General features: G+C 38.9%; 2 protein-coding genes, 2 long non-coding RNA genes and 1 pseudogene across 13 annotated transcripts in view; 2 read left to right on the forward strand and 3 right to left on the reverse strand.

The window, feature by feature from the left end:
• LOC128312477 (uncharacterized) overlaps positions 1-23 on the reverse strand; it is a 2,907-nt gene extending 2,884 nt beyond the window's left edge. Inside the window, exon 1 of the long non-coding RNA XR_008291842.1 lies at positions 1-23. This exon is cut by the window's left edge and continues 994 nt beyond it. This is a non-coding gene — a long non-coding RNA (uncharacterized LOC128312477).
• An 88,562-nt stretch (positions 24-88,585) lies between these two features.
• TXNL1 (thioredoxin like 1) lies at positions 88,586-121,681 on the reverse strand. Of its 4 annotated transcripts, XM_015079155.3 has the most exons (9): positions 121,383-121,681; positions 110,600-110,696; positions 108,291-108,464; positions 102,538-102,660; positions 99,833-99,902; positions 98,272-98,444; positions 94,991-95,095; positions 90,211-90,253; positions 88,586-88,819 (listed from the first exon to the last, which is right to left on the reverse strand). In XM_015079155.3, the coding sequence occupies exons 1-8, from the start codon at positions 121,478-121,480 to the stop codon at positions 90,215-90,217; spliced, it is 879 nt and encodes a 292-aa protein (XP_014934641.1). In that variant the 5' UTR covers positions 121,481-121,681; the 3' UTR covers positions 88,586-88,819; positions 90,211-90,214. The 4 variants fall into 4 exon arrangements, with proteins under 4 accessions (XP_014934641.1, XP_014934649.1, XP_014934656.1 ...); XM_015079163.3 differs by lacking the exon at positions 90,211-90,253 and having other exon boundaries at positions 121,383-121,680; XM_015079170.3 differs by lacking the exons at positions 88,586-88,819; positions 90,211-90,253 and adding an exon at positions 90,707-91,144 and having other exon boundaries at positions 121,383-121,680.
• A 25-nt stretch (positions 121,682-121,706) lies between these two features.
• On the forward strand, positions 121,707-130,349 carry LOC106981066 (uncharacterized). Of its 2 annotated transcripts, none has more exons than XR_001431173.3 (3): positions 121,707-121,975; positions 128,567-128,685; positions 129,750-130,349. It is a non-coding gene; the product is annotated as an uncharacterized LOC106981066 (long non-coding RNA). The 2 variants fall into 2 exon arrangements; XR_001431172.3 differs by having other exon boundaries at positions 121,708-121,984.
• A 3,596-nt stretch (positions 130,350-133,945) lies between these two features.
• WDR7 (WD repeat domain 7) lies at positions 133,946-486,439 on the forward strand. 6 transcript variants are annotated; one of them, XM_053205738.1, is made up of 30 exons: positions 133,946-134,085; positions 148,865-148,944; positions 151,130-151,208; positions 157,149-157,320; positions 163,350-163,456; positions 164,994-165,072; positions 168,162-168,336; positions 172,226-172,302; positions 173,345-173,464; positions 176,573-176,718; positions 177,038-177,140; positions 179,956-180,088; positions 180,337-180,585; positions 181,375-181,595; positions 199,942-200,137; positions 208,930-209,144; positions 233,455-234,224; positions 235,535-235,623; positions 249,807-249,905; positions 252,640-252,758; positions 254,682-254,805; positions 288,268-288,381; positions 335,525-335,746; positions 376,167-376,353; positions 387,153-387,270; positions 389,587-389,736; positions 390,318-390,400; positions 414,358-414,457; positions 477,418-477,522; positions 483,700-486,439. In XM_053205738.1, exons 4-30 carry the CDS (start codon positions 157,162-157,164, stop codon positions 483,901-483,903), a joined length of 4,464 nt encoding a protein of 1,487 aa, XP_053061713.1. In that variant the 5' UTR covers positions 133,946-134,085; positions 148,865-148,944; positions 151,130-151,208; positions 157,149-157,161; the 3' UTR covers positions 483,904-486,439. The 6 variants fall into 6 exon arrangements, with proteins under 6 accessions (XP_053061713.1, XP_053061712.1, XP_053061709.1 ...); XM_053205737.1 differs by having other exon boundaries at positions 151,141-151,208; XM_053205734.1 differs by lacking the exon at positions 151,130-151,208.
• LOC128312349 (small nuclear ribonucleoprotein G-like) lies at positions 340,710-340,933 on the reverse strand (annotated as a pseudogene).
• Positions 486,440-487,587: the final 1,148 nt, after the last annotated feature.

Genomic DNA, 487,587 nt, shown 5'->3' on the forward strand with positions numbered 1-487,587 from the left:
TGCTCAAACTTTTCAAACCCTTTTCAAACCCATTTCAAACCCAGAACCATTTTTGATAGACATAAGGTCTCATGACTTCCTTTGAGCAACTTCAAATTTCAAAATAAATTAAAAGGTACAAATACAGGCAGTTTTAGCATGACCTCTCAGAGATGATTCTACGTCTGGAATCACGATACAGAGTGAGCATTACATTTTGTTTCTAAAACTGCCTGTAACTTTCTCTTCATATCATGTCAGAGCTGGAAAAGACTTTAAAATATTCTCTTCACCTTTAAAGATGTTCATCTGCCAGCCATGCACTAGGACCTGGGCTTGAGATAACAGGAGAACAGGGGGCTTGAATCAGGTTGAGAAGTACAGAAGGAAGAGAAGGAGCTACTGGATATTTCTTTGCTGGGGGAAGAATAAATTTGAGCAGAAAGGGGTTTAGAAATAGAATGGGAAATACAAGTTCAGATATGACCATACTCTAGGATATCAACTTTGGGAATACTTTAGTCAAGTACCCACCGCTGGCTAGGAAACCATGAAATTTTATATTGCCTCAGTAATTGACAACATCAAGGAATTGGTATTAGTTTTTTGTAAGCACGATAATGCTGGTGTGGTTATGCCTTTTAAAAGAACTCTTGGGTGCCTGGGTGGCTCAGTCGGTTAAGTGTCCAACTCTGGATTTGGCTCGTGGTTTGTGCATTCGAGCCCCGCGTCTCACTCTGCACTGACAGTGGGGAGCCTGCTTGGGATTCTCTCTCTCTCTCTCTCTCTCTCTCTCTCTCTCTGCCCCTCCCCTGTTCATGCTCACTCTGTCTCTCTTTCAAAATAAATAAATAAACTTAAAAATAAAAGAACTCTTATCTTTTAAGAAATGCACACTGAAATATGTAGAAACAAAATTATAAAATACATGGGATTTGCTTCAAATAAATCCCAATAATCTTTTCCAAGAGAAGCAGGACAACGTACAGATGAAAGAGGTGTGGCCATGAGTTGATAATTGTCAAGGCTGGGTGATGGGTACACAGGGATTCATTCTGTCATTCTACCTACTTACACGTATGTTTGGAATTTTCCATAATAAAAAAAGAGTTTTAAGAAAAACAATGCTCCCAACCACATGGAAAACAGAAACTGGATGTATCCTCCTGCCTTAGAAAAATTAGAAAACCAAAAAAATATACATATGACACAATTGTTTTCAGACCTTGAATAATAGGCAATGCATGATGGCAAACAAACATAGTGGGACCTGCCATTGCCCCATTGTATTGCCTGCAGACAGTTTCCATGTGCCAGTACAGAAAGGGAGAACCCAAATGAAGCCCAGAATTCTCACTGGAATGGAGAGACAAAGATTGGAGTTCTTTCACTTCTTTCTCCGTAGAATACACAGAGCAAGGTAGTGGAGAAGAAAGTACTGGAGGGAGGGGGAGAGACAGACAGACAGACAGACAGAATGAGAAAGAAAGTCCCATTGCATGTTTGAGAGGGAATTACCGAAGGTCAGTGAAGAAAACACTGGTTGAATGCTTCCGTAGGTTGAACACTTCCATAAACCACAACAGAAAAACTGAGTAATATATGGGACATGAGGTAGAGTCCTCAGAAGGGTATTGCCTTAGTAATGGAGCTCAAACAATCTAGACTAAAGGCAGATTTGGAACTGATCTAACAAATCTTAAAAACAACGCTTGAAAGAATCAAACAGATTCCAAGCAATTTAACTGCATGCCAGAACAAAGTCCAACACATTCAAAGAAATACAAGGGCGCCTGGGTGGCTCAGTCGGTTGAGTGCCCGACTCTTGATTTGGCTCAGCTCATGATCCTAGGGTCGTGGAGTCGAGCCCCCAGTCTTAAGATTCTCTCTTTCTCTTTCCCCCTCTACCCCTTCCCCAGATCACACACACTCTCTCTCTCTCTCTCTCTCTAAAAAAAAAGAAAAAAAGAAATACGACCAAAGCCAAAATGCAACAGTGTAAATTCACAATGTCATCATCCCATCAAACATTCCCAGGCATGTAAAGAAGCAGGAAAATATGATCCATATCCAGGGGAAAAATGAATCAATGGAAATGGAGCAAGAAACAACAGAGATGATGTAATTAAGAGATAAGCACGTTAAGACAGGTCTCATAAATACGTTCTAAACGTTTAAGAAGGTAAGAAGAAAACATGAACATGAGGAGAGAGGCAGAAGATATAAAAAGAAGTAAATGAAACTTACAGAGATGAAAACTGCAAGATCAGAAAAAACTTTTTAAACTCACTGTAATTGGAAAGGCACTGAAGAAGTGATCAGTGAATTAAAGACATCGCCGGAGAAACTATCCCAAATAAAGCACAGAGAGAAGAAAAGTTGAAAGAAAATGAACAGGGCATTGGTGATCTGTGAGACAACATCTAGCGTACTTGTCTAGCGTACAAGTCTAGCGTACTTGGAATTCAGGACAGCAAAGGTGGGGAGTTAAAAACCATTTGAAGAACTATTGGCCAAATTTGTTTCAAACTTGCTGAAAGCAATAGACTTACCAATCCAACAAGCTCAATAAACCCGAAGCGAAATAAACATGAAGAAAACAACCCCAAGGCTCATTTACAAAATTACAGAAAACCAGGGCTGAAAAGAAAATCTTAAAAGCAGCCCAACGAAATAGATACATTATATACCCAGGAACACAAATAAGAATTTTCCTGCGAAAATCCACGCAAGCCAAGAGGCAATGGATAAACATATTTAAAGAACTGAAAGAAGGGGGGGGGGTAAATGTCAGTACCCTCCAAAGCTATTTCAAACCTGAAGGTGAAGAAAGACTTTTTCAGACAGACTAAAGCCGAAGCATTCACAACAAGCTACGTGGATGTTAAAGAGAGCTCTTGAGGCAGAATAAAAATGGGCCAGATAGATGCCAGATGGAAACTTGAATCCTCACAAGTGAATGAAAAACACCAGGAAAGCCTGTGATTCCCTCTGGGACGGATCCTGCTCTTTGTCTCTGCATTGCTACCTCTGGCCAGAAGGACACTGGTCCTCAGGAAAACTCCAATCTCTGAATGACTTCCCACGTCAGCCTCTCTGCAAAGCCTTCCCTTACCACCCACGCTCTCATCCCCAACCAGGCACTCAGACGCCCTCTTCACTCCCCAGATCCCTGCACCTTCCTCACATGAGCTGCCAGTCACACTACTTTGGGATTGCTCACTGAGACTGTCCCCACCTCAGACTGTGGACATCTGGTGGCAGGACTCCCTCTTACCTTTGTGAGGAGCTCAACTGCTATTGAATGAATGAAGGTTGGCTGGATGGGAACCTGAGTGGAACATTGGCAAGGAGCAGCTCTCTGTCTGTATTTATTCACTTGTTGATTTTTTCACTTACGGAATGACCTCAAATTCATCAAGGAAACAGGGAGTTGATCTGTATTCTACACGTGAAAAAACAAGCTGGCATTTGCAACACCTCTCCCGTGATATAAACCACAAGCTCACCAAGTGTTTGCTTCATGCTATTTGAACTGCACACCAATTAAGACTTTCTGAGAAGCAGATGAGGTTATGGAGGAAAGGAGCCAAAGTGAGCAAAATCTGTTCCTTCATTAGAGTCAAACTGGATAAACACACATACATTTTTCTCATATAATATGAAGTCTGTGGCTCTCAACCCCCTACTGTACTTATATGTTTAGATTGTCTCAGAGGAAATTGTTTAACCTGCTGTACTGTTCCTTTATTTAAAAAAAAAGAAAAGAAACAAACATTAGGAGCTAAAAAAACATAAAGTTCAAATAATATCTCTATGCTATTTATAAACTTGTTTCTGCATTTGTTTGCTGGGTTTTTTTCCACTTAAAGTACCTGCCTGAGTTATCAACATCCTATTTATTTAAATATGCAATAATTCCATACAGTGTTGACCAGCTCATGAGAGTCTCAGAAATAAAATACGAGACAAAAATTGCCAGTCACATTTAAAAGAAGTGCTAATTTCCATATTAAAAAAAAAACATGGATAGTATAACCTAGTTAAGAGGTGGATAGTACAGTTATTGGATGTCATTTTTTCAATTTATTTACTTTAAAAAAAAAAAGTTGCTTACCTGCAACCCCTATCTCTAAGCCAGCTCCTTTTTCAAAGGAGAAAGCCACACTTTGTTTTTAAATCTTTTTCTCCTTACACCTTAAGCAGTATGATTATCTTCACATTAAAAAATGAAATGCTTTGCTATTTGAACAGCAATCTTTCTGATTTTTTTATTATTAAATGGTTTAATAATTTGAAAATAACTTCCTCTTTATTTATGATTATTAAATGTTTTCACAAGGTTGGCGAGTAAAAGTTTCAGAGAGGCGGGGATTTTTGTCTGCTTTTTTTATAGTTTTCTGTGAGTCCCTAGAGCCTGGATCAGGGCCTGGCACGGAGTCCATGTTATTACTCCCCAAATGGTGGAATGAATAAATGAATGAATGAATGAATGAATGAATGAGTCGTGCTCAGCTGTGACAGCCCCAGAATCTTTCCCTCTTGGACCACCAGACTTTGGAGTTAGCTCGGAAGTGATCTCTGGCCATCTGTTCTCGCTCATTCTGTCCACCTGATCTGTTTACAATATGTTAATGTATTTGATGATATTATCCACCTTTGACTAATCACTGACAAGTAGACCCCAATGATTATAACAAAGGGGAAGGAGCTGGAACGCAGTCACTCACATTTGCAGAGACTTCCTTTACTCACGGGGTTCTCAGATTTCCCCACGACTTTCCAAACAGTCACGTTTCACCGCCACCAGGGATTCTGACCTCAAGCGTTTTCCTCGTTTCCTGGTACTGCTTTTCATGTGTTCTTGGGGGCTTAACCTGGAGAGTAACCCCAAAGCCAGACTATATCCCAAACGGAAGTATCCCTCAGCTAACCTAAGCCCAACCTAAACGCTAGAAACGCAGGCAGAGGGGGACCTAGACACCAAAATCCACTTTTTTGCAAAGTCTAGCCGGCTAGCTTGTCTGCCCGGATCCGAGAAGTTCCACCAACAGACTAGGAAATTTCCCTGAGCCAGGGTAAGTAAATGCCTAATTAACTTCAACATGGACTAACCTCCTTTGGGCTGTCCACAACACCCACAGATTTCTGATACAGGACCTTCCCAGACACCAAACCACAAGGGCAATGAGACACACGTTGAACTCAGCAATGGGATTCCTCCATATTCTGGCTTCCATTCGGAAGTATCCAGAAACCCTAATTCTAGATGAGATATGTTAATGGACTATATGGCAAGCATTTCTAAGATAAAAATGGGTATGAGTGAATGAGCACCTTTTTTAAAATGTTTATTTATTTATTCTGGAGGGGGCAGGCAGAGAGAGAGGGAAATAGAGAATCCCAAGCAGGCTCCCCACTGTCAGCACAGATGCAGGACTCGAACTTACAAACTGTGAGATTATGACCACAGCCAAAATCAGGAGTCAGACGCTCAACTGACTGAGCCATCCAGGCGCCCCTGAATCAGTACCTCTTAAATCTCTGTAATGCAGAATACCAGCATTGTTTGGACAACTTTTCAAAGCTGCCGACCCGACATTTCTATTAGTTGGTGGTAATGATGTTAATTTACTAAATATCATTTCAAACACCGTGCCCACTCATTTTTTTTTAACATGATCATGCAACCCAAAAAGTACATTTATTTCAACAAGGTTGTTTGGTTCAGAAGAGTTTTAAAGATCGTAGTCAAAGAAGATCACTTTTTGCTGTGGTTGCCAAAAACCCTCCCATTTTCATCAGGAGATATTTCCAAGCTGTAAATAAAATAAGCTTTTTAAAAGGACACTTAAGGCACCTTTGTTTCAGAGAAGTGTCCCCCATCCAGGTGCTCCTGGGTGATTCAATCCTTTAAGCCTCCGACTTCAGCTCAGGTGACTTCAGCTCAGGTCATGATCTTGCAGTTCGTGAGTTCGAGCCCGACATCGGGCTCAGTGCTGACAGCTCAGAACCTGGAGCCAGCTTCAGATTCTGTGTCTTCCTCTCTCTCTGCCCCTCCCTGCTTGCATTCTCTCTCTCTCTCTCTCTCTCTCTCTCTCTCTCTCTCCCTCTCTCTCTCTTTCTCTCTCTCAAAAATAAATAAACATTAAAAAAAGAGAAGAATCCCTCCATCCTTTCAACGCATTGCTTAGAGAAAATATAAACTTGGATATTTTAGGGTCTTATAAGCATTGGCCGCAGAGCCCTGTGAGATTTTATAGAGAAAGAGCTGTTCAGTACTCAGCACTAACCACCTTTCAGCATTTCCTTGTATCAATAGAAAATACCATATTCTTATAAGCTTCCTGTGAAAGACAAGAAGTTGGGTGTATTGTGTATTTATATATTATGTATTTTGCATTACACATTTTTGACATTTTTATGTGACCTACAGAATTTCAGCTAAACGAAGGTAAGAAGAAAATCACAAAAAAGTTATCCAAAATGATGACTGTTTGGTTCTAGAGTTTACTTCCCTAAGTTGCCTAAGAAATTCACTTTTTAAATCATAAAATTCCCACAAAAAGTGAATAATGTGGGAATCTAAATCCACTTTCCAGACTTGCTTCCCCTGTAATATCTGTAATAGAACAATCCTGAATTAGCTGCTAGTTTCCATAATTCTTGTCAGCAAAATCTATCAGTAGTTCTAACTCTGATTATACACGCTGGTAATGTAATTAAACGTGTTTTAAGCCTATCTCTGATGTCAGAGTTTCAAATATAGCCACATAAATTTTAGCTATGAGTATTTCATACATAATTTATATATACAAATGTGTTTGCATGTGTACCTGGATTAAGTATAATAAATGTAAATTATATAATTTATATCTATATACGTTTAACTGTGTTTAGTTTCAATCAGACAATGGTTTGATATATATTTTTAATGAGGGAAGATCCTACTGCAATATTAAGATTTTGTGTTTTGCAGACTTCATTTCTTAGTATTTTTTTAATTAAAAAGACAAATACATTTCAATGTTCTTTTTAGTAAATGTTATGCTTCCTGTTCCAAAACAACCTTAAGTTTATAAATAAGAGTTAATGAATCCAAGAACCATGTTATTCCATGAGCTTGTGAACAAACGGTTTAGAGTCAAACTAGAATTCTTTCCAAGTTGGATTTTCACATGATACAGTTTATAAACAAGTTTTGGGGGTAGAGGGACGGCTTTTGTCTTGTTTTGTTTTTCTATATTTTTAATAAACAAAATTAAAACTCTGCCTTTGAAATGACTTAGAGACGAACCGGATTTCTAGCCCCTCTCAAAAACGAACTTGCACTAAATTGGGGATTTCTCGGCCCATCGAATGCTCATCCTCTGTTTGTTTTTCTCTTTGAGGGCCTTCCAGGCAGACAGGAATGGTTCTGAAACAGGCTGCAGCCACACGCGACGCTTCCCTCATTGGAGACCAGGGAGCCGACATGGCATCCATTCCTGGGACCTTGATCAGAAATAGATCCTGAGAGAAGTGACACTAACCTTGGACTCTACCACACCGTAAATTGTCTCTTTTGTAACTGTGACAGACACTCCCCCCAGGTTGTCCCTTCCATTCGACTCCCATGATCACTTTATCCTTTCTCTCTCTGTTGCCAAGTGGAGTGGCGTTCCCGGAGTTTTGACACCTTGTAAAGACATTCCAGTGGATTCTAGCACACCCAAACAGATGGTGTGAAAGGAATACAGGGGAAGAAAATACAGACCTCTGCCAGATTCTCATGTATTCTAGGTAACATCGTGTTCCAGGAGAAGAAAAAAATAAAAAGGAACTGATATCATTGTTACTGCCTGCTTCCTGAGCCAAGCAACCATGCTTCTGCCAAAGATAACAACGTCTTTAAGACGGCTACAAAAAGTCCTAACATTGCATGAGGTAAAAGGACTAGACCTGAGAGGGGGCATACAACAATAATCTGTATTATTGATATACTGTGTTACATTGACACTCACACAAAACAGTTTTTTCCTTTTTAGCTAAGAATGACATCCAGCTCAAAATAACATTTCTACTTCTTTTGCATGTCCAGTATGCTGGAAATCTCTACTGAGGTTCTTCTCTGAGGCTGGCATTGACTTTCGCCACACATTAAGTCTGATGACATGAGAACAAAGTACATAAAATAAACATTAAGGAACAAGCAAATGTTTTTTCTTCATATACAACCATACACACACACACACACACACACACACACAAGTGTATGAAAAGATGTTTAATGTCACTAGTCTTTAGGGAAATGCAAATTAAATCCACAGTGAGATTCCACTCTACACCTACCAGAATGTCTAAAATAAAAAATAGTGATAATACCAAATTCTGGCGTGGATATGGAGAAACTGGATCACTCCTCCACTGCTGCTAGGAATATGAAATGGAAACAGTTTGGAACTTTGGAAAACGGCTTGGCAGTTTCTTGAAAAACTAAACTAGCAACTTCTATACAACCCAGCAATTATACTCCTAGGCATTTATCCCAGAGAAATGAAAACTTATGTTCACACAAAAACCTGTACACGAATGTTTATAGCAGCTTTATTAATAATAGCCCAAACTTGGAAACAACCAGATGTCCAAAGTGTGTAAACTGTAGTTAAACAAACCGTGGGGCATCCACACTGTGAAGGGAGGTGGGGTGGCTAAAAGGGGGCAGTAGGAGGGATCCTGTTGGTGATGGAAATGTTCTGGATCTTGACTGCATCCATGTCAATATCCTGGCTGTGAAATTGTATTTGCAAGGTGATAACCATTGTGGGAAACCGGGTAAAGATTACATTGGACTTCTCTGTGTTATTTCTTATAACCGCATGTGAATCTATAAGTATCTCAAAATAAAAAGTTTAATTAAAAATATAACTCCTGGGGTATCTGGGTGGCTCACTTGGTTAAGCATCCGACTTCAGCTCAGGTCATGGTCTCATGATTCATGGGTTTGAGCCCGTGTCGGGCTCTGTGCTGACAGCTCAGAGCCTGGAGCCTGCTTCAGATTCTGTGTGTCTCTGTATTCTCTTTCTCTCTCCCTCTCTCTCTCTCAAAAATAAATAAACATTAAAAAATTTATATATATATATATATATATACATATATATATATATACATATATATATATATATATAAAGTCTTATTAATCTATGTGAGGACACAAAGGAAAATATGCATCTTTTGAATAGATAAATTTGAAGATTATAGTGATCCAAACAGACTGAAGCCTCCACATTAAGATAGATCATGACTGGGGCACCTGGATGGCTCAGTTGGTTAAGCATCCGACTTCAGCTCAGGTCATGATCTCACGGTTTGTGGGTTTGAGCCCCATGTCTGGTTCTGTGCTGACATCTCAGAGCCTAGAGCCTGCTTCGGATTCTGCATCTCCCTCTCTCTCTGCTCCTCCCCCACTCATGCTCTGTCTCTCACTGTCTCAAAAATAAATAAACATTAAAAAATTTATGGATCATGATTTATATATCTATATATAGATATATAGATATACACACATGTATACATATATGCATCACAGTAGATTACTTAGCTTTAGTAAAGAAAGGAGCCTCAGTCTCTTTATGACTTTGTGTCTTCATCAACTCATTTACAGAAAAGAAAATTATGGGTACTTTACCAAGGATATAATGGATGGATGATACAAATATCATTTAAGCAGCAATATGTTCTCTGGGTGGGCATGCAAAGATAAAATTATTGAAGCGCCACTCTCTGGTCATAAATTTGGCTTGTCTAGAGGTCATGCATGCTCTCTCATCCATGTCCCTTGGGTCCAATGACATGAACTATTGAATGGCTCACCAAAAGTAAGGTACAGAATATCGTTTAGAGCTGGTATGTGACCCACACAGATATAAAACTCATGACCTTGGCCTCATTGCTTTTTCTGCTTGTCCGTCACCCACTTATTATTTTGAGGGATAGAAAGGCCACGTTATATGAGTAGGAGAAACCACCTTTTTGCAAGACCTCTGGTTCTTGAAATCCTTACCCAGGTTCTCATGCCCACGTCTCATTTGACATCTTGCCCTTTCTCCAACTCTGGCTCTTCTGGCCTGCTCATTTCTCTTCCATCTCCGGTCTTCTTGTCCTCCACTTCTCCCTCAGTCTAACGTTCTCCACTGACTCATCCCTTGTCCTCTCTTTTCCGCACCCAGGCCCTGCCTCTGCCCCAGCTCAATTGCCCCTGTTTAGCTACTGATTTCTTTTTCTTGCATTTGGAACTTCCTTACTCCACAGTTATATAACCAGAACTCAACCACACATAGCCCTAGCTAGCAAGGAACTTATTTTGCCCTTAAGAAGATGCTTTTAACTCTACAAAACTCTATAAATAGCACTGGGTTTTTTTTCTTTTGGATTACATATGATAACCGCCCCCGCCCCCCAGCACCCTACAACACCTTTCTACTCTGGGACTTTGGCCAGAAAGGGTTGATGAGGACACATATCTTTCCAACTGCCTGCCCCGTATTCATCTCCCTTCTCCTTTCTACAAACTCCCCTTCCTCTTTCTGCCTTACCCAGACCTTCATTGTGTAGAACTTCTTGATTTTTTGTTTCTTACCAAGTATTACACCACACGTTTTGGTTAGAATTATGCGCGTGTATGCATACATACGTGCACGTGCACGCACACACACACACACACACGCTAGCAGCAGCAATAAACCTATTTTCAGGTAAAATCAATAAATGATAATCATCTTGTGCTACAGACTCTACCTCTCTGTCCCAACACATATTCTCCTGTATTTTGGGCTCTATAAAACATAGAACTTGTCGGAGGAAGGAGGAGCTCAGGGAGGGGTCATGTAGGAGCTGAAGCCACATAAATAACACCGTTTCCACCAGGGAGAGCTACGCAATGTGCTTCCATTGCTGCCCCTGACCGTCAGCACCAGGTCTTTCTCACCCAGTCAGTGATGAACACAAACATGAAAAAAGCAAAAAAGCAAAAGAAGAAAAAAAAAAGAACCTCTGGTTTTCAGCATACCCTCTTAGGCATGCAATGCCCACCAAATCCCTGCTTCATCATTTTACTTTGCTTTATTTTTCACTCAACCGTTTTATGGTCACTGTGACAACACAGTCTAAACAGGACCATTTAGGAAAACAAAATAACCAATAAATCAGTGAAAATTCTTACATGTAAAAATAAGACCACCCCCTTCCAAGAAAGCCATTTGTGTTTTTCACTCTAGATCACCTTCCCTGGAAAAGAAACTTACATTATTTTATCTGAGGCAAGAGATAGGCAACAAATTAATGATTAATGTGATCATAAAGTTGAAAATCGCATGTCTAAATCTTTCCAGACCTGAGACTCCTCAAAAAAAGTCAGTCCTCAGAGTGAGTACTTGGACCACAGACTGGTCCAACCCTCACTGGTCAACCGGTGATATATGTATTTACTGTGGGATTCTGAGAACCCAGTGTGGAAGCAACAAATCAAATGAGAGGTGGTTATAAAATAGCTCAACAATTAAATAACTTCAGGATTTTGAGTTGCATGCAGGAAATAATAGAAATTTGTTTTGCCTATAGACACCTGGGGGATAATGTGTCAGTAACTTATTGTATAAAAAACCTAATGGCTTAAAACAAGTCATTATTTCTCACAATTCTCTGGGTTGGCTGAGCTCAGCTGGACAGTTCTTCTGCTCCGTGATGTTGAAGCTGAGATCACGCATACGGTGGTATTCACCTGGGAGCTCAGCTGGGGCTAGGCCAACCAAGATGGCATCTCATCTTCCAGAACCCCTCTCCTGTGACTCTTCAGCATTTAGTGGTGGAGCCCAAGCTTCTTCATCTAGCAGCAGGAGCATAACAGAGAGACTGGAGCCAAGGTAGAGGCTAACAGACCTCTTAAGAGTGAGTTCCATAACTGGCCCAGTGTCTCTTTTGCCATAGTCTGTTGGTCAAAGCAAGTCAAGGCCAGGCCAGACCAGAAGGGAGAGGACATTGCTTCTACCTCTTGATGGGAGGAGGGACATGCATGTTCACAGATGGGAGTTTTGGGCCATCTTTGGGGGCAATCTACCCATCCTGGGGACAAGATGAGCTGGAGAAAATGCAGACTACTTCTCCTACAATAAATATGCCACATTTAAAATGGTAATTTTAACTGATCTTGATAACATTCAGAAGTAAATAAAAATAATAATGCTCATTCCCTTGTGAACAGTATTATCTATTTTTCTAAGACTGTTAACAAGAACTCCTCACTGGCCTGCCAATAGGCCCCCAAATCCCCAGTGTTCGAGCCATTCCTTCGAGTTACATCATCTTCAGAAGCCCTACCTCAAAATGCAAACATCTCTAGCCTTGATCTAGTATCAACCACTAACGCCTTCGAGTGAACCAGAAATTAGCAACTAAGTGAGTAAGAGGTCTTTGAGGCAGAGTTCTTCATTGATAATCCATGGTTGGGCTTTGGGCATCTGAAAGACATTGAAATCACTTTCAAAATGTTGTGGTTGTTATGCACATTTTTCGTCAGTTTCTCAAATGGGGCAGACACCAAAAAGGTTAAGACTCGGTATACTAGGGTCATGGTCATGAATAAGCCTCACTAGGGAGAAGGAAACCTAACAGTTCTCTTTGGTGAGTACTTCACAAGGTAGGGCTTAATTGCCTTCTAATTATCGAACATCCTTTGCCTTTGTCTCCCCCCCACACACGGCATCTTTATATGTGGAAGGAAGGGTCTTCACTTCTGCTTGTATCCTCCACTGAGCAGAATCCTTTAGAGTCTTCAATGTGTATCTGATCTAGTTCTCGATTCATGTTCCTCAGGATCCTTCTAGAGGCTGAATGAGGCCAAGGAGGAGCATGCTTGAAAGGAGAACCCAAGGGCTGAGTGGGGTCAGGCTTGCCTCATTCAGACAGAGCAACACTACCTTTGACTCTATCTTATGCTGACATATACATTTCCCCATGAAGAATGAGTCTTGAGGCTAAAAGAAGCTTGAGAATTACTAACAAGCCCAATGCCCTTATTTTCCAAGGAATTAAAAAATGGCGTTCAGTGGAATCTCCAAGTCTGGAGTCAGAGCTAGACGAGAACTATAATTTGTGTTTCCTGACACTTCATTCTGTAAGTTTTGTTGTCAACACATTACCTCCCCACCAAGGACCGGCCCCACCACCTTCTCTCCAAACTCCATGGCATTTTTTCTCCCAAGCCACAAATGTCTGCAGTCAGGAAGCAGCCAGTTGATAAGTCAAGAACTTAGGAGAAATGCAGCGGGAAAGCAGCCTGAGCTGGGCACCAGAGTGGGATGTGGGATGGGAGAAAAGGAGAACTCCAAGGAGCCCACAGAAGAGGCTAGCTCCACGCCTATCTCATTACTGGACTGTGAACTGACCTTGACTCTTCCTACGGCTTTCCTTTTCTGACAAAGAATGAATTTGAAGGAGCAACAAACAGCATTCTTTTTTTTTTCTTATATAATGCAAAAACACACTGTCCCTGATCACCGAGTGCCTGACAGCTAGAAAGTACATTTCAAAGTCATACGCCACATTCCAAACCTTCCAAAATGCCTACAGGAGAGAAATGCTAGACAAACCCCAATAAAGATATGTGTATAGATTTCTCCACTTGCAATGTTAATGGGCCTTGACTAAGACCACTGTGATTTTAATACAATGTATTGTTTTATTCCTACTGTATTTTTAAATAGAACATCTCAAAACAATTAGATTAATTAAATATCCACGGGGATGCAGGAAATGTTTTCGTATCACACTTGGGGACTTGACCAGCTCAGCTCCTTAGATTTTTTCAGAACCTCTTAATGAAGGATTCTCACTCCATTGGAGCCTTGACAGCTATTTCAATCTGTCATTAGGAAGAACATTTCAGTACCTGGAAAATTTTAAGACTTCTTGAGACTTAAATTTGCCAAACGGAGCTGTTTAGTTTAGGAGGAAGCCATTCTTCGCCATGAGTGGCAAACTTTCAACCTCCCTAGCTTATTGTCTGTGAATGCAAAGTGGATCGTGGTCTTGGGGAGTAAAATACAGGTTAGAAAGGTTAGAAAAAGTCACTGAGCAATTTTTATTGTCTATGTTTCATCAAGATACTGAAAGTTGAAAATTTCACCCCGTGCTAATAACACAGTATTAGTTACACTTGACTGCTTTGTTGGAGCCAAACCAACCTCACTTCTGTTCTCTCAAGCCTAAATTCCAAGAGCGGCCAGCTTTTTAAGAAAACAAAAGCTTCCATAATCTCTAGTATAGGCTGGTGTCAAACCACAGGAGTTCTAGCAAAGACCACATATTATCATGAGCTGCAAACATTAAAGAATTCTGTGGCATGACAAACTCTAAGAAAGAAACTCTTAAAAGAGACTCATTTTTCTCCAGAATGTCAGCTGCAAGAATAAAGCAGCAATGAACAAGAGGTTAGAAACGAAAAGACTATGGGTTCCTCGGGTTCATGGTCAACTCAGGTTTATAACCTTGGGTGAGGTATTTCACTCATCTAAATGTCTGTACAATGAAACTTGCTGTTTATTCCCTTTGTGCATGGTGGGTTTGCACAGTTGCACGAGAGGCCATTTTTCCTTTTGTAGGATTATAGGGCTGTCAGTGCCCACCAAAGGCTACCACTATTCTGCTGAAGCAATGTGGCAGAGTAGTCAAGAGCACAGATTCAGCCCCAGATGACAGGGCTCCCTCCGCAGCCTGGCTTTCTCCCTGGCAGATCTGTGACCTTGGACAAGCTATTCCAACTTGCCATATCTCAGTGCCTGCAACAGTAAAAGGGGAATGGTAACTATAGTCCTACTGCATTGGCTATAAGGATGAAACACGTCAACGACTTAAACCATTTGGAACAGTGTCTGACACACCCAAGGCGCAATAAAGTAGCCTTTTAGCCTTAGTATGCAGTCAAACGAAACAAACTACTTCCCTTCAGTTTTTAAAAACAGTAGAATTCAGGGCCTCCTTCTGCCCGCCCCTATCCTAGCATTTCATGAACCTCATTGAGGACATTAGATTTTTAAAAACAAATACAAGCCTATTTTGTCTGAGCAACCTCTGGCAACTACATGGTATAACAGAATAGTTTTCATTCAAGGGATGCCTGGGTGGCTCAGTCGGTTGAGCGTCCAACTCTTGTTTTCGGCTCAGGTCATGATCTCACGGTTTGTGGGTTCAAGCCCCGCAGAGGGCTCTGTGCTGACAGTGCAAAGCCTGCTTGGGATTCTTTCTCTCCCTTTCTCTCTGCCCCTCCCCCACTTGCTTTCATAAATAAATACATAAATACATAAATAATAGTTTTCATTCAAGAATCCAGATCAGAGATAAATTATAGAGAAGAGCAATTCTTTCATTTTTTCACCGCTTAACTACCTGGAAACTCTGAAACCAGCAGATCCCATTGTACTGAAAAGCTGAATCCAAGAATGACCAGAGCTCACAGTATTAAAGAGGTAAAGAATATTAGCAATCATCTAGGCCAAACTCTTAGTTTTACAAATGAGGAAACTGAGGCACAGAGAGGCAAATGGCTCTGGCTCCTTTGATATACCAGAAATTATACTTAATAATGAGTGGTTTCAGAAAAGATTATTAGCGGTGTCCTCCCAATATGTTTACCTAAGTGGCTATAACTTATTTTAGCATTGCTGTCATTATTGGACTATGTTTGAAATTTTTGCTTTTCATGGCTTGCTTAAGGAAGGAATTCAGCATCTATACTTTAACACTGGGAGTTGTAAGAGTCATAAGGAAGGATGGAAATGGATCTTATCTCTGAAACAGATCAAGCAAGTTTGCCCTTTGTGGTTAGCCACTCCCTGAAATTCACAAGGGTGGAAGATTTCTTTCTTTCTTGTTTTTTTTTAAGGTTTGTTTTTTGTTTTGGATTTGGGTTGTTGTTGTTGTTGTTGTTGTTGTTGTTTTGTGTGTGGTTTTTTGTTTGTTTGTTTGTTTGTTTGAGAAATGGAGCACAAACTGGGAGGGGCAGAAGGAACAAAAGACAGAACCCCAAGCCGGCTCTGTGCTATCTGTACAGAGCACAACGTGGGGCTCAAACTTTTCCACTGTGAGACCATGACCTGAGCTGAGATCAAGAGTCGATTCTTAACCGACTGACGGGTGGTACGATTTCTTAACCATCGCACGGTTTTGTGTGAACACAGGACTCAGGGAAAGTCCAACATCCTTGTCACAAAGATGGTCGCATCTTTGAGGATAATTTAAAAAAAGGTCCCCAAACTCCTTAGACTACTAACTGCTCAGTTCCCTAAAATGATCCCCTTGAAAAAAGGGCTGTCATTTGAGTATTGTATGACCTAGATGGGTTTTTTCCCCAACTCATTTTTCTTATCTTTTATCCGGCAATGATATCATTTTTCCTGATGACCCCTGTCCTGTATTTTTTTCTCCAAAACTTTAAAAAACAAGAAAGTGCCACATCACTGCTAAAGGAGCCCTACACGCACTGAGAACTCCATGGACCACATGAACGTCCATCTGAGAGTGCTGAGTAAACCTCCTGTCCTCCATGCAGCCATCATCTTGTTTATAAATCTTGTGCTCGGTGATGTAATCACCTCCCATTATTGGGAATAGAAAGTGTGATGAACTGAATTTCTGAAATTCACTTGAGTCTTGAACATAGAAATAGTGAGTTCAATATCAGTAGAGAGGGATACTATGTCCAACACAGTATCACTATAACTTCCCAGTGACAGGACTTGATAGAAATTGTGTGTGTATGCCTGTGTGTGCATGTGTGGAAAAACTGAGGAGTTTGAAATTTGATTTTCCTGACTGGTTCATTCATTCAGGTTTTCTCTGCCTCTCATTATCTTTGATTAGGCTATTTAACAACTCTGAAAAGATAGAAGTCAACTTATAATACAACTAAACCCTGTCCATAAAAAGCAAAAACCTGGGGGCACCTGGATGGCTGAATTGGTGGAGTGTGCAACTCTTGATCTCACGGCTGTGAGTTCGAACCCCATGTTGAATGGAGAGATTAGTTAAAAATCAAATCTTTTTTTTCATTTTTTTTTTAATTTTTTTATTTTAGAGAGAGAGCATGTATGTGAGCAGAGGAGAGGGGCAGAGGGTGAGAGAGAGAAAGACAGAAAGAGAGAAAGTATGTGTGTGTGTCTGTGTGTGTGTGTGTGTGTGAGAGAGAGAGAGAGACTGAGAGAGAGAGAGAGAGAGAGAGAGTCTTAAGTAGGCTCCATGCTTAGCCCAGAGTCAGTGCCTGACTCTGGGCTTGAGTCCACAACCCTGAGATCATGACCTGAACTGAAATCAAGAGTTGGTCACTCAACTGATTGAGCCACCCGGTGCCCCAACAATAAAACATTTTTTAAAAATGCAAAAATCTGTCCAGTGGGGGCTTAATGACATCCCTCTCCCACTATAAAAGAAGTCAGTTTTGCATCTATTTAAATAAATTCATTTTGGCATTCCTAATGACCTATAAATGTATCTTGTCTTTGGATTCTACTTTGAACCAGTTATAATACTTTTCTGGTTCTTTCATTAATTAAAAAGTTAAATAAAATCTTTAACATGGGTTCATTTTATATTCATATAAGAGTCATGGTTTTACCTTAAGAAAATCCTTTAACATATGTAGATAAATATATGTAAACTATCATTAACTCAGACTTATTTTAGAAGGGAAAAAGAAATATTTCTGATTTGGGTACGTCCAAAGAAAGTCTTAATGCTTTTAATACAGTTTGAAGACTTTGAAGTTTATACTAAAAGGTATCTAATAGAAATCAATATTAAATAAATGACTTATAATGAGTATATAATTTTTCTAAATAAGTTGGTGTTTCTAGAGCATTTAAACACAGCAGCATATTTTAAGTGATTTTAAAATCTTCCTCTAATTTTATTTATACTCTTTAAAAAGAAAAAATATGTGCTATGTAATGAAAGACTTCAGCCCAATTATTCCAAATTACAAATTAGTGACATCTTACTTTGATGAAATTTTACATATGTAAATTGATAGAACACTGATTCTTAGCATGCTTGCGATTGATGAGATTGACACATAAAACATCAGATAAACCACAAAGCAGGAATCCCTTCTAAATTGATCTTGATGGGTAATCAGCCAGCCTCTGCCTGAACACTTCTATTAACAGGAAGCTCACTCTTTCAAAGAAGGTCATTTTGTTGTTGAAAGCTTCTACGGTTTGAAAGGTTTCCTTGTAAGTAATCAAAATCTCCCTCCTTGAAACATCCACCCACTGGTCTTAGTTGCAGTTTCAATATAAACAGACACATAACCTGTCCTTTATCTTCTTTTTCCTCCAATGGCACAACTTACCTGCCACTGGGGAGTTTTTGGGGGACAAAACAGGTCAAGAAGAATTATCATAAAGTAGGTCTCCTGTATCAGCTCAAAGTCAAGTCCTAACAACTGTAGGCACAGATACCTTGACTACTATTCAAACCAATCCTTCTTAAACATAGAATGTAAATCACAAAGAGGCTACAATGGTATTCTTTAGTTTTCATGGATTTTTCTCGAGGTATTCCATTAAACCCAGAACCTTTGATTGAAAATGAAAAAGTACCCCACAGCCAAAATGCCCGATTCTTTTGAAACAAAGACGACTAACAGTAAAATAAGACGGTGCCCTACTCTTCTCTACTCTGTAATTCCAAGAGTGTCATGGGACCTCTTTTTATGCATGTATTTTACAGTACTATCATAACTTGTCAGAGAAATAGCCAACCTACTGCTTCAGGGGATACCAAAATAGTCCAGAGAATTGTTTTGTTGTGGCACCCATCATCCAATGTCAAAGCATATTACAAATAATGCAGAGTTTAAACATTAAGACATATTACCATCTCTTCCATGACTTTCTCCTTTCATCCATCTTTCTCTTTAAGAGGAAAGACTCAATATATTGACATATGACTAGAAGTAGATTCTCTGATAGAGGGGACAAGCTGCAGAATGCAGGATTTCCCACTACGTTTGTGAGAAGAGAGAAATTCCTGCAGCTTTTATGGATTATTTTGCTAGGGAGTAAAGAAAATCTTGCCATTTTCCCTATGTGACATGTAAAAATAAAAAGCATGGAGGAGAAGAATGGGGCCATAAACTTGATACAACGTATTGCAGTAGAGTTTCATCAGATAAACTACGGAGACAGTTTCGATGATGCTCTTGTCAGAAAACACATGGTATGATACACTGTATATGTGCCAGATAGCTTCTGCACTTTCAGAAATGTCACTTCTAAAAATGTCTATCCATTTGGAAAATAAGTATGCAATAAATCTGTAAATATTTATTATAAAAGCAATAAGAAAATAGTAAAGAATGAATGCAGCTTCTGACAACACCGCGTAAACTGTTAACAACAGACCTTTGGAGCCGACAGCTCTGTTTCTAGATCAGAGGCCAGGGCTTGAATGTCACAGTAACTGGGGCCATATCAATACGTTCCACACCCACCCTCGCGCTCCAGGAGGCCCACCTAATCAAGATGCCAAAGGATGAGATGTAAAACGTATAGATCTCATGTTTCTGAATCCATATGTCTTCCTCGATCAATGAACCAAAATAGCTACTCTTTGGAATTGAAAAGCTGTAAGAACTTGCTGCTGTTCTTTTTTGTTCTCAGTCCTATAGGAAAGGGCTGGGAGACAAGAAAAGGAAGAGAATCTCCCCCAAGAAGAGAGAATATTCACACGTCTGCAGGACTTGGGCCGCCCTGAGGCTATTCTCTGAAGGCACCCCTGTCCCCTGGGCAATGACCACTCTGATTTGCCTGGCAACCCAGTCTTCCTCAGCTGATAGAGGAATGATGGTTAGGAGCTAGGGTGGAGACACCAGGTATGAATGACCTCCTCTTTAAAAAAAAAAAAAAAAGTTTCATGTTGGTTCACCTTTTCTAAATAACTGTCTTCTGGACATCTTAGCTCAACGCTTCCTGACAATCCACAGAATTAGAACATCTGCTCTAAATTGAAGATTTACAGAGGGAATTATACCTACTCCATCTAGAGATTGTTTGCCTCTGATGTCATTCTTGATTAGATGATTTTGGAATTTTGATTGCTTCACATTAGATCATTATGATTTCAAAATGCAGCTTGTAAATGTATTCAGTTCATCAAGGGCTATAAATATAAATCTTCAACTACAGACTTCTCCTTTCCTTAGGTCCTCCTCTTAGATGCTCTTAGGTTCATGGGAGACCAAAGGAAATATCTCCAAGAAAAGGTGAGAACTTCCCACATTAGAAATAACTTTCCAAACATCTGGTCTCCTATTCAGAAGTTTGATAATTTAAATTTAAATTAATGGCTACAGGGTAATGAAGTCTGACTCTTTGGAAAAACAGATGTAAAAAATTTAAGAACTACTCGTGCTCTGTTCAGCAAAATAATTACATGATTAGATAATAAAATTCCTCCAGATTTTTCTACATGGTTTTGGGTTCTACCTTTGGCTTTCTATTCCAAAGGAAACTATCTATTTCCCATTCACACATCCCATAGTGAGATTTGGATTTAACAGGATGAGACTGGGTCGAGTCAGGGAGGGAGGGGGGAAATGTATCTACATGAAAAGAGAGAGAGAGAGAGAGAGATTTCAAAGTTCCTGAGTTAAAATTCAATTTAATGTATTTTAACTCCAAATTCCCTAGGATGTGACTTTGTCCCTAATTTTAACTGAGCATATAAACTCTAAAAATATAAGATTCTATGATTGTACAGTTTTATGTGAATTCTACATCAAATCGTGTCACTACTCCTATTTGTGTTTAAGAACTATAAGAAAGAGGAATAACAAGATGTGTATCAGAAAGCTAGTGGGTCACTTTGCAGGGAAAGGAGAAAGAAGCATCATTTAGCTCCACAAGGCTGCAGTTCAGCATGAAAACTAGCCTATCTGACATGCAATTATGTGTCATGAGTTACAGTGGTAATTAAGTCTCTAGAACAGCAAGCTACCTCGAGAACCCCCCAGGACTTCAGGTGGCTGGCTCCCAAGTCTGAATCATCTAGTACTTCACTGTGGATCATTCATCGACATCGTGCCTTAATTTATCACCATCCTAAGCCAAGGGACTACATTCGGCACTAAAGCACATTTTCTTCTATGCATGCCTACTGGCTTATGTTTCCATTCCCTGAACTTTCTTTAAAAAGGAAGCCCGCTATCCCAGATGGGATAAAACCAAGCGTCTTTATCATTTTCTTTTCTTTCTTTGCCACCCCTCCTGTCTGCCTGACCAAGGGAGTGAGCAGCACCTCAGCAAGGTGCTTCTTTTCGGCCACCCTTGTACATCCTGAGCGCTGGTACGTATTGGCCACGGTACTTTTCGTTCATTCGTTCAGCAAATATTTGTTGATGCACCAACAGCTGAGGCATGTAAACTAATTATCTGAGAAGGGAGATCAAGAAGGAACCAAAGGAATAAAACGAGAGCCCTAAACCCAAAGGGAGATGTGCTTTTAAAGGAACACCCATAAAGCCTGGCTGTTTTCAAGCTTCTCGGTCTCTGTGTGGCCCCTTTGAAGTTGGCAGCACTAAGCACCCCCCTTGATGGAGTCATAGGTAAAGAGTTAAGCATCAGAGAGGCGTCATGTTATAGGATTTATGAACTTTCTACATACTCGCCCAATGGGAATAGTAAAGAAACACTGAGGGAAGAAATGCTCACACTATACCCAGTAGATTCACGTCTTGCCGCATGGTAGGCAGGAGCAAATCAGTCCAGGTTGTGGCTGATACGCCAGTTGTCTGTACTCTAGGCCCCGTCAACTTATACTGGCAATTTTGGAGAAGTTGCTTCTGCCAGATGGCAGCCCGGAAGTAGCTTTCTTGATGAGTGAGGGAAGTCGCTCCCCACTTCCTTCCTTGACATCCACAGTGCAGCCCCCTCCCATCGTCCCCACAGGCTGTGACTGGGCGGTGGGATCCACGCAGACTATGATTAAATGACTCATCTCCTTAGCATGACTTGCTTGTAAAGGTTCCTCGCAAAAACAGCAGCAGCAGGGCCCCAGCTCCGCAGTGGGTGTTTGTCAAAACTGAGTCAAGATAATAGGAGACCACTGAAGGAACACCTACTCTCGGGTAGGAGAGGAGCCTTGTTTGTGACCCGAGGTGATACTCAATTGAACACTTCCATCTGCCCTTTGGAGAAATTTGACCCTTTCAACAGAATCAATTCGTGGTCTGCTGCTAGTTACTCAGTTGAGGCCACAGACTCATCTCTGCCCATGACATTGCCGAGCGTAATGACGTCCACGCCTTCAGTCAAGTCAATAGTGCACCCGCTCTGCTTCCCCGGGTCCTCTGCTGCTGCCAGTTACAAGAGGCAGAGAGACAGGAGCAGCCCCAAAACTCAAAGCTAAATTAATCCTAATCCACTCAGAATGTCAAAATCATCAAGAAGAAATTAAATAAAATAAAAATCAGTGGATCTCTTGAGTGGTGATTTTCATTTAAGGAGGGCATATCATAAAATAAAACGAAAGCAGCCTATCACAATCTTTTGCCGCAAAAAAGGACTGGAATCATTCAAACAGATGACAACAACAACAAAAAAGTAGTGGGGAGTTATTAGAGATTTCCTTTAAAGTTGCTCTGAGCAGATGAGTTGCTCTAGAGGATTATGGGGAACAATCGTCCCAGGAAATGATTCAGAAACTAATAGCAGGAGAGGAGAGCTCACATTTGTTAGGTGCTAACTTATGTCAGGCAGTATGTGACTCCACAGATCACCTTATTTAATCCTTAAAACAGCCTTGTTTGGTAAATATTACTATTCTCAGTTCGTAGCTGGAAATATCGGGACTCAGAAAATATTAAATTTAGTATTTAATATGGCATATATAAGAATGGTGAACATTTGCTGAGCCTTTGTCCTTATTTGGGTCCCTACCAAGCAAACCTGTTTAGTATTTGAGCGAGCCTTCCCACGTGATTCTTGACACCCCTCTTAAAGCGGCCTCACCAAAGGGGCCACACAGTTCTCCCTCCCACTGGCACACAGGGCACGGGAATGTGGCAGGCCCATTTCAAAACCCCAGGACTTGCCTCCTGCGTGTTAGATGCAAAGGTCTCCCAGTAGGAATATGAAAGTAAAATGAAAGAAGAAATTCTTACACCATATGTGGAGATCCATATGTGGAGATCCAAGGCAGAGTGGAAAGCCTGGTTATAAGGCAGCACTGAAAATTCAACAGCAGAAAAATTAACAATAGACCCTGTGTATGATTAAATACCAAGAGGACAGTATAGGAAATAGTAGTAGGAATTCTGAAGTAGAACTCCCTTTGTGAGTTAGAATAGTCAGGGAGAAGTTAATGGAGAAGTTGGGGTTTTGATCGCATCCTGGAGCGAAGGTAGGATTTGGAGAGGAGGGTCATTACTGATTACAGGAAGACCGCACGAAGATGAGCATGGTGTGCTCCAAGGACCTGCCTTCAAAGAGGAATGACAGTCAGAAGACTAATCCGAGATTTCATCGCCAGGACAGAAAGTCCAAGAGGTGCTGCTACTGAAGGTCGTTCAGCCACGGGGCACGTAACAGGAAGGGGTGCTCTCAAAAGACTGACGGAGCAGCGTCAGGCAACGTGAATTTAAGGAAAGAGAGCAGTGACAAGGCTTGTGTTTGGGGAAGAAGAGCGCCCGACCCAGAATCTAGGAACAGGAAGCTAGTTCTAGATGTTCAGTGCTCTAGAGGATCAGAAGACCTGATGAAGAAGCTGCTATCAGCAGGAATGACTTGACAGAAGAACCACCAGGGTGGAGAGTCAGGAAGGGGCAGGAGCTGAGGAGCTCTTGCTCTTTATTCCTTCCACGGGGAGCCCCCTGAGGGCCCCAGACTCATTGGCTGGTCCTGTTCAATAATCCGGAGGCACTCCCCACACCACCACCCCCCGGGTCCCAAAGCTGAAAGGAAGTCTCTGCTCCCAAACCCTGGCATCCATTTAGTCCTCGTTAAATATGGCGGCCATCTGGTTAGCATGTTCAGGATCATCCTGTCTGCACTTGTATTTTTCTTTAGAATTGGCTAAGACAGTTATCATTTCCCGTCTTCTCACTGAGAGAGGGACTTTGGGATCCAGAAAACGAAATTAGTCTCACGTGCCAGATATGAGACGTTTGTCCAAGGATGATCCTGAGGACTACACTGATGATGTCAGGGGCCAGGGCCAGGAGGGATGGGGGGGTTAAGATTTCAAACACCTGGTAGGCAATTGCACAATAGTTATGTAAAATATAACCATTAGGGAAAATAGGTAAAGTGTACTGAGGTACTCCTTGTACTCTTTTCACAACATTCTGCAAATCAATAATTATTTTAAAACAAAAAGTTTTTTAAAAAAAGCATCTAAAGCATGTTTAGATGTTAAAGAAGGGGAAAGGGAAGGGGGAGGGAGGAAGGAGGGGAGATTAGCTAAGAAAGAAGGCCAGAGGAGCAGACCTCCAGGTCAGAGGCCCAGGCAAATCTTTCTCCAACTCTTCTCAGGGTGCCCTCTCTCCCTGGCATCTCCAGCCACTGGCCTTACTCCCACTCTGCACCAGTCCCCCCTAGACCCTACAGGGCTGTCTTCTCCCTTTGGGGCCCAAGTGGAGGTTTGGAAGGAATTGCTGTAGGGCCTGACTGCGCAGTCAATTGCAATGAGCAGCCGAGGGAATCTACCTAGAGCTGCCTCAGCCCTTCTCCAAGCTCATGAGCCCAGGTCCCTGACAGAATCTCCACACTCAGCTGGTTTTTTGTGGAGGGCACAGTGGATAGTGGAAGGAGGACTCCAGTGGAGGGAGGGAGGGTGGAGTTCTATTCTCAGCTCAAGAGGGTCCCTGGCTAGAAGAATCTGATCTCTTGGGGCCTCCCTCTCCTTATCTGTAAAGTGGTCATATTCAATTACTTGTGAAGGGCTCTGTGCACACTGACAGGCTAGGATGTTATGAGTCCCATGCTTCTAAGTATTGCCTGACATGCCCCACCTAACCTGGCAAGCTAACATGAGTAGCGGAATTCCAATGAAATATATGGCACTGGAGGAGGTTATACGTCCCTCTGTGAGTAGTGAACCAATCTCTCTGACTTCATGTCCAAGTCCTGCTCCCCCTTCACACTCATATTCAGTCCACACCCCCACAATGTCTTCCCTGATCATCACAACCAGGTCGCTTTACCTGGGCCTCCCCTTGGCATCAGTCTGCACCAGGAAGGTCATTTTCTCACATGCCTTTCTCCCCGGGCCAAATGGCAAACTCCTTGAGAGCAGAGTTATTCTTATTCATGTACATGTACCCATAGATGGCTATAGCAGGTGCTCATTAAAGGTAAACTGAATGAAGAAATGAATGCATGAGCGATGGCAAAGAATTCAAACCAAAAGGAGACGAAAGGTTGCCTCGGTGCCTTATGTGAAAATTCTCATTTTTGTGCAGGGAAGAAGCAATCTTATGAGAGGAAGATAAATTTTTGGGTAAGTAATCAGAGATGCACATTACGCTCCACACGAATCATTTTGCCAAATGAAAGATGAAAGCCGCGTGAAATAGACAGTTATGGCCAAGCCCAAGTCTCTGGACTAGAAGTTGAAGCTAAAGCAACATCTGCCAATCCTGACAAATGAGTCCACTCAGGCCAAGCTTTGGAGCAGGGTCTCTGTCACAGGGGCTATGCTTAGGTTCAGCTGATCCACTTTAGGAATTTAGGATTCTTTAGCAAAGAATCTCAGTTTTCTACTTGATTTGTGGCGTACTAACAGATCACGACAACCAGCGTGTACTTCTACCCGGCAGGTACATCTCTGACCTGCATACGTGTTTGTATGAGTCATGTGAAATCAGAGAGAAAAAAAACAGCTACAAGACTGTGCAGACTGGCATGCCTGGGTGGCTCAGTCGGTTAAGCGGCCGACTTCAGCTCAGGTCATGATCTCACAGTTCGTGAGTTCAAGCCCCACGTCAGGCTCTGTGCTGACAGCTCGGAGCCTGGAGCCTGCTTCCAATTCTGCGTCTCCCTCTCTCCCTCTCTCTCCCCCTCCCCTGCTCACACTCTGTCCCTCTTTCTCTCAAAAGTAAATAAATACGTACATACATACATACAAGACTGCTGCAGAATGCTTTAGAAAATCCAAAATTATTCTGAATCTGCCCATGCTACTCCTCATTTGGGCAGATAATTGAAACTTGACTGGGTTGTAAAAGAAACATAAAGTGTTGAGCACCATCTGTTGCTATTCCTGGCTGGGCTGATGGTTTGTGCCAACTAAAAGGAACCTCCTTCCTTCTTCTATCCTTCCTGTCCCCCTTCCTTTCTTCCTTACTAATGAGACATGGTAAATACATGCAGTGTGTGGTTCTGAACCAGATCCTGTTGCTATGAAGAACATCCATGGTTAGGACAATTGGGAAAACCTGAAGAAGGTCTGAGGCTCTGACATTAGTAATAAATCAACGTGAACTTCCTGATGTTGGTGGTTGTATCATATAACACAGGAGAATAGAACATCCAGTTGGCGACTTGCTCTCCTAGGGTATGGGATAAAAAAGTTCTTTACATTTTTACAAAAGATTCGTGCAACTTTTGTTTAAGGTGGAAATTATTGTAAAGAAAATAGGGGGGAAAATCTGAAAACAATAATATTAAGCAGAAGGAGGAGGAAAAAGAGAAGGAAGAGAAGAAGCAGTTGACCTGTGAGATCCTCTGAGTCAGCCTGGCCTTCTGGCGCTTCTGTTCGTATTAGTGTTAATCCCTAAGGTGTCAGAGCAAAACAGCTGGCCCAACAGCTGCCTGGACTGTCCCGGAAGTCCCTTTCACCATAGCCTGCCAATCCCTCTCCCCTCCCCACTGAGCCCCGTCCCTCCCCTGCCTGTCAGAATTACAGCTCAACCAGGGGCCTTACTTGGAGGCCTGGCCCTCATGCAAAGCCATGGCGCCTTCTCCCAGTGACCACTGGGCACTTCTTCCTTCTTCGTGATCATTTGCACACCTGTGCATTCACAGGCTTCTGCCTTTCAGGCGCCAAAGTCTCCCTGCAAACTAGCTCAACAAATTTCTCTCTCTTGCCTGGCCTCTCTTCCTTGACCAATCCTGGGTGCCAGCAAACTGCTCCCTGCCTGCCCTGCAGACAGACCTTGGAAACCTCTGCCTTCCCCTGTCTGGAATGCTCTGCTCTCAGAATCCTCCCCATCTCTCAAGGTACATTTCAAGCACCACCTCCTCTATGAAGTCTCCCCTGACCTTCCCAGCCTCCTCTGGATTCCCAACTGCTTATTGTGTGTCATTTGGCTCTGAACCCACGAAAAGTCACCTTTCTCCCTCAACATCTTGGCTCCTCCATTAGGTGATGGTTTTTTGGAGAGCAGGGATCATTTCTCACATCTCTATGACTCCCCCACCCCATAACAAGCACCAGCTTAGTACCAGGCTGACTCAGTTTCCCATCCTTGTTCAGCATCTCCTCCCTCAGATCACCAATGTCAGTTGCCATCACTTATTGTGGGGCGGACACACACACACACACACACACACACACACACACACCACACTTCAGCCAAAATGAAAATTAACAGATACACCCTTCGCCCCTCTTAGTTCTCACACTGAGCCAATGAGATTCAATTTGTCCTTTCAAAGAAAGCAAAGTGCTTCTGAACCCTTCTCTCTGATTCAATCTGGAAACTTAGGAAAAACTGAAAATGTTTTGGAATCCTTCTGCCACCCGTATCATTACTCTTTTTTTTTTTTTTTTTTTTTTTTTTTTTTGAGAAAGAGCGAGCACAAGCAGGGGACGGACAGAGAGAAAATCCCAACCAGACTCTGCACATTGTGAGGCCAACGCGAACCATGAGATCACAACCTGAGTGGAAGCTAAGAATCCAGAGATCAACTCACTGAGCCACCCAGGTGCCCCTCCCTAGAGGACCCATTCCAGTCCAGGTCCCTCCAGGAGCTTGTCTCCCTTGTTGATCCATTACCGTGCCAGCAGCTGGCTACAGCATTATTAGTTGGTGAGGCGATCAGCTCCCAGGAGAGTTTCATGATAAGAGAAAACTAAAGAATGAGGGGCGCCTGGATGGCTCAGTCAGTTTAGTGTCCAAGTTTTGATCTTCAGTCAGGTCATTATCTCGTGGTTCATGAGTTTGAGCCCTGCATCAGGCCCTGTGCTGATGGTACGGAGCCTGCTTGGGATTCTCTCTCCCTCTCTCTCTGCCCTCCCCCACTTGTGCATGTGCGCTCTCTCTCTCTCTCAAAATACACACATACATACATAAATACACAAATAAAACTTGAAAGAGAAAACTAAAGGATGAAAAATCGACAAAGCCCCATAAGCAGAGGCTGTCAGACAAAGAAGCAGATAGCTACTAAAGATAACTGTTGATTCTGTTAGCTTCTTCCTACCCAGAAGTGGGGACTGGCTGAGGGCCAATCAACTAACAGAAAGACGGGAAAAGGAGGAGAATCTTTTCAGAAGGCAGAATAAGAATGAAGTGTGAAATGGGGGGCAATCTTCGTGCCTCTAAAAGAGGAGTGACTTCATAGTTTTGGGGTGTGGGGTGTGTCATGAAGCCCAAACAAGCTCCAGAAGCTAAGTCATGGGGAGAGTCAGCAAAAGGAGAGGCAGAGATGAACTACTGGAGCCCAACCCACAGCAGAGGGGGCCCCAGGTGGGTGTGGGAAGCTCGTAAGGACACGGCGGTCCCTCTTGGCAGGAGGCAGCATTAGCAGAAGCCATCTTCGATGTCTATGACGCTCACTCAGGATCGCTCAAGAAAAACTGCCACATTTGGGCCTATCTGCTCCCTACATCCCAATAACTATACTCTGCAGATTTAAATACAATTTCCAATACAAAAAAAAATTTTTTTTTACTATATCAAATCCATCAAACAGACTCTTAACAATACTCTAAGTTTATTGGATAGTATTTAATATGTCCGTGTGCAAATGGCAAATTTAACGACCTGGGAGACGAGTTGGTCAGACTGTGAGGTAGATGGCTCTTGGGGTACAGCGTGAACTCTTGAGCCTCCCCTTATATTTCAAAATCCTTCATAAAATCGGTCGTTTGGCGACTGAAAAGAGTTCACACAGCCCTGCAGAAACGTTTTCAAAACTCATTCTGCCTGTCAGCCTTTAGAGCCTGTGCAAGCGGCGTATGTTCACAGTGGCCAGCACACCCCTGCTCCTCCCTGATATTCTCGCCCCCTTTCTCTCACCCAAGACAAAGTAAATGCCTGTCTACTTCAGAGCCGTCCAGTCAGGAGTGAGACCGTGTCAAACCACATCACGACTCCAGCTGGCACAGAGGTGACTCCTCACAGACTGCCTCCATCCACACGACCTCATTTGAGCCCTCAGTGGCTCTCCTGAGGGTAAGGACAATGAATATTTAATGTACCATATGCAAAGCACTGCGCGGAGTAAACACACATTTTCGTTCACTTAATTTGCACAAAAACCCACAAGGCAGGTGTTCAAATCCCCTTTATGACAGATGAGGAAACTGAGACTCAGAGACATGACATGTCTGACATGTCCCATAGCTAGTAATGGTCAACTTGGGAGGCACAGCTAGGTCATCAGGCTCCAAAGCCCACAGCTGTCTCCCTGGGCCGTGCCCAGTCGGCAGATCGTGTCAAATCTCTCTGCTCTGCCACTGTGCAGTCTTGCACAGTCTCGATGGGTTTCCTCTAGGCCTTTGGGATAGAACACACTAGCAGTTTGGTGGGGAGATGATCGGCCTTGGAAGAGCCTCAAGCTGAGTGTCCACCTCCATTTTTCTGGCCTGGGGTGGGGGAGGAGGTGTGGGAGTGCTGTTTTAATGCACAATGTTGAATTTTGTGAGCAAGAGAAATGGTGTGTGACGTAGTAAGGAGAGACCCTCTCAGGTGAACAAGGCAGCAAGTTGGGTGGGGCCACCTTTGGCCCAAATGACATAGGTTTCTGAGTACTTGTGTCCTCAAAGTCACCTCATCGTTCCCACTGAGTGCCTTTACTCTATAAGGCAATAGTTCAAACTTCCAAGAAAATGTTACGTATGCCAATAAAATACTATTTGTATATTTTATAGATCAGGGACTTATGTCTTACTTACTTATGTGGGAGACGAAAAAGGCATCTGCTGCTTTCAAAAATAAGTTGGAAAACATGGTGAGAGAAACAGAGCCTTCAAAGTCACCCCTCAAAGTACATTTCATACGGTCAAACCTTTGATACGTGAATGAACTTGCTTGCAGGAGCTGCTATAACAAAGCACCAAAGACTGGATGGCTTAACAACAGATTTTTTTTTTTCTCACAGTTCTGGAGACTAGAAGTTCAAAACTAAGGTATCAGCAGGTTTGGGTCCTTCTGAGCCACCTTTCTCTGGTTTACAGGTGGCTGTATTCTCTGTGTGTCTTCATATGGTTCTTCTTCTTGTGTGTGTCTGGCTCCAACACCTCTTTTTACAAGGACCCCAGTCATATTGGATTGGGCCCACCCTAATGACCTCATTTTAATTTAATTACCTTCTTAAAGATTTTTATCTCCAAATATAGTCACATTCTGAATTACTGGGAATTAGGACTTCAACATATGAATTTTAGGGAGACATAGTTCAGCCCCATAACCATAACATTGGGTAATCCTGAGCTAGTGTTTAAGCCCCTCAGCCACTATCTAAAGAAGGGATACTCTGTGGTCAGTTAAGAGAAATACAATGTCCTAACAGATAGTTAACCAAACTGGACATGGAATTAACCCATAAAAATGGAAGGACCTGACAAGGACAACGGCTTGAATCCAGAGCTGTCCAGTCCCTGTTTGGGCTGCAAATGAAGGAGAATCCACAAGGAAAGCAAGACACTTTCCCCATGCAAATGTTTCTTCAAACAGTGTATATTTCTATTTATACCTGAGAATAATTACAAAAATAAATCTTTCTAAAATTACGGCCATACATCATACTATCATACATCATACATCATACCATTATACATATTCTTACAAAGTGATTATGACATTCCCCTCATTGAGAGGTGGGGGGGTGTCTGTGTTCCCTCCCTTTGAAACTCTTCGGGGAAGTGATGTTATGTGACCTCAGGTCAGGTTCTAGAAGGCAATTCCGCTTCTACCCGATTCTTTAGGACACACGTGAAAGCTCTGAGGCCACTGTTCCACGTGGAGGGGCCCTGAGACTTCATGAAGAGAGAGCTACCAGCTGCCAGCTTGGCTTCAGCCATACCTAACTGCAACATGTTAGACCCAGAGCCCAAACCACTCAGCCAGGTGATGCCCAAATTCTTGACCACAGAATCCGTGAGCATAATAAAATGATTGTTGTTTTAAACTACAATGTTTGGGATAAATTGTTACACAGCAATAAATAACCAGAACAACAAATATTCTGGTGAAGTCTTTCTGTTGCTATATTCATTTTGCTTCTTCCAAAAATTAGTCCAAATGTGAAACGATCGTTTCCTCCTGATATGTCTACAGATTTTTTAATCAGCATCTTCTACCTCTGCAAATAACAAGGCCAAATGACCTATTTGTAAGATCTGTTATGGACTGAGTTTTGTTCCCCCAAAATTCATATGTTGAAACCCTAACTCCCAGTGTAACTGTGTTTGGAGGGGCCTTTAGGAAGGTAATTAAGGGTAAATAAAATCATAAAGGTGGGGCCCTAATCCAATGGGACTGGTCTCCATATACAAAGAGGAAGAGACACCAAGCGTCCAGGTGCACAGAGAAAAGACCATGTGAAGACACAAGGAGAAGTCAGCCATCTACAAACCAGGGAGAGGGGGCTCACCAGAAACCAACAGTACCTGCGCTGTGGATTTTCAGCCTCTAAAACTGTAAGGAAATAAATTTACGCTGTTTGAGTACCCCCACCCCCCAGCCACCATCTGTGGTATTTTGTTATGGCCGCCCCGGCAGACGATACAAGACCTTTCCAAATGGTTATATTTCCATGATTCTGCTTAAAATACAAAACAAAACAAAACAACTAAAACAAAACAAAAACACGTTATCAGTCATGAATAACTTTTTGTGCATCAATTGGTCTAAACTTTTCCAGTGAGAGATCTGATTTCATTGGGGTGAAAAGAGGGAAGGTGAGCAGAGAGATAGAATGTGGAGTAATCTGAGTACTACAGGTGAGAGGGGCGGGAGGGAGGTGAGCAGGTGGAACATGAAAGGCTCCGTCAGGGCGCCAGTTTTCAACACAGCTCACCGATCTTTCAAGTAAACTGATACAGTTGTCCAACTATCACCACATTCCTATTTAAGAACATTTTTATCATCTCCAAAAGATCCCCTATGCAGTACCCACATCTTAATCACTCAAACCAATAAACTCACCCCACAGTAGGAGACACCACAGAGTGGAAGGCATTGGGTGAAGTAATGGGGGGCTCCTCTAGACTGCTGGTGGACATTTAAATTGGTGCCACCACTTTCAAGAGCCATTCAGCCATATAACCTCCAAAACCCTTATATCCAAGGACCCAAGACTTCCCCTGCTGGATATATGTCCTAGAGACGCTCTCACATCCGCACAGGGAGTGGCATACAGAAATATTCACTACAGCATCATTTGTAAAGTAAACATTTGGAAACAACCCAAATATCTATCAATGTGAATGGATAAGCAAGTTGCAGTATATTCCCATAACATGATACACTTAAACAGCCATTGAAGAAAACCAGTATGGGGGCATCTGGGTGGCTCAGTCGCTGAAGCGTCTGACTCTTGATTTTGGCCCAGGTCATGATCTCACAGTTATGAGATGGAGCCCCACGTCAGGCTCTGTGCTGACAGCTCAGAGCCTGGAGCCTGCTTTAGATTCTGTGTCTCCCTCTCTCTCTGCCCCTCCCCTGCTTGCACTCTGTCTCTCTTGCAAAAATAAGTAAACATTAAAAAAAAATTTTTTTTAAAGAATCAAGGGGTGCCTGGGTGGATCAGTTGGTTGAGCATTCGACCTTGACTCAGGTCATGATCTTCTGGTTCACAGGTTGGAGTCCTGAATCAGGCTCTATGCTGACAGCTCAGAGCCTGAAGCCTGCTTCAGATTCTGTGTCTCCCCCTCTCTCTGCCCCTCCCCTGCTTACACTCCGTCTCTCTCTCTCTCTCTCTCCCTCTCTCTCAAATATAAACACTAAAAAAAATTTTTTAAGAACCAATATGAATAAATCTCCTATGAGAATGTTGAGTTTTAAAAAAGGAAGTTGCCACACAATGTATATAGTAAAATATTATTTGTGTCCACATTTAAAACCATAAACAACATAGATTTTTGTCGGTGCATCTTGTATTTAAGTTTTATTCCTTTAAACATTCTTTTTAATGTTAATTGTTTTTGAGAGCGACAGAGTGGGAGAGGGGCAGAGAGAGAGGAAGACTGAGGATCCGAAGAGGGTTTTACACTCACAGCAGAGAGCCCGATGCAGGGCTCGAACTCACTAACCATAAGATCGTGACCTGAGCCAAAGTCTGATGCTTAACCAACTAAGCCACCCCTGTGCGCACTGAAGTTTTATTTCTTAAAAAAATGTGACACAAATATGGCCTAATGCTGAGATTCTCATAAAAACTTAGCATTAGTATTCTATACTTGTCTTTGTAATCTCTCACGATAATATTATAAGAAATAAAAGGAAAGCATTGCTTAAAATGACAGAAAAGAAAAAAAGCACAGGATTCATACTTCACTGGGTTCACCATTTCTTAATTGATTCCTTAAATGTTCTCAGGCCATCACTCTGTGCTGACCAGGTGCTGTGCACAGGGTTGGGCCCTCTCGTGAGCCCATCTCACTTCATCTGTGGGTCAGCTCCTCCAGGATCCCACGTCTCCAGGGCGCACTGTCACCTTCCCCGGCACATTGTGTACCTCTACCCCCCCCCACCCCCCCCCCATCGCCATTCCTTCGCTCCAATTCAACAGCCGAATGTCTACCCAAGACAGATGACGTCTTTGTGTTTGAGCAACAGAAACTAGGACTGTTGGGCTCATAAAAAGATAATTAAGTCTTTAACCATTATTGAATGTGGCAGGGGGGAAAAAAACACAGAGCATTTCCCTAGCCTTCTCAGAGGCCACGCTGGGAGAATGAACAATTCTAAGAAACCTTAGGCCAGACAGGGATGGATGTAGACATCTTTACCTCTACGGGCTTCTACGAAGAGAGAACATTTTTCAATCTCGGATTTTTACATCAACGTGCTCCCAAGTTTTCCGGAGGCAAAGTGTCTCTAATGAGGCACCTTATACATGATTAACACAAAATGTAGGACCCTCTAATGGATTTCAAGACCTGTGCTATCTGATCCTTTAACGCTTTGCTCCATGCAAATGACGGTGAGGCCACAAGTCACACGCCCTCTCTCCTACGCCCCGTGCTCTTTCCCGCTGCCCTGTCTCACTCTGTTCCCTCCAGGTTCAGTTCTGCTTCTTCGACACCTCAGCATGTACCCTTCTCCCCAGCGGTCAGGGGCAGCTCAAACGTCCCTTCCTCCTCAAGGCCTCCCCACCCAAAGAAACGTTGAGCTCTGGCTGCATTCGGCCTGTACGTCTCTTGTGAATCAAAGCAGACTTTGCCATATAGCAGTGTTACTCACTTTACATTTTTTATCTTTCCGATTATACTATGAAAACAGGGGAAATGATGTCTTCTTCATATTTAAATCATTCACATTGCCTGAAACAGAGCATATGATACAAGCTCAGTAAACGTTTGTTCAATGAATATTTCTATCTTAACACGTCTGCGCTTCAGGCAGGTCCATTTTCCCACTATAGCAGGTGGGATATGTTGACAAATTCGCTACCTAGGGAATCCAGATAAGCCTTTTGCTTCCTGGTGACCTAAATCTACTTGATTATAGAAATCAAAGGGTCCAGAGAATGTCATTGTTAAGTTATTCTCTTGACCTGTAATTCTCGGCTCTGGCTGTACCTTATAGTCATGTGGGGAGTTTTGAAAAAAAAAAAAAAAAAAACACCCATATCCAGACCCCTTCTTGAAGTAGTTGATCAGAGATAAGGCCTGGGTGTCTGGAATTCTGACCAGGAATTCTAATGTGCAGACAGGGCTGTGGACCAGCGCATGCTGCACAGCCCTTTGAACTCTGTGGGGCTGAGGTTTGGGTACTGGGCTTTGAAAGGGAGCTTGAACAATGTGGTAAGCAACTAGAATGTCAACCCCATTTGCATCGAAGACCACAAACTGCTTAAGCACCACCTTCCCAGCAGTTTTTATTCAAAGGATGGATGAGCTCATTCGAAGCACATCTTATCTGTTTGTTAAAGCCCTTCCAGGATTCTCTTAAATGCATAGGCAACTTCCACTTTCCCACTTCCCCCTCGTCCTGTCAGCACTTATGCATGCATTTGAAAGTCATAAAACTCCTTTCCCTAAATAAATTTTTTAAAAGTTCTATAAACTATGTATCTCCTAAAAGAAAAGAGTGTTGGACCATGTCGCTATAAGCAAATATGGATACAAAAATCATGTCCAGTGAAAGGCGTAGAATATAAAGTAGCCTTAATGCAACTGTACACGAAGTAATGCAAATATTGGGTGCTTTCATTTACTGGACTTTTTTTCATCCATCAGGTACAACCTACAGTAAAGATTCAAAATTATTTTAAGAGTGTTACGTAATTCAGACATTTTCTGTAAGGTTGATTTGCCACCTAATTAGGGTGTATTTATCATTAGTGTTTTTACAACACTCTCCAAGCAAAAGCCACTCTGTGTTTCTGTCTCAGATGAGTTTCTTTCTCAGTTGCTGTATTTTGGCCGTCTCCTGACTGTGGGTTCTTTAGAAGGTTTTAGTTCTGTGATTGTTTCTTTATCTTTCCCTTGAAAGAACCCCTTCTCTGGTGTCACATAATTGGACTCTGTAACTACATTCTTGCTGATCTGCCAGCCTGGAAGTTAATTCCTTGCAAATTTTGTCAACTCACCATAGAGATGACACACGCTTTACCTTAAAAATAAGTTATTTTAGCTTGAAAGCAATTTTGTTTCCCTTTTGTCTTCAGAGGCAATGAAATAGCAACCTGCATTCTTCACAAAATGCATGTTTTTTTGAAAAGCGGGCATCGATCTGGTTACATTTTAAAATCTTTAGGAAGCCTAGCTAGAAGCATTAAGATTAGTTCATTGGGAAGGGAATAAATCTCTTCTAAATAAAATAACTGCCCTGAATTAACAAGTAACACATGTTACTTTTATTTGTTTCTACCTTTAAACTATAAACTTATAACTGTATGTAACATATAATTCATTTTAATTCAAATGGGAATGTCAGTGGTTTCCATGTTGATCTTTTCAACGTGAGACCTCTTCAAAGAAGGCAGGCAGAAATAAGAACATCCCAATTTTCCTCATGTTTTCCTTTGCTGATGAGAAAATACAGTCAACATTCTGATATCTGTAAGGCTTAATGAAAGCATTTCCAACCGCTCTTCATGTGAGACTTTGAGATTTTCCTCAGCTTCCTGAGTTCCCAAAAGCTTCATAACCTTGAGTGACTAAAGTATTCACCTCACCAGTCCATCATGAACTAGAGCATTTGCTATTGGGGGACTGTCGCCATTGCTAACAGTAGGAATTAATTTATTCTGAGAGCAGAGAATGAACACTTACCATTGCAAGGCTTGTAAAGATGAAAATCGAGATGCAGGGTCTCTCCCTAAGTCATGCACAGATTGCCAGGGCTAATGGTGTCGGATATGTTTGTGGATTTCAGAAGTTCAGTCATTCGGGACATACTGGTTGAGGCAGGTATTCTGATAGTTGCCAACGATACGTTAATAAATGACGTAGCATGCTCCCTGCCCTCCTGGGGATTATTGAAAGAAATAGGTACTAAAGTACTAATCACATAATTAATAAAGTATTTGTGATTTGTAATATGGGGGAGATCCCAATGTTCCCCAATATTTTGGGGTAAAGAGAAGCTGTGCAAGTGGTCCAACAATTCTTTCCATGATCCTCTGGATTTTCTCCCTTTGATTCCTACCATCAGCACAACTTCCACATGTATCCTTGCCTTTCCTGAAATTCCTAACCCAAGCATAAATAAAAATCTCCATTCTTCTATTATTTCATATTTTACAGGCTATTTTACATTTTATGATGAACTAAGGTGTGTGAGAGGAAGTATTACTAAATGGATTTGCTCATAGTATGAAAGAACAAGTTTCCAAAGCACAGGTTTCCAACCCTAATAATTCCCACATATCAGGGGGAAAAAAATACTAGAAAGTTGCTGAGACAATGAATGGCATCTAAAAGAAAATAAAGTTGGATCCTTATCCCCACACCTATAACACAATGAATTCCACATATGAAAGATCAAGCATTTAAAAAGAAACCATAAAAATACCTGAAGAAAACATGGGAAAACTTGTTATACTCTTGAAGCAGAAAAAGGACTTTGTAAACAAACAAACATGTTTGTTTCAACACAGAAGCCATAAAGTGTAATCAATTCGATTACAGCAAGATGGTACATGTGTCTAGGGGAAAACAAAACCACCACGATCAGAAATCAAAAGACAATCACAAAGGGGAAAATACGATTTGCGTCTCATATTACAGAAAACAGGCTTATTTATTTAATATAGAAAAAAATCTTTACAAATAAAGAGGCCAAAAATTCAATGGAAAATGGACCAAGGATATTGTCACAGTTCACAGTAACGGCAATAAACGATGCTTATTAACAGATGAAAGGGTGCTCAGACTCATTTATGGAAAGAGAAATACAGAGAGAGAGAAAGGGAGATAGGGAGATTAATGCCAAGTAAAAGTAAAGTGCCAATCATGTACTATGGCGGGGGTGTTAGAGAGCAGATGATCTCATTCATAACGCGGGAGTGGTACTGTAGGTGGAAATATAAAATGGTATAGTAGCAATAGAAAACAGTAAGGTCGTTCCTCAAAAAATTAAGGACACCATTACCATATGATCCAAACGTTCCACTTCTGTGAATATATCCAAAAGGACTGAAAGCACGATCTCAAAGAAATATTTGCACACCTATGTTCATAGCACCAGTATTCCCAAGAGCCAAGAAATGGAAGAAACTTGAGTCTGTTGACAGATGAATGGGTAAACATACTGTGGCATATCCATACAATGACAAACGAGTCAGCATTAGAAAGGAATTCCGACAACGTGTTACAACATGGATGAACCTTGAGGACACCATGCGAAGTGAAATAAACCAGTCACAAAAAGACAAATACTGTATGATTCCTATATGAGTATCTAGAATATTCAAATTCATAGACACAGAAAGTAGAATGGTAGTTATTAAGGGGTGGGGCCATGGGGGGCTGGTTAAGGGATAAAGAGTTCTGGTTTTGCAAGATGATGAAGTTCTGGAGATTGGTTGCACAAGAATGTGAATATACTTAACACTAATGAATTGTACACTTTGAGATGATTAAGATAGGTTTTATGTTTTATGTTTTTTTACCACAATAACATTTTTTAAAACATTTTTTAAAAGAGTAGGAGTGTAAATTGATACGACTTCTGTGAAGAAAAAATTTTCGAGTATCTACTTGTATATAACATAGCTATCTATTTGTAAATACATAACACCTATGAAAATTTTAAATTCACGTACCCTTTGACTCAGTAACTTACAGAACCTGAAAATACTAATATGCTCACACATATACAAAAGTAACTTATCTGAGAGGATATAAGTTGCAACATTGTTTCACATAGCAAAAGGCTGGAAGCCACTGAGGAAGTCTTCCTTGGGGCCTTTAAACAATAAATTCAGGAAATGTATTTAAATAACCTATCTTTGAAATCGTTCCATAATAACTTATATAAACGATGGTACATCTGTGGAATGTTAAAAGACAAAAATGTAGTGGCTCTCTTTGAGCTTTTATAAAATTATCCCAATTAAATTGTTAAAAGGCAAATGGCAAGGTGCAGGTAGGTGTTCACAGCATGCTACAATATGTGGAGGAAAATAAAGATACAGCTTTATCTTTGTATATGCACGTGCAAGAAACTGACAACTGAATGCCTGGAGTACAGGAATCAGAGGAAGATACTTTTCACTTATGTATTTTCTGTGCCACTTTAGTTTTCTGTCACGTATTTTGAATCTGTGTCCTAATAAGACATTGGGCCCCAAATATCCCAATCTTAACAAAAATTTTGCCATCAAAAGTAGTTCTTTGCCTACATGCCTTTCCTCCCAACTCCCTACCTGTCCTTCCCCCTGGTTCCCCACAGGTACCATCGTGTCTCACCAAGTCTCGGCACTTTTCGTATCCCTTCTGTTCCTCTCCAGAATCAGGTGAATCGTTACAGTGGAAATTAACTTAAATTCAGCACACAATAATAATGGCTCATGTAAAAGACTAGCCTTTCAGTTTAACAGTATTATGTTATAATTCCTTAACTCTGTATAATGGGATAAAAGAATATACACTAAATTATAAGTATGTGTAATGGAAAAATCATTATGTTTTGCAAATATTTCATTTTTGATGATTTCACAAGCATCTGTAATAATAATGCCAATTGCTTTTCAATTATTTTGGATGCCATGAGACAGCTATTTATATGGGATATATATTATATATATGCATATATGTATATTTATATGGGATATATATTATATATATATAATATGTGCATATATATATATAATATATACCATATATATAATATATACCATATATATATGTTCCTTGATACACTCATAATACCATGAAAGGAAATTGTTAATACTCAGCAAGCTGTTATCAGCTCAAACTCTCTCGCATTAAGTAATCGGTTATATACTAATTTGTATTTTAAAATTAAGGGGACAGAAAATAGAGGAATAAGTATAATGTTCAAATTTACAAGGACAACCAAAGACCAAAAGACCAAAAATAACAAATATAAATATCAAACGCTGGGAGGAAAGAATTAGTAAAAATGAGGTAAATTCTCAATTTTCACAGAGGAGAGTCAATATTATTGTCTAAGCTGATAAAGCAAGAAATAGCTGTGTAAGCAAACCATCAAGACCACAGCTACTGAGAGAATGACCAGCGAAGTGAAGGCTGAAACCAGGAACAGAGGTAGAGTAAGACACACTTCCTTTCTGTCATTAGCTCTTTTTCATTATTTGGTGTATTCTCACACATGTATTTTTCTTTAATACGTGGTTTGAAGCAGTCACTGCATTTTTATTCGCATAAAGTCTATTATAAGCCTACAACTAAGTCAGGCATAAAGAGAGTCCTAAAATAGAGAAGCAAAATTAATTTAAAGGAGGTCATGTTCTCATCGAGTCAATATCTGAACCCAGGTGAACATAGATCCACGTACATATGCACACGTCTATATGTGTACAGACATGTATGTGTGTCCTATACATGAGGACTGAAATGGAACGTCGTCTGGGGAAGAGGAGAGGGAGAAGGAAGAGAAATGGAGACACTTCCATCTACTCCCTGACCTGGGAGTCAGTAGAGCCCAGAGGGCAGCTCAGATAGTTTCGACAGAGCTAAATTGCAGGGCGTTGTTATTCCAGCAAAGGGGATACTCCCCACCCTTCCTATAGGTGGATGCTTCAGCATCTTCCTGGTCAGGGAGAGAAAATGGAAAATGGCAAACAGCTGAGGAGGATTTGGTTCGATGATCAGTGGGGCCTGGTTTTTGACGCTGGCTGGATGCATGAAGAAACCTGGCAGTCTGTAGGCACAGGTTCAAACCCCAGTTCTGCCACTTACTGGGCTTTATCCTCTCACGTGTTACTTAGCTTCTCTAAGTTTACTTATTTACAGGATGGCGGCAGTAATGACTTTCTCATAGGAAAGATGCGTGAGAAAATGAACAAAGCACCTACCACGTGGCATCTACAAACTGTAGTAGGTTCCCTGCCCTGGTGCCCACCGCTGTCCAGTACTGCTCCCTGTCTGCTCTCGGACCTTTCTGCTTCTCTGGATCTGACTCCAGCTCCCGAGCCAGTGAAGCCATGTGACACAGGCCTCCACCAATTAGCATGTCTCATTCTCCTGGCTGCTGTGATTAGTTCCAGGATGAGCACGTGACCTAACTCAGGTCAAGGAAAATTAGACCCAAGACTTTTTTGTTCAACTGGTAGAGGGAAAGAAGCTATTTTATACCAGCATACAGAAATCTGCAATGATATTAGCCTGGAGGTACAGACAGCCATTGTACCAACATGTCAAGATCAAAAATGAAGCAATGTGGAGGTGGGCAGAATGGAGAGCTAGAAAGATCCATCCCCATTATTGAGGTCCTGGCTAAAGGTATCCTTGTGGCCAGACTGCCCAGGGACTTTTCCTTAAAGGAGACTACAAATTCCCTTTTTTTTTTTTTGTAAACCAGTTTGGGTTGGGTTTTTCGGCACTTGCAACTCAATGGCGCCAACTGCTACATCTTCTTTCCCATCCCCTGCCCTTCAGTAACTGCAGGCTCCTGAACTGAAGTTCTTGCGTGGGAAAAGAAGAGGAGTTTTCCTCTTTGTCTTCCCCCTTCCCGGCAATAGAGCAACACAAAGAAACAGCTTGCCAAATGGCTCAGACTTCCCTTCCCAAAGGAACACCTTAAGGTCACGTTGGAAACAAGTCTACCTAGAGTCAAAACTAACCACCTGCTTTTCTGTTCACCATCTTGGAAGGGGTAGGCACATTCCTCATTCTTTTCTCCTCGTGCTTCTCCATTACATCCCACCCCCCTCCGGTTTCGCAGTCAATGAAGGTCGCCATATGGGTACCCTGATTCTAACACCGTCCTTCCTGTGCAGTCTCTCATACTGGTGTTTGTGGCCTCAGTTGCTACAGCCATACGTTTCCTCTCCTTCTCCATATTTCAGGGCCGGAAAATGCTTGTTTAAACATTTGCTCCCAACACCTACCAGTGGATCTTCTTCTATTAAGGAGGGAGATCTGTGTGGTGGCGAGATGGTTTCACTCAACCTTGAATTTATAAATAGCTAACACTCCAATTGGTTGTGAGCCTGGCAGAACGGGTAACATATGCATGCCCCCATTTGAGTGGGCCCAGCTTATGTTATGTTGAGCAATTTTTTCTAGAAATGAATAAAAATTAAATTATGACAACATGCTTTAATTCCCTATCTCAGATGCTAGTTTTTGATCATGCAGTCCATGGCTTTAATCAAAATCCTCCATCATTTGAAGACTCATAGCAACTCTTTCCATAGGAGGGAACTGCAAAATATACACGTGTGCCCTCTGATTTTGTTACAATATATGAAAACTGTAGTTTGGGTTTCCTTTTCCCCTAAAGGCCTGAAATAAAAACAAGATGACAAAACATAAAGCAAAATGAACCCTCAAGAACGGAGAAAAATTTTGCCAAATTTATTTTCTCTTCACTTTCCTTAAAAATATCATCAATCCTTTGGGAAGTTCAGCCAACCTTGCTGTAATCTCCGGTAATTAGGAACGGAAAGAGGCTGAACAAATAAGATTCACCAATCCACCTCTCTTTATCTGTCAGTTGTTACCTCCACTCATGCAAAAGAAAAAAAGAAAAAAAAATGTCATGCCTAGGAGTAGCCAAATTGACTGACGTTGTTTTTTTCCCCTCTACTCTCAGCCCCTTCAGGTCATGAGGAAGAGACAATACCGAGCAAAGAACAGGAAAGAAAGAATGAAGGAACTGTGGCAATAGGCTAGGATAATCTGCTGAGTCTCTAAACTGAAAACTCGGTTCCCAGACAGTTGACCTAGTTGAACTTAGTAGATAATTAGCCCAAGGAAGACAAACATGCAGCCCTAGAGAGAAGCCACGAGGAAGCCAAAAAGCTTCTATGCCAACGGAAGGAAAATTCACCACCGAGGGGAGTAAGTTTTCCTTTGAAACAAATTGTTCCACCTCATACTCACAGAGTGTTTTTATAACTACCTAGAAGCGAGTTATTCTTATAGTCATGAAATGCTACATACCTGGCTTGCCCAGCTCGTTAGTGACCATGCTGAGACAAGAGTCTGGACTCCCGACCTCGTGAGTGGGTGCCCCCTGTGATCCCGCTCTCCCTTCTCCCTAGGAAACACCTGCAGTGTTTCCAGAGATTCTGTCTGGGGCGATGTGTCCTGGCCATTTAAATATCTCTCTTTCGTAAAAGTCTTCAAATGTGATTAAAATGAGAGGAGAAGAGAATGAGTCTCCTGGAAAGATCACTGGCTCAGGAGTCACGGGACCCAGTTCAACCATGCTTCTACAAGGTTCGTTGAGCATCACCTTCTCCTTGCTCTGCTTCGCTCAGCTTTAAAATTAGGATTCTAGGGGTGCCTGGGTGACTCAGTCAGTTAAGCATTCGACTTTGGCTTGGGTCATGATCTCACAGTTTGTGGGTTTGAGCCCCATGTCAGGCTCTGCACTGTAGTGCGGAGTCTGCTTGGGATTCTCTCTCTCTCTCTCTCTCTCTCTCTCCCCCTACCCCCTCACACATGCACATGCTTTCTCTCCCTCTCTCTCAAAAATAAATAAATAAACATTAAAAATAAAAAATAAATAAAATTTGGATTACATTTTCTCTTCTCTATCAAAATGGCCAAAGGGCAAAGGATGCAATCTTAGGCAGCATTCCCAGGGCCATTATTTTATTATTATTATTATTATTATTATTATTATTATTATTGAGATCTAATATATAACATTGTATTCATTTTAAATGTACAACACAATGATTTGATGTGTGTTCATTGTGAAATGATCACCACAATAAGTTTAGTTAACATCCATCACTTCACATAGCTACAAAATTTTTTTATATGTTGAGAATTTTTTTTTAACGTTTATTTATTACTGAGAGACAGAGCAGGAGCAGAGAGAAGAGGAGACACAGAATCCGAAGCAGGCTCCAGGCTCCAAGCTGTCAGCACAGAGCCCGACGCGGGGCTCGAACCTGTGAACCGTGAAATCATGACCTGAGCTGAAGTTGGATGCTTAACCGACTGAGTCACCCAGGCACTCCTATATGTTGAGAACTTTTAAGATCTACTCTCTTACTCCTAAAAACTGAGAACAAACTGAGGGTTTATGGGGGGTGGGAGGAGGGGTGGGTGGGCGATGGGTATTGAGGGCACCTGTTGGGATGAGCACCGGGTGTTGTATGGCAACCAACTTGACAATAAATTTCATAAAAAAAAAAAAAAAAAAGATCTCTCTCAGCAACTTTTTTTTTAAGTTTACTTATTTATTTTGAGAGAGAGAGTGTGTGTGGCATGCATGCAGGAGGGGCAGAGAGAGAGGGAGAGAGAATCCCAAGCAGGTTCTGTGCCGACAGTGCAGGTATGGGGCTTGATCCCACAAACCGAGCGATCATGACCTGAACCGAAATCAAGAGTTGGATGCTTTGCCAACTGACCCACCCAGGCACCCCTCTCTTAGCAACTTTCAAATATATAACACAGGATTGTTAACTAGAATCACTAGGCTGTACATGACACACCCAGGATTTATTTATTCTATAAATGAAAGTTGTACCCAAAGCCATTCTTTGTCCATTATTAACTATGGCTTAGCAGGCATAACCAAAGCAAAGGGCCATCTTTACATGCAAGAATATAAAAGTAAAGTTCAGGGGCGCCTGGGTGGCTCAGTCGGTTAAGCGGCCGACTTTGGCTCAGGTCATGATCTCACAGTCCATGAGTTCAAGCCCCGCGTCGGGCTCTGTGCTGTCAGCTCGGAGCCTGGAGCCTGCTTCCGATTCTGTGTCTCCCTCTCCCTGACCCTCCCCCGTTCATGCTCTGTCTCTCTCTGTCTCAAAAATAAATAAACGTTAAAAAAAATTTTTTTTAATAAATAAATAAAAAAATAAAAGTAAAGTTCAGGTAGAAGTTCACAGTATAACTGCTTACGAAAATAATAATTTTAGGCCTTCCGACTATCAAGACAAAGCCATATTGGGGGCTCATATATTTTAATGCTAAAACCAATCGATGTCCAAGCAGATGATACATCTTCTAGTTATTCTTAACCAGATTTGTGTTGATTTCTGTTCTCATTAGTACTCATTTGCTTAATCAAGTCTCCCACCTCAGAACTGTTAGCATAAATGCAAAATTTGTGAAACCTAAATATGATCAGGAATTATAATCACTCTCAAATGTACCTACGGCCAAGTAATAAAATAGATTCTCAATAAGCTTTAAAAATAGTCATATGTTTACCAAAAAAAGTCAGAGGTACCAGGATGCAATTTGTGACCGTGCCAGGTTGTAAAAATTAGTGACATTCAGTCTTTGGCCACAAGAAAAATCTTGAGAAATTAGGATATCAGATCTAACCTACCTCAAACCCAGTTGAGAAATAAGCAGAGTATGAATAAACGCATAGATTAGGCATAATATTTCAAAACTGATTCCTTTCTGGACCCGGCCCTTTCTGTCAGTTCCTTATTTACATCAGTCCTGGACTCCACACCCTGCCTGACTCTCCTCCTGAATCCGCCTGGTGTGTGTCCCCCTCTCCTCTTCACGTCCAGAGGGGTGTCCACAGTGCCTGATAGCGTGGATTCCCGAGTCAAATCGCATGAACTCAGGCGCCAGCTCTGCCTTGTACTGTGTGACCTCGCTCAAGTTACATAACCTTTTAAGTCTCTATCGTCTATCAAGTGGAGATAAGAACAGTGTCTATCTCATAAGACCATTGCAAACGAAAGTGCAGATCGTAGGTCCTGACAAGAGAAAGGATCCAGTAAATTCTAATTATTGTCGCAGCAGTGCTGGTTCATGCTTAGACTCTTCCCTGGCATCCGTCCTTCAGACTCTACCCATTCCAGTCCCTATGGGGCAATTTTTTCAGACTATCTCCCATTGAGCGGGTGGCAGCACAGATGCGAGGGGGCTCCCCCGAACTGTCTGTGGGCCATCTCATCTCCTGGAGACACAGACAGTGAACCATGGAGGACCTCGAGCTACCAAAGAACACTGGAATAGCTGCCAGTGCAGAGCTGAGAAGCAAAGGAACCCGAGCCCAGCTCCCTCTCCCCAGCCTACCTCTGCCCTATGCTTCTCCGGCCCCATCTTGGGACCTTGGATCAGGGCTGGATGCACAGCCATCAGCCCAGCCCTCCACACCACCTTATTCACTTGCTCTTTGTAGAGAAGAGCTCCTAAATGGGCATTTTAGAATTGGATTAGAATATGAGCTCTCTATTCAGAAGTCTACAACATGTATATCACAGCCCCTTCCAGAGCAAGGTTTCTTCTGTTATTTTATGCTTCTAAAATTAGCCATTTTCCCAGAAGACAGTGCCATAGATTGACAGAGCCCAAACACATGCTGGAGAAGACCTCCTATGACCCCCTCTTTGGGGATGAAGGGACTCAGGCTGTCTACAAGGTTATGATGCTCTTAGGGTCATGGCGATTGGACCCAGGGACAGTCAATCTGATTGTCTTTCACCCACGGACATGGGTCTGCCATGTTGGTTGATGCCCAGGCAGTCAGTGTCGTGTATGAGAATTCTCACTACTTTTATAGAATAGCAATTATAAAATAATTTCTAATTTTCTAAATTATCTTTTATTCTCTCTTTAGTGGTTTTATTTCTTTGTTTTTTAAATAGATTTACAGGGTCTGACAGACACTACAAAGTTATGCTTACTGGTCATTGTAACATTTCTCTATTATTGCTGTTTTTTCACTCTTTAAGTTATAACACAATTATTCTGCCTTGTGAATATGCATATTAAAATATTTTTAAATGGGGGCTCCTGGGTGGCTCAGTCAGTTAAGCATCCGACTTCGGCTCAGGTCATGATCTCACGGTTTGTGAGTTCGAGCCCCGCGTCGGGCTCTGTGCTGACAGCTCAGAGCCTGGAGCCTGCTTCGGATTCTATGTCTCCCCCTCTCTCTCTGCTCCTCCCCTGCTTGCACTCTGTCTCTCTCTCTCTCTCTCTTAAAAATAAACATTAAATAAATAATAAACAATAATCAATCAATCAATAAAATATTTTTAACTGAGGTGCATATTTTTATATAGGAAGGTATTTATACCATAGCACTGAATTAAAAGAGTTTACAAAATAACATGTATCCTTTGATCTCATATTCATTCTTTTTTTACATTATAAAATCTGAAACATTGGTTATTAGAATGCCAGTCGTAGTTATTTCTAGAAGGGTAAGATTCCAGGAGTTTTTTTCTCCTTATTTCAAATAAAGTCATACATATTTTTCAATTACTTACATAAGTAAATACATTTATGCTTTTCATTTTAAATAAACATGAAAAGAATATTCCTAAAGCATGTTTCATACCACTCCTCTCTTTCTGCTTAAAATTGGCTTGAAAGTATGAGTTTTGCCCCTGCCACAGAAGACCTCAGGAAGCCCACTGGTGTCAGGAAATCTGTGCTAAAACCCTGCCACTGAGAACAGCACCTTCTTTTCAACTCTTAAGGTGAAACTTAGTAATGTATTTGTCTGACTTAATCACTTCGTGCGTGCTGCCTGTCTGTAGGCTGTTACCCACAGCGCTTTTCTCTGAAGAAGGAAGTCTTCCTGACTCTGATGGACGGGGACAGCTCACGCACCCCACAAGGTCCACCCCTCCGCTTCACTCTCTGCCCCAGCGGAATTAATCACCCTCCTCCGCATCTGCCCACACCCCTAGGGACGCGTTGACCATGACTTGCCAGTCTGTCTCCCCCATTCAAATAGAAGCCCCTTGAGGACAAGGCCTGGGTGCTTGGGCTGGGTTGCTTTTCACCGTCTCTCCCAGCATGCTGTGTGGCTGTGATCTCAGCTCAGTACCTGTCGGTTAAATAAATGCACTAGATTGATGGATCCATCTGGCAGACCTTTCCTAGCTCCCCAGAGCAACCCTAGTTACAGGTGAGTGGCATCAGAAGGAAGGGAAGGGTTACGGGGCACCTGGGTGGCTCAGTCCGTTAAGCATATCGGACTTCAGCTTGGGTCATAATCTTGCAGTTCGTGGGTTCAAGCCCCCTATCGGGCTCTCTGCTGTCAGCGTGGAACCTGCTTCAGGTCCTCTGTCTCCCTCTCTCTCTGCCCCTCCCCTGCTGACTCGCTCTCTCTCTCTCTCTTTCAAAAATAAATAAACATTAAAGAAAGAAGGAAGGAAGGAAAGAAGGGAAGGGTTAGATTCATCAGGCTGGAATCACAAATAGTTAAAATCACACTTCAAAATCTCCCATGAAGCTTTAGTACATAGACTTTTGACTCAAACCCACTTTTATAATGCACAGTATAAATTTATGAAATATACACTAACATACAGTATATGATAGAATACATATAGAGATAGAGCTGTCCAGAAAACTTAAGGGAGAGAAAGCAGACTCTGCTAGATCTGACTTGTGCAAATTAAGTATCATTCCATTATATGAATTCCTGTGTCCTTATAGCACCTTGAGTTTTCTGTGATGGCCTGTATCACACTGTTTTATAATTATTTGTCTACATATCTGTCACTCCCATGTTTTCCTTTTTGTCCTCAAGAGCTTAGCACAGTGCCTACCGCAGCTCAATAATGATACCTAAAGCTTATTGAGCACTTACTATGTGTCAGGCACTGTACCAGGTGCCTGTACATTATTTCACGTCATACTTCAACAACGCTAAGAGAATTATTATCCTAATTTTACAGAGCAATTAATTAACTTACATAAGGTGACCCAAGTAGTCTGGGAAAGGCTAAGATCCAAACAGAAGTCTTTTCTGCCTCCAAATCCCATTCTGTGACCCTTGTACTATTCTTTGTCTCCATTATAAAAAATGGGATTTAATGAACACTGAATGAGCATTCACTAATTTATAATCACTCAATAGAGAAGTTTAGTGTAAGGACCTACTAGAAAAATTAATAACAAAGATGATCGACTTGACAAGAGTAAGAAGACCTTATTAAAGTCTTGTCAGAAACAAGAAGAGCATCAGGGGTGCCTGGGTAGCTCAGCAGCTTGAGCATCTGACTCTTGATTTCGGCTCAGGTCATGATCTCAGGGTTGTGGGATTGAGCCCCTCGTTGGGCTCTGTGCTGACCATGGAGCCTGCTGAGATTCTCGCTCTCCCTCTGCCCCTCTCCTCTGCTCATACTCTCTTTCCCTCTCTCTCAAAAAAAAAAAAAAAAAAGCATCAGCGGGGCACCTGACTGGCTCAGGTGGAGGGTGCGTGATCTCAGGGTTGTAGGTTCAAGCCCCACAGTGAGCATAGAGATTAAAATCTTTAAAAAAAAAAAAAAGAAATAAGAATAGCATCGGAAATATAATTCAGGGAGAAGACGGTCACACTTAAAAACAAACGATTGCCTACCATCCTTTGGTAACACAACCACTACTTGAAGCAGAGGTATTGTATGCATAGGAGCAAAAGCTACCGTATGAAAGAAGCACAAATCCAAATGGAATAAGATCCTAAGGTATATTGGGAGTGGCTGAGTGGTGTAGGTATATTTTGTTTCTGTCCCCCCATGATAGGAAAACGTGGCATCAATCAGGACGGAGAGGAACGCATCAGATATGTTATTACCGTAGTTTATTTTGGAGAGGGAGGGACTCAGCCAGGGACTGGGAATCAGAGCCCCAAGGTCCTTTCTGCCTCTCCTACAGTTAACTCCACGAACTTGGGTGCATCCCTGAAGCTCATGTTACCCATCTGTGAACGTGAGATAAATTAAAAGTTTCAGAGTTGTTTGTAGGCAGCCATATGCTCCTTTTCTCATATTGCATCTCCAGTGGTCCTATCACAGGAACCACAGTCCACGGCAGAGCACGGTGGAAGGCGACCCAGCCCCCCCAGCCACAGCTCACCTGCACGAAATATATGCGGGAGTAATTGAGTTTCCCCAGAATAGAAGGTTGGCGAGGTAGCTGGCGTGCTTGCTGAGAGGACGCAGATGCAAAGCATGATGTATACGTGAGCACAGAAAAGTGAGGACCCTTTAAAACAAATACTCATATACTACATGCATGTGCATTTCCCCCATTTATTAATTATGTGTATATATATCATACCCCTCAGCACCGCTCTGGTGTAAGCAAAATTCACAGCTTCTTGCATTTGTGCTTGGGTGAATTGGCTAAACATAGAAAATGTTCAAAAATAACTTCTGGATCCACTTGAAAGGCACTAGAGGTTTGTACTTGCCCAGGGAAGTGACTGGAATACAGAAACCTGCTAAGGGGGCGGGGTTAGGAAGCAGCCAGGAGAGGGAAGGATTCCTCGATCCCAGGATCACACCAAGGCTGAGAATCCAGTCTGTACATAGGTCTTTCTTAGCCTCTGTCCCTTTCTCTTCTGAACCCTCTGCTTTAACTACTGGACTCCTGCACAGCACAGCGGGAAGAGGGAAAAGAACGAAATTGAAAACCACATTGATTAGTGTTGTTTCTTGTTAGCAGTTGTGAGAAAACTGGGATCAATCCCGCAGCCTCCGACATCGGTGACGTTCCCTGGATGTGTGTTGGTTTAATGCCACTTCTTTAAGGCAGCCTATAAATCAGTTCCCAGAAGTGGCAGGTATTTGAAAACACATTGACAGTCAAGAATGGTTGTGAATCAGAAGCACAGCTGAATGAACTGATTTAAACTAGTCGTTCTACACCTGTGTCCCTGACTAGTAACTAGACTCAACTCTCTGCATCTGCGGGTGTATCGATCATCCACTGATGCAGTGCCAACGGTATTTGTCGAGCAAGCACATTATGCCAGACACGTGGCAGCTTCCACACCCACCTAGTCAGAGAAATAGCTCAGAAGAGCCTAGAAACCTGGGGTCAGCCTTGAACACAAAGATAGGCAGGAGACTCTCCACACCAAAACTAGAAAACGAGTCAATAAAATGGACGCCAGCAGCGGGTCGAAAGGGTGACCTGGATTTGAGGACGGAGCACTGACCTGGGAACAGCCCCAGTTCCGCCACCTTGAGTAAGTCAGGTTGCCTTTCTGCCTTAGCTTCTTTATATGTAAAATCAGAGGGTTCGTTTTATGTAATTGATTTTCGCTGATTATTTACCCCATACTTACTAAGAACAAAGTTCTATATTCGTTGGTGGCAGGGATTCTATAAAATGTACGTGAAAGGCCTCAGGAAAGTCTAGGAAGGTGCTGTTACAGTCGTTAAATATTTTGACAGTTAACGTTTCCAGGGCGCTCTGTGAAACGTGCAGACATAAGGAATAGACGCGCGGAGCAAAGGAGAACATGTTATCGTGGCAGAGAATCAGTGAAACCCATGGGGAATTTTCCAGGCCATGACAACAGAGGAGCTACGGAGGTGTCTCAGTTGGGCACACAGATCAGGGGAAAGAAGAGAAAGTTTACAAGCTGACAAAGGAGAGAAAACGAGAAATTTCAGCACAAGAGCCTGAGACAGTTGCAACACAGGCCCTGCCAGTTCACGGAAGCTTTTTGGAGCTGGAAAGACATTGTAAATGCTGAAATGCTCCCACCATCTCACCTAATGGATGAGGAAACTAGAGACCAGGGAAAGGCAGTGACTCACCCAGCGGGGTGGCTGCAGAACCGGGACTAGAATTCCATCACGTTTCTCAACTCTCAGGCATCTTCTCCTCAAACTGCAACGAAAGCTTCACGCTTTTAGAGAGATGGTTGTCGTTTTATTATCCATTGCTGAGCTAGGATATTGCCTAACCCAGGAAGGCGGTCATTTTGAAGTTTAAAAAAAGAGAGGAGGAGCCTGGGTGGCTCAGTCGGTTAAGTCCAGCTAAGTCGGACTCTTGATTTTCAGCCCAGGTCAGGATCTCATGATTGGTGAGATCGAGCCCCGTGTTTGGCTCTGCACTGACAGTGGGGAGCCTGCTTGGGATTCTTTCTCCCTCTCTCTCTGCCCCCCTCCCCCCCGCTCCCCGCTCACATGGACTTGCTCTGTCTCTCAAAATAAATAAATAAACTTAAAAGAGAAAGGGAGAGAGAGAGAAAGAACAGGGGTGCCTGATTGGCTCCATCGGTGGAGCATGCAACTCTTGATCTCAGAGTTGTGAGTTCGAGCCCCACGTTAGATGGAGTTAAAATCATTTAAAAAAGAGAGAACAAATTCTCAAAACTATGAATAGAGCCATACAAATTATGCAGTAGATGACTAAAGAGACGTTTTAAATCATGGAGGCCTCTAAAAACTCACTTAGATGAAAACCAGGAGGTTTATAGAAAGCTTTCTGGCAGTAAGGAGGAAAAACCAGTATCCTATCTATTATAAATGCCACCGCTGCACTTAAAAAAATACGAGACAACAAATTTCAGTACTAGAAGACTGGAACCCAGATTTCCTAACCTGCCTCCGGTCATTTATGATGTGCTTGGGCAAACTGTGGTCACCACCGTGGAAACCAGAGAAACAGGGAAGGCGGTCAAATGCTCAGAGGTAACCTGGAAGGTAAATCCGTGCCATCAGTGAAACTGAGGAGAGGGAGGAACGGAGTGACAGCGCACTGGCCTTGGTAATGACCCTTCCTCCTGCTGGCCCAAGTAGTAGGAACAGAGCTGACCCTTCCCCAGCTTCTTGGAGCATCCAGGGAGTGCCTATACCGTCTCCAGGCTCCTCCCACGAGAAGGAGTTCAAGCCCAGGCTCCCACCTCCAAGCCCCAGCTCCGCCATGTGAGCTGTCTGACATTTCCTCAACAACGAAATAATGACAATGGTATCTATCGTCTACCTCGTACAGCTGAGAGGACTTTTTTCAGGTACTGTGCATAAAGTGCTTAGAACAGGGCTTGGCATATAGAAAACCTTCCATCGACAGGAGCTGCCATCATTAGCTGTTGCCCAGGCCCGAGCCTTTCTACTCTAAACAATAACCATTTACAGCTGTTAAACCGGAGTTTGATTGAGGTACACAATGAAGATACAACCATAACTCGTAGTGTACTTCGCAGTGAAACTGCACAATGAGTGCAGGATTCCCTACCCGTGGGCTGCACTGAGAGCCCCGATTCCTTTTGGCAAAGACGAGGCTCTCGTCTTACGCCACTTCTCGTGTGCGTGCTTGGGCTTGATCCCTGCGTCACCGGGCAGGCTGCTGAGGAGGGTACCTTAATCACTGTGCTCTTGGAGAGGCTCGTACAAAACTGTCAATCCCCAACCACCAGGATCTCCTGCCTTTCCTGTAAATGCTCATAACCTCACGCCCTCCCTCGTGCTGCCTGCTGCAGCTACTTCATCGACCGTGCCGGAAAACACAGACCGTTTCTAAGCATCTCCGTTTCCCTGGCCCGCCCCAAAGAAGAGAGTCCTAAGGGCAGATGGAAGGCCTTTCCCAGCATGTCTCTACTGCATTCTAGCCACCTTGGCCTCCTGATGCCTGGGGTCATTCACACACGTTACGCGCAGGATCCTGGGATCAACAAGAGAGGCCCAGTGCGTGCCCTCCTGGAGCTTCTGTCTAGATGGAGTCGAGATGACAGGAGGAAGCAGGCAACTAGGATGACACCTCCTAAGTGCCACAGTGATCTGGGGGAGGCTTGGGAGCTCAGGGAAGGCTTCCAGAAGGAGGTGATTACTAAACTGGGATTGAAAGCAGAACAGAATTAGCCAGCCCATCAATTTCTGTCCATTGCCTCTGGCTATTTTGCGCACGCCTGCCCCCTTTTGCCTTGGGCAGAAAAGAAGTGGCTGGGGACAGCAACGTGGTAAGGGAATATCTCTGGGGAAAGGGGGGTCCAAGGGACACCCTACCCTGTCCTCTCAATGCTCCATCATTCTCCTCCTCCGACAAGCAAAGCAGCAGAATCTCACGGCTGAGAGCAGAGAGTGTGCCCAGTATTTACTTCTAACCATGACCGTCCACTGCCTGTGCACTCGAAAAGCAGGGTAACTTGACAAAAGTCAATTTGACTTTGTTAGGAAGGCAGTCTGATAAGGCTCAGTTCCCCTTATTGCCCACCATGTGGTTACCCGTGCCCCTGGCAGCCAGTCGGCCCCTTGCGGCCCCTGGCCAGACAGTCCCACATCTCCCACAGGGGCGGCAGATGTTGCTGCTCTAATTTAGGCTGCGGCCCGAGAAAGTGAATTGGAACCAACGGGCCCCACACCTTGTGGGCCAGCACCGGGACCTTGGCTGCCTGCCTCCCTTTGGGTCAGAGTCCTTGCAACTCTTTATAGCACTTTACAGTTTACGAGGCGTGGGTGGCTCTTGCTCTCTTGTAGTCTGAAGAGCTGGGGGCCTTGAGACCATGAAGTGAACTGTCAAAGATCACACAGCAGGAAAGAGACAGTCTGGACTGGGACGCGGCTCTCTCAAGACTCCGTCCACTCAAAGGGCCCAGCTGCTGCCCAACTGGAGGGCAGGGGCTTGGGGGTCTCTTTTAAAAGAACAAACTCTAAAAGGCTGTGGTTTCTCAAGCAAAAGACACACGTGATGCATATTCTATTTTTTTGAATCCTTAGGAGGTTGGGGGACAGAGAGAGAGAGAAAACAGTAGAGAATAGTGGAGAAAGAGAAAATTTAACATTTGTTTGATCCCCAGTGAAAGCGACGCCCTTCCTTATGCCTGACACATCACTGACGCTCAATAAATATTTGCTGAATGAATAAATCCATCAAACACATGCCACAGATAGTGGTAGAATTAGTAGAAGACGTTTTGGTTGAGGCTTGACTATTAGGTAAGAATGACAGCAAGAAAAACAGTCAAGAAGCCCATGAAGTAACTCTACTTCTGTGTTTATAGTTCAGTTTCACTGTGTATTTCTATCCCACTCTATACTTTCTCCTAATATAGTTCAAATTTGAAAGTACCAGCTGGGCCACACTTCCCAGTGGTATATGACCCAAGAGATCGAATATTCTCCCTAATTACTACTGTGCTTTTCATACAGGAGAGGTCACTTTTGGTCTGTGATCAACACAGAACTTGTTAGCTAAACAAAAAGTCACCTCCTTCGCTTGAAGTTTAAGTGTAGGCTAACAAATCAAATGATTATTTGCTCTCCCTTGCTGTCAGCATTTGGTCTTTAGCTCTGATCTGCATTGAAATCTATTGTGTGAATGGTACACGCACGCATGTGTGTGCACATGTGTTTGTGTGTGAACGTATACAGCTCTCTCTTACACGCACTGCACAGACACATGCAAATGCATACAGATATCTGTGATTCTTGGGAGCAGTATAGCGCCATATTCTTATACAGCTATTGAGATGAAACACACATACCCTCCAATTTGTACAGCTTCTCAGTAGGGGAAAGCTCCAGAGCAGCATGAAAAGTCACACCAGCTGCTGAAGAGGAAACTGCCTGGGCTTTGAAACACTGCCGCAATTGGCCTAACAGCTCTGATATTATGTCATTAATAAAAGTCTTATCACCCCATCCTTGTGCATCTGAATCTCATTTTTTAAATGTGCTTTTAATTTTTGTCCCCAGACTAATCTGCATCTCCCAGGCCTTCTTGAATTCTGGGTAGAAAGTTAGAGAAGAGACGGGCCATGTCCCCCCCCCCCCCCACCCCCTCAACAGGCCTGTGACAGGCCCGGAGAACTTAGCAGGCATTCAAGCTACCTAAGGAGAAGCCTGGGATGTTCCAGATCGTAACAAATGATAACATTTTATAGATTAAAAAAAGAGAGAGAGAGAGAGAGAGAGAGAGAGAGAGAGAGAAACAGAAAAACCCCAAAATGTAATCAGATCAGGTTTTGATGTGTGCAGTTAACTTTTCTTTACTGGCAACTAAAACTCATCGTGTATTTAAGAACATTTTGAAATTTGTCCCCGTAATGTTTTCAATTAGAAGCTTTCTTGCATGTGACGCATCAAGGGAAAAACAACACTTCGAGTTAGAACGAAGGTACTCCCAGAGACGAGTATGATTAATGGGATAATCTTGTAGATTACAATAGTTAGAGGCAGTTCCTGCCATTCCCAGCTCTCCAAGGACTGGGACGATTCACTCCGATACGAACAGCTGCACATTCCTCAGTCCCATTATTATCCAATGCAAGGCCGCGTTCAGCATGTTCAAATTCCTATAATATCCACATTTGGCAATTTCCTATTGTGCAACTTCAGTTTCAGAAGTTAAAGCTTCGCGTTCCGTGTGATTACTTGATAGAGTTTACAAATGGAATTGATTTTCTAAAGCATCATTAAAGGTTGCTCTGTGAGAAACCAGACAAAACAGTGCCCCAACAAGCCAAAAAGCTTTTATGTGGCACTTTGGAAACATAAAGGGCAGCCTGTCATCTGCCAGTCAGTCCCCCGGCGTCGCCCTGAGGGGCAGGTGAATGTTTTTATTCCTGGTTGACAGGGAAGAAACAGCCACAGAGGAGTTAAGAGACCCGGCCCGGGGCTTGCTGCACGATTGAGGGAGTTAGGATTAAGAATGCCCGGTTCCCTGCCTCTGATTTCCATGCTTAGCCCACGGGGCAAGCCATCACTTTCTGGGACCCCAGCTCAGCTGCACAGTCAGTGGAGAAAATATAAATTCCCCTATCTCCATAGCAGATGCGGCTATAGTGATATTGGTTGAAATCTGATTATAACCTTTCTGTTTTCTAGAAGAGATGGTGGAGTTAAAGCCTGCAAAGGACCTTGAGTAAAAACATCTAGACAAACGATAATTCCCCCTTATATGTGTCTCACTCCATCTTCCAAATTAGATTCTCTTCCCTATCGTTAATAGTTTGGGACACGTTGACTAATCTTCAATTTTTCACCTCTAAGCAAAGACTCTTCTTCCCTGTTCAATATGCTGCATCCTTCAATATTTTCGCTGTTTGCCCACGAGCAAGGCTTACAGAGGCTTTGGATGTTCCTCTGCAAATTGTCTCAGGCGAGGAAGACATAAAGCTCACACTGAGTAAAATCATAGCTCAAAGGGAGTTTTAGGTGGGGCCCTTCTGCCTCCTGGTTGCGCTATTTTCCTCTCAAAGGCTGGAGAGATCTCACCCCACCTGACGGTCGGCATCTTGAGTCTGTTTTTCTGTAAAAACAGAATAATATGAAACTGTTCATACTATGACATAAATAACTGATGGCAGCTTAAAGTGCTCGTAGCCATGTGTGTCTGGCAAGATCCAAAGCTTTAAACTACAGAGAAGATGTTTAGTCCAATGAAAATTCAGGTGCGTAACAGGTGGAGGGAGATTTGAATGGTGTGGAGGGAGGGAGAGAGAGAGGGACGTTACTGCAGCTCCTGAAATCATCCTGAAAGCAAACCAGTGGTTCCTAATCTTGAGTGTGGATCAGCATTACCTGGAGGGCTTGCTAAACCACAGATTTCTGGCCCCATCCCCAGAGTTACTGACTCACCAGGCGCGGAATGGGGCCCAAGAATTTGCACGTGCAACAAACCCCCAGGTGCTGCGGCCCATTGGTGATCCACACTTTGAGGTGCCACGGACACGGACACTGCGTGCTCCACGGACACCAGAAGACAGTCTCAGCAAGCACTTCTGATGCCCACAATCCAATGAGTCAAGCTTTTAAAGAAAGGGTGACTACCCCAATCTGAGTAGGTACAATAAGCTAAGAAAAGGTGAGTCGGTGGGATGGAGATTTTGGCTAAATGGCCTTGCTTTGCCATTCTTTCTGACGCAGGCCATCCAGGAAAGGAGACCCGGGAGCTGGAGGCACTTTACAAGGACAGCTTTTCAGGGTGTTTGGAAATGAGGAGTGTTAACCAGCACTCTAATTGACCTCAGCTGTCACAATGGTAAACAAAGAGATGTAGCCCGGTACCCAGGGATCAACCATCGGGGGTTTGTAGATCAATATCCACACCTTGAACTGCACTTGAAAGCAAATTAAAAGCCAGTGTGGACTGCACAGTATACAACCCAAGGTGTAAGCAATGATTTGCAAAAATTCTTTAATTGGAGTCAATAGGAAATGTCTCTTGCTTCTTTTTTTTCCTTCCATTTCACCTAGCTTGCTAGTGATTTTATTTTTCTTCCAGACATCACAGATGTTGGCTAGCGGGATGGGGCAACACTGATAATCTAAACTCTTGGACTCTCATTAACTTATACAAATTGGAACCTATTACCACAAAGAGAACATGTAAGTCAACTTATGTACTTACTATAAGACCAAAGAAGAGAAAACAGTTACTAAAATCCAACTGGCCTTCCATATGAGCGTTCGTGACATCACTCTACGTCCATAGTATACGGAAGTTATGAGAGAGAAAGGGAATATATATATGTGATACATATACACATATGCACATACGGACTGCCTTCTTCCCTCTCCACCTGTAGCAAAAGTAAAGAACATGTTTCCATTGCGTACAGTAAAAAAATTAAAAAGAAATGTGAGACTGGTTTTCAATGTCTATAGTATGTCCTTTGATATAAAATACACCTAAATTAAATTTTTGTCTCCCCTGGAGTTGGAGAGTACACCAGAGATATTTTTAGGTTTAGAAGAGCACAGTTTGTCTCTGGCCGTCTCCCTTCAAAAGAGAACTTCCTCAGGAACTCTTAAAAGGCAGGCTTGGTTTATAACTTCTGTCCAAATACATATGTAGACTTTTGAATGAACATAAACATCTTCATTACATGTGTTTTCCTCTTTTTTTTTTTTTCTAGCTACGTCCGCTGTGGTTTCAGGCTTCTCAATGCCAAGTTGTGGGCAATCAACTTCTAAGTCAGTTAAAAGGCCTTTAGGTTAAGCAGTAATTCAGACTGTAATAGTCTGAGGTGGTTTCCCAGTACAGCCCTGCGGAAGGAAAGAAAACACATCAGTTCTCTGAAAGTTGGCTTCTCTTTCTCCAGAGCTCAAGTGCATTTTAGGTGCCTTAAACCATGCATACCCCAGAATTACACAATTGGGTGGAAAATTAGATCAATTTCCTTTTTATATATTGTTCATATTTTAGAAAATGAATAACTTCCCCTTTCTAAGCTGGAAAGTGCAAACATGAATGGATACATCAGTGTGCTTTCAGTGAAAATGTTTAAGTTTCCTGAGTCTGTTTAGATGTACAAATAAAAGTCAAGACCACCACCATTAACTCACTGTTATAAAAATCCTGAAGTGGAATCTTCTCTACTCCACTGACTTCTCTAATCAAATATTCATTTCCTTTTGGGGGGTTGGGGGGAGGGTTTTAAGAAGACTCCCCAAAATGGCCATGTAGGCATTTAATAACATTCAGAAAACCGAATTCATTTAACCAAACAAGTAATCGAGAACCCATCACATGGTAGGTGTTAAGAAAGATGTTAGGTAGGATGGAGTTAAGTACTAGTGTGTGTTAGGTACTATGGGAATTTCAAGGCCTTTTTTTAAATTAAGTTTATTTATTTTTGAGAGAGAGAGGGCACAGCAGGGGAGGGGTAGAGAGAGAGGGAGACAGAGAATACGAAGCAGGCTCCAGGCTCCAAGCTGTCAGCACAGAGCCTGATGTGGGGCTCAAACACATGAACTGTGAGATCATGACCTGATCCAAGGTCAGTTGCTTAACCAACTGAGCCATCCAGGCGCTCCTCAAAGCCTTTTAAAGAGACCAGATCGGGGGTCCTGGGTGGCTCAGTCAGTTAAGTGCCGACTTCTGCTTGGGTTATGATCTTGCAGTTTGTGAGTTCGAGCCCCACATCAGCCTCTCTGCTGTCAGCACAGAGCCTGCTCTGGATCCTATGCCCACCCCCCTCTGTGCCCCTCCCCTGCTTGCGCGCTCTCTCTCTCTCTCTCTCTCTCTCTCTCTATCTCAAAAATAAATATTTTTAAAAAGAGAGTCAAGATTAGCGCCAATGCAAAGACTAGAGAATGAAGAAAGATGGGATTTCATTAGGTACTACACTGTGAGATGCTGATTATAAGGAAGAAAATGAGAGTTTAACCTTATAAAAATTCCAAATTTTGCATCTAGAATCCAGATCCGGCTTTCTTCTCTCTTACTTGGCTGAGAATGAATAGAAAGCACAGGTGCAGGGTGGAAAGCGGGCAGGTTTGATACCACAGGCACAAGATGGTGTACGCGTGCTCAAATTCTGTAACTTCTCTAAGCCTCAGTAGTTTGACCCATAAAACAGAGATCATAACCCCTCCCTCATGGTGTAGTAAGGATTAACTCCATTAAAACCTACAGTACGGAGCTCATCATAGAAAATGAAGTAAGTGGTGGCTATTATTATTGAAGCCTGGGTGGCTCAGTTGGTTAAGCATCCGACGCAGGCTCAGGTCATGATCTCACAGTTTGTGGATTCAAGCCCCGCATCGGATCTCTGCTGTCAGCACAGAGCCTGCTTCAGATCTTCTTTCTCTCGCTCTGCCCCTCCCCTGCTCTCTCTCTCTCAAAAATAAATAAACATTTAAAAAGATAATAAAGTAAGTGATCATTATTACAAGAGGAATCAATCCTTCTCATCAGTTGGCCTAAAATGCTTTGGGGGAAGAATAATTTACCTCCCCAGGTACTGCTGTGGATTTCTGGCGTGGGTTGAAAGACACGGACCGTCAACACCCTCTCTCTTCTCCCAAATTATTTCTGTTTGGGATTTTATATACGGAGTGTTCCATGCCCCTACCTTCACTCCTTTTCAGATTTCTCTCTCAACACTAGATTCAGAAGCTCTCTTCAATCCTTCTCTCTTGAACACCCAATTAATCTTTGAAAGAAGAATAATCACTTCCTGCTGAATGGGATGTCTGACTTTCGAAGTGCCTTGTCTCATTTTATTCCTACAAAGCCTTGTGAGAGAGTTAAGAACAGTATTAGTTTTCTCATCTATAAAGTAGGAATAGTGGGGCACCTCGGTGGTTCAGTCGGTTAAGCATCTGACTCTTGATCTCAGCTCAGGCCATGACCTCGCGGTTTATGAGATTGAGCCCCGCATGGGGCTCTGCAAGGACAGCTGGGAGTCTGCTTGGGATTCTCTCTCCCTCTCTCCCCCTCCCTCTTTCTCTCTCTCAAAATAAAGAAACATTTTTAAACAATTTTTTAAATTTGTTAAGCAGGAACTGTAAGGCACAGAGAGGTTATCCAACTGGCCTGCAGTCACACAGTGAGTCTCTAGCTGGGCCTGTATGACACCGGCTCTTCCCATCCACACTTCTGCGTGATTTCCACTAGAATTTGCACCCAGAGCTTTGCCTGATCATTGCCTGATGTTGCATGGAACCCGGTGAGACGGTTTGCATCCATTCATGTAGTTCCTCTGTAAATGTGTCCGGGGTGCTATGTGCCAAGCACTCTTCCATGCACCAAACAGCTCAGTAAACAAAAGAGCCATGATTTCTATTCTCATGAAGTCTACACGCTGCGGGGAGAGACAGACAATAGACAAGAAAAAAAAATATTTGATTTCTTAGATTGATAAGGAGAGAAAGCAGCAAGAGGAGTGGAAAGTGGGGGAATCGGTGTTGGGGGGATTGTAGTGGGGAGAGGGGTGTTGCGATTGCAGGTGGGGCAGTCAGGAAGAGAGCAAATGAGAAAGTGGCGTTTTGCGTAAACACAGAAGCAGGTGAAGGGCAAGGCTTGGAGCCATCCAGGAGAAGAGAAGGCTAGAGCGTAGCAGCACCAAGGGCCAGAGTTGGGGCTCTTCCTGGAATAACCGAGAAACGGCAGGTTGGCCAGCGTGACTCTGCCCCACTGAGCTGCACAATTCGAAGACGGGAGTGGGAGGTAGAGTCAGAGGAGCGAGGGGGCGGGGCGGGCAGGAGCCAAACTGGGGGAGGGGCGGGGCGCTTGTGAATCACTGTCAGGACTCTGCTTTTGCTCGAGTAAATCTGGAGCCACTGCAGGGTTTGCAGCAGTGGAGTGTTAAACGACATTAACAGCTGCTCCGTTGAGCATGGACTCCGAGGGGATGGGCAGAGTGGAAGCAGGGAGACAGCGAGGAGCCATTTCTATAATCCAGGTGCAAGATGATGGCGGTTCGGGTGGCGCCCTCGCCTCACACCTATTCCATGGTGAACCACAGTTAACTCAGTGGTGCTAATGAAGTCAAGGCCAAGGGATCCTGGGAGTATCCATTGGGCCAGTATCACCAACCTGAGCTTCTAGACTTTTGGAGGTCCTTAACTGGTTGCTACATGTCAACACCCCTAAAGGAGACCTTTTGGAAGGTTACTCAGGCTAGGACACCAAGTTTCTTTGCAACGAGCTGGATTTGCATCACCCTGGCTCTGTACGCTGATCAGAAGATTGATGCCTGTCTTTAATTTTTTTTGCGGGGGGGGGGGGTAGAAAAATAAATGAATATTTGACAGATGGGGTTTGTTTTGTAGACATGATTTTTCAAAGCATGGGGCCCACTCTAGGTGGCAGTTAATAGGTTCATTTCTCGGTGATAAAATAGGAAAAACCCCTGGAGTAACTAATGGCAATAGACCCCTTTCCAACCCACACAGCCATCTCTGTTCTTGATTCCCCGGGGGCGGAGGCAGATGAAGGTATGTGCCTGGGTCAGCAAAGATGTGGGGCTGAATTTGCAGCACACGCCCTCTGGGAAGGAGACAGCATGGTGGAGGGACAGTGTGCTGCCAGTCAGAGCAAGTCACTCTGGGCCTCAGTTTCCCCATCTGTGGAATTAATTTGAGCTAAGTGACCCCCGTGGTCCACCTGGGCTCTAGGTGTCTGTGATATTGTGGGTGGTCTCTGGCCATGAGGAATGGAAGAGAGAAGATTTCGTTTAACATCTGGTCCAGAATCCAGGTAACCAGTTCAGCACTGAACTCTTTTGTGCACCTAGAAAATGTGAGCACAAGTAAATCTTTCTCAGTCTTGGCATACGGAGGAGATTTTACATCCATCTTACAGGCTAACCATGGTGATGTTTTCCCAAACTCTGAGATGAGAAAGATGTTATAAAACCTGCCTTTTGTTGAATGAATGTGATAGTCGAGTCATACTCCTGAAATATATTGGGGTCAAGGTCTTTGGGTGGGATTAAGTCATGGCTCAGCTGTAATTTGTTTTGTTTGGTTTTTAAGAGCAAAGAATATGTGGAAATACTTTGTTTTGTTTTTTATCAAATCTCTGGAGCTCAAGCGATATACTTCAAGGGCCAGCCATACTCTGCGGCTTATCATCTTGGCAGAAAAAGCAACTGTTAGGAGGTCAAACGAAGGCCCATTTCATCCCCTGCAGGACAGCTGACACCTTCCATTCCCAGACTGACTCTTATTCCTTCAGCTTAGCCTTGAGGCGTTGTTCTCTAAGAAAATGCAATGCGTTAAGAAGATTGTCACTGAAGTTACTCCCAGATTTACTTTTTAAAGACTGAGTCAGATCAGCTTTTGGTTAGAGGAGCAAGTACTGACAGCATGTTTTCTTGGGAGAGAAGAGAGGGGCCCCTGGGACAGAGAGGATTCAGGAAGCAAAGGCTGGATGCGCCAAAGTCCAATGGTGCCTTCTTGCCAGTGTTTCCCAGGCAGTCCTATCGTAATTCCCCTGTGTGGCTTCAAGGACCCAATTGTCCCTGGTCAAGTAAACTCAGAGTCATATTTGTACTTACTGAAGTACACGTTGTCAGCTCTTTCCCTGTTGCCTTCTTGGTTGTTAAATGATGGATATCCCCACGTATAGGATTGTGGGTCTGGGAATCTTAGAGGTCACATAGTCCAGCTTTCCACTCCAAACAGAGATTCTTTCTGGCCCACCGAGGGCCTCTCTGTTGGTGCTTAAGTCTTTCCAGCGACAAGGGACACAGAGCACTAGGTTTAAATGATGGGCTGTTTTATATTTAGAAAGCTCTTCCTTATATTGAGTCAAATTCTCTCTCCCTAACCTTCCAGCCATCCACTTGTCATCCTCCTGAATTACTCTGATTAGTCGGTCTCAGAGTCTACATTCAAACTTCCTCACCTGATCATCAAGGTCCCCCCACCCTCACTTTATTGTTCCTTTCACTGACATAATTTCATGAAAAATCCTGTTAAATCCTAATGACTGCACATGGGACAAGCCTGTGCCTATTTCAGAAGGAAAGGAAGGCTGGGGATCCTAAGCTAACCTTAGTCCTGGGCAGACCTTAAGCACAGCTTGGATATTCCATGGGGCAGACCACATTCTCCCTGGAGATACTCCCAGTGCTTTTAATATGTGCATTTCCCAGGCTCTAATAACCGGTCGCATTTTCTAATAGTTTCTAATATCTTACTTAAAATTAATCCACAATGAATATTTTGACACAAAACCCCAAAGAAAATTGCTTCCTATCCAAATTAAGTACAAAATTGGGGAAAACTTTTAAAGGTTCCTTAACAGACTGTGCTCAGGAAACTGCCTACCATATTTCACTGGGCTCTTCATGACATCTAGTGGTAAAGGCTGGAAGAGTTTACGGTACTCTGAGAGCTACTGAGAACATGGGAAAAAATCTTAATCTTATTTAATATCTGCTTTTTGAATATTTTATTTTGTGAAATTTTAAACTGAATTCATTTTTCAATCTGCTATAATGATATACTCACCCTTATTTTAGGCATCTCTACCGCGTTATACCTTTTATATCTGAGCTTATTTTGAAATCAATCAAATCTCTTTTTTCACGGATTTTTTTCACAGAGAAACACACCATCCTCCTTTAGAAAAAAAGCCATTTTGGATCAGCATAATAACTATATTTTGATCGGGAAGCATACTACAAAAATGTTTTTGCGTAAATGTATTCATCTTCAAATGTGGTTTTAAGACTTTGGGTTCCTGTGAAATCTGAGTCATTTATAGCTAACCTTGAATGTATTGTTATTCACAATTAGAAGTAGATAAATTTCACAGGCATAGAAGCTGACAAGTCTTTAAGACTTCACACTTAGTTTTGCAGGAAGAGCTGAAGTTAATTAGAAGTGATTATACATACATTGCATGTGTGTGTGTGTTTGTGTTGTTGCACACAGACACCACAAAGGCCTCAGGAAGGTTGCATTTTTTTACGTTTTAAAAATAAACATAATCTCCTTCCCATGTGTTGCCATAAGCCCAGTAAATCTAGGAAGCTCAGCAGTATTGAACAAGGTCATTTCTTGTCAGGACTCCAAGGGGGAGCAGGAATCAGCCCTGTGTATCAGATGCTGGCCTTCTAATCCCCGCTCGGCACTGGCTTCCCGGGCATGGGGGACGGGGCGTGCCAGCGGCAACACTCTGGCAGACGGAGGCTTTGACGTGAGCACTGTCAGCATCAGGACTGTGGCTCTCTACCTACAGAGCCCCTTGTAAGATGGAAATATGTCCTCACCTTGGTAATAAAGGCAAAGTGAGTTTATTCACTTCTTGGTTCTGGTGAAGAGGAAAGTAATCATGAAAAGATTTATCCAATCACTACCTCAAAATCAAAGAGGATTCATTTATTCTGGTGTTTGTGTGTTTAAATATATACCTAGTATATTCTTCAATTAAATACATGTATTGAATTCAATGTCAAAGCCTTTCACCAGTCAGCTTTTCCAGAGATCCAGGGTGGGCTGTCAGTAGTTGTTCTCTGAGGGGCTTGCTGCTAGAGCCTTTGGGTAGACAGGGCTGGTGCCCGGCTCAGCAAGTGGGAGGTCTGGTGGGTTCACTGGGTCGGGCCTCATGGTTAAGCCTCTGGTGAAGAGCCTGGGACCTGGGTGTATGGGGGTAGACTTGGATCCTGGGTCCACAGGAACCAACCAGGCACTGAGGACCATTGGGAAAGACCAGCATCTAGGTGTGTGGGGGCCAGTCTGAAACTGGAATGAGCTTGAATCCTGCTTTCACCCAAGTGGTGCCAGAGGCTGGGGCCACAGAAGCCTGGTGCTAGGACAAGGCTGGAGCCTGGAGCTATAGGCATTGGCCTGTATAACCTGGGGCCTTAGGGGCCAGCCTGGATCTTGATCTGCATGGGCTGTTTTGGCACTGGGATGGCTCAGGAATCTGGGTCCATGGTGCTGATCTGGTGGTGGGGCAGCAGGTCCGTAGTTTAGGTCCACGGGGCCAGACTGGCACTAGGGTGGGCTGGGAATGTGTCACCAGAGTTGGCCTGTTGCTGGGGCAGGCTGGCTCTGGGGCCCACATGCTCACTCCATTCTCTCTTCCACAAGGAAGGTGTCTCTCTCCATGCTGGGCTGCCCAGGCTTGAGAGAGGCAGCATGGGGGTAGTTTCAATCGCTTTCCTACCCTCGTCGGTGCATCTTTTCTTATGTCTGTGCTTCACCCACGTGCTATAGTCCCTCACCTGGAATCCTTGGCTCTTGCGACGGTATATTTGAATGTGGATACTTACTCAAACTGATGTTTCTGGGGGGTGATGAGCACTAGAAACTCCTATGCCATCATTTTGCTAATGTCATTCTAACTCCTATGAAGAACACTTACAACTTAGGGCACCTGGGTGGCTCAGTTGGTTACGCATCTGACTCTTGATTTTGGCTCAGGTCATCATCTCATGGTTCTGAATTTAAGCATCGCATCAGGCTCCATGCTGACAACATGGAGCCTGCTTGGGATTTTTTCTCTCCCTCTCTCTCCCCCTCCCCTACCACTCTTCTCTCTCTCTCTCTCTCTCTCTCTCTCTCCCCCTCAAGAATAAACTTTTTTAAAAAAGAACACATACAACTCAATATCAATAAAAAAACTAATTTTTTAATGGGCAAAAGTTCTTTCTTCAGTGAGCTGGCTAATAAGCACATAAAAAGATGTTAGACCTTGTTAGCTATCAAAGAAATGCAAATCAAAACCACAATGAGATATCACTTTATGCCTATTAGGATAACTAGAATCAAAGAGACATAAAAACAAGTTTTGGTAAGGATATGGAGAAATAAGAACCCTCATACATTGCTTGTGGGAATGTAAAATGATGTAGCCACTTAGGAAAAGAGTCTGGAATTCCTCAAATGATTAAACATAGAATTAGCATAGGAACTGTGATTCCACACCTAGGTATATCCAAAAGAAATGAAAATACATGCATATATAAAACTTAGATATGAATTAAAATCAAACAAGCAAAAAACCCCAAAACTTATATATGAATATTTATAGCAGCATGTTTATAACAGCCAAAAATAGAAACAACCCAAATGTCCATCAGCAAATGAATACATAAATGGATGTAGTATATGTATACAACAGAGTACTATTCAGCCATATAAAAAAATAGGGGACTTTACCACCCCACTTACATTGATGAGCATGTCATCCAAACAGAAAATCAACAAGGAAACAGGGGCTCTGAATGACACACTGGACTAAATGGATTTAACAGACACATTTAACATTCTTTTCAAGTGCACACAGAATATTCTCCAGAATAGATCACATATTAGGCCACAAAACAAGTCTCAACAAATTCAAAAAACCTGAAGTCATACCATGCATCTTTTTCTGACCACAAAGCTATGAAACTAGAAATCAACCAAAAGAAAAAAATTTAGAAAGAACTCTCACACCTACATAGAGGTCAACCAAGAAATCAAAGAAGAAATCAAAAATTACATGGAAACAAATGAAAATGAAAACACAACAGTCCAAAATCTTTGGGATGCAGCAGAAGTGGTTCTAAGAGGGAAGTTTAGAGCAATACAAGCCACCCTCAAAAATCAAGAAAAATCTCAGATAAACAATTTAACCTTACATAAAGGAGCTAGAAAAAGAACAAACAAAACACAAACCCATCAAAAAGAAGGAAATAATAAATATTAGAGCAGAAATAAATGAAATAGAAATTTTAAAAATATAGAAAAGATCAATGAAAACAGGAGCTAGTTCTTTAAAAAGATCAACAAAATTGATAAACCTCTAGTCAGACTCATCAAAAAAGAAAATAAAAAAGGAAAAAAAAAAGAGATAGAGGATCCAAATAAACAAAATCACTAATTAAAAGAGGAGAAATAACAATCAACACTACAGAAATACAATTGTAACAGAATATTATGAAAACATATATGCCAACATACTGGACAACCTAGAAGAAATAGATAAATTCCTAGAAACATACAACCTACCAAAGCTAAAGCAGAATAGAAAATTTTAATAGACCAATTACCAGCAATGAAATTGAATCAGTAATAATAAAAAAAAAAACTACCCCCAAAAAACAAGTGTAGGTAGGATAAGACACCTTCACAGATGAAGTCTACCAAATATTTAAAGAAGAGTTAACACCTATTGTTCTCAAACTATTCCAAAAACAAATAGAAGGAAAACTTCCAAATTCATTCTATGAGGCCAGTATCACCCTGATACCAAAAACAGATAAAGGTGACTTAAAAAAGAGAAATATTGGCTAATATCTCATGAATATAGATGTAAAAATCCTCAACAAAACATTAGCAAATTGGATTCAATAACATATTTTTTAAAACCATACATCACAATTAAGTGGGATTTATTCCCAGGATGCAAGTATGGTTCAATATTTGCAAAACAATCAGTGTGATACATCACATCAGTAAGATAAAGGATTAAAACTATATGATCGTTTTAACAGATACAGAAAAAAGCATTCAACAAAGCACAACACCCATTCATGATAAAAATTCTCTGCAAAATAGGTCTAAAGGGAATATACCTCAACATAATAAAGGCTTTATAAGAAAAACCCACAGTCAACATAATTCAGTGGTAAAAAACTGGGAGTTTTCCCCCTAAGGTCAGGAACAAGACAAGCATGTCCACTCTTATGACTTTTATTCAACATAATGCTGAAAGTCCTAGCCACAGCAATTAGCCAACATAAAGAAATAAAAGGCATCCAAATGGGTGAGGAAGAAATAAAACTCTCACTATTTGCAGATGACATGATACTATATATAGAAAACCCTAGAGACTCCACCAAAAAAAAAAAAAAAAACTACTAGAAGTGATAAATGAACTCAGTAAAATCACAGGATACAAAATCAATGTACAGAAATCTGACTGCATCCCTATACACTAATAATGAAGCAGCAGAAAGTGAAATTAAGAAAATAATCCCATTTGCAATTGCACCCAAACCAATAAAATATCTAGGAATAAACTTAACCAAGGAGGTGAAAGATCTATACTCTGAAAACTATAAAACACTAATGAAAGAAATTCAAGACAACACAAAGAAATGGACAAGTACTCCATGCTCATGAGTTGGAAGAACAAATATTATTAAAATGTCTATACCATCCAAAGCAATCTATACATATAACGCAATCACTATCAAAACACAATAGCATTTTGCACAGAATTAGAACAATCCTAAAATTTGTATGGAAGCACAAAAGACCTCAAATAGCCAAAGCAATCTTGAAAAAGAAAAGCAAAACTGGAGGTATCACAATTCCAGACTTCAAGTTATATTACAAAGTGGTAGTAATTAAAATAGTATGGTATTGGCATAAAAACGGACATATAGATCAATGGAATGAACTAGAAAGCCTAGAAATAAACCCATAATTATGTGGTCAATTAATCTCCGACAAAGGAGGAATGGATATACAATGGAAAAAAGACAGTCTCTTCAACAAATGGTATTGGGAAAATTGAACAGTTACATACAAATTAAATTGGACCACTTTCTTTCACCATACACAAAAATAAACCCAAAATGGATGAAATGTGAAACCTGAAATCATAAAAATCCTTGAAGACAGCACAAGTAGTACTTTCTCTGACATTGGTCATAGCAACATTTTTCCAGATCGGTCTCCTGAGTCAAGGGAAATAAAGGCAAAAATAAACTACATCCAAATAAAAAGTTTCTGCACAGCAAAGGAAAAAAACTAAAAGGCAATCTACTAAATGGGAGAAGATATTTGCAAATGACATATCCAATAAAAGGCTTAATATCCAAAGTATATAAAGAACTGCTACAGGGGCTCCTGGGTGGCTCAGTCAGTTAAGCGTCCAACTTCAGCTCAGGTCATGATCTCACAGATCGTGAGTTCGAGCCCCGCATCAGGCTCTGTGCTGACAGCTCAGAACCTGAAGCCTGCTTTGGATTCTGTGTCTCCTTCTCTCTCTGCCCCTCCCCCACTTGTAGTCTGTCTCTCAAAAATAAATAGACATTTTAAAAATTTAAAAAAAAAAAACTGCTACTGAAAGGGCGGGCCTACGCCAGCCGACTCCATCTTGTTCTGTGTCCTTCACCTTGACCACACCTCCTCCCCTTGAGTAACCCCCCCCTCACCTGCCTAACAGGACTCGACCCTTCCCCAGGACCCTTCCCCAGCCAATCGGCTGAGGCCATAGCCATTACCTCACCAACTGCCCCCAGGCCCCAATAAAACCTTTGTCCTTTTGAAACTCGCTCTTTTTCCCTGGTATCTCACCGCTGCGTCGGTGCAGGTAGGGGATTGAGCTCGAGCTAGCTCGAATAAAGGCTCTTTGCTTTTGCATCGGACTCGGCTCCCTAGTGGTCTTTGGGGATCACGAATTCTGGGCATAACATTTGGGGGCTCGTCCGGGATCCCCAAGAACCCCGAGGGACCCCGACCCGGAGAGCCTGACTGGCCACGGTTAGTGTCTGTTTGTTCTGTCTTTTATGTGTGAGCTCATTTCTGGAATTCTGGTAGTGCCCAACGCGGTCTAAGTGGACGCACTGGAGGACCACAGGCCGGGAGTTTCGGAAGACGTTCTGATTCTCCCTTCTGGAGGGACGTGGAATCCCCTCAAAGGTCTGAGACGAGGCGGGTCGCTCCCGCTGGTCGGCGTGAGGCCGTCGTCTTTGGAGGGACGTGGAATCCCCTCATCGGTTTTGGAGGGACGTGGAATCCCCTCATCGGTTTTGGAGGGACATGGAATCCCCTCAAAGGTCTAAGCTAGCTTGCAGTTTTGCTTCCATGGAGTTGGAAGACTTTCTAGGGGCCCTCTGTTTGTCTGTTTTTGTGTTTCTCTGTTTTGTTCTGTGGACTTGCTGGACAGACGTTATGGGACAGACTCAGACTACTCCTCTAAGTATTATGATTGATCACTTTAAGGATGTGAGGGGAAGAGCTAACAACCTCAGTGTGGAAGTCTGAAAGGGTCGGTTGCAGTTTTTTGTTCTAGCGAGCGGCCAACTTTCAATGTCGGATGGCCACCAGAGGGGACCTTCGACCTCCCTACCATCCACCGAGTCAGGAGTATCGTCTCTCAGCCTAAGGCGGGCCATCTTGATCAGCTCCCTTACATTATCACTTGGCAGGACCTTGGAGAAGACCCACCCTCTTGGCTTAAGCCCTTCCTAACCCTGCTCCCTCCGGAGCCAAAACCCATTCTTGCTTTGCAGGAGACAGAGAAGAGGAAAAGTCTTACCCAGCCTTCAGCACCCCTCTACCCTGTCCTACAGGGGGGTACTGAAGAAGAATTAATTTTTCCTCCCCCGTATAACCCCTCTAGGATGCCGGAAGAACACCATCCTCCCCCTCGGGGGGAGGCAGACGCTGTTCCGAGAGCGGGAGGCGGAAACGCTCCAGGGGGAAGCCCACCCTTTACCAGACAAAGGGCTCAGAGGGGGCAATCCGCCTCCGCCGCCGACTCCACTATTCTGCCCCTGCGAGCCACCGGACCCCCAGACGCGGAGGGGAATCAGCCCCATCACTATTGGCCTTTCGCCACTAGTGACCTCTACAATTGGAAAGCTCAGAATCCTAAGTTTTCCGAGAAACCGGCAGGGCTTATTGATTTATTAGACTCTGTTCTTTTTACCCATCAGCCCACGTGGGATGATTGCCAGCAGCTTTTACAGGTCCTGTTCACAACTGAAGAAAGAGAAAGAATCCTCAGTGGGGCCCGAAAACTAGTTCCAGGTGCAGACGGGAATCCCACCACCAACCAGGCTCAGACAGATGCCTCCTTCCCCTTAACTCGGCCCCAGTGGGATTTCAACACGGCAGAAGGTAAGGAGAGGCTCCGGGTCTACCGCCAGACTCTAATGGGGGGTCTCCGAATGGCTGCTAGAAAGCCAACCAATTTGGCCAAGGTAGGAAATGTACAACAGGGAAAAGATGAATCTCCGGCTGCCTTTTTAGAACGGATCATGGAGGCATTCCGTACCTACACCCCCATGGATCCAGAGGCTCCAGAAAGCAAGGCAGCTGTTCTCATGGCCTTTGTAAACCAATTGGCCATAGACATTAGGAAAAAATTACAGAAAATAGATAGACTAGGAGAAAAAAGTCTGCAGGACTTACTGGTGGTAGCCGAAAAGGTATATAATAACCGGGAGCCTCCTGAGGACAAGCAGGCTCGCGCCATGGCGGCTGCCAGCAGTAAGCAGACTCGAGACCTGGCCAGAATACTACTAGCTACCACTGCTGACTTCCCCGAGGAACGAGACCACCGTCTCCGGCAGCTGGCAGACAACACAAGAAAAGGTAAAAGCACCAAGGGGGGGAAGCAGAGGCTGCAGAAGGATCAGTGCGCATACTGCAAGGAGATAGGGCATTGGGCCCGAGATTGTCCAAAAAGAGCTGGCGGGAAGGGAAGCAAGACTGATCGAGTAAAAGTCCTAGAGCTGGATGAACTAAGTGATTAGGGGAGTCAGGGTTCGGACCCTCTCCCCGAACCCAGGGTAACTCTTAAAGTGGAGGGGACCCCTATTGACTTCCTTGTCGACACCGGAGCACAACATTCGGTCCTCCGCACCCCACAAGGAAAACTAGCCAGCAAGAAGTCCTGGGTACAAGGGGCAACTGGTATGAGCCAGTATTCATGGACTACCCGAAGAACAGTAGATTTGGGAACGGGCTGGGTATCCCACTCCTTTATGGTAATACCACAATGCCCCTACCCACTGTTAGGACGGGACTTACTGACCAAGATTGGAGCTCAGATAACTTTCAGACAAGGGGGGCCTCAGGTCACCGATGGCAAGGGCCACCCCATCCAGGTCCTGACCATGAAACTGGAGGATGAATACCTCCTCCACCAGGAGGCGCTCCCGAGAGAGGATAATATAGACAGATGGCTACGAGAATTCCCCTCGGTTTGGGCAGAGACAGGGGGGATGGGACTAGCCGCTCACAGGACCCCAGTCCTGGTAGAGCTCAAGCCAGGAGAGAGTCCGGTAAGGATCAAACAATACCCCATGTCTCAGGAGGCCCGGAAGGGGATCCAGCCACACATCCGGAGACTACGAAGCCTAGGGGTACTAGTTCCTTGCCAGTCTGCCTGGAACACCCCCTTACTGCCGGTCAAAAAGCCTCACACAAATGACTACCGACCGGTACAAGACCTCCGGGAAGTAAATAAGAGGGTCGTGGACATACACCCAACTGTTCCCAACCCATATACTCTCTTGAGCTCCTTGGCGCCCTCCAGGGTCTGGTATACTGTACTAGATTTAAAGGACGCCTTCTTCAGTCTGCCGCTGGCACCCCAGAGCCAACCCTTGTTTGCCTTCGAGTGGCATGATCCGGAGGAGGGCTACAGTGGGCAACTCACCTGGACACGGCTACCTCAGGGATTCAAAAATTCACCCACCATCTTCGACGAGGCTCTACACGAGGACCTGGTATTTACAGACACCTTCTCTGGCTGGGTGGAGGCCTACCCAACCAAGCATGAAACGGCTCAGACGGTGGCTAAGAAGCTACTAGAAGACATCTTACTCAGGTATGGTTTTCCTGCCATGGTAGGATCAGACAAGGGACCAGCTTTTATCTCACAGGTAACACAGGCAGTAGCCAAGGCGGTGGGGGCAAACTGGAAATTACATTGTGCTTATAGGCCCCAGAGCTCAGGACAGGTAGAAAGAATGAATAGAACCCTAAAAGAGACCCTTACCAAATTAACCATGGAGACTGGTGGGGACTGGGTGACTCTCCTACCGTACGCCCTTTACCGGGTTAGAAACACTCCTTACACTCTGGGTTTTACTCCCTATGAGATCATGTTTGGCAGGCCACCCCCTGTTATTCCCAGCCTTCAAGCTGAACTTATTGCTGAGTTTAAAGATCAAGAACTTTTTCTTTCCTTGAGCGGGCTCCAGAGGGCACACGAGGACATTTGGCCGCGCCTCCGTGCCATCTACGAGGCTGGCCCGATCCCGACACCTCATCAGTACAGGCCGGGAGACTGGGTCTACGTCAAGAGGCACCACCGAGAGACTCTCGAGCTGCGCTGGAAGGGACCCTACATCGTGGTGTTGACAACCCCCACCGCTCTCAAGGTAGACGGCATCGCGACCTGGGTCCATCACACCCACGCTCAGCCAGCGGACCCCTCCTCGATCTGGAAGGACGTTGTCACGCGATGGGCCATCAGTCGGGACCAACACAACCCGCTCAAGCTCAAGCTACAGCGCATTTGACCTACCTAATATTGGTAACTCTGTTAACTCTGCTTGTCATTGCTCATGCTGCCGGGAGTCCCCACGCCCCCAAAACATCACCTGGCAGATCATAGACACCAGCTCGGGGACAATACTTAATCAGACGTCCCAGAGCCACCCCAGGGACACTTGGTTCTCCAGAACTTTGCGTAAACCTCCAAATTCTGTTCACCATAAATGCAGCTGGTCCCATGATTGGGTCCCTAAGCTACATGACAAGGGGGGAATGAAAGGGCGGGCCTACGCCAGCCGACTCCATCTTGTTCTGTGTCCTTCACCTTGACCACACCTCCTCCCCTTGAGTAACCCCCCCCTCACCTGCCTAACAGGACTCGACCCTTCCCCAGGACCCTTCCCCAGCCAATCGGCTGAGGCCATAGCCATTACCTCACCAACTGCCCCCAGGCCCCAATAAAACCTTTGTCCTTTTGAAACTCGCTCTTTTTCCCTGGTATCTCACCGCTGCGTCGGTGCAGGTAGGGGATTGAGCTCGAGCTAGCTCGAATAAAGGCTCTTTGCTTTTGCATCGGACTCGGCTCCCTAGTGGTCTTTGGGGATCACGAATTCTGGGCATAACACTACAACGTAACATCCAAAAAATAAATAACCCAATTAAAAAATGGGCAGAAGACATGAACAGACATTTCTCCAAAGAAGACATACAGATAGCCAGCAGACATATAAAAATATGCCCAACATCACCAATCATTAGGAAAATGCAAATCAAAACTACAAGGTATCACCTCACACCTGTCAGAATGGTTACAATAAAAAACACAAGAAACAACAACTGTTGGTGAGGATGTGAAGGAAAGGAATGCTCGTGTACTGTTGGTGGGAATGCAAACTGGTACAGCCATTGTGGAATAAAGTATGGAGGTTCCTCAAACGTTACAAATAGAAATAACATATGATCCAGTAATCGCACTACTGGGTATTTACCCCAAACATACAAAAACAGTAATTCAAAGGGATACATGCATCACTATGTTTACAGCAGCATTATTTATAATAGCTAAACTATGGAAGCAGCCCAAGTGTCCATCAATAGATGAATGGGTAAAGATGTGGTGGTATGTATGTATGTGTGTGTGTGTGTGTGTGTATGTATGTATGTGTATGTGTATATATATATATATATATATATATATATATATATATATACCAGAGAGGAGGATGGGTGAAGTAAGTGATGGGGATTAAAGAGTATATTTATTATGATAAATTTTTTTAATTAAAAAGACATTAAAAAATATAGTAAGTACTGATATATATGGATGCACCTTGAAAAGATGTTAGGTGAAAGAAGCCAGTCACAAAAACCACACATCATGTGATTTCATTAATATGAAATATCCAGAATAGGGAAATCTATAGAGACAGGAAGTAAATTAGTAGTTGTGTAGGAGTGGGGGTAATGGAGAGATAGGAGGTTGATTGCTAAAGAGAATGGGGTGATCTTTAAAAGTTTCTCCTATCCTAATCCATTCTATCACTAAGTAACATGTATCTTTCTTAGTTGAATATTTACATTTTCTTAAAATATTTTAAAACCTTATTTTTCATGAACATACATCTCTATCAACCTAAATGATGGGCCTAACTTTAGACTCAAATTATTTTTTACAATGGATTAAACAATCTCAGGCACAGTCTATAAATAAAATAGCATCCATTTGAAACTTCCCCTTCTTATAAAGACACCAGAGGTAATTCAGATTAGTCACCCACAGGTGATGACTAAATATGCCAGACAAAATGTTTAGAATCTTCTTGAAAACATCAAAGAGTTTAGCCAAAATCAACAAGACTAATTTTCCCTGAGGGCATTTGTCAATACTGGGTGAAGAAGCTATGTAATTGAGTTGCATTTTTGCACCCTCCTGGGGAAGTAGCTATGAACCTTGAGGGCATATCAGGGGCAAGAACAGTAAGAAACCATCCACAGGCCTGAGCAGGAACCACAAAACACACAGTCCCCTTGGGGAAGAAAGGGAAAGAAGGCATGAAATAGAAGCAAACCTATCCTAGACAAGAGAGTTAATATATTACATTAAAAACAGACAAACTAGGGGTGCCTGGGTGGCTCAGCCGATTAAATGTCCAACTTCGGCTCAGGTCCTGATCTCATGGTTTGTGAGTTCTGGCCCCGCGTCAGGTTCTGTGCTGACAGTTCAGAGCCTGAAGCCCACTTTGGATTCTATGTCTCCCTTTCTCTCTGCTCCCCTGCTCATGCTCTGTCTCTCCTTCAAAAATAAATAAACATTCAAAAAGTAATTTTTTTTAAAAAAAAGAGACAACTAGACTGTAAAACAAAAAAGCATGGTTAGAAATTAAATTCACTTCTTACATATAAAGTTCAATTTACCAGGAAGATAGAGCATGGCTAAATCTGTATGTATCTAACAATGTGATAGCAAAACTAAAAATTAAAAACTGACAACACTTCAAGGAGAAACACCCAAAGCTAATAGACATGAACTGTATCCAACAATTAAAGAATACACATTATTTTCAAAAACCACATTTACAAAACATTTACCAAAAATTACATTATCAATTATATTATATTAATATAAATTATTATGTTAAATAACTGTACTAAAATGTATTTTAATATGCATAGGGCCACAAGTCAGCTTCAACAGATTTCAACAGATATCATATAGAATATGCTTTCTGACCTCAATGTAATTAAGCTAGAAATCAAAACTAAACACCTATAAAACCTCCCATTTGTTTGGAAATGAACATATATTCTTCCAAACAGCTCATGGGTAAAAGAAAAAAATAGAAAATATTTTGGCCTCAACAACAAGAGCTTGTGGAATACAGTTCAACCAGTTCTTAGGAATACATAGCTTTAAAGCATATATTCTAAAAACAAAGCTGAAAATTAGTGAGATAAATCTCCACTACAAGAAGTAGGGAAAAAAGTAAAATAAATGTAAAGAAATCTATAGGAAAAGAAAAAATAAAGATAAACATATAAATTACTGAATCAGAAAAAAAACATGCAAAATAGAGATTCAATAAAACCAAAGTTATCTCATTAAAACATTTAATGAAATTGATAAATCTTTATGTGACTAAGAAAAACCAAAATATTGATCAATAGGTGAATGAGTAAATACATTTTGATATAGACAGTAGAATACTATTCAGCATTAAAAAAAATACTGTAAGTATACATAACTTACAGTTATGGATGACTCTAACAATAGTTTGAATAAATAAGTCAGGCATTCTGCAACCAAGAAACAGACTCTTACCCAGACACTGAATTGGTGGACATCTTGGTCTTAAACTTACTAAGCTCCATAGCTGTAAGAAATACATTTCTGTTGCTGATAAGCCAAACAAACAAACAAAAAGGTCAGAGAGAAAAGGTCATATGTATAATTTTATTGACATGAAATTCTTAAAAATGCAAACTAATCTATAGTGATAGAAAGTTGATTGGTGGATGGCTGAGGGGGAGGGTAACAAGGGTTATAAAGGGCTCTTTTATGGAGTAACTTGTAGTAAACCAATGCTCCCATGAAAACAGGAAAACCAGATAAAACGTGACTGCATCCACACAAGAGAGCCTTTGAGGCAACCAAGACTTAAGAGGCTAAGGTCACAGATGGAAGAACTCCTGAAAGGAGTGTCAACAACCTTGTCACACTTTTAATTGCTGCATGAGGCTGCAAGTCCGGACAGGTTACAGGCAAAGGCTTTTGCTGGGAAGCAGAAAAACTAGAACAGCTTTTGGCTATCTCCCAGAACTGGACAGACAGAGATTTGAGGACCCAGGATCCCAGTGATAAAGGAGGAACAGAAAACAAATCTTAACCTACAGCTGAATTTTCCCTCAAGACTTTAGCTACATTATGAAGCTACATGGAATTAGAGATAGGAAGTTAGAGAATCTCTGAAAGCAGAGTGCTCATTAGTCTCATAGTGTTAAGGAGGTAAGAATAAAAATTCAAATCTTCCAAGGGGAGGGGTCTCAGTAAATATATTGGGCTGCTTGAACTCAGCTTATTGGATAAACCCAGGGGTAAAGTAATCTACCCCACTGTGTCCGCCTAACCAAGGAAATTGTAAACTCACTGTGAAAGATGACAGCATCATCCAAAGGCTTGACTAACTGTTCATTCACACTGTCTAGCATGCAACAGGTATTAAGTAAATATTAATCAAATAGTATCAACTATGTCAAGAGATAGGATCAAATGACTGAAATCAAGGGGAAAAAAGATAAACAACAGAAACAAACTGACAAATTATTCAGATACTGGAGTTAGCAGGACTTTAAAATAAGTACAATTTCAGGGCACCTGAGTGGCTCAGTTGGTTAAGCATCTGACTCTTGATTTCAGCTCAGGACATGATCTCATGGTTTGTGGGTTTGAGCCTCATGTCGGGCTCTGCACTGTCAGCACAGAGTCTGCTTGGGATGCTCTTTCTCCCCATTTATCTGCCCCTCCCCCGCTCATGCTGTCTCTCAAAAGAAATGGATAAACTTAAAAAAAATTTTTTTTAATAAGCACAACTTCTTTGTTAGAGAAAAAAATGAAAATGTTTTAAATGAGATGGGAAAAAATAGAGAATATCACCAGCGATTTAGCATCTTTTGAGAAAAATCCAATCGAAGTTCTAGGAATGAAAAATGTAATACTGAAATTAACAACTTTGTAAGTTTAACAGGGAATCATGATACCAACAGAAAGGTTAAAACAACTAGAAGAAGTGTCAGTAGAAAATAAGTAGATTGCAGTGCAGAAAGTAAAAAGATAAATACAGAAGAAACAGCAAGACACAGTGAAAACGACTGATGTGTGGAATGGGAATTCAAGGACAAGAGAGAGAAAATGGACCTAGAAGTAATATTTGAAAAGGTAATGGCAAGTAAAGTTTACAACTGTTAAAAAACATTAAGTACAAGTTACAGTATCATATTATGGAGTTTATAACTTGTAAATACAATATAATGTGACAACACTACCACAAATGATGGAAACTAAAGAGAACAACAGTCCTTCAACTTTCCTATATTTTGTGAAGCACCATGTTAAATCTAAGGGGTATATAAAAGATACATAATGCATTCTCTAGAGTAGCCACTAAAGAAAAAAAAATTAATTGAATTATGAAATTTTTGTTTAACACATAGAGAAAGATTTAAAAAAAAGAGAAAAGAACTAAACACAGATGGGACAACTAGAAAATAAGTAACAAAATGGTAGACCTAAATAAGTCATATTAATCATCAATCTAAATGTAAATAGAATAATTCCAGTTAAAAGGCAGAGATTGTCAGACTGGATTTTTTTCTCAATGTTTGTTTATTTATTTTAAGAGAGAGAGAGAAAGAGAAAGAGAGGGCGGGAGAGAGGGAGAGAGAGAATCCCAAGCAGGCTCCATGCTCAGCACAGCTGGACATAGGGCTTGAACCCATGAACCATGAGATCATGACCTGAGCTGAAATCAATGGTCAGTCGCTTAACCAACTAAGCCATCCAGGCACCCCATCAGACTAGATTTTAAAGTACCCAACTAAATACATTCTACAAGAAAGATATTTTAAATACAGATACACTGAAAGTTAAAAAGTTATAAAATCTATGCTATTCAAACAATCAGAAGAAAACTGGAGTGACTATCTTAATTTCAGACAAAATAAACAAACCTCAAGAGAGGGAATATTACCAGATATATAAAGAAACGGTTATGATAAAGGGTCAATTCATCAGAAAGACATAATGTATATGTGCTTTAAGTCAAACATACAATCAGAGTTGGAGTTTGTAACACTACTCCCTTAGTAACTAATAGAATAACAAACAATAAAATTAGTAAGGCTGTAGATGAGCAACACTGCCAACCATCTTGATTTCACTAATATTTATAAAAAATACCAAACTCAACAACTGCAGAATATACACTTTTTTGAAGTGTTCACAGGATATTCATCAAGATAGATTATTACCCTGGGACAGAAAAATGTCTCAAAAAAATGCCAAATGATTGAAATCTTAGAGTATGTTCTCTTACAAAAACAGAATTAAATTAAAAATCAACAAAAGGAAGATAATTAGAAAATCCCCAAATATTTGTAAATTAGGCAATATAATTCTAAATTACCCTAAGTGAATCAAAGAATAAATTATAAGAGAATTTTCAAATATTTTGAATTGAATTACAATAAAAAAAGTAAAAATTTTGGTATTCACCTGAAGCACAGCTTAGCAGGAAGTTTATAATTTTAAATGCTTATATTAGAAAAGAAAATTTATGATCAAAGTTTTTATATTAACAGTAGACAAAAGGAGCAAATTAAACACAAATTAAGTAGATATAAGGAAATAATAAAGAGAAGTGTATAAAGAAATACAATTTAAAAAATAACAAAGCCAAAATTCATTCTTGGTAAGATTAATAAAATGTATAACCCCAATGCAATATGGTTTTACAAAAAAGAGAGAAAGAAAAAAAATTACCAATAATGGAAATGCAAAAGGTCTACATAGATCTTTCAGGCATGTAATTGACTTTTGATTTCAGTTCAGGTCATGATCCCTGGGTAGTGGACTTGAGCCCTATGCCGAGGTCTGTGCTGAAGGTACAGCCTACTTCAGATACTCTCTTTCTCTCCCTCTGCCCCTCTGCCCCATGCACTCTCTTTTTTCTCTCTAAAATTAAATTAAAAAAAATAAATATATATATATATATATATATATATATATATATATATTCCACAAAAAACTAGTGAGTTCTACTGCACATTTAAACAATAACCAGCATAATCCTGATATTAGAAACTGACAAAGAAATTACAACATAAGAAGAGTAAAAAAAAAATCCTTCACAAGTATAGACACAAAAAAGCCTCAGCAAACTAATTTAGTTAATTTAATCCACCAACATATGAAAATAATAATACATCAGGACTAAGTGCAGTTAATCCAAGAAAAGCAAGGTCGGTTTAACATTTGAAAATCTATTTATATTATTCACCATATTAAAATAATAAAGAAGGACACATGCATAATCATCTCAGTAATGCAGAAAAAGTACTTGGCAAAATCTATCACCCATTCGTGATATTTTTAAATTCAAGCAAATAAGAAATAGAAAGGAACTTCACCAAGTTAATAATGGACATTGTTCAAAAATCTGCGACTAATACTAATGGTGAACACTAAATGCTATCCCCCTAAGATGAAGAATTTAAGCAAGGATGTTTACTCACTAATTCTATTCAACATTATACTAAAATCCCTAGGCCATGCAATAAAGCAAAAAAAGGAAAGATATAAAGTCTGGAACGGAATAATTGAAACTGTCTCTATTTGCATATGATGATTGTTTACATAGAAAATCACAAGAAATCCATTAAAAAACTACTAGAACCCATAAAGAGTTCATGAAAGTGCCAACACTAGTGGGTCAATATACAAAAATTAACAGTTTTACTCTACGGTAGTAACAAACAATTGGAAAATAAAATGTTTAAAATTCCATCTGCAATAATGTCAAAAACATCAAATAGCTGACAGTAAATCTAGTAATGAAAGAAGGGCTTCCATATGGAAAACTATAAAGTTTTGGCTTGAGAAATTAAAGAGGATCTAAATAAATGGAGATATTGTGTGTGTGTGTGTGTGTGCGCGCGTATATATACGTGTATATATATATATATGTATACTGTTCATAGATTGGAAGACTTAATATTGTTAAGATGTTACATTCAATGAAATCTAAATAGATGAACTGATTCTGAAGTGAAAATGCAAAGAATCCAGAATAACAGCAACAAAAAATCTTGATTAAGAAGAAAGTTGGATTAGGGCACCTGGGTGGCTCAGTCAGTTAAGCACCCAACTCTTGGTTTCAGCTCAGGGTCATGATCTCATGGTTCGTGATTTCGAGCCCTGCATTGGGCTCTGCACTGCCGGCCGCAGAGTCTGCTTGGGATTCTGTCTCCTTCTCTTTCTTCCCTCCCCCACTGTCTGTCTGTCTGTCTCTCTCTCTCTCTCAAAAATAAATAAACATTAAAAAAAAGAAGAAGAAAGTTGGATGAATTATATTATCTGATTTCAAGATACACTACAAAGCTCAAGTAATCAAGACAATGTACTGGTCACATAACAGTAGACAAACAGATCTATGGAATAGAATGGAGAGTCCAGAAATAGGCTTATACAGTTCATTATTTTCAACAAGCATGATAGAATTATATGTCCATAGCAACAGCTAATTCCTGAAATGCCATACATATATTAGAGTCCCAGTAACAATTGCAGTAGGGTACTCTGAAAAGCAAGTTGTTGGACCAGAATTTTTAGCATTTCCCAAATTCAATGGATTCCATATTTGATAAGCAACAAAGCAAAAGCTTCCTCTTACATTGTGGATTAAGAATTCTTAAGTTCCAGGGAAAAAAAAAAAAAACTGTTTTAAGAAAACCAAAATGTGAACATCCAAATATCCTCCCCTTGCAGTTGCTAGCCTCAGTCAAAACTCAGATGAAGTGACACCAATTCACCTTACCTTTTAATGGACACCAATTTAACTTCTGCACAAGCCTATCCCAGTGGTTTGAACTGGCCTATCCACTTATGCCCAGGCTCCCTGCCATTGTCCTTTTTGAGTTAGATACTCACTCATCTTTATTATTTTTTTTAACATTTTTTAATGTTTATTTATTTTTGAAGGAGAGAGACACAGAGCATGAGCGGGGGAGGGGCAGAGAGAGGAGGAGACACAGAATCCGAAGCAGGCTCCAGGCTCTGAGCTGTCAGCACAGAGCCCGACAAGGGGCTCGAACCCACAAACTGTGAGATCATGACCTGAGCCAAAATCAGACACTGAACTGACTGAGCTACCCAGGTGCCCCTAAATACTCGTCTTTAAACTGAAAAAGTTACCTGCAGTTAAAGCTGAACTCATGCAGAAGCATTCTTAATACTGTCAGTGTGCTGACTCCTTTGAGAGAATTATGTGGCCAGGGAAATAAATGAAACAGCAACACTATTTTTACTATCCTTGGTCTGTAAGGTCAGTCAGGGAGACTACAAGGATCTAGTGAAGAAATTCTATATTACTCAAAAACTCAGAACAGTGATTTTAACAACGTATGCATTCAATACTACCGTATAAAATTACAAGCCTTAATTACTAAGAAACCTAAATGACCCATCCAGGAGTCTGACAGAGGAATTACCTCTGTGAAATAAGGAACTTTTAAGAGAATGAAAGTAGTCATGAAATAACATTCTAGAATGACAGCTGGGACAAAATTTACAATTACAAACAAAACAGGAAAAAAGGCACCTGATTATAAGAACTAAAGCCTTTAATGACAAACTTCAAAGCAGTGTTTCATATTCTCTTATGGAATGTTGCCATCAATCACTACGCCTTGCTAATTGTCATGTAAAACTGTGTTCAATGGTAGACTATGAAAGCTTCTAAATTTCTTTGCCAGAAGGCTTTCAGAATCGTCCTGTCTGCTGACTCCCCCTTCAACCATAAGATTATTAATATAATCAACGGTTCTAATAATTAAGCGCTACAAAGATTGTTTCCACAACTTAATTGGTTGACAATTGGATAGGTCTACCAATTTCAATATTTCTACATATAACAATGACTTACTCCCTCTTGAATTCATTTCACACCGTTTTACTGACTCCTCCTGTGATCCCTTCTACATTCCTGATGAATACTTTGCTTTTCAGGCTCCTCTTATAATTCCTTAAGATTTATTCATATTCCCTAGTATTTGCCACTTTTCTTCTTCCCCTTTACATTCTCTCTAGATACTCCCATTCATATACCTATTTTCATTTTCATCACCTAAATGACTCCTAGTTCCCGATCTCTAGCCCTAGGCTCTAAAACCACATTCCTGCCTGTGAACCTACGAGACATCTCCACCGGAAAGCCGAAAAAGCATTTCAGATATATTGCTATGGCAAAAGCCATATTCATTTCCCCTCCAAACTTGCTGCTTTTCCTCAGAACCAGTACTTCTGCATCCAGTTGTAAACGTGACCCACCTGTCAGTGTGGGCTCCTCTCTCTACTTACTACCTTCCTCCTCCCATAAACTAAGAACAGTCTGATCTCTTTGACAGGACAATAGGAGCTTCCGGTCATGGTCTCTACTTGGCTCTTCCAGCAAGATGGCACATAACTCGTGTGCATTCTACCAAATATGCATTTTTCCTTTACTACTGTGAGATTCTCTTCCTTACCTTACTCTGAAGATTCCTAGTCTCTCAGACCTCAAGCATCTCTCTTCTTGGATCCTGAGAATTTGTTCACTGTTGTTTACTGGTGACAGAGATCAAAGTGACTGGTCTGGTAATAGGGAAAAATCCTTGCATGACTGCTTCTAAGTTAGTAGAGCAAATGAGACTACAAATAACTACAATGTTGCTTGCTAAGTACCAGGACGAAATAACCACAGGATGGTATGGCAGCAAAGGAGGCATACAATCATTGTGTTACCACTATCAGTTTTGCTTCGACTGAGCCTCCTAGATAAGCAGAAGTTCATCAGGTGGACCAGTTAGGTCAGAGAAAGGCATTAGATATCAAGGTACATTCTCATAACTGCTAGTGCCGTGCAGCAGATGGAAATGAAGGGGTGAGGTAGAAGGCTGAGAGATCACATTATGAAGATCTCAAAAAGGAAAGGTAACTAGCAGCCATATGGAGGACACCTTACAGAAGCCAGCTCAGAGGCCAGGAAACAATTAGGAGGCCTCTGCATTATGCCTCCCAAGAAATGACAGCCTTTACAAAGTAGTGGCAGTGAGACAGGACAGTTGGGTACAGAAGGAACACTCACCCTCGCTGGAGATACAAAGTAACACGCATCTCATCTTCATAACCCGCCTAAGAAGTAATGTTCCCACTTTTACACAGGAGGACCTGACACTCCTAGTATGTTACATGTTCAAGGTGACACAGCTCACAAGTAGGGGAGGCAGAGATTCAAACTCCAAGGATCCTGTTCCAAAGTAGCATAACGGGCCAGTAGCTCAAATGCATGTCCAAGCATAAATCAACAAATGACATTTTCACAACTAGTTCTCTATTCAACCTACCAGATTTAATTCCTAAATAAACTTCCTCTTCCCACAGAGAAGCATAGCAAGTGTAGAGGAAGGAAATACACTCTAGCAAGCCTAGGGTTACGTATCATAAGATTTTAGTATTATGTATGATATCTATAATTTTAGTAGTGTATCCAAATTCTGAAGTTATTTTATGGATACAATTTAGTTACACATTCTCCCAACTAGTAATTTTGCATGGGTCACAAGGTTTAAAGGTAACTTATTCACCTGTAAAATCTCCACTCGGCCCACTTACAGTGCTGAGCATGTAGAAAACAAAGTATTGATCTAAAAATAAAACAAAGCGAAAATGTTTAAAATGACATCAATACTCTTCCTTAAGCAATATAGGCTTAAATGGGGAATAAAAGATTCAGTATTTTAAAATTCATTTGCCTAACAAACATGCTATATGTATGTTATAGAACATACATGTAGGAAAACTTTGAGGACTGCAGAACACCTCTAGTAACGGTGTTAAAAGCCAAGTGAAAGCAATGTTCCTTCAAGGTTTCCCTTTACTGTTCAGTGAGTGGATTTCTTATTGTTACTTTTCATTCAAAAAAAAATTATCTAAAGTTAGAAAAGACCAATTCCATATATATAATACACACAAAACCCAATATACCAATTTGAAGCCTATAAATGTTAATACAAGCAACAGGGAAGCCCTAAAGTTCTTTCATTTTCTTAACGCTTACAAAGGAGATGGTTCAAACTAACTTACTCCAGTGCTTTCTTATTTCAGAATTAAAGATTTATTTTAGACATTAAGAGGAACATGAGAAGATCTGCTGAACCATTTTAGGTAAAAAAGCCTCCTACCCTCCATCTCAGGTGTATTAACAGCAGCCATAGGGGCGCCTGGGTGGCTCAGTCGGTTGAGCGGCTGACTCCGGCTCAGGTCATGATCTCACGGTTCGTGAGTTCAAGCCCCGTGTCAGGCTTTGTGCTGACAGCTCGGAGCCTGGAGCTGCTTCAGATTCTGTGTCTCCCTCTCTCTCTAGTGCCCCCTCCCGTTTGTGTGCTCTTTCAAAAATGAATAAATGTTAAAAAAAAATTCTTTTAAAATAGCAGCCATAAATAAAGTGCTGAGGCCAAATGTGCAATACTAGCACCCCGGTGAACACTGCCAAAACTATAGTATAGATCCTCGAGTCTTGAGACAAAGATGGAAGACAGGTTTCAATTCACTTGTCAACTCCTACAGATTAAGAAGCTACCTCCAGTACAATGAGACTGGGGGATGCTTTGGCCAAAATAGATCATAAAAGTCCACCATGGGCACAAGAGTAGCTTACCCTTGATCTCGGCCTTATGCTGCAAGACTCTGTACTCAAAATATTTTTGTTTCTATTATGGATTATTTCATTATTGTTTCAAATCAGATGATGCATCCTGATGTGCAATATAATATGCAAAATCAAGGGAAAAGTTTTTTGGGGTGTTTTTGTTTTTTCTGCTATGTCTGACAAAACAAATAATAGACCCAATATTAAGGGCACCTGAGTGGCTCATTTGGCTAAGTGTCTGACTTCGGCTCAGGTCATGATCTCATAGTTCGTGGTTCAAGCCCTGCATCAGACTCTGCTGACAGCGCAGAGTCTCCTTGGGATTCTCTCTCTCTCTGCCCCTCCCCCACTCAGGCATTCTCTCTGAAAACAGGTAAATCTTTAAAAAATAATAATAATAAACCTAATATTAGTTTTCTAGAAAACACTACCTCAGGGATGGTTTTGGTTAAAATAACTAGCGTTACATTTTTCAAATGCTCCTTTTATTCATCTGCAAAATTCAGTGTATATATATGTATATACGTGTGTGTATACACACACACACACATACTGTTTTAGGAGAAAATAGCATTTCAGCTTGGTGATTTAAGTAATGTCAACTACGTATGTTTATTTGTAAAACTTCCCATAGTGAAATGTTATAGTCACCTACAAACATTCATTTTTCACGATTTACAATTTGAATAATCATGGAATGTTTGTATAATGCAACCAGTTGTTATAGAAGAATCACACAAACAATGTAAATCTGATCCCAATCCTTTACAAATACGAAATTACTTTCACTGGTTTTCAAACTGTCAAGTATAAACAGGATGATGAGGTCAGCAATACTTAAGATGAGGCACTTTAACAATTACCCAAAAAAGTATACAGAATGTCAAACAAAACTTGTTCTTAATCGTATCTCTAATTTCAGACGTGATTAATCTGAGATGCTCTATATTAAGGAATGTTATAAACTTTTATTTCTTGCACTTTCCCTACTTAGCTCAAGGCAATGTAATAACTATGAATACATAAGATATATAGACATTACCACAGACCAGTTAATGTGCTTACATACAAAGGAACTAAACACTATCTAATGACACTGGGGTTTTAGAAAGTGACCGTTTTAACACAAAACTTCTGCATAATTTTTTCATAAACATGTATACATTGGTCTCCCAAAGGCAAAATGCTATCTCAACCATATTTCTACACAAAAATGCCCTCAAAGGTATTAACTGAATCAAAATTAATAGTCTATGTACTCTTTTCAAACATTTGAATTTTTAATATTCAGAAGTTAAAATTAAAATTTCATTTTAAAAACAGAGAAATTAAAATATTAAATGTACCATACTTTCTAGATTAGTTTTAATACATAAAAAAAGTAGCAACATGTTTTGTGAAACACCTTTCAAACGTATTATTTGGCCAATTCACTTACAACCTTCAATCCCATTCTCTGTATATTAACACACTATCTTTTTTGTAGTTAATAAATACTTGATTAAAAATATTAATTCCTGTTGCTGCATGAACTCACAGTACTGTATTTTCCCCCATGGTCAGATTTCAACATACCTCTATCAGTAAAGAAAATGGCTGACTCAAATTTTTAAAGGTCATCCAGAAGGGATTAAAATCTGTGGTCCCATTAACAGTTTTAGGTGAGAACAGTTAAATCTCTTTAAACTTATTTCTAGTAGGTTATAACTTGAGCAATTTCTATGGCTCACATACCCAAATGTTTAATAAACATGAGTTAGTACTCATTTTACCATACTTAGCTGTTCTAAGTCCATTTATCAAAATCACTTGCTGTGTGTGTACATGAGCACACATGTACTCCTTAATTCCCTAATAAAACAGTCTTGCTCCCCTATAGAAAGAAACTAGCTTTGAATCAATATACTAGCAGACACGTAAGTCCCTTCTAAAATCAGAAGTGTGCCAATTTCCAAATAAATGAAAAGAGAAAATACTTATTTAAAATGACAAAAATTAAGCTTGGCAAAAGTAGTGACTTTTATTTACAACTCCATGTTCAAGATTACAATAAAAACACTAGTGATACCATCCGAACAAAAGCAATGATTTATTGGTAATGGCAATGAAGGGAATATTGACAGTCTCTGGCGAGAATCAAGCAATTATCCAGGAGCTGTAGATCTGATTGCAATATGCTCTTCCAGTGTCTTTTGTACCTTAGTGGCTTTCTCCTTTTTTGCCAACTACCTAGAAAAACAAAAATAACTTTACATGTACATCTTATTCATTTAGAAGTATGTGTTATTTTCAAAATATTACTAACAGGTAATCATCTTTAAAACCTGGTATTAATTTTTGTCCCTCCATTTTATTTTGGCATGCAGTGTATTTTCATTGTTTGAAGCACACTGTGGCTGTCCCTTTCCTCCCAGCCTCAAGGAATTAAAAATAAAACACATGCAGGCTATTTTGGTTTCCCACACTGTTTAAAGGAAAAGTAATGCAATTTTTCAAAACAAGGTTGACAGTTTAGAGAAGTTAATAAAAGGACGATGCTTTATGAGTGAACTATATTTGGCAACCTATTTTTAGGCAATTAGAAATCAAATGTCGATCACAAAATACTCTAGAATTAAAAGAGTATGCTAAACTTATGTCTAAATGCCCAAGATGACAGGTTTCTAGACTTTCTCTCAATATGTAGATTTGCAATGAAAACAGATTAAAAATGGCTAGTTTTGCCTAGTTTCTATTTTTAAAAAAACCCTGGCTGCCACAAATGTACTATAAAAAACATAAAGAATAAATCTTGTTTCTGTCAATTATTAGGAAAATTCTCTACTGGAGGGCCTACTTGCTACAAATGTGGAAGCATAAAAATGTAAGAATAAACTAGGTTTCTACCAACAGTGCTAGCAAACAAAACCTCTGTGGGAAAGTTCTACATCTAAGTTCTAAGCAAATAATTTACTTAAAACCTGAAATTTATCATTAGATAATGTATTCTCATAGCAGAAACGCCACTGAAGAAATGGCAATTGCAAGCTATTAAGTATATATTTGTATACAAGATTTCTATGTACATTTATAAGTGTAATTTTCATATTTTAAATTGATTCTGTTCCAAACGGTAGTCTGAATCAAGCAAAATTCATCAAGGTCTTCTGTACATGCCTGGTCTAAAATGGAACATGGCTGGGTCAATGTCATTCATGAGAGAAGATTATAAAAACCCACTTCATTCTCAATCATATGATGTTAAACATGCTCTTTTCCTGACCTTGAGGAAAACCACTTTTATTACTTTAAAAGATCTCCTCTCTGATCTACAAAAACCATGTGTTAGCCTAAAAAGCCATAAAAATGCTAAAGAGACAGTCTCATAAAAGTATGTGGATAAGAGTAAAAAAAATTCAGGGCCAAGGGGAGCCTTCTTAAGAAAGAAGGGGAGCTGGCACTATCTGTATCACAAATGAATTTAAGCATATAAACACTGAAAGCATTATTGATCATCATTATCACTGGGGAACACACAAAACACAGAGCTATTAGATTAAGCAAAAGAAAACAAAAACAACTAATATTAAAAATTAAAATTTTAGCAGATGTGATACAGTGGAAGACACAAATCTGCATACTGTTTCACAGGTTGATAACTCTCAACTTGCCAATGTGTATTCTCTGTAAAAAAGAAGAAATTCAGCATTCCAATATGGATTTTCTCACCCCAAAACATAAAGAAGCTCTTTTATTCATTTTTGTTTATATTACACCTCAAACAATAGTCTAGGTACATCAAAATTAGGTGTCGAAAATATTTATTCAGTAAAGAGTCCATTGATCTTCTATGTGAATAGTTTAACCCAGCCTAATATTCAGTCCGTCTTTCAACGCCTTGAGCTCACTTGGGTTGGCAAAGCAGAGAACGTGCCCATAATTACCCAGCAAAAAGCCTTTGGGGCTACAGTTCCATTGGGTAAAGACAAGCAACCTATTATACTAATCAATATATTATGCTAGTACTAGTATAAAAGAAATATATGAAACTATTCTTATTTGATTTTCAAAATGATTCTACAGTTCCCAAAAAATAAAATTTAAACCTTAGATTGGATTAAAAAAACCAACTACTAGTTAAGTCTGAAAGCATTACTAACATTTTATTGCAATATTATTTCTCAAAATGTAGTACAAAAATGAAATATGAGACAGGAGAAAGTAAAAAAAGTAAAAGTCAGGGGAGCAACATGGCATAATAACGAAATTAAAGCACCTAGTTGCAAGCCCAAAATAAAAACCAAAACAGAAGGCCAACAGAGCATGGCTAGAATAAGACTTGAAGAAAGAGATGGTTGAGGAAATCTAGGTAACAAGAAGGCTGATCCAGATGATGGAAGCTGTAGAAATCTTGCACCAACAATGGCGAGAACATGGGAAGGGTGAGAGCAGACAGGTGCTATATGGATGAGCAGAGAAGCAAGGAGGGGAGTAGGGTGAGATAAGGTCAATCTTTATATTACTTCATTTTTAAAAATCTTCTGTTTTTAGTTCATTTGAGTTGCATTAAAAAAGCTGAAAAATAAACAGACAGAAATGTTATAAAAATAGCTGATACGGTGAATGGCCAGTTTAGAAGTCTATTTTTATTACAGTGATAGAAAACCTTCTCTGCTTTTCACATGCACCTCATTCCCTAAGAAGCAGAAGCCCCTTCAATTTTGCTCATTTTGTCCGCTTATATGTTATTACTTTTGTATTAAAATAAAGCAATCCATGTATAGAGCATAGTTTAGTAAAGAAAATATCTACTTCCAATTAAGATGGCAAGCTTTTCATGCTGCAACACAAAAAATCCATTTACAACAACAAATAGCCCAAGTGTATATTATAATGTGTGTACAATGCCTATAATAGCCAAAAACAGACAAGTGGGAGATGTGTGCTAGTCTACAATATCCTACAAGTATAACCTTTAAAGTTGTAATAACATGCAAGGTGGTCTAAGATTTCTATCCAACATCCAAGATTCATCAGTATTACCTTAGCTTCTGTCATCTTAGGGACATAAGGAGAAGATCAGTGACACTCTGAAAACTAAAATTATCTAGAAACAACTCACACAACATAAAAATGTAAACTGAAAATGTAAAACAATTCTATTTTATCATTCTTTAAACCATTTTATGTAGCTCTTTTCACTACACAAAGTATCAAAACGTTCCTCTCTGTGCTGATAAAAATACATGCCAAATCTATTTTGAAATTTTAAATTCTAATTACTATATGTAATCCCTTTGAAATTCAGACTGCCTAAACAAAGTCCTGCACCTTTCCATGTTCATGCCCAAATTCTTATTTTCCACTCTCCCTGGAGTGCCCACTGCTATCTTTTCCTCTATCCATATCTACTCCCAGTTTAGTTCAAGACCCTCTTCCTCCACAAAACATTCTCATTCCTTTCCTAGACATTCTTGGGAAAGAGGAAGTATCACTGGGCTAGGAAAGTATGAGAATATTCTGTACAGGAAGAGACTTGAACTTAAGCTTTGATTAATTTTGATTAACTTTTCAAATGTTTGTGCATTCTCCTTTAAGAATATAAACTCGCTATGACAGGGACTATGATCACACGTGGAGTAGTACTACATGGACCACAAGTACTATACCATGTTATCTACCATTTACTTTTCTAGAAACAAAAGTCACTTGCAATTTTTAGTAAGCGACTCATCAAGACAAAATCTAAAAGGGCCAAATTTTATTGCAATTTTCCTACATTGATGTTGTCCTAGCATCATGCCAAAAGCACTGAAATATTAGCTTACTTTTGAGGAACAATTCAATGAATGACACAAGTCTCATTCAGAAACTATTAAAAGGAAATGTAATGTAATATTAACATACACAAATAAGAAAATCGTTCATCCAATTCAAATTTATCAAACATTAAAAGCAAGGGACAAACACCAAGAAATGAGTCCATGACAGTATTAAATTATTCTCGAAGCAGTTCTCAGTGCAATCTAGGCTGATGGTCCCCGAGACCCTTTCAGGGAGTGTTCAAAGTCAGAACTATTTTCAAAATAATGCTGAATTGTTATTTGCCTTCTTAACTCTCATTGTGTTACAAGTGTACAATGGAGTTTTCCAGAGGCTACATGATCTGTCATGGCAAACCTGACTAAATGGAGAAATAAGAGAATGAGAGGGGTCTATGAAGCCAGATGATAAAAAAATTTGTAAAGCAGAAAACAATGCTCTTCTTGCTAAATTGGTTTTTATTTTGGAAAATATGTAACTTAAAAATATTATATGTGTTAACACATAATGAGTTTATTATTTGTAAATAAATAATTTTTAAATTTCTCAGTTTCAGTTTCTTAAAGGGTAAATATTAGATAGATATAGCCTACATTAAAAGCTCTTTCTGGTCCTCAATAATACTTAATAGTGTAAAAGGGTCCTGACACCAAAAAGTTTGAGAACTACTGCTCTACAGTAACGTTAAATAAGGCTATAAGGTATTTAGCTAAATGAACACATAGCCAAATTATGTAACAAACACAAATACTCTCAAGCAAGAAAAATCTAACACCTTTGCTATCCTAAAGACAGTCCAAAACATGTAGTCTGGTAAGTCAAAAGAGAGAGAGAGAGAGGAACCAGGCTAGACAGCATAGGAGAGGGAGGATATTAGGAAAGGGAGGATGTTAAAACCAAACAAGTGGAGACAGATTCTTAGATGGACAACTATTAATGCACATTAGAAAACTTGACTGAAGGGCAGGCTGGTAAGAAGATGGTCAAGATGGAGCAGTGGTTACTTACAGAAAAAAATAGAAATCAAATAGCATGAGCTGAGGTGAAAAGCAGGGAACCTGAACTGAATTAATGGTATGAGGAAATAATATGGCTTAGAGTAGATCTTACGAAGGAATTAAGCTAAAAACAAACTATGCAAGGCAGTTAAAGCCAAATCCAATGGCATTTAATCCAAACAGGCAAAGTAACAAAGCAGGCAGCCAAAATGTCTCTGGTGCTCACACATTTTCCCAGTACAGCACATCTCATATCATAAAAATGTAGATGTTTAATCTCTGCTTCTTCTGACCTGTCATTACACATATGTCAAACATCTGACATGACAGGTCTAAGTACATAATTGTCCTACAGCTCCCAAAAGTTAATTATGTTAGGAGACAGGAAGATATAGTAGTCGAAAATGACCAGTTAAAAGATCTATGGTCAAGGTTATCAATTTTGTAAAAACAGCATACAATTTTATAAGCTTATCCACAACTAGGCAGTTTCATGAATTTTTCTGTAACTGAATTAAAATTAGATCTGTAGATCCCATCAAAAAGAATAAGAGTTTTCAGGGTGCCCCATGGCTTCAAGTCCCCAAACAGGAGTCGAAATCGTTCAGCAGAATACCTCTTCCCCCAGGCACTGGCAGCCCTGGGGAACCCTCCTGTCATGTAATGACCTCCTTACACTCACTTCCCGTTCTAGACGGCTGCCAAGGATCCATCGGAAACACAGTGATACCTCCATCTCCTGTGCTGCTGCACTTAATCTGTGTACTGCTACTGGGTTCTGTTCTGATCAAGCTCTCAGCGGCACTGCCCTGACCTGTGGCTGTAAGATCTTAGGAGTCACCCTCAGGAAGCAAGTAGCAGCAGTTCCACCGATGTACAAAATGTTCTCATCCCTAAGAGTCCCATACATGTTACAAATTCCTTGCAAACCTTAGGACTGCGTTCACAAAATAAAACAAAAACATACACACGTACATACATATACAATCTGCCTGTTCACTGAAAATTTATTTGCTTATGCAACGTGGTCTTCAGCGCACAGGTTTAAAAGCATCCCAGTGTCGTAAAACTTTTTGATTAAAATTATTCACGTGATTTTAAATGTTTTCACCAGAAACTATATAATCAAAATCTTAATATCAGCAAAATTCTTAAAAATTCACTTATAATAATGATTTTAACTTACTCCTATTTTGACATTATTCCTAACTACTTTCTATAACCAAACATTTATTTAGTTTGGTTTAGGTTTAAATTAATTTCCTTTTATTTACCTTTACTTCATTACAGTTAGGGATCTTAATATGAAGTACGGCTGATACACAATGTTATATTAGATTCAACAGTTCTGTACATTATGCTATGTTCAGGAAATATTTTCACCCTCTTATTTGGATACCATTTACTAATACATACTGTATCAGTAGGACTTAATTTTATTAGAAATATCCTTTAGTTAGATATCAAAAATGTGATTAGAAGAACCTACTGTTCTAGTTTAACCCCAAATATCATGACATGGTATGATTTTGATCTTAATGAAATTATTTCTTTAAAATTATATTTTTACTTTCCCTAAATACCAATTAAATAAACTTACTCGTTTGAAGTCATTCATATTTGTTGCCTGGACTGGTGTACCAATAAAAGTAAAATATGAAATTCTTGTTGTTTCCTCTTCACCTTGATTGGACTGAACAAAGATCTACCCCCAACCAAAAAAAAAAAAAAAAAAGATTTTTTTATATTAATGATTGTAATCCTTTTTTCATATACATGCTTTAAATTTAACTGGTTTTGTTAGATTATTAATAAAAATACCTCCGACTCTTAGAAGTACTAATCCAAACTACACTTAAACTACTACTCCTATGGGACTATGAATTCCACTGTTTGCCCTGCTAGCCTCACCTTCTCCAGGATGTCACAGCAAGACACCTACGTATAGAAGTTCCTGATAAGTTAGTGTCATGTTGTGGAGGAGTCACACTTAAACTCTTTAGAGAGAATGTTGAAAGAGTATGAAATTCATTACAGAGGACAGACTGCTGTTGAAATTTTATGAAAATTAGTTTCTGACTGAGGAAAGTCTCTGCAGCTATTTTCTGATACTCATCCATTCATTCTATTTCCTAAAATATTAAAAGAAAAAATATTGGAAATCTGCTCCTAAAATTACACTATATTATAGCCTGCATATTTTATTAGGCTTGACTCTTTACATTTTTTAATTAATTTATTTGAGAGAGAGAGAGAGAGAGAGAGAGAGAGAGAGCGCGCGCGCGCACGCGTGAGGGAGGGGCAGAGAGAGAGGGAAATCCCAAGCAGGCTCCGTGCAGTCAGCACAGGGCCCGACACGGGGCTCAAGCTCATGAATCGTGAGATCATGACATGGGCCAAAATCCAGAGTTGGCTGCTTAGCCAACTGAGCCACCAGGCACCCCGACTCTTTATACTTTCTATTTAAAAACTCCCTTCAGCATGATACTAGACAGCAGCTTTACTCACAGATCCTTTTTCAACTTTTTCAATATACTGGATTTTCTTTGTGTGTGTATGTGTGTTTGAATGGCTAAGCTGGAGTTTATTTTTTTCTTTTTTTTCTAAATATAACTTATTGTCAAGTTATCTTACAGTGTACACAGTGTGCTCTTCGCTTCAGGAATAGATTCCCATGATTCGCTGCTTACATACAACACCAGTGCTCATCCCAATAAGTGCCCTCCCTCAATGCCCATCACTGCCACTCATTTTCCCCTCTCTCCTCACCACCCCCATCAACCCTCAGTCTGTTCTCCATATTTAAGAGTTTTTTATGGTTTGCCTCCCTCTCTGTTTGAAATTATTTTCTCCCCTTCCTTTCCCCATGGTCTTCTGTTAAGTTTCTCAAATTCCACATGAGTGAAAACATGGTAACTTTCTCTGACGTATTTCACTTAGCATAATACCCTCCAGTTCCATCCACGTTGTTGCAAATGAAGATTTCATTCTTTCTCATTGCCAAGTAGTATTTTTTTAAAAAACACATTACTCTAGATGCTGTCTACTTAAGAATATTGCCTCTCTAGGTGCACCTAGGTGGCTCAGTCAATTTAGCATCCGACTCTTGATTTCGGCTCATCATGACCTCACGGTTCATGGAGACTGAGCCCCGTGTCGGTCTCTGTGCTAACAGCACAGAGCCTGCTTAGGATTCTCTCCCCACCCCCCTTTCTGCCCTTCCCCTGCTCACACACAGGTGTGGGTTCTCTCTCTAAAATAAATAAATAAAACATTAAAAAAAGGAAAAGAATTTTGCCTCTCTTGATTTAGACAACATATTTCTTTCATTCTCTGATGGAATTAATCAGTTTTTGGTATTTATAGGCAAGCAGAGATTCATCTCAAACCAAGCTTATCAATTAAAAATTCCAAGACTATAGGGGAGCCTGGGTGGCTCAGTTGGTTGAGCATCTGACTTTGACTCAGGTCATGAGCTCAACTTAATGAGTTTGAGCCCCACATCGGGCTCTGTGCTGTCTGTGCAGAGCCTGCTTCGAGTCCTCTGTCGCCTCTCTCTGCCCTTCCCCCACTTGTGTTCTCTCTCAAAAACAAATAAATGTTTAAAAAAAAATTCCAAGACTATAATAGGTAAACTATTAAACCAGCTCTCCATTTACCTGTAATGCTCTTTGAATCTTATAAGGCACAACAGTTCATATTCACTGCTTTTAAAATTCATCTTACTTTAGCCTTTCCAATCAAAACTGTCATTTTGATTTCAATTTCATCACCAAAAAACTGATAAGCATGTCTGATTGAGATAGGACACAGTACATAAAGACTTGAGCCTATCACAAGATAACTATGTATAGCGATTCTCAATGACAGAGATTAGGTCGGGATGTTTGGGTCGAAAGGGCTTTTCCAATAAACAAATGCCTCCCTTCTATCACTAAATAAAGCAACACGTATTGTATTAATGGTACAAATGTAGGTCAGAAAAATATCTGATAACCAATATTCTAGTTTAATATAATCATTTTCTTCGATTTCATTTGGATAAAATATTCCAAATATTGAAATCTCAATGATAATCCTTCCTTCATCTTCCTACTAAGAACATTCTGTGAAACTCCAGTGAAAACCTCCTAAAATGAACACATTATAGCATTCTTCTAATTTACAAAAACCAGAATCATTTCATTAAATCAAGAAAATTACATTAATTTGGCCCGACTTGCTCTCAGTGACTCTGTGCTGGTTCCCACTGTTTTTATAGGTATTCATTCCACTATTCTCCTTTAACCCTCCTACTCCCTGCTCTGAAAGACTGGGCTGGGAGGGAGAAGGAGGTGGTTGGGAGAACATATGCTGGGTTTCGTTACAATAATTCACAAAAGCAATTAGTAACTGCTAAGAAGCAGTTGACTTAATGTAAATTAAGGTAATGTAAAAGTATCTTTTTAAAAAATCATCTGTATTGAGATCATGACCACTACACTATTAAAAACTGTATGTTCTAGAAAAGTAAATTGGATTTTACAACTGAATCATCACTCATTACCAGGTATGAAAGATTATGTACAAATATCTTCAGTTTAACTCTAAATGGTCTATAACAAACTTTTAACAAGAACTGCCAAATATACAAAGTAACTGACATATTCACAAATTAAAAAAAAAAAAAAAATCAACCTGTCCTTCCTTTTCAGAACACACAGATAAATTAAAAGAAAATTTAATTAGCTCATTATATTACTCATTTCAAATTTTTTCATGCATTTCAAATCAAGAGGACAAAAAACTACCTTAAAGGATCATTTAGAATCACCCAGGATAGTGAAGATAGCATGAACGGTCACCCAAACACCCATTAAATATAGTTAAAATACTACTTACAGTTACACTGTTAACATTCTGAAATTTAACGTAACGAAGTGGGACAATACCATCTTCTTTAATATCATCCTCTGTTAGTTCCAGAGCTTGAGTTGGTTCACTTCTTTCTGCTTCTTCAAAATCCATAGATCGGGGTAGATTGATAAAAATTTTTACATATTTAGGACCCTGACCTATAAAATGGTAGAATAAAATTAAATGTAAAACCAAACTTGCAATACTTTCTTCGTTTCACCATTACGTTCAGTCTATACAACCAGATACACATTCAAATATAAGCACATACCTACATGCATCTTCAGGAATTTTAAGAAATTCTGAGTATTTTCACAGACATTCTTTTTTTTTTTTAATAGAATACACATTTACTAGTGTATTCTTGGCCTGCTAGCCTTATACTAAGAACTGAGAATATTAGATTAAAACACACATGCACATATGCATTCACATATATATTCACAGACTTCTTGACCTCAACTATAAAAGACATTCTGTAATAATGCAACACTACTAATGAGGAGACGCAGGGAAGGTGGTAAGAGTGACAATGCACGCAGGTTAACAAAAAGTTTCATAAAAGGAATTAACATTTGAGCTGGGTCTTGCAGTTGCCAACAATTGGTACATTTGTTATTTAGGAGAAGAGCATTACCAGTGACAACATTTAGCTAAAAGGAAATTAATTCTACAAATTGCCAAATTTCATCTTAGGGATTAAGATGTGCTGAGTGGTTAGATCACATTTAAATAGAATGTCTTAGTCCCTTTAACCTCAGGGTATAATCCAAAACTCATTACTTCGTGGCTAGTTAAGGAATCTTAACATATTCATATTGCTTACTCATCTCTATAGCAACTGCTTTCACAAATACTGAGTATTTCCAGAAGATATAATTTTATTAATGAAAAATACTAATACATAATCATTTAAAATAACAAATGAGAAGGGAATGCTATCTGATAAACAGGGTGCCTACTGTTTCTCCCAATTAAAAAGAAAACAGAAAAAAAGTCCTAGTCCCCAAGACTCCCCTCCCAAAAAAATCAATTAAGAACAGGAAAAAGAGGGAGTATAAATAAGGAAAATTCTTCATTTAATAAAAAGAGAAATGCCAAGTCTGTACAATCATGTTTACAGTATCATAATATATAAAGAAGATGAAACTACTAATAGGTCACAAACAGGAAGATACAGAACCTTAGTTTTATCATCTGTAATAGAAGGAATGTGAAATAAATTTCTCCCAGTTGTGATCCCGAAAAATGGCTACTTCAAAACTGGAGTTTCAGAACAAGAATTGGAAGAGTTCCTTTGTTTTCAGATTAGGAGGGGAACTTAAATTCTAAAATAAAAAATTTTAGAAATAAGGTAAAATTTGTCATTTCATCAGTTCCTAATAATCTTACCTTATTTGCACATTCATTTGTCCCCTTGCTTTGTTCCAGAAACAATTTCACTCTTTCCCAACACAAGGAATATGTACCTCCATTATTTCATTAGTTTTAAAAATGCGCTGACAGATCCACAGAGCAGAAAGTTAAAGGGCTACCCACTACTCACCATTATCTGGCCCTTGAAATTTCATTGAATAAAGCTTAACAGGTTGATTAAATGCCACAGTAATGAGAAGCTGTGAAGAAAATAACAAGTTTTATTTTAAAAGTGCTCTTGAACACCTCGAATATACACAACAGCTAAGTAGAGTTAAAATGATTAATTCAAAGGCAGAAAATATTTAACTCATTTCACAAAACCAATGTAATATTAAAAAATCAGTAAACTGAAAGTAATTTAATTAGACTGACATTTGAGAAATATACTCACATAAGGGAATGATGACAAAATTTAAAGGAATAAACTAAACTAAAAACATGCGAGATCCTTGCTGGCTCAGCGGATCATGTGATTCTTGATTTACGGGTTGTGAGTTCGAGCCCCACCTTGGGTGTAGAGCCTATAAAAAAGGAGGGGGTGGGTAATGCCTAAGATCCTAAGGTCTTGTAACCTGTAAACTGGCAAGCATTTTGCCTTCCAAAAAATTAAACAAAATCCCCAAAGTAAAATAAAATTAAACTATATATTTTAGAATATAAGCTGAAATTTTGTAGGATGGTTTTTCAAGCATGTACCCACATCATCTGATAATATGAAGACACTGCACAAATTATGTGAAGAAACTAGCTCTCAAATGCACTGTACATGATCCAAAACTCAGAAGAGTAAGACTTTCAATAGCTCTATGGTAACCTCCAAACCTCCATCCTAAACTTAATCTGGCTAACTGAATCTAGAAGGCCACATAAGGGAACCGGGATAGGAAACATTGTCAGGATGCTGATCTCTAAGAAACCATGAGTCATTTGCTCAGTCTTCTTTCCAGCTAAAATTGTGTATGATGTACGTATCTCTGCTTCTACCCTAGGAGGAAGATTTTCCTGGCAGGAAGATTTCAGGGAAGCTGTGGTCAGTTCTGCTGATATGCATCATCACATTATATTCAGGGCACCATTTACAAGGAACACAATAGTGAACAATATTCTTAAAGCTGTTCAGTAAGGCAGCTGTAGTGGGAGGCAAGATTGAATTTGGATTTATGATTTCAGGATCATTGTGGTCTGTGTGCCTAAGAAAACACCCAGACCATTTCCTCTGGTTATATAAATACTTCTTATACTTGACCTGTAATAGTGTGTCAAAAAATAATAAACATGACATATTTAGAGACTTGAACCACAGGTGAGGAGGAGATGAGAATGGAAAGCTAGAAACAGATCAAAAATCTTGAATCTCTTCCTGAAAACTGTGAAGAATCATGTAAATCTTTTGAGAAAGAGTGGCATGATCAGATTTCTATTTTAGAAGAATAACTTTTGGGGATTCCTGCATGGCTCAGCCAGTTAAGAGTCTGACTCTAATAATTTTTTTTTTATGTTTATTTATTTTTGGGAGACAGAGAGACAGAGTGGGGGAGGGGCACAGAGAGGGGGAGACACAGAATCTAAAGCAGGCTCCAGGCTCTGAGCTGTCAGCACAGAGCCCGAAGCTTGACTCAAACCCACAAAGCACGGGATCAGGACCTGGGCCGAAGTCACTCAACTGACTGAGCCACCCACGTACCCCAAGAGTCTGACTCTTGATTTTTCAGCTCAGGTATTAATCTCAGGGTTGTGAGTTCAAGCCCTGCGTTGGGCTCAACACTGGATGTGAAGCCTACTTTAAAAAAAAAGAAGAACTTTTGTGAACATGTAGAAGATGAACTGGAATGGGGGACAAAGCAGAGACAACAGATTAGAAAGTAAATTAAGGGAGTGCCTGCGTGAGTCAGCCAGTTAAGCGTCTGATTCTTGATTTTGGCTGAAGTCATGATTTCGTGGTTCATGGGATCGAGCCCCGTGTCGGGCTCTGCACTGACAGCATGGAGCCCGCTTGGGATTCTCCCTCCTTTCTCTCCCTTTCTCTCCCTCTCTCTGCCCCTCCCCTACTCGTGCATGAGTGCTTTCTCAAAACAAATGAACATTAAAAAAGGAAAGAAAATTAAGGAAAATAACAGTCAAGATGAAGGTAATGATGGCTTGATCAAGGCAGGACTACACTACTTCCTCTGTGATGACAATGCAGGGAAGTATAGGGAAGTACGATACAGGTTTACAGCTGGGAATGAGGACCGCACATATAGGGAGTACTCATCTAATTATTCTCTATTTCTCAGATACAGACTCATCTGGGTGGGTAAAAAATAGGGAAGACAGGGGGCGCCTGGGTGGCTCAGTCGGTTGGGTGTCCAACTTCGGCTCAGGTCATGATCTCGCGGTCCGTGAGTTCGAGCCCTGCGTCGGGCTCTGTGCTGACAGCTCAGAGCCTGGAGCCTGTTTCAGATTCTGTGTCTCCCTCTTTCTCTGACCCTCCCCCATTCATGCTCTCTGTCTCAAAAATAAATAAATGTAAAAAAAAAAAAAAAAATAGGGAAGACAGGTCTAGAATGAACAAAAGGATTTAAGAACGGTCAAAGCTCAGCTCAACTCAACTCAGCAGTCGGGCCAATCCAAGAATTCTAAGATTCTGTATAATGACCTTGGCAGCTTATACAGAACAGAGTAAGGAGGTGGGTCTATATCGCCAAAGAAACTGAAACTTAAAAAAAGGAAAGGAAGTGGTCATCTGGGAAGGAGAAACATAAAACCATGAGATGGAAACATGATAAAGAACCCAGAGCAGGCATAAACACTGATGATCCCTATAAGCTTTAACTGGTAAGTATCAATTACCTGTTCATCACAATCAGATTCCAAGAAGGTCATATCTTTTCGTAAACAGTTGTCAAATCCATGCTCATCACTTTCGTTAAGACATTCACAGCCAGCTTTGTTAATAAAAGGCATTAAATCCATCTGAAAAAATTAAATCAAGACTTTAGGCAAAGGATTTCGATTTGGTTTAACAATCTTCATCAGAAATGTAAATACATGATTTTCTCTAGGTTAGACAACTTTAAAAAAACTTCTCTTTTAAGATAGCTACTAAAACTTTTATAATAAGGCTTTCATTTGAATTTTTGACTGAGACCTATCACTATGAAAGCCAAATCTAGGCTTTGTCCACTTGACAAGTATCAAAAACCAAGTCTTTAACACGAAGATTATAAAATGTTGACATTTTTTGCTAACAGTATTTTGCAGTGGAAAATATACAAATTAAAATATCTGTTAAGATCCAAAGGAAGCCTACCTCCTTCCTCTAGTGGTCATGTGCTCTTTAAACCTACATCCATAAAGAGTTTACATTTGAGATGAATAACAAATAAGGATTAAAACGTTTTTTATTATGGAAAATTTCAAACATGTATAAATAGAATACTACAGTGAACCTCAGGTAGTCAGTCTTTAATAATCCCAGCTACAATAATCAGCTCATGGCCACTCTTGTTTCACCTTTCCCCTGCAAGCAGTCCCTACCCTCCTGTTTTCAAATACATCTTAGACATTTCTTCATTTCATTCATGAACATTTCAGTGTGTTCACGAGCATTTCTGAGAGATAAGGGCTCTTTAAAAAATTTTCTCAATATTATTATCACAACTAAAACAATGAGTAATACTTTAGTTATCAGCAAATATCTGTGTCCAAATTTCTTGGTCTTATAAATGTTTTACAGTTGAACTGTTAGACTCAAAACAGGACTCCAAATAAAGTATGCCATATTTGGTTAATGTCTCCCAACTCCTTTAATCTATGGTCATCTAGTGCCTATGGATTTCTAATATTTTGGATTTTGCTGATCGCTTCCCTGTGATATTTAACATCTTTCTGTCTCCTGTGTACGTGTTGGTTAATACTTCCAACACACGGCCAGAGCAGTGACTGTGGGCATCCTTGCATGGTCTCTGACTTTAGCAGGAGTGCCTCTAATGCTCTCTCATTTAGATTTTACGGACGGTTTTAAAAATAAATGGGTACTGAATTCTGTCAAATGCCTTTTCTCCGTATTAGGAAATTATAACTTTTCTCCTTTAGATTGCTGGATTTTTTTTTTACTAATATTTTAAGAGTTTTACAATTGGTCCTAATTGGAACTGGTCAGTGGTTTTTTTGTTTTTGTTTTGTTTTGATGCACATTTTGTCAGATTCTGGGATCAAGGTCCTATTTACTTCAAAAAGAAATTTAGAAAGTTTTCTCTCTTTTTATATGGTCTTAAGTAGTTTGGAATAACACTAGACTATCTGATCTTAAGATCTGGTAGAATATCCCTGTGAAGTCATCTTGCCCTTTATGGTACAGGTCTTCGACTATTTTCTCTACTTCCTCTATGGTGACTGGTCTATTTAGGAGTTCTGCTTCTAGTGGAGTTGATTTTGATAAACTATTTTTCTAGAAAAACATCCATTTAATCTACTAAACAAGGACTAGTTTTAAGTTTACCAAGTATTTTAGATTATCAGTTAATTGCATATTCACCTTTCTATCATAAAGAGTATTATATTTTGTATACAGAGGATACTAATACATGTATGTATCATTCTAAAGAAAACTTTTTTACATGTCAAATAATTAGCAACATAATTATCAATAATTATTAGAATAGATCCTTAATTATTCATGGAGGGGCCTAAATGCTTTTAAAGCCAAAATGCTATTTTGAATTATATTAAATGCTATATTGCATTAGATGTTGAACATATTATTCAGGGTATCATACCATAGCCAACTTAAAAACAGTGGGGGTTGGTGTGCTGGCACTATAAAGCAAAGTTCTACTATTACATAATCACTTTGAACTTTAGGAACATTTCCCTTGAAAGGACAGTTCTAACAAAATCTTTAAACACTTATGTCTTCCATCCTACCAAGATGCCTCTTCAATGCTGTATCTAGGACTATGATCCCAGGCATGAAGACAACACTGAAATCATGCTTGCAATATCTTAATGATGAAAAATAAATAGGTGATTTACCTGAAGTTGTTTTTGTATTTATTTATCGTGGGGCACACAAAACAAGTTATCACACTCAAACAGTTGCATTAAAGTGCTTTGCTACACAACACTGTCTAGGACAAATTGGCATTATATCTGACTTAACTGCAAATTGACACATTCCAGAAATACGCAATTGGAAATAAATATCACTACCTATGTAATCAACTTGCCAATGAGGAAAGAATAATGAGAAAACAATCAGACAAATCCAGATTGTGGGACAGTCTATAAGACAGATGGTCTCAACCTACGGTGTACAATAAGATAGCCATTAGCCACATGTGATAATTTAAAATTAAATTAATTAAAAGCAGATAAAACTCAAAATTCAGTCCTTCAGTTGCACTAGGCACATAACAAATGCATAATAGCCACATGCATCTAGTGGCTACTAGATTAGACTGGTGCTGGTTTAAACTTTCAAAAAAGGTAGTCATGAAAGGAAAAAAGAGCAGACAGAAGTTTCTAGAACACCAAAGAAAAACAACTTAACTGCAATGTATGATCCTTGACTTGATCCTAGATGGGGGAAAACAGTTATAAAGGATATTTTGGAGATAATTTTAAAAATGTGAACGTAGGCTGTAAATACTAGAGATACTGTAAACCACTGCTAAATTTCTTAGGAGTGCTAGTAGTATCATGGTTATGTAAAAGAATGTTCTTGTTCTTAGGAGCTACCTGCTCAAATATTTAGAGATGAACCATCATGATGTCTATACCTTACTTTTTAAATGACTCTGCCAAGAGATAAAAGTATATAAACACCTATCAAGAAAGCAAAACTAGGGGCGCTTGGGTAGCTCAGTTGGTTAAGCATGGGACTCTTGATTTCAGCTCAGGTCATGATCTCACGGTTCGTGGGATCAAGCGCTACCTTGGGCCCTGTGCTGACAGCGTGGAGCCTACTTGAGATTCTCTCTCTACTTCTCCTCCCTCTACCCCCCCAGCCCGCCACCACCAAGAAAGCAAAAGTAGCAAAATATTCACAACTGATGAACATAGGTGAATGGTATATATGTTTGTTATACTATTCCGTCAATAGTAGAACATTTTTTATGTTCTTTTTTGTTTTGTTTTGTTTTTTTACAGGGGAGAAAATCTAACACAAGACACACAGAAAGTTAGAAAACCCTTTCCATGCTTCCAATTTTGGTTAAAGAAAGATCTGTCTTACTACACAGATGAGGGTCATTTAAGGTTTCATTTCATTTTGTTAAATGACAAAATTTGTACACTGAAATCTATAGTTCAGTGGTCAGAATACTGAAATACACTAATAAGCCTCAAGATTCAGAACATTATGCAAATCCAAGTTCAATTCCGGAGTGCCTAGAATTCAAACTTGTGGAGAGGAAGACTTATTGATAGCCCTATGGCTATGAAGCAATACTAGGTATTTATTCTTAACGAATATGAAAGAAAAAAAGATAGAATGATTTAAATTTTCCTAATTTAAATTTAAATATCCCAATGCTTCAATAAACATTTTATAAACTAGAAGTCATTATATTTACAAAAACACTGTCTTATTTCTGAATAAGAACTACTACCATTCTTAACCTACATCTATTGCAATATTTCAAACTCCTCTAAAAGAGATACACGTACCTCTCATACTCTGGCTTCAATCAAATTTGGAGTTCCAAAACTAGGATGTATAAAATCAGTAACTATATAGTCTCTTTGTGTGAAAAGATAACTGAAAGTCTTTAAAACCAAAATTTTATTTAAAAACTGGCAACACAACTATATGCTGAGATATAAATTTTTAAAAATTATTTTAAAAATCCAATTAAAACCTTTTTTAGCTTAAAAAAAACGGGCAGTACATTTTTGCAATGCTTATACTTAAATCTGCTTAAGACACAGGCTTTCATTCACTGATTCTTCCTCCTGTTAAGTGGCTATTTGTGCTGTGAGAATGATGACATTCTTAGAAACACATTACCGATCTTACATAATAACTTTGTAGACATAATAGTTCAAAACTTTTAATGTCTTGATTGACACCAGATGGAAAAAATGAAAATGTTTTTAATAGCTTTTCACAGTGCATTCATAACATGTGCATGAAAACGGAATTTTTTTAAATTTCTTAAAACTTAAGTTTTCCCTGCTTAATTCCTACCTGAGGCCAAAACACTGATATCACGCTTAGCTGATGTGTAAATAAGTAGCCCTCTAGCTAAGCAGCAGGACTGTTCCGCTCTCATTAAGACTTTTTCATGCAAAAACCCTTCACAAATAACGGGGAAAAAAATACAAAGATGTAAACAAATCAGTTTACGGGTCAAATTAATTTCCAAAATTTTCCAAAAGGTGTCACAACCCTGACTTACACAACATGTTCATACTTTCCAACTGGGTATGGCAATTTCAAATGATTACGTAACAGTTCTGTTTTAAACAGATACTAATTGCGCCTCCCTAACTTCAAGTAATTAATGCCAGTACCACACGTTAAAGACACTTTTTGAAGATACAACCCCCACCCCGACACTCAAAGAAAAAATCTCTTGTATTTATCTAACTACAGAGTCTCCTTATTCAGTATAAATTTAAGAGACTTACAGAAAGGACTCGTCGTCCGTGATACACATTCTTTCATATATTAGCTTTAACTTGAGGTAACAATTTTTTTTTAAGTTAATTTTTGATCTGCCAATACCATTAACTTTAAAAAAGAAAAATTAGGAAAGATACATACAAATACATATTTTGGTATGCAGGATTAACCAAGTTGCATTAACAAGTCAGCTACTACAAAGTGAATTTCTGAATTTTGGTTCCTTCCTGAATAGCTCTCAAATGATAGATACTGAATTATAAAATTTTATTATGTATAATTTTCAAACACTTTTGTGTTCCTAAGTCTTCAAGTTATTATTTGAATAATAATTCTTAAAACTCAGAAAAACATACCTAATGGTAAAATCACACATGATCCTAAAATAACTAGATTTTTCAAACAGAAAAAAGAGGTGCCAGAAAAGAGGGGATACATTTAAAAAGACGGAGAAAACTATAGGGAATTTTAGGAAAGGAGTTCAGCATAAAATGGTCACACATTAAAATTTACATGTCATTTTACACAACTGTTGAAAAATGGAAAATTTTTCCAATGCACATTTCTTCACATTTTGGGGAGGGGGAAATATATAAATATGTAATTTTAAAAGTACACATAAATAAAACATATACATTATATACAACAATAAAATCGAAATTAAATGTATGTATATAAATATACATTAAAAATAAGTGAATGTTTAAAACTGGCTATTAAGACAATTCAGAAAACAGATTAAAAAAAAACAAGTGGCAAAAAAGATTAGCAGAGCAAATTTAGGAAAACTTGTTTTTGATGAGGGCTTAAGGTGATAATATATACAACAGAGACAAAAACCCAACAGTCAGCTAACGAAGCTACTTTTAAAGTTCTTATCTGAAAGTATTCTTAACCAGCAAAAGATAACAGTCAACTTCACTTTAAGCAAACAGTGACAAAAATACATCATGATTTCACTTTTAAGTCTACCTACATAGCCTTTTGGAATATCTGTGTCCTCATTGCTTCCAGGGTCATTTTCTAAGTGCTGCTTGATTTTTTCTTCTAATCCAACAGCATCTGCTCCTTGATACTGATCAATTCTCACTTTGTTTCGAAAAAACAGAAATGTAGGTGTTGCTGATATATTGTTGGTGGCAGCTGTTCCCTAGAATTGGCAAGTTAGATGACGTTAATGAATTAAAATTAATCATTTTTAAACCACTTAGAATATTCATTCTACATCTCTATAGAAGTTAAATATCACAAGCATAAGCAAAAATCACGTAAAATAACGTATTCCCAATTGTTATTTAAGAAAAAGCAGGCCTGTTACTGAGGGCACAACTACATGATCCTTACATTCCCAATGAAGAACCTCCATTTTAAATCAGTTTTAGTATTAAAGACTTCACCCAACCAGCAGAATAGCTTCCAATACAGAAATTATGCTTTACAACACTAGCTAGCTCTCTCATAAGTACATGCTATTTCTTAAGTGGCGAAACCAAAGAGGGTATTGATCAGTCAACACAAAGCAGGGCTACTAGGAAAAAGTACAGATCTGAAAAACAGCAGCCCATCTCTCCATGAATATGAAGTAACAGCCTCACCCAACTCTACTCATAGAAATGACTTCTGGCCTCTCTCACTGCAACATCTACCTTTTAAAATTCTGCTCCAACTCCACAATATTATAAAACTAAGTAGCAAGCAAATAGGTATCAGATAATTAATGATGGACCCATAGTCTAAACTTTTCATAAGAAGTACAAAGGAAATAGGAAAGCAAACATGTCATCTTGCGTATTCAAATACTATGAAGAGGTACCACTATGTTGCTTAAAAGTTTACATAGAGATGTCTTCTGTAAACTTCAAAAATTAAACACAAAAACCTGACTGACCTTTTAAAACAGTGTTGTCCAAAATAAGACACAAATATAGGCTATATATGTAATTTTAAGGTTCCAATATCCACAACAGAAAAACAACTGAAATAATTTTAATAGCATATTTTAGTGAATCACTATCTGCATTTGCAACATGGTCACTATAAAAAGTTAATGATGTATTTTACATTTTTTTCATACTAAGCCTTCAAAATCCTATGTGTATATCTATAGCACTTCTCAACTGGGACTGGCCACGTTTCAAGTGTGCAATAACCACATGCAGCTAGTGGCTATCATACTGCACAAGCAGCTCCAGAGGAGAACACTTCTAGATTAGAGACAGAGACTAGTACAGCCCAGTGCTACAGTCCACTAGTATGCAACAGAAGTACAAAGCAATAACACAGGGTTTATACCAAACCTCAAATACTAAGTACAAACTAGGTAACATTAAAAAATTTTTTTCACTCAGAAATGTATCAAAGACACAACCTCACCAAAAAGAGCAGCTACACAGTTATTCCTTAGTTAGAACTACATTTTTAGTGTTGGAAACAACCTTCAAAACATTTTTCCTTAACTCCTCCTCCATATTCTCATATATACAAATGTAAAAATGTCACATGGCCATTCCAACTAAGTAATCGGAATCCCCACAACACTGTGTCTCAATCAACAGTAATCAACACTCTAAAGTTTCTGCTGAGTATGCAGCTTTGAGGCTAAGATTACACAATGATCAATTCAAATCAAACTATAAGCAAGAATTCTCCGCCAAGGCTTGCTAATCAACCAATGCCTCAGTAGAAGATAATGTCGATTTGCGAAAGATAAACAAAAAATGTAAAGCAAAAAACTGCCAGGTGACCTATTAAGTTGAACAACTTATTAGTTTTACATCAGAAAGATATTAATATAAACAAACCCAGAAGCAATTAATATGGGACTACCGTTTTTAACTAATGTAGCCACAATAACATTTGTAATAATTCATGTCAACGTAACATTTCCCTATCTTCAAAAGAGTAAGTACTATGTGCATAAAGAGATAAACGAATGAAGGATGACATCAATGTTGAATTTCAAACCAATGTAATTTTTTCTGTTAAAAAGGACTCCTTTCCGGGGTGCCTGGGTGGCTCGGTCGTTTAAGCATCCAACTCTTGATTTCGGCTCAGGTCATGATCCCACAGTTCTTAAGTTTAAGCTCCCCATTAGGCTCTGTGCTGACAGAGGAGCCTGCTTGGGATTCTCTCTCTCTCTCTCTCTCTCTCTCTCTCTCTCTCTCACTCTCTCTCTCTTTCTCTCTCTCTCTCTCTCTTTACCCCTCCCCTGCTTGGGCTCTTTCTCTCTCAAAATAAACAAACAAACATTTAAAAAAAAAAAAAAAAAGGATTCCTTTCCCTTACCTGACACTGATGTACATCTACTTCCAAGAAAACTGCCTGTGGATACTTATTACTCATAGAACTGAATGCTGGGGCAATCCTTAAACATGGTCCACACCTGTGAGAAAGTAAAACGCATGCTTGGTAAAAACACACAAAAGACTGTATTAAATTATACTCTAAAGAACCTGTTAATTAAAATATGAAATCAAACAAACTCTGATGATCCTGGCTTTAGTTGTTCTAATCTTTTCCACTAGATTAATTTAGATACACTTGCATCAATATCACATTGTCCTAATGACTACAGATTTATATTAAGTTTTAAATATAATAATGTTAAGTCTCCCAGCTTTGTTCTCACTGAAATTAAAGATCTAAATAAAAGGAGGAATACGCTATGCTTATAAACTGGAAAACTCAACAGCATCAAAATGTCAATTCTCCTAAATTTGATTTTTTGAAGTCAATGTAAAATCCCAGTAGGTTTTCTTGCAGAAGTTAACAAGTTTAAATTCTAAAACTTACAGGGAAATACCAAAGATAGCCCAAGCCATCTTGAGGTTCAAAGCTGAGAAAATTACATTACTGAATATTAAGAATGATCACACAGCTTTATAAATTAAGAGTGTTCAGTGCTGGTACAATGATAAAAAACAAAACAAAACTGACCAATGTAAAAGAACAGGTCCAGAAACAAACCCATCCATCCTATCTGCAGCAACCTGATTTATCAAACACGTGACACAGCAGTGCGGTGGGGAAAGGATGGTCTTTGCAATAAGCAGTGCTACGTCAACTAGATAGTCACATGAGAAAATAAATGAATCGTGACCCCTATACCTCACACCATACAAAAACCCAATTCCAGATGGATTACAGGTCTAAGTGTGAAAGGTAAAACAATAAGGGTTTTAGGAAAAAATACAAAGGATACTTTCAAATCTTAGGAACAAGCAAAGATTTCTTAAAATACAAAAAGCACTGAAGAAAAAAGGAAATAATTGATATATTGTAATATACTTGATAAATTAGAAAATATTAAGACCTTTTCTTCATTAAGATACCAAGTCCCCACAGAGTGGTAATAAATATCTGTGAAACATATCAAAGGACTTAGACTGCTAATATGTAAAGAATTCCTACAAATCAATAAGAACAAGACTGACACTCAAAAGAAAAACGGGTAAACTCTTAAACTGGTACTTGACAAATGAGGTTATCTTCATAACAGTCAGTAAATATGAAAAGATACCTCACTTCATTAGTCACCAGGGAAACCAGGGAAAGGAAAATTAAAACTACTTCCATCAAAATAGCTAAAACAAAAAAGAATAAACTATAGTCAAGAATGTGGATCAACTGAACTGTTAGTGACCATGCAAAATGGTATCACCTCTTTAGGGGAAAAGAAAAGAACCTGGCAGTATCTACTAAACCAAGATTTGTGCCTACCTGTCAGCATTTCTGAGTTATATAACCAACAGAAGTGTCTACATATGTTTGCTTTAGGGCATTTGAAAAAATACTGATAGTAGTAACACTTCTAATAACCAAAAGAGGAGACTATTCAAAGTCCTATCAACACAGAATGAGTATATTAACTGCAGTTGCTCATACGGTGGAATACTATACAACAATGAAAATGACTGGTGTAAAACTTCATGCAAAACATGGGTTAACCTCATAAATAAAACTGAGAAAAGTAATACATTATATGATTCCATTTATGTATGGCTCAAATACAGGCAAAACAAGTCAATGGTACTACAAATCAGGACATAGGTTACCTTGAGAGTTAATGACAGGATGGGGATATGCAAGAGATTTCAAAAGGCTAGTTATATTATTCTATTTGTCTGGAACCTGATTACATGAGTGTGTGTGTTCAGTTTGTGAAAATTCAACAGGCTACACATTTATAATTACACACTGTTACATCTCAATAGAAGTTCAGACAAAAATCATAGCAATAGCAGATAAGAACACAAGGAAAAGCAAATTCTGAAGCACAAATGTTCATGCCCAAGCTGTGACTGTCTCTCCATTGTTAACATTTTAATCAGTATTTTCATCCTGTGCCATCTATAAACCTCACACCAAAAAGCTAATAACAAATTAACTTCTTAAATATTAAACTTGGTGCTTCTGAAAGTAGGTTTTTGTATCTAACAATCCTCAAATAGGCCCGGAGACCAAATTATAAAGAAACAAACATTTATAGTCACTAAGCCTATGTTTGGTTTAGCAAAATACTTCTAGTTATCAATAAGTCTTAAACATTATGGATGGGAGTACAAATTGTTAAATCCTTTTTGAAGAGCCATTAATCACTCTGTCAATTTTAAATGAACACAACCCAAGATTCAACAATCTTACTTCTATACATCAATCCTACCTTAAGACTTAACTCAGTTTCACAATATGTATACAAAGTTCAATGCAATGTTATTAATAGTAAAAAATTAGAAATAATCTAAGTGGCAATCAACAAAAATAGTTTCAAATGTTATGACACATTCATACCAGACGATAAGGATAATTTGTAAATTTATACTGTTTAAAATAAAACTAAGTCTCATGATAAAATTCTCTATTACCACATGAAAAAAAAGTGTATACACACATTAGGTGCATCACACAATAATCAGTTAATTACTTATGCAAAGTGGGACTGGAAAAGGAAGAGAGAAAATTTGGAGGAAACTTTTTAAAATTATTCATACTTCTGCATTTTTGTTTTTTTAGGATGAACAGGTACTTTGATCTTAAAATATTAAATAACTTGAGATTACAGAATTTAACATTAATTGCATTTAAACAGGTTTCCCAAATGAAGCACAGTGATTTATGCTATACCACAATATATTCATTCTTAAAAGAAATCTCCCTTCTGCACAAGCATGCATTCAAAATAAGACGACTTATGGGAAAAATAAGATCGAGGCAAGCCATGTAAACCCATGCAACTTTGTAAACATATCCCCAAGAAAAAAAAACAATAACGTTCTGAGGAAATACTTGGACAGCCAGGCAGGTGGCTCAGACCTAGAGGATACCTCAGGGAATATTTAAAGTGAATAAAACCGATGGACTGTAAGTGCTATGACGATCCAGGTGGAAGTGAAGCTCTGAAGCAGTGAGGCTGCAGAGGAAGCGTAGCCCTGAGAATGAACCCTCGGGGAACAAGTGCTGGGTGCAAGTGCGTGTGTTTTATTAACTTTAACGTCATTAAAATAAACTTGCAAGGGAGCTTGCCTGCATAGCTGAGGGCTTTTCTCTTTCCTGCTAAAGATTCTATTTCTATTTCTGCTCTTCACTACCTAGGAAAAACAGAATGCGAACCAACAGGACTTGCTCATTATACTGACATCATCACGCTATTCACCAGTCACATAGGAGTTAACAGGTTGGTGTTAAAAAAACAGAAACAAAAACAAAAACAAAAAACACTTCTGGCTAAAATGACTGTACTAAGATTAAGTGTTCCCTTTCAAAATTTAACCTTATTTAGATCCCTGTTTAATTTTAGTTAGCCATCACAGGTTGTAACTTCAGTCAAAAATGAAAATAAGTCACAGAACACAGAAGCACAAATAAATACAGCGGCATACTTTCACAATATAATCATCCAAATGAATTGATCAGTTATTTTAAGTAAGATGTTTGCCTGCTTAATATCAGCACTTAAGAGTATAAATTTCTATTATTAGCTGAGCTCAGAACAAGTCACCTGATTTCCCCGTATAAAATGGGAAGGGACTAGATTTTCCAGGACCTTTGTCATATCCAAAATATTATGCCCCACATATGCCTGAATTTCAGGATCTTCCTTTTTTCCTCCTGTGCAGTCTTGTTTCACAGCCCTTAAATAGTATATAACCACAGAGCCTCTGAACTTGTAAAAGAGACCAGAGATCATCTAGTCCACACATTAAAAAAAAAAAAAAAAAGCGTTCTTTTGCTACTTCTCTTTGACAGGAAGCTTATCTGTTAAACATGTAAAATGGATATGTAAGGATTCTGACTTATGCTTTTTGAGAAAAAACAAAGCAGACAACTCTCCAGCTTTTTGCAATACATAAAGAACCAAACCCAGAAAACTCAAACTTTAAAACTGACCTAACTTAACACAATTATTTGGTAAGTGAGAAACGAAGACCAGAAAAGTTAAATCACTTGCCCAAGATCAGACACTCTAGTAAACGAAAGGGCCACAACAGAACGGTTAACTCCTAACCAATCCAAGATCAGCTTTCTTTGAAAGCACCAAGCTAGGTTCTAAGTATGATTTTTGTTTACAGTCATTATATAAACAAATTCTACTTCATGAACTTGCTGTCCTTCCCTGTTTGCTAGTCAGTGCTCTACCTTGAGCAGTAACATGTGTAAACACATTGCTGACATAATGGTAAGAAAATGTATGTGCTTTCTGTAGAGATATTTTAAAAGTCTATTTTTTCTGTAGGGCACAACCTTAAAGTAGGTAATGTCTAGATTAATTATATTTTAATTAGGGCAGACATAATCATAACTGGTCCTATTAATAACACAAAATGGCTAGCATTCACTGAGCATTTACTATATGTTATACAATTTACAAAACCCTTAAACTCATTTAAACCCTACATTTCTCATTTGAAAGTCAAGAACAATGCAGTACAGTGCTAGAATTTGATTAGAAATCCCAACTCTTAACTGCTGTTCCAAATACCCCAAAACAGCGGCTTAAACACTGCTTTCTGTTATTTCTCAATTAACTGCCAAGATTAAAATGAATATGCTCTTTTTAAAAAAAATCCAGACACATACCATTTTATAAAGTTCAAATCCAGGCAAAACTAATTTACAGTGTTAGAACTCAAGAACAAGGAGGGTAGCCTGGGTGGCTCGGTTGGTTAGGCAGCTGACTTTGACTCAGGTCATGATCTCACAGCTCATGAGTTCAAGCCAAGCATCAGGTTCTCCACTCAGCGCAAAGCCTGCTTTGGATCCTCGGTCTCCCTCTCTCTCCCTCTCTCTCTCAAGAAAAAAAAAAAAAGGAATTCAAGAACAAGAAGAAAGCAGGCATGGGGCAGGGGTGGTCTACGGTGCTGGCATTCTTGATCTACATGTTAGTTACAAGTGTAACCACTCTGAAAATTTATCAAAGTATACACAAATGATTTGTGTACATTTTGCATGCATGTTATACTTGAATTAAAAAGTTTGCTTTTAAGAAAAATTCTCTGTATGTTCTTTGAGACCTCACCATGTCCTAGTTATCTCTCGTTATCTGCCTGGTCCCTATGGACTGCTGGGCCTGCTATCTTTGTAATTCAGTCTATAGCAATTTTGAACCATATAATTAATGTTATCTATATCTATAATGTATTAGTTGGACAAGCTACCATAACCATTAGAATTCAACATTCTAACCTACACTAACACTATTCTTGGATGGTAATAGTAACACCTAACCAACAACAAAGTAGGACTTGCTTTAACAAAACTGAACAGATGATAAACACATCTGTAAAAGTGATACATTCATGAATTCAAGATAAAAATCATTCATACTCCATATAATTTCACTTACATGTGGAATCTAAAAAACACACACACAACACAGCAATTGCACTACTTGGTATTTATCCAAAGGATACAAAAATACTGATATAAAGGGGAACATGCACCCCAATGTTTACAGCAGCACTATCACCAATAGCCAAATTGTGGAAAGAGCCCAAATGTCCATCAACTGATGGGTAAAAAAGGTGTGTTGTACACACATAAACACACACAAAATGGAACATTACACAACCATCAAAAATAGTGAAAGTTTGCCATTTGTAACGACTTGGATGGAACTACAGTGTACTACGTTAAGCAAAGTCAGTCAGTGAAAGACAAATATGTGGAAGAAACAAAACAGATGAACATAGTGGAAGGGAAGGAAAAGTAGAATAAGATAAAAACAGAGAGTGAGGCAAACCATAACAGACTCTTCACTACAGAGAATAAACAGGAAGGCTGGAGTGGAGGTATGTGGGGAGATAGGCTAATTGGGTGATGGACATTAAGGAGGGCACTTGTTGTGATGAGTACTGGCTGTTATATGTAACTGATGAATCATTAAATTCTCCTGAAACCAACACTACACTGTATGTTAACTAACTTGAGTTTAAATAAAAAGTTGGAACAGAAACAAACACACAAACGAAAAAACCAGAAAGACTCATAAATACTGAAAACAAACGGTGGTGGTGGGGAGGGGATAGGTAAACAGATCAAGAAGCAGTTATAAACTGCTTATAAAGTTATAAAGTTATAAAGTACGGCATACGGATAACACTCTAGTAACTTTGTATGGTGGAAGATGGGGACTATACCGTGGTGAGCATTTTGTAAAGCGTATAACCATCAAATCATTATGCTGTACACCTGAAACTAATATAACATTGTATGCCAAGTATACTTCAATTTAAAATAAAAATCATTCACACTGAGTTTTATGGGAAAGAAAATGCATATTCTTTTAGCGTTGGGGCTTACCTACTAGTGATAACAACAAAACTGGCACTGTTTATAACCATTAAATGTATATTTAAAGAGTAACAGTATGGAAATAACAGTTACAAAAACACATCACCACAGTATATAATTCATATATATAATTTTATAGTCTAAACAATGCTGTTAGGTTACGTGTTAACATCCCCATGTTACAGGTGGGGAAAGAATATCACAGAATGAACTGAAACGTCCTAGGTCATAAGATTAGTTTGCAAGCAGTGCTGTGGCTAAATAATTCAAGGCAATATTTAAAAAAAAAAAAAAAAAAAAGGTCAGGTTGTGTGCAATACAGGGATGAACCTGCATTTCCTTTCTATTTAGGCTGGGAAAAACAAGGACAACACTTTACACTTCCTGCAGTGCATTCAGCAATGGGACCTTAAATTATTCAACCTGTGACTCAACATCCTCATGTGTAAAATGGGGATAATTTCAAAGATTATTTTGAGGACTGAATAAGTCAATATAAATTCTTAAATAAGTCTCTTACAAAAGAAATAATATGTAAATGTTGGCTATTTTAATTATTTAAAAAAAAACAACAACAACAACACTGGAGAAGGGTGCCAAGACTATTCACTGGGGAAAAAACAGTTTTTTCAACAAATGGTGCTGGGAAAACTGGATAGCGACATAGAAAAGAATGAAAGTGGACTTTTACACCATATACAAAAATTAACTCAAAATGGGTAAAAGAATTTAAAAACTAAAATTACAAAATTCCTGGATGAAAACATAGGGGCAAATCTTCATGACACTGGATTTGACAATGATGTGTGGGATATGACATCAAAAGCACAAGCAACAATAGAAAATATATATAAACTGGATTTCATTAAAATATAAAAACTTTTGTGCATCAAAGGACACTATCAAGAAAGTGAAAGGCAACCAATGGGAGAAAATATTTATAAACCATTTATCAGGTAAGGAATTGATACCCCAAGTATATAAAGAACTCCTATAGGGGCATCTGGCTGGCTCAGTTGGTAGAGTGTGCAACTTCTGAGGTCAGTGTTGTGAGTTCAAGTCCTACGATGGGTGTAAAAATTACTTAAAAATAAAATCTTACCAAAAAAAAGAAAGAAAGAAAGAAAGAAAGAAAGAATGAATTCAAGAACAAAAACCCAAACAGTCTAATTCAAAATCAGTAAAGGGCTGGAATCAGCATTTCTCTAAAGAAAATAAATGACCAATAAGCACATGAAAAAATGCTCAACATCATTAGCCATTAAGGAATTACAAACCAAAACCACCAGACCACTTCACACCCATTTAGGATGGCTATTTGGTGCAACTGAATTCCACTCCCAGGTATATACCCAAAAGACTTGAAAGCAGGGACTCAAAGATATCCTTGCATACCAATGTCGGTAAGCGGTATTACTCACAATAACCAAAAAGTGGAAACAACCCAAGTGTCCATCAACAGATGAATAAACAATATATAGTATATGCATACGATGAAATTTTTAACTTTAAAAAGGAAATTCTGATACATGCTACAACATGGATGAATCCTGAAAACATTATGCTAAGGGAAATAAGCCGGAAACCAAAGGATAAATGTTATATGACTCCACTTACGTGAGATAGCAAAAACAGGCAAATTCATAGAAACAGACAGATGTTACCGGGGTGGGGGACTGGGGGTATTGGGATTTACTGCTTCATGGGTAAAGTTATTGGTTAATGTTTCTATCTGAGGTAATGAAAAGATTCTAGGAAATAGTGGTGATGGTGGTACAATACTGTGAATGTACTTAATGCCACTGAACTGTACATTTAAAAATGGCTAAAATGGTCAATTTTATGTTACATATATTTTATTGCAATTAAAAACACTGAAATACTGGAGAGCCACTGAAGATTTTTAACCAAAACAGTGACAATCTATATAACATTTTAGTAAAATTAATGTTAGATATAACATGGAAGTGAAGAAAATGGAATAAGGCTTAAAAGTAGGGTTGGAAAAGAAATAAAGAAATAGGTGATAGAGAAAACTATGTTCTTGGCCTAACATGGGACATTAACTTTGATCTAAGAGGTTTCCTACATGATCTATTGGATACAGTTCTTTTGAGGGTCTAATACCGATGCTGAGTTATGAAAGTCTGAGGTCACAATCACATACAGTTTGTGGAGGAACACATTAACAGCCAAAATATTACAGAACTTTAAGGCAAATACAATCTCAACAGATTTATAAATTACCTAAATATGCTTTGGAACTTAAAAGCTTTCTAAATTCAAACTTTTGTTCTCAGTTTTTACCATAAAAAATTAAATTCTCACTGCATCAAAATACCTTTTTAAAAACTAACACAGAGCTTTACCAATCGATGTCTGCAGTTGTTTATGGTTATATGAAACCTCACTGTTAACGGAAGTGTTTCCTTAATAGCAATGTTTCCCCACTTTTCTCACTTCAACTAATAAATTATTTATCACTGTCTGTCATCTCTTCTGCTATGGTAAGGGGAAAAGAGAGTATTTCATTGAGGGACAAAAGTCTATACATTCCTACAGACTAGAATTAGGAAAGTGAACTAAAAATGAGAGTCATTGTTAAAATCATCTCTTCCCTTTTCCAACTCTGGCCTAGGCACTTAGTAAATGTGCTTAGTATGTAGTATGTATTCCCCATATTAAGAATATAGACATTGCAGGGGCGCCTGGGTGGCTCAGTCAGTTGAGCACCCAACTTCGGCTCAGGTCATGATCTCACGTTTCGGATAGTGGGTTCGAGCCCCGTGTCGGGCTCTGTGCTGACAGCTCAGAGCCTGGAGCCTGCTTCAGTCTCTGTATCTCCCTCTCTCTCTCTGTGCCTCCCCCACTCATGCGCGCTCTCTCTCAAAAATAAACATTAAAAAAAAAAAAAGAATACAGACATTGCAAAATTGCTAAAGCTAAGAAAATATATTTATAGAATTTTGACATTCCTTTTACACGTCTTTATAACGAAATCTTTATCTTCTCCAATTTAATAAATGTGAAAGTCTACATGTCAAATTGGTACTCTCGGCCACCCTATAAAATCCAATATACTCTGCCTTTTCAATTCTGTATGAGACAGATTGATCCAGGAATAAGTCTTTAATTGTTATCATCTCTATCTGCATCCACCCCAGCCCTAAAACTATCTAATCCTAATGCCACCACTTACATACTCAACATTTACTGAATCATGTTCAATAACCACGAATCACTTTTTACCCTCAAAATACTGCCTTATGTTTATATAGTTACCTGGACAATTCAATGGGTTACATAAACAGTAATACCTGCAAGTAAATTTCTCCAGCTCAGGGTAAATGTAAATAACTCGGAGGCTAGGGGGTCAAGGTAAGTCAAATGGAGACCACTAATTCTTAGAAGGCACTAACATACACAAAGGGAGGCCAGTAAATACACACCCTGGCTGAAATCTTGGTTCCAAAGGCCTACTTCCAACATGTCACTCTCACACAGGTACACTGCACACTCAAAATGGAAAATCCACCAGCTCTGCGACCAATAAATCATGTTGAGATTTTCCAAAGTCGACATCTCTGTCCTGTTAAACCATCAAGTAAAAAATGGAGTCTATATGGCCAAACCCAGATGTCTGGATACCTGCATTGCATATATACCCACTGTAATTTCTGTGATCAGATGCAGCCGCATACATAAGGGAGGCTAAGTTACAAAGTTACTAACCAAACGAGTAACAAGGCCATTAAGTAAAAAGCACCGGACTCAACATTAATTTAAAACGCATTAAATGAGCGCTACGTGGATTAGCTGGATAGCCCCAACTGAAGTTTCTAAAGGTTTTACAGAAACGCAAGCAGTGAAGAAAGCCAAAGTGTTCGGAAAATTAAGATTTTAGGTTTTCTAAGGTGCAAGTGACAGCTGGCTCCCCGGAAGAAATGGAACAGGCAAAAGCAGAAGAGGCTGCAGGAAGACTCCCACAGACTAGAAGGAACAGAGGTGGGCCACCCCAAGTGGCCTCGTCCGAGGATTCAGAAGGGACGGGTGTAGATCTCCCGGGCTGGAATTCGCGGTTGGCCAGGCCTCCGTGCCCTCCTGAGACTCCCTTGCGCACAAACAGGGGAGCTGAGGCCTAACTGGGCAGCGGCCTGGGGCTGCGGCCAGCGCGGGACATTCCGGAGCAGCAGACGGCAAGGAGTCGGGACCCGGAAAAAAAGTGAAGGGAAAGCAGGCACGCACACGAGGGGCCCACAGGGCTCGCGCCCGGCCTCACCCTCGCATGGTGAACTTGACCACGGCGAGTCTGGAGCCCGCGCCGCTCAGCTCCGGCTGGAAATCCGGGTCGCTCCCGACCGGTTTCACTCCCACCATTCTCAGCCCGGCAGGGCGGCCGCGACGCCACCGGCTTCAAAACTGAAGAAGGCGACCCGGGAGAGGAAGAGCGGGAGGCTCAGGAAGGCCGAGGCCTGATAACGGGAGGTGGCGACCGCGGCGTCTTCCCCGGGACTCTCAGTGCCGAGTCACGCCAGGGAGCAGAGCGGCCGGGATGGGGGGGGTGGGGACGGGAAGGGGGGAGGGGAGAGGCAAGGAAAGGAAAGGCGTGCGGCACCCAGCAGCCACCGCGCGGCAGGGCCGCCGGCGCTTGCGCACGTAGGCGTCATTTCCGCGCCGTCTGTTTTGGCTCCCAGCGCCCAATCCTAAAACGCGACCCCTGGCCCCACCCTCGGCTGAGGAGCCAGACCCAGGCTGTCAGGAGCCGCGCAGGCGCGGAGGAGCAGCAGTCGCAAGCTGAGATGTGCAGTGCGTTTTAAGTTCGCGTCATCCCTCCGCGGTTCCGAGACCCAAGCTTCTACCGAGTTTCTTGGGGTGAGAAAAGTAGGAAGGGAATTCCTTTTTTCCCCGAGGTTCAGTGGCTAAGGTTTTAAGCCTCCCTTCCCCAGAAGTGCTTGAGGGAATACTTTGTCTCATATTCCGGGCAAATCGCCACACTGGACAAAATGGCTTTAGGTACATTGATTTACGGCTCTCGTGACACAAGGGTGCTCTCTGTGCAGTCATCCACAAACTGTCATGCACCTGTCTTTAAGCTGCGCCTAAAAAAATGAAAGCACCATCCATCCTTCTAGAAACACAGTCTTGTGATAGACACCAGCAATAGTTAACAATAACAAGTTTGCAAAGGAAACGTTGGGACAAATGGGACAAGAGGATGGGACGGGGTAAACTTGTTGGAAGTTGTGGCCCCTGAACTGAATCTTGATGGAAGATAGCCAGGTGGTGAGAGGTGACGGTGTATTACCGGCAGAAGAACCAGCAGTGCAGATTTGTGTTTTAGGGGGGCTGATAATAATAGCTAATAGCTGACAAATTACTCGCTAGACAAGATACGTGCTCTTTGTGTATTTTAGCTCATTTAATCCTCCCAACAACCTGTGAAGTAGGTTCTATTATTTCATGGGTAGACTAATTTCCCCTAGTTCACACACCTCATAGGAAGTCAAATCAGCATTTAAGTTAAGGTAGGCTAACATCAGCGTGTTCTTTTAAGTGTCAGAGTAGGTGACAAATGATTTGCTTTTGAATTTCGCTGGATGATGAAATTGAAGAGCAAAGTGGAGGTCTGATCATGCCTAGCTAAGGAATTTGTATTTTAACATGAATGCAATGAAGTAATCACTGGAGGGCAATTTTTTTTATTATTATTACCCAAAAAAGGTGCCTTTAGAAAAAGTCCCGAGATAGCAGTGAGGAGGATGGAAGGCAGTGAGACAATTTAGGAGGTTACTATGGTAACCCAGGAAGTGAGTTGTGAGAGCATCCTAAGTGGAAATGAAGAAGACTTGATATATTTGAGGAACAATTAGCAGACAAAAATCATAGGATTTCGTGACCAATTGGACCAATTTAGTGAGATGACAGAGGAAGTAGTCTAGGATAGCGCAAATATTTCAATCTTGTGGCTTTTTGTACTGGGTTAAGATGCCTGTATGACATCTAGGTAAGGGGCATAGTAGACGGTAGGAAGCTTGCATCTGGAACTAAAGGAAAACAAGTGGGCTAAAGTTGTAGACTTGAGAGTCATTGGTTTGGGTGGAAATTGAAGCCAGGAACACAATTGTCTCTGTTCTGATGACAAGGCTAACATTCAGAGAAGTGTGTAACTCGTTCAGTTATACAGTTGTGAGGCTGCTTAGCCCTCAAACATTACACCCAACATTATACAGAAACAGACTATATGTGTACATAGAAACTTTCATCAGATGTTATTGCAAGATGATGCTCTATTGAGTGACTTTTTTTCTCTGTATTTTCTAAATCTCTTCAATAATTATAAACAGTGTACACAATAAGAAAGAAAGCACAGCTGGGAGAAAAAAAAGTGCTACACAACAATGCTACAAAAAAGGCCAAAATTTCTTCCCTGCCCTAAAAACAAGAATAATATTCACAGTTAACTGGTCTCCTGTGAAATTTAGGTAATGGTTAATATCACTGAGAAAAAAAAAGCTCTTGGTAGAAGAAATTTCCCCCAAAAATGTTTCTTTTTTCTCAATTTGTATGTACTACCCTGAAAACCCCATTTTCTGGAATGTCCATGAAAATTTTAGAAAAAACTTATTACCATTAAACCTCTGCAAGGATGACTTGTGATTATTCTTTTTTCTAAAAGTTCATTTATTTGAGAGAAAAAGGAAAAGAACATGAGTGGGGGAGGGGCAGAGAGGGAGAGACAGAATCCTAAGCAGGCTCTGATGTTAGCACAGAACCCTACGTGGGGCTCGAACTCATGCACTGTGAGATCATGACCTGAGCCAAAATCAAGAGTTGGACACAACCGACTGTTGGGCACCCCGACAGTTGCCCCAACTTGTGATTATTCTTTTTAAAAAAATTTTTTAAGGTTTATTCATTTTTCAGAGACAGAGCATGAGTGGGGGAGGGGCAGAGAGAGAGGAAGACGCAGAATACAAAGCAAGTTCCAGGCTCTGAGCTGTCAGCACAGAACCTGACATGGGGCCTGAACTCACGGACGGCGAGATCATGACCTGAGCTGAAGTCGGCCGCTTAACCGACTGAGCCACCCAGGTGCCCCAGATTGTGATTATTCTTAAAAGGATGATATGCTTTCTCCATTCCTGAGGTTAACAACGCAAAATATGCTGCACGTAAGCTCCTCCCACCCCATCCCTTACTTGGTGGGCATCACTATTAGATGACACTGTTTCCCGGGGTCTATCCAGCCCCAGCCTCAGAATTCCATTCAGTAGCACCCACTACCAGAGTCAGGATGAAACCTATTATTTGCCATCTCACATCTTGCTGTAATTGTTACATCTGGAAATCCATAGTTCTCAAATGGTAGCGAGCCCATTACAATGTGAGTTTCCAGTTTCACACCCAGAGATTCTGACTCAGTAGTGCTGGTGCGTGGCCCAGGAATCTGAATTTCAACAGGCATCCAGGGTAACTGAGGCAAGGAGTCCATATTTTGAGAAACATTATTTGATGCTACCTGTCGTGTACCATTTACTATGCATTTGGTAGGCACAAGGTACTGTGATAATGCTTTGAAACACCTTTCTTCCAGGGACATCAAAAGGGAGATAAGGCACTTCTACAAAAGCTAAAAATAAACAAGGTAAAATGTGGTAAGTGCTATAGTAGAACTATAGATAACATACCATAGTGGTTGAGAAAAGGAAGAGAACATTTCCAGCTGGAATGAGCAGAGGATGCTTTATAAAGGGATATGTTCTAATACTCAGACCTAGATAAACCTAAGAAGGAAATGCATAAACATCTTCATTCACAGAAATGACTCCCAGCTTTTCTCTCAACTCATCAAGAATATAGTTTGCTTTAGACTCACCCATTTTTTATCAGTCTCAGTCTATCACTGGAGGAAGGCTTTCTATCATGACTTGTAGCTGCCATGGGCTCACTTTGCTGAATTTAAAAATAGATGTGATAGAGGGCACCTGGGTGACTCAGTCGGTTAAGCGTCCAACTTTGGCTCAGGCCATGATCTCAGTTTGTGAGTTTGAGCCCCACCTCAGGCTCTGTGCTTTGGATTCTGTGTCTCCCTCTCTATCTGTGCTTCCTCCAATCCCTCTCTCTCTCTCTCTCTCTCTCTCTCAAAAATAAATAAGCATTAAAAAAATTTTAATAGATATGATGGAGATATGTCATCCATGACTTTCTCTCTCCCATAGCCCTTTTCACGTGGTAGATACAAAATAAGTATTGATCGAATAAATGAATGGCTAGGAAGCAAAATGCATATGAGTGTGACTTAGTCCACAAAATGCAGCAGTAAAAGAAATGTTCCTTTGTGTTATATAACTCAAGTTCATTTTGACTCTGAATCCTCACCCTCCTGCTGTGTCCAACTAGAACAAAAACAACCTCATCTCCTCCTCTGCCTGATTTAGAAATTGTACCACATATCTGGGTTTAGAGTGGGAGTGGGGCTTTGGAGTATAGACGTCTAGAAGCCCTGTCTCTTTCTACATACCCTCTTGAAGTCTAGCCCTTTCTGTTTCATGTGACTACCTCAGGGATTGGGACCTTTGTTTGAAGCTGCCTCTGGACCCATCTGCCTAGGTGCACCAGTGTGACATTTCTCCCCGGGTTTTTACTTCTTCCCTTCTCCCTTCCATAAAGACTTTCCCTTATGTTTTTATTAAGAGTTTTATAGTTTAACTTCTAGATTTATTTGATCCACCATCCACCTTTTTGAACCAATTTCATCCTAATCACTTAAAAGTATTCTCATGATAGAAAAGAAAGACACAGTTTTCCAGTTTCATATGTATTTGAGTGTTTGTTGGCAAGGCACTATGCAAAAACCATACGATCTCTGATGTCAGTTGTTCTTTAAATGTAGTCCTCTTGTAAAAAGGTGGGGAAATACCACTTTCTGATTTTTTTTGAAAAGCAATAGCAAGAATATAATGAAGAAATAACTTGTATTCTACAAAAGAAGTCCTCATAAATTCCTCTGAGATATAATATACCTCTTAAATAACTGAATTTGTATTTGCAAAAGCCCAAGGATACAGATTTATTGAATTCCATAAACCATATGAAATTCCCCCATTAACTTATCAAAGTTACAACTACCCAAAAATTCTGCATAAAAATAACATCTGCGTAATAGTTTATTGGCAACTAATTCCTGAAAAAACAGAAAACTTGTAATATTTTATATCAGCTTAATTCTTTAATCAACTGGGGAATTTATTTTAAAAATGATTTTAGGTAAGTTTTGTTTTATTCCTAAAGTCTTGAGGGAAAAATATGTAATGTATGTAACATAAATGTTAAATAGAAAGGACGTTCTTCTTCATCGTTTCCAAACTCTAGTTTGCAGCCTATTGAATCTGAAAATTGAATACCATTTCCCATGGCTGTCCCTAGGTGGCGCAGTGTCTTTCAGTCAAAGGAGTATGATTTCCCCGTGGATATCAAATGCTTCTTTCGGTAATGCTGTTAAGTCCCCAGACGTTTGTCCCACCAAAACTATATTCCTTAGTTTTGGACACTAGGCAGTGTCTTGCAGGAGAGAGTTTTCTAGGAAGTCACAAAGTGACCTATCACTGTCATAAATCTATCTCCTCCTGGAACATACTGAAGAAAGTTGCTAGCAATTCTGAGAGTCAGTTATGGGTATTTCCCAGAAACGTAAAATAGTTTTTTTATTCTGAAATTTATATCTGAGGTTCAGAAGTCATTAAACTGCACAGAGTTGCTATTAAGAAGGCCAGACAGACAAATATTTCTATCACTTAAGCCTCTGAATAAAAATCCATATTTTAATTGTTTTAAATAGTGAGTTGGAGGTTAGAATTAACTCTTTGAAACTACAAAACTACACATGGCTACACATAACTATGTGTTCACTTAGGCACTCATAAAGAGAGTCCTTTTTTTGGCTTGTGGTAGTATAGTAGATATTGTCTGGCTAGAATGTACAAGTCAGGAAGAAATGTCCCCCAATAAAGACTTTTGCTGTATTCAAAGGCCTTTCTCAGTTATGCCCTTGAGCAAACACATACACCAAACATACACATCCTCATCAATCAGTCCATGCTTGAGTGGCAATATGTGCATACTCTCAGTACCTCCGAGGGCCACACACTGAAGACAGTGAATGAAAATAAAATGTAAGGGAGTGGCTATTTACACAATATTTCCCACCAAAATTCAGCATACTAGAATCGGAAGAAGGTAGGAGGATCAGATCCAACTGGTAGAAAGTACCAAAGCATAGCACTTCTCACATTGCATGGCACTCATGGTGGATGTAAGCTGTCTCCCTGCCAGACTGTGAGCAATCTGACCACAGAACCCAGTCTTTGTGCTATCTGCATGGCCGGCTCAGCACAGTGCCCAGTGCCACTGGATGTTGAGTAAATGACGCTTTCCACCGTGGCAAATTATATTTAAGATATTTAAGACACGCAAAAGAAATTACTATTTTATGAAAATAGAAATTAAGTTAAAGTGCTCATAGCCACTGCCCCCTCCACCCAGATTATTGTGGAGCAAATGCCAGGTATCATATAATTTCATCTGTATTATGTTAGCCGACCTCTCTAGAAGATAAGGATTCCTTTAAAAAATCACAAGCGGGGCACCTAGGTGTCTCAGTAGGTTAAGCATCCGATTTCACCTCAGGTCATGGTCTCACAGTTTGTGAGGTCAAGCCCCGCATCATGCTGTCTGCTGTCAGTGCAGAGCCCGCTTTGGATCCTCTGTCTCCCTCTCTTTCTGCCCCTCCCTCGCTCTCATGTGTGCGCGCTCTCTCTCTCTCAAAAATAAACATTTTTTTTTTAAATAAATAAAAATCATAACCAAAATACCATTATCACACTTAAATGTTAACAGTGCTTCCTTAATATCATCAAATATCCACTCAATGTTAAAATTCCCCATTTTCTCTTAATTTATGGCTCACTTGAATCAATATCAAGAAAAGGTACATACATTGCGTTAGTTGATATCTGTCTCTTAACTCTTTTTTATTACACTTTATTTCTTTTTTTGTGAATTTTTATTTGAAACAATTCAAATGGACAGAGAACTTCAACAGCAGCAGCAGGAGTCAAAGAGAAGTAGCAGTAGTCAAAGTAGAGGAAGAGGGAGAAGATGGTAGAGTGAGATGAGAAGGAGGGTCCACTTTCTTGCTAATTGTTGACTGGGGAGTCACCACCCAGGAAGAGTGTGCTCTTGGCTAACTTTGCCGTGCTCAGATATTTGCCAACGCGGCCCCAAGAATAGGTACCCCCACTGAAAAGCTGAGGAGACCTTGAAGAAGCTAACAGCAGGAGCAGGAAGCAAACCTTCTCCATGCAGCTGGGAAGTGGATTTTCCCAGAAGGAGAGTCTGAACAGCGCATCTTGGTGTCTGCCACGGTCCACTCTTTGTGACACATGGATCCTCTTTTTCCCACAGGTTTGGGGAACAACCCTTCCAGGGCTCTTGTGGTCCTCTCATCCTGACAGGGAAAAGAAGAGAGAAGTTAGTAGAACAGACTACAGCCCTTGTTGCTGCAGGACGTGACAAAGCTACAAGTCAGTCATCACCTCCTTCTTTACTATCCTGATTTCCCCTTGCTGATCCTGGTAGCTTCGTGAGGGGTCCCCAAGCCCTTATTTGTGAGGAGCTCAAGCACCCCCAACCTTAACACCTTCACTCCTTCCTAGAAGGTGTAAGTATGGAGCCAATGGAGATATTTCTAGAAAAAGACATCCTGTTACTTAGAAGAAATTGATTTAGCAGAAGTCATGAGATAGGAGAAAAAGAGAAGTCTCACCAATTGACTTTTGTGTCATGTAAGAAAGTGCAAAGGGGAGCTGTAAAAGAGGATCACACAAAACCATGCAAAGAACGCTTCCTCACTCACTTGGGGCACCTGGGTGGCTCAGTCAGTTAAGCATATGACTTCAGATCAGGTCATGATCTCATGGTTCGTGAGTTAGAGCCCTGCATTGGGCCCTGTGCTGACAGTGCAGAGCCTCCTTTAGATTCTCTGTCTTCCTCTCTCTGCCCTTCCTGCACTCCCTCAAAAATAAATAAATAAAACTTTTTAAAAAAAGAACACTTACTAAATTATTCTGCTGCAACATGATAAAGTGGGAGGGCCCCCAGTAGTAACATGAAGCCCCCAACCATGACATGACTTTTAGGCAAATGGGTCCACTAAGGAAAGGACAGAATTAGCAAAGTATTAGGCCCTACGGGGAACACCAAACCACAGATTTATAATCTAGAGGAGAAAAAATAATAGCACACATGAAACAACCTAGAAATGACAACAATAATGAAGCCACTGTTAGACCACTGGGCAAAAATTCAAAAAGTGGAGGAACAAATTTCCTTGCCTTTTGAAGAACTAACTTGGAACTTAGGAAGTCCAGGAAGTGTTGGTATGTTATAGGGTAATTGCTACTAAGCTCTAAAGACAGAGTAATACTTAAGTTTTTGTTTTTGTTTTTAAAGCCCATACCTTTAAAACATGGCATGTGGAAATTTTTGACCCTTACCCCGTGGTTTCCATTTACGGTTCGTTTCTGATAACAACTGTACATTTTTGGTTAAAACAACAGTGATGACAACTTCTTATTTGTCTTTGCAGCTGTCTGTCTTTCCCACTCAGTGTCCATGATGCATTGCTGCCAGCTGATTTTTGTGGCCAACACATCGTACAGTAACTGCCCAGTAAGCCACACTCTGTACAATCCTCTCTCCCTGAGCACACGTGACATCTGTGACTTGCTTCTAATCAGGAGAATATGGCAACAGTGAAGGACTGTCACTCCCTTCATTAGGTTACTATCTACAGATTTATCTGTATCTATCCATATCTATAGCTATGTAACTCCAACTTTCTTGCACACACACTAGAGAGATCCTTTTTGCTGGCTTTGAAGAAGTGAGCTGCCATGCAGTGCAAGGCCTTTGGTAAGGCTCAGGTGGCAAGGAGCTGTAGGTGGCCTGTAGGACCTGAGTGTCCTTAGTCATTTATCCACAAGGACATGAATCAGATTTAAATTCTTCCCAAGCGGGGCTTCCAGATGAGATTGCAGTGTGGCTGACCTCTCAACTGTAGCCTTGTGTGATCACGAGCAGAAGACCCAGTTAAGCTGTGCCTGAACACCTTTCCCATGGAAACTGTGAGACAATAAATGTGCATTGTTTGAAGTCACTAATTTCGTGGAAATTTGTTTTACAGCAATAAACACAAATGTAATGTTGTTAGGAAAAACACCACTCTACGTATCCATCAAAAACCTTCAGTACCTTTTCATTTCCTTTGGAATAAAGTCCCAAGAGCCCATAAGGGCATTTGAGGCCTCTCCTTATCTGACCTTATTCTATTTTTCCCATGTCATTTTTTATTACTGAGTTTAGGCTGAATCTGAGAAAGACTATATCAACCTCTGAGAGCATTCCAGGGCAAATATCACCCATTGAAGGAGTCCTTCACAGGGCAGAAATAGCAAAGTCTTAATACCACAGTTTCCCTTCGCATCCCCTTGCTGTCCCCTGTACTTCACTTCCAATTTCACTTTCTGTTTATTCTGTTTCTATACATTCATGGTTTACATTTCATATATGTTATACACACACACTCACACTCATATTTTACTTTTCATATATGTTACATGCATACACACGGTTGTTTTTCATTTCAAAACTAGCAACAAAATTGTTTTCCTTTCCCAATTCTTCCTATTCTAAATCCTATCCACTTTTATAGACCTCTGTGGAACCTGATGTGATTATCCTTCCTCACCTCAACCTAGAAGCAACTCGTCTTTTTTCCACGACTCCTTATGTACTCCTTATTTCTCATACTGTGCTATATTATAGGCTTATATCTTGGGTGGGGGAGGATTTTCCATTCTTTCCAGCTGCCCCAACACTTTCCAATTTTGAGAGAATTCTTTTTTTTTTTTTTAATTAAAAAAAATTTTTTTTCAACGTTTTTTTATTTTTGGGACAGAGAGAGACAGAGCATGAACGGGGGAGGGGCAGAGAGAGAGGGAGACACAGAATCGGAAACAGGCTCCAGGCTCTGAGCCATCAGCCCAGAGCCCAACGCGGGGCTTGAACTCACGGACAGCGAGATCGTGACCTGGCTGAAGTCAGACGCTTAACCGACTGCGCCACCCAGGCGCCCTGAGAATTCCTTATTTTTTGAGCCTTGGTGGGAAGCACAGCCTACTTTCCTCTATAGAACTGAACTTGCCAAATTCTTGCTTTCTCAGCTCTGCTTTCAGTTAAGGTTCAATAAATATATGTTGAACCGAATGTTTTGGTTGTGCAAATCTTTTCAGATTTTTATATAATTCCTCCAGGTGACAGGAATGAATAAATTATTTATTAAAAAAATATACTCAGGGGGCGCCTGGGTGGCGCAGTCGGTTAAGCGTCCGACTTCAGCCAGGTCACGACCTCGCGGTCCGTGAGTTCGAGCCCCGCGTCGGGCTCTGGGCTGATGGCTCAGAGCCTGGAGCCTGTTTCCGATTCTGTGTCTCCCTCTCTCTCTCTGCCCCTCCCCCGTTCATGCTCTGTCTCTCTCTGTCCCAAAAATAAATAAACGTTGAAAAAAAAATATACTCAGGATCAGCTTACTGAAGGTACAAATCTTAACTTTCAGGAAGGTTACACATGGAAAACATATATACGTGCATATAAAAATGTGTGAATTTTTCTGAACCAGAAGAATTTTATTCCTTTTGAATCTTTATTTTAGTTCTGCAGCTCAGGAGATTACACGCATTTATTTATATATAGACTTTGGCAATACATTTTGTAAACTTGGCAGAGAGGGGCCAGAGTGTTAGTAGTCAGAAAGCTTCTCACTAATCTTCCTATTGACCTTTTATTCCTAGGAAGGTAGTTGAAACACAGTAATTTTGTAAAGTTTAATTAATATTTGTTGAATAAAAGTCAGCTTTATCTAGGAGAGATGTTTTATAGATTTCCTTTACAAACCAAACAAGCTTTAATGAAGTCTAAGCTCGTCCCGTGGTAACCATTCTGTGCTTCCTATATTTCCAAATAGTTCTTGTAATTTGTAAAGGAGATCATGAACTTAACAGTTTAAATGTATTCATCATCACAACAGAGGAAGTGAGTATATGGAACCAGCTGTCCAAGGAATTAATTTCTTCTATTTAACACAATTTCCCTGCTCTTCCCTTGCCCCCATGTGTTTGGAAGGCAGATAAAGTTGAGGAAAATTGTAGAATCCCAATTTGCAGTATAAGACAATTTCAGAATTGCTGATTTTCAAGGGTTCTATTGACTTCCCTGGTCAACATTATGATTTAGTTTTTCTCCTAGTGGCAGCAGAGCTGGTCTGTACAAATAAATGGCATATAGGAAACAACACCCAAGACCTAAAGAATGCTAAAAGGCCTAGTGAAGGAAGAGGGGGAATGCCCCCCAGAACACTGATGGGTCTGCGATGTGTTGCGGGGAGGAGGATTGTCTAAACTGGAAAGAAGGGAAGAGGGGAAGGTTGTCATTTGCAAGAATTATAAACTGACAGAAAGCCTTTTGACCAAACCAATTCCTAGCGCTCTTTTGATATATTAGCAAGGAAATGCTCCTGTCTCAGGGAGTTGTTTCTGCCCTGTTCTAATTCCCTAATCCCCTGCTTCAGACCCATCCCAATAGGATTTCGCTGTTCAAGGTTCAGTCCAAGGACCAGCGGCAAAGGACGTTCGTTACCTGGGAGTTCATTAGAAATGGGGGATCTCAGCAACCCACTTCAGACCTACTGAATCAGAAACTTCATTTTGACAAACTCCCCAGCTGATTCCTACATACATTTTACTTCTGAGGATTGCAATAGAATTCTTGTCCTATAAATCCATTAGTGAGATTATGAAGAAAAAACAAAGCTATGGAATGAAAATCTTTTCTGTCTTTTTAACATAACTGACCATTGGCCACCAGCATTGCACCAGTTTTTCCCTTGGCTGCTGTTCATTCATTCAACAAATATTTGGGAGGAAGATAAGCAAACATAATACATAACTAACATTTATTGAGCTCGCTTAACCTCCTAGACACCCATGAGATTATTATGCCCACTTTTTTATGTGGGGACATAGAGGAGAATAAAGAGAAGCAGCATCATGCCCCAGATGACATTAAGAGTGTGCAGTGGAGCACCCGGGATCCCAATACAAGCCTCTGTGAATGCAGATCTCACGCTCCACTAGGCTCAACCGCCCACACGGTGTACATTCATTCCCTCTCCTCTACAGGAATGTTGCACAAGGTCAGACTTCCGTAGCCGAGCAGCAGAGTTCCTCCTCTGGCCCTCTGCGTCGTGGGCAACAGCTAAGTTCGAGGTCAGAAGGAAGCAGTAACCAAATTCCAGAGCTAACACTTTCTAAGTGTCTGGACCGAGTCTCGGGGGCGTTAGAGTAAACTTGGGACAGCCTGGGAACACCTAGACTTGCCATTTCATTCTTCCCTCCATCTTGGTCCTCCAAGCATGGGAATTGGAGGCGAGATGAGAGCCTAGACCAGACTTCCCAGGACCAAAATGGCGGCCGCGCACTCTTTGCCCAAAGTCGACAACCCTAGCCTCCGTTCGGTCTCCATGGTGACGCGGTCAGCTTCACCGGCTCCAGCCTAGGCCAGGCAAGTATGGAAATGATGATCATTTCCCTCCCCCTCATTTTTGCGACAGTTGCAGCGAAAGTCACGGCAGTTGGGTGTCAGCTGATTTACTGCAGCGGCGGCGGTGGCGGCGGCGGCAACGGCGCCTTGCAGCCTCGGTGGGGACACGCCGGCTGCGCTCGGGTTGCGGTCCCCAAAGGTTTGCCTACGCTGATTTGAGCACCCCACATCCTCCCCACAGAACGTTCTCGCCTTGTCCGCCTTTGCTGGGGCACCCGCGGGCGGTGGGACAGACAACATCGCGGCATGAGTTGAAGCTGTGACAGGTAAGGGGGCTTTCCAGCCACCCCAGGGGGAACGTTCCCCCGGCGTGGGATGTGCCCGCGACGTGGAGGTCGGCTGCCGGGGGTCAAGGGTCACAGCCCGTTCTGAACGTGGGCGGCGCCAGCTGTTCGAGCGCTGCTGATGGAAGTTCTGTTCTTTGCCGAGCTTGCAGGTTCAGGCCCATAGCTAGGCGCGTTTGCCTGGAGCGGGGGTTTTGCCTCGGGTCTTTGGGGCTCCTTGGCCTGGTGTGTGACATTTGCTTTTGGTGACACTGGCTTTGGTCATGAGATGGAACCTCCCTGCCCGCGCTGGCAATGTAAAGGGAGTGAGGTGGTTTGTGATGAGGGGTGGGTGGCTACTAACGGTGCTTTTGGGTAATGTGCTTGCTTTGGGGGTAAGCACGGTCTCTCCTGACCTATCGGTACTCCTCTCTAGTTTGTTCTTGCCTAAGGTACTGACGTCTGTTACAGTTTCATTTTTGAGGTGCCACCTGCTCGCCCTCATCCCTTTGCCATCGGACTTGGTCTAAGGATACCTGCTACTCCCACTTACTTTTGGGTCCCAGCGTTCTGTATGTTTGGAGTCAACGCTGCCTTTGATTCAAAACTTTACTTTTATGTTTTGACTCACTTGCTTTGGCAGTTTCTGAGGTTCTAGGCAGAATTTGCTTGTTCTTATAGTTTGAAATTATGGCAGGTACGGTTGCGTCTTGACCGCGTTGGCAATTTTGGGATGCTGCTGATTTTAGGATTCATTGAGAGCTACAGCTTGGTTTCATAGTAACATTTGCCGTAAGCCAAAAAAAGGCAGGGTATGACTCTTTCAGATGATGTTGCTTAGGACTTTATGGATAAGATGGCAAGAATCACACGTTGTCTAAGAGAAATTGATTGACTTTTTGAAATTTTGGCGTAACATACAAATTTTCTTGCTTTATAAGCTACTTGTGGCAATGGAGGTGGAAGCCGGTTTAAAGGTAAAAATAATGTATTGAAACACCTTAATTTACAAAGAATCAAAAACTTCCTTGATTTCAGTGAAAATAACAGGTCTTAATTATTTCAAATTGGGAAAACAGAACGTACATAGATGGTAAATCCCTCATTAATTTCAACAAGAGATTATTATGGAGACATTCATTTGATTAAATGTCTATATTTTAAAAACAGTCCAGAGCTCTACCTAACAAAACTAGACAATACACTTTATTTTTTCTTATTGCCACCTATACGTAGCTAAATATTAAAAGATCTTGGTGATTAAGTAAATCTAAAGGACTGGGCTTTGCTTTATTTGAGTATCATTGAAGGAACTTAAATTTTGAGTAGTGAGCCTTGTATCTTACAATTTCCTTTTATTTCTATCTTGGATATAAGTTCTGTTTTGAAGCAATGTAAGTGGAGTGGTTTTTCCATGTAACGGGCTTAACGTTGAAAACTTGAAAGTAGTGAGCTAGTTTTAATGCCTTTGTCATGAGAGCATTGAGCCTTAGTAGGGTGCTCTGTTAGGTATGAGCCCTTAAAGTTTGTTTTGGACCTCAGGTGCAGAGGATTGAATGAATCATTCTCAATTCACTGATCATCATTGGCTGTTCAAGGTGTGTCTCCTGGTTTGTTTTTTTTCCCCAATCATTGTCTTTTATTTCCAGTTCCCACCCCATTCCCTTGTTCATCAACCCGTTGGAAGCCATTTTAGCATGTGTGATACGTATCCTTCTGTTTGTAGGTGTTATTAAGTATATATTGTCTTGGGTGCCCACATTTTTAATTTTTAGGGATATCATGTTATATATTAAATATTATATATCATATATGCTGTATAATATCATAAATTGAAACTTTTTCTCCTTACCACATTAAAAACATTTTTTTTAATGTTTATTTTTTTTTGAGAGAGACAGAGACAGAATGCGAGTGGGTTGGGGAAGAGAGAGGGAGGCACAGAATCCGAAGCATGCTCCAGGCTCTGAGCGGTCAGCACAGAGCCTGACGCGGGGCTCGAACTCATGAGCTGTGAGATCATGACCTGAGCCGAAGTCGGCCGCTCAACGGACTGAGCCACTCAGGCGCCCCTCCTTCTTACCACATTTTAAAGAGCTATTCGTGTCACTGTCCATTGCATCTGACTGTTGCAGAGTGTTTCAGAGAGTGTATCTACTACAGGTTATCAATCTGCTCTCCCATTTGTGGATACCCATTTTACCTTTATTTTCCTTCTTCTATAGACAATACTGTATAATAAATATACATCTGAGGCCTCTATGATGCTTTCTTTTTTTTATTTATTATTTCATTTTTATTTTTTAGCGAGAGAGATTGAGAGCAGGGAAGAGGAGCAGAGAGAGAGAATCTTAAGTAGGCTCCATGCTTAGCATGGAACCTGATGCGGGCTCAATCTCACGACTATAGGTTCATGACCTGAGTCAAAATCAAGAGTCAGATGCTCAACTGACTGAGCCACCCAAGCGCCCTTATGATGCTTTCTTTGAGATCTATATCCAGGATTGTGATTTCTGGATCATAGTGCATTCTGCATTCCTATGTTTTATCAAAGGACTGCTGGATTGTGTTCCAGAACAAACTGCAACGGTCTGTACTCCTGCAGAAAGTTCTTGACCGTTTCTGTGTCCTTGGATCTCCCTGGATGCTTAGTGTTATCCAGTGTCCTAGTTTTTCCTGGCACTAATTGATACAAAGTAAAATCTCATTTTAAGTTACATTTCACTGTTACTAAGGAGTTTGAGCATTTCTTCATGTGTATTTTATCTTTTCGTTTTCCCTCTTGTAAAATTGTTCATCTCTTTCTCATTTTTACTTTGAGGTTTCATTACTTGTTAATCTGCAGAAATTCCTTGTATTTCCTAGATACTGGTCTTTAAAATATTTTGAGTGTTCTTGTTTCTATTCTATCATTTGTCTGTAACATTTTTCCTGATGGGTTTCATTGAACAGAAATCTTCAATTTTGATGTAATCAGATTGGAAAAAAATTGCCTTCTGGTTTGTGCTTCGGGGGTTTTGAGAAGTGTTTCCCTAAATTTTATGTCATAAAGTTACTCTTATGTTCTACTAACTTTATAGTTTTCTTTAAAATGTATAGGTCTTTAGTGCATCCAGTCTTTTTTTTTTTTTTAATGTCACAAGGAAGAGATCCAGTTTATTTTCCATGTAGTGTGCCAGTTTTCCTAGAAGCATTCTCTCTTTTCCCCTTACACAAGGGATGCTACCCTTATTGTAGAACGAGTTCTCTTACATACTCTGAACACTCTATTCTGATCCTTTGGTTTATTTCTTTGCTCTTGCTGTAATATCATATGGCTTTCACACAATGTTTTGTATTATTTTTCTTTCTCTACATGAATAATTCTTCCCATTTTCTCTTAGTCTTGTTTTGAAATAATTGTAGATCACAGGCAGTTGCAAAAATAGTGCAGAGAGGTCTGATTTCCCCCAATGGTTACATTTTATGTAACTTCAGGCAATTCCCCCCAGTGGTTACATTTTATCCAACTACAGTACAATAGCAAAACCCAGAAATTGACATTGGTGCAATGCCTGAACATGGTTCTATGCCATTTGATCACCTGTGTACATACCTGTAACTGGCACTGTGATCAAGGTAGAGAACTATCCCATCATCATGAAGATCTCCTTCCTGCTATACCTTTTTAGTCAAATCCATCTCCCTTCAATCCCTAACCTCTGGTCACTAATCAATTTTCCATCTCTATAATTTTATCGGTACAGGAGTGCCATATAAATGGAATTACACAACAGAAAGCTTTTTGAGATTGAGATTCGTCCAAATTGTTGCATGAGGTAATTTTTGAGATTCATCCAAATTGTTGCATAATTTGACTAGTATTCCATGGTATATATGTACCTCAATTTGTTTAACCATTCCCTGGGACGTTGGGGCTGTTCCCAGTTTTGGGCTATTACAAATACAGCTGCTATGAACATTTTTGTACAGTTTTTTTTGTGTGTGTTTGGATGTAAAGTTTCATGTTTTCTGGGATAATTGCCTTGGAATGTGATAGCTGGGTGGTATGATAATTGTAAAGTTTAGTTTGTGAAGAAACTGCCAAACTGTTTTCCAGGGTGGCTACACCATTTAACATTTCCACCAGCCGTGTATGAGGGATTGAGTTTCTTTGCAGCCGTGCCAGCATTTGGTATTATCACTATATTTTTATTTTACTTGTTTAGATGTGTAGGGATAACTCTAGGGAGCCTGGGTGGCTCAGTTGGTTAAGTATCCGACTTCGGCTCAGGTCATGATCTCACAGTCTGCGGGTTCCAGCCCCATGTTGGTCTCTGTGCTGACAGCTCAGAGCCTGGAGCCCGCTTCAGATTCTGTGTCTCCCTCTCTCTCTGCCCCTCCCCTGCTCATGCTCTGTCTCTCTCTGTCTTAAAAAGAAAAAACAAAAAACAACGTTAAAAAAAAGTATGGGGTTAGTGAAGTTTGTAGGTTCGTTCCCATTTTGTCCCCTTCATTGTTGCACTTTATAAAGAGTTCATGGTCTTAGCTATGTGCATGCCATTGATCACAGGCAGAACCAACTGAGAGTTTTCCTACGGCCCAGTGAAATCCTGTTATCAGTGAGGATACCTTATGTCCCTACTTACAGATAATATGATTATGATGTCAACTTCGAATTTGAACCCTGTGCTTGTGGTTCATTTGCCTTGATCTGTATCTGATTACTTAAAGCTACTTTGCTGAGAAGACCACAAAAATTTATGTTGGAAGAAGTCCTACATCATGACTACATTCAGAAAGTCCTTGGCCAAGTAGAGTTTTTATTTCTTTTCTATTAACATATATACTGTATTCATGAAATATCAAACACTTCAAATAAAATTAGGCATCTTTTCCAAAATGTGTTGGTGATGTTTAATGAACATGTAGGTTTTGTTTTGTTTTGTTTTGTTTTGTTTTGTTTTGGCTGATAGTTGCTTGGGTTAATGGAAGTCAGAAAATGATGGAATAATAAAAAGTTAGGGCACTGGTCAGTTTAGGGCAGAGAAAATTGCTCAAGTGCCAATGGTTATTCTGCAGGCTCTTTTAGAATAGAAAATTACTGGAAATACATGACTTTTTAACCACTGTCTCCCATTCAGCTTAGCAATTGTAATTTATGACCTTTCAAACTCACTGAAGGTATTTTACTAGCGTTTTGAACATACATATTTCTTTCTGAATGTTGGTAGTTAATATATGTCAGTGATAACAGACTGATAGAGTGTGCCAGTTAGCTTCTGTTCTCACATTCAAATTATTTATTTGGCTGTCTTCCTTAAGGGCTCTTCTTTTTTCTAAACATTTCAAATATAAACAAACAGTAAAAACCACCATTAGGGGGAGTGAAAAGTTCACACTAATAAAAGATCACTTTACTTAGTTTAAGAAACAGTTTTCTGACTCATTAACAGGCCTTCGTGAGTGTAGTAGTGATTAAACTATGTCAGCTAATTAGCTGCATGGGTCCTACGACATGTCTGGTTGTGTATGTGTCACAGATAGAATAGAAGAGGAACAGCCTGCAGCTTAGGAAAAACAGTATGTTAGCAGGGATTTGACTAGGGGGACTTGTATTAATTGTTGCAATTATTATAGAAAATTAATTGATTAGCAACTCTTCAGTGAAATCCAGAGCATGTAAAATCAAGACGTATTTTCATTTGCTGATGGATACAACTCTTTTTTAAGCCAAAGCAAATATACTTTATTCACTTCTTTGTTCGTGTATTCAACAAGTATTTGGGTGCATGCTACGTGGCAGAAATTCTGGGCACTGGAAATACAGTGTAGAACAAAACAAACATCAATCATCACTTTCAAGTTTACATTATAGTGGGAGAGCCAGAAGAGAAATAAGCAAAACGTCTGGTATGTTAAAGGATTGTAAGTGCTCTGGAGAGACAGGATAAAATACTGTTAGGATAGTAGATTTTGTCATTTATGTTAGTTGGGAAAGGGCTCGCTGAGAAGAGACCTGAAGGGGGTCAGGGAGTGTGCCCTGAAGACCTGCCTGGGGGACACTGTTCTGAGATAAGACCCTGCCTGATGAGTTGAAGAAAACCAAGAAAGAGTCAAGAGCGGATGAAGAGAAAGCATGGGAGACAACAGCAGCCTCATTCATGTAGGATAGGCAGTTGTATAATTTGGCTGTTACTCTGAGCGAGACAGGAAGTCATGGGAAGAATTCCGAGCAGATTCGTGATGCGATGTGATGAAAAAAAAAATAGCGTCATTCTGTATGCTCTGTTGAGATTGCAACAGGAAAACAGGGGGACCAGTTGAGAGGCTATTGTGTTATTCATGGTGGGAGATGCCAGTGATTTGGAGTGGGGTGGTGGTAGTGAAGGTGTAGGGGAGTCTTACGGCTCCGGATAGAGTACTTTGAAGGTATTACCGGTAGTGGTTTTTTTCTGATGGTGTGGGGTGTGGAATGTATGTGAGGGGAGACTCAAAGATGATTCCAGGATTTTGGCCCGTGGAGCTGTAAAAATGGAGTTGCTGTCAACGTAGATGGTGAGGATTGTGGGAGGCACAGGTTTGGGCAAGAAGACCAGGGACTCACTTTTGAACAGGTCAAGTTTGAGAAGCTAATTAGCTATCTAGAGGGAAATGTTGAGTAGGAAGTTGGATATGTGAGTGTGGAGTCAGAAGACAGCCTCAAGCTGTAAGTTAGGAATTGCCAATGGGTAGTTGGTATTTAGGCCATGAGGCTTGGTGAGATCATTGAAGGAGGGAGGAAGGAAGGGAAGGAGGGTTGCCAGAAAAGTGCGAGGACTAAGCTCTTGGAATGCCAACATTTAAAGGTCAAACATGAGGGAAAATGAGAGACTAAAGCTCGAGAGGTGTCAGGAAGGAATGAAGACCTGGAGGCAAAGAGAAGTGTTTTAAGGGTGAGGAAGTATGAACTATGCCAAATGCTGCTAGTAGGTCAAGAAAGATGAAGATTCGGACTTGACATTGGATTTAGTAATGGAGAGGTCATTCGTGACCTTGTCAAGAGCAGTTGTGACAGGTAGAACACTTTTCTGTGGTCTCTAAGGAAAAGGGTAATGTTATGAATTAGGGCATTCTGACTTGGAGAGAGGTTACATATTTCCTTAAGGTTTGTAGTTAGTAAGTGCAGGAGCTGGGACCGTCCCTTGCCAGAATGACTGTCAAATCATCGTATTTACTCAGCATACTTCACCAGTCCCCAGAATAATGTGGCAATTCAACTTCCAGTTTGGGGCAGCATGTTTGTTTCTACTTCTGGGTCGTTTAATTTATGAACAGTGAAAAACTTCAGTGCTCAATTTAGTTTTGATGGCAATATGAGGGAAAAAAGTAGGAATAACCGAGAGGCAGGTGAGATTAGAGGAGAGATTTGGTTCTACCAAATGGGGTCCCTGTTGCCTAAAATTTAGGGGCTCGATGGGCATCGTTTGCTTTTAGCTTAATCGTAGCTCTTGAAACTGAGGCGGGTTGGTGATAGAGCAGAAGTTGAATTCAGACATCCTGATGGCAGCTGTAGAAATTTAGAAAATGACTCATGCCTCAACATCTATGAATCATTTAAAAAATTGTGATATATTTTTGACCAGATAGCTCTACAGTTCTTCAAAACCTGATTCTCATGTGCTCAGGGCTGTTTTGTAATGAGAAAGAAGACTGTGTTGTCTTCCATTGCCATCTGCTCATTGCACATGTCCTTTTGAACAGAATATTGGAACTCCTTTAAAACAGCAGTTCTTAAGTTTCAAGTTCATTGGGAGTAGGTTTCTTGCCACTCAAATAATAAAGTATAATGTTGTCAGTTTAGAGACAAGCTGAGTGTTCAGAAGGTTGTGTCCCTCACAACTCTCGAATTCCAGAAACCTTTTGTTCTGAGTAAGCAGCTCAATTATTTCTTAGTACATTTTATGGCCTAGCTGTCTTATTGCTTTATAGTCAAGAGTATGATCTGATTCAGTTTTTTCCAAGTCTTTAATCAATTGGTATCAAAAGCACAGCACAAAGAAAACTCATAGTCTTAATAATCACTTCCTTCATGACATCATATTGTGAATTTGACTTGAACACACTCTTCTGACAAATGAAGTAGGAATATTCTATGAGAATCTGAATAAACCTTTACAGACTTTCCTTTTTTCTTCCCTTGCAGCTGTGGCAAGTAAGGTTGAGCTACTTACGGTCCTTGTTTCTTGTGTTCCCCGTCAGAAGGTGGGTAGTGTAGGCTGTTCATGTGTGCCCATTCTCATGAGAGAGAATTTGAGTTTGTTGTTCTGTAAGTCTCAGGGGGCCTGCCTGGCACACAGGAAGTACACAGACTGAGATGATATTGGCTCTCCTCTGAAAATGCCCGTGTTCCTGGGATAGAAATACACCTTGCTTTTGCATTTCAGAGTTAAAATTTATTTGTAATGTTTGTTTATTTTTGAGGGTGGGAGGGACAGAGAGAGAGGGAGACACAGAATCCAAAGCAGGCTCCAGGCTGAGCTGTCAGCACAGAGCCCAACATTGGGCTCGAACTCACAAACTGCGAGATCATGACCTGAGCCGAAGTCAGACACTTAACTGACTGAGCCACCCAGGTGCTCCCGAGAGTTTAAAAAGCAATGTAGAGAAATTAACATTGATCTCATACTCGATTTTTCACATGTTGTCCTGTTTTATAGCTTTAGAAATCACATGAGATATCAGTGTTATATGTGATATCGCAGAACAGCATGGTCTTATCACAACATCACTCCATAGGTTATTGATGGTTTTAAAGGAGGAAAAAATAGTTACAGTGGGGATATCTGGTAGTCAGTACCTTAATCAAATGGTGTAGGACAATGTGATGTTACATGCCTCCTGTGGTGATGTACCATGCAGTGTATACAATGTCATCTATGAAGTATTCTTGCCCAAAATGTTTTACTTGAGCCTAGTGATGTTTTGGGTTCAAATTCCAGTTTATGGAAAAATAGGAGATAGAGAAACAAGCTAAATGACATGAGAAAAAAAAATCACACAAATCTAAAATGTGTAACATTTTATGAGCAATTCATTTTGTTTTTTGTTTTTTTTTTTAATTTATATGAAAAAAACAAAGTTGGGACTGTTTTAGAACTAAAGACCAAAGAGACATAACAACCAAATGCAATGCATACAACTTGAATATTTACTGGTTTAAAAGAAGTTACAGAAAACATTTTTTAGACAGCTAAAGTAATTTGAATATAGGCTGGATTATAGATGCTATTAGAGAATTATTATGGTGTTGATAATGGTGATTGTGATAATGGGATTGTGTTTATGAAGGACAATTGTCTTTATTTTTAAGCTGTATATTTTAAATTATTTAGTGGTGAATTGTCATAGTGTGTGTAGATTATTTTCAAAAGGTTTAGCAAAAAAGAATATGTATGTGGGTACATACATACACAAATGTTGACAAGGGAAATATGGTACCATATTATTCGTTGAGTGAGTTTTATACTCTTTTTTGAACCTTTTGTACCTTTGAAATTTTTCATAATAAAAAATTGGATCATAAGGGGAAAAGTAAATTTCATCCTAAGGTTTTTATTAAAAGAAAAATCAAATTAAATAGTCCAAATCCAATGAAAAACAGAGATATGAGATCTTCCCTTGTCCTTTGAATTCTTCCTAGGGCTTTCTATGCTTTCATATATCTAGGCAGAAGAAAGCTGCCAAGATAGAGGATAATTGTGGGAGAACTGAACCAGACACCGAAGAGAGACGGTTGAGGATTAGAAAGTGATCGGCCATGTCAGACCAGCAGCTTTATAAGACTGTAAGAACTGAATAAAATTGGTTGGATTTAGAAAGAATGGAAAGAATAGGTGTCAACAGTACATTATTGTCAAAGCAGCCTCTCCTTCCTCACGTCTGTCCAGGGCATTGCTTCTCTCTGTTAGTACTGGAGAGTTCTGCCCTGGAGTGTCAGAGAAATCATTGATCTCTTCATGTAGAAGGAGCTCTTGAGTCCTTAGATCCTGTTTGTGGATAGAAACGCGAATACCTGAGACCTTTTGTAGTGAGGAAAGGGAAACAGGGAGTCAAAGACCACAGGTTTCAAAATGTTGATTGTAATTAGAATGACAGAGTCAGAGAACTAGATTTACAACCAGGCGTCAGTAACAAGGGAAGGCGTGTTGGATAAAGATGACATGTGAACATGTTAGAAGGACAAAGGCTAATTTAGTGGACATTAAAATGGTAGACAGGTAGAGGATGACTAAGGGAGTAAGATTCTTGAAAGAGTCCAGAAGGAGTTCGATTTAACAAAAAAAGGGTCTTCTCTTGCTTGGCAAACAGAGCTTAGTAAATGCTAGGTATCATTATTCTGTTTATTCATTCAGTAAGTACATATTGACCAGTAGTAGAAGTCAGGAGCTCTTCTTAGTGTTGGTGAGCCACTGCAGATCCCAGTAGAATGAAGTTTGCTTGGTGATGATTAAATAGCAAAGGTGGCAGGCTTACCCTTGAGGAACACAGATTACAACTTTCTTTTTTTTTTAATATTTTTTTAAATGTTTATTTATTTTTGAGACAGAGACAGAGCATAAATGGGGGAGGGTCAAAGAGAGAGGGAGACACAGAATCTGAAGCAGGCTCCAGGCTCTGAGCTGTCAGCACAGAGCCCGACGCGGGGCTTGAACTCACGGACCGTGAGATCATGACCTGAGCCGAAGTCGGACGCTTAACCGACTGAGCCACCCAGGCGCCCCAGATTACAACTTTCTAAACAAATTACACATAAAGCCGTAAGTATTATGTGCCCGTATATAGAACATGTACTGAAAATATGTTTGCAGAAGTAGTGATTCATGGGTTTGGGGACAGAGCGCTCACAGCAGAGAAGAGCTAGGATTTGAAAGATTGTACACTACAGATAGATTCTTGTTAAACATTTTTTGGAAACTCTATGCACACGTGCATCATTAAAACAAAAGAAACTGGTGAGTCAGGGCCATTTTATTTCATTATTTATTAAGCTATATTTTGGAATACAGTGAAGTAGCCAAAGGGAGACTTTAAGACCAATGAATTTATCTTGAGAATTAGGATTCCCACTCAATGTAGCCTCTTACTTCTTAATTTCCTTCTTCATAGATAGTTGTCCTTGTGTTTTTTGTTTATTTTTGGTTTGGTATCATTAGAGAATTATTCTAAATGTTGTATGCATATGTATGCATGTATACATGTATATAGATACACATACATATGTCTTCCTTTTAAAGCCCAGAATGGGAGTGTGTTTTAAACACTACACTGTATCTTTATCTCCCACTATATATTTTGGAGATTATTTCATATCTCACACTGCAGTGTTCCATTGTAAGGCTCTATCATAATTTAATCTCTTGATTGGTGGACACTAAATTTTTTTCTATGTACCCTTTAAAAATGAGAGAAAATTTGGGGCACCTGGGTGGCTTAGTTGGGTAAGCGTCTGACTTCATTTGGCTCAGGCCATGATCTCACAGTTTGTGAGTTTGATCCCTGCTTCGGGCTCTGTGCTGACAGCTCAGAGCCTGGCTTTGGATTCCATGTCTCCTTCTGTCTCTGCCCCTTCCCTGCTTGACCTCTGTCTCTCTCTCCCTGTCTCAAGAATAAATAGACATTAGAAACAATTTTTAAAAATTAAAGACAATTTTAAACACAAACAAATCAAGTAATGTCATGAACCCTCTTGTACTAAAAAGAACTTCAACACTCATTTTTATAGGCTGGGTTCCCTGGTGAGCAAACCCTGAGATGGAGATTCGCCCTTAGGTTTATTAGGGAGTGCTCTCGGTATCAACATCCAGGGAAAGGAAGGACGGGAAGTGGGTTCTGCCAAAGGGAGAAGTTGAGTTATGATGAGTCTTAGTGGAATCTCAGTTGACCCGGTGGGGGGGGGGGGGGATGAGGGGAACTCTGAAGATGGAATGACCCTTTAGGGCTATTCTGAATGGATACGAGAGGACCTGGTTTTTATATCCCTGAATCGATCAGTCATTGGATATGGGCTGTCCCAGGGGAAGGGGGTAAGAGCTTGGGTAAAACATGTCCTTTTGGCTAGGGCATTTCCTTCCTCCCTCTATATGCCGCTGAGCCCCGACATTGTATCATTTTGTTCATAAATATTACAGTTCTACTTACTTTTGATTAACGTGATTTAGTAAAACACATTGATTAACCAAGTTGAGTGAAGAATGACGTTTTCTGGTATATGGAAGTTTTTGGCAAGTGAAGACAGTATAGAATAGTGAAGGGTATTTCATTAGGAATCAGGAGGTCTGTGTATGCCTGTGAGCTCAGTTTGCCATGCGATTTTGAGAAAGTGGCCAATGTATCTGAATATCCACCAAAATAAAAACTGTTAGATGGCAGATGAGCTATATTCTCTCCATTTCTAAATCAGGAAGCCAGTTTACTTATTTATTTATTTTTGGTCAACTATAAAAGTCTTTCTTTTATAACTGCTTAAATGTAAAAAAACAAGCAAAGCAGCAGGAAGTAGACCCATTTTCCTCAACTTTTGCAAAGATTTGGTTTACTGATATAGGCAAAGGGTGCTTGCACTTTTGTTGTTCCTGTGGAACACTTTCTGTTGAATTCTCTGGTGCCATTTTATGAAAATATTCTCTGACTTACAATTTCTTGAGACCAGATTAGCTGTCTGTTCCCCTTCTGCCTCATTTATGTTATCACTTCCCTTCCTCCCTCCTGTCATGCTCGCTTCCTCCCTTTCCTCATCACTCTGCCTAGAAAATAGGTCTTTTTCTTGCCTCTAGCCTTACATATTGCATCAAACCCCATGATTTATTGTTCTTCTGTATCGTCTTGTATTTTCTTTTTCTTTCAAAACTCATAATTTTAGCTAAGCTTCTTCTTTGTGCTCACCCAGCCTAATTGTCATAGCATCATATTTGTTTTCCCTCTCTGTAGTTTTTTCACTGCGTTAATCCAAACTTTATACTATGTCACAGAGTTTTAGCGTGTCGCTTCTCTGTCTACTTAATGGGACCACTAAGTCACATTAGTCTGATCCTGCCCAAGGCTAATGTGAAATCTGGTAGTATCTTCTCCCTTCTCAAAATCTATTTTGGTTAAGTGTAGACTCATTTGTCCCATATATTAGAATCTGAATTTGTTAATGACTTCACTGGGCATCTGTAGTGTAATAATAGTGCTTATCCTTTATGTAGAAGGCTTTTAATATTTCAAAATGCTTTTCTTTTCTCTTGTCCTTGTAGTACCTTTCTGTGAAGCCTATTTCATAGTTCATGCGCATCGCTATCAACTTGGTGTGAGCACCAAGTCCTATCTGTTGTGTCTTCGAAATAGCTCTCATATTCCTCTTGTTATTGCCATTCTCACTATTACTGTCCTTCATCATATATTCATTGGAGACAGCCTATGTGGCAGAAACCATGCTAAGCATTATGTGGTGAATACACACACACGGTTCTGATCTTAGGGAACACGAGCATAAAGAGTAGTAGCGGAGAGTAGAAGACGTTTGTTGGTTAAACAAAAAAGCCCAGAAGTAAGTAATGAGAGATTGTGATAAATGTCAGTACCATCATTTCTTACCAGCAGTACTGCAGCGGCCCCACTGTCTTCAGACCCACAGTGTTACCCCTATTCATTGTATTGCGGCTGGAGTGATCTTTCTGAAAAGCAAATTTGGAGGTCAAACTCTTGACCTGTTTCCTGTTGCTGTCAGGTAAAACTCTACACTCCTTCAGATGGCTTATCAGCTTCTTTATCATTTGGTGCATATTGACCTGTTGTTTCTTGTGTCATCATTTGGCCTTTGGGTTCTGAATGCCACCTCTCCTGTTTTCACTGCCAAGAAAGAATTGAGCTTTCTTATCTATGGGTTTTAGAACATGCAATTCCCCCAGCCTCTTCCTGGGTTAATTCTCACCATTATTTCTCCAGAAATCCTTCCTGGACCCACTAAAGTGTAGGTTAGGATGTCCACCTTTTGTGTCTCCATGGGTCTCGAAATTTCTCCTGTATCACACTCTATGGTAATTGTTTGCTTGCTCATGTATATGCTCTACTGGATAGTTGAATTGTGTCTATATTATCAGCTGTTGTAATGCTGTGATACAGGCACAAAATTAAAACTTGGGAAATGCTTCTCTGAAATATATACTAATTATTATTATTATGAGACAGAATTTAATTTAAAAGCTGTTTTAGTATCACATAGGAGGTTGCAGTATTACTGCTAATGAAGTCATGCAGAACCAAATTGTCATATGTGCAGATAATAGAATTGTGTCTGACAAACCTATACAGTGGTACTTTAGGTTATAGCAGGAAGTCATTGAAAGATCATAACCTTATTAAAAATCCAACTTTATTAAATATGAAATGGCACTGCTGGAAGAAACCAGTAGATGTGGAGGCAGAATGTGAAAAAGTCGGGGCGCCTGGGTTGAGCTTAGGACTTCAGCTCGGGTCATGACCTCACAATTTGTGAGTTTGAGCCCCACATCAGGCTTACTGCTGTCAGCACAGAGCCTGCTTCAGATCCTCTGTCCTTCTCTCTCTGCCCCTCCCCACTTGCATTCTCTTAAAAATAAAATAAAAATATTAAAAAAATAATAACGTGAAGAAGTAGGAAAATCTGTGTTTTTTAAAAATTAGTATTTACTGAGCATCTGCCATGTGCTAGGCATTTCACTAGTTGCGTTATGTGCATTTTTTTCTCTTAGTCATTAGGATGGCTTTCCTAAAAGACGGTATTATTGTCCATCTTTTACAGATGGGGAAGCTGAGACCCAGAGGGGTAACTTTTTCAAGATTCCATAAAAGAGCCAGGATTTGAATATAGTTCTTCTAATTGTGAGTTCAGAGTTCTTTCAATTATGATTATTTTTGTTCTTCTTGTTGACTGAAGTACAATTGTATTTCTATGCAGAACTAAGAAATAGGGGAAATTCAGTGAAATAGACAAATACATGAAATTAAAGTAACCAAAAGAGATGACTTAATTTTTACCTCTAAGATCCTTGCTCTTTACGATTTGAGGGTTTTGACTTCAAAGTGATGCAAAATTAATTTTATAAATAACTGTTGGGGAGAAAACTAAACCTCAGAAATGATATGACCAAAGACTACATGTTTAGTGGTAGAATGAGGTGTCGACTCTGGAACTTCTGCTATTTGGCTGTAAAACTTTATCACTGTAAAATTTTTATTTGATATACAATCTCTAAATGTAACTTTAACACTGATTTTGATATAAACATGAATGAAAATGGAATGTTCCTAATCTTCTTTTTCTAGAAGTATCTAGTCTTAGAACATACCTGTTTGTGATTTGAAAGCCAGCATTTTCCCTTGATATATTAGTGACAAAATATGAATATGTTGTACACAATATTTTGGAGAGTTGGATAATTTTATTCAGAATTTCTATTAAAGTTAATACTATGTCAGATTAATAATTTGTTCAGTCACTTTTGTTTTGGGCCTTTTCCATGAAAATATGAATTTTAAAATCTCAATCCTGTTCTAGGACTTTCATTTCCATTTAATATAAAGCTTTTTTGGAATGTATTTAATTCCCTTCAGACAATAGATGATAATGTTGCAAACAAAGACTGGATTATTAGCTAATCAATAGAGTGGTTGAGTGATGATGGTTGAAAAACTGCATACTCTTGATTTATATTGCCTTTTATTGCTCTTAAGTCATGTGTGGTGCCAATTTAGAGTGTCTTGGCTTATCCGTTACTCATTTTATTTTATTTTTTTTACATATACATATATATTTTATTTTTAATTTAATTTTTAATTTTTTAAAATTTACATCCAAGTTAGTTAGCGTATAGTGCAACAATGATTTCAGGAGTAGATTCCTTAATTCCCCTTACCCATTTAGCCCATCCTTCCTCCCACAAGCCCTCCAGCAACCCTCCGTTTATTCTCCATATTTATGAGTCTCTTCTGTTTTGTCCCCCTCCCTGTTTTTATATTATTTTTGTTTCCCTTCCCTTACGTTTATCTGTTTTGTCTCTTAAGTCCTCATATGAGTGAAGTCATATGATATTTGTCTTTCTCTGACTGACTAATTTCACTTAGCATAATACCTTCCAGTTCCATCCACGTAGTTGCAAACGGCAAGATTTCATTCTTTTTGATTGCCGAGTAATACTCCATTGTATATATATACCACATCTTCTTTATCCATTGATGGACATTTGGGCTCTTTCCATACTTTGGCTATTGTTGATAGTGCTTCTATAAACATGGGGGTGCATGTGTCCCTTCGAAACAGCATACCTGTATCCCCTGGATAAATGCCTAGTAGTGCAATTGCTGGGTTGTAGGGTAGTTCTGTTTTTAGTTTTTTTGAGGAACCTCCATAATGTTTTCCAGAGTAGCTGCACCAGCTTGCGTTCCCAGTCTGTTACTCATTTTAAAGAAATTCAAACTTAGATTCCTGTGTCCTACCTAATTACATGGCTAGGTCGTGGCTGATTTGCCCATTTTTTGTTTTAATCAGTTGTTTAGAACTAGGTTACCACTTGTTACCAAGTGGTACTCTCAGTTAATCCTTCTTAGAAATACTTGTCTTTGATATAAGCCTTGTTATCCTTTATTTCACATTATTTCATTAGTGCTTTTAGTGGCTTTTCTAAAGTTTCACTTTTATTAGATTTTTAAGATAGTAGACAAAATGTTTTGAAGCATTTATATTTTTGATGGAACGAGATTATCATTTTTTTCTTATATATATTTCTTTTTTTAAATATAATTTATTGTCAAGTTGGCTATTGTATATATTTATTTGTATTAAGAATGTTCACACAGTTTGCTCATATAATGAACTGAAGATTCCTCATCCTGTTCCTTGGTTCGCTTTCTTTCTTCTTCTTTTCTTTCATTTAAGTTATATACTCACACAGTATAGGGTCAAGTAGATCTAGAAGACTTTATTACACCAAAAAGCATGAGAGAAAAAAAAAATGTTGAAAGCCCAGAGGTCTGTGGTGTAATGATTGAGGATTATGTGAAAGTTTAGGTAATTCACAGGACATCCATCGGTTTGGTTGCAAGTGACAAGTACCATGGAAGGCAAAGACTGTCTGTCTTAGTTTAAGGTAAGTCTCTAAAATGGCCCAGGTTATTAAATAAATACCAGTGACTTAATTATTGAAAGCATCTGCTAGATCAGTAGATGTTCAAGAAATTCTTGTTGCTTAATTATTACACCATAGCCAGATTTCTAGGTTTTAAGGAATTGAATATGTCTTTTCTGTGATTCAGAAATTCAAGTTAGGGGAGTTGCCCCTGGGTGGCTCAGTTGGTTAAGCAACTGACTCTTCATTTCGGCTCAGGTCATGATGTCACAGTTTGTGGGATCGAGTCCTGTGTCAGGCTCCGCGTGGAGGGCAGGGAGCCTGCTAGGGATTCTCTCTCTCTCCTCTCTTTGCCCCCCCCCCCCCCTCTCTCTCTCTCTCTCTCTCAAAATGAATAAACATTAAAAAAAAATTCAGGTGAAGATCTTGTAGTCTCTCAAGTTGTCATAAATAGAATGTGTTTGTTGTGTATGCTAATGGAAATTGTAAGCTCTTAGGAAAAATTACCTATGATTCAAGAATAATTTGTTTCAGTGGAGAGTATGTTACTATACCCTAAAAAAGTAAGAATACTTGTTGTTTTTCAAAATTAAATTAAAAGTGTATTCATACATTATTAGGTACATGTCCAGCTTAGCATGTATGGCATTTAATTTTATGTATATGTGTGTATATATGTGTGTGTGTATATATATATATGTGTATATATATATATGTATATATATATACATATATATATACACACACATATATATATATAATACACATACCTCACAGTGTTTTTGTCTTCTCATAGGTGAGTAGATACATTAGTATTTTTAAGGAGAAAATAGACTTTTTTTGTTCTTCCATGTAATTTATTTTTAAATTTTTGTTTAAATTCCGGTTAGCATAGTGTGTAATATTATTTTCAGGTGTATAATATGGTGATTCAACACTTACATATAACGCCTGGTGCTCATCACAAGGGCACTCCTTAATCCCTGTCACCTGTTTAACTCACCTCCCTCCCCTCCTCCCCTCTGGTAACCATCAGTTTGATCTTTATGAAACTTTTTGTTTTCTAGAAGAAAAGTGTTATTCTCTCAGAAAAGTGATAGGAAGAATTCAGAACCTTTTAGGAGAGAGACACACAAATTATTTGATTTCTATTTGATTTTCTCTTTTGTTAAGAATTAATTTTGTCTGGTTAACCTTGTTGGACCAACAGGGTCCAAATTAATTGGATCTAATTTATATTGAAAAATAAGAGTGATGGAATCTCATTAAAAAGCCACATGTGCTACTTTGACAATATATCCCTTTAAGAAGTAAGATTGCTTTTAGAATACAGCTTTGCATTAGTAGTATTTCCGTTGCAACTAGAGGAGTCAGTGCTCCCCAAATTGATACATGAATTTGATGCAGCTCTAGTCATACTCTCACCAGGCTTTTCTGCAGACATTTACAAGCTGATTTTTAAATTTGTGTGGAAGTTAAGAGGACCGAAAGGAATATCCAAAGGAATCTTGAAAGTAAGAACTAGCAAATTTCAGTGCTGAAAGGAAATATTTATGTGTTCTTTTGGTGTGGAGATTTCTTGAATTCTCTTAGAAATTAAGCAGGATTAGCTTTTACATATTGGACTTATATGAAACCGAAACATATATACATTTTACAGTGACCTATCTAAACCATCCAAGTTTATCTTTCACGTGTTGGTCAACTGATGATGAATTTTAATTATCTTCTAGTGTATGAATGGGCCTGGCCACAGGATGATGGTTGTATTTGTCTCCCTGTCCCCTTCTCGCCCCCAACAAACCCTCCTCCCCCCGCACTTTGTAGGGGCCTTAAGATTTTTCCTTTATGCAATTGTTTGTCAGTCTTCTTACCACATCATGTATGCCGTGGATGTTATCCTTACAAACTTTGGGGGTGTAGTGTATCTGTGCAGTGAGGAAAATTGTACATTTATGTGTAACAAAACTTGAAAAATGTGGCCTTAAACAAGTGGAAGTTAATTTATCCTATGTAACAAAAAGTCCATCTAGAGTTCGAGAAATTCTGTAAAGCCTGAGCTCTCCAATTTTTTGAATTAATGCAGCATCAGTGAGGATGTCTCCACGTCTGGGGTGAGATCACAGAGCCAGTGTTGAGATGTCCCTGACAGTCTTCTCTGCCTCCAGCTTTTGAACATTCCCCCAAACCCACTTCTCCACAGTCTGCCCCCAACTCCGATTTAATACCCTTGTGTCTAGGAGGTTTTAACATTAAGAGTGTTCTGAAAGTCAGGAGCACAAATCCACTTCTCCACATGAGTCCTAAATAAGACTTTGTCTCTTCTCCTCGTCCTCTCACCCTCACCCCTCTCCCCGCACCCACTGCCCCAGACATGTTCTGATATTGTATTGTTCTTTTCTTGATTTTATTTTAGGGAGAGAGAGAGCGAGCGAGCGAGGGAGTGCGAGCAAGAGAGTGGGGGAGAGGGGCAGAGAAAGAGAATCTCAAGCAGTCTCCATGCTCAGTGCAGAGCCCTACGCAAGGCATAATGTTATGACCCTGGGATTATGACCTGAACCAAAATCAAGAGTCAGACACTCAACCAACTGAGCCACCCACGTGCCCCGTTTCTGTTTTTTTCAATACCATCTTCCAATTGGTCACCAGGTCCTTTTGATTAATTATTATTTATTTAGAAGTTGTCTCTGTTTATTCAGAACCGCCCTAGTCCCAGCAGCAAGGACATATCAATAGCAGCTACTGATTGTGATATCCATTGCGGGTTCATGTTTCATTTCAGGTCTTCTTTATGATTATTTACCTTTTAAATATTTCACTTAACAGATACTTTCTATTTAGATCTTTTAGTGTACCAGCCAAGAAATAGCATTGGGCATAATTTAAAGACCTTTGACAGGGCATATATACCTATGGGTCAGGACAGGTTAGTGTAATTTTTTTGAAAATACAGCAGTGAATTTTGGAATCCGGTTCCTGCTGCACCCTACCTCCTTCCGCCATCCCCAACATAAGACATAAGATGGTAACTCTACCTTGGTCAGACAGAACTTCTTACATTATTCCTCAAATGAGCAGTTAACTAGCTGATGTAATATCCCCTGGAAAAGATGTAGTTAAGTTTTTCTTTTTTCTTTTTTAAGTTTATTTATTTTGAGAGAGAGAGAAAGCATGAGTGGGGGAGGGGCAGGTCTGTACTGACAGTGTGGAGCCTGACATGGGGCTTGAACCCATGAACCGTGAGGGTATGACCTGAGCTGAAGTCAACCCTTAACCGACCGAGCCACCCAGATGCCCATAGTGAAGTTCTTTACCATTATTTCCTGAGAGGGAGAGAGCATTGCTTTTTGATTGATTAATTTTAGTATTATAAAATTCTTTTAAAAGAACATATCCCGGTTATGGGTTGAGTTGTGTTCCCCTAAAATTCAGATGTTGAAATTCTAACTTCCAAAACCTCAGAATTTGACTTCATTTGGACATAGGGTTTTTATGGAGGTAATGAACTTAAAAGGAGGTCATTGGGGTAGGCCCTAAACGAATATGACTGCTGTCCTAATTAGAAAGATATTTGGACATACAGGGAGAATGCCGTAAGAGCGTGACGATGGCCTTCTGCAAGCCAAGGAGAGGGACCTCGAACAGATCCTTCTCTTGACAGTCAACCCTACCTATACCTGATTTCAGACTTTTAGCTTCAAGAACGATGAGACAATAAATTCTGTTGTTTAAGCTACTCAGTTTGTGGTCATGGCAACTGTAGGAAACTGATCCAGTTCTTTATGAAAATCCTTCATTGCCCTTAATGAGAATTCTTCTCAGATTCTGGTCGACTGTCAGTTCTTGATTTCTGTGAGAATGTGGGGGATTTTTGTAATTATTTTAATAATTTCTGGAGAAGCTGAGTTAGAGATTGATGTGTTTTCTAAAATATATACCTTCATCATGTTATGGATGATCATTTTCACTTGTTTTAAGGGCTTTGAAATTGCATTGTTCTTCTAGGTTTCCTTGGGTGCCTTGTCACCTGAATACCAGAATGTTCTTTCCTGTTCTGTTGCATCAGAGCAGGCACATCTCCCCATAGCATACATGTTCCTTAGTCCTTAGTCTCTGTGTTTGCATTTTCTTTAAGCAAAGCAGTATGCATTGGATATAAGTCCTCAAATATCTAGAGAAATGATGTTCTCTTCAGATTTCACATATTGCATTCGATGCTGTGAGCTTATTTAACTGAGAGAAATCTTTGGGTGATATAATTTAATACTGAATGTTGTCACCATGGAGAAATGAATTCCTTCCAGATTCCCTTTTTGAAAAAGTCATTGTTGGGTATGTTTTTCAGCCAGGAACATGCTGTACCAAATTTATTAAAATTGGTTCAGTGCTTTGTTTCATTTTATAATATCAAATAGAAATACGGAAATTAAAAAAAGAAATATGGAAATAATTATGTCATGGTAGCCTATGAAATGGTGAAAATGATATGTATAAGGTTTTATTAATAGGAAGTGAATTTGGAATTTTTTTCTTAAATGCATACCTTTTACTTGTAACAAAAGATGAAGTTTTTGGGGGTGCACAAACTGATAAGAGTCATGTATTTTTTTTTTTAATTTTTAATGTTTATTTTTGAGAGAGGTAGACAGAGTGTGAGTGGGGGAGGGGCAGAGAGCAAGGGAGACACAGAATCCGAAGCAGGCTCCAGGCTCTGAGCTGTCAGCATAGACAGCACAATCTTAGCATTCTAAAGAGTCTATAGTTACACACATATCAGTTGTCACTTAAAAATTGGGGGCAGAAAAAATCACTACAGTGACCATTTCTGATTGATCATTTGTCAGTTCTGTAGGTGACCCGCTAGTGTCTCATAAGATCTGGTGGAGTCTTCTGTCTTCTGTGGAGCCCTCTTTGATTAGTCCATTCTTCATTTCTTTTTAACTTCTCTGAACTAGTATTTAAGTTTTTAGCCACACAAGTTTATAACACTTAAATCTAGTTGTTTCACCAACTAGATCTTGATTTTGTCATGTGAAGGAATAATTCCCTGTATGTGTGCTGTCCTGCCAAAGGTATACTCCCACGTACACTACTTAATTGAGTATTCATCTCAAATTTGAACCCCTTTACCAGAACTAAATTTTTATTATGCAGAAATGAGTTTAAAGGGAAATCCTTTTTCCCTCAAGTGTCGGAAGTTACAATAAAAGACATTCATGATCTTGAGACATAATAAATACAGTTGAATGAGTTTTCCTTTGAACATACTCTTTGTGTGTGTGTGTGTGTGTGTGTGTGTATAACTTTTATTTTGGGGGGTGGGGGAGAGACAGAGGGAGACACAGAATCCGAAGCAGCCACCAGGCTCCAAGCTGTCTGCACAGAGCCGGATGCGGGGCTTGAACTCACGAACCACGAGACCATGACTTGGGTTGAAGTCAGACTCTTAACCGACTGAGCCACCCGGGCACCCCTGAACATACCTTTTTTAATGTTTAGCACACAGTGAAACAACCTTTTTCTTGAACATCGCTATTTATTACTGGTTTGGAGACCTGACAAGATTTACAGACCTTACTTGTCATTGGTAGCATAGCAGAATGAATAAGATGACAGCATCTGAAGTCAGGCTTCATGGGTTTTGATTTGGGCTCCATTATTTCGCTTTTCATCTTGTGACTCTTTGTGACTCACTGTCTGTATCTGTGAAAGAGAAGTGATAATAGTACTTGCTGCATGATTTATTGTGAGAATTGAGATTTTAATTATATTTTATATATGTAATGGAATTTTATGTATTATCCTTTATGTGTGTCGTATATATGATGTCGTATATATGATGTGTCGTATATATATGAGAATCTTGGCACTCAGGAAGTTCAAGTTGGCTTCATAATACAAATGTATATGTTTTAGAAGGAAATAATATAATATTTGACATTATTCTTATGACGTTTCTAGGTTTGAAAACACAATGGCAGGAAACAGCCTTGTCCTACCCATTGTTCTTTGGGGTCGCAAAGCACCAACACATTGCATCTCAGCAGTACTTTTAACAGACGACGGGACCACGATTGTAACTGGATGCCATGATGGACAAATATGTCTCTGGGATCTCTCAGTAGAATTGGAAGTGAGTATTTGAAATGGATATTGTATTTTTTAGAATCAAGGAGCTTCTTAATCAAAAACAACAGTCCCAGAATAATATTTGGCCTCATAACATGTTTTCTGTGAAATGTGTTGTGACTAAAATTATTTTTATGTAGATTGTTAATTTGTATTATTCATCAGAGTTGGTTTCTGCTGCCTTTTGGCTATTTCCAGTTGTGTCTACCCTAGGTGGGTTCATATGTTACATTTAAGATTTATCAAAAGATTTTTATTCGTACTGAAGGAAGTTTCCAGAAAGGTATTAAAAACCGATTTTGAACATTTATACCTTCTAAGGTGAATGTCTCGAAGACAGCAAAACTTTTTATAAAGCATAAATTTGATTGTATTTATTACATATTATCATTCTTTCTTACTATGGAGCGCTCAGTGTGCTGTGGTTCGAGGCCTTCTCGGTGGACAGGCCAGGGAAGTAGGAGTTGGGGATACGCATGCAGAGTTCACACTGATACCTCCAATTCTGGGATAACACCTCAGGGTTTATTTTCCTTTTTTCCTCATATTTTTCATCTCCCTCTCTGATAATTTTCCCCAGGGATTTTTTCTGTCAAGGGTAACAGAGAAAATGGGGTGGTAGGTGGCATGGAATATAGGGCAAACAAGCTGAGGGTTTTTTTTTTTTCTGTAATAGCCTTATTGAGATAAAAATCATACAGTTCACTCTCTTAAAGAAGTTATTTATATATATATGTGTGTATATATATGTATATATATATGTGTGTATATATATATATATGATGCAGTATTATTCAGGCATGAAAAAGAATGAAATCCTGCCATTTGGGATGACATGGATGGACCTCAAAGGGCATCAAGCCAAGTGAAATAAGTCAGACAGAGAAAGACAAATAACTCTATGATCTCCCTTACATGTTGAATCTGAAAAATACATATATTTTAAAAAATGAAGCTCATAGTGAACAGATTGGTGGTTGCCGGGGGTGGGGGTGGGAGAAGTAGGTGAACTTTTCTTGTTTTTGTTTTTTAGTTTAAATAAATTAAGAAAATAAAGTGTACATTACTACAGTCAATTTTACAACATTTGCATTACCTCAGAAACGCACCCTGTACTCTTTAGCTGTCATTCCTAATACCCCCATTTCCTCCCAAGGCAACCACTGATCTGTTTTTCTGTCTCGTTTTACAATGTGCAATATACATAAGGATGTTAATTTGATACGGTAAATGGTCCCGTGTCCCATATGTAACTCCTCTGTGGGTTTCCCTATTCTGGACATTTCATATACTTGGAATAATATGTGTTTTTTTTGTGTGTGTGTGTGACTGGCTTTTTTTTACTTAGCATACATAATCTCAGAGTTTACTGTGTTGTAGCATGTATCAATACTTCATATTTTTATTTTATTTTTTAATTTAATTTTATTTTTTTTAAAGAAGTTTTTAATAAGTTTATTTATTTTGAGAGAGAGAGAGACAGAGGGCAAGCAGGGGAGGGGCAGAGAGAGAGGAAGACACAGAATCTGAAGCAGGCTCCAGGCTCCAAGCTGTCAGCACAGAGCCTGACGTGGGGGCTCAAACCCATGAACTATGATATCATGACCTGAGCCAAAGTCAGATGCACAACTGACTGAGCCACCCAGGTGCCCCTATTTTATTTATTTTTTTAATTTATTATTGTTGTTTTTATTTATTTATTTATTTTTTACTGATTATTTGTTTTTGAGAGAGAGAGAGAGTGCAAGCAGGGGCGGGGCAGAGAGAGAGAGAGACAGACAGACACACACACACACACACACACACACACACACACACACACAATCTGAAGCAGGCTCCAGGCTCCGAGCTGTCAGCACAGAGCCTAATGTGGGGCTCGAACTTGCGAACCGTGAGATCATGGCCTGAGCCGAAATCGGATGCTCGACTGACTGAGCCACCCAGGCACCCCTATATTTCACATTTTTAAGTGGTCAAATAATATTCGATTGTTTGGGTGTACTAAATTTAACTTACCAGTTGACGGACATTTGGGTTGTTTGCGCTCTGGGCCATACTGAATAATGCTGCTGTGAACATCGGTGTGTGTGTTTTTGTGTGGCACCACCTTTTTGTTGTTCTTCAGTACACACCCAGGCACGGAACCACTGGAACTGGAAAATCGATGTGTACACTTAGATGACATGTAAAGGCTGGGTGTACATGTTGGAAAGTAGCTGGAGAGAAGAATTACAGGATGTGATACACCTTCAGGATTGGTAGTAAACTAAATATGAATCAGCAGTGAAGTCGTGAGGAGAAAAAAAATCATAGCACGTTTTACTGGAATGATTACAAGCAATGAGACTTACTTATGAGAGCTTAGAAACAATTCTTTCACTATTTTTTTTTTTTTTGCATAGATTTTACTGTAGTGTTATATTTATTTAAGTTCAAGTAAGAGGGAGAAAAGTGACTGGGGGGAGTAAGAAATGGGCGTGGTGGGGTAGGGCTAGGAGAGAAGTGTATCTTTTGAAAGACATTAAGGGAATTGGACTGTTTACCCAGGGAAAATGAAGGCTAAATAAAAACTGGCTTGGTTATTGTGTTTGATATATGTGGACGATCTTTAGTGTCATACTTTGTAGCAGCTATTTATTTTTTATTTATTTTTTTCCAATATATGAAGTTTATTGTCAAATTGGTTTCCATACAACACCCAGTGCTCATCCCAAAAGGTGCCCTCCTCAATACCCATCACCCACCCTCCCCTCCCCCCCCCCCCATATCAACCCTCAGTTTGTTCTCAGTTTTTAACAGTCTCTTATGCTTTGGCTCTCTCCCACTCTAACCTCTTTTTTTTTTTTTCCTTCCCCTCCTCCATGGGTTTCTGTTAAGTTTCTCAAGATCCACATAAGAGTGAAACCATATGGTATCTGTCTTTCTCTGTATGGCTTATTTCACTTAGCATCACACTGTCCAGTTCCATCCACGTTGCTACAAAAGGCCATATTTCATTCTTTCTCATTGCCACGTAGTATTCCATTGTGTATATAAACCACAATTTCTTTATCCATTCATCAGTTGACGGACATTTAGGCTCTTTCCATAATTTGGCTATTGTTGAGAGTGCTGTAACAGCTATTTTATGCTGATGAAGGGCCAATGAGAAGAAATGTAACATGGCTGGGGGAGGCACAGAGTGTCTTTTCTTGAAGTCTTGGTGTCTTCTCTTCTTTTTCTCTGAAAGGGTTCAAAACTGTAGCTAAATTTGTGCCATCCACCTCTTGATCTCCTTTTATCTGTGAAAAAGTGCAGCCTGGTCTAACATGGTGGTAATAAAATGTCCGAGGAAAATTGTAGAAGCAGTTTAGACAACCTAGTGAGTATCTAGACAGATGGTGATCAGAGTAAAGGAGGAAACTTGTTGATGTAGGTACTGTCTCTTATAAGCAATATTTGTAAAGCTCCATTACCCATAAAAGTTACAGGATATTTATGAGACTGATTCCTGTCTTCTTAAAGCTTCCATTCTGTTAGGAAAACAGATCTTTTCTGAGAATAGTATCATCCTCGTTGTTGAAGAAAGAAGTAAAACGTTATGGTTAGAGCTTGGCCTTTGGAGTTGGGCAAACGTGGCTTGAACCTTGGCTGCTCTAGTATCTCGCTGTGTGACTTTGGGCAGTTTACTTGACCATTTTGAGCCTAAGTCTTGCCACATTTAAAATATGGTGTACCACACAAGGTACACCTTGTGTATGTCATGTCACCTTATAGTTGTGATTTGGCATTGATACTAGGCATAGCTGTATTTTTAGATGATTATCTGTGTATGATGATTACTCTTCCTCTGCTTGCCATTTGGTAGTCATTCAGAGCCACTTCTTAAAGCCATCTTTTTTTTTCTTTAAACTCCAGAAAACGTCTTTTTAATGAATTGAATAAGTTTCTGTTCATTAAAGACACATGTTGATTTATGAAAATATTATCTTAAAACTTTTCTATTTTTTTCGCTAACTTTGTACTTATGAAGTAAGTAAAAAATATAGTTTCATTTACACATTTTGGTATTTTTTGTTTTTGTTTTTTTTTTGCTTTCATATGACAGTGGGTGGCAGAGCCATGTATTCTGGTTTTATTTTACAAATGTTCATTGTCACTATTTAGAAATACAATTGCTTTTTGGTATTTTGACTTGCATACTGTGACTGTACTGTATTCCTTTTTGGTTCTGGTAGAGTCTTTTTCTAGATTTTTTAGATTTCTAGTTTAAGGGTCAACTATTTTATTCTTTTTGATTCTGTTGTAAATGTGATTACTTTCTTAATTTCTCTTTTCGATGTTTTGTGTTGTTAGTGTATAGAAATGTAACTGATTTTTGTATGTTTATTTTGTATCTTGCAACTTTACTGGATTTGTTGATTAGTTCTAGCAGTCTTTCAGTGGTATCTTTAGGACAGGTGGGATCACATCATCAGCAAACAGGAGAAATTTTACTTTTTCCTCTCTGATTTGGATGCCTTTTATTTATTTTTTTCTTGCCTAACTGCTTTGGATTAACTATGCTGAATAGCAGTAGCAAGAGTAAATATTTTTGTTCCTGATTTTAAAGGAAAAAGCTTTTAGCTTTTCACTGTTGAGTATGATAGCTGTGAGCTTTTCATATATAACTTTTATAAAACAGGTACATTCCTTCTATACCCAATTTGTTGAGAGTCTTTAATTATGAAAGGATATTGAATTTTGTCAAAAGCTTTTATTGCCCCACTGAGATGATCATGTGATTTTTATGCTTCATTCAAATATTTTTATTTTTCTAGATTATGGTGGGAGTAAAGTCCAATTCTAGTTACTTGTTTTGGCTGAAAGTGGAATTTTCCAGCAAAGCCATGTACATTTGAAATAAAGCTATTGGTAAAGTTGATTTTCTTGGGAGAAATTAAATAATTGACTAAGAGCATATTTTTTAGTGGAAGATTACTGAATCTCTGTATGCAGGTGGGGTTGGATGTGTGAGAAAAATTTTGATGTATGGGAAAATGTTCTAGGCCCTTCGTAACTATAAACAATGATTGATTCTTAAAGTAAATAATTAAAATAAAAATTTAGCCTCTGAGGGAAAAAATGCATATTGTATAACTAAGGAAAAAACAGATTAAAATTTTCTCTTAATTATAATTATACAAAAGATAACTAAAATGAATTTTATTTGGAAAATCTCTTCCATTGCCACATATCAGAACTATAGAACAATGTCTGTACTCTTTCTGTGGAATATTTGATTTTGAACAGTTTAGCTTTACTAATAAATTAGTATGTGTTCTTTATAGCATATGCAGATGTTATCAATGTTTGTATGTATTAAATATTTAATTAAAAAATATATTTTGAAATAACCTAAGGCCCTGAAGTTACCTGAAGTAAACGTAACATTCGGTACAAAGTAGATAAATTTGGGAGCTGATTGCCAGGTTAGTTTAGAATAGTGGGTATTAAGCCGTCCTTCCTCTGAGGCACTCACTATGTTGTTACTAAATCATTAGTCTGTGAAGGTCGTTCTTAGTTGCTGATAGTTAATGTTGCTATCAGCATTTGGAAGGGTGCCTGTCCTCTTATTTTTTGAGTTTTGATGGTGTCAATCTAGAGACTCTAAATGTGTTTTCAGGTCAGTGAACATACTGCTTAAAAAATAAGTGGGGTTAAATTACTTTATTTTATATACCAACGTTCTTAACCTGATTTTTCAGTTCTCTATAACTTAGTGCTTAAGACTGCCCGCTTGGCTCCTAGCTCTGTCGTTCTCTGTAGGATGCTGGGCAAACAGTGTTACTGGTTACTGGTCGTTCCAGTTTGACTTTAGAACTACCTGGCGGGGTGACTGTTGAGCATTTAATAGGTAGGATTCACTGTTTTGTGGCTTTTAGGTTTTGGTGTTCTGAGCAATTCTTATCAGGTCTGTATTTTATATTTATATTTAATATTTAACAGGATTCCTAAAAAAAGATTAATTTTTAAAAATTTGATACTTGCATCAACATACTTGTGTATTTCTAGGTTAATCCTCGAGCACTGTTGTTTGGTCACACAGCCTCAATCACCTGTTTGTCTAAAGCTTGTGCTTCTACTGACAAACAGTATATTGTGAGTGCGTCTGAAAGTGGGTAAGCATTTTTGTATTCACTTTTTTCTTGATAAGTCTTTATTGCAAATAGTACCGGTGTGTTAGTGAGGAGGGAAGCTTTTTTTTTTCTGGTGAAGTATCTTTTAAATAAATTCTTAGGTTGTCTAAACTTAACAATACTTAAAATATGGTTTTATAATTGTGAATTTTCTTTATTAATGATTTTATAATACTTTTATTATAGTTTATGATTATGTTTTTGCCTTGCTCTTGAGCAATTCAGAATAGCTTACAAGTTAAAGCCTGATCATTAATCTCCGTGGTATCTTTACTGAGTTGGCAGACAACTTTGAGAGTTTTAAAGAACCTGAATGATGGGTAGGCTAAAATAAATTTGGAAGATAAAATCATGCAAAGTTCATATAATGTCATATATGTTAATATACTTATGTAATTATATATGTTCCTGAGTCTTAGAATATAACTTGTTTTTGGAGAGAGAGGCAATTAGATAGTAGTTGTAGGGTTCACAGGTGTTTTTAAAACTTTTTTGGTGCTTAGAAAATTATATACATAATATGTTATTGGAGAGAGTTGGGGACCTGGAAGAGAATTATTTAAGAAGTTGTTCCCTCCCCTTCACCCCCCATAATTTATGAATTTGAAAAGAACCTTATGTAACTTGTTTGAAACAAGAAGAGGCAGCTCTAGGTAAAAATCCCTTTTGGACAGTTAAAGGGTAATTCACACTAGCATGCATATTCTAAATAAGATTGACCATCCTTTGAAAAATTGTTTCACACCATGTGAGATCTAAGAAAGGGCATCTTGAAGAAAGCCCTAAGAATATTAGCACCATTGCTTTTTATTAATGTTGTTTTTTGTATTTCAAAGATCATGACATATTTCTAATTTTGAATGTTGTATCCTTAGTTTGAAATTTGAGCCTTTTTTTTTTCTTTGGTATGCACTTGATAAAGCTTATGCAATAAATACAGAACCAAAATTGGAATATTACATTTAACTTACAAAGGTTTGGAATTCAGTTGACTTTAATTTTTGTTTTGTGCTGGGCTAAATTTTCTAGCTATGCTCATAAGCAATGGAAGATTCCGGTGGTTTAAATTAAAGGCTTATTTCTTACTTTTGTCACTTGACCCTCATATGTCATTTGGGGCTCTGCTTTGTTATTATTGTGACTTTGAGGTTGAGGGAGCAGCCATTGTCAGAAGCAGCCACTGTCTGGAATGGAGGCAGATGAGAAAGAGAGATCTTGAGGCCCTCACATCATTTGTGGCCAGAACTACTCACATGACTTCCCCAACCAAAAGGGAGCCAGGCAGTGGAGCCCTACCATGTGCCCAGAAAGAATGTGGATTTAGGTGGGGGTGGTCAGGTTGGAGGGGAGGTTGGGATGGTGAGTGAGGACCAGAATTTTTCACGAACAGCAATAATGACTATACGTTACTTTTTCTGACATATATCAGTTTTAGTGGAAGATTTATTTTAAAATACTACAAAGTTGGACAGTGCTTGTAAAAATCAGATTTAAATTTAGCTATTATTTTGTTTTATAGAGAGATGTGTCTTTGGGATGTGAATGATGGCAGATGTATTGAATTTACAAAATTAGCCTGCACACATACAGGCATACAGGTTAGTATCTATTTCTATAACTGTCCAAGTCAACACAACTTATTACAGGTATGCAATTAAATGGTTTTTCAGACATTGAGCCTATATTTTTAAGTGAAAAATGGGTGGAGACAAGGAATAGGACAAGACCATAGTTGGGGTAGTGAAAGTATTCCTCATCAGATGGTATAGTAGGGGTAGGTAGAGGTGACTGATGGGGAAAGGTGGAGGGTAAGCCACTTGTGCCCTTTCTGGCCGTCCTGGTTCCACCAGTGAGAGCCCCTTTACTAATTGGCTCAGTGCTCTAGATCCTAAATAATGAAATTCTTTCATGCTAAAGCCTTCACAACTCCATTCGTGATTGACGCAAATCGACCCACTTTACAGATCATATCCTGTTTATTGCTTGTGCAATTGGCCCTTGGGTACATTTTTTGACATTTTTACTCTGTTGAAGAAATGGCAATTTCATATGCCTTCCTTACACAAGAATTTACGTAGGAATTTATAGTTTCTGACTTACATTCTTGGTATTCTTTCTTACTCTTTCATAATTGCTAAGTTCTTTGTGCTTCAATTTACGCCTCATTTACCCTGCTGCGTGTTGGGAAAGTCATAAGTCTATAGAAAATGTGATTTGTGTTCTAAGTGGGGCAGGAGAGGGAAGGGAATACTGAGCACATATCGTATAGGAATTTCTCTTACGGTGTTTCATTTAGTCCTCCCCACATCATTCCAAATCAAGTAGGAGTATACTCTCTTACGTGTAAAGAAGCTGAGACCCAGAGTGATTGAATGACTTGCCCCAGTCTCACAGTGAGTCATTCCTGGCCCAGGATCAGAAATCAGGTTTCTCTTTCTGTTCTTTCTGTTACATCATACTGCCTCCTTTAAAACAAGTGAATACCGTCATTTGTTGAGAAAGAAAACTTGTGCCAGCAAAGATTAGAGAAGCAGTGAAATACGTAGAAAACTACTTAGGGCTAAGGTGGCGGTTTGTGTATTTATAAAGGTCTTTTTTTTTGGCCGTGATCTGATGAAGACCTTTTAAAACTTGCTTCTTCAATGCTGTTAGGATGTATACTTTTTATTTAAGGGGCATATATTATTTTTTATGATATGAAGAATCATCGGGGTTTATATAGAGAAAAGGGATAGTAAATGATATACCAGTTAGTGGTTTTATAGATAATTTATTGAAAAATTATATGTAAATGCCTTGAGCTCATTGAATATCAATATTTTGATTATTGTATAATTCCATGATTTAAAAAGTTTTGGTTTACATTTTAGGAAAAATTATCTTTATTCAACATAGTTTTAGTACCTATTATTTATCAGATCCCATATTGGACCCTGTATTTAAATTGGCAGCCATCTGTCTCTAAGTAGATGATGCTCTTTGGCTGATTCACTAGTGTGTGACAATTGATCCCTGTGTGATCTTCACCCTCTCAGGTCCAAGAGCAAGTTGTTTGTTTATATAAGCAGAAATGATAAACCTTGATAATACTGGCGTGTACTGAAATCATGAGAAATGCCAACTTATTAAAATTATCACATAATATGTGGAACACTTGTTTGTCCATTCAGGATACTTTCTTTGCTAGTATGAAAGTGTCTAGGAAGCTAAATTTTAGTGGTCAGAAGATTATTTGGGAGTATAACTTGAAAGCAAAAGGTGGGAAGCATTTCGTCCGGCAAGTCTAATAAAATATCCTCGCCCCCAGGGGAGAGCTCTTCTCCAGTGACTACAGTGCACATGTCTGTCCCGGCTGATGTTAGGTGGATACTGCCAAAGTTTGCTTCTCTGCACCCCTCTTTTCCTCCTTGACACCCCTCCCCTTTAATGGGTCAGGAGTACCTGTGGTCACATGATCACATGTGAGTGACTGGCAGTCCTGAGACCTCCAGATTGTGTGTTGTGTTTTTTGGATCAACCTTCTAAGATCTAGAGATACCCTCTGGGGTTGTTTGCATTTAATTAGACCCCCCTCTTGGAGTTTTAGTGATGCTGCCTTGTCCTCAGTTAATGTGCTCCACTATCAGTGTTTTTGTGTAAGAAGTTGTGATTCTTCTTATACAGGGTACCCCATAGTTGAGGAAAGATCATATTCCTTCACATGCAGTGTTGAACCTGAGAATAGGACTAATGAGTGTGGGAGCAGACTGGACCCAGGTTTCTCAGTTATTTCCCCAGTGGTGGAGTGGTTATAGCAGTGCCCTTTGTTTTCAGTCTAGCTTGCCCCCATGTAATTCATATAAGATCCAATCATTTGGGAAGTAATAGTCTGGATATTAGATTTCACCTTCTAGAAATTCTCTACAAGAATCATTCCACTAAGAGTCACTTTTTTTTTTTTTTTTGAAGCTAAGGGGAGACAGGTCCTTTGATAAGTTGTTGGTCTTGTTTTGATAGTTATTCTTCCTCTGCTCTTTGGTTGATGGAAACCCATCTTTTCCTTTTGAGTTACTCTTGGAATGACTAACATGTAGATCATGATTGTGTTGGTTCTTCTATTTTTCTTCCACAGAGTATAAATGTGCATTATGACAATGGTTTACGTGATTGTCTCATGCTCTAGTTTGAAATAAAACACTTGGATTAATCGGAATTCACTGCTGATTATATATGTTTGAACAGCAATCGTCTAATAAATTTTATTTGGTCATAACTAGTAATTATAAGTCTATACCCACCTATTCCCATTCACTTAAAATTCATATTTTTGCTTTGCTTTGTGAAGAGATTCCTTTTGCTTTGCTTTGTAAAGCTGATTGTATTGAGGTGTTTTATGAATTCATTCAGTAGTCCTTTTTTAGATGCTATAGGGGGATTAAACATGAAGAATTACGATGAATTCAAAAGGGAGGATTTTAGGAAAAGAATAATTTTTGTCAGATATTTTGAAGTACTAACGTAACCTGATGGATGTATGTGTATACACATATAAGAATATGTGTATATATAAGAACCTTATAATCTGCACCGCGTAGTCTGTGTCTGGAAATATTACTGGAGAGACTGAGCGCCATGACAAGCTTGATGAGGGCTTGTGAATCAAGTCTCTCAAGTAAAGGAGAATATTTAACACTCTTTTTCCTTGTAGTTCTACCAGTTTTCTGTTGGAAATCAGAAAGAAGGAAGGCTTCTGTGCCATGGCCACTACCCTGAAATCCTCGTTGTGGATGCCACCAGCCTTGAGGTGTTATACTCCTTAGTATCAAAGATCTCTCCAGACTGGATTAGCTCCATGAGTATTATTCGATCCCATCGAACACAAGGTCAGTGTGTGACGTCCTTTAGGAACTTCAGTACCCTGACGTTGACGGGTGGTTTCCTGTAGAGTTTTGTAATGCATCGTATGTGATACAAACCGTAAGCATAATACATAAACAAGAAGTTTGAGGGAAGGAGAGGGGGCATCAGAGGTTGACAGAGTTGGCGGGGGTGGGGCAGATCATGGAGGACCTTGTGTGCTAGCTAGGGAACTTGGGTTTAGTCCTGTAGATTGGGTTTGGCAGACTTGTACTAGAAAGGACCACATACTAAATATTGTAGGTTTTGCAGGCCATATGATGTGTGTTTCAGTTCTGCCAGTGTAGCACAAAAGCACATAGATAGTACATAAGTGAACAAGCCTGTCTGTGTTCCAATAAAATGTTATTTAATTTAATTTATTCTTTTTTTGAGAGAGAGTATGAGTGGGGGAGAGGGGCATATATAGAGAGAGAATCTTAAGCAGGCTCTATCCCATTGCCCTGGAATCATAACCTGAGCCGAAATCAAGAGTCGGACACACCCAACTGATTGAGCCACCCAGGCGCTCCCAAGAAAACATTATTTACAAAAACAGCCAGTGGGCTAGATTTGATCCATGAGCTGTAGCTTTTTGGCCCTGGCAGTCGATGTTGGGCGGTGTCTGATGATAATACTTGAAGGGACTTCTGTTTTAAACATCACTTTGGTGCCATTGTTGAGAATGGTTTAGGTGGGAGACGGTTTTAGTACCCCCAGGTGACTGGTGCAGATCTGAAGTCCAGCAGTGGCTGTGGACATAGAGTGGATGGGTTTGCAGTACTTCCCAAGGCTCGTTAAAGAGTGTTGATTCTGAAGGGTGTTAATAGGTATTAGTGAAAAATGAGGGTTCAGGTCAAATATATTAGGGAGATGTTCAGTGAAATAAAATTGAACAGACTTCTTTAATGTGGGAATTTCTCATGTAGAGGCTTTTTTTTTTTTAATGTTTATTTATTTTGAGAGAGAGTGTGTAAGTAGGGGAGGGGCAGAGAGAAAGGGAGAGAATCCTAAGCAGGCTGCACACTGCCAGCAAAGAACCTGATGCAGGGGCCTGATCTCCCAAACCGTGAGGTCATGACCTGAGCTGAGGTCAAGAGTTAGATGCTTACCTGGCTGAGCCAGTCATATGCCCCTCAAGTAGAGGCTTTTTAATGCCTATTGGAGAATTACTGCTTTATTTCTGAACACAGCAGTGAAAAGTATTTTTTTAACCTTCACCTTCTTCATTTTCCGGGCAAAAGGGAGCTCCTTGTTAGTGCATTCCCCTTAATCTTAGTTATAATCAACATTTTCTTTGAAAAAAGGACTATATTTGGGGTGCCTGGGTGGCTCAGTCGGTGAAGCAGCTGACTTTGCCTCAGGTCACGTTCTCACGGCTTGTGAGTTTGAGCCCCCTCATCTGGCTCTCTGCTGTCAGCGTAAAGCTTGGTTCAGATCCTCTGTCACCCCCTCTCTCTGCCCCTTCCCGGCTTGTGCTTGCCCTCTCTCAAAAACAAATAAACATTAACAAAATTAAAGAAGCAGTTTGCACGTTTGTTTTAAATTTTTGCACTATTTCCACATGAGGTACACATGTACTTGGCTGTGGTCTGAACAGGATAGGATGTAACTTTGATGAAAGCTTTGGTGCTGTGCATGCACAGTAAATGTTACTATCATAATGTTGCAGCATATGTAATTTTTAATCTGCAGTTGCCATAGTATTCTAGTCTGTGGATATTTGAGCTTTTTCGATATGCTAGGATGTTCCACTTTTACTATGGATTGACGGGCTTGTGAACAGTTGTTAGAGCATCTCTGTACAGTGTCAGGACATGTAATCACTGTGTTCCAGGGCCTTGCCTTGCCTACAGAACAGTCTAATATGATGAGGTTTTTATTTAAAGACAGCAAATGGTTCTTTTTAATAAAAGTAATAACTCCTCTCGATTAATATGCTGAATGCTTATATCTGGGGTGTGTCTTAATTTTCATAACAACCCATTAAGCTAGATACTGTTGTTATTCATTTGTATTTGCTTACAGATAAGCGTCTCAGATATACAACCTAACCTTACACCTTAACGGCTAGAAATAAATAAAACCCCAAACCAGCAAATGAAACCCCAAACCAGCAGAGGACAGGAAATAAGATTAGAGCAGAAATCAATGCTATCGAAACCAAAAAAAAAACAGTAGATCAATGAAACCAGAAGCTGGTTCTTTGAAAGAATTAACAAAATTGATAAACCACTAGCCAGCTTGATCAAAAAGAGAAAGGAAAGGACCCAAATAAATAAAATCAAGAATGAAAGAGGAGAGATCACAATCAACACAGTAGAAATAAAAACAATAATAAGAGAATATTATGAGCAATTATATGCCAATAAAATGGGCAATCTGGAAGAAATGGACAAATTCCTAGAAACATATACACTACCAAAACTGAAACAGGAAGAAATAAAGAATTTGAACAGACCCATAACCAGTAAGGAAATCGAATTAGTAATCAAAAATCTCCCAAAAAACAAGAGTCCAGTGCCAGATGGCTTTCCAGGGGAATTCTACCAAACATTTAAGGAAGACTTAGCACCTATTCTCTTGAAGCTGTTCCAAAAAATAGAAATGAAAGGAAAACTTCCAAACTCTTTCTATGAAGCCAGCATTACCTTGATTCCAAAACCAGACAGAGACCCTACTAAAAAGAACTATAGACCAATTTCCCTGATGAACATGGATGCAAAAAACCTCAACAAGATATTAGCCAACCGGATCTAACAATACATTAAAAAAATTATTCACCACGACCAAGTGGGATTTATACCTTGTCTGCAGGGCTGGTTCAATAATCCGCAAAACAATCAATGTGATTCATCACATCAATAAAAGAAAGGACAAGAACCACACGATACTCTCAATAGATGCAGAGAAAGAATTTGACAAAATACAACATCCTTTCTTAATAAAAACCGTCAAGAAAGTAGGGATAGAAGGATCATACCTGGAGATCATAAAAGCCATATATGAAAGACCCAATGCTAATGTCATCCTCAATGGGGAAAAACTGAGAGCTTTCCCCCTAAGGTCAGGAACAAGACAGGGATGTCCATTCTCACCACTGTTACTCAACACAGTATCAGAAGTCTTAGCCTCTGCAATCAGACAACACAAAGGATTAAAAGGCATCCGAATTGTCCAGGAGGAGGCCAAATTTTCACTCTTTGCAGAGGACATGTATTTGCTTACAGATAAACAGACTGAATTTAAGACAGATTAGTTAAATTACCCATAGTTCATTGGTTAGTGAAGAAAATGTGATTTTAGCACATATCTCCCTCTTTCTGGAGCCTGCATTTACCTGCTTTTCAGTGTCTCTGCTCACAAAGTTATTTATGCTGTCATGGAGCTATGACTGCTTCTTACTGGAAGCTTATGAATTCAGATTTTATATCATGTCTTCTCTTGATCACAGTCTGTAGAGGGTGTAATGTGTCATAAAATGTTAGAAGGCAGGCAGGTGGGTGGGAAAGTGAGGAAATGTGTGTCTTCAAGAAATTGAGTGTGCTCATCCATGATAAGTAATTACAAATTGTGAATTTGGAAGAATAAACCTTCATTAAGTCATCACGTAATCATAGTGATCAGGAACATTTGAAATTATTAAAAGCTAGTTGATCAGAAATAAAAGAATTCAAGCTGTGTACAACTTTTCCTTGACTTTCAAATTTGTGAACTGTTTCAAAATCTGTTTTTTATTTCATGAAATATTGAATTATGTTTTTATGCCAGTTGAAAAGCATTATTACTTAATTTTATTAACTTGAACCATGTTACTATTTAGAAAGAAAGCATATTATGTTTATAACCTTGGCTTCTTCGTCCCTCTCTACTTAGAGGATACTGTGGTAGCCCTTTCAGTGACGGGCATCTTGAAGGTGTGGATTGTCACCTCTGAAATAAGTGGCATGCAGGTGAGGCAAATGTTCTGTTCTTGCAGTCTTCAATTTTAGTGATGATAGGCCCCTCCTTTTTTCTTTTTTCTTTTTTTTTATTAGAGAGAGAGAGAGAGAGAGAGAGAATGAGAGAGAAAGAATAAATATCTTAAGCAGGCTCCACGCTCAGGGTGAAGCCTGATGTGGGGCTCGATACCACGACCCTGGGATCATGACCTGAGCAGAAATCAAGAGTCGGATGCTCAACCAACTGAGCCACCCAGGCGCCCCTCCCTTTTTTCTTAAAGCGCAAGGAAAAAGCTATTCTTTTTCGAGAGCCTTATTGCCATAGTATTAGAACATCCCCTACTCTGCTGTCTCTGTAAGTGCATTATGTTTTTCACTTTTGATAGCAGACATCTGTTCTGTCAAGGACATGAAATAGAGAAACATACCGCATAGGATATAAAGTAGAGAAACCTAGAAGAGCTGGGATTTTTCTCAGTTGCTTCTATTAAAGTTAAAAGATAGTTTGCTTGAGGGGAAAAAAAAATAAAGTAAACCAACACAAAAAGTATGTGAAGCCAATTTTAGTTTCTCTCTCTCTCTGTTCTTTGGGCTTGAATTCCTTGTAACTTTTTGTCAGTAGGAAAGGCAGATCAATATTCTGACAGTATCGATGCTAATCTCTTCAGCTAGGGAATCTTTACACGTTGAATTTGGGAGGACCTGGAGGAATTGATCAGTTTTTGTTCTGTTTGTTTTTTTTTTTTTAACCCACAAGGACATACAGATACAGAGTTTAGGATCAACTCAAACTTTTATCATCTGCTGTTGTCGTAGTGATGACACTCTGATTCTCATCAGTGTATTAATCTTGAATAGCTTTGTAGCAAGGCATAGTGCCCAGATATTTTTGGAGTGTATCTTTGCTGCTTTTTATTATCTTGGTTCTCACATAAGTGGCTAAAATGATGAATATACCAAGTGATGTCTTTCTTTCATTTTATTTATCATTGTATGATAATTTTAATCAACAACCAAACCATTCCTGAAGTTCTATAAATCTTTCTCTTTTCAGGATACTGAGCCAATATTTGAGGAGGAATCCAAACCAATTTATTGTCAGAATTGCCAAAGCATTTCTTTTTGTGCATTCACACAAAGATCGCTTTTGGTTGTGTGCTCCAAATATTGGAGGGTAAGATAACTACATAAGTAAGAAGCTGTATTTTTACCCTTCAAGGTGTTGGTTTATCAAACTTCCAAAGATAATTATAAGGAAGAGCTTAGTGCAAGAATATTTTAACCATTTGGAATTCATGTGTGATTTTGATATCAAATTTTTAGGTGTTGGGGTTTGGCTGTATATAGTTATCTTTTTGTACTTTGGTTTATAGAATGCTTCAGAATAATGATTATTCTGTTGATCTTAATTTCTTCCCTTTGCTACTGTTTCAGTCATTATTTTCTCAGTGCAACGTAAGCAGTGGTGGTGAGTTTTCTGCAGGTTGACCCGTCTTTGTTGTTATTCCCAGTTGCCGTTCCCTTCTGCTTTCTTGGATCTGGCATCACTTCTGAGCTACTGATGGCAGGAGTATATTACTTCCACATTGCGAGACTTCAGTATTTCCATAGTAGAAAAAGAGCCAGCATGTTTTGACCACTCGTGCCTAGCAGAGTTTTCAAAGCTTTCCCTGCATTATTTCTTTTAATCCTCACGACTCCCTGAGGGGAAGTCTATTAGTTACCTAATCCTGCATAACAGATTACTTTAAAACTTTGCAGTTTCAAACAATAAACATGTATCATCCCCCCATCCGGTTCATGTATCACCACCCCAACTGTGAGTCAGGAATGTGGGCACAGCTTAGCTGGGTGCTGTGGCTCAAGGTCTCCCACAGGCTGCGGTCAAGGTGTCAGCCAGGATGACAGTCTCGTTCTAGGAATCACCTAGGGTGGTTCTGCTTCCAGGCATACTCACTTGGTGGTTAGAAGGCTTAGCGTCCAGCTAACTTGGCTGGAGGCATCAGTTCCTTGCCATGGGGGCCTCTCCCAGCCTGGGAACGGTCTTCCCTCAGCTTGAACAAGCAAGAGAAATTGTAGCCAAGACCCACCTGATCTGGCGACTGCAGTCTCCTCTCTTCTCCCACATTCGGTTGTTTAGAAAGTCACAAAATCCTGCCTGTGCTCAGGGGAGAAGATTGCACAAGGGTATGAGTACCAGGTTGGGGCAGTCTTGGAGGCTGTCTGCCATGGCAGGGATTGTTACTTTCCCCATCTTGTAGGTGAGGCGCTGGGGGCTTGGGAACATAGAAAGCTTGACGAAGGTTGTACAGGTGGTTGTGGAGTTGCTGGGTTACAACTCAGACGGCCTGACTGCAGCGGCTGCTCTCATCGCCACCATGTGATATGCCTCAGAGGGCACCGGCTTGGTAGCGACGGACCGACTAGGGCCGCCGATGGTACCTACCTTAACCTTATCCTTGCCACTGCTACCGTCCTGGAATCAGATTAGAGGAGAAGTTGCTTAGTTACAGTAAGCTCCATGGGATCCTTCGTCTTAAAATTTTAAGCACTTGTAAGTGGTAATACACCAGAGTGCAAGAGGACACAGTGAAAAGTATACATCCTTTTACCCTGGTACTTTTCCTTGTCCTCCCCAGAGGCAGTGCTAATACCAGTTTCTCGTGTGTTTGTAATAAGCATCTTACAATCATGTGAGAACAGAAGAAAAAGACAATCCAGTAGGAAAATGGACAAAAACGTTTCGTGAAAGGAGGAAGCCGATGAGTGATAAATTTAGAAAGGTGCTCAGCTTCATTAACCATCAGGGAAAAGCATAGTAAAACAACTGAGGTAGCACTAGTAACTTACTAGAATGACTTTTCCAGATATTTATTGCCAAAAAGAAGTTTTCTGTTTTTATATGGTTAAGTTATCATCTTTTATGGTTTCTTTTTTTTCTTTTCCTTCTTTTTATGGTTTCTAATATAATTTGTGACATGTTCTAAAAGGCTCTTCATAAGCTAAGCTTTAAAAATTTTTTATTTCATTATCCCTAATATTTGTATAATTTTACTTTATATACCTTTGAATATTCAATTTGGAATTTATTTTGTATAAATTGTAAGATGTAGATCCAATTTATTTTTATTCCTGATGGACCCCCAGTTCCTGATGCCATTTGTTGAATAATTTATTTTTCTATTGTGATGCTTTTATAATATACTCTATTCCTGTAATTACCGGAATCTGTTTCTGAACTTGTTAGTTTTTCTGTTTATGCATCAGTACAATATTGTTTTATTTTCTGTAGCTTTATAATTTGTTTTAATAGATAATAAGGCTGGAGGGTGGTCTCCAGTTTTTCTTGGACTTGGCTATTCTTGTAGTGTTAATGTTATAAATGATAAATATGTCAAATCTTGGTAAATTCAGCTGGGATATTTTCAATTTCAAGAAAGCTGTGCATAAACAATCTGATTGCTTTTTATTTAAAGAAAACTAAAATAAAAATTCTGGGCCATTGAATTACTTATTACTTCTGGGGAAATTTTTTAGCACTGTAAAATACACTATCACCAAATATTGAAAGTGGTAGAAAAATTCTTCTAGGAATTATGAGGTGAGGGTTTTAGTCCTAGCTCTGGCACTTACTAGACATGTGACCGTGAACAGGTGATGTAACCCTTGTTTGTGTCAGTTTGTTGTTTGTAAAATGGGATATAGCAATGCCTGCTTTTTTTTGTGTGTGTGTGGGACTTTTATACTTGGGGATTATTAAATAATAAAACTGAGTCCATTAACTTCCTATTTACAGTACTTCAGCACCTGGATGAAATAAAGTAAGGTAATTCCCATATTAATAAAGAGATATTCTGATGTCTGAGTTTATCAGAAATGTTGTTACTGAACATAGAAATGAAACAGGAAACATAGCCATGCATTCTAGAGGCTGGTTCCCTATTACCTAGAATTCTTTGATGGAATGTTCCTCCCTTTAGATAAAAAAGGGTAAGGATTCTCTGTCCCTGTGGTAGGCAGTATGTCTGCTCCACTTGTCACTCAGTGTCTGACCCCCCAGAGGCACACAGCTGGGGACCTACTTATGTTTTCTCTGCTGAAGGTGACTGTGCCCCAGGGCTCACTGACACAATGGCTTTAACTTGAGGTAGTGAACTTTACAAGGCCTGAGTTTGTTAAATACATTTCTAGAAGTTTTTGTTTTGTTTTTACTTTAAATGTCATTGTATCTTATTTAAGTGATACCAATTATATTAGATTGTGAATTTCTTGTCCCTTGTAGGTATTTGATGCTGGAGATTATTCCTTGCTGTGTTCAGGTCCTAGTGAAAATGGACAGACGTGGACTGGAGGTGACTTTGTATCAGCAGATAAAGTAATCATTTGGACTGAAAATGGACAAAGTTATATTTACAGACTACCTGCCAGGTACTCAATAAATAACAAGTTAGGACTTTAATATAGTTTGAATTTGGGGTATAACTTGAATGTATGAAAATGTGTAGAGTAAAAATAATTCAGATAACAAACTTCAGAACTTAAGTTAGATTTGTAATTCCAGTTTAACTTCTAAGTACAAAAATTAGGTGGATCTTTATTTAAAGTAGTGTATTTTAATGACAATGACTACGTTAAATTAACTATAATTTGAAAATCCATATTTTGTCCATTGTCCAAAAATCATATAGTATGATAAAATATTTAATGACAGTATTTTAATTGAATGTTGTAACTTTTTCATTTTCAGTTGCCTTCCAGCTAGTGATTCATTCCGCAGTGATGTAGGGAAAGCAGTTGAAAATTTAATTCCTCCCGTACAGCATAGCCTCTTGGACCGAACAGATAAAGAGGTAAAGTTCTTCAGGTACCCTTTATACATGATAGTAACATTGAAAATGTTTGACAACTACATTTATGGGTGTCTTTTGGTAGCTAAGTGTTTGAAAGATTGAGGGCACTGTGTTAAATGTTGTAAAACATTTCAACATGGTCAGTGGTGAGCACAATCTTGAAATTTGTGTATCTTAATCATATAACATGCTTATAGTATTCACCTTTCTCTAAGAATACAGACGATCTTATGCTGACTACATACCGGAAATGACTTTTTGATAAAATTTATATTGGTGGTACCAACTTATTTTATGCTGTCATGTAATTGTAAACATAGTGACAGATGTAATTTTAGGAGGACTAAGATCATCGTGGAATACTGCTGATTAGTAATAGTTCCTTACTTGAATAGGCATTGCTGTCTCTCCCCAAAATCATACAGTGATTTAAATTATTAGGCATTAGAATTAAAGAATGAGGGGTGCCTGGGTGGCTCAGTCAGTTAAGTGGCTGACTTCGGCTCAGGTCATGATCTCATGGTTTGAAGGCTCGTGAATTTGAGCCCTGCTTTGGGCTCTGTGCTGATAGCTCAGAGCCTGGAACCTGCTTCCGATTCTGTGTCTCCTTTCTGCCCGTCCCCTACTTGCGTTCTCTCTCTCTCTCTCTCTCTCTCTCTCAAAAATAAATAAATATTAAAAAAAAATTTAGAATTCATGAAAGATTTTTTTTCTCTATAAAAACCAAAATTTATTATGATTTCTAAAAACCTACTTACCAATTTAGAATTGAAATGCAATGGCACTTAGTACTAGGTTTTTATCTCCAGATGTTTTGAGCATTAAGGATGAAGATCTGGTTTTAGAAATAAAGTTTCCTTTACTTGTATTCTGGGTTTCCACAGCTTTTCATTTTGAACATTTTGTTCCATTTTTATGTGAAGGTATGGTGAGGGGAAGGGAATTTTTTTTTTAATATTTTGAATTTATGGAATTTATACATCTTTGTACAGTTAAGATGCTCCATATCTTGTCCTTTATTCTCCTAACTTAAACTCGTACTTACTTCTCTCCAGCCAGTCACTTTCAGGTAAACTAGGGGATAATGACTTGCATAAAAAACATACATAAAACAGAACAACCACATTATATTTTTAAAATATCAGCCTAATATGTTTTTTTTTTAATTTTTTTTTTTTTTAACGTTTATTTATTTTTGAGACAGAGAGAGAAAGAACATGAACAGGGGAGGAGCAGAGAGAGAGGGAGACACAGAATCTGAAACAGGCTCCAGGCTCTGAGCTGTCAGCACAGAGCCCGACACGGGGCTCGAACCCACGGACCGTGAGATCATGACCTGAGCCGAAGTCGGACGCTTAACCGACCAAGCCACCCAGGCACCCCTCAGCCTAATATGTTTAAGTTAAGATACGTGTATTATATGATGGGAGATACACTGTGGTATATGGAATATTGGTTATATAGGTGCTGTAGCAACTTCTCCATGTTTGGTATATTTTTTTATAAATGACAACATTTAGTAATTTCCAGACTTCAAGTTAAATCACATTATTGATTATGCTTAATATATGTAGTTTCAATAGGCTCGTGCTTTTTTAGGAAAGAACTAATACAAAATACAGTAACTATTTGTTAACTATAACTGTCAGAACTGAAGTTTATTTTTTTACTGCTTTTCAGGATACGATTCTATGCTTTAATATTCAAGTGTTTATGGATTGATCATCTTAATTTTAATTTTAGGAATCCACCACTCTTTAGTATTTTCATATAAGTGATATCACTGAAGGCACAAGATCTTAAGCAGAAAAATAATCTGTTTTAAAAATAAAAGTGTACCCAAGAGCCTAATGAGTGGTTTTTGTTCCTAGTAATTTATAGCTAACATATTGAGCTAGGCTCAACTTGATTACATAAATGTGACCAAGTAAAATGTCATGCTATTAGTTGAAAATATACTGCTTAAAAAAATGGAGTCCTCTACTTGTGAAATCTTGGTAGTTTAATTTTGTTGCTATTCTTAGTGACTAATCAGGAATGAGCAAAAAGCTAGGATTACGGAGTTCTCCTTTTTTTGGCCTTTAAGGTGGACACTTCTTTTTGGTAAAGAGTGATATATCTTTGTATTAATTATTTAATAACAGTTAAAAAAATTGCATTGCGGGGTGCCTGAGTGGCTCAGTTGGTTAAGCGTCCGACTTCGGCTCAGGTCATGATCTCACGGTTCATGAGTTCCAGCGCTGCATTGGGCTCTGGGCTGACAGCTCAGAGCCTGGAGCCCGCTTCAGATTCTGTGCTCCCTCTGTCTGCCCCTCCGCTGCTTGCAGTCTGTGTCTTGTATTGTCTCAAAAATAAATGGACATTAAAAACATTAAAAAAAAAATTGCATTGCTGTGGTGAGTAATCAGTTTTTCTAAAGCAGAGAAAAAGAATAATAGAGAAAGACTATAAATGTCCTTTTCATATTTGTATTTACTGGATTTGAATATTACCTGACAGGTAATTAATGCTATAAAATTACACTAAAATATTGTTGAAGACTCCTGCTATAAACACTTTTTATTGATTTATTTTTTTTTTACCCTGGTACTGAGGCAAAGTACTTAACATCCTTAACTGAAAAAATGTTAATAAGTGAAATATTTTCATTAAAAAGACAGCTATGGGGTGCCTGGCTGGCTTAGTCAGTAGAGCATGTGACTCTTGATCTCAGGGGATCGTGAGTTCAAGCCTCAGTTAGGGCGTAGAGATTAATTTAAAGAAACAACAACAAAACAGCCAAAAATATTTGAACTTTTTTTTTTTTTTTTGACAGTTACTAATTTGTCCTCCTGTTACTCGGTTCTTCTACGGATGCAGGGAACACATTCATAAACTCTTAATTCAAGGTGATTCTTCAGGAAGATTGAATATTTGGAACATATCAGACACACCTGATAAACAGGAAGGTAAGGAAGGTAGTAATAAATCATGTGCAGCAACTTCGTAATTCTTTTAATTTAGCAACATAAATACTAAGCATAATAAATTCATAATATACATGTCATTTTATCCTTCGAATTATAGTTTGTGACAGTTATCATTCTTCGATATGTATTACTGAATCAAGTGTAAGTACTTTTATTTTACTACGTTTAATTTTTTTCTAACATGAACAAATTTTTTTCTTTTTAAATACAAACCAAAACCTCCGCAGAGCTGAAAATGACAACCTCTATTAGCTTGCAAGAAGCATTTGATAAACTGAATCCTTGTCCTGCTGGAATTATAGATCAGCTGAGCGTGATTCCCAATAGTAGTGAACCTCTTAAAGTCACCGCAAGCGTGTACATCCCGGCTCACGGACGACTCGTCTGTGGCCGTGAGGACGGAAGCATCATTATTGTGCCCGCCACCCAGACGGCCATCGTGCAGCTGCTGCAAGGGGAACACATGCTCCGCCGAGGTATACTGACGTCTGCCACCGTCTAAAGTGTGTGCAGGGCCCTGTGCTGCCTGTGTTTGCGCTCTTTGTGACAAGTGCAGCGAATCCACGTAGTCGTTAGCATGCCAGGACTTGGCAGAATTTACTGTGCATGTAACAAGTGCTTGGTACCTGTTTTTGGGGTACATACCACGTGATAACTGTGCATAAAGAGGCATCTGATTTTCTCTCTTTGGTATGTGTTAGTAGTTTCGTTTATTATCAGTTATCTCTATGGTTGACTAAACACCGTATCATCAGTAATGCTGGTAATCTTTTAGAACAGTGCTGTCCAGTAGAAATATGTATGTATAACAATATGTGATTTTCTATATCCGCATTAATAGAGTAAAAGAGAAGCAGATGAAATTCATTTTAATAGTCTGTTTTATTTAATCCAATATGGCAGAACTATTTTCACCTCAACTTGTAAAATTGAAGTTTCAATTTTACAATATAAAATCAATTGTAATTAATATAAAGAATTACTAATGAGATATTTTAAATTACTTTTGTGCTGAATCTCTGAAATCTCATGTGCATTTTACACTTACAGCACATGTGAATCCAGACTAGCTATGTTTCAAGCGCTCTGTAGTCTCCTGTGGCTCGGAGCTACTGTATCGGACAGAGCAGTTTTCGACGATAAAATTAGAAGTTTTTTTCTATGATCAAATGTATAGGTATTCTGACGAGTCATATTTGCTTTTATTTGTTGAAACTTTGTAAGACTTTGATTTTCCCATTTTAAATCCAAAACCTCATTCACAGGTTGGCCACCTCACAGAACACTCCGTGGTCATCGGAACAAAGTCACATGTTTGCTATATCCTCATCAGGTCTCAGCTCGTTATGATCAAAGATACCTGATATCTGGAGGTGTGGATTTTTCAGTCATAATTTGGGACATATTTTCTGGAGAAATGAAGCACATCTTCTGTGTGCATGGTGGCGAGATTACTCAACTTCTAGTTCCACCTGAAAACTGTAGTGTAAGTTGATCATAAAAGATTATTTTATTTGTGGTAGTGCTGAATTCTGTTGCTCTCAGGCATAATATAAAATGGAATCTAGAGTAACTGAAAGAAAATGTGACAAGAGAATTAACAAAACCTTTTCAGTTTTTAAAACTAGATAATGGTAACATATGCTATTTCAGCAGAATTGTAATTATTTACTGTTGGGCACAGAAATAGAAGATCCACATAGTGTTTTTTCCTGTTACTAGCTTCTAAATTCTAAATGGTGTGGCTTGTCTCTGAAACATAGGAGCAGTTTAGAATGTATTTATCAAAGTTCCAGTTTTCCGTTTTAAAGTAGTTTCAATATTCACAAAGATATTCTGCAATCTTACTATTTTCAGCCCTATCTAAGCAAGAAAGATGATGAATGTGTACTTTGGTAGAGGCAAAATACTTACCAATGCTTACTAATAGTGTTTGTTTAAGTAAACACTGTGACAAGGGAAAGTATAACGGTCACTGATAATGATTTTGGAGAATTTCGTACATACTTTTGTGGAAGCAGGTTGCTTTCTTAGTGATGGGTATGTAACGATGTCAAAAACCCTAATCATTTTAGGAATGTGAGGTTTTAGGAGGGAAATTTTGGGCTGCTAAGTAACAGACCCACATTTTTTTACCCATAATTTCTTTCACTGTGTGTTAATCATGAACTTTTTCTTGTGATTAGCCACCGTTGTGTGTGCGGTCACCATCCCCCAACATTCACCTGTGTGCGGATGCGCAGAGGCGCACTGTTGTCTCACACAAATTCCATGTTCACTGAAACCCACTCAGCTTCACCAGTTACGATCTTTCTGAACGGGAGAACATTTTGCTTGTGTATCTGATGCAGTGTTCACGAGGTGTCTCATTTCAAAACTTACGAAATTTTCCTTGGCCTTTCTGCTTACTTACTTCCTCTTCTGAACAGTGTATTTTATCTGCTGTGTTCTGCCAGAGCTAGAATTTGTCTGATTTGATGTTGGCAGTGGTGTTGGCAGACTTAGTGCCCATTATCCTTTTTTTTTTTTCTGCCAGACTTGAAAATTCAGGTTCTTAATCCTTCTCTTCTTTCTTTTTTAATCCTGCCTTTTCCTTTCTCTCCAGTGGGATTAATGTTAGTTTCTTATCTCCATCACTGTGAACAATTGCTGTGTGTTTATTTAAGCAACCAGTCTTATGTCTATTTCAGTGAAACAGATACCATTGTAATTGCACTTGTGATTTTTAGTGCTGTTACAATCCCATCCTGAGCCTTATTTTACAGTAGGTATTCCCTATGGTGAAACATGAGAATTTTTTCATCCCTGACTGCAAATTTGGTGAAATATCTAATTTTTGATCCTGAAATTGATTATTTAGATTATACCAGTTTAGAACAACCATTCCCGATTTGGCAGTTTCTTGTTTTTGTAAGAAAACATTAAAAATATTAGAGAAATAGGTATCTGATTTATTTATTTTTGTACATTTTTATTTATTTTTTTGAGAGAGAGCGAGGGAGGAGGGGCAGAGAGAGAGGGAGACAGAATCCCAAGCAGGCTCTGTGCTGTCAACACAGAGCTCAACATGGGGCTCAAATTCACAAACTGCGAGATCATGACCTGAGCAGAAATGAGTAATCCGACACTTAGCCGCCTGAGCCACCCAGGCGCCCCGAGAAATATGTATTTTAAATGATAAATATTGAAAGTTAAGTTGGGAGTGGTTTACATGAGATCATGTTTTCTGTTTGAATCTACATAAATTTGTATGTGTTTTAGCTTGTATGAGAGCATACTCTGGTTTCTTTTTTTAAAAACTTCAAGTGGATATTTAATACAATAAATTTGTTTTGACCAGTTGCATTTGGAAATGTTTTTAGTGAGTAAAGAGCTACCTGTAGACACATGCAACTACATAGGGAACGGACTTCTTATTCGGTGGGGCTGGCCCACGGTGCTAGTGGACTGGGTGATATAGGAGGCGGAGACATGGACCAGGAAGTCTGGCACTTGGAAAATAACGTATGATTTACAATTTACTTATAGGCTTAACGATAGAGATTCTCTTGTTTTTAATTGACTTTCAGAAGTACCATTAAGACAAACTTGCTTTTAGCTTTGTGATAATTTGACAAGTTGTGACTGCCTGGTTAATAAGCTGTCCATTTAGCTGGTGGTTAGGGGCATTACCTAATGCGTTTGAAGATCAAAGGGCCTAAATGATTAATAAATAAGCTAAGAATTTGATATTTGCTAAATGTTTGTCAAATGACTGTCTTGCTAAGTTTAGAGCTAATGACATCAGATGACGGTTCCAATGCTTGGGTTGTCCCTCTCATAAATTTATCTGGTGTCACTTTCTTTTAGCAGAAAATATTTGGTAGTTGGGAGATTTTAAATATTTATTAAGTGTAATGATTAAAGATAAATATTGAAAAGTTTGTCATCTGCTTTTTGGATTAGAATAGACTTTTGGTTTTTATCTTAGGTAGATTCAGAAAGTTGAGTTTTGACTTCCTGCATTTTTTTTTTTTTTACAGGAAAAGATGTTCTAAAACAGAGGAATATGAATTGTGTTTTAAAATTTACTTAAATTATAATCAAGAATGTATAAGGTTGATGATTTTTCCTTTATTTTGTATTCATTTCATGTTTACCAAGATATAGAAGGTTTTGAGTACTAAGCAAATCATTGTCTCTTAGCTTCCGTAGACAGCAAAGAAAGAATGAAATCCTACCTGCTAGGTAGAAAAGATACTGCAGCTAGAGACGAGCTCTGAGGACAGACTGTACCCTTCACAACTCCACATACATTTCTCAGGGGACAAATGACACGTACTTACATTCCTGCTGTCTAGGTATTTGTCATCCTTTCTTGTCCCACTCCATCATTTTTATGCTATTTTAGCATCTTTGTACCAAAAAACCTTTCCATGTTCTTAGTATAAATTAACATTAATTTAGTGCCAGGCTCAGTGGTTCTATATACTTTATTTTTGATAAACAATTCATGTATTCTTTTATTAATGGGAGTTTTAATTATTTAAAAATTTGACATGTTCAGGGATGCCTGGACTTGCACAGGTCATGATCTCATGGTTCGTGAATTCAAGCCCCGCACTGGGTTCTGAATATGAAATATCAAAGTAATTCAGGATTGTGCAGTGCTAAAGGGTTATTGAGAACAATTCAGAAAGTTGTTGGGGGTGGTATTACTATCTGTAATTTAAAATTTAGTACCCAAGTAATGTACAGGCTGTAGGCTGTGAGCTGTCAGCACAGAGCCTGATGCGGGGCTCGAACTCAAGATCCGCAAAATCATGACCTGAGCTGAAGTTGGATGCTTAACCGACTGAGTCACCCAGGTGCCTCCTGCCAAGTAATGTGTTTATGTGTTCCCAGAAGTACAACCTTGCATTTTAGGAGGGGGATCAGGCACGTGTTAAGTAAGGCTTCTACAAGGAAGGTAAAGGAGAGATACTACAAAATGCTGTAAAGGAAAGGGAGGGGCATATTCTAGGGACTCCAAAAGAAACAACGAGCTTTGGTAGACCACTCAAAAAATGGTGTGAGCTTTGCGTATCAACTTTGCGGTAGATGTTGAAACTTGTAGTTTTGAAATTTCTAATACTAGGTTATTTGCCATTTCTGTTTCTTCTTAAGATTATGGAATGTAAAGGGAAAAACTTCAGTTGAGGTTGGTGTTTTTCTGTTTGGTGGTTTGATTTCTTGATGAAACAAAGTGTACCCTCTATACAGATGAGTGATACATGTACACACATGTGCATGAAACCTACATGTGAAAGATACATATACATGTGCCCTACCTATGTGCAAAAGGTACACATACATGTGCTGTGTATATGAAAGATACATGTATTGTATATTTATATGAAAGATACACCTGGAAGAAAACTGAAGGAAAACTACTAAAATAGTATTTGAATCGTACAGCATAGCATAACATTCTGTACCATTTTTGTTTGTCATTCCAAGCTGTGTTTATTGTTTTTAAAAGAGTGGTTTTTATCTTGTATGTTGCTTTTCAAGTGTTAGAGCTCTGAGGCAGTTTTAATAGGCTTCAAATTTAAAGTGGAACCTTTATATTATCATTATTATTTTTTGGAACCTTTATATTATTATTAGATTAGATTGCCACTTTAATACTCATATAGAACACTTTAAAAAAAGCTTGTAAAAACAGGCTTGCTACACTTTTGAATTTTTTAATTTTAACTTTTCATCTGCATTGAGAATATTACTGTAGTGTCTTAAAATATTTTACAAGTGGATATATAAAATGCAAAAGGTATTACAGCTTATTAATGAAAAACAAGTCTCCTTTCCCTCCTGTTCTCCAGCTGTGTGGTTCCCTTAATTCTGAGTGCAATATCTTACAGTCCTTCAGAGATTTTCAGTACTAGAATGTTTTAATATTTTAGAACTCTAGCATTTTAGCTTAGTCTTATTTTAATAACTGAGAAATTTAAGCAACAGAGCAGTTAGAGATAGGAGGCTCCCCATATTTGGGTAGCTGTCAGAGGTGGGTGAATTTCCAAAATCTGAACTGTAGGCTAGGGGAGGCCAAAGAGTGCACCAAATCCCTGGGGGAGTTGGGGAGTTGGAGGAAGAGAGCTCTTGAAAGGGTGGACAGATGTTCTTCAGGCTTCTGAAATCCCACAGCAGGATACCTTCTCTAAGTCTCTCGCATTAGGATTAGTAGTTAATAGTTGATAATGATCTGACTTCTTCCCTTACTTCCCTGCCACCTTCCCTCTTACTCATCATTCTTTTTTTTTTTTTTTTACCTTAGCTTCCAGTGTAAAGGATCCCACTCTCCAAGACCCAGGAACATTTTCTTTTATGTCCACGTATTTTAATTTCAGAGAAAAAAGCCAGACTTTGAACAAAAGACTAAGAAAATAATTTTAAAATGTCAGGAGTGCTTTAGAAAACATTTCCCCTCATAAACCAGACAGATACTAATGACAGGAATGAAAATGCAGAAGTGAAAAAATAACACTGGTGACCCAGTAGGATATTTCTTACCTGTAGATTGGTAGTCATGTCTTTGCATGGAGCTAGCTACCCATGTTTCCTTTGTCTGCATTTGCAGCAGGTGGCTGTGCTTAGTACAGCCTGTGACAAGGAACATGTGTGTGTGTCGTACTGTTGATCCCACTTATTTACATTTAAGAAACACACAAGTGCATACCGTGTATGTATGCATACATGCATAGGTAATAAAATTATTAAAATTGAACTGGAAAGATTACCAAATTCAGATTCTGCTTTGCTTTGGGAGTGAGAGGAACACATATGGAAGGGAACCAAAGAAGTGACTTTATTAAGTATTCTGCCTTGTTTATTTTTAGTTAATATAAGTTTACTATTTCCCTCTTCCTTTGGCATGAATGACTGGATTACCAGTTGTGTGCTGCTAGTAGAACTTTGTATTCAAAACAGAATTTTTGGAAAATGTTTCAAAATAAATTTAGTACCCACAATACATATGTTTCTTTACGTGAGCTATAGGCTGACTTCTTTAAGAGATGAAAATATGATTACTTTTCATTTATTGTATCTTGATAAACTTGTCTTATCCTGTAATCTCCAGAAGTATCCAGAAGGGGGCAGCATTGGTTTGCGAAAACAGGAAAGTCAGGCATCTAACCTAATTGTGCCTTCGCTTGACAATATTAAATCCCCAGCTCTCAGAGACAAATACAGTAATATGAATGGTGTATGTGACTGTATGTATGCTAGTAGGCTAATGTTCACAGCCATTAAGAACAATTAACAAATCAAGTTTCTTTTTAGTATATTGTGTGTGTGTGTTTTTTTTTTAAAGTACTGGAAGCTTTTGTTTGCATTAGCTCTTATCTCACCTTTTTGAATTTCGGCTTTTGTTATTAATTTAATTTGCATGTTACATTTATAAAGCAATATTTATTATTATGACATAGTCTCTGAAGCCAAGCAGAGTAAACGTTGGTAATACAAATGAAACAAAAGCAGGAGGCAGAACTAACGTTTTCCTAAAATATATCACAATGTACATAATGTTCTGTAACAGTCCTTTTTTCCTTTAACATTTAATTTTCTTGGATTTTGAGACCATTTTCATATGTTTTTATGCGTTCAGCACTGTCTTTTTGAAATTAATTATTTTTTTTTTTAATTAAATAATACATTGTTAGTTACAGAGAACACAAATATTTTCTAAAGATATTCTGGTCATCTTTCTGTCTCACTAAATACATTCCAACATCATTTTTAATACTTGGTAATTTATTTTATCAGAAATTTTAGAATGTTGCTTTAAGATTTTTTTCTTGTCAACAGTGAGAATACAAATTAGTGTATCTAAATATTTTTGCACATCTGAAACGATTGCTTAAGATAAATTTGTAGATACAGAATTTCTGTATGAAAGGGCATATTGATTTCTTAAAGCCTTTTGACTAGGTATTGCCAAATTATCCCTTAAAAGCTTAGAGATAGGTTTATACCACCTATTTACCCTCATAATTCTCCATCATCCTTATAGTCTTTGAAGACTTGCTAATATTCAGGCTTTTAAGTAGTTGTATGCAGAGTATGTATAAGTGCATAGCACCCATTCTCATTCTGAAAGGGCAAACGCATTAATATATCAATACCGTATTGGCTATCCGTTCTGATTGGCGTATATTCTATTCTTTATAATAGCGTTTTCCAATTTTTTACTACTATCATATTATTTTATTCAAGACAATTAATTTTTCCTGCTCTGAATATTTATGTGTTCAAATATCATAACGCACCCTATCGCTTGTGTAGGAAGCTGAGACAATCCATTAATTTACCAAAAGACTGTCAGTGAGTGGTCCCTTCGATATTAATGAGAAGATTGCATCCCTCTGTTCAGGCTACACTTATATTGTGCCAGACATTTAAAAAATTTAGATATTCTTTTATCTCAGAAAGGCTTTTTTAAGATCTTAAGTCATATCTTTGGAAGTAAATAAGATTACATTGGGCATGAAGTTTAGTTTTAATAACAGAAGTGATTTGGTGCTAAACTTTGTGAATGAAGTGGGTGATTAATTTCACTGTTTATTTTGAGCTGAAGAGATAGTGTGACCTAAAGACTAATTTTTCTTGAGTAACCTAATCATAAAGCAATTTTAAAATGAGTTAAAGTTTATCTTAAAATGGTGGAAATTGTTAGAAAATAATAATGACTTTTTAAGGTGACTGTTCAGTTAGGTGCAATGTATTTTTGAATAGTCATTCGTTCAGCAAATATCTGAGTGCCAACCATATTCCAGGTGCCTTCAAGAGCCAGGTATATAGTAGTCGATAAGATATAGTCCCTATTTTATAGAGCTTCATCCTATGAGGGAGCCAGACTAGAAGACAGGCAGTTATAAGGCAACAGAATTAACGTTGTGAAGTACGCTTGTAGGACTTCCCTGAGTACAAGTCTCCCAGAGAGGCCCTAGAATGGGCACTTAGTAGGCCAGCTGTGGGTGGTTTTGAAAGACTTTCAGGAAGGGTGATCTGTATGGTATTGGAATGTGTTAGATTTATGGGTGTGTGTAAAACCATACGTGGTGCCTGAATGACCTCTGTTTACAGATGTACTTCGTATGTTGTGTGTATGTTCTGTGGAGGAGTCTGCAGCCGTTAAGTTGTTTTTACTAGTACCTGATGGCTCTATCTATGGCAAGTGCTGGTAGGAACTTGCTATATTTGTGCATTACTTTGAAAATAATGACCAAGAGATCCGAGTAATATATTTTTTTGATGTTTATTTTATTTTGAGAGAGAGAGAGAGCGCGTGTGTGCACAAGTGCGCTCCAGAGTGGGGCAGGGGCGGATGAGGGGCAGGGAGAGAGGAAGAGATAGAATCCCAAGCAGGCTCTGTGCTGTCAACACGGAGCCTGAGGCAGGGGGCTGGATCCCACAAACCATGAGGTCGTGACCTGAGCCAAAATCAAGAGATGGATGGTTAACCGACAGAGCCAGCCAGACACCCCCAGAGTAACGGTCTTGGATGTGCTGCAAGCTGGTTAGTTGTCTGTAAGACCATTTTGACACTTTTTTTTTAAGTTTGTTTATTTTGAGAAAGAAAGCACAAATGGGGGAGGGGGTGGGGTAGAGATACATGGAGAGAGAGAGAAGGGGGTAGGGAGAATCCCAAGCAGGCTCCATGCTGTCTGTACAGAGCCTTATGCAGGTTCAAACTCACGAATATGAGATCATGAACTGAGCCAAAGTCGGACATTTACCCCACTGAGCCACCCAGGTGCCCCCATTTTGGCTCTTTATTTTACTCTACTTAGGAAGGGTATTTGGAAGAAACAAGATAATAAAATATGAAATGGTCCTGAAAAGTATTCGCGATGTTTTTCCAAGGAAAGATTGGACAACAGAATGAAGTGGAATGAAATGGAATGATATGAGATTAGAAAGGGAAGAATGTATTTCAAAAATAACAAAAAATGCCAGTTAGTGTATGATAATTTTTTTTAAAGTCAGAATTAGTTTTGGTGAATTAGACCACCTCCAATTGGTGGTCTAATTGAACACCAATTAGACATTGGTGAAGACTTTCCAAAAGGAGGTGGAGAAAACTTTCTGCTGTCGGCACGTGGAACCTAAAACCGTGAACCGCTGGTCGGTCATGTCAGTGAGAACAGGGCCTTTAGAACCAAACGAACCTGGATCTGTATCTTCATTTTGGGGTGACTTTAGCAGATTACTTCACATTTTGGAGCTCTAGCAACACTTTCTAGCAACTTAACGGCTGCTGTAAAGTGATAAAGTTGGGAGGTAATGCTTGGCCTATAATAGGAGCTCATTAAATCATTATTATTGTTTTTTTATTTGTATTTTCAGTTATCTGCATTCTCATTTGGGTGATAAAGGCCTAAATCTGGGGAACATACTCATTCATTTCCAGTTGAGATGACTTTATTATAGATACTTTGTTCCTATAGCAGGAACTGCTTTTAATTTCCTTGTTTCCCAACTATGGCCAGGTGCTTTTAGAATCTGCCCAAATTAGGGATGAGTTCCCTTTGTCTCCCTAACTGCATCTTTTTATTGCACGAGACAGAAGTTTCAGGATATCAAAAGACAGCAACAAATTCCCTAGAAATTGTAGTCTTAAGTGTTGTGCTTTGCCTGCTCACTGCTTGAACATTGGCGTTTTCAACTGTCTGAAAGGCCCCAACTGTGTCATTAATGGAAATTTGTGGGCAGATTACAGAAGGGTATGACTGTTACCTTTGCAAAGCCTTTGGTAGCATGACCCCACGCGATCAAGGGGGGAGTTTGACCCTACTTACTGCTTTTCTTAGGCATAAATTCTTGGCGAGGCACAACTTTCTTGCCTACTTGTGGACACTGAAGGTTAGGTTTCTCCAGTGTTCTTTGATATAGACCTAAAAAGCCAGCCAGCATTCTTACTAAAACAAAGAAGTATTTTTAGTATATGTGTTCTAGTAGTTTACTGCTAGGCAATATACATATTATTTTGGTATTCCAGTTGGAAAAATGAAACCAGAATCTATTTTAACCCATTTATTTCCATGAGAAGGGAAAAAAGATGTTTCCTAGTTATGTCAGAGGTATGTAAATTTGATGTTTATTTCTTGTTAAGGATACAGGGATGATTGGGATGAATAGGTTGAGGCCAAGTGGGCAGATTTAAAGTTACCAGGTCAGATAGATAGTGCCTTAAAGTCACCTTTCTAAGTGAGGCATCGGAAAATAGAAGGGCAGGCAGGACCAGTAGTCACTTGGAGTCAGAATTCAGTGCACTCTGAGAAAGAGGACCATTTGTGACCAAAGACTTTAGATCTTGAGTGTGTGTAACCCAAGGTTTGGGTGTTGGTTTTGGGCAATAAGTGGACACAGCTGAGTGGGGTGCAGAAGGGGAAAAGAGCAGCACTTCTGAGTTCCTTAAAAAAAACTTTGATGATTTTCAGTCTCTGCAGAGTTGACTGTCTCAGTCTCTAAGACTTTAATTTCAGTGAGTGAAATTAAAGAAAGCATTTTATTGTTTTAAAGACATGAAATGAAAAGTTATAAAGTAAATTCATTGGGAAAGCAGTGTGAGGAAATATTCAGGAACAGGGAAAGGTGGTCATTGAGTTGTTGGATTGAATACTTTTATTGACTTGTATTGTTAAAAGGGCTAAGAACTTAATTAATTTTAAGGTAATTGAATGGTACTGATGATTATGCAGGTAGAACTATTCAGATTAAATGAAAGCAGAGATATTAATAAACATCTTCATATTTCCTGGTGAATGCCTACACATTGGCAATTCCAAAAAATAAACATAACTCCATTTTAAAAGACAGAATTTATGGTGTATAATGAGATAATAATAATGGTAAAAATAGTTTCAACTATTATCTTTTGTATGCGTGATATGTTAGTCACTGTGCTAGTTTCTTTGTGTACGTTTCATTTAACTCACACAGTAATTCGGTGAGGTGTGGTTATTACTGTTAGTCACATTATACAGAGAAATGAGATTCAGAGAGGTTAAATAACATCCCCAAGTCACACAGTTAGCAAGTGGCCGAGCTGGAATTTGGTCCTAAGTAGTCTGACTTGAAGGCTGACTTGAACGTATGCACCATGCATACTGCCTCCCAGTAGATGTAATTGTGTATTTAAAAATAATTGTATTTCTCTAATTTTTTACTATGTTTTCACTATTGATTTACATAAATATATAATTTTGATGCATACTTAATTGTAAAGTGCTAATTTATTGAATATCATTCACTATAGAACAAAATACAGCCATTCTCTTGAATTCCTGTATTTCCAATTTTCCTTCAGAGAACTATGCATTGCTCAATTCTCTTCTAATTTCCCTTTTAGTTTTTATCTTTGATTATTCAGCTTTGGAGTTTTTTTAGTTTTAACCATCCCCTCTTTTACCTTCTCTTACTTATAGCACATTATTTGCTATAATTTTTAACTGCAAGTTTATAAGTTTAATGGACACACACTGTTAAATTGCGTGAAAAAAGAGGTAGCTAAGAAGGTAAAAGGTCACCTGTTATCCCTCTAACTATAAGAGAGCCGTAATTAGCATTTGGATGTCTTTTCCCATAGGCTTTTAAAATCCACTGACTGTATACTCGTGGTTATATTGTAGGTACGGTTATCTGAGCCCACGGCATCTTCATTTAAAATCCTAACAAATACTTTTCCAAGTTATACTTGCTCATGAAAGTAATTTTTAGTGCTTGTAGAACATTACCTTATGTGAGCACACCTTATTAGCAGTTCTCATGCTTTGGACATGCAGTTTGTTCCTGATTTAAACTCTTGCGTTATACAATGCGATATTGACTATCTTTTAAAATTTGTTAAAATTTATGATTACTCCCTTGGCTAGATATTATGAATTTTTTTAAGATTAGAACCTCAGAATTTTTGTGTAGTAGGCATTAACGTTTTTAAGGCTAATGAGGTGTAGTAGCAAATTATTTTGTATCCTCAGTGCCTGTTTCCTTGTCACTTGCCAGCACAAGATGTTTTTATCTTGCCTTAGTTTCCACATCTGCGAAGTGGAAATAATAATTATACCTACCTCAGAGGGTTGTGAAACTATAACGAATTACAGCATTTAGAATTTAGCGTTGTGTTTAGAATAATACCCAGCACAAAGTTAGAACCCAGTAAAGGTTGGCTGTTTGCTATCACAATTTCTTAAATGTTTAGGCTAAATTGGTAGGTGTTTGAATTTGCATTTCTTTATTTACTAGAGATATTAAAATTTTTCTATGAAGATTTTCACGATTTTTTTGAGACATGTTTCATCCTTTGCTTATTTGTTTTTCTTGGGGATTTTCAGGCTTGTCTGAGTGCTTAACTTAATTGCAATTTTAGGCTTATGTGCTTTCTATTGTTATTGAAATTCCCTCCTGTTCTAACGCAATCTTTCCTTTTTCTGTGTAGCTTTTTTCATATTTCGGAAGTTTGGAATCTTCCCCCACCCAGAAATTTGATGAAATTTGATTAAAAACCAGTGGCTGGATTAAGAGCAAACATCAGATACTTTAGCGGAAATTTATTTATGTTTGTGGGGTGAGGAGAGGATAAAAATCATCTGTTCTTAACTAATAACTTTTCTCAATGTCATTTATTAATTTTTTTCTCTGATAGGCAATATCTTCTTAGTCTTACATTAAATTCTTCATATTTTTTTGCTGTTTAATTAATAAAGAAGCAGATGAAGAAAGGTGGAATTCTGATTAGCTCACTATTTCTTTATTATCTTTTGTATATAGTGAATGAATGAAGATGTTAAAACTTGTTTTCTATAAGTCTTATTTTCATATAGAACATTACCAATTAGATTGTCAGTCAGTGTTTTGGTTGGACTACATGGTCTTATTTTCTCAAACAGCTATCAAAGAAAAACCTTCTAGCTTTTTTTTTCCCCCTTAAAAAAAAAAAAGGAAGGCTGAGCTATGGATTTCTGAAAAAAAAAAAAAATTCTTTAAGCTAGTTTCATGAACATGTGGAAATGAAATTAACATTCCTGGGCACTTTTCCACTACAGGTGGAATATTTAAAAGTGATAAATGATGCATCTTAACTGCACATTTATGTTCCATAGAAAGAGTTCTGGGAAGTACAAGAAATAATGATTAAGAGAATAGTGAGATTGATTTATGACTGAAAGAAGCTGGTCATTTATAGCTCGTCTAATGATGGGCACATTTAAAAGGAGAGACAATAGTTAGTGATCATATATTTAGAGAAGATTCAAAGAAAAAAATTGTTTGGGGGCAGTTAAGAGATTGCCCCTGAAATGATATGAAGAAAAAGGAGAATTTAATTTAGAAAGCAAATGAGCAAAAGTAGGAAAAATGTATGTATGCCATTTATACTGGGAGCTATTGGAAAACAGAATCATCTCCTCAGAGAGCTGGTGGAAGGGATAAACTAGCTGTCTCTAATTTCTGTAATTCATGGCAGATGTTTAGGAACAGGTTACATAAGAGGTTTCTGGGAATGGTTTAAAATGAAGTCTTGTAAAATGCGTAAGGTCAGGCTTGATGACCTAAGTGGTATATTCTGACTCTGTCCGATTCTGTGATTGTAGCTCAGCACTAATGTACCGTGAGGATTATTTACTGGCAAACTCAATGAGACTCTGTTTGGTTGAGGATCAGAATTATTTGGAAGGAAAAATGGGCTCTGGAGTGTATATGTTTTGATCAGGTATCTCCCTCCCTCTGCTTGCCCCAGTTATCTTAATATTTTCATCAAATAAAAATACGGTTTTTATTAAATATCCTGTTGTTTATTGTTGTTAGCCTTTGTTTTCAATTAGTTTTTGATGTCATTGGTGCGTCTTTTAGGGCAGAATTAATAGTGTTTGGAACATGAGTTTGAATAATTTTCACCTATAAAGTACTGGCCTAGTTGGTAGGATGCTCACCCCATGCTGTACAAATTCTGTGTTCGAAACAATAAAACATTTGAAATGGTGTTTGTGAGTTGAACACTCTTTAAGTCACTTGGAAGTGGCTGCTAAAGTGTAAACTGTGAGGCAGTTAATTGGGGTAAGGGAATAAAATATTAAAGCTCTTGTTTATGCCCCCTTTTTAACCCTAAGAAGTTGAGCTTATGAACAATTACCAGGTGGAAGGACACCGGTGTCTCACGTGTTTCACACACCCAGTGGGCACATCTCACCTGGGGGAAGAGCAGAGCCGCCACCACAAGGGACGAGGATGCTTGTTGTCTGGGTCCTCACCTGGCCACCACAGAGCCACCATAGGATGGGCAGAGCAAAGGATGGAACATATTCTCAGTGAAACTTAAATATCTTTTCATCGGTACATTTCGGTTTAAGGCAGTGATCATTTGGTCAGTCTGGCAGGAGGGCAGCCCCCCCCCCCATTATAATTACAGAAAATATGTATTTACATCCATAATCATTAACAGTGAAATCTTTGTAAAGGTATGTATTGTCCTTTGAGGTATTGCCTGACATTAGCAAGACATTTAAGAAGGTGTTTCCTTTCCTCTCCAATTTGTTCAAACTTGGAGTCATTCTTTTAAAACATATTTTTGGTGCGTGTTTTACAATGTACATGGTATGTATATTAGTACAGAAGTACGTATATAATTTGTAAATATACATACAACGGGCATACATTACAAAGTTTTTTAAATGAATGGGTGTGTGATCAAAAAAGGAGCCTAAATGCATAAGGTTCACATTTTTTTAGTTGTATTATTTTAATTACATAATTTAAATGTCTTCTACATTATCCCCTTAAAATGTCCTTGATGTTAAGTCACGTTCAGGTGACTTTTCCAGGTTGAAGTGGAACAAAGTGAAATAGAATGGAATTAATCAAATTATGGAATCAGTCATTGTAGGTGTTGTAGATGCTTTGTAACCAAGATCTCTGGAATTTAATAATTTAATAATAAAGGAATTGTGCTAATTCAATTCATTTGTGGGGAAGCTGGGTCTAAATCAGAGGTAGGAGTTATTATATATTCTTTAAGAAGTGCTTCTTTAATAATAATTTTGAGGACAGATAAGAAGAAACCAAGTTAATTGTGTTTTAGCAAATCTTTTAAGTGCTTTCATTTAACAGATAGCTGAGAATTATTTATCATTACTCTGCTCATTGTTTGAATTAAAATTAATACCAAAGTGGTGCTTGAGAATGGTCTTTTTTCCTTTTACATTTAAATAGGTTAGACATTTGCTTTGTTTATACCATTAATTTGTTTTCACACAGCCTGTGAAGGTAACCATCAACTCACAATTAATTAGCAGAATCAAAATTAATGAGGTTTTACTATATTGGGCCATTTCCACTCTAGGCCAGTTTTTTTTCACACGAGTTGGACTAGCATTTTTTTTGAAAGAAGAAAAATTAGATTTATTTTAATCCATATTTAAAAAGCAGAGAACCATCTTTTCTTGTGAGTTAAGTACCTCTAATAACTATGCTTTCTTGGGCTTAGCAATATTGATTTTTTTGTTTTGTTTTGTTTTCAGTCTTGATTATTTTGGCTATTTCCAGACTGTTGCTTATTACAGTAAAGCTAGAGTTAACTCTTCACAGGCTTATTTTCATTTACAGGGATGGGGATAGCATTTTGTTTGTTTGTTTGTTTGTTTGTTTGTTTGGGCCAAACATGGTTTTTTTTGTGGGTGGGGTATGTCCTTTGCCTACTTTCTTCATCTAGTGCACTGTTTGAAAGAGGAACAAAACTATTCTTTAAAGCATATTTATGTGAGTATATGTCTTAGAAGAGAGTGCATCAAACAGAAATGAAAAGCTAGGATTTTTTGAATTACGGTTATACTTTCCCTCCAGAAAATAACATAGTCTGCTTTTTAGACACAGATCCTTTGCTCTTACTTAGTATTTGCTTTGTCCATTGTTTTTACGAACAGGACTGATAACATAACGTAGAACTTTTAGGTCTTTTCTTGAGGATGGATTACCTTTTCTTGAATTGTTGAAGTTGCCTGCATGTAAATGGAGAGGGTGAAAGTTCTAACAGTGAAACTTCTCGTGGGAGTGGGTGCTGAAGGTCAGGTTCCTCGTAGGAACGGGGAAGCCTTTTCTATTTGCAGGATGTCTGCCGTCTTCTCTCTGCTGGCTTCTAAACTACAGTAAAAGACATTTGGCAGAGAGAATGTGTAGGTCAGTGTTGTCAGGACTTCTGTGTCCCCTCAGATATTGAGATTTACCAAGAATAGATCATAACCCGAGGAACACCAAACATAGTAAAGAACACTGATGAAGATTCACCTGTTTTTAAACAGACTTCACCCCCAATTCATGCCTCATTTTCCTTAGTCTTTGAAATGGAATGACAAGAGTGTGTATGGACACCAATGAGATGACTGTGGACTTGGGGTCCAGCAAGTAGGCTGGTCAGGTATACAGCACTGGTTAAGCGATCACTCATTTTAAAGGTGAGGAGCTCGTGAGTCAAAGTAGCAGAGTCACAAGTAGTGACAGGTGTTATGAGCACTGTGTCAGATCAGTGCCTGATTAAAGGACGCGGACAGATGAAAAGAACTGTATGGGAGGCATTCTTTTCAGTTAATCACACATAGAAGAAAAGATCACCGCAGACATTTATTTCCTATGATGAGAGAAATAAAATGACCACTTTTTGGCAGATTGATGTTGCAAAATAGTAGTGACCATTAATGTCGCATCCGTCTCTTTTTGTAAGTTGAATGATGGATATATTTGATAAAAACAAAGTCGTTGCTAATGGTGATCTGTAGAAATGCAAAGCATCCGTTGTATTAAACTATTATCTTTGGTTAGCACTGGATGCCTGGTGGAACTCATAAATATTTTATGTGGTCTGAAATAACTGAAAATAAAGGCTTGGCGGTATGTATTTTTACCCAGTTTTAGTCTAACGTCGCCATATTTGAAGGATTTTTTTTTTTTTGTAGTTTGCTACTTTATTTTGATTCATTGCTTAATTATACAGCTAATTTATGTGTGCCATAATCAACTGCCCTTCAATCCTTAATGTCTTTTAAATAAAGATATCATGTTTTATGTTTCAGTTGAATGCTTCTCAGGGAACACAAAATAAGTAAGTTTAACAAATGCTTGTTTAGGAAAATTCTATATGATGTTTTAATAAAGGTTTATAACACACTTTCTGAACTTCATTTTTTAACTTTTAAATTAGTAAACACCTGCTATGCTGAGTATAGTGTTTAAATTATTGTACAACAAAAAGTACAAATAAAGCTAACAATAAAAGATTAACATACCTGAATTTAAGAACAAAGTAGTTAAATCTTACTATCTTTGTTTTGTGAATGCTCTGCTTCATTCAAAAATTGATTTTAAGTTGTTTACAAACATAAACATTATTCAGTAGGATAAAAATAAAGGTAAATGATGATGAGAAACTGAGAGCAGCACGTTGAGACGGCTGAGTCTACATGCAGAAGTACGTGCCCATCATCCCCCACTGTAATGGGTAGAAAACTCAGGCCTAAGTTTCTTAGCTGCCAAAACATGAAAGGAACCAGTTACAGCAGATTTTCCCAAAGTATGTTGTTCCTCCTAAATTCAGTCTTAAAAGATTGCCGCGGTCAAATGACCTTTGAGGTGAGTGACACTGTATTCCCCTTGTGGAGATAATTCTGGTCACATCAGAATGTTAAAGGTTCTTAGAAGTTCTGTGGATAAAGTCAACAACCATAACTTGTGTTTTCCGTACACATTTGGCCACCCAACGTCAGCATTTCCCATTCAGTGAGATACACCACTCAGTGCTGTATTGTTATTTAGTTCAGACTGTCTGTTTGTTTAGGCGAAGCCCAACCCAATTAGGTTTGACAAGTTTCTCCTTTGGATCCCATTGATGATATGTATACGTGTAGTACAGTGGGCCTCTCATCCTCAATATTAGCCACAATATATACAATGATGTGTGGCTGTTTTCAGATGGTTTCACCTCTGTGAACTGAAAGCATAATCCAATAAATCACTAAAAGGTTAGGTTTTAAATAGCTCATAAATTGTCTTAACAATAGAAATGCCTTAATTTTAAATCATCTATGTTGTGGATTCCGTTCTGTGTTGCTGGTGAAAGTCTTTGCCGTCTTTCTTTTGACTCTTTATATTCCATTCTGTCCTAAAAGGAATTGAAGGGCAAAAACTAGAGACGAGCAGAAAATATACAGCAGAGTGTTTAATTGGCCATTGTGTGTTAGTTGGGGTGGTGCACCTGCTGATATTACAGACAGAAGCTGCGAAGCCCATGTACGGGAAATACAAAATATCTGTGGCTCTTGAAAGGAATGATTGTGGCAGAGGGACCGGGAGGGTATTGTTTTCGAGCAAAGGAGCAGGGAAGAACATGGGTCTAAAATGACAGAGTCACACGCAGAAAGAAGCACTGCGGAGAGCCTGCTCCAGCAGCTAACAAAGGAAAGTTCACAGTGTGGAAAGAGAACGCATAATAACAGATCAATTTTTTTTCCAGCTTTCCCCACGCCTTCACAGCAATCATTTTAGTTAAGGTCATCTTCACATTTGAACAGGAGATTTTCCAAGGCATCTCTTCCCATCTTTAATCTAGGATTAATTTAGCATTTTTTCTTTTTTTTTTAAAGTGTTGTCACGATTGATCTGGGTGTTTTTTGTGTAATGTGAAGGAACACGCTTTTCAACACAACCTAATATTGCGGTTGGTTTTCAGCGGTGGTGAATGGGTAATTACTTTTGGTTTAAGTTTTGGAGGACAAGATCATTTTATCCTGAATTTAATCTAAGTGTAATGAAGGTATATTCTTTTTTAGGCAAGAGTGCAGCACTGTATCTGCTCTGTAGCCAGTGACCACTCAGTAGGACTCCTAAGTCTGCGAGAAAAAAAATGCATTATGCTGGCATCTCGTCATCTGTTCCCCGTTCAAGTAATCAAGTGGAGGCCTTCTGATGATTACCTAGTAGTGGGATGTTCAGATGGCTCGGTGTACGTCTGGCAAATGGACACTGGTAAGCACAAATGTGAAGAGAGAGACTGGAAAATCCAATGGGTGTCTTTGATTTCCTGTAAATTAAAAAATCTTCTATATGAGGGAAAAAGCCCTGAAATGTAAAAAAAAAAAAAAAAAAAAAAAAAAGTTGCTCCGTTTACTTCCGGTCACTGCTTTTTCTAAGTGTTCTCATGATTATCAACGACAAGGAACTGTTTAAATGCCCTCTTGCTTGTTGTGCTGTGCCAAATGCTTGCAGAGGAGTTCACTGGTCTTTGAAGGAATGTAATTGAAGACGATGTACAGATTAGGACAGACATACAGACAAGTAAATAAGTGATTTCTGTACAGTTCATGAGGTAAATTGTGACCAAGATTAAGGGACCATTTTTGCATCGAGTTCGGAAACCGTGGAAAAAGATAAAATTCTCTTATTGAAACGGCAGAAAAACAGTATGAAACTGTTCATGATGGGAGGTGATTGAAACGAACGTTTCAAGATCTCTCACTTAAGATTTCAAGTTTCAGAAATTTTATGTATGGGGCGTAATATAGAACAAGTAATGTGTAGCTTACAAGTATACACAATTATATATGATGTTTATACACAGAATCTTACGGTTTTCCTTGGGAAATTTTCAAGTGTGTAACTAAATGCTTACTGCTGTAGGCCTTAAAAACACATTTGATTCTACTTTTGCTACTTTAAATCATGAGCTATCAGTAATTAAAGGTTTCTTTATATACCTAGTTGTGTACCATATAATACTTCAACCAATCGGTTTTGTTTTCTTCACCTTTCTTTGTACCTTTGCCAAAGTAGGCTGTATCCATATTTGTGCTCCTACTGGGGCAGTAGGGAGTTCTGTTGAGTCTTTCTGTAACAAGTACCAAGTACTCAGCAGTCTTTTATTTACAGTCCTTGTCTTTACGTGTAGCGCCCAGGCTATCTTGCAAAGAGGGAGCATTCTTGAAGAGTGTCAGACTTATTTGCTTTTGCATTTGCCTTTCTCTTTCTTCTCTGATTGTAAAAGAGGGTCATACTTTCTGTCAAAAATCAAAAACTCCAACGTAGTGGAAAAGAAGATACATGAGCTCAGATCTCATTGCTGAGTGGTCAGTGTTGACATTTTGGCACATTTCTTTCTGGCCTTGTTTCCGTGCATTTTTGGAGACAGAATTGCTGGCATACTACGTATGTAACTTTGTATCTTTGTATTCCTTTTTGTTACATCCTATCTGCTGAGGAGCACTGTTTTATGCTTTCTGGTTTTGTCTGCCCCAGAAACGAAGTTTGCCGGGTTTGTGTTGGGCTTGGAGTCAGACTGCTTGGTTTGAATTTAGGATTGACCATTTGCTAATAATGTGATCTGCTGCACTTTACTGGACTTTTGTCTCAGTAAAACGAAGATCATAATAGTTCCTATTTTATAGTATTTCTGGGAGAATAAAATGAGGTAACACTTACCTAGCGTATAGTAGACATAATGTAAATGTGTGTATATGAATGTTTGTGTACTTGAGGTTTGTGTGTGGGCGCATGCACGTGTTTATATTTACTATTAATGTCATTTAACAAACAAGCTGCTTTCCTTGTTACTTTGTTGAACTTGGGAATGTGATCTTACCTCCATTCAGAAATACTTTGAGAATTAATACTAAAGAGACTAAGTTCTTGTAGCATTGATGTCCAGAAAATACTATTTTAAAATACTATAAACATTAAATTAACAATTGATATAGCACAAATGCAAGAGTGTGTTAAACTTGTATAGGACTTTTAAAAATTATTATAAAGGAAGAGAATTTAATTTTCTGAATTTTTCAGATACTTAAATAATTGATACCTGAATACATCAGCTATTTTAAATACATTTGTAACGAGTATGAAATTCTTCAGATTCTTTAATTTCATACTTGTTACAAATAAGATGTTACTGAAAGGCATAGTAACTTTTCCGGTAATTTTCCCAGAAAGAGATGACAGGTAGCCCGTAACTATAGGTATACTGGAGGAAGTTTTTTTTTTACAACCAGTTTAGTATAATTAAGCCCACGTTAGATTAAACACAATATATAATGTGGAAACTTCATAATTATCTTACCTTCAAGAGGATTTAGGGAAACAGTCAATGTGGCATTCTTAAAAGATAAAGAGGCAGAATTTATTTTGGATTTAACCATATTAGGAGGTATACATTTCTTTTTCCTCCTTGCTGCTCAGGCTTTAGCTAGTGATATAAAGGTCCCTAGGGAGTCAGTATGGCACATCCTGAAGGTATTGACATTATTTATTTATTAAATTTATTTATTTATTAAATAAATAAAAAATGAAGCCAAATAAATCAGATTCGGCCAAGGTTTGATGGATGAGATGTATTTAAACTCCGATGAGATAGTTTATCCCCTCTTCTTAGCATTTTGAGGATGTATTTTTAGCAGTGAAGCTATATTACACTAAAACTCCTCGTACGTAGTGTGCAATTTTGTGTCGGCTGTTTTGAATTTTACTGATCTTTCTAGCTTTAAACCTTTTAAAAATGTCTTTATACTTCTATGCAGCATTTGCTTTGAGTTGTTTTTCCCTCCAAATGGGTACTTTTCATTTCTGGTATTTTATTTCCTAATGAAATGAAGTTGAAGCTAGTAAATTAAAATTTCACTAGAACGACAGACGTCCAGAGTCTTTTGTTCTTTACTTGTGCCGTCTTCATTATGTGCAATAACAGGGCATGGTGATGTGAAGGCTGGCGAAATCATTTTACTTCCACATCTCTGGATAGTTAGAAAATTAGCCAAATGACTGGCAACAAGATTTGGCCAGCTGGACCTCTTGGCTTCTACTTAGGAACTTAGGAAAGGTGGCCCACTGACCTAGATGGCGGCTGCTTCTGCCTGGAGCTGTTTGTGTGCGTCAGGGACCAACTCTGTCGTTCTTCACATGTGGTGTTCCCAGGGGGTGTGTCATGTCAACCCCACAGGCCCTTGAGAAGGTCAGAGTCCTGTCTGGGAGGCAGCGGCGGCTGTAAGTAATGACTGATTTTACAAGATCTTCTTCTCTGACAGTTACCAGTTACCACTTGATCGTCTTTGTTACATGACAAAAGTGATTCTCACGTCATATACCTCTTTCCGAGGGGACAGTTATTGGTGTTCTCATTCAGATGCAAATGCCAGCAGTGCTTTTCAAATGTTAGAAGTTAGCTAGGAGTCATGTCAGTTTACTTTGTTCTGTTATCTTTTTTCTTTGTATTTATTTTCTCTATGAGTTTTCTGAAATATTCCTGTTTTTTGCATTTACTTTATCAAATATGCATTAAAATCACTTAAAAAAACTTAATTATCTAATAAAAGATAGCAGAGAATTAGGAACTGATGTATATTCGTGTCTATTGAAAAACATATGTAAAGCTTGGATAAACAAAAACATAGGTGTCAAAGAATCAGATTTTTCACACAAGTAAAGCCTTAGTGTATGTGCTGTTCTTGCTTCAGACTAGTTTTTAAATTACTAAATTTATTTATTTACTTAAAATTGTCAATTTTATTATAAGATGGCATAAATTTTCTTGAATTCATTGGTAATGTGTACTTCTGTTATGTAAACTTCCTATGCAAAACATTTGCCTGTTGGTGAGTTTATGGTATCTCTAATGGATTTATAATAAATTTATGCAGTTTAGTCTGTAATTTTAATAAATATTTTCCTTTTAATATTTTTATTTCTTTAAATTGATAGTTTTGTCTTGTTACCAAAATTACCAAAGAGAATCAGGAGGTGGTGCTTCAGCCCAATCTTTTGTTATTAGTAGAAAAGTTTGGTAGCAAGTATTTTTTTTTCACATTTTGACTATTTGCCTGCAGTATTTAATACAGTAGAGATTAGATTTTACATTTCACAACATGTGGCATAGCACCATCAACTTTTCTATATCTCCTACAGTTTTGTTTTTCATTCTGTTACAAAAGATACAACTGGACAGGCAAAGACTCAAAGAATGAAATGGTTAAGAAAAAAATGGTATCTTTCTAAAATCTTGGTAAAGCTAAGTATAATGAAAGTTTCTTTTCTTCCTTTGGATGATGTACTCTGGAATTTTGAAGAAAGAGATTGTTACAGTGGAAATATGGCTGTTTTTGCTACCATTCCCCCACCCCCCCATGAGCCCTCTGGACAATTGTCCTTGATTGCTAAGTCCTTCCCATTAGGTACCCGTCAGCTCCCTTTTTTGTTTCCATTGTATTATTCTAACTTAGGGCCGTATTTTGTTACACATATGCTAGCTTTATTGGTTTCCCTGTCTTCTTTTTCTACTTTCTAATCCATCCCGTACTCTGCTGGCCGATAAATCTTAGGAAATAAAACAACAACAACAACAACAACACTTGGATCATGCACTGTCTTAATGAAAAAATACAAAACATATAATTTATTTCCTGTAGCCTTTAAATCAAGGTTCTTCACAATGTGGCACACTCCTACCTTTGTGTTTATCTCCTTTATTTTACACAGACCAGTTGCTTTATATTTAAAAATAGTTCTAGAGCCTCCTGGGTGGCTCAGTTGGTTAAGTGCCCACCTCTTGGCTTCGGCTCAGGTCATGATCTCACAGTTTGGTTTGTGGGTTCAAGGCCTGCACTGGGCTCTGTGCTGGCAGCATGGAGCCTGCTTGGGATTCTGTCTCTCTCCCTCTCTGTCTGCCCCTTTCCTGCTTGCTCTCTCTCTCTCTCAAAATAAGTAAATAAACATTAAAAGAAAAAGAAGAATATTCTGTTCAAGTATAATTGGGTCACTGTCTACCACTCTATCTTTTATATCATATATATTGTTGCTTATGGTTTTCACTCATTTGGAATATTATTTCTATTTGCTTATTTCTTTAAATAGTCTCTTTTAAGGAAATCTGAATAATAAAAACAAAGTCTTGAATATTTACCCGTGTGGTTATCATTCTGTTGTGCTTTGCTGCTTTGTGTAGCTCTAGGTTTCTATCTGGAATCATGTTCCTTTTGCCTAATATTTATTCCTTGTAGTGCAGGTCTATGGGTGATGAATTCTTCCAGCTTCTGTGTGTCTGAAAAACTCTTTGTTTCATCTTCGTTTTTAAGATATTTTTTCTGGTTGTAGAATTCTAGGTTGACAGCTCTTTTTTGTTTTTTGTTTTTCCTGTTAATACTCCACTGCCTTCTTGCTTGCATTATTTCCAATGAGAAATCTGCTGTCACCTTTAACTTTGTTCCTCTATAAGTGCTATGTCAGTTTTTTTCCAACTGCTTTAAAATTTTTCTCTTTATTATTGATTTTGAGCAGTTGGGTTATAGTTTTCTTCATATTTCTTGTGCTGAGCGTTTGTCATACTTCTTGGATATGTGGGTGTGTGGTTTTCAGTGGATTTGGAAACTTTTTTGGCCATTATTTATTCAAATATGTTTTCGATCCTTCCCTCTTTCCTCTCTTTAGAGACTCCAGCTATATGTTTACTAGCCTACTTGAAATTGCCCACAGCTTGCACATTGTCTTTTCATTTTTAAAATTATTTTTACTCTGTGTTTTATTTTACTATAGTTTCTATTCTAGGTCTTCAGGTTTATTGGTCTTTTTTCTGCAATGTCTACTCTGACATTATTCCCATCTAGTATAGTTTTCATCTCTACAAGTTTAATTTTGGTCTTTTGTTGTCTAACGTGTCTCTTTGTTCAAACTTTTTGAACATCTAGAATACAAATTGCAATAACTTTTACTGTCTGCTATTTTGAAAATTTGTGTCAGTTCTGAGTTGGTTTTAATTGATTTAGATTTTGTGCTCACTATTAAATTTTCTTGCCTTTTTTCAAGAATAGCCTGAAGGTGGTTCAAGGGTGGAAGCAGGGAGATTAGCTTGTATGCTATTGCCGGTAAACAATAAAAGATGATGGATTGTTACACCAGAGCGATAGCAGTGGAGTTGGTGAGTGGTTGGGTTCTGGGTATATTTTGAAGGGAGAGCTAACAGGATTTGCTGATAGTTGGATGAGGGGCTTAAAAGAATGGGTTGAGTTAAAGATTATTCCAAGGTTTTGATCATGAGCAACTCAAAAGGATGGAATTCATTTTTAGACATTGAGAAGACAATGGCAAGAGTAGATTTTGGAAAGACCAAGAATTACTTTTATATTAAGTTGAATATTAGACATTCAAGTAGAGATGTTGATTAGTAAATTATATAAATGAGTCAAGACTTCAAGTTAGGGATATCAGAGTGGTTGATGTAAATTTGAGAGTTCTTAGCATATGGATGATATTCAGTCATAACCCTGGATGTATCACCAAGAGGATTCAGGTAGATAATGATTGGGTCTCTCCAGGGTTTAGATATATTTCTGTGATGTGGAAGAAACTAGCAAAGGAGACTAAAATGGACTTGTCAGGAGGAAGAAGAAAATGAAGAGTGTTGTTGCCTAGAAACCAAATGAAAAAATGTGTTTCAAGGAGTAGAGAGGAAGAACAAGACCTGCTGATAGTAAATGATAGTCAGATGAAGACTGAGAACTGAATATTGGCTGTAGCAACATGGAGAATAGGTTGTGTGCATGTTTTGGGTGAAATGTGATTTGAGTAAGTTCAAAGGAAAATGGGAGGAGGAAACTTTGGAGGTAGCAAAGATAGACAGCTCTTTGGAGGATGATTATAAAAAATGGGATACCAGCTGGAGAAGGGTATTGGGTCGTGTGTGTGTGTGTGTGTGTGTGTGTTTAAACAGGTGAAATAATTGCATGCTTATATGCTGGTGGGATGATCTAGTAGGTGGGGAAAATAGATGAAGGGAAAAGGGAGGATTGCTGAAATGACGTCCATGGGCAGACAAGAGAGGGACGGAGTTTGAGCTACAAGTGTGTTAGGTAGGAGTCTGGATAGTTCATGTGGCAATTATAGTGCAATGTGAGTGGAGATATGGTGGTGGGAGCTGGTAGAACTTAATTCGTAATTGCTTCTTTGTAAATGAAATGGGAAACAAAACTTTTTTGCCCAGCCGAGGGCAGGAAATGGAGTGTTAGAGATGGGAGGAGTGAAAGGTCTGAAATAATTAACTGGGAAAATGAAAGATCTGTGGAAATGTGGTCACTATTGAGAACCCCTTGAGATCAGTGATTGTGAATTTCAAGGAAGTCTTTCAGCACGTTTTCCATTCATATCTGTCGTCATTGTACAGGTGTAGAGTAGGTGGAAAGTTGGATTTAGCCAATGTTGGAGTTTGCTCAGTTAGTCCAAGGAGGCAAGATGAGGACAGAGCTGTGGTTATGAGGATGGGCGATGGAATTTTACTTTACGGGATAGAGAGAAGTGAGAGACAGTGCAAGTGTGCGAGGTTAATGGAATTGTTGGCATCAGTGCTGAACAAGGAATCATTGGATCAGAGGGTTGAAATGACGAATGGGAGCTACTATCAGAGAGTGGCATTTTTGAAATTGGGATCACGTTGGGATTTATTTATTGGTAATAAGATTATAATATGACCATTGGCTGTGGTTGAGTGTAGGACACAGTTTACTGGAGTAGAGGAACTCAGCCAAGAGATCGGGGTGTGTGGAAAAATCATATGTGCTGGTGATTTTCAAGCATTTTTGAACTTCTGAATCTTGTTAGAATATACACACTCTCCGTTTCATACATAGACAAAAAATTTCAGGTGACAATTCCTTCTTGTGCTTTGCCTTTCAAAATGTATTGGTGAAGGCTCAGTGAATTGGCTAGTAAAACACTGATTTCTGTTAATACTAGAATGACCAAGAATTAATTCCAGGACTGCTAATGGAAAGGGGACAGTGAGTCAGAAGTTAAGCTCTTTAGGCCAGGAGGGGCAAACTTAAGCGGCATGTATATAAATACTCAACACTGGGACTAGAATCTGTGTTTGGGTGTTTGGGTACCAGCTCAAAAACATAGTAGCAATCTTGTATTTTGCTGGCATTTAAGTTTCTGGGTGTTCACTATTGTTATTTTTCGAAATTGATTTGTCTCTTTTAGAAGACTCTAGAGGAATGCCCAGTGAATCCAAATAAACTTCATCATCATTTCACTGTCATTATTATAGTCTCTAGAAGATTATATACAAATCCATGCAATGAAACCCTTGTCTGCCTGGCCTGATGCTATGTGCTGTACAAAACGGTATACAGAAGAGCTGTCTGCTTTATAGGATGGAGTTGTGCTCTGAGACACAAAGTGCATAGATGGAGATGAATGGAAAGAATGGCCAAGTGAAGAAGTGGTTACAAGTTGGACTAGTAGTTATTTTCACAAACACACAGAGGAACTTTTGATTGGGTGTGAACCGTAAGAGTCAAGACATCAGACAAAATGGGAAGTCATAGTTTTTCCCTGTTTTGTGGATATTTCCCAGAGAAAGAGAAGTTCCAGGAATTATTAAAGTAGAAAACATGAGAAGAATAGCAAAAGTTAGTTCTTTTGTTTAAAATGGATAGACAGCTTAGAGGAAGCTGAAGTCATAGAAATTGGTATTTGTAGTAGAGTAATGGTGTGGAGTATCAGGAAGACCGTGGAAAAAGCCTGGGGAGAAGGTGTTGAAGGTATTGGCTCTGAACTTGACTATATTGGGAAGTGGTGGTCGGGGCATTCATTACAGGAGAAGAAACGGTTACGGTAATGCCATGTGGAAGGTCCCTCGAGGAGGAAAGTACAAGAAAATGTTTCTGAGAGGCACCGATAAAAATATTCCCACATGGAAAACGTCTATGCATTTTCTTTCCTTAAAAAACCGTTTGAAGCGTTTATAGTGTTGTGTGCTGATGGTGAATGTCTATGTCTTCCAGGCGCGTTGGATCGCTGCGTGATGGGGATAACCGCTGTAGAGATACTGAATGCCTGTGATGAAGCAGTTCCCGCTGCGGCTGACTCACTTAGTCACCCAGCCATCAACCTCAAGCAGGCTATGACCCGGCGTAGTCTTGCTGCTCTTAAAAACATGGCCCATCATAAGCTCCAGACTCTTGCAACTAACCTCTTGGCTTCCGAGGCATCTGACAAAGTAAGTGTGGTATGTGGGCCCGTGTGTGTAGACTCCCATTCAACTTCACTTCATAACACAGTTTTGGCAGGTCTTATGCAATAACTTTGGGGAGAAGACATGGATGACAAATAAGCTTCTGGTTTTTATTTAGGCCTATCCAGCCTTGTTTTAGCACACTTCATGTATTTGGCACTTTGAAAAAGGAAGTTATTCTCACCACTTAAAATAGTTTAAAATGAGGGGCGCCCGGGTGGCTCAGTCGGTTGAGCGTCTGTCTTTGGCTCCGGTCATGATCTCATGGTCTGTGAGTTCAAGCCTCGCGTCGGGCTCTGCGCTGACAGCTCAGAGCCTGGAGCCTGCTTTGGATTCTGCGTCTCTCTCCCTCTCTGCCCCTCCCATGCTCATGCTCTCTTTCTCTCTCAATAATAAATAAACGTTAAAAAAAATTTTAAAAATAGTTTAAAATGATTTCTGCGGAATTAAGTGACTTCCATTTCTGAAATTAGAGCGAACCTTTATCATGTAATCTGGCTTTCGGTTTTCTGACAGTCTTCCTGTTGAAAGATTGAGCACTGGCTCTTACCTCTCGGAAGAAAAAAAAATCATGATTTAGGTACAATTAAGATGTTTCTAATTGTGGCTGCTCCTTTGTTTGAAAAGCACGCTCTGATTTTAGTAAGGTTGGCCCATTATAAGGATTTTAGAGGATACTTGGGAATAGGTAGGGCCAGGTTGTTCAAGCGCCAGTGCTGGCCAGGACCCAAGCTGGATCACACCTTCCCTGCTGATACTCACATGAAGGCATCAGCTACTTCTTGAGTTAACAGGAGATGATCCTACGTAAAAGAAGAACAAATAATCCGAATTCATTAATTGGTTATTTGTCTTTAGTTTTATAGAGGCTAACCACTGCTTGGTTTGTGGTGTTTATGTTCTGTGGTACTGTTAGAACTCGCTTGTCTCTGGTAGTGGCTGCATGAAACTGAGAGACAGTATTAGCATCTCATCTGAGCCACAACTTAAAATTCCCGGGTGCATCTGAGTATTCATTAGAATCGTTAGTGGGTAGCACAGATGCTGTTATTTTCATTCTCTCTCATTCTGGATTGCTATTTTTTTTTTTTTTTAATGGGTAGACACGTAGATAAATAATGAACAGGTTGAAAGGCTCATCTACAAACTTGAAAATTTGCCCATGAATTAGCACTGAGTGCTGATGACACAGGAATTACTATAGGTGGTTCCAGTGGCCCATTTCCTCTGGTAATTGGCAGTCATATTTGATCACTCTGTCTTTCCCCAAGAAATAAATGCTTTATTGGCTTTGTTGTATTGTATGTTTCGTAGGTCAGAATTGTGAAACCCTTCTGCGCTTTCTTTCATGCTTCCCGGCCTGTGTTGTGAAGTTTGAATAGAAATCACAGCTTAAATGTACTTGCCATGCTTATAATTTCTTTCAAGAGATCACGTAGATGTCCCTAGGAGTTCAGTGTTCATAGCACATTGTCTGATGTTCTATTTAATTTTTAATTCTATGCCAGTTTATAAAATAGTATATGCAAGGGTAAGTATGTAGGTCATGGAATTTTCAAATGTATTCTTTTTCTTGTTGGTATCCCCTAGAAGTAAAAATTTGTAAAAATCATGATACGACTGGAAAATTAAAGAAAAGTAAGTGGTACAGTTAACATTTATGAATGGCTTTTGTAAGTGGTCATGGTCCATTATGTGATTTTTACAGTCTTGTTTGTCCCTGTTTTAATAGCGCATTTTATAGTGCAATTAGTGATAAAAGCAGCAGATATCAGAGACACTACACTTATGTATTGTAAAATATATTGCTTGTGAACCTCCTCAGTCTTGTAGCAGTGGTAATTGTTGCCTGGCCTACAAGGAAAACAATTACAGAAGGGGGGAAAGGCTTAGGAAGCTGAGGCTGCGGGAGGGTAATCACTTTATGAAAAATGTATGTTGGCTGGACCATTAGGGATTTCTCTAACTATTTTCTCATGGTGAGTCTGAGGCTCCTTCTGAGGGGAATATTTGAAGAGCTGTCCTCTGGATGGCTTCCTAATCTCAGGAGAAATAAAACCCACCCAAAGTTTAAAAAAACAGAACATAACTAAGAGCGTGTCAGGGGTGCAGGATTGACTCTAGGATATGGGAACTAATTTTCTTCATGGGTCTCTCAGTGGAAAGCAAAAGCTCTAAGGGAATGCCCTTAGAAAGAGTCCTACCTTTTCCTTGGTAGACTAGTGTTGGCATTTGGGCTGTTTGGAGTAACACGTATTGTATATCGCTAATTTTGTTAATTATGCCGGACACGCAGAGCCTTGCAGACAAAGATGGGGGATTTCCTTTCCTCTGATTCTTTTCTTTCACTGGAAGAGCCAGAGGTTGTGAAGAAAATTACTCTTTATGGCTGCCTCAAAGTTTTGCAAGATGTGTGTATTCAAACCCCTGTGTGTTTCTCTTATGGCGTGTATCTTAATTTCCCTGGTATGGTAATCACTTACCAGCTTCCCTGATTCTCCCCACTGAAATTCAGCCTTCTCGCAGGCGGGGATTGTGACTTATTTATTGCCGTTTCCCTCCTGACATCTAGTAGCAACTGTGCAGTAAATGCGTATTGGGTGCTGTGTGGCAGGAAGTGCTGATGGCCTCTGCCTCAGCCTCTTTGCCCAGGTCTTCTCCCTTCCCTCACAGTTGATGGTCTTGGCTTGACGACCAGATCTGTTCCTGTTTGTATGGCCTTAGACGTGGAACCTTTATTAATCACCTTTGCCCTCTGCCCAGTTTTGTATTCTCCCCTTTGGTTGTGGCGAGCAAGCTCGTCCAGGCATAACTCGTTCTCCTTTGCTGTGTCTGTATTGTCAGCATTCCAGTGTGTCCTGCAATTATGTCAGCTGGACCCTTTCCTTTACTTTTTTTCCTTGTGACTCTAGAGCAGTGTTGCTCATCCTCAGCACTACTGACGTTTTGGGCTGAATACCTCCTTTTTTTTCCTTTAATGTTTATTTATTTTTGAGAGAGAGAGAGAGAGAGCGCGCGCACGCACATGAACGGGGAGGGGCAGAGGGAGAGGGAGACAGAGAATCCCAAGGAGGCTCCATGTTGTCAGCACAGGACCCGATGCAGGGCTCCAACTCACAAACTGAGAGATCATGACCTGAACTGAAATCAAGAGACAGACGCCTAACCCACTGAGCTACCTAGGTGCCCCTGGATAATTCTTTATTGTGGGGAGGGGGGGGGCTGTCCTGTTTATTGTAGGATGTTGAGAATCATTTTTCCTCTACCCATCACAAATATCTAGCATCCTCTCTTGCCCAGTTGTGACAATCAAAAATGTTTTCAGGTATGGCCAGATGCCCCAAGTGGGGCAAAATTGCCTCTGGTTTAAAATCATTGCTCTGGAGAGAAAAGGCTGAGAAATGCTAGACATCCTGCATCCTATATCCTATGTTTCTTTTCCTCTCTCCTTGCTTCTTTAATCCCTCTCCTGTGAGGATAGCGAAGCCATTCCCAAACTTCTCCTCTCTGCCCCCTGGTGGCAGAATTAGTTCTTGCATTCTCTTTGTGCTCGACACGTTCCTGTTCAGACCTTTCCTTAAAACACTTTACTTTGGGGGCACCTTGGTGGCTCAGTCGGTTAAGCGTCCAACTTCCGCTCGGGTCATGATCTTGCAGTCCGTGAGTTCGCTCAGAGCCTGGAGCCTGTTTCGGATTCTGTGTCTCTCTCTCTCTCTCTCTCTGACTCTCCCCCATTTATGCTCTGTCTCTCTCTGTCTCAAAAATAAATAAACGTTAAAAAAAAATTAAAATAAAACACTTTACTTTGTAAGGGATATTTTTTGTTTTTGTTTTTCTTTATGTCTGTCTGATTAGATGTTGAGCTTCTTGAGGGTAGGAGCTGAGTTTCTCATACTTTTATTTTCAGAGCTTTTATGTAGTATGTGAAGCATAGAAAATACCCAGGAAATTTCGTGTGAAGTTGGTTTGGAGGTATAGATTGGAATCATATTGTGGAATCTATTTGAATGCAAAGCTGAGGACTTACCTCAGTGGGTAAACAATACGATACTGAACAGTCTTAAAAGGAGATCTTTGTTTAAGAAATAGTTTTCCATGTCTGACATTTATGTGCAGGACACTTATTGCCGTGGGAAATGAACTGTGAGGCTGTTAGGTGAGAGGCAGTGGGAACTGGGATAGGATTAGGTAGAGGAAATGTTGAAGAGGGAATGACTTGGAGGCTGTTGTGTTGGTTGAATAGATAGGACTTCACTAAATAGGGAGGAGTTGAGACCTGTAAGATGATTTCAGAGCTCCGAGCCTGGTTGAAAGGAGAATGGCGGAGCTGTTACCAGAAACAAACAACTCACAGAATAGGCTTTGAGATTGGTTGTGATAGGAGACATCTGCCTCTTGTTTGGAGTGTTGGGAGATGGAATGTGTGCAAGGGGAGCAAAAAATCTTCCAAGAAAGAAGTGGAATGATAGTGAGATAGAGTAGGGATGGGATTCCACCACCACCCCCGCCCCCCCGCCCCAAACAAATGCTGGAGTACAGAGCCTGGATTAGACCATAGTGCCTATTTTGGGTTGCCTGATCATTAGAGTATTCCAGATATGCCATCTTCCTTAATTCTTACTGCAGATAGGTGACTTCGTTATTATCGTCCTCAGGGTTGCCAGTGATGAACCTGAAAGACAGATGGTTGGAACAGGGATTGGCAAACTTTTTCTATAAAGCACCAGACGGTAAACATTTTAGACTCTGTGGGCCGTTCGATCTCTGTCACAGTGATTCAGACCTGCCATTGTAGTGTGAAAGCAGCCATAGACAATAGGCCACTGAATGAGTATGACTGGCTTGCAATAAAACTTTATTTACACAAATAGGCAATGGGCTGGATTGGCATCTAGGTCATAGGTGGTTGAACCCTGCATCAGAGGATGGCATTATTAACAGCAAGTTTGTAGATACTGTTCTTCCACGGAACAGCCTTTGCTTCATTTTTGAAAAGCAGTTCAAAGGAGTGGTTAAGAACCTGGATTCTGGTGACGGGCATATCTGTGTTTCAGTTATGTCTGTAACATGCTACCTGTGGGTGACCTTGGGCCAGTAACCTGCAATGGCCTCGGTTACACATATACTTGAAAACAAATTTTTGTAAAGGAAGCAAAGGTCAGCAGTTGATCAGAGATGCGAAATAACATTACGACTTGAGGGAACGAAGGGTGGAATTAATAATTAGGGAAGTCACCGGTGATCATTAGGAGAGCTGCTTTGGAAGAATTAGTTGGGTCAGAAATCAGGGTACAAAGAACTAAAAATGAGAATAAGATAAAGTGGAGGTGGGGAGTATGGAAGATATGTGCTTTTAGAGGAAAAAAAGTAGTAGCTTCAGTGCATGCAGGGGTAAGAGCTGAGGTTTACTTTGTTAGGAGCTCACTGAATGTTTTTGTTGGTGGAGGAGGTGGAGCCATGTCAGAGGACATGATGTCGATAGTAGAGTTAACTGGAGAATTTACCCCGACTCGATGTTGTTTGCTTTTGATTGGTAGTGATGAACGAGAGGGAGGTGAATATAAGCAATGGAGACCATTGGAAGAGGAACCAGTGGAAGAGGAGAAAAGTAGGCTGTAGTATTATTTAAAAGGATGGAAGTGGCTTTAATACCTTGAAGGCAGAACCATCTTCATTTCCCTGTCCCATAACACCCAGCGTAAGTCATGTTCTAGAGTAGGAGTTAGTAGATTTGCAGACTATAAATAACTAGTAAATTGTAGATAGCACGTGGTGGTATGATGAATGCAGAAATGAAAATATTAAGAAGTTGGTCTGAGCATATCCGGTGATCTTTTTAAAAAATTTTTATTATTTTTGAGAGAGAGAGAGAGCATGCATGTGCAAGCAAGTAGGGGAGAGCCAGAGAGAGAGAGAGAGAGAGAAAGAGAATCCCGTGACATCATGATCTGAACTGAAATGAAGAGTTGGATGCTCAACTGATTGAGCCACCCAGGCACCACTCAGGTGATCTTTTTGATGACCTTTCTCATGAAGCATTTGCCAGAGACACTGGTTCTTGGTGAGGACATCTTGGAGCACGCCTTGGGTCAGTGGGATTTTACTAGTGAAGCTAGAAAGCCTTTACTGCCATGAAATTCGTTTTCTCTGGCCTAGTGTGTATAATTTTTTATGTGGCACCTTTATATCTTAGGTATTGTGTATCAATCAGGGTCACCCTATTTATTTTGAAAAATCACGAGGTTGAAGAAATTGAAAAATGACCAGGATGATTTATCTTCTGTGTTACATTTCTCTCTCTGTTGTCTAATTAGTCAAAAGGCTGAAAAAAACGAACGGGCTATATTTGCAAAGGTCAGTAGCTTTGTATTCTGTGTAACTAGGTGAGAGAATGGGATTTAGAAGTCAGATATAACCTACTGAGAACATGCTCTGTGTTTTTTGCTTGCAAAATTCACTCTAAAAAAATTTCATACTGATTGAATTGACTTTATGATTCATTGTGAAAAGGGCACTGTAAGGTACAGACAGGGACAAGCCATATGACGTTATATACAGGATACCAGGCCTTGTCTGGTGAACCGTTTATGGCCTTAGAAAAATTCTTATGATATGTCTGACCTTTGAAGAATCAATTAAACTTGCTTAACATTCTGCTCCAAAACTTTAGCGAATATTTTAATAGAAAATAAAAATATGTTGATTGTATATTTATTATGTATGTATAAGTATGTATAAATTTAGTTTTCGTTTAAGTAGTTATTAGGATAAAAATCTTTGTCTAGTCTTTAATAAATACAGTTAAGGACCCTTAGGGAGCTGTCTAGGCTTAAGAAGACAAAGGAGTAAATGTCTATGACTGTAGGAGGAGAATAAACTTTAGTGAGCACCCTTGTGATGGGCGATTCCCTTTAACGGGGTCACTGATTAGAAACCAAGTGTGGATGCTGCCTGCTCCTGGGATGACATTGCATCCAGGCCCTCTCAATAGAGCCAGATAACATGTTTATGTTTATACACACACACATCTGTGTTCCTGTTTTCCTAAATATATTAAATACCATCAGTCAACACTGTTACCTCCACGTCTAACCAAACACCAGAGTGTTTGCTCTAGCCTCCCCTCCTCAAATACTGTAACTTTCTTCCCCAGCTTCAGGAACGTCACTCCCACTATTTTCAGTGTCTTCACGGTCTTCCTTGACTCCCGATGGGGTTACATCCCCAAAAGCCCATTGTCAATTGAAAATCTCCTAAGTAAAAAATGCATTTAATACACCTAACCTACCAGGGATCATAGCTTAGCTCAGCCACCCTTAACTGCTCAGAACACTTACATGAGCCTGCAGCTAGGAAAATCATCTCACACTAAAGCTTATTTATAATAGTGTTAAGTATCTCCTGTAACATATCGAATACTGCACTGAAAGTGAAAAGCACAACAGTGTGGGCACAGGTGGCTCTCGGTGTGTCGGCTGTGGACACCCATGTGCGCTGGCTGACTCTGAGCCAGGTTGCTACCCTTGCCCGGTGTCAGGGGAGAGCCCAGTGCGTGTCACTGGTCTGGGGCCGGATCCACACTCAGACTTCCAAGTGCGGTTTCTACTGAATGCGTATCACTTTCATTCCAGTGTAAAGGCGAAGAATCCTAAGTCGGGGGCCATATGTATTTACTTGCCCAATTTCTCCCTTTATGTAAACAATTTCCTGCACACCCGGGTCTCTTTAGGTGTGCCACCCTAAAGCTTGTCACCCACAAAGGGAAAGAAGTCCATTTCTTTTTTATCCTTAACATTGTCCTTGTCACCTTCTGCTTTTCCTAGGGTGCGATTGCTTGTTGTTATTCACTCCTAGGCTTCATCTAATGTGATGTTTTCTTTCTAATTCTTTTTGAGTTCAGTCATTTCATTTCTGGTTTTTCTAATGCTCATATGTTCTTTCACGTTGAGTATCATTTTAAAAGTGTTCATCAGCTTGTTTAGAAATAGTACATTCATTTTTATCTGCATTTTGAGCATATCTGTATTTTTCCTTCTGGTTCTTAATTCTTTTTAATTATAATAATTTGACCTCAATACTTTTCTGTTGTTCACTGCTCACCTCTTTTGTAAAAGATTTTTTCCTGGACTTTTTGAATGATTAATTCAGATCATTTTTCTAACTTCCCAAAACTTCCTTTTCTGTTTTTCATGTGGTTCGAAAATATGGTGGCTCGCTTTCTAAGCTCTCCTAACACCGTTCCTCACCTCTTGTTTGCGGGGGGGGGGGGGGAAATTACCTGGCAGTTTTGATGCATGCTTAGCAGTTTCTCATTCCTGGGGGCCTTTGCCAAAGGGAACCCTGATGTAGTGGTGTTGCCCGTGGACTGGGACTGCCACGTGCCTCAGCCTTTGTGATCGTGGCCCGTGCGTTCACTTGCTGTTGAGGCGGGTAAACTTCTCCCACGCTCAGCTGCTGTTTTTAAATGGGCCCCATTATGTTTTTCTGATAACCGTCAGTCAGCATTTTGGGGTTTTCCTATCAGATCTGTCGCATCCCTCGCCACTTCCCTTTCCTTCGTCCTAAGGAGGTGCCTGATAACAGATAGACCTTGTAGCTGTTGGTGGGTTTTTCCATCCGCTTGAGTTTTGGGATTTGTGGATATATTTTATCAACTTGTTTTGTTGAAATGTTCTTATTGCATTTCGGTTATCCTGTCTAATTGCTGTGTCTCTCTTTATGTGAGGATTTGGAAAAATTCAGTAACTATGCTTCCATCAGTGCCGTGATCTTTTCCAGAATCCCTTTGAGTTTCTGTATTCTTGATGTTAATTGTAAAATTCAATAATGAATTAGTTAAGGAGAAATTGTATTAAACATTCACTTTTTAATCTTAATTGTGTATTTATTATTTGAACTAGATGAGGCATATCTGTGATTACATATCATATATTGTCTCTATTCTGGATCAGTTGTGGGCTTTAAAGCTGTTTGTGTGAGAACATCCTTAACCTACTGGCAGGTGACAGAGTCCTTCAGTCTGGAATTTTCCTCAGGTATTGACCCACCTACTGCCCATATCCCACAATCTCACAACATAGTGGTTAGAGAAAATGATTTCAGATTCTATAGTGAACAATCAGGGACTTTTTTTTTTTTTTTTTGCCACCGCTTCCCTCTCTATTGTTTGTCAGTTGCTTTCTAAAAATTTCTAGAATGAGAATTTTGGAATTTAACGTGAGGCTTTTGGTAAAGAGACTCCTTAAGGAATAAGCTTGAATTTTTTTGGAACCATAAAAATAAAATGAAAAGAGTTAAAGTTATTGATTAGGCACAGGTATGTAAGTAAGGTAATGGGATTAATTTCTGAACATACATTATTACATTGCTGTTATCACAGGCACCAGAAAGTACAAGAAAGTCAATGGAGTCCAGTTGCCCCATCACCCTCCTCCTCTCTTTTCCTCTTTCTCCATCCTTCTTCCACAATCCAGCCGTTATATTACATTAGTCATCCTTCTTACCTCCGTAAGAGTGGTTAGCATTCCTTTCACGTATTTATGTCCTAATTCTGTTGTTGTCTCTTATTCTTTCTTTGCCTTTACCTCCCTTTCGTGGTAGTCTCACCCGCATAAGAAAGTACACCGTATGTAGGCTGTGAGTGCGTGTGTGCTCATCTCTGTGTGTGTGTGTCCTTGTACACTTGCATCATGTGTGCATGTTTCATGGAGTTTGTAATGAATGCTTTAAACATTTCCGACTCAGGTTATCTTTCCTCCAACTTTTTCTCCAGTTCGAGGGAAACAAGTTGTAAGTTATTATGAATATATTTAAGGGATAAAACTAAACTCTCAAAGCTAACTAAATATTTAATTGAACTTACTATATTTTTTGATGATTTCAGGATTTTTTGTTCTCTTCCCCTTTTAAGGATCTGTAAATGAGACATAACACCATCAAATAATGACATAGACAAGGGAGCTCCCCTTCTTGAAACTTACCAAGCCCTGTGGCTCTAGTGCCTTATTGGCCCTCTGCCTTGCACGTAATAGGTGTTCCGTGGGTTTATGAATGGAATTCATAGGTCATATTGAATGTAATTCATCATATTATTCTGAACCAAAAAAACCAGTCTTGTTCTATGATGGTTTTAAATTCAAAACAGTTTTGTTTCTCCTTGGAAGTACATTAACAAACCACACTATACCTGAGAAGAAATTTAGGTTGTTGAATAATGTCTGTGAGATACAGCGAAGGGGAAATTCCTTTTACCATCTCACATAATAAATCAAATGGCAGACTGCTGAGAGAATAGGAACAGTAGATAGATTTAACCCTGTGACCTTCTCAACAGCCAGATCTTTCCAGCCCTTGCGTGTGCTACTTTATATTTAACTCTTAGTTGGGAACTTCAAGGTATTTTGAAGTAATGTGATAGAAATATAAAGATTTGTAGCTAAGCGTTAATGTGTTAGTACCTTGGGTAAGAAATAATTTCTTGTAATATGCTTGAAATAGCTGTTCTTTATTAGACTATATAAAAGATTTTGAAACTTCTTGACTTTTATAGCCTCTGTTAGAAAATAATTGAATCAGTCTAGTTCAGTAAACATTTATTGACTACTAGCTACTCGGTTTGGCCCTGGAGAGCCAAAATGAATAAGACATGATATTTACCCTCAGGAAACGTAAACAGATAAATACAAGGCAGTGGAGTGAGTGAGTTGGCTGAGAAATGCAGAAGGTATTGCAGAGACCTGGACTAGCCTGAGATGATCAGGACTGGCTTCTTGGAGGAGGAGACATTGAAGAATGAGTAGAATGTAATCAGGTGACGGATGCAAAGAGGGCAGCGGGGAGTACCGTGTGTGTTCAGCATTGCTGGAGTATCAAAGAGAGGCGAGGCGGGAGGTGTGTGAAATGAGACCGGTCCATACGTACTATGTGAAGGTGCTTAAACTTTATCTTTTATCTCAGTGGCTTTCACACCTAAGAAGAAAAATTAGCACTAGAATCCTTCCTTCAAAGAGAATTTTATATGAGAGCTGGTATGTGCAACAGATACGAGGGAATGTAGAGGAGAGTTCGACTCCAAGAATTGAGTGATTAATGAGGCACAGGTGGTAAGCGGGGCGGACCCACAGATTTTCTGATTGGGTGGTTGAATAGAAATCGGTTCTCTCAAATGTGATATCGAACGTAGGAACCGGTTTTGCAGGGGATGGTGATGAGTTGCTTCGTATATGGGGGGGGGGGGGGTGTGGTGATGGATATACAGGTTGAGGAATCTCTGACATATACCTGGTGCTTAAAACCATCGAAGGCCATGGGACTATTCAGAGGTAGCAAATGGGCTGAGATAGACTCTGGGGCTACTAACCTTAAGGGGAGGAAGTGGAAATGATTCGGAGAAGTGTCAAGAGTGCGGGAGAACCAGGAGAATAGGCTCACTCATAGACTGAGGGAATCAAGACTTTTAAAAGGGGTAGTGAGTGATTAGTTGTGGCAGAGGCAGTAGATGTGTGGTATTGGAAGGACTGAAATGTGTTTGTCATTGAGGTCACCAGTACCCTTTTCTAGAATGGTCTCTTCAGGATGTTGGGGCCAGAAGCTGGATTGCCATGGGTTAAGGAGTGATGGGAAGCGTGGAAACAAACGACAGCAAAAGGATACTTTTGAAAAGTGTGATAGGGGAAAGAGGAAGAATAGGGGAAAATGCAGGTTGGCAGGCTCGTGGGAATGTTTGTGGATTAGGGTTAAAGAGCCAGCAGAGAGAGGGCTGGTCCACGTTAGGCTAAGGGGGCGGTACTTGATGAAGCTAGGTTCCCAGGGGATGAGAGAGTGGCCGACTGCAAAGGCAGAGGGAAAGAGTTTGGCTTTGACCTAGAGGAGGAAGACTTTATTTTCTGAAATCGAAGGGCGGGAAGACAGGCTGGGTGTCTGGTGGGTGTAGGTTTCTGTGCATGATGGATGGCAGTTGAAGAGAGGACATTCCTAAAACTTTCACGTTTCTCCAAGAAGTTACAGGTAAGATTGTGGGGAGGGAGGGAGCAAGAACCTGGGTCGGGACTTGATGAGAGAGACACATGGGGGAATGAGAGGGGAAGCGAAGAAAGAGTAAGAGGAGTGACTGTATTTGTAGTTGTAACTAGCTGTAGTAAAAGGTCTAGGAAAAAGTAGAAGGTACATGTTGTCACGGCTCCTGAACTGCAACTCTGTAATGCAGAGGTTAAAGGGCACTGAGGGTAGTTATAAGAGGTTGATTGATATGATTAACCAGAGGTTCTGGGCTTGTTAGGGAAGGAGTGGGAGGGAGGACGAGGCTGATAGCTTTTGAAAAAATCCTGGAATCCAGGGACTGAATGCCTCTATGATAATGGTTCCCAAACTGTTTGTTGCACATTGGAATCATCTGAGGATCTTTAAAAACTACCGGTGCCTGGCTCCTCCTCGGGGCTTTCTGACCGAGTTGGTGTGCATGTGGCCAATTTTCCCAGGTGATTCTAATGTGCAGCAGGGTGCAAACCACTGCTCCAGAAGGTTGAAGAGCAGGTGTGATGGAATATTTGGAACTACAGAAGATTGTGGTCAGCGTGGAGATATTAGTGCGCAAGATTCCTGAGGTGAGGACACATTCCGCTGAAGGGGACTGGAGTCAAAACAGCCAAGGAGTTGGGAGGGCAGCGTGTTCTCCATCTTTGGCACGGAAGACCCCGAAGCCCACTGTCCCAGTACCTCCTGCTTTTCACGGGGTCAGAACTCTGAGAAGACGGGGTGGTGCCATCCGGCAGGCTAGTTGGGGAATAGGGATCGGAGTGTCTTATTTAACAGTAAGCCACAAACCTGTCTTATTCTTGTCCTTGGAAAATAACAGTGCAAAAACATTGTTGATGCAAATAAAAAATGCAAAACAAAGTGATGAAACTAAGGGGAACTTATTTAAAAGCGAGAATGGCAGCAGTTGAAAACCAGCACTGATGATGTGCTGATATCAAAACCTCTCTTTTTTGGGAAACTCATAGGTTTGTATGCAGTAGAATGTTTGTACCAATGCTCTATATTTCATGGTTGTGTGACATTTAAATTCAGTACTGACGCTCTAGAATGCTGTAGTCCTATAGGAACTTCAAATTATAAATAGCAAAAAAATAAAAATAGCACTGTAGCATAATTAGCACATATAACCATAGTTAACTCCCTTTATTACTAAGTGACTCCGTGTTTAACATCGTGTCATTTGCCCTCCGACTTTGAATCCTTTTATATCCATTAGGAGGCCCCTTGCCCACGCGGGGTTGCAGACCATAAGTTCAAAATCACTGACCTACACGGGTGGTGAAATCTCCCAGAATGAGGGATGACAAGCAGGGCTTTGAGCCAGTGACAGTGATTTTAAAATTTAAAAAAAACTTTCAGGTATGACATTCATAAGATGACTTCTATGCTGTGGTGTGGAACCTAACATTAGCCTTGGATGGAAAAATATTAATTTCAGGGAGGCAGTTTATTGCGATGTCCAAGGATAAAAAGTGCAGTTGGCTTGTAGTGGTTGTGGCTGGAGTTCTATACTGTGCTCTCGGTAGCCTGGAACAGACAAAGTGTATCCAGAGACCTTTCCGTGGTCCTTCACACATCTCTGTCTTAGTTTGCGTGAAAATACCTATTTTTTTGTACTCACACTCCCACCCGGCAGCAGTCAGCCTTGGTGAAGGTGATGTTGTCTCAGGGCAGTGGATGGCTATGAAGGAAAGAGGTAGAAAAAAGAAAGGCAAAGACAAAAGGAGGGGATTTGCGGCGTAAATCAGGATTTTAGTTGTCCACGGTGTAACATGACTTGGTGTTCCCCGGTCTGTATTTTGGTAAACGTGGTACTTGCTAGTTGGTGGGCCTGGGATGCCCGTGTCTCCCTCACCCCTTTACCCCACCTTTCCCCGGCTGGCTCCCACTCACCCGGCTCACTCCCAGAGCTCTCCTGAGCCCCGGTTCTGTGACCACCGTCCCCACAGAGGCTCCTGAAGTTTTCAGGAATGCTGCTGAGTCTAGCAGTCACTTGTGTCTTCTCTGGTCCTCTGCCACTTGTGTTTATGTCTCTTTCTCAGTACTAATTCTTTTGTACCAATACACGAAAACAAGGAGATATATTTGCTTCCATGTCTGTTTCCGTGTATCAGGTTTTGTTTAACTTCAACACTGTTGACATCTGGGGCTGGGTAATTCTTCGTTCCGGGGCTGTGTTGTACAATGTGGTATGTTTAAGCAGTGTCCCCAGCCTCTACCCACTAGATGCCATTAGCACCCTCTCCCAGTGGTGACTCACAGTGATGCCTCCAGACGCTGCCTTGAGGATGAAGAGTACGTCACTTCTGGCCCAGGGCTGCTGCTCTGTCACCCTGAGAGCTCCTCAAAGGGTCATTCGATACTCCTCTTTGTGTTTCCAGCAAACTCTTCACTGAATCACTGAATAGCCCAGAATTTAAGGTTGATTAATATGGAGTGGACTCACGCCACGCCCCCCCCCCCCACCCCATCTCTAGAATCTCTGCCGAACTAATGCTGAGAAGCTCTTGATATTCGCCAAGTAAATGTCCGGCAGATACCAGGGGACCCTGACTTCTTCCTCGGTCTTAACCGTTGACAGCTGTGTGACCTGTGTGACTGACTGGCCGACCTCCTAGCTTCCATTTGTTTTTAGCTTTAAAGTGGAGGTAATAAGATGGTAATGAAGTCAACTGGGCAACATGTTTTAACACGTTTATCCCAGTAGGTATTCACACACTAGTTTAACAGTCTTGATTGAATGATTGATTTCATTCATTCAGCACACCTTGAGTGTGTACTGTAAGCTGGGCCCCGAGCTAGAACGGCTGGAGAGTTCATGAATCACGTCCACACCCATCAGGGCCTCCTGTCGAGTTCCTGCTCTGATGAGGGAGACAAGTGCGCAGTTCATCACCGTGAACACTCTGTTACCTAAGGTGTGAACCAAGTGGGAGGGCGTCCTCAGGAGAGGACTGGCCTGGGGAGCTGTGGGAAGACCGTCTTCTCTGAAGAGAGTCACTCGTGTAGAGGCTTGGTGTCGGGAGGCAGAGTGGGAAGAAATCCCCAGCAGAGGAAACACTGCGTGCAGCTGACCGGGCAGAGCGTGGGAGTCGCGTGCCGAGCCCTGCAGCGATGGGAGAAGAGGGTTAAGACTCTCCTAGGTTAGAATCTACTTGAGTGTGAGTATTTCTGAAATTTGAGATTGCTCACCACTGTGACCCTGGGTGGATTAAAGCGGTTTTCTTGTCTCCTGTTCATTTGCCATTATTAGTCTTCACTTTTTTTCTCGTCAAGTCGGCCTCCCAGAATATCCTCTCATTTCTGTTCATTCACAACTGTGTTAAGGGTTGGGAATACCCAGGAGGACATGTTAGATCCGGAGCACTTTTTCTTTTTTAAATAGTTTTTTTTTTCTCCTTTTTTAACAGTTACTTTAATTGGTTGAGACTTTTTACGCATGTCTTTAACATTCATTTGAGATAAAGTGAGCTGGGTTTTATTATCCCCATTTTACCAGTGAAAGGGTTACTGTTTTGTTACCTGTTTTCTGTTTGTGAAATCTCTCTTTTATTTAGAAGACAGAAGAATCAATACAAGGGGCATGAAGTGATTCATGTAAAGGTTTGTCTAATGGGGGACTGGGGTGCCCTAGTGCCCAGGGCTCTTGGTCTTATGACTTTGGTGAGTTGGCCCTTTGGGAACAGTTACAACTTGATGCCTTTTATGCTGGTGTTGTGGAACCATCATGTGTCAATCTTCTAATCTCCTAATATATTAATACCATTTGGATATTATTGTTACCCAAACATTATCCAGTTAAAATGTGGCCTGTAGAAATACCTTTCGAAGGCATTTTCTCTATAAAAGGCATGACCTAAGTGTTTATATTTAATACTTATACTTTTGAGTGAGTTACATTTGTTTATGTCTTGTGAAATAAATTATAGTATCAAACCTTGAAACCTCTCAGGTTAAATATCCCTTTTGATTTATGCTTCTTAATATGCTTGTTAATGAAAACACATAGAGGGCCGTGAAATGACATAAGCTGAGTGTACTGTATCCATACCTTGTCATAAAATCTCCTATCTGAAACCAAATATTTAAGATAGTGTATTCCTTAATTGAAACTTAAATGGCTGGATTCTGTTCCCTGTTACTATTAAGTAACAGCAATCCGACAGCAGAGGGCACCAAATACCCATTTCAGGCTTAACACATTTTCTTAATCCTTTCCACTTTCTCCCTCCCTCCCTTGCTACCTTTTTCCTAATGCAGTCGACCCTTGAGCAGCACACGTTTGAGCTGTGTGTGCATTTATACGTGGATTTTTTTTTCAGTACATACAGTATAGTACTGTAAATGTATTTTCTCCTATGATTTTTTTCTAGCTTTATTGTAAGAATACACTATATGATACACATAACCTACAGTATGTGTTAATCGACTGTTTACATTGTCAGTAATGGTCAACAATAGGCTATTAGCAGTTAAGTTTTGGGGGAGTCAGAAGTTACACTTAGATTTTCTACTGCGTGCAGGGAGGAGGGGCTCAGTGCCCCTCACCCCCATTTTGTTCAAGGGTCAACTGTAATTAAAATCGTTGACATTAAAACCATATATGTTTATAGGCGATAATGGGATTCTCCCTCAGCTAATTTTAGAACTTTTTTTTTTTAATGTTTGTTTATTTTTGAGAGAGAGACAGAGAGAGTGCGAGTGAGGAGGGACAGAGAGAGGGAGGCACAGAATCCGAAGCAGGCTCTGGGCTCTGAGCTGTCAGCACAAAGCCAGACGCGGGGCTTGAACCCACGAACCGCGAGATCATGACCTGAGCCGACGTTGGATGCTCAACCGACTGAGCCACCCAGGCGCCCTAATTTTAGAACATTTTTAAAGCACGTTTAGATATCAGTGTGTTTTTATTCATTGACTCTTTTGCATTTAACATTATGCCTCAGAATTTTCAGAAGTTATTTTAACATTCTTTATTCAATAGAATATCCTATCCATAATCAAGAATAATTTTTTTAAAGTTATTTATTTCGAGAAGGGGACAGAGAGAGAGAATCCCATGCTGTCAGTGCGAAGCCTGACATGGGGCTTGAGCCTCTGAAGCCTGAGATCATGACCCCATCCAAAATCAAGAGTTGGATACTCAACCGCCTGAGCCACCCAGGTGCTCCTAAAATTTTTATTTTTTAATTTTTCCTACCAAAACATTCTTAGGTAACAAACCAATTCTTTATATTATAGTTAGGGAATTAAAAATTATTTAGAACATGCATTGGAAATGACATAATTATTCTGTAAAATATTATATTACTATTTGCCAAATACATATTTTTCCTATGTTCTATGTTAGGACTCAGTATTGATATTTATACAAACATGTATGTGAATATGTTATATAACATTTCCTAGTCCTGGTATCCTCAATCTCTGATTTCAGGATTCAGATTTTTTTTTTTTAAACCATGTATTCTTTTGCTCTGCACATTAGCATCAAAATCAGCTGGCATTAATCAACTTTACATTTAGGTATAAATTTGGACTATTTTGTAATATAGATTGGACCCATGTTTTTTCAGGAAAAATAATAAATTGTTTTACTAGGTAACTTTAGAAATAGTCCTGAAAACTATGATGTTAAAAAATGGTTCAGAAATAAGTAAGTTTTTAAATCAGAGCCATTGAAGTGAATGAATGGTGCAAGGGTAAAGTTATTGCCAGTGTTCTGAATTTCTGGATAAAAGGACAGATGCTCAAAATATCATTGTAACGTTGGTTTTAGGGGACAAAGCTACCAAATGTTTCAGCGGACGTGATTTAACCTAGCATATATTCAAATCTATAATGATGACAATGTTTGATAACAAGAATACACCCACGTTTTCTCCTCTTTATAAGTTGTTTCTCCTCCTTATAAGTTGTTTTCTTGTTGTGGGGGGCAGGGGTGAGGGGGTGGGGGGCTGCTCATGATGTGCATATGTGCTCATGTACTGAAAATGACCCAGGCTCGAATAAGGATCAATCTCCTGCTCATAGTTCTGTCATTTTCCTTGAGTTCTTCACTTGAGATACAGTTTTACCTGCTACTCTTAATGTAATTGCCACAGGTTCACTTTCAGTGATGAGCAAGCAGTCCAATAATTTTTTCCTATTGCTGTGGTTCTGTAATATTTTAAGTCAATTTCTTTATTTAATACTTGAAATGGCTAAATGTGTATTTTCCCCTGTACAGAAAACATAACATTGTAATAGGCTTACCACTTACAATGAAAATGTCAAATATATGTTTTACTAGGTTTTTAATAAGTATGTTGTGTGTATGTATTTTGCATTTACCACTGAGTTTTACTAGCAGCTTTGGGACCATTTTATTTGTATATACTTTATAACTTAGCTTTTCTTGTTGCCCTTTTCCAGGTAAGTTTTGAAATTATTGCCTTGAGCACAAAGGCTTTATTTTCTTTCAAGCACCTTGCATATGATAGAAACTCCACAAATATTTGTTGAATTTTATCTTCTGCCGTGATGATACAAAAGGGAATTTGCGAGCACACATTTCAAATGTTCTTAATAAAGGTGGCAGGCAGAGCAAGTGTACTAACGTTTCTGTTAAAGAATTTCCAGGATTAGGTAGCCAGTATGGGAAATGGCTAAGACTGTAAGATGATTGGAATGAATTACTTTGCTCTAGCCATGTACATTTTAGGATTAAGCCAAGGGACCCTTGGAGTTGGATAGATGTTTCTCTTCATTTTCCTTCAGCTTATCTTAGTGTGACATATTAGAATATCTGACATATCTGTGATCAGCTCTGCTGTCTCCATGCACTCAGCTTAGTCTTACCCTCGCAACTTTGCTGGCTATCTATATTTTATTGTAATAAGCCTTTAAGTCCTTAAAATCCAATGTCAGGTATTACAGGTCATATGCAGGACTTAGGAGATGAGTCATTTTCTCCTTCGTTCCTTCCATCTCCCTCTGTTCTCCTCTGCTTTTATTATTACCTCCTTCTTTTCTTTTACCCTCTTCTTCTGACTGTGGATTGCTCTTAGGTACAGTTTTTGTGACAATGACACAATCAGCAGCACTGAGAGGTTGTGATAAGAGGAGATGCACACAATCACATCCAGATATCATGGTACCAGACACTAGAAAACCTTTCAGTGGAGATCCCAGGGCGGATCTCAGGGTGCTGAAAGGGGCACATAGGTGGTTGACATCAGAGGAGAGGACTTAAAAGCCGATCTCGTGTCCTCACTCTTGCCTTCTTTTTTCTTCAAGCCACTCTTGCTGCCTCAATAATTTCCTTAGCAAACATGTGTGGTTTTATATTCTTTGGTAGTAATGATCTCTCTTTCTCCTATTTTGTATTTTGAACTTTATAGATCTTTACTGGAAAGACAGTATTTACTAATGTACTGTGGGGGGCTCTTGGTGCCTGATGTTGTTATTACCTATTCCCTCATATATCGTGTCATGTCTGTCTAACTAATGTTAATATAAGATGATATTTTACCTTTTTCCCTGATAGAATGAACCTGATGCCTAGCCTAGTGCCTGGGCCATAAGCGACAACTTAGTATATGGTAGCTATCAATATTAATAATAATTTTCCTATCAATAATATATCAGGTATAATGTATTATAAGTAACTTTATGCATCATTCAAATTAATGTCAGTAGGTACAAAGCATTAAGTGTCGTGTTTGACATGACACTCAGCATTTGAAAAACAAATACCAGGTACAGCGGCGTTAGGAGTAAGAGGGTAATGTGCACATTCTTCAACCCATCCCACCTGCTGCATTCTCGGTATTGTTGCATACTTTTATGTTCCCTCATCTGCTTGGCTTCTGCTTCCTCCCAGTTCATATTCATGACTCCGGTCTTGCTTCTTTTTAGCCAACATTGCTGGTGGATGAACATTTATAAAATTAAATTTGGTCATGTTATTCTACTCTTTTAAGGGCTTTAGATGATAGTTCTCAAACTATACTGCATCAAGTTGTCTGGGGTTCTCATTAGGCAGGTTCCGATCTGTTCTGGTCTATTCATACTAATTCAGTAGGGCTGGTAGCAGTCCTAGGAACCTGCATTTCAACAAGCAACCGCGATGATTCTGAGAAAAGCACTGCTCTAATGACTCCCGAGCCTGCAAGACAAAGTTCGGCAGCCTCAGTGTGGGCCTCTGAGCTCTAAGTGAACCATCCTGTGCCTTCTTCATCTTGGTCATCTGGGGCTTCATCAGTATCCATCCTGTGATGTGCCCTGCCTTGGCCCTTTGTCACATTTTGCCATCTTTCTGTTCTTTCATGTAGCTCAAGTCACCCCTTCAGAGAGGCTGTCTCTGGGCACCCCAGGTAGAGTTGGTACTTTCTCTGTTGTCCCTTTTCGTACCTTGCAGTCCCCTTTGTTTATGGCACCATTCTTACTACGTTGTCATAGCGGCTTTACATGCCGTGGTCTAACTGTGAGGTGTGAGTTTCATCACTACAAAATCATCTCATTCGTTTTTGTATGTCCAGGGTCTTGCACAAACATAGGCAAATGCATAATGAGTGAATTAAATACAGGATTGAAACTGAGACAGTCTTGATTTTTTAAATTCATCTTTTGTATAATATAAATTTATATTACTTATGCTCTGCAGGTTCTTAGGGTGCAATGTAGAAATAATGTTTATTTTCTACCTTCCTTTGAACATTATTCAGTTCAGAACAGAGGTTTAAACAAAGGAGGCAGAATTAGTAATGATTATGGAAATAATTTTTGGAAGAGCAGCCACTTGAGACTTTTTAAGATTTTTTTTTAATGGAGGTATAATTGACATACATTAGTTTCAGGTTTACAATGTGATGATTCGATATTTGTATATATTGTGAAATGATCACCACAGTAGTTCTAGTTAGCATCTGGGAAATGCTGCTTGAAGGATGGCTAAAGTAGGACTTGAGGGGCTGTGAGGAGAATGAGAAAAGAGCATCATCCTGGCATGAACGGTGCAGAGGTACAAACGCTCAAAAGTGCATGGTTCTGGAAGGTTCAGGTGGTTTAATTGGGTTGTGGTAAAAGATACAGGGGTTGTGGTTAGAGATGACATTGGAGGAGCAGTAGTATATTTTGGAGGACACTTTATGCTTTGCAGAGAAGTTTTTGCTTTGCAAAGATTGTATCCTGGGGTTATAAAACACTATCGAAGCCCCTTCAGCTAGAAAGAAACATAGATGGGAGAAGGATGGAGAAAGAAGAGAGACCAGTTAAAGGGGATTTGTTACAATTTTATGATAGAAGAGTAGATTAACAATTTAAAATAATTTTGTCAACTTTTTATAATGTTCTTTGTTCATTCTGCTAGGTACTCTGATCAGGTTACATAAGATGAGTAAAACATAGTTCCCATAGAATACAGGAAAGTGTAAATATATAAAATAATTACAGCAATATAGCCAAGACGTACACATTAATGACGTATAGTAGATATAAAGTGTCATGGGAACTGAATTCATTGCGAAGTAACTTTCCTTGGGAGAATTCGGGGCTTGGTGGAAGAACAGGGGTTAGAATAGAACAAAGAAGAATATTTTGGGTAAAGGAATAAATAAAAGGAATAATGGGAATAATGGGGGAGGGACCGTGGTTATGGTGCTGGAGCTGATTTGTCAAAGCTGGAAAAGTACTCAGTGTCAAACTGTAATGGGCCTTGAATATTGTGCTGAAAGATTTTGTATTTCCTCCTAGAGTTTTATTTTCTAATTATGAACATCCTATATATTGGCTATATACCTTGTAACAAATATAGAGAAATATAAAGAAATAGTATTCTGTGATTCCATCCCAAAATGTTATTATGAAAATAATATATAGTGACTATATACCTTTTAAGAAATATAGAGAAATGTAAAGAAAAGATATTCTGTAATTCCATCACAAAATGTTATTACTAACACTTTCATGTATTTCTTCCCAGTGTTTTTCACCATGCTCAAATACATATTTAAGCATTTAAAGAAATGAAATCAGGGGTGCCTGGGTGGCTCAGTCGTTGGAGCGTCTGACTCTTGATTTCAGCTCAGGTCACGATCCCAGGGTGGTAGTATTGAGCCCCCTGTCAGCTTCCGTGCTGAGCCTGGAGTCTGCTTGAGATTCTCTGTGTCTCTCCCTCTGTCCCTTTCTCATTCATGTGTCTCTTAAAATAAATAAATAAAAAAAATTAAATCAGAACCATACTGTGTGTGTGTGTGTGTGTGTGTGTGTGTGTGTATGTGTGTGTATAATTTTATCTCACTTAAAATTGGAACAGGAAATTTTGTCATGTGGTTAAATGTGCCCAGAAAGCATGATTTGTAGTGATTGCAGTATTTATTCTGTTATATGGCTACCCTTAAATTATTTACCTGTTTCCTTATTGTTAGATTACTTAGGTTTCAATTTAAAATAATGGCTACCATTTCACTGAGCATCTTTGTACATCAATCCTTGTCTGTATTTCTGACTATGTAAGATCAGGTTCTAGAAATAACTGCACTGGATCAAACAGTCTAAGGGCTTGCAGTGTATTTCGCCACATTGCTCTTCTAGAAGTTTCCTGTTTAAATTCATGCCTGCAGTATGTGGGTTTGACTTTCACTATACTTGTAGCTAAGTTAAGTAGTTTTTAGTGTTTACTGTGTGCTGATTTTATAAATGGTATCTTGTATCCATTTTGAGTTTCTTTTTGTGTCTGGTGTAAGAAAGTGGTCCAGGTTCATTCTTCTGCGTGTCGCTGTCCAGTTTTCCCAGCACCACTTGCTGAATTTTAACAGTTATTTCCCTGACAACTAGTTTGAGCTGGTTTTTCCCTATATTTATTGATTCTTTGTTTCTTTTACTGGGAGGTGTCCTTGATCTTTACGGTATTCCCCTTTTATTTGGGCATTAGTATTTTTCTTGCTGATTTTAAGAAATATTTGTATGGAATGTAACTCTATCAGTCTTATTTTTGGCACATTTTCCTGTTTCTTGCCTCTTGCTTTTACAGTAGTGAATTTTAAGTTTAAGTATGTTTAGAAAGCCCTCTCTCATCTTGAGATCAAATCTATTCATCTGTATTTTGACTTAGTTTTTAATCTGTATTTTCCATTTCTCTTCATAATCCATAATAGTGGCAGCTTTTTGACTGAAGAGTGATGTGATTGGATCTGTGCATCAGAAAGAAGTCTTGTGCCTCCAGGGAGGTGGACTGGAATAAGGAGAGACTAGGGGCAGTGAACCCTGCTGAGAGGAGAAAATAAGGGTCTGGATGTGGGGACACAATGGAAGGGTAATGACTCTCCACTGATGGTCTGGTACTGCGGTGGCAGGCTGGTCATCACATATTAAGATGAGGTGCTATGGAACATCTAGATACAAGCAGTGTGATTAGAGGATTAAAACTCCAGGAGGCTGGTCTGGCTGCTGATAGAAATTAGGGAGCCATCCGCATACAAGTGTTAGTCCTAAAGTGGAAGGAAGGATGAGTTTTCAAGGCAGCTGACTGAGAAGGGTGGTCAGAATTAGAAGGCTCACCGGGAAGGTTCTCCAGGAAGCTGGGAGAGCTTTTTATTTTTGTGATTTATGCTTTGTCACTCACCCAGCAAAAATAACAATATCAGATACTCCAAAGAGCTCGAGGAGGAGTGGGACTGAGAGTTGCCTTGGATGACCCTGCTCCTTTCCATGTACTTGGAAATAGGGGCTGTAGCGGGGAGAGAGATCAGTAGAAGAGAGGGGCATGGTCAAAGGATAGCACTTTTTGTTAGAGTCTGGGTAGACTTGAGCCCGTTGTCTGTTGAGGGAAAAGAATCTGTGAACAGGGAGAGAGTGAAGGTAAAGTAGAAGAAGGTGGAATTTGATGGTACAGCAACTTAAAGGGATGAGTTGCCATGAGTGACAAGTGGCCGCTTCTGTCAGGTAGACCAGTAGTTCATTCCCAGAGATAGACTTTGCACAGAAGTTATTGAAACTATTTTTAGTCTGTTCTTTGAGTAAAAAAACTCCCTGCTTAATAACAAAATTTTCTTGTTTTAAAAATGGACAGTTTTCTAATTATTTCAGCATAAAGTTCTCACATAAATTCATATCTTTTACATGCTGCCGATTGGCAAAGTTCGTGTGTTGCTTTTAATGATAGATGTACCTAAAAAGACAGCTTGATAAGCATTCAGATTCCACTATTTATTATTCATTAATGGATGTATGAAATTAAACGTTTTATATTATAACCATTTTTTAAAAATGTTTATTGCAGGGGAATTTACCTAAATATTCCCATAACTCCCTGATGGTTCAAGCAATAAAGACAAACCTAACAGATCCGGACATACATGTGCTTTTCTTTGATGTGGAAGCGTTGATTATTCAACTCTTGACTGAAGAAGCCTCTAGGCCGAATACCGCGCTTATTTCCCCAGAGAATTTGCAAAAAGCATCTGGCAGTTCAGACAAAGGGGGCTCTTTTCTAACTGGAAAACGAGCAGCGGTTCTGTTCCAACAAGTGAAAGAAACCATCAAAGAGAACATAAAGGAACATCTCCTTGATGATGAAGAGGAGGATGAGGAGATAATGAGGCAGAGGAGGGAAGACAGCGATCCAGAATACCGGGCCAGCAAATCTAAGCCATTGACCCTATTAGAATATAATTTAACAATGGACACTGCAAAATTGTTCATGTCCTGTCTTCATGCCTGGGGTTTAAATGAAGTTCTGGATGAAGTTTGTCTTGATCGCCTTGGAATGCTGAAACCCCATTGCACAGTATCTTTTGGTCTCCTGTCTCGAGGAGGTCATATGTCATTGATGCTTCCTGGTTATAATCAGCCTGCTCGTAAACTATCACATGGGAAAGTGGAAGTAGGAAGGAAGCTGCCAGCAGCCGAGGGCGCAGGAAAGGGAACTTACGGAGTGTCCCGAGCCGTCACCACCCAGCATCTACTGTCTATCATATCTTTGGCAAATACGTTAATGAGTATGACCAACGCAACGTTTATTGGTGATCATATGAAGAAGGGTCCTACCAGGTGTGACCATGATAGTCTGATTTTATTATCACATTTCAAAAAAACGAACAAAACAAAAACCCTGTTTTATTTTTCTCGCTGTTTTTTATTTTTTTGGCTCTGCCCACCTTAACATTATTGTATTATCTCAGTGTTTCCCTTTTAAATTTTAAAACACAATATGCATGATTTAAAGCATGACAAAATCGCACAGTTTAACCTTCACTCAGATACAATGTAGCTATTCCAAAAAAATTTTGGAACAAGGGAGTAGGTATCAGTTCAGCTTTAATAAATGAATTATAGACTAGGTCTTTGGTGAATATAATCTTGGGATTGTAGCTACCTAAAGTTTGCATTGATATTTAATTCAAAATGTGTATTTGATTGAAATGCTTCTTCTCTTTGTGACATATATAATGAAAGATAGGTGTTCAGTAATTGGCTTCAGAATTTTGTGAGAAGTATAGTCAGAATTTTTCAATTGGAAAAGAGAAAACAGCTTTTAATTGTAGAAGAGTATTATTTTAGTATTTCAGGAATGCCTAACCTGATTTGCTATTACCTACTTTCCAGAAATCATGAAGATAGCTTTTGAAACTGGTTTTATTATACTTTATTGAGAGTTGATAATGTTGAGAAATTTTAAAAAATCAAATCCTTAAGTAGTACTTACCTTGTAACTGGTTCTGTTGCAAGTACTTTATAGACACTATCTCATTAATGCTCTTAACCCTGTAAGGTAGGTACTTTTATTATCCTTTTACTGCAGATAAGAAAACTGAGACTCAGGTCAAGTAATGTGTCCAAGGTCGTCACACAAGTAGTTAAGTGGTAGAGCTAGAATTCAAAATGAGACACATGGCCTCTGGAGTCCAAGATTTCTCATGCCTTACTTCCTTTTTCAGATTTTAAGGATGAATTCTTCTAAACTCAAAGTATTGTTCCATGAATTCGTTTGACCAGTGATAGAGGAAGGGCTGAAATCTCAGCATGCTAGTATTGAAGAGTGAAGGACTAATAACGATATTTATTTGTCAGTGGTAGCACATTAAGCTATTCATAAATATTCCTTAAACTAGCATAAAGCACAGATTGTAGTTGTCAAACTTTTACTTGCTATTTGCTAATCATTTAACATATTGAAATTTGAAAAGGAAAATGTTAATAGGTACGACGCAGGAAAAAAACCATTGGTTTTTGAAAGGTAAATTGAAAATGTTCTGTATGTGTTTTGCAGTTCATTTGGGACTAGGAAGTTTAATATTTTAAATGGTTTCAGATTTATGAAAATATGAAAGTATATATATATTTTCTTCTTCTTTTTAAAGGCCACCTCGACCAAGCACCCCAGACCTTTCTAAGGCAAGGGGTTCCCCTCCAACTTCCAGTAATATTGTGCAAGGACAGATTAAACAAGGTAAAATTAAATCTTATTAAGTAACTGACCTGACATTTCAGCTGTAGGAACTCAGGAGGCATAGCTAATGTGTAATCATAACATTTTGTTTGTCTCACATTGTTAAAAGGGAGAAAAGTTGTTATATTCCAGATGTAAATGTGGATAATTAAGATGTCAGTTAAAAATAAATCAGGTTTATTTAGAAATTGATAAATGAGCATATTTCACATAATTTTATTGTACTGTCTTTGACCTAATTTTTATGCATTAGGGGCACCTTAACTTGACAACACTAGTGTGTTAATTGTGTGTGCTGAGTTTAAAAGTGATACCTATTTTTAAACTACATTTAGAAATGTTGAAATTCACATTTTCATACTGTAGCTCTTCTGCTCTTTACCAGCGGCTCATGCCTTGTAATCCACAAGTGGAAATCCTTTCTTTTTGTTTACATTATTATATACTTTAACTTTTGTCTATAGCTTTCTTTTTCAGTAGGAGGTGGAAGTGAATGTTGCGTTTCTTTTCCATTATTATCTTTTATATTCATTTTAAGAGTAGCAAATGAGGCAACCAGAGTTGGGGGTCAGGTCTGCTGAGAGTTTCCCTTCAGGCCGAGCGTTAATGCTGGCTCTCAGAATGTGATAGAAGTGAAGAAGTGAGCAGGAGATGGGATGCTGAAGGTTCTGCTTGTAAATGCTGACTTTCAGGGTCTTCTTTTTTCCATAGGTTTTGTTTTTGGTTTGTTTTTTTGGGTTTAAAGAGTCCGTGAATAGTTCTACAAGATTTGTTAGATAAACAATAGGCCTCCAACTTTTTATCTACAATTTTTCTCTTCCCTAGGACAAGTACTTTTTTCTCTCTTAGCTTATTATTTAGTATTTACTGTCTTTAAATATATGCCTGCTTTTCAGTTTAAATTGGCTTGCCATTATGGAAGAAAAGCTCCCACATTCTCAACTCCCTCCCATCCTTTATTCCAACCCTACATATTCACCCCTCTTTTTGCCCTTCCTCTGATTAAACTTGATATAAACTATTATAACTGTGTGTTACAGAAAAGTTTTGGTTGGACAACTTTATACTTGTGTATGTGTGAAATATATGTACAGAAAAGTGCACAGAACAGAAATATCTAGCTCAGTGAGTCCTTTTACATGCTGAACACTCTTGTAACTATGGCGTTGGACAAGAAATCGAACTTTGCCAGTGCTCCAGAAGTTGCTGGTATGTTCCCTCCCAATCGTATGCCCCCTTCCAAAGGTCACTACTATCTTGACTTCTGGGAAATTCCTTCTTTTCTTTCCTTTATAGTTATACCCATCTAAGTTTAAATCCCTAAACACTATTTAATTTTGTCTGTGTTTTGAATTTTATATAAATTCAGTCAAGCATGGAGTTATGTATCGTTTTGTATTTGGCTTTTGTGAGATTTATCGATGATGTTGCATTTGACTAAAGTTTATTCATTTTCATTGTTCATTTTTATTGGAGTAGTGTATTCTGTTGAATGAATAGACCACAGTTTCTCCATTTTCCTATCAATAAACATTTGAATTGTTTCCAGTTTTTGTTTTTCATAAATAATCCCATGAACATTCTTGCATTTGGATCTTAATGTACCTTGTGAGTACTTCTGTTGTGTCTATAACTAAAAGTGGGATTTCTGCATACGTTTATCTTCAGCTTTAGCAGATGTTGTCATGTTTTCCTAAGTGAGTGACTAATACGGATCCCTCAAAATGGCTAATGTGGAAAAGATGGAAAATGCTGCATTGGCTAGGATATGGGGCAAGAACTCCCATACACCACCGGTGAGATATGCTGGCCAACCCTGAATATTTTCCATCTTTTTCACTTTAGCCATCTTGGTGTGTGTATAGTAGTCTCTCATATGTTTAATTTACATTCCCCAGTTTCCATTAAGGTTGAACACTTTTTGGTATGTTTATTGCTCATATTTATATGTTCTTTTGTGAAGTGCCCGTCCAACTTGTGTATCTATTAGGTTGTCTTTAAAAACATGACTTGTAAGGGTTGATCTGTGACTGTCCTTAATATGAGCCCTCTGTTATATGTATTGTAAATATTTATTTGCCTTTCATGCCTATCTTTGAAATTCAGTACTCTCCATTTCAGTGGAATCTAATATAACATTTTTTTTTCATTTATGATTAATATTTTTGTGTCCTGTTTAAGAAGTTACCCTGATATCACGAGGCCATTCTGTCTTAGGAGATTTTTTGTTTTCCCCTTTTTATTTAGATCTCCAATCTGCCTAGAATTCAGTTCTGGGTATAAAGGGAAACAGGGGTCCTGTTTCGTTTTTTTCTTCCATAGAATACCATATTAGTCCAGCATGATTTATTAAAGAGACGATTCATTCCCCACTGCTTTGCAGTGCCATCTTTGGCATAAATAAAATGTTCTTAGAGAATCCCAGGCAGGCACTGACAGCACAGAGCTCAACGCAGGGTTTGAACTCACAAACCTCACAAACCATGAGATCATGACCTGAGCGCTTAACTGACTGAGCCACCCAGGCACCCCCATTAAATATTCTTTGATATGATTTGTTCCTGGGACTGTTTGTGCCCATTGATTTGCTTGTGTATCCTTGTGCCTTAATTACTGTAGCTTTGTAATAAAACTTGGTATTCAGTAGATCAAGTCTTTCCACCTTATTCTTAAATCATGTTATGGCTATGCTTGTTTCTTTGAATTTCTCAGTTGTCAGTTTAAAGCTAGTTTGTTAATTGTTACAAAAACCTCTTATGATTTCAACTGCCATTTTATTGAATTTGTAGATGAGTTTGGGGAGAATTAGTATCTTTGTGGGATTCATTCATTCAGTATATTTAACATACTCAACTCAGCCCTATTCCTATTTTTTTTAGGTCTGATACAGCTATGTTAACTCTTAGAGTTTTCTGTGTAGAGGTCTTACATACTTTAGATTTATTCCTAGATATGGATTTTAAAAATATTCTTGTAACTGGTATTGGATATTTTGTTTTCTTTGTCTCTGGCACAGAAATGCAGATGATTTTTATATATTGACCTTGTATCAAGCAGTCATGCTAAATGCAACTATTATTTGTAATTCTTTATTTGTAGATTAGTTGGACTTTATGGACAGTCATATGGGATACTTTTTCTATTCCCAGTGTTTTCCCAAAGGGAAAATTTCTAAGCTTTCATAATTCTGATATTTCCCATATGCTTCTTACTGGTAATGTCTAAGAAATTAACTCTCCATTATTCCTTTGCTAAGTGTTTATCTTCAGTGTATGTTGGGTTTTATCATGCTTTTTCTATCTTGAGATGAATATATAATTTTTCTATTTAATCTGTTGTGATGCATTATTGTCTTATATAGTTGCAGTGTATGTATATATATATATATATATATATATATATATGTATGTATATATATACGTATATATATATATATAATTTTTTTCCCAGAAGAAACTTGTCCTTTCTTCTGATGCCCTTATAAAGTATTACATTACTCAAGTTTCAAAAAGTTGATTAAGGGATCTTTCCTCCTTTTCTATTTTCAGGTAGAATTTGAATAAGATTGGCATTATCTCTTCCATAAATGTGCAGCAGAATTGGTTGGATTTAGATCTAGAGGTTTTTTTGGTGGGAAGTTTTTAAATTCTGGGTTTCATTTCTCTCATTGTCATGCGACACTTCAAATTTTCTGTTTCTTCTTGTGTCTGTTTCATTAATTCATATTCAGTGATTTTTCCAGTTCTTTTAAATTTGCTGTCCTAGGAAAATATATTATCTTTTAAATTTCTTTAATATCTGTAGTGACGTCACCATTTTTATTTCTTATGTTAATCATTTGTATCTTCTTTCTTTTTTTTTGATCAGTCTCATCAGGGGCTTATGAACCTTATTAGTTATTTTAATGAATCCACTGTGTCTTTGTGTATCCTTTCTAGTGCATATTTTTTCCAACTTCACTGAAGTCAGCTCTTCTACATTCTTTGGATTTAATAGGCTTTTTTTTTTTTCTTTTAACTTTCTAACATGGGTGGTTACTTACCAATTTTTATCCCTTCTTTCTTCAGAGTATATGCCCAAAATAATGTCATCTGTGAATAAAGACAATTTTACTTCTTTTGAGACAGTGAATTTTATTTTTCTTCCCTTATTGCGCAGATAAGGAGTTAGAGCATGATGTTGAATTGAAGAAGTTAGAGTAGACATCTTTGCCTGTTCCCAACCATGGGTTAAAGCATTCAGTCTTTATTAAGTATGATGTTAGCTGCACGTTCTTCTTAGATGAGGAGGATGTTAAGGAAGTTACCTTCTCTTCCTAGTTTGTTGAGAAATTTTTTATGATGTTAGACTTGGTCACATGGTTTTTCTGCATCTTTTGAAATTAACAAATGGGTTTTCTCCTTTACTTTCTTAAGACAAAGTACATGAACTTTTGAATTTTAAAACAACCTTGTGATCCTAGGGTAGACCACACTTGGTCATGATGAATTATTCTTCTTCTGGATTGTTGGATATAATTTGCTAAAATTTATTAAGAGTTTGTTACATTTATGAGGGATTTTGGTCTACAATTTTCATTTCTGTTAATGTTCTTTGTTCAATTTTGTAACAGTATAATGGTGGAGTTAGCATGTTATCCTTTTGTGTGTGTGTGTTTTCTGGAAGGGTTTGTGTAGGAATGATATTATTTCTTAGTTGTTTGATCTAATGCACTAGTGAAAGTATGTGGACCTGGAGTTTTCTCTATGGGAAGGGTCTTAACTGCAAATTTAGATGTTTTAATAGATTAGGGTTATTTAGATGTTTTTCTTTTTTAATTATTATTTCATCTTGAGTGAACTTTGGTAGTTTGTGTCAAAGTTATTGGCAAAAAGTTTAATATTCTCTTATTTTTCTTTTAATATCCTATATGTAGGATTTGAAAAGATATCCCCTCTCCCATTTCTGTTATTTATAATTTATGAATTTTCTTTCTTTTCCTGAGTAGTCTGGCAGTGATTGTGGATTTTTTTTATTCCTCCTTGCATCTGTATATTAGTTTTTGCTTCATGTTTTATGAATCTCTCTTATTAGGCACATAAACCTTTAGAATTGTTATTTCTTACTGACTTTTTTTGTTTTTACTTGTCTCATGAAATGATCTCTTTATCCTTGATAATATCTTTTGCTTTGAAAATCTACTTTGTTTATAATAGTGTAGCCATTTTAGCATTTTTTGGTTACTATTATTAGCATGGTGTATATTTTTCCATCCTTTTACTTTTCACCCATTTTGCATCTTTACATTTAAAGTGTGTTTCTTTATAGACAACATGGTCTGCTTTTTAACTGTAGTGTTTAAACCGCTTACATTTAATGTGTTTGTTGACATGGCTAGGTTTGAGTCCATCTTTCTGCTCTTTTTTCTCCTTGTCTCATTGGTTCTTTGTTCCTTCTTTTCCTTTTTCTGCTGTTTTTCAGATTAATGGAATCTTTTTTTTTTATTATATCACTTTATCTCCTTTATTGGCCTATAAGCTAAATTTTTGTTATTTTAGTGGCAATTTTAGAGTTTCTAGTTTACATAGATCTTTAACTTATCACAGTGTACCTTTAAGTGGTATTATTACCATTTAACATTTAAAAAAATTTTTTAGTGTTTATTTTTGAGAGAGAGTGAGTCGGGGAGGGGCAGAGAGAGAGAGGGAAGGAGGGAGACAATCTGAAACAGGCTCCAGGCTCTGAGCTGTCAGCATGGAGCCTGACACGGGGCTCAAACTCTGAACAGTCAAAGATCATGACCTGAGCCAAAGTTGGATGCTTAACTGACCGAGCCACTCGGGTGCCCCTACCATTTAACATTAAATATAAAAATTGTAAAATGTTTTACTTGCATTTTTTATTTCCTGGCCTTTGTGCGATTTTTGTCTTGTAATTTACGTTTTTGTATATTATAAACCTTAAATACCACTATTATTTAATAGTTGTACTTTATGGAGATTTAAATAGACAAAAACCATATATATTTACCTACGTAATTACCATTTTTGCTGCTCTTCATTCCTTTGTATAGATCTGGATTTTTATCTGGTATAATTTTTTTTTTTCTGTCTAAATTACTTGCTTTAACATTTCTTGTAGTAAAGGTCTGCTGTTCTTTCAGCTTTATGTCTGAAAACGTCTTTATTTGCTTTTGACTTTGGAAGATATTTTTGGTATAGAATTCTATGTTGACCATTTGTATCTTTCAGTACTTTAGAAATGATACTTTATTGTCTTCTCATTTGCATTGTTTTTGACAAGAAATCTGATGCCATTTGTATCTATCTCTGTATATAACTAACATTTAAAAAGTTTTTTTTACTACTTGTTGTAAAGATTTTCTCTTTATTTGGTTTTGAGCCATTTGCTTATGAGGCTTCTTGGTGTAGTTTTATGTTTCTTGTGGTTGCGGTTTATTAAGCTTATTTTTGTAGTTTTTATTAAATTAAAACATTTCTCACCATTATTTCTCCAAATAATCTTTCTTTTCTCTCCTCTCTTCTCTCTTTATTGGACTCAAATTATATGTACATTAGGCCACTTGAAATTGTTTCATAGCTCATTGATGCTTTATTTTTGGATTTTTTTCCTCTCTGTGTTTTGATTAGGTAGTTTCTGTTGCAATGTCTTCAAGTTCATTCATATTTTCTAGCAATATCCAAACTGCTATTAAGCCCAATCAGTGTATTTTTCATCTCAGATATTATGATTTTCATGTTCACAATTTTGAATTGGGTCTTTTTTTTATATTCTCATTGTTTCTGTGTAACTTTTTTCAATATATGAATTACAGTTATAATTGTTTTAATACTCTTATTTGATAATTTTGACATCTCTGTCAGTTTGGGGTTGTTTTTAATTGACTTTTCCTCTCCTCATTATGGACTGTACTTTCCTGCTTCTTTGTGTACCTTGTAATCTTTGTTAAGTGGCAGATATTTGAATTTCACCTTGTTGGGTACTGAATATTTTTATATTGTTATAAAAAAATTTTAAGCTACATTCTGGGTGCAGTTAAGTTACTTGGAAGCAGTTTGATCTTTTTGTGGTCTTGCTTTTATGATTTGTTAGGTGGGTGTGGAGTCATGTTCTGTCTAAGGCTAATTTCCCATTACTCAGGCCAGACCTTCCTGAGTATCTGGTACCCCATGAATTCTGAATTTTCCAGTCTGGCTAGTGGGAGCAAGACACATATACTTTAGTAGTTTCCTCACACACATGAACTGATTGTGCTCTGCTGAATATTTGAGGGGGGCGTCTGAAGAACCTTGAACTTTGAAGTTCTCTTCTCTTCCTGTGGATTCTGGCTGCTCTGGTTTCCTGAGACTCTCAGCTCTGTCTCCTTAGCTCAGGGAAACTGTTGGGCTCTTCCTAAATCCTCTTTCCTATATGTTGGTCTAGAAACTCCCAACAAGGCAATAAATGGGGGTACTCATAGAGCTGTTTGTCTCCCAACTCCTCACTTTTAGTCCATCATCATTTGATGTCCAGTGGCTTGAAACTATTGTTTTCTTTTTTATGTATTCTTTGGGTGGGGGTTATTTTAGATGGGAGTATAAGTCTATTTCATGTTACTCCATCTTGGCCAGAAGTGGAAGGTCCTCTCCCTTTACTTTAAACATTTTTTTTTAAGTTTATTTATTTATTTTGAGAGAGAGAGGATGAGAGAGAGAGAGAGCGAGCACATGGGAGGGTCAGAGAGAGGGAGGGAGAGGATCCCAAGTAGACTGTGCGCTGTCAGTACAGAGCCCCATGTGGAGCTTGAACCCATGAACCATGAGATCATGACCTGAGCTGAAATCAAGAGTCAGATGCTTCACTGACTGAACCACCCAGGGTGCCTCCAAAATGTTCTAAATATATTATTACTTCATAAAGTAAATATTCTTTTATTTTTTTAATGTTTATTTATTTTTGAGAGAGAGACAGAGCATGGGCATGAGCATGTGCAGGGGAGGGGCAGAGAGAGAGGGAAACACAGAATCTAAGGCAGGCTCTAGGCTCTGAGCTGTCAGCACAAAGCCTGATGTGGGGCTCGAACCCACGAACTGCAAGATCATGACCTGAGCTGAGGTTGTACGCTTATCCAACTGAGCCACCCAGGCACCCCAAGGTAAATATTCTTTATGTTACATAGTGTTGTAATATTTTTATAGCCATTACTTCAGGGAGAAATGGAAACGGGTTCACAAAGCTAAAAGACTGATTTAAAGTATGGTTAGTTATGGAGGTATGATTAGGATACAATAGCACCTTTTAACTCTAGATCTGTGCTTTTTCTACAATAACACGTATTTTTGTTCTAAATCCACTGAAAATATCCTCCAGATTATACAGTACAAATCAGTGGCAGGCCACACTCCTTCATTTAATTAGTTTAGAGCTTCATTTAAGACCAGTGCCTGTTAGAGATTTTATTTCTTGTCCTCATCATTACCATCTTCATTATCATTCTTTATAGTTGATGTTTCTTCTTGGATGACAGTTTTCTCCCTCTGTAACCATAGCAGCAGATACAAGGGGTCCAGCGTAATTTGTGACATTGTCATGATACATTGTGTACTTCACCACCATTACAGTATTCAGTTTACTCACTTGGTTAGTTCTGAGAATGTTACAGTAGGAAAGCTTTAATGTTGCTTCTCATAAAGCATCATGTTTTGAGAGTAGTGAAGAGAATTGTCTTTTTCTAAAGCATTAATTTAAGGTAGACTTAGGAGTTTCCATTTGGAATAGCACAGACGCTTATCTTTTAAAGTAAATAAAGGTTAGCAACGTGTAGTGAGAGTTACGGTAAAATATTTTAGGATGGCATCAGGAAACCCACTTTCTATTTGAATATTGAAAATATGGAGTAATTATCTCTTTAACAAAAAAATTGTTGAGCACTTTTTTCTCCAAATATCTCTATTTAGGACATTAGAAAGATTATTCTGATGTATACTCTCTTAAGTAGTGTGTATGTGTGTGTGTGTGTATCTATATCTATATATCTATATCTCTACCTCTACCTCTACCTCTACCTCTACCTCTACCTCTACCTCTACCTCTACCTCTACCTCTACCTCTATCTCTATCTCTAGTAGATAACTCATGAACATAAAACAACCAGTTTAGGATAAGAAGTGGTCAGAGAATGGACAAAAGCTCTGAGTTCTTGGACTACAGTTCAACAGTTAGGGTATTATATTTCGTCTTTCTGCTCTGACTTCTCTTACCTTGGTTTTCTTTTAAACATTTTCCTCTCCTTATGTTTTCTTTTCCTGACTCCCACTGCAGTGCACATTGACTCACAATCCATTTTTCAAGCTGGATTGCAAACATGAATATGCTCCTTTTCGATAAACTGTCACTTACATGTCGGCTAATACTTGTTCAGCTGCAAAATAATCTATACAGAGTAAAGACTTTATCTGGGGATTGGACCTTTCATAGACATTTGGGTCTGAGAATAAAGATGATCTGGAGAGTTCGGCTAACATAATTTCTCATACACATTATCCGGGTATTTCATTGGAAAATAATTTCTTCACAGGAGGTTTATTTTGTCTAGCAGTGGGCTTGTTAATTCAGTCTTTGCCAATAATTAACATTTACTGACCAGTCATGTACTTTTTGATAGAGACAGTTTTTATTTATTAGATACTCAATTGTGCGCTTTATAAAACATCTCACTTGAGAAAGGGATCAGAGATGTCAAACTAACTTTTTGTTCATGGTTATACAGCCCTAAATCTGCCCATCGCTTTAGGCTTCTCTACATTCTGATATACTGTACTTCTCTTGATCAATTCAGTAATCTCATGGCATAAGTCTTTGGTCTGTGTCTCTAGTGCTTATCTTGATTGTGACACTGTGTCTGTGCTGGTAGTTGTGTCTTTACTCAGTGGTAGGTGTGGAAGCAAATCTAAGCAATTTAAAGTTCTAAGGTTGTGTAACGATATCTGCTGTTTTATTTTTCAGAAATGTATTTAATTTAGGTTGTCTAAACTTGAAGTAGGAAGTAGTCATTGTTAAATTATTTCAGGAAGCATTTATGTAAATTAACCAATAATTTCTCACCATCTTTTTCCAGGGTCTGTAGCAAGAAACATATATGGAGTACATATATCAGGTTATTGGATGGACCTGAAGACTCCTTAAAATTTTGTGTTTGAATTTATATGCCTTTTAATAAAAATTGGCATGTCACTTTGGTCTTTGGAAGCTCAAAGGACAGACTTTTATTCTTTCTGTTCGCTAATTTGGCACAAGTGCTTTGAACAGTGACTGGTACACAGAAGGTACTCAATACATACTTGAATGGATCTATAGATACCTTCTCTCTATGTTTCTAGTGTCAGTATGTCAGTAACTAGGTGCTGAATCTACAAGGCTGACATAACAAATCTCTGCCTTCAAGGAGCTTCTATGTAATGGAGGAGATTCAGACAAGTGTAATTTATGATAATATTTTAATTAGTTATTTGCTTTTCCTGCCAGACTCTCAGTAACCGAGTAACTTTGGCTAATCTTTATGAGTTCTTTGTATGCTTAGCCCAATATCTGGCACATAGTAGGGGCTTATTGTTAATTAAATGAAATAGAAAAATTTAATAGCCTTACTTTCACTGCAGTAAACTTCAGACTCTCCCCCCCAGCCCCCATTGTTTTGGGTCTTAGCTCATTTATGTATTTTGGATATTAGTAATGAAGGAGACCTTTTACAGAAGTGGGATTTTTAAATATTTTTTTAAGTTTTATTTTTTGAACACTGGCTGGAGTTATAGGCCAAGTCATTGCATCTGAACTTATTCCAAGTCTGATATAATCCAGTGGTGATCTATAGGTTAAGTAGAGTTACTGTTTTTCAAACATTATCAGCACTTGTTATTTTGCCTTGATGTATGTCTGTCAGAACAGCATCTTGGGCTGTTAATTCGTTCTGCTTTACGGTAGGTGCTTATCCTCTCTATTTCCTGGACCTTTGTACTTCCTTATTGCCGTTAGACTTTTTGTGCTCTTTCTCCATGGTGTTTTAAGGAAACCCTTTTTTCTGTAGACTGCTTGATCAACAATTTATCCTAATGCTTCATGTTGATTTAAAAGATGATGAGAATGCTCAACTCCCTGAGACATAGAAGTGTAGACATAAAGGAAGTTTATAAAAGGGCAGATGTTACTCTAAGATCTCTCTTGGATGGAAGACTTAGTGTGGAATGCTTCCTTCTCCTCTATCCACCCCTCTCCACGCTTCATGATTATCACACAGCTCTTTAGATAAAGTGATTCATTATTAAATAGTGTTAATTATTTGTTAGTGTTAAGCTTTGGAAAAACTTCTTTAAGCATTGCGTTTGGTTTTACAGAAATCTTTATCTTCTAGATTTTTTTTTCTGCCTAAAAAATGTATTGAAAGTGCTGTTTGTGTTCTTGTGCCAGGAGGCTACTGAGGTTTAGACCAATAACTTGCTACCTAAAGTAAGTTCACTTTCTGTCCTTGATACATTCTTCATGTCACAATGGCAGTAGGGAACACTGGAATTCAGAGTCCGATTTCATATGAAGACTGAAATAGGCTTATTCAAAAACAGAAAACCCTGGGTATTGTACATGTATATATGCTATCTAATGGGAAGCGAGAGCGCATGTGTGCACGTGTGTGTTAACCCCATGGGTTCATTTATCTTTGCCTATCTGTTCATGTGATAGTAAGTAGTCAGAGAGGCTCTTAGCTGCGAAATTAAGGAAATTTCCTAGGTAAAATAATAGAACTTATGCCACTTCTATCATCACTGGAAGTTGCGTTGAGACTTTGCCCTTAAGTTTTACTAAATCCTTAATAAGAGAAAGCCAGTTGATCATTATCATTGCCGCTTTTTTTAAGAAACCAAATGCTCATTTATGCTTTATGGTATACATTTTTAATACTCAGTGCTACATATGACCTCTTCAGGTTTTTATTTGTCATTAAATCTTGAGCTTTTTATTTTAGAAGTAGTACTTTTTAAATTTCTGTTGCTGATTTTTTTTCTGTGTGTGAACAGTTTTGAAAGCTCAGGTAGAATTTGAGTATTCTCAATTAATTATAAAAGTAGTTCTAGATTCTGCAGTTTTAGTTATGAAGTAGGCTGAATGAAATATTTTTTGGTGATGCAGAGATTTTTAAAAACAAACTTACATGTATTATAAAAATAAACTTACATATATTGAACATTATTCTATTAAGACCTATTATTACTTATTCTAGCAGTTTCCTCAGTAGCATTTCTGCTTTCCTTTATGCTGTGACTTAGAGAAGATGTGCTTTTATCCCACTACTTATTTGTCCTGGCCAGGGTAATGATCACTCTGTCCTGCACTTTTATTCATTTGTATTGAATTTCCTCACGTTCTAATTCTGGTGTCCTCTCACTTAAGAGAAAAATCAGATACAGTCACCACAGCCTTTTGAGGGATGATGATAATTTCTCCTTTTCTATAATTTCTCTTAAAAAGGAAAAAAGTCCCACTTGTTGAAAATCACCAGAGGAACTTTGTCAACAGTTTTGGTAGCATGAAAGCTAAAGCCTGACAATTTTCTCTTCGCCAACCAGGCTTGCCAACTTTTTTGCATAAGGAAGTGAATATTTTCTAGGCCATAATAACTGAATTCATAATTAAAAATGATTTTAAAAATGAAAAATTTATTAAGTGGAACATAGAAATATTGAGATTTCTTGAGTTCGAGCCCCGCGTCAGGCTCTGGGCTGATGGCTCAGAGCCTGGAGCCTGTTTCCGATTCTGTGTCTCCCTCTCTCTCTGCCCCTCCCCTGTTCATGCTCTGTCTCTCTCTGTCCCAAAAATAAATAAACGTTGAAAAAAAAAATATTTGAGATTTCTTTATAAGATTACAATAGAATTCTTGAAGATCTTATGAAATATGCCATTAAAAGCTCTGTGTTTTTCATAAACATAACATTATAAAGTCATTTTAATTTCATAAGGAACAAAAAACAGGCCTGTGATAATAAAAAAATATATATAATTTCCCAAATGAAACTTTCATATGTGCAAGATGTGCTTCTTAGGGTTTATGGAATTGGATTTCCTGCTTTTTATTACTGTTCATGTGCTTCTCTTAGTTGTGCTGTTTACCACCTCACGCGTGCCTGATTGACATTATGACGCATTTGTGTGGAAATTATGAAAAGTTGTTTTCATGCAGCTGTCCTGTAGCTACAAAGGAACTTCACTGCATGAAAAACAAACATATCATTCAGTGGACAATGCTTAATCTGTTCAGGAGCCCCAATCTATTGCTGTTCAATGACAGAAGAAAGGAGAGGGATTAATTTGAAGATGCTTGTGCATGACATATGGTAATTTCTCCATAGGAAGGAAGTGTCAAATGGTGACCTCTAAATCTTAACATTGACCTCCAGTTGTAGAATGTGTGTGCCATACGGTCTTTTTGCCTTTTCATATGATAATTTAAGCTGAAACATTTTCCTGGTAACATTACTTTTTGGGAGTGTGGGGTGTGGGTTGTTGCATGTATTATATAAGGATTAGAACACTCAGTAATTTATAATATAAAGCATTTGTATCATAAAAAATATTTTTTAAACTTCAAAGAATGAAGCTATGTTAGGGTTCTTCTCACAAAAGAACATATATTCTATACAAGTTGGTGTGTTTTAAATTGTATTTTTATAAAATGAGTGTGGAAAATTGAAATGATCTCAGTGGATGTTGGTTTCAGATGTTAAGAAAATAACTTACACGTAAAGTTAGGAAATAAATTATTAGAAAAATGTAGTCGACAATATGAAGACCAGCAAAAACTTTTCAGTATGTGGTACATTTTAAAAATTGGATTATATTTTTGCTAATCCTTAATGTCTGTCATTTTTTCATTGTAGTCTTAGTTGTTTTAGAACTGTTTTTTATATTAGCTGATACATTGATAAATTTGAATATTAAATAGAATTTGAACTACAATGTGGTTACTGTCCAGATGTATCATTTCCCTGCTGTAATCCTTGACGATCATGCCCTTCTGATTAAAACATCATTTTTCAGTTCTCCATTTACTATGTTTTGCTAATTTTGTTTTTCATTCTTCACTAATACTGAGCTTTTTTTCAGAAGCCGCTGTACCTCAATTCTCTCCTCTTTATTTCTTCTGTTTTCTCTGCAAGTTCCTGCTCCTGTCATTTCCGCTCGGTCTGATGCTGATCACTCTGGCTCTGACCCTGCTTCTACTCCTGCTTTACATACCTGTTTCTTAGTAAATGAAGGTATTCTCTCTCAACTTTCTAACAACTCCCTTTCAGTCTGTGCTTTATTCTGATATGACATGTTCTTTTTATCTAATTTATACATTTATCTGTTTTGTTATATGTGATATCCTAAAGTTTCCGTTTTATAACTTGATTTGCTAATGTCAGTGCTGAGGACCAGTTACGAAAATGTAATGCTACTCGTGGCTGGCATAATTGTGTTTCTTGTAATCTAGAATGCTGTTAAAGAAGGGCAGAGATGCCGATCTTTGATGTGAAGTAGATATTAAAAGGTGGATTGGCTTTCATAGTGATGTTTGTCATGTGATCTCTGGTGTTAGAACTAATGAGTTTATTTTGCATGTACCATTACTCTGAGGTGAGGGGGAGATGTGAGGGGCCTCTCTACATTCTCATATGAAAAGTCTTCAGAATGTTGATTAGCACGAGTGATTATAGACTGTGAGGAATTCACCTGTTTATCCTCCTTACTGTTTCTGTTTCTGGATGAGGCAAAAATCCATAATTTCAATTTTTAAGATGTAGTTAGACTACCATATTATCCCTGTGGATTTAGACTAGTTGCAAGTATTTTTGGAGCTCTGAAAATGTGAATGGAATCCACAAACCTATTTTTCCCATGAGGATTATTTATACTGCCTGGAAGCCTAGCAGAACTTGTGAGCTCTGACTTACATCCACTCTCTTCATCATGGGCTCAGCCTTCACCAGGATGTATAATATAAAAAGGAAGAAATTTACAAAATCTCAAACGTAGCCCAGATTGATTCGGACTCTTTGTTAAAAAGCAGCATTACCAGTCCATTCAACTGGAAAGAATGGTACAATATCCGTTAAGCATAGAGAGCTCATGTTCTAAGTAGCTCTCGTTTGGAAAGAAAACACAGGAACACCAAAGTGTAACTTAGTTTTTGTTTGGCTTCCCTGTCATAGGCATGTACTAAGGTTAGTATGTTAAGACTGGGTTTTAGCAAAAATAGTTAGGTCATGTTTGTTAAGCTATTGTGAAAGATAGTAATTTGTTCAAAAAAAAAGCTGTTGACTTTGGACCATGGTGAGAATCATTATCCTATTAAAATTTAGCTCATAAATACGCTTCATACTTTCATGAGACATTAAAGCACTTAAAGAAATTATTAGGTGGTAACTTATGTTTACATATATATTTGCGTGTGTATAGATATATATGTACATATCCTCTATGTATGTATATATATCCTCTTTGGAAAGACATTGTAATCTAAAATGTATGTGCTCATCACCTAAGTTATGTAATCATACATTCTCAGTTGATGAGAATTTTCTTATTGAAAGGATGAATTTTTAGATAGGTGGCTTATCTGTCACTCATTCTCCTTCTCCCCCTTTCTCTCTCTCTCTCTCTCTCTCTTTTTTTTTTTTTTAACAATCCCAGTAATAGTTTTGAATTTTATGGTAGGGTTCTTATTATTTTATTTTTTAAATTTTTATTATTTTTTTAATGTTTATTTATTTTGAGAGAGAGAGCGCGCAAGCAGGAGACGGGACGGGAGAGGGAGACACAGAATCTAAAGCAGGCTCCAGGCTCTGAGCTGTCAGCACAGAGCCTGATGCAGGGCCCAAACTCATGAACCGTGAGATCATGACCTCAGCTGAAGCCGGACGCTCAAATGACTGAGCCACCCAGGTGCCCTGGGTTCTTGTTGTTTTAGAAGACTACAGTTTAGATTACTTGAAAACATTGATTTGTTAAAATTCTGCGATCACAGATAACCCAGCTTGTATATGGTAATAGACAATTCTTTTTGCATTCATTCTTGGTCATTTTTCTTTAAATATTATCCCCAGAAGGTGTTATGGTAATTATTGTGGACTAATAGCGGCTTCATGCGTGATTTGGGAAGACTGAAGCATTTATTGTGTATATATTTTTCAGACACCTTTAAAACAGGGTTGAAATGACTATTTGAGAATGTCTGGGTAGTGTTGCTTTTAGACATCGCAGCGACTTACAGTGCTTGTTTTCTTCATATACTTAAGTTTCATATTATGGATTAGAATTTTGGAAAAAATAACTTTTACTCCCATAAATTAAAGTTAATGATGCTTAAGATTTTGTAAATTTTAGGTTATCCAGTTTTTATTTTATGAAATGTCTGAATTCATATTTCCCCTCAAAGTTGATGTTATGTTACTCAGTTATGATTGTGATTAAATATCTGGTTCACTTTGTAAGAAAAGAGGTCGATAAGTATTAATTAAAGGCCCTGTGACAGACAAGAGAAGACATCTCTGTTGACTGATAAGGTGGTCATACACAGATGGCCAGGCCTTAAGTGACATGAACTTATCTTTGGATATCTGTGTGAATGCCCTTTTAACTGAAAGTGGTTTTAAGTCTATTACTCTAGTACATGTTTATTTCTACACTTTCTCAACCCTGAATATATTTTATCTTCGAGGGACTGTTTAGAAATTTGTTTTCCTTGTAGAATTTGAATGTACTTTATGAGGAAATTTATTTTTATTTAAGACTTTGAAAGTTCTTATAAGTACCAATTACTTGATTTAGAGATGAACTACATTTGATATAATTCTTTGTATAAAATATCTAATAAAAGTGGAAATCCTTAACAATACAATTTAGCACATTTGCCCTTTTTTTTTTTTTTGGGTTTTTGGTATATTTGAAGAAAAATCTTTAGGGAATGCCAAAATGTTTAAAGTATTATACTATGTTACATTTTAACAGGATGGAGTCAGTTGGCTGCTATGCATTGTGTTATGCTGCCAGACCTGCTGGGATTGGACAAGTTTAGGCCTCCACTTCTAGAGATGCTGGCTCGGAGATGGCAAGATCGATGCTTGGAGGTAACGTCGTTGTGATATGGCTAGAAAACAAAAACATGAACGCATTAGACATGTGTAAATTTTTTTTTAATGTTTATTTATTTTTGAGAGACAGAGAGAGACAGAGTGTGAGCGGGGGAGGGGCAGAGAGAGAGGCAAAGACACAGAATCTGAAGCAGGTTCCAGGCTCTGAGCTGTCAGCACAGAGCCCAACGCGGGGCTCGAACTCACAAGCCATAAGATCATGACCTGAGCCGAAGTCGGATGCTTAACCGATTGAGCCACCCAGGTGCCCTAGACATGTGTAAATTTGAGATGAAATGGTTAATACTTATCTAATTTCTTTTCACCAGTTTATTATGTGACAGAAAATATGGGTTTCTGATTTTTTTTTCTCAGTTTATATACCAAACAGTAATGTTACAGCTTGCGAATTTGTTTACTTTTTAATCCAGTGAATATTTGACAAAAGCTTTCATATACTTCCTGGAACTGTTTAAGTATTGGTTTTTGTATGGATTGTACACATACATCCATGCTCACATACACCTCCCCCCAAATCACACACTGGGTTGTAATTACACCAATCAAATTCTGAGTGAATAGCCATTGTCCAGTGGAAGGTACTGTGTTATAATAAAAGTCTTTGGAATTCGAAGAGACCTGGGTTTAAATATCAGTTCTGCCAATTATTAACTTTGTGACCCTGGGCAATTTACTTAACCTGTTTGAAGCTCATTTGTAAAGTGGGGATAATAATATATTCCTCATGGGATTGCTGTCAGGATCAAATCAGATAATGCAAGTGAAACAGTAAGTACAGAGCCTGACACATGGTAGGAGCTCAATAAATGGTAGCTGTTATTTTGTGTTAATGGACTTCTGCTGTATTAGATACTGCTTGGAATATAATATCACCAGGAACTTGGAAATGTTTTATAGGGATTTCCTTTATTATGGCATTTGACCTGTCTAGCTGTAGCAGTTTGTATCATTCAAGATTTTGAACTTATCAAAATATAGATATTCCCTGCATCTGGTTTCCCTTCCCTCATCTCCAAGTGGCATCGCACCATACTCAAATCTTCGTGGTTTTGCATTGAATTGTTTTTGAATTCACTTCAAAAATCAGTTATAATTAAAAAGAATTTTTATTTAAACTCTTATCAGACACTGCTGAGTTACGTTTTCAGTTATAAAGAGTTAATAAATTGATTGATACACCACTTGACAATTGACTAGCTTCTTGGACTCTGTGCTTTGTGGTAATTTGCCAAAAGAACACTAAAACTGCAAAATAAAAGTTGTGTGCCGCATTGAAGGAAAAACTGGGATGATGTAACTTTGACAACTAGTTTCCTTCTATAGAACTAGTATTAGTACACAAGAATGTACTTTGCTTATTTGTTGAAAACAAATTGTTTAAGCACGTCTTAGGGACACATGAATCGTGCGGAGTTATACATACGTTTGTATAAACAATACCGATTTAGCATATATCCTACAAAGAAACTCACTAGATAAGGTTAAATTTCTTCAGGCTAAAAGAGAAGATACATTTAACAGTTCTAACAGTGACTTTCAACAGGATCAATGACACGGAGATTTTAAAGTGAAAATGCTAAATGAAAGTGCAAGAATGTTTCAAAGGCTTTGGAAAATGAAGTTTTAAACCCAACGCTGCGTAAATGTTCACATATTCTGTCTATTAGTGTTAAAATATTTTTCAGTGAGCTCATTCATTAAAATGTCTTTCATTTGCCCACATCCAATTTATTCTACTTTAAATAGTTAATTCACTATTTGGTCTGTAGTTTTTCTCCCGTAAATTAATGTGACTTGTATATTTTCTAGCTTCATTTCATTATGAACTTCCCAGTTTTTAAACACCTCACCAACTGATCTGCTTTCTGTTTTTTTCATTTGGATCTGTTTCCTGTTCAGGTCAGAGAAGCCGCGCAGGCCCTGCTTCTAGCTGAACTGAGAAGAATTGAGCAAGCGGGACGGAAGGAAGCCATTGATGCCTGGGCCCCATACTTACCTCAGTATATGGACCATGTCATATCACGTAAGAGTTCTCTGCAAAGCTTTCCGATTTCCAATGCTTAGGTACGAAGAAAGTACTAAACTCACAGATATGCTCACTACTACTTATCAACAAAAGTGAGTCATTGAAAGTCACAATAAGGGATCTTTGAATTCTATGCATTCATTTTCCAAATCCCTATGGTTTGGAGTTTTATTTTATTTTATTTTTTATTTATTTATTTATTTTTTAAATGTTTATTTATTTTTGAGAGAGAGAAAGCGAGCATGAATAGGGAAGGGGCAGATACAGAATCTGAAGCAGGCTTCAGGCTCTGAGCTCTCAGCACAGAGCCCGACGTGGGGCTCGAACTAGGAGCTGTGAGATCATGACCTGAGCGGGTCTGCCGCTCAACCAACTGAGCCACCTAGGCGCCCCTGATTTAAAAAATATATATCAGAATATTCTCTAATGGACTGACCTCTTTTTTTTTTTTTTATGTTTATTTACTTAGCGCACTCAGGGGAAGGGCAGAGAGAGAGAGAGAAGGAGAAAGAGAGGACCCCAAGCAGGTTCTGCACTGTCAGTGCAGAGTCTGACTCAACGCTCCATCTCACAAACTGTGAGATCATGACCAGAGCTGAAATCGGGAGTTGGACGCTTAACTGACTGAGCCACCCGGGTGCCCCTCTTATAAAATTAATCCCAATCAAAAATCCTACTCTATTTAAACAGTAGCATCTGTCTCTGTTGCATTATTATGCTTGTGGATGCCAGCGTGTGGTGATCTGATGATATGCAAGTGCAGTAGAAGGTAGATCCTTTCCAAGTTGAAGTTGGAATTGTGAATTCTTAAGAAATAAAGATTGGGTAGAGTTAGACCAGTGTACTGTTAAGAAAGAAAATTCGTGAAGATCTTTTAGAAGAAAATAATTTGAACGGATTGGGAAAGACCTTGGGAAAAGTTCTTGAAGGGTTTGCATATTTTTTGCAGCATAAAATCTTTGTAATCATGCTGCTAGGCCAAATGCAGTATAAACAAAATCAGTTTTATTTTATTTTATTTTATTTTATTTTATTTTGGTTAAATTCTTAATGAAACTTTTAAAACTTTTTACTTTGAAAATTTGGCCTGGGTTTCAGGTGGCTTCGTTTTAAATGGTTTTTGCCAATACGAAATTCTTGGTAATAAGATGCTCACTATACGTGTCAAGACAGACAATGCATGATAGTACAAGAAGGATGTGAAAACAGGATCCCAAAAGGACTATAATTGTTATAACTGGTATAACTCTACCAGCTGTTTGTCAGTGGTGACTCTCGTATTTGAAGAGCCCTGGACAGTGCTGTTTGTTCAGTAACTTGTGGCTATTAGTTTTATAATATTCTGGAAAACAGCTCATCAGCTCATCATAAACTTTATTGAATAAAAGATGCCTCAATTTAAGGACAAACTATGAGTAAAACACTGTAGACTACATTGAAGAGGAAACATTAGCATATCATCAGAGGTCCTTTTGAAAGGAGAACGCTGTTATGGAATATTTAGAAACCATTTCCGGACACCTTTATTTGGAATGGACTGCAGTGGGAGAGTGGGCTGAAGCAGAATGAGTAGTTGGGCAGCTACTATGGAGGGGAGATGGGACCCAGACCTAGATGTAGATAGAGTGGAATAGAAGGTATTTCTAAGGCTTGATTACGGACTACCTAGAAACGTCTATGAAAAACACCGAAGATGCGTGCAGTGTATTCTTGACAGTTTGGAAACAGAGGTACCATTAACAATGGTGGTGAATGCCATTTTGTTTTATTTTCCTGGAAAGAAGAGAATGAGTTTGCTACAAGATAAAAGTGTAATGTAGCCACAAATTACTCCCTGAAACAATGATAAGAATGTATATGTTGCTAGGTGAGAGGTCTATTAGAGGGTCCAGAGAGGATACAGTATAAGGAAAATAATCACAATACCTACCATTAATTGAACACTTTCTCTGTCAGGCTTTTGCCAAGTGCCTGGTCTGTGTTATTTCATTAAACCGCTGCAGTAAGCCTGTAAACTAGGGACTAGTGTCACTGCCCACCCCCCCCACTCCCCCACCAGATGAGTTAGTTGAGGCCAAGAGAGATTAAAGAACTTTGTTAAGGTCCCTCAGTTACTAAGTGACTGTCAGACTACAAAACTTATTGTCTTAACCACTCTTTATTCCTTGCCTCCTCTAGCAGCCTTAGATCTTAAAGTGGTGGTGGCGATAGAAGAATGAGTAGATATGTGCCTTAGCTACTCCTGATTTCAGACTGTAATTTCTAGCCATATTAAATTTAACAACAACAAAATGAATCAGAAACATAACTGTAAGAAAATTACTCTGTAATGGTTCCCGTCATCATTGAAGTATAAACTAGGTTGTTCTTAGGTCAGATTTCAACCTTTCCATGTATGTAAATTATAGTCCTTCATATTTAGTTACAATATCCTGGAGTACTTTATTAATTAATGGAATGCTGGCTTACTTAAAATTTTAATCTTTTCACTTAATGTTATTGTATTTTTAGTGAAAGAATAAACATGTATTCTCCATGTGACGTTTAAAACAGCTTGCACTAACAACTCTTGCTATCATAGATTAATCTATTCTGGAACTTTTACATTGCCTGAGTATAAACTTAGTTTTAGTTTGCTTTACTGGGAGCTTTCTATTTTAATAAAAGAATGTCAAGTTGAGGGAGTAAGGATTCTGAAAGTGTGAAAGGAGAAGAAAGCATACAACAAATGAGAAATGACCACATAGGGCTGCTGAACAGATTTGCTGTCCAGAGGGATCAAAAGGTTATGGAGCCAGCTGGTGGACAGCCCACACCTGCCATAACATGCTTGTAGTGAAATCGCGTCCACCATGGTCATTAATGTTTGAGGAGATGATTCTCGTGGCGAGCTAACAGCATAAAATGTTCTTTTAGAAACTTAAAACCCATTTTTAGCATAGGAGTCTTCTTACTAAAGTAGGTAAAATATTAAGCGCTGTATCTGGTAAAATACATCATTCATCAGATTTTTTTTTTTATAATTTAATCATCCTAAGCATTTAAAAATGTGCAATAATTCCCAATGCGGTATTGGCAGCTCCTGACTTATGACTGAGCTTGATCTAAGAGTCCCTTTGTTAGATATTTGTCTGAGACTCTGAAAATGCTTTTGCTTGAAGAGCAGAATATCATACCAGGCTGATGGACTGTGATCGTCCTTCGCCTTAGAGATCTGGAGCCTGAGGTTTAAAGTGGGAAGTACCTTTCTCTCACTTCACAGCCAGTAAGTCACTGAGCTGGGACTAAGATGACAAGCCAACTGGTCATACTGACTGGGGTCTTCTGGAATTTTATTTAGGTACATTATGCAATAAAAGCCTCGTGTGGGTTTTCTGAGAACCTCAGGAAAGCAGTGGGCCAGAAGCCAGTTGCTTTTCTTAGGGCTGTTGAGAGCGTTCAAGGAGGAACTTTCTGTACAGCATCCGGCACAGTATATTACACACCTAGTGAATGTTGGCCGGCTGTCCCCTTTCCTCTGCTCTGCTGGTTTCTGGAGTTTTGTTCTCGTTATTGTCACTGCCTCGGAATTCACGTGAATTTATATTGCTCAGGGATTCTGGCCGTAGACCAGAAATCACTAGGGAGGAAAAAGGAGCAATCGTCTGCCTTAACTGAAAAGCCAGTTCACAAATGTTCATAAAAACCAAGTCCTAATTGAGTGATGTGAGAATTTTGCTTCAGGTGATGGAGCCCTGTCCCAGAACGTGTTAGGAAACATTTTATCCCTTACAAATGCAGGCAGTATGTAAACTTTTGATGCCTAATTTTTGATAGAATATCTGTGGGTAAGTGTATTGTGATTCTTACTGTACTGGTAACAGGACTGGAATTATAAATATTCCATACATTCTTGTGATAGTGACTTACGTACATATTGTAAATATTTTGAGTTGTCACTCTTTAGCATGTATTTATAATGTTTTATGTTACAAAATACTTTTTATAAATTCTGCGGGTTCTTTTTACTAACAGGATTAATGTTACTTTGTGACACGTGTTACGATTCAGATGAAAATGAACTGTTTAAGTTGTCTCAGATTTATTTTGAAGGGAAGATATTTTGCAGAACCCACTTTTATATATTTCTTTTTGTGACATTCTACATGTAGCATTTTGATAATTGACTTTTTTATGAGGTCAAGCTCCTGCTGGTTTATGAAATATACCCACGCTTGCCCTTCATTCCAGGCAGTGACCACTCAGAGGTAAATGCTGATGGTTCCTGATTTCCTTTGGCCTATGATGCAGAGTGACCTTATAGGGCATGAGGTCACAAGCGTAATTATTTCTCGTACGTTGTATTCTGCTTGCGCACCGTGGCTCATCTCCTCCTTTAATTTCAGAAACATTAAACACATAAAAGTTACTACCATTATATAAATCAAAATCTCTTCTAAAGAGGGTGCTATTGTAATTTTATGCAGTTATGACCAATGTAGTATTAATTTGCAAATTTATCATCTCAGATATTGATAGAAGGATGTGTAACACATCGTGTTTAATACGTATTGATGTCATCAGAAAGAACAATCCTTTGTTCTTATCGAGTCCCTGCCTTTTTAGCTTCCTTTTGTGTTAAGGTTACCAGGGTTAGGCTTGTCTTTTTTATCCCCCTTGGAAACAGAATAGGATTTCTTTGTTCAGTGAAAGACACTCGTGGTAAATGATTTGGGTTTGACTTTCAACAAGCCACACTGTAGTACCTATTTTAACCTGGAATTGAAGTCACTTTTCTGATGATTATAAGGTAGTGGTCATTCTGAGCACATATGTGGATGGACCAACAATACACAAGAAGGTAAGATGGCGGAACTGTATATTGTAGAGGTTGTGGGGAAGTATCTGCAGTCAGTAAAGATTTAAATATTAATGTATTCTTTGGTAGGCAGGTATTTTCAAGGTTTGCTGGGGAAAGGAGGGGGAAGGGATAGGACGGGGTTTGCTAAATATGATTTAAGTGAGTCTCTCTCCCCCACTCCCAGAGGCCTTAAACTACACAACATTCCTTCCTTTATTTTTTATGTATGCCTCAGTTTTTTGGAATTCTCTAACAGCCTTCTAAGAAATGATTTTCTAGATAGCTGAGGGTTTAAAAGTCACTGAATGCTTGGATTTTTTAAACAATGTTAACCATTTTGTTGAAATATTTCAAAGTGTCTCTGGCTTTTTAAGCCTCTTCTCAAAGACCAGAGTTATTGTTTTGGCCCGTGCTGTAAAATTACCGCCATTTGCTTATTGAAGAGAGTGGACCTGTTTATCTTAACCTAAGGGACCCAGACTGAATTGCCTCTCACGTTTCATATTTTTAAAAATAACCTTCCTTCTTCCTTTTTTTATTATCTGGGAATTATTTCCAATTTTTGCTGGTGGGCTGTTTTTTCTCACCCCTAAGAGCTTCTCTGCCCTGATGGCTAATTTACTGTTTTCAGTGTCCCAGGAGTGTGGAAGCCAGGCAGCCAAACTTATTTGAGTTAAATACAAAATAAGAGTAAATTGGCTAAGAGTAAGAGCCCTCTGATTGGGGCAGGGGTGGGGGGGGGGGGCAAAAATCCCTAAACTTTAGTGTAAACACTTTGTGGTGTCTCTGTTGGCTTTTCATGTTCTGCTTCCTTGACTACTTTCTCAGGTCTTTTGTTGCATTCTGGGTGCGTATCTCTCTTCTTCAGAAAAAATATTCTAATTAACATTGGGGAACAAAAGGGAAAACCATTTGGTTGCTCATGAAGAACTGAAAATTCTAAAGCAGCCCTTTTGTACTTACTGCCTACTTTGTCAATCAGCTGAAAGGAAAGGGTGAGGTTTCCCCAGAAATATCTGTGGTTGTTACCTCGTTGTGTTCACAGAGCCAGCTGGAAGGGAGTGTGCATCAGGATTAGAAAGGGAAAGTATTGAATTATGGCACCGTGATCTATAGAAAAAGTACTTGATGTTCTGTGGAAATTCTGATACTGAGAGGCAGAAGGGAATATCTCAAGACTGTATTATGCAAAGCGCACTGTATCTGTGTTGTATCTGTTTGCAGTGTTAAGTCAGGACCAAAGGGATTTGTTTCTCTTTTTTCTTTTAGAGTGTCAAACTGTGGGGCTTAAGTTTAAGCACTCTAGACTGATCATGTATTTAGCAGCATTAAACTGTTGTACTTATCTATATTTGGCTACTAACCTAATAGAGTAACACAATTTCTTTTTAATCAGTCACAACTATTTAAAGGAAAATCCTTTAGTTCCATGTGACTTGAGTTCTTTGAGGTGATATGTAATATTCTTGTAATTGTCCTTAAATCCTTTTTACAAGTCTTGGAAATGAGAGTAGTAAAAAGGCAAATTTAAAACTGAAAGCATTACCGATCGATTGGTTATTTAGACTTTACCTCTAAGTAAACAGAACTCTGCCATCAGGAAATGCTGTAGCTTAGAAACTCCACAGGATGAGGGAACTTCACGCTGGCAGGGAAGTCCTGTGTCACCTGGTTTCTGGTCATCCCTACGAGTCCCCCGTGACGGTCTCCTCCCTCTGGAACAAAGCAGGAGTGGGGCAGGAGGAAATTCCGTAATTTCTTCCTTGCATCCCGGTGAGGGATTGGGGGTTCCTTTAAGTGTGGGACTCCTTGAATGCTTCTTTCTCTCATTCCATTGGCCCCTGTGGAAAAGCTTCTGGAGCCCAAAAGATTTGAAATAATGTTAGTTATTTTCTTCTGCCCTCCTTATTTCTTTTATTCACAAGCCTCTCTATCTCGCTCCCTTCAGCACAGAAATTGGTCACCTTGGAGAGTTGTAGTTGGTGGTAAGACCCCTAGGAGGCATGGCTGACTTTTTTTGAGGTGTTCTTACATTTCTACCTGCTCTAAGAAGTTGGAGGCACTTAAGCCTATGAAGACTACCTTATAAAAGAAAAACTCACTCAACCTGTGACACATTGTTAAAAAAATGGTGTTCAAATTGAAATGCCTGATATACCTTTGGCCGAGTTTCTAGTGGCCTTTGCTATAATAAATGACCTAATATTAGTTGCTATGAAGAGTATGATATTGATTTGTGCCATTAGTCTCTTGCTGATTTGCTGAGGAACAAAAATTTATAATGCTAATGGAAATAAAGTACTTTACAAAACACTGCACACGAATACCGGAACATGTCTTTGTAATAGAACAAGTGTCTAGTAAGCTTTTAAATAGAAATTTTCCTTATTCCAGTACAGATTATTCCAGTACAGGTGCTCAGAGTCCTGTTCAACTTGTTCTTACAGAACAAAAAGCAGAGTTGATTATCTTGTGATGTTTTAAACCCTAGACGCTTAATATGCACATACAAATCCAATTTTGATTGGATTGTGAGACATTTGTAATTTTATGCTATGTTTCTAATTTCATTATCTTTGTTGACTGGATATTCTGTGTAAGTTCATGGTTTTAATATTTTAGTTCGAAGTCGTCTTATGATCTGCATGTGACAGAATAGTTTACAGTTTGGAAGTAAAACAGTAACTTAGAGTTATTACAAGAAAATTATGTGAACCTATTTTACCTATAATATTTTGATTGTAATAGCTAATTATAGATTTTGTTCGACCGTTGCTTATAATTTCTGGGATTAAAATGATCAAAGTATACTAAGATTATCTTTGCCAAATCCATTCTTCCCTGCTTTGTCTTGCTTTTTGGGGGAAGAATGGTATTTTATGTTTTATTCTTCCTAAGTATTGTCCTAATGATTTATTACTTCTGCTATCTATTTTTGTTAAGCAGATTTTGATATGAATAAGTGTTTAATCTTTATAAATGGTTTTATTGTGCATGACATTTGCAGACTTGGTTAATATTTTAGCACCTCTAGTACACAAACATAAAGAAAAAAAATTGTTTTATTGGTTTGAGCACCCGAATTGACCCCAGTGAGATTGAGATTGATCTGGTTTCTTTCAGCCTGTTAAATGCCAATCCAGTCATCTGTAACAATACTTAGTATTTTTGTAATTTTTCTGTACATATTTTCTGTGTTTGCTCTATACAACTTACCCATCACTTGAAAAGATTTTCCTTGCTTGATTTAGAGGCGAAAACAATTGCAACCACCTATTTTATTGCTTGTTGTTTTTGAAAATTGTTGCTTACAGTTAATGTCCATGCTATGATCGCAGCTCTTTTTTTGTAAGCCTTATGAAAAGACTTTACATTTTCCTGAGAAATGATGATGTGGCTCGTATTTGAAAGGTGCACTTGTACTAAAGAACACTCAGCTTTAGGGAATGGAAATGGAAGAGGAGGGATGGTTCGTAATACATGAATACCCCTGCTGATTTTATGATGTATAATGAAATTACATCTCTCTAATAAGTAAACATTGTTCAACAAATCCTGGTGTAGATTGGGGTGTAAAGACATAAATTAGCTTGTTTTTTGAGACACTTTTCTATCTCAGGCATGAAGTGATGAAGGCTTTTTCTTTATTCTCTGCTAGAGGCTGGCTAGCAGGTCTTATTCAGGTTTCGTGTGGTTTTGATTTTGGCTCGAAAGCAAGGATTAGTCTTCGAAACAAATAATATCAAAATCAGAGGAACTGAACTAGAAACGAATCTCTGAGTTCTGGGTGACAGGTAGAGGATTGAGCATTTGCAGTCTTAACCTAAAGTATGGTGCTTCTTATAACATATTTACGCAGAGTTTAAAGTGACCACGTAATCTCAGATGTGACCTATTTTAAGATATGATTAGGATTCTGAGACCATCCCCAGCCTTTCCCAGATAGATGTTGGCTGGGCACCTTAGGTTTGGAAGCCTTTCTCATTCCATTTCGTCCGTGGCCCCTGCTGTGGAGAAGAGATTCAGGCGCAGCGACTCTCAGATGGAGGGCGAGAGGCGGGAGAGAGAAGTTGTGAAAGGTGATCATCCCAGACATGGCTCGCTCCTCCGCCGAGGATCTGTATTCATTTGTTTCACAGTTGCTCAGGCAGATGACAATAATTAGGGAGAAAAACACTGTTTTTCGAATGATTTTTCTGATGATGGATAAGCAACTAATTTACTGAACCAGAGTATTAGTTGGGATGCCCAGTGGAAGGGGCAGCGGGAGGTCTGGCATGTTGTTCTGTTTCACCCAGCCTTTGCTGTGAGACCCAGAGACATCTCTAGGCTTCTGCACGTCTTTATCTAGTTCGGTCTCTTTTTATGGAAAAGGACGGGAATGAGCAAATCTGTTTTTCAAACTTTTGAAGATAGCAAACTTATATGTGAAATCATAACCACCGTCACAATATATAAAACAAATAAATAATACTAATAGTTCCTTTGTCATTTAAATATTTAAAAAAAATTTTTTTAATGTTTATTTCTGAGACAGAGACTGAGTGCGAGCTGGGGAGGGGCAGAGAGAGAGGGAGACACAGAATCTGAAGAGGCTCCAGGCTCTGTGCTGTCAGAACCTCTGAACTTCTGAGGTTCTACCTAGTGCAGTCGAAAACTAGTTCACTCTCTGTTCCCTAAATGCCTCTCGTTTTAACAAATGACACCCCCACGCCCCCACACACAATGATACAGGGCAGGGTTATAGACTATCCCTTATATGTGGCAGTTCCTAAAATTTGTTATTATGCAGGACAGCCTTTAGTTTCTGTGTAACTCTTGTGGTTCTTTGTGGCAACCTGTGACGCATAGTTGCGTGCTGCTTCTCCAGCCAATGACTGGGGTTCCATAGCTTCCCAGTAGCTTGTGCCTTGGGTAGTGCTAGCGTGATGTGCGCCTTGCACATGCTGCCTGAGACCGTTGTCTCCAGGAAGCCCAGAGACCATCTTGAATACACTGCATTAATGTTTGATACATACTTTATGATTTGATTTCAAACGTACTAACCTTTCAGATGTGATTGGACAACACTCTCTCTATAATGTGAGTATGGATTTGAATACATTCAGTCGTCTTTTAATAATCATGATCCACTCAGCAAAGCTCTGTAGTAATCACTTGTTACCCATGTGACTTAATGAATTGTCATTGGATGAGGCTCAGTATGTTAATTTAGATGTGCTTTCCCCCGACTCCCAAAGCGTGAGTGCAGTAATGTTTCTATAATATGTTTCTATGTAATCAGTAAATTTATTTCTGTGCCTTCTTAAGTATGTTATTTGAGTTTTGGTTATTTTTTTTCTTTCATGCTAAATATTTAAAGACCCGTTTTACAAGAGATTTTGTGTAAAGTTGAAGTTTTGGTTGAGGAATTCTTAGGTAATTCTGTACATTCTTGCCTCCTTATTATTATTATTCTTTAATCATTGGCTACACATGGCCCATGGCCCTGTGGTTTGCATGGGATGAGCATGGGGCACAATAGTAATATTCATTCTTGAAGTGTTAACCATCGAGGCATATGAGCAGGATAACAGGGATGAGTTACCTTTTTTTTTTTTTTTTTTTTTTGCTTTTGGCCAAAGCATATTTAAATGTTTCTTACAAAAGCACACTTACCTCTTTCCTTTCTGTTAACCATGTGCCCAACATCTTTTTTTAAAAATGTTTATGTATTTTTGAGAGAGAGAGAAAGTGTGAGCCAAGAAGGGGCAGAGAGAGGGAGACACAGAATCTGAAACAGGCTCCAGGCTCTGAGCTGTCAGCACAGAGCCCGATGTGGGGCTTGAACCCACGAACCATGAGGTCATGACCTGAGCTGAAGTCTGGCGCCCAATCGACTGAGTCACCCAGGCACCTCGTGCCCGACGTCTTCAGTGGTGATTGGTAGAGGGGAGAAAACACATCAAACAGGGATGGTTTCACAGGAATTGTATTAACCTTAACTATTAATCAGTAAATCTTTTTTTCTTAATTCCCCTCGGAATCGCTGCATAGATATGTCAGGATGGGTTGTGAGATGGTCTCTTTGAATGCCAAATATAACTTTATAGATTAGTTTTGGATAAAGCTTATATGTGTTTTCCTATTCAATTTTAAAGGCTTTGTATTTTGGAATATTTCAAACATCCGTAAAAGTAGAGAGTAATGTAACGAACCTCCGTGTACCTGTTGCCTAGCTTCAACAGTTCCTAGCTCACAGACAGTCTTATTTTATTTGTATACCTACAGATACCCGTCCCCCTAGTTTAAACAGTTCTCAGACACAATATCCCCTTGTCTGTCAATCTCAGTTTGTATCTTAAGAGCAAAGGGTGCTCTCGCACGCACGCACACGCTCTGTCTACATAAACAGTACCATTAGAATGACAAAAATAAGTAAGACTTATTTCTTAATATTACCTAATAACTCCATATTTATATTTCCCCAGTAGTCCAATAATTTTTTTTTTACAGTTTGTTTATTCAGGTTAAGGTCAAATAAAAGTCCATATATTGCAATTGGTTTATATGTCTTTTACTTTTCTTTTAATCCATTGGATTCCTATCAGTCGGTCAGCCTGTCCACCATCTGTCTTCTTGTCTCTGGGTTCCTCTCTCCTTCGCTTTTCCTTGTGATTTGTTTGTGCTATAAATTAAGAAGTTGGTACTGCAATGATCTCTGCCTTTGTTTTCATTAGAGTGGTGAATCCTGGTATTCTGAATGCTACCATGCCTCTTTCATTTGTTAACTGGAATACTTCTCTGAGGAGACTCTTCCCCTCATCACTAGCTGATACCCTGAGCTGCACTGCAGGAACAACAGGGTAAATGCTTGATGTGATTTGTTTTATTTTTAAAGTAGTATTAGAAATTCATGGGTTGAAAGATATTTATGTTGTGATCCATTGTAGTTATTATTTTCAGGAGTGTTCAAGTTGTTCTGTCTTTGGTCAGTGGGAGCCTCTGCGGTTCACTCTTGAGTCCTTTTGAGTTGACCATAGTACTCTTTGATTAGTTACCTGCTGACAGGATTTCTAGGTTTACTGTGTGCGTTTCCTGACTCATGTCTGAGTCGGCATGTAGGAGCCCTCATCCTTTTAGTGGGAAATGGTATTTTAACTCACAAACTGAGCACTAGATGTGCTCTTTGCTATTTGGTCATTCTGGTGGGCGCATGTACTCATTTCTGTTTGGATCTTAAAATCTATATAATATTTTGAGTTATATATTGATAGTTCCTATTAAATATGCTACTACAGAATTTTTTCTTAATTTCTGTAAGACACATTTGTGTCTACTTCCCCCATTTTTACAATCTTGTTTCTAAATGACTGCCTGCGTAATCATTAATCCACCTTTCCCCCCACAATAAACACACACCAGTTCAAAATGATGTCAGTGCTATCACAATATGGTTATTATAAACATTGTGTGGTGTTTCTGTATTCGTTTTGCAGTTCTTTTCCTTAGGGTATAATTCATTAAAGGTGAATAGTTGAAATATGCTTAAAAGCTCTGGGAATAGCTCCTCTGTGTGATTCTACTACCCATGTGATACACCTTTGGGTTTATTTCTTTCATTTCACTTTCAGTTACTTATTTCCTACTCTCCATTTTATTTTTTCAGATATTTCTGTTTTTCAGGAGTGGTTTTGAATCTTAATTATATAGGGCAGTTTTTAGATTGACATTTTAAACATGTATTTTTAATGGTTATATAAAACATTTACAGGATTCCCAAGTCAAACAACAAAATAAAGTGTATTCAGAGAAGTTTGGTTCTCTCCTTCCCTGTGCCCTTTACTCTATTTCCTTTCTCTCTGGAGGTAGTCATTTCTTTTTAGTTTAGGGGTTAGTCTCCTGTCCTCCCATTTGTAATAGTTATAATTATGATAAGATAGATGGGACATTTGCCCTCTAAACCATTTCCAAGTGTACAATTCAGTAGTGTTTAGTGAATCCACATTATTGTGCACTCAATTTCCAGAACTTTTCCATCTTGTGAAAGTGAACCCACAACTCTGTGCCCACGAACGGCAGTTCCCCACCTCTCCCCTACCCCAATCCCTGGCAGCCCCCACTCTTTTTGTCTCTGAGGTTGACTACCCTGCTACGTCGTACAGCTGAAATCGCTTAGCCTAGTGTCCTCCAGGCTCAGCCATGTTGTAGCATGGCTCAGAATTTCCTTCCAGTTTAAGGCTGAATAATATTCCATTGTATGTATGGACCACATTTTGTTTTATCCGTTTATCTGTCAGTGGTCACTTGAGTTGCTTCCACCTTTTTACAAACAATGCTGCTCTGAATATGAGAGTATGGATAACCTCTTCAAAGCCCTGCTTTCATTCTTCTGGATATGTATGCAGAAATGGAATTCCTCAATTGTGTGGTAATTCAATTCCTGGGTTTTTGTTTTTTTTTTTTTTTTTGAGAAACTACCATGCTGTTTTTCACAGCAGCTACACCATTTTACATTCCTGCCACAGTACATGAGGGTTCTGATTTGTCCACGTCTTCACCAGCTCTTGTGGTTTTTTGTATAGATGTGAGGTATTATCTCATTTTGGCTTCAATTTGCATTTTCCTGGTAATTAGTGATATGGACCATCTTTTCATATGCTTGTTGACCATTTGTATATCTTCTTCGAAGAAATGTCTATTTAAATCCTTTGCCCATTTTTGATTAGATTATTTGTGCTCGTCGTTGTTGAGTTGTAGGAGTTCTTTACATATTGTGGTTACTTACCCCTTAATAGATACATGATTTGTAATTATTTTCTCCCCTTCTGTAGGTTGCCTTTCACTCTATTGATTGTGTTCTCTGATGCATAGAAGTGTTTAATTTTGATATAGTCTAATTTATTTTTACTTTTGTTGCCTGTGCTTTTGATGTCATATCTAAGAAATTATTGTCAAATCCAGTATCATAAATACCATTCCTTCTATGTTTTCTTCTACAAGTTTTTATACTTTTAGGTCTTATATTTATGTCATTGAACCATTTGGAGTTAATTTTTTTTATGTGGTGTAAGGTAAGGGTTAATCTCATTCCTTTGTGTATAGATGTTCAGATTTCCCAGCAGCTTTCCCAGAGCAGTTGAAAAGACTGCTCTGTCTTTGCTCTACTTAAAAAAAAAATTTTTTTTTAATGTTTATTTTTGAGAGAGAGACAGAGACAGAGCATGAGTGGGGGAGAGGTAGAGAGAGAGGGAGATACAGAATCTGAAGCAGGCTCCAGGCTCTGAGCTGTCAGCACAGAGCCCGACGCGAGGCTTGAACTCACGGACTGCCAGATCATGACCTGAGCCAAAGTCGGATGCTTAGCCAACTGAGCCACCCAGGAGCCCCTCTACTTTTTTAGTATAAGCAAATGGGTATACTTATTTATACCCCTCCCCCTTTCCTAAATGGCACCATACTAATGCATATCTTCACTAGCTTTTCTCACTTAACAATGTATCGTGGAGATCATGTACTAGAGACATCCCCTCTCCCTCTTTATTGGTTGTGTGGTTCCATTTTGTGGGTGAACCATATTTTATTCAACAAGTTACCTATTGATGGATATTTAGGTGTTTCCAATTTTGGTATTATGGATAAGGCTGCAGTGAATAGACTTGTGCATATGTGTTTTCATTGACAATATATCTTGGATACATTTCAAGAGGTGGGATTGCTGAGTCGAAGGATAAATGAATGTCTAATTTTGTCAGATTATTACCAAGTTCTTTGCCATAGGGGTTGTATCACTTTATATTCTCAATAGCAGTATGTCTGAGGGCCTGTTTCTTCACATCATTTCCAATAGAGTATCTGTCATTCTTTTAGAATTTTGTGACTCTAATAAAAGAAATAGAATTGTCTTATTTTGTATTTTTCTTGTTAGGAATGAGTTTTGTGTCTTTTCATGTAAGAGTCTTTTGTAATTGTTTCAAAGTAACAGTTCCTATCTCTGGCTCACTTTTATGTGGGTGGTTTGATTAAGCCTTTATCTATGATGTAAGGTTCAAATATTTTTCGATTATTTTTCTTTTTACTTATGTGTTTCTTTTTCTTCCTCATAACCCAATTTATTAACCCTTTGTCTTATTGTTTCAGGATTTTATGTCAAAATTTGGGGGGTTTTCCTTGCTGTAGGAATTCTCCATATTTTCTATCATTTCCACTTTTTTCTCTGTATGTGTCAGTTGGAATTGGTCTTGCTCAATGGTGTGAAGAATGGATATTATCTGTCCCCATAGAGCTATTCGCTTATCACCAAAGCACTTGCTAAACACTAAGTTTCTATATGTAGTTTTGTCCACATTCTTTTAAAAAAATTTTTTTAACGTTTATTCAGTTTTGAGAGAGAGAGAGACAGAGACAGAGAGCATGAGTGGAAGGAGGGCAGAGAGAGAGACGGGAGACACAGAATCCAAAGCAGGCTCCAGTCTCTGAGCTGTCAACGGGGCTCTAACCCACCAACTGCAAGATCATGACCTGAGCTGAAGTGGGATGCTTAACTGACTGAGCCACCCAGGCGCCCCAATTTTGTCTATTTTCTGTTTTGTTCCATTGGCCTGTAGTAATTCACATTTTCATATTTAGTCATTAAGGCCCTAGCCTTTCTTTTTGCGGATTTTTTTTTTGGCTGTGGCTTATTTTTCCAAATGAACTTTATAATCAACTTGTTTAGTTCCATGAGGGGAAAAACCTGATGGCATTTTTATTGGGATTCTAGTTTATATATAAGCCAACTTAGGGAGAACTGGTATCTTTATTCCATTCAAGAATATAGTTATGTCTTTTCATTTGTGCAGGCCTACTTTTTTGTTATTTAAGAGATTTAAACGTTTCCTTGTATAATTTTGGATATCTGTTATCATTTAAGCAGTTAATTTTATTCATCCATTATACCCTTTAACTAGTTCTTGCTTGAGTATATATGAGTTCTATTGACTTTGTTAATTATATAGCCTGATACTATTATAAAATTTTCTTACTGATCATATAAGTTTTTCCATTGATTCTTTGGGGGTTTTCAAATATGTATAATCATATTATTTGGAAATAGAGACAACCTTACTTTTTCTTTTTTAATTACTATACCTCTGACAGTTTTCTTCTATATAATTGTATTAGCTAATACCCCCAACACACTGTTAAATAGAAACCATGAATATAACAAAAATTTCATCATGGAATACTTATGAATGTATTATGAAGGTAAAATTTTTTAGTTTGACATTAAAATTGTGTCATTTGGTTAAATCATTGAATATATTTATAATCAGAATCACACAAATTATAGGATATATATCAGTGTAGATAAAATCTGTCATCCATTCTCCCAGTTGGTAGGATTCATAAGATACCTATACACATGGTACCACTAAAAGGTGGTCCCTACTCAGACACTCTACTGGGAGAGTATCTGTCTAATTCCATCTCCACTTGAAAATTCATTACCCTACCATCTAATCCATCCCCTCCACTCAGGTCATCTCATGACTTTGGGGAAATAAATATAGTTATTTTTATTTAACAATGGAGTACCTGAGGGGAGCACCTTGGGTGGCTCATTCAGATAACCATTTGACTCCTGATTTCGGCTCCGGTCACAATCTCATGGTTCGTCAGCTCTGCGTTGACTGTGTGGAGCCTGCTTGGGATGCTCTCTCTCCCCCTCTCTGCCCCTCCTCTGCTCATGTAGTCTATTTCAAAATAAATAAATAAACTTAAAAAAATGGAGTACCTGGAACCACAGATATGTATCTACTGATTTTATGTTTGCTCAAGACTACTGATTTTAAAATCTTGTTTTTTGGAAAGCTCAACAGAAACTCAGTTGGTATAGAGAGATTTCTACATTGATAATATGGTGGGATTTTACTTGAAGTATGCTAATCTTTCTAAAATTTTAATCTCTACTAAATTACTTTATAGCATTTTACTACTAAAAATTTGGTATGGTTATCTAATTTGTCTCTGTCATCAAGTTTACAGGAGGATAGCTCTCAGTAACTATGTTGCATAATTCAAAAAAAAATTGAATACCTTCTAAATCCATGCAATATGATAGGTGCTTTTTACATTCTCATTAATTTTTTTAGATTAAAATGTGCTAATAAGTGATCTAGAAGGAAATGCATGGATTGGAAGGAAATTAAAAGGTAAAAAAGGAAGATCATCTCCAAATTTTCTACTATAGTTTTTTTAAGTAGTTTGAAGTGTTTTATAGTATATTGTTTTTAATTATAAAAAGAAGAAAGAAATCAAACTGCAGCTATACCCCTAACTATTGAAGACTCTTTCCTTGCACCTTAATAGGAGAATCTTATATGGAGAAGAAAAAATTGTTCTCTAGTAGTTTTATTGGAGATAAATGGAAAGTTTAGAGATTCATTTTCTGATTGGTGATTAATTAGTCTCACACAGCTTTGAAAATGTAATTGCAGGGGCGCCTGGGTGGCTCAGTCGATTGAGCCTCCGACTTCAGCTCAGGTCATGATCTCACAGCTCGTGAGTTCGAGCCCCGCATCGGGCTCTGTGCTGACAGCTCAGAGCCTGGAGCCTTCTTCAGATTCTGTGTCTCCCTCTCTCTCTGCCCCTAACCTGCTCACAGTCTGTCTCTGTCTCTCTCAAAAATAAATAAACATTTAAAAAAAATGTAATTGCCATAAAACAGATACAAACAGGATATACAGGAAATGGGAAGAAGGAATTTGGATTGAAGACCAAGGTCATTAAAATGTTCAGATTTCAGATTTTTTTTTTTTTACCAGGCTGGTGATCATTCTCAGAGTACTATATCTCTTCATTAGACTAATAGACTTCCTTGTTTCCAAAGAAACGATCCCATCCTGCGGATTCATGAGAGTAAACTTTTATTAATTTGTTTAAAAAATCTTCCAGCTAAACCATAAAGCAACATTAAGTCATTTGACCAAAGTGCATCGTACACATACTCAGCATGACATTGTTCGAGATGCTGGATTTTTTTTTTTTTTTTTTTTTTTTTTTAGAAAGATCCCATTTAACTCAGTCTCCATCTCCATTTGGATGTTTATGGACACTTCAAACCTATCATCTTTACCTATAAATTCTTTTTTTCTGTTTTTCTGCTACCACTCTCTGGCACTGCCACCACTTTTATTAGATATATGTCCTAGGAAAATAAATATACGCTAATTTTGGAAATGTTTCTAGGATCTATTACAAGATGATTGATGGATCAAAGATGATAAAATCTGATCCATAAGTGAAGAGCATTTGAAAAGAATGTGTATGCCAGCCTGACAGATAACATGTGGCTACATACCTATTTACTCTGAACATATTTTTTAAGATGTGCTGTGAAACCCTCCAAGGGAAATCAAATGGTGGGGGTGGAGTGGTTGCAAAATCAGATAACCTGCATTCTCCTGACACCAAGTGGAGTGGAATCATTCCTTTAACCTGTCTGGCACATAGCTCTTTATTGTTGGCATTCTCTGTCGGAATAGTTGATCTGCTTTTGCTAATTTTCTCAAGTTTCTTCAATGATAGTTTTCAGTGATTCTGTACTACTTTTCCTGGTGCTTCCCCACCCCCGGCCACTTCCCACCACCAGACTAACGGGAAAAACTTTGAACTCCAATTCAACAATGACTGCCTAATTTATAAACATGGCTAAAAATTTGTTTCTATGTGTGGGATTAGGTTAAAAAATAAAAGGTTTTTTTTTAAATTTTTTAAAAATGTTTGTTTATTTTTGAGAGAGAGACAGAATGCGACTGGGTTAGGGGCAGAGAGAGAGGGAGACACAGAACCCGAAGCAGGTTCCATCCAGGCTCCGAGCAGTCAGCACAGAGCCTGATGCGGGGCTCGAACTCACGGGCCATGAGATCATGACCTGAGCTGAAGTCGGATGCTCAACCGACTGAGCCACCCAGGCGTCCCCCAAAATGAAAGTTTCTATTCGCTGCACATTATAGTTTCTCTACAATCTTCGTACTCCTCCAACTCATTTTTCATTCTTTTTATAACTTAGTTTGCAAGTTAATTCTTTAAAAGCTCTGCCAGAGGCAATGATTGGTGCTCCCTTAGTTAATTCAACTTTCCATCCTCCTCTAAATCATTGGTTAGATATGGATAGTCTTTAAAATGAATTGTGAGATTTAATCAGTGTAATGTGGTGGAATAATGATGTGCTTCTCTAGATGCATTATGCTCATTACAGTGTATGAATGCTTATATCTTCAGCAATTTGATGCAATTTTGTCCTGTTTCCAGGCTGAAGTAAGCACTATACTTCATGTACCTGCTTACTTCATTTTCTTTGAGGATTACCATTTTACTTCTTTCTTTATATTCCATGTATGAATATATATTTACATCTTGTGACCTAATTTGTGTTTCTTTATGATAATGAAACCATATAATCTTCATAAAAAGAAATATATGTAGTATGTACTGCATTGAGATCTTCTTGGGCCCAAGGTCCACAACCTTATTTTTGGTCCCCAAATGACCCAGCACTGAGCACTTAGCAGGCACCTGACTCAGGGATAGACCTTTTATAGCACCAGTTTGTTGCCCAGATCATTCCAGCATTGGCCATAGGGAGCTCCCTTAAGTTGTCTTCAGTGTCATCTTGGTAGGATTCCATTTTTTCATTTTTAAAACACTTCCTTATTTTCTGGCTTAGAACATGCTCATTACTCATCTTGTATTTTTCCTGCCACAGTCCAATCGGCTATTTCTCTGAGGGTGCCCTGGTTCCCTTTAACGGAGGTATTCGAAACTAAGATCTGGGTGCCGATGGGCTTGTTACTGCTTCTAGGTGCTCTAACAGGACAGAACTGGAAAATATGAATGTGCATGCTAATACATGTATACCCACATACCTGTAATTATTTCTGTATCTGCTACATAGGAGCTCACACTGATATCTCCCATTTTAATACCGCAACACAGGATTCAATCCAGTCTTACCCCTTTGCATATGGGTAATTTTTTTCTCCGAATGTGAGAAACTGGACTCTCATTATTTACAGTAGACTTACTGATTTTTTGGGCCCTGGTAGATATGAAAAGTAACTTAGAATTGCTAACCTGTCTGTACCTCTATGAAAAACCAGCTTACCACCTGGAACACAGTGTTTGTGTACAGTTCTTTTTATCTTTAGTTAGCCTTGCAGTGAGCAGTGTTTGGGCCTGTTTTCCAGTTAAGTAACTCCTTTTTCCTTTACACTCTTCAGTGAGGTTATGTCATACATCTATAATATAGTTATATTCATTCTGCAATTCACCCTGGGTTCTCTGGCATTCTGGTTAATCCATTACTAATTTTTTTTAAATTTTCATTTTACAGGCAATGAAGTTTTACTCTTTGGTATATAGGGCTTTGGGTTTTGACATAGAGTCAAGTATCTACCATCACAGTACCATACAGAACATTCCTTTTGTAGCCCCTTTGTAATCAATCCCAGCCCTCAACCCCACCCACTTAACCTTGGCAACCGCTGATCTGTTTTCCATCCTTATAATAAGTTTTGCCTTTTCCAAAATGCTGCATAAATGGAATCATACGGCATGTAGCCTTTTGGGTTTGTGTTCTTTCACTTAGCAAAATATAATTAAGATTCATCCATATTGTTGCATGGAACAATAGTTCATTCCTTTTTAGGGCTAAATAGTGTTCCATTATATGGCTGCACCAAAGTTTATCCATTCACCTGTTTCAGGACATCTGGATGGTTTCCAGATTTTGGTGATTGTGAATAAGCTACAACAGCTCTTCATGTTTAGGATTTTGTATTATAAGATTTTAATTCACTTGGACAGATATCTAGGATTGGAATTGTTAGGTCATATGGTAAATGTGAGTGTAATTATAAAAAAAAACCCAAAACCTGTCATACTGTTTTTCAAAGTAGCTGAAACATTTTACATTCCTACTAGCAATGAGTGGTGGTAGGTATTTTCTATTGTTCTGTATCCTTACTAGCATTTGATGTTGTTAGGTTTTTATTTTTTCGTTAGGTATTTGATATGTGCAGTGGTATCTCACTGTGATTTTAATTTGCATTTCCCTAACAACTAATGACGTTGAACAAGTTTTCACGTGATTATTTCCCATCTTTATATCCTCTTTGGTGAAATGTCTGATATTATGCCTTTTGCTTGGCTTACTTTTTATTAGGTTGCCTGTTTTCTTCTTGTTGGGTCCTCAGAGTTCTTTATATATACTGGGTACAAGTCCTTTGACAGATGTCTAATTTTCTGATATTTTCTTCCTGTTATTTGTCACTTATTGGACAGAAGTTTTGGATAACATCTAGTTTATCAGTTTCTTTCATGACTCATGTTTTTGGTATTATATCTGAAAACTCATTGGCAAACCCAAGGTCATGCAGATTTTTTCCTAGAACTGTAATAGCTTTACATTCTATCTTATGACTTAGTCTTTTCTTTCATTTCTCTATGTAAGTAGCATTCTTGCTTGCCTCATCCTTTTTAACATATAACATATCTCTTAGGTCATTGACTTACTATCTGCACTTAATACATCTTAAGCGCTTGCCTGTAGTCTTACAAGCTACTTACTTATTTACTATCTAGACTTATCATTTTTTATGGATTTCATCCATCTGAATGTTTTTCTTACATATAGAAGAACTTAATATTCTCAAAGTCAGAGCACATCACAGTGTTTAAGTTACTTAAAGTATTGGAATATCACATGCCTTATAGTGTGATCTTCTAGCATATTGTTGCCAATTAAGTGTGTCATCCACTAGGATATTAAAACAAGATTCCTGTGTCTTTATTTTCAAGTCCATTAAGCATTGTGTGTTAAGGCATTAAGAGGTCAAAAGCTTTCCTATTCCTGGGTGTATGTAGATATTTAAAAATAACACAATTGGTAGTAACAAGTAATCTTAAGATAAATTGGTTCTTTGAAATATAAATATTTGTTCTAAGTTTTTTTGCCTTCAAATGGCTTATATATAAACAGATGTCATAAAATATCTGGAAATGTAGCTCTAAAAGCCAGGAATTGAGGCTTAATCACGTTAAAAAAAAAAAAAGACCTAAGTAAATGGGTTCATCAGATAGAAAAAAAGATGAATATTGAAACTTAAATAAAACAAGCCAAAATTAGTAATAACATAAGCAATGGTAATAATATTATTGTGCTATTTATTTATTGAGCATCCTAGGTGCTGTGCTAACCTTAACCACTTATGTCTATAGTTGAATTTAATAGGTAGCACATCATCGTCTTTTGTATTCATTGGCTTGTAAACAAGAACACAGAGCATCTTGGCTAGGTGTCCAGAAGTTACTGCTTTTTATTGGTTGCCTCTCTCAGACTGTCTGCTAGTATAGTCAAACTCTCTGCCTTCATAATTGTTTTCTAACAGCTACTGCTGGCTGTATACAAACTGAATTTCTGGACTACTCTGATGATAAGAAATAGAAGTCATAGGGTTATCCTTACTTACCCTAAAATCTCAAGTATTAAAGTTACATTTATTGTCATTACATAGCTACCAACCCCAGCAATCTTGTGATTATATTTACCACCTGTTGACCTGGTCTTTCCACATACCACAAGGAAGCTTTAAAGAATAAAAACAGGGATGCTGGGGTGGCTCAGTTGGTTAAGCATCCAACTCTTGATTTTGGTTCAGGTCATGATCTTACAGTTCTTGAGATTGAGCCCTGTGTTGGGCTCTGCATTGAGAGTGGAGCCTGCTTAAGATTCTCTCTCTGTCCCTGTGCCCCTCTCCCCTGCTTGCGCACTCTCTCTCATTCTCTAAATAAATAAATAAACTTTTTTTTTTTAATAAAAAAACCCACACTCCTTTCCTGCTTCATATTATCTTTTAGCACCCTGTTTACGTTTGAGAGAGTGCAAGCATGGGAGGGGCAGAGAGAGAGACAGGGAGACAGAGAATCTAAAGCAGGCTCTGTGCTGTCAGCGCAAAGTCCAATGTGGGGCTCAAACCTACTAATCGTGAGATCATGACCTGAGCCGAAGTTGATGCTCAACTGACTGAACCAGCCAGGCACCCCTCTTAGCACCTTGTTTCTAACTGCCTCTAGGGCTTTGACTTTAAATGTCCTTTTATCCTCATTTTTGCCTCTCCTCACTTCTTACATTCTGCTGCCCAGTTCTGTAAATCCATCAGGGTCCTTTAACATGTGCTGTCTTCCTGGAATTTTCTTCACTTAGTGTCATTCCATGATAAATTCTCATACGTACATCAAGACCCAACTCAAGTATTTCCTTCCCATGAGGTTGTTTTTGACGTGTATTCTCTTCGTCACCCCCTCCCAAACAGACTTAATTGATTTTTCTTCAGATGGACACTATTTTCACTATGCACTTATAAATCTTTATTTTTTACATGGCTAGAAGTTTCTCTAGTGTAAAGTCCTTCATTCCCCTCCCCCACATACTTCATTTTTATTCATCTTGCCCAGCATAACCATCATTCAAAAAAAGTTGATGAATGAATCTTCCTTCTTTGCCCTCCTCTGTGTTCAGAGCCCCTTCTCCTTCCATATGTTTTATGTGAAAACAACCTTGATTTTCTCCACATTTATTACTGTATTTTTAAAAAATCTAAATCCGTGGTTTTCAGTGCTTTTTTTTTTTAAGTGGTATTCTTTCTTCAAATGAAAACTTACACACATATACCCACATATAAAAAGGTAACGTCGGGGAAGGTTGGAGGTCTTCCTTCTGGCACTTCTTGGGAACTCATGGGGTTCCAAGTAGTATGGTTTTAAAATTATTGACCTTATTGCTACCTCAGCTTTTGAGTCCTTCCAAATTATTCTTCACATTGCTTAAAGAGAGATCTTTTTAAAACAAAAATAAAATTCTCATGCTTTAAATTTCTTTAATGAGTTCCCATGACCTCACCTCACATGTGAGTTTCTTAGGACGTAAGGCTATGTCTCTTTCACCTTTGTGTCTGTAGTACGTGCTGTGGGTTTGGTACCCAGTCACCTAGGTGCTCCATGAATATTAAAGATAGTGAAGGAACTTTGCATGATTTCCTATCTTTGTCATTCCAATGGCTTCTCTTTGCTCATATTGGCAATGTCCACTTCTCTCATTCAGAGCTTTCCCATTTTTCAGGGCCAAGCAAATCTTCCTGATTTTAAAGCTATCCTTAGGGGTGCTTGGGTGGCTCAGTCTTTTGGCCATCCAACTTCGGCTCAGGCCATGGTCTCGCGGTCCATGAGTTCGAGTCCTGCATTGGGCTCTGTGCTGACAGCTCAGAGTCTGGAGCCTGCTTCAGATTCTGTGTCTCCCTCTCTCTCTCTCTGTACCTGCCCCATCTCTCTCTCTCTCAGAAATAAACATTAAAAAAAAATTTTTTTTTAATTATCTCAGAAATGGGATGAGTTAAAAAAAAAAGCTATCCTTCGTGTCAGCAGCATTCATCAGTTTCCCATTCTTTGATTTCTAAAGTAGCATGTCGCTGTTAGAAAGAACAACATATTTGCTGTACTGCATTTCGTGCATTGTGTTACTACACCAGAGATGGTGTAACCTCTGCCTGGGTAATTAATTCTAGCCAAAAAGTGAAAATTCATAGGTTTCCAAGGTAGTTTCTTCTCCACAAGAATATACTTTGCTCGTTCTGAGATATATAATTCTGCTTATAATTTAGGTTTCTAAATCATTCAAGGTTGTAATATTAAGTTTATACTCTAGTACAGTTGTATGTCAAGACAGATTTGCCGTTGTTTCTCAACATGTTGTAGGTTGAACAATAAATCTTTGTTTTATTGTGTCTTCTGAAACCAAAATTGGTGTTGAGTCAGCTCATAGCCTGCAAATCAAACAGAAATCTTTGAAAAAGTACATGCAATGAATTAAAAGTATTAGGTGTGATTTTTACCATGGATCATCTTTCAGGTTCTTGTTCAGAAAGAGGAACAGTAGCTTTATGCTCTTAATATTCTTTTGGTGTGCTTCCTGAGTTTTCTGTTCCTTGTGTATATTTCAGTAAGTGTTTCTTTTGTTGCTTTCAGAATTGTTTATAATTACATTTTATGTGAGAACAATTTTCTAAAAAAAAAAAATCAAAATGCTAATAAGAAAAATGTATTTCATTTCCTTAAAAATAACCATCAGAGCTCATGTTACCAAAGGATTATTATATTCTTGTGCAGGCTTGAAGACATGTTGCTTATTTTTAACTATATTTTTCATTTCTGTAATTACTTTGTGGCCCTTCATAAACTAACTTGTTTTCAATAAATTGAAACGATCTCTATTTAGAACAAGGGGTAAATATTTCCAACACTTCACGCAGGAAGACTTTTCTCGGAGACACCTGTACTGTTATATTTTATTTTTTTGATGGTATTGTGGAAGGAAAAGTGGATACTGTGTCTTTAATGGAAAGCAAAAGGTTATCTTTCTCTGGCCTTTGTGTGTATGTGCTGATGTGGATGTAGGCAGCCAGACAGGCAATGTGTGCAGAGAGACTAGGGAACCGGCTGTGGATCGATAGAAGTCGTGTGAAGTGAATTAATGCGAGGCAGGCCGTCTGTCTGTCATAAGGATTGTGGGGAATGTGGGGCAGTGTGGTCAGTCACTGCAGAGATCTGCTTCCAATAAATTCAAGCCTTCTGCCTGAAAATAAACTCTAGGTACACACGTACTCCCTTCCTTATTGTTAAATTTTACTTTATTCAAAGTAAATGTTCCCGGCAAATTATTGCCTCTAGTATACTTTAATTGGACCACTGGAAAGCCACAATTGTGAGAAGCTGATGAAATAAAAATACCTGCTATTCTTTTAGATCCATTTTTCAATCTCTGTGGAAATCTATATTATTGTGGGAATGAGAAATATAATTTTTGTTAATATTTATAAGCATTGTGGTATATATTTTTCTGAATCCTAACAGTATTGTTTATCACTTTCATCCATCTAATCTTCAATAAGATAATAAAATTATAATGAACTCAAATGGTTTTGTATTCCAGTATGGATTAAGCTCTGTATTTTAAATGTTACTCTATTAAAATTTAGTATTTAATCTTTGATTATTAAGTTATTCACATGACACTGAGATCTTGTGAGTTCCTATTATTTACCCTTATTCAGATAGTATTAGCCAGTAGGACAAAAATGTTTATGAAGGTAATTTGAAGCTTTTGAAAAATAAATCTTAAAATAATGTACCTGATTTTGCTGATGTGGAGAGGCAAGTGCTGTTTTCTTCCATTGACTTTGAAAACTGCATCCCATATTTACATTAAAAAAATTGTTTTTCTAAAGTGTTTAAAACATTGTGTACAAAGAGACAAGTGTGTGTGTTTGTGCATAATCTCACAATGAATGGTGATCTCAGTGTTTAGAATCCAGATGCCATGGAGAGCTCCTAATCGTCCTCCTGCCCTCTCTCTCTTACTGCTGCCAGCCATAGCCCACCCTCCCCCTTTCGCTGCGTGTCCAAACTTACTCAGACCTGTTTCCTGTTCCATCCCATTTTTCCCTCGTTTTCCTCCTGATTCGCAGTATAGAACCAATTTATAGACACCTATTGTCTAGCATAATATACATTCATTTTTTTTTCTTTTTATTTTGTGAAATCTGGATTTGGGAACTAACTGGTGCTTTAAGTATCTTGTGTCTTTCCCTTTTTTGTATCTCCTTTTTAATACTATCTCTATACCTCATTATCATCTCTTTATTGTACCTTTTTGTTGTGTATCTTTCCCCAACGCTTGCTTTTCTTGGTATATTTAAAAACCTGAGAAAACTCCTGTTTTCTTGGTATATTTAAATAACAAATTTGTATCATGGGATTGAAAATATTCAGTTCTATTCAAGATTTTGTTTTTTTTTTAAGTTTATTTTGAGAGAGAGGACGTGAGCAGGGGAGGGGCAGAGCGAGAGAGGGAGAGAGTCCCAAGCAGACTCCGTGCTATCAGCACAGAACCCAGTGTGGGGTTTGATCCCAACTGTGGGATCATGACCCAAGCTGAAATCAAGAGTTGGTTGCTTAACCTACTGAGCCATCCAGGCGCCCCATACAAGGTGTATTTATGAAATGTTCATTATTGCCAAGTATTTTGGGGATACTCAGAAAGTAACTAAGTCTTAGATTTTATGGTGCCGTTTGAGAAATAAGTTCTCTTACATCAAGTGTGTAAGAAAATAGCAAAGTACCACCATATAACTAGTGAACAACCTTTGTAATCTTTATTATCAATATGCAAGAGAGGTGCCTGGGTGGCTCAGTTGGTTAAGCATCTGACTCTTGATTTCTGCTCGGGTCATGATCTCATGGTTTATGGGATCGAGCTCTGCGTCGGGCTCTGTGCTAACAGCACAGAGCCTGCTTGGGATTCTGTCCTTCTCTCTCTCCACTTCTGCCTCCCCCATGTGTGCTCTCTCTCTCTCTCTCTCAAAATAAATAAACTTAAAAAAATATACAAGAAACTGAGGCTTCCAGATAAGTATTTTCTTTTTAAGTTTATTTTTAGAGAGCTTGCGTGTGTGTGTGTGTGTGCGTGCGTGCGTGCATGCGTGCGCGCGCAAGTGGGGGGAGGGACAAAGAGACTCTCAAGCAGGGTCTGTGCTATCAGTGAAGAGCTTGAAGCAGGGCTCGAACTCACGAACTGTGAGATTATGACCTGAGCCAAAGTGAAGATGAGACACTTAACCGATTGAGCCACCCAGGCACCCTCATATAACTATCTTCTAAGTGGACTTTTCTTCATATTTGTCAGGAATATTTCATCATCTTATTGAGAGTGGATAGTGACTTTTATGCTTGAAAATGTTTAGTTTTTTTATACCAAAAAGAAAGTAAAACAATTTTCTCTAGTCTTTCTGTTTCATGGAAAACAGCATTGTGTTCTGGCATAATCCTCAGTTCTCTTTAGTGACAGTGATGTAATACCTTCTATTGTATCTGTTTCTTTTTTAAGTTAGATTTATTGAGGTATGATTTATACGTAGTAAAATTCACCCTTTTCTGGTAATTTTACCCTTCTTTGGGTTTTTAGCAAATGTGGATAGTCCTGTCCCCACTTCCACAAACAGCATATAGATTATTTTCATTACTCTGAAATATTTACTAATACCATTTTACAGTTAGTCATCTTGTCCACACCCCTAGCGTCCAGCAGCCACTGGCTCGACTTAGATCCTTTTTTTGGCCTTTTACAGAATAGTTTGGCCTTTTACAGAATATCTGCTGTAATGTTGGCCTGCAAACGTAAGATGGTAATATAACACGTAATTAAATACTGTGGAGATAAGAAACAGCCAAGATGTGGCTGGGAATTGTTTTAATGTTATTCCTTCTCTTGCAGATAATGATTACCATGCTTGGAGGGATTAAATAATAGTTTTACTCGTCTTGTGCCAGACTGTATGGTCCAAAAGTTCAAAATGAAGAGGTTCTATCGTTTCCTCAAAGTGAACTGTTAAAATTAGTTTTTAATGATCTGTAGCATTTGGACTTGAGAGTTGATGGCAGTAATGTGGTCTTTCCCATTCCCCATATCTCTTCCCCTGAGATCTCTCAACACAAGTTAGGAATCTTAGGTATTTTGTTGCCAACCCCATGTCCAGTTTGACTGAAGTTAGGATAGTTAAAAATTTATCTTTAAAAAGTAAAGTATATGTGTAATTTTGAAGTGATCAAACCAGTATCTTTTTATTGATTGGTACCAAAATAACCCAGATATTTTCACTGTGAGGACCAACAGAATGAGTTACACAAATGGTCAAAATCAATAATATGATTTGGTTCTTTTAAAAATGAAAAATGGAACTTACTGCTTTCGTAAACATAATATTCATGGCACATTTTTTCTTACTCATAAATGTTTTATGTGGCTCTTCCCCCCTCTTTTTTCTTCAGCTGCCTAGTAGAAAAGGTGTCAAGAGAGTACCCAGGAGTAGTCTGGATGCTGTGGTTCATCCAAAATGTTAGAAGGCAAACTTTTAAAAATAACTTTATCGAGTATCATTCACATGCCATTAAATTCACCCCTGAAAGTTTACATTTCAGTGGTTTTTAGTGTATTCAAAGTTGTGCAACCCTCACCGCAATTTCTGAACATTTTCATCACCCCAAAAGAAACTGTGCATCATTCCCATAGTATCATTCCCCATTTTCCCCAGGTCTCATAGCCCTAAGTGACCACAACTGTACTTTATGTGTATAGATTTGCCTATTTGGGACGTTTCATATAAATGGAATCATACAACATGTGGTGTGTCGTGACTGGTTTCTTTTACTTAATACTTCATTTCTCTCTATTGCTGATTAATACTCCATTGTGTGAATATACCAATTTATTATGTGATAAATTGTGACATATTCATATATTCAGTTGATGGACAATTCACATTGTTTGCACCCTTTGGCTTTTATGAATAATGCTGCTGCGAACATTCATGTACAAGTCAGTGTGGATATAGGTTTTCATTCCCTGGGAGTACAGTTGCTGGGTTTATATGATAATTCTGTTTAACCTTTTGAGGAACTGCCAGACTGTTTGCTGTAGAGTTTTCAGGGTTTCTTACAGAGGGGCACCTTGCTGGTTCAGTCCATAGAGCATGTGAGTCTTAATCTCAGGGTTGTGAGTTTGAGCCCACTGGGTACAGAGACTACTTAAAAAAAAAAATCTTTAAAAGTTAAAAAATAAATACATAGTTCCTTATATAGGTTAAGCACTAGTCCCTTGTTGGGTATATGATTTGTGAATCTTTTGTCCCAGTCTTTAGTTTGTTTTTTTTATCCTCTTAACGGGGTCTTTTGCAGAGCAAAAGTGTTGAATTTTGTTGAAGTCTATGTCCGCTATTTTTTCTTTTATGGACTGTGGTTTTGGTGTCATCTCTAGCCTTCGATATCCAGGATTTTCTCTTTTTTTCTAAAAGTTTATAATTTTATGTTCTACGTTTAAGTCCATGATCAGTTTTAGTTAATTTTTGTATACGGTGTGGGCCTTAGGTCAAGGTTCGTATTTTTGCCTATGGATGTCCAGTTGTAATAGCCCACCTGTTGACGAGATTACTTTCCCCCCTTGAATTGCTTGCACCTCTGTCAAAAATCGGTTGTGCATGTTTGTTTGCATCTTTTTTCTTGGTCCTCTGTTTTGTTCCATTAACTGAAAACCACATAGTTTTAATAAATTTATATAATAAGTCTGGAAATGGAATAGACTTTTTTTCCCCCTACCTTTTCCTTTTCTTCCCCCCAGAGTTCTTCTGGCTATTCTAGTTCCTGTGTCTTTCCATTTAATTTTAGAATAATTTTGTCTGTATCTACAAAAAAATTGTGCTGAGATTTTGACACGAATTGCATTAAACCTATATATCAATTTATGGAGAATTAACATCTTTACTGTGTTGAATATTCCAGGACATGAACACAGTATGTCTCTCCATTTCATTTATTTACATCTTTGATTTTTTTTGCGGGGGAGGTGGGAGGGGTCAGGATTTTGTAGCTTTCAGCCTACAATTCCTGTTGTATATGTTTCTTTTAGATTTACATCTAAGTATTTCAGCTTTTTGAACCATTGTTAGTAGCATTTTTTTAAAATTTAGTTTCATTGCTAGCATATAAAAATACAGTTGATCAGTTTTTTTTTTCTTGTATTCTGCAGCCTTACTGAACTCACTCAGTTTTTTATATATTCCTTTGGATTTTCTATGTGGACAATCATTGTATCCTCAGATAGGGACAGTTTACTTCATCCACTCCAAATGTATCCATGTTCTTTTCTTGCTTTATTACACTGGCTAGAACTTTTAATGCTATGTTATATGAGTGGTGAGTGTGGATATCTTTGCTTCATTCCTGATCACAGGAGGAAAGCATTCCGTTCTTCACCATTAAGTACAATATTAACTATAGATTTTTAGCAGATGCTCTTTATTATGTGAAGAAGTTCATCTCTGTTCCTATTTTTCTGGGAGTTTTATTATTGTTTTTTTAAATCATGGATTGATGTTGAATTTTGTCAAATGACAGCTATGATCATATGCTTTTTTCTTCTTTAGCCTGTTACTATTTGGGGTTACGTTGATTGGTGTTTGAATATAGAACTAGACTTGCATTCTGGAACTACCATTGGTCATGGTGTATAATTCCTTGTGTATGTTATTGAATTCTATTTCCTTACATTTTGTTTAGGACTTTTGAGACTATCAGCGATACTGATCTATAGTTTTCTTTTTTCTTTTTTTACATTTTCTTTTTTTTTCTATCGAGAGAGAAACGATTTTATAACTTTGTTTGGGAAAAAGCATTAATCAAAGAACCAGTTTCAGCATAGCTACCTCTTAGTCTTTCAGCCTTGGTTGGTTTGAGATCTACATGTTTGCTCTTTAAGCTCTGTCTCAAGGAATTGAATGCCCCACAGTTGAGTAGTTACCAGGCACAGCACAAGAACTTCATGGAGGGCTTGGCAGTGTTGTTACTCAGTATTGTGTGATTCCATGATTTTTCATGGTTATGTTGTGATATTCTGTGTACATACTTCTCACCCTGCCCTGAGGAACTCAGTCCCTGTAAGAACTTCATGGAGAAAGGATATTGGGGTTTGAAATCAGAAGACCTATGTGTCCATACTGGTTCTGGAATTTAGTAGCTGTATTATAGTGGGCAATTACTTAACCTCTCTGATTAAATGAGATAAACTTAAATGGATTTATAAACCTGTTACTACAAATAATAGCTTCATTTTTATTGAATCCTTCAATTTTATAGGAAAGGAAAATACTAAAAAAGATTGTTACTATCTAAACTGTTCCTTGGGGCGTCTGGGTGGCTCAGTCGGTTAGGCATCCGACTTCGGCTCAGGTCATGATCTGATGGGTTGTGAGTTCGAGCCCCACATCAGGCTCTGTGCTGATGGCTCGGAGCCTGGAGCCTTCTCCGGATTCTGTGTCTCCCTCTCTCTCTGTAACCCTCCCCTGCTCAGGCTATCTCTCTCTCTCTCTCTCTCTCTCTCTCTCTTTCAAAAATAAACAAACATTAAAAAAATTTTTTTCAACTGTTCCTTAATATCTTTTCCCTATTTCTCTATCATTTTCAAAATTATCAACTATTAAGAAACGAGACAGAGTTTTCAGAGATTTGCCTTTTGATTTAATAGGCCATCTTTGATTTTGTGTTTAAGCAATAAATCTTTAGAAATATGGCATTTACCTTATTTCCTCCACTCTGTGGTTATTTTACTGAAAGCCATTATTAAGTAATTAACTTCACAGTGTATTTTTGGTAATCTTCCTCCTTTATTTTAGAATCTTATCTTGAAAGCCCAACAACAAAATGATTCCGCAGAAGAATGGCTTTTCGTTTGACATTCATCAGGGACCACCGATTGACCCTTTATTTTTGTATCAGAGCAGTTTTGAGCAAAGTGGTGGTTCTAACGTGGTATGTCCTCTTCCCCAAACTGAAGTCATTAGGCCTTGGAACTGTGTCCTGGTAGATTTAGCTCTGGATCATTCAGGTGCTTAAAGACTGAGATTTCCGTCTCTTGGTGACTTTGGTAAACCTGACGCAGCAGGACTGAATTTCACGCAGAAACGTTTAAGTTAATATACGTTGGAGGAAAAAAAAAGAAGCCCTTGAATATTTAGAGCTTTGATTTTTAAAATATTTTGATGGATACAATGGATGTAGTTCTTGAAGTGCTTATTTAAGATTGATTAGAAGGCTCAATTCCTTAAAAAAAAAAAAAAGGAAAAAAAAAGGTTCAATTCCTGAAGTAACTTCCAGTGGTGAAATTTTTGTATTTCATGATTTAGTAATACCCGTTGAATAACCGTATGAAAAATACTGAGATGCCCTACTATCCATTGCCAAATTAGAAATAACGTAGTATATGCAAATTGGCAACAAAATATATCTTCAAAAGTGGAAAAATAGCTTATAAGGAAAAGACATTTGCCTCAGCTGGCAAGTTTCTCAGGTAATTTACAGAATGGAAGCTTCTGGCCCCGGATCTAGTTCATCCATCTGCTTCTGTTAGGTTTTTTCAGTGTGCTAATTATCAGATCTCCTGTCTACTTCCTCCATAGACAGTGATAGCGTCCACTTTGAGGTGGTGCATTTCAGGTGTCTTACATAGACCCAGAGCGCTTGTCGGCATTTCGGCCTTCTAGCCCCCAAATTGTAAGCAAACTAATATTAAAAAGAAGTAAACTTTTAAACTGGTCCTTCACTTTTAGGGTTTTTCCCCCCCTCTTTGCAGCATAATTACGTCTAGATCACCTAAAATAACTGTAGTAAAAATGTTGGAAGGAATCAAGTAAAAATGTAATTTATTGAAGCATCCTTTTTCTGTTTTTCCCAGAACTGAGTTGAGTCAGTGTAGTTTGTACCTGTGTACATATATGCGTACAAAGAAATAGAGCACATGTGAATATTTTGTTCATTAATTTGTGACTCTTCCTAATTGTGGTGAATTGTGTGTGTGTGTGTGTGTGTGTGTGTGTGTGTGTGTGTGTGTTTTAATGTATTGCATTTGTATCTAGTAGGTAAATTAAAAAGCTTTAAGAGTTTGGGTGCACCTTTCTTTTAGTTTTTAAAACTAACCCTTGTGATTCCATTTGTTGTAGCTGGAGTCTCAGCAGAAGCCATGCAGACTATCGGCACTGCTCCTGATGCCCTGGGGCCAGAAGCCAAAGTCCAGGAAGAAGAGCACGACCTTGCAGATGATGACATCACAACCGGTGAGCAGGGACATCTTTCACATAACCTGGATGAGCTTTATCCAGTATTGGAATGTGCTTTTAGATTATTTGTAATGGGATTAAACATGTTGATGGAAAAGAGGGAAACTTGTATTGATGGAATGTTTAGTTTTATGAGACTCTTTAGTGTCCTTTTGATCTTGAAGTGGAAAAAAGCAGAAGTGTTTATTTGGTCTCTGTTTGCTCATTGTTGCTGTAACAATGAACTTGCTAGCTGTGCATTTGATTTCCTGGAGACCTTCTAATTCAGAGGCTGGGATCATTACTAAAGCCTTGAAACGTGTAGAGGAATACACCTTATGAAAGGTTTTGCAATTATAGGGTAAATTGAAGAATACCAAAGTTGTAACAGCAATGTAGGCTGTATAAGGAAACTTAATAGATATTCTTTATACCTATATTATAGAAGTCAATGCTGCTTTTTAAAGTTAGTTACATCGTTTAGATATTGAATAATCTTACCTATATTATTTATTATATAACTAAAGGAATAAAGTAAAATTTAGGAAAACTATATACCACATATGGTTCCATATTCTGTGTTTTATGTTTATACATGTTCAGCCTATCTTTTTATAGACTTAAGTCAGTTTCGGTTACTGGATCTCCAAATGCATTCAGCTCAATTTCTTTAATGTACAGAGGATTAAAAACAACCTACTATAAATATTTTTATTGGTATTAAGAATGATAAACTTTTGATTTTTGTATAGATGGTTATTATGTAAAATCTGACCATAGAAATCCATAATTATTGTGAAGCAACAAGTAGTAACTTAATAGTAATCAGTAATTTGAGGGGCGCCTGGGTGGCTCAGTTGGCCGAGTGTCCAACTTCCACTCAGGTCATGGTCTCACGGTTTGTGAGTTTGAGCCCCGCATCGGACTCTGTGCTGACAGCTCAGAGCCTGGAGCCTGCTTCAGATTCTGTGTCTCCCTCCCTCTCTCTGCCCCTCCCTCACTCACACTCTGTCTCCCTCTGTCTTTCAAAAATGAATACACATTAAAAAAAAAAAAAATAGCAATCAATAATTTGAAAGAAGCATGCCTGGAAAACATCAGTAAAACTTTCAGCAAAAACTAAAGAAACTTAAAAAAAAAAAAATGGAGGGAGGTTTTTAGCTCTTAAAGCTCTGTGTGGTAGGTTCTTTACTGTTACGACCTGAATGCCTTTAAAATTTTGTCACTGGAATGAAGTTGAGGGAGCCTAATAATCTCCCTTGAAAATTTACAAAGCATGTAATCAACAACCTGGAGCCTTGTGCTACTGCTACAAATAAGTAGTTGACTAAATTGAGGCGCATCTGGTTTTCAGTAAAAATGCTGGTGGCCGTGACCTGCTACATTTTAATCCTTTGAATGTGTCAGTTCATTGATTGAAAACATTTCAACTTAAATGTAAATATAAATGATTTCAGAAATTCCCAACTTTTCTGAAAGTCGTTTAGCATTGCACAATTACGGATTTTGTTTCAGTCGCGACTAGAGGAGATGATTGCACCTGCAGATTTTTTCTTTAACATTTCTTTTAAGTTTATTTATTTACTTGGTGAGAGAGAAAGAAAGTGCAAGTTGGGGAGGGGCAGAGAGAGAGAGAGAATCCCAAGCAGACTCCACACACTGCGAGCGTGGAGCCCCGTGCAGGGCTCGAACTCACAAACTGTGAGATTATGACCTGAGCCGAAGTCAGATGCTTAACCAACTGAGCCACCCAGGTGCCCCCAGATTTTTTAAAATTAGTTCTTTATTCAGTTATCATTGCTTTTTAAAGTGTTATAGGTACGTTTTAATTCTCTGTTAATTTTAAAGGCCCTCTAGTCTATAAAAAGTAGTGGTTTAATGCATAGAAGAAAAGAAGTTGCCTTTGTAATAGAATAACTTAATTTGTACTCTGGAAAAAAAAAAGCTTAATTTTTGAGCACTCAGGTGAGCATTATTAAATCAGTACACTGAAATTTTAAATTACGTACCACCATCATCATGAGACAGCAAATAGCACATGGCTGTTCTTTTATTTGTATAAAGAAGCTTAAAAATGAAAATCTGGCTTGGAGAGTCAGTTAATGCTATTTTTTTTTTTTTTTAATTTTTTTTTTCAACGTTTATTTATTTTTGGGACAGAGAGAGACAGAGCATGAACGGGGGAGGGGCAGAGAGAGAGGGAGACACAGAATCGGAAACAGGCTCCAGGGTCTGAGCCATCAGCCCAGAGCCTGATGCGGGGCTCGAACTCACGGACCGCGAGATCGTGACCTGGCTGAAGTCGGACGCTTAACCGACTGCGCCACCCAGGCGCCCCAAGTTAATGTTATTTAAACTGTATTTTAATCTGTAAGAAGTTAAGTTAAACATATGTGATGAATGGCTTTTATCAGTTGACTTGTTCACTTCATGCTGTGGGTACCAGGGGCAAGAATGTTCAAAGAATTTAAGTAACTAGAAAAGGCTTCCTTCATGTGTTGTCAGAGCAACTAGCATGTTGCAGCCTGTAGATCGTTTAGCTTTGAATTGTGTGACTTGATTAGGATGTGGTATAGATTTTTGTGAGGGTTAAGAAGAAAACCCTATTTCTTTTATTGACTAGAATTCTATATAAATTACGTTATGAAAAATATGGTAGATATGTTGAGAGAAACCTGTTTCAGGCACAAGAATCTTATTTTGGGATGAGCACCATTGTAGAGGACAAGTACTACAAAAGGGAAATCTGGCCAGTTTAGCCAGTGACTTTGAAAAATCAGGGAGTTTTTTGGTTACTTAAATTGAATTGCTCTATTGTATCTTTTCACAAAATAAATAGAAAGTATATCAAGGCGGACCTACTTGCGTGTACTTGGAATGAATTCTTGTTTGGGAGCTCTAGTTAGGCTGATACGCATTGTTATGTTAATACTATATTTGTAGCGATCTGTGACTTAATTCTTCAATTAACTTAATTAAACAACTGACCAGTTAAATAGGAAGTATAATTTAGTGCTTTGCTATAGGTAGAACAATTATGTTTGCAATTTTTCTCTTGGGTGAGAAAGAATGATGTATGAATGTTGTCTTAGGACACTGATCTGAGCCTAGCAGTCTTTGTTAGCGCTTGCCTTATAAAAGTAAAGAAGCATGGATAAAGCTTTATAAGTGTTAGCTATGATCAATTGGAACTAATTAAATTTATTTGAAATGAAGAGCCTTAACTGGAAGAGAACAGCTGGAAAAACTGGAAAGAAAAAATCGAGTCTTGATTGAGACAGTTTAAACCTTCACCCTGTCATTTAAAAAATATGCGGCAGCTTCTTTCCGTATCTTTCTTTTTAAAGCTAATATCTATTGATCGGCTCTACAAAGTAACGCCACTTTGCCTTGGTCAACCCACACGTTCGGTTTTACTTACATTCTGTCTTAAGGTTCATCAGCTTCTTCCCTGTAACCAAATGTTTTCAATTACACATCAAAGCTATATTAGCCATTTTCACAGATTAATACTGTTTTTATGTAGAAAAAAAATTAAAACCTACTTCATGTAATTTTTTTATATTACAGTGCAGCATGCATGGGAAAGTGTACTTTCTTTTTCATTGGAATTACTTCAGGTTTTGCAATATTCTGTATATTAAACTCTGTTTTAACAACAACAGTGACATTTTCTTTACAGTGAAAAAGAATGCCATTGATTGTTTCTAGATTATAATTTCAGTGCCACACTAATATTACTGGATACTTGGTGTGTTTGCTTTTATTTGCACAGGATACTTTTATTTTTAGTATTATAATTTAAATGTTTATTTAGGTATATAGTCAATATCTGTAAATAATGTATTTTTTTCCTTACAGCATTAAATAGGTCCTAATTAATAGAGTAAATCTCACTAAAAACTAACAGAAAAAATTTAGATAAGTTACAGTCTTTTTTTAAGGTAGTTAATTATCTCTATATACTTTTTATCCTGATAAAGGATGACATTCTGAGTGAGGATGCAGCTATATGTCCCCTAAATGTTGCATTTTAATACATCCTACCCCTAATTGCAGTTAAAAAGAATTTTGAAAGACTCCATTTACAAACCTGCAATGGATTCCTTTAAGAAAGCCACTAAAGTCTTCTGAGGGTCATACTGCAGTGTCCTGCGCCTTGTTCAGTACAGCATGGACACACTGACCATATAACAGTGGTAAAGGGTCAGAAGTCACTGACATTGTCAAAAAGAAACCACATGATAGTAGATCAGTGGGACAGTTGACAGATTCAGCTGCTTGCAACAAAAGCAGCAATGAAATGTGGATTCTGATAGGTGTGTTGGCTGTATTTGTTGTATTTCTTGTAAAATGTAAAGTTAATTTAAAAGAAAAAAAGAGAGAAAGAGAGAAATGCGATGGAAAAAAGAAAGACTAGGGAAGGGTATGAGCAATTGAAAGTCACATCCATTGACAAACAATCAACTATGTACCCAGCCCTTTACACTTGACTCTCCCATTTCTTTGAAATGGATACTGATATTTTTGCAGATAGATAAATAAGGAAACAAGCTCAGAGAGTTCACTTTTAAAGGGTCCCGTCCTTAAAGTGATAGATCTGGGACTTAAAAGAAGTCCTGTCTGACTCCAAAGCTTATGTGTGGTTTTAAATACAATCCCACACTGCCTAATATTCTTAAATTCTTGAACTTTGGCATCTTTTTCTTTTCAAATGTGAGATGTCAGTTTGCCTTTACTGCTTTTGATATCAGACATAAGCCTGATAATTGCTGGATATTTTATTTAAAATACAAACTTGTTATTCTAAATTTAGACCAAGAGATTATCTCCTTTAGAAAAAAAATCATCACAGGGGCGTCTGGGTGGCTCAGTCAGTTAAGCGTCTGACTTCAGCTCAGGTCATGATTTCGTGGTCTGTGGGTTTGAGCCCCATGTTGGGCTGTGTGCTGACAGTTCGCAGCCTGGAGCCTGCTTTTTGGTTTCTGTGCCTCCCTCTCTCTTTCTGCCCCTCCCCTCCTCGCACTCTGTCTCTCTCTCAAAAATAAATAAACAGTAAAATCATCACATATTCTTTAAATGTTCTTTTTAAATCTGTTCTTTAAATCATTTAGTACTACTGTAATGTAAGACTGTAAATATAAGTATTTATTACTAAATATTTTATTGCATACATGTAAAATGAAATGTTTACTGTTCTGCCTAGCTTTTTGAAGTCATCAAAAAGTGTGGATTTCTGGGTGAAATACATGGCTCCAAGTAATTTACATTTCTGTACTTTTAATCAAGGGGAAGAAAATGTGAATTAAAATTTTGTTTAGCGTTTAACACTTGGCTTTAGTTTTATGTTGATAGGGAGCAGAGTAGAGTATTTATAAATGTAGTATTTGAGAGTTTCTGATAGGAATATTAAAATACAGTCCAAATTATGGCTTGTAGTCATTCACTTCCTTTCCTCATACTTCCCTCTGGGTGATTGACTTTCCTGTTTCTTTGTTTGTTTGTTTTGTTTTTTGTTTTTTTTTTTCAACGTTTTTATTTATTTTTGGGACAGAGACCGAGCATGAACGGGGGAGGGGCAGAGAGAGAGGGAGACACAGAATCAGAAACAGGCTCCAGGCTCTGAGCCATCAGCCCAGAGCCCGACACGGGGCTCGAACTCCCGGACCGCGAGATTGTGACCTGAGCTGAAGTCAGACGCTTAACCGACTGCGCCACCCAGGCGCCCCCTGTTTCTTTGTTTTTAACTACCACTTACATTAAGCTAATAACTCTCAAATCTGTATCTCCAACCTAGACTTTTCTTCTGGACATCAAATTAATACATCTTCCTGCCTGAATGTCCTGTACATACCTACTGTATATTAATTTATAATTATCCAAAGACCTTTTTATACTAAATTCACATTTTGTAGTAGCTAACATTCTGAAGTCAAAAACCAGGGCAGGGATAACAATTTAGAACAAATGACTTACAATTCTCATAGATCTGGTACAGTTTTTTTTTTAGACTGTGAATTATAAGTTGAAGAACGAAAAAGGGAAAAGGTGCAGTAATAAAAGTTTTATTCTAGTTTACTGATTATAAGGCCTCTGGCTCTATGCTTAGAAGGTGTAGATACTATACTTGGTGTCACAACACTATTTCAAATAGTGTTCCTTACAGACCAGCAATTTACTTACATATATTTACTACGTCTTTCTTATTATGTAGTATGTGTGTATCTCCTTAACCTCCCCCCTTCTTCTTAATGGGTGTTTAATGACTCAAAAGCATTTGTAACGGATTAGTGAGGGAATACAGGCTCATTTCTAGATAAACTGTCTCCTGATATTTTGAAAATGAGACTTGGAACAGATCTAAGAACATAATTATCTCTGTTATTCTCATTTAAAAGTTTACCTTTTTCTCTTGGAAAACAACCTGTCTTCAAAATTAGGAAGAGGGTGTGATTCGTTGCATTTAAATGAGAAAAGATATAAAAAAATGCCTGGGAAAATGTGTTTTGTAACTTCAGTCTCAATGAGGGGTGGAAGGTGAGGCGCCATAGTGAGGTGCACAGTCAGAGAAGCAGATTCTGACAGCTCTGGGGAGCCCCCTCCGTGGTCTTCACCGACCGGGGCTGGAGACGTGCTTTTGCATGATGGCGCTGGTTTCTTGTAACTGTTTTGGTTGCTCTCTCTGTGGTCCTGCTTTTCTTCCCTCTGTGCTGATCTCTCCTGTTGCCCCGGGAGCTGTTCTGCCTTGTTTCTGGGCTCGTCTCTGTCAAAAAACCCAGAATCTCTGGTGGACTTTTTGGAGCCAAGGGTATCGGTGAACCGTTGCCCAAGAGATCCCTCTGGGGCTTGGTGGCCCACTGCAGGAGAAGCAAGGTGGCTTGTATGTTGCGTGGGGAGATGCTCACAGGAAGGAGAGAAATGCAGAATTTCCCCGGAGGCCAGACGTTTGAACACATGCCACTGAGGAAGTAGAGTGTGGAATCATGTTGTGTGTGACGGGGTACATACGTTTCGTGGCGTTCCTCTGGGTGTCTGCACTCAGGCACTTAGCACTAAGGAAACTTGCCTTTTATTGCCCATTGAAATTTTAATGTGTTCAAGATTTAATGTGCCCAAGCCTCTATTTAAAGGCTTGGCCTGGAGTGACTTGCCTAAGAAAAAATGCCAAAGGAAAAGAGGCAAGAGCAAGGACAAAAGGTGGCTAACAAGTACCATCTGAATGTCTAGTTTCTCTTTAAAATTTTTAGACTTTTAAAAATGGGAAATCTACAGAGTATCGATGTATTTTGGCCAAAGATGTGATTGTGCATTTAAAAGAATTATGTTCTGTATACTTGAAGTTTGCTCAGATAGTAGATGTTAAACATTTCACCGCATAAAGTATCATAAAGAATCAGAGGAGCTATAACAAATTACTTTAATCAGCTGTCGCATTGGCACTGAATCTTTTATAGTGGTAAAAATAGCACTGTGTGTGTGTGTGTGTGTGTGGTATTTCCTCTTTGCATTTAATATTTTTGCAAGGGGTTGGTCAAATAAACAGTAATCAACACCATCTGAGCAAATTCATCTAAAAGAACACATTTAAAAATCAGGGACTGGGGCACCCGGCTGGCTCAGTCAGTAAAGCACATGATTCTTGATCTTGTGATTGTAAGTTTGGGCCCCGTGTTGGGTAGAGAGATTACTTATATATTTTTTTAAACATTTATTTATTTTCAAGAGACAGAGGACAGAGTGCGAGCGGGTGAGGGGTAGAGAGAGAGAGAGAGAGGGAGGGAGATACAGAACCGGAAGCAGGCTCCAGGTTCTGAGCTGTCAGCACAGAGCCCAGTGTTGGGGCTTGAACCCACGAACTGTGAGATCATGACCTGAGCCAAAGTCGGACGCTTAACCGACTGAGCCACCCAGGCGCCCCGGTAGAGAGATTACTTAAAAAAAAAATTACTTTTAAAAAAAGGAATTTAAAGTAATAACAATCATAACTCACTAGCATTTATTGAGTACCTAATATGTGTCAGGCTATGCTCTAGGCTCTTTTTAATCCTCACAAATAATTGTAATAAATTTTCATGATCAATTCCATTTCACAAGAGAGGACAGTGAGGCACAGAATGGTTAAGTAACTTTCTACATAAAGCCCACAGATAGGAAATGGCAGAATTAGGATTTGAATCCAGTCTGTTTTCTTCTAGATCTTATGCTTTTGAATAGAACTATTTATTTAGGGGCGCCTGGGTGGCTCAGTTGGTTGAGGGTCCAACTTTGGCTCAGGTCATGATCTCGCCGTTCGTGAGTTCAAGCCCCACGTCAGGATCTGTTCTGACAGCTTACAGCTTGGAGCCTGTTTCACATTCTGTGTCTCCCTCTCTCTCTCTCTCTCTCTCTCTCTCTCTCTGCCCCTCCCCTGTTCATGATCTGTTTCTCTCTCTCTCTCTCTCTCTCAGAAACAAACATTAAAAAAAACTTTTTTAAGTAATTTATTCAAATCAAAGTCATTAAAAAAAAAGTCTTAGGGGCACCTGGTTGGCTCAGTCAGAAAAGTGTGCGACTCTTGATCTTGGGGTTGTGAGTTTGAGCCCCAAGTTGTAGGGATTACTTAAAAATAACATCTTAAAAATATCTCTTAAGAAAATAAAAGAAACACATGTATTTATTATGACACATCAGTTTCTCTTTATGAGATATAGATACCACTATTTTAATTTTTGATCAAGTTATATCTTATGTGATGCAAGGAAATACTTAATGTGTGAAGAAAAAATTTCCTATTTTCTTAAAAAATAAACATAATTAGTATAGGAAGACAATTTTACATATTTTCTAGACAAAGTAAGAATTATTTTACCTTTATATGAAACCACACACATTAATATATCAGCACATGTACAGTATTAGATCACAGAAGCTTAAGGTTTGATTTTAAGATTTAATATTCTATATTCTCTTTGATAAATTTAGACTAAATAGGAAAAAGCAGAAATAGTTGGATAAGAATGTGGGAACTGGTTTTTTTGTTTTGTTTTGTTTTGTTTTTTAAAAAAAACAACATTTTCCATGTGAGTGAATGACCTTCAGGATGAACTTAACATTTGGCCTTTGTGAGTGGTGTAATAATACCTCACGGATAAGAATGAATTGCATTAGATTGTGGCACACTATTATATTTCTGTATATTACATGAATTGCCCTTATAATTGATATCAAACCCATATGACCAAAAGTTGTAATTCACAAAAGTAATGACAACAATGTCTCATAATTCACAGACTTGATGTCATACCTGTGAATGATTACTTTTACTGTGCAAACCATGTTAAAGGGGAAAAACAGGTTTTAAAACGGATGTGGGGTTTGGAACGGTTCTTCTTCCTGATACTTTATAATCATTTTTAACACACAAATGGATAATTAAATTGACTAGCATCCTTGAGTTTCCCCATAATTTCTTGTATTAAAATTTTGAAGCCTAAGGTCTTTTACTCTTAATTTGAAATTTTTCATCATAAACAGAAGTATTTGAGGTGAAGACAGTTATGAACCTGTATGAATTTCTCTTCTCGTGATGTATAGAAAGAGGAGTCCTCTGTCATAGGTAGGATAAAAATCAAGTTAGAATATTTCATCTTAAAACAAAACTGTGTCTCCTAAATACAGATACGTGGATTAAATGGAGTAAACCTAATTTAAAAGGATTCCGGGAAACCGAGCCAGCTACCCTTGTATTTATCCACCTTGTATTTTTCTGTCACATTATAGGGAAGATGTGGTAAAGCAAACAGCTCGTTGAGAAGCTGATGATCTAATTAGAGAGAGAGGCTGTGTGTTCAGCATAGTTGCACATATACTTGCACATATGATAGACTTTAGGTTGGAGAATTCCAGGCACAGGGGAGGAGTTAAAGGTAGGATTTATATATGAGGTAAGCCTGCAATCATGGCAGAGGAGGACAGACTATTAATTTAGATACTGAAATGAAGACTTGACAGAGGCTGAGAATAGCCTGGCTGGTGTTTTTGAGCACCTACTAGGTATTGAGCCACTTACTAGACAGTGAGCGTAGAATGAAGTTCATGCTCCAGAGCGCAAGACTGATGATTGGCTGTGTTTCTTGTTTGCTGGGAAATTTTTACTTGAAGAGCTATTAATCATGAAGGTTTGGGGTACCTGGGTGGTTGAGTTGGTTAAGCGTCCAACTTCAGCTCAGGTCATGAGCTCATGGTTCGTGAGTTTGAGCCCCGCATCGGGCTCTGTGCTGACAGCTCAGAGCCTGGAGCCTACTTCAGATTCTGTCTCTGCCTCTCTCTCTGCCCCTTCCCTGCTCATGCTCCGTCTCTCCCTCTCTCTCTCTCTCTCTTTCTCTCTCTCTCTTTCAAAAATAAACATTACACTCTTATGTGGATCCTGAGAAACTTAACAGAAGACCATGGGGGAGGGGAAAGAAAAAAAAAGTTAGAGAGGGACAGAGGCCAAACCATGAGAGACTCTTAAAAACTGAGAATAAACTGAGGGTTGATGAGGGGTGGGAGGGAGGGGTGGGAGGGTGTTGGCCATTGAGGAGGGCACCTGTTGGGATGAGCACTGGGTGTTGTATGGAAACCAATTTGACAATAAATTTCATACTAAAAAAATAAGCATTACAAATAATTAAAATTTAAAAAATCATGAAGGTTTAATAAACCCATGTTACCATGATGGAAAACTGAACATCTCATGTTTGTCTAAGAGAGGATCTATAGGTTTCGTGGAAACAAAAACAAAATGAAACAGAGCCAAATCAACTAGATGACAAGCTTGTCTGCAACAGTAAGTATATATTTAGAATATTTTGGAATTAATATGGTTGCAGCATAGGATCTAGTATCTCACTATGTTCAAGCCTCAGCTTCCCCACTTACTCTGTGGCTTGTACAAGTTACTTGACTGTGCAACGCCCCCGTTTTTTCACCTGAAATATGGGGATAGTAAGGTTGATATGAGGTTTAAATGAGATAATGCATGGGACCTTCTTAGCAGAGGAACTGGCACATTATATTAAGTGCTTGAGAAATCTGTGTGCCCCCTTCCTTGCTTCCTGACCCCTCATTGTCACAGCCATCATTCCTAGGGATTTGTTTTTAGTAAATAGAATTAAGAGTTGTAACCAACTTACAAATCATTTATAAATCAGTTCTTTTAGACGACTTAATGATTATTCTATGTAGTTGGTCATTACTCCCAGGGATATCAATTTACTAGACAATTTTATACTTTATATATAGAGAAAAAGCTACATCCAAACTTGCATGCAAGTTTTCAGAAATTTCTAAACACTGGCTCAGGAAATATTGATGAATTATTCTAATTTCTTAAATGCTTTTATATAGGCTTATATTTACCACATTTATTTTCTGAATTGAATCTTACCAGGAAGAGTGAGTCATTTGATGAAATAGAAAGGACAGTCTTAAGGAAAGATATTTTTTTAATGTTTGTTTATTTTTGAGAGCGAGAGAGAGACAGAGCATGAGCAAGGGAGGGGGCAGAGAGAGAGGGAGACACGGAATCTGAAGCAGGCTCCAGGCTGTAAGCTGTCAGCACAGAGCCTGACGCAAGGCTCGAACTCACGAACCGTGAGATCATGACCTGAGCCGAAGTCAGATGCTTAACCAACTGAGCCACCCAGGCGCCCCAAAGGAAAATATTTATTTGTACTTAGAGTAGCTGAGGAAGAGTTAATTTGCATATTTACATCTGCCTTTGGCCAGTAGGGACGGGTGCAGCGTGGGAAGGAGACAGTGACAGAAAAAAGCTGTCTGAAGACTCATACAGCCATTTAGTTGAGAGATGCTGCTAGACTTCGGAAAGCATATTTAAAAGATGATAAAATCAAAAGATAAAACCTCCATCGTACTATCATTAGTAGTCTTGCCAAGGAAGAAGGAGGAGAAACATTTACTGCAGCTCTCAGACTTGCAAAGGATGCTTACTCATTAGCTCAGTTTTTATAGCATATTTTGAAAGATAGAATAAGGTATACCACACTAAAATCTAAACAATGTGACTCCCTTTCTCTTTTATCAGGAACTGGAAGAACAGGTGTGTTACTCCAAAGTCAGGGAGTAAAGTAAGACAACAACAACAAAAGATAATTATTAACTACCCCATGAGGGAAAAATAGGTAGTAGTGAAAAACTTACCCTACTTGATAAATCACATGGTTGAGCTGGAATAGCTGTGGATAGCATGCACATCATAATGAAAATAAAGATGTTGATTATATTACAGGTTAATAAGAACTCTGATTTAATAAGCAAAGAAAGAAGGCAGGTTGTGTGCATGAATGTGGGGGGCGTGTGTGAGTGAATGAGGGCGTATGTGTGATGTGTACCAGTAAGCTGTGTATATGTGAGGGAGATCCCAGTTTTCATTGACCACAGTGGGGAATTGGAAGCTTAAAGATAAGCCTAAAACTCAACAAATTAGAAAATAGCTATATGGGATTTTCTTTTCTCTTCTTTCTTTCTTTCTTTCTTCTTCTTTTTTTTTTTTTTTTTTTTTTTTTTTTTTTTTTGCAATATAGGATTTTCTAAGAGAGCCAACAGTAGTGGTTTTTGCAGAGTGGACAGTGGGGGTGGGGTTGAGGGACTGCTACTTTCTTGTCCTAACTTGTAGGACTGTTTGACTCTTTAAACAGTGCATAGTTTTATAATATAAAAACTAAATTTAAAAGTATTAAATTTCTAAAAAAATAGAATGAGGAAGCACATAATGAAAGATGATAGTAGGGGTAGGGAGACTTGGCCAGGTATTTTGAGGGTTTTAGACTACTGTGTGAGTTTGGGGATGCCCCCAAAACGCCCAAGGTTGTTAGATACTCTCTCTGGAGTGGTGGGGAAACAAAAGGGCCGAGAAAGGTTGGCAGCTTGAGCATTAGGATTGTGGGATACAGGGCTGAAAGACCAGACCACACCATCAGCCCCAGGGCCCGTGGTGTGGGATGGGACTTCAGTACCCGCCATGACTCCTGTGCTCGATCAGCCCTTTGCTAGGATGACAGAAAGTAAAGCCCCGGGTTCAAGCAGGGATGAGCTGGAAATAATCAGGTGTCTGTTTCTGCCCACCCTCCTTCCCATCCTGTTCCCTCGCTGTTCCAGAGAAGACAAAGGAGATAGAGTTCCAGCAGGGTGTGAGAGGGTATAAAACCGAAAGAGGGAGAAACATTAAAAACGCTCAGTCGATGTGAGTATAGGAGTGAAGGAAACCTACATATTTCATTAGTTTCGCCTCATGATCTAGTCCGTTGCATCCAAGGGTTATGAAAACTGGCTGCAGTGATGACAGAATCACTCTTGGTTCATTTTGAAAAAGAAAACTTGAAGAATGAGAATAATCAGCAGACAGACAAAAGTCTTTATTTTAAAAACCCAAATCTAAGCAAATCTTTATAGGTTAGTGTACTATTTATTCAGATACACCAAAAATCTGCAGTGGATTTTTAAATATGATTTGGGAGCACTTAGAAGAAAAAAATGAGAATCCCTCCAGGTGCCCTGAGCCTTCCCACACACTTGAATTTTATCACAGCGTTTCAGTTGTATTAATTTTGTTACCATCCATTACCTAAAATAATTTTGATGTTTTGGGGTAAGAGGTATATAATTCATCATAAAATGACATTTATACTCTTCTGTGGGTTTCACTGCATACAACACACAATGAAATGAGTCATTCTGCTGTTCACGGGAAGCTATTTCTCATAAATTTGGATTTTGTAGAATTTGGTTTGACTTGTCATCACTTGCGCAAGCATCTTCGCTAATGCTTCACTCCTTATTTTCTCATGAGGTGAGAAATGAATTTATTGACTAACTTAGGGATAGGGAAGAGAACTTGCGAAAAATAAAAATAGTCTAGAAAGAAAACCCCAGCAATGCAGCCCAAGATTCAGCAGACAATGAACATCCATGTCAGTGTATGTCCACCTCATCACCTCTGGGTAAGGACCTTGTGTCTTTGATGCTTGTGATACTAACGTGTATGTTTGACTTGCTCATATGCAGTCATGTGGAAGTCTTTACACATTCCAGTAAACGTGATCTTTCAAAGGGCCTGGATTGATGTCAAAGCACACGTTTTACTATTAAGTGTGCAGACAGTGGTGTTTACTGTTTGCAATCCATGGCGTATCTGGCAGGTGTCTGTGCCTGCAGAAGCGTGGTCTTTAGTTTAGTCAGACGGGCCTGGCAGAATCCCTGTGAAGGGTTCATGACACACTCTTAAGCATCTTTTTTTAAATTTTTTTGAGAGAGAGTGCATACATGCATGAGTGGGGGAGGGATAGAGGGGGGGAGAGAGAGGGAGAGACAGAGAGTCTTCAGCAGGCACAGAGCCTGACACAGGGCTTGATCTCAAGACCATGAGATCACGACCTGAGCTGAAATCAAGAGTTGGGCACTCAGGTGCCCTAGTTGAGCATTTTTGAACTTGAATTCTAGACAGGCATAAAGCATGGGCAGGGAGATTTTCCGAGCTGGAGTCAGGGCTTGGGAGGGAGAGAGCCAGAGGTGCTATAGCATTTTGGAGTAAGTGTCAGTCGTTCACCGTGAATGTGTAGAGTGGGGAGCAGGGCCGGGACTGACCAGAGACTAAAGGGATTTCATAAAGGACTGACTCAAGGGGAGGCTAGATGATAAAAGGCTTTGTATGTCATGCTGAGCTGCTTTATCCTTGTTCAGGGGATAATTAGGAACCATTGAAGAGTTTTAAGCCAGGTAAAGGTGTAATCTGATTTTCCATTAGTCAAAGCACTGTGGCTATAGGTGCTGAATATATTGGAGGTCAATGCTGGGGCAAGTGGGGGTATGCCCTTAACGAGGGCGGGGAGACCAGTAAGGACAGTGTTGCAGTGGATCCAGGAGCCAGCCGCTGAGGGCCTGAACCACGGTAGTGCAGGTGCCGTTCAATAGATGCAAACAGAATAACGAAGTGCTAAATTGAATAGTCTAAGCTGCCTTTCTTAGAATGGTATTTAAATTTATTTAAGGCATTCTGGTTATTTAAAGCTCTCTAGGTTTATAATTAAAATGAGTTCATTGTTACCTAATATTAAAGCATTTCAATAAAAAGAATGCTTACATTTACAAATATCAGTTGAGGTAAAATGATTCATGTTGTTCTGAGTGCTTTATTATGAATTCAGTGTAGAGATATTAGTGTCCTTCATGTGCCATATAAAAATGTGCCCTCCCCCATTTTTGCTCCATTTTCATAGAGTGGGAAAGACCTAATTTATAATCTGGTAGCTAGATTCTAGACCAGTCTTTTACCCGGTGCAAGGAATGCCTCATACTACATCACTGGTCATAAAGGTTATCCAGCCTCTGCTTTGTACACTGTATTGCCTTTCTATTGCTACATGATAAATTACCACAAATACTGTGGTTTAAAATAATCTCAGTTTCCAAGGGTCAGGGAGTCCAGACACAGTTTAGCTATATCTGCTGCCCTGGGTCTCACCAGGCTGCAGTCTAAGTGCTGGCCAGGGCTGGGTCTCATCTGAGGCTTGAGGTCCTCTTCCAATCTCACTGCCTTTTGGCAGAATTCAGTTCCTTGCAGGTGTAGGGCTGGGGTCCTCAGTTTCTAGAAGCTGTCCGCAGTTCCCTGCCACATGGCCCTCTCCGTGGGCATTTCCTGTCACAGCAGCTTGCCTTTTTAAAGTCACCAGGTGAATTTGTCTGTGCGTGCTATTGTCACCTAATTGTGAGAGTGCCATACAACGTAACCCAGTAATGGGCGTGTCATCCCATTACTTCGCTGTATTCTCTTGGTTAGAAGCAAGTCCCAGATCCCACCCACACTCAAGGGGAGGGGATGATACAGGGGTGTGAGCCATGTGGGGGTGGGGGGGCCTTCAGATGCTCCTACCACACACACCTTTGCAGTTGTGGGACTCACTGCTCACACTGTCATTCCTTCCATATTTTTCTCATTTTGTTCGTGTATATGTGTGGGAAAGAACTTCTCCTCCCATGTCCTTTCTTTTTCCTTCAACAACTTCTCATATAATTTTTAGACCCTTCCTTCTTCCAATCATCTGTACTGAATCTAGTTTATCAGTTATATTCCTTAGACCTAGAATAGACCACCCGACCACTAGCAGATCGGTACAAGTATTGTGGGACTGTTGTTTTCCTTTATCTGGGTACTGCAATTCTAAAATTCGTTGGTTTTCTTTAGAAAGCATCCACATTTTTTACCTCTGCTAAATATGAAATCACCTAAACTCTATTTTTACATAAAGTGCTGTTAATTCAAGTCTTCCCGATGTAAAAACGGGAATTGATATTTATCCTTTTTCATTTGTATCCTCTTGGCTTCAGCCATCATCCAGACCAAGAATCTTCGCTGTCCAGTGGATTAGTTATTAGTCCAGCTTTATATCCTTCATGAATGTGATGAACATGCCTTCTGTGTTGTCATATGAACTAGATAATTTTGGACCAGGCCCCAGTGAGACTCCTACAGCACGTGGCTAGGAGCAATTCCACCTCGTCCCCAGCCCTGACATTACTATGTAGGTTCAGTTTCTTTTATTTTAAAAAAAAATTTTTTGAAATGTTGATTTTTGAGAGAGCACACGTGCATGTGCGCATGTGTGAGTGGGGGAGGGGCAGAGAGAGAGGGGGACACAGAAGCCCAAGCAGGCTCAAGGCTCCAGGCTCTGAGCTGTCAACACAGAGCCCGATGCGGGGCTCAAATTCAAGAACTGAGAGATCATGACTTGAGCCGAAGTTGGACATTTAACCACCTGAGCCACCCAGGCACCCCCAGTTTCTTAACTCAATATAAGCCAGCCTTTTTGTGGTGTCACCTAACTCAGATTTCTCCATCTCATTCTTAAGAATACTCCAAGAGAGGGGCGCCTCTCTTGTATATATATACTGTGTGTGTATATGTATATGTATATGTATATGTATATGTATATGTATATGTATATGTATATATGTATATGTATACATATATATATAAAACGTGTGTGTGTGTGTATATATATATATATATATATCAACAGTATGTAAAAGATTATATTTCTGACTTTGCATATGCTGATTTTAATGACATATTTGTTGATGGGGTATTTATAAAAATGTGTAAATGCTTGATTTGCTCGATTTAAAACTTAGGTCTTAATGTTACTATATTTTTTAAAAAGTTAGCATAAAAGCAGAGTAAATCAGATAGGCATAAGATTATTCATGTGCTATAGTAAGATAACACTTGAAGAAAACTTGGTTTGGGATAGGAAGGGAAGAATCCAACCCTTTGGTATTAATATTTTTTTCTTTTTAATATTTAAGTATTTGCAGTTGACTGCATACGATTCTTGGAACATGTGTAAAGGAGCTTACATATTTATAAATCTATATACTTGCTGAGAATGTTTTCTTTAAATATGAAGTATATTTTTAAAGCTTGATGAGTTTAATTTTAAAGAAAAACACGAAGACTAATGGAAAGCTTTGTGTTGTCATTTACAAAGTAGTCAGATAGCCTACGTTTTATTGACCCACTAAAGCTGAACTTAGCAGATTCTTTCTCTCATCCAACTTGAGTTGGTTGTTTCTGAAATAAAAGCAACAGGTGCACTAACAGTACTTTCCTCTTATCTCTGGCCAGTATTCACCTAAACTTTAGTGAACAGTGAAAACATAGAACAAATGAAACCATCTGCCTCTCCCAACCAACTAGTCCCTAACCCACTGTTGGGGACAATGCTGGTGCCATATGAGTCAGACCCTGGACAGGGTCCTGCTGGGCCTCATTTCAGAGGGTTAGGGCACATCCTGTCAGCACACATTTTGGGACGTGATTCCCTCACTGGCCAGTTATACAGACATCAAAGAAGCTTTTAATTTGCGTCTAATTACTCCTTAAGAAACTGTCCACCATATCCAGCAATGTCTATGGCATAAAAAATAACCACCCAAATATGCAGTTTTATTGAAATCTGAAATAGACTGAACCTCTACAAATGTTAAATATGAATATATTACTCTTTGCATCTTTCTTACTCTTTCTTTAAAATTATAAGTAAAAGAAGAAAGTATGAACAGAAAGGATTAATTTTAGGTGATTTATGCTCTGTAATAATGTTCATTTCTTTGAAAGAATTCTTTCAAATAAAACTTCTAAGAAGTTGGTTTAGCCCATTTGTCAATGGGAATTTTTATACCAACATATAACTTCAAATTAGAGCAAACAATACTAGTTTCATGAAACTATTCATTGGAATTTTAATAAGGCTATAATTTTTATTTGTGTATTCTCTTGTGAATTTTTCCAGTTTAACAAAAAAATTGCTAAATATCTTATAATCAAGGGTGACTGCTTAGAGCTGTGACTGATAAACATCTGTTACATCACAAACTTGCATAAACAACTTGTCCTTTGCCAGGTTTATGAGTTGACATCTGTTTGAATGACAGATGTCAGTGCAGTTAAGACGCAGTTTTATTTGGGGATGTTAATCTAAAAGAGGCTCACATTTTAGTCATTTGCATTTAAAAACAAATGTGGCTATTGCCATTAATTTAATTTCCTCCTTCCTTGGCAAAGAAGCATGAACGCACAACACTGTTGTGTAACTGTTTGGATCAAGCTTTCTGTGGGTATGACCTGTAAAGAGATCTCGAAATTAGTCATTGTGACCATTTTGTGAGCCATTGTGACCAGTGAGAAAAGAAGTCTATCGATTAGCAATGGCTGACATTTCAAAATGGCCGTGTAGAAAATGTTATTGGATATATTAATGTTTCTCATCAGCTGTAATCACCAACAAATTTAAGTAAAAATGTCACAGGCTGAATCTGTTTAACAATTTACTATTGTAAAATTTTAAACAAGTTTTGTAACCTCTAATTTTGATTAGCATATTAAAAATGCCACCTTTATCAGATCATTACTCTAATGGACTTAAGAAAAAAATATACGGGAAAAATAAGTGAAAAAAATAGCTTGGGAATAAGTTTAGATAGTGAAAGATTTTGATTTTTTAATTAGGTAAAATTCATGGAACACAAGTTAACCATTTTAAAGTGAACAATTTGATTCATTTTAAAAACAGAAAGACATTATGAGCTGATGTACTACTATGACTGATATGGGTGTATACCAATGTAGAATGAAAAAAGCAGAATGTTTTTATTCAGGCAAAATTTTGAGAGGAATGTTTAAGCATTAGCATCTTAATTACAAAGCACTGTGTGATGATGTACAGAAGAAAATCTGGGTTTGCATGAGTTAATTTTAAGGAACTCAGCAGGCACTCAGTATGGGAGCATATGCTAAAATTTCTATATCATCGTAGCTTTATTTTGCTTGCCTTTTACTTTTTTATACCTGAAAGCATATTCTTTGATCCTTATTTAAGTTCTTAGGCATTTTATTCTTAAGCACCAGTATACTGCTCAGAGAATATTAAGTCCAAATTCTCTGTTTTTTAAACAGTTATAGTGGTTGTGTCAAACTGGACCTACCACCTTTGCATAATTAAATGACATGAGGAAGTTAAGCATAGATTTTTCTCTTGACAGTTTTGGGCATCTGCTGGTAGGGCATGATTACAAGAGTTTTATTTTTTTTGTTATTTTTTAAAATGTTTTATTTATTTTGAGAAGGAGAGAGAGCATTCATGCACACAAGTAAGGGAAAGGCAGAGAGCAAAGGAGAGAGAGAAAGAGAAAGAAACCCAAGCAGGCTCCGTACTGTCAGTACAGAGCCAGATGCAGGGCTCGATCTCATGAACCATGAGATCATGACTTGAGCCAAAAGAGTGGGTCAGATGCCTAACCGTCTGAGCCACCCAGGTGCCCCAGAATGCAAAAATTTTAATGACTAAATTTGTACCTTCTTCAAAATTTATATATTTTATGCTTATTTATTTTGATCCCAGAGCATACTCATTGTAGACAACAAAATTGTCCCCATAGCAGAAATCTTTAAATTATTTGGCACTAGTTTCAAATTTTGTGCATGTACTCAAAATTGGGGAAAAAATGAAACCTAGGCTGTGTTTTAAGGTCAGACACATAGATTCTCATGAATTGGAATTAGAACTAAGTGGTGTTTATGTATTATACTCCAGTTTAAGGAACTTAAGGCAAATGTGATATATTTTGCTTATTCAATATGTAGAACCACATTAACCATAAACATCACATATCAGCGGTTTGAAATTTCTCATTAGCTATAAATTTTTGTTTTATAGTGAGATGCCAGGATTAAGTAAAAAATCTAGAAATATATAAAATATGAAATATTTTAAAGCAAGACTTTTCTTTCTTTCAAGCAAAGATTATATATGCTTACTTTAAAGGTTATAAGGTTTCTTTGTAATTGGTATACATTTATTCCCTACCTTCTTTATGCTTATTTGACAAAGCTAAACATACAGAGCCCCAGTTTAATTCAGCATAAATTATTTTTATATGGAAAGTTTCAAGTACATATAAAATTAGTATAATGAATGTCCGTATTCTACCTACCTACTACCTATTGTCAACCTGTGGTCAGTTTTATTTATTCTCCTCTCCACTGGATTATTTTAATGCAAACTACAGATACCATATCACTTTATCATTAATATTTCTGTATGTATCTCCTGATAACTCTTACTACAATGTGGTTGTTTAGAATTATTACTTCTTTAATATTATCTAACATCTAGTCATTGAGTTGGCATAAATTCTGCAGAATAAGTCAAATTGTCATAATCTAGATTCCTCTGTACTTGAAAATCTCATTGGAAAAGAAAATAACAGTATAAACCAGAAAGCTATGGTAACTAGCCGCTTTACTTCTGCGGTTGACAAACTATAGCATATGATTGGATGGCCTTGGTATGGTATGGTTTTGTCCAGGTGGGATATTTCTATTATTTTTATTTATTTATTTATTTATTTTAATGTTTATTTTTAAGAGGAGACAGAGCAAAAGCAGGGAAGTGCAGAGAGAAGGAGACAAAGAATCTGAAGTAGGCTCCAGGCTCCAGGCTGTTCGCACAGAGCCTTACACTGGGGGCCCAAACTCATGAATCATGAGATCATGACCTGAACTGAAGTCGGATGCTGAACCGACTGAGCCACCCAGGTGCCCCCAGTTAAAATATTTTTAAATGATGGGTTGAGCATATGGAAATAGAAGACCAAAAGGGTTCATGAAGGTGAGGAAGAAAACTGTGTACCATTGCTACTAGGGCATGAGTTAAGAGAAAAAAGACATTATCCCGAGACAGAAACAAAGGAGACGATGGAGTGATTGTGAAAAGAGAATCATCTGTGACATTGGGCTAGTGGATTTCTCCAGAGGAATGAAGAATTCCAAAATGGAAGCGTAATGGAGAAGTATAGAAAATGAATGAACCAAAATGATCGAGAAAGATAAAGGTAGATAAGAGAATAAAATCTGTTTTTAAACTAATGCTCCGGAAGTGGACCTATTGCAGGGCCCTAAGCTATGGCTGTAGTTCCTGTTACTGTCAGTCATCTTCACAAGGAAAACATTTCTTTGTAAGGCCACCAACACTGTTTCTACCTCCGAGTAGTCGCCGAGCAGGTACCTCAACGATTGGACTTCCTGACTCAACTACTCAATGTGTCTAAGTTCACTGGGTTTTGTTCAGGGGCTCAAATGTTGAGGAAGGTCCGAACCAAAGGAAATTTGGTCAGGACTTCACAATTTGGCATGAGGTTCTGCTTTTATCAGAATTTATGAGTGTGAAGTCCTGCCATGTAATAATATTAGAAAAACTTACTTCAATCCAGAATGGGGCAGAAAAGGAATTTTCGTCCTTACTCTGATATTTTGAGTTGCTGAAAAAGAATTTGATGCATCTGACTACATGACAATGCGTCCGTAACGTACACATTATGAGACTCGTGTTGACAAAACAGCACCAGCTTCAACCTTTTAGGATTATTAGCAGGGCATTGCTCTTTTGGTTTGGGGAAAAGCAAACAAAACTTTACTTGTACCTAAACTAAATGCAGCTTATCACTTTTAAAGATTTAAATAGAACTTGATTTTGCCAATAATCTTTTTATTTTGTTAAGTGTTCTAAAAACTCCAAGTGTAGGGGGCAGTCTACTGATTTGATGATAAAATAATAATTGTTACCATATAATAATTATGTCCCCAGTATTATGAACTAGATGCTTTATCTCTTTAACCCTAACAAGCTAATCAGATATATTATGTTGGTCCACATTTCAGAGATGAGGAATCTCAAGCCCAGAGAGATTAAGTATGTTATTCAAGTTCACTTAGCTCATATGCTTCTAAGGCTGGAATTCAGATTTGGTCTGGTAATGCCAAAGCTTGGCCCATACCACCTAATATTTGTAAAATACCTGATGTAGAGTCTAGGACATGGTGGCTATTGAAAGAGTTGTCTTCCTTGCCACCGATGAGGGAGAAACTGATACAAGTTCTCATGCAAACACGCAGTCATACACACTTAAGTAACCCTGGAATGACACAGGATTACGTGTAGCCTCTTTCCAGATAGTTGGGCCCTTGGCTGGCAAGAGAGCTTGCATTAGAAGTTTCTTATTGTGTCAGTTCATTCATTGTGTCCTATAAGAAAGCATCTGGGATACCTCCATAGTAAATAACAATTGCTATCTGTTTTATTGCCATCTTAGATATTTACTACATTTTAATATTCGCCCAAATATCAAGAGGTTAGCATTACTTTTAATATTGCCAGAAGAATCCTTAAACTTTAAGCCATTCTGAGGAGCACATTGATGTAATGGCTTCAACAAGTATATTACCGGTAAAAATGTAGTTCATCTATGTAGGAAAAAAATACACGTTGGGATGCCTGGGTGGCTCAGTTGGTTAAGTGTCTGACTTCGGCTCAGGTCATGATCTCTCAGTTTGTGGGTTGGAGCCCTGCATCAGGCTCTGTGCTGACAGCTCAAAGCGTGGAGCCTGCTTTGGATTCCGTGTCTCCCTCTAAAATACATGTTATACATACACGTATATGAGTATATGTCCTAGAATATTTAGATTGCTGAATATCTGTGGATACATTCATTTGAAATAAAAATGTAAACACTTTTGCTGAAGAACTTAAGCCTCCAAATAAAGTACTTAAGCATGATTTTATTTATTTGAGAGAGAGAGAGTGCGCGAGAGCGCGTGTGCGCACACGCAAGTTGCTCAAGTTGGGGATGGGCAAAGGGAGAGAGAATCTCAAGCAGGCTCCAAGCTCAGCGTGGAGTCCAATGGGGGGCTCGATATCACGACCTGAGCAGACATCACGAGTCAGATGCTTAACCAACTGAGCTACCTAGGCACCCCAGCATGATTTTATTTTTTAAAATATTTTCTACACTTCTTTTTTAATTTATTATTTTAATTCCAGTTAACATTCTTCACTTTGAATTACACATATTGGCATCATGTTACCATGCCAATTACCCTAATTGGCATTCTCTAACATTATGTTACCATGGTCACACAGTTTGTTTGCCCCACATAAAAATGCAAATAGGTTTAAGTTCAACCAGCGAACTTGTAAATATTAGTTATTAGTTTATGGAAAAATGAAGGGCTCAGGCAAAATATGAAATTTCCTTGAAAGGTTTTCCCTTTGTATGTGTAAAGTTTTAAATACTTTTTAAAATTACAAAAGAATGTGAATTACCTCGCAGAAATGGTAGCAAACAAAAGGTAAAGAAATATTGAATACCACTGTCTCAACACAGTAACTGTTAAGGTAGTGATAAATTTCTCCCGGTCTTCTTTCCTGTGCATTTTAAAAGTCGTTATAGGGAATACACAATTCTGTGTCCTAGTGTTTTATCCCCAACTTAGCCTTGTATCATAAGCATTATTCTTAACATTGATTTTAATGGTTTAAAAGGTTGCATGTAATATGTATAAATAATTTTCTTTCATTTCCTGTTTACTTTCAGAATGTTTCCTCTATTTAACACAGTCAACCAAACACATCAAAAACAGTCATCACTGGTCCATTAAATTAAAGGACCTATTTCACTTACCCAACTTAAAATATATTCTGTTTAATCAGTTAGCCAGTTTTAATTGCAATGTCACAACTGAACCCACCACACCGCCCAAACCAAACTCTATTCCGTTGGCCTACCTGGCCTTTTAGGTAACCACTCTTTTGAATTTCATGTCTTTTGTTTCCTTGCTTTCTGTTTATTTTTTTCTCATGCATAGGATGCCTAAACAATATATAGTTTAGTTTCATTTGTTTTAAACTTTATAAAAAGCCATTCCAGTACATGCAATCTTTTGGTACTTGCTTTTTTTCACTTAACTTTGTATTATGAAGATTGATTTATGTTGTATGTAGCTATGGTTCAGTCATCTTTACTACTTACTAGTGGTAAATAGGAAAAAAAAATCATAATTTGTTTATTCATTTTGCTGTGAATGGACATTTGAGTTACTAGGGTTTTGTGTTTAGTTTTACTATTACAAACAGTACTGTTATAAACCCCTTTATTCATGTCTTTTATGCACACGCATACAATTTTCTCTTGAGTATATACCTAGGATTGTAATTTCCAGGTCTTAGGATATGCAAATGATCAACTTTATAAAATGGTATCTTTCTGTGCCCTTGGTCTCTGTGCTAACTAATGAGTTTGAGCATGGTGTTTTCTCTTCCATGAAATGCCTGTTCAAGTCTTTGTCCATTTCTTCCATTATCTTTCTGTTGTAGAAGTTCTTTATGTGTTTAGAATACTAAACACTAAATATGTTCAGTCTATTCATGACATCTTTGGTTTGTATATTTTCACTTCTATAAGGTGCTTGGATGAAAAGGAGTTCTTAATTTTTATGTAATTTAATTTATCCCTCTTTCCTTTTTTTGATTAGTGCTTTTAGAAACCTTATAAATTCTTCCTTATATCATCATCCATGTTCTTGTCCAAAAGTTTTAAGGTTTTGCTACTGACAGGTAAGTTGTTAATCCACCTGTAGTTGGCTGTTGTGTATAGTTTAAGGTAGAGTTCCACTTTGATTTTTACTCATATAGATAGCCCTTTCTTTCATGACATTGGCATATGTATCCGGATTCTTTTTTTGCCTCCTTATTTTATTCTGTTTGTAAATTTACTCTTGCACCAAAACCATGCCGTTTTAATTACTGTAGTTTTATAACATTTTTATATCCAACAGAGCAAATGTTCCTTCATTTTCTTCTTCAGAAATGTCTTGGTTATTCTTGGCCCTTTGTTCCTCCATAATACATTTTACAGTGAAATTAATTATTCATCACAGGCTATGCTGGAAAACCTCTGCCTTTACCCTTTGGGCTTCTGCTTCTATAAAACTCCCGACTTTGAGAGCAGAGCAGAATGTCCTCTCTTTACAAGGTATCCCAAAGAGAGGGGAAGGGGCTGAGCTACTCATGACAAATCCCATGTCCTAGACTCATCCATCCAAAAAGTCATTCTACTACCACTGGGAGCACTGAGTGAAGAATGGGCCAGCAAGCCCATCTCTACCCTCCTTTTTCTGTCTCCTAAAGTTTAGTAGTAGTTAGGTTTTTCCCCCTCAGTCCGCTTCTCTGTCTCTGTTCTCGGTAATCTCCGCCAGCCTCACAGAGTTTTACTCAGCCCCTGACCAGGAGCGGTGCTCAGCCTTCTCTCTCCACACCCCACCTCTCTCCTGTGCTCCAGACTCTTGTTTTCAGGTGCTTGCCTGGATATCCATAAGATAGTTTGAACTCAGTTATATTTAATCTGAGCTTTTTAAAAAATTATTATTATTAATGACACCATTCGTGCAGATTTGAAACCTTAAAATTATGTTTGACTCTGCCCTCTTGTGCCTCTTAGCTCTGTTAAACAGGGAGATACAACACAGTTTTTATCACTGTGTTACTATCTCTTCTTTTACATTTTCACTGCCACTACCCTAGTTTGTAGCTTTTTAGTGTCAGTTGGCTCTCATAGCTCAGATCTCTTAAATGTTCAGTTGCCAGATGGATCTTCCTAATAATCACTATGTGATTAAAAATTTTTCACTGGCTTTTCATTGCTTTTAGAATATAATTTCCCTTAGCCTGTATTCAGGGCCTCTGTATTCTAAAACTACTTGGCATTCTAGGCTTAGGTACCCACTTAATGGTTTCATGATGTCTATCTTGGGCCAGAAGCACACTGGTTCTGGTTTCCCATGTGTGACTGGAACTGTTCTGCTTGTGTGCCTGCTTCATTAATTCAGCAAATATTTATTAAGCAACTATGTGCCAGGCACTCTTCTAGGCCCTTGAGCAACATCCATGAACAAAATGACAAATTTCAATTCCTGTCTTCATGCAGCTTATATTCTATCAGGGAGAGGTGGGTACTGGGGGGCAGGGCTCAATAAACATAAGAAGTGAGAATATTTTATAATATGTGGGGAGACGATAGGCAGCATGGGAGAAAATAGAGCAGGATAAAGGGAAAATAGAGCAGGATAAAGGAAGAGACCATTAGCAGGAGGGTGTGAGAATGGGATCGTGGTTGGGATAGGCCTCAACTTCTGTTATAGTTTCTTATTCTTTTGATGTGCCTCCCATTTCTTCTTATCAAATCCAAGTGGATTTGGAGGACCTGCCTGGAGAAGCACCTCCTCTGGGAGACATGCCATCCTCCCAGCTGGGGTCCTCTCCCTCGGAATGTCCGTGCCTTTCTTATAAGCGGTTGCCCTTGCTTGATGACAAGTATTGCTTTCTCCCTTGCGTTTCAGTTATTTGTTAGTTTATCTTCGCTTCCCGATGAAGTGTGGATGGAGATCTTTGAAGAAAGGGGATCTTTTCTTGGTTCTTTAAGGTGGTGGTTAAAAACACTGGTTCGCACCCTGGCTCCATCACTTCCCAGCTGTGAGACGTGGGCAGCTGACCCCAGCACCCCCAGCACGGTGCCTTAGCTTCCTTATCTCTGAGCCCTCTGTCTAGGGTGGATTGCCGTCTGCCTTATTTTCTGTGTCAGTCTCTTGTTTGTCTCTCACGTTATCACACTTTGCAAATTGTAGCCACTTGTCTGCATGTTTGCCTTCCTTCCCTGCATGTAAGCTGTGCAAAAATGGAGGGAATGTTGGCTGTCTTGCTCTCTGTGTGCTCCCCTCTCACGTTGAACGGGAGGATGTTTGTAAGAGTAAATGAAAGTGCTGGGACGTGTTGTGTCTTATATAGATATGTAAAATACACAAAATACAGTAGGAGATGCACAATGAACATTCAGGACCATTGAGCATAAAGAAGTCTTTTTATGATGCTTAATAATGATGAAGAGAAAGAGTATCCCTTCCATGGTTTCTACTTTGTTTTACCTTGGGAAATCTGGCACTTACACTTAATCCGTTTCCTTCTCCTGCTGCTCATAGAATTCATACAGGCATTTTCTACATTAATGTCTTTATGGTTTTAGTAGCATCGATTTTTGTTAGGAGTAACTAGTGAATGATTATAAAACATTTTGTGACTATAAATGCAAAAAGGTATTGTGTAATAATGGACTGGAGAAGAGAGAAGGAGAAAGGGTTTCCACACTTGCGCTGAATTTCAGCCCCTGACTATGTGGTGGTTCCTGGAATGATGTTAGTCAGGACTCCTCCCCAAACCCATTCATTGCCTTTGCTGACTGGAAATACAGAGTGATGGGTCCGGGCTTCCAAGAATATGTGACTGTCCTTGAGGGAATGCTAAAATTAGCTCATATTCCATACAAATTCTTATAAACCATTAATACTTTATAACCATTAATCTCCATATGATTTCACTATGTAAATCAACCATGAATGCATGGTTCAGTACATTTACCACATGTAAAAAGAACTGTAGCTCATTTCAGCCAAAACAAAGTGGTTCAGTTTTACCATCCCTAAATTTGATCTACGTTTACATCTGTTTATAAAATCTGAGCATTTCCCCCCCTTGGCCTAATGCTTCAGTGCTCTCTTCTAATAAGAAAATCAATATATGTATCCAGTACTCATGAGTAACCCTATAATAATAAACAGAGTACATGCAATTGAAAAAAAGTAATTTCAGGAAAAAACTGATTAGGATTGTGGTCAACCACAGTCTTTCTTAAAAATAAAGGTTATGCAGTATTAGGAATATAATCTTTTCATTTGATTATATCATTTTGAGAAACCCTTAATCCTAATTAAAATAATCTTTATTCAAACAGCGTTTGGTGTTCTTTCTCTTCATACAATTAATAATGCAGTTAATCTAAAGTATTCTAAATTAAGATGTTTTAAAATTTCTGACTCCGTTCAATTTTATAATTGTTCTTCTGGCTCTCTGTATTTGATGAACATGTTTAAAGGAATATTTGCATTCTGAATCATCAGTTTTATACCAAATAATAAATGAAAATATTTTGTGATGACAAGTGTTTTTTTTAGAAAAGTTTATCTTTATTTTCCTAGAAATATACTTGCTCTTTTTTGATGCTGCCTACTTTGAGTTGCTAATTTTCTATTTCATAAAATTTTTACATTAAAAAATAAAATGTTTTAAACTTGAATTCCTCATACCTTTGCAAACACGCCAATTTCTTATGCAAAATAGGAAATGTACACTTCTCATTCGCTCTTTCGCTCATCTTTGATGGTTGCACTTTGATAAATAAATAGATCATCTAAGATTCAATAGGCCAATTGCAGCATATAATAGCTATTCAGAGGCAATTAAACTGCCTTTTTTCATGCCGGCATGTGAGCCGCCCTTTCACAACCTTCAACTTGATTCGTGGTGATTCAAAATTAACTTAAAAGTCTTGTTTGCTGACAGCTTAAAGCTTAATTGACTGAAAGCCAAAGAGAGTGTGTTCTGTATTCAGCACTAGGGCTATTGATAAAGCCATGTGTAAATTGTGCATGGTGAAAGACAGCGATTGGGCCCCTGTTCCTGTATTAGCCCACAACTTAGCATTGCTGCCCAGTCAGAATTGCTTTGTCAAACCTTTTATCACCCCAGGTTAACTCTCTCTGGGGTTGCTCCAGCGGCAGAGCAGTCCAGTGTTGAGCTTGTAGGATACAGTGGGGCTTGCTGGAATTCTGTTACTTACTTGTGGTTTCATTCCCTGCCCCCCCCCCCCCCTTTCATGTAGTATTGGCCTTTCATTTCTGAACAGGACTGTGGGTAGCATATTTCAAGAAGCTACTGATTGTCTGTATTTGGCGTTTTAGGAAAGCAGAGTATATAGGTTTAGGGATTTTGAAAAAGATTGTAAGAAAAACAAGTATCATGATATTGATTTGCCTCTCTTATGAAAATTAAATCTAGCCATTTTGAACATTTAATTAGGATAAGGAGTGCATGCTTAATAGCCTCAAGTGTAATGTAAACTATTACATTACACTAACAGCTACACTGTCAGATTCTTTCAATACTTTTATTCAAAAAATATTTCAGTGATTATTATACCTTTTAGGCATGTGTATTTTTTTTTAAAAATTGATGTTTACCAAATAAATGAGATGGATGATTAATATGTTAATATATATTATAAATTTCATAGTTAAGCCTTTTTTCAAAAAGAAAAGCCTTAGTAGAGTCAGTTGTATAGAAAGTACCACACAGTTTGCATATAAATATGCATTAACAAATAATGAAAAATTCAGAGGCAAAACTAAAACAATTTTCAGAAGCACTGTACAATTGTCATTTATCATGTTCACATATAGCGGAACTCTGTAGGCTTTATATTTTAATGTGAAGCTTTTGATCTCTTAGTGCTTTAATAAAATGTTAAGTTTCACCACGTAATGTATTTTGAAGATATTTTACGAGTAATGTTTGACTTTTTTGGATCTTTGTGCAGTGATATGTAAATATGTTTGTGATGAACTCTATTTTATATTTCTTGTCTCAATTTTATACAGTCAAATCTTAAATTCAGCAAGGCAGATTCATAACATTTTTTAAAAAATTTTCTCATTTACCTAATGTTGTCTATGTTAATTAAATATTTGAAATGTGATAAAGCTTAAATTGCCTAGTTCATATCCTTGCAATTTAGCGTAGTTGTTTTTGTTTTTAGGGCATTCAAATGAAGCATATAAAGTAAAATCTAATTTTGATAATTTTGATGGAAATAATGAAAATAATTTTTTTCGTTATTTTGTATTTCAGGTTCTATATAATGGCATTAAAAAGATATTCTGCATCTTAAATATTTTCTTACAGAAAATGTCTTTTTTATTTTAGTATCTTTTTATTTTAGCATTAGACTTAGGATTAGATATTGCTATATCTTATTGATATTCTGGTAACCATGGCTATCTAATTTTACCTGCCTCCCAATTGATTTCCAATAAGAACTGAGTCTATTCATAAAGAATCAGGATAAGTTGCAACTTAGTTTCAAAATGACTATAATTTAAAATAGTGTGTTACTCCTGTATACTTTTCAATAAAATAGTAATCATGGTTCAAAATGTAAAATCCAGGGGAGTACTGGTTTTATTGAAGTTTCACCTATACCCAGTGAGATTTGAGAGTCAAGAATGAATTGCTTTTATTGATCATGTTTTTGTATTAATGGTTAATCTAACATATCTTTAAAGGCACAAATTATTTGAAAACAACATTTTGTTTCTTTTTCATAATGTAGTTGTTTAGTGTATACAAAACAATTGTATTGTTACAGAGGGCGAATAAATTCCTTTTTGTATTTTTACCTTTAAAAACAAAGAGGCTGAATTCGATCATAAAGGTACTGTCTATTTTGTTTTAAACTAATTGAACAATTGTGGTGATTAAAAAACAAAACTTAGGACTTAAAATTTCGGAAAGATGGCATGGTGTGTTGAAATATTGATTCCACAGTCAGTCAGAGATTAGCAGTAAGAGATTCTTCGTGCAGATTCTGAAAGGCATGAAAGCATTTTGTCAGGCCTTGCTGACTTTGCCAGCCCTGTTTTGTAGATGGAAAAAATGAGAATTTACCTGAAGTTCTGAAAGAATGTACCTGTTTCAAGGAGGGCCAGGTCAGAGTCAAGTTTAGTAGTGCAAATTCTTTATATATTTTTTTAAAATACTGTATTTTTCTGGCAAAATTACTATAATTGCAAGGCTTTGGATTTTTATTTATTTATTGCAAAACACTGTTTTCAATTTTTTTGAGATTGAAGGCTCTTCTAGGAAAGTGTGACTAATTTATATGCACAACATTCATGCTAACTTTGGATATCCGCCCCCCCCCCCACCTTTTCTCTTGTTATTTGCACATGATACTTTTACATAGTAGATCAATTTTAGTTTTACTATTTTTCTTGCATCTTCCCCAAGAACTTTCTCATTTTTAAAATTAGTAGACTGTTACTTTTAGTATCTGCATTTGATAATGTTTGGTAGAACTGTTGATATACCTTACCCAGTGAAAAGAAATGTACATTTTATATTCCATAGTGTATTAAAAGTATGTCCCAGTGCAGCATGTAAGGGAAAATTTGGCCATCTGTGGTGAGATTTGGTTTTACGTTATCTTCTTTAATTTCTGAGCCTTGAAATGTTTTATAATTGGAATATAATATTATGATATTACATTTACCAAATTATTCAAGTAATATTACACTTGTTCATATCTTAGCGATTGAAACATTATGTTGAGGTATTGGTAAAAAAAAAAAAAAGTGAAAACACCATAGATCGAATGAACTGATAATTAGAATACTAAAAAGTTTCTAATTATTACAGTTTGTATTCAGACAGTGTGTATTTGGCATTTTAAAGTACCTAATAGCTAAACGAATACTTATATTTTGTATTTAGTTATGTAAACATCCCTGGGAATATATCAAATGTTATCCAGTTCGGTAAAATGCCCGTATAATATTGTGACTCTCATTTAGGTTGAAATCCATATTAAAATTGAAAGTGGTAAGTTGTAAAACTATAGATGAGATCCTAAGTATCTGGTCATATATTTTTATTTGAGCTTTTAAAAATGAAGAATGAATTAATGTCTTTCAGAAATGACATTTTCATTAATGTTAGCTTGAAATTGAGAGGATTAGTGTAATAGCATACAAGAATTAACTTCTGATAAGTTCAGAGAAAATTACTTGACCATCAACTTTATGCATATGATCTAATAACATTACTAAACACAGATCATTATTATTTACTTCATCTTTTAGGTAATAGAAGGTAAATGTATCTTAACTTTCTCTCTCTACTTAATGATACCTAAAATAATGCACAGTGCATTATAGTAGATATTCAGCAGCTGAGATGATTATACATCGAAAGTGAGATATGAATAGCATTGATAAAAGAAGCATTATTTTAAAATACATTCAGGATCAAAGCCAAGATTACTTCCTCATGAATTCTCTATTGTGATTAACTTGACTTTATTTGGCTTATATGTGATGCTGAATTATATATGATGCTGAATGGTAGGAAAGACATCAGGTTTTATTTGGATAGATCAGACAGGAAAGAGTTGACTGTAACTCCGAGAGTTATGCCATGTAATCCAAAAGAGGCTGATCATTAGGTTAATGTCCTCTTTGCTAATCATTTGTAAAAATTGCCCTCTAAACTAGTAGAAAACATGTCTTAATATTTGGGGGTATTTTTGATAAGACAATGCCCGGTTAAACAGAGTGGTTGAAACATCCCTAAGTGCTAATGAGTACTTACTTGGTAGTCTATACTAATGCTTTAGTGGATGCTGAACAAGTTTAGATGTTAAGCTTTTTAGGAAGAGTGAATGATGGCTAATGATTATTTAATGACAGATCTCTGGACTGAAAGGCATTTAGCACTCAAAGTATACTGCAAAGCCTATTTCTCAAAGCTTCAGACAGGTTTATTTGGTCTCACCTTGAATAGAACAGTGCTGTATTGATTTCATTGGTGTGGATTTAAACACACTATCGGCTTAGAATAGCACTAGTATGCAGTAGAAAATGATTGTCTTAACCCTTATGGTGACTCTAAGCTATTCTCTGATATGACGATGTGAACTTTGGAAGCAATCATGAATTTATTTACAATATTTGGCGTTCAGTATGTGAGTTTGGAAAACCTTTGTGCATGTGAGCTTATAGTAGAAATTAACTTGTAGTGAGGCATATGTAGAGGTAACTAAAACTTAAAATTATATTTTTATTTGGTGTCTTCCTTCATATTTTAGAAGAATTTCTCTTCTATGGAAGCTGTTGATGTTTCTGTGGATGACATGCCAATTTTATTATCCTGCTGGATAATATCTTATTTAAGTATTTGGTCTCTAGATGGTAATAATGTTTATGCTTAGTACTTTGTTTTTTTTTTTGTATATTTCAATATTTCACATATATATATTCCATATAAAATCCAGTTTACGCTAGTTACTTCATATGCTTGATAGAACATTTCCTACCAGGTTTTTACATTTGTTCTAGATAGCCCCAGTAGAAAATATGTGTAACATTATTAGGTACTAGAGACCAAAACTTATTTTAAGACCTTTTTCTAATTATAAATTTTATTTGCTTGCTATTCTTTTGAGAAGCATTTGTAATTATACAGGATTTGAAGATACCTCATAAAGATTTAACCTGGAGCAGGTGTCAAATATTAACTAGTTTCTATGCATCGTACAGTGATGCACAGGCCAGTGAAGATTCGAGGGATCCATCTGGGACGTTGCTATGAGTGACCACTCTCTTTGTGCCCTTCACCTTGTCACTTGAACACTTAAACTACTTCATCTTCCTTATCTACAAAATATGCATATTGGTTTGGTGAGAAGAGTTCTATGATCCCTTTTTTCTCTGAAGTTCCAAAATTCTCCACTAACAATCATCTAGTCTTAGACCTAGGAGATATTTTTTACACACTTTATTTCTGATTTGTTTGCTTTTCCCTTTAAATGCTTTTCTTTAAAAAACGTTTGTTTATATTGAGAGAGAGAGAGAGAGAGAGAGAGAGAGAGAGAGAGCACGTACATACGCATGAGCAAGAGAGGGGCAGAGAGAAAAGGAGAGAGAATCCCAAGCAGGCTCTGCACTGTCAGCACAGAGCCCGACATAGGGATCAATCTCGCAAACCGTGAGATTTTGACCTGAGCTGAAATCAAGAGTCTGCTGCTTAATTGACCAAGCCACTCACCCAGGCACCCCTCCTCCGCCCCTCCTTCTCCCCTCCTTTTAAATTCTTAATGGTATATCTTTTTTTGGAAAGAGTTTGGAGAGAGATTGTAGTGGGCACATAATTAGGTCATTATAACACATATAGTATTAGTAGGTGTGTGAAGATCCCTAAGTAAGCAGATGGAATTGCATGGACCTGGTATTCTGATTATTTAAAAGATGGCCTTCAGGTTTTTTGTTTTCTAAATGAGGAATGTTTTACCTTTAACATTCTTTCTAACCATAAGTTTCTTGTTATGTGAGTGTTTTGTAGAAATCAAAAACATTGGATAAAGTATTGGAGAAATCATTCAGTTTTTTTTTTCTTTTGCTAACAAGAGAAAGCTTTTTGAGCAAAATCATAAACACGTGTTAAATTCTTGCTTAGGATAGTTTGCATCTGCCTGTGTTCAGCCCTCCCATGCCATGTCGTGACCCTGACACCGGTGGGCTTGCAGGGGCAGTGGTGGCAGGGGTTCTCGGTAACTGTTACCGTGTCTTGACTTTATTTTCCCTTTTTTTCTGCCAAAAAGTCCCAGAGCGGTTGAGTAAAATAAGAACCAGCCTGGATGTATGTGTCCATTTTTCATCAATACTCATTTATTTTCTAGGTTTTTACATAGGAAAGTAGCTCTCTAGTCTTAATAAAAGGTGAATTAAGATGAGAAGACTATAAAACTATCTCTTCACAACTCCTGAGTAATAATGATTGGAGCTACGCAGGCAGAATTTGGAGGAAATGATTATGTGTTTATCATGTAGCATTTATCACGTAGCGTTATATGTTTAGCATGTAGATTTTTTAAAAACCAGTCTTTGAAAATAGTGGGACATCTTACAAACCAGAGTATCTGACTACATACATATGTAGGTTAAAATATTAAACTTTTCTCTTAGTGTTCATCTCAAGAATAGTAGCTTTTCCAAATCCAGAGTAGTAACAAATCGATGACTGAATTCCAGTATCTCTAGGTGTATGTACTTTGCTTTTTTTAAACACTGGAAGGGCTATGCAAAAATTCAAGGCTCAAGGACTGTTTCAATTTGATATGTACAAGATAGGCAACTCAGATTCAAGTTATAAATGGAATTAACTAATTAATAGGAAATCATATGAAATAGTCACATGAAAGAGAATATTAGTCAATTTTAATATCCGTATGTGTATGCTTATTTGAGAAGAAATCATATAAACAAAAAAAAGGTCTGGAAAAAAGAAATTTGCCAAGCAACAACTGCAGTCAATTTGATAGACTGGTTATCCTCATAAGATGAGGAAATGTAAAATAATTTTAAAACCCTCTATTATAATTTCATCTATTTAAAAAAAATTTTTAATGTTTATTTATTTTTGAGAAAGAGAGACAGAGCACGAGAGGGGGAGGGACAGAGAGAGAGGGAGACACAGAATCCAAAGCAGGCTCCAGGCTCTGAGCTGTCAGCACAGAGCCCATTGTGGGGCTCAAACCCACCACGGATCGTGAGATCATGGCGTGAGCCGAAGTCGGATGCTAAACCGACTGAGCCACCCAGGCGCCCCACGTGTATAATAATTTTAAAGGCACATAATTCCTCTCTCTACATGTGGCTTAAAAATGATAACAGCATGAACATGTGACAGGCTCAGAAACGGAAATCCTGTTTAGCTATCTAATAAATTCAAGATTTCTGTCTTTTAAGTTCTCTGGAGCTACTTAGAAATCTCCTTGAAAAATGAACTAAAATGTCTTTTACATATGTGCATATTCCTTAGACTGTATAGATGGGCTACTTTTTCTATAGGTTCTAGGCTAATAATGCATGTATCCTTAATGGCTTGAGGCTGTGGTTTGTTTCCTCAGTGGCTTTTAGACTTTTAGTACAAATGCTTAGTTTACTTTTACTTATTTGTTTTTCTTTTTCAAAGCTTTACTTTCTTGGTCATCTGTTAATGTACTTTCTTGGTCGTCTATTAATGTGATTAATAAATTACAAGTCAAAGTTGTCTATGACCTTTTTATTTCCCCTTTAAATTTCTTTTCCTTATTTCTTTTCTCATTCTATTTCCCTTTTAAATTAAAAAATATTTTTCCTTAAAATTTTTTTTATTTGTTTAGTTTTTAGGAATTGTACCATATGTTAACCTCTATCAAGTTTTCAATAGCTCACAGGATGCATATAAAGGATAGATCTTATGTATTTCTGCTTGTTGTCAACTTGGTTATTAAAATCTTAGCTATAAAACTTTGTTTCGGGCTTAACCACCACACCTTTTCCCAGATCTGCTGTTACTTCAAAGGTCTGGCCATTAATTTCCAAGATATTGGAATTATGCTACCCCTGACTATGCTCTATTATTTCTGCTTAACAACTCACCTGTAGTGAAGAAAGCAGAATGAAAAATAACATGTGAAATAAGGTGATCATTTTTCAAAATCTGAGATAACATAATCTAAGAAAAATAAAGGCAAGAAATACCTTAGATGCTCCAATTTACTGCAAGCTAACCTTTTAAAAATGGTAACTTTTAATTACAAAGCATTGTTTCATTATTGTGACCAAATGTATAGTAACTCAGAAAAATGAATACTCCACAAACTTCTTGTAAATGAGCAGATGTGCTTGTTAACTTCTCAAAGGTAGAATAAGGCAGTTATCCCCTTTGATCTGGTTTTGTATCACCGAGTTGATAAAGATAAATACCTAGGCGAAAATTGTTTTTAAGTGTATCCAATTAATAGTTTGTTATTTTATGAACAACAGTGACCTCAGGTATAGCAGTTTATTTTTCACTGTGCTGTAATGTACAGGTGTCAAATTGTCATAGAATGTATCCTAACAGTCCCCCAAATGTTAAGCCTCATGTGTCTCATGTGATTTTTAAAATAAGTACATCATGTCTACTCCGGTATTTTTATAGGTGTATCTCATTGGTAGAAGGTGTCTTTTTCTGAACATTAACTGTATGAGAATTTATGAGAATGATTTGCCATGTTTTCAGATTTCTGTGATTTTGCAAGCCTCTAACCACTATTTCTGAAATATATCTTTCTTCATGAAAAAGCTAATAACGTTCTTAATGTTAGTTTGTAGCTTTTAAAACTTGGCATGTTATCTCAGATTCACCTTTGAGAAGTAAAGTGAACCAACACTTGAACATTATTCTTGGTAGTTATTTACTACAAGATTTCTGACTACATAGATATCATAGATCTTAGGAATTTTTGAATTTCTGTTTTCTCTCAAACTGAGAGTATTTGCACTAAAAGTAAAAACAAATTGACTTGTTGATGTTTAGGTAGAGAATAAGGGGGAAAATAAGATAATGCATATCATAGAGAAAAGGATGTGGAACTTGTCTATGAAGAATAAAAAATTTGTTACAAGAATTACTTGAAAATACAAGTTGCTTTCAAAGCTTACGGTTTCTAATTATCAAAATAATCAATAGATGAGCATACCCTCATGATAGTGATTATTTTAAGTTTCCTTTGAAACAGAAAATCATTTTGGAGTGTTTTATCTGATTTTGAGGAGAATGGATATGATGTATTTTGTCAAATGCACACACATAATACATATATATGCAAAGGCATGATTTTAAAATGGCTTCAGCAGCAACAGGAGATAGGCATTTGCAGAACCTGTGGTGTTCCAGCAGGGGGCTATCGTGCATGCATACAAATGAAGAGCATGTTTGTTTACTTCAGCTTTCAAAGGAGGGGGGACACCATGCACAAGCAACCCAAACAGGAAAGGCCTCATAGATTTGGGGAGCAAATCTATACCCCTCACCCCCAGTAGGTATGAGGAAAACACTGACAGATGGGTCACAGAATAACTAAAATATGTTGGTGAGAGGTGAATACTCAAAGCATTCTATGTGCACACACCTGGTTTGGTAATAATGGGAAAATTTTGAAATAAATGTTCAAGTGACCCACGATTGTCATTTTTATCTTTTTTCCCAAGGAGGTAGACTGGAAGATTCAGAAAACTTGGTCTGTTTTATTCATTTCAGGCGCACAGGTCGAAATTCACATGTTGGCCATATCACCAACTATCTGCAATTTAAATTTTTTTTCCATATCATCGACATTTATGTGCCTTATTATGTAAAACGTGCAGGATTTGCAGTGCTCTGAAGTGTGCCAACAAATGAAAAAAATGTTCAGTATTCGTACAAAAGCACTTGGCCGAAGGAAAGAAACTTCATTACATTTACAATGGTATAGACCCACTAATTCTCCTTGTAATTTTAGGAAACCCAGATTCACCACCAAGAGAGTGAGGTCTGAGAGTCCTTTTTCACACATTGGATGGTCACCAATCTATGCCTTTTTGTGTTTCTGTTTAACAAATTCTTTATAGTGTTTGACCAAGAATTGGGGTATAACGTATAACTGAAATCTAATTAGAAGAAGACTAGCCTTTTAAATTCTTTTAAAAACAAATTGGCTCTAAAATGAATTAATATGAAAAGAGTTTTGCTTATTTTAAACATCTCCCCCCCCGCCCCCCAACCCCTGGCCGTTGTTAACAAAGCTTATTTGGAAGATTACTGTTACAAAGTTGATATCTCTGTGGCCTTGTACTTTACTGGTCTTAACTCTAAGTAGCAAGTAGTGGTAGAAAATGTCTGGGCCAAATATATCTGGAAACAGTTTACACTGTGGAAACTCCACTGAGGGTCACTGTTCTCATTATGATTCTAAAACATAGACAACACATTTTTAAAATCTCAAAAATCCAGTTCTAGCTCACTTAAATTTTACTGTCTTGGTACACTAAGACTATTGTATACTATTATATATGTGCATATAATTATATATTCTTTTTTTTGTTTATTTATTTTGAGGGAGAGAGTGTGCGTGAGGGAGGGGCAGAGAGAGAGGGAGAGCGGCAGAATCTCAAGCAGGTTCTGTGCTGTCAGCACAGAGCCCAACGTGGGGCTCAGACCCACAAACCCTGAGAGCATGCCCTGAGCCGAAATCAAGAGTGGGACGCTTAACTGACTGAGCTGCCCGGGCGTCCCCATATGATTATATATTCTTAATGTGTGTATGTATATGTAAAGTCAGCATATTTGATTAGCACCATATAATGATTAAAAAGGCATATCTTAAAAATAATATTCCATTAGGCAACCACATTTATCAATTTTGATAATAGGAGAAAGTTGAAGTTATTTTGTTTAAAGTACACCTGAAAAACAGTTTGAACTCAACTTGCTTTTGAAGACCTAGCTTCTTTTAGGTTCTTCTGTTTATGTTAAGGCATGTTTTAAAATATATTTTGATTGGACAGAGTTCACTGTCATACTAAATTCATCTTAATATACAATCTTATAGATTTTTCATAGTATCAGTTGATAATGCCACATCACATGTAAAGTATCCCTGGGATTGAGAAAAGAGAAATGAGCTAAAAATGAAGATTTGGAAGAATATTTCGCTGGTCTGAAAATAGAAATATTTTGTAGTTTAATTGACTAACATTTGATCCATATGCTAAGACTATTCTAGCCATGTGCAGACTTGGTAAATAGTAAATCATGTCTTAATTCTGAGTTTCTCTGTTCTCAAGATTGCCAGTATTAATAAAGTTCACTTTATTAAAACTACTTTGTTCTTTAATAATTAATCAAAACATGGTATTACTGAATATGCCTTATGGCAAATAAAACAAAGGTGGAAGGGATCATGATAGAGACTATTTTCTAGCTTAATCCAGCTTAGTATATTAAACAGTCTTGACATGATGCCATTTAGTTTTCACTGTGAGATCTTGCAACATACTCTTTTCTGATCATTCAAATAGAATCCTACAAAGTCCCAGATATTTATTAGTATGCAGTCTTACTAAATACAAGTTTTTTTGTTCTCTGAGGCAATATGTAGTAAAAGAAATTTATTTTTCTATACGTACAATTCTAAAATTTATTAAATATGGAAAGGGTAAAGAAAAGCATTTAAAATTTTATTGCCATCTATTTATCATGAATAAATCAGTGTTTCTGAATTTCCAAAGGGATGTTTAGAGTATATTGAAATTTATACCAAATTCAGAAAACATTGATGTCATTGCGAATGTCACGTGGACTCTGTCATGTGCCAGAGAAATTTCTACGTAAAATTAGCAAGCTAAACCAATCCGAATGCAACGTTCTGTTTTAAAAAACCTTAAAGATATGTGTGTGATTTAGTTTTAAGGATAATTATGATCTTGAAGTGAATTACGATTGAATTCAACCACATTACATCATTAATTTTGACTAGAATTTTAAATATCAAACATATGTCAGTCCTCTGTGGAAAGCATTCTGATGCTCGATCCTAAACAAAGAATTAAATTTTGGAGAACAGTTTTTCCGGGTCAATTCTCACAGTTCTTAGACTGTATTCTCAGAGTAGTAAACGGGTAGTATCGTCTTATCCGAGGCTTAATACCTAATACAATAACAGAGCCCCATCAATAGAGGGCTAATAGCAGATATGAAGGATCTGCGGGCACTTCGTCTCGTAAAACCGCTGTTCGCCCTAATTCAAATCCATTGATTCCTATTCCAGTTAAAACTGAAGAACTTAATATGTCTTTTAATCCTTTTATTGTAAGCTAGGATAAAATTAATTTTACCCTGGAACTGCACAAAGCCAATTAACATGATCTTTAGAGTTATTTAGTAAAGTGCTTCAAACTGGTAAATTTATCTTGACCTCTTGGTTGCACTCTCTGACTGCTTTTTAAATGAGGTAATCAATATCTCACAGCCCTTTAAATAGCTTAAACTTCTCAAATATTTTACCTGTGTTCTAGTTAAGCTGTAAGTAAAGTGTTTACTCCTGTTCGCGTAAATCTAGAGTCAATTATGCTAAATCTAAAGACAATTCTGTACTTTTGAGGAACACTGTATGAATTAAAACAGTTGTTTTAATAAAATCAAAGGCTCGTATTTTGTTTAAAGTAACCCAATAACGAAGAGACATTTTATTTTTGCACAGAACAACTATTCTGTTTGCAACTCAAAATGTAGAACATTTATGTCCTTTCCCACAGCACGCAGCTTCTGTTTTCCACACAGGGCCAGTCGAAGGTATTAATTTTCTTACTGTGATAGGGTGATCAACCGTCCTGTCAAGAAAATGGATCTCCATGTCACCCTTTAGCATGATTAAATGGAGGCATGTGTCTGTGAAAAAATACCAAATTTTCATGAGACAAATGAAACTGTAGAAAGGTCTACTTTTATAGAATTATTTTACTTTTAATATTTCAAAATCTCCCATTTGATTATCACTTATAGGAAAACATTTCAGCTAATTGCATATTGTCTTGTATTATTTAAGAGCAAACCCAGGCAAAGCCAATAATTTTAAATGTCTTCAAATCTAAAAAATTAAAGAATCAGAAATTGGGGTATGTTACTGTTGGAATAGTAGTAGGGATGGGCCGCCGTACTTAATACAGTCACTAATCAGTCAGTGTCTCTTTTAGGGGATCCCTTTTCTTCCTCTTACTCCTTGTTAACAAAGAGCTATGATGTGTTCAGACCTGGATACTGCTAAAAATTAGATAGCATAGAATTTCAGCATCAGTAGTATTAATAACCAGTTGGACAGTGTTCTTATGAGCCTGTGCACATGCTGAACTTTAAATTACACCAAGTGATATACTTGACAGCTAATTAAGATTTCATATTTTGGCCACTTAGCAGAGAGCACCTGTTATGATCCTTTCTATTAGCTTCAGGATAAAATTTACAAATGGCTGTTTTAACGTACGTTATTAAAACTTCCCTAAAGTCTTAATTCCTTCCCGAGAAGTGGGAGTTAAGACAAGATTGAGGTAATTAAACAAAAGGAACAGAGGGAAGGTGGGGGACCAGGGCTAGAGGCGGAGCTCTCCAAATGCCCCTGTTGTTTAATTTCCTACTGGAAGCAGCCCATGTGTGCTTCTGCCCCCCGCCCCCCTTCCCCCTTCAAGCAGTGGCCGTTGCAGAGGCTGAACGGCTGGGGTCAATGCCTTGCCTATTGATCAGTATCCCTGCAGTCCCCTGCTCCAGCAGCTGCTTCATTGGCTTCTTTCAGGGCCTGCTTCAGTACATTAGAATAGAAATCCATAACCAGAGCTGTGCTCATCCAAGCAGGGGAAGAAACTAAATTAAATGGTATAAAACAATCTTGGATCAGGAGTTTGTGCCAATTCATCTTGATCTAAGATGTCACACCGGGCGCTCTGTCTGAGCACCTGGGCTAGAGGCAGCCATAGTGAAAATAGATGGAGCTGCGATCATTCATTTGTCAGCTAAGGAGCAAGGCAGCGGTTAGCAATTCCCTTCTGCAGAGGTCAGCTGACAGAACAATCAGTGCAACTGCAGAATAGAGCTTTCCTTTGAACTATTGTTATGGAGCATGCTCTTGCTGAGTCGTGGGGGGAGGGGAGCTTCATTTGCTTCCTGTTTCAAGACTGCTATGGAAATAGTGAAATATACACTACATGCATCTAGATGCAGTTGCACAGAGCTCTTACTCCCATGTCTGTCCCTGTACTCAAATAAAGTTGGCTTTAAATGCACGTTCTGATATCTAGATGATCAAACTGTTACATATCACTTTCTCTAGAATTTGGGTTCATTTTCATCCTCCTAAACACAGAGGCAGTGGTTATTGATTTTGTTTCTTCTTCGTATGGCTAACCTTTTAGGTTTTTCCCCCACTTCAGTTATTACAACTATGACAGACCAGTGGCATACTTGGAATCTCTGATTGCACGTACACATTAACACTCTTACTAATGTTTCTGTACCTTTAATAAACTCGGAAAAAAACACGAAGAGAGAGAGTTACATAGAATGGTATCAGAAGATATTTCTGAATGTTACTTAAATATTTTTGAACATTTTAATTGAGGCTTTTTATAAGAAATGTGAATTCATGAAATATTTATGACTTTAGAAGTGACGGAGTAGTTTTATAACATTGGAGGAATATCCTTAACTATACTATAAAAAATAAATTAGGGAGATGAATAAAATTTTATATAGAAGATTTAGAATATTTTTAAAGATCAGTGTATTCTCTGTGGACTCATACTGGATTTTGTCTTTCTGTATACTACATGACAACTAATGACAAATTTTCAGAACTACCTTTTTTTTAATGTTTATTTTTGACAGAGAGAAAGAGAGAGAGAGAGAGAGAGAGAATATGTGCAGGGGAGGGGCAGAGAGAGAGAGGGAGACAGAGGATCTGAAGCAGGCTCTGTGCTGAGAGCTGCGAGCCCAGAGCCCAGTTTGGGGCTCAAACACATGATCCCTGAGATCATAACCTGAGCTGAAGTCAGAAACTTAACCCACTGAGCCACCCAAACACCTCCTTTTTTTAAACATTAAGCTGTGACATGCAGAATCTTAGAGACTATGTTGGCAACCACGAATCTTTTTTTTGGTACTCCATTGTACCAAACTTTTATTTTCCACATAAATAGTAACCACTCTTTGATGTTTCCATTTTAGTTTTCTTAGTGTTTTTTTTTTTTTTGTAAGTACTTTAATGCCACTCTCTTACGGAATTACTCCTTTCTAACTACTAAATTCTTTGTAATATCCTACCATTTCCTTTTCTTAGCCTCACCCAGGTCTCCTTGCCCGCTTCTATTCTGCCTTTGAGCACAGTTAAAAAAATGCAATTTAAAATTTCTACTTAAAAGCTTTGTGCTCTAGGTGTTTTGTTTGTTTTTATTAAGCTTCTGGAGAAGCCGTATCTACTTATCTTAAAAGGATTTCTTTGTTTTTACTTTTGTGTTAGTTAATTTTTGCTTAAATTCTTACTGTTTTTGACTAAATTTGTTACTTTTTGTTTTAATTTTTTAAATTAATTTTGATAATTAGTTAATTTAGATTCTTAAAAGAACTTAAGGCATGACATCTAAAGTTTGCAGTGTTTCCATCAACTTCCCAAAGACCAAACCAATCTTTTTTAAAATTTTTTCTTAACATTTTATTTTTTAGAGAGGGAGAGCATGCACGGGGTGGGGTGGGGGCTGGCAGTGAGAAAGAGGGAGACAGAGAATTCCAAGCAGGCTCCATGCTGTCGACACAGGGCTTCAACCCACGAACCTTGAGATTATGACCTGAGCCAAAGTCTGATGCTCAAGTGACTGAGCCACCCAGGTGCCCCAAGACCAAACCAATCGTAATCTCACTTTGGTTTCTACAATATCCTTCTAATCCCCTAAATCTAATTATGTTACTCTGTGGCTTAAATCTTACCTTGAGTATCTTCCCACTTTTTATAGGATAAAGGTTGAAATGTGAATATGGTCTATGGTGCCATCTGTGGTCTAGCCCGTGCCTGCCTCTCTTGCCTGTTTTCTATCTTTCTCTTGGCTCTTAGGCTTCCAACCTGTCTTTGAGTTGGAAGTCAACAAATTACTTCATGCTTGAGGTTCTTATACAGACTGTTCTCTCAGTTCATAGTGTTCTCATTGACTCTGTAACCTATTTCTAATTCTTATTTAGTAGGCTTTAAGTTCAAAGAGGACAGGGATTTTGCTTTTCTCATCCCTGTTCACTTCCAGTATAATACCATGAATACATCAGACCTTCGATTCTTATATGTTGAATGACTGAGTAACTGATGGAATGAATGGATTTCTACCACCACTGTTTTTCACCTGATCGTTGCAGGAGTCTTCTTTTAGTTCTGCTGGACACCAGTCTTGTTTTACCTCGTAATCTACCTTTCTATCGCCACTCTCATGGTCTTTCTAACAGTGAATAAATCTGATATCACCACCTTATGCAAAATTGTTCCAATAGCTTTCCATTAAACAAAAGTTAAAAGTCTTCAGCTTGCCATGCACAAGTCTGTCTTGATTTGGTACCCCTTTAGCCTCTCCCATTGTCATTCCCTTGCCTTACCTTCAATTAGCATAGAATGACAGAGTAAATGAAGAGACAAAATAAAACATCTAAAAGCACTCAGAGGTCCCTGCTGCTAATTTCTTAGCGTTCTGAGCTCTGAGGGCCCTTTTCTATATTGATTTAAGTAATATAGAGAGTGAAGTATTAAAAGGGGCTGGATGGATGACTAGAGAGAGTAGAAGACTGACCTCCAATGAAGATGTCTCCAGAAGTTCACTTTTTAAATTTCTCTGTACCAAATATATAGCTGTGAGAGATAAAATATACAAACAGCAAACCAAAGAGACATAACTAGTCTCCAGAAAGATAGATACCCTTGTGGACAAGTAATAAAATAGAAGTGATCTGGGCTAATACCCTTAGCTACTTCCCAGAAGCGGGCTTTTGGCTCCTGTGAGCTAAAGAGGACTTAAAATATATCATGAGTACAGCTTAAAGCCAGGAGTGAGGCTATGGCTTTGTCAGTTCTTGAAAGGACCCTGAAAGGATGTGGGTAGGTTACTACTCAGTTCAAATCAAAGTTGTTATTAAAGGCGAAGAAGAATAGATATTAACTCTGTGACTGGCATTGTTAACTGTAATAAAAGATTGTGGAAATAAGTGAGTTGTGTTTACCCTAAGAACCTAGAAACAAAAGAAGGGCTCCTGGCTGGCTCAGTTGGTAGAGCATGCCACTCTTGATCTTGGGATTGTGAGTTCAAGCCCCACGTTGGGCATAAAGTTTACTTAAAAAAGAACCTAGAAACAAAGAGAACAGAGAGAAAACATACAGTAGGAGAAATAGTAAAAATAACAACAGAAGTTGGTGAAATAGAAAGAAACGAAATAATAAGATCAAAACTGAAATATTTTTTTGAAAGTCTGGTAAAATATAAATTTCTAGCAATACCGATCAAGAAAGGCATGAAAAGTAATATTAGAGAAGGCACAAATAATATTTAAATGGATCCATAGCAATGATATAACTGAAATATTTTCATGATAGTACTGTAAATAACTTTAATAAATTTAAAAACTTAAGTTAGATAGATAATTCCTTTAAAACCACAAGCTATCAGAAATGACTCAAGAGGAAATAGAAAGCCAAACTGGACAAGTAACTGCCAAACTATTTTCTAAAGTAGTCGAACCTTTTTACATTTCCACCTGCAATGCATACTCATTTTCCGTCCATACTCGACAGCACATTTTATAATCCTTTTTATCACAGCCCTTCTAGTGGATGTGAAGTGATATCTCCTCGTAGTTTTGACTTGCATTTTCCTAATGACCAGTGATGTTAAGCTTCTTTGATATGCATCCCGGCCCTTTATATATCTTTGGAGAAATATCTATTCCAATTGTGTACCCATTTTAAAAGTTGTACTTTTTTTTTTTTAATTTTTTTTTTCAACGTTTATTTTTTTGGGGACAGAGAGAGACAGAGCATGAACGGGGGAGGGGCAGAGAGAGAGGGAGACACAGAATCGGAAACAGGCTCCAGGCTCTGAGCCATCAGCCCAGAGCCCGACCCGGGGCTCGAACTCACGGACCGCGAGATCGTGACCTGGCTGAAGTCGGACGCTTAACTGACTGCGCCACCCAGGCGCCCCTAAAAGTTGTACTTTTTTATTATTGAGATGTAAGAGTTTCTCATATATTCTAGATAAAATCTTTTATAGGTATCTGATTGACAGTGTTTTCTCTCAGTCTGTGTGTTGTCTTTTTACTCAGTTGATTTTGTCTTCTTAAGTGCAAAGGTTTGTAATACTGGTGAAGTCCAATTAAAGAAGCTTTTAAAATTACTTGTGCTTTTGGTATCATATCTAAGAAAGCATTGCCTACCCCCAGATCATAAAGGTATATCTATATTCTTCTTCAAGTTCTCTTATTTTAACTCTTATATTTAGTACTGTGAACCTATTTTGAGTTGATTTTTTTTAATTGATTTTTTTGTATAGAGAGAAATGGAAGCCCAGATTCATTCTTTAGCATGTGGATAACCGGACATCTCAGTGCCATTTGTAAAAAGACTGTTCTTTCTTGGAAGAGTAATCTTGAATTTTTTTTTTTAATTATATGTCTTTGTGTATTGATAGTGTTTTAACTTCTGTTTGGGTTTTCAGGTTGCTTATCAAGTATCCCACAAATGAAAAAGATTTCCACATCTTATGAGGAAAGACGGAAGCAAGCTACTGCTATTGTTTTACTAGGAGTCATAGGAGCTGAATTTGGTGCTGAAATTGAACCTCCCAAATTGTTGACCAGACCGCGAAGCTCTAGCCAGATTCCTGAGGGATTTGGCTTGACTAGTGGTGGATCCAACTACTCACTGGCCAGACACACTTGTAAGTTTTAAAATTCCTAACGCTGATCTGTTGCTTTCAGTACACATTATTTGTTAACAGAACCTCAGAATATATCCCGGGTTTTAGCTCAAACAGAATGCTGACATGAAGTTAGAAAGCAGTATGATCTGTTTGGCACATTACCCTTTGGTTATAGTTACCAAACTTTAAAAAAAAAAAAAAAAAATTAAACCATGGTCTTAAAAAATGCTTTTCTTAAAAAGCACATTTCTGATCTTTGTGTTCTCACATTTTGGTCAAGATTTTAGTCCCGACTTCTAATTTCTAAAACAATTTCTGTAAAACTATGCAACAAGTCCTGAATGTGGTTTGAAAAGTCAGGAGTGGGGGTGGATTAGTTACATTGAGAGCTCAAAGGGCCTGTGTCCTCTTGCTAACTTGTGTTCTGTGTATGTTAATAACAAGTAAGGATATTTTGTAATGTCTTTTGGTACTCCAGTGTTGGAACTCCTTTAGGTAGGGTCCTTACCTACCATATTGCAAAATAATTTCTAACAAATCGTGTTATCGTAAGGACCAAATATAATCCTACTGAATATATCACAAGGTATTCTTTATAGAACAAATTGCAGTGTGTTTGGGGGGTTTTGGCTTTTAAGCAAGGGAGAAAGAGCTATGTTGCTTTGTTAGTTATGACAGCAGAAAACTTCACTGGATCATTGTCACATACTTTTGCTGTGAAATCATGGAGCCATATTAGTAGCTTTTATAATTAAAACCCTCCTGTAGATTTAGCTGCCTGTCTCCGCATGCCACCCCCCTCCTTTTTTTCTAGATTCCTGGTACAACAAATACTTACTAGTGGTTGGTAACCTCCTGATCTCTATTTGACATTGAGCATCAGAGATTAATGATAACAGTTCCACCAGCAACAGTAATAAAGCAACTAATTCTTCGAACATGATTTTAAGCTCTTTTACATACATTAACTCACTTAATCTTCATAATAACCCTATAAAGTGGGTACTTCAGTTATCTCTGTTTTACACATAAGGCTAATTGGGCACAGAGGGGTTTACTTACCCTGGCTGAGATCACACCTCTAGGAAATGGCAGTTTTGTTCCAGCACAATCTGTTGGGTCCAGAGCTTGTGCTGTTGACCCTTACGCAAAGTGCTACTGTTTAATGGCTCCTAGATGCAAAGGGCTTAACCACTGACCTGGCTAACGCGTGCTGTTACTTTTTAACTTAAAAAGTTTTCTCTCCCCTCATTTGAACTTTAAAAGAGAAATCAAGCCTTCTTCAAAGTCGCTCAGCCAAAATGTGGTAAAATCTAAACTTGAACTCAAATGTCTAGTGACCCGAAAACCCATGCGCTTTTCATTTGCCACCTGTGCACACCGGCTCTCCCTCTCTTGCCAAGGCCTGCCGGCTGCGGGCCCCTCCCTCCCACCCCTAGTAGCTTCATCTTTTCCCAAGTTCTGCACGTTTCCTGCTCAAATCTCCCACTCTACAAAAGGCCCTAGAGTTAGGCTCACTTCTCTATGTCACTCCAGACACCCTAGGATTTGTGTATATAGTTTCTTAGAATCTTGGCATTAGACTATATTAGAGGTTAGTGAAACTTTGGCCTGATTTAGTTGGCTGGTTTTCAAACTTTTGCTCACCATCTCTCTCGCGAGGATCAAGAAATGTCTGGTTGCTCATACGGTCCTATGTTAACAGCTAAAACTTTTCAATAATAAGTTTAAACATTTGCAAAAGATGTAATTTAGAGACTATTGTGAATATGGACATTGAAAAATGAAATACTGTTCTTGTAAATATATTCAGTATATTCAATTGAATATTTACCATAACTATTTGATATCCATTTAAAAAAATACATGACAGACTTTCCTTGAAAAATCAGAAATCCTGCATCCTTGATTCTTTTCCTTAAAGAGAGAAAATTTCTCCCTCACAGTTTTAAGGAACATGTTCATTTGCATATTTAGCATCCAAAAATCAATCCTTTAAACTAACTCTATCTTAAAACTATTTGTGCTTTTAAATCTATTCCTTGAGAAGTCTTATGATGCTTTCATTTCAAGGGGTTACTTATTATGAAGACTGTTGATTTAGTTCAGCATGTTTTGTACAATATCTTAATGTATTCTTTCTTATTTTGTATTTTCCTGCAAGGAAAATGAACACAAATGCTGTGTCTCAGGAATTTTCTCATAGCTCACTAGAAGTATCTGTACATAAATGTAGGAACATCATAAATTAATGAGTTGCTGACTAATTCCACCCAAGCTGTTGGCTGGTTGCTGGGCAGATTAGTCTACATCATATTATCTCACTTATCCAGACTAGTACTGTTACCCCCTTTCAAATCACGATTTATCTTTATGCAAAATTCTGATAATTGCTTCTGTATTTTCTCTTAACTGTAATAATTTCACTTGCAAATTGTGTCTACTATAACTAGAAAAAGAGGAAGTAGGTTAGGAGAAAAGCAGGAATTTGAAAAGCTGTGGTAGAATAGAAATAGAGATTTTTCAAAGAAGCCTTGGTAATTGATAAAAGAAGAGTAGGGTCTCTGTGTTCTGCTCTTTGGGTTTGTTAGGAGACAAGGAGGTGAATGACGCATCATGGGGTCCCAAAGCCTATTTCTGACAGGATGGAAACCTTGGGATGTGCTACGTGGAGGGACTTTTGCGTGATGCCACCTCGACTTTCCGAAGCAAGATAAATAAAATTCCCCCAAACATTGAAACTATTTAAGTGTTTTAGAGTCAAGTTCATTCCTCGAGCATTTTGAATAAAGGACTAGGTGTGGGAAGAGCAAAAGATAATGCTTCTTAGCAAATAATACTATTGATTATTTTATTGAAATAGTAGCTTTCTAGCCAGCAAGAAATATATATATAAATGAAAAGGTACCTATTAGAACCAGTTTAAAATGTGTAAAATATCCTTGATATTTTCCTCACTTATTATGGCTGCCCTATTTTAATAATTATAAAATATCAGTTTAAATCCTGCTCCCATGATTGGAAACAGTCAGATGTCTAAATGTTCTTGTGTCTTTCTTGGGCTCTTTTTGGATCAGTTATATATAATAATAACCTGTTGTAATGTTAACCTGCTGGAAGTTGCTATATGTATTGCTATGTTATTTGTTTATGGGGCATTTAGAATGCATTGCAGCCATTAAATATTTAGTCCTCATGGCAACCTATTGAATGAGATAATCATTATTATCCTCATTTTGAGATAAGGCCATTAAGATACAATATTTGATGAACTTTAATTGCTAATGCACCTAGAGGTATAGATAGTGAATTCTAACCTTCCTTGAAAAGCCATTCTGTTCTGTGAAAACTTATCATTATCCCAATTATCCACATTGATAGGAGGGAAGAATGACACTGCCACCAAATTCAGAAGTCATGCTTAGTTTTATAATGCATTTCATACTTATATTTGAATATACCTGAATCATTTGTGGGAGTTACACTTCACATAAAATGTCCAAATTGCATATTGAAGACAAAGCTGAAGGACTCTGGAAATTAAGAAGCCTAGACTAGGCCACTCTTTCCTCGTGCCCTTGATCTGGGTTGCAGTTTCCTCTTGTTTAAAATAAAGGGCAGGACTATTCTGTCGTTAAAGCCCCTTTTGGTCCAGTTAATCTCTCCTTCTGAAGTGAAATAGCATCCCAGGAAATTCACCTTCATCACCTTCTCCTTTTCCATTTCGTGTAGGGATGGACACTGTCTCATTCCAAAAAGCTAACTCAAACAGAGATCATTCTTCATTTTTATTTTGATCCACAAAGACATTATTAGGACGTTTTAGGGTAGTATTTATAATGTTGCCTGTAGGTCTTTGGTGCATTCTTTCATGTGGTCACGTCTCTTCTTGCTCATTTTATAATTGTGGAATTATGCTGGCACGTCTGTAGTAAATCCCATTTTGATCTCTCATTAGCTTTTTGACTTTGGGCAAGTGGCATAAGTCATTTCCCTAGGCAGCAGACTCTGAGACAGATTTGTGTGCAGGAGTATTCTTGTGATCAATACTTTTAGGGAGTGAAAAAAACAGGATTGGGCAGAGCGAGCTGTTGAATTGCATTTCAGTTGCTTAGGAAGCTTCAGCTCATCCCAGGGAACTCTGGGACCAGGATGGCCCTTCAAACTGTCCTTGAATTGGGGCAGAGGGCTTGGCCTTCATATCCCTGTGCCCTTCAGTCACTGGATCCACAGTGCCCTAGGGAGGGGTGTGACCTTGGATGCGGCAGCTCTCTTCATGTCAGCGCAAATCCTGCAGAGGGACTTGACCAACACTTGTCAGCCACTGACCCCAAGAGCTTGGGGGCAGAGTGAGTTCTTCACTTGTGGAGGTGAGGGGATGGATAGCCTCTCCGGGCTTCCACTCGGCATGTTACTAACTTACGTGTGCCCTAGTTCCCTCTTTCTATCAACAGAAACGGAAAGAGGGGCTACCGTTGAACACGCTTTCTACTTCAACAGCTTACACATCGCTTATCACCCTGCAAGACAGCTGTTTTGTCCAACACCTAGCATGATACGAAGCACATTCGCAATAGCTGATTATTGAGCATTTACTCTGTGCTGTGTACTTTACATATAATAACTTATTTAACTTTATAATCCTTCCAAATGGGTACTATTACTGTTATCACTAAATAGAGGAGGAAACTGAACCTTTGCCCAGGACTCACCAAAGTTTTGTGAAATTGGATTAACTTTTCTTTGTGTAGACAATAAATTAAGGGCATAGGTTAAATGCTTTAAGATCCTGCTAAGTCTGAACACCTATCTTGCAACTTTAAATCAGTATATTTTCTTTTTTGACTATTAAAAACTGTTTATTTAACAAAAAAGTTCAACATGAAAACGCACGACCTGATTTTTATATTGTAGTGAAATAGGTGCTAGGGAGACAGGGCACGTGGAAGCAGTCAATTTCTTCCAGGAACACACCCATTGTTTATACTCCTTCCAAGACTTCTAACATAAGGATACTATTTCCTCGAATTACCACCATTCCAATATTGTTCTGTTGCCATCTCCACACATTGATCTATCACAATTGATCTATCATAGAGGGATCGAACCCCTGCCATATTCCATGGACATGTCTGCCACCATTTAGTTTCAATGATAATTTCTTGCCCATAAATATTTCAACTCGGGAGGGTGAGCTTTGCTCATGGTGTCTACTTGGCAAGCTCAAAGATGCTTCCAAACGAAATTCCTAAATCAGTATATTTTCACCATTTCACATAGGTGTCTTGTGTTAGAAGCAAGTAAGATTCAGAAATGTGGCTATAAATAAGAAGGGGAGGTCAGCAAGTAACAGGTCACCTGTAAATATGAACAACTCTTGACTCATCCTTTGGGGATGTGCTGCTTCCCTGGAGATATAAACATATACAAAATCCACATCGCCATACTTATGAAATGCCTTGCATCTATAGTGTGAAATATTTTGATTAGAGAAAATGAGTATTTTTCCCCACAGTGGGTCTTTAGCAATACTGTAATGCCGAATGCCAGGTTCTTTAGCGGGTCAAGGTTTTTTATGACCTCACAGATGTTACATGTGGAAAACACAGTGTTCGTGTGCATTTTTGTGTCTGTTCTGGGAAAAGGACCCACAGTTTCATTCAGTTCTCAAAAGAAAGTCATTAAAATAAAAATGGATAAGAACTCTTAAGAGTTTGTTGGAAAAAATTGCTTATCTGTTATTATAATTTTTAAAACAACAGAGTTATAATCATATTGATTAGATCAGCTATCACACCACCAAATGGAAGGCAGCCTCAGTTAGACACTACCTCAGGAATATTTTAATTTTATGAAACTTTTATGTAGAGTTTTTATTTTCTGGTACTATGTACTGTTTGATTTTATTTTGTTGTCATTTACTACTGTTGACGATTTTTCTCCAGAATGTCTATTTAATGAATATGTTGATATTGGTTGAGGTTGATTCTATAATGGATTTATTTCATAAATTTTAAGGTAAGAAAGTTAAGTCAAATTTCAAATGTTTTATCAGCAAGATTAGGACAAAGTCACGACTTGCAATTAATAACGAAACTCGTGGTACTTGCAAGTTACGAATGAAAGTAGCCACAAGGATGAGGAACACATCATGCCATTTAAAAGGATAAACATAACAAAAATGGAGATTTTCACTGTATGCAAACAAGTCATTAGATGGTATGATGACAGCCCCTGAGCAGGGCTGTAGCCATGGAGACTTCCTTTGTGTTGCTTTCCCTCGTGTTTCTAACCCTGACTTACTGGCACTTGGCGGTAATTCTGCTTTCCTGTCTTCCTACTCCGCGGGCCACCTCATTCACTCATTCTTCTCATTGCACTGACTCAGCGTTTCATCGTCTTTACCACCACTTCTCATTTGTAATTTTACCTTTGAAAATCATCCTTTGGGGGCACCTGGGTGGCCCCGTTGGTTAAGTGTCCAACCCTTGGTTTCAGCTTAGGTCATGATCTGTAGTTCATGGGTTCGAGCCGAGCCCCGCGTTGGGCTCTGCGCTGCAAGTGTGGAGCCTGCTTGGGATACTGGCTCTCTGCTCCTCTCCCACTCATATTCTCTCTCTCTCTCTTTCATGTCTCTTCCCCCTTCCCCTCTCTCCCCCTCCCTCTGTCAAAATAAGTAAGTAAAAAAAGAAGAAGAAAGAAAATCATCCTGGTTCCAGATGCCATCTGTCTTGCATTGCTATACACCTTCCGTGTTTAGAAGGCGCCTGGATGGCTCAGTTGGTTAAGCAACCGACTTCGGCTCAGGTCATGATCTCACGGTTTGTGGGTTCAGGCCTGCGGCAGGCTCTGTGCTGACAGCTCAGAGCCTGGAACCTGCTTCAGATTCTGTGTCTCCCTCTCTCTCTGCCCCTCCCCTGCTTGTACTCTCTCTCTCTCTCTCTGGAAAATAAATAAAACATTTTTTAAAAAAAGAGAAGAAAAGTAATTCTTCACTCTGGCTATGCACTAAAATCTGGAATGTTTTCAAATGAGCCTTTCCCTGGCATTCTTATTCAAAAAAATCAGGCGTGGGGTTTGGGTATCTATGTGATTTTTAAAACTTCACAGGTAATTTCCATGTGTAGTCAGAGTAGAGGCATCCAGTAGACTGTGGAATCCTTTAGTTATTTTAAATTGAGTGTTCTGTGGTAGTTCCAGTCATTAAACTACCTTAATGCACAGTATGTACTCTAATTTTTTGTTACATTTAAAATGGAAGAGATAATGGGAACTAATCTAAGTGAATAAATGACATTTATATCACTCTCAGACCTAATTCTTTAGGCAGCTCAGCTTTTTTATTGGGATTTTATTGTTCTGGATTGCTCAGGGTTAAATCTTGACATTACCACTCAGTAGCTGTGTGGCCTTAAGTGCTTTGTGGCTCAGTTTCTTTAACTTGAAAAATGGGGATAGTAATAGTACCTACCTCACAAAGTTACTGTGAGAATTAGGTAAATTAGTATACGTAAAGCACTTGGTAAGTGCCTGGCACTTAAGTGTTAGCTGAACGTTAGTATTTTAATGTTACTAGAGATGTTCATAGAAGACTAAGGAAAGGAAACAGCTCCTTTTAAGAGCTGTTTGCTAGGACATTTAGAGTGTTTATTACTACCCTAAAAAGTTGTCTTAAGAACCTTATGAGATAGGGACACCTGGGTGGCTCAGTTGGTTAAGTGTCTGACTCTAGATTTCCGCTCAGGTCATGATCTTGAGGTCATGGGCTCGAGCTGTGTCGGGCTCTGTGGGGAGCCTGCTTAGGATTTTCTGTCTTCCTCCCTCTCTCTCACTCTCTCTCTCTGCCCCCACCCCCCGGTCTCCCCTTCTCTGCTCGCATGCTCTCTCTTTCTCTCTCAAAAATAAATACATAAACATTAAAAATAATGACCCCTATAAGATAGGTATTAGTGTCAACATTTTCTATATGAGAGAACTGTTACAAAAAAATAACTTCCTTTGAATTATCTGTCTTGTAAGGGATTTGAACCCAGATGCATTTTACCCCCAAAGCCGAGGAAATTCTTTTCTGCAACACATGCTGATTCTATTTGTGGTAAAGCCCATTAGTTCCTAGAGGATTTATATGAAAAGATACTTTTCTATGGCCACATTATTATATATAAATGTTTAAATAAAACACTGTGTATGCTTGTAATTTATTTATAATGGGATAAATTTCTATATGTTTATGACTTTGTTTCCGATTTTAACCACATCAACAAACTAAGCTCAGATCAAATGGAAATTTTCACTACTCCTTTGTTTTCACTTGTAAATAATTTATCTTGTATAACAGCTTTATCATTTTTAACTGAGACCTGACACTTGCATTATGGACCCTGTTTGCTGATGTAATCCCGTCCCTGTTGTCCAAAAATAACTTCAATTTGCAGTTGGTTTTTTGTTAATTTATTACTTTGTTTTAGATTCCTTTTCCATAGAACAAGTAAGTTGGGCAAGGTTATTTCCAAGACCACTTCTATAAAAATCACAGAGTTCTATGAAATTATTACTGTATTATTATTTAATACTGTAGAGTACTAGTGTTTATTGCTGCCATGTGAACGTGGCTATCTTGTTTTGATTGCTCTATACCAATTTTTCTGTCTGTTTCTATAGGCTCCAGTAGCCCACAGTTATGCCCTGTGTTTGAAGCCGGGCATCTTTAAAGTATTTTTCTGTCATCTTCCTTATGGGTACCTCATATCAACTTACCAGGCTATAGTCGTCTCTTTAAAATTAATTCTCTACATATATCGAGCTCTGTGGACATGTGTTACGTTGAATGTATTTCAGTAGCTGTATGTAACATCTGTAGTAGGTTGAGATCTATATCCTTACAATAGAGTACGGAGGCATTATAACAGTGTTTTGGTCTAGAATGTGATGCGACATTGGCATAAGACTCTCCCGTCCATCTAACGTATATATTAATATCCTTAATTCAGTTTTCAATTTTGATTTCAATTTTTAATTTCCTTTATTTCTTGTCACTGAGCTGCCTGAGTAGGTGATTCAGTGACAAGTCTTAGCATTGTAGTGCCAGTAGCAACCCCCCCCTTTTTTTTCCTTTTTGCAAAGGACATTCCTATTTCTAGTTTTTAAATAACCTTGATCTGAAGTTTTCTGATAGCACTGTAGAATGGTTTTTTCTTATTTGTGTGTCTTCATCTATGTGTGCTCCAGTGTCACCATAGTTAATATATTTAATTCTGTAAGTTCAAACAATTTTATATCCGAAAGGGACAATAGAGAACAGCTAGTCTAATCCCTTCAAAAGCTGCAGAACTTGGGGCAACTGGCTGGCTCAGTAGAGCACGTGACTCTTATCTCAGGGTCATGAGCCTGAGCCCCACATTGGGCATAGAGCCGTAGAGATTACTTTAAGAACACACATACGCAAAAGCTGCAAAACTTTTGGTAGGTCTCCTAAAAAGACTTCCAGTAAGAAGTGAACGGACACATTTTGTGAACTTGTTTGTAGATTGCCTTCCATGTCCGTAGAAAACCTAATTTCTAGGACTCTGTGCAATGGTCAGATGCCCAGGTCTATGTGTTACTGCTCTACCTCTGTCTTCCGTGATCGTACCGCAAATGCTGGTGAACTTCTTAATGCCACCCAGGCCACTAGAGGACCTGGATGCTTGTATAAGTTCCTTCCTTAAACCTTGGGTTTTCAAATTCTGTTCCGCAGAGCCCTGGGGCTCCTTAGAGGTGGTTGGTGGCTGCCTGGGCTCTCAACGCTACTTAAAGGACAGTAAGCACTGATTTTTGTGTGCTTTAGAAGTTGAAGTTTGGCATCACACTGTGTCTACAAAGAGAAACTGTCAAAGATAAGGCTAGACTCTACAAAACAGATAGACAAACATCAGATCCATCAGGACATCTTACTGACTCTGCCTTCAAGATACATAAAAAAATTCAGCTACCTCTTACCACCTTTACTGTTATCACTCTGGTTGGCTACCTTCATTTCTCACCCGGTTAATGCCAAGCCTTCCAGCTTCTATGCTGCCCCCCTTATGCTAGCTTTTTCATGGTAGACATGGTATACCATGGTAGATAATACCAAAGGTAGATAATATACTCAAGGGTATCCACATGGCTAGTCAGCAAGACACTCAAGAATCAGGAGCTTTTCTATCTACTGGTGAACAAAATAGAAAATGTAGAAAATGATGATTTTTTGAAAGACCCTTCAAATCAGCAAGACCCTAAAAACCAGGAGGAAAAAACCTGGACAACCCAGTTTAAAAACAAACACATTGTCAGCATTTTACTATAGAAAGAATGTGGATGCCAAAAAATACCCAACTTACCCAATAATCAAAAGACTTAGAGGATAAGACAAATTTACTAGAAATACTTGTTTAAAATAATTATTTTAGGGGCGCCTGGGTGGCTCAGTCGGTTAAGCATCTGACTGCAGTTTTTAAAGCGTCCAACTTTGGCTCAGGTCTCGATCTCACAGTTTGTGAGTTCAAGCCCTGCATCAAGTTCCGTGCTGACAGCTCAGCAGCCTGTTTCAGATTCTGTGTCTCCCTCTCTCTCTGCCCCTCCCCTGCTCACACTCTGTCTCTCTCTCAAAAATAAATAAACATTAAAAAAATAATAATAAAATAAAATAATTTTTATACTGAATGGATAGTCGTGTAATTAAAATGATAGATTTTTATATTTTAAAATAAATATTAAAACCTCAATGATTATGACATCCATAGGAAGCCCTGTAGCTAAGAATAAATTTAAGAAATATGGAGGAAATTATAATACTTTACTGAGGGAAATAAAATTTGAGTAAATAAAAAGGCATGTAGTTCTTTGATGGATGATTCCATGTGGTCAATGTCTTAGTTATTCCCAAATTCATATGTGAATCTCACAGAAATACAATAAAAAATCTCAACATCATTCCTTTTTTTTTTTTAAGTTTATTTATTTTGAGAGAGAGAGAGAAAATTCCAAACAGACTCCATGCTGTTAGCGAAATCCCATGAACTGTGAGATCGTGACTTGAGCCAAAATCAAAAATTGGATGCTCAACCAACTGAGCCACCCAGGTGCCCCCAACATCATGGTTTTAATAACTAGTCAAAATTATCCTAAAATTAACTTACCAGAGATCAATAGAATATTTGACTTATTTTGTTTTAGTTAATAAACATGTAATATATACCTGTCACTGTTTTAGGCATTTTGCAAATATTAACTCTCTTAATCCTCATTTGTAATCCTTTGAAGTATATAATTATTTAAAAAGCCAACCTTTGAAGTACTGTGAAAATATAAAATACTCAGATATAAACGTAAAGAATATGCAAGATTTTTACACAAAAATTTTTTTTTAATTTTATCAAAAAGCATTTTTTAAAGACCTAAATAAATAGGGAGATAGACACTTTATGGCGTGGAGTACCCCATATAATTAGAATGTCAATTTTTATAAATTCAGTGCCATTCCAAACAAAACACCCCCATGATCTTTGTTGTTTTCATTATTAAACTTGACAAGCTGATTCTCAAGTTTATGGGACAGAGCAGTGAGTTAATAAAAGCTATGACACTTCTAAAGAACAAAGAGAGATTTTCTTTACCTTATATCAAAAGTTATTATAAATTTATAGTAATTAATATAGTCTTATTTTGGTGCAAAACAGACCAACAGACTTCTCTATAGAACAGAATAGACAGCACAGAAATGCTTCTAAACAGACATAGGAATTTGATTCTATACAGATCTAGAATTATGGATCAGTGAAATAAAGGATAGAATTTTTGATAACTGGTATAGTTACCACAGGGAGAAAAATAAAATGGGATACCTAATGCCATTGTAGCTAACCCCCCTAACAAAACAAAACCCACAAAAAACTATATGGATTTAAAGACTTAAATATGAATGCCAGAAGCATAATACTTTAAAGAGATGATATGGGGGGCGCCTGGGTGGCGCAGTCAGTTAAGCGTCTGACTTCAGCCAGGTCACAATCTCGCGGTCCGTGAGTTCGAGCCCCGCGTCGGGCTCTGGGCTGATGGCTCGGAGCCTGGAGCCTGTTTCCGATTCTGTGTCTCCCTCTCTCTCTGCCCCTCCCCCGTTCATGCTCTGTCTCTCTCTGTCCCAAAAATAAATAAACGTTGAAAAAAAAATTTTTTTTTAAATAAAAAAATAAAAAAAAAATAAAGAGATGATATGGGAAAACATGACCTTGGAATGAGAAATATTCTGTAAACAGGTAACAGAAAAGCTAACCAAACAATAAAAAAGATGAATAATTGAACTACATTAAAATTACAAACTTCTATAGTCAGAAATATCTTTAAAAAACTGAAAAGTAAAGCCACAGAGGGAAAGGTCTTTAGAGCACAGGTAACTGACAAAAGATTCTTAAACACATTTATGTTTGGGAAAAAGAAAAAACGGAAAAATAAATGCAGAGAAGAAAAATGCATAAAGATTGAAAAAGCACTTCACAGGGAATAAGAGTGGCTAAGAAACCTATGAAAAGATACTATGTCTTGTAATCAGTTAACTGCAAATTAAAAGCAAAATGAACTATCATTTCTCATCTACCAAACTGAAAGCTTACAGTGTGACTATCAAATTGTGATGAGGATTTGGAGCAAATAGAATGTTTATTATACTTGCTGTGGAGTGTAATTGGTTTAAGCTTTCGAAAACAGTTGGGTGTACTATCCCGTGAGTCTACTCTTCACTTATTCTAGAGAAACCTTTCCACCTGTGGGAAGAGTAATCGCCTCCTATTTTGTGGATTGCTTCTTGGTTACCTTGACAATGTGTTTCAAATAACACAGTTCTCTGATTTCAATGAAGTACAGTTTATCGGTTATTTTATAGTTCATGCTTTTTGTATTCTAAGAAATACTTGCCTACCTCCGAGTCTCAAAAAATCTTCCCCCGTGTGTTTTTCTGGGAGCTTTAGCTTTTGCATTTAGGTGTATGTAATTTTCAAGTATGATGTGAAATATAGGTACAGAAATTCACTTGTTCGAGCAACATCTGTTGAAAGCATTTTTCTTTTTTGCTGCCATTAAATTGCCTTTTTTGAAAATCAGTTGATCTTAGATGTCTGGGTCTGTTTCTAGATCCTCTGTCCTCTTGTCATTAATCCCTGTTTATTCACTCCTACCACATTGTCTTGATGGCTTTAGCTTTAGAGTAAGTACTGAAATCAGATAGTTTCTCCCTTTGAGTTCTTCTGTTGTTAACTTATTTTGTCTATCCTAAGTCATCTGTGGTTTGACAAAAATTTTGGGATCTATTTGTTAGTTTGTCTAAAAAAGCGAAAAATGGGGCACCTAGGTCACTCAGATGGTTAAGTGTCTGACTCTTGAGTTTGGCTCAGGTCATGATCTCACAGTTGGTGGGATCGAGCCCTGTGTCAGGCTCTGCGATGTCAGTGTGAGGCTTGCTTGAGATTCTCTCTCTCCCTCTCTCCCTCTCTCTCTCTCTCTCTCTCTCTCTCTCTCTCTCTCTCTGCCCTTCCCCCATTCTTGCATGAGCGCTCTCTCTCTCTTGCAAAATAAATAAGCGTTTTTAAAAAATAAATAGGGCCGCCTGGATAGCTCAGTAAGTTAAGTGTCTGACTTCAGCTCTGGTTGTGATCTCGGGGTTTATGAGTTCAAGCCCCACATCAGGCACTCTGCTGTCAATGCAGACCCTGCTTTGGATCCTCAGTCCCCCTCTTTCTGTCCCTCCCCTGATGGTTCTTTCTCTCTCCCTCTCTCAAATAAACTTTTTTAAATAAAAAAATAAATGAGCAAAAAGCCTGTTGGGATTTTGATTGGAATTGACTATAATCTATAGATGAATTTTGGGGAGAGTTGACATGTTAACAATTTTGTCTTCCAATATGTGAATAGGCACTATTTATACCTTCTTCAGTTCCTCCTCAGCACTATTCTTTAATTTCTAAAGGTCTCACAGAGACTTTCAGGAGACTCAGAAGAAGAGGAAACGGAATGAGTCAGAAAAAATATTTGAAGAATATTGAAACTTTCCCAAATTTTCTGAAAGACATAAATTTACAGGTTTAATAAGTTCAGAAAAATCCCAAACAGTTGAACTTTAAGAGGGTCATGCCTCCAAACATCATAATTGTAATTTGTTTCCAGCTTTGACTATACTATTTTTCTTGTCTGCCTATGTGGTTGATAAATGATACCTGTTGTTACTTTAATTTGCATTTTAAACATTTTAGGTTGGTTTTCTTGTGTTGTGTTTACCATTTTTTAGTTCATCTATGAATTGCTTGTTCTGTGGTGGTTTTTTTTTTTTTAACTGAGATATGATGGATATGTAACATATTAGTTTCAGGCATACAACATAACGATTGGATAATCTCATCACCACAGGGAGTCTAATGAATGCGTCACCATACACAATTATTAGATTATTCTTTTCCTTGTGTTGAGAACTTTTAAAATCTACTCTCAGCAACTTTCAAATATGCAATACAGTAATATTAACAATAGTCCCCATGCAGTACATCACATCCTCAGAACTTATTTATTTTATAGCTGGGATTTTGTACATTTTGACCTTTCACCCATTTTGCCCACCTCCGTCTTTGTCCTCCGTGTTATTTTTTATACCAAGTTCTTTACTTTGGTACTATTGGTACTTTTAAAATAGATCTATATACAAACATCTTTTCAGCTTATTGTTTCGTATTTGCATTTTCTGATTCTTTGTGGTAGACATTTAAAATTTTTATGTAGTCAGATCTTTAGTCTTTATTTTCATGTTGTTGAACCAAAAAAATAAGGAATATACATGCATATATTTTCATTCAGTTTGGTAGTCAATAATATGTATTCAGGGGTCTAGAATCACAGTGACGGGAGGTAATAAAAGTGGCTTTCCCAGTTACCAGTATGGGAAAATACTAGAATGAATTTTGAGCTATCAGTTGAAGTCATGGTTTTTTAGTATGCATGAAGACAGATATACAAGTATAGATATGTGTGTATATGTTGGTTAGTATGCAGTCATATATTTCCTAGCTGTGGTCACTGAAAGGGCCTAAGAGCTGTGACATCCCAGTAACAATGTGTGCCTACCCAGAGCTCAGAAATTGATTTTAAATACGACTGTTTAATAAAACAATCCAGGACTCCTTGGAGAAGTGGTTGAATCCAGGACTGAGGCAGGGAAACAAGTTGAACCTGGAACATCTATAATGTCAAAAATTAAGGAAGGGCTTAAAATAGATGGGGGAAGGGCTTAAGGAAGGGCTTAAAGAAGGGCTTAAAATAGATGTCATAAGGACACGGGAGCCAACCTGAAGGTGCTTTCGATAGCCAAAAGTGGAATAATTTCAGCAACAAAATAAATGATATATTTTATGGAATTATAACCCCTAGAACAAAATAAATACCCATGAGTCCACACTAATTAACTCTATCAAGAAAGGAAAAGAGACAACTCTTGCAGAAGAATTTTAATTGATAAATATAGAAGCAATGAGGAAATACTAAATCTGCATCAGGCAAAGACCACAGTACTAATTGTTGTAGACAAAATCCACTAGTAGATGCTAAAAGCAGTATATTAACACAGGCTTAAACTATCTCCTCTCAAGATATTTATCAATAACAAAGGGAAATTGGAACTCCACTGTAATTGGTTACCATAACCAAGTGATCAAAGTTAACATTGTCAGTAGTGAAATACTCACCCTGATATGATACACTGAGAAGGAGTCAGTATCACTTATGTGGTATTATGGCCAAAAATGCGTAGCCTCAGTGTAATTGTGAGAAAAGATCAGAAAAACCTCGACAAAGAGACAATCTACAAAATGACCAATTTTCATCAAAAGTGCCCAAGGCATGAAAGTCAAGTGTAAGGACCGGTCATAGATTGCCGGAGGCTACAGAGACATGACAGTGAGATACAACGTGAGATCCTGACGTGGGTACTCGAACAGGAAAAGGACGTGAGCAAAATTCAGTTAAGGTCTGTAGTTTAGTCAGTAGTGGTCTACCAGTATTAACTTCCTAGTTTTGATAATCACATAATGGTTATGTGAGTTGACATTAGAGAAAGCTGGGTAAAGGATCTATATGAATTCTCTTTCCTATTTATGCATCATTTGTACAAGTCTAAAATTATTTCAGAATAGGACGTTTTTAAAAAGCTCTTCTTCCAAGATGGTAGGATAAAGATAGATTTATATTTCATAGTAGTATAAGTAATACTGCAATTTCAAAGTAGCTGAGGATGTTCACAATTAGAAATAGCAATTCTGTTTTTCTATGGCTTTCCTTTTCCATATCCCTCCCTCCAAGGTTTCTGAGTGTGTTATGCAACCCTGGGGTAGAAAGTTTAGTACGATTTTATTTATAGATTTAAAAACAAAAGCATAATGATTAGAAATTCTTAGCATATTTCATTGTATTAATGTGTAGGCTTTGGAAGGCAAAGCAGATTTTTCAACATTCAGTTTTATTCCATGTCTGTGAAATCTCAGTACTTCTTACCTATAATTCAGTGTTTTAGCTAGATGTGTTTTTCCCTAGGGTAGTACATGAAATTAACGTGAAAGAAAATATCAGAGTAAATATTTCCATACTCTGAATTTTGTTTATTGCTAGTCATAGGAAAAAAAGAAAAAGATGTTTCATGCAGTTCTCGATAAAGTTTTTAAAGTTTTATATTAGAGATACAATGGTGTGCTTCTAAGGTATGGGCCTAAATTTCTGAAAATTTTAAAGCATGTTTTGTTTTACATTTACAAGTTCTGCTCGAGCCTGTACAATTAATTGTGTTCCTTAAACCTACACTAAGGAAAGGCTGCCCATGGAAATTATATGGTGTTGATTTCTGGTCATTCTGGAAGGGAGATGGGAAAGACGGGAAGGTGTGTCAGTCAGGAGACAGAAACCACATCAGTTATCTGAACAGGGAAATTATAAAGAATTGCTTCCTGGTAGAAAGGGGTAAAGTACTAGAGGAAGTAAAATAGTAGCTACTACTTCATCTGAGGTGAGGTAAGATAGATACTGAAGGAACTAAGGACTCTTCTCCGAGATTGGACTTTTTCAAAGAGGGAAGCATCTAGCCTGTGAGAAGTGGAGAAACTTGCCAATGGGCTTGGGGAGAAGCGGCCTGCTGTAGCCTTGGGGGTTGGCGGGGGGGGGGGGGGGTGCAGCGCAGGTAGGGGAGGTGAGGGGCAGCTTGGAACCTGTCCTGAAGTTGCTGGAGGGATGGGGGTAGCTCTGAAGGAGCAGTCTGCCATTTTCACCGGGGGGGGGGGGGGGGGGGGGGGGGGGGGGGGGAAGTGTCTCTACTCTTGCAGGATCACTCTGTTGACCTCCATTGACAACCTTAACATTTTCCACTGGCTGGCAAAGGAGATACCTACAGAGCCCAGCTCCGGTATTACAAAGTAGCAGGGGAAAACCGTGGATTTTTAGCTGAGATACTACAAATTGAAAACTGGCCCAGAAGAAATCATTTATCGTTATAATTCTAAGCTACGGTCTCATAAGTCAGAACTGTCAAATTACTAAAATTTCAGTCTTCACTTGGTCCTTTATAATGAGCTAATCATGTCCTCTATAAATATTTTTAACTGAGTTGTAGTGTTATAAGTTCTGGGAGACCAACAAAGAAATTGTTCTTTATTTTGTTTCTTCTTTCTGAGGCAGACCCTTATCATAGCTGTATAGACCTCCAGGCAATGTAGTCTCCTAGTGCTGAAAGGAGGGGGTTTAAAACAAGATGAACCAGACCAGGCCTCCGAAACCTGAATCCTGCCTGTGGGTGCCAGGCACAACTAACCCCATTTTGCATTTACAGATAAATAAATGATGGTTGGTAACTGTTGCCTCAAATTTGCATTTCAATGGCCTAGTAATGTCCCATCACTTACCTACTACTTCACAGGGATGTTAGTGATAAAGAATAATTAATGATTTGCTAACAAGATCAGATCTTTGATTATAATGTACAATAGATGTACAAATTCTATATTTAACTTTTATTTGCCTTTTAATTGCTATGGATTTCTGGGCCTGCTACTAGGTACTTTATCAGACTGAAGAAATGGTTCCTATAATCTCTTATCCTCAGACCCAGTGGACATTACAATGTATTTTCTCCAAAATAGAAAAGGCAGTCCCGTTCCATTATATGTTGTAAATTGTTGCATTGCCATCCATTTTGGCTGCAGTTGTCAGTTCACTGGGACAGCATTCTGTGAGTTAAGAAAGAATAAAAATGGCAAGCAGGGGATTTACTAGTGTTTTCATGTTGAACAGTTTAAGGGGGGGGGAATACAATTGGCAAATGAAGAATTCTTCAGACTTGTAAGCACGGGAAAAGAATTTCGGGCCAAGAGGATGTAATGTATTAAGCCCAAGCTCGTTTAAAATTCTGCTTTGCCTGACCAGCCGTCACATCACAGAGCAGTCTGCTCAGAACGTCTCCAGTGCCGGTTCTGTGACCTCCCAAAGCTTTCCTACAGCAGTTGGCTTGAGTGGAGCAGGCCGCTCTGCTTCTGGGAAGAGAAGAGTTCTGGGCAGTAGCAAGAGTCCTAAAATACTGATGTGGCCACTCCTCAGGTATAGCAGTAGTATATAGTTCTATGCACTGCCATTCAAGCTGTTTTCATTGCCCAGAAATCATTACACTGAACTTATAGGTTGTCACTCAAGTTAATTTTGGTAACTGGAAGGTAGAATTTGCCTTTGTGGACATTTATATATAGGACACGTATGTATATATATTTATATAATGTGCTTTTGTAATACATGTGAAAGGTTGAAAAGTTACTGCCTTTCATATTTAATGCACCCTTAAATCTTATATATGTAGTCACTCAAGTGCACAGAAATGGAAGCCTCATGTGATTATTCTCTTTAAATGCGTGTGTTGCTGGTGTAGTGATCCTAAGGACCGTGAAGTACGAAGTATTCGTTTGTATCACATGAAGTTGCCGTTCTTGAAGTCAGAGGCGATAAAATATTTTCAGTTTCACCTGGGTCAACCTAATGAATAGTAAAGTATCAACTCTGCTGTCCTATAGAAAAGCACCAGATTATTAAAGTAAATGGCCTAAGCTAGAACCCAAATTAACAACTGGACAAGAGACAAATGATTTTAAGGAAAATATAGCTAATGAGTAATTTATGACAGTCCTGTACCGTGGTGGCAGAAGTGAGGTGTGGTCCTCACCACCGTATTGGCAGAAAATACTTTGGTCAACAGATTTTTCAGTCTCTGAACGATGTGTTTTATGCCTAGGATTATCTAGATCCTTGCATGTAAGTTATTGCACATTTGCTTACGTGGCTGCCTTCCTGACACACCTTCCAGGAGATTTTTATTTCTATACTCTTAGCTCCCTTTCTGACTTTTAAATATCAAGCTGCTTGCCCTTTAGTGGTATCGTATATTAGTGCCTGGGGTTCTGTACTTGTATTTCACATTGCTGACAGCCTTGCCTGGAAAGATGCTGTTGGGCAGTACCTCGTCCCCTTTTGAGGTTGTGTATTTTCTACTGGTCTACTTTTATCTCCTGCTATTTTCTAATGATGGGGGTCCCTGAGGTCTTTTATTTCTCTGAATGAAAGTGGAATCTGATATTATTTTTAATAATCTTCATTCTTGTTGTAAGGTGTATTTTGAGCAATGGCTAGTGAGTATCTAGGATCGTAAAAGAGTGACCAGGTGACATGATTTTCCATTTTTAATAGAAACTGACTTTTGGGTCGTTCTGTCATTTTCAAGGAAAGTGCTACCGACAGCGGTAGGCCCACTGCCTTCTTACTGGTGATAAGCAGTCACTTTTTCCTATTATCCAGAAAGTAATTTATTTAAAATTTCTGATTGGGACCTTGTCTGATTCAACCTTACCATGGTTCACAACATAAATTATAGCGTGCCATCTACAGAACTCCTCTGTAATGATTCATTGTTTTCCATTTAATGTGCAGCTAATGCAGCGTTTATAAGTTAATGGGTTGATAAACTTAGAGAACTCTTTTATCTTGAATATGAAAATGCAAAGACTAATTTTTAATGCAGCATTATTTTTCAAAACCTCAGCTATTAATGAAGCTATTAATTAGAAGTGTTTTGCCCTTAATTACTTCCAGACTTGGTACACCACATTAGCCTAACTTTTTGGGCAATTATGTGTTTTTCATGGACTTTTGATTCCAAGGTACTCTGTTGATTTTACCCGGAGCATTATATGTTTGCAAAACATGCTCCTGTGGAAAGTAGAGATTGGCGGTTATTCCTGCCTTTCACATGTGGAAGCGAAGATGACTTCATTACTGGGAGAAAGGAATCCAGTGTGCAGAGTCTTTTGCTGTCAATTATAAAGTGACTATGTGAAGTTCATGTTTAAATGCCTTATCTCACTGAGGAAACTTTATTTTCACATATCCTTTTCTTTGGCTCTTTCCTTCAAAATTCTAGAATCTTTGTGGTGTGGTCATTTCTAGATGAATTATAAAATGTAAAATTTTTAACTTGTTTTATAAAACATTGAGAAGATTGGAAGGGATGAAGCAGGTTGAAATAAATATTAGGGCAAATATTCTGAGTGCATAAAATTGACAGGAAGCTATTTACAAGTAGAGTAAGAAAGTATGTAGATAGTCTCACAGATGTTGAAAGATAAGTATGGCTTAGAGAGCATGTAGAAGCCAGAACTTTGATGAAAAAAGACTGAAAGTTAAAATTAAGCCTAAAATCTAAGAAATACCTAAAGCAATTGAGAAACCTCTATGTTGTATTAATTCCCTTTTTGATTATAGATAGTTTTTAGAAGGTGGTATTAGAATTTCTGTTTTGTTTCTAACTATTCTCATTTTGACGGGTTTAGAAGTACAGATGTTAGTGGCCTAAGAACATATAATCTGAAACATGCAATCTATTCTCTATTTGGTGGTAACGATGCTACTTAAGATTTTATTTATATTTGTTAAGAAATCATACAATTGCTCAAATAAAACTAATCTGATGTGGACATACCTCTGTACATAATGATTCAGAATCCAGAAGCAATTTATATATTCATATATGTATATAAGATACCATAAACAAAGTAAAAAAAGCAATAAAAATAACAGTAGTGGATTAAAAGAGAGAAACACATAAATTTGTTTTGATTCAAGAGTTCAAAATGATCCTGAGGGGGAGGATGGGGGATACCACACAAACTTCAGTGTCGCTTTTGAATGATGCAGGAGAATTAACTTATTTTGAAAATTGGTAAATAAAGGGAAATAAACATTTATCCTGTGTTTTCTGTACAAATGTAACCTAGCACAATCAAATGGTTGATGAGAGAAATTCCTGTTTATAACTGTGTTCTAGCCAATAAATGAAGAAGGGATAATAGAGTATTACCGCTGTACCACCCTGATCAATTAATGGACCTGAAGAATCACTCCTATTTAATAACCCCCAAAAGGAGACAGCCAGACATTGTATACTTCTGGATGGAAGTACGTAGCAACATTTAAGGAATAGTAAAGATAAAAATTCAAACCTGAATCTGTTCAGCCAGTTTATAGGACATACAGAGGCCAGAGGAACAGAGGAATGTAGGAATAATCAGCAGGACCCAGATTTTAGAAAATTCTGTGAGACAAAAGCACTGATTTCTTTCAGGAAAGCAAGGGTTGAGGGGCAACCTGTAAATTGAGATTTAAGAGATGTATTTGGATTGTGATTGGAGGAGACAAATGTAGATAAGTGAAGGAAAGGAAAAAGAAGGTGAGAGGGAAGAAAGGGAGAGTTAGGGCAACAGAAAGAAAATCAATAAAATGTGAAGGCTGACTTTCTATATGATGATACGAAATTATAAGTCCCAATCTTTTAGACATATATACTGAAGTATTTGTAGATGAGATTTGCTGCAAAGTAATTCAAGCTGCTGGGGAAAGTGAGTGAGGGTACAGATGCAAACAAGATTGGCCAGGAGCTCCAAACTCTGGAAGCTGGATGATGGTTGCAACAAGCTTTACCATATTCTTCTTTGTGTATGTTTGAGATTTTACATAACAAACAAGATGTCTACCAGTGGAACTGGCTGCCCCACGAAGTGGTGAACTCCATGCCACCTGACTGCATTCTGCATCTGTAGATCTCCATGAGGCCACGAATTTAAGTTTTCATTAAGCTCATCAGGTGATCTCAAACACCAGGATTGGATACCTCTGTGCCAGACCATCTTTGAAGTCTTATCTAATTCTGAGCTTTCTAAGTCTGGTATTCCTTGGAATGGTATGACCAAGATGTGCTCCAGAAACTCAGGGACACAGTGGTTGGAGGGACTAGCAAAGCTTGGGAAATAAAGGAAAACTTAACTGAGACCTTGAAACGTAGTTAAAATGTGGATGGTGGAGTGTGAAGTCCATTCATTCATTCCACAAATATTTTCAATGCCTCCTCCGTGCCAGACAGTGTGCCAAATGCTTGTGATCAAAACAGTAATGATGATCAGCTTGAACGTCATTTGTTATGGAGATCTTGTGTTACCGTAGAGGCAATGCTGGTCTTTGAGGACTGGAGCTTTGGCTTCTGAATGGGCTGTACCTCTTGCCCTTTACCGTAAAGTAAGCCACACAACGTCTCTGAGCCTCTGTTTTCTGATCTATCATAATGAGGTTGGACCATTCCAGCTCTTGACTTTTATAAAAATATGACAGGTGAAAATATTTTTGCGCTATAGCTTTTGCTGTGTATGTGGATGGTGTGGTCTGTGGAACTGATTTTTGTTAACCCTATCAATACCCACGAAATTTGCTTGTCACTGGGGTGGGTGAGGGTATTTTCTCTTTTTCCTGACTCTGTAATATAGTCCTGTGAACACATATTTAAGCTAGCTTAATGAGATTCTCTCCATAAACTGAAACAGTTCTGATCTTAAGCTCATTTACTGTCTGAGAACAGAATTGATCTTGCCTTCACATTTGATTCACCCTCTATAGATTTTGAGAGGAAGAAAAATAGCATTGCTAGCCTAGTTTAACTAGGCTGGAGTTACCAGGGAAAAGGCTGGAAAACCAGTGTTACAATACTTGTTTGCCCTTGTCTGTCTTCTTGTTGTGTGTTAATACATGCAGATCATTCGGATAAGCAATTCAGTGCTCCTTGAGGGCTCTGCCAGTTAAGGCGCTTCACTTTCCATACACGTTAAAATGATTAAGCGCTTGCTCGATTGTCATGAACCCAATTTATGGTTTCTGGGATTACCATCTGAGAAATAATATGGTGTGTTTCATTTGCAATATTAAATATAAAATCCTTTGCAGATATCATCTTAAGCCTGGAATATGGCATAGCCTATTATTTTTAACTAACTTGTTGTGTAGAATATAATGGACAGAATAGGGGATTTCATGTCAGGTAAACCCTGTTTTAGCATTATTCACAGTACGATCTGGAATAGCTTATTTAGGGTTTCTGAGATGCGGTTTTCCTTTTCTTCAAAATTGAAACTAATATATTCCTCCCAGGGCTATTTTCAGAATTAAATGAAATCCCACAGGTAAAGCATTCAGGTAAAGCATGCCACCCACCAGGCAGCAAATATAATTTCCCTTCTTCCTTCTTTCCTTCCCTTCGTTCGTTCGTTTGTTTTTCGTTTTACTGGTTTTCCTTCCTGTTTGGTAAAATGCTTTATGTTACATATTTTTAAAAGGAGTAAGCGTCCCAGTAGTTTTCCTCTTTTAAAAAAGTCCATTTTGGGGGCGCCTCGGTGGCTCAGTCATTTAAGCACCAGACTCTTGATTTGGGCACAGGTCCCGATCTCACGGTTTGTGAGTTTGAGTTCTGCATCAGGCTCTGCGCTGACAGTGCAGAGCCTGCTTGGGATTCTGTCTCCCTCTCTCTCTGCTCCTCCCCTGCTTGTGTGCTTGCACACCCTCTCTCTTCTATCTCTCAAAATAAGCTTTTAAACAGTCCATTTTGAAGTCTTAGGATAGTATACAAGAAAATATCTGCGACTGAGGAAAATAAGTAACAATATCTATATAATCCGGAAGATGGAGAAGAATTTATCAAGAGCCTGCCCCTAGCCTACGTGTTAGGCATGATGCATGTTCTATCATTTAATATTCCTGTCAACTCAAGAAATAGGTTTTTTCTCCATCTCTTTTTATATCATTAGATGAGGAAACTAATTACCTGAGATCAAACTGTTATCATATTGTAGGTGTAGGATTAGAATCCAGATCTTCCTTCTTAGCTCTCTACTACTCTCCATGGGTTTTTCAGTCACGGGAAGGCCGGGGGGTGACTTTGGCCTCCTGACTGTAAGTGGGAGGGGCAAAGTGTGGAGTGGGGCAACACATCTGAATTACGTGAGGACATTTTGGTTGTTTTTTTTTTTTTAATGTTTTATTTATTTTTGGGACAGAGAGAGACAGAGCATGAGCAGGGGAGGGGCAGAGAGAGAGGGAGACACAGAATCCGAAGCAGTGTCCAGGCTCTGAGCTGTCAGCACAGAGCCTGACGCGGGGCTTGAACTCATGAACCGTGAGATCATGACCTGAGCCGAAGTCGGACGCTGAACCGACTGAGCCACCCAGGTGCCCCACGTGAGGACATTTTCAAGCGATATTTATGGCACTCTGTTTCCCTCCAGTTTTGCTACCCTCATTCTGTCTGTCACAGTAAAACATTTCATAGTATGTCATATTCTGCAAGTATGTTGGGAGAGAAAAAAGATTGAACACTATTGTCCTGTGACATACTGCTTAGATAGGAAATTGTATAAATAATTACACCGAATTAAATCCATACATGGATGTAAAGTCTTGAAAATATTTTGACCACCTTATTTTTCTTTATTGCTCCTAGACAGTTTAGAAGTATTTGGACATTTTTATATGTTCTCAGTATAATAGAAGTAAGTACTGTAGTATATATTTTTTTCAGGTTGCACTTAGCGGTCACTGACAATAAAATAACAGAAAAATGTATTTCTTATTTTGGTTTGCAAAATACCTCTTGGTTCATCTTTTATTGAACATGAAGACTGGTTTATAGTGCTTTTCAATCTAAATTTAATTATGCAAAAGAATTAACTAAGGAAAATTAAGCCATATATAGCTGTTTTATAAATTTATTAAAAAGCTGTATGGGGGGGGGATATTAAAACCGCACACTGCCCAATAAGGTGTGAGGAAGCTAATTGCTTCCTGGCCCTCTCGAAATTACTCAGCCTGAAAAAAGAGAGCACATATTGATTTACTGTATAGTAAATGCCCCACGTCTCTCCTCCTCTAACACCCAGACACTTACCACGCACACACACCCAGCAGCAGTGCCACGGGCCTGCCTACCTGACCACTTCCACCGTCCAGCTTCCGTGATAACCGAGTCAGGATGGAACGTTTTCTTCCTTTGTAAAAGGAAATGGCGTACTATTGTCAAAGTGTGCAAAATGAATGGCAGCGTAGCCATTGTATGTATGTATTTGCTTTTAAGCTCAAGAGAAAGACGAGTTTCCAAAGGAAAAATACGATTTCCTGAGAATGTGGTCTCCCTTAATCTAATCTATTTCTATGCATACACTAGTATCAGTTCATCTGTTTATATGCATTATAACATTAGAAGCAATGTCGAAACTTAGCCTATTTGACAAATTTGGGGAGGTTCTTACAAAGATGATGCAAGTTCCCGTTGTATTCTCCAGCGCATTCTTTTGCTTTATTTTGGAGATGATCCGCTAATTGAGAGAATGGGCATTTTATTCATATTTTTATGTTATGTTTTAACTCCTGCGTAAGTTCTGTCCTGCTAGTTGTGACTTTTCTATAAACATCTGGTTTCCTTTTCAACATAGACTTTGAAATGCTGGTTTTGATTGTCCCAAAGCCAAATCAGTAAAATTAGTGAGAAGTTTAAAAAAAAAAAAAAATCTTACAAACTGCTCCGAAGGACAATCTGTGATTATTCATGTAAATATATGTATTTTAGAAGTGCAATAACGTGTGTTTCTTTTTTGTCTTAATATAAATTATTAGCTATGACTTTTAATTGTGATCTTGGTTGCTTTGATACCTTAGGAATTGTCTTATGGTATCTTGCACTTTATCTTGAAAGGGTCAGAGCATCCGTATTTACAGAAGGAAGAGTATTTTGTTGATTAGAGTGATTTTCCTTTGTCTCATTTTTGTTACTTAATAATTGCAAAGTGGTTTTTTTTTTTTTTTTTTTTTGCTACTTAATAATTGCTAACTGGTACACACACACACACACACACACACACACACACACACACCCAAATACTTCTTTGGAAATATATTTGCCTTCTCTCTTTTTTGCCATTAATATCTATTCCTCAAAGAACTGTTTCCGCTTTTCATGACGCTCCGTTGATGCCTCTCTTGTAAGTCTACCAGCACGCCTTTCGTCCCAGGATTCGGACGCAGGTCTAGCTAGCTGCTCTAGACAGCCTGCTGTTTACTGCTGGCGAGCTCCCATTAACATAGCCACCACTCCTGGGCTGGATAATGGACTCAAAGGTTAAGAGCAGAGGATCTCAACAGCTCCAATCAGCAGGGCTTTTCCAGGGCTAATTACCTCTTTACTGCGCTGACTCTAATGTGACATGTTTATTGCCTTAACTAACAACTCATTAGCTTAGTTGATGTTTTTGTCAATATTAATTCGTTCATTTAAGCCAAGTCAAAGCTTAAACAAAGATGTCCAGACTGAGAAACGGGCAGCAGAGTGACTTTTGTTTGCTCATCTTTTTTACCTCCCTTACTCAACTTCAATAAAAGAAATGTGTAGAAAGGAAACATTTAGAGTGTTTGCATTGAGAATGTTGGTATTTGTTGATTTGCTTGCATGTAAAACGATTCTGAATTTATTTTTCTTCATGGTTACTCTAGCCTTTATCTCACAGTTTACTTAATATGTAGTGTCCACTGAGGACAACTATTTCTCATCTTTGACTCTGTGTCTGAAGAGCTAACATGCAGCAGTTCCTTGTTCCAGTTGAATGTCTGAGTGTGGTTATTAGAAAAGAGATCAAGTACCCATGCACATGATTCTCATTTCCACTACTTACAAAATTATGTTGAGATTTATCTTGTAATGATTGCTAACTTACTTACTTAGCCTGTGTGAATTAGTTAGAAAGAGTATGCAATTATGAAGTTATCGTGAAGCATTGCAGTTTTTTGCCATACTTTTGGTTCACATTAATGGTATTTTGGGGGAAATGTCATTGTTTAAATTTCATGTAGTTTGTAATAACTAAATTCTAAAAGCCCTAGAGTAGTGCAGGTGGGTAAAATAATTGAACATGAGCCTTTGATCGAGTAGTAAGTCAATTCCTTTGGAAAGGTGCATCAGCATCTTCAGAACCCTGTAACCCATCTGGCGAGCCCCTCTCACAGGATGTTTAATGGCGTACAGATGTGCAGAAAGTGTTATGATGATTCCCGATGAGACATGAATGAAGCCGCAGCGTTAGGGGGGTTTCATCTCTGGAAAGACCAGTCTCTGCTTTGAAGGTCAGAGACTCACTCTGATTGGTTGCTTCCTGGAGGTGATCAGGTCCAGAGAAGGCTGATAAAGCTTTCTGTGGAACGTGTTGAGAATTACATGTCATAAACCAGACATACTCCTATCTGTCTCCCATTGTCAGTATCTATAGCAGCTAACATGGACACCACATTATCAGTACTTTTAAGAAATCGCTGTTACAGGAAATAAAAATACTTTATTTTTAAATAAATAAAATTTATAATCGTATACATTCTGCACTAAATACTGTGATTATCTTTACCTTCCTGCTTTCTCGGCCACCATTTTTTCCTTTTTTTCCCCGAATCTGCTTCAGTCAGGCTTTTCTGACTTTAACTCTACTGAAATTTCTTCAGTAAGATAACCCGTGACTTACATGTTGCCAAAGGCACTAAGCAGTTCTTGGCTCTTGTCTCTGTCTCTTGGTAGAATATAATTCTAGCTACATTGAAACCTACAAGTCTGCTTGTCCTTTCCCGTTTCTCCCACCTCGTTAGCCGCTGGTTCTCAGTCTTGATTCCCCCCGTCTTTCCGTCCTGCAAAGGTGCCTGTGCACCTGCACTCACTCTCTAGGTATTACTTCCAGTCCTATGGCTTCCATGCATGTGTATGTGGACGATTTTGAAATTTTTATTTTTAGCCCTGGTTTCTGCACCAGTCTCCAGACTCCTATATTCAACAGTTTATCTGAAATCTTCCTTCAGATGTTTGATAGATACCTCAGATTAGAACTGCCTAAAACTAAAATTTGGATTACTGCTCCTGCTTCAAAAACAAAAAAACCCTCCTCCTCTTCTGTTAACTCATTTTAATGAGTGTCACCATCATCCACATAGTTGTTCATGCCCCAATGCCTGGAATCAGTCTTACTACTTTTTTTGTTTATTTAAAAAAATTTTTTTAATGTTGATTTATTTTTGAGAGAGAGAGAGAGAGAGACAGAGCACGAATAGGGGAGGGACAGAAAGAGAGGGAGACACAGAATCTGAAGCAGGCTTCAGGCTCTGAGCGGTCAGCACGGAGCCCAACGCAGGGCTTGAACTCACCAACCCCAAGAGCATGACCTGAGCCGAAGTTGGCACTTTACTGACTGAGCCACCCAAGTGCCCCAGTTTTACTTACTGTCTTTCCATCATATATTCACATCCAATCCCTAAATGAATCCTGTCTGCTCTATCTTCTAAAAAATTTTCTTAATCCAAAATTTACATAGTTCTCATACTCTGTCACTACTGTTCTAGTCCAAGCCATCATTATCTCTTGCTTGAACCATTGTAAGAACCTCCCAGTTGGCCTCCCTAATGTTCCCCTTTGCCTGCAACCCACCCCAGTCTATTCTGTACACAGCACACAGATACTTTCTGAATGATGGCAGGTCATGTCGCTGTCCTACCTGAAACTTCCATGCATTTCTCATAACACTTAACCCCCTAGGGAAAAGGCCTGTGTGACTGATCCATCCACGGCTGCCTTTTTGATTTCATGTCCTTCCACTCTTGTCCTTATTCACTGCCGTCTAATACTCTGGACTTTTTACTGGCCCTTAGGGATCCCTACTTACCTCAGGGCCTTTTGTGCTGTTCCCTCAGCCTGGAATGCTTCTCCCACAGATGCCCACATGCCTCTCTTTCATTTCACTTAGGTCTTTGTTCAAATGTCACCTTCTACAGAGTACTTTCCTGTCGATCACTTTCTAGGCTCTTACCCTTGCTTTATTTTTCTTCACCTGACTTACTACCACTTGACACATCTATTCGTTTATTTGGTCTTTATGTCCCAGCTAGAACGTAAGCTTTGTGAGAGCATAGAATTTGTTGACCTGTGCTTAAAAACAGTGCCTGGAGGAGGGGGGCTCATTGGGTTAAGCCTTCAACTTTGGCTCAGGTCCTGATCTGAGTTTGTGAGCTCGAGTCCCACATCAGGCTCTGTGCTGACAGCGCAGGGCCTGGAGCCTGCTTCAGATTCTGTGTCTCCCTCTCTCTCTGTCCCTCCCCCACTCACACTCTGCCTCTCTATCGCTCTCAAAAGTAAATAAACATTAAAATAATTTAAAAAAAAACAGTGCCTGGGACATAAGAGGCACCGGTAAATATTGGATGCGTAAAGGATCACTTAGCTAGTAAGGTGCTGAAGCTAGAACTTAAACCCTGGTGTCCTTTTTCCTCTTACGCAACTGCCCACCCACTCGTTCATGCTGTTTAACCATCCTACACCTTTTGGGAACAGGACATAGAAGCATTTGGATCATTTAGTTAAAGATTCCCTAGATTAATGGATTTTTTTTTTTTTTACTTCTTTGGTATCATAAACACTTGCTTCTATTATTTTACTTCTTTATTGCTGACCCTCAGAGTGTCTGAAAATCAGTACTTTTTACATTTCTGAGGCAGAATAAGGTTATTTGCAATAAGTCATAACTTTCTGATTATAGGAAGGTAAGACTCCCTAATTCTAGCCTGCCATCCAAAATATATTAAATACGAAGAGCCAACATGAGATTAAATGTCATTGTATGACACAACTTAATTTGAAATTCAGTAAAACCGAAAAAAATGAACTTTGAATCAAAGATAATTTGGATTCTATTGTCGTGTGATTATAGGACAAGAAACAGCAAATTATGTTGAAATAGGACTGTTTTGATAAAACTGATAGTAAATTAATGAGTTCTTAAATATCTTTGTTAAACTGTCTCCTAATTTAATAGTTACTTTATGGTTTTTATTAAATGACAAGTTTTTGTGCAATATAGGATGTAAAAAGTTTAACAGTTTCTAATAACTGCATTAATACAAGGTGTGTAGTTATAGAAGTGTTTGCTAATTAGCCCATATCTATGAATAAGGCACACTACATTGGAATTATTTTTAATTAAATTAAGTTTCTGTATAAAGCAAAGGAATAGAATTCCAGATGGCACTCTGCCATCCTTGTTCTTTGATGGACATTAACAAGTGGGAAAAGGCTTCCTTTACTTGGTTACACTTTGAAATAAGTGGCCAATCATTATTAATTCATTTTGCACTCATTGTAATGGCATAAATCATCATAAATTCATTTGGTTTAAAGTGCATATAATGTGTTCTCCCATAGGAGTTTCCTTGTAATTGAACTATTAATTAATGCATTTTTTTAATATGACCTTTTTTTCCCTCCTCTGTTATACAGAGCCAAGGGTGGTTAATGGCCATGTCTTCATTCATGATATTTTTTAAGTAAGAGGAGCAAGTTTGTTCTAACTAGGCCTGTTGACTGGCTGGACTGGTCTAGGAGGGGCCAGAGCCCAAGAAAACGGTCATGTATATCAACTACCAGTGGGATACTAGTAATAATTATGAAGGTTCTACAAGAACTCTTTGAAAAATTCTCTGAAATGCTATGGTTTTATAATAATTCCCATAAGAAAATTTCATTCTCCCTTGATAAATACGGCATGATGCTGGCTTCTGTTGGCATTTCCAGTTCTCGAAACTCCCTGTGGCCACTGGTTTTCTGACAGTATTGGCTGCCATAAAACCCAGGTTCCCTTGGCCTGCAGCAACGAGGCACTCCATAATGGAGGTCTCCTGTCCCTTTGTCATGCAGTGTCCTTCCACATTTCCTTCCTTCAGTCCCTTCACTTATCCAGTGCTGTTTCCTTCTTCATTCAGGCTATAATGGTTGCTTAGAAGGCTTGTAAGAGCTCATTCTAGAATCTGCCTATGAGGTAGCCACAGGATTCCTGTGAGGTCTTCATGCTTCAAGGGAAGCATGGGAGGAAAAATATAGCCTCTCCTTGAAGGAAATAAAAAGTACAAATAGAAAGCTAGGGAAAAAAATCAAGTTTACAACTTTTTAAGTGATTCTTTCTTATTTAGTGCTATTTCAGCCCAAATAGAAACTGCAAAAAACAAAACAAAACAAAACAAAACTACTACATGATTCATGTTCACGTCATGAATATATGTTACCAAGATCTATGGGTTGTATGAAAATAAAGGTTTGAATTTGTGTTAAAAGTGTTGTGTTGGTGTACATAACTGGCAGTTGACTGTGTGTGTGTGTGTGTGTGTGTGTGTAAGTGAAGAAAAAAGCAGCCTATCTAATAGACTGCGGAGAACTCAAGGCACCACTATTATCAGGTTGATAGAAATGAAAGGGGGAAAAAAGTAAAATAACATAAAAGTGTTATTTACTATCAAATGGTGCTTAAAATAATATCCAGTGTTTATTTGCTTATAGAAATATATCACTACAGGGGCACCTGGGTGGCTCAGTCAGTTAAGCGTCCGACTTCGGCTCAGGTCATGATCTCACAGTTTGTGAGTTCGAGACCCGCGTTGGGTTCTGTGCTGACAGCTTGGAGCCCGGAGCCTGCTTCAAGTTCTGTTTCTCCCTCTTTCTGCCCCTTCCTCTCTCATGCTCTGCCTGTCTCTCTCAAAAATAAACGTTAAAAAATTTTTTAAAGAAATATATAACCACAGTTTTTTATAGTTAATAAAGTGTTTTCATATAATAGGCATTCCATAAATGTGGGGTGTATTGACAAAGTAAATCTACATTTTGTAATAAGGATGAATAAATGCTCCAGAAGACAAATTCATTATTACCTAAGTAATAGCATTCGTGTGTGTGTGTGTGTGTGTGTGTGTGTGTGTGTGTGTGATGGCTTGTATGTTAATCTTTGAAAGAGTGGTCAGCATTACCAGCCAGATACTACAAAAATGTTTTGAATTGGCAGTTTGCATTGGTCAATTCATGATGGGGCAATATTCATCTTGCCAAAGCAACAAGTTGGCCATGGTCTAACACTGTCAGCTTTTTAACCACAGGTTTTGTAAGCTTGATTTTGCTCTATCTTTTCTCATTTTTAGTGTTTTGCTGTTACAGCAAAGCATAAATATTTTCTTGCAGCTTTGGTCTTATGTAGCACTTTTAAAAAACAGTAAGATTAAAGTTGGAACACTTTTTAAAAAAATGCTTGAGATAAAAAGCTTGAAATAAAATAGCTCTAATATATGAGCTATTATTACTCTTGACTGCACGACCACAGAAATCAAACCTCCAGAGGGTCTAAGTTAGTTGTTATTTATCTAATGCTGTATTTGAGCACTTTCTGCTTTTCAAAGGGTTTTATTTTGATTTGTTTTCCACAGTCTGCATTTTTGGTAGTTCATTTGTACTTTTGGCTACACATACGTGGCGGGGGCGGTTGGGGGGGGGGCATGGTGATGGTATGCTACAAGCCGAACTCCCACTATGAAGCTGTCGCAGTATCTGTACCATTTACCTATCTTTGGGTGAGAAAAACTAGTAATTTGAAAAATGGACATTGAATATGGTCCCAGAACAATGCCGAATTCTATCCTGTAACCAAGTGAATGAGGAGCCTCTGGGTATTCCCGGTTAAGAGCCAGAGACCTGTAATAGAAATCTGAGTTGGGATACTTACAGTGGAGGAAGGTGCCCAGGATAGTACATTCATTACAAATGGCATTTGTTTCCAAACTTCAGGTATCATGGGCCAGTAAAATGTCCAAAAATAAAACTTGAGAGTATATAACAGTGTTTTACATTTTTTATTTTGCTCACTAGAGCCATTAAAAACTAGTACTATCTTCATTTTTAAAAAATCTTTTATTCACCAAAAAAAGAAAAATAGTAAGAACATAATCTTAGAATAAGCAGTCCTTTAAACTGAATAAATTTAGCTTTATGAAAAAGACTTACTACATTGTTTATGTTTCTGCCATTTCACCATAGAGCCGTGGAAACTTTGCCACAGCCCAGCATAGGTTTGTAGCAGACTCTTGGAAATTTCTGATCAGTGCATAACTTTGCTGACTGTGCTGGGCACATACAGGGTAAAGTAATTCTCGGTGTGTGCCAAAACAACAATTTTTTCATGATAACTGAATGTGAAGTATGGTGTTAAGCCTTGTGCCAAACAAAAGTATTTTCAAAAAATTTCATATAGTGCAGGGAACTCATTTAGCAGATGTTAAAAGGCAATAAAATAAAAATAAATAAGTAAATTAGATAAATTTCAGCTAATAAAATAAATGCCAAAAGATGCTATATTGTTATTAAACGTATGAGTAGTAATTGCTATGTATCTATTAAGATTTGTTTATCTTAGAGGGAAAGAGCGAGTGCGTGTTGGGGAGGGGCAGAGAGAGGGAGACAGAGGATCCCTAGCAGGCTCCTTGCTGTGAGCACAGAGCCCTGCGAGGCTCGAACTCAAGAATTGTGAGATCGTGACCTGAGCCGAAATCAAGAGTTGGCTGTTTAGCCAACTGAGCCACCCAGGCACCCCTAATTGCTATACTGAAAAGGATTTCATTCTAAGGTAAGCAGAGAATTCTAGGGTAGGGGAAATCACTAGCCACCTTCTCTAGGCGATTCTCCCCTTCCATGTGAACCGAACCCCTGTATCATTGAAGGTGGCAAAGTTGTCAGCTAATGAATCACATTTCTTGTGCTTCCTTGAAACGAGGAGGACCGGTGTGCGATATAATTCTGACCAGTGAAATGTAATCAGACGTGAGAAAAGAGGCTCGACTTAACTGGCACAAGTCCTTTTGCTCTTTCAGAATTCTACCACTTCCTGCCTAGAAGGTGGATGCTGTGCTAGATGTGCAGTAGACCATTTTGTGACCATGAGGCAACTGAGTTAGAGCCGAGACAACTTCAGGCATCTTGGTGTGGCTATATTTAGCTGTTGAACCAGTGACGGCCACCTTCTGATTGTATGAGGAGCAGCAGCTGAAATCATGCCTTAATTCAGAAGGAGGAGGAGATTGATCATAAGGGATATAGTTTTGAATCCATAGTTGGATAGAACATCATGAATAAAATGCTGTCGTAAAGACACAGGTTGTGTTCAGACCTGTGCAGTGGCCCCGTTACGCATGCGTGGCCTGGGCTCCAGAGGCCTGGACTCCTTACCCAGGCCTGCAGCTAACCACTTGCCTTCTACAATTCTCTGTTATCTCACCTGAAGCATAGGAATCGATGCCATTTTTCTAAAGTCCTTTCGATTTGAAAATTCCGTGATTCTAATTAATAATCCATCTGGCTGGGAATGAGTAGATCAGAATTAACAGGCAATAGGTCTTGCCCCTTTCTAATCACAACACAACCCAAATATTGATCTTTCTAAAATGAAAATCTAATCAAACCTCTCCTTTGCTTAAAACTTTGCAGTGGTCCCCCATTGTCACCAGAATAAACAGACTCCTAGCATGGCACGTGAAGCTCTTTGTAATTGGGCTCTAATAACCTGTCCTGCCTTGTGTCTCACTGTTCTGTTTCATCCACCTTGCCCTCTTTTCTCCCTTGCCCATCACCTCAACCTCTCCCTTCTCCCCCAACACAATTTCCAACCAATTAAACCCTGTGTAATCCCTTTATCTGGTTGTGTTCTCTCTCATTTCCTGGTCTTTAGACATGTTCTTCTCTGTCTTGCTATCATCCTCTCCTTTGAGTGGCTAACCACTACTTACTCTTTAGGTGTGGGTATGGAAATCCCCTTTCCCTAGAAGCCTTTTCATACCTATAAAATGGGGTTAGGTGCCCGTCTTAAGTTCTGTCTTTTCCTTCCTTCCTTCCTTCCTTCCTTCCTTCCTTCCTTCCTTCCTTCCTTCCTTCCTTCCTTTCTTTCTTTCTTTTTTAATGTTTGTTTATTTTTGAGAGAGAGAGAGAAGGCCCAAGTAGGGGAGGGGCAAAGAGAGGGGACAGAGGATCTGAAGTGGGCTCCACACTGACAGCTGAGAGCCTGATGTAGGGCTCGAACTCACGAACTGTGAGATCACGACCTGAGCCAGAGTCAGACGCTTAACCGGCCCTAAGTTCTGTTTTGACACCTTGTCCTTATAAGTCTTCTAACACTATTCAGAATATATTCAAATTACCTGTTTGCTCACCTGTCTCCTGAACTGGAATGAACTTCCTTGAGGAAAAGAACTCAGTCTTATTTCCTTTTGTTTCCCCAGTGTTTATAGTGACACTATAGTTACCACATAACTGAATCTTTGGATGGAGAGGCTGGGACCAAATTACAGAAAGCCTTGAATGAGTGTCAGTCTAGTTTGTTGAACTTTTTAATACTGCCACTAGAGTGCCTTTTATGAGGGAATCAGTCACGATGGCAGATAACAGCTTCATTCTCCACCTTGCTTACTCAGTGAGGCACTATGGAACAGTGGAACATCTGCATAAAATACATAACGTATTTTTGTGCAAAATTAGATTGCATCTCATACAGATTAAAATACATCCGTTATTGGGTACCACAGGTTTAAGGAAAATTCTGAGAGATAAAAGTGAAAATTCATAATATTGTCATGAGACTTTTTCTGTCAAAAAGGAAGATACTATCAGTGTCTTAATTTTAGCTTTTTATCACCTTGGTCCATGTTGCAGAGTGGCTCTCTTATGGAATCATAGATCAGATAAGCCCTCAATTACAGAATGCAATATGAGTTGGAAAAGGAATAAATTTATCTATCCCTTTTTGTTATCGTAACAACCATTTTTTGAAGGCTCGTTCCTTAATATCAGAAAGAATATATGATTAGGAAATTTGAAGGCTTAGGCATCCGAGATTATTCCTTCAGAACATCAGTGTCATTATTCCTGGTAGCATTAAAGTCATAAGCATGTTATTAATCAACAAGGCTAGAAATCAGAAGGTTTAACTTGAAAACTGTCTTCATCTTATTTACAGGTTTTGCTTGGAATAAGTTGTCAAGACAGATGTGGAATTTTAACTTTTTCTGCCTTTATAATTCCAAAACAGGCCAAAATAATCATACTCCAGTTAATAGATTTAAAATTTTTTTTAATGTTTATTTATTTTTGAGGGGGGGAGAGAGAGAGACAGAGACAGAGTGTGAGCGGGGAGGGGCAGAGAGAGAGGGAGACAGAGAATCCGAAACAGGCTCCAGGCTCCAAGCTGTCAGCACAGAGCCCGATGCGGGGCTCCAGCTCACAAACCGCGAGATCATGACCTGAGCACAAGTCGGACACTTAACTGACTGAGCCACCCAGGTGCCCCTGTATTTACTAGATTTAAAATGTGTGGTTTAAATAGGCCACTTTCCTCTCTCCTTCTCCTGGTGCACACATGGCCTGCCAGACCTGCGGGGATCTTGGCTTTGTGTTACCCAGAGATGGTGATTTGAACGAAAGAAGAGATGCTGTATGAGAATTTTACTGACAAGATCACTGAATGAAATGGAAAGTGATTTACAGGAAGGGGTGACAGAGCTGTAGGGAACCTGCATTTCCTGCTGACCTGGGCATCCTCACTGTGAAGGTAGATCACACTTTGCAGGGGAAGCAAATACCCTGGGGGGCCATTGCAAGGCCAGGGATGTTTGGAAGTACGCTTACTGATTCTCCCTTTTCTGTCGTTTCGTTGGAAGGTAAGTGATCACATCCTTTATGCTGTCTTTCCTACTTTGTCAGAAAAATGATGGAAAATATCAAGAAATCAGCCACTTAACGGTTTACTTTGCTCTCAGGATAAAATTGTCAGAGTGGCGAGGCAGCTGTCTCCAGAGTTCCCATACACAGGCTGCAAGAAATCAGCAAGGTCCCTAGTATTGCCAGAATGCTCCTGCCTGTAATGAATACGGAGATAGTGGAGTGCCGTTAAGGAAGATGATGATTGAAATGCTATAAAACGTTGTACTTAAGAAACCTTCCTTCCCCTTCACAACATTGCTCACCAAGGATACACCTTCAGGGAGCCCTGTCCCTTATGGGGAAGCCGTGGCTGCGTGTGCTTCAGGATGTCTGCAGAGAACAGCAGTGGGGGGTTCTCTGCAGCTCTCACAACTTCCTAGAAGTAAAGAATAACAGAAAAGTGGTGGATTTCTTAACATTTTGAAATACTCTGACAGACTGGGGCCGGGAGCTGCATTAGAAAGGGACATGCAGTAAAGACAGATATATTTACACTTTAGGTTCATAATGTGTGCAAAGTACTGTGCTTGGTGGTTTGGGAGATACAAAGTTAACGTGAAACATAGTTCTTACCCTCAAGGAGCAACAAACTTGATGCAGAAAAGGAACATGGCTTATATTGTAAAAAATACCATGTGGCAAGGGATGCGTAGGTGCTAGCAGAAAATAGAGACCAGTGGGCCACCTTTTTTTTAAAGGAGTTTATATTTTAATCATCCACAAAACTTGAAGCTTTACATATGGCATCTACATGGCTAAATGTGAGAGTAATATTTGCAAATACATGTATAAATGAAGTCATGCATTTCAGGATGTTTCCTCCAGGAGGCTCTCCATATATAAGTACCTTTTCAGTTTATGGCAGGAGTTGTTAACCCAAGGCCCATGGTCTCCTTGAAATTCTTCTGCAGAATTTGGTGGCTGTGTATATGCATTGTATGTAGTTTTCTGGGGAAAAGACTGATGGTTTTCAACAGATTCTGAAAGGGTTCTGTGGCAGAAGATATTTTGAGCCAGCAATAACAAAGTGCATTCTCAGACTCTTATCTGGGCTTTACAGCTTCGTTCACTTCATCTCATCTCCGCCGCAATCCATTCTCCCTGAACAATTGGCTAGAACAGGGGCACCTGGGTAGCTTAGTCAGTTAAGCATCTGACTCTTGGTTCCGACTCAGGTCATGATCTCACGGTCTATGAGATCAAGCCCCACATCGAGCTCTGTGCTGACAGCATGGAGCCTGCTTACAATTCTCTCTCGCCCTCTCTGCCTGCCCCCCACTCTTCTCTGTCTCTGTCTCTCTCTCTCTCTCTCTCTCTCTCTCTCTCTCTCTCTCTCTTTCAAAGTAAACTTTAAAAAAACCAATTGGCTAGAGCATAAACATGAGTAAATGTTTTTATTTGTTGAATGCATCAAAGTTTATATGCCATGCTGTTAATTTTGAGAACAGACAAGCTCAGCGTGCTATTTGTGATGAGCCCTGACTGCCGTTTGTGGAGTGCCCCCGGGTGCTGGGTGCCAGGCAGGACACCTTGCACGCCTTCATTCATTTAACACCCGGGCTCTTCGTGAAGGATAGCTATTCTTACCCCCAGTTTACAGACTAGGAAGATGAAGCTCATGAGTACTGTCCTCAGCCCTTAGTAAGACATGAAACTCTGGTGACTCCCCTGTCTGAAATCTGAAGCGTGTGTACCCCTTAACCTGTCGGCTCTGCGGTGCTATGACTTGTAAACTGTTCTGTCCTTCCCCTCAAGAAACAGACAACCTCTTCTGAATTGCAGCTTGCTCTTCGCCACCCGGGTTGCAAGCTTAATGGCCCTTAGGCGTATGTATACAAATCGTTAGCGTTTTCTTCAACATAAAAAAGTACATGTCAATTAAAATCTAGATCATTTCATCAGATTTCAAAGTAATATTGAACTTTTAATTTGTTTACCAAACTCGCCTGAAGAATTTACCACATACCTGGCCTCACTGTACTGGACCAGTAGAGTAGAATGTGGAGAAACATAGATGCTTGTGGGGGAGACTTTTTACAACTAGCCCTCTCCCTTCTCCAGCCCTCATCCCTGCTGGTAAGCATCACCTGTGATGAGAAGTGCGACTGACAGAAGCAGTTGACATGTGAACTCTTAGGTGCAGAAGAGCAATGAGTACCGCATAACATCATTTGAAGCCATCTCCAATTTGTGCAGTGCTGGGTAGGGAAAAACCTTGTTAGGAAGTTAGGGTGCCTGATATGTTTCGAAATGATATATACTTATTCATACATAATTATTATGTAACCAAAGCCCTTTAGAACATGGTATGAAATACTGTAGCCTAGCTTATTTGTTTAAAGTATGTGCCTGGGCGCTCTGGAAAGCAGTGTGGAGATTCCTCAGAAAATTAAAAATAGACCTACCCTATGACCCAGCAATCACACTGCTAGGAATTTACCCAAGGGATACAGGAGTACTGATGCAGAGGGGCACTTGTGCCCCAATGTTTATAGCAGCACTCTCAACAATAGCCAAATTATGGAAAGAGCCTAAATGTCCATCAACTGATGAATGGATAAAGAAATTGTGGTTTATATACACAATGGAATACTACGTGGCAATGAGAAAGAATGAAATATGGCCCTTTGTAGCAACGTGGATGGAACTGGAGAGTGTGATGCTAAGTGAAATAAGCCATACAGAGAAAGACAGATACCATATGGTTTCACTCTTATGTGGATCTTGAGAAACTTAACAGAAACCCATGGAGGAGGGGAAGAAAAAAAAAAAAAGAGGTTAGAGTGGGAGAGAGCCAAAGCATAAGAGACTGTTAAAAACTGAGAGCAAACTGAGGGTGGATGGGGGGTGGGAGGGAGGGGAGGGTGGGTGATGGGTATTGAGGAGGGCACCTTTTGGGATGAGCACTGGGTGTTGTATGGAAACCAATTTGACAATAAATTTCATATATTGAAAAAATAAATAAAAAATAAAAATAAAATAAAATAAAAAAATAAAGTATGTGGCTGGGGGCGCCTGGGTGGCTCAGTCGGTTAAGCGTCCGACTTCGGCTCAGGTCATGATCTCGCGGTCTGTGGGTTCGAGCCCCGTGTCGGGCTCTGTGCTGACAGCTCAGAGCCTGGAGCCTGTTTCAGATTCTGTGTCTCCCTCTTTGTCTGACCCTCCCCTGTTCATGCTCTCTCTCTCTGTCTCAAAAGTAAATAAAGGTTAAAAAGATAAAAAATAAAAATAAAGTATGTGGCTGAAGAAACTGTAAACTTGGGGTCTTTTAATATTCTTAATGTTCAAAACCCCTTTTCAGTTAAAAAAAAAAAAAAGAGAAATCCAACATGGTTTACATTTTGAAAATACGCTTCAAAGAAAACATCACCAAAGTAAAATTTCTCTGTTGCCCTGTCTTTTATTTTGTAATTTCAGGTAAGGCACTGACATTTCTACTGTTGCAGCCCCCGAGCCCCAAACTGCCCCCCCACAGCACGATCCGAAGAACAGCCATTGATCTGATTGGCCGTGGCTTCACAGTCTGGGAGCCTTACATGGATGTGTCTGCAGTCCTCATGGGGCTTCTCGAACTTTGTGCTGATGCCGAGAAACAGCTCGCCAAGTACGTGCTCAATCCCAGTTAATACGGACGGGTTTTGTTTGTGTTTTGTTGGTTGGTGTTTTGTTTGTTTATTTCTGTTGGAGGTCATTGATGGCCCTTGATAGAATGTGCATTTTTAAAACAATAGACAAACATCTCTGTATATGAAATTTTGGTTATAGACCATGAAAGGGAAATATATTTCTATAATTTGGGCACAATTGGGATTTAGCATTGATTGATTGATCTATGACATAGTTTTTCAATTATGCTTATTGGGCCTTTTATATATAACACTACATATTATTATTTAGTAGTAGTGTAAACATGTGACTTAGAAGGAAAATTATATTTATACTTGCTCAGAAATGTTTTACTTATAATAGAATACGTGGACATAGTTTGGGGAGTTACCCTTCATACTCACAGTGATTTTTTAAAATAAAATTTATTTATGGGCACCTGGGTGGCTCAGCAGGTTCAAGTCGTGATCTTGTGGTTCGTGGGTTCAGGCCCTGCATCGGGTTCTGTGCTGACAGCTCAGAGCCTGGGGCCTGCTTCGGATTCTTTCTCCCTCTCTCTCTACCCCTTGCCCACTCGTGTGCATGTGCACTCTCTTTCTCTTTCTCTCTCTCTCTCTCAAAAATAAATATTAAAAATTTTTTTAAAAAATAAAGTGTATTTATTTATTGAGAGAGAGAGAGAGAGAGAGAGCGCACATGTGAGTGGGGAAGAGGCAGAGAGAGGGAGAAAGAGAGGATCCCATGCAGGCTCCCTGCTGTCAGCACAGAGCCCAACATGGTACTCTATCTCATGAACTGTGAGATCATGAGCTGAGCCAAAATCAAGAGTCGGACACTTAACTGACTGAACCACCCAGGTGCCCCTCATAGTGATTTTTAAAATCACACTTTTTAAGGCTTCCCTTGCACACAGGATATGACTGGCCATAGAAGGTTGCAGAGATGAGGGTCCCGGGAAAGGCAGATGAGTTGAGGGAGCCACTAAAATCAAATCAGTAGGAAACCGTTGGTAACCAAGTGGCCAAGAATGATGGGAAGGGGTTTGGGGGTGGTGATAGGGGTTCATCTTGACTAATTCCCCAGAGGAAGGTTTTTGTTTTTGTTTCTTTTTAGTATAGCCATCTTAGCTGGTGGGAATTCCTAGTTAGGAATCCTTGAACTGGCCCAGGTGCCTCTCTAAATGCAAATGTTATCACCTCTTTGATTTTTCTCAATGGGCATTTCATTCTTATCTTTGTTACCCTTGGAAAAAACTAGAAATCTCTGCCCTTTTCATCATGGTTGTCTTTCTCATAGCCCACGGTTTCCTTATGACCCAGCATGGCTTTGGGCCTGTAGTCTTTCTGCGGGCTGCACTAGGTTCGGGAAGTGGAGACCGAAGAAGCTAGTAGAGGCTGGACTGTGGCTTTGCCAGCAGATTGGGTATTCCTGGCCCCGAGTCCCAAGATGGGTTGGTAGGAGAAGGCATTTATTCTAGTTTAGGCAACTGCCCCCCCCCCCCCGCAACTTCCTGTCATACAACCACACTTCTAAACATCACCTCTGTGTCTCCCTAGCTGTATGCTCTTCAGTAGGTCACTTCACCTCTTAACCTCGGTTCCGTCTACAAGTTGGGGCTAGGTAAGCACCTGCCTCATAAGGTTGATATTAAATGTGTTTGTATTTGCAGAGTGCTTAAAAGAGTACTTAGCACATGTTAAAAGGTTGAATGGATGTTCCCAACAGGTGGTAGTGTCAGTGGTGACGCCATCCATTGTCATTGTTTCAATGTTCCGCAGACCAAGAGCAGCTCATTTCTAGAATGAATAATTGACATAATGGCAGCCAGCATAGGTTTTGGATACAGGAGGCCTGCAGTTCTTGATTGACTTTAAGAATTAGGAAGAAAGTGAGCCTGTGAGTTGGAAGCAATAGTAAGAGGCAGCTGGCCTTTGTGCAAAGCCCAGAACATATTTCCAACCCTTCGCTGTCCCCCTTGGCTGCAGGTGCCCTGTACACCCTCCAAGGAGTCTAGAATTTTGTTTTGACCTAATTTTATAGCCTATTTTCAAGGCTGATCTAAACACAATTTCAACAGTGTGCAGTCTTGTTTTGTTGCCTGGGAGAAGTAATGGGTTTTATTTTAGGCATAGTATTTAAAATTTGCTTTGTTTTGTTTTTAAATCCGTGTACACAAAGCTTCTATCAGCAAACATAAAGATGTGCTGTGTTTTATCTACATGTAGTATGTCCACAGACACAAGTACTTTAGCGCTTCAGTATGTAATTTAAATCTTGCTATTACATCCTTTTCTGTCATGAAGATTAGTATAACTCTCTATACACAGCTCTGAATAAATGAATGTATCAGCATGTAGCCTTGAGGAGTCCAATGTAATTTTCATCATGATAAATTGCATAATAAGCAAGAAAATGTTTGCTTATTAATCTATAACAAGATTTAGATTGAAAATGGCCTGTTCCATCCATGAATACTTGGTACAGGCTGCGGAAGGACCGAGACGGGGCAGAATGGAGCAGGGACATGTACAGGGGGGACCCGCATGATGCCGGCCTCCTGGGCCACCCTTTTGTGCCTGATTTGCTGTGTACATGCTAACGGTGCTCAGCTACCTTGCTTCTGACTGCGATGTTACACATGCTTTATGAGGAAGCTTTTATGTTAGGCTTGTGCTTTTTTTAAAATTCCAGTTCACGTTAATTGAAAAAGAAAAAAAAATACACAACGCTTCCCTCTTGATTCCCATTCTTGTGAGTTTGTGAGGGAGGAGACTGAGGAGGGTGGCTAGTCCAGGCTGCTGCCTAGTTCTGGAGAACACAGATGATAGCCGAGTTTCTTTCTTCCTCTCTCTCCCACATACTGACATCCTCTGTCAGAGATGATTTCTGAGAGGTCTCCTGCAAGACTATGGGTGGCCCAATTGATAGGGCATTTTTCCAAAATTCAAATGCCTTTCTTTTAGAGATAGAACTGAGAATTTTCCATCTTTGAAATAAAAATAAAACCAGTTGTTTTCTAATATTTTCAAATATTTCACCAAACCTTAAACTGTGTTAAGTAAGCAAGCTTTTACTGAGTAGTTGATATTCGGAAAGGACAGTATGGGGTATTGTATAGTTACAAAGTTGCATCATACAAAGATCCGGTCTCCAAGGCACTTGCTGTCCGAAGGAAGGGTAAGATGTGCCTGCAGGTAATCACGATGGGAAGTGAGAAGCAGTGTGAAAGGTATGGACGCCCAGAGCGTGGGGGGGGGAAGGGGGGGAGGGTGAGTCACGGCTGGGTGCTCAGAAAGGATGCTGGGAAGAGTTTTCTTTGCATCTTTCATCGGGATAATTGTGAGGAGGGGCAGAAGAGCAAGGACCTGCAAAAGACAGATGGGAAGTACAGGCATGCCCAGCAGATGCCAAAGCGCTCCTTAAAACGCAGGGCAAGTGACTAGACACGCTGTTTTACATTGTATTCATTAATTCCTTGCCGAACCTCAACCGTGGGGTGTGCCCAAGTAAAACTTGAACATAAGCCTCTTCCCAGTTATCTCTGGGGAATAGAATTCCGGGCTAAAAAGAGGATGGGTTTTACCTTTTCCTTTATAAAATGATGATAAAAATGATCATAGAAGATCACAAAGCAAATCCAAGAGAGGTTCTGTCTTTTGTCCACAGAAACACCGGTCAGTGAAAAAGGTGAGTTTCAGACCTAGGTCTCCCTGACCCAGGTCTGCTCCCGCCGCTCTCCACCTCGCGCCTGCGGAGTAATAAGATAGCCTGTTCAGAGGACGTGAAAGTGGTCAAGTCAGAGTTTTCAGCGTACTCTCAGATTTTAAAAACACACTGAGGGAAATCATTTCCATCACGAATTTTGTACCTTCTGGAAAAATAGCCTATTTAAATATCAGGAAGCTCCTTGAGTGCCTGGGCCATGTATTATGCATGTATTCATGTTTATTCATAGCACCTGTCACATGATTTGCATTCAGTAGACACTTAATTAGGTCATAGAATTTTAGAGATGAAACTCTTCAGCAGCATTCAATCCGGTGCTCTCCAGATGCTATTCAATAAAAACAAAGTTGGGAGAGCTAATACAACTTGCCTGAGATCTCAGCAGTACTGGAGGAGTAGAGACTGTCACTCGAGCCTCCCGACTCCCATTCTGCTGTTCCCATACCCGTATGGTTATGCCACCCTTTATGTGACAGACGATCTACAGGTAGACTCTCTGAGGAAGTTTTTAAATTAATGCTTATGGGCCGCTCATTCATGATGGACCGTTGAATAGAAAACGCAGGCTGCATTGGATTGAGATCATAGGTAGAGCCATCTCAACAAATGGTGAGAAAAATAGAAACATGTAGTATTATGTTTTTTATAAATCCATCATTTTTTAGGTTAGCATGGTTATGTAAATAAGGATACAGTGTTAGAAACAGTTGAAACTCTGACTTTATAAATGTATGGAAAAACTGTGGTGCTTCTGGAAAACTAGACTCCGTTCTCTACGCGTTGTGGTCTGTTTATGGTTTTGTCTTCCTAGTTCATGTTGCGGGGCCTTTACTCTGACAGAGAAGGGCGGAGCCGTTTTGGCCCCCACTGCCAAAGGTGGGCGGTCCCTCATCTGTTACTGCCACCACTGAGGGATGTTAATGAGTTGCCAAAACCCACTGCTCTTCTGGGATATTCAGTTCACCAAACTTTCAAAGAGAAACGTATAGTCACTGGAAGCCACGCATGCCTTGAAAGCCCCATACGTTAGAAATACTCTTTTTGAACCACATAAAGTAGAATTGGAGAGAAGGGAATTGGCATTTTAACTCAAGTTTCAACAAAAAAAGAACACATCATACAAACAATAAGGCGCTTGAGGGTTTTACATTTAAATTATTTTTCCTGGGGCGCCCGGGTGGCTCAGTCGGTTGGGCACCAAATTCAGACTCTCACTAGTTCACGATCTCGCAGCTTGTGAGTTCGAGCCCCGCGTCAGGCTCTGTGCGGACAGCTCAGAGCCTGGAGCCTGCTTTGGATTTCGTGTCTCTTTCTCTGTCTGCAACCCCCCGGCTTGTGCTCTGTCTGTCTCTCTCTCAAAAATAAATAAATGTAAAAAAATTTTAAATTATTTTTCGTATTCATATGACATCTATTTTTAATAGAAAGTTTATAATCTGAGGGAACCATTTGACTAAATCTTGTTAGCACAGATTTTACATTACAACTCCTAGTTGTAAATGTGTACAACATATGGGAAATAGGTCTAAAAGACAGGCACTTGTTGGGGCATTCGCCACATTTGCGTTTAAGAAACTGATGCCACCTTTGAGTTATCAAATTAAGGTTTAACATGACAAGAATTAACGATTCTTGATTACATTAAAGACATTAATTAGTACATCTGTTTTACCCAGAAGGGGTAAGATGGAACTCCCAGTTGTTCTGTAAGTATGCATATTCCAAATAATTTCAGTCTTTGTTCTCCATGAGCCTTGTTTTCAGTGCCCTGTTACTCTTTGACTTGGTCAGCTTGGACTTCCATAACTCATACCACAGACTGGTATTGAAATTTATTTCTCGTAGTTCTCGGAGCTGGGAAGTCCAGGAACAAGGTGCTGACAAGGCAGGTCTCTTTCTGAGGCCTCTTCCCTGGGCTGGTAGGCGGCTGGCTGCCATGTTGCTGTGTGCCCACCACTCGGGGAGAGAGTGAGAGCAAGCTTTCTGGTGTCTCTCCAGTGGGCACAGATCTCACCGTGAGGGCCGCACCCACATGTCCTCATCTGACCCTAATTATCTCCCAGAGGCTCCATCTCCAGGGACCATCACATTGGGGTGAATTTTCAGGGGACACAAACATTTAGTCCATAATACTGTTGACCATGATTTGTGGGTTGTTCTCTGAAAGTCTAAGTGGTTTTTCCCCCCTGAATATTCTCATAGAGTATTCCTTAATTTGACAGATGGGGAAGTCTGACAATTGTAGATGGTGACATTTAACTATAGCGGTCTTACATGTAACTTTTAAAATGCTTTTACCACAATGGAGTAAGGGTTAGAACAGGATTAATGAGCAGTCATGTAAGGAATGAGCTCAGCCTGAGTGAACTATTTTTCTATTCATGATTTTTATTTACAGTATCTATCATCTCTGGTATTTCATATGGGATGTGTACACCAAAGTGCTGAGTAAAATAGAGAGTATGTCATCTCATATTTTTTAAACTAAAGACCCATCTTATAAACCTAAATAACAAATGATCTGCATAACAGCCAGATAAGCAGGATCAGATGAAAAGAGTGAGTTCTGTGTTCACATACAGATCCCAGAATAAGGCAGACACCCCTTTAATTTCAGACCTCTGAGAGTATGATCCTTCTTCATTCAGTTAGAATCCCACATTAAAATATATCACATACACAGTGCACCTTTGACTTTCAAGATAACTACATGTAGAATTAGACTTCGTCTGTTGGGACTACCAGATCAATTACTTTGACTTCATTGCCTGGTCAGTTCAGCCAAATAACTGGCTTAAGTGATCTTTTTTCCTGCCGGATTTTCCGGGTAACTTCATTTAGCACGTAACTATTGAGCTACCACGATGTCCAAGGGCTGCACTAGGCACTTTGGGGGGATACACAGGATTAGAAGGCATGGTACCTATCTGCACAGAGTTCACAATACAAAAGTAATTCATAATGCCTGGCAGAATCAGATTCAGTGCTAAGAGCCTAGAATAAATGGGTTTTGTTGTTGGTTGTTTTTGTTTCACTAGATTGTAATTGAATGCTCTAGCAATTGCAGACCAGCACGCAGGCTTGAGCAAGAATTGAACAGAAGGGAGGGAGGAGAGTGTGCCAATGGGGAGAGGGTAGTGGAGAAGCATAAGCCACATACTATAGTCAGAAAAGAAATGGAATTCTAGGGACGGACTTTGAAATTATCCTGGCCTCAGGAGCATGGGTGTTGAAAAGACTGAGTTATGAGTTAGTGAAACTAGATTATGGAGGACTCAGGACCTCAAGCCAAGGAGTTTAAGATTTTTCTTAGAAGCACTGGGACCCAGTGAGGTTTTTAAGCAGGTTAACCATGAAATAAAGTTAGTGCTTTTGGAAGATTACTCTGGCAGTGGGGCATTAAGTGGACTACAGAGGAGAGAAAAGGTTTGTCTTCTTCCCCTATGCCTTGGCCACTCCTCTCTGTTCTCACACGTGAAACCTTCCATCCTGTGCACTGTGGCTATGCTGAACCTGTGCAGAACCTTGACCTCAGAACAACAGAACCTTGACCTCAGAACCTGTGCAGAACCTTGACCTCAGAACAACAGATGTGTCCACATTGTGACGTCCTGCACGTAGGCCGTCAGACACTGATGGTGGGAATCGCTCAAATGCACACATCGACGCCTGTGCACATTGTGGGGTGTCCCCGCTTCTGCTGAAATCACGGGCAGTAGTCGTATGGGTCTTTGGTTAGCTTCCTTACCTATTACCCTACAGCTTCTCTTCCAGACCCCGAACTTGACCACTTTTCCTACCACAAGAAGTTTGCCGATTTCCCCAAATTCACAAGGTCATTTGCTGAGATGGGTTAAGGGTGATATGGGACTAGGCCTTTAACTTGAAACCAGTGACCTGCTGTTAGTTCATCTCATTTTCTTTTCACTTTGTTTCTGCTTGTGAGAGTCATCTCGGGCCAGAAGAAACATCTATTGTATGTATGATATAGGTGAGAGGCTTGGCTGGAGGTTTTTCCATCCCCCTGCTCATTTAATCTTCTCAACAGCCTTGTGAAGTGGGTCCTCTAATAGGCCCATTCTACATACCTTGTGCTTACTCAGTCCAGGGTGGCCAAAGAGCACAGCATAAGGTTAGGGGTACAGTATCCACTCGTCACTGGTCATCCTCAGGTGAACACACACATGCATAGCCATTCATTCCCATTCTCCCCTTCTCTTTCTCCCTTCCTTCCCCCTCTTCTTGGCTTCCCACTAAACTTTTCTGCAGAGGGCACAGAGAAGGGCTGGAAGAGCAGTGGGTGGTGAGTCTGGTGGGATCCTGTTTGTGTGAGTAGAACTCTGGTTTCCAACTGCAAGAGGTCACAACAGCACACAGCTGGGAATAGACGGGACTCTTCTGTATGTATTCCGGAAGGGTCCTCTGACACTTGGCCTGCAGAAGGCGGGTCCCATCCCTTAGCCACTAAGGAGGCGGTACCGCCACAGAGATGGCAGACAGGCAGCCAGAACCACAAAGTTCAGCAGGGGCAACATGTTGTCTATCACCATGTTTCCCTTGATACAATGGAGCCCATTAGGCAGCCTCCTCATTAACATATGTATCTGTGCTTCACTCGCAACCCTTCCCGCAGCTCCGAAAGCTTGGTCTTCCCATTCCTGTAAAGTTGGGTCATTTGTACCACACATAAGACTTCTATCTTCAGCTCAATTTGATCTTTTTGAGGACTGTTTGAATCCCATTTCTGCCATTTAGTACAGTTGCTTTCCATTACAACCTTCTGTCCACACCAGTTGATAACTGTGCGTATCTTCATTTAAATTGTGATTGACGTTGAAAAGAACAGAGCTGAAGTCCACGTGTTACCACATACCACTGGAAACCCCACTCAGGGGTGCAGTCTAGCCGTTCATCCAAAGTCGCAGAGTTTGGTCATGTGACCAGTTCATCAATCCAGTTAACCACAGTATGGTCAAGCCCCTCCCCCCTTTATTTTCTCCAAAGGTCCCTGTCCTGAAAGACATCACACTACTACCTTGGCTCCTCACTGAGCTCTGGACCCAACTTCCCCTTCACAAAATGCTGATACCACCCCCTTCCTGGGCAGATGCATGAGGACATAGTGTAGGAAAGTTCAATTTCAAACCTAGACCTCACGTTCCACTTCCAGTTCTTCCTCCCTGCCGTGCCTTCCAGACATGGGCCAGGCTGCCCAGGAGACAGACATCCTTTCCCCACGGCTGACGGCCGGGCAGGGGTTGTTGCCTGGGGATCTTCTCCAACTCCCAACATTCTGTGATTTTATTGATCTTAGGAAATTTGAGTTAGGTTTGCTCAGAATTATTTAGTTAACATACCAGTTTTGTTGGTTTCAGCCTTTTGATAATATCAACACCTTTATGTATTGGCGAAAGAAACATCATACAGAATCTAGAAGGTGTAATTAGCTTTTGAATTTCTTAAAATGTGATCTAAACGTTACAATAATTATTAAGCAATCCAGGCCAACAGTGCTCACGCGGTGAACATTTCTTCTCTGGAATTCTCAATAGTAAAGTTTAATCCAGAAAAGAAACTGGCCACCTACCCCGCCCTGCTTTACTGTTAAGCGCCTCTTTCCAGCCCCTACCGAGTACCTAGGATGTCAGGATCGTCTTTGGAGGTGATATGTTCGCCCTGGCGGGCTTCCTGTTTCTTGCACATGCACGCTATATGCGCGTACATCCGCTCACATCTCTTTGTAGTGGTAAACATCAAAGGAATGCTGTCCACCCTCCTCTCTGAGATCCTGCTTTGTAGCTACCCTCAGCTTGGAAAAAAGACTGGAGACCATTAGATGTTCAGTCAAAGATTTAAGCAATGTAGCAGTCACAAAAAAATTATAAGCAGAATTCTTTATAATCAGTTTACCTTTCTGTTAACAGTGATCAGAATGCCTAATGCATACTTATTTTCATCTAAAAGTTAAAACAATGATTCTTAGACTAATCATAGAAATATTGGTAAACTTTTTAAGACTTTTTAGTAAACACAATTCAGTTTACACATGAAACATGCATACTTATTTAATTGGAGCAGGAAAAATCTTCCTATAATTTCTTATGGGTATTTAAGTGTCGAATTTATTTAACTAGAGGGAGAAACTATGATGCATCTCTTACTGAGTAGCAAAATGCCCCTTGTGTACAGCTGATGTGTGGATCACACCCCACATTTTAATAAAAACTCTTAACTAGTTTTCACAGTAGTCCCTGTAAAATGTACAGGAAGCTTACAACAGAAGTCATATTTAGGTTTTAGGGTTGGCAAAGGAATATAATATCACTATCCTATGAGAATAGTCTCACAGCTTGGAAAGATTTATTTCATCATGTATATATGCTTATATATAGCCTGGACAATGCCATGCCTATGATCTTTATAGAGAGAAAATAAGTATCCATTAATATAATTTTTGCATCAATACAAAATAACCATTGGCAGAACGTGCTGACTAGTAGATTGGTTCTAAAAGTATTGACCATGAGGTAAATTAACAGTATTGAGGTTATTTCAAACTAAAAATAATTATAAAAACTAAAAATAATTTTGCGATTTTCAGTTCTTTTGAGAATTCTATGGACAGAAGTGAATTTTGCTTCCTTTCAGACACATGTCCTTAAATGAAGCCTTTTTATGTGGCCTTACAAACAAATCATTACCTTTCATTTCTTTTTTTTTTTTTTAGCAAAAAAACTGAAAATGCCCAGCTCAGTCTTCTTTCTTGCCTTATCCTGAGCTTTGGGATGTGCGTTCAGTACTAGTTCTTGATAATTTGTTAACAAGGCGTTTTTAACACTTTGGACAGATGCACATACTGTTTTCAATCTTCACGGTTAATTATTCGATTTTGTATTTGATGCCAGAACACCCTGACTCCTAATCACTGCTCATTGTTGCAAGTCCATTATATTCTAACTGTTTGAGTGCTCCCATTGACCTTGAACTGACATTGTAAACTGTGTCTAATCTTTTCAGTCTATATTTCTAATGCTTCTTTTCTCTTTTCCTTTTTTTCTGATCCCTGTTTAGCATCACAATGGGGCTGCCTCTTAGCCCGGCTGCTGACTCCGCCCGCTCTGCGAGGCACGCCCTCTCGCTCATTGCCACTGCCAGACCACCCGCCTTCATCACAACTATCGCCAAAGAGGTGAGGGAGCCTCTCTGGGTGCTCCACCTTCTCACTTAGAGGAATTATTAGACCTTGTGAGCTGAGGGTCCATATCCACGAATAATCTTTCCAGTTTGTTCTAGAACAACGCAAGCTAATAATCTCGTGCTGAAATGAATAGATACGAACCTGTGTGCCTGCACAGTGATTACCACGGCAATGCATTCATTACCTGCGCTTTTGTATTCATTTCTGTTCTCAAAGTTAACTCACTTGCAAATATTTGAAATTAATTTTTCAATCTGAAATATCGCAGGCTGATTCTAATTAAAATATGCTATAGGCATTCATATTTTACAAGTATAAATTCCTGCGTGTAATCAAAACTTAACTTATTTAACACTGGCTCTTCAACTGTAAACAAAAATGTAAGTCATAAACTTGCTAATGGTTTTTCCTATTACATGTCGCAGATAAAGACTTGAATGCCGATTGATTCCCACGTTCTTAGTGTTCTAACTAATTGCCCACATCTAACTGAAAAACTAGTAAAGAACAATGAGCCAATTATAGGATCTTTCCTATGGGTCTTAGTAGTGGGAGAACAAGGAAAGGGTGATCAGCTCCTATATTTTTTTTTAAAGGTTTGTTCCATTTCAGCATGAATAATGTGCAGACTTGGTGTCCGTGGGGTATGAGCTCTGTCTGAGTTGTTTTTCCTGTAGCTATGATGAATTTTTAAAATACTAAATAAATACCTCTGAGTCTGCCCTGATAACCTGAAGCCTACCGGGCCTGTGTCTGCCCCAGAGCCATCCTTAATAGGCATGCAGCAAATACTTGTGACGTGAAGGTAACTGGAAAGGAGGAAGGAAGGTCCTAATAGCCGGTTGTATCGGTTCATATGAAGTGATGGGACTTTGAATTCATACCTAAAATATGTAGAGTAAGGCTGTGTGTTTTTCTAAGTGTGTAAAGTGAGATTACACTGTATTTAAAATATGCATGTGTAATATTTTTATAATTTATAGATATTATATATTTATATGAAGTATATGTATGAATGAACAGATTTATTAGCCACGGAATTTTTTTTTACCAGTTTTTGTATCAGTTGAATATGCATAGGTAGTAATATTGAGAATACTGAATAAACCTTACATCAGTCTGACCACATACACAGGTCCTATAAATGCCAGGCATAAAACTGCCTCTTTAAAGAGTAAATAAGTATTTATGTTAATTGTGTTTTTGAAATTAATTTTCACCATTTCCTTATGAATATTTTTTAAATTTATTTATTTATTTTGAGAGAGAGAATGCGGGTGCATGAGTGGGGGAGGGACAGAAAGAAAGGGAGACAGAATCCCAAGCAGGCTCCCCGCTGTCAATACAGAACCTGATGCGGGGCTCAAACTGACATCATGACCTGAGCTGAAACCAAGAGTCAGATGCTTAACTGACCGAGCCACCCAAGCACCCTCACATATGAGTATTTTTAAATGAACTGTTAGAATAGCCGCACCTTGGATTTACTGTACTCCAGCATTTGGTTAGAAAAGGTATTTTTTAAAATATTTTAATGTTAATGCTTTACGAATTGCCAGTTGACTCCCACATTCTTAGTGTCCGACTATTTCAATGTAATAGTTAACATTTACTACTTTGTAAAAATAAGTTTACCACTTTGCTTAGAGTTTTGGAGTAAAATCCTGAAGTTCTTCTCACTGTTATTACTGACCCCTCCCCTGTCCTCATGCCCACTCCTCCATGGCTGGCCCAGCGCCCAGCACTGTTCTTCCTCCTCTGAATGATGAAGACTTACAGTCTGTATGGGAAGAAAAATCACATTGGACTTACATTCTTTACAGTGCCTATTGTTTTTGGAGGTATATGGGAAATACGACACTTTATATGGGAAATACGACACTTTACAATGATGCCTGTTAGACCGGAAGTGTTATATAAGCATCATTTACCATTATTACTTGAGAGCAAGTCTCCTGTCTTTTGCTTGCTGGTATCTTCTAACTGCTGTCCACCTCAGCACCAGATCTACCAAATTCACAGACCTTCTGTCTGTCTTTGGAGAAATGTCATGGTAATGTTGTCTTAAGGTCTCATATAATACCCGGGAACTCACCGAAGTTTATCAGAGAATGCTCGCTGAGCTTTTACTGTACTAAATACTTTTCTTTTGCAATCAAGTGTTTTCTGACCCACCCCAAGAGGTTTGTTTCTGTTGATTCTCCTTTTTCCCCTACTGTATTAACAAGTGAAAAACAAACTAGTGGCTGGGAATGCAGAACTGAGTAGAGCGTCAATCATACCTACAGCACGGAACTGTTTCCACAGGTGCACAGACACACAGCTCTTGCAGCAAATACCCAGTCACAGCAGAGCGTGCACACAACAGCTCTTGCACGAGCTAAAGGGGAAGTTCTGAGAGTCATTGAGATTCTTATTGAAAAGATGCCCACAGATGTTGTGGATCTTCTCGTAGAGGTAAGAATATCCTGCTGTAAATGTGGCAGCAACAGCCTAAATCAGATAGGTCAGTGCAGTATAGAAATCAGCATTTTTATTTCCAGCATCTCAAAACGAAAGAGAGACGATTAAACGAATTAGCTTTTGTACCATTTCACAGGACCTTATTCAAATTTCGTTAACAAATCAAAGTAATCGTTGTGTACGCTTACCATTCACAGGGAAGTAGTCTATGTTGGAGTAATTCTTAGAAGAGTATGTCCTCTTTAATGCCTTCCATTATGAATCAAACAATACATGTAGTGTGTTTGAATAAAAGCTACCCGTATTGTAGATAAATCTGAATCGCCTTTGAAGTCAACAAGTCTTGTTTCTTCCTTTTACTGTTCTTTCTTTTGTTTTTTTACAGGTAGGAGAAAGAATAGTTGATAGTATAAAGTAAATCTCCTGTAGCTTTAGTAAATATAGTGTAGTTTTAAAGTAAATATTGCAATCAAACTGTCTAGAATTTTCATGCAAATGAGGCCTAAGTGAATAATTTAAATTTTGGAAAATTAAGTATTTGAAATTAACTTTACATATGTATCTTTTCTATAAAGGTTATGGACATCATTATGTACTGCCTTGAAGGATCTTTAGTTAAAAAGAAAGGTCTTCAAGAATGTTTCCCAGCCATCTGCAGGTAAAGAAACCTTCAGTAGCATGCAAGATAAATAATTTTTTTCTGTTTGTTTTAAGGAAATGCCATCAAATCATCATCATTTTTTAATTTATTTTTAAAAGTTTATATATATATATATGTGTGTGTGTGTGTGTGTGTGTATAGTTTTAAAGTTTATTTATTTATTTTGAGAGAGACAGAGAAAGAGCAGGGGGAGGGACAGAGAGAGAGAATCCCAAGCAGACTCAGCATGGAGCCCACTATGGGACTCAAACTCACAAACCATGAGATCATGACCTGAGCCGAAATCAAGAGTTGGACGCTTAACTGACTGAGCCACCCAGGCATCCCTATTTATTTATTTTTGGGAGACAGAGAGAGCACACAAGCAGGGGAGGGGCAGAGAGAGAATCCCAGGCAGGCTCCATGCTGTCAGCGTGGAGCCTGACATGGGGCTCGAACCCACGAACTGTGAGATCATGACCTGAGCCAAAATCAAGAGTCAGATGCTTAACTGACTGAACTACCCCGGTGCCCCTCAAATAAATAATTTTTACTAATGAATTATTTTTGAAAAATTTTAGCAGGATGAGTTTGTAGTCTGATGCCTGCTTACATTCTGAATACAAGGCAGCTTACAGTCAAAAACACAAATGTGATAGAACCACTATTTGAAATTCGGTCATGAAGAGATTTTCTCAAACCTTAAAAAAATGAGTAAGAGATAGCATCTATGGAATATGTATGTGCTCTCAACATTCATTACTCAAATTAACATTTCCATTAAGAAGAGAGTCTAGGAAGCCTCTGACTTAGGAGAGAAGATACACTTTTCAGCCAAGGGAAACCTTTATGTCCCATTTTCACTGGTAAATTTCTTTTTTTAATGTAAAGATAGCAATTTCCTATGGTACTACTAAGTGTAGGTGTTTTTCCCTGGGAGAAAACTGGCCAAGAGCAGTAAAAACTTTTATAAACAATGTTGCATATGTTAAGCACAACCAATAATTTTAGATGTCTATAGCATTTAACTGTTATGAAATGAAAGTTTTTAAAATGTCAAATGTAGTCATGTTTATTTTTCCTTTAAAGTAGTTTTTGGTTCTTAAAATGTTTATAGCTTGGGGAACATTTTGTTATTTATTTATTTTTTTTTTAACTCCAAGGGGTCAGTGGAAACAGTGCTTATGTCTATTGAAAATCATGGTTTTTTGTAGAAAATAGAACCACCAGTTAGTCATCGTTACATAATGTTTTTCCTTTTAAGACCAGTTTAGTGATTTCCTTACTTATTTTTTGCTTTTACTTTCCATTTTGCTTTCTCTGAGCGTACGGTAGCAAAAAGCTTTATTTTAGGCTGTAAGCTTAAATTTTTGCCTGAGAGTAGTGATGTTACATGATGCGTAGTTACGTCTTCTGTATCTCCTGGCATTTGAGCAGTCTTTGCTGAATTAATTGTACTCCTTGAGTCTTCCAATATCTACAGTAGACTTTATATTATAGTCTCGTCATTTTGCTGTTGCTGAGTCATAGCACCCAGAAATGAAACCAAGAACACCTACACGAAAAGATTATGCTGGAATATACATGTGTACAGATATGTATTTTCTTGTGGTACAGATTAGGCATGTTAGAATGCAGTAATTTTTTAACACCATGCCACATTAATTCTGGTTTGCGTTCCTTTTGTTAAAAATTGTATGTATAAAATCTTTTCATGCAGTTAATTGATAAGAGTACATGTAGCTGTTATATTCCCAGTCACTCGTTCTCTAAGGACATGCCTATGTGAAATGGACACTGGGGTGTCACTTTACAGATGTGATGATTATTGCAGAGCTGAATGTTAGCAAAGCCTTCCTTATGGCGTCTGTCATGGCGAAGTAAATAAGCGTCCTGAAGTTAACGTGACAAAATTGTTCGGTGTTTAAAGGGCCTGTCTTTGCCCTTGCTGGAATCCTGCCTCCCTCCCAAGCGGCACCCTCAGTTCCTTCAGTCGCCCTAGTTTACTGGAGTCCGCTTTTTTTGCTGGTATCTCATTGCCAAAGAGTAAGGGTTCTGCTGGATTGCTAAGGAGGCATGCTCAGTAGCAGGTTTTTCTGATTTGGCAGAAAGCAATTGTATTTTGTTTATTAATTTAATAACGTGTATTGCACACCTACTGTGTATCAAGTATAGCTAGGCCCTGGGGCTACCATGAGGAATGAGATGGTATCCTCAGGGAGCCCACAGGGTCTAATAAGGTCAGTGCTTATTAAGGTAAATAATTCCAGGGTGCTGTGTTATGAGCTAGAGTAGAATTACATACCAGAGAGAGGGTTGGGGATATGGAAGGCTTAGAAAGTTTCACAGATGAGAAAGCAGAATAATAATAATAATAATAATAATAATAATAACAATAATAACAATAATAATAATAATTAATAATAATAATAGAATCTGAGGAAGTTTCATAAAAGGGAAGGCAGACCAATAATGATCTCCTTCTATTAAAGGAGAAAAATGTTTTGATAAAAGTGGCTGCCAAACAATTAGAAGGATTTGTCTCCCACAAGGGTGTGAGTCGGTGGGGGCAGAAGTGGTGATGGGTTCTGGGAGAGCTTCACAGAAGAGTTAGTGGGGTGAGCTTCACAGAAGGAACAGGAGTGTGCCATCGGGAATTGCAGAAAGAACCAGACCAGTAGATGTCTGGAGATACAAAAGTATAGCGAGAGTTTGGCAAATGCTGGGTGGTAGTGGCCGGAATGTAGGTTGAGGATGAAAGTCTAACATAGTGCCAGAGTCTAGGGCTTTGAATTCCATACAAAGGAATTTGGCCATTATTCTGTAAGTAATGGAGAATCAACAGAGTTTCAGCGAAAACATGTAATTCTTTGGCCAGAATGTAGTTGATAAGACACAATCGTATGAAACTTCAGATTTATAACAAACAGTTGTTAGCTACCTCTTAAGAAATTATGTTAGATATTACTACAGCTGTGAATATATAAGCTACATAGGCCCATTTATGTGAGAGTCAACCCATAAGCAAAGAAAGATGATTAACAATATAAGGTTGTGGATTATACTAAATGTTTGTTAGAATAGACAATAAATTATGGAGGACTTCAGAGAACATTAAGCTCAGATGGGACCTCAGAAGTTTTACAGATGCCATGCTACCTATTGGCTGATCTGTACTAGGTTGATAAATGAACAAAAACAAAGATATCAACATATCAACAGAAGTTAAAATTATTTTATTGAGTATCTGCCAATGTCTATGCCATTGTACTGGGTGCCTTACAGCGCTTATGAGCCCTCTACTTATAAGTGCCCTTCACTAAATATGAAACTGCAGTCAAAGTCAATGATGTGAATATCTGTGGCCCAGTCAGGTGGCATTTGTTTTTAAAATCTTTATATAATATTGTAGTCTTTTTTTTTTGTTGTTGTTCATTTTTCTTCTTTCCTTTACCCGATTATAAAGACGCTATGGGTTTTAGCTTAGGCCAACTTCTGTAATGTTGCTATATACCAGTATTTAGTTGTTATGGTTGGTAGATCAAATCTTAAAAAAGTGTTAAAAAAAACTTCATTTAATGTTATTTTTAAATGACATATTCGTCAAAGCACCCAGGAGAATGCTCGTGATTTAGATATTCAGAGAATGTTAGTTTCCTATGGGTCTCTCTATCTTAACAATAACGTAAACACCAAACGTATATAAGAAATTAGTTAATAAAGATTTGAAAGTATTTTATAGGCATAGAGAGTATACAGAATGGCATTATTTTCATATATGTAAAAATTGGTTTACTTCTCAAAATATTAAATAATTTTTAATCAATATTACAAAGGTGAGTCTAACATCTAAAGTTAGGAGCTAATGTAGTATTCTGAAGTCATCAAATATTTAAAAATCGAAAGTACTTTGACTTGGGTTATACATAAAATTCAGTTTTCTGTGAGTACTGCAAGGAAGTAGCATCATCGAACGCTGAATAAGCCTGAGATTGGTTTTCTTGGCTTTTTGTTTTGTTTTTTAAACTTGACTGATATGCATCTGTGTTTTGAATTTTCAGTTCAGGATTTTAAAATTTTAATTAAAATTAATACTCTAACATTGAATTGGCAGTTTCTCTGAGATTTTCCTTATTGTTGGCAATTTGGCAGTTATTTCGCAGATTGCATGTTACAATAAAATTTCCATCTTACTGTTGTCCTGAAAGTCTTGGGTTTTAGCTTAGGGTGATCTCTGTATGTTGTTATACACCAAGAGTCAATTTTATTCGGGTTTGCGTATTGATTCATTTGTTCATTCAGATTTATTAATGGTTATATAACTCCACATGTAATTTAATGAACGGTGAATTCATCTACTCAGTTATATTGTTAGCTGAATTTCTTTGTTCTCTGACATATTTATTCACACCTATTTATTTAAAGTTTATTTATCTTGAGAGAGAGTGCCACTCATGCATGCAGATGGGGGAAGGGGCAGAGAGAGAGAGAGAGAGAATCCCACGCAGCCTCTGCACACACTGTAAGCTCGGAGCCCAATGCGGAGCCCATCCCACCACCTGTGAGCCGAAATCAAGAGTGGGGCACTCAAGCGACTGAGCCACCCCTGCGCCCCTATTCAAAACATATTTAAGATTTAAGTTACAAATTGTAAATTCACTGAAAGAAAGAAGGAGTGATACAAAAAGTTTGATTTTCCTAATTTTGTTTAAATAATAGCTTTTCTGTTAACTGTTAAAAGTTTTTTCAATATTGTCTGCTTGAAAGTAGAGATGCATTAGAACACATGCCAGCAAAATTTGATAGACACTCCTCCTTATCACTGACCGAAAAAGCCCATTTGCTGATTTTATTAAAACATGAGGTTACAGCAAGGTATAAAAAGCATAATTTGCTAAAGGTAAGCCCTAAATTTGAATGTAAGCTTAGTAGCTAGTGTGCAAAGAGGGGCAGACCACCCATCCCTAAGTGTTCGTCTGATAGAACAGTTATTCAAAACAAGCATAACTCTAAGCTTGAGATCAGGGTGCAACTGAGAGTCTTCATATAAAAGACATAAAACATATATGCAGTTTATAGACCCTGCAGTTTTGGAGATTTTGTGACTCTCGAGAATGTGTTAGAAGGACGCTCACACAACTAAATATTAAACAAAGTATGATCAGTGCTGATTAGTTGAGAGAAGTAGGGGTGCCTAGTCGGTTGAGCATCCGACTTTGGCTCAGGTCATGATCTCACAGCTCGTGAGTTCTAGCCCCACGTCAGGCCCTGTGCTGACAGCTCGGAGCCTGGAGCCTGCTTCAGATTCTGTGCCTCCCTCTCTCTCTCTGCCCCAACCCACTCGCATTCTGTCTCTGTCTCTCTCAAAAATAAATAAAAACATTAAAAAAAAAAAAAAAAAGATTAGTTGAGAGAACTAACGACCCAGCTGAGAAGGTGAAATGTGAAAACCAGCATGGAGTACGCACTCCCAGTCAGGCCCCGGGGGGAGTAATGGTCTCTAAGTGTGGTTCCTAGACTGTCTTCAAGAGAATTACCTGATTTCTAGGATCCACCTGAGAGACACTACCTCAGCCTGGTGCGAAGCCTGGGAAGCTATACTGAGCAGCCTGGTGATTGTTAAATACACTCACGTTTGAAAACGAGTACTCTAATAATCCAAATTGAGAAACACAAAACCTGACTCCTTGTTCTTGATGACCATGTTCTGTTATACAAAACCATGTACCCTTGAATGTTTATTGGTTTGTATATCGAATAAACTCAGAGGAACTCCAAGGAAGCACCTGAAGACATTCCTTCACTTCCTCGGTTCTAGTCATGCACCATTAGTTTTTAGAGTTGCCCTTAGACCGTATCACACAGTGCCTGCCAAAGACGTTAACTTCCCACTGGTCATTGATTGGCTTTTATCTAAAACTCATTTGGAAAAAAAAAAAAAAAGAAAACTTAGGAGCTAGTTTAAAAAACACATAGTCCATCAAAACGCGTGTTCCATTTATTCCTCTACATGTTCTAATTTATATGCCAAGAGTAAATTAAACCGTCAGAGAGCTGCCTTGTTCGGACCGCATGTCTGGTCTCCTTTGCAGTTCTGTGCCCAAGTTCCTCTTCAGCATCATGCCTGCAGTCACGTTGAAGAATCTTCCAAGAGGGTGTCATATGAAGATCGCCGGTGCATTGATTGTAGGGATCAATGCTGATGTCCCCAGCACTTTGCTTACTGTCCCTTCTGTGAAGACTCAGGACATATCTTTTAAACTCGGATAACAAGCACTTTTTGTTCGTTTTGTCCTAAGGAACCAGTATGTGTATTGTTTTTTGTGTCTGTTCTTTCTTCTACATAACCAGGGTTAATTTTGCTTTGGCCCTTAGGTAGCTCAAAGCCAGATCTTTGCCTGATTTTCAGTAAGTCATGAAAGTGACTTACGTCACCCATATTATATCTTTCCTCGTCGTCACACCTCAGGTGGCTTTCTTTTCTGCCTTTTTACTGGATTATGGTGTTCCATATAAGCTTCCCTAAGTCCTTTGTGTAGTATGTGACTATATATGTATGTATGTGTATATGTGAAATGGACACATATCTTAAATTTTACTTCAAAAGCCATGGAAACAAAAATAATTGTATGCATAATACCAGTGATGATTATCTTCTAAACATTTTTTAAAAAGTCTTTCTATTAACTGCAGTATCCTAGATCTTCGTGGAGTAGTTTATGTATCTGTAGATACTCTCCTATATTATTTAGTGAAAGATCCAAAAATCACATTATTTTAACTGCTGTATAAACTTTATAGTCATAGATTTAAATATTTCCTAATAATTCACATTTTGGTTCCAGGGATGTTATTAATAATATAGAAGCATCCATTAATAATAGAAGAAAATTACTTAAATTTCACTGCCCTTGAGAGACTGTAGCACACACATCCTTCAAAGAACTGTTACACAAAATAGTTCTGCTGCCAGATTTTTCATCACTATAACAAATAAGGCTATATTATTATATAGGAAATACACTGCATTCTTTTTAGAACACAGATACATTATCAGTAAGATTCTTGAAACAGTGAATTACTTTTATATTTATGAATGAGCCGAATCAGAGGTACAGTCAGGTAACTTATTTAAGAAATGAATTCCTCCAGATTCTCGCCTGTCTCGCTGGCCTTTGCTTCGCCATCATCAGGCTTCTACATGAGGCCTCATTCGGCCCTCTGGGTAATTGTTGTTAGAGACAGAAGTCCAGAGGGTTCTGAGTAATTTACATTTAATTGCCTGGACTAGAAGAAATACAGCATCCTTAGTTAAAAATGCCCTAGACACTAAGAAAGTAGAACCGATTTTTTTCAAGGAGTGGAGGATATGCATCACTGAAGTTTCTTCAGAATTTCCTTTTTAAAATGTAGTTACCAACTGCTATGTTGCTGAACTTGAATATCCTTGTGAAGTCCCTCATACAACAGACCATCAGCAACACTGAGCATGCCATGTTTGATTCGGTTTGATTAATCAACCTCTGTTGGTCACCGTATAAACACTGACATTCTACATGGCTATATTTGATACAGTAGCCTAAAAAATCAAAGTGCAGAAATGCACAGGTGTTCCTGAACTAAGAGAAAAACAGTATACCACACATACGTGCGACATGTACTTGTTCTAAAGTGAATACAGGTGTGTTATTCATTTTGTAAAAATATTCTTTTGCTAGTCTCAGAATAAAAAAAATTAAGCTCTTGGAAGCTACTGCCTATCAAAGCTCCATTAGGAAAGAAAAGAAAATACCTCCAGAAATATAACGTAATTATAATGTGATGTTTAAATTTAAGACTGTTTTATTACGTTCTTGTGTACCAGTGGTGACAAAATGCATAGCACACAAAGGATTAGGGATTTAATAATGAAATTGTGAGTTGATGAGAAAATATGATTATATTTGGAGATATAAAAAGTTCCAGGATTTTTTCATAGCAAAAATTACATACATATGCCTCTAAATGCAATTTTTAGTCACAACTCCTCAGTTATGCACATTATAAGTAGTTTGGAGGGGCTTTTGTATCTACTTCCTTTAGAGTGCCCTTAGCAAAAAGTAACCAAAAGCCGTACGCCCCAGAATTCCCGGATAGATCCTTATTTCATGCATTTTTATTTTAAGTTGAAGCAATTGATCTGAAATATAACTAAGAGTGATTCAACTTTTATGCTTTTGAAAGACTTGTCAAATAAATTCACAGATTCAAAAGAAATCTTTTGTTGGGCTCTGTCCCAATTTTGGGTTCAGAAAGTATGAACTCTTGACATAGGCACTCCATAGCGGAGGGTGGATAATGATACCAGCTCTGCCACTTAATAATGTTGAGTCCTTAATTTCCACAAAATAAACGACACCTGTCATTTCACCTAAGCAGTGGCCTGGCTGCAATATTTTCATAGAATGACAAGTTGTAGAATGGTGAACCTGAAAACGACCTTATGTCACACATTACGTACTCCTGTCCTTCATTTTACAAACGGACAAATGTATGACTTTTTGTGCTGACAGTGAGACGACAATAAAGCCCAGCTCTGCTCAACAGATCCCACACCTGCTCTGTGTCCTGCAGAGGAGGGAGTCCACGGGCGTGCACACATCAGGCGACATACAGAGTTGGGCCATCTTATCAGAGGGCGACATGGCTCCTGTTGTGTTCCAGGCGCTGGTCCCTTCCTGCCTCACTCTCATTCCATCCTCTTTCCCCATCTTGGACTGTGCTCTCTGGAGAACCCTGCTGTCACTGTGTCTTCTCTTCCCCCTGGCACCTAGTCCTCAGCCTGGACGCAGGCTCTGATATCTCCCATTGAACAATCCTCCCTTCCCTCCACATATCACCTGTCTGCTGCCTGGTCTCTCTTCTCTCCTCCGCCAGGAAAAGGAGTCTGTACTCTGTCTATTTTGTCACCTCTCGTGCCCTCTTGGCCCACTCTGATCTGATATTTGCCCCCCCAACTGTTTTGCTTACCTCTCTCTCTATCCCTCTGGTTAAACTTTTTTGATTGTCCAATGTTTTTTAGTCTTCAGGGACTCCCAAACTTTTTGGTCTCAGAACTCCTTAAAAAGTAAAGACCCAAAAGAATTATTTGAAATACTGAATGCAGTTCATGTTGATATAACAACATATTTTTATGAAAAATAACTACTTTGCAAAACAAACCAAAACAAAAACCCTGAAAAAGTAGCATTGCTTAACATTTTTATAGACTTCTTTCATGTCTGGCTTAATAGGAGACAGGTGGATTTTCACATCTCTGCCCGTCTTTAATCTGTTGCCATATGTTGTTTTAATTGAAGTACGTGGTGAAAAATCTGGCCTCACATAGACATAGAGTTGAAAACAGGAGGAACATTTCAATAGCCTTTTAAGATGATTTTGCATCTTCTTTAGCAGTTCACTAAAACTCAACATGTAGTCATTTTTAAAGGTTAGCTGCAATGTAGACTCTGTAATCATAGCAAACTTTTCATATTGTGATATTTAATCCGTTGGTATATCTTGCACTTTGAGAGGGTCTTTCCCCTCTGGGTGACTTTATAACATTACGCATCTGCCTTTGGAAAATATTGGTAACTGAATTTGGGGGATTGTCCATATATTGTTACATTGCAGCACACATTACCAAAACACTTGGCTAATATTACCGTTGATCTCATCAAAAAGTCAGTGAGAATTGGGAAGCTAGAACTCTAATTTTTACCTGAGAGCGTCAGTCTTATCATTGACAGCAAATTCTGTCGGTGGTTTCTCTGGACAGGAATAAAGTAGTTCATTTTCAAGAAAATGTCTGCCGAATGCTCAAGTCCAAATATGCACAGCATGTCTCTGGGTTGTACGTTCAAGCACGAATGGTGTCGTGTGAAGAACAGCTGGTTTGTAGCTTTTGCACCTCAGCCCTGCCAGTGTCCTTTCCTGACACAACCATCAGGCTTCAGCGTATGCCAGAAGTGCTTTCTGCACGCTCGCCATTGGATCACACTGCATATTCAGTTCAACACTGAACTTGTTTAGTTCTCTTTACTGCCAGCGCGTGGCTGCGGGAATGTAACAACGGCCGTTAGAGTTTGGTGCCGCGGCCTTCATTGAGGCCGCCGTGCCAGCAGCTTTACTTTTCACTGCTTTTACATCATCAGAGCAGCGTCAACGCAATGAACCGGTCACGTGACATCTCAGTATCTTCCAGAAGTAGTTTTGCTCTCGCAAACTTCCTGCCAGGAGCGCGAGGCCCCCACCCGCAGATCCCCCTTTGAGAACCGCTGATTTAGCAAACTAGCCTTTTGTTGGACCGAAGCGTGAAACTTACTTCTTCTTAATTAAAACTCTCATACGTACTTTGTGCCCCCCTTAGATCCCAGAGATAGAAAGGTTACGTCATAACCTTTCCTGGGACCCAGCGCCTGGGGAGGAGGTGGGCTAGACTTGAGAAAGACCAGGGATTAGCTTCTCTGAGGCTCCATACAAATCCTAAAATCGATTCTACTTGCTTGCTTGCTTGCTTGCTTACTTAATTTATTTATTTATTTATTTATTTATTAGGATTTTCATTTATTTTTTTATTTAAATAGGAAATTTATTGTCAAATTTTTTGTTTCCATACAATACCCAGTGCGCATCCCAACAGGTGCCCTCCTCAATACCCATCACCCACCCTCCCCTTCCTCCCACCCCCCTTCAACCCTCAGTTTGTTCTCAGTTTTTAAGAGTCTCTTATGTTCTACTTACTTTAAAGGATGCTTTACTTTCCTGCTTTCCTCACTCTGCCCACAGCACAGTGCTGCTCTCAGAAGAGGGCCTCCTTGGGGCGCCTCGGTGGCTTAGACGGTTGAGCATCCAATTTCAGCTCAGGTCATGATCTCATGGTTCACGAGTTCGAGCCCCGGATCTGGCTCTATTCTGACAGCTCAGAGCCCGGAGCCTGCTTCAGATTCTGTGTCTCTCTTTCTCTCTGCTCCTCCCCTGCTCATGCTGTGTCTCTGTCCCTCTCTCTCTCTCTCAGAAATAAACATTAAAAATTTTTTTAAAAAGAAGAGAGGGCCTCCTTAAAGAGCCCTGGACATGGGGTGCAACTCAGAGCACTGTGATATATACTACCTGGCAGCAAAACTCCCCACCGGTTAGGGCTCACGTTACAGGTGATATTATATTAAATGGGTTAGACCTGCATTTCTTGAATTCGCAGTCTCAAATTCAGCGTGCTGATAGCACCTCAGTCTTTTTTCTCTTCCTTGAATAGTGCCACGCTTACTTCTTGGAACTTCTGTACCCGCTACTCCCTCTGGCGGAACACTCCTCGTCCAGATCTTGATGCGGCCTCTTTGGTCTCATCATTCAGGTCCACTCCCCCGCCCTCCCCGTCTCACACACCCTCCTCGCCATCGCCATCGCTGTCACGTTGCCATTTTATCTCATAGAGTTTATATCATCTGAAGTCACCTTGTCCATATTGACGCTTAGTTGCTAGGTGTGTGAGAACAGGGGCCTTTTCTGGTTGCTTTCCTGTTGTGTTCCCAGCTACCCTAGCCGTTGGGGGAATGCACTCCAAGACTCTGTGCCTGCAGGGAGGCTTCAGAGGATCGCCCCTGGGACAGGGGAGTAGCGCAGGCACGCCCAGACCTCTCCACCCTCTTGCCTCAGAGGATCCATCCCTGGGATAGAGCGAGGGCAGGCACACCCTGGCCTCTCCTTCACCCCCTCTCACCTCTCCCATTGCAGCCTCCCCTTCTCAATTTCTTTCCTGCCTCTTCCCAGTCCTAAATCTTGCCTCATCCTGTTGATTCCAAAGTTACCCTGTAGTCTCTTCTTAGCAGCCTAAGTGCTTATTAAGTGTTTAGCTTGCTTTTGTTTCATCGAAACCAAATTCTCAAAGGTACAGAATATATATGAAATCTTAAGATCTATATTCTGTATACACACACACACACACACACACACACACACACACACCTATATATATATGTGAGTGAGAGAATGAGAGCAAGCCTACTTTTTCAAAGATAGACACTATGTCAACAATTCTCAACCCTTTTTAAAGTCTCAGGACCCCTTTATACTTACAAATTATTGAGAACCCCCCAAGATTTTTGTTTATGTGGATTATAACAGTCAATATTTGGCATGTTGAAATTAAGAAATTTAAAAGTAACCCATTAAATATTTATGCAAATAACATTTTAATGAAAAAGTATATTTTCCAAGACAAGGCAAATTAGAAGAATGGCATTGTTTTGTTTTTTCCAATCTACCATTAATAGAAGCCTGCCAGATTCTCCTATCTGCTTCTGCCTGTGATAGCTCACATCCTGTAGCATTTGGAAAAGCCAACTATACACTCGTGAGAAAATGAGAGTGAAAAGGGAACATAGCATCTTAGTGTTCCTGTGAAAGCGGGTCCAAAGCAGAGCGTGCTTTAAGAACAGCCACTCTAAGAGTGGCTGTGGGCTGCCTTCAGTGGCAGATGGGTTCTAGATTGTGGGGGCCCCTGCCTCTGCCACACCCAACTGGACAGCCTTGGGCATGTCTGTGGGCTTCAGTTTCCTCCTCTATAAAATGAGAGGCTTCCACGGGGCGCCTGGGTGGCGCAGTCGGTTAAGCGTCCGACTTCAGCCAGGTCACGATCTCGCAGTCCGTGAGTTCGAGCCCCGCGTCAGGCTCTGGGCTGATGGCTCAGAGCCTGGAGCCTGTTTCCGATTCTGTGTCTCCCTCTCTCTGCCCCTCCCCCGTTCATGCTCTGTCTCTCTCTGTCCCAAATAAATAAGTAAACGTTGAAAAAAAAATTTTTTTTTAAATGAGAGTCTTCCTAATAACCTGAGGCAAGGTACAACTCAAAAATGTGAAAAATTTTTCCTCATTACTGACTTATTAATATATGATTACCAGTCACTCTATCTCGTAATAAAGTTCTGAAACATGTTATGTCATATGCTCCTAATATAGGAATGCTACAGCTGCTTTAATGCCTTCCCTAAAATTCTTTGAAGTAATTAAGTATCAAATCTGAACCTACACTAGATTATTTAATGAACAAAAGACTCAACTAATATGAAAAGTAAGTTAAATATTTTTAAAAAGAAGAAACAAGGAATTCCTGTTTTATTATGCTATTTGTTTTAGCCTGATAAAGTTTTGTGGAAAAAGCCACTTAGGTAGAAGTCAGAGCATAGGTTTCACATAGTATCACCATTGTGCTTTTAACACCATATTATTTACGGTACTTGTAGACAATGAAATATTCAGCACTAAAAAGAAATGAACTGTCAAGCCATTAAAGATATGAAAGAACTTTAAATGCTAATTACTAAGTGAAAGGAGCCAATCTGAAAAGGCTACATACTGGGTGGTTCCAACCATTTGACATTCTGAAAAAGGCAAAGCTGTGGAGTCAATGAAAAGATCAGTGGTTACCAAGGGTTAGTGGGAAAGAGCGGATGAATGGGCAGAGCACAGAGGATTTCTAGGGCAGAGAACCTACTCTGTGTGGTACTGTAATGGTGGATGCATCATTCTACATTTGTCCAAACCCCTAGAATGTACGATACCAAGAGTGAATCCTAATGTAAACTCTAGACTCTGGCTGATGATAATGTGTCAATGGAAGTTCATTAGTTGTAAAAAAAAAAAAAAAAAAAAAGGACCACTCTCGGAAGGTAGATGTTGATAATGAGGGAGTCTGTGGGGGGGCCAGGAGTATATGGGAAAACTCTGTGTATTTTCTGCTCAGTTTTACTGTGAAACTAAAACTGCTCTGAAAAGTAAAGTCCACTTCTTTTAAAAGCATATAATTATTCATTATAAAAAATCAAGAAATCAATATGAACTTAAGTGATGTGTAATGTTGAGCCTTCAGTATTTATTTTTGATGACAGCATATCATTCTCAATCATTCAGTGATGAGAAATTTTAATTAGTCACTCTGATATGGCTTATACCATCTAATTATTTTAAATAACACTAGATGGTGTTTATTTTTAGGATTGAAAATTAATATGAAAAGAAAATATTTTAATTGACTGGGTTTTGCCATGTAAATGATAAATCTCAGTACCCAATTCCAAAATTAGAAAAAAGGGATCACTGAAGAAATAGGACTCAGTAGGGGTGCCTGGGTGGCTCGGTCGGTTCATCTGCCTCTTGATTTCGGCTCGGCTAAGGTCACGATCTCCTGGTTTGTGGGTTCGAGCCCTGCATTGGGCTCTGTGCTGTCAGTGCTATCTGCTGATAGCCCAGAGCCTGCTTGGGATTCTGTCTCCTCCTTCTGCCCTTCCCCGCTTGCTCTCTCTCTCTCTCTTAAATAAAAATAAACTTAAAAAAAAAAATAGGGGTCACTAAATGGAGTTCAGTTGATTTAACAAAGTAAAATATTTTTTAAGCAATTGTGTGGCTTTTCGCGATTAAAATTTTCTGAAAGTATTTTAGAATTTGTTCACTTATTCAGCAGACATTTAATGTGTGCCTGCTCTGTACACGGGGCTGTGCCGAGTCAGTGCGGGCTGCCCGGCTACATCTGGTCAGTCAGGCACTGCACTGTCGCTGCTTCAAAAGCCCTGAAGTTGGCTTGGCAGAGGCAGGATGGTGAAGCAGAGAAAGGTCACGGTGCTACGGTAAGAGGGCATCCGGGACACATAGAAGAGTTCCAGGTGGTATGACACAGAGGAGGGACCAGGTAGTAGTGTAGTTGGAAAAAGGAGAGTTGGTGATGTCTCAGCCGAGTTTACAAAGATGAGTAGATGTTTATCAGGGAGACCAATCCTTCTGACTCCAAAATCTGAGCTACTTCCATATGCAGAATTGGTGGTCATTGAATGAAATCTTACGTTAAATGTGACGGTGAATCTCTGACTGATGAGTCAGGGCTCACTTTGCAGAAATTACGGTGTGCATTCTTCTGCGTTACATGTTTCATTGCCAAGAATGAAGAAGTTTTCAAACAATCTGTGCATAGACCAGAGCAAATATTTAACAGCGTGAATACTTGGATTTCTTAGTACATATTAGAGACTTGTAGTAGTAAGGAGGAAACTTTAAAGGGCTCAGGATATAAATTACTCTAATTTACTGTAAATGGAAAAATCGTCTGCATTTTAGGAGTATTGACATTGAATTCTTTTTATTTAAAAATTTTTTTAATGTTTTACTTATTTTTGAGAGAGAGAGAGAGACAGAGAGAGAGAGAGAGACAGAGTACGAGCAGGGGAGGGGCAGAGAGAGAGGAAGACACAGAATCCCAAGCAGGCTCCAGGCTCTGAGCTGTCAGCAAAGAGCCTGACGCAGGGCTCAAACTCGTGGACCGTGAGATCATGACCTGAGTTGAATTTGGATGCTTAACCGACTGAGCCACCCAGGAGCCCCTTGAAATTTAAAATGTTTTTGGGGTGCCTGGTTGTCTCAGGCAGTTAAGTGTCTGACTCTTGATTTCACCTCAGGTCATGATCTCACAGTTCAAGGGATCGAGCACCATGTTGAGCTCTGTACTGACAGCACAAAGCATGCTTGAGATTCTTCCTCTCTCTGCTCCTCCCCTGCTCACACACACTCTCTCAAAATAAATAAATAAACATTAAAAAGTAAAACGTTTTTGTGGTTTTGCTGGATTTAACTGATTATCTCTCAGCTGACTTTTGTTGGGAAAAGTATGATCTTATATAGAAAATGTACTTTATGATAAAACACTTTTAGTTGCTCATGTCCTCTAAATGTAATTATTGTTTACCAACAGTTGTTTCCATTAAAAGATACCAGAACTGTGGCACATCATACTGCCATTAAAAAGATTGAGGTCAATCCGTTTCTACTGATATAGAAAGTTATCAGTAGAAGAGAAACTAGCAAAGTTTCAGAAGAGTAGGTAAAATAAAATCATTTTTTGAAGAAGCAAACTATATGTAAGGATCAATATTCACGCATGTACACGTACAATACATATGAAAAGGAAAAAAAAATCCTGGGAAAAGCATTTCCCTTGAGTGCCTGGGGTGCTGGAGGAGATGGGTGGTCAAGGGTAACTTTCCTTTCTTAACTGTTAATTTGTCTATATTCTCTGGGTTTCTTATTTACAATGAGTGTGTATTTCTTTAAATTTGTTGTATATTAGAAAATTCAAATAAAAATAATAATAAAGTAACCATTGGGAAAACATTAAAGCTATAACAGATACACAAAAAAAAACAAGGTAAAATAAGTAGTTTTGAACTGAATGGGAAAAAAAAATCTAGACAGAAGAATGAAAAGTCTATATTTTCAGAGCCAGTTTACGTTTTCTTAAACTTTGTTATTATGTAGACAGACTGATTGATCCTCTTTTCAAGTGAAAAGCTGAATCAGCTCTATTCACCCTAAATGGGCACTTAGAATCCAGTAAGGAGATGAACACTGTCTGCTTTAGAACAGTGCATGAGCTCATTTTTTTTTTAAAAAACTCCTCTAAACCTGTGGTTTGTTCTTATCCCATGCGGTGATAACAATAATGGAATGTAAAGCAGCTTCTGTCCTAACTTCCAGGAAAATTCTTAAATTGGTTACCATTTTGTAGTCCTCTTTTTACAATAAATAATTATAGATGTTACTCGTATGCTCGGGTGAGTAGAAGTCCCTTTAAAACCATTTTAGTCCACTTCCCTGCTCCTAAGAAAAACTCCCTGACAGATGGCTGTCTTTCAGTATTAAAATTCTTCATAAAACAAACCTCTGCCACTTCTAGGGAGTATTCCATTCCACTGTATCACAGGAAGAATATTTAATTTTCAGACTGTTTGAGATGATATAAAGAGTTTCGAACCAAAACCCCTGTTGTTTGTATTAGCAACTTGGAGCTGAAGCTCCAATAATTTGCAGTTGTTATCAGGTTATATTTGCCAATCACAAATATTTAAGAAATAAATATAAAATTGGGGGGGGGTGGGCATTCATTTCCCTTATTTATTAGCATCTTACCAGTCAGAACTGATTTGCCCTAAGGAAAATAGCACATTAGCTACATCTGATTTATTCTTCCTGTGATATATATTCAGAGGTACAGAAGATGGTGGTGATGATGATGCTGGTGATGGTGATGATGATGAAAGCTACTAAAGTGTGCATGTACTTACCATAGTAGGGTTTATTGTATGCCAGGTACTGTTCTCAGTACTTGGCATGTATTAGCTCATTTAAGCCTCACAACAACCATGAGGTACTAGTGTTGAGGTACTAGGTACTAGTGTTGTTCCCATTGTCACATAAGGAAACCACAGCATAGGCAAATTAAGTAACTTGCCCAAGGTTCGCACCAGTTACTAAGTGGCAGAGCCAGGTGAGAAGAACTCTTTCCCAGCCATCATACAATGCACTCTTACCATGCATGGCATTTTCCTTGCAGAAATTCTGCTCCCCATACAACCTAGGAAGTATTTCCAGTTCTCCTCTTAGCATTCTGGCTACAGTGTGTCCATAGCAAGTTCTTCCAGAAGGAAAGTAATTCACCTGTTAAATATTTAACAGTGTTATTCAGGAAATATCTATAGACCACTTACAGTTTACAAGAGGCTGAATGGGAGATCGTGACTCTCAAATAGAATTCACCAGTATCCGTCACCATCTCAGAATGAGGAATTTTTCCATTTTGCCTTTTGAACTGGTGCCCTCCACAAGAATGACGCACTTCTAGAAAACATCTCCTTACCCTCCACCGCTCACATCCCCCAAAACTAACACAGCTCCCCTTGAACTGGTGCCTTTGCCAAACCACTTTTCACATCGGTAAATCTTTCAAAAACATGAGCAGCATGGAGACCTGGAGTTCTGGGGTCAGTGTGGGAACACGTTCTATAAAGTACCTTCTGATTTACAGAGCGTCCCCACCCCACCCCCGATTACAGCGATGTATCTGTGAAGACTGTCAGACAATGCTCTGAAAACCTGCTCTTCCTCTTCCCAGCCCTCACATGGTGGTCCTCAGAAGAGCTCTTTGGCATCTCATACTGGCCAGCAAGGGGACTGGGGCAGATGTCTGTGGGTAGTGTGACCAGTGCATTGATTGCTTCACCAAGAAGGCTTACCTTACCTGTTCTTTCCCGCAGAAGAGCTTTGCCTGTGTTTAGGGCTCCAATCTTCTTCTTCTTTTTCAATTTTATTTTTTAAGTTTACATATTTATTTTGAGAGAGAGAGAAAGAGAGCACACGAGTGTGGGAGGGGCAGAGAAAGAAAGAGAGAGAGTCCCAAGCAGGCTCTGTGCTGTCAGTGCAGAGCCCAATGAGAGGCTGGATCCCACAAGCTGTCAGATCGTGACCTGAGCCTAAATCAAGAGTCGGACCCTTAACCAACTGGGCCACCCAGACACCCTTAGGGCTCCAATCTTCTTCGTGGGTTATCGGGAACACTTCATGGATATTGAAGAATTCACTCCTCATCTACTAGGTATAGGGATACACGTTGTTGATTAGCTTTTAAATAATTTTTGTTTACATTAATAAAGAAACCTCCATGCAAATCCAGCAGAGTGTAACTGAATGAATCTCTAAAAAGTTATTTCATGCAAATTAAAACAAAAATGTGATACCATTTTTTTCCTTGTGTTGGTAAAAGAGAAAATTTGGTAATACCAAGTGGGGGTACTCTCTTACTTTTAGAGGGAATTGAAGGTAAATTGACATTGCCTATCAAATGTAAAATGTGTGTATGCTTTAATCCAGAGTCTTGCTTTGAGGATTCTGTCCTACAAAAACATTCACTTATATATACAAGGATCCACATACAGTACAACTTAACTGTCAGAAAGGGAATAGTTAAATAATGGAATATATGTACAGAGGAGTACAATGCAGGAATGAGAAAGAATGATGTGGGAGCCCGTATACTGACATAGGAGGGGGGTGATTCCATGAAGTGTTGAGACAAGAAAAGAAAGTTGCAGAATAGGATGGGTAATACGATATCATTTCTGTAACCAAAACTAGAAAAAACTCTCAGAAGATCCACCAAATCGTTAATAGTAGTCAACCGTTGGCGAGGAGAGGGGTTACCATGAGAGTGAGGACTGACTTTTTATTATATACGTAATGGCGGTGTTTGAGTTTTTTATTTTATTTTATTATTATTTTTTAAATGTCTATTTACTTTTAAGAGAGAGACAGTGTGCAAGTGGGGGAGGGGCAGAGAGAGAGGGAAACACAGAATCTGAAGCAGGCTCCAGGCTCTGAGCTCTCAGCACAGAGCCCGACGCAGGGCTCGAACTCATAAGTCATGAGATCATGACCTGAGCCGAAATTGGACGTTTAACTGACTGAGCCACCCAGGCACCCCTGAGTTTTTTTACAAGTACCTATTACCTTAATACCTTTTTAACAAGAAGAGTCAAAAGTTTGTGAACAGTTTTAAATCAACATCAAGAGTTTCTAAAAGCCACTCAATAGTCCTAATTCCTCATTTACTTATAAAAATACATGTGTCAAGTATTTGGGGCAGTGCCAGATATAATTGTAAATAGTTATAAATTGTAAATAATCGTATTCATTCCATACATTCTGTTCTGCACACCCTTAGCATTTAGATGGTTTCACGTTAAGTTGGGGATTAATCTTGGATTTTTGAAGAGTGTTTCTTATTTTTTAACGCTCAAGGATACGAAAGTAGTAACAACCTGAGACTATTGCAGGTTACCAGAGTCATAGTGAAGAAAGAGACTCTACTGGTTTCTGTTTTCCTCCCAAATCATATTTTTGCTAAGAGTTGATGTTTCCTTTTCCTGTGTGTTTCCAAATTGACTTTTAAATTTCACATCAGTTTTCTCTTATTTGAAGGCCACTTTTAATAAAGACAAAAAGATCACCAATTCAAAGGAGACTATAAATAGAGAGTACCGAAGCTCTTTCAAGACTCAGGCACTGGGTGCTTGGCACGCTCACAAGCAAAGTGATTTGCTCCAGGATCCTGCACTCAATTCACATGTGTGTTTCACACTATAAACCGCTCCATTGTGGAGTGGATGTCACCCCATTGTGACTTAGTCCTGAAGAGTCGAAGTCATAGATAGGGCTTTGGAGAAATAAGATAACCTATTGCAGTGTTTACTAATGACTGATAAGTTATTTCTGTTAATTCTGTTTTGTGTGTGTGACAGTACCATGTTCATTGACATTTTTGTGTGGCAGATTCTTAGCATAATCTTTATTTCCATAACAACATTTATACCAAAAATACATACTTTCGTGTATACATCGTTACTTAGACTGTATTTGCCTTCTTGAGTTTCAGCCTAGGTAGTCTTTTCTAGTTCCCTAAAGTAGAATTAAATAGTTTCCACTATGCAGCTGTTGGTCTCATGCTGATATATCCAGGTTACGGGGGCCTTTTCAGATAATTCCATGTAAATCTGCAGTTGTTTGTCTCAATTAAAAATAGATTTTTAGAGTGATCATGGGGCCGTTCTCTGTTTCTTGACTTCTGCCTAACTTTTTTGGACAGTTTTTATTTCCTTTGTTTCTTTACCTCATTATTTTAGACCCTATAAAATACTCGTCTTAAAAACCAGTATGTTTTGCACAGTTTATACACTAGTCCCCAAAGGATAGGCATAGTGTTTGAACTTCTTACTGCATGACTTTTTACTGTTTGTTTAGACCACATTTATGTATTCATACAATCAACAAAAGATAAAGAAAAAATAGGATGTTGGACTACACAGTAATGGAGGAAAGGCTGCTGTCTTAGACAAGATGCCCCATGAAGCTCTCCTTTGTCAAGATCATCTTGGAACAGAGACATAAACAAAGTGACTGTATGATCTGAGCCATGGAGACATCAGGCAGATGAGATTTTCAAGCAGAGGGAGCAGCAAGTGTTCAAGCTCCAAAGTGGAAACACTCTTGGCATATTCGAGAAAGTACAAGGAGATCGGTATAGTTAGAGCAGAGTGAGCAAGGGGAGAGCAGATGACGTCTGAGAGGTGGGACCACATCATGTAGAGTCTTGAGGGATGGTTGTGAACATAAGACATGTGACTTGATTTATGGTTGAAGAGGATGTCCCCGGCCGCATGTGGGCACTGATGAAAGTGTGGGTATCAGGAACTAAACTTCTGGGATGGTAACCAGCCCAACCCCAGCAAGAAATACATTTTGTAACATTACCGAATTCCAGTTTATTCTTTTTTCACATGCTTGGGTGGTAATGGATTCTCTAACTTAGCCAAGTTTCTTTGTGATGGGCCAAGCAACAGAGATCATTGTTTTAATTTGAATATAATGAAGGGACTCTCGCCAGGTTGTGACCCAAGAAAGCTGCCCAGGTGACATGGTATCAGTGCAGGGAACTGGAGACTGAGATCCCATTTCACAAGATTCCACACACACGAGTCCTTATTCTAAGAACACCCCCCCCCCCTTCCAAATTTTGGAGGAATTTAAGACTTTCACGTAGGATCAGGTCAAGGCTGGGATAATTTTAAAAACTGTAGTGGATCCTCCTCTTCAATCCATTGATACCTTTGTGGGTAGCGGTAAATAAGGCCTATCTCACTATCCTTGATCTTGACAGGTCCTCAATAGAAAACTGGTTCCAGGAGAGTAGTAGTCTAGGGGTCTGGTGGATTCTGGAAACCCTCGGCAGAGATAGGCCTACTGCAGCAGCCAGTCCCTAGAGTAGACACTTATGAAGTGACTGCATGTATTTCTTCTTTTACAAGAGACGCTGTATAAAGTTTAACAAGAAATCCAGAGATAAAAACGTGCCATTAGACCTTCACTGTCTAGAACTGTTATATCATTTAGAAGTATTACTCTAGCAGTAAATTGCAGAGAATGAAAATGCAGACCTGTAACATATAGCCCTTTCCAGGCAAACTAAAGCTTTCATACCAGGAATAGATTGTGACCTTTTTTTTCTTCCATAAATTGTGGTGTTTATAGATGGTACAGAAACATGAAGTTGATATCCAGAGCACAGGAGATGACCAATGTAACAAAAACTTTTAAGATTCTAGTTTAAGTAAATTTTGTCCACACGAATGTATTTTACCACAGGTTTGTTTTGAGGAGGAGAATTTTGAGAGATAATTATAGTCCTGTTCTGCAGAAAGATTTAGGCAATATTGCCACTACATCTGTGCAAAGTTTAATCATAGATTTTGAAAATACTTCTGGAAATTTTATTTTCCTATGGCTATTAGCCGGCACAGAATATTTAAGCCGTTTATTAGATATTATGTTCCATGTTACTCTAATAACAAATAGATTGTGTGTGCTTAAGTGCGTAGATGTAGGTGTAGACACATGGTGATGCCCGGTACTTAAACCACTGTAATTATTGAATAATAAAGTAGTGTTTTTAAACTCTTCAGATTTTTATTTTCAATTCTAAGAAATTGGATTTTGAATGCTGATTCCTACCTTCTCTGATAAAGTAGAGTGACATGATGCTTTAGACAGGAAAAACTTTGAGAAACTAACCTTTTACTAATCAGTTAGTAGTGGGGAAGCTTCATATGTGTCAAAAGCCTTCAGTACCCTTTCTTCTCTGAAGCCAGTATACAGAGAGGACATCCCATACCTGAGCCCAGCAAAACCAGCAGGACATCCCAATATAGTGTCTTTCGTGTGACTAAAAAGATAAAACATTAATTTTCCACTGAAAGGAAAGAAGTCGTGTCACTGGGTAAGGCTTAGGGATAGGACGAAAGTATTATTGAATCCACTACTTGCTAATAAGTACCAAACAAAAAGTTTTAAAACTTAGTATCTTGTTTCCTAGATTTATGAAATGTGGATGGATGTCATAATGAATGCCCAAACAGCTTTATCAGAATATCTCTGGTTTCAAAATCCTCACATTCAAACCTCTTTCTCTCTCTCAGCCTCTCAGAAATGTAGTCGCATGGCCAGGTAGTATTTTACTCAGTTTCAAGAAAGCATTAGAGCAGTAATTTCCTTGCTGTCATGTTTTACCTCCCCGTCCCATCTTTAAAAAGATAATAATGGAAAAGTTAGCTTGGTAGTATGACATCAAAGAGAAAAAAGGCAACAGTTGTGTGGTAGAATTGTGTAATATCATAAATATTTAGGATAAGCCACTTGTTCATCTGGGCAACTCATACTGAGTATATTGAAAACTCTTTGGGGATATAAAATCATACCTTATTTATACTTGTAATAGTTTTTATTCGTATCTTCCCAGGCTCCAGCCATATGGTCGTGAAATCATTATGGCAAAGCATAGATCCAGAGTTCAGATACCTAATTCAGTTGAGAAAATTAATTTAGCAAAAAAGAAATAAAAGTAAATCAGCCTCTTACAAGCTTCAAATCATCCTCCCTAAGCTTTCTTTTCATGTAATGCCAAATAAGTACCAAATATGCTTACTTACACTACTGTACTCGTAGCTCTCATTTAGATAAACTGGCAAATGTGGAAGATCTATGGAACTTGCCAGATAACTTTTTCTTGTGGCTGACTTACTAATTTCATTCTAAATTATTGATATCAACTTAAGCATAACATTTATGTAGCTTTTTATGATTGTTCTGCTAGAAAGAATATTTCACTGCTTAATACTCTAATAAAATGTGAGAACATAATCAGATTGAATATGTACGCCTTTTCATCTTTTCTGTTTCTGTTCGAATAGAAGTATTTGCATAATAGTTACTCCAGCAGAACTGAATTTCCATATTAAATCTCGTTTGTATTTGACCCTGTTTATCATTTGAAAATTCAAGGGTGTTTGTAATGATGAAGTTGTCTTTTCCTGCCAGTAATTATTAATGGGACTAAGTGGTATTCCACATCATTTTTCTTTCAGTTGATTTTAAGAGCCACTAAAGTGCAACAGTTTTGAAAAATCTCAGTGTATGAATTATCTGTTGATTTAAAAATATATGTCAGAGCCCACTTCCACCTCCAGGTTATCTCACCTGTTTTTTTTGTTTGTTTGTTTTTGTTTGTGTTGTTGTTAAAATGTTCAATCCAGGTTCTACATGGTCAGCTATTATGAGCGGAATCACAGAATAGCCGTTGGAGCTCGCCACGGTTCAGTGGCCCTGTACGACATCCGGACTGGAAAATGTCAGGTAAATAAATCATTGCGACTTCCTCTCCATAAAGTGTGGAAGTTATTGAAAGGAGTGGGAGACTAGCGCTTCACCAGTTGACATGCTGAGCTGCTGGAACATTATGGATAATGCCAAAGGGATCAATAGTTTAATGAAGGACTCAGAGAATATAGAGCCCTACTGTCTTTATTCACTGGCGACGAAGGGCGGCCACAGATGGGTTCCTAACAGAGCCCAGAGGAAGGTGGTCCTGCTCACCAGCTCTTTGGCGGTAAATCTCTTCTTTCAAACAGAGTTTTCTGATTCTCCTATTTTTGCCATGTGTTGTCTGAGAAACTCTGGATGATACATTATTTTGATTAATAACTAACCAAAAATTAATTTCCCAAGTGAAACCAGATATTTGGCAATTATAAGACAACATTCCAGCCAGAGTTTAAGAGAAGAAGAAAACCACAACAGCATTGAGTGTGGCTCTATAAAAGTGAGACTGATGAGATAATATATTATTTTTTATACTTTTATAACTCCTTGTATACTTTTATAACACTTTATTGTTGATGAAGAATCGTTCATGATTTCGTTTTTCATCTCGATCACTGGATTCTCAAAATGTGCCAGTTGGTTAGACAGGGCACATCTGGCCCTGCTCTAGATAGAGGTGAATCAAAACTATGAGACTTTAAATCTGTTTATCCCAGAGATCATACTATTAGCAAATGGCAAAACCAAGGCTAAGCTCCCCGGTGATTATGGTAAATTTATAGTGCTCATTGATAAATAGTTCCAAGTCATAACTTCGTATGTTTCATTGTAGCATTTATCAGTGCTGATCTATTCCACCATATTAGGAATTATATTCAACTGTATTAGGAATTTCAACTGTATTATGAAGAAATTCATAAGGCTATAGCTAAAATTTTAAACTGCCTCTTAAATTTAATCAGCATTTAATTTATTCTCCAAAAGCTTCCCTGGTTGCTTTTCATGAAACCGTGGTTCTAAGAAATGGTAACAGATGTTGGGGGGGGAGAGTTTCAGGGTCAGACAAGTTTAGGGGAGACGACTGGAATGTTGAACACTTTTTTTTTTAAGTTTTTTAAAATTTTTATTTATATTGAGAAAGATATAGTGAGCAAGTGAGGGAGGGGCAGAGAGAGACACAGAATACCAAGCAGTATATTTAGTACATTTAGACATTTTAGTGCCCCCATGATGTTTTTCCTACTTAGCTTCTTGATACCCCAAATGATCATTAGTGTTGTATGATTGAATAATGGTTACCTCCCAACTCTGTATGAAAATAAAGGTTACCCTTTCTTCTAATCACTCAGAACATGAAAACAAAGCTAAATCTCTAAACTCAGTCTTCACTGCTTTAGCCAGTGACCAGTTATATCCAGTGACAATGACACTTCGGGGATTCTCATAACTCTTTCATGGTGTCAGTGTTGTAGTATTTGAAATCAGTGAGTCAACAGTTGAAACAGAATACACAAGTATACTTGTCATGTTCAGAAATGATGTCTTCTTAGGAGTGAATCCAAGGACTAGGAGTTTTGAACTGGGAATATGCAGTAACGTATTTCTCGAATTAGCTCTCCGCATCAGGTAACACAGAGAGGGGGACGGTTTCCCTAGCATGAGTGAAGACACAGAGATATGGCATAAAACATGTAGAGAGGATAACTAGAAAGTTCACTAGACTCTAAGGGTAGGGTTCCGATTTTGCAGGACGGTAAGGCTTATATAACCACTATACAGGGAGAGTCACAGCTGATGGGAAGATGTGCTGTGACCTGGGCGGGGTGCCAGACTCTGAGGGGACATCCACGGGCCCAGTGGAAGCAGAGGACCCATGCCTGTGAGGGAGTGGAGGAGGAACGTGTAGGGTCCCTGTCATTGTCACTCCGTTGCTTGGTAAAGGATAGAACAGAAACACTAAGTCCCTGTCCCTTACCTTTTGGCATTGGCTGCTGCTGTTTTGTTTTGTGTTTGTTTTTGTTTTTTTAAGTCCATTTTCTCTCGACTTGTTCTTCCCAAACATAATGGAAGATTATACAAAGCCACAGAATAAATACACATATCTGTCTGGAGCATGAATTTGACTTCAGTGTAACTCTTGCCCAGATCTGCCTGCCCCGTTTCAGTAAATGTTCTACTGGGACACAACCACACTGGTTGCTTGGACGACTTGCTCGTTGTCTGTGTTGCTGTCGCACTGCAAGAGCGGAACTGAGTTGTTGTAGCCACTGAAGACCATATACTGTATAGTCCGCAAAGCCGAAAATATTTACTAGCTGGCCCTTTACAGAAAAAGTTTGCTGACCTGCGCCTTGGCTAACTGAGGAGGGAGGGTTAAGTCATGTAACTGCCAAGTCAGTGGAAACACTGGACTGTAATACATCAGAGAAGAATAATTAGAAACCGTGTGGCTTGAAGCCCATCACCACTTACGCGTCTCATAACCTCAGGGAAGTTTCTTAACCTCTCCGAGCTGAAGTTTCCCCGCCGCCAGCGGTGATAGAAATAGTGCCTGTTACTGTGAGAAGTAAATCGTGTAATTGATGTGAAATTCTTAGCACGGTGCCCGCCAGGCCGTTAGTTTAGTAAGTGCTGGTTGTTGTCATAATATTCACAGAAACTTGGAAACCCATCCCGTTGCAGTTAAGTTGCATTAACTTTAGACAACACGCAAGGTCACTTGAAACATCAGGGTGTTTGTGAACTCTGGGGCTAGTTCACACTCCTCGCTGGTGGACCAGGGAAGCAGAGCGCCAGAGGCCATGCGTGGATTTCCTTCCTAAAGGCAGCGCTTGCCGGTGGTGTTAGGCCGACTCTCGGCTGACGATGGAAATCAGAACTTTGATGTTAAAAATCCTGCTGTGGTGCTGACTACGTTTTTACCTGACAAGCGCTAACAAGTTAGGAATATACCTGACTCGACTTTTGCTTAATTAAAGAAAAAGAAACGTACCTCCCTAGGAAGTACTTAAATTTTGTTGGTAGGCAGCGTTCTCAATAAGCAGGCTAACGAAGTTCCGTGGATGCTTAGAGCTACAGGTTTGTGTGTGGTTAAATCGGCGATGAAAATCCTCCCTCTGGCAATATCTGCCTTTGGTTTGGCAGACTTGATATTATGTCTCACTGACTCGCCAATCTTTTTGAGACACATCCTTTGTGATAAATAACTGCTGGCTCTGTGCCAGTTTCTCCGAGGTACCTGTTAGCTAGTTTCCCTCAGGAAGTTCTCACGGTGTCACTTGGAGGTATCTGATCCACTCGGGTAAATCCAGATACTCACTTTCTTTGGCCATAGTGTTAGAAAAAAGGCAGTGACCTGTGGCAGAAAGTATGGCAGAAATCATCTAAATCTTATAAGAATTTTATTATGGAAAAGTTTAAGTTCCTTCAAGAACTCATTTTTGGAAGAAAAAAAAAACACCTCATTTTTGAAGCTCATTTTTTAGTGTCTAGAACATAGTGGATGGGGGTGCCTGGGTGACTCAGTTGGTTAAGCGGCCGACTTCAGCTCGGGTCATGATCTCACGGTTCATGAGTTCGACCCCTGCGTCGGGCTCTGTGCTGATGGCGTGGAGCCCGGAACCTGTTTCGAATTCTGTGTCTCCGTCTCTCTCTCTGCCCTTCCCCCGCTTGTACTCTGTCTCTCTCTCTCTCTCAAAAATAAACATTAAAAAAAAATTTTTAAAAAGAACATAGTGGATGCATAATAAAATACATGTTGATCAAATAAAACACCGTGAGTCTTAGGAGTAAAAAATATAGTAAGAAACATTGTATGACGTGGTAAATAAAAATAAAGTATCCTTAATTATATTAAAAATGTATTTGTGGGGCGCCTGGGTGGCGCAGTCGGTTAAGCGTCCGACTTCAGCCAGGTCACGATCTCGCGGTCCGTGAGTTCGAGCCCCGCGTCGGGCTCTGGGCTGATGGCTCGGAGCCTGGAGCCTGCTTCCGATTCTGTGTCTCCCTCTCTCTCTGCCCCTCCCCCGTTCATGCTCTGTCTCTCTCTGTCCCAAAAATAAATAAAAAAAATAAATAAATAAAATAAAAAAAAATAAAAATGTATTTGTAATCTTAGGCATAATTATATCCTGGTATGTCAGAAACCCTCCCTCCCTCCTTCCTCTACTTGTTGTTTCTAAGGGATATCGGATAGGATATTTTTTCAGAAATAGCCCAGAGAACCTCTTTGTTATGAGTCATGAAAAGTACCTGTATGTGTCTTGGTGAATCCCTCTTTACCTACTCCTTTTAAAAAATGCATTTTGTAATTCTTTCTGTAGCTACCATTTGCTCCTGTCCTTTCTCTCACTAGTGTACATATTGAATGACTGGGCTGTAGCTCCTCCTTCGCCCCACACCTTCTAGCTTCCACCTTTGCAGAGCCGCTGAAACCACATACTCAGACATCACTGGGGTTCTCTGGTCCACACCAGGACCAAGGGGTCCCTCTTCTCACATTCTGTCTTTTGACTTCCACAGCTCTATCACTTATCTTGATTTTTCATTTTACTGTAGCCTTAGCTGGTTTTCTTAATGTCTTGGGGTATCCTAATGTTAATTTTTTTAGATATATAAATTTTTAAATATTTATTTATTTTGAGACAGGTGGGGCAGAGAGAGAGGGAGGGAGAATGAGTTCTAAGCAGGCACTGAACTGTCAGCGTGCCCAACATGGAGCTTGAGCTCACAAACCATGAGATCATGATCTGAGCCAAAACCAAGAGCCAGACGTGTAACCAACTGAGCCAGTCAGATGCCCCCAACCCCTAATGTTGCTTCTTACTGCTCTACTGCCCAGAGCCTGAGTTTCTTCACTCACTTGTTCTTTTTCCTGACTTTGGCTAAGAATCCATACATTATCATTGACTCTTCCTCTTAGCAGGTGAGACAGATCAGGTCTACAGCCTGGGCTCAGCCTAAACTCCAGCCCTAAGGCTTTTATCTGCTAGACATTTCCATTTCGCTTCTTGTCATTGTTTCAGATTCAGTGTTTTAGAAAATCTCTCCAAGGCTACATTCTACCTGCTTCTTTCCTAACCTGCCTTTTTCTGTTAAGGGCCCAATTATATAATGATATCACAATTCCTATTCCTTGTCCTTCACCCATTCATACCCAGTCACTGAGCTCAGTCAACTTTTCTTAGCAATATACCTGAAACCTACCTTTTCTTCTGCTAACAACCTAAATTAGGCCCTTGACCTGTGTGCTTCAAGGTTTTTGAGATTCTGGCCTTGATTGTCATACATAATCCCCTCCTCCTCCTCTGAGCTCCGTTTTATTCAATAACACTGTGCCGTGCTGTCCCCTGTCTTGGTCCTCTCCCAGGGTACGTAGGAAAGCATTCAAAAATATCTGTAGGATGATCTGTTGCAAACACAGTAAAGATTTCAAGAAACGCCCCTTTCCCATTACACTTCTCTTTAGATTATATTGAAATGTCTGATTTCACTGAATATATACAGGTGTACAGTGGCTGTATATTTATAGGTGAAGTGCTACTGGTTAACAAAAATGCTGAGGATAATCCACATTAACATAATGAACATTGGCCCTGTTTTCATTAACGTTTCTATTGAAATTTATTTTCCTTTGACCTTCCTTTGAATTCCTTACACCCCCATAAATCTATATGGCCTTCTCAAATTCTTTACTTGTACCATATTTCTGGTTTGGATAAATTATAATTATTTCTTTAATAGCATTTGTGACCTACCAAATTTGATATTAAAATGAATTAGCAAGTTATATATCTATGTCTAATAGCAGTATTAGAGCAGATTCTGGAGGCAGACTGACTTGGGTTTGAATCCTTGCTCAGCCCTTATTAGCTTTGTGGCCTGAGCAAGGTACTTAAATTCTTTATGCTTTAGGGTTTTTACTTTTTGCCTATAAAATGGACATAACAACTCTCATAACATTGTGTTGTAAAGATTAAAAGAATATATATAAAGCAAATGTCAGCCAATAGTAAGGGCTTAAAAACTGTTACCATCATAATTATTATTTAGTCATTAGTTAAATAATCAGTCAGCCTCATTCTCTTCACTCCTGCTGTTGTACATTAAACTTCATACCAAGTAAATCTATTACAGTTTCTTTCTTACGATTTTCTTTGCTGCTGTTTCCAGGACTACTTGATTAATCTTGCAAGTAGAGTGAATGGAATATCAAGCCAAGTAATTAGCAGATTTCACCATTTGACTGATCTGTCCTCATCCATTTATGTTTAATAGTTGTCCTTTTGTTTATCCTGATTTTCCATACCATTAATCTGTTGTCCTACTGATAATACTTTTTTTCAATAATTTTTTAAAAATCATTACAAATACTACTTTTAGTGTTACTGCTATATAAGAATCTTCTCAAGTAAAGTAATTTTAGGCCAATTTTTAAATATACTATTCTCAGCTGCCAGCATAGCTCAGTTTTTGGCCCATCTGATTGCGTATGTTTAAAGTCTTCTGTTAATCACCACTGGATTTGTTTTTAAGAACTTTATTACTATGTAATTTTCCACATCTGTTTTCTTCATCCTTTTTAAGATATAAAAGATGAAGTCAGTAATTCAGCCATTTGATTATTATTATTTTCAGTTTCTCACTTGTTAGCATAATTTTTTTGTAGTTTCTCTCGGTTTCAACAGGAGTGGTTGTGAGTGTTCTCATTCTCCCTCATTTGCATATGATGTGTTCCTTATCCCTTTGTTACTTATCTATTGAAATTCAGTCTAGTTCATTTATAAACTTAACCTTTTTATGTAAACCACAAGCCATTTTTATGATCCATAGATGGGTGGCTGCTTTCATAACTCAAAAGAAAACTGTCGTTAGAATCTTAACTAGTTTTTATTAGGTCTAAAGTTGGTGTAAAATTTTTTATTCTGCTTCATCTCTGGATCTGGCAGGCTATAGCCAATGCCTGATTCGGTTTCTTCTTTTTGCCAGCATGAAGCTTCCCGTAAGTTTTTTTTTTTTTTCCTCTCTCTGACAGAAGTATTTTGTTTTCTTTTTTCTTTTTTTTTTTTACTTTTTTTATTTAAGTTTTTTTAATTTACATCCAAATTAGTTAGTATATAGTGCAACAATGATTTCAGGAGTAGATTCCTTAATGCCCCTTACCCATTTAGCCCATCCTCCCTCCCACACTTCCTCCAATAACCTTCTGTTTGTTCTCCATATTTATGAGTCTCTTATGCTTTGTCCCCCTCCCTGTTTTTATATTATTTTTGTTTCCCTTCCCTTATGTTCATCTGTTTTGTCTCATAAGTCCTCATATGAGTGAACTCATATGATATTTGTCTTTCTCTGACTAATTTCACTTAGCAATAATACCCTCCAGTTCCATCCACGTAGTTGCAAATGGCAAGATTTCATTCTTTTTGATTGCCGAGTAATACTCCATTGTATATATATCCCACATCTTCTTTATCCATTCATCCATCGATGGACATTTGGGCTCTTTCCATACTTTGGCTATTGTTGATAGTGCTGCTCTAAACATGGGGGTGCACGTGCCCCTTCGAAACAGCACACCTGTATCCCTTGGATAAATACCTAGTAGTGCAATTGCTGGGTCGTAGGGTAGTTCTATTTTTAGTTTTTTGAGGAACCTCCATACTGTTTTCCACAGTAGCTGCACCAGCTTGCATTCCCAAGTATTTTGTTTTCTTTGACAATAATCTGCTGATACCTAGCCAGTCAGAATTGAGTAATTTGGATAATTTCCATCCTCTCCTTGAGAAGTCTAGACACAGTGTTTGAATGATTAGCATGTACATGAGAACAAGAGAAGAGGAAGATGTGTGGCAGCTGGTGGAAGAGGAAGTCTACCTGCTTTTTTCTCTGGCATTCCATTTTTTCCCAAAATGAATTATATTGATTGCTTCTTTCAATTATAAATGTAATTCGTGTTCATTTAAAAAATAACCTGAAGCAGTAACAAAATATTTAAAGCGGAAAGTTAAAGTCTACTGTTACCTGTAGTTTAGAGTTAATTCCTGTTTTAGCTGTTTGAATACTTTGAGTCTTGTTTCTGTAATATACAAATAATATTATTCCCTCCCTCTTCCCCAGTATAATAGTTTCCTGCAGCCTGCTTTTTTTTGTACTTAACAATGTTTTATCCCTTCCTGTGAGTCCGTATATCTCCTTCAATAATAGCAAGTATGTAATGAATGCCTGCTTTTAGCTGTAAATAAAACAGGCATACTGCCCTCAACTAGCTTCTGTTCTAGTGAGAGGAGAGGAGACAAGTAAGAAACTAACAAGGAAATACCAGGTAGTGATAGGATAATACAGTGGAATGACTGGGTACCGCTTTAGGGACTCAGGGGTGAGCACATTGAGGGGATGGCATTTAACCTCAGACTGTGCCACCATCTAGAAGAAGGGCATTATAAGGAGCAGGTAGTATAGAGAGTAAGGTTTGAACATTGAAAAGTGTGGGGAACAGAGAAAAGGCAAGCGCACAGGGCACTGATTTTGTGAGCAAGTGGAAGATAGATTTGAGATGGCATGGGATAGGAAAGGAAGAATTCCAATCCAGAAGGCCAAGGTGGGGATCTCAGATTTTATTCTAGTATGATGAAATGCCTTCAGCAGATTTTAAGCAGGGAAATTATATGATCTGTATTTTAAAATTATTTTGTATTTGTTGTTTTTGGAATGCTTTTGTTCTTTATTTCACAACATTGGATTCATAGGAAATACACTACTCTGCAAGTTAAAAAAAAAATCTTAGTGCATCATAGCTAGAATTCCCAGGTGACAAACATTAATCTAGCATGTTCCTTATAAAATGTAAAATACTTTATATTTTTAATGTAAAATACTTTAAGAAAACTGTTTTTCTATTGATGAAATACTCAAATTGAATCCAGCTTTGCGTTCTTACAAACAAGGATGCAGTAAACATCTTTGAATATATGTCTTTATACACCAATACTTTTCTCTCTGTAAGATAGGTTCTAAAAATTGGAGTCGGTGTGATCCATTTTTATTTTAAAAGATTGATTGCTTGCTGCTGAGGTGGGAGTCAAGTTGTTGCAGTGGGAACGGAGAAAAGTGGAAAGATGAAGGAGAGCCACCAGGTTTTGGTGATTGTTCACATGTAGGTGCGGTGTGGGGCTGTTAAGGGGGAGGCGGGGGTGAGACAGAAGAATTCAGGGTGATCCAGGTGTGAGCCATGAGCAGCTCTTACAGATGGATTATGATGCCGTAACAACCGGGAGAAAAGCAGGCTGGGAGTAGGAATGAAGTTCAGGACGTCAGCATTGGACACATTAAGTGCAAAGGGCTGTTTTAATCGGTTTGGATGACTGCATAGTATTCCAAAACACAGATGTAGGAGATGCCATTGACCAGTCCTCTATCAATTAACATTTAAGCTCTCTACCCTGCCTTTCTCACCATTACAAACAGTGTTGCATTGAATGGCCTAATTTATATAACTTTTCATGCCTATCTGATATGTTAGAGTAAATTCCTGGTTGTAGAGTACTAAGTCAGAAGATTCTGCATCTGATTGCCAGAATGCTCTGAAACTTGAAACTGCCCACAGTTGATGGGCATTAGTTTTTCACACCCTCCCTAATATTCCTGTGAATAACAAACAGAATGACTCTTGAACCACAATTATTCTTATAAAAAATGAAACCTCACAGTTTGTGTGTTTTGGCTCTTGTATTTGTCATCCTATTCAACAGACAATTTATCCATTTATTGAGGGGTTATCATTCATCTTATCTTTTAAAGTATTATACAAAAATAAAGTTAAAATTAAAAAAATTTATGACAGCTCTTCTCTGTACCAGATACCATATTATAAGCAAGATGGCAACAAAATAAATACGAACTGTTCCTACCCTCAAGGAGTTTATGATTTGGTATGTAAGATAAGACATAAGCCCATAATTGAAATACTGTGATCATGCTTTCTAGCAGGGCAATCTAGAATGCTGTGGGAGAACATAAGAGGCACGCTAGCCCAGACTTGCTTAGGAATCTCGGGAGAATGGTCTGGAAGGGTTCTCTAAAGGAGAGGGCATCTGAATTGAGCCATTAGCAATTAGAAAAGAGGAAAGGGAAGGGACATTATGCCAGGCAGAAGGCATAATTCTGCATAATTTACAACATCTGCAAAGCCCAGAGGAAGAAGAAAGCTTAAGGGAAGCTTGCTTATGAAAAGCCAAAAGCTTTGTCCCAGATTATGTGAATGGTTCATGTTATAGCAATTTTCAGATTAGCATTACACCTGGAATTGCATAAATCTTATGTGAAAACAGTTTTTCCAGTAGATCAGTAGAGACACCCTTTATCTGTGACTTATTAAATACTAAGTCAGTAACAGATTTTGTAAAGTTATATGCTGTTAGCAAAGTGTTAAAGAAACAACTGAATGCTGGCTTTCTCCATAAATAATATTTTATTTCCATAAAAGATATTTTTCCATAAATAATATTTTTAAAAAGGGGCTTGGCAAGATATGAAAATGTTTTCAGCATGAGATTTAAAGCACTCTAATGAAAATAAACCATATAATTCTCTCTAATACGTTTAATTTTGGCAAGCAGTCTAAGGCTACTATATATCAAAAGAAAGCTAATATTCAAGACTTAACAAAACTGTCAGCAAACATACCTATATTAATAGAAGTTTGGAAAACAATATGTTCTTCTCTCTAAAAATAACAAAGATTTTACTAGTAGTTAGAAAGAGCTATGGACCTTAGGGATCTGGTGGACAGTAAGATTGATGTTTCTTTAAGGCAGAGTTTTGAAGCTTCGGGCACAGTTTTCACTGAGCAGAAGTCTATAACGCTTATACATCAAGGGCACTTATGTGGTGATTGCAAAAATTGCAGTGACAATTGACTACAGTACTTAGTCAGACTGTGACATTTTAGGTATTTTCTTCCTGCTCTTTTCAGCAGCTGGTTTTATGGCAGGTGCAACCAGAAATCTGGCATCGGGGGTGATAGTAAGATGAATGGTTGGGGAAGACAATGGCTTCCCGACACCGTGTTGAAGAATTACCTAACAAGCTTCCTGTTTTGAAAGTGAAATGTTATTTAGAGAAGAATCTCTAGGAAGAGAAACAGATATCTGGAGCAGTGCTTGAAATCAGGCCATCATTTATTCTGGAAGTTTAAACATCTTTGAAGAATATTTTGAACGGACTGTGTGTGTTTCTGTTGTTTATCTCCTCTTATCACTCGCTGAGTATATCTTATATCTGTGTTACACTTTGAATGGTGGCATTCAGGATTTCTGCACCAAGAAGGAAAATTAAAATACTTGGTAATATCTATAGTTGGAAATACATCAGTCAGAGAATTCTGTTTACAAGCCCAGCAGAGTTGTTACAAGCATTTCAACATCCTTGCACAAGCTTAAAGTTTATTTTTAATCTCAAATTCACGTTTTATCTACATTTATAAATGCCATTCAATTTCCTTGCTAGCTGTCTCTTTTTCCTCTTAACACATAAAAAAAAAAATGAAAGTGCACATGTGTATGTATATATGTATGTGTGTCCAGGTATTTAGATATCCCATGTATACTTAGTATATAAAATTAGAAAATATTAGGTGAGTCAGATCATTGAATTCATTCTGGATGCATTGCTTTGTAGTCTTTGTATCCACTCTTGATATATAAGGTACTTAGAACAAGGACTGGCATGTAGTAACCATTCAATAAATGTGATCCATAAGTACTCTAAAACACATATGAGGACATACCTCTATAGCTCATGATAGGTTCTAAATAGATGTTGATGATTTAAATGAGCTTTCTGTCAAAATTTGGTAGCTCCTATCTTAAATAGAGCTCCTGATGGAGTTCACATCTGAGTGGGGGAGGAGGTCAGAGGAGGTACATAAAAGCCCCTGGATCTAGCAGAGTCAGCCCCAGAAGTTGCTCAGTTAATCAAAAATGTTGCTCAAGTGTGGAATCATGTAAAATTATCTGTATTCTTAAACATTTCATTTTAATTTAAATCCTGTCAAGATAATTTTATTTTTCTTCTCTTGATGTGAGACCAGCGCTTTTCCTTTCTATAATTGGACCACTGATTATAGTTCTAGAACATTCTTCCTGAGCCATGCCATCTTCTGTTTAAGTAAGTTAAGAAATTAAAGATACATGTAAAGCAGTCTCAGAGTATCAGAGACGCCTGGGTGGCTCAGTCAGTTAAGCATCCGACTTCGACTTCGGCACAGGTCATGACTTCACCATTCCCAAGTTCGAGCCCCACGTCAGGCTCTGTGCTGACAGCTCAGAGCCTGAAGCCTATTTCGGATTCTGTGTCTCTCTCTCTGTCTCTGCCCCACCCCCACTCATGCGCGCACGTGTGCTCTCTCTCCCTCTCTCTCTCTCTCTCTCTCTCTCTCAAAAATAAACATTAAAAAAAAATTTTTTTTAAGCAGTCTCAGAGTATAATCCTAGATGTTTATACTTTGCCTGGTCTTGTGCATTTGTCTCACACCTAATTTCATGAGTGTGTCTATGTGTGTGTCCTTCTAGAGCCTTCTTCCCCTGGTATTTTATAATTTTATCTGATGTTTAATTCAACTGCCTATTTACGTTGACAAGCACAGCTAGCATGGCTTTGGTTAACTCCAGGTCAAAGAGCGCCCACCTCAGGGGAGCGGTGGTGAGTGAGCCTGTTGACTGCTGGCATTCCTCAGGGAGTGGGCATCAGGATGCTTTACAGAGGGAATAGAGTGTATTGGTTAATGCCAAGAGTCAGTAAAGTCAAGGTCATTTGAGAGACAGTCTGTTGCACGGTGCCCAGAAGTATTTACGTGACACTATGGAATGCAGAAGGGAATGAATGACCACTCCTGTGGGCGAGGTATTTCCAACCCAGCAGAGATGACAGAGATGAAACGAGTGAGTGCAATCAAGGGTTTCGGTGCCACCACAGAGGGTGACAGGCCACAAGGTAGGGAAGGGTGAGTCCCGTGGAGGTAGGAAACAAGAACAGGAAAAGGTTCCTGAAGAAGGTGACATTTGAGTTGCATCTTGAGTAGCTGTTCCGTAGGCACACGTGGAGGAAGAAAACTTTTCGGAGAGAGGATGAAACATCAGTAGTAGTGCAGAGGCATTCTTTAGCCTATGTGCATCCCAGGAACTTTAGGGTTTGGGCTGTGCTGGGAGCAGAGGCTGCAAGGGAGTGTGGAAGTGAGAAGGGAAGAGAGAGAAAGCCAGCGGGGAGGAGGGGTGACATGGTGGGAGGCCTTTCCTCGATGGATTGCTCCATAGTTTCAGTGTCATAGGTCAGCAGAGACAAACTCAGAAGCCTACACAGGTAAGGCAGGGAGCATGGATTCATAGAACAAAGCAAGCCCACTTGGTTTACCTTTCATTTTTCCATGGTTGATAGCACTTTTCCAAAGAATGTTTATCATTTTTTTTAAGAGCGGGTTTGTTTATTTATTTTGGGAGAGAGCATGTGCAGGTAGAGGAGGGGTAGAGGGAGGGCCAGAGAGAGAGAGAATCTTAAGCAGGCTCCATGCCCCCAGCGCAGAGCCCAAATGCAGAGCTCGAGCTCACAACTGTGAGATCATGATGTGAGTTGAAGGACGCTTAGCCGACTGAGCCACCCAGGCGCCCCAGAAATGTTTATCTTTTTAACACTACTCTCTGGAAAACAGCAGTGTAAGCCTTTAGTAAAATGCTACGGGCTATTCTCCTTGAACAGTAGGGATAGAACTCGGGGGGGGGGGGGGCCGCTGCTGTGGCGCCTGTGTAGACAGATCGGCTGCAGCTCAGTTCCTGTCAGTGGTGCCGTGTGAAATTGTGGACCTAGTGTTGCCTTATCTTCTGATTTTTCAAGAGGGCTGAAAATACAGATTTTTATTTAAAGCTCTCCCAGTTTTTCAATGCTAGTGACTAATCTAAATGTCTTTAGAGTCAGTACTATGCTGAATGCATAGTGGCACATCCAGAGGGACCGTCGGAAGGGTTTGAAGGCAGCCGGATCACATACTCCATTTTGGAAGTTCGCGGCTACAGAGGATGAAATGAAGAAAGTTTGTTCTGTGAGGCCTCAGTGAAGGTTCAGGCAACAGTTGATCGGGACTTAAAGGGAATCTGTGGTGGCCAAGTGAAGAAAAGGGGTAGGAAGCATGATAGAGAATAAGTAGATTCTGATAAGGCTTAAAATACAGTATCTACCCTTCTCAAAGTCAGCATATATAGTATATACACTTAAGTATATATACTAAATTACAATATAAAGTGATGCCATAATGAAAAAGTAAAAGCCACATTTTCTGGAAAAAAAAATTTAGAAAGGGATGGGCTGTGTATAAACTGGTGGAGAAGATAGTCATGTAAGATAAAGATTTAGGAGGTATCTGGCTGGCCCAGTTGGAGCACGTGGCCCTTAATCTTGGGGTTGAGGGTTCGAGCCCCATGTTGGGTGCGGAGATTACTTTAAAATCTTAAAAAAAAAAAAGATTTAAGTTAGGCATAGAGAGGAATTTTTAAAGTAAAGGACTTGTGGAATTGTTAGAAATATTTAATAGGATATTTCATCTACAAAGTAATAGCAGCCACAAAAGATGATTTTTTTTTTTTAATGTTTATTCATTTTTGAGAGAGAGAGAGCGCGCGCAAGCGAGCACTTGTGAGTCAGGAGAGAGGTAGGTGGGGAGAGAGGGAGACACAGAATCCAAAGCAGGCTCCAGGCTCCAGGCTGTCCGCACAGAGCCCTACCTGGGGCTTGAACTCACAAACTGTGAGATCATGACATGAGCCGAAGTTGTACGCTTAACCGACTGAGCCACCCAGGCAACCCAAAAGAGGCCTTAATTTAAAGAACTTACTATTTTGTATAAGAAGACATCCAGAAGTAGCTGGTAAAGTGAGCAGCTCAGTGGTATGGTCAGGGACCCCAGTCTTTCCGTCTCTCTGTTTTGCTGCATTCGGTGCGTTGGTCTTAGGCTAGACGGCCACCACAGAGCTAACCACCTATGCAGAGAATACCATCCAGAGGCAGTAAGGAGAAACTTTTAAAGTAAATACCCACCCTGAGAAAACCTTGTGTCTCAATTGACCAGAATTGTATCACATGCCCATTTTTAAACCTGTTGCTGGCAAAGTAAACAGAATTCTCATGACTGACTAATTGAAATTCATCCCTGAGATAACAAGAAGGCTATCATCCTCCCTGAGCACAGGGTTTTAGTCTTAGGAAGGCAACCAACCTCTTTAAACCAGTGTCCTTACCTGTAAAACGGGAATAATTTTAGGTCTTCTTGAGGATTAGTTGAGCTAACATATGTAGGATATTTAGTGTCATGACATTTAAAGTGTTCAGGAAATGGTAGTGGTTGAGATGGCTAATAGTCATCTTTGAAGGTTCAAGTTTCTGAGCTCGAAAGAGACTTTAGTCTTGTTTTAGGAATAAAATTCTTGGGGCTCCTGGGTAGCTCAGTCGGTTAAGTGTCTGACTTTGGCCCAGGTCATGGTCTCACGGTTCATGAGTTCAAGCCCTGAGTTGGGCTCTGTGCTGACAGCTCAGAGCCTGGAGACTGCTTTGGATTCTGTGTCTCCCTCTCTCTCTGTCCCTTCCCTGCTTGTATCTGTCTCTGTCTCTCTCTCAAAAATAAATGAACATTAAAAAAAAGTTTAAGAATAAAACTCTTGAGGAGTGTGTGGGTAACTCAGTCAGTTGGGCATATGACTCTTGGTTTCAGTTCAGGTCATGATCTTACGGTCTGTGGGTTTGAGCTCCACGTCGGGCTCTGCACTGGCAGTGTGAAGTCTGTTTGGGATATTCTCTCTCTCTCTCTCTCTCTCTCTCTCTCTTTCTTTCTTTCCCTGCCTCCCTCCCTGCTTCCCTCCCCCTTCCTTGCTCTCTCTCTCGCTCTCCCTCTCTCTCAAAATAAATATAAATAAACTTTAAAAAAAAAAAAAAAAGAGAACTCTTGAGTCACCTGGCTGGCTTAGTCGGTAAAGCATATGACTCTTGATCTCAGAGTCATGAGTTCAAGCCCCGCGCCACATTGGGGGCTAGAGTTTACTCTAAAAAAATAAATAAATAGATAAAAAAATTTTTTTTAATTTAAAAGAATAAAACTCTTAATAGGAAACATTTTAAAACGAGCTGGACTAATATAAAATTACCCTAAAAGAATCAACTTTCCCTTTTATTCCTGTAGGAACAGTGAGCTGGGATAAAAAAGTACAGGATAAGCCTCAAGAGATCTGGTGCTGTTCTTTCCTATGTACTGTCCAAAGTAAGGGCCCTTCCCTTCACTGCACTGGAAGGAGAAGATTGCTCTTGATTACCTCACACTGCCCCTCCCTCCTCCCAGCTCAGCTGACTTGTGCTCCTGCTTCAGACTGCTGCTAAGCACTTGAAGACAGAGTAGGTGCTTAGACATAATTCTCATTTATTCGAATGTTTAACTACTTAGGTAATTCTGCCGTTCCCCAAAGTTACATCTTAATGTAGAATATTCATTAATACCTTGAAAGGCCCTGAAACGTCCTTTAAAAGGAATTTCAGGAGCAAGTCAACATTTGTGTAAGCCCACCACACCAAATTAAAAGCTTCTTTCTCACATATACAAGAGTGGCCCTTTGTAGGAGAAGGCCAGCCAGCTCCCATAAGCCTCTTGAATTTCTCTGGGCGAACACACCAGCATATGGCATTGTTTCTGTGTTGCTGTAATTTATGTAAATGCGTTGTCAGAGATGAATTAAAACTTATAGTTGTAAATCTACAAGGACACAGCTGTAACTCACACAGATTTATCACTTGTGGACGCGTATATCAAGCCTCTGGAATTACTGCCTCTACCGTAGACAGAGGTTAAAGAAGAAGGTAACAGCTTACATGCCATTATACATATACAGCAGTTTGTCATTCATCGGTGGTGGTAGGAATACAAAATATAGCAGGTGGACCGTCCTTCACCCAACACCATCTCATCGACAAATTGCAGTAAGAATGCCGAAAGAGAGATCACCAGATGACGAGTCAGAAAACTTCGCCTCACATCCAGTCACTAACTCTGTCACTCAGACTTTTCCAAGCCTGCGTTTACTTGGGCTCAGACTGCTTTTCAAAAACCTGTTAATACCGCCTCCGGCATGCTCTGCATGGTTTTTGCGAGGTGGCCGTATGTTCATTCATTCATTCAACAAATGTTTATTGAGTGCCTACTGTATGTCACTCACTTGTTTTAGGCTGAAAGAAATAATGGAGGCCAACATCCTTATTTTTTGCCAAAAAGCTAAGTGAGGTCAGAAAGATGAGGTGCTTTACAGAGGATGTGAAAGAGCTTTTGGAAAATTGTGAAATGCATACAAGGGGAAATCATTATTAATTGTAAGACAAAGGCAGTATCTCCTTTATATGATGTGTGTGCTTAGTTCTCCTGATGTTTACACCTGCCTTGGAGTTCCTTTTATATATAACTTCACTCGCATTGTTTTAGCATTGTTCTTCCTAAACCAGGTGACATATCAGAATCACATAGGAAATTTCAAACTGGATTTTCCCTACCTCAGACCTCTGAATGAGAATCTCTAAGGCAGGGCCCTAGATGTCTACATTTTTATAGAATACTGGCAAGTAGTTCTAAGGCAGACTGGAGTTGAGAACCTCTAGGTTTACTGACTGAAATGGCAGATTATATGAGGAACAAAAAAATATGTGACTTATTGTGAGTTAATATTTTAAGTCCACAGGGTCTGTAAAATTAATTAAAAAAAAATAAAAACTTGCATCATATAGACTAAAATGGAGACTTAGGATGGCCTTAGTGGAATTTGATTTGGGTGGGAGGTATCACCATGGAAAAGGCAGTGTAGCAATATTAAAGGTTTAGGGAAGAAAAACCAGTCATAATTCCCCCCCACAAAGATTTTACACTTATATATTGCTTATTCACATGTATAGCAACTTGTAGATGTTTGTAGCCATGGTCTATATTTCCCTATATTTGCTTTGAAATATAACATAAAATTATAATATTTTAGTTTATGAGGTTTTAGTTAACTCCTTTCTGTGTAGAAATTTATCATCTTGAGCTGAGCTGAGGCCAGAATCCCTAGATTTTCATATTGCATTTGAGAATTTTCCTGTTACGTTAGGCCATCCCACCCTGACAGAACATTAAGCAGCTACTCTTAGGTACACGGATAGCCTCATTTTCTCCCCACAGTGCCCTTTTTGATGACTTTTCTGTCCTTCAAATTACAACAGAAGGGAGCCCCTACCAGATAAAATCACTAACTCAAAGTGTACTTACGGAAATCATCAATATCTTATTAACCCCTTATAGCTTTGCCCCTAATTGGGAGTTTTCTCCAGTTACTCCAGTACAACACACCATTCAAGAGTTTTCTGTCTCTGGATAGCTCTCATGATATAGTAGGATCTTTTCTCTTGCAGCATCCATTCAAATAATTTATTAATTTAGTTGATATTAAGAATTTACTGTGGGGGCGCCTGGGTGGCACAGTTGGTTAAGCATCTGACTTCAGCCAGGTCACAATCTCGTGGTCCGTGAGTTCGAGCCCCGCGTCGGGCTCTGTGCTGACCGCTCAGAGCCTGGAGCCTGTTTCCGATTCTGTGTCTCCCTCTCTCTCTGCCCCTTCCCCGTTCATGCTCTGTCTCTCTCTGTCCCAAAAATAAATAAACATTGAAAAAAAAATTTTTTTTAAATAAAAAAAAAGAATTTACTGTGTATCAGCTACTATTGTCAGTGCTGCAAACTACTGAAATAATATATTTCTATTTAATGGTTATGAGGAAACTAATGCCTCCTCTAGAAATAGAAGTTCATTCTTAGCTACCTTGCTTTTCTAAGTGGTGAATCCAGTGAAATTCCCAGGATGAGTCACTTCCACATATGGGGAAAACACTCACTAAGCATTTAGTTTGTCAGTACGTCCTTAATAATATACTAAAAGGAATTATATATGAAGAAGATTTTATAGCAGAGCAACAAGAGAGAAGACTAGGCCAGAGCTAGGTCACAGAGGCCCTTGTGTCATGATGAGAAATTGTGGTATTATCCTAAATGTAGTGGGAAACTATTAAGGGTTCTAAGCAAGTGACTTGATCTGATTTAACTGGTGTGTGGGGAATGAATTGAAGGAAGACAAAAGTGGAAATGGGAAGACCACTTACAAGGCCATCCAAAGGTATTTCAGGCTAGAGATGACAACAGTCTAGACTGGAGGGAGGATCGTGAAGATAGAGAAAAATGAACCGATTTGAGATGAATTTGAGAGAGCGAAGTTTTGAGGATGATTTCTAGGTTTTGGTTTGAGCAACTGCATAGCTAGGGAACACTGGAAGAGGAGCAGATTCGTGGAATAAGGAGTGGTAGACAATTAATTGTGTTTTATGCTAATTTTGAGGAGCCTAGTAAACATTCACGTGGAGCTGTTACATGGCTTTAGAGACAAACAAGTAGACATCATTGATACGTTCATGCGTTTACAGCCACGGCTGTGGACAAACAGACCGTGATAAGAGAAAATTGGATAGAGTGAGAAGGGATGGGACAAAGTCCTAAAAAAAGGTCACCATTTAGGGATGAGATGGAAGAGGTGCATCTTGCAAAAGTATGAGAATGGGTGGTTGGAGGGCATGAAGAAAATCAGAAGACTGTTGTGTCTTAGATACCAAAAGAGGAGAGTGTCTCATGGAGGAAAAGCTACTGAAAGGTCAAGAAAGGTAAAAAATGACTTGAAGCCCATCAGATTTGGCAACAGAAGGTCACTGGTGACTCTAAAAAGTAGCGTCAGTGCCGTGGTGGGGCTGGAAGCCTGACGGCAGTGATGTCATGGGCAGCCAGGCTTGCGTAGACCACTCTTTCAAGAAGCTTGGTTGGAAAAACGAGAGAGAAGAGACATAGCGAGGAATAAATGTGACATCAAGAGAGTTTTGCTTTTCAAGATGTTTCTCTTTTTTTAATGTACTATAGAATATTTGAGTTTTTAAGGGTAACACCTGACCCATGGTTTACCCAAGTGAAACATTTAGCAGTAGGAAAGGGTTTAAAACAGGTATGAAAGATGCTGTTTTGGATTGACTATGGAGAGAACACTCCTACATGTTTAATGCCAACCTAGAGAGAACACAGGTGGCATGAGATCTATGCTAATGAGAAACGAAAGACCATTCAGACAGGCCTTTGAAGCCACAGACTAAGATGAAGAGCAATACCTTCGTATCTAACTTTAATAAGGGACGTTTGCCCAGGGATTTCAGAGACATGTTACTAATTTGGTGGATTTCAAAAGCATACAGCTTCTGAGTATTCTTAAATGAAATTGTTCAACAATCCTGTGCCTCTAGGATTAAAGGGCCTATGTTTTCTCTAAGGATGGAGCGCTATTGGCTATATATTTGACTTACCAAATATATTTAATATAAAGATAGCATGGCCGTAGCATTCTTTTCATATTAGCGAGAAGGGTTTCATTTTGATAAGCATAGTTTTTAGAGGTTTTCTCTTCATTTTCTCCAGACAAGAGAGGTAGGTTCAGGGTTCAGTTTGCGTTTCTGAATTTCCACCAAGAAGATGCAGGTGGCCTCATAGGCTTGAGCTGTTTTGTTGTTTTTTTTTTTTTCCTTACGGTTTAGCCATCTCACCAAAGAAAGAGCTTCACTCTGATTTTTCACCTTTTCCATAAAGCAAATAGAGAGCTGTTTACAACAGCCTTTGTCTGGCTTTGGCATTGATTTTAAATCACCTGGATTGATCATGTGGTTATGGGACTTTAGAAAATCCCACCAAACACCAAAGCCTCTAAACACAATTAGAACTGAGGGGTTTTTGATCTGCTAGCATAATGTCTATAGGAGTCCATTTTAAATTATCTTTAACTTCTGCCCAGGTTAGGTGGGAAGAAGCACTGTCCTAATGCATGGTGTCTGGGGTTTTGTACATGCTCTCAAGCACGTAGAAACGTTCCTAGTTTTCAAAATGAGGAAGCAGCTAAAATCTGTCTTGGAGTGTTTCACTGCCTAGGCAGTTTCCTCAGCCAATGAGAGGAAGATATGCAAATCAGCCAGCTGTCCGGTCACACACTCCTGGTTCGCGGGACCACGAAGGACTCAGGCAAGCTGATCTCAACCAGATTTGACAAAGAGGTGGAAGGTCTAAAATGAAATAGGTCAACACAGATTCTCTAATAATAGGTAGATGTGAAGGGACGAAGAGGGATCCCACAGGAAAGCTGCTTTCTAAAGACTGCTGATATCCCTGCTTTTCATTTCAGATTTCTCCTCATCAGTGGCACCTGTGTCTGAACCTTCTTATCTGCTGACGAAACACTTCCTATTTTCCATTAATTACCTTTTAGATTATTTCTAGAAGATCAGTGTCTAACACAGTAAATACTTATAAGGATTCAAACTACTTTAAGAAACCGACTTTGCCTTTCTTATGGGAGGTATTTTTCTAAGGCTTGTTATAGTACCTCAATTTTGTTGTCATGGTGACTAGATAATAGAATATAACTTTTCAAAAATGAAAACCTGCTTTTAACCAGATCCTTCCAACCAAGTAGTCATAAATAATAGAGTTTAGAGTGGACAATTTATGCTCAATTTCTCTCCTAGCTAAAATCAAAATTTACTTTACAGATATCCGCTTTCAATAATTAAACACACACACACACACGCACACACACACACACAGTAAACTCCCTGCCAGTCTCCTAATAGTAAAACATAGTAAGCACCAACAAAGACATTGTTGTTTTTGAATCCATATTCTTTCTAGTTAAAAAACACATGTGCCCAGAATCATCATAATTTTGGAGTATTGTTATGGTAGCGCCTTAATAAACAATATACTGTTTTCCTCAATACCTGTACATAATTGTCAGTGGATAAAGAAAAAGAAACAGGAAAGTCTCTTGTCAATAGCCTGAAAAAATAACATTCTTTTGAAGTGTGATTAAAATCCTGTAAGAGATCAGTGCTTTGTTTCCTAAATTCACTCACAAGACATTTTACACAATTGTTGTTTTTCTTTTTTAATATTCTTTTGATGTTATAACAATAGAAACATATTGCAATCCTTCCTATAACATTATGTTGGAGGAATGTTTACAGTATTTCATGCTTGAGCTAGTGCACATTTTAATGCTTAAAGATGTTATTTTATCTGTTAGAAAAAAAAGCATTGATTGTAAAAAAAAAAAAAAAAAAAAAAGGAAAGAAAGAAAGAAACCTCAAAATGCTTTCCACTATGCTTTTTTCTTCCAGCAGATTTTCTCCATGTTTCAAGAAAGATGGCTTTACATAGTAACTTAGAAATAACACCTAATGATTAACAGAATGATGGATGTGACGAATCACCTTTTTCTTGAGAAATAATAAATCAACATATTCCTACCCATAAATTTTTACTGAAAAATGAAATATTAGCAGGATATATTTAACGAGGTGTCAGATACACTGTCGACCAAATGTTGCCCTCATAACCAGTAGACTACCTTAAAATGTAAAACCAGTTACATTTTTTTTATTACAACTAAAGTAATTCAAATATAATTTATAATTTTCTAAATTTAGTAGACTTTTACTCCTTGTTTTTACTCTTCTAATCATAAGCATGGACATGATCTGCTTGAGCATTATCAATATTAGACCCCAAAGTTAAGCAAATAAAACCTCCTGATGTAGAGGTTTTTACTCATGAAATTTTTAGTTAGGTTTTAATTTTAGGATTATAAACTGAAATATTCAAAAGAGTTGCCCTTTTTATACTTAAGTGGTTCCCCCTGGCCCCTGTTTAGGTAGCATTTTTTTTCCCCTTGCTCTGGTTTTATTTTTAGGCAGTCTTTATATTGAATTCTGTTTGGATTTTCTGGAAGCTTATTTGAAGGGTGAATTTGTGAATACAAATTGATTGTTAGTTGCACAGCAAGTTTGCTTTATTTCCATTTTGGGGGTGTTTTTCCTTGAGTAGCCATAGTGTATGATGGGAAGTGGAGCAGGGCAGTGTCCTTCCCCTGGCTGTATTGATTTGCCCTTCAGCTGTGTGCAGTGCAGAGAGAACCTCAGGCCTTGTTGTTGATTATCTACACAGTGTCTCTGGGAGCATTATTGACCCATTGCCGCTGACTGCCTGTGGCTCTTGATTTTTCACACCGTCTCCATGACACTCATAATAAAACATACTATCTTATTGCAACTCAGCTCTGGGAGCCAACTGATTCAGCTGTAGAATACCACAGTGTTTCTAGAGAACATTTATTGTATGTGGGGTAAAGTGTTGTAGCAATTTTAGGATTCTGTCTTGTATAGTTTTAATAGCTACCTCTAAAGCAAGATTCCACACACACTATTACATTTTTATTGTTTTAAGAAAGCCAATACTAGCTTTGCCTGTATTGTTAACAGGAAAATTTGCCTTATTAGTACAAAATTAATTTTAGAACATTGACATAATGAAAGGAATATTCTGTTTTAACATTAGGCTTGACATGTGGCTATAATATTCATTTTCAAAACTAAATTTTGAAATATATTACAAGGATTATGCTATAACTTGTACTACAGTAAATGATAGTTTTTTTTTTTCAGATTTCTGATTGTATTTGAATAACACGCTCCTAATTTACTATTTCCAATGTATTCTCCAAAGTACATTTTAACTTCTGATAGGGTATCAAGTTATAAGAAATGACATAACATCTTTCTTCTTAGTTATCTTGGAAGACTTTTTAAAATTTAGGCTGTAATTAGTAGAAAATGGATTTCTTTGAGCATATTTGTTTTGTATTGGAGGTTTCATATTTTTTGAAATACCCGATTATTTTAATTTTTATTTCCTGTTTTTTCCCAATCCACAGTTGGCATTAACAATTCCTTAGTATCCTTAGTGTTGATTGGTAGTGTAGTGTTTCAAGAAAACTCCCAGAGATCCTGAGAAATAGGTTTTGATTCTGTTAGTACAGAGAGAATAAAATGAACGTGTTTCTTAAAGATACTTTAAATAGTTTAACCCACTGTAAGTACTGTTATGAATATAAATGGTAAAATAGTTCAGAAGAAAACAATTACTTTTGCCAGAAGTATCTGGACATTTTTATAGAAAAGATAAGTCAAAGCAAGAGTTTCAGGTTAGGTTAATATTGTTGGCCACATTTTATTAAAGTTGTTTAAGAGTGTTTTCATTAGTCAGAACAAACTAAAATTTCTTTAACAAGCCTATTTTTAATAAATTCAGATTGGGAACCTTATAATAAAGCTAATTTATATTCACATGCGTCCAGTTTCACAAATTCCCTGAATTAGAGGATCTTTCAAAAATGTTTGCCATAAAACTGCTTAACAGTATGTTCAAATTAATAGTGGCTTACCACTGGAAAAATGTTAGTTTGTTTAAAGTTCAGTGAGCTTTGCCTTTTAATTTTTTAACATTTCGAAAGCATAATTCATTTGCATGGGTGGATTTAGTTTGTGTTTTCTTGTTTTATCAAATCTAAATGTATGCTTTTTAAAATACCAAATTGTCATAAAATAAGAGCTTTTGAAGTAAAGTTTTTAGCAAGTATTGTTTTGGGCTGGTGGAGGCATAGAGCACGGCCTCAGTAGACTGCCTCCAACAGCGCACAAAACCCCGAGCAACTAAGTTGTCTCTAATTAGAGCTGTGTTGTTTCTCAGCTCATTTATTTTGGGTTTATGACCATTGATGTAAATAGAAGCCGATGGCGGAAAATCAGAGGAAAAGCATCCCGCTTCTCATCCCTCCAAATGAGGGATGTATTCTATAAAATTAAAAAATTAATTCTCCATGATTCTTCATTCCACACCTCAGTGAGTGTTAGGACATGTGATGAGGATCCATGTGATAGAATCTCTCCGACTCTCAAACAGAGGCGTTTTTCAAATCTGGGTACCCAGGCTTAGGCAATATTTCATTCACCTCCGGGTGGCGGGGAAGAACAGAGTACATTGGACCCATTGTTATGCAAACAGTGGTCGTCCACAGCCAATTTTGACTTATGTGGATTTAACACCCACAGTAGGGCAGGTTTGAATTCTGTGTTGGAGTCAAGTATCAAGTTTACAGTAAACCTTGGTCACCATGGTTTTTCACCCTCCCACCTGATGGTTTCTGATAGCTTGAGGTTTGTGTTCCACTTAAGCCGGAGTATTTCAGTGTGTCTTTGGGCATTCAGACCACTTTAAAGTGTACATAAGGCTTCCTCTAATCAAGTCATAGTTATCAGGTACTGCAAAGGTTAAGCCTTATCATCGGCACCAAAAAAAAAAAAAAAAAAAAAAAAAGGTGAGGTTTCATCAAAAACTTCCATCCTCACAACCTTTCGACCACAATTTGATGATTATTATTGATTATTTCACAGCCTTTCACTCACGCTCTGCCACTGCGGCCAGCCCTGATATACAGATAGGGCTGCAGTCCAGCTAAAATAAGACTCCATCTTGATAATGGACTGAGATGAGATACTGTTATTTGATAAAGATAATTGATGTTTCACAGTGAATTGGAAAGCAGCTTCAAGTGCACCGTATTTGGAGCTATATTCTGTCCACAAATATGGCAGTGGTTTATAAAAATAGAACAAAAGAACTAAAGGTAAATATTTGGATGTGGCTCATTTAGAACAGTTGGTGCTGTGGTTTTGTTTTATTTTGTTTTGATGTTTGATTATTTAAAGTTCCACTCGGTGGGGGGGGGGGGGGTAAAAATTGGAAGGGGCATATCGTGTTATTTTTCCTCTCCTGTTTCAGGTTAGTTTGTTAAAATCTTACATGGCATGGGTGTTATTGATCAGCTCCCTAGCAGACCTAATACCTAAATTCTGTGTTTGGATTATGATGAATCACTGTCACACATAAACCGGGTATCTTAAGTCAGAGTTAAATTTCACGTTATCATTAATTTCGCGAACATTTTACATGCTGTATGAAAACACAATTTAAATTATTGATCATCAACATCATGTCTCATGGCAAAGGCACTTCGAATAATCTGGGAATGCAGGTTGGGCTTCTCATTTATTATTAACAGATTTCTCCAAATGTAATATATAACTCACTGTATGTGTTTGTTCATCATGCTCCCCTTCCGCCACCAGGTTTAAGTTGATTAAGGTATCATTCGTCTTAGGTACTGTTCATCCGATTTCTTTTTGTCTTATCACCTTCGTAACCCCTAATTAAGCAATAAGGCTTGACAGGGAGTATGGTTATCATGAGATAATGACACCCCAAGTGTGTTGTGAGGCACAAGGTTCAGCTGAGTGCTTCTAAACCTCTAGGGGTGTGATTATCTCCTGATAAACATGCCACGTTGCGGCTCGTTGATATCATCGTTGCATATCCACCGCTGGAGTTGGGGTAGAATTGACACTTCCTCGCCCACCTGCTTACCCATCCAAGTTCTTGATTTCATAAAGTTATTTATTGGTTCAGATCTCAGACTTACAAACCAAACTTGTACCCATAAGCTTTCATTTTATTGTTTAGATAGAATCAGTTGACTTGCAAGTATCTCTTTGAACAAAATAGAAATTAACTTTTTTTTTTTTTAAAGGTAAAGTTTCTTCTGAAGAAAGACTGATTTTTCAGCCACTAGCAGATCGCATGCCAACAAATGGTAAAAGGTTAGGCATGTATGCATGTTCGTGTAAATGAAGGTATTAACTAGTTGAAAGTTGTGTAGGAAATATTAATTGGATTTGGGGTTTGGAAAGTCTCTTTTAGCTCATCTCTTGTCACTGTCACCGTTAAAAATAGACCAGTGCAGGAGGAAGAGAAAATAATAATTTTGTAACTTTATTTTAGTTCAGATGTCTGGTGAATTGATAATATCTCAGGGAAGAATAATTTTTATTTTCTTGAATAGGCCCTAATCTGGTATTTAAAAGGAAAAATGGGATTATCTAGAGTAGTGTTGACCTGTTAAAGGGAAGAAGAGACCACCTTTTAGATCATCTGCCTTCTTAGGAGCGTGTATGTGTACATACTGTTGTCGTGTGAAAAAGGAGAAATAATGAAAATACCATGGCTAACTTTCGAATATTTTTAGTATGAATGTAAGTTAATCATTTCTTCTAAAACAAAACTGCTCACTAGAACTTTGTACGATGAAGAAAATGTCCTGTAAATCGGTGTTTTCCAAGACAGTAGACATTTAGCACAGCTAATAAGACTGAAGAACTGAATTTTTTTTTATTTAATTTTCAATTCATTTAAGTTTAAATAGCTGCATTTGGCTGATGGCTAATATATGGGATGGCATAGTTCTAAAGAAAAAGACAAAATCCCTGAAAGTTAGTCATTCTTGAGCACCTCTTACAAATTGTTGAGAAATCAATGACTTTGTGGCTTAAAAGAGTATTTTCTAAGTAATTAATCTATTTTGTGAACTTTTTAAAAATGTTTAAATAATAACTGTAAAAGTCTATTAGTTTTATAAATATCTAAAATTCTCCTTACTAGAACTTCTACTATTTTGTTTCCAACTCATATTCAGTTTTTCTAAAATTCCTGTCCAGTAGTTAAATATTTGCTGCATTGTTCAAACTATGAGTCTAGTTATAAAATTTCAGTAATAGCTTTCCTGGCAAAGTGAAACACTGTAGGAAGAATTTCTATCAACCAAAAATGCTGAGACTTTTTTGTGCCTATTTATTAAATGACCTAATCCTTGATCATACCATATCGTTTTATTTGTCATATAGAGAAAATGGTTTTTTTCATAATAAGAATTATAGTGTCCAAGTTTGCCTTTATTCTTAGTCCTATTTTGAAAAGGTCCAGAATATTAGTTAACCTTTGAATGCTCTGTTGGTGAGCCCACGCTTTTTCATTTTCATAGCTTAATTTGTTCATTCTTAAAACAGCTTTGGATTTTAAGCTAAAATATTTACCAAGCCCTAGTCTATATGTCAGTGTCCTCTAAGAAAGCAAACAGGAACATGTAAAACTAATGTGTTTCTTTAAGTGGAATATAAACATTTTTTTTTAGCTTATTTATTTATTTTGAGAGAGAGAGAGAGAGAGAGCATGAGCAGGGGAGGGGCAGAGTGACAGGGAAAGAGAGAATCCCAAGCAGGCTGCATTCTGTGAGCACAGAGCCTGACGTGGGGCTTGAACTCGCGAACCGTGAGTCATGACTTGAGCCAAAATCAAGAGTCAGATGCTTAACCGACTGAGCCATGCAGGCACCCCAGAAAATAAACATTTATTAAGCAGAGCAGATAATGATTATTTTTGTTGCTATATAATATTTGTATTACTTGGTTTTTTTTAATATGATTAGAGCATCCCGGGCAGAAAACTGTAAATCAAATTGCCCATACATAAAAGCACAATATTTGGCATTAAGTCAGTGAAACCAAGGGGGCATGTGAGATGAAGACCCAGGGAACCCTCTTTCATTATGTGAACTGCATTGCCATTCATGGCAAATAAAACTAGATTCGCAGCAAAGTCCTAGTGAGGTCTGTAGTTGAATAGCCGGGAAAGCAGCAGAAGATGCCTCCATTATAGTCGGGAGGGAGAACTTTCCTTCTCTTCCACGTGGCAGTCAGAGGATTAGAGGGGCTCAACCGTGGGCAAAAAGCACATTTGGAAATCCTTTTGCTTTTCTGGATCTCTGGTGAGAACCAACACTTTTACATTTCACTTTAAGTAAGTCTTTTTTTCTAAGGAAGTGATTTTAAAATAGAATATCCTACAGCTGAGGTCGTATGATTTCTAAGGTTTTCTTGAAAACTATATGGGAAGGGGAAGAGATGATAGATCTGGGTGAAGTAAAATTAGCCATGAACTGATCCTTGTTAAAGCTGGTGAAGGGTACATAGAGGTTTATCCTACTATTCTGTCTGCTTTTGTGTGTGTTTAAATTTCCCATAACAATTTTAAATATAAACAACGATAAATATTGGGTTAGTAAAAATATTAATAATACTAATAATAATACTCGTGAGGTAGGATTTATTCCTTCCATGGTTATTCTGCTTTAAACTCTTTCTGGTGCTCAGGCTCATCCTTCACCAGGCTCCCCTGCAATCTCTGTGCTTAGGCCACACTAACTCTTTTTTTTGGGGGGGGGGGGCACTCTAATGTCTTCTCCTCTCTCATACCCCAGGACCTTTGCACATGCTATTTCCTCATGGAGGTCCTCTCTTCTCTACCCCACATATCCCATCTCTCTCCTTCACTTAAATTAACTGCTATCCTCACTTGTTTCTAAACCCAGTGGCCACTTGCTAACTCACGGACACACCAGACTGTACTGTTGGAGACTAGACCAATTCTCATTCAGTTCAGTGCCCACCCAGAGGTGCAGTCACTCACCTCCTGTTCTCCTGAGATTAAAATCAGGGCATATGCTTTTCTCAGCCTTGGGCATAACACATCATATGAAGATTGTACCGCCTCTCCCTTGCTGCCCTAGTCCTCCCGCTTTGTTTTATAAATCGTGGGGGAGAAACTGGTCGAATGAGATTTGAATTAATTTGGGAGAGATGAGGGACCATGATAAAGTAGAAAGTGCCTGCTTCACTGGAGGGCGGGGGTAAAGAACCATAAACATTTCAGACATCAAATGGACCAAACACAGCAAGTGTGCAGGCCATACTGGGCCTACGGGCAGTCTGCAGTTGAGGGCAGAAGCATGAGCGGTGATAGGGTGAGAAAGAAAAATCTGTTTCTGTTGAACTCTCAGTGTCTCATGCCTGTATTTAAAATGTTTATTAGCAGCCGTCCAAGATATTATTTAAAACGTGAATACCAATACCCTGCTTTAAAATGTGATTCCACAAACCTCTAAGAGGAACAAAATATTAATGGAGAGAGAGGATCCCCTGTTTCAGTTCACCTTCTCATTATAAGTTCATGTGTAATTCAATGCCATGTTCAGACTAGTCGTGCCTTTCAAAACATACCATCATTTATGTTATAAATATATCTTGCCAGATTTTTAACATTTTCCATTTGTTTTAATTAATCACATTAAACAATTAAAACTGAAGCCATGAGGCCTGCTCAGTGTAAAGTAACCTCAAGCCCATGTTGTTTAATTTTGTAAAGCACCCATAATGAAAAAGAATAATTCAGCTAATCAAATAACAACTTCCTTTTTCCTTACCTATCTTGATTAAGGCAGCTGGTATTCTGGCATCACTCCTGCGGCCTGAGAAGGCATTCTAAGCTAGACATACGTCAGTAGCAAAAACGCATCAACGTGAATGCTTTAGAGCCAGGAAGGTGGGGATGCTTGCCTTCTTTTTGGAACTGGGAATAGTGCACAGCAGCTCAGCATCTTCTAAATTAAAGTTCGGCTGTGAGATCAGTGGGGGGGATGGGCAGGATCGGGAGGAGGGAATTAAGAGGTACAGACTTCCAGTTATAAAATAAATAAGTCATGGGGATGTAAGGTGCAGCTTAGGAAACATAGTCAATAATATTGTAATAACTTTGTGTGGTGACAGATGGTAACTAGACTTATCATGGGGATCATTTCATAATGTATAAAAATATCGAATCACTATGATGTACACCTGAAACTAATAGGATAGTGCATGTCAATGATACTTCAATAAAAAAAAAAAAGCCTATCTGTTGGAAGAAACTATGGAATATAAAGATGTCATTGTCTGTGTGGAATGCTTCTTAGTATTAACTAAGGTATCTCAAAAATGATAGAACCAGGATCAAGACAAATATGAGGTTGCATGGGGCCTTTGCACACAGAGATTATTCGCAAAGGAGTGAATTTTCTTATGGTAATTTTAAAATTAAAGTTGAGTTTTGTCTAAAAGTAGAAGATAATGTATTTCCAACAATATTGAGCATACTAATTAATAGTTAACTCTGAAAAGGTCATGTTTTGGGGGGGGCGCAAGTGAGCAAGGGGCAGAGAAAAGGGGCAGAGAGAAATGGCAAGAAGCGCACACCCCATGAGGGCCTCATGCTCATCCGATGAGGGGCTCAAGCTCACCAGAGATGGGGCTCGAACGCACAAACTGTGAGGTCATGACCTGAGCCAAAGTCAGATGCTTAACCAACTGAGCCACCCTGGTGCCCCGGCTCTGAAAAGGCCTTAAGAGTATAAATTAGGGGTGCCTGGGTGGCTCAATTGGTTAAACGTCCGACTTCGGCTCAGGTCATGATCTCACACTCCGTGAGTTCGAGCCCCGCGTTGGGCTCCGTGCTGACAGCTCGGAGCCTGGAGCCTACTTCAGATTCTGTGTCTCCCTCTCTCTCTGCCCCTCCCCTGCTCATTCTCTGTTTCTGTCTCTCAAAACAAAATAAATGTTAAAAAAAAAATTTTTTTTTTAAGTATAAACTAAAATTTTGTGGTTAGGGCCATACGGAACACATGATGGTAATGGAAAACTGCTCCAAGTAATAGGCAGTATTTTTTTTTTTTTTTGAAAAACAATGTAATTGATGTAAACATAGTCAATGGAAGGCATTAGTGGACCAGACTTTTCCTGGTTGCGTTGTATTCCCCAATCGTGCTGTGACTTCTCAAGGCCAGTCCAACCTGTCCCCAAATATTTCCCCTGGATTAGGAGTTCAAGGGTAGGATGCTCAAGAAAACATGTGGCATGTACTTGTGTAAAGTTTTCATTAAGAGACCAGTTCCAACTCTGGACAGTTGTTTGCCCTTCATCTGGAGCTTGAACGAGAGAAGCTGGTGTTTGATGGCTGTGATTCATATGCCCTTCATGCTGGCTTGAACTGCAAGCTACCTCACTGCTCTAATAGCCCAGTATTTTGTGGAATTCTATACTTCCCAAACTCAAATCTATCTTGTAGTAATGTTGCTGGTAACTGACCACATATTATATCTATGTTTACATATTTGACAAATGGGTTGAATGAAATAGAATGATTTGACGGGGGGGTGGGGAGGGGGGAATCCACTCTGTAGGCTAATAAATTAACTTCCGAAGAAGCAAAGTAGAAAAACCTCTCAAGTTATTTCAGAAATACGCAGATCACTTAAACATATACATTCGCGAGCTTAAGAAGTTGTATCTGATAACAAGAACTTGGAACTCGGTAAAGAAAACAGTTTTTCTCAAGTTTCCACCTAATACTTAGCTCTTATCAAAGAAGTTTGGCATGTGGATGCCACGTTTGACATAGTAATCAATTTAACTTTTTCTTTTATTTTCTTCTGGAATGATGCCATTTGCTGTAATGAGATGGGGCTGCCTGGAAAAATAGTAAACTTGCTGACCACTCTGTGAAGCCACATGCTGTGATTTAAAATTTTTATTGTAAAAAGTGTGACGTCGTGTCTAGAGTAAAGGCTCTTAAAACATTGAATTTGTATCAAAAGAAATGCAGAAATGTATCTAATTTACCTTTGTCTCCCTGGATAGGCCCTTTCAGCTTTTAAGTCTGTAAATGCTCCATTTTAAGTGTGTTAGCAAAGCACTTTTATTCACGCTGTCAAAAGGAGCCTCTGTCTAGGGATGATGGTAGGATGGGGGGGGGGGGGTTGTATGTTTTTCCTGTTCACCCTAATTTATAGGAAACCCTTTCACAGGAAGGGTATTTTCCTGTAAAGTGATCAGTCATTTCCCAGGATAATCTTCAGATTACTGGAGACATACTTGGCAGTGATCAGGCCGATAAATTGCTGTCAGTCAATTGCGTGGCAATGGCTGAGGGAAACGGACTCTCTTGCTAACATGTCACTTATTTTACTTCTTTTTTTAAATTTTTTAAATTTTTATTTATTTTTGAGAGAGAGAGAGTGCAAGCGGGAGAGGGGCAGAGAGGGAGACACAGAATCTGAAGCCGGCTCCAGGCTCTGAGCTGTCAGCACGGAGCCCGACGCGGGGCTCGAACTCAGGAACCGCGAGATCATGACCTGAGCCGAAGTCGGACGCTCAACCGACTGAGCCACCCAGGCGCCCGACTTGTTTTACATTTTTTGTTGATTAAAACGGAACCAGTAACACTGTTCATCCATTACTATTTAAGGGGGCATTTCGCTGTATTCTACATATGTCTCTATCCTCTGTTGAAGTAAGTGGAAGTCCTTGGAAACTCATGACTCTGTTATGTTCCTGGCATTTCTGAGTTCCTTCTTTTTCAACTATTCTTTTAATTTTTGATCACTAAAATAGTTTCTCATCTTATTAACAGTAAGAATTTGTTTACTCTGTCCCAGGAATTGTTTTCCTTTTTTGTGGTTTTTTTTTTCCCTAAAGTTTTCTCTAAATAGTTTGTTTATTTCTTTTTAAGGTTTATTTATTTATCTTGAGAGAGAGAGAGAAAAATCAAGCAGAGGAGAGACAGAGAGAGAGGGAGAAAGAAAGAATCCCAAGCAGGCTCTGCACCGCCAGGGCAGAGCCCAATGCGGGGCTCGAACTTAGGAACCGCGAGATCAGGACCTGAGCCCAAATCAAGAGTCAGATGTTTAACTTACTGAGCCACCCAGACACCCCCCTGAATAATTGAATTATAAACTCTTCTGACACTGGTTGAGTATGTTTATATTTGCAAGAGCATTATTTAATAGACTCTATGATTTTAAAATAAGGAGCCGCAAGTTTTTCAGCATCCTTTGTTGGTAGACTATTCATTAGCTATACCCCACAGTGACCATTATAAAAAAAAAAAAATCCCTCTTGCATCTATTCTGCAACACTTTTAATCTTTCAAATCTCATAATAGTGTAGGTTCTCCTCATTCCAGCATCCAAAAAAGTTCTAAACTTCAGGATTGTAAGAGGAGATTTTACCAAACTGGCCACATGCTACACAGTGTTAAATTTCTAGGAGATAGCTGATCATTTATTAATTCATTAACAGGTATTTCAAGAAGCAATGGTGCATTACTCAGATGAATTAAATTCTCAGAACATTCGAATTTAAATCACTAAACAACATGGTTTCTGTAACTGCGCATCCAATATTCTCTTTCCATAATTTAAAGTAGAGGAAGAGAGACAAAAGCAACTTCCTTTCGAAAACCCGGCTTCTGGATTTTCTGAGCCTGGTGTAATTAAAGGTATACCCTTTAATAAGCTTGTTAAATCCCAGAGGTGATGACGGGTGTGCCTGGTACCTGCCTGTAGTTCTAGGATGAATGGAGAGACAGGAGGCCTTGAGAAAGCTGCTGCTGCTAAAATGCTGCCGGTTGTCCCAGACATACACATTGCACTTGAACTGAGAGGATGGGTTCCTCTTCAAAATGGTCATTTCCTGGCAAAAACAAGTTTCAAGGTGTAAAATTTGTGATTTTTTTAAAGCATGCTGTAAGTGGCTATGGAATGTGTAGCACTTATTTCTACGGGGAAAAAAATCTGACCGGTCTCCAGAGAGGCACCCTCCTGGAACTGGCCCTGCTTTACGCTGAAAGGATATTCCGAATGTGACTCACTCTGTCTACAGATCGTCATCATCTACAGATGATGACAGTCATCTGTCATCACCACTGGCATTATATGAAATTACAGCTTTCTTCCAAATCATGTCCATTCTGCCTGTTTTTTTTTAATTTTTTTTTAATGTTTATTTATTTTTGAAAGAGAGAGACAGAGCAAGAGTGGACAAGGGGCAGAGAGAGGGAGACAGAGAATCCGAAGCAGGCTCCAGGCTCTGAGCTGTCAGCACAGAGCCTGACGTGGGGCTTGAACTTATGAACCATGAGATCATGACCTAAGCCAAAGTCAGATGCTCAATTGACTGAGCCACCCAGGTGCCCCAATTCTGCCTGTTTTTGAACCACGCCTAGCTCTTCCAGAACTCATAGTTTTGTCTGTCCTTCCTCTCCTGCCTCCACGCGTTCACCTCAGAATCCGAAAATGCAGCCTTCTTTGCCAGCAAGTGTTGTGACACAGATTCTTCACTTGAGTTCACGACAACTACTGGAACCCACTTGGATGCTTCCAGTTTCTGACACGCGCCCCCTCACCCCACCAAACCCCGGTTTCCCCTCGCAACCAAATTCCCAGGTTCGGTCACAGCGTCACCTGTCTGAGCAGGTGTGATGTGCACACATCTGGGGACTCCCTCCCCAGGGAATCATCGCAGAGACAGACCCCCCGTCTGTAAGTGGAAAGCTATTCTGTCCGATGCGCCGTGTAGACTGACTTGGATCTGCAGGGCAGACGGTTGGCATTAATGCCCCTTTGGTAGCTGGGCCACTTGGTGCTTTTGAGGTTTAATGATTTCAAATCAAAGAATAGAGCAACAAATGGAGAGGACCGCCAGAGGGGTTGGCATCAGCATGTCCGCTATTTAAAGTAAGTCCAGGGGCGCCTGGGTGGCTCAGTCGGTTAAGCGTCCGACTTCGGCTCAGGTCACGATCTCGCGGTCTGTGAGTTCGAGCCCCGCGTCGGGCTCTGTGCTGACAGCTCAGAGCCTGGAGCCTGTTTCAGATTCTGTGCCTCCCTCTCTCTCTCTGACCCTCCCCCGTTCATGGTCTGTCTCTCTCTGTCTCAAAAATAAATAAACGTTAAAAAAAATTTTTTTTTAACAAATAAATAAAGTCCAGAACTGTTTCATAAGAAGCTACTGTAATCCCTTCCCACTCTCGTCTATTCACCCATGTACTAAATACTCTTTTCTAATACAAATTGATTGAGGATCTGTTTCTGCTCCTAAGGAGCTGGCCACTAGCTCCCACATTGTGCGTGAGGGCGAGTCACTACTCTTTTTTTTTTTTTTTTTTCAGGTGAATCTAAATAAAAGTCGAGTTTGGATTTCCTTTAGAGAAGGAATATTCCTTCTCCTTAGAGAAGAAATATGACTTCTCTTAAATTCTGGGGCTTCGAAAGAGACTTTGTTATAGTTCACAAATTACTGACAACGTTTAAAAATTAAATGTTCAGAAAAGAAGTTAAAATGTTCTTATAGCCAAATTTACCACAGAGATTAAACTTAAGTTGAAAATGGAAAATTCATAGCAGTTTGACAAATAGATGCAACCAAGAATATATAAGCTAGGGATATAAGTAAAGTTAGGCTACTTGGTAGATTAGAAGATCGTGTAGAATTAGATGACGCCTGGTAAAAATTTTGTTTTCCCTCCGACTTTGAGGTAGTTGCTCCAGTGAGTAGGAGAACCCCAAAGGGAGTTACAAATGCCCAGAACTATGGAGAAAGGGGCGGGGGAAACAGCCCCATTTATTCCTTCTGCTTTGTCAACCAGTACAAAATGGTGCTCACAATCTGAGGTTGTAGCAAGCAGCAGGCTGTTATAGAATATTCTTTATTCTTTGCAGCCTACCATGGTCATGGAAGCACTTAAACTTATTTCTAAAAGCTTCTCTAATATTTCACTTGAGATGTAGAGAAGAGCATATGATGTTAAAAAAGAATTGCTTGCAAATAGGCTTAAAAAACAAAGTGGACCTTTTATATACCTCATGTAGAAAGAAACGTATTTCTAAGCCATAAACACTGTCATGTGAGCTTAATATTAGTGAAAGTTATGTATGGAAATCCTTAATTGCCTGAGCATTTTATAAGAAACTGACTTGTGTGCGGCCTTAAAAAAATCAGATTTAAAACAAACCTGGATTAAACAATGAATTGTTCAGAGGAAAAGAAGCAATTACTTTTCAGAAACAACATATATCCTTCTCCATGGTCACTGGCAGAGTGTTTTCAAGTATGATTTGATCAATAACCTCACAGTAGTGGCAGATATAGAAAAGAATAAATGTTTATCACACTTGTAAACATCTGAGGCAAAGCTGAAGTATTTGCTGAAAAGACAACATCCGTTCTTGAATTTCCCCACGGGTTAGATCTAGGGGGGCATTTACTGTTAGATCTGTAAGGCTGAGTATTAATGACTGAAACCGGAAATTAAACTAACAATTCATTTTTATCATAAATATCTGTGTGTTTCCTGGCAAAGTGAAGTAAGGAATTGTGCTGAATTGTCCAAAGGGTGTCTCATTCCCGTGTAGACAGACAACACAGATCTTGCAACCAGCGGGAGCTAAGGGAAATTTGCTTTTTGTAGCTTCTCAAAAACAAAGAAATATAATCAGGCCTTTATCATTCCACTCCTTATAAAAAATATTTCCGAATTCATCTTGAGATATTTTTTTGGCACTTGGGCTAATCTCCATAATCCAGCTTTTTCAGAAGAAAGGTGAATAAATTACTTAGCTCATAAGCAGGAGCAAATAGCTGCTGATGCCAGTGGGATGCACAGTGTTTACAGCAGGAAGAGCTGAGTGAGTTGGGAAGGTTAACCAGCCTGGTTTTCAGTGTGGTCTCTTATTCACACTGAGTAAATAATAATTAAATAATAAATGTGTGCATGATCCGTGTTTTAGAACTTACTTTCCTCCTACTCTAGTTTTAGAGAAGCCACTTTTCCTGGTGATCTTTACAGGAAGGGTGAAGAACAGGGAAAGTCCTCCAATATTAATTGTGTTGCTTTCTTTACGTTCTGCAGAAAACAGCAACAAAGGAGTGGAGGAAACCAGGTGTAGGTTCGGGCATCTGAGTCTTCCAAAACCTGGGCAGGAGAGCGCCAAGGTCACGGGGTGTCTCTGAAAAGAACAGTCTGGTATCCAAAGCCCCAGTGTTTAGGCAGTGAAAACCCATGTATCCTGGCATTTTGTGAGCCTCCCTGCCCATTCCCCCCTGGACCTATGAGAGATTGGGTTTAAACTGCCTGCCTCTCGGGGGCTGTGCGTGGAACTCTTTCACTGGGCCTCAGGGAGCCAGAGGTCAAGTGTGCCATCGCTCAACATGTATATTTGACACTGCAATTGTAGGCATAATGTGGGTTTTTTATGGGTTCTATTTACTAAAAGTGGGTTGGAGTAGACTCTCTTAAAACGTGGAGGTAGGGGCATACTTCATATGGGACAAAATGGTCTACAGGGAAGGAGTTGAATTCTGTCAGCATACTTGAAACCAGCATGGCTTTTAGTGGCTTTGAATCAATCATGTGACTTCCACACTTCTTTACTGTGCTGTTTGCCTTTGTAACCCCTCCCATATAGAATTCTATTAAGGAAGGATGATTTGAAACTGGGAGGCCCATTTCAGTGAGTTAATCATCAGATACAACTGTGGAAAATCTCTGTAAAATGTCATTATTAAAAGCAGGTCACTAGGGGCACCTGGGTGGCTCAGTCTGTTCAATGTCCGACTTCGGCTCGGGTCATGATCTCGCGGTTCGTGAGTTCAAGCCCCATGTTGGTCTCTGTGCTAATAGCTTGGAGCCTGGAGCCTTCTTCGGATTCTCTGTCTCCCTCTCTCTCTCTGCCCCTCAGATCTCTCTCTCTCTCTCTCTCTCTCTCTCTCTCTCTCAAAAACAAACATTAAAAAAATTTTTTAAAACAGTAAGTCACTAGAACATAAAATTTACTAAGCTGTGCATATAGAAAATCTTTTTTACCCAAAGAGTAGCATTTTTTATGGATATGAATGTGGTTTAAGTGGCTGTTTACCCAGAAGAAATAAATGAGCATATTCTGGTTACAAAATAAAATATATTTTAAAAACTTAGAAATATTGAAAAGCTGAGAAATTGCAGGTCTAACTCTTGACTGTTCTAAGTTCTTGATAGTACAGTATAGCACTTAAATAGCTCAGGAAAATCAGATTTTAGCAACGGTATCCCACCCAGTACTAGTATGAATAATGTGTCCTATAGAAGGCATAATAATTTATCCCAGGATTTCAAATATCTGGGGATGGCCTCTACATGAAGAAGTCGGAGTTATGAGAATATTTATAGAGTCTATTAGAAAATACAGTATGAAAAAGTTTACAGAGAATGTCAGTAAAATAAAATCCTGACCGTGAAATCCTTTAGTTTAATGTGAGACTTCATGACAAATAATAGCAGAGTTCTAAATCTCTCCATCTTCTACAACACCCGTCTTTGTATCGTGTGTCAGAAGAAACCCAGCGAAGAATTTAGGGTTGGGAGAATGTGAATACAGAAATGTAAAAAAGTTAAATCCATTAGATAGGTGGAGATGATAGAGATGAATATTTTAGGAATAAATAAATACTAGGAACTAATACATATGAAATGGTGATAACGGATTATATATATATCTATATATATATATCTGTGTATATATATATATATGTATGTATACATACAGATATATATATAGTTCGGCAGAAAGAGTAACCTGCAGAACTCTTTTAAACTACTTGTTCTGAGATGAGTAAAATAATGGGAAAGGAAAGTAAGAATTCTTTTCAGCCTTTCTCCATGAGGTCAGCCCCTATATTAGTGTGGGGCATCCAAGTCCTTGAAAAATATCTAGCAACGGGCTCACAAAAAGAACAAGTGTTCAGAACAATATAGGCCAGGAAAAAAAAAAACAGCAAAGGTTTTCTTTGTGTTGACAGCTGAGATGGAGATAGGTTATGGTAGAGAAAACAATCAAGGAAAAATAACCAAGACTAACGAGGAGAATTTAATGCTTTCACACTATGGTTTTACACAATAAATTTAACAATATGGATGAATAGAAGGGAAGATAGCAAGGAAAATAGAAAAATACAAATCCGTACCTAGTCAGGGTGGAAATGGAAGTCCAGAAACCCTTCCAAGAGCTTGAACCGCTCCCTGGCTTGGCCAAGGCAGTTCCTTGAACATGAGGAACCTCTGTCTACCCTTGGGCCTCCATAGGCTTCTCCCCCTCTCATGGGCAGAATTCCCTGTACCTCAGTTGCATTTGGGGCAGAATTCCCTGTGGCCAGTTTCTGTATTCGGGACACGGAATAGCGACACAGCTGCTTGGCTGAGTGCCATTTCCTGTGCTTGGGAACCATATCAGTGTGAACTGGGAGTATCACCCTCTTTAGAAAGTTCCGTCTTAGGAAACGTAGTATGGACACAGGGACAATGTCAGTATGCTAAAATCTTGACAGTATGATCCTTTAGTTTATAAAGTAGTTGTAAAGATATTTATTGATATTTTTATTTTTATTAGCCAGAATCACATTCATTTTTTTAAAAGCCTGTCATAAACCAGAACGTTTTCACTGGCCAAAGAGAAGGCTTAATAAATATTATTCTAGGGGCACCTGGGTGGCTGAGTCAGTTGAGTGCCTGACTTTGGCTCAGGTCATGATCTCATGGTTCGTGAGTTTGAGCCCCACATCAGGCTTACTGTTGTCAGCCTGTCAGTGCAGAGCCTACTTCAGATCCTCTGTTCCTCTCTCTCTGCCCCTTCCCCACTCATGCTCTCTCAAAAATAAACATTAAAAAATAACAAATAAGTAAATAAATAAATAAATCTTTTTCTAGCCCTTTTTCATATTTGGTTCCACCAATCCTGTATTATTTAATTTCCTGTTTTTCTTAATTAAGGAAGTGTGAATTAGGGATGATTCAAACATACTGATTTTTTTCTTCCTTCATTGAATATTATTTGTTGTTTTCAATGCCCCTTTGTTGGGTGTTATTTTAATCATGTGTACCCTATTCTGTAGACAGATTGATTTTTTTCAAAAAGACCCAAATCATTTTTGGTTTTGAGTGGCTTTTAATGTCTCTTGTTTGGAAGAGGATTAGGCGCTGAGAACAGAAGCTCGAGCTGCCGCCCCTTTTGTCTCGCACAGCCATGGGAAAGTGGAAACCCTTTTAGAACTGCATCGTGACACATGTGTGACATGTGTGGCTTGTTTTATAGGTTGGTTGTTCTGCTGGAAAATGTTTGAAAGTCTCCCTCATGTAAAAGCTACACTGTTTCAGTATTATGCCATTTATCAAATACGAATTAGTAAATTTCTGGAGGTTCCTGGGTGGCTCAGTTGGTTAAGCATCAAACTCTTGATCTCAGTCTTCATCTTGGAGTAGTGAGTTCAAGCCCTGAGTTGGGCTCCACAGTGGGCACGGAGACTACTTTTAAAAAAATTATAAATTCCTGATATAGAATCTTTTTCGTTTTTTAATCTTTGATTATTTTTGAGAAATAGCGAGCCAGCAGGAGAGGGGCAGAGAGAGAGGGAGACACAATCTGAAGCAGGCTCCAGGCTCTGAGCTGTCAGTACTGAGCCCGACGCAGGGCTCGAACTCATGAACCGTGAGATCATGGCCTGAGCCAAAATCGGGTGCCCATCCAACAGAGCCACCGAGGTGTCCCTGATACAGAATCTTCAAAAGTTTGCATTTGTAGATTCTAGAAATTCTAAAATACGTTGCTAAATTCTTATTCCTTTGAAAGGAATATAAATATTTGTGGACCGTAGCAGGTACAAATTTAGGTTTAGGACTCTCTAAAAACAAAGAAGTTAAGAACGGCTTGGACTAGCCATCCTGAATCAATCACCAGTGTTGTAAATTAAGCAAAAATGTAGAGCTGATATTCAAAGGGAAGAAATCGTTGCCTTTGTCATACACAAATCTGCTAGAGAGTAGTACAAAGAATTCGAGTTAAAGAACACATCTCGTGGATTTACAGGAAAGGTGTCCTTAATGAGAAATGGTAGGTTGTGGTTAAGGTTCTCCAAGAAAATTGTGGGCACACTGTCCACTGGGACCTGATGAACATCTAGAAAATGCATTCTGGGGAACCGCTGTAGCCCCCTCACACTGTAAGTAATTAGCCTTTCGCATGTCTGTTTCTCAGGGCTTCCAGCCAGTAGCGACAAAAGCATCAGTCGCTACACAACACACTCTTACCTGATAGATCTAGTTTCCTAGGTAAAATTTACATGTAATAAACGCACCCATCATAAGTGCACATTTTGATGAGTGACAGCAAATGTGTACGGTCTTGTCACCACCAGCACGATCAAGACAACTTACCATCACCCCCAGGAGTTTCCGTCTGCCCTTTGGAGCCAGTCCTCCTTCTGGCTGTTGCTGATCTGTCACTGTAGCTTTGCCTCACTGAGAATTTCATAAGAGGAATCGTACAGTATGTGGTTTTTTGTGTCTGGCTTATTTCACTTAGCGTAATGTTTATTTTCATCGACCTCACTGTGCTTCCAATCTGTTTCCTTACTAACCACTAATGTTAAGCTTCTCGATACAGAATCCAAATACAAAACCTAACTAGAAGATGGGTCCATCTACACAGGAACAGAAATTGTTTAGCCACGTTAAATAAAGGAAAACCAAAAACAATTATAGGAGCAGTCATTACTTTTGGAGTTTATTTTCTATCCCTTATTATTTGTCATTGGGATTTTTATTCCCTTTGTCTTCCCCCTCCTGAGGTGCTTTCTGATGTCTGTATTTTTAAATTAAAAGGAAAAATTATCTTTGTTTTCAGCATTTTGTGATAATTTCACAGCTCTTATAATAATGTACTGTGCCCTAAGGTGTCTGCACTGATGACTGGAAATCGGTGGGTTAGAAAATCCTTATACGAAAACCAAAATTAAATACAACGTAAACCTGTATATGCCTGTACCATAATTTTCCTTACAGATACTAATATTTCTCTAGTACAGATAAACTATGTAAGTGAGTGTACCCTCTTTTGCTTCCTAGAAAAATGTAAATTATGCATTGAAACTGACAAATAAATTACCATAAAAACATAGGACAGGAGTTAGTTATTCCCACAGTCAGACCTTTCAACTGAATCCTTTTTTTAAAAAGTATCTGAGAATGTTTCCCACAGTGTGTCTATACATTATTTATCCGCATCATCCTCTGCTTCAGTTTATTTGTTTAGAAAAACAGATTGGCTAGGATGTAAGTTATTTTGTAGGCAGAAACTATCCCGTTACTGCTACATTTCTTCCTACAAATGAAACAGACTAAGCGAGTGAGATGACTTCTTGGCTGTCGCAGTTCGTGATGTAATATTTAGCATAGATCATCGTGCCTTTTACAAACCTGTGTGAAATGTCCTGTAACACTTGAGTGGCTGCAGCTGTCACCTCATTTCTTCTGGATTAAGTTTGGTCAGGAAAGAAGCTGCCTCATTTTCCAGTTGTCATTTGCCCAGGAAGTAAAAGCAAATTGTAATGAGGGAATCACAGCGGGAAGACCTGCTAACAAATGAGAGGCATATATTGACTGGCAGCCAGCATGCCATTTCAGTGATAAACGTATTTTTATACACTGCTGTTCAAGGTCATTCACTGTTGTCCTTGAGTGGGCAGCCATCAAAAATCGTGCAAGTCACATTCTAAACACTTCTAATAATCAGGGCAAAGATGCCTTACTTTCAAAAGAGAAATCAGCCATTAATTTTACACAGCACTTAGATAAATTAAACATCTGTACGTGCTTACTGTGGCTCTATCTTGCTTTTGTTGCAGATTGACCAGAAACCAAAGGAAATATAAATTTATGAGGTAGCTGTGAGGTATATAGGTGTAGATTTATTACAGTGTTCACAGAAGCCAAACTTGAACGTGGTCAGACCTCACTAAGCAGCCTGTCTCTGTTTTGTGGCTCTTTAGTTTTTAAAAAGTGTAAAGAACTTATAATCTAAGAATTCCAAAACAAAACTGTTCTCATTTTAAGACTTCTACTATATGTTTGAAGTAGATTTTATATTAAAAATACTGAAAACAGTTTGCTTTTACATCTGCCCAAATGCAAAGGAAATGTTATCACTAACTTTTTGAACATGTACTCTGTCATTATTTGGAGAAACAGTGATTGAGTTATTCACCCTTTTTTATTCAAAACTGAGCCATGCTTGTCTAGATATTAAATGACCAAAACCATGTTGTTATCCAACTTTTATAATTTTTTTAACGTTTATTGATTTTTGAGAGAGACAGAGTATGAACAGGAGAGGGGCAGAGACAGAGGGAGACACAGAATCTGAGGCAGGTTCCAGGCTCTGAGCTGTCGGCACAGAGCCTGATGTGGGGCTCGAACCCACAAACCGTGAGATCCTGACCTGAGCCGAAGTCGGACGCTCAACCGCCTGAGCCACCCAGGCGCCCTAGTTGTTATCCAACTTTTAAAATCTCCATAGATAGCAAAAGGTTTAGATAGAAATCTGATCTTAAGTAACCGTATTTTAAAAGTTATATGGAAAATGTGGTGGTTTGGATCACCCAGTGTCTTTCAGTAAATATTTTTAAAAGTGTCATTGGCCCTAAAGTCCTTCTCGGGGTGTGTGTTTACAATTAGCATGTATTCACCAAACCTCACAAGACTTGCTCGCGGTCTGCCTGCACCTAATTCTCCATCCATCTATATCGTTCTCCACTTGATCCCTTCACCATAAATCCAAATCCTTCTGAAGGTGTTAGTTTTTCCGACCAGGGTCACCTTCTGACCATGCACCCCTGCACGGAACACGCTTCCAGTCTTGCCGCCCCCCACTTTACCCCAGCACACGCACTCGCCATTGTTACCCAGAAGCACTCCGAGCTTTCCTACAGTATTCCCGCAATCTGATTTCTACCTGCAGGTATACACGTAAGGGCAGGAAAATGCGTGTCTCCCTGGCTTTAGCTTAGAACTTTGGTGAATCCAGTGTCCAGAGGCTCAGGACAGTAATCTCACACTTCCCTGTGGCGTCGCACATACACTCCCGCTGATCTGGTAACACACGTAATTGCCCCCATATATCTAAACATATATCTAGAAACTTAGAGGTTCCTGGTGTCTGGCTTGGACCTTGAAATGCTTTTTCTCCATAGAAGTGGTTATAAATAGTGCTTAGGAGATTGAACTGGCACTGTAAATCCCGAAACAAGAAGAATTATGGAGGCTTTTGACAGCTGGCCTGGAAATCTAACTGCTATTTGCATTGTTTCAGTGGATGAAAGTGTTCAGGATTCTAAACACCTGAATCCCACCCAAGCGGTAGGACCCTTCATTTGATGGCTGCCTCTCTGAATACACTCCAGAATCCCGCATGGGAAAGAGTTGCTAGCATGCGAGCATAAAGTTACTAGGTGCCTGTGGAATAGCGTGGAGTGACACAGTCCGTCATGAATGCACAGATCCACAAGTAGAATGGTTTCTTACTGCTTATATTGAACAAAAATTAATTATCAGGAATTTAAAAAACAAAAAAGTTCTCACAGCATCAATCTTGTCTGGACCTCGCGTGCATCATTCTGTGAGCTCTGGCTTTGGGCTCTGACTTTTTCACGTGTAAAACAGGAAGTATGAATCAGAATTCTCATTAAATTCTAAACTCTCCAAGGATCCAGAAATGGTATTTTCTGTTCTGTATGAAATTGCACGCACACCTTGAGCATGAAGATCCGCAGTGGCTTTAAGGAGCACTCTTAGGTTTATAAGTTGTTTGCGTTTTAGTTTAGGTGTCTTGGTAAAGCACTTACAAACTCTGACACCTGAGTAATCATAAATTTAAAACCTGTAACACTGTCACAGTGCTGACCACAGGCCATCTTAATATACAATGCTATGTCTAACTATTGATCTCAATTGACTGTTAAGTGAAAAGGTTTATGATAAGCTTTTACCATAGTATTATTTAAAAAAATACATTTCTTCAGCTGTATTAATTTCTTTTTGAAAAAAACCCTCCCCTTTAAAAGAGGACACCTGCCTTCTATTTTCTACAAAAATGGATAGTGAGTCTCTATCCTTTCTAAGCTGTACAAGCAACGAAATATGTAGTAAGTAATGTTTCTTTGTTAAATAATGCGTTTTTTTCTTAGGCAGAGGCAAATTTGGGGGGTGCGTGTATGTGCTTGCCATGTGATGCACAATATTTATTTTAACCTTTAAAATGATCTGACCACTGTGAGTCTCACCTCTGAACAAATATTTTTATGAAAAAAATAAAATAATGCAGAGGAATACCAAATTGAAATCATACAGTTTATCAGTTTTTCCTAGTATGAAAAAGACAAACTAATAAATAAGTCCAGAAAGATACGGGGCACCTGGGTGGCTCAGTTGATCGAACGTCTGACTTTGGCTCAGGTCATGATCTCACGGTTCATGGGTTCAAGCCCCACATCGGGCTCTGTGTTGTCAGCTCAGAGCCTGGAGCCCGCTTCAGATTCTGTGTCTCCCTCTCTCTCTCTCTGCCCCTCCCCTGCTTATGCACACGCACACACACTCTCTCTCTCAAGAATGAATAAACATTAAAAAGATTTTTTTTTTCTTTTAAAGTCTGGAAAGATAAATGCCAAGTGATTCATGGTGGTTCCTGTAAGGCTTGAGATTTGATGAGTAAGAAATCCCAATTTTATTATAGGTACTTCAAAAAAGGTTGTGACATTATAGGTAAGTTTTAGTTTCCTTTTTTGATGTTCTCTATATTAAAATCGTAATAAACTTTAAACCACGGGGTGTCTGGCTGGCTCAGACAGAAGAGCATGCGACTCTTGATCTCAGGGTCATGAATTCAAGCCCCACATTGGATGTAGAGATTACAATAATATTAAATTTACAATAATAAAATAAACTTTAAAAAGCCCTCCAAAATAAAAATTATGCTTCTGTTAAAAATCATTTTTGCTAATGCAAAGTTCATTTATATAATCTATTAAGCCTTCCGAAATGGGTTAGAACTGCCTTCTTTATATACTTACTTACTCCTAAAAGGAAATCCAGTATTAAATGGAGGCTTTTACTTGAGTTTTACACGCTTTCACTTAAAAGGGAATAAAATTAGAGGCGCCTGGGTGGCTCAGTGAGTTAAGTGTCCAGCTCTTGATTTTAGCTCAGGTCATGATCTCAAGGTTCGTGGGATCAAGTCCTGCATCAGGCTCTGAGCTGACAGCGCTGAGCCTGCCTAGGATTCTCTCTCTCCCTCTCCCTGTCCCTCTCCCTATCCCTGTCCCTCTCCCTCCCTCTCTTCCCCCCCTCTCAAAATAAATTTTAAAAATAAAAATAAAAAAGTGAATAAAATGAGTATGTATAGTATTAAGTATGCTTTTAATTGTATCCGTGGTAAGGCAAAGAACCTTATGTTAAGGCACACTGTTTGTTATATACGTGATAGCAATTATAAGCAAATTGCTAACAAAGTGAATTCTAAGTTAGAAACAAAAAATTTTCCAAGAAGGGTTCATGCTTGCTTGGGAAGAATGCAAATTAAAACAACAAAGTGGTCTGTTTCCCTTAAGGATTGTTGGAGAGCTTGTCAGTGCTGGAGTGCAACAAGTGGGCTAGTGTTATTGATTTTCACCTTGTGTTACCAAAACATTTTTCATTGACAAATATTAATTGCGTATTAAGTGCTGAAGAGTTTGATGGTCCAGATATTGAATTTTGTAATGAATTGGGCTTTTAGTTTGGTTTACCAGTAGGCAATATGGTGGCATGAAAAGATACAGAGGTTTAAGCCGGCATAACTTCCACTCCAAGAAAGTCAAGTAGATATTCCTGAAGAGTTTAAGCTCAGCAGTAGGAGAAGTAATTCGTTTCCCTTTGCATTTCAGTGACTGACTGCTCTTTAGCCAAATCATAGGGAATGCTTGTCTGAATAGGTGTTGTGTGACTATAATTAGTAGTAAAGTATCTGGAATGTCTTGCGTTGATTCTACCTTACGAATCTCGTGAATCATTGAAATTGCTACCGGAACAGAGTTGGTGATTGTGATCATTACTATTAGTCTTTATAAATGATTAATTTGGTTAAACTATTTCTCCTTTTATTTTTGAAAAGGATCTGTAAATCAGAGTGAGCAACCACAGTACGTACGTGTGTCTACATGGGCACACCCACAAAAATGCATGTTCTGTTTTTAATTCCTTTTTAGTGTCTTCCCCAACTTTTTAGTAGCGTGTCTTGTTTTTTTATTCTTTTGGTAATTATATCCAGCAACATCTTTTATATAACGATCTTTCTTAAATATCAAAATCTGTGGGTAACTGATAAAATTAAGCAAAATTAAAATTAGGGAAATTAGACTGTCAGTTTGGGCAACCAGCTGGTATTGGTAGTTTCGATTATAAATTTAATCCTAACTCAGGTATTTCTTTTTGATTCTAGAAATTTGACCTTTTTACTAATTTATTTCCTGATCTCTGATCTAAATAATTACAATCTGATACAGGATTATCACCTAAGAGAAAAAATGTGACCAAACTCCAAAGCAGACTTATTAGCCCTTTCTTCTCTGCCTCGCCTTCCACTGCCCTTTCATCCTCGCTCTTCCTGTCTTTTCCCCCGTTGGCTCTTCACAGGTTCTCGTAGCCACTCACACCCAGTGATTGAAGAGATACTCACGGAGAGACTGCTGTGCAGCAAGCGCTGGGTGCCAGATCCGTGCCACAGCGCCTCTCGACGTGCTGGTCGCTCCCGGATCCGTCTCTCCTCCCCTCAGCCTTCTCCTTAGCTCCACATTCCTCTTTGTGACTCTCTAACGTATTTCCAACTACCTTCTCTAGTCCTCCACCTTAATATCTACCTATCCCAAACCTAGCTCCTCACGATTTCCCACCTGCCCCCATCCTCCCAACCTAGAAACATGTTTTTTCTCTTATGCCTTCCTGTCCGGGTCACAGCATCACTGTATACCCAGTGGGCCCCTCTTTCCCAACCACATCCGGTTCCTCATTGGATTCCTAATTGATCCACTACATTTTCCTCTTACCCTATCCTTTTTTTTCCTAGCTCCTCTCTCCTTTTCCCTCTGCCAGAATTTTCTTAAGACTGGTCTGATCTGGGGGCACCTGGGTGGCTCAGTCGGTTGAGCGTCCAACTTTGGCTCAGGTCATGATCTCGCGGTTCATGAGTTGGCAAGATCAAGCACCACATTGGGCTTGCTGCTGCCAGCACAGAGCCGGCTTTGGATCCTCTGTCTCACTCTCTCTCTACCCCTCCCGTGCTCACGCGCTGTCTCTCTCAAAAATAAATATACATTAAAAAAAAAAAAGAGGGGCACCTGGGTGGCTCAGTCATTTGGGCGTCCAACTCGGATTCGGCTCAGGTCACAGTCTCACATTTCATGAGTTCGAGCCTCACGTCAGGCTTTACGCTGACGGCACAGAGCCTGCTTGGCTCTTTGGATTCTCTCTCTCCCTGTCTCTCTGCCCCTCCCCTGCTCACGCTCTCTCTCTCGCTCTCTCTCAAAATAAATAACTTAAAAAAAAAAAAAAAAGCCTGGTCTGATCTGACCATTCTCCTATTTAGAAACTTCAGGAGACTCTCTGTTGGGTGTCAACTTAAATCCAGATTTCCTAGCACAACAAAAAGATGGTGTGTATGGCCTGGCCATAGCTACCTTTTTGCTTCACCTGCAAACCCTGTCCTCCCCAGTGCTCCCCACCCCCTCACTTCCATTGGCAGAGTGACACAGGACTGCCTGCTGCTCTCCTGGGCCTCCCTCACATGTTTGCTGGACTCATCTTTCCTCTTAGGATGGCCTTTTGTTTCTGGCCAACTTCTGCTCATCCTTTACAGCTCAACTCAAATACCACCTTGATTCTGTGCCTGGTTCTGATGTATCATACCCTGAACAGCAATGGCTGTCTATTCTTCTGGGTTTCCGTGGCACCTTATGCACATTTCTGTTGTGCTGTTAATTGCACTCTACAGTAGCTGCTTGCTGTCAATCTGTCTCTCTTTTCTCCCAGCTTCACTGGCAGGTGTGTGTCTCATCTTTGTGCTCTGACACAGGGTCTAGGACATAATCAGCTCTCAGTAAACATTTTTAAGTACATTTGTGCTAAAAATATTTAATTCCATGAGGTAGGCAAGACATACGTTACCCTTCTCTTACAAATAGGCAAATCTTGTCTCAGAAAATTTTGCCCATTCATAAACCCAGCAAGGACAAATTTTAATCCACTAGATAAACACGGGATAGTTTAAGGGTAAGTCAGAGGACTTACAAGTAACATCACTGTGATTTTTGCCACAATAATTGCTCTGGAATATTTGCAAATGCAATTGCTATGTGAAAAAAAAGTCTGGGGCACCTGGGTGCCTCAGTTGGTTAAGCATCCTTCTCTTGACTTCGGCTCAGGTCATGATCTCATAGTTCATTGGTTGGAGCCCCGCATCGGGCTGTCAGGGCAGAGCCTGCTTCAGATCCTGTCTCCCTCTTTCTCTGCCCCTCCCCTCTTGTTCTCTCTCCCTTTCTCTCTCCCTGTCCCCCTCTCCCTCCCTCCCTCCCTCCCTCCCTCCCTCCTTCCCTCTCTCTCTCTCTTTCTCTCTCTCCCTCAAATATAAATTTTTTAAAAAAGTCTACATATATCATTGTATTCTTTTATTACTGTTTTAATACTGAGAAAAATGTTGAATGTTACATGAAAGTCAGGAAGGTAATTTTATAGTTTTATAACTTGGCATTTCTTAACAAAAGAGATGTACCCTGTAATATACAACAACATTAATTAGGTGATGTTCCAGACTAATCTGACTTTCTGTTTTAATAAGGTTAAAAGGCATGGTACCACACATAAAAGTATAAAATTCCTGAATATATATTATGTATTAGTAGGTATACTCTATTCTCCAAAATAAATACAAGACAAAAGAGGTGCTAACATACTGGTTAATAGATGTATGAATTTTTTAAATGTATGTAATACCTTAATTTTCTACAACACTTTACAGCTAATTTCTTTTTTTGGAACAGTGCAAATGTTAAATCCTCTTGAAGTGTGTTTTTTAAAAGTAGGAATTCTGTAGCTTTAGTACGGTCTACGTAAGACAGTTTTGTGTCACCAGACGGTATATTCCACACGTATACCCGGTGAGGGACCACATGTGTGAGGGCCCTGTCCTGCTACTCAGGTCAACAGCCATCTTCTGTTTACCTTGACCCAGATCAGAAATGAGGAGAGTGCTGAGTTCTGTCAGTTGACGGAGGACGTGTGTGTGCTGAAGGCCTGCTGTGTAATACAGGGCCTAGTGTTTTGAGAGGGGACAGAGGTGACCAACCCGGCACACGTTTCTGGAATTCTGAGAGGAAGCAACAGGGATTTCCTCACGTGGCACAGTATCGCCTTTAACAATACTCTCTCCTATCTTCTTTGAAAATTTATGTAACCATTCTGTGTCCAATTCTTAGGAATCCTTTGAATATTTAACATCACAATTTTCACTCTGGGAATATAAAAACAAAAGTTCGTTCATTTTAAGATTTCTAGCATGTGTTCACATAGACTTATATTAGAAACACCGATTTAAAACCATTTAGCTTTGGGTCTGCCCAAACCTGAAGAAAACATTTTCTGTGACTTTTGAAGCATATTTGAGTTATATACTGAATAAGTGTTTCATAATTATTTCATACCAGCAGTGTGAATATTGGACAGCAGTTTATTCACTATCTTTTTATTTAAAACTGATCCGCATTTATCTAAATCACATTAGCATTCAGTGTTTCAGTACCCATGAATCATCTTTAAATATGACTAATTATTTTTAAATGTTGATGAAAAATGTTATGGCTCGAATTACATCGTTAACTAGATTTTTTAGTGTTATCATTACTGAGCTTAAAAGTCTCGCTCAGAATACTAATACACTATTATCCTGTCATCAACCAAAAACCCGTGGTAATTATGTTTGAAAATAATTGGAAGTTTGTGACGTCCCAGGATTTTTGGCAAACATAATTTCAAAATATGCTGTAAGACTGACCACTTGAACATGTGAAAAAAGGATGTATCAGTTATGTATAGCTCAATTGGATATTTTATAGTTATTTCATCCTGAAAATATGTGGTCTGCTAAAGCAGATGAGAGGTGGGTGGGCATGTGCACACACAGGCATGGGTGTGGTCAGCTCTTCATTATCTGTAGTAAGAGAAGGAAGAAGCACTTCAACATCAATAGGTGAGACTTACGGAAAATTGATTCTTTGAATCTGAATAAGTCCCTGAGTTGAATAGAAGGGGAAAAAAACCTCCTAAAACCAGTACATACATTTAACAAAGGTTGCTGTTACAATGACCTCATCATTTTAAGACTGAGAAACACCTAAAGGCTTAAATGTTTATTCTCTATTTGTATTCTATAGACCTTCCTTTTTAAAGGTAATTTTGATCATCTACAGTTGACATTGGTGAAAATAAAAGCTTCAGTAATCACAAAAATCTGAAATTATTACTACTGCCTAAATTATAGTAGTAAAAAGTCTTGAGCATTTATGTTGATTCTTACTCTTCTTGGGGAAGGGTGTTGTGTGTGCACATGTGCTTGTTGGTATATAATCCTCCACAAAAAGAATTCCAAAAACTATCGCTTGTGTCACAAGGATTACCAATATGTAGATATTGAAAAGCTCCTTTAATTCATCTGTGTCAGTTAGCTTATCCCCAGGTGGCATTTAAGTAGCTTTTAGTGACTGAAAATGGGCACTATATGCTGCGACTATGTTTAGGGATAAAGACAGACAGTGCACTTGAGGCACTATATCTTATAATCAAACTTAAGGTAGCTCGCTTTATTACATTTACCCTTAAATCTATTTTCCATTTAGATGTTCAAATGATACCAAATCCACTTGTCTTTCGCCCTGAATGTATATTCTTTTCAATTAGATAGTGATGGAAAACTCAATTCATTGGATGGTTCCAATACCCCTTGGCTTGGAAACTGCCACAGCGGGTTGACTCTATATCATAGAGTCGGCATAATGTGAATAACAAGTATTGCCTCAGCCCTCCATCAAGAAAAGAAATTATAGAGATAAACAACCCGTTTTCAACCCTCAAATCTCTGTTCAAAATCATTATAGAATCGCCAAAGGGCAGCATCTAGGCTTACGTGCTTACACTGTAGGAGATAGTACAGCCAATAAGAAACAGGTCCCTCTTTAATACTAGAGAGCTTTAGGAATCCTTTCACCATCTACTTTGCTTTTGGTCAATACTTTAGTTTCTATATTTTGTGCCCCACGTGAGAAAAAGCCAGGGTCCTAATTTTATAATGATTCTTTCCTCAAGTGGTGCTTATTTATGGTACCCGTAGGTAGATGTTGCCTCTTTGGAGCACAGATGAGCTAATGGGACCCAGGCCCAGGGAGGGAGGCTGCCAAGGAGAAAGGCAGGACCACCGTCCTCTGTGGCCCAGGTGGCCCAGGGGGGCCACACAGGCCATCCTCCACCTTCTCTGCCAGGAGAGAAAGGTGGCAGCTTCTAATCTTTCAACCTCTGTTCTGAGGTCAAGGAAGAGTTCCTCTTCGCCCACCACTGCTGTGGGGGCCAGGGGACTGCTGGGGTGAGTGAACTCCCCTGGGAGACCTGGCCCTTTCTCCCAGGCAGCACGGCCATCCACTGTCCTCACAGAGCTGGCGGGGTGGGGGAGATTGCACCAGGATGGGAAGGGAGACTGGACCAATCCGGGAACCTTCCTCCAGACCCCCTATACGTGGAAGTCACTGGGCTCCAGAGTGTAGGGATCTAGGAGGCCCTGGTTGCTGAGGGAGACAATGGGGCAGACGCTTCCCCAGCAAGGCCCAGCTCCACGTGGCCGCGGCTCTCAGGCAGCCTGCTGTGACCCCCTGGGCTGCAGCTGTGCCCACCATCTAGCACTCGAAGTCTGCGTTATTGGGCAGGGAAGAGTCATTTAGAAACTCTGGTGCAGAGGCGCCTGGGTGGCTCAGTCAGTTAAGCGTCCGACTCTTGGTTTCAGCTCAGGTCATGATCTCACTTTTTATGGGTTCCAGCCCCGCACTGGGCTCTGCCCTGATAGCGTGGAGCCTACTTGGCAATTGTCTCTCTCTCTCAATCTCTCTCTGCTCCTCCCCTGCTCACTCGCTCGCTCTCTCAAAATAAACAAACTTAAAAAATATATATTGGTGTATAATGTACCTACATGCCAACGACATGAAAATCGGGTATATAGAAATTGAAGCTTGGCAGCTTATAGTTTTTGTTTTTTGTTTTTTGTTTTTACCTGGTGCTCTGTGAGACAACAGATTCCAGAGCCAGACTGCCTGGATTCTCATCAAAATAAATTACTCCAATTCTCGGCACCTCAGTTTCTTGATCTCTAAGGTAGGGTCTAACATAGTGTTCTTACCTCGTAGGGTTAATCTGTAAGGATGAAGAAGTTTATATAAAAGTGCTGAGGGGCGCCTGGGTGGCTCAGTCGGCTGAGCGTCTGACTTCGGCTCAGGTCAGCATCTTGCAGTTTGTGAGCTCGAGCCCCGCGTCAGTCTCTGTGCTGACCACTCAGAGCCTGGAGCCTGTTTCAGATTCTGTGTCTCCCTCTCTCTCTGACCCTCCCCGGTTCAGGCTCTGTCTCTCTCTGTCTCTCAAAAATGAATAAGCATTAAAAAAACAAAAACCCAACTTACAGCATTCCCCGGCACAGAACAGGTGCTATGAAAGTTTCTCCTTATGCTTTTTGGATTCCCTGCGGGACGTAGCTCGCCAGTGCACTCTATAGACCTTTCAGTGTATGATTTTAGAATGTATTTGAAGGATGACAAAAGCTGCTCGTTGCAGTTGGCCTTTGATAAATGCAATTTGTTTGTTTGTTTGTTTCCAAGTATGAAGTTCTGGGATCCGTTTTTTTTTATCCGTGACCACCGTGATAAGCCAGAAACTGTGTTCTTCAAGCGCCCAAGTGATGGCTGTGTCAATAATTGTGAGGTTGCAAAAAAGTAGACGGCAAGGAATAGAATGGGCTCATTGGTCCGTAATTTGTACATTTGTAAATGAAAATAAAGAGCCAGAACGCAAAATTAGTACGAACGACTTTTGGAAAGGGGGGCAGGGGGGAAGGATTGAAAACAAGGACTGACGATCTGCGGTTTCGTCAGCGGAGGCCTCTCTGGGCCTTGCAGCCCAGCCCAGGCTCCCTGCTGAGGACAGGTGTCCACACACACGCCGCTTTCCTAGGGACACGGGGAACTTGGCGTGTCAGCCATCCGCACACCAGCGACTTCACCACAGCTTTCCCCAGGCACAGCTGCAGTGTTCTGGTAAAATCATCGCAGTGCGGGCCTTCCCGCACGCCGTTCCGAGAAACCCTAACGGCACACGGTTGCTGCTTCCAACTCAGTCGGCTTGAAATTCCACGTTCTGAGACGTGGTTAGCTAAGGTGGCCCTTAATACCATCCAACACTACGATGGCGTGATTGGAAAGCTTGGAGGGAGTTTAAGGAAAAGCCACAGACATGATTAAAAAGTTGGAAAATGAGACTTGAAATCTTACAGTCACTGAGGTTTGTTTCGTTGGTTGGGTTGTTGTTGTTGTTGTTTTTTTTTTTTTTTTTTTTACATCCCAAAAAGAGAAAATAAGTAACAAAGGAGCAAGTTGCTGTAACAGCCCTCAAGTCTATAAAAGGTTATCCTGCCGATAGACGGCTGTCTGGTCTCCGCCTCTGTGAGGCCACAGCAAGAGGGAGCAGGCTCACACTGTAGCATTATGGATTTAGATTTGATATAAGGAGAAATTTCCTGACAAAACACATTGTTAAACGCAGAAAAGCGTCCTCGGGGGTTTAGAATCTTCTCTAGAGATACTTGCAAACCGAATAGATGTTCATCTGTCTGGCCTGCTTTAAGCAGCCCTGTTCACATACAGAAAAGAAGGGGTGACCTTTCAGTATTCTAGGCAGCATCACCTGGCCTTAAGAGCCCACACACAAAAAGGCTGGAAAAGGCTTCGTTCGTAGCAGTAATTAAATTTTACTTGGGTCTTCTGCGTGGTCATAGATGAAACTTTTTGTTTAATGGCACACTCTGCCTGGATTGTTTGTTTCCTTGAGCATTTGAACCTTAAATATACAATAACATTTTCACAAATTGGTTGCTTCAGAGAAAAGAAAGAGGGAGTTTTTTCTCCAGTGTAATTAACTCTTAACTTCTTAACTCTTTTGAAATGGCTCTTTTTTGATGAGTCTTTGCCTTGCGTAACAAACCAAGCTGTCAGTCCCAGTGATGTCTTCATCTTCCCTTGGCCTTGAGCTGTTACCTCCCTGCCAGTCAGCCATGAAATCAGTGGCCTTCTGTATTGGGATGTCAGAAAGGCCTGCACGTCAGACCCTGGCCCTCTGTCCTTATCTGCCCTTTTCTGACTCTGGCACCGTCTGTAAGAGACATCAAGTGTAGGGGCTGGTGCTTTGGATGCAGAGGTGAACGTGTCCTGAGCCGCCCTGGGCGTTGCTTGTTATCCTTAAGAACAACCAGCACCAGGAACGTGTAGGTATTTGTAAGCCTTTGGCATCACTCTCCTTTTCTTTTCAGGGCGGATCCTCACTTCCTAGATACTCACTTCCCTGACTGTGTGGCTCACCTCCAGCCTGTTCTCCTGTGTCCACACACACGCTTCCTTCAGGGCCCCCTTAAACTGAGGATCTCCGCCATGTTTGTACCCCAACAAAGCATGTTCACACTGTTCTCTACCAGAGCACATTCTAGGGGAAATCCCTCAGCCAAGAGCTTCGTTGGATTTGTAGAAATTTCAGAGACCACGTGCAGCCAACTAGGGACATACTTCCAGCTCAGTAGACCTTTCAGGCACCCCCAAATCACAACTGTCTTTTTTTTTTTTAAGCTTCTTTATTTATTTTGAGAGAGACCGTGCACACACATGCATGCAAGCCGGGGAGGGGCAGAGAGAGAGAATACCAATATCCACTGAGTGTGGAGCCCTAGACGGGACTCCGTCTCACAAACCAGCAGATCATGACCTGAGCTGACATCAGGAGCCAGGCACTTAACGGACCGAGAGCCCCACAACTGCCTATCCGACCTTGTGGTCCCACCAGAGGCCTACAGCCAACGCGGTCTCCTTCCCTCTCCGTCCCGCAGGTCTTGGGTGAGGCTGTGACAGTGCTGTCCAGGTTCTTTTATTTTCCAGGTCATTTTAGGACATTTCCTATGAGGTGCGTGGTCCGAACTTCATAAACCTTTCCCTCGTAAGCAAAACAAAAACCAAAAACCTTTCCCTTCTAACGGTGCTCACGATAACACAACTTCACCTACCCTAGGAAACCTTTCCTTCGCAATTTATGTCAAAAGTAGGAAAGTATTTTGTGTGGTTGGGTTTCCTCCCCCCCCTTTAAAAAAGTGGTGAAACCTGCAAATAAATACAAAATGTCCTCTTTGGTCTTGTTCAGTCCCTCATGTGGGTGTGATAGAGTGCTACCTTTGGGCATCAGTTCTCAAACTTGTCGTTTGACAGCCAAATATCCAAAACACTCCAGGAAGAGACAGACCCTGTAAAGCTCAATTTTAAAGTATCCTAGACAGTCCTAGCTTCTGTTGATGCTGACCAAATCATTTGTGAAATGTGTGCCTCTCCTCCTCTGTGCAGGACGGTTGATTCTGTTTCTTCGAGGAGTACGCTGCGACTGCCTGTTAAAACTGCTAGGCCAGTGCACATACTCCTCATTATTACCAATCCTGCCTCTCAGTTCCTTTTCTTCGCTAAGAAAAACAGAGGGGTGCTTACCAATTCAGCACCGTCTCCTGCCAGGGGCTATTGTTTGATTTATTTTATTGTTCATAGCACTTCTTGAATTAGATTAATTTCTTTATATTCCATTTCTGTCTTTTCAAGACAGCAATTTCTCTTGACTAAAGAATAGAACAAGACACGATACCCATTCGCATATAAAAAGTAGACCAAGCCTCCTTTTATTTTGAAACCTGTTGTTTGGGGAAGCATTCTGTACAGTTTAGCATTTAAGATCCCAGCCACTGGGTGGGCCCCATCCCAAGCCCTCACTGGCTCCGTGTGATCCCCAAACAGCTACATCTCCCTTGCCGGAAGGAAGCGAGGTTAAAGTCCATTCAGCTGTTGCCTGCACAGATCTGAGAAGTTCAGAGATTCTGAACAAAAGACAATGGCATCATTTCCATGACACCGAGGTTCTGAAGCACCTCTTAGGCTGAGGTTGTAATGAACTCACTTCCCTCCTTCCCTGAGGACCCTGAGTGGCACTTGCTTTCTTGCTCCACCACGGGTCTCCAAGCGGACGCTGTAGGCAGCACTCCGTGGTTTCTTCTGGGTTCCTGTAAGATACCCTGCGGGGCACCCAACAGTGTCTTACCATGTATCTGTGTGTGTGTGTGTGTGTGTGTGTGTGTGTGTGTGTGTGTGTATGTGTGTATGTTCTGATCTACAGTGTAGTCCCCCTTTGCCCAGACTAAGGAAACTAACAAATGAAGCTTAGTATCCAGGGCGGCCTCAACAACAACACATGGAAACAGAACAGTGCCACAGTGCCAGAAAAAGTACTGATCCCCCCCCCACCCTCCCGTGCACCCAGCAGGAGCATGCGTTCAGCTCAGGACTTCCTGGCAGTAAAGCAAGGACATGTTACAATTCTGTAATTATTGTTACATGAGAAAGGAAAGCAACAACATTTATCTGGAAAGACAAACATTTTACTGGCAGAACAGTCCAAGATGACATTTAATTCACAGGATCTTCTGTTAGAGACACTGGATAACATAATGAAGGATGTCCTCAGCTGACACAGAAGTAATCTTGGAGTGGATGTTTTAAATAGCAGCCCTCTGTAAAAGTAGAAGAAGTTATGTGAAAACATTTTCGTGAACACTTTTCTGAAGGAGCCTGTGTGTCTGGCTTTCTGCCTTTACCGCAGGGCGAACCTCATCTCACAGAGAGGTACATTAATGTGACCACTGGGTTGGGACCTCCTTCGGACCTGCCGGTTTATGGCCACTTCACTGTTGCCAACTCACTGGTCGCTGATTAAGAAGAGATGCTAGGGGCGCCTGGGTGGCGCAGTCGGTTAAGCGTCCGACTTCAGCCAGGTCATGATCTCGCGGTCCGTGGGTTCGAGCCCCGCGTCAGGCTCTGGGCTGATGGCTCAGAGCCTGGAGCCTGTTTCCGATTCTGTGTCTCCCTCTCTCTCTGCCCCTCCCCCGTTCATGCTCTGTCTCTCTGTGTCCCAAAAATAAATAAACGTTGAAAAAAAAAAAAAAAAAAGAAGAGATGCTAATCTGAAGGAGGCAGGGTTAGCATTCTGTGTTGAGCGTTAGGGGTTCAAACGCCAGGAGGAGGGTCATGCACTTCTAGAGGGCTCTGGGGGCCCTGAAGGAAGGGCCAGCTTTTCTTAGAGGAGCCTTTAGTCTACTCACACTTTTAGATGCATACCAGGACCCCAGAAGCATGGAAGTAACTGTTTCGGCCTTTTGGATTTTTTTTCCCCGCAGAGTTGCCGCATAATGTTACGTGTCCAGGCGTACAACATCATGATTCCACGGATGTATACATTATGCCATGCTCACCACAAGCATAACTGCCACCGGTCACCACACACCACTATCACAGCATCATCGACTATACTCCTTGTGCTGTGCGCTTCATTCCTGTGACGTATCTATTCCGTAGCTGGAAGCCTGGATCTCCCACCCCCCACTTCACGCATTTTGCCCATCCCTCCACCCCCTGCCTGCTGGCAGCCGTCAGTTTGTTCTCTGTGTTTACAGATCTGATGCTGCTGCTTTTTTGTTTAGTCATATTTTTTTTTTTGATTCCACATGTGAGTGACATCATACAGTATTTGTCTTTTTCAGTCTAACTCGTTTCACTTAGCATAATGCCCTTTAGGTCCATGTATGTTGTCACAAATGACACATTCTCATCTTTTTTTTGATGGCTGTGTAATATTCGTGTGTGTGTGTGTGTGTGTGTATACACCACATTCTCCTTATCCATTTATTGATGGATTCTTAGGTTGCTTTCTATACCTTAGCTATTGCAAATAATGCTGCAATAAACATAGGGGTGCATATATCTTTTTGCATTGGTATTTTAATTTAGGTAAATGCCCAGTAGTAGAATTATTGAATCATGTGGTACTTCTGTTTCTAATTGTTTGAGGAGTATGGAGATACTGGTTTCCATAGTGGCTGTGCCAATTTCCATTTCCCACCACACTGTAGCAAAGGTTCCTTTTTCCCCACATCCTCACCAATACTTTTTGTTTCTTGTGGAAGAAACTATTTCAAATCAAGTATTCTTAAATTTTTTTTTAATGTCTTATTTCTTTGAAAGAGAGAGAGAGAGAGACCATGAGCGGGATCGGGGCAGAGAGGGTGACACGGAATCCAAAGCAGGATCCAGGCTCAGTGCTGTCATCACAGAGCCCAACGCAGGGCTCAAACTCACGAACCGCGAGATCGTGACCTGAGCTGAAGTCGGACGCTTAACTAACTGGGCCACCCAGGCATCCCCTTGAATCAAGTTTTGTTAATGGGAGGGTAGCACTCAATTCCATGAGACACCGGGCAGGAAATAAGGGAGCCAGGCAGTGGGCACTAGCAGCACAGGAGGAATTGAATTGGTAAAAGGGAGGACAAGTGTCCAGGCTGAAGGGCCACCTCTGCTCATCCCTGTCTCTTGTGGCCACATGCACACAAAGCCCCAGGATCACCAGAGCTTTCAATTTTTCAGGAAAGGCCAGAAATCTTGATTTTATGTGATAGCTGATGACTTAGAATATGAGCTCAGAAAACTTTTTTTGAACATTTTTCAGGGGCGCCTGGGTGGCTCAGTCGATTGGGCGTCCAACTTCGGCTCAGGTCATGATCTCACGGTCCGTGAGTTCGAGCCCCGCGTCAGGCTCTGTGCTGACAGCTCAGAGCCTGGAGCCTGCTTCAGATTCTGTGTCTCCCTCTCTCTCTGCCCCTCCCCCGTTCATGCTCTCTCTCTCTCTCTCTCTCTCTCTGTCTCAAAAATAAATAAACATTAAAAAAAAAAATTAAAAAAAAAAAACATTTTTCAGACCAAGCCAAACACATCTCCAATCTGGTTTCAGATTAGGCTGAACCTAAGGGTCTTCAGTTTGCAACCTCTGTCTTAAAGCAAGGCCTTTTACTATCTTAACCGTGACATAGCTTTAAATTGGCCCCACAGAATTTCAGGTTTTTAGCAGAACTGAATCTTGATTTTAAAAACCAATTAAAGATGCTTTCCAGTGATCTCAGTAAATTGACCTAGTCAGTGAGAACAGTCATTTTTTCCCTTTTAATTGGTTAACTTTTTACCCTCTTCCGCAATAATTTTCATTTTAGGGTAGGTGGCAGGATAATTATTCAGCAGGCTCACCTTGTTGCTCAATTAGCACCACATTAGGAGCCTATCACCATGGATAGTTACCATATCTGTTTAATAAAATGTTTAATGAAATGAAATCTGTTTCTAGGCTACCTTAGCATGCTAGCTGATACTGATTCTGGGATATATGGTAAGGGCCTCCCCCCCCCCCCCATTAAATTGTATACTCAAGTAATCCAGTTTTGTGATTATTTACATTTGTCTTATTTTTTTCCCAGCTTATTGACATATAATTGACATATGACATTGTAGATGTTACAGGTGTACATGTGATGGTTTGATACACTTATATGTTGGAAAGTGATTACCACCATAGCATTGGCCAACACTTCCGTCTTGTCACGTAATTACCATTTCTTTTTTGTTGATGAGAACATTTAAGATCTACTCCCTTAGCACCTTTCAAATGTCTGTCATCTTTAAGTAAGGAGGAGTAACACAAACATTAATATTACTTATTGGATCCTTATTATATGCCATCATTGTACAGAATGCTACATATATAGTAACTCATTGAATCTTCACAGAGCTCTTTGAGGCAGGTATTATCAACATCATCATCATCATTCCTGCTTTCTAGACTTGGTACTCTGAGGTTAAGTAACTCACATCATTTGCCCTAGGTCCTTCAGTGTGTAAGTAGTAGAACCCAAAGGCATGCCAGACAGCCTGACTCAGAGCAGTGTTCTCTGCCAGCCTGAAGCCCAGGGCTTTGCAGTATAACATGTTTTCTCTGAGTGTTGAAAACCGGGCAGTATTTTGGATCCCACAGTGCCCTGAAAGTCTAGTGACAGAAAAGAACAAAATCCAAAGAGCACTGAGAAATGGGCTTGTATCCCCACTCCTCCCTCCTTCCCTCCTTTTAGTCACTCAGCTATGAACTATAAGAAGATTCTTACTGAAATTTACCACACATATGGGGCTGAGCTACATAGTGCGCCTGATGTTCCCACTGAGACTCAAGGTTCACAATTGTTCATTAAAAAAGAGGCGGTGCCCGGGTGGCTCCGTTGGTTAAGCGTCCAACTCTTGATTTTGGCTCAGGTCATGAACTCAGGGTCATGAGATCAAGTCCCACACCAGGCTCCAAAATGAGTGTGGAGCCTGCTTGGGATCCTCTCTCTCCCTTTCTGCCCCTCCCCCCCTCAAAATAAATAAAATAAAAACATTAAAAAAAATAGATGGAGATAAACCTTCCTGGTAGTGTCTCCATTGAAGAGAACATATTTCCCCATTCCTTTCCAGACAGAGGGAGGAGACCAACCCATAGCTTGTAAGCAGACTGAATATTGGTTAATGTGGTCGAGGTATGATCTTCCATAGTTGAGTGAAAGGACATTAATACAATATTATGCTAATTTGCTTAGTATGCCAGTGTTTTTAATGACAATATCATTAAAGTTGAGTATCATTTTTTATTAGTAAAGACCTTTCATCATAGATGTAGTCTAAAACACAACTCCCTTTTTTTTCAATTCATGGTTAAATCAATGATAGCTATTTGGCAAAGGCTCAAAATGATCCCTGTTAACTTGTTTGTAATAGTATTTGATTTCTGTATGTGTTCAAACCTCCCAACAGGTACGTGTATGTATGTTTACTAATTGTAGCCAAGTGCATTTAAGCCCAGTGTTATTGGTGGGAAATGAAGCGTAAAACATGAAAAATGTATAATTATTAAGGGTTGAAATTATAGTTTTTAACTCCTTCCAGAAGAGGGATATTATGATGCAGCTCTGATTGTTTTTCATTTCAGATGAGTGAGGTTCCTAATTAAGTAAAATTCTTCCCTCTAATGGACATAAGTAAATTAACATATTGGTTCGCCTGTTAATATATGCTTTTCCATTGGACTCACGCTGTCCTCCCAATGCAGAGACAGGTAGCTTCTTCAGAACAAGATTAAAGAAAGCCCTTGGATATATCAGTGGGAGAACTTTGGTTGCTTTTCCTATTTTTCTCACCTAATTTTATAAATAAGGATCATAACAGTATCTAATCTCCATGGCATAACTTGTTCAACATTGAATGCATTTGCATGTGTATGTGTAACAGTTCTGTGGAATGCAGACCGTTAATGACCCTGACTTTTATTTTAGACGATCCATGGGCACAAGGGACCAATCACTGCAGTGGCCTTTGCTCCTGATGGACGATATCTTGCCACCTACTCAAATACGGACAGCCACATTTCTTTCTGGCAGGTACGTGTAGATGCTACAGGGTCCTAGGGTATACTGTATGTTTGCTTTTGCTACGAAAGGCTTCCTGTTCTGCCCGCCCTCCCTGCTTCTTTCAACAAATATCACATATTATTGCTGACTGCTTATGTGCTACATGCCAGCATGCAGGGTGCGCTGAGAATACAGTTAGCAATCTGGAGGTGGGGGTGGGGTCTGCTCTCACAGGGCTTGCAGTCTGTAAATAAGCAAGCAGTTACAATACAGAGGGGAGCCTGAGAATAAGGTTGTGGGACAGATTCACAGAGGAGGTGACATCCGAACTGAGACAGGGTCATGCTGAGTAAGGGCTGGATGGTAAGAGGAGGGCAGAGTGGGTATTTAGGGAGAGAAAGCAGGAGCAGCCTTTCAGTGGTAAGCCAGGGCACGGCATGCCTGGGGGCCTGGCCGGAAAGGCACGGGGCCAGGGAGGTGCTGCCCAAGGATGCGGGCAACCCCAGCAGGGCAGAGGCCAGGGAGAAGGCAGCGAGTAGTAGCTTCATATCCCGTTTATATTATCTCATCTGTTTGCGTTCTGAATTTCCCACATAATGCTCTTTATTCATGAACTATCAAAACATTTTCAAAACCCCGAGTGTCGGGGCACCTGGCTGGTTCAGTTAAGTGTCCAACTTTGGCTCAGGTCATGATGCCGTGTTAGTGTGTTCGAGCCCCGTGTCGGGCTGTCTGCTGTCAGCATAGTGCCCGCTTTGGATCCTCTGTCCCCCTGTCTCTCTGCTCCTCTCCTGCTGGTTCTTTCTCTCTCTCTCTCCTCTCTGCCTCTCAAAAATGAAATAAGCATTAAAAAAAAATTTTAAACAAACAAAAAAACCAAAACCCCGAGATCATTGAGTGGCAGTTCATGAGGATGCCTATGTTTAATTGTGACTAAAATGCATATTAACTTTGAGCGCCTAATTTTTACAGTAGACCTTGTTTTATCCTCAAAAATTAATCTCCATTCCATCTTTTTAATTACCTTACTCCTGATAATTGGTAAAAAAAATTTAAACATTACCAACTCCCTCCCCGACGAAAAGCCAATTTAAAATTTTGTTATTACCTTTACTGTCCTAAGATGCACGTATGTTTTATGAGATTCAGTTTATTGCCTTGAAAGCTAAAAAAAAAAAAAAAAAAAAATTAAAGTTTAAATAAGACTTCAGCACAACTTGACGATGGTTTTTAAAAAATCAATAGCTAATAAAATGTAAAACAGATACAATAAATTGCTTAATTCACAACATACTATTAAACCGTGACAACTTCCAAATCTGTCACAGACTTTTCCCTACTCTTCATTTGATTTCGTTTTCCAGTTTGTTTTCTCACTATCTTTTCTCCCAGAATATAGCTCCCGCATCTTAAATGGCTCCTATTAAACTCTCTTCCTCGGCGGCCTCCCCGGTGCCCGTATCCCCTAGTGGCTACCGTGGGACCTCTGGTTAGCACTGCCAGCAGCCCCATGGTGAGCCCGTTAGGCGTCCGTAGAGTGACCCTCGCACCAATGCTTCCTTAAAGGGTTTCCCCACCAAGCGTGTTTTCCACACGGTGGTCTCTGCACGCCACCTGTACTTTGACACACAGTTTCTGCTCTTCCCTGTGCCCTTGGAATCCCAGACGAGTGTTCACGTAAAGCTCCACATTCGTTCAAAACATCTCCTGGGCACCAAAGCGCCGGGTGCTGGCCAGTGCTTCAGGGGTACGGAGTCAGCCAGTCCCAAGTCCCTGCTTTCAAAGACCTTGTGTTTGTCCACGTTTTCTTCTTTGGAATAAACAAACACAAGTGTTTTTGGTCTTGTTCAATGTGACTTCCTCAGAACGTGAAATTTGTTAGATAAAGGAACACCTCCTACCTTCGCCAGATTTGAAGCTGTTGCCGATATTTTCCTGAATTTCTGCGTGACGAATGTTTTTTCCCTTATCTAGCTACTCAAGGTTCTCTTTGGATGTGTTCATCCCTTCCTTGATTTTTTTGTTTTTTCTACTTGTATCCACATTCCTGCCTAGTGCACTGAGGGATTTATGGTTAGCATCCTTTCTTACCTCAGAGCTGAAGCTCATTCATTACGGAAATGGTAGCTTTGCGAGATACCTCTTATCATCCTCCACTTCCCCTCTTCGGGCTCCTGCTGCTGCCTCTGGGCTTTGCCGAGGACACTTGAACCCGTGCCTGTGTGTGTGGCGGTGCGCGCAGGGGGGCCACAGCGCACTTCCTTGGTGCACACGCTCATTGTGCTGTCCGCACACGTGGGTGTCCCACGCACAGAGCACGGGGACTGCTCAGGCAACACCCAGGTCTTTTTGCCTCTAAACCCAATGTCAGGATGGAAAATTCAACCCATGTCTTAAATTAATACCCAGTTTGGTCTTGAAATTTAAGCGGAAAGCACAGAAACATGTCCGCTTTTATCAAGAAAATACAATAAAACCTCTTCCAGAGTATACGTATAGGGGGGTTGATTTGAATTAAAGGGAGTCCAGACAGCAATGGTGGATCTCCCACTGCTTTCCCAAAATAGGCGTTGCTGATTTATTTAGATACATATTGTTTAGTTCTAGTGATGTATGATGATACTTTTATATTATTCCAGTAAATGTACTGTAATATATTTTGAAAACTTAATGAAGTCTTATTAATACAGGACCTTACAAAAGCTATGAGCTATTAAAATCTTTGCTGAGAAATGAGTGTTAATGAGAAATATCGGTTGGATAATTACTCAAGTGAGACTTAGTAAAAGGTTTGTGTGCAGCATTACTTACACTGAGAATTGCATTAAAACACTTCCTGTTTTGATGAATTACATCTGTATGTGTTTCTATGTGTTCAGAAAATAATCTTCACGGGACTGGTTTGGTGAAGCATTCTTTCTAAAGGGAAGGGAAAAACCAACGTTGCATTTTTGTATTTACAAACTCAGCTACTGAATGATGTCATCAAGCAGTTTCTAAGCCCTTTGATTCTCCAGCTACATATTCCTCCAAGTTGAATATTTCATGTCAGGGTATCTGTTCACATTTGAGCAAGGGGAATTGAGTAATGAAATCAAATACGGCCATGGTTCTCTCACCTAAATTTCACCACTATCCTCCAACTAGTGAATATCCTCTTTCAGAAATGCTAAAAATAAATTAGATGGATAGTGGTTTCACTTATTTTTATGTATTCCATCATAGAATGGAACACTATTCAGCCCTTTAAAAAGGGTGCTGTAGGGGCATCTGGGTGGCTCAGTCAGTTAAGCATCTGACTTCGGCTCCGGTCATGATGTCATTCGATCCCCACGTCTGGCTCTGGGCTGACAGCTCAGAGCCTGGAGCCTGCTACCGATTCTGTGTCTCCCTTTGGATTCTCTGCCTCTCCCCCACTCACGTTCTCTCTGTCTCTCTCTGTCTCTCTCAAAAATAAATAAACATTAAAAAAAATTTTTTTAAAGGATGCTATAAATCTGTGGCCATCAGCATCAACGTTTTGTTGAATGAAAAAGGCAGATTGTGAAACTGCCTTTTAATTCGAGCCTATTTACGTAAAACTCCTTAAATCTGCCTCTTACATGTACATATATTTGGAGGTCTAGAAAGAAGTTTACCAAAATGTTAGTGATTGTCTCTAGGAAGTAAGATTTGGGGGGATTTTTGCTTTCTCTCTTCTACTTCTCTTTATTATTTAAATGTTCCACAATGAGTATTTATTGTCCTTGTAATCAAGAAAAAATTCAGTGTTACCAAAAAATACTCTAATCCCAGGTAGTTTTTATTCATTTGAGGCTCAAACTGCCCTTTCCCATAGTTTGTAAGCCTGTCACTGGTCAAGAAAATACTAATATCCAATAACAAAACGGTTCATTGTCTCAGTGAGCGTTCTTTGGCTGAGCTTATTGGGAACATGAATACTCATCCTTCCTACTTCAGGTTATCTGTCTTCAGAAGAGGTCACAGGGTAAGGATGGTCTGAGGAACAGCACGTTAGAGTGAACCTGAGGTCCTCGTCCTTCCAGGGGCACGCAGCTGTAACAGTGCTGCGCCGTGTGGAATTTCATTCAGCTGTTCCACCGCAGGAAGGCTGTGTGACCCTTCCGAAGGCATTTATCCATCAGTTTATCAAATGGTTTATCAGTCATTGATGGGATGGCTCAGCTCAGAAGGAGATGCCAGGCGCAATGATGGACTTCTTGTTGAAGTTTTCCATTGGTAGCATTTCTGTAAGGTACTCTTAAGGTACTCTCTCCCTCTCTCTTTGGCCCTCAACCCAATTCTTCTATGTGGCTAAATTTTGAAGGAAAGAAGTAAAAATAAGGAAGTGTCTGTGCCTATTGGGCACCCTTAGCATTTTGAGCCACCAGCAGAACTCAGGCGTCATCCATATTTTCATAGAAACTCCATAAAGAATGAAAACTCCTTTGTAGCTATTTATCAACTGAGAAATGAGATTTTTTTTTTTTTTAAACACAGTATGCCTGTTGATACCAGTTAATTTTAACCACCGATTTTCTGGGTCATTTGGATCTGTTCTATTAAAGAACTCAATTATCATGTACTGTTACTTTCTGTACAAGCGAGAGCCATCAAATCACGCTCACCACCGTTATTCATATATGAAATATCTGGGAACCCTCAGAAAGCAACAAGACATTGATTTTTGTCTTGCATGGAGTTCTTGGGAAAAGGGAAGGAAGCAAGGGAAGAAGTTTTTGGAGAAGGACAGTAAGGTACTGTCTGACTTTAAATGTTAACTTTAATAGAAAGAGTTAATGATAACCATACATTTGGTTTTAAAATGTGACCTCGTACACTAGTGATTTTTTTTCACCTCTGTGTTGTGTTCGGCACTATTATTAATGCAGGAAAATCAGTAACATTAGTCATCTTAAAAGGGTTATTACTCAAGATGATTTAAATTGTGAAAATGTCAGTGGAGCCTGCATGCATCCTGCTAGAGATGCCATGATTTACGCCCTCTGACACCATCGTGCTGCTGAGAAGGGCCAGAAAAAAGAATGGCTTATATTTTGCACTGATCCAAATGCAGAGCATGATATCAGCAATAACACATCTTAAATGTCCTAGGATTTGCCAAGGTTTCGTGTGTCAAGCATTTGTGTCCATAATCTGCATGCTTCACACAAAAACCCCAGAATCTTCTGCGTTTAGACGATGGTTATACTGGAGAGAAGAGTTGGAAATGAAAATTAGTGCAAAGAAGACTAATATTTTTGAGACCTCTTTTCTTACGTGCTCTACACTTTCCATGTGATTTGCAATAGCACAAAAGATGTGTATTAAAAAGGCATCAAGTAGTATGTAAAATCTACCGGATTCCTGTGACCCCATCGCTCAGGCTCCCTGAGATACCCGCCATTTAGTATTCACACTTTGACCGGAACGCATGGTTTGTTCACGGGCCGTAATTTCCATGTTATTTTTCACCAATGTGGATGGATTAAGAGAACTTAACATTCAAATCCGATCCCCAAAAGCCACCCAAAAGCAAATCAGCTGATTAAAAACATATGGCCAATAAGGTGTTAAAAGTATTCTGCCTTCAGCGTGGCAGTGAAACAGTGAGCCACAGATACAGTGTTAAGATGCAATTGATTCTCGGTTTCCCCTTGGAAATGAACTAGAGATTTCCAGAGACTGAATACCGTAAGAAAGCAGGTGAGGAGGAAAGTGTGGGTACCTGCGGAGGGGATAGGGGGTTCTGCTTTGAGCTTTGATCCAGGCATGTGCCCACTTTGCTGCTTTTCCTTGAACAAGCCGTGAGTCCCCAGGCGAGTCTGGGTGGACTTGTCCTTCCCGGCTGCCGGGAGCACCGTGGCGACGCGGGAAGGGCCCACCATCGCCAGAGACTGCCGGGCCTGTTCAGTTACCATCGGGAATTTAGCCCCCTCCTCAAAGACTGATGGCCTTTCCTGCTGTCGGGTGCTCCCCACGGAGTGAAATTCCTGTGGGCGGATGCTTTCACGGTAACAGCATCACAAGGGTTCCGGGGCGCAAGAGGCGCCCCGCCCAGGGTTAGAACAGACTCTCAGCCAAGCCGGAGTCAGGGGCCGGCAGAGAGTGACCCGAGGCGTGAGTCACTCTACCCCGACGTGCGGCAGGGAAGAGAGAGGGTTCTGTAAGTGACGCGTGTGCTCTCGTGTCCCCGTGTCCCCCCAGATGAACACGTCGCTGCTGGGAAGCATCGGCATGCTGAACTCGGCCCCTCAGCTGCGCTGCATCAAAACCTACCAGGTGCCGCCTGTGCAGCCCGCCTCGCCCGGCTCGCACAACGCCCTCCGCCTGGCCCGGCTCATCTGGACGTCCAACCGCAACGTCATCCTCATGGCCCACGACGGGAAGGAGCACCGCTTCATGGTCTAGCGCTGGGGGCCGCTGCCCTGACCGCATCCGAGCCCCGTCCACTCTGGAGGCCGAGACTCCTCTGTCCTTACTCACCCGGATCGTTCCTCAGTGCCTGCCACGCCAGTGTCACCCCGGGGCGCGGCCGAGACTGTGTCACCTCCACACGGTCCTCGGGGGGTAGACCCCCCGCCCGTGTCCCCTGTGATCCAGAGGCATGCACACCCCGCCCTGCAGGAGCGGCCCTTGTGTGGACATTAGGTCGTTTTCCCCCCTGGGGGGTGGGGGGTGCCCGCAGTCCCTAGGAGCACCCCTGTGGCTTGGTGCACCAGAAGCCTCCAAATCAGTAAGCACTGTGATTGCGTTCCCAGCCCAGATCAGCATTTTCCTAGAGCTAAACCCCACCTCTGAAGTGCTGCTTGACCCTGGTCGTTTGACATTGGGTTTTGACGTAATGTGGCAGTCCTAATTAGCGAAGTTATTTCCCTTTGGATTTCCTAAAATACATTGTTTACCAAAAAGATTCTGTGTTTACATGGTTGGGTGTTTTTTTTTGCCCCGTGATTGCTAGGAAGCTCTTCAATCCAGTTTCCTAGGGTTTAACCCCTTGCTTCTTGATTAACACCTAACAGATTTGAGATCATTGAGAAAATATATTTAAAAAAAGAAAATACAGAAAAAAAAAAGTTTCCCAGACAGCCTTCTAAAATGCCCATATCCTGCTTAATAATATATTTAGTAGTTTAAAATAAAAATCATCACTATTTATGATCTAGTTAATATAATTATCCAGTCACTATAATCTCTTAAATGGACTTTTATAATAAAGAATCGAGTTTGGAAGCATAGCATATACCTAAATAAGAAGTCCCTTGTGTCTGTTGCTAGAGGTCCTTTCAAGAAAGACCTTACCCCCTTCCCTCCAGAAACCTTACAGACCCACAGTTCCCATGCCTACGACCTACGTCAGTTATCATGTAATAGTTACAATTCAGCCTTTGAACTGATCAATTAAAGGAAAACTAAGACAGCATTTCTTTTACACAAGTATCCTAGAAAAATGGTACCCAAGACACAAGCATTCAGGAGTATGTAGAAAATGTGAGGGCTCTCAAATAATTTGAGCAGACATTGCAATGAGGGTGTTCATTACGCTTCCAAGTAAGCTTTAACTGGGTTGCTCTCTTCTTATGTCAAATTATGCTGATTCTCAGTAATGGAAAAAAAAAATCCACAAAATAATATTTTGTATGAATTGCTCCTAACAAATCTTGATCTGTACATAGCTGGGGATTTGGTTGTTTGGTTGGTTGTTGATTGGTTGGTTAGGTGGGCACAATGGTTTATTAAGTGCAAACACAGAAAATGATTTATTCACAGAAAATATGCGAAGTTTACAGAGGAACCAAAATGATAATGGGAGCATTTAATTGGAAAAGCGTATATTGTCAGAGTTTATGTAACCTAGGGGGGAAAAAAAAGGATCACAGTCCAGGAACAGATACATCTGTTACTGAAACAGATTTTTAAAGAACATGTTAAGAAATTAAGACCACCGGAACGTCTCTTTCCTATTGATACGAAGTACGTTATTTCCATTGGTGGCAAACCTCTCCTGTTCGTTGGTTTTAGACTTTGGGTGTTCTTTCAAAAGTGAATTTATGCCACATGCATGTACATTGTATTTATAAAGATTATATATGTAGTTTCCAAGGAAGAAACAAAGAACTATATACAGCGTAGGCTCTATTTGTCTGGTGAATATGCTGTTGTGTTCGATATAGATAGAGAAACCTGAGGTAAACAAAAGGGGCACATGTTTTTTCCAGCGGGCTCCTGAGTCTTCTCGATACCCAGCACGTGTTTACTTGGTAAACTTAAATAGGGACTAATTTATTCTAGACTACAAAGTTGTTTTGGAATGATGAAGTAAAAGTATAGAGAGATTTGTAAAACAAAATGCACTGGGGAAAAGATGTGAGATGGTAGGCAGGCCACCAAATACACGATGGACCGCTCCGCAGAAATCTGGAACAAAGCAGAGCCGTGAGGGCCTGGGGTAAGAACAATCTGGGCAGTGAGCATGGGCCAGCCTGTCCCACATTCTGCCTGCAAAGACAGCCAACATCATTGGCCAGTAGAAGAACATCACTCTTAGAAAACTTGGGTGGATGATGTTGGATGGCTCGACATCTCTAACTGCTGAGTGAGTATTTGCATTCTTGTTAACACAGATCTCCCCTTGGCTATTTTGACAACTCTAGTCCCAGACTTCATCGCAGCTTAGACTTCTCAGCACTGAGGTAAACTTTGTATCGTCATCCCAGTGTATGCTTTTTAGTGTTCTATTGATTTCGGTGGCACTGTATTTGGACCCATCCTTGTACGTGTGGAGACATACGTGGCTTCACTGGTAGTTTAAAATGCAGTGATTGAACTGTGTACAGCGAGTGAATTAAAATGTCTGCCTCTCAAGACATTGCCACTTAATAGATCCTATATGTGCTGAACGCCCCTGTGTACATATGTGTGTTAAATAAAACTGAATTGTACTGAAGATTGTTTTTCTCATTAAAAACATTGTTCACTCTTCTTAAACATTCTCAGTTGAAATCCATATACCCCTTCGCCCCCACCCCGCCTACTCGGGTACCAAATTAAGCCTTGTATTTCTATGTAATTATTCACTTCCCTGGAGAGCTAGCTTCAGGAAAGGCTAACTTGTCACAAAGGACAGTAGAACAGTCCAGAAGGAAGAAAGACACTTCCAAAGTGTGAGGGAAACAACTCAACAGCACCCTCTGTGGTTTGGGCAAGGGAATTGCATGCGTGTTCCTTTATCTTTACCTCAAGTTGCTCCTAAAAGGACTGTGAATTGTACCGTATTCTATTCCGTCAGATTTTGATGACGTGGTTGACTGCCATGGATGGGGGGCGATGGACGGAGATGATTAAATTCATTTCCCTTAAGAGTCGGTTTGGAGTTGAATTTGAATCCCTGGGGTAATGGATGTAATTGGTTTTCAGAAAAAGCAAGAGTAACAAAACAGGTCATCGTCGCTCAGAGAGGGTTATACGTGCAAGTGGCGAATGTGCTTCTTTACCTTTTCACGTAAGAATGTAGAACAGCTTAAACTGAACCAGTCATCAGGAAGCAGTATACTTTTCCTTCAGAAATAGATAGACATGAAGGGAACTGACTGCCACATCTTCAGCCCTGTTCAGATGCCCAGTGTCCATCCCAGGAATTGCTTTAACGTCTCCTGGTGGCTTAAGTGTGTCCTTATAGGGAAAATAGGGGCAGTCCCGGTCCTGTATGATTGGTGATCACATAAACTGATCAAATGTGGAAAGGGCATGACATTAATAGGAAGGTAAAGCCAAGCAGTGCTGGATGAACTTTCACCTTTCACCCCTTCGGCTGACTGGCAGAGCTGAGTGTTGAAGAAAATCAATACTTTGGAGCCAGGAGGGAAATATTTCCAACCTCTAACTAGAGAATGTATTTTGACAAGGCCAAGATAATCCAAGCTGCACAGGAGAAAGAGAAAAGAAGACTCATTTTTAAAGCTTGACACTTCAAGGTGTTTTTGTACAATGGTTTAGAGATCGTCAATACATACAAATACCAAAGGTCAGAAAGAAAAGCCAGAAGAATTTCAAAAATTAGATGTTCAGTTCTTTTTGCTGTTTACAAACTAAAAA

The sequence above is a fragment of the Acinonyx jubatus genome, chromosome D3, assembly GCF_027475565.1.
Source record: "Acinonyx jubatus isolate Ajub_Pintada_27869175 chromosome D3, VMU_Ajub_asm_v1.0, whole genome shotgun sequence".
Classification (NCBI taxonomy): Eukaryota; Metazoa; Chordata; class Mammalia; order Carnivora; family Felidae; genus Acinonyx; species Acinonyx jubatus.

Coding starts and splice junctions, on each gene's coding strand:
- TXNL1 (XM_015079155.3), bottom strand. CDS start 121,480: ATGGTGGGAGTGAAACCGGTCGGGAGCGACCCGGATTTCCAGCCGGAG. Junction 98,445..99,832: donor ATTTCAAGGGCCAGATAATG/GTGAGTAGTGGG, acceptor ACCATTTTATAG/GTCAGGGTCCTAAATATGTA. Junction 95,096..98,271: donor AGAATGTTAACAGTGTAACT/GTAAGTAGTATT, acceptor GGTTGGGGGTAG/ATCTTTGTTCAGTCCAATCA.
- WDR7 (XM_053205738.1), top strand. CDS start 157,162: ATGGCAGGAAACAGCCTTGTCCTACCCATTGTTCTTTGGGGTCGCAAA. Junction 180,586..181,374: donor GGAACACATGCTCCGCCGAG/GTATACTGACGT, acceptor CCTCATTCACAG/GTTGGCCACCTCACAGAACA. Junction 376,354..387,152: donor GCCGAGAAACAGCTCGCCAA/GTACGTGCTCAA, acceptor ATCCCTGTTTAG/CATCACAATGGGGCTGCCTC.